Source organism: Colius striatus, chromosome Z, assembly GCF_028858725.1.
Source record: "Colius striatus isolate bColStr4 chromosome Z, bColStr4.1.hap1, whole genome shotgun sequence".
Taxonomy (NCBI): Eukaryota; Metazoa; Chordata; class Aves; order Coliiformes; family Coliidae; genus Colius; species Colius striatus.
In genome coordinates, this window is record NC_084790.1 from 77,049,895 (window position 1) to 77,622,654 (window position 572,760).

General features: G+C 45.5%; 16 protein-coding genes across 33 annotated transcripts in view; 11 read left to right on the top strand and 5 right to left on the bottom strand.

The window, feature by feature from the left end:
* Positions 1–17,335: 17,335 nt before the first annotated feature.
* GALT (galactose-1-phosphate uridylyltransferase) lies at positions 17,336–20,958 on the bottom strand. Its single transcript, XM_062018413.1, has 11 exons — positions 20,880–20,958; positions 20,414–20,583; positions 20,250–20,325; positions 20,081–20,129; positions 19,730–19,859; positions 19,397–19,453; positions 18,952–19,074; positions 18,672–18,804; positions 18,109–18,192; positions 17,862–18,016; positions 17,336–17,761 (listed from the first exon to the last, which is right to left on the bottom strand). Exons 1-11 carry the CDS (start codon positions 20,932–20,934, stop codon positions 17,597–17,599), a joined length of 1,197 nt encoding a protein of 398 aa, XP_061874397.1. The 5' UTR covers positions 20,935–20,958; the 3' UTR covers positions 17,336–17,596.
* Positions 20,959–21,055: 97 nt separating this feature from the next.
* Positions 21,056–25,707, top strand: SIGMAR1 (sigma non-opioid intracellular receptor 1). Its single transcript, XM_062018473.1, has 4 exons — positions 21,056–21,224; positions 21,808–22,008; positions 23,903–23,995; positions 24,293–25,707. Exons 1-4 carry the CDS (start codon positions 21,077–21,079, stop codon positions 24,517–24,519), a joined length of 669 nt encoding a protein of 222 aa, XP_061874457.1. The 5' UTR covers positions 21,056–21,076; the 3' UTR covers positions 24,520–25,707.
* A 6,077-nt stretch (positions 25,708–31,784) lies between these two features.
* Positions 31,785–49,711, top strand: ARID3C (AT-rich interaction domain 3C). The gene is made up of 8 exons (XM_062019245.1): positions 31,785–31,823; positions 32,575–32,934; positions 44,131–44,203; positions 47,334–47,517; positions 47,704–47,948; positions 48,260–48,529; positions 48,709–48,798; positions 49,572–49,711. Exons 1-8 carry the CDS (start codon positions 31,785–31,787, stop codon positions 49,709–49,711), a joined length of 1,401 nt encoding a protein of 466 aa, XP_061875229.1.
* A 5,297-nt stretch (positions 49,712–55,008) lies between these two features.
* On the top strand, positions 55,009–60,626 carry DCTN3 (dynactin subunit 3). Its single transcript, XM_062018211.1, has 7 exons — positions 55,009–55,112; positions 55,256–55,340; positions 56,581–56,667; positions 57,997–58,080; positions 58,709–58,767; positions 59,485–59,544; positions 60,231–60,626. Exons 1-7 carry the CDS (start codon positions 55,017–55,019, stop codon positions 60,318–60,320), a joined length of 561 nt encoding a protein of 186 aa, XP_061874195.1. The 5' UTR covers positions 55,009–55,016; the 3' UTR covers positions 60,321–60,626.
* Positions 60,627–63,638: 3,012 nt separating this feature from the next.
* RPP25L (ribonuclease P/MRP subunit p25 like) lies at positions 63,639–66,529 on the top strand. The gene is made up of 2 exons (XM_062018522.1): positions 63,639–63,712; positions 65,196–66,529. Exon 2 carries the CDS (start codon positions 65,205–65,207, stop codon positions 65,763–65,765), a length of 561 nt encoding a protein of 186 aa, XP_061874506.1. The 5' UTR covers positions 63,639–63,712; positions 65,196–65,204; the 3' UTR covers positions 65,766–66,529.
* A 3,613-nt stretch (positions 66,530–70,142) lies between these two features.
* On the top strand, positions 70,143–72,517 carry ENHO (energy homeostasis associated). The gene is made up of 2 exons (XM_062018695.1): positions 70,143–70,221; positions 70,821–72,517. Exon 2 carries the CDS (start codon positions 71,132–71,134, stop codon positions 71,315–71,317), a length of 186 nt encoding a protein of 61 aa, XP_061874679.1. The 5' UTR covers positions 70,143–70,221; positions 70,821–71,131; the 3' UTR covers positions 71,318–72,517.
* Positions 72,518–73,713: 1,196 nt separating this feature from the next.
* DNAI1 (dynein axonemal intermediate chain 1) lies at positions 73,714–225,458 on the bottom strand. The gene is made up of 20 exons (XM_062018494.1): positions 225,383–225,458; positions 214,085–214,153; positions 212,172–212,270; positions 211,340–211,420; positions 209,687–209,813; positions 208,379–208,458; positions 207,000–207,158; positions 205,274–205,333; positions 201,918–202,055; positions 191,350–191,434; positions 190,436–190,553; positions 187,262–187,305; positions 152,321–152,568; positions 131,630–131,719; positions 127,177–127,264; positions 125,315–125,394; positions 118,732–118,880; positions 117,768–117,867; positions 103,093–103,278; positions 73,714–73,830 (listed from the first exon to the last, which is right to left on the bottom strand). The coding sequence occupies exons 1-20, from the start codon at positions 225,413–225,415 to the stop codon at positions 73,726–73,728; spliced, it is 2,139 nt and encodes a 712-aa protein (XP_061874478.1). The 5' UTR covers positions 225,416–225,458; the 3' UTR covers positions 73,714–73,725.
* Positions 225,459–225,744: 286 nt separating this feature from the next.
* On the top strand, positions 225,745–331,277 carry FAM219A (family with sequence similarity 219 member A). Of its 3 annotated transcripts, none has more exons than XM_062017762.1 (6): positions 225,745–225,972; positions 283,581–283,680; positions 314,555–314,657; positions 318,238–318,318; positions 318,680–318,734; positions 319,909–331,277. In XM_062017762.1, the coding sequence occupies exons 1-6, from the start codon at positions 225,913–225,915 to the stop codon at positions 320,065–320,067; spliced, it is 558 nt and encodes a 185-aa protein (XP_061873746.1). In that variant the 5' UTR covers positions 225,745–225,912; the 3' UTR covers positions 320,068–331,277. The 3 variants fall into 3 exon arrangements, with proteins under 3 accessions (XP_061873746.1, XP_061873747.1, XP_061873748.1); XM_062017763.1 differs by having other exon boundaries at positions 319,912–331,277; XM_062017764.1 differs by having other exon boundaries at positions 225,745–225,939.
* Positions 331,278–332,223: 946 nt separating this feature from the next.
* SPMIP6 (sperm microtubule inner protein 6) lies at positions 332,224–336,101 on the top strand. The gene is made up of 7 exons (XM_062018849.1): positions 332,224–332,361; positions 333,511–333,604; positions 334,100–334,209; positions 334,319–334,394; positions 334,516–334,696; positions 334,842–334,931; positions 336,005–336,101. The coding sequence occupies exons 1-7, from the start codon at positions 332,224–332,226 to the stop codon at positions 336,099–336,101; spliced, it is 786 nt and encodes a 261-aa protein (XP_061874833.1).
* Positions 336,102–337,386: 1,285 nt separating this feature from the next.
* MYORG (myogenesis regulating glycosidase (putative)) lies at positions 337,387–350,023 on the top strand. 2 transcript variants are annotated; one of them, XM_062019265.1, is made up of 2 exons: positions 337,387–337,472; positions 344,503–350,023. In XM_062019265.1, the coding sequence occupies exon 2, from the start codon at positions 344,636–344,638 to the stop codon at positions 346,670–346,672; it is 2,037 nt and encodes a 678-aa protein (XP_061875249.1). In that variant the 5' UTR covers positions 337,387–337,472; positions 344,503–344,635; the 3' UTR covers positions 346,673–350,023. The 2 variants fall into 2 exon arrangements, with proteins under 2 accessions (XP_061875249.1, XP_061875250.1); XM_062019266.1 differs by lacking the exon at positions 337,387–337,472 and adding an exon at positions 340,069–340,223.
* Positions 350,024–353,769: 3,746 nt separating this feature from the next.
* On the bottom strand, positions 353,770–356,270 carry LOC133628846 (myogenesis-regulating glycosidase-like). Its single transcript, XM_062018640.1, has one exon. It carries the CDS (start codon positions 356,268–356,270, stop codon positions 354,174–354,176), a length of 2,097 nt encoding a protein of 698 aa, XP_061874624.1. The 3' UTR covers positions 353,770–354,173.
* Positions 356,271–382,179: 25,909 nt separating this feature from the next.
* NUDT2 (nudix hydrolase 2) lies at positions 382,180–389,439 on the bottom strand. Of its 7 annotated transcripts, none has more exons than XM_062018182.1 (4): positions 389,352–389,439; positions 388,375–388,560; positions 387,813–387,970; positions 382,180–383,061 (listed from the first exon to the last, which is right to left on the bottom strand). In XM_062018182.1, the coding sequence occupies exons 3-4, from the start codon at positions 387,943–387,945 to the stop codon at positions 382,751–382,753; spliced, it is 444 nt and encodes a 147-aa protein (XP_061874166.1). In that variant the 5' UTR covers positions 387,946–387,970; positions 388,375–388,560; positions 389,352–389,439; the 3' UTR covers positions 382,180–382,750. The 7 variants fall into 7 exon arrangements, with proteins under 7 accessions (XP_061874166.1, XP_061874168.1, XP_061874169.1 ...); XM_062018184.1 differs by lacking the exon at positions 389,352–389,439 and adding an exon at positions 388,991–389,335; XM_062018185.1 differs by lacking the exon at positions 389,352–389,439 and adding an exon at positions 388,991–389,007 and having other exon boundaries at positions 388,375–388,467.
* A 6,951-nt stretch (positions 389,440–396,390) lies between these two features.
* Positions 396,391–420,715, top strand: KIF24 (kinesin family member 24). The gene is made up of 12 exons (XM_062018311.1): positions 396,391–397,004; positions 400,233–400,422; positions 402,291–402,388; positions 404,475–404,690; positions 406,166–406,253; positions 408,534–408,655; positions 410,236–410,341; positions 412,855–412,926; positions 413,558–413,667; positions 414,569–416,926; positions 417,807–417,900; positions 420,548–420,715. The coding sequence occupies exons 1-12, from the start codon at positions 396,391–396,393 to the stop codon at positions 420,686–420,688; spliced, it is 4,209 nt and encodes a 1,402-aa protein (XP_061874295.1). The 3' UTR covers positions 420,689–420,715.
* Positions 420,716–425,415: 4,700 nt separating this feature from the next.
* Positions 425,416–458,329, bottom strand: UBAP1 (ubiquitin associated protein 1). Of its 6 annotated transcripts, none has more exons than XM_062018155.1 (9): positions 458,269–458,289; positions 455,803–455,915; positions 439,852–439,892; positions 436,104–436,228; positions 433,334–434,254; positions 429,539–429,574; positions 428,971–429,168; positions 427,448–427,549; positions 425,416–426,106 (listed from the first exon to the last, which is right to left on the bottom strand). In XM_062018155.1, the coding sequence occupies exons 3-9, from the start codon at positions 439,883–439,885 to the stop codon at positions 425,966–425,968; spliced, it is 1,557 nt and encodes a 518-aa protein (XP_061874139.1). In that variant the 5' UTR covers positions 439,886–439,892; positions 455,803–455,915; positions 458,269–458,289; the 3' UTR covers positions 425,416–425,965. The 6 variants fall into 6 exon arrangements, with proteins under 6 accessions (XP_061874139.1, XP_061874138.1, XP_061874141.1 ...); XM_062018154.1 differs by lacking the exon at positions 458,269–458,289 and adding an exon at positions 458,136–458,260; XM_062018157.1 differs by lacking the exon at positions 455,803–455,915 and having other exon boundaries at positions 458,269–458,329.
* A 4,638-nt stretch (positions 458,330–462,967) lies between these two features.
* Positions 462,968–495,489, top strand: DCAF12 (DDB1 and CUL4 associated factor 12). 3 transcript variants are annotated; one of them, XM_062017562.1, is made up of 9 exons: positions 462,968–463,209; positions 463,943–464,197; positions 473,523–473,729; positions 474,922–474,982; positions 477,961–478,154; positions 479,034–479,099; positions 480,791–480,953; positions 485,961–486,145; positions 486,862–489,950. In XM_062017562.1, exons 1-9 carry the CDS (start codon positions 463,129–463,131, stop codon positions 487,018–487,020), a joined length of 1,371 nt encoding a protein of 456 aa, XP_061873546.1. In that variant the 5' UTR covers positions 462,968–463,128; the 3' UTR covers positions 487,021–489,950. The 3 variants fall into 3 exon arrangements, with proteins under 3 accessions (XP_061873546.1, XP_061873548.1, XP_061873547.1); XM_062017564.1 differs by lacking the exons at positions 485,961–486,145; positions 486,862–489,950 and adding an exon at positions 494,776–495,489; XM_062017563.1 differs by lacking the exons at positions 485,961–486,145; positions 486,862–489,950 and adding an exon at positions 485,680–485,902.
* A 12,218-nt stretch (positions 495,490–507,707) lies between these two features.
* UBAP2 (ubiquitin associated protein 2) overlaps positions 507,708–572,760 on the top strand; it is a 152,434-nt gene continuing 87,381 nt past the window's right edge. For both annotated transcript variants that reach the window (XM_062017817.1, XM_062017818.1), the window contains exons 1-13: positions 507,708–507,877; positions 530,598–530,737; positions 534,624–534,701; positions 536,313–536,423; positions 540,268–540,421; positions 542,149–542,226; positions 550,136–550,190; positions 551,363–551,466; positions 559,370–559,422; positions 565,852–565,919; positions 568,178–568,367; positions 569,066–569,279; positions 570,557–570,831. In XM_062017817.1, the coding sequence (XP_061873801.1) occupies positions 507,853–507,877; positions 530,598–530,737; positions 534,624–534,701; positions 536,313–536,423; positions 540,268–540,421; positions 542,149–542,226; positions 550,136–550,190; positions 551,363–551,466; positions 559,370–559,422; positions 565,852–565,919; positions 568,178–568,367; positions 569,066–569,279; positions 570,557–570,831 (1,545 nt within the window). In that variant the 5' untranslated portion in view covers positions 507,708–507,852. The remainder of the gene's footprint in view (positions 507,878–530,597; positions 530,738–534,623; positions 534,702–536,312; positions 536,424–540,267; positions 540,422–542,148; positions 542,227–550,135; positions 550,191–551,362; positions 551,467–559,369; positions 559,423–565,851; positions 565,920–568,177; positions 568,368–569,065; positions 569,280–570,556; positions 570,832–572,760) is intronic.

Below are 572,760 nucleotides of genomic sequence, written 5' to 3' on the forward strand. Positions count from 1 at the left end.
GGTGTGTGCAGGAGGGTTCACCTGAATGCAAGCTCTCAGTCCTGTGCCTCAAGGTCATTTTCACAGCAAAGCTATTCATCAGCTCCTTTGCAGTTGAAATGCAAGGAAGGTCGTGGCATGTGACAGCAGCCTGTGTGCTGCTGAAAAGCATCCTCCAAACCAGTCCCTGTATATAGGATGCTGCAGGACGCTGATAAAGAGTTGCCAATGTTGAGAGAAGAGCTAAAGTTGAGCAGGGCTGTGTGATCCAATAGGGAAACAGAAGGATTTTTTCCCCAGAAAATCCATGAGCTGAGCTGTTTAGGGTCTCTTTGAGGGCAATCCTGGAGGGTGCTAGAGAAGCATCATCAAATCAGAAGGTGAGCCAAAGGCACACAGGGAGTCTGCAGTGAAACTAGAGCAGCTTTTCAATCCAGTTATCAAGGCAGCAGCAGGCCCTGTTTTGAGGTAGACAGGACAGCAATCAGGAAGGAGAAATACCCCCAGAGCTGCACCACAGCAGGTAGGCTGCGGATGCACCTGTAGCTCATTAATAGCAAGGTGTCACAAAAAAGGAGAACTCCTTTCCCAGAATTTGTGAGGGCCACAGTCTGCCCGTGGTGCAGAGTAGTGTCTGTCGCTGCCAGGGGAACCACTGCTCCACTCCACATCCACCACGCTGGGAGCTAGAGCAGGATCCAGCCCTGTAACTCTTTTAATATCAAAAAGAAACATCTGTTTCTTTGATTTCTTGTGAAAAACAAGCCTCAGAAAACAGCCTGAGTGGCTTCTTGAAGATCTGGATTCCTATTCCCTTTTTTACAAAGGGTAATTTCAGGCTGATGAAAGGGGAGCAACGTGACACATTGACTACACAAGCTGTCTGCACAGAGGGAAAGTGGCTGATGCCCAGGAATGCAGAGTGCTGCTCCAAGCCTTCCCCACCTACCAATACCACACCATTGCCCCGAGTGTCAGTCTCCCCCTGTCATAAAGGATGCTCATTTTTGTAAAAGCAGCACCAGGCAAGGAGGTCACTTGGAGCCACTTCTCTGTGTCCCTTCAGATCTCTGAGGACATGTCACAAGGCAAGGCTTCCTTCTTGGCAATTCCTTAGCTGCAGGAAAAGCCTCTGGTTTAATTCCTTGGCAGGGAGATTTCTCCCTTATCCTGCCCATCAAGTCAGGCAGCCAATTTTAGTAGAGACCCTGCTCCAATTCGCTTCAGCCACTCCATCATAGAGAGATTTGTAACAGCCCTGCATGCCACAGGCTGCCTACCCATGTCCCCATCCTGCTCCCAGGAGTCACCCACCCTCTGCTACCAAAACCAAACATCAGAAATGTCACAGCTTGTTTTCACATCCTCGGGTTGGTTTGTTTTTCCACGGGCTATTTTTATTCTTACCCCAGTCATAGTGAGGATTTAATGTTTCAGCCAAAGCAATAAGAAATAAAGAGCAAAGAAAGTGAATTGGGATCCAGAGCATTTCAATAAATTAAAAAGAAAAAAAAAAAAAGGAGAGAGGGGGAGAAATAAAAAGAGCACATATTCCAGCACAGAGGAAGCAAAGCAATCAGGGCAAAAGCTGTCAGCTTTGCCAGCTCCCGTTTGTTCGCAGATCAAATTCACTGCCTCTCTCTTCCAAAAGTAACAACTCCTAAGTCTCCCTCATGCTCCCAGTGGAGGTGTTCTCCATATTGGAAACAAATCTACTTTGACACTCCTGGTGCTGTTTTACCCAAAGTGACCCCAGTCGCGCCGCCGTTCGCGTTTCCCGTTTGTGCAGCACCACGTCCCCAGGACCAGCCTGGGGCCAAGGTGACCTCAGGCAGTGCTGGCATCAACCTAAGCTCACACTCACCAAGGCACCAGCCCGGGGAACTCTGACACCCTGGCCCTCTCCTACCCAGTCCCTCTGGATTTGTGGAAAATCTGGCCCAAGCCAAAGCTCATTTGGCAGCCAAGCCCCGGGCCATGCATTGCTTGGCAAGGAAGAGTCTTGGTGCCGACTTCCAGCCTCCAACATCCGCTCAAAACGTCCTTTCCCTGCAGCACCTCAAGGCTTCAAGTCTCCAGGAAAACCTACCTCTTCCCTGCTGAGGTCTGGTTGCCAGACAGGGGAAAGAAACAAAAAAGCTTTGCAAGAAAAAGGATGGAGAAAGTCCCTACAACCCACTCCAGCTGCAAGCACCCCCATGGCAGCTTCACAATCCAGTATCCAACTGTAATTGTTACAGGAGCTCTCCAGTTGGGACTTTCAGATGGTCTTATCTATGTGCCTGAATGCACTGATCTATACTCAATGTAGCAAGTGTCAAAGCATCCCCACTGCAGCAGTGGCTGCCCCGTGCAGAGACAAGGCATTTGTAAGTTGTGAATGGAAATGGTCATGTAAGATGGTCCTCTGTGTGTAGTCAAGATATTAAAAAGATGTTTTCCATGTACTTGAGGTATCAATGGCACTGAATTATGCATGTGCTGGGGGCTCAGTTAGGATCACGCCTGGCCAGATTATTAGATTTGAGCAAGATATTATTTTGCACAGTCTCTCCTGTCTCAACTGAAGACACAACAGCAAGAACACTTGTGATGGGGACTCCTGTCACAACCAGACAGCTTTCTTGTCCAGTGAATTTGGATTGGTTTCCCTGAGCAAGGTTTATCCTATGCTGATATTGAGGTAAATTAATTTGCTGGGTTGTTTTTTTACGCTGTGCAGTGTGTCCATGCAATGCCCAAGAGAGGCAGCACCAACGGGGCTTTGCTCCTGCACACACCCATGGTCCCACATAGCCTCTTTGGGAGGCTGACATTTGCAGATGCTAAACTTCTAACCCAGAGCCTTTTCCCTAATCATCCCGACCAGCTGCAGACTCAGCCTAGCTAACCCATAGCCCAGTCCAGTCCTTGCTGGGGCTCCGAATGTCTCCATAGCAATGGTGCTTTGATTCAGGCTCTCCAGGCACAGCTTGCATCCAAACTGGTTTCACCAGCGACCTGCAAGAGTGTGAAACACACCATCCACCTCCTAACATCTTTGCAGAGATAATGTTTTGCAGAGATTCTGCTGGCCCCTCAGCCCCACTAAGGCTGAGGCAGTGAGTGTAACAGGGAGAAAATTAAATCCTGAATCACTAATAATTATCAGCTTCCCAATTAGCCAGCCACTGGGAGCTGGGAGAGGAAAGGCAGTATCCCGCAGCATCAGTGCCTCAGCAGGCACACAGCTCTTCTTCACCCTTCCTAGATTCACACTTGTCTGCCCACTGCCGAGGGCAGCCCTGAGGACACACGCAGGGACTCCTTCCCATCCTTTCCCTGGCTCTGCAATGAGATTTCACCACCACTGTCACTGGGCAGGTGCTGCAGAGACCTATGCTGCCTGGTCTGCTTGAGAGCTGTGCTCTCCTGACGAGCCGCTAACAGCCAAGGGATGAGGAGGAAGCAGAGAACTGGGTTCAGTATTATTTTCCATGTTATTATCTCTCAGCTTCTCCCCAGCAATTTGCTCAGACTGCTGTAAAACTCCTTGCCAAACAAACACCTGCTCAAATAGGCCTCTATGCCCACAGGACTCTATTTATAACTGAGATCCCATTTAGCAGATAAGCCAAGGGAATTCAAGTAGGATTTAAGCTGAGCAGTTATCTGTGACCAGTGGCCACAACATGCATCACGTTAGATTTACTGGGGACATGGGATGCAGAGGGAAAGGAGAGCAAACAGCCTACAGAGCAGCCATCCAGGACTCAAGGGATGCAGTCACTGCTGGCACAAACTTATCTCTGGGAGGCTTTGGGATCAGCCAAAGAACAGGGAGCAAACCCCTTTCCCTGGGACTTGGGGATCCTCCTGCACACCCCAGGATCCTGCAGGTACCAGCATTGCTTCTGCTCTGCCCCTCCAGCTTCACACCACCATCCCAGGCATGTGTTGCTTGCAAGGATTTCACTTGTCTTCCCAAACAGTTTCAGTCTCAGACGATACACTTAACAGGGCTGTGAAATCTGCCATAAAGTTTACTGTCCTACATCAATATAAAGCCCTGCAAAGTTAATACAGGGATGCCTATTTTATAACAAGGACAAATAAACACATCTCCCGTTAGCACCTGGCATTAGGAGTTGCACTTCTGACGGCCAGATGCTGCAATGAAATGGGTGGAGAATATTAATACACATATGTATAAAGCTACGCACGTGTACATACCCATATCTATACCTGTATAAAAATGAGGGGCTGCTGGATTTGCTCAGATATTCTGCAGTGCCCGGAGGGCTTTTTTTCCACGCCACAGGAGAGCTTGGCTGCAGATCCAGAGCCACTTCTCTGCTATTGCACCACGTCAATTTTTCATCATCTCAGAGGCTTTTGTCAGGGGATAATGAATAACTTTGAATTATCCAGGGTCAGAGTTAAACACCTGGACATAAATGCAGCAAGGAATAAAAAATGAAGAGCAACCAGTTACTCCCTGTGTGAAGCCATGGCATTGCAGTCAGACATTTGGGGTGCTGAATTCGGCCTCCCTAGGGAAGCAGGGGGCTCCTAGAAGGAAAAATCTGCTCAGTATCTGTGGGTACTTTGACACCAAAGTGTCAGTGGGACAGAGCACCGTGCCCTGTGGCTGTGTCTGTACTGATGGCCACAGGGTGCAGCTGGGAGGCTGAGCATCCCTGGGACAAAATGAGGCTGCTGGTTGCAAACCTGGCAGCACTGAGCTAAACCCTGCCCTTGCAATCACAGCTCTTCATCAGCTCCCAGACAGAATCCAGTCACAAGCTCGCTGCTGTCCGGCACAAGCAGCCTGTGTGCCCTCAGCTCCCCTCTGCCCCTCTTCTGGCTACTTGAAGCCAAAGACTTTGGCGGTCACAGTACTGGTTTCTCCACTTCCAGCCCCAGCACATCCCTCTGGTTTCTTTACTGATTGGCTCAGCCTCAGATCTCATGGGGAGAAATCCTGTGTTTTTCCCAGGGTCTGTCCCAGTCTCTTCCCCAGAGGCCAATAGCTGGCCCAATAACCCCCTGGAAGTCAAAGCATGGGGCTGTTTGTCACTCCCAGAGAGCAGACACAGGAACCTAAGCCCACCCATGCTCCTACCTGCCCACATACACCCACAGCCCCATGTCCCAGATAAGCTTTTCAGTCTCACGGGAACCAGCAAAGCCATACCAGCAGCTGGCAGAAGAGGTGTCATCTACACCCTCCTTTCTGCTCCTCCTCATCTCCTTCTTACCCTTTGGCCACCTCCAGGTGATGGGTCAACAGTGGGGCTGCAGCAAGTCCAGACCCCTCTAGCCACACCAGTGTCCTGGAGGGTTACATCCATGTCCTAGAGAGCAACATTTCAGCTGAAGCTCAAATTCCTGCTGCCCAGCAATGGCAACCCCAGGCAGGGGCAAGCCAGCTGCCCTCAGGCAGCAAGCCCTCTGCTACCACCTTCCTCCCTGGCATCCCCCATGCCCATGGTCCAACCTCCCCCCACTTTTTTTCTCCCTGCCCTCTCCCTCCAGACACCATCACCTCAGCTTGTCCCTTCAAAACAGACTTTATTACAGATAATATATTTTTTGGCACTATTGTTAGGTGTTGAAAGATGTGAAATGAAAGGTATTAAATACAATCAAAGAGTGGAGATACTGTGTCAACTAGACTCGCAGGTGTGATAAAAGGTTTTGTCTGTTCTCCTTCCATAGGATGCTCTGCACACAGCATGGCCTGGAGATCACGGAAAGGGAAACGAGCACCAAACAAGGCCAGCCCTGCCTGCATCCAGCTCAGCAAACATGAAAAGAAAGGTCTTATGATGAGGCGAGCCTCCACCGAAAGCCTGAGCAATGGACACCACCAACCTACAACCGTGCACAACATTAAAAGCCTCCGATAAGAAAAGGCTGAGAGGAATCCGTTATACATCACCACCACCTGCTGGGTACTGCAGGAAGGACCTCCAGCTGCTGCCACTCTGCCACGCACCCCAAAAAGTGTGTGGGACCCTCCCAGAAAGCAGCTGGCTACCTCTCCAGTGACTATCACAGCGCAAAGACAGCAGTTTTCCCTCCCTCAGCAGCCTGTGCGCACCGGGATGCTAAGAGCTTGTGTAAAGCCAATCACTTTTGTTACTGCATCAATCCCAGGTGAAGGAACAGGCAGCTGGTGGAGGATGGGATCAATAAGGAGTTAAAGAAAGGTAAAATAATGAGGGTCCTGCTGGTGGGGCACATGGAGAATGGGGCTTGTCAGAGCAGCTTGCTCTAATTTTTCACGGAGATTACAAATTTGGGAGAGAGAGATAATAGTGTTGCTGTAATGTACTTAGGCTCTTGTAAGCCATTTGATCTGCCCCTGCCTGACACTCTGCTTAATAAACCAGAGTGACAGCGAATCAACAGGGCACACAAGATGTGCAGAAAAGCAGCAAATGAGGACACTCAAAAGGGATGAAAGAAGGGGAGCTGCCCCCAAGGGAGCATTTCCTGGGGCATCCCCACATCTTGTCCATCACGTGCACACATGGGATGTGGGCAAGAGGATGCAGCCTTCCTACGAATGAGGAGAGCGTGGGCTGCACAGGCAGGGCAGCAGCTCTGCAGAGTATCTGAATATTGCCCCAGAGGATACTCAGCTGAACCCTTGGGCTGAAAAGCGTATTGCAACCCTGGCTGTAAGGCATGACCATGCCAGGGCACAGGCAGACTTTTTCTCCAGCACTGGTGAGAGTGCACTGCCAGGACTGGGGTTTAGGGGACATGTTGATGTAAGACCCTCCCAGCAAGTGCACAGTGGATCACAGCCAGTAGCCCTCCATCTCCACTGCAAACCCAAATTCTCCCACTCCAGAGGATCTCAAGGAGCAATTAGAAGCAGCTGCAATTGAAGGTCGACCCTAAGCCCTCGCCAGTGGGCTGCCCTCCTTTCTCAGAGAGTTACATGGAGTACACTGTGGGTACGAGGGATGCTACAGGATTCATAAGGAGGAACTGGGGAGCACTGTGCTGTTCATCATACCTCCTCTCTCATGGTGTCTCACAGCACTGGGCTCAGCCCACCAGCAGCCCCACAGAGACAACCACACTGGAACCCTGCCCACCACTTTGATTGTTAGCCCCCAGGTCCTGGCACTAAATTTGCCACACTGCCCCAAGCATCTTCCCCAGGCCATCAGAGAAATTCCAAAATCAAGCTCCTTCCTTCTGCTGCTCCCACGGCCCCTCTGCTCCTGCCCTTTCCCTCAGGAGCAGCCAGGCACTTTGGACAGAAATGCTTTTTCATCCAGAAAATGCCAGTTCATCAAAACACTTCCTAAGAAAAGGTCACTTCAAAGGAATTTCTCTTTCCAAAAACCTTCTGGGGAGAAAAAAAAAATAAAAAATAAAAGAGACATGCAATGGTTTAACTATCCTGTTTCAATAGCTTTAAATGAAAAATAAATCTTTCCCACCCTCCCCCCTCCCATAGGTGCCAAATGACTTTTCATTTGGAAGTGGAAGATTATTATCATCTTCAAAAGAAATCAAACAGAAAAGGGTGAAATCAAAAGAAAACCTCTGGAAAATGTTAAAGTGAAACATTTATCTGAGTTCAACATAGCGAGCAAGAGCTGGGCTGCACTCTGCCATGTTCCCCAGGGCAGCTTTCATCCACAGCTCAGGACAGGACATGACACGGCTCCCGAGTCCTGACCAGCATCTCAGGACAGGGGAGCCGATTCCCATGCTCCATTCCAGCATGGGCTTTGTGGCGTATAAAGGACATGGCCAAATATCTTTCAACCCATGAGCTTTCCAGGAGCAGAGGCCCTGCAACTTGAGACATGTCAGAGCGGCAGAGCTTCATCAGCCAAAAGCAGTGATGGAGCTGGGGTACCCCCAGGGCAAAGAGGTCTCACTCAGGATGCAGAGCAGCAGGGGTGCCAGAGTGGGAAGCAGGGGGCTGGTGTCTCTGTTCCAGCCTCCTTGCACAGGCTCACAGTCCCCCAACGTCATCCCCAGCTCTCAGCTGTTACAGTTTAGGCTGCGTGGTGAGCGGGAATGCCAGCAATCAGGCATCCAGAAGGGAATCCAGGCCGGGTTCAATATTGAAAGAAGAAGGGCTTTGAAAAGAGTATGCTCATTTTCCTGTTTCGTCCTCTGCCAAGAAAACCGGGGGGATGGAGGAAGGGGCGAAGGGGTGGGGGGAGCAGTGGAAAAAATGTCTTGGCTGGGCCCTCTCTGCCTTTTATCTCATGGGCAGCCTGCCGAGACAGGGTCTTCCCCCTGCTGAGCCCGCTGGCAGATCAAATGAAAGGAGAAAAGAGTTATAACCCCACCACCACCACAGCCCCCTCCCCTCAAGGAAAAGGAAAAAAGGAAAGAGAAAACGTCCCCCAGGTGCCAAAAAGTTCCCACCCCAGCTGGAGGGCAAAGAGGGCAGGCAGTCAGCTCCCCAGCACCCATGGGGGACCAGGAGATGTGCCCCCACCCGGCAAAGGGAATCTCAGACACATCCAGATGTGGTTGAGAGTGAGGGGGCAATGTGCCCATGGAGCACACTGCTGCATGGCCTTGAACCAAGGGGGATGGCACTGGTGGCCCTGGTGAGCATCTCCCCAGGGTCCCGCTGTGCCCATTCCTCTGTCGTGCCAGATCCCTCAGAGCAGGCTTCGAGCAAATAGCTTAATTAAATGCCTTTATTCCAAGGACTCCCTCCGTGTGTTTGTGTATTTGTGGATTAGCAGTTAATACAGTAAGAGGCTTTATTGCAACTAAATTGATTTCTTCACCTTTTTTTCCCCCCTCTTCCTTCTATATGTATTTTCCCCTCTTCCCACTCATCAGGCAGTCCTCCCTCATCACAGCGATTCCCATGGGACCCTCAATTTCACTGCCCCCGACAGTGCTGTCTGGAGAGGTGACCACAGCAAGAACCTAACCCCAGAGATCTGAGGGACTAACGATGCTGAATTCATCTTTTATTCCAGTGGGGACATGTAAGTGAGTGCTGGCTGTCATTATTGTATGGGGAGAAGAGATCCCTAATGTGTATGTATTCACCTTGGCAGGCATGGTGGGCACAGGTGGGGTGGGGGGCCCCATCCCTAGTCCAAGGACACCCCATGTCCCAAGGAAATGAGGTCACAGGTCCCCAGAGGGAAACAACAGCTCCAACCCTACCTGCAGACGTCTGAGGATTGTTTGGCAGGATCTGTGAGCCTTTTCCTTTCCAGTGCAGTTCAACTCCCTTACATTATAATTCATTGTTGCCAGCCTGTAGCACATTGGCCCAGTGCACTGGTTGCTTTAGCTCAATGACTGCAACAGATCTGCAGGGAATCTTCATCAAGGAAGGTCAGACTATACTAGCCCACCACTCAGTATCCCCAGACAATTCCAAAAGCTTATGGTATTCACAGCTTCTTGCTGTGGTTAATTGAAAAAATACTAGTTAGGCTAGTAAATGCAGTTGTTATCCAAGCCGGGAGTGGGATACTACTCTGACTTGTCCTGCATTTTCCATCATTTCCCTCCCTCCCTCCCTTCCTTCCTTCCTTCCTTCCTCCCTCCCTCTCTCCCTCCCCCGCCCTTCCTCCCTCCCTCCCTCCCTCCCTCCCTCCCTTCCTTTCACCTTTCCTTCCTTCCACCTTTCTCTCCTTCCTTCCACTCCTCCCTCCCTCTTTCTCTTTCCTGCCTTCCTTCCTTTTCTCTTCCCTCCCTCCCTCCCTCTCTCTCACCCCATGCTCCATGCCCCTGCAGTGGGTGGGCAGAGCTGCTCTCTCCCCTTTCCATCCTTGGGCAGCAGGAGCTGAAGCCATAATTAAACTTGGCTGGGAGAAACGTGAATCAAAAGGCTGTTAAAAGAGAAAAGAAACGAGGGTACCTGTGGGATTACGTGAGCCAGAAAAATGCAAAGCCGGCTTCCAGCCGCCCATAAAATAGATGCCTCTTCTTTCCCATTGGCAGGGTTTGGCTGAGCACAAAAAGGCTGGGAAGAGGATTTATATGGGAGTTATTTATAGTCTGGATGAACTGCGATGTGTCTGCTGGTGGGTTTCTGCCTCTCAACACGCGCCGAGGTTGGACTGAGCAAGGGGTGCCAGCCTCAACGGGTGCCACAGTGACCCTGGGTACAATCCTGAGCCCCGGCTAGCCCCTGCTGTAGGGATAGGAGTGGCATCAAAACAAAAGGAAGAGGAGGGAAAAAGATGGGAAGGAGAAGCAAAGGGCAGCTGCTTGCTCCACAACAGCTTCTCCCTGGCCCCTTTCACCATGCACCTTAATGGGGACAAGCAACAGGGTGTCCCAGTTCAAAGGACATCACACCAAGACCATCCGTGGGATATCTCTTGCTGTCCCTCACCCCCAGCATCTTCACTGGCAGCCTGACTGCTTTTCCTCTCTTCCTTGGTTCGAAGGCAGCTTCTGACAAGTCTTCCTCCCCATTTGCACTAGGAGCCAGCACGAAGATTCATCCCTTTGTGAACAAAACAAGTTTAAAACCACCATCAAACTCCACGCAAAGCTCAAAAGTTGGCACTTCAAGGAGCACATTCATTAAATAAAGGGGGAGAAAAAAAGAAAAGAGAGAGAGGAGGGGGTGGAAAAAAAAAAAGATTACCTTGCTGAATTAATCAGGCTTCACTGTAATGTTCAGCCTCAGATTTTATTTCCTGTAATAAGCCCATTAATACGGGTGTCTGTAGCAGGGGGCTTTTAGCAGCAGGCACCATTAGTGTAACGAGGAAGGGCTAATAGAGTTTTATTGGAATTTTTACTCCGACATCACAGCCTTTTAAAACAGCTGTCTCAATAGGCATTATTATTCTGATTAACATTTAGACAGCACAAATCATAGTGATGCCCTTGGTGTCCCGCAGGTTTTATCATAATCATTCCAAGTCCCTGACGTGTCGGTTGGTTCTCGGGGCTGCAGGGGGAAGGAGGGTGGAATTTTAGACCCTGGCAGAGGCTGGGGGTCATTTCTTTTCTCCCATGTCAATTTGTCAGCTCCTGCTTCTGACGGTGCCTGCCAGGCTGTGATGGAGGGGTTTTAACTGTTACTGAAGCACAGCGCAAGCAGCTGGAACCAGTCGCCTGCTTTTAGAGCATCTCTCATGCCCCTGGGGAATTTGAAAGCGTGAGGGCAAAGGTTAAAAAGCCAGCTGCCATCCTTGGTACCCACCCTGGCTTTGGTCTCACTGTTTCCTGCCCACCCGAGAAACCAGTTCTTAGTTTGGAAGATTAAATTAAATGATACAAAAAATTGATTTGGGTGGGTTTTATTGTGTTGTGTGAAACTGTGAGCTTGGGTGCCACAAAACTGGCTGGGCAGCATCATCTCTGAGCAGCAACCAGCCCCAGGCCTGCAAAAAGGTTTTCCTCGTATCCACAGTGCCAACGGCAGGTGGGATGGAGCCAGGTCTGAGACAATGGCACCGTGAGGAAGTTACACTGGGGGTGTCACACTAGTCCTCGCACAGCCAGGAGCATCTGCAAGGCTGGTACGGGCACTCCTACTGCCCGGTCAGCAGAGCCAGACAGCATCTGGCCTTTGATATATTGCTCCTAAGTGAGCCATGGGGAAACTGAGGCACGAGGAAGGGCCGTGAGTTACCCACAGAAACAACATGAGCACCCCAGGGGTTCTGCCTCCCAGCCCAAGCACGTAGCCCAGAGGAGGTGGATGGGCTGCCATGAGTTATAGACAACTGCGTGCAAAATAAGTGAGGGATTAAACACCGAGAGCGAGCAGGCTGCAAATGCACTTTCGGCTTTTATCTGTCACATTTTGTTCTGCGCTGGTAATTTATGAGGCTGTTTCACAGCGCTCGAGCGGAGCAGCGTGCACAGGGAGCAGCAGCTGTCTCCCCCGGCTCTGGACGTACTCTGCACCCCAGACACACTGAAGCAAGTTATTTGGCTTGGAGCTGGGCAAGGGGGCCTGAGGGCACTAGGCAGGCTGGACACCTATTAATTCCTTCCTCATTAGCACCTAATTAGAATCTCTCTACTTCCTCGGCTCTCCCAAAGGCTATCCCAAGGAGCCCTCCCTTGCACAGGTAATCCCTGGGTGTGGGGAGGTGGGGAGGGAGTGATTTTCCACCCTGGATCCATCCCAGCCTTGCGACATCTCCCTGCTCCCAAGGCTTTGTTACTGACTCCTCAGCACTGCTGAACGTAATTAGCAATAATTTACAGCTTTCTTCTCTGGAACATCAGTATGAAGAGGGATCCTTCCTTCCTGGTGGCCATGAGGCAGGCGCAGACAGATGTTTGTGAGCTCTCACAGCTGGCTCCAGCAGCAGGGGGCTGCCAGGCACAGCTGTGGTGCCCAGTCTTGGCCATGCCAGGAGCCAGATGGATTTCACACCAGTCTTAGGCACTGCAAGAGCTACTGCCCTCTCCCAACACCTCCCCAAGTGATGGATAATGCACTTTTTTCTTCAAGTGTCTGCTGCTCCTTGCTCAGATCAGCTCCCTTCCCTCCCTAGCTAGCTGTGCTTGAGGCTGATCCATCTAGGAGTCTGGACCCTCCTAGGGTTCCTCTTGCCCTAAAGGGAGGCCTCTGACCCTTGAATGGGTTCTGAAGATGGGAGAGGCCCAAAACCACATGCAACAGCAGGTCTCCATCTCTGAGAGCCAAACCCAAAGATAGCTCACCAACCTCAGGCAAGCAGGAAATTTTGGGGGGGGGGGGGGATCTGCTGCTTAGTGACAACATGGATGCTGTAGTGTGATGATGGTATTTAAATACCTGCATGTCTCAGATGATTAAGAAATTTAATTCCTCCACTGGAGCTGCTGTCCTAAAGCCCATGCAGAGCCCACAGTTCTGCTGCTGCTGGCAGGCAGCATCCAGACATCCCATTGTGTGCACCCAAAATTGTTTCCTGATGATCTCAAGCCCTTTGGAAAGTCCCTGCCAAGGCAGCTGCTGAGCCCATGAAAGATGCTCAAGGCATCCTGGGACAAGCTGAATGCTGTTTGCTGCCCCAGAGGTTGCTCCCATGCTCCTGTGTGTCCACCTAAGCCAAGGTATAAGAAGAGTTTGGGTTTTGTTTTTCATTCTCCTGGCATAGCAGATAGCCTCACAGTATGAAGCAGCCTGCTGCAGGGTACCAGGATGTTCAGCATCTGCTTAAAATTTTTTAATTGTTTTCATGTTAAGCTCCTGATGGTGTCTTTTAGATGGAAATGGGAGAGATTTAGCTTTACCTCCATCGTTTCCCTTCCTCCCCTCCTTCTTTCCTATCTCCCTCCATTTCTTCCTTCATCATTCTTTCCTTCCTCCCTTCCTGCCTCCCTCCCTTGCTTCCTTCTTTCCTTCTCTTCTTTCTCCCTAAAAATTTACTAATTCCTTCCTTATTACATTCCTAAAAGCCACATTCAGTCACAGGCAGCATCAGACAAGGAGAAATTCAACAATAAGGGCAAAAAACAACAGTAAAACTGGAATGAAATGACAGCCATAAACCCAGTACCAGGAGGGACAGTAAAACTGCAGTTTGGCAGGAGCCAGCAGGCCTGCACTAATACCTTTTTTTCTTGATTAAAACACTCTGGTCACAGATTAACTTCCTTCACTCAATATTTATTGTCTCACCTGCACTGGAAGGCAGGGAGGAGGGTGTCATAGTTTAGCAAGGAGCTGGTTTTGCTTGGTAACAGGGAGAGCGGGTTGCAGTGAAGACTCTGTAAAGAGTTTTTGGACTCTCCTCCAGCTCCTGGGTTCACACCCACCTCCGGCCCGGCTGGGCCAATCTGGCGCCTCTGCCAGCACTATTTAGGGTCAGGAATTTGAAGTGCTGGCAGGAGGTGTAAGAGTGATACAAGATGGAGGAGACCAGGAGGACCCCACAGTCAGAGAAGGAAGAAGGAAGAAGAAGCACTAGACCAGAGACCCCTCTGCAAGCTGTGGTGAGAACACAGCTGTGCCCCTGCAACCCACGCAGGGCCGTGGCAGGACTGAGAGCCACCAGCAGCTCTGGGTGAGCCCACCCGGACACGTGAGGGACTGTGTGAGGAGGAGGCCATGGCCCAGGCCGTGCTGGAGCCTGCGGGCCCAGAGCAGCCCCACACGAGAGGCAGAGAGGAGCTGCAGCCTCTGGGATAAATGCACATAGGAGCAGCCCGTGCAGGGCTGTGTGTGTGTGAGGGATCCCAGAGACGTGCAGGGAGGATCACGAGGAGTCCACCTGCCTCGAGGAGAGACAAATGGCAGAAGCCATCAGGAATAGACTGACTGAAACCCCCACTCCCTGCCGCCCTGGGCCATTCATGAGGGGAGGAGGTAAAAACACTGGGATCAGGGCTCTGAGCCAGGGAAGAGGGGAGGAGTGGGGAGAAGGTGTTCTTGAAGGGCTGGTCGGACTCTGCATTGTTGTACTACTCTGTGTTGGTTTATTTTGGTTATGTTTTGGGGTTTTATGGTTATGCTTTGGTTGGTGTTGCATTAAATTCTTTTCTGTTCTCTTCCCCAAGCCCGCTAGCCTGGTCTGTTTTGTCCTGGACCCTAAGTGGCAATTAGGCTCTCCCTGCCCTTTGGCAATCCTCAGGTCTTTGGTACTTGAGGCTAATCATGGTCTTTTGTTCCCTGTTGGGCCTAAACCACAAGAGAGGGGAAAAGCAATGGGCAGGATTGGGAACTGCAGCTCTGCAGTGGCCCAGGACACAGATACAGTATCAAAGGTAATGAACTTGCCTCTAGCAGTTACCCCCCATCACCGAGTGAGGAAGAACTTTTTCACCAAGAGGGTTGTTAAACATTGGAAAGGGCTGCCCAGGGAGACGGTGGAGTCACCATCCCCTGGAGGTATTTAAAACACCCATAGCTGAGGTGCTCAGGGACACGCCTGCTGACATGTTGACGCTGTGCTTGAGCTTCCTCTCAGTTCCCTTCACTCCCCACCTTGCCTGCCCTGCCTGTCCTTCCAGAGCAGCTCAGGGCAGGGATTGCAGAGGATATATTTGCTCTGATTCTGGGGTACAGTGGCTCAGGACATGAGTGACCCTGTTGCAGGGACACTTTTCCCACAATGATCTCCAACAGCTCCTCTGTAGAAGTGAAATGGCACCGAGGTATATCCCTTGGATGATACCCCACATACCGAGGCCTCAGTTTCCCTTGGATGCTCCCAGACAAGAAGCAACAGCACAAACCCTCCACCATCCTGCACCCTGCTAGACATTTTTCATCTTCTCACCACTAGTCACTTTTTGATTACAACTACCAAAAGAGGCTACACAGCACGGCAGTGATGGTTTCTATCAATCCCATTGCCTTTGCCTTCTCAGCAGCCCCATTTGCATCAGCACGATGCCTCCCTGTGCCACAGCAAGGGCTTGCTGCACCCTTGCAGCCTTTCGCACCCCTCTCACACCAGCTAACAATATCAGGGCAAGAGGAAAAGGGTCTGTCATGAGGAAGGGGGAGCCCTAATGCAGGCAGGGTCGAGCAGTTACACCCAGCTACAGCCCCTGCTCCTCCTCCACCTGCTGCTGCCCCCCAACCTGAACGCTTCGGATTTGGAGGGAGGAATTCAATTTTTATTTTCAAAAAAACGCAAAAAAACATATATATTTCTATTTCTCAGGCTGCCTCTGAGCTCTTTTAGCAGCAGCTGAACTCCATCAGCCACTCTTTGCCAGGGAGGGCACCCCAGCACGGGTACCAGCACTCCTCAGCGCGGTCTGCCTCCCCAGCCTCCACCCTAAATCACAGCACAACAAACAGACTGTTCATTAGGCACTGTTTAATTAAGCAATATGGATCCTGCCTCAATATTTACAGTCCCACTTGCTCTGATTTATTAGCGAGAGAGCCTTGCTTTTAAAGACGGCGACTGTAAAGTTTAATATCGCTTGACTTACTGCGCGTTTCATTTACAGCCCCGGGCTGAGGCGCTGCACCCCGGGCTGGGAGCCGGCGGGATGTTAAATCAGAGCCAACCGCGCGTGTAGGGAGATGACTAGCTTCGTTACAGCCAGTTCAGTGGCTAATTGCCCCAGTCTGGATTCCCACATTTAAGCCAATCCATTGATGGTTTCCCAGGGCCCTGGGGAAGAGTGGGGAAGTTGGGAGGTGGGCACAAAGGCACTTGTGATGAGAAAGGATGGAGGCTGCAGTGGGGATGGTCACAGAGTCCAGACAGACACTGCTTGTCCCAGGAGGTAAGAAAAATTTTGCAAGAGGCTAGACTCTCAGCTGGGCACCCCATATGCCATGCAGAGAGATGCTGTGTACAAGGATGGGTCCAAGCTCAAGGGTCATCCCAAAATCCACCACCGTCTCCTCAGAATGTTTGGGCACTGGGGAGCCCTGAGAAAGGGTGGCGGGGTGGCTTTTGAGCTCTGGTATGGGGTCACTGTGGAGGAGGATGGGGTCAGCACACAGGAGGGCTGCATCCAGCCTGTCTCTGAGCCTCACATTGGCCAGGCCTTTCTGCCTGTCCCAGCCTCATGGACAGCGATGGGGCAGTGGGGCATAGCCCTCTCCAGAAATTGTCATCTTGTAGGTAGGAGAGCATTTCTCACCTCACAAAATATTTCTAGCCCCCAGGAGCCCACTCAAGGACTTGACAGGAATAGGGGCCTCATTAAGAGGTTATGAGAATGGCTCTTTAGTGACAAATAAAACTATTTGTGCAAAGATGTGATGGCAGATGGCACTGATCATCCCCCCACATCAGCTGTACTGCATCGCCAACCACAGCCTACCCCTGCACAGTCCCAGGCCTTCCTCAGGGAAAGGGGCTGCAGCGCAGATGAACACAGAGCTGGCTGCAGCACCCTTCAGGTCTGCCCAGGGATAGGGCCACTGCCGACCCACAGCCTGAATGGGCACACAGATGGGGAAAGGAAGCAGAAACGCCATGAGCAGAGCTGGACACCCCTGGCAGTCCCCAGGCTAGTGATCAAACAGCCTGTTGCTGCATCTCAGCAGCCCTGCACAGCAGACCCAACACCCATGGCAGGTAGGATGAAGGCTGCAGCCCAGCAGCTCCAGGCAAAGAGGAGGAAGTGGAGCAGCTCCAGGCCCAAGCACCTCAGCCAGCAGCCCACATGCAGTGAGGTTGCCAAACCTCAGCACTCTCCCAAGAGCTGGCTAAGCCTTGGACAGACTCATCCCTCCTTTCTTCCTGCTCCTGCCTGAGGCTCAGTGCTCAGAGACAGGCTCAGAGCTCCCCCCAGGGAGAGAAAGAGGAGGCAATGCAGAGGCAGGCACAAGAGCCAGCAGTAAGCGGCTGTTGGCACATCCCCTCCAGCCTCTGGTGTCTTTCCTCCCCCTGCAACAGTTGGGAGCCCCCACCAGAGACCCCAAACCTCCCACCCAGGTCCAAGAACTACGAGGGCACAGTCAGAGGCACTTTGCTTCCAGGTTTTATTGTTCTGGGGGGCTGTGCCCCTTCATGGCTCAGGCAGCACTCCCAGCCCCATCAGTAAGGCTGCTGGTAAGTAAGAAGGATCAAGTGGGTAGGTAGAGTAGGAGCACATTGCAGAGATGGAAGACAGGCTGGGGATGGGGAAGGAGACAGAGGATGCCAGAGGATTGGCACTGGTGTACCTCAAGAGGCAAAACCGATCCCTAAGCCAGGCCAAGCCACAGCAAGGCTCAGGAGAGGTTAGGAGATCAGCAGGTTCACAAGTGACGCAGAGTTCCCAGGCCTCGGCTCTCACCATCCCCATCTGACTGCTCTCCCTGGTGTTTCTGAGCACAGCTGCCTCCACTGCTCCCCGTCACAAGGTCCCCTTGTCCCCTCTGCTTGTAGTGCAGCTCGGGAAGGCTCCTCAGGCGCTCAGCTGCCTGCGGGGCACAGCACAAGAAGTAACCAGCAGCTGGTCCCAGGATCAGCCCTAGCAATGGGCCCCCAGCTCTCCACGGCTGTTCCCCAAGCTGTGCTCACCTGCTCTGGGGTGAGGTCGCGCTGGGCCTGTGCCAGCATCTCATAGCCCACCATGAACTTGCGGACGGTGGCAGAGCGGAGCAGCGGCGGGTAGTAGTGGGCATGGAGCTGCCAGTGCCCACAGTCCTCCTCCAGATAGGGGCCCGTGGGGGCTCCTGACAGAGGTGCAGACACTGCATCAGCTCCAGGTAGGGGACAAAGATGTGGATGAGAGGGGTTGCAGGGGTCCCTGAGCCACAACACTCACCATGCCAGCCCATGGAGTAGGGGAATGAGATTTCGAAGAGGTTGTCATACTTGATGAGCAGCCTCTGCATGATGGAGGCCAGGCCTGCAGGAGAGCGCCAGAGAGTCACACTCCGAGCTGGCAGCCCCCTCCAAGAGCAAGCAGCATGCCAGGCTTGGGGGGTGCCACCCTCAGCACCCATCCCAGGGTACACATCAGTGATAGTCAGGAAAGATGCACTTCTAGATCCCCCCCACCCCAACCCATGCAGACAGCTCAAGCAAATGTGGCAGAAAGAGCCTCCATTCTTCCTCCATTGGCACTCCAAAAGTATGGGACACATCATGTGCTTCATAACCCCAGAAAGGACACTTGTTCCCCACCAGTGCTGCCTTGTACCTGGACACCCAGCTCTTGTCCTGGCATAACGGAGCACCAGTCCCCCACAAGCTGAGCCCAACACCATGCACCCCATGGGGACACGGACCCTCCAGCACCAGCCAGGCTGTCACAGAGCTGCCTCCTAATAAAGGCCAAGCCCAAAGGATGAGGGGCAGAGGCTAACGAGGTGCGGAGCTACTCACTGTCCCTCTCGGCCTCGCGGAGATCCTGGAGGCGGCAGACGTGCCGGCGGGGCAGCAGCAGGGTCTGGTAGGGCCAGGTGGCCCAGTATGGCACCACGACCAGCCAGTCTGCGTTCTCCACCACCACCCGCTCCTGTGGGACACAGCACTCAGAGGGGACACGTGCAGCCCCAGTGCCCTGGGGATGAGTGCTCCTGGAGGCCTTGCTCCTGGGGAGCTGTCTGGATTGCCCCAGCACACCCTCCAAGGGAAAGCATACGGCCAGCAGCCACATCCTCACCTTTCGCTGAGCCTCCTGCTCGGCGTACTCCAGCAGCATGGGCACGCCATGCTGGCTCAGGTGCTGCCGCTGGGTCCGGTCCTCCAGCCGTGCCTCGTTTGGGAGGAAGCTGCTGGCCCACACCTGGGAGGGACATCGGGGAACAGGGCTGGGCTACCTGGACCGCAATTCGGCAGGGGTGCCCCAGCCACACTGCCCATCTGCAGGTCCGTGCTGCCACCCGGTGGAGAGTCCAACGTGTGGCAGCCACAAGGGACAGTCGCCAAGAGGGGAGGCAACAAGAGCAAAGGACAGTCCCCAGGAGGGGAGGTGACAGGGCAGGCAAAGGAGCACCTCTCGCTGCGAAAAGCTTTTCGACCAGGGGATTTGCATTCGCACTCCCCACATGCGTTTGTTGTAGGGTCACCCACAGTTAACAGCCAGGTCATGGGTGGGACAGCCTCACCTGGCAGTGGGGGTGCGGGTTGGAGCAGCCCATCATCGCTCCCTTGTTCTCGAAGATCTGCGGAGGAAGAGGTGCAATCAGCAGGTCCCAGCCCCAGGGTCCCTGCTGCGGGCTGGCATGGTGTCCCCTGCACACCAGGCAAGCATACCCCAGGCAAGCACAGCCTCACATCCCCTGGAAAGGCTCAAGGGGCAGGACGGAGGAACAGGGGTCCCACATACAACTGGGATGGTTGCAAAACCAGGTGCTGACAGAGCACCCAGCCCTGGACCCCTGCCTCCACCCAAGACCTCCAGGGCAGGGAGAGAAAGGCAGCCCCCACCAGCCTCAGACCTGCACCCATGGGTAAGAGGCACCCAGCTCAGCCGCCAGCTCTGCCCACGCGTCGATGACAGCCCGGATCTCTGCCAGGGACATGAGGGGCAGCGTCAGGTCCGACCAGGGGTGGAAGCACATCACCTTGCTGTAGAGGAGATACACGTGGCTGTGACTGTGGGGCATTCTCTAGGGACACCCATGGCCTTATTGTGCACGGTGGAGCAAGGGACCAGGCTGAGACTCTCACGTGCCCTTAAAATAGAGGGGGTGTGCACCACAAGGAGTCACAGGCTCAGTCCAGCTTCATCTCGTGGGTCTTGGCCAACATTGTAGCCCAGACCCCCCCAGAGCCACGGAGGTACTTACCACATACCCCGTGCTGCTGCAGCTCGAAACAAGGGGTGATCGCTGTCACCTGGTGAAGGAGAGTGAGGACGGAGAGGGTGCTGGGCCAACACCTACGCACTCCAACCCACTCTGCAGCCCCTCCCAGGACATGAGCCTGGAGGTCCCCTGCTCTCCCCCCAGAAGTTACCAGGCTCAGGGGCATCAGGCTGCAGCGCAGGGAAGTCATTTGGGAACACAAAGGTGCTCTCATACTGCGGGTTCACCTGCCGGAGCGAGAGGGGATCAGAGGGAGACAGGGCGGTGTGGGGAGGGCAGTGTGGGGAGCACGGATGCCTGTGCCCTGGGCGGTACCTCGCCATTGGCCCGAGTGGCCCCGGGGCAGAGGGGGTTGCTGGGGTCCCAGCGGGGCACATCTTCGGGAGGTGGCTTCTCCAGCTGCCCCTGCCACGGCCGCTTCACCCGGTGGGCCGACACCAGCACCCAGTCGTCCCGCAGCGGGTTGTAACGAGTGTGCTGGTGCTCTGCGGAGACAGAGGAGAGAGCCGTCTGCGAGGGAGGCGTTCGGGGTGCAGACTCCCCCTGCCCGGCGGACTGGGCACCCCCACCGTGCCCCTTCCCTTCGCACCCCGTCTGTGACCCCGCCTGCTGCTTCACCCCCTTCCCGCGTCGCGGGGGCGGGCGTAGGTGGGGAAGGCGAGTGGCCACCCCCCGGCCCGGGGTAAGGAGGGCCCTCGAAGACCCCGCGTCCTGGGGCAGGCCTGGGCCACGCCGGGGGGCCCGCAGGGGGTGTGCGGGGGGAGGCGGCCCCGCGCCGTACCGCTGGCGCAGAAGCCACGGCCTCGCTCCCGCGCCGGCGCCGCCGCCGGCTCCATCCCGCTCCCGGAAGCTCCGGGCCCCGCTCCGCCCCCCACCCCGCGCGGCGCCGGCGCAGGGCCGCCGCGGGGCCGGGCCGGGGCGGGCATGGCGTGGGGCGGCCCGAGGCGGAGCGTGTGCCCGCGGCGGCAGACGGGCGGCATGGGGGCGGCGGGGCGGCGGGCGCTGAGGGTCGGGCTGGCGCTGGGCGCCCTGGCGCTGGCGCTGCAGGGACTGCGGGGCTGGCTGGCCTCCAAACGGTACGAGTTCACCCCCGCTGAGATCGCACAGCTCGCCCGGCACCACGCGGGTACGCGGGCCCCACCGGGCGTGGGAGCGGGGCGGGGGGGGTGCAGGAACGAGGAGGGGTGGGAACGGGGAGCCGGACCCAGCGTGAGGAGAGTGTCCGTGGAGAAAGCACGGCGGCCCGGGCTCGGGAGGGGACCGGCGCGGGGATGCGCGGAGGAGGAGGTTCCGGTACGGCGCGGGGCGGGTCTGAGAGGGGCCGTGGGGGCAGCAGGACTGGGAATGGGACTGGAGCAAAGCGGGGATGGAGACGGGAGCAGCAGCATCACCCGGCTTAGCTGGCGCAGAACCCGGGGTCAAGGCGTCTCTCTCGGTGCTGGGGCCGGGCCATATCGGGGCACCAAGACCCAGGCGGGATTAGGGGTGGAACTGACCCCCCAGACAGGGCTTGGACGGGAGAGCTGGCACCGTAAGGCACAGGGTGCACGGTCCGGTCGAAGCGGGGGAGCTGCACGTGATAAGGGTAGGACTGCTGGCTCCTTGCTTGGGTCTCCCGTAAGGCCCAGCACCTGTGGAGGGGATTTAGGGCAGGAGGCTGTCAGAGCTTGCTCTGCGCTCGGGACTCACGGTGAACCTGGGTGCTGCAGGGCTGGACCATGAGCTGGCCTTCTCCAAGATCATCGTGGAGCTACGGAAGAAGCACCCAGGCCACATCCTGCCAGATGAGGACCTGCAGTGGGTGTTCGTGAATGCAGGCGGGTGGATGGGCTCTATGTGCCTCCTACACGCCTCACTCACCGAGTACGTGCTGCTCTTTGGGACAGCTGTTGACACTGTGGGACACTCGGGTAAGCGGGGTGACAGGGCTGGTGGGCAGGGGCTTTCTCTGGGCTCTTCCCAGTCCACTCATTTGGGTCTAGCTGCCCCAGCTGTGGTGTGCCTGGGGTAGGAGCCCACCACTCCAACTCTTTTATGAGGCGCACGATGCTGGAAAAGCCCTTTGTGTGGAGACCAGGCGCTGTGGTGGATGTCCTGCAGCTCCTGCAAGTCCCTGTGCATGCCATGTTGTGTGTCCAGGACTCGCCGCATCCAGCTGGCAGGCAGTGGCGGGCAGCATGTCTCCTGATGCTTCAGCAGGGAGTGAATGCCAAAGATGCTGGAAGCAGTGGGGCTTAAGGACACTGAGCAGCCTGTGCTGTATGGCCAGTTACACAGGCAGCCTGAGCTTCTCAGTGTGTCAAGGCCATTGGACCGGCATCTGTCATGGTTTGGCCCAGCTAGGGCAGCAGCACCATGACAGTCTCTCGCTCGGTGCCCCCGTTCACCCCCACCCTCGTTAGGATGGCAGAGGCCCCAGCAAAATGGGAGTAAAAAGATAAGCAAGATTGTTGTGGATTGAGACAAGGGCAGGGAGGGCTCCCTGCCAGTTACGATTCAGGGCCAAACAGACTCCAGTACTCGACTTAGAGAGGAAAGCGGGAAAGTTTATTCTACAAGAAACAGAACGAAATAAAAGCAAAAAGGGAGTAGAATGATGAGAAAATTACAACCAGCACTTTAAGATCTCCCTCCCCCATCCCTCCTTTCGTCCCAGGCCCAGCTCACTGCTCCCGATATCTCTACCTCCTCCCCCCTCAGCGGCTCAGGGGGGCAGGGAATGGGGGATGTGGTCAGTATCTCACAGATGGGCTCTGCTGCTTCTGTCTGCTCAGATGAGGACAACTGCTGGCATTCTTCCCCTGCTCCAACACGGGGTTCCTGCCCCGGGACACAGTCCTTGGTGAATGTCTCTGGCATGGATTCTTCGCCACAGTTGCAGTTTCTGCAGTTACAGGGTCCCTCTCTCAGGACAAGGCCTCTTCTGGGCATAAGTTTAATGAGCTGCTTTGTCGTGGGTTCCTCCCCACAGTTACAGCTGTGGATATTGGGTCCCTTCCTTGGGACACGGCCTGCTCCAGCCATAGTGATAAAGGGTCTCTCCTTCGGGACACGGCCCGCTCCAGCCATAGTGATAAAGGGTCCCTCCTTCGGGACATGGCCTCTTCCAGCCATAGTTTTAAAGAAGAAAATCACTGCCCCTGGCTCGGGGTCTGCAGTGAAGTGGTTGGGTCCCTCCCATGGGACACGGCCTCCTCCGGCCGTAGTCACTGTCCCTGGCTTGAGGCCTCTAATGAAGTGAATGGCTGCCCCTGGTCTGGGGCCAGCTTTAGGAAAATGAGTCTCTGCCCCTGATACAGGGTCATTATAAAAATGAGTCTGTGCCGCTGATGTGGGGTCTTTAAAAAATGAAAATAAATCTCAGCTTCACCAGGTCTCTCCATAGAATGCAGGGGAGCCTCTGCTCCAGCACACCTCCTCCTCTCCTTCCTCACAGACCTTGGAGTCCGCATGGTTGTTTCTCTCATTGTTCCTACTCCTTGTACCACCACCAACCAGAAGAAGGGACAGAAGAAGGAAGAAGATGGAGGAAGAAACCTCCTCTTCTGGCTTCTTCTTAAAAAGTGATCGTGGAGGCGTCTAATTGGCTCAGCCCCAGCAGTGGGTCTGGCTCTGAGCTGGGGAGAGTTGCGACCAGCTTCTCACAGGAGCCGTCTTTACAGCCCCTTCCCCCTTACCAGAAAAGGCTGTCGTGTCAAACCATGACAGCATCCTAACCCTGAAGGGCTGCCCCACAGTTCAGACCTGGGCTCCTGAGCTTTCCCTGTAGAGTGCTCCAAGCCAGCACTGCCTGTCCTCCCGCAGGTCGGTACTGGGCGGATATCTCTGACACTGTCATCTCGGGGACATTCCGGCAGTGGAAGGAGGGGACCACCAGAAGTGAGATCTACTATCCAGGTAAGCGCAGGAGCCGTGGCACTGCAGGAAGCACTGCATCCACATCCTGGGGCACAGCCACTCTGCAGCCTGATCCTCCGCTGTCACAGAGCCTCTGCCTTCCGCCTGGCAGCAGCCAAGAGCTGAGGAATGGGCGGTTTGTGTCCTCAGAGGCACATCCCAGCTTCCTACTGGGTGCCAGTAAGGGAAAAGTGAGCAAGACTGGGGAGGAGTTGGGGTGCTTAGCCCACGCATCTCCTCTTTGGGCATGATGAAGAACAGCTGCTGGAGCTGTGCTGGTTGTTTGTGTGTCGGCAGGGGACACCATCGTGCACCAGGCTGGAGAAGCCACATCAGTGCAGTGGAGTGCAGGCACCTGGATGGTGGAGTATGGACGGGGCTTCATCCCATCCACACTTGCCTTTGCCCTGGCTGACACCCTTTTCAGCACTCAGGACTTCGTCACCCTCTTCTACACCCTGCGTGTCTATGCCAAGGGCCTGCTCCTGGAAGCCAATGCCTTCTTCAGCACCTTGGGCTGCTGAGGCCAGCTTGCTGGGGTGCCCAGCTGGGCATGGCTGACTCTTCTCCTCCCAGCCTTCCACCCTTTTCTTCCTCCCCAAGACCAGGCTCTAGCAGAGGCAGCAGGAGACCCCTCCCTGTTCTGTCAGAACAGATTATTCTGTCCTTCCCCATGGGCCAGCAGAGGGACTGTGGTGGTCACAGCAACAGAGACCACCAGTTCCCTTTAGTACCTGCCTCTCCTGAGTTTCATCAGAGCCATGTCATGTTTTCCCATCCCTCAGGGCTGGAGATGCCTTGCAGGGTATGAACACCTGTGTGCCCTCAGCATGCAGTGGGAGAGGGGCTGAAGTTGGCTGTCCCTAGACCTGGCAAAATTTCTGCATCACCTGAGACATCAGGTGGAGGATGGAGCCCTCGAGGCAGGGTGCACAGAGTGAGCCCGGCCAGGGCACCCTTCGTAAAGGTCAACTGAGAAGTTCCCCATCTTGCTGGCAGTCTGCCGGGGCTGCAGCCAGCACAGGGCGCCATGTCCAGCTGGCAGCGTCCCTCCCCTAGCTCTGGCTCTGCTGATGTGAATTGGCAGCACACCATGTCACGCTGGCATGAGGCACGGTGTGCACTGGGGGGATGCCCAGCCTCTGTACTGGAGGTGCCTCCTAGTCCCCAGTGTGTCATTTGCCTCAGGGCTGGAAAAGAGCTCCTTTCCCACAGTCCCCTCCCTGCAGTCTCTCCCAGTGGGGATAGCCACCGTCTGTCGCCTTAACTGAGAGCCCATTCTGAGTGGCCTCTGGGCCATGCACACAGTGTGCATGGGTGCCCAAACCTCTGTACTAGCTCAGGATGGTACCTCCCTCCTCGAAACGGTTCCGCTGTGTGCCAGACCCCCAGGGACAGCCACCCTGCTCGGCTCCTGGCGTGGGGTCCCGACTGCCAACGGAGTGCCGCGATCCCGCAGCCGAGCCCAGCTGCAGACGCTGTTTGCAGCCCTGCGGCTGGACCCGTCTGGAATTGCTCCTTGGTGGAGGGCTTTCACCTCTGCGCTGCTGCCAAACTACCATGTGTGTCCCTGGCCACCAGGCCTGTAGCATGTTGCTCCTCCTGCTCTCTGGACTGTCCCCATCCTGCTGACTGTCAGCCCTGCACATGGGCTGCTTCTTAATTTGGCACTTGAAAAGACATATCGGTAATATATCGGTAATAAAATTGTTCATCCCACCTTCTCGGGTGCCTGAGAGAGTCTCTGGAGAGTGGTGAGCCTCTGCCACGGGGAACAGTGCTGGATCTGACTGGCTCTGGGCTTGGCAAGGATCTGACTGGTAGCTGGATTTCCCGGGGGAAGCTGGAATTGTCCTGACAGGGCTCCTGGGATCTGGGCAGTACAGTGCTGGGCAGGATCAATCCCACCTCAGCTCACAAGGACCTGCAGGAAGTGGTGCTGTTACTCCTCTCTGCTGCAGTTGCTAGACTCCTAGAGCCCAGGCTAGTGCCAGAGCCATGCTTCCATGGGGGATCTGAGAGTCCAGGGGCTCCATCCTTGGGGAGGACAGTGATGGTGATAGGCACATGGTCCTGAGGGTGGATGGACCCAGGTGTAGGTTGGTGTTTCTGAGAGTTTTACACAGACACAGGGGTGCAGCCTCCAGCATGAGAAGGGCACGGGGGTAAACACAGGGTGCGTAGGCTGCGGGTGAGCATGTGCGTGTACAGGCTGACAGAATGTATAGAATCACAGAGTCATGGAGTCATTACAGGGGAAAAAGACCTTTAAAATCATTGAGTCCAACCAGTCACCTCACACTGCCAAGTCCATCACTAAACCATATCCCTCAGAACTTCAGCTATATGTCTTTTGAATATCTCTAGGGATGGTGACTCCACCACCTCCCTGGGTGTTCAGCAGCCTGTCAATTAACATCCCCAGGTCCTTTTCCTCTCCAGCTCTCGAGCCATTCTGCCCCAAGCCTGTAGTGCTGCATGTATACACGTGTGTGTAGGTGCAAACAGGATGGTTTTGTGTGTGTGTGCGTGTGTGTCTTGGCGGGGCAAGTAGGTGTGTGTAGGTGTGTGCATGCATATATATAGGTAGAACAGGTTGGAGTTGCGCAAGTGTGTGCACATGTGTGTATCTGGATATAACAGGACATCTGTCTATACAGTTAGAGTGATTGCACATGTGTAAGTGCTCAGGTACATATGGGTAGGACGTGTGTATGTGCATGTGTGCAGGGAGAAGTCGTGTGTATCTGTCTGTGCCTGTGTCATGGTTTAACCCCAGCCAGCCACTAAGGACCACACAGCCTCTCACCTACTCCTGCTCCTAGCGGGATGGGGAAGAGAATCGGTGGGAACACAAGGTAAAACTCATTGAGGCTGAGGTAGAAACAGTTTAATGACTAAATAAAATAACACAGTAAAAACAATAATATTAAAAAGATATTAACAGCAATGAGAAAGAATATAAGAAAAAGAGAGGAAAAAGTCTGTGAAAAGGCAAGTGATGCACAGTGCAGTTGCTCACCACCTGTGGGAAAATACGGGAAGAAGGGCGAGGAGGACTGCAAACACGCTCCAGTGACTTGTGGCTGGGGGGTAGAAAAATACACATACTCTAATTGTTGTCTGCCCTTGTGCATCAGAGGAGTAGAACATCCGTGTTCAAACAACACAGGCCCGAGGCAGGCTTAGAGGCCTGTATTAAACGTGTTTGAGATTCCTGCCCTGGTGTGGGAGAGATCCAAGCAGGGTGGGAAGCTGCAGCCGTGCGATCCTGGGGAGACGGGTGCAGACAGCAGCAGGCTGGGTGATCCTTGAGCACGGCCCGTGCCTCACGGTGCCTGCAGCCCTGCCCGTGTGCCTCTGCCTGGCTGCTGCTGTGGGGACTCCCCGGACCAGTTGATGAGATAATGAAAATAAACTTACTCTTTGCATTTGGTCCATAGTTTTGTGGTTGTTTCTGCCTACGCTGCCTCACACAGCACCCACTGACCGATGCCCAAGCTGTGACCTGCCCCTCACCACCAGCTCCCCCTGGTTTCTGTACTGGCCATGATGTCCTATAGTACGGAATACAGCTTTTTGGCTAGTTGGGGTCAGCTGCCCTGGCCCCAGTTTCTTGTGCACCTGCCCACTGGCAAAGGATGGGAAACTGAGAAGTTCTTGGCTTAGGATAAGGGCTACTTAACAACAACAAAAGCATCAGTGTGTTATGGACTTCATTCTCACACCGAATCCAAAACACAGCCCAGCTGCTAGGGAGGAAGTTAGCTCCATCACAGCTGGTACCAGGACAGCCCGTGGAGTCAAGACAAGTGTGCACCACAAGCAGTACAACCAGATAGAGCTGTGTCCATGCCCACGGGCAGTCCGTGTGCGTGTATGTATTCCCAGGGGCTGCGAGGCTGCCCTGGCCCCACACCATGCCCTTTGCCTGGGGTTGAGAGAGGAAGAGGAGCAGTCCCGCGCTGGCCCGCGCAGGAAGGCGCTAACTCAGCAGCTCGTATCAATACCGCTCCACTTACAGCGAAGGCCGCGTAATGAAAATCCAATGGGCACGCTGGTGGGAGTAAATAAGTATGCCATTAAAATGAGAAAATCAAAGCTGTGGACAGGTCTTTTCTCTTGCCCATTGATTTCTTTTATTACGGAAATATTGCTGCTAAATAACATTAGTGTGAACAATCTCAGCAGTGTTTTCCGTACCGCCCGTGTCAATAACTCCATCACCGGCGGGGGATCCCCCCCCAGCCTGGCGGGGATGAGGCCTGCTTTGGGGGTACCTTCCGCACCATCCCCAGCTGAGCTGGGATGTGCTTGGCAGAAAAAGCAGCTAGCACGGTCTGACTTGAGCAAGCGCCACCAGGATGGAGCTGTGCTGGGCCCGACGAGCCTTGGCCGTTCTGCTGCAGCAAGAGGGATTGTCCCCATCCCAACACTGAGAAGGGACAGTGGCAGGCATTCAAGGGTCACAAAAAGCAGCCCTCTCCTTCAAGACAGGTGTTAAGGAGCAGATAAAGCGTGCCCAGTGACCTGCAGATGAGACAAAGGTCCCGGATCCGAGTATCCCGCAGGATCTTGCAGCATCTGCTCCTTCCTCCCCTCTCCTCATCCATGTCCAAGGCCGTTCTGGACTGATGCAGCTCCCCGTGGCTTGTAATCATTTGGTTCTCACGAAGAAACTAAGACACTGGACAAGAACTCATCTGCCATCACCCAGCTCCAGCACAGCCCCGCACCAGGGCCAGGGCTCACATTGAAGCTGTCTGTTTCCCCACTGAAGCTGTCTGTTTCCCCACTGACTGCCCACACACACAGCATCTTCCAGGACGCCCTTAGGGGGTAGGGCCAGGGGATGTGACCAGGACACCCTTTGGTACCCAGAGGCCAGGTGAGGCCCCAGGGCACCTCAGAGGACACCAGACCCACGTGGGGTTGCTGGAGACAGGCGAGGAGACAGCCACAGCCCCCTGCACCGTGGGTCTGGCTCTGTCTCAGCCCCAGCTGAAGCAACCACGAGCAGCATCTCCCCAGAGCCATCTCCAGGACAAATGCACATCGCTGCCCACCAAACACCTTCCCTCTGCAGCTCGCTCTATCTTGCTGTCCCTCCACATGCAGTGAGTATTGATCAGCCCGTAGGATCTATCTCCCGATTCCTCCTGCGGTATCGTATCTCTCTGCTCCGAGTATCTCTCAATCTGCTCCGCTGTCTGCTGTGCCCATCTATACCTCCAGTATCTATCTGTGCCGCCTCCACTGCAGCCATCGATAGCCATTTGTCTGGGGGATTTCTCTTTCTCTCCAGCTAGGAGTGTCGCCAGACTCTGGCAGTGCCGAGTGGAAGGGTGGAGGGGACACAGTCCCACTCACTGCCCTGAGGACAGCCTGAGAACAGACACACATCATGACACATGTGCAGAGCCCCAGAGCTGCTGTTGACACTGTGGAGGCTCTAGGGAAGAACTGAGTCATGCTGATCCAGCTGGGCCAGGTCCTTTGGTGGCCATGCAGACCTTGGTGCTCCCACTATGCACCCTGTCCACATCCCCCACCCCTGGGTGCTACATTGATCCAAGCACACCAACCCCTCTGCCTTGGAGGAGGGGATCTTTCCCAAACACCTGAGTTTCTGCTGGGCCACAGAACACCGCCAAGTCTGACTCATTGCACCCAGTCCAGCCTTCAGCCCCAGCTCTCTCCTCACCCCAGCATGCAGGAAACAAGGCACAAGCCGGTGAAGGGATGCAACGCAGCAGCACCGGGAGGATAAGCCGGAGCCATCTGCAATGGGGACCTGTGGAACGAGTCCCAGGGGTGCAGGTGGCCCTGTGAGTCTCTCTGAAATGAGGCTGGATCATATCTTCCCAGGGACAATTCAGCAGGAAGGTCAGTCAGACACAAACTGATGCTCAGAGGGGCTGGTGAGCACCGGGAGGTCCCTACCCATGCTGCGGTGGGATGGGATGGGCCAGTGCGAGCTACAGCTGTCCTGCCCCAAGATGGGATGGCTGACAGCTGCTTTATCTCCTGCGCAAAGATAAACAGTGTCTTGGGGCCCTGAGGGGTCGGGAGCTGCCCTGCTCTCCCGGTGAAGGGGCTCGTTTTTTCCAGGAGAGCCGGTCTAGCGAGGATGCTGCGCCATGGCGGGGGCCACCAGCCTGCCAGGAACAGCCCAGGGGGTCACCAGCACCACGGCTGGACCAGGGGTAGTTTCTCCAGAAATGCTGGTGAGGAAGCCAGAGAGACCAGAAGTGTCAGATTTTCACCACAAAAGGACACGGTGAAGGGAATGGAGGCTCAGCCCGAGCCGCAGAGCCCGAGAGCAAAGCCAGCTCCCGCCGCAGCCATCGCCAGCAGCTGCTCCTGCAAGATGTTCCAAGGAAAAGGCAGGACTTGGCTCACACCACTTGCTCCTGAAGCACACAGGTGACCCTGGCGGGGACAGAGCCAGCAGCCCTTGGCACCCAGAGCTCCTGGCACCCCATGTCACCAGAAGCCAGGGCAACAGAAAGAGATGTCAGTGACAAACTGCTCTGGCTGTGAGATGGGTGCTAAAGCCAGTGTCCCTTGTATCCCAGTGTTTGGAGATGCTGCTGCTGCTTGTCCCCCAGGGATCTGTGCAAGCTCTGCACCTGCCCTGGACAAAAAACCCCAGGGAAGAGCCATCACCTCCTTTGCCTCCTGCCAAAGTTGTCTCTATAGGAAAAGGGGGTCTGGAAAAAACTGGGAAGGAAGCAGGCAGGTGAAGGTGGGGGACAACTGGCGAGTGAGGCCCTGTGCTTCCTCACAGGCCCACCTGAGGCACTGAGGTGGTGTGGGCGCAACAGTGGGTCAGGGGGACACATGCTTAGCCCCATTTACACCCTTGTCTGGCATCTGGAGATGCACCTGATGGTACCCCGGTTCCTTAGTTTACCCATTGAAAAGTGGGTACACAGGACAAGCCAGCAGCACCCAGGCCCCCCGGGCACAGAGGAGGTGTGTGGACTCCTCCTGCCTGTGCCAGACAGGGGCTGGAGCTCAGGCAGCCTTTTAGGGGGCTCAGGCTACGTTGCAGTCTGATCCCTCCAACTGGGGCCTGGACATACCCAGCACCCCTAAAAGGGGACCTTTTAGTGGCTTCAGGCTCTGGCAGACCTCAGGGTCTGGCTTGGGGTGACCCACGCACACTTTTTGCAGACGGAGGGCAGGGCTCAGCACTTGTCACTTACTCAAAATGCCCCTTCGACAGGGCGGGTACACACAGACCCTTCCTCACGCACCCATGCCTACCTGGACACCCCGCAACCCCGCTATGCCCTCTCTCTCCCTACGCACCCGTGCATGAACCTGCACATCCTCACCTCCACACCGCAACCCTCTCTCCGCACCCCACGAACGCCCCGGTCACCCACGCACGCTCCGTCCCACCGCCTCCCGGCCCCATCCCCTCCCGGGACGGCCCCGGTCCGACTCTGGGTAGGACGGTCCGGCGGCGATCCCCCGGGAGCTGCCGCAAGCCCGGCCCTTCCCGGCTGCCTCCCTTGATGTGCGCTAGCAAATGGGAGCAGAGAGGGCTGTCGCTGCCTGCCAGCCACTTGTTGCGGGGGAAGGGAGAAAGAAAAAAAAAACAGAAAGAGAGAAAGAAAGAAAAGAAGGAAAAATCCCACCCACCCTCATCTGCGGCGGAATAAAAGAAATATCGGCGGGCGCGGCGCCATGTGAGCGGCGGGCCGGGACCGGGCGGAGCAGCCGGCCGTGCCCCCCGGGACGGCCGGGCGAGCCCCGGGCGGCGCTGGCAGCCGGCGGCATGGTGGAAAACCCCAGCCTGGCAGCCAAACCCGCTTTGGTGAGGGTCAGCGCGGCCGCACCGCGACGGGACGGGACGAGGCGGGAGGGGGCGGAGGGGCCCCGGCAGCGCGGGGGCGAAGCGGCGCGGGGCTGCCCCCGGCCGGGCCGGGAGCGGCGATGGGGGTCCGCGGCAGGAGGACGAGGAGGGTCCCGGGAGGACAGGGCGCCCGGTGGGGCCGAAAGGGGAGCTCCGATGGGACCGGGACGAGGTCTTGGGCTCGGGCGGCGGGGGGGGGGCGAGAGGTGGAACTGTGTAGGAGACGGTCCCCGTGGGACCGTCGGGGCGGAGGTCTCCTGCGGGACTGACGAAGGGGACCGTCGGTAAGCCGCTGTTCTCCGTGGGACCGGGACGGAGGTCCCAGCAGGACACGGTGGCCAGCGGACCGAGGGAGGAGAGCTTCCCCGCGAGAGAGCGACGGGGATCCTGGATCGGAGCAGCCCCCGGTGGGAGCGGGGACGGAGTCCCCGGGACAAGCAGAGACGAGGTCCCGGGGGGCTGGATCCTTGGTAGGGCAGGGTGCCGGCTGGGAGCGGGTAGGGTGCCGGGTGGTCCCGGCGGGGGAGGCAGCCCCCGGGTCAGCGGTTGCCGCGGCGGCTCCGCGGCCAACTTTCGGGCAGGGCTCCCGGGAGCGGATGGAAGAGCGGGTGGGGTAGGGGGTTGTTTCCTCCCCTCCGTCCCTCCCTCCCTCCTCCTCCTCCTCCTCCTGCCGCCCCGGCGGCGGAGCTGAGGCCGTGCCCTGTGTCCGCAGCCGGCCGCCCCGCCGCGGGGGCCGGGGGCCGCGGCGGGGCTGCGTTTGGCAGCGGTGATGGAGAGCCTGCAGCGCCAGCAGGCAGCCCGCCTGGCCCGCGGCCCCGACGCCGCGCCCCGATGGCCCCCGGCCGATCCTGGCCCCGGCCCCGCGCTGCCACCCACCGCCCCCCGCCGCCGCCTGGCCCCCAGCCCCCACCCGCCGCCCGCCACCGCCGCGGCGAGGGGGCAGGAGGACGAGGAGGAGGAGGAGGAAGAAGAGGAGGAGGAGGAGGAGGAAGGGGAGCCTCGCAAACCAGAGCCCCGCGACCCGCCACCCCCCCAGCACCATGAGTGGACCTACGAGGAGCAGTTCAAGCAGGTAGGTGTCAGCACCTCCAGGCAGGCGTTTTGAGTGTCCCTCCATAGCCCCCCAGGCTCCGGGGTTCAGCCCTCCCAGAATGGACACTACTTACGCCCCCACCACCGTGTCTGCGTCCCACCCTAAGTGAGCAATGCCGCTCTGGCATGCCTAATCTCAGTTTCACCCCAGGTAGACGTCCCCAGTACCGCTATTACCCCCAGGCACTATTGCCATGCCACCCTATATGAGACACACCCCTCCACCCGCACCCCAAGTCCCCCATCATTTTCCCCAGACTTCATCCCAGGCAAGTACAATCAATGCAATCCAGCACCTCCGTCCCAGACACCCATCCTCCCCCACTGGGTAGCCCCTTAACTGCCCCTGTCCCATCCCAAAAGGCATCTCCATGTGCTCCTCATCTCCCTGCCACCAAGCCTCATCTCACCCCTGCTTCATGTCCTCCACCTCCTCGATGTCCCCTGTGCCTGTCTCCAGGCCCTGCAGCAAGATGAGGTGCCCAGTGTCCAGGCAACTCTCTGTGCCTGCCCTGACCCGTGCAGGCTCCATCCTTGGTGCTTTCTGTAAGGTGTAAAACAGGATGACTTGTGTCCATGGAGGTTTTGCAGAGACAAACGTGGGTGAGGGCAGTGGTGGGTGGTCACCCCAAGGAGCCCGCGGGCCATGGAGCCGAGCTCCCCCGTGTCTGCGTGAGGGCTGAGGTGTATCACACTTGCTCAATACAGCTCATCGATTTCCTTCATTGACTGGAGGGAGCAGCATGTTGACCCCATCACCTCATTCCTGGTGGGCTTACGGGAGACCCCGGCACCATGGGGTGTGTCAGAGGGACAGGGTATATAAATTGGGTGGAGGAGAGCGCTCTCTGTGTTTAACATGTGTGGATCCCATCCATGCCAGGCTGTGCAAGCCCTGATTCACATGCAGCTGGTGCCACTCTGTGTATGGGTGTGTGAGTGGACTGCATGGTGCCAGGTCAGGTTTGTGCTCCCCGTGTGCTTATTTTCGTCAAATAGTGAGAGAGGGGCGCTGCTGGGGAAGGGGTGGGTGACAAGACACTGCTCAGGGAAAAGTGGAATGAGGGGATTTACTGGCTCATACACCGTGGCTCTGGCAGGAGGGACCTGATTTTTGGGTGCCATGAAGCTATGCTGCTGCCTTTTCTGTTTCAAGGTTGCACAACATTGTGTTATTTGGAGAGGCCAGGGCTCACCCTACTGTGTGCTGGGTACGAGGCAGCGGGCATGGGTGCAGGCAGCGTGTGCTGTGCCCAGGAAGGCAGCCTGGGGAGCCCGGGGATGGGTGTGCTGCGCAGGCTGAGCGGCTCGGCCGGGAAGTGCTGCGTTACTCGCTGTTGCGCAGAAAAAGGCTGACTGTCCGGTTCCTGGGGCCAGCCGGGAGGTGGGGAGCAGCTCCTCCCTTACAGGCCTGCGGAGGCTTTACACAGAGAAAGCATCCCCGGCATTTCTTGTCCTCCAGCCTCACGCCCTGCCCGGGGCTGGGGCTGCCTGTGCTCTGCGTAGGGGGCAGAGCTGGCGGCACAGTGTGAATGGCAGGGGATGGCGGGCAGGGGATAAATCCTGAGGCCACTTCTCTGGAGTGAGCGCTGGCTCCTTCCTTGCCCTCTCTTTTTCCCTCCAGCTCTGGTTGGAAAGGTGATGGATCCATGCTTCAGAGACCCACACAGGGGTACCCCACCTGGTTCCAGCCCAGGGGGCAGTAGAATGTCCCCAGTACCACTGGCTGCTCAGGGACAAGAGGTCCATTGCCTCAGGATGGCTTACACAGGATGGGATAGGGAGGGGGGAAAGGAGTTACTGGGACCAGCCCTGCCCTGCCTTTTCGTGGTGCTGCCATGTATAGGGTGGCAGTTTGGGGCAAGCTTGTCTCGGGGTGTGCAGGGTGGCTGGCATTCTTGTCCCTACCTTGTAATCATCCAGGAAGGGACTCGCCCCTACCTGGGAGGAACATGTGCCCCCAGGCCCTCCCCAGGCTGCAGGGCTGTGCCTTGCTCAGCCTGGGGAGCAGGTTCTCCACTGTTGACAGGGACTGAGTGGGGAGGGTGTCCGTGCTCTGGCTTTCAGAGCTTTCCCAAGCACTGGGCTGTGATGCTGTGAGGTGCTTGGAGGACAGCCTGTGCCTACTCTGCATGTAAGCTGCTAGGGCACTGGAAGTGTGGGCATAGGGATCCCAGAGCTGGGGTATAGTGGCCAGGGCTGTTTCCCACCAGGAAACACTGTGTTTTCCCATGTGCTTCAAGCTGCCCCATGCTCCATACAGGATGCTGCTGGTGGCATCACTTGGGTCAGATCTTGGGATCCATCCTTGCTGTCATCCTGGGTAGGGATGACATCTAAGTGAATGGGGACCACCAAATCCAGACTGGTTTGCAGATGGTGGGCAGGGAGCCTCTTCTCAGGCTCTTTGAAGTGAGAAGGAGTCCACGATGGGGAGTTTGGTGCAGGACCAGCAGTGTGGTCTCGTAAGAAAAGGGTGCAGAGGGCGAGGCTGCAGCAGAGAAACCCACTGAGGGTTAATAGGCAAATGCTGCTTTGCCAAGAGGAGCATTTTGGGGAAATGTCCCATATGTTTGCCCTGGTTTTATATGTTTCCCAGGGCGCCGGATTGGGGAGAGCTGGCGGAACCTTTGCTCTGATCTGGGAGGGTTGCTCTGATGTTATGGGGTTGTGAGACCCCCTCACCCCTGCCTCTTGCATCAGCCCCCGGCGCCGGTCTATGTACACTTGATAAGGACACATGGGTAGAGACCTGGGCAAAGGTCCAGGAGGTATCCCACATCCAGCACTGCGAGGCAGCCACAGCATGGGGCTGGGGGACACTGAGTGGGGTCTGACCAAGAGCTGCCCCTTCCTTGGGGACAGGGATGCCACCAAGTTGCGATGCTGCAGTGCTGCATCACATATTTGACTTGGAAGAGTCTGGTGTTGCTGGTGCCATCTCAGCCCCATGAACTCAGCTTTGACGCCCCAGGGAGCCGTAAGGGTGGGTGCCTCAGTTTCCTCCAAGTGAGAGAAGAGCAGTGCCAGAACCTGGGGCTTCGCTCTCCATCCCCTGGCCCTTCCCAGAGGAGACACTGCAGGAAGGCTCAGCGCAGGAGGGACTCAGACACTGGTGTTTTGTGTTCACCTCTCTGTCAGCAGAGCGTTTGCTGGCAGGAGGATGCCCACCCTGCCAGGGTCCCGTCAGTGAGTTCAGACCCATCTGGTTACAGCTGGGGGGGGATCAGGACCCCCTGGAGCTCCTTCCTGCTTGCCTGGGAGCAGCTGTAGGAGGTGAGTCCCAGACAGCCCTTTAAGGACTCTCAGGCTCCTGGTAGCCTGAGAGCTTAATTTGGGGATGACTGGCTTTGCCAGCAGCTGTTTGCCATCATCCTCAGCCAGCCCTAGCGTGGCTGTTCCTCCTCTTGCCGTGGTGATGCCCCTGTCTCATCTGTCCCTGATGCAGTTGCCTCTCACACCCACCCGTCCTTTACATGCATTTGGTGGTGATTGATGGGAGGTGGCTTGCTGACCATGAACCTATGCACTGGCATCTCAAAGTGCTCCAGGTTGTCTGCAGCTTCCCTAGTGCCCAAATCCTATGCTTTATGCCTCAGGGTTATGCCAGTGTGTGGTGTCATGTGCCATCCTGCCTCCATCCTCATTGCTTTCTCCTGCAAAGTTGTCTCTTCCTGCCAGAGAACGGAGGCAGCTCAGGAGGGGGACCCTGCGGAGAGGGAAGTGATCTCCCTGTCCAAGCCCCCTGCTTGCCTCCAGAACATCTTCAACCCAAGTACAGGAGCAGCCACCAAAGGGGTCCCAGGTCTAAATTAAGTGTGTCTCCGGTTACATCGCAGCAGCAGGGTGGGTGATTGTGACACTTGCTCCTGTCCAAAGCTGCCTGCGGGCTTCTCGCCAGCAAACCCGCAAGCAGAGAGCTCTGCCCCTGGGGCAAGCCCACCTGCATCGGGGAGGCGGTGGCTGCAGCGAGAGTCAGTGTGATAATCCCCGCAGCAGCAGCAGCTCTGGCAGCTTAGCACGAGTGCAAAGGCACAGGCCAGGAGTGGGGGGCTGCTGGGGTAGGTCTGGAAGTGCATACCGGGGTGTTCTGGCATGTGTGTGTGCACGTGGACCTACCTGAGTGTCTGGGACTGTACAAAGGCCATAAAAGTGTAGGGTGTGGGTGTAAATGTGTGACTGTGGGGGTGTATTTGGGACCCTGTGTGTGCCCACATGCGTGTGCTGTGCCCATGGTGAGCACATGCTGCATACACCTGGGTGTACGTAGAGGGACGTGTTGTGTCCCAGTGTGAATGGCCAGTCCTGCACATGCATGGACCAGTGTCTTCACCTATGGAGCTGTGTGGGTCTGTGGGTGAGTGTTTGAGGCAGGATCTGGGGGCTGAGCCCCCTGCCATGACCCCTCCTCCCCTGCCTCCTCTGCTGCCCCCCAAGGCCCTTCCCAGCCCTGTCATGGTCTGGGGGATGCTCAGAGCCTCTGTGGCTGCCACGATATCATCTTCCAACCAAGCAAGATCCTGAGGGGCTGGGATCAGGGTGTCCAGAGAACAGGAGTAAACACTAATCAAGAGTGTGAGAATAAAGGCTCTGTGGGTGGGAGAGGAGTGCTGTCAGTAGCCCCCACCCCACAGCTGCCCCTGGCTCCCTTCCTGGCTGCTGCCCCAGAGTCAAATGTGTACGGGGTGGTTTGGGAGGGATGTACCCCCCTCACTGACTTGGGCTTCCACTAATCCACTGATTGTGTTAATAACAGAGGTAAATCCCTTGTGCTGGCAGTGGGGTCAGCAGGGCTGCAGCAGGGAGATGGGATGTAGTCCTAGGGAGATGGAATCTGGTCCCACTGGAGTGCCCACAGGGGCTTGTTACCTGCATAGGGAAGTGGGAGCAAGTTCAGTTGTGCGTGAGGGTGAACATGCATAGGGGACAGTGTGTATAGGAGATGTGTGAGTGTGCACCAAGGAGAGAGTGTGCAGTGAATGCATCAGTGTGCACAACGCGTGTGTGTGCAGGGAAAGCATGTATAGAGGATTCTGTGGGTGTGCAGGATGTGCATGGCTGTGCACGAGGGGAGTGCATAGAGCATGCACAGCCGGGGTGGGGGTGTGCACAGGGAGAGTGTGAGTGTGCACAGTGCATGAGTGCTCAAGGGAGACAGTACAGGGGGTGTGTGAGTGTGCAGAGGGTGTGTGGGTGTGCACAGGGAGAGGCTGTGGATAGAGAGGGATGTAGAGGAAAGCAAGGAGGGAGGGGGAGGCAGCAGTGTGGCAAGTGCCAGCAGGTCAGGGAGGTTAACCCGAACAAATCCCCTCATTGACTCCCTGCCTGCTCAACTGTGAACAAGTAACAAGGGGCTGAGTGTGGGGGATGTACACTTGCCAGGAGCTGAGCCTCTGTCCCTATGCCATAGCCCCCACAGAGACAGATGTAGGACAGTGGGACAGCGCCATAGACAGCCCAGCTGTCCACCCCTGGGTGAGCCATGCTGGCACCCCGTGCCTCAGTTTCCCCTCCTGCAAAGCAAGTTGAGGAGGAGGCTGGGGACTCTGTGAGCCCCCTCCCCCCCGTTCACCCCAGGGCTGGGCAGCAGTCGGGGGGCTGCTCTGCCAAGGCCAGTGCCGACAGCAAACAGCCTCCCACCTTGCGCAGAGCCGGGTTAATGTTTGCAGCAGGGAGCTCTCCCAAGAGCTGTGGTGCCTGCTGCAGCGGGGAGGGAGGTTTTAATGACCTGCCGGGGCCGCCGCATTATCAGTGCTGATTAAACCTGCTGCTCTATAAAGCGCCGTTAAATATTAAGCATGATGAAAGGTTTTGGGGAGGTGGGGGAGGTGCGGCACTGAGACAGAGCTCAGAACAGAGGTGCCCAGCGTCACTGGTGGGGTGGCCACCGAGGCTGGGGGTGTTGGGGGGAGCGAGCACCCTGGCACACACTGGGGATGTGGGGTCAGGGGAGCGGATTGCCCCCTCCCAAGAGCCAGCAATGCCTTCGAGTGCCGCTGGCGTCCGGGCAAAGCCATCCCATAACCATTAACTTATTAACGGCTAGTGGTGGAGTTGAGCGGTGGCTCACAAGGTCGGGAGGTGGTTTGTGCCTGGCAGGGAGTGAACTGCCCCCCAGTTCTGGCACTAGGGATGAGGTTGAGAGACACTCGCAAGCCCTCAGCTCCTCTGAGTGTGCCCCATGGCTGGGGGGGCACTGAGGGAGCTCTGACTGTGGACACTGTTGAGATCCCTGCACCTCAGGCTGCACAGGGCTGTGCATCAACTGGGAATAGCCAGTTCCCATGGCTGCAAGGCTGTGGGGTAAACCGAGATACTCATGAGGCACTCTCAAAGCTTTCCTGTCCCCTCTGTGCCATCAGGACACAGAGGGGAACAACCCCGTGTCTGGGTACCATCTGGCTGTGTACCATCTCCCAGGGGAAGGAACCAGGGACCCTCACCTCAGAGGTGACAGCAATGCTCTGGAGGGATGGAAGGACTCCAAAATAGCCTGTCAGTGGTTGGCCATCCGTGGCATGTGGCTGCACCCCAGGGGGCTGGGGAGTTCGTGGAGACAAGTGTTACCTGAGCTCCCTACGTGAACAGCGGCCAGATGGAAAAATTAGCAGTGCGGCTAATCAATGTGGTGCATATTAAGCGGCTCAGGGTTTGGGGAGGTGGGGAACACAAAGTGTGGGGGGAGAGCCAAGCAGCGTCCGGGATCGATATGACTGGTATTAAGTGGATTAAATCCTGGTTGCTGATCTGAGCCCTCACTGCCAGCGGGAGGTGGCAGCTGAAGGGGGGCTGCGGGGGGTCATGCTGCAATCGCTTCCCTTGGCAGGGCTGAGATGGGGTGGGTGATGGGGAGGGGGCTGGCCAGGACAGGGCAGCCTGGAGATGCCCGGGAGTGGCTTACACTTCACATCCTTCCTGTCTAGGGGATCTGCTGGGCTAAGGGGTGCCAGGAACCCCAGCTCCAGCCCTTCAAAGCCCCTCTCCAGCTCTAGGAAAGACATCTGGGTGAGTGATAGGTGCTAACGATGTTATTTAATCGTGGTGAGGAGGAGTGGGGAGTCACAAGGACTATTCAGGTCCTTTTAATAAAGCATGTTCAACCCACTGACCTTTAACCTGCCTGACAAGCCCTGTTATCCCCATCCCTTAAGGAAGGAATTAAGATGTCACCATGGCAATGGGTTGACGGGAGGGAGCGGGGTCCCTGTGCTGCACCCAGGGTGAGGTGGAGATGAGGACATCCTGCTCAGTCCGTGCACCAGCACCTGAGCAGTGGTGCCGGGGATGCCGTGGCTTTTGGAGAGGCCATGCAGCGTGTATGGGGTCCCTGAGGCTGGCAGAGCTGAGCCGCCCTGCGCTGCGCTGCGCTGCACAGCGCACCGGTGGGGTATCGATCCCTGGGCTTGACAGTTTAATACTTCTGTTTATAGAGGAATATAGTTACATCGATGGCGTTAAATGAGTTACTAATTATATCAATACAAACACGATTAAAAGGGTCCTTGCTCATAGGTCACCGCAAGCAGGAGCCGCTGCTGGAGTTGCACAACTGCCCCTGGGCAAGGGCTGCCCAGCTGCTGCTCTGGGATGTGGGGTGGGGGGGATGCTCTGGAGTGGGGGGTGCCCCTGTGGGGTGGAGAGTGTCTGGAAGGAGGGGGCTGTCTGGGGTTGTGTGTGCCCATCTGGGACTGTCTATGCCCATCTGGGGTTGTGGATGCCTGCCTAGGATTGAGCGTGCACGTATAGGGTTGTGCTTGTCCAAATGGGGTTGTGCGTGCACATTTGGGGTTGTGTGTGCCTAACTAGGGTTGTGAGTGCCTGTCTGGGGTAGCACATGCCTGTTCTGGGGTTGTGCGTGCACATCTGGGGGGTGTCTGTGCAGAGCTGTGCACGCACTCATGGCGTTGTGTGTGCTTGTGCAGAGTTGTGTGCACCCCAGGAGGCTGTGCGCATCCAAAGATGGGTCTGTGTGCCTATGTGGCGGGTTGTGTGTGCATGTACAGGGTTGTGCACACTCACATGGTGTTCCATGTGCCTGTGCACACCAATGCAGTGCTGTGCATGCTTACGCAGGGTTGTATGTGCCCATGCAAGCTTGTCTGTGACCCTGGGGGGTTATGTGTGCACGTACAAGTTGCGTGCCCATGAGGGGCTGTGCACACTCACCTGGGTTCTTGTGCACCCGTGCAAGGCTGTTAGCACTCACGTGGGGTTGTGCCAGCTCATATAGCGTTGTGTGTCACTTGTGGGGTTGTATATGCTCATGTGGTCCTTGTGCACACCCACATGCAGTGTGTGCCCTCCCACGGGGACTGTGTGACCCTGGGGGGTTGTGATCTGCCTCTTAGATGGTCAGTCGTCAAGTGAGGCAGGAGGGGAGCATGGTACCCACCCTGCACGAGGGGGAGGCGGGTGAGTGGCAGGGCCTAGAGCTTTGGGGAAGGGATGGAATTGTTTCCAATTCCAGCTCCTCAGGGCTGGGGCTGTCTGGGGGTCTCTGCTTGCTTGGAAGCTTTGGCAGCCCACCAAGCCTTTGAGCTCTGGATCCCATATCCAGCCTTGTCCGGGACTCAGCCCACCCCCCATCAGCAGGAATCCCCCAAAACCACCTCCTCTGCAGCCTGAGCATCCCCAGATCCCATGGGACCCACGATGCATCCCCAATGCACCCCAGGACCCTATCAGCTGGTCCCTTGTTATTGGCTCTGCTCCCATCTCCACTTAAGAGCTGACCTTTGGTCCCTGTTTTATATAGTGTGGTTTTGTATCTCAGTGCCCCACAGATAAAAAACTAGAGGTTAATAAAATGGTGGAACATTAGATCCTGGCACTTGTAGGTCACACCTGTTTTAGGGGCTGGAGGCTGCAGCAGCAAAGGCTGAATGGGATCCTGCCTGCCTTGGTGGAGCCCTTGCAGAGACATGGGTGCAGAAGCCCTTGAGGAGTCAGTGGATTCACCCTACTGCAGGATGAGCAGTGCTTGCAGGTTTTGGGGGGTTAGCTCATGCTTTGACAAGCCAGGAGATTGCAGGGAGATGGAATTGGAGTTGGTGTGGAGCTGTGGAGGTTGAAGCCCTACTGCAAGCAGGAATGGGCAGGGAAATGCACGCAAAGCTTCCCAGGGCAGGAATCAAAGCAGCCTCCTGGAGCTATGCTCGCAGCCTGACCTAGTTACTGTAATCAATGGCTTGCTTTGCTCCTGGGAAAGGGCAGGCATGGGGAGGGGGCGCAGAGCAGAGCAGGGAGCACTGCTGTGAAGAGGACAGGCAGGGTGCTGGCACCACAGGGCCAGGGCATCCTCAGAGCACCCTGACGTAAGGAAGGGGTGCCTAAGTGACACCCAGAGGAGCGGGGTGAGGAGGGATGGAGCACCATGGCGGTCAGTGCCAGTGCCCAGAGGTGTGGTGGGAGACTGGCAGTAGCACCCACAGACTGGGTCAAGGACAGGCAGCAGCCATCAGCTAGCTGAGGGACAGGCAGCTGGCACCCATGAACTAGCTAAGGAACTCTGTTAGATGTGTCTATGCAGTGATGGGAACCATGACGTGTCTGTACGAACATACTTGCATCCCCACATCCCCATATGTCCCCTTGTCCACCAAGTCCCTGCATGCTCACAGTCTTGTGTCCCTATACTCCTTCATCCCCATGTTTCTGCATTCATGTGTCCTCATCTCATCCCTGCATCCCCCCATCATATCCCTTCATCCCCCTATCCCTGCACTCGCCACGTCCCTGCATCCCCCCCATCCCCACACCCCCCATCTTTCCGCAGCCTGACATCCCTGCAGCACAGCTCCCTTTATCTGTCCAGTGAATGATGTGCTGTGTGGAGGGAGGGTGCTCCCTTTCTATTGGTTTTTAACGGCCTTTCCCAGCACAATTGTTTTTTAAACGACTCTATTTTGTGCCTGACTTTGTTTTCCAGCTTGCATTTCTTTGTATATGTTTTGGAAATCCATTCTGGACTGCTGAGTTTTGTTTCTTTTCAATGCCTTTAAATTCTTGCTGGGCTTGCTGGGAGGAATTGGTGTCTATAGCGCCTTCGATTGGTGCTAATTTTTCCTTCATGTGCTCTGACTTTTACTGCTGGGCCATCGATCTGGCGGGCTCCAATTTGTCATGGTCACCCAGGCGCTGTGCTGGAATCAGACAAGCCCCTGCTTTCACACGGAGACAGCGCTTCGTGTCCCTGGCGCGGGGGGCTGCGCTCACTCCCCACTGCCGTCCCTGCACTCAGCCTGAGGGGCTGCATCCCGCTGCCTGGACCTGCATCCGTCCCACACGCATCAACACCCTCGCAGCTGTGCCCGTGCACCTGTGCAAACACGCCTGGTGGTTCCCACACAGGCCGGCGCTCCCACAGCCTCGCCGGTGCCGCGCTGCTGGTGTCGTGCTCCCGCGCTCGCGTGCCGTGCACACGCGTCTGGCTGCACGCTGCGGGAAGCCCTTGTGCCTTGCGGGGACGTGTCGCTGCCATGCTCACACCCTGGTGTCCCCCCCACCAGCAGCTGAGGAAGGTGGTTTGGGGTCAGCGTGCCTGGCCGGCGGGAGATGGCTTTGAGGTCACCAAGACCAGCTAAGGGAGGAGGATTTGGCAGCAAGTTGCTCTGTGGAGGCACCTCACACTGTCCTTGGCTGTTGATAAAGCCCTGCCTCGCAGTGGCATGGCTCAGGCCGTGCTTATCAGGTCATCCATAGTGCTGTCACCACAGGCAAGCAGTCAGGCACCCGGCTCACCCTGCCCTGGGACAGGACCAGCCTCTGCACCACGCCAGTGGATGCATGTCCCTGTGCATGTCCCTGCGGGGGAAAATACTGGTCCCGTCTGGGAATGTGGGCACCGGGCAGTGCTGCTGACCCAGAGCAGGGCTGAGCATCCTGGCTCTCAGGGACCTGCACGGGAGCCTGGGATTTGCTGCCGCCTCATCTACATTGGCATCATTTTCCCAGGCTGAAGCGCCGAGGGAGGCAAGGGGCAGGGGAAACTGAGGCAGGGAGGCAGCATATCTGCAGCAAGGATGTGAAGCAGTGTTGTGTGGGAAGCCCACGGCAGCTGCCAGGATGCTCTCTGTAGCACAGGGAGAGCCTCTCGCTGCTGGCAAAGCAGGCAGGGCTGGGGAGCATGTGGGGTCCTGGCCCAGGCAGCACTGACCCTTCTCTCTCCTTCCCCCAGCTCTATGAACTGGATGAGGACCCAAAACGCAAGGAGTTCCTGGATGACCTCTTTGGTTTCATGCAGAAGAGAGGTAAATGTGGGTGTCTGAGGTGGGCACCAGCAGCAGCCCTGCTCTGGCTGCCCTGTGGGGCGGGGAGGGGGGCTCACGAGGTGGTCCAGATGCCCAATGGGGATGGCAGTTAGCGTACCCTTTGGTGACAGCCGTTAGCAACACCTGCTAAGGATGCCTGATGGCTAATGATGCCTGTTGGCAGTGCCTCAGTTTAGGGCCTTTTAGGGATGCCCGTTAGGATACGCATTAGAAGTCCCAGTGCCAAGTGAGGATGCCCCGTTACCAGAACACCTAGGGATGATCAGGATGCTGCAGGAGTGGAGCCAGCGGTCCAGGCAGCCCTGGGCACCCAGGGGTTAAGCGCTTGCCAGCCCTCCCAGCCCCATCGGAAATCTTTGCTATCGGCATGGGGGGCCAACCAGCTCCCGGGGACTCGATAAATGCTTTAACCTTCGCCCTCCCCGGCCGGGCCTGCGACAATTAAAAGTTGCCAAGCACGGGCGTGTGGCTGGCCGTATTAATTAGAGCCTTTTGCTGGTGTGTGGATTAATGAACATGCCGCTCGATAGCCAGTAAACCCCAGACAGAGGTTAATGCCGAGCTAATTAACAGGGGAAGAGTAGGGGAGTGTGCTGGAGCAGCGGGGCCGGCCGTGTGTGGGGTGAGGCTGGGCAGACAGGGGCAGCCACCCCCAAGCTGTGCCCGTGGGAGGGAGGGGGAGCGTGCACAGCCACCTGTGATGTGGCAGTGATCAGCTTTCGGGTCAGGCTGAAACCCCAGAAGCTCAGGGCTGTGGTGCAGGTGGCTGGCAGGGCTGTGGGCCTCCCGCAGGAGCCTGGCTGGCAAGGGCAGGCACGGGGAACCTGGGTATCACCCCGTGGGTGCGCCCCAGTCCCCCTGACCCTGGTGCAGGGCTGGGGGGAGTGAATGACAGCATCAGCCCTGCCTCAGACCCCCAGCATCCATCAGCTTCAAGATTCATGGGCTGTTCTGCAGCTTCATTATCTCTCTCTCCAGAGCTAATTAACTCTCTCACCGTTGGGGCCGGGGCTAATTAAGCGAGTGCCTTGTGGTGTGGGGAGGAGGGAGGGAACCCGTTGCTTCCCTGCTAATGCTGCTCTTCATCCCTGCCGTGTCCAGCTGTCCTGAGCTCCTGTCCCCTCTGCCCTGCACCTCCTTTGAGTGGGTGGCATCCCCCCAGAACATGCAGGCATGAATATGCCTGTTGGGGTAGTGGGGGATTTCAGAGCTGGGTAGCAAAGAGAAAGGAGACAGTGAGGCTTCAGGATGGGGACAGAGAGGCTGCAGGGTGGGAACAGCATCCCAGGGGTCATCAGGAGCTGGCTGAGAAGCAGGGGATGACAGCAGGGACCCCATGGCACAGAGCAGGGACATTTGGCCCCAGTGGCACGTGAGGTACTTCATCCATATGCCCCAACCTGCACAGAACCCAAAAGTGGTGACCTGGAACGTAGAGGATCTACTTCTGCATTTGCTTACCAGGGGTGCACAGCCACCCTCCCCCCCGCCCCCTCCATCTCCCCACCAGGCTGAGGGCCCTGCTGATAACACAGGGCCGTTAATCAATCAAGGAGCTAATTGCAGCACCACAATGGCTGCATCACTTCCCTGGGCTTTTGTGCTTCTCACCCTGGCTGGGGACAGGGCCATCACTCTGCAGGGTCACAGACAGATCCCTTTGTCATCAGGATGGGCACCACACAGCCCCGAGGTGAATAACAAGCCACCTTCTTCGGCTGCTGTGACTGGGAAGGGGGGTCTCAGCCCTCACAGGCCACAAACTCAGTGGCATATCGGGGTGATAGGTAGCCCTCGAATCATTCCCACTGAGGTGATGAGGCTGGTGCCAGCAGCCCCCATGCAGGGATGGTGAAGGACTGCCAGCAGATACCGAGTCAATATCTCTGCCTTTTCCCCAGGAGGATAAACTCCTCTCCCCCTTCCCAGCCAGGCGAACAACACAGACACAGGCACACAAAAAAAAGTTAAATGAACTCAGTAAAGGAATAAAAAGAGCTCATTTTTCAGGCTTATGTGAAGAAGCTGAGCCAATATCGGGGCCATAAATTAGGGACGCTGGAGGATGGCGGAGAGTGACGGCTTCGTTTGAGGGGCGAAGCGCAGCCCTGACAGCCTCCTCCAGCCAAATGGATGGCTTTCCAATACCGCCTGCGCCCTGCCGCCCCGCAGGAGGAATGAATACGGGGTGGGGTGGGATGGGATGGGATGGGATGGGATGGGATGGGATGGGATGCTTATCCCTCCTCTGCCCTGCTGCAGCCCCCAGCCACTACCTGGCCCAGGATGCCGTGGGTTGGAACAAGGCTGTGGGGCTGTTTGGCAGTGCTGGGAAAGTGGGGAGGGAAATGTAACCAGACCAAGTGTTTGTGGGGTCGATGCTGGGCTTGCAGAGCCCTGGTGATCCTGTGTCCCCTTACCCTGTGGCCTTGGTAGGGGGGTGGGCAGGGAGAATCTGGGGTCAGGGTCTCTACTGAGTGCACCAGAAGCGTATTTCAGGTCTCTGGAAATGGGGCACTGAAGGTTTTGAAGCAGTTGGGGGGCACATGAGGGGAGAATTGTGGCCTGGGGGGGTCTCCCTGGGGACTCCTGGGGAAGTCTCTCTCTATGGGGCTTGGAGGGGGATTTTTACATGAGAAAACCTCTGTATAGGGAGGTTATAGGGTGAGTCCTTCTTCAGAGAGGGTTACTTATAGGATGGGTCCCTTTCTAAAGGGACTTTAAACAGGGGTCTCTCTTTATGTGGCTCTGAAAGGGGGTTACAGGGAGAGTCCTTCTAGAATACTCTGAGATTGTGGGAAGACATGATCTAAGAGCTCTAAGAGTTGTGGAGGGATGACTCTCTCTGAAAGGCTCTGGAGGAGGCACTTTGCCCATCACACTGTGCCTCTACGTTGCAGCTGAGCACACAGAAGCCTGCCCCTGCTCATGGTCATGGTGCAGCTCTCCCAGTGCCCATGGGGTCCACCCAGGCACAGAGACACGTGTCTGTGAGGCAGCCAATACCCACGGTGTCAGTGAGGACAATGTGGGGGCCGTGTCCCCAGGGAGTGAGGGTCTCCGTGGGCTCACCCCACACCGTTTTCTCTCTCCCGTGTGCGGCTGGAAGGTACACCCGTGAACCGCATCCCCATCATGGCCAAGCAAGTGCTGGACCTGTACACGCTGTACCGACTGGTGACGGACAAGGGTGGCCTGGTCGAAGTCATCAACAAGAAGATCTGGCGGGAAATCACCAAGGGCCTCAACCTACCTACCTCCATCACCAGCGCTGCCTTCACTCTCCGCACACAGTGAGTGCCCGGCGGCGGGGTGCGAGGGGGTACCCCCTGCCTCGGATGTCCCAGAGCCCCCACGGGACTGTGGCATGAGGTGCCCCAAAGCAGGATGGAGGGGCACCGCATCCCGACCCCCGTCCCCGCTCAGCACGGGGCTGCCTGCGAGGTACGTGGTGCTGGGCCTCACCCTGGCTTTCTCAGATACATGAAGTACCTGTATCCCTACGAGTGTGAGAAGCAGGCGCTCAGCTCTCCCGGGGAGCTGCAGGCTGCTATTGACAGCAACCGTCGGGAGGGGAGGAGGCAGACCTTCGGCACCGCGCTCTTCAGCTGCTCACCGGCTGGCACCCCAGCCCTGCTGGCTTCCCCCAAAATGCCTCTGCCAGCTCTCAGCATCTCCACGCACGGCTGCGGGCAGCTCAGCCAAGCGTGTGCCGTTAAGAAAGGTGGGTGAGGACATCTTCCCCGTGGCAGGCATCTCTCCCGAGGGATGGACACTACTGCGGCAGCAGGGATGTTCCCCATCTACTCTTGCCCTTTTTGCTTGGGGAAAATAGAGGTGATTTTGTTGTTTCAGTTCCTCTCTGGGACAGAGAGGTTCATCACTTCTCCTGGCTCTGGAGGTGGACCAAGCCCCAATTGCAGGGGGTAGTGGTCTGCCCTGCCCCGTGTTGGTGGGACAGAAGTGGCAGCGGCTGGGGACGGTGGGTTGGGGTGGCCATGGGGGGAACCCGTTGAGGTCTCTCGGTCATTGCAGAGGACAGCATGCCGACAGCAGCAGTGACAGGGCGCATTGGCATCCCGGTGGGGCTGACCAGCCACCATCTCATAGTAGCCCAAGCAGCAACTGCCTCGCAGAGGGTGATGCTGGAGCAGCTGCGGGAGAAGCTGGAGATGGGGGAGCCCCCAGAGAAGAAGATGGCCCTGTCAGCAGAGGACCAGGAGCGGCTGGTGCAACACACGCTGCAGCACAACCTCCTGGCCATGGCCTCCCCGTTCCCCATGAACATCAAAATCTCCAACCGAGGTAGCGAGGTGCAACACCTCAGCTTGAGTCACCCCGTTCCCTGGCACCCCGTGAGGGAGCAGCAGCAGCAGCTGGGGAGGAGCATGGATGCCTGGAGAGGCCAGGCCGCGCTCGTCTCTCTTGGGCAGGTTCTTGTTTCTGTTTCTCTTAACGCTCATATTGGTATTTCCTTTCCCCAGATGACAGACAGGAGACCGCATTGAACCTGTCCACCAACGGCATTAGCAGTATCAACATGTCAATAGAAATAAATGGAGTTGTCTACACAGGTAAATAGAAGGGCCGCTTGGCCTGTGTAATTGCGGCCGGGAAATCCAATAACTTATAGCCACTGCCTGGCCAGCAAGTCCTTCTTTCAATCTGATGTCTTTACTATAAAATCCATCGTAATGAAGTGGCAGGGCCTGGGTAGAGGGGGCAGGGGGAGGAGGGGGGGCAGCAAGGATGGAAATTGTCCCCCGTCAGAGTCTAGCAATGAAAGGCCACAGCAGACAAATGGACTTGGGCTGAGAAGTACAAAAAGGCACCTGGGGTCATCAGAGCTGCTGCAGGCACCCTGATTTGGGGTCAGTCCAATGCTGGTGTGCCCAAAGGGCCTCTGACTGGATGCCAGGGTTGGCTGATTGCAGAGCATGGTGTGGGGTGCAGGGGAAGATGTTGGGGTGCTTTGCTGGAGTAGAGGCTTCCTCAAGGTGCTGACATGCACCTACCTGGCTAAGTTCATCCCAGGCCCCCCAGCTACCACCTTCCATGCTGAGACACCCCCAATTAAAATCTCTTCCTTTTGGACTTAAATATTTAACAAGCTGGAAAGGTCAGGGATAATCTGTACACAGTGCTACCAGCCAAATGGTCCCAGGCTGCCCTGCGTGGGTGAGCGTGGCTGGACAAGGGGGGAGGGGACACCATGGGTGATGAGGAATTGGGGGGAGGCTAAAGCCCCTAGAGTTTCTGGTCCCAGCCTGCTTGGCACAGGTGGTGGAAGCCAGGCTAGCAGGGCCTCTAACCCTAGGCTTTCCCTAACCTTGCTCTTGCTCTCCAGGCATCCTGTTTGCGCACCGACCCCCGGCCCCTCCAGCACCAAGTGGGAGCACCCAGAGCTGGCCAAACCTCGTGCCTGCCCCAAACCCACTGCTCCCAGCCCCCTCACACAGCCACACTCCCACCAGCACCTCACCATAGGGGAGATGCCCCCGTCCTGTCCCCCAAGAGCAGCCAGGCGACCTTAGGATAGGGGGAGCTGAGCTGTGGGACTCAGCTGGGCCACCAAGGTGGGATGGGAGGACCTGTCGTTGCCTCTTGCTGCAATACTGAGCTGTGTCTGTGCAAGGCTGTGAGCAACCATGTTGGCCCTTTTGTCCCTTACCCCCTACATGTGGGACCCCTTCCCTGCATGTGCCCTCTGACACACGCACCTTCCTGCCCCAGACACCCCTGGGCTGCCTGCCCCACTGCCTCAGACACCACTAGGCCCCTCATGCTGCATCCCCAACACACTGCAGCCCCTATATCCACCTCAGTTCATGCACTGCAGACCCTCTCCATACTTCGATGAGTACACTGTATCCTCCACATTGCCACACTCAATCCACACACTGTGTCTTTTGCATACTGTCTCCCCTTTACACTTTTCTATGCACACTGCATTCCTTACACATGTTCCATGCACACTGCGTCCTGTACACCCTGCATCCCCTATACAGACCTCCAGTGCACTCACTGCATCCCCTGGACACACGCTTGGTGCTCACATCACATCACATCACATCACATCACATCACATCACATCACATCACATCACATCACATCACAATCACCTGTGCATGCTGCAGTCCCTGTACACTGCAGCCCCAGTATGTTATAGTCCTTATAGACTAAAGCCCCTATATACATCACCCCTCACTTACTGCAGACCCCTGCCATGCAGCCCTAGGCTTGCTGCCCCTGTCCTGGGACATCCCTGGGGTCCTGGGTACCCCTTGGCCACCCCAAGGTGGTGACACTTCAGAGGATTCACTCGAGGGGGCAGATACTGGGGAAACTGATGGGACTTGGGTTGGGGGGGTGTGGGGGGTGTGGGGTAGATGTGAGGGGTTGTTGGGTGAGGGTGAAGTTTATTGGGGGGGCTGGGGGGGGGATTAATATCGGGGCGGGGGGGTGGAGCTTGTGCACTAGGAGGAGCTTGTTGTTGGGGGCAGGACAAGGAGGCCCAGCAGTGCCCCCCACCACCAAAGACTGCCTGGACAGTGGGGTCCCCATCCAGGGAGTAGGGAGATGGAGGGCACTCCGAACTACCTCGTTGGGGCCAGGTGAGCACCTCCTCCACACATTTGCACCCCTGGGTGCCAAAGCAGGTGAGCGTGAAGCCACACTCACCTCTACCTCAGCGCGGAGGGATTGGGGATCGGTGGTGCCGGGTTCCCCCGGCGCTCCCACCACAGCTGCACGAGCCATGTGACTCTGTGTATCTATCTATATTAAACAAACTGCTGAATTAAACCCATGTTCAGCGTGGTATGCATTGCATGACTGCCACCCACCAAGCTCCAGTGGCCAGGCTGGGCACCATATGAGGGTGCAGGATACCCGCACAGCCTGTGACCTGAGGCAGCAGCTGTAGTGCCTGAGGTTTAACAGTTAACCTCACCTTTGCCTGCAGCACAGGATTGCCTCAGTTCCTGGGCACTCTGGGGTGAAAACAGGTGCCCTACAGCCACCAGAGCCATCAAGCATGGGCTTGATCAGACTGGGCACCAGCTCCAGCTGTGCTAAACAGGCTGTGTGGCTGCTTGGCCACCACAGGTTGCCCAGTGGCAGCTCATCTGTGGGTAAGGAGCCTGTTAGGTTGCCTCTGCCTGGTAAAAAGCATGGCTGTAAGGATGCTGAGACCATGGGGCTGTGAGGATTCACCAGGCAAGATGGAAGCAATGCTGGGCCAGCCTGGCACCTAGGCAGAGGGCACAGGTGACTCAGCTGGAGCCGAGAGACACAAGCACACACATGGGTGCTCACAGACACGTATGTTGCACATACATGCACTTGGGAATGCATGGAGTCCTACAGGCAGCTAAGTGGCCGCACTCATACACACAGGTCACTTGTGCTGGCTCATACAGGCTCAGCTGCATGGATGCTCACATGCAGTCACACTGACATATGTATGTGCAAACACACATGCTCACACATGCATGCTGTGGTGGTTTAACCCCAGCCAGCACCTAAGCACTCACTCCTTTCCCTCCCACTGGGATGAGTGAGCAGAGTCAGTACAAAAAAATGTGAAACTCCTAGGCTAAGAACAGTTTCCTAGCAAAAAATGAAGTTAAATGTAAATCATATCAACAGAAATGGAAAGAAATATACCATATTTAAAAAGGAGAAATAAAAACACAAGAAAAGGAAAGAAACACCCAAAACGAAGCAATGCCCAGTACAGTTGCTCATCTCCTGCTGACCAGTGCCTGAGCAGTGACCCACTCCTCCAAAAACAACTTCCCCCCCCGTTTCTGTACTGGGCAGGACATCGTGTGGTATGGAACAGCCCTTAGTTGAGGTCAGCTGTCCTGCCCATGTTCCGTCCCAGCTTCTTGTGCACCCCCAGCCCACTCACTGTCAGGGCAGAGTGAGAAACAGAAATGGTCCTGGCACTGTACAAACACTCGTGGCAATCAAAATGTCCCTGTGTTATCAACCTTGTTCTCAGCACAAATTAAAAACATAGTCCTGTTCCGGGATCCTGGAAGCTACTAGGAAGAAAATTAACTCTATCCTGGTTGAAACCTGGACAGACGTGCACTTGCACACACATGCAGCCATCCATACATATGAAGAGGCGCAAGGTGCTCCCATGGGGACAGACCGCTGCCAGCAACAACCACGAGCATAGACCCACTCCAGCACCTTTGAAGCTAGCTCTCTGGCACCCAGGCGGACACAACCTCCTATTTCAGAGGCCAGCCCCGGAGACATCTCCTCAGTACTCCCAGGGTCATCCTCCGACGCCTCTCGGGGACAGTTTGAGCCCCGCGGGGACAGCCTCGGGACAGCCCCAGCCCGGAGCCCCGGGCCCTGCCGGGCGCTGTCCAGGGTGCTGCAGCGGCGGGCACGCGCTCAGGAGACCGCGGGGGCTGCGGACACGTGTCGCGGGTACGGGGGGACAGCGGGGGGATGTGTTAGGGATACAGGGGGACATAAATGTGGAGATATGTTGGGGATACAGGGGGCACACTGGGGAAGATATGTTGGGAGAAGCTGGAGGATACAGGGGGTACATGTTGGGGACACGTTGAGGACACGATGGGGATGCCAAGGGGGAAGTGTTGGGAACACGAGGGAACATCATGTTAGGGACATGCTGGGTTACATGGAGGGGATTCCTGGGGGGACATACTGGGGACATGGGGGTAACATATTTGGGGAGCGATATGGCATCCCCGAAGAAGACCCTAGGGCTGCCCCAGGCCGGGCCTGTGAGTGTGGGAATGTGGGGGGGATGTGCGTGTGTACAGTGGGGTTTCCTTCTGTGCTTGAGTGTCTGTGAGTGTGTCTGTGCATGCCCCGGGCTGCACAATGGTCCTGGGGTGTTTGCTCCGGGGTAGGGCTGCCAAGCTGCAAAATAGCAAAGCCCTGGCACAGAAGTCCTGTGGCCACGGCACAGCTCAGCATAGCCCAGCACATGGAGATGGAGTGGGATCGATGCAGCCTTAATTGGGGTCTCATGTCCCCTGTCACTGTCGGGCAGTGCTGGCCACAGCTCATTGAGCGCCAGGGCCCCGGGGAGCCAGGAGGGCACACGCAGCCCACATCCTCGTTACACGGCTCAGGAGGTGATGTGTGTTACCATGCTCCCTGGGGGGCTCGGGGACACAGCTGCTGTCACCTGAGTAACCAGTCCTGATCGATGCCCACTTTCCACCTTCCGCAGGGACTGTAATTGAGCGGGAGGCAGAAGACAGAGGATCTGGGGGATGATCCAGCCTAGCAGCACGAGTGCTGGATCCAGACTCAGCGCTGGGCTGGGGGCAGGCAGCCATGGCATCAGTGTGTTACCATAGGCTCTGGGGATGGGGCTCAAGGCCACCTCTCAGCCCCAGTGATTCGGGGCATATTTGGTGTGCCCTATTCCAAGGCTCACAGACTTGGTGGGAGTCCAAAGAGTGAATGTTCTTTAATTCCAAAGCCCCCCTGTGCCTGAATTCCTCACCGTGGGGAGGTCAGTGACTCTCTTGCACGTGCGTTTCTGCGCACTGCTCATCATGCTGAGCACAGACCACGGTAGAGCCCCGACATCAGGACTGTGTGCACAGCCCCCAGTTGCTTTTGCAGGCTCCAGCCTCTTCTGCTAATGAAACCATTTCTAATTGTCGCCTTTGTGGAACAAAGCACAGTTTTTCCCCTCTGAAGATCCCTCTTCTACAGCTCAGCTATCGATCCCTGAGAAAAAAAGGCAGATCACTCAGAGCCTCAGTCTGTTCCTCCTGCCTGAGTTCTCTGCAGAGCTCATCCAGGGAAATTTGGGGGGCTGCAGGGGTTTCTGGGACCCTGGGCTGCACCACAGCTCCTTTTTACGGCCTGACAGCCCTGTACCACTCCCTTTAGGAACACATCTAGAAGGAAAACCGTTTTTGAGTGGGTTTTGCTCTCAGCAATGGTGCCCAAAGCCACCTAGCTCACACAGCCAGTCAATGCTAATGAAGTACTCGCTATCAGCAGACAGTTTTGTCCTAAAACCCTGGCTTGGCACCTTGCCCGGAACTTCCTTGGTGCCTGGGACATGGCACTCAGCAACACCCAGCCCTGTGTCCAGAGCCCACAAGGGACAGAGGCTGCCCTCCATCCCGGGCCAGCTATGGCACTGGAGAGATCGCACGGGCGCAATGGGGCAGTGGCAGGCTGGGACCGGCCTGCAGGGCAAGGGGCTTTGAAGCCTCCTGAATTTCTCCCTCTGCATATGGAAAGTCTTTGGGTTTTGTGACGGGTGTTGCTGCCAGGATATCATGCCATGCCTTGGGGCGATGCCCGTCGCAGGCCGCGCTGGGGCCGGCGGCCGCGTTCATTAGCGGCTCGGTCCTTTCAGTGAGCGTCCGCCGCGGCGGTCGATAGGAGAAAGGTGAACCCGGGCAGGCTGAAGCCTGAGGGAGAGCCCGCGGCAGCCTCCTGAACTTCAAAGGCCCCGCACCCACGCGGGCCATAGATCGCCACATCAATTCCCTTTCACAGAGCCGAGCGCCCGCTGCCCGGAGGGACCGCGCCGGCACGAAGCGGCCATCGACCGCCGCGGCGGCGGGAGGCCCGCGCGCCTCCCTCTGCAGTGCAAATCGCCATCGACCGCCCGCAGCCTGCCCTCTCCGCCTCGGAGCAGAGCCTTCGCGCCCCCCGCCCGCTCCGTCCCCGCGGCAGCGGCGGCCCCGGCCCCGGCTCCGCGCCGCCATGGCAACGAGCGGGGCGCGCCGGAAGCGGCGGCGCGCTTCTTCCGGCGGGCGGAGAGATGGCGGCCGCGGCGGACCTGCAGCGGCTGCAGTGGCGGCTGGAGGAGCTGGAGCAGCGCGTCGGCGGCGGCGGCGGGGCCGGCGGACCGCGCAAGGTGCAGGGGAGGGCAGGCAGATACCACGGGACGGCTCTGGCCGCCCTAGGGCCCGGCCCCGCCTGCCGTCCCCTCGGGCCCAGGCCCGGGCCCGGGCGCGGCGGGGTCTGACGGGCCCGTCGTGTGCCTCTGTACTCCCGCAGGTAGCGGACGAGCTGGTGAAGGTGCAGGTGGTGCTGAGCAATATCGCCGGCAAGAGGGAGAGGATCAAAATCCTGTTCAAGAAAAGTGAGCGAGCGGCCTCGGGGAGGGGGTTCGGGAGGAACCCGGGCGGCTGCGGCAGCGCGAACACACCCTGCGAGGCGTTTCGGCCCTCTAAGCGGAAAGCCCATCCCCGCGGTCCCTTCGGGCTCAGGCTCTCGTTTAGCAGAGGAATAAGTAACCGAGTGTAGTCTTCTCTGCGATTTCACTCGGCTCTGGGGGTTCGGAAAGCAGGATGCTGTAGCCTGTCGTTTGCTTGATGATGCAATCCCTCTTTGTGATAATATGCAACTAACTCTTACAGCATGACATCCCTACTTTCTGATGTGTGATCTGTAAGTATGAAGGTAAGGAAAAAGCTGTTGCGACTAGAAGAATCAGATAAATATAAATAGAAGGTAAACTGAAGTGGGCTGCATTTCTTGAGGGTGGAGTAAGCACTGTTAGAAACCCTCTAACTGTCAGTATCACTCCCAAGTTTTGGCCACACCTTTCGTGGTTTATTGGGTCTCACAAACTTCAGGAGACTGAGATCTTGATAGTAAGGAGGAAACCACAAGATATCCAAGCTCTTGGGCAAACGGAAGAGCACATCCTGATTTATGTAAGCCCAGAGTAAAATACTAGATTAACCCCAGGGTTAAGAATTTTAGGAACCTTAATTCACTGTTAAATGAAAATTTTACAAGCATTAAAAGCATTAAATAAAACCCTGAAGGCTGTTTGAGCATGAGCCCCCGAAGTGACTGCCTGTACTCTTGGACTTCTCCAGCACGCCACTCTGTGTGGTGGAAGCAGTAATGGTTCCTTATGGGTGGATCTGTGCAGTTAGGGGATATCAAGAGTGGGCACAAGAGCGGTGCTTTGCCCTGCCAAGCTGTCTCATGGCCAGGTTTTGCTGTCTGGCATCACAGAAGGAGCAGGCTATGTGGGCAGGACTGATGTGCTCCATGGTTGTGATGGCCAGTCAGTGTAAAAATGTAACCTTGTGTATTTGTAGAAGACTTTAAGGATCAGATTGGAAGGCTGTTGGCTGCTTTTGTCTCGAGGGAACAAAGAAGCAGGTTTCACTGCTGTCATGGCAAGTGCCGTGGGTGTCCCTAAAGAGGTGGTTCCTTGGCTGGAAACATTTTGTCAGTTCTTGGTCACAGGGCTCCAGAATCACACGTTTACAAAAGCTACATAAGTTAACAAATCTGGAAAAAAAATAAGAATGCAATGAAATCTCTCCTGCTTTTTTTGTCTCCAAACCTATTTTTCCCTCTAGTTGAAGATGTAATAAAATACCTGGACCCTCAGTACATTGATAGGATGGCTATTCCAGATGCCATGAAGCTGCAGTTCATCTTGGCAGGTATGGCATGAAATGAGAGAAGACAGGGTTGGGCCTTCAGCACCACAAAAGTTGTCGTTTACCTGAGACGGATTGGGGTGGATTTCTTGTCTTTAGCTGTAAAGGTCTGGTGAGGCACCCTATTTAGAGCTCTCAGAGAGATGGTTTGTGGAGGGATGTCTGTCACCCTCAGTGCTCCCTTTGATTGTTCTGGTACTCATCAGTTTAACTCTGTCCTGGCTCTGGCAGGGACAAAGTCAATTTCCTCTATAGCAGCTGGTACAGGGCAGCATTTTGGATTTAGCGTGAGGAATAATGTTGGCTTAGGGTAAGTGCTACCTGGCAAAAACTAAATCAAGGACGTTTCAGTTTCCCATCCCCTGCCAGCGAGGAGTTGCATGGGAAGTTGGGACAGGACAGGACAAAGACAGCTGACCCCAGGTGGCCAAAGGGCTATTCCATGTCATACGAAGTCATGCCCAGTATAGAAACTGGGAGGAGTTGGTGGGGAGGGGTGGGTCACTGCTCAGGTATCAGCAGGTGGTGAGCAACTGCACTGGGCATCACTTGTTTTTTACTGAGGTTTTATTTCTCTTTCTATTGCTATGTTCCATCTGGGTATAGTAATTATACTGGTTATAATATTTATTATACTGATTATATTATACTCATTTCAGCGTTTAAGAGATGGGTGGATGTTGCACGTGTGGAAATGGTCTAGTGGTTGATAGGACTGGAACAAAGGCTAGACTGGATGACCTCAAAGGTCTCTTCCAGCTGAAACAATTCTGTGATCCTACATTTCACGTTAGTTACCAAACTGTTCTTATCTCTATCCATGATTTTTACTAGGTTTTCTTCCTTTTCCCCTCTGACTCTTCTCCCCATCCCACTGGGAGGAGGAGCGAGTGAGCGAGCAGCTGTGTGTTCCTTAGTTGCTGACTTGGGTTAAATTCATGTCAACCCCAAAGTAATAAAAGGTTGGAAAGAAAAACTGGAGCTTGAACAGTTTTCCTCACCCCACTTGCAATACTCTCTACCCTGTGACAGAAATGGAAGGCCTGTGGATGTATTTTACACACCTTCTAGCCTTGTCCTCCTTTGCTGCAAAGCATTTGGTTCAGCCTTGTTTTGGTATAGTCTGAGAATGAAACTCAGTGGGGATTCTCCTGCCTTAAATTGGTGGGAACCAAGATCCAGAGGGGAGCAACACAAAAGTCTAAATAAAACCAGAAACAAGTCCCTTTCTGTTTAGCTAGATCAGCTGGAAAATCATCTCACCAGTACTAATGAAAAGTCAAAGCAGCATTCTGTGTTTACTGATTTTGATTCTTGTCTCTCCCCAACCAGAGGAGCAGGTAATTCCTTCCCGAGCAGCCCTTCTGGAGCAGGTGAAGAACCTCCAGCCCATCTTGGACAGTGCCAGTATCCAAGGTACGTGTGTTCTTCTGCAAGTGTCAGCTGCCAGTGCCACTGCCCAAGCTGTAGCCTATTCAGTTGGGTTTTTGTAATCTCAAGCCTCAGACTAGAGGAGAGGACAGCTAAGCACATAACCCAGCGTGAATAAAGTAGGTACAAGTGTAGTAGTGTGTCTGTTCCTCCCTCATACTGCTCTGGCATCTCATGCAATGTCAAGCGGGTGATGGAGTAGGTCAGGAAAAAGGTTAGAGACAGTTGCTTGGCAGAGGGATGGAGAGTCCCAGGCCAGTCCTGCCTGTGAACCCTTTTACATCTGCATAGGCACACGTGGAGAGGCCTCTTGAATTGCTTTCTGTAACATTCACCCAAGTGGTTTACTCTGTAGTTCTTGACTAACCTTCACTGTGGCCTTTCTCTCACTCATGCCATTCAGAAGCAGTTAGCAGATAAACTTGATATTCAATGTACGAGGCAGCTAGAGCATTTCTGTATCATAGAAAAGGTGCATTTGTGATGTCTGGCACTTGCATGCAGCGAGTGGAGTTCTGCTGTGATGTGCTTGTGTAGCAAGAGTGGTCTTTATTGTGGGAACTGATCCTATGTGCTGTAAAACAACCAAAATCAATTTCTCTTCCGCTTTCAGTGGTTCCTGACCATGCAGCCAAACTGCAGCGCCTCTCTCAAATCCACATCCAGCAGCAGGTAGTGTAAATATTCTTGACACTCTTGACTAGCAGGGAGAAGGACCCATTTGTCAGTGGCTGTATTTGCAATTGTGTGAACTGCCCATTTATAGCAGGTTTTTCCAATCCCAGGATATTCATACTGCAGTCTTAAAGAAGTTTAACCACTTGGGGGGAGTGGGGGGCAAACAACCAGGATTTCTGACAGTTGAGTGAGTTGGAAAAGCCGTTTGTTTACCATAACCCTATTCAAAACAGAAGCTCAAGTGGTGGTGGGTTTAACCAGCTGGCATTCTCCCTGTCACTGGGACACTGAGGTAAAGAGTGCTCTGCCAGTGTCCCAGCCTTGGGAAGGCTGTTGATTCTGTCACATTGTCAGTTCCCCGTCAGAGTGCTCCTGGAGCCGCCAGTGAGTAGCCTGGACAGTGCCTAATGCTCCCTTCCAGCATTTTGCTGTAAGTTTCCGTTCTTGGGCAAGCGAAGCATGGGTGCTGTGGAGAAGCAGACAGCAGTGCTAGCCCTGGGGGCTGCAGTGCTTCATCAGCTTGGGTATTTGTAACCTTTCTCATGATGTTGAAACCTGTCCAGCTGCTCTGAGTGACAACAGCCAGAGTCTGACCCTTAATCTCAGTACTGGCCTTGGATGAGTTTCCTCCCTAGGTATGCTGTCAGGGACTGGGAGGACAGGTGTCCTTCAGCTTGTTTATTGCTTACTCTCTGCGACTCCCCTTTGTAGGAACAGCGCAAAGATCTTACTGACAGTGTCAAGACACTCCTTGAAGACTACAATAAAACAGTATCCTTTTAGCCATGGGCCTGGCGCAGCTGAACCCTGCCTTCTGGGCTGCCTCCCCTAGCAGATACCGTTGCATCCCCAGCCCTGGGTTTTAATGGCCTGTGCCTTTTCTGATGTGACAAGTGCTGTGTCTCTGTCATATTCCCTTCAGGCACAGCCAAGGACCTGCTTGTCCCTGAGACAGGAAGGGCAGGGTGCCACCTGTGAGCCAGAGCCCCTGTGCTGGATCTCCTGGCAGTGTGGCTGAGCAGCAAGGAGCACTGCAGCCTGCATGCTGGTGTGGAGCTTGCGCTGGTCAGTGGGATGTTAGCGTCTCTGCCAGGTGACGGCTACTCCCTGTGACCTGCCCTAGCCAAACAGTGGCTAATTCTGGCTGTGTAGGATCCCAGTGTTGAGGCTTGTCCTAAACCCACAGAGGGTTGGGAAGCTCTGCTCTTCTCTGTAGGAAGCCCCTAAAACTGCAGTGCTAGGCAGTGTTCAGAAGTGCCGCCTGGACTCCCATCTGTGCCTTATGCTCGGTGCCTGGATAGTTCGAGTCTGTGTAGGCTTTGAACACTCTAGTGCCTTGGGCCTCTTCCTCCCCCAAGGAATTGGGATTGTAATGGTGCTCTTGGGCTGTCTGGATGCTCTGACCTCAGTTTCTTGCCTGCAGTTTCCACATGCCTTTCCTTAAGAGTCATATCCAGACCCTGCTTCTCTCTAAGCAGTTTGTCCAGTGGAATGAAATATTGACACGTCTGGAAGCAGCCAAGGAAGCAAAACCTGTGTTGGAGTGATGGCAGAGCTGGGAGTGTGGGGAACCCCGGGGATCCTGCTGGCCTTGGGCTGCTCTGGAGGGGCTGCAGCACAGCTTGCACCCTGCTGCCTCACTATCTCCCCACTTGTGAGCATGCTGCCAGTGAGATCACAGGCACCCTGGCTCTGTGGCTGCATTGCATCAGCCCCGAATCTAAGCCACACTACTCCTTAATATGCCACTGTTTGCAGTCTTGCACTTCCCTGAAATACATTTTGGTTTGTAACGTATTTAAAAGTCCCTTTCTGCTCTTACTGTGGACTGCAGTAAAGCCCTGAAATGCTAACTGAGTTGTTTCTTCCTGGGTGCAAGAACTCCTTGTACAGGCTCTCCCTCATGTGGTTTTTCCCCAGGCAGTGATCTGTGGAGGCCTCCTGGCAGGCTGCAGGAACCTGCTGGAGGTTTTGTTCAGCCTTGGGTCAGGGACAGGTAAATCCCATCTGGTCCCACAGCCATTCCTGGGCTATGGCACACATTCTTCTGCCTGCTCTTTGCTGAGAGGAGGCAGTGGCTCTTGCCTTTGTCCTGCCTCCACTCACCCAAGCAGCTCCTATGAAGCCACAGCCCATGGCTAACTCTTTCCTCTTCAGAGTGGGCCATGAGCTATGCCTTGCCTGGCTTGGGCATAGCCTGGAGTTTCTGCTGGCACAAAAGTCTTCCTGGGTTTGAGGTCATGCTTTTTGGAAGGGTCCCAAACCTTCCTTCTTGGTGAGACGTGGGCCACCTCCAGCACAAAATGAGCAGAATCTCAGCAGGGAAATCTGGAGCCTGGTAATCCCTACACTCTCACCTGGTCAGTAAGCAGTGGGCTTGGCACACGGCAGAAGTGCCAGACTGGAGGACTCCATGTCCTTCTGGGTGTCTGGGGAACCCTCCTGGGCTTGGGCATGGATTTTATATTCCTCCTGGTCAGATAGGAGGTTGTACCCTGAGGCTGCTTCAGGGTCACATTTTTCACAGACCTTGCAGCAGTGATGTGCTGGGAGTGGATCATAGAACCACAGAATCATTTAGGTTGTGAAAGACCTTTGAGATTATTGAGTCCAACTGTTAACCCCCCACTGCCACATCTTACCACTAAGCCATGTCCCTCAGGGCCACATGTACATTTTTTTTTAATACCTCCAGGATGGTGACCCCACCACTTACTTCCCTGGGCAGCCTGTACCAAGGCTTGGCAACTCTTGCAGGGAAGAAATGTTTCTAATCTCTAATCTAAACTTCCCCTGGTGCAACCTGGGGCCATTTCCCCTTGTCGTGTTAGTTGGGAGATAGATGCCCACTTCACTACAAGCTCCTTTCAGGTAGTTGCAGTGAGTGCTCCTGTCTCCCCTCAGCCTTCTCCAGACTAAACACCCCTGTTCCGTCAGCTGCTCCTCATCAGACTAGTGCTCCAGACCCTTCACCAGTCCTGATGCCTGTCTCTGGACACGCTCCAGCTCCTCAGTGTCCCTCTGGGAGTGAAGGGCCCAACACGGAACACAGCATTTGAGGTGCAGCCTCCCCAGCGCTGAGTACAGGGGGACAATCCCTGCCCTGGGCCTGCTGGCCACACTATTTCTGATACAAGCCAGGATGCCATTGGCCTTGGCCACCTGGGCACACTGCTGGCTCATGTTCAGATGCTGTTAATCAACACCATCAGGTCCTTTGCCTCTGTGCAGCTTTCCAGCCACTCTGCCTCAAGCCCATAGCATTGCCTGGGGTGTGACCAAAGTGCAGGACCCAACACAGCCTAGTTGAACCTCATACCTTAGTATCATCATTCCAGCCTGTCCAGATCCCTCTGTAGAGTCTATCTCTCCTCCAGCAGATCAACACTCCCCCCAACCTGGTGTCATCATCAAACTTACTCAGGATGCACTTGAACCCCTCATCCAGATCATTGATAGAGATGTTAAACACAACAGGCCCCAGCACCGATCCCTAGGGAACATCACTGGTTACTGTCTGCAGATTGGATTTAGCTTTGGGCTCATCCAGCCGGCCAGTTTTTTACCCAATGAAGCATATGTTCATCCGTGCCATAAGCAGCCAGTTTCTCCAGGAGAGTTCTGAGGGAAGCAGTGTCAAAGGCTTTACTAAAGTTAAGGTAAGCAACATCCACAGTCTTCCCCTCATCTACTAAGCGGATCACCTTGTCATAGGAGATCAGATTATTCAGGCAGGATCATGCTGACTGGGCCTTGTCACCTGGTGCTCCCATACATGCCACGTGATGGCACTCAGGATGATCTGCTCCATAACCTTCCTCAGCCCTGAGATCTGGCTGACAGGCTTGTAGTTTCCCAGATCCTCCTGTCCCTTCTTGTAGATGGCTGTCACATTTGCTACTTCTCAGTCAATTGGGATCTCCTCAGTGAGACAGCACTGCTGATAAATGATGGAAAGTGGCTTGGTGAGCACTTCTGCCAGCTCCCTCAGTACCCTCGGGTGAATCTCATCAGCCCCACAGATGTGCATGTCTAAGACACGTATCCAGTCACTAAGCATTGTTCCTAGGGGCTTCATTCTGCTTCCCCTCCATGTCTTTCAGCTCAAGGGACTGAGTACCCAGAAAACAGCTAGTCTTACTATTAAAGACCAGGGTGAAAAAGGCATTAAACACCTCAGCCCTTTCCTGACCCCTTGGCATTGTGGCCTCCCAGTTCCACCAGGAACAGCCATTCTTCTCACCCCTTGTTACTGTGTCTTCCCCATCCCTTCAGCCCTTAGGATTGTGTCTAGACTCCATTCTCCTCACTGTGTGCTGCTCCCCTCAGGGACAGCCCCTTTCCCCACCGCTGGTCACCACATCCCCCCCTCTCCTCCGGGACAGCCCTTCTCCTCGTCCCTGGTCACTATGCCCCCTTCCCCTCTGGGACGACCCCTCTGCTCACCGCTGGTCACCACATCCCCCGTCCACTCACGAACAGCCCTGTCCCCACCGCCAGTCCCCTCAGGAACAGCCCCTGTCCCCACCGCCGCTCCCCTCAGGAACAGCCCCTGTCCCCACCGCCGCTCCCCCTCCCCTCCCCTCCCCTCCCCTCCCCTCCCCTCCCCTCCCCTCCCCTCCCCTCCTCTCCTCTCCTCTCCTCCCCTCCCCTCTCCCGCCCCGCCCCGCCCCGTCCCGCATTTCCCCGCGCCCCGCCCCGTCCCGTCCCGCCCCGCCCCGCCCCGCCCCGCCCCGCCCCGTCCCGTCCCGCCCCGTCCCGTCCCGCCCCGCCCCGTCCCGCCCCGCCCCGCCCCGCCCCGCCCCGCCCCGCCCCGTCCCGTCCCGTCCCGTCCCGTCCCGTCCCGCCATTCCCCGCGCCGCACCCCCGCCCCCCCGCGCCTGCGCGCGCCGGGCGGCGGCCGCCATCTTGCACCGAGGAGCTGTGCGGGCGGGCGCAGGTGAGAGGCTTTGCCGCACACCCTCCGCTCCCCACCCCGCGCTCAAGCGGGGCCGGGCCTCCCCACAGGCACGTGTAGTGCGGCCCTGGAGAGGCACCCGGGCTCCCCCGCAGACTCCTGCCTCGGCAGCCCGGGCTGCCTCGGGCGCCTGTGGCGGCACCTGGCCTCCGCACTGGCCGTTACAGTGGGGCCTGTTCGGCCCCCACGGCAGCGGCCTGGGCTCCCCGTAGGCCCCGGTGGAGGCCCTTTGGCTCTCGTACCGCCGCGTTGTGCGGTGCTCGGCCTTTCCCCGTGCACGTTCCCCGTGGCAGCGGCTCGGCCTTTCCCAGGGCCCTGCGGCACCGGCGCCTCACTTGCCCTCACGCCCCGGTCCCAGCAGTTTTGCCGAGCCTCGCACCTGCCCCGGTGGCGGTGGCCCGGCCTTCCCTGCCCGTACAGCAGGGAGAGAGCTCGGTCTTCCCAGCCATCCTCTGCCAGTCCGCATGGCGTGCCCCGGCAGAGCGGCGTGCGTGCCCAGCCCCAGCACGCGTGCGGCCTGCTGCCGGCCGAGGGCCTTGTGCAGACAGAGGGGTGCAGAGAGTGGGTAGCGACCTGCCCTGGCTCCATAGGGGATGGGGTACAACGTGCTGGCTGCGGGTGAAAGGGTTCAGAAGCCTACAGGTAGCAAAGCCTTAGCACGGCACGCTTGGGCACTTTGCTGTTTCAGCGGCGAGAAGCAAGGTGCCCTACACAGATTAAGCTGGCTTTGGTTAGGATGGCAGTAGAGGGGCCTTGCCTTGGCAGAGACTGGAGCCATGAGTCTTTCACTCTCCTTCAGAGAACTCTTGTTTTAATTCATCATGTGCTTTTCTGCAGTCCTGCTTCTTTCTGACCACGTGTCTCCTGCCTGCAACTCCTTGGCATGCTTTCCCCCCTATTGACTTGCACTGTTGATTTGTCAAGTACCTGATCCCCGGCCTTTAACCTAGGGTGGCCAGTTGTGGCACTCAGAGCCCCACGACTCTGTTCCGTAACTTAACCAGGCTGCTGCAGGTGAGCGGTGCCTGGGGTCATAGTCTGTGCCTTCTGGTGTGGCCCATGGGGTGTAGCTGTGGTCAGTAGCCCACTGGCTTCTGTTCCATATACCTCATCTTACCTGTTTATTCTCTGTTGTGCCCTGGCATGTTGCGTGCATTTTTCACTCCACCCAGCCACAGCACCAGCCCTGTTCCTCTCAGTGCCTGCCTGTGTGTCAGGGCTCAGGCTGCTCTGGGGCCGTGTTTGTGCTGTAGGGAGGTGCTGAGGAAGACTGGGTACCAATAACTCCTCAGCACAAGTAAGCATTTTTGCTCCTCTGTTGGAATGCGCCTTTTGAGGATCCCCAGCTCTTGATGGCTCAGGGTGCCCTTTAGAGGAGAGGTTGTAACTAACTGTGGTGAGAGGTTCTTCTTTGCACAGCAGTTGCAGTGAGAATTTATGTTAACGGATCCATTTTCCTTTTCAGCACTGCAGAATGGAGAACTACAAGAAGACCAAAATTGTGGAGAAGCCTTGTCCCCTTCCTTTCACCAACCTGCCCCCTGATATTATCGAAATGAAGGTGAAGGATGGGAGCAAAATCAGAAACCTGATGGGCTATGCCATCAGCAAGATGGAGCTGGACTCGGTGAGGCAGATCCTTTTCACTGGCTCGGGCAAGGCTGTCAGCAAGACCATTACCTGTGTGGAGATCATGAAGCGAAGGCTGAAAGAGCTGCACCAGATCACCAAAGTGCTCTTCAAGCAGATTGAAGAGATCTGGGAACCCATTGTGCCTGAGGCCGGCCTCGATGCCTTGACAGTGAAGAGAAACATTCCTGCCATATGTGTCCTGCTCAGCAAAGACGCCCTGGACCCTCAGGAGCCGGGGTACCAGGCTCCCGGCTCTTTCGATGCCTTCTGGATCGAGACACTGAAAGCAGAGTCGCAGGGCCAGGTGAAGAGGAAGCAGGGTGGCGGCAGGGGGGGCGGCAGCATGGGAAAGCACCCTCGGCCTGCGGGAGGAGCGCCTGCAGAGCCCTGCGTCAAGTCCTGAGGCACCAGCACCACGGCCGGGCGTCGCCTGGGGGAGTCACAGGCACCAGCCAGCTGCTGGAGCTGCGAGGCTGCTGCTGGACACGGGGGGCTTGCAGAGTTGTTAGGGGAGGGCAGGAGGAATTAACTTTCAGCATAGATGTGATTTGTAGCTGTCTGAAACTGTGTTTTGACAAGTGTCCTTGTCAAAGGCTGCCAGGCTGAACTCCTCTGCATGTGGGGCAGGGGAGGCAGGAGCCGGCTTCGCTTGTGCGAGGGCTGTGGGCACCTCAGGGAGTGTGGGGCTGCAGCTCCCTGGCACTGCACACCAGGCACCTGCTGGTGTGGCTGGCAGAGGTGGCCATTGCTGTGCTACAGAGGGGAGCTGGGACCTGACATGGGTTCCCCTGGCCACTGACTGCTGGAGCTGCCGTGAGCAGCCAGCGGGGCGCAGGGCTGGGTCAGCCTCTTCTGTGTCGCAAAGTGTCTGCTGCTGAGCCACGTCGGGTGGTTTGAATGGAGGGCTGCAGAGATACGACTCTGCCTGTGGTTGTGTGCACCTAGTGCCCTCTCGGTCAGTCCTTCACCTCAGTGGAGCTGATGGTTGCACGTCTCTCTGCCAAAATGAGTCAACTCACATTGTCACCAGCCTGAAATCCCATAGCTGTGCAAGCACCTTGGCGTGCTGATGGTAATGGAAAGCTCCAGAGGACCCTGTTGTGTCCCCTTTCCGCTCCCTTGTAATGCACAGAGCTGGGTTTAAAATAAAGGTTCCTCTTCAAGTAAGGTGAAATTTGTCATGTCTTCCTCATCCCACTGGAGGTCACCCTGTAAGCGCTGCTGGTGGGACTGCAGCTGACGCTGGAAGCTCTGCTCCTTCAGCTCTTGGCGAGGACGTGGGGACCTGCTGCTACAATCGGGACCTTGAGGTTTTCTTCCTGCTTTTGCTGTTCACCTTTATTACCCAAGAAAGGTCAGGGTTTGGACTTTTTGCTCTTTTTTTGTCCATTTTTTAAACCAAGTAGAACTGCAGTTTCCAAAAGTCTCACGACAGACTGCTGAGCGAGGCAGAGGACAGAATGTGTTCTTATTTTCCTTTCCTGCACAGCCCCGGCAAGGTGACGCTGGGCAGGAGGAAGGGGCTGTCCTGGGCCCTGCTCACGCTGTGCCCGAGTGCTGCCTGTCGTACCCCTGCTCGTCTCAGGTCACTGCCTGTGTTGGCAGGTTATAGCTGGACCTGTCACTCTGCTTTGTCAGCAGGACAGAGTTCAAGTGTGTAAAGAAGGGATTTAAACTAAATGAGGGGAGCAGGGGTGAGGTGCTGCGTTACCTGTGCGGCCCAATGCACTCACGCCTTGTCCTCTTCCCCTTCTGATAGTCCTGTTGTGCCACTGTCCCCACAGCTAAGGAGGCTATTGGGGAAATGCCTGACCTGCTGTGCCCACGCTGGCAGATCCTGGGGATGGGACAGGGGAAGCTGGTTTACTTCAGTTCCCAGCAGCTGCTCACTTGCATCTAAGGAGGAGACTACTTTTCTCAACTAATTAGCAGACCTAGCAATAAGCACGGAGGAAAGGTGATTGAGTGTACAGGCTGGGGGTTGAACTGCTGGAGAGCAGCTCTGCAGAGAGAGACCTGGGAGTCCTGATTGATAAGCTAAATATGAGCCAGCAATGTGCCCTTGTGGCCAAGAAGGCCAATGGCAGCCTGGGATGCATCAAGAGTGTGGGCAGCAGGTCAAGGGAGGTTCTTCTCCCCCTCTCCTCTGCCCTGGTGAGGCCTCATCTGGAGTCCTGTGTCCAGTTCTGGGCTCCTCAGCTCAAGAGGGACAGGGAAGTGCAATTCTGAAGAGAGTCCAGTGCAGGGCCACCAAGATGATCAGGGGACTGGAATATCTTTCATATGAGGAAAGGCTGCGGGAACTGGGGCTGTTTAGTTTGGAGCAGAGGAGACAGAGAGGAGATCTTATTAACATTTACAAATATCTAAAGGGTGGGTGTCAGGAGGTTGGGACATCCCTTTTTTCTATAGTAGATAGTATCAGGACAAGGGGTAATGGGATGAAGCTGGAACACAAAAAGTTCCATTTAAACATAAAAAAACCCTATTTCACTGCGAGGCTGACAGAGCAGTGGCACAGGTTGCCCAGAGGGGTTGTGAGGTCTCCTTCCTTGGAGGTCTTCAAGACCCACCTGGACATGTTCCTATGTGACTTGATCTAGGTGACCCTGCTTCTGCAGGGAGTTGGACTAGATGATCTCTAAAGGTCCCTTTCCAACCCCTACCATTCTGTGATTATGTGATTCTATGAGTGATCAAACAGCTTCTGACATTGCAACAAGGATGCCTTTGTGTTTGTTTACTGTTAAAAACACCCTCTTAGCAGAGAGCCAGATCTTCCAACAGCCTGTTTACCCTCCCTCGCAGCACTGGCTTGTTCAGCACCTCAACAAAGCTGCACAGTTACTTTCATTTCATCATTTCGGAGTCACTCTCTGCTGACAGCGGCAGCTCTCCCTTCAGCTTTCCTGCCCTCAGGCCATTGCCCCCTCCAGCCCCAGAGCAGCTGTCGGTCCGGCCCAAAAAAGACCCCACCTCTTGAAGATCTCCTCGTTTATCAGCCTCTGTGCCCTGGTGTCACACTGTGTGGGGCTGCCTGGCTGGATGGGATCCCCGCACCCTGAGAGTTTGCAGCAGATTCCCCCTGCTGGTGTCACTGCCATGTCTGCTACCAGCTCTGGCTTTTCAGGGCAGATGCAGATGCTGGCACCTGATCCCCGGGGCCCTCCAGGAACCTCCCCAGCAGTGGGGAGAGTCCCCTGTGTGCCCTGCCAGCCACCTCCCCTGGTTGTCCTCCACCAGGTGTATCCCCATGTCAGAGTGGTTCCTCACCAGAGCATCGCCATCTGGGGTCCCTTTATTGTGGCAGGCAGTTGTGGCTCAGCAGGGCATGCCAGGCCAGCTTCCGGAGATGGGCTGCCCCGTGCCTCAGTTTACCCACTGCACAGCACAGGGAGAAGGTGGCTGTCTCCCTGAGGCTGCCACTGCCCGGGGGTACCAAAAGTCTGTAAATTAAGAGTTCCCTTGGCTCCACGGCCTGTAGTGGTTCCTGTGCCGGTACATGGGGGCTCCAGCCACGCCATGGTCACTCCATCCTCAGCATCCTCGAGCCTTGGGGTGCACCATGTGTGTGTGCACGCGTGGGCAGGCAGCAGCAGGTGGGTAGGGGTAGGACAAGGCAGCAGGATGGAGACAGCAGTCGCAGGGCTTGGCCGGCGGGGGCAGTGAGTGGCACATGGGCCAAGTGGGGAGAGCAAGGCTGGACCAGCGGGCAGGGACAGAGTGCGAGCAGTGTGGGCAGGGACGGGAAGGGACAGACTGTGTGGGCAAGGACACTGTGCGGGCAGTGCGGGGCAGGGATGGGCAGAGTGCAGGCAGAGACTATAAACAATGTGGCAGAGACAGACAGGATGCCAGTAGGGTGCAGGCAGTGCAGGGACAGGGTGTGGGCAGCGCTGGAGCAGGGTTCTGGCGGCGTTGTTGGGACACGGTGCGGGCCGGGCGCGGGCAGCGCTGGGACACGGTGCGGGCAGCGCTGGGACACGGTGCGGGCAGGGTGCGGGCAGCGCTGGGACACACACGGCGCGGGCAGCGCTGGGACACACACGGCGCGGGCAGCGCTGGGACACGGTGCGGGCAGCGCTGGGACACGGTGCGGGCAGGGTGCGGGCAGCGCTGGGACACACACGGCGCGGGCAGCGCTGGGACACACACGGCGCGGGCAGCGCTGGGACACGGTGCGGGCAGGGTGCGGGCAGCGCTGGGACACACACGGCGCGGGCAGCGCTGGGACACACACGGCGCGGGCAGCGCTGGGACACGGTGCGGGCAGGGTGCGGGCAGCGCTGGGACACACACGGTGCGGGCAGCGCTGGGACACACACGGCGCGGGCAGCGCTGGGACACGGTGCGGGCAGGGTGCGGGCAGCGCTGGGACACACACGGTGCGGGCAGCGCTGGGACACACACGGCGCGGGCAGCGCTGGGACACGGTGCGGGCAGGGTGCGGGCAGCGCTGGGACACACACGGTGCGGGCAGCGCTGGGACAGAGCACACGCCGGCAGAGCGCGCGCTGCCCGGCTGCGCTCGCCCACACTCACGTGGGCGCCGGCTGAGGGGGCGGGCCCCGGGCCCGGCGTTCGGCCAATGGCGCAGACGGGCGAGGGGCGGCTGCCAATGGCCGGGGCGGGCCGCGGCGAGGCCCCGCCCCTCGCCGGCGCGGCGGGCGGGCGCGGGCAGCGCGCGGGGCTGCGGCACCCACCGGTCGGCCCGCGGCGGGACCGCGCCCGGGGACCGGCCCGGCTCCGCGCGCCCGCGCCGCCGCCACCGGCACCGCGCCGGGACCCCGCGCCGCGACCCCGCTCCGCGCCGGCCCCCGGTCCCCGGCCCGGCCGCTCTCGGGGCGGAGCGCAGGCAGGTGGGTAACTCCGGGGCCCCCGCGACGGGAGGGCGGGTTCGACGGGACCTGTTGCTGCCCGGTCTCCCGGAGGCTCCGCGGCTCGCGTTCCTCGGCGGGGACGAGGGGGGCAATGAGAGGCACCGAGGACTCCCGACATCGGTAAAAAGTACGAGGTGGGGATGCCTCGGCGCCCCGCCTGCTCTCCGCTCCGCGGCCGGCCCCGTTGTGGGCTGCGGGACGTCACGCCGGAGGGCAGGCGGCAGGAGAAACAGACGCAGCGTGGGGAAGGGGCAAGAGCGGGGCCAAGGTCGCCCGGAGCCACTCGGCGGTGCCCCGGGGAGGGGACGTTTGGGCCGGGATGCGTCGGTGGGTCACCTCCGTGGAGTGTCTGAGGGGACACCTCCAGCTCAGTGGCCTTTGCAGGGGCCGGGGAGACAGACGAAGTGTGGGGTGCTGGAATGAACCCCTAAACGGCAGCTGACCTGAGAGCTGCTCAGCCTCCAAACCTCAGCAAGTCCCTGGGGTCACTGCCTGCTGGCACCCCCACAGCCCTCCCTGAGGGTCTCGAGCAGCTTGTTCCTTCGTGACAGTGGTGACCGTGACTTTGTCCCTTCCAGGTGCAGGGAGGAGGAGAGCGGTCCCCATGTCCCCACTGCCCCGCTGGAGGAGGGGAGGCTGAGAAAACGCTCTGACAGATCCTTCTGAGCGTCGTGGTGAAGCTCAGGACACAGCTGCACTGTGACCAGGCGACACCGACGCTGTCCTGCTGCCTGCTGGGCCACATCCCTGCCCCATTGCCAGCACTGCCGCCGTCCCCTTTGTCCCCTGCCAATGCCAGCGGGTAGAGGCTCTGTGCTCCATCTCTGCACTGCTGTCCCAGGCGTGGGGCTGAGCTGCAGGCCCCGCTTTTTCCCTCCTGACCGCGGCCATGGGGGCTGCTCTCTCCACCGGCGCAATCGTGGCAATTTCTTTTAACTGTGTCATCGCGTTGCTCATCCTCATCCTCTTCTTCATCCTCTGCAAGGCCTGCAGGACCCCCTCGTGTCCCGAGAAGAGCCCAGCTACTGAAGTGGATGAAGTAAAGAATGAAGAGAAGTACCTGCTGCAGCCCTGAGCTGCCTGGGGACTTGGGTACCTGTCTGTGCCGAAGGAGTTGCTCCAGCCTGAATGCCTGTGCCAGGACTGAGGTGCTGGACTGGGCATGATGGGAGCCGAGATGATGCCGAGCTGCTTGCAGGGCATGTGATGCCAGGCACAGCCCTTTACCTGTGTGGTTTTGGTGTGTGAAGTCCCTACGGATGCCCACAGTGACCACAGGGAAGGAGCAACAGCGACTGGGGATATGCTATGGGGATAATCCTTCCTGTCCCAGCAGCCAGCGAGCGTGGCAGGAGCCCTGCCCACAAGCACACTCCATGTTTGGGGATAGCCTGTGGGCTCCTCCTGGCGTTCATGGCCTGGGACAGTGGTCACTGTGACACAGACCTGAGCAGGGCTGGTTAGGGGTTCAGGGAGGGGAGGCAGCAGGGCTGGCATGGGTGCCTGTCTCTGGGCAGGCTGGCCACCCCATGGGGGGACGTGCCTGGGGGATCCCAGCAGCCCTGGCCCCACTGGCAGAGCAAGGTGTTACTGGTCTGAGTGTGTTACAGGGTGGCCCTGGGGTGCTGTGTGCCCCATGCCTCAGGAGGGCACTTGGCACCCACCTGCCCAGCAGCCAGTTTCATGAGCCACGAGAGAGTTTGCATGGTCTATCTGTTCATCCCTGGCCTGTCAGTCAGTCCCTTCTGGCATTAGCACCAACCCTGCAAGGGAAGTGGCCCTCCTCCTCACTGACCCTGCTTGCCCTCCTGTCTGCTCCCAGCTGAGGCTGACAGACGTGTCCTTATTGGCATCCCCATTGCCACTGACAGCAGCCTGGGATGAGTTTTTGCTGGGGAGCTGGGAGACATGGGGAGATGAGGCTGCCCAGACAAACAGCATTGAAGGGTCTTCTAGCCTCAACACTCCTCGGGGACCACAGTGGCTCTGTGGGGAGTGAAGGTGGTATGGCTTGTCCTCAGCCCTGGCAGCTGCATGTCTCTGCCCTGCCTGCAGGTGCAGTGAGTTTTGGAGGGCTTTGCCCTGCCTGTCCTAGAGCAGAGCCATTGCCAAGGTCCCTGCTGGCACAGCTGCTGCAATAAGGGGACAGAGGGGTGGGCTGTGCTGGGAGGCACACAGGCCAGGGTCCCTGCGCCCGTGGTTCCTCCCCACGTCAGGTGTAGCTTACACATCCCTCTGCAGCGTTGTTTTTACTAGACTAATAAACCGATCGTAGGACCCGGGCGGCGTCTCTGAGCTCTGCCCAGCGCCTGAGAACCCTGGGGGAGGCGGCATGTGCTGCTGGCCCCGCAGGGCTGGGGAGCAGCCGCCCCACGGCTGCTGGCCCGTGTCCCTGCAGCACGGCGGGTGGCTTGGTGGGCGATGGTGACAAGGGCTCATGGCTGCACCCATCTGTGGCTTTTAAATGCTGGGTGAGTAATGTGGCTGGCTATTTCATGCCTGCAGAGTGTCTGCCTGGGCTGGCAGCACGTACTGGTGGCAAGCAGCACCTCCCAAGCCCGGTGCTACAGGCACCGGAGAGTTTCCTGTCCGTGGCCTTATGTGACAAGGGTGCTTGCAGGGGACGCAGGCCAGCTTGAGCGGATGGAGATGACTTGCCACCACCTCACCTGGTGGAACGAGTGCCTCTGGTCCCCGGTCTCACAGCTGTGTGAAAGGCTCCAGTGGTGACAGCCCGTCCTCGCTCATCAGCATGCAGTGAGGCCAGCACGGCTCCTGCTGCCACTGCAGCCACGTTGCAGCTAATCCCTCTGCTGCAAAGCGCTGGAGCGGTGGGAAGGCTCTGCAAAGCCCAGGGTCCAGCCGCTCCCGCAGCTGAGGCCAGGCAGAGGTGGCCAAGCCCCTGGGGAGAGGGGAGCACAGCAGCCCAATGCCGGTGGCTATCAGCTGCAGTGCTATGCTGGCTGGAGTAATTGCACATCCCTCTCTGACAGCCATGGGGGACCAGGCCAGTTCACCAGCCATCCTCTGACTCGAGCTGCTGCCCTGAAACCCAGGAGCTGTGTGCGGTTGACCCTGCAAATGCAGCTCAGTGCTCAGTCTCTTGGCCACCATTTGCAGCAGGGCAGACTGCCATCAAGCTGCAGCCCTGAGGTTTCCCTCAGGCTGTCGGGACCCGCCCTCCCTTGCCCTCCATGGGGCTCTCAGCCTCTGCAAGCCCAGCCAGGGGTGGGGGTGGGCTGTGAGGGCTGTGTGGCTCTGCAGGGAGGAGCACGGTGAGCTCTGCTTGACCCCAGGGATGGTGGGACGCTGTGGCTCAACCAGCACCTGTGTTTATTTGTCTGGGCACAGAGGCGAAGCGTTGCCACCGTGCAGCAGTGGCCCATGGCTCACAGTGCTGGCCCATGGCTCGTGTGCCAAGCAGCGCCCGTCAATGCGCCGCTTGCTCGGCCACAGACTCCGGCAGGGCTGTGTTCCCCCTGCTCACTTCCCTGCCTTGCTCTCCGGCTCTCTCACCAGGTTAAGCAGTTTTTCCAGCTTTGCAATTTCCACCTCAGGGCCCTTCTTCACCTCCTGGCCTTTCTTCTCCTGTGAAGATAGCAAGCAGGGCAGAGATATGAGCAGGCAGGACCACGAGGATGGGGAGGGGTCTGGTGCAGGGAGGGCTGCTGGGCTGCTGTGTCCCAGCTCTCAGCCCTTGCTGAGGGCTGATCCGCAGGAGGATGCACCTGCCTGCCCCTGTATTTCAAGCCCAAAGTGCCATGTGATATATAAAAGCCTCCAAGGGCTGGGGAAGGGCTGTGAGGAAAGGTTTGTGTGAGGAAGGGAGTGGATCTGTTGATCCACAGTGATGCAAAACCTCTTCTGCCTGTCTCCTCATGATCCTTCTCAGCCTTGTGGGACTGGACTGCCCTCTGAGCCCCCTAGCTTTTACCCCAGAGCCTGGGGAGGTGCCAGGTGTGTGTGATTCCCATGGCAGTGACAGCAAGGCAGATGCCCAAACCTCCCCAAAATGCTCTCACCATACCCATCCCATGCTGGTGCTTCTGGGCAAAGGCAGCCACAGGAGCAGGATTTGGCCCTTTTGCACCCACATAGCCTCTTCCAGGAGGGCAGGTGAGTGCTGAGAGCCACTAATCTGAGGGACAAGAAGGAGTCAGTGGTAGGCTGTCGGCTGCGCACTGAGGCTCTCTTGCCACTGGGCACACCCTGATCTCATGGGACAGCCCTGTGCCTCATTGCACACCACTGTGCCAACCTTGAGTGCATGCCCCAGTGTGGGCAAGTCTCAGTGCTTCCCCTTTGCCAGCCCACTGCCTCACACCTTCCCTCTGGATTTGGGATGGGTGTCCTTCCCTTAGAGCTGGGGAGCTCCTCTGTGCCCAGTGTGGCTCTGGGCACCCCAGAAGGAAGATGCCAAGCCCAGGTGAGCAGGATGCTGGTACCCAGTCTGGCGGCTGGGTTCAGGAGAGGCAGCAGCGGGTTCCCAACCCCACAGCATGGCGAAGGGGAACAGCAGTGTCCGGGCTCAGCGACAGCTGCGGTGCTGTGCCCGTGCCTCCCAGCACCCCAAAGTACAGCCTTTGCACGGCCATGCTCTTGGAAGGCCAAGGGAGCAGTAAGGACGTTGCCTGCTTTCTTCTATCCCCACTTAGAAAAGATCAATTCTCCTCCTGCTGAATCAGCTCCTCTAATGGCCCTGGGTGCAGCAATTACAAACAGGGCCCTTTTCCTCAGCGCTGCAGAGAAATACTGTACACAACAAAGAGAACGCCACAGGGCCACAGGGATCTCTGTGCTGATTGCTCTGTCTCTCCAGCAAACACGAGCACCGCTGAAGGCAATGACCTTTGGGAAAGCAGTCCCCAAGGGATTCCCAGGCTTCTTCCTCGTCCCAGCACAGCACAACCCTGTCAGAGCAGAGGCTTCCTCGGCTGCCAGAGAGCATGGCTGGGTGAAAGCAGTCCTGGGGAAGGAGATGGGGACACTTGGAAACCCCTCTGCTCCACAGAAGGCAGCCCCACTCCTTGCCCAAGTGAGGGGATGGGCCAAAGTTATTCCTATAGACCGAGTCCATCGATTGTATGTGGGGATGGGGCTGGTTTGTGTTAATGCTACTGAAGTGAGCAACACCCTTTGTGGCTCTGGTCCGGGCAGTGGGAGCATGTTTGTACTTATGGCCCACGTCACAGCTGAGCATCTCCGTGAGTGAGAGCACTGGGATAAACACAGCTGCTGCTGGTATTTCAGGACTTAGCTATTTCTGTAGAAAAGTTGCTTTGCTGTCTGACAGCATTCAGAACACTCCCTTTGGCACCCTGCACCACACGCAGCACCATACAGAGGTCCTTGGGACAAGCTAAAGAGGCAGCTGCTTTGCTCAGCCAGGAAAAGGGGATGCTGAAGCCAACTCTCATCATAGAATCACAGAATCATCAACCTACATCCATCCCACCCCAAGCCCTTCGCTGTCTTCACTGGTAGGGTCAGAGGTCCTGACTGACACCTTCCAGCCAGTATCACCAGGTCCATGGAGACCTTATGTCTGAGCCTTGCTGAAGTCACCAGCCACAGGCAAGGCTCAGCTCCTAGGCACCAAGATGTCCCTCAAACCTTGACTTTCATGTTGGTGCTTCTGAGCAAGTTGCAACAAAACCACGCACAGGTCTATAATGAGCCGTAACCAAACCAGAGACTAATTTAACGCCACATAACCAGGCAAGCAGGATGACACAGGGAAGGAAGACTATAATGTCCTTTTAGGGGCACTGGGATGGAAAGTTTCCCTTTATTCCTCCATCTGCTTCTCCCAGGGTGCTGTGTATGTGAGCCAGCGGGGCTGCTGTGGGCTGGCTGCTGGCACCACTATAACACCACGGCATCTGCTTGGATGCACGTGACAGCTTCCTAGAAATCCAGGGGCTTTGCCTGCATCAGGCCTCTGAGGAGCAGAGCTGTTGCATTTTCCTGGAGCACATGTGGTGCAAGGAAGCATCACCTGCATGTGTGGCTCTCCCTCCCAATGAATGCCATGGCCAGGTGTGGAAAGGACACCTGTGGGGCTCTGCCACCTGTCCTCTACCTACATCCCTGCTTATACCACATCCACAGGGCTCATCGAGTGCTGAGAAGAAGCCAGGGACAGAACATCCCCCCCATGGAGCTGACAGATGCAGAGCTTAGGAGTCTGCAGAGCTGTCTGTCCCTGAGGAGCTCATCAAATGGGTACTGGAGCTGCTCACAAGCAGTGTTAGCATTGATTTCATCATTAATAGTTCCCAGTAGGAGAGCAAAATGCTCTTGTCTGAAATGGTGATGAGGGATGTGTCAGGAAAGCTCACGGCAGGGGCAGAAAAGGTGCTGCATAGGGATGGACTCTTCCCCGCTGATAGAGCTTGACTCCAGGTTGGTGAGATGAAGACTCCCTACATATCCCCATCCTGCTGTGCTCATGGCCAAGCCCCCACAGCCCTCACACTGCCTTTGCCTTATGCCAGGGCTCTGCTCCGGTTCTCCAGGTAGGGAAACAGAGGCACAGGGGTCCTGGCCTTGTGAGCAGTGCAGGTGCTGCAGGAGCCTCAATGGTCCTCTCAGCCCCAAAGGCCAGAATAACACTGGAAGCCAAGATGGAAAGTGACTGAGGTGGAGCCCCAGGAGAGAGGACAAGGACAAGAATGAGGATTTTATGAAGACCCCAGACCCATCACCTTGGAAGCCCCAGCCTCCCCCACACTAGCACACACTGAACTCCAAGATACGGGAGGCATTTAAACTGCATGCCCTGTGTCTTGGCTGATGTCTTCATTCCCTAGCTGAACAGTAAACCACTGAGCTAATAAAACTCTCCCATAAAAACCATGATGCTGGCACTTTTCAGCATCTTTTTTTTTTTTCAGTGGTGGAATAATCACAAGACATCTGTTTTAAGGTTTCGATTGAGCAAAACAAAAGACGTTTATGTTTTAAAGCAGTGAGGACATCAATTGTGCTGGCATGAATGTAGAAAAGTCCCCGTGACTTCCCTTTGAGCAGAGGAGACCCTTTCCCCTCCTGAGTCCTGGACAACTGGGCACAGGCCTGGCTTGGCCCTGCTGTCATTATGACACTCACAGACCCAGTCTATGCCATCCGTAACAGGATGGGATTTCTGGGCACAGCCATGCTGGGACAGGATTTGGCCAGTGAGAAGCTCCAAGAAGCAACCAACGGGGATGCCCAAATCCTTTTTATCCTCAGTGGGAAAGGGCACACAGCCTGCTGGGTTGTTAGAGGGATGCTGTTTCTGGAGAAGACCTTTTCTTGTTCCTTCTACTCTGCTCAGGGCTAGGTTAAAGGGGACACTTCCACAATATGGGCTCCTCCATTACCAAAACACAAAAGTGATGGGTCTGTTGAATTAAATGAATGAAAGCTTCCTTGGAGGTCTTCAAGACCCACCTGGACGTGTTCCTATGCGACCTGACCTAGGTGAACCTGCTTCTGCAGGGGGGCTGGACTAGATGATCTCTAAAGGTCCCTTCCAACCCCTACCATTCTGTGATTCTATGAAAGCAGAGATTTCCCCAGAATATTTCTGTTGAGAAGAACATGGAAACACTAATTCCTTCATAAACACAGCAAAATTTTCCCCACTGGCTCCCTGGGCCACCAACCAAACACAATATGACCTGCAGACCTGAAGCTTTCCAAAACCTATTCCATCATGTTGTAACCTGATGAGATGGACAGATGATGGATAGACAGGTGATAGACAGATAGGCAGGTAGATAGATATGCACACACACATAGAGGATGAAGCTGAGCTGGGGATGGTATGTGTGCCAGGACTACTTCTCGGCTCTCAAGAAGCACATTTACATACAGCAACAATGTGCTTATCAACCATGGAGAGCCTCAAGTCACACAGCCTGATTTGAGTGTTGCTCCTGGCCCACAGAAGGATTAGCTGACAGACTGGAGATAAGGGTTTAGGCTTATTGTGCTACTGTTTGGAAATAAATGACGCAGGAAATGTTCTGCTTGCAGGGAATGAAACCAGCAGAAAAGCCCAGGGGATGGCTGGGTCATTCAGGCGTCAGCACAAGATCATTGGCCTCAAAGATGCTCATCGCTCCAAGCTTCAGCTAAAACCTGTGCTGTTCAGAGCAAGCACCTCTCCTTGCTCCTGCTCACATATTTGACTGAGATATGTCTGGTATCATCTGCACTGAACCATGCCAAGTCACAGCAGGGAAAACAGGTCTCATGGCCCCAGGTGTCCTTCCTGCCCTTGCTTGCATGAAGTTACCAATGAAGCCACAAGAACCAGTGAAGACATGATGCTGGGACCAGCTTGTGGCTCAGCAGCACACATCTGCCAGTAAAGCCACAGGAGCACAAAGGTCAGCAGTGTCTAACAGGCAGGAGGTGGAAACAAAATTGGATCAGGTCAGGAAGGAGCTGGGAGTATCACTGAGAATGAAGCAGAGGGAATTGGGTGGCACTCAGGGGATGTGGGCAGGGCTCACCTGTGTCCCAATGGCGTGTTCCTGCCTGCAGCACGCCACAGGGCTTGCTGGCTTACACACACCCTGGGAGAGCAGAGAGATCCTTTGATGGAATGGATGGGCTTTGCAGCAGCAAAGAGCTAATAGCAAGGTCAAACCCTCATGCACGGCCACGAGGGAGCGCAGTCATCAGCACAGCTCCACGTCCACTCTGCCCGAGGCCAGCTGGGACCCCACGCTTCTGCTCATCCCCTCACACTGTTCTCTGGCCAAGCCAAATATGTGCACGCAGTAAGAGGCAAACTCTTCCCTGTTGGTTTCAGCAGTCTCTTTGGCTTTTGTTGCTGTGCTGGTTGGTGCTGTGGTGCAATCTCTATTGACCCTCAGCAGGTTGCTCAAGAAATACAAAGCAGAGAGCCTCTGAAGCATGCTGTGGCAAGCTGTGCTGATAGGATGTAATGAAGTGCCCTCTGAAAGCACTTACTAGCTGGCCTGATCCAGCTGTATACCCTCGCTGAGCATGGGGAGCTGCTAAATGTCAGAGACCATCTCAGTGTGACTGCAGCATGGAGTGTGGTCTCAGCAGCCCTTGGCACAAGGGAGCACCAGGGGGGTGCTGGTGGGCACCATGGGGTACAGGACAGGCACGACTAGGCTCACCTATGAGCTGAGAAAGGCTTAGCACCGACCTCTTCTGCTTGAGCCACTGACAAAGTGATTTGGCTTCTATCCACATTGAACATTCCCTGTTCTTGCTAACTTCAGAGCCACAATTTAGCTCTTACACACCACTGATTTACATCTGCAAGATGACCAACATTTGGTGACCATGCACGAAAACTTCATTGAGCAAGGCCAAGCTCAGCACAGACAAGGCCAGTGGCAGTCTCCACAGCTCCCCCAAACTGCACGACTCTTCTGAATTTACCCTAGTACCAGCTACAGAAACCCACCCAACCCATTTAAAACAACCGGCCTTCTGCCTTTTCTGTATCTGACAGGGTTCAAAACAGGGATGTGGTCATGATCCTTGGTTCATGTATCACCAAAAAAAAAATATTTAATGTGAAGGGTAAATTTTAAAGTTATGCAAAGATCTTATGGTCTGAAATGGGTCAAATGAGCAAACACTTTCAACTCTGCCCTGCACAGATGCTGCGATAAAGCATCACCATCAAAAGGCTCTCTGCTCCTTCAGGAGGTCACTCTGAGTTTTGCCACCCCTGAGGACAACTTGCCTGCACTCTAGCTGTGAGTACTGTGTGTGTGAGCAGGCTTGTCTGTGTGTAGGAGATGGAGAGCAGGTTTGCCTTTGGGCATTGTTACCTGCGGACACGGAGACAAACTGAGACCAACTGCCTCAAACGGAACAGCATAGTGAGATGACAAACTCCTCACAAGGTGCATGGGAAAGATTTTTGGTCATATCAATTCACAGATTTAGTACTAAGCACTAAGAAAAATCATTGTGTGCTCAGTGTGCAAGATAATTATCCTCTCCTGACCTGCAGAGGCTTCGTAAGAGGGCTGGAATGGAGTAAAAAGTCCAAAAGCTTTTGCCTGCAGCCCAGTGGGTCCCAATGGTGCAAACCACCACTGGGATAAGAACAGAGGGGTATGAGGGGATGCCCTTTCCTTCACCTCCCTGAGGGACAAGCAGATCACTCTCCTCCACCCTCAAACCCTGGATCCAGCCTGACTGGGTTCACAGTTCTGCAGTGCAGGGATGGATTACTTTAATTAGCTCAGAACTGCTCAGTGGGAAGCCCTGTCACCCAAAGCCTGCCCACATGCTGTGTCTTATGAATGCATTGAATGGAAGGTTGGTGGGAGCATTAGTGCCTGGTATTTTAGCTATGGGATCTCTCAGACCCAAGCAACAGAGGGGAATGAAGCAAGAAGTGGGTTTTAATTGAGACTGTCCATACAAACTACTAGTCAGGTGACACCTTGGCTTCTAGCTCAACTTCAGATATTGCTGCTATCCCAGTGAAACCCACACACCAAACCTCAATGCAACCCACACAGTCCTGGGCTATGGATGTCCAGGCTTCCATAGCTCTTGTGTCTGCTACAAGAAGCCATATCTGCAGCGAGAGGTTCAAGCAGGCCCAGCACCCACAGGCATGTACATCAAACCCACCCACAGGGCAAAATCAAGGAGATGCCTTGTGGTCTGCAGCCCTTGATGCCAGCTGGCAGGTAGAACTGTCAGCCACTCAGCAGCATTTATTTACCGTTCAGCATCTCTTTGGGGCTTTTTTTGTTCTTACTTCAGCTTTAGTTCAGTGTTTTTTCATGACAGCTCAGTAACCTGTTATGGATTAGAGTTTAATAAAAGCAACCAAACACGGATGCGAATACACAGCTCCTGCCATACTGTGGTACTGACGTTATCTCACAGAGCACAGCATCTCATGAGAGATCGTTTGCAGTTGTATGAATGCAATGTTTAAACATTTTGCAGTTTTCCCAATACATCTTTCTCTGGTCATTGTTGGTTTTATATACACTTATATATCCCTTGCGATCACATTTTAACTGCCTTAAGAATGTCCAGCTGCAGTTTCCCTCTTAACACAGCACCTTCCTTAAAACTTTTGTTGTGCCATAAAAATGTTTGCATAGGAAATGTATTGCTGTTTGCTACTAACATGACAGTGTGTGACTACACTCTAGATAAATACAAGTACACTACAAACTGAGTTTTGCTGTAAATAGAAGTAAAAATAAATGTCTTGACTCATGGATGTCCCATATTTAATAACATTAAGTGCCAATTGCATGAAAGATGTATTACAAGTGTTCTGCTTACTGAAAGAACTCAGCCTGCAATTCAGCGTCAGACCACAGTGCTCCCTTCCTCTCTCCCGTTCTCCATGACTGCACTCAGGGATGCTACAGAAATAGCACTAGATATTTCAGCCCCATGAACAATGGTGTCATCTCAATAGCACATTCTCATGTGTAGGCTTTATTTAATTCACAGTGTCACCTGGGGCAGGGCTAGCAGGGGTTAGCCCAGTAGTCTGCACTGGTGGGAGCAGTTACTTTTAAATTGCTTCTGACAGATGCTTGCCCAGCACTTGACCCAGTCCTTGGGGTTGCACAACACAGCGAGCTGTGAGCTGTGGATTGTCATGCTCTGCTCCTATCACCTGTCCAGCCATTTCTTCTGAAAAGCCCCTGGGATGGTGCTGCCAACCCACCTCTTAGGGATAGCTGCCAGCATGTCCCACTCACACACACTGAAACCCTTTCCCTAAGCCTTTTGCTGTCGTCACATCACCACAGAGCACTGCCTTCCTTTTCCTGCCAGCCCAGGACCTCTTTAGGGGTGTGATCTCTCTGCTTCCCTCTGGTTCCAGCCTCTCAGATGGCCACATAGCCCTTGCTGCTTCACATCCTACAAGCCCAGTACACCAAATTGGAGCTGTGGCCTTTGCACTGATAAGCAACGCAGCAGGATCAACTCATGTGTCCTGCTCACTCCTCCCTTGCCTGTGCTCTCCAGTACAACACCTCTGCTACAGCAGGGCACTGCTGGTAAGTCAGATCTTTTTCTGTTCACCTCTTCCATTGGTTATTCTGTCTCTTTTCCGTCTCCTCCTGTTTTGCCTCTGCTCTCAGTGAAGTGCATCCTGTTTACTTCAGACCGTGTCTCCCGTTTGCCACAAATTAAATGACTTGCACAGTTTCTTCCCACCTGCTGCACAGGAAACAGCCAGGCAAATGATAAATGCTTCACAAACAGTCCCAGGCCTGGAAACCAGATACACTATTATTCTGGGCTATGTGGGACGTCACACTAAATCGCATCAGCTACGACTGAGTTACGCTGCAGCATGCAAATCAGGCTTAAAACAGGTCAGTGAGAAGCTGGACGCAGGACAAAAACGGGAAATCCTGCAGCCAAAGCTGTTGTTCTTCCCCAGGATCTGACTCTGTTACAGCAGCTGAGAAATCTCTTTCTGCCCCTGAGACAGACAAGGCTCAGCTGTAACCCACCACAGTGTCCCTTTGCCCTGGGAGCTCATGGTTAGCAGCTTTGCTGGTGTCAATCCTCCCCTGAACACGGGCTTGGCACAGTGTTGCTTGGTGGCACATGCTCATCTTTGTCTGTTGGGACATCTTTTTTCTGAGCCCACACAGCCTGCAGTGATGTTGAGATTGTGTTACACACTCCCTGTTCGTGTTCACAGCAACCCAATGACATTGAACTGTCCATAAGGATCTGAGTAACAGCTGTACAGAGAAAGGAAGGATCCATCCTGTCCCAACTGCAAATGCAGAGCCCAAGGACTGCATTTCATTCAGAAGCAGACAGGATAAAACAGTGCTGGAGAAAGCCAGTGACTTGCAGGCAGCTCAGGGAGTGCTTCTCTGGGGCACCTCTCTTCCTCCCAGGAGGCACTGCCGGTAGTGGGCAGATCTGCCCTGACCTGATCAACAACCGCTCTGGGGGACGCAACCCACAGGGCAGATCTGATTATTGTCTCCCTCGAATGCAGTGATGGGGATGCTCCTGTCCCACCAGCAGACCCAGATTCAACATCTGTGGCACCAGTGACCTGCCCCTGCCCATGTCTCACTCTGGCTCTGTCACCCCAGGGGAGTTCTGGGTACCATCTGCAGACAAAGATGAGGTGCACCCTGACTAAAAAACAAATCTAGAGTCTGTGTTTGGGTAAGCTGTCAGGCAGAAGGCAGTCATTTTAATGACAATCCAGTCATAAGATGCTGGCTCCTGCCCAAGTCTTTGTACTAATCTCCTTGACATCCTGTTTAGAAAAGCATTATTAAAATCTAATTGCTTTGTGCATATATTGCTGTTTTAATTATAACAGAAGCAGAAGAGAGATACAAGCAGTCAGCAGTGTCGCTGATGCTAACATGTATCCGAAGAAGGCACTGGCCAAGGGAAGAGGGTTTCCACCACCTATCGAAACTGGAGAGATTATATTCCCAGTGATTGTCCACGCTGCCAATAGCACAGTCAGAGCAGCGAGGGGTGACTTCCCTAAATGGCTCTTTGCTTTGAGACATTGACCAGGATGCTGCACCTGAATTAATTTTACATGTTCACTGCTGTGTCTCTGTTGTACCAAAAATGTAATTACTTCAGTGCCACAGACCAGTTAAACCCATCTGCTCAGCTGGCTGCCGAAACTAACAGAGCTTCTTTGCAACCGAGTGTTGCAAAATAAAAGCTAACTGTGAAGAAAACAATGTAGGAGCTACTAAGGTCCTTTAAGTAAGGTCTGCCCAAGGTAACCTCTCCATCACTCAGCAAGTGCCACCAGTACCAAAGAAGGAACAAGGTTAACCAGCAGCTGACAAGATGGTGATCCTAATTGCTCTTCTCCACCAGCACAGAGGAGATGCCTAAACAGACTGAAAGGAATGGTGGAGCCACTTGCTGTGTAGAAATCATGTTTCCTCACTGCACTGCTTCTCCCGCAAGAGAGTTAAGCAAGTGGATCCTGTGTGTAAAGTGAGACGCGGGCACCACAAATGCCAGAACGCAGTGGTTTCTCCAGGTACTTTGCTGATCGCTGCACTTGCTGCAGGGGCGTGCTCAGCATGGTTTAAGAGGTGGGTGAGATGCAGCCCAGCGGGGGACGAGCCCACTGCGCTGCTGCCTGCTGCTGCCTGCCTGGCGCTGTGCAACTGCACCAACAACAGTCCTGAAAAGAGATATTTTCACAGCTGGCAACCAAGCAGGAAACAAAAGAAAGACAAAAAGCGGCCACTTGTGCTCAGAAAATTAAATCCAAATTTAATTCCAGTAATTATACTTTCATTAACACTCTACTTGCCATCAAGATGGATAAAATCCCTAAGTGACAGCTGCAATTACTCCAAAGGTGAGAAGAAGGCAATTGGGAAAACAGTGCCAGCCTCTCCCTAGCCTGTAACATTCTTAAGAAGTCTGGATCATTGTGAATGGTTATTGTTGGTAATTTAACTTCCCCAGTAACTCTCTGTAAATGAGCCAGAAATCCAGTGAGAGCAGCAGAGAACCTGTAACAGAGCTGATTTATTCCAGCAACCCCTAATTTAACCATAGATGAATGCAATGTTTCCTACATGACCATCTGGGGCTTGGATGCTATTGCGGTGAACATAACACCTCATTCCCTGCTGAAATCACACCCTGTTGCAGGCATGGGATAATTGACCAGGTTGGGCTCATTAATGTAATACAGGTGCCTTGCCCAGGCTCTGCACAGAAGCAGGATCAAGCACAGCTGCCACCAGCTCTGACAGATGTTTGTGGCGGTTTATGAAGGCCTTCACTGAATTCACCTCCTTGTCTTCAGTCCATCTTTCCAATCTTTCAAGCTCATGTAGAGATCTGATGTAAAGTCTTTCAAAGTCCTTGTGACTTTCCATGTCATTCTCTTCTAGACCATCCAAGGAACGAATGGTGAATGGTAAATGCTAAATGTCAGTGATGACACCAACCAACCTCCCCCAAAATAAATCTCTAGTGTGCTCTCCTATCCTGGTTAACTCACTGATAACTGTTCTTTTGGGGTGATTTTTCACCCTGCTACTCTTCCCACTTCTGATGGAATCTTTGCAACCTCCTGGCATAGCTCAGTCATGCATTAAAAGTCTGAAGAAAGGTAAGTAAAAGACTACAGCAGAAGGCTCCCTCAGGAGAGACAGATAACGCTAAGGAGAGCTACAGAGGCTGAGGGTGAAGAGCATGCTCAAGCCCTGTGTAATGCCATGCCATAGCTGTCGGTCTAGTAAGAAACCTAAGTGTTTGATACAATAACAGAAGCTTCAGCAGATTTCCTCCAGAAGGCTGTGACACAGGCAGGCAGCTCCAAGCCAGAACGTGTTAATTAAGAAACACTAGGTGAGCGCTGACGCAAGAAGCTCTGGGAGTGGGAAGAAGTGACAAGGGTGAACCCTTCTCACCTCCTGTCCCTGGTGCTATGTGATGCCACATCCTCAGTCACTGGAGAAAAGGAAGGGAGCTTTCTAGGGAGGAAAGAAATAAGATAAGGAGATGACAGCTGTGCTGGCTCAGTTCTTTGCCCCTGGTGATGAAAAACAGACTGTAAGAAGCCTTCATTATCAGCTAATGAATAGGAGGATTCATTTCACCTCAGGAAATGGAGTCAGAAGTTAGTTTAAGGGCTGAACTAAGATGTTAATAGACCAGACTGAGCCCAGCAGAGACTACCAAGACTGCTGAGAGAGCATTTCCACTGAGGAAACACTAAGGGTGCTGATCTTGTTCAGCCTGGAGAAGAGATGGCTTGGAGTGACCTAATTGAAGTCTACCGGCACCCAAAAGGGTATCAAGAAGACAGAGACAAGCTCTATACAGGGGTGCACAGCAGAAGAATGATGAACAAAATCTACAAACTACAACAGAGGAAAAGTCAACGTGAAACGAGAAAGTAATTTCTCCACCACGACAGGGATGGAACAGGGCTCCAGAGAGGCTGCAGGATCTCCAGCCTTGGAGAGTTTCAAGATAAGCCTAAGCCCTGAGTAACCTTGTTTGATCTCAGGGCTGACCATGCCTTGAGCTGGAGGTTGGACCAGAGACCTCCCAGCATCCCATCCAGCCTGAACATGCTTGTGGCTCTGTGATCCCAGGATGTTCTTCCCCACCAAGTGTAAACTGAAAGATGTATTTTACAGGTCTACCCTCCTCTGTTATTATGCTCTTACTGCAGACAGCATTTGTTAGCAAATGTTCTGTTAACCACATATTGCTCATAGTGTTGGGACTGGTGCAGAGCAATCCTGCCCTCAGCAGGGCAAACACCAGCCCCTTGGGAACACTGGCACACTGTAAGAGGGGACAAGTTCTCCAGCAGCCTTCTCTCAGGTATCCAAAAGTATAGGATGCTGTACAGACTGGTTTGAATATTGATATTAGAAGGGTAAAAAGAGGAAGAAGGCCTTGACAACCAGCAAGGACTGGAGAAAACCCATGGAGAGTGGGAGGCTGAGGCAGGTGGCTAGAGGACTCAGGAGGACGCTGGACTAAGAGCCCATGAGAACTGGCATCATGGGGTCAGTGATGACTGTTTCTCCCGTGTTTACTGACAAGTTGGAAGGCTCCAACCTGACATGAGGGGAGCTTATACAATCCCAGGCCTGTGGGGAAAGTTTATCTTTTAGCACTAGGTTTATTTCAATGGAAAAAAAAGGATAACACTGATTCAATATCGATCCATGCTTGCTGTTATGCTTTGCTGTCTCCAGGTGCTTACAGTTTGATTGTTTAACACAAGAGTTAATAAATAAGCCAGAATCAAGAGAGGTGAAGAGTTCGGGGGTCTGTAAATCTCTTCATATACAGCCTCTGGCCTGGTCCAAGCTGTGATTATCTCACTTTATTAAAGCTGTGAATCTCTCTCCATAATGCTGCTCGTCAATCCCCAATCATTTCAACAAGAGCAAAAGCAGAAGCAGATTTAATAGATTCTAAGCCCAGAAATAACCATTATGATTCACACAGCTTCAATCAGTTAAACTCATCACACCTGGGAGCTAAAGGACATCTTCTAGTAAAAAACAAGGAGTTTTGACCTGAGAGAGTCAGAGGTACGCACACAACCTAGTGCCACACTAAACACGTGTGCTCTAGTCCTTGTTTGAATTTGGTCAGTGCCAAATCCCATTATATCTATTTCTGTTAATTTGAAGGGGCTTCCACCATTGAGAATCCCTGCCCACCAAGTGCTTTCAGGTTGAGATCAAGTTATGGCTTAATTTATTTGTGAGCTCCTAAAAAGCTCTTTGAAGTTATACTTCCTGGACCTGAGATGAACCTTCTTGCTCTTTCCAGACTTAGTTCGTATTTTTTATCAATCACCTCCACTGAAGTGTTAACCCTGGATGTGTGCACTGCAGCTGGCAATGGATTTGGTAATGCCATTGCCAAACACAGGCCCCGGTTTAACTCCTTCTCTGAATTACCCAGACTCCGGGTTTGGCTCAGTGTTTCAGTACCCTGGGAGTTCATGCTTTCCTTTACAACCTTTCAGCCTCTTTCAGCACCTCCAGTTCCGGGATGCAGCCCTGGAATCGTGAGGGTGGTTTGCCTGGGACTTATATCCACCCCAGGCATTGCTAGAACAAAACTGTGGTACTGAGTCATCTGGGTTGAGCTTGCTGCTGGGTGCTATTTACTCAGCAGCTACACCCATACCTGACACTGACAGCACTATCAACAGGAGGTGGGTCACAAAAATACACTGCAGAACCTGGCTGGACTCATCTCCATGAGGCAGAGAACCCTGCCCACTTTAGAGACCTGTGTCCAGTTCTGGGCTCCCCAGCTGAAGAGGGACAGGGAACTGCTGGAGAGAGGCCAGCGCAGGGCCACCAAGATGATCAGGGGACTGAAGCATCTTTCTTATGAGGAAAGGCTGCAGGAACTGAGGATGTTCAGTCTGGAGAAGAGGAGACTGAGGGGGGATGTTATGAATAGGTATCTAAATGGTGGATATCAGGAGGCTGGGACAACTAACAACAGGACAAGGGGTGATGGGATGAAGCTGAAACACAAAAAGTTCCATTCAAACATAGGAAAAAACTATTTCACTGTTCAGGTGAGGGAGCCCTGGCACAGGCTGCCCAGGGAGGGTGTGGAGTCTCTCTCCTTGAAGGTCTTGAAAACCTGCCTGGATGCATTCCTGTGTGACCTGACCTAGGTGGATCTGCTTCTGCAGGGGGGTTGGACTAGATCTCTAAAGGTCCCTTCCAACCCCTACCATTCTGTGATTCTATGACTTGCTGGTCTCATCTGCCTTCAGCTGAAACCATGCAGGTTTGGTGTAGTGCTTTTTCTTGTCAACCAGGTGCTTATTTTTAAGAGAAAGTCTATTCTTTCGGGCTATGAACAAAACCTTGCAACAGGATTATCACAGGCTGGAGTCAAATGATCAAGTAAGGTTAAAAGCCCAAGGAGTAGTAAGTGCATAGGGAGCATGGTGGAGTTTAAGAGGTCACATGTTGATAGACAAGCAGTCCTTTCTCAAGCAAGGGAAACAGCTTGATTGCAGTCTTCAAGTTCCCTCTAACTTCTTCAACCACATCATATAATGCATGGCACTTCTACACCTTTCAGCCCAGCCCGCCCAAGCCTTTCACTAATTTGGGACTAACTCGCAGGGAGGAGGAGCTACAAGATATTGACAGGGGGTTCACTGTAGCCTGCACAAAGCAAAAACTTTGCTTCACATGGTGAGGCTGTGTGAAGCATGGAGACACAGACTGTATCTTTTGTGATGAACCCCTGCCACTGACTCTGAGCTGGGTAAGGGGCAGGGGTAGAGAGGAAGGGAGATGCCAGTTCACTTGCTGCTGGGAAACTCTGCTCAGTCTGTGACCGCAACTGTTACAACTCTTTAAGGGATAATGGAACCAAATGCTGGAGCTTTTGCTGCCAAGCCCTCTCTCTTCCTTCCTGTGGAGGTAGGCCATGGTGGTGTCCCATCTTCTTGTTTTCCTCAGTGGTATCTCAGACAAACCTTGACTAGAAATGAAGGTCTGACTGACTGCAAAAGACCTTGCCTACAGCACTAGCTGCTGAAAAAAATCAGGCCTGGCAGTCCATTACTGCCTATGAGCAGGGTACAAGCACCCTGAAGAATGAAATATCCCAGAGGGGAAGTAATCTGGGGTTTCTCTGGTCACTACAAAAGGGATGAGGGCTTCCTCTGCAAGTCTTTGTCCCCTACAGCCACATCAGGATTCCCATCCTCAGGAACTGCACTTCAGGCCTAAGTGAGCCCAGACTATCCCCATTCTGGGAGCAGGACCCAGATCCCTCTCCTTCACTGTTAGGCGAGGGAACCCTGTGAGGCGGGGCTGAGAGAGAAGACCCCTTCATAGCCTTTGTCTTTAGCCTTGTGGCAGTGGATGAGCAGAGATTTCTCAGGCTGGGCTTCCCTTTCCATGTACAGCCCACATTTCCCAGGCCTCAGGTTGCAGAAGCCATTCAGGCGGCAGTGTTTTTGTAGCACAGCTTTTGTTCTTGAACAACCAGTTGTAACTGAAACCAAATCCACCAGCCTTTTGCTCTGCTCTATTACAAACTCTAACTGTGCAGCAAAGCCTGGTGCACTTTTTTCTAATGACATGAAAGGCACTAAATTATTCATTTCCTGAACTCCCACTGCATGTTCTTTGGTTGCCCAGGCCAGATAAAATGAAAGCCTTTGAGTTCCTTTACCAGGCTTAGCAGGTCCTTTCAGTGCAGATCAAAGCAGGAGGTCTAATCCTGAAGAGGGATGAGTATCCTCCAGAGTCACAGCTGCATTTGCAAAAGCAGTTTCTGGTCATCCTAGTCTTGGTGCCCAAGTTCTGACAGCAAGCCAATATAATAATCAGAAAGTCAGAGAAGGCAAACAAATATGAAAGCTGAGACTGAGCAGTGCTCACATCCACGCTCCCTCCCTGTTCCTGGGAAGGTATCTTTCCTCTTTCCTGAGATCCCAAGTCCTCAAGATATCACAGCTGATACCAGCAACCAACCTGGGAGACGTCTGTGCTGGCTGAGCAAGGCTTGGGCTGGCGTGTACCCAGACAGCACAGCCTGGTAGGGAGACATAATCTTTTTTATTAGCTTAATTAATATATTTATGGGGAATAAGAGAAAAGTTTTAGTGCACATGTACTCATTTTTTAATTCCCAGGTACTTTTGTTTGCCAAAAAAGGGCATTATCTGTGCCTGCACACTTTGGCTTGCTTACGGTGTGTGAGACTACTATGTCCTCAACAGCCCCAGCCCTTTGGGAAGGCAGCTTCGACCTCATGACCTTAATCTGAAGCATTTATCTTGGGGAATTTCAGAGGATGACAGAGATCATAAAGTAAGAGGTAAATGCATTATCTGTCCTAAAGAGTAGAGAATCACAGACCCTTCATTTTAACCTCACTTTTCAGAAGATAAATGGAACAAGCAAACAACCTGTAAATGCCTGTGAGGAGACACATCACAGCTAACATGGATTTGTATCAAAGAAGTCATGCTGAACCAGTCTGGTTTCTTTTTTGAACAAGATAATAGACCTTGTGGACAGGAAAGACTCGGAAGTCACTAATCTTGACCTCAGGAAGACTTTGCTATTGCCTACCTTGATATCCTGATCATCAAGTGAGGCAAAAGATCTATATAAAATGGGCAGAAGCTCTACGACTCAGCTGAATAGCCATATCCCGAGCTGTCAACACGGAGTTGTGAACAATGCTCATGGTTCCATGGTCTGGAGGGGATTTGGTCAGCATTTCTGCTAGTGCTTGCACACTGGGACAGATGGGAAGACTGCAGGTGTCCAGGAAGGCAGGGATGGAATTCTAAATTATTTTTCTGGCCTAGAGATGTGACCTGGAAAGCCTGTATGTGATTTAACAGGGAAAAATGCAAGGTATTGTGAGTCAGCAGGGACAATTCCCTGCACAAATACAGGATTGTAGGGAGCTAGCATTCTGCCATAAAGGCTGGGGTTTGAGGGATAATCCCCTGTTTGGGACATCAGGCACTTCTGTGATGCTGTGAAGCAGTCAGCTGTGCCACCACACAGAAACGGCAGCATCGTTGCCAGGCACATGGAAGGATCAGTCTGTGTTGGGGAGGCAGTGGGAGAGGTGCACCCACAGGACACTGCGCAGCGAGGGCACAACTCATGGGATGTGGTCTGGGCGATAACAACAAGCAGATTTTAGCCCCATGAGCTGGAGGTAGGAAACACAACAATGCCCAAGCAGGACAAGTCTCTGCACTGACCAGGAGCCCGGGGAGGCGAGAAGCTCAGACACTCCCCTGATTTGGAGCAATGGGATCACAGGCAGCTCCCTGGTGGGACGTGGGTGTAGGGGAGTGCAGGGGACATGTGCCCTGCGAAGGCCTCACGTGGCTGGTGCCTGGCATCCCATCTCGCAGAAGCCGCTGGTGAACTGGAGCATGACAGCTTCCCTCCAGGAGAAGCCTGGAGCTGCTGAGACTGCAGCCATCACTGCATCTCCCGCAGCTGGCAGGGCTGTAAGGCAGCCCTCCTCCTCCTCTGCTTCACAGGGCTCTTCTCTTCCTTTCTCCATGGGATAAAAATAATCCTTTTGCGTCAGCTCCATCACTGTGAGCGGCAAGACATTTTATTCATCGGTGGTTCCTTCCCTTCTCTCATTTAAACAATTTCCCATTGAGCCCATCAAATTCATTTGAGCAAGGGCCATTTATTTGGCCTGCCTGCTGGTGCAGGTGTCTCCTTTTCTTTCAGAGGAGGCTGTTAGGTGGCACAAGCACAGGTCAGGGAAAGGCTTTGCAAGGGCTGGGGGCAGCCTGGAGGGGCATGGATGTCTGTAGATTGACTCACCCAGTGCCAGGAGACACGGAGCTGAAGCCTGTGACTGAAGGGCTTTTCACAGCAATGCATTTGGGACATGTTTTACAACAGCACAGACACAACCTCCCGGGCAGGGAGCTGCCCTCTGTCTTCACTGGCAGCCTCAGCCCTTTCCAATCCAGGCCAGCTGTTTGGGGTAGGCTCTGTCAGGCTCTGGCGGTGTCTCAGGGGGAGTTACAGGGATGTGTGAAATCTCAAGCTGTTCCTCTGGCCTTTGGTGCTGCACTTCTTCCTACCCCATGTCATGCCATATTCCCTGCTTTTGTCACTGTGCTCTGCAATGTGGGACACTGCCCCAGAGTGCCCAGATGATACCCATGGATAAGATCTGTGATGTCATAAGGAAGGAAAAGCTGAAATGCTTGAAGAAGAGGAAAAGCCTACCTTTGCCAAAAAGGAACATTGCTGGGTTCAGTGAGACAATGCAAAAACATGATGGGATGGGTCTTGCAAATGAAGACCAGTGTCTCATTTGCCATCCCTGATGAGTGAGTCCACAGGTGCCCAGGACACTGCACAGCTATGACCTGGAGAGAATTAGTTATGTTTTTTTCCACCTAAATTACATGACCAGCACAAATTAAGGCCAAATCAACCTCTGTGGAAGTGCAGAGCCAACAGGGTACTGCTCACCTGCAGCCCAGGGTTTTGCATGCTTTGCTGGCCAGGACATCTGTGGGATGCCTGCTCTTCCCTGCTTGCACCATGATCCAGCTCATTGTCCTTTCCCTTACACTACTGACACCTCTTCCCTCTGCCCCACACCAGGACCTGCACTCTAATCCTCCACTTCTTGCTCCTCTCTCTGCCAGGACAGACACAGAGGGGTGTCATAGGGCATAGATGGGATTTCTGGGCTGAGATCTGTCTGCCCCAGCTTGAAATTTTGAGATGGATAGCCTGTGATATCCAACTACTTTCCTGTGAGGGGCAAGGCAAGACCAGCTGCTGGGACCTGTGGAGACAGGGCTGTCCATAAGCACACACTAACCTTAGCTCCTCTCCTAAGTATGACTGTGTTGAAAGCATCTCAAAGGCACTTAGCAAGAGGGACACATAGAGGAGAGAGGCTGTAGGGAGAGCAGATCCATGGTGCCTAAGAACACCTCTTGGCTGCTGTGGCTCCCAGGGACACAGGCATCTTCATCCAAATTCAACATGGAGAAGAGTTACATCTCATCCAAGAAGATGCAGAGGCCAGGTCCAGGAGAAGGGCTGGGTCACTGAGGCCTTAGCCACAGCTTTGCACCACGCCCTCATGATGAGCCACTGCCTTGCCCTTCAAATGCACCCAGCGGCTCAGGGGCTGAGCTAACAAGCTTTCCTCCTCCACACCCCCGCAGCACAGCCCATGCTCAGGAATAGCTGCACTCCCCAGAGCTGCTTGGGGCTCTCTGGCAAAAAAGCAGCTCACCCTCAGATGACCTGGAGGATAAGCATCCACATTGCCTCCACCAGCAGGCAGCTGTAATCAGTTATGGCAGGGGTCTGCGTAGTGAATAGCCTCTGCAGACCTGGTCTTAAACCCAGCCATTGAGTGAGTCTGTCCCAAAACACCTCCCTCCTGGCTCTGCCAAAGGCATGCCTTGAAAACAGCCATGGGTCCCTTTGCCTGTGTAACAGAGCTATTATTCAGGCAAAGAAATGATGATTTCTCAGGATCCCCCAGTTTTCTGGAGGAGATTTGAGTCATGCATAGAAATGAAATCACAGAGGACAGCTAAAGAAAGAAACAGGGAGGGAAGGCAAGCCAAGAAGCCCTTGAGGCTGGGCAGAGGCTCTCTGCCATAATGTTGTGCTGTGCCCACTCCTCTGCTGCCACGGCTTTTTGCCAAGGCACAGAGAAGGCAGAGGCTCTGTCTCAGACAGGAGCTGTGCAAGCTGAACAGGCACATCCAGGCAATCACAGATCTAACCACAATACAAATACTTTGAAGGCATGGAGCTTCTTCTCATTCACCGGGCATTTCCCAGGACAGGGAGAGATGGTCTCATCTGGCTGCAGAGAAGCAAAGCCCAGGCTGCTGGGGCTTGAGGAGGTCTAGGATGGTGGGCATCAAAGTACAGACACAATCTTTTCACAAGGAGGAGTACACAGCCTTCAGACAAAACAGTTCTTTTGCAGCATCACTGTACTGATGTGGAGAAACATGAGAGAAGGTAAAACAAAGCCCCGCTAAAAACCATCTTGCTTGGCCAAATTCAGGTTTCAGTTACTCTTGAATAGCCAGAGGACAGCAAATCCAATGGACACACACCAGATTATGTCTAGAGAGCGACATTTAGCTCACTGACTTGACTATTACTGATTACAAAACCACATTTCCCCTAGCATTTGCAAATGGAGCAGTCTTGCATCACTTTCAAGCATGGGCAACCCATTTTATTACACTGATCTTCAAAGAGCAAACTAGAAAGTCAAAGCCAGTCCTCTTGGCTTTGTCATTGTCACCCTGACAACGTGCAGCACCTCACAGGATGAGACTTGCACTTTAGAAATAATTTATAAGCACTATTGAATTTTCTTAAAACGAGACCTTTTCTTGCTCCAGTCGACAGTGTTTCCATATAACGTGGTAATCATACCTCACCCTGACCACTGGGCATTGACTTCAGCTTAAAATAGCTTGCAAATATGTTGATGTTGTCTCACCACTAACAGACAGAGTGGTCACAGAGAGCGACATTGCACAACAAAAACAAGGTTGAAGACACGTGGCCAGGAACAGAGAAAAGAAAAATAAAATCCCAGCCCTTTGACCTTGGGGCTCAGCAATCCTGCAGTTACACAGTCTGATGCAAACCAAAAGTTATTTCTCCTAAAATGAGACTTAATGAGAGACGATTTAAGTCCTTTAGAGACACTGCTAGCCTGTTTGGGTTAGCTGTGCAAACAGTGCTGCTATCTAAGGTTGCAATATCTCTTCCTGGGATCCAGAACTACTTGTATGTGTGGTATGACACTCTTGGATATCTGGATTTGTGATGCTAGAGCTGCTTTCCTGTGCAGAGTGGATATGTCCAGAGTTTCCAGATAAATATACAAAGGCTTCAGTCCTGCCCAAGTAGAACTGGAGCTCGCTGGCACGTGAACCTTCTCCTTTCCCAAGAAACAGCTTTCCAGGACTAAACAGTCCCATCATTTTAACTCAGGTTGTGCTAAATTGGGAAATATCCTGTCTTTGAAGGGCTTCCTGCTAATGGATTTCCAGCACAGTTAGTATTCCCTTGGGTAGATGTTGTTTTACAGTTGTGAGTCATACATCTGTATACCAAAATGGCCACCGGTCACAGGCAATGCTGTTCACACCCCGGGAAGCTGCACACAAATGGTCTGGCCTCCTGCTGGCCCCAGCCTGTGCTAGGGCCAGCACATCATAGAATAGAATCATAGAATCATTTCAGCTGGAAGAGACTGTCCTGACAGCAGAGACTGCAGGGCAACCACCTCCAGCCCTTTCTACTCCAGGGCAGGCTTAGAGTGACCCATCCCTACAGATGGGTCTCTATCCTACTCTTCTTGAAGGCCTCCAGCAACGGGTTTCCTTCCCATACCAAGGAGTCACCACCAGTGTACAAGTCCTTATGTGGCTTACAGAAGCATAGACAGCTGTAATGAGAGAGAAATGGGGTTTCTTGAGTCCCTGGATCCACTCCAGAGTGTTCAGCTCATCCTTTATAACACGACAAAGACAGCTATCTGCATCTAGCTGAAATAACAGGGAAGGGATTGAAAGGAAATAAAAAAGCATTTGCAAACCTCAGAGGAAGTAAAACTATTGAGCTGCAGGTAAGGTTTTATGAGACCCAAGTTTATTTGTGTGTGCTTCCTCATCAGGGGGTCAAGCTGTATCTGGGGGAGGCAGCCCCGATGTAGGCAAGGCACAGCACCACCAGATGCCAAGTTCCTCCAGCACTGCTTCTGCGCTTTTGAGTGGGTCACTGTGCAATTAGACAGCCCGGAAAAGACACAGCGAACCTGGGTGCTGCTCAAACAGCACAAAAGTCACTGCAGGAATCTCAACAAGGCAGAAGCATTTGCATGAAAACAGAGGGACCTGGAAGTACTGCACTTGAAAAGCAAGTCTCAAGACATTTGGAGAGGAGAGGCAAGTGCTTTTCTCTCAGATAGAATGATACCACATGAAAGCTGTTGAAAGTTTGGGGGCAAAATGTACTTCCCTCAGTGCTAAACCAGTCACCAGCCCAGGAGTGATGTAACTTCAGAGAATTTACCTAAACTATAGCTTTCTTCTGTAAATACACTCCCTGTAGATGGACTGTATCTCCTGGAACAGAAGGAAGGAGTTTGGGCTCATCTTCCCCTGCCAGTCAGTTCGTTCCTCAAAGCTACTGAAAAATCTCACATAGGTACACTAAAACACTAAGAACAGAAACCACCTCCTGATCCTTAATTCCTTCAAGTTCCTCCACATCATTTCAGGTCACAGCAACACAAGGCTACAAAGCAGTAAGGTTCAGGATCAAGCATCCCCCTGTCCATTCACACTGTCCTGGCTTTGTATCAGCACTGGACCCGAGCTGCGTCCCACTGAGGCTGGATATACAAAGAAAACTAGAGTCTCTTGCTGAGGAAACACTGTGTGTTGCTGGGGAGTAGAAGGAGGCAACTTCAAGCCCCCAAATACAGCAAAAGGCTCAGAGGGGAATGGGGATAGGCTGAAAAAGAGAGTTTATTCACTCATCCACTGTTTACCATAAACTTTGTTCACTTCCACCAATCTTCACCAAATTCCCTTCCCCTTTCTGTTGAAAACCCCAACATCTTCCCACTGTCCATCACAGTCCCTCAAATCCCAGCTGATCCCTCCCTGTCATCAGCTGTGGTCAAGGAACCAAAGTGCTTCAGGCAGCAAAACTCAATGTCCCTTCCTTGGCTGAGCAGCCTTGGGCTAGATATGGCCAAGGGCAAAAACATCAGCCCTAAAAAGAGGGGCACAGGGAATCCAAAGGTGACACTAGCTGGTGTGATAAGGCACAGAGAGAGTGGAGCAGCTGCCCAGCATGCACACGTGGATAGGAGGGCTCAGAGTCACCCCATGCCCTTCACTTGTCCCCACACCACAAGCTGCTCACAGGAAGCCAGTGCTGGTCTCATGGTTGTATGCCTGCAGCTCTTCACCCACCAGCAGCTCTGATGCCAGGTCCTGGGATAGGTGAGCAGCCATGTTCCCCTTCCCACTCCAACCGTGCCTATCAGATAGGATTTACTGCTTGGAAAGTAGCTTGAATGTCCCCAAGGGACACAGAAAGAGGTGACTTGCATGTGAAGAAACCAGTAGTAGTAACAGAGACTGAGACAATCATCCGAGATAATCCAAGGTAAATATCCAAGACAAGCATCAGGCCAAGAAGCTGGCTGCCTCCCTGGCTGCTTGCCTGGGTACTGGCCAAGAAATTTGCCTTAGCCTCAGAAAATGCTGCATTGTAACCTTTCTTTGACCTGCATTCTTTTCTCCTCCCACTCCGCTGTGGTCTCCTGACATTTCTAAACACTCTTCACACTTTTTTTGACTCTCTCCTGCTTACTTTTGGTACTGTCAGGGATGTGCTAGGTTATTTTAGTAGGTTTTAAAAAACAAACCAAAGTCCATGAGCAGCTACATTCTTCTGACTGTGATGACAAAATGCTTTAATTTCTTCCAACCCTCGAATGAAACCCGGAAGGCTTACTAATTAAACAGCTCTGCCCCAAACTGATATTTCTTGCAGCAATGCTTCCCTTGGGTAAACTCAACCACCAAGGTCGTTACAAATTAGAAACGATACTTTATCAGTTCAGCAATTCCTGCCTGACAACCGCTGCAATATTTAAGGAGCGCTCGGAGTCCAAAAGTAGCTTGGACGACAGTAGAGAGCCACTTGTTCCTAGCGTTGCATCTTAAAATGCTGCAAGAGTTTCTGCCCCCTCTGAACTCTGAACAGAAGGACTCGAACTAGTTTCACCAGGCCACTATCTGCAACTCACAGCACAGGACCTGTTGGCATGAGCTTCCTGCCCAAGCAGGCCTGGGTGCTTACGGAGGTGGGTGTTCAGCAAGCTCTGCTGTCTGCCTCACGTTTGCTCTTCAAACAGGTTTTGGCTTCACCTGTCTTTGCCCCACCAACCTCTATGCTCCCCAGGGTCTTGGGGCTGGCACTTAGCAACTGAGTAGCATGTTGCCAGAGGAGTCCAGAACTCTTAGAGGACTCAAAAACTTCTGCCAGGATCACACCTCATGGAAATAAATACAGCTCACTGCCTTGAGGCAAGGGGATCTTTCTGCTCTGTCCCAGAAGCTTCATCCTGTGGGGCTAGGGAGGGCTCCAGGACCCAAATCACCAGGGCAAAGACACAAGGACACTCGATGTGCTTGGCATGAGCACAGGGACCTCTGTACCTTCTGTGCACCTAGATGTGCCCTTGACACAAGTGACTGATACAATAAGAGGCAGAGCCCCTGTCCCCAGCTGCTTCTCAACAACAAATGCACCTTTTGCCACGTGCCACTAAATGATTTAGGAGGCCAAAACTCACAGGGAGTTTTGGGCATTTTTTAAAAGCTTTTACAGTGTGTCTTGGTGAACATCACTCCTGAAAATGCCACCTGAGTGCTCTTGAGAACTTCCTTCCCTGGCATATTTTTCTGCGAAGTGTTCATAATTGAGGCTGAGCTAGCACCATTGACAGCAAAACTCAGAGTATTAAATAACACTTCTTAAAGATCCTGAAGTGTTTTACAAACATGAATTAATTAAGCTGCAGATCAACCCTGTGAATTATTTAAAGAGCTCTTGAACCTCCCCTACTTGCTCAAGGACATGAAGAGAAGAATGAACCAAGGTCTGACAAAAACCCAGGAGTACTTACATTCCCTAGTTCCACTTATCTGCTACACTGGATTTAAATAACAGGCAAACCAGAATATATTCAGAACAGCTGAAATCTCACTAGAATGAAGTTAGGTCTGGCTCTCTTGGAGAGCCCTATCTTCAAAGCCCAGCGACATTCTAGGAAACCACAGAACATGGGGCAGAGTGCACTGTGTGTATTTTCAGGAAGAAATGGGGTTTGGAAGGACACGTGGATGATAAAAACTCTTTTAAAAAAAATGATTAATTTGCTAGTCACACATGTCACATTCACAGAATGGTAGGGCTTGGAAGAGACCTCCAGAGATCATCCAGTCCAACCAATCTGCTAAAGCAGATTCATCTCGATCAGGGTGCACAGGAACACACCCAGGTGGGTTTGGGAACCTCCAGAGAAGGAAACTCCACACTCTGTCTGGGAAGCCTGTGCCAGGGCTCCCTCACCTGAGCAGTAAAGAAGTTTCTCCTCATGTTCAAGTGGATCTTCTTGTGTTCCAGATTTTGCCTGTTACTCCTTGTCCTACCACTGGGCACTGCAGAAAAAAAGACAGGCCCCGTCCTGTTGACATGCACCCTTTAGGTATTTATCAGTGTTGATGCGGTCCTCCCTCAGTCTCCTTTTCTCCAGACTAAACAGCCCCAGTTCCTGCAGCCTTTCCTCATATGAAAGATGTTCCAATCCCCTGATCATCTTGGTGGCCCTGCGCTGGCCTCTCTCCAGCACTTCCCTGTCCCTCTTGAGCTGAGGAGCCCAGAACTAGACACAGGACTCCAGATGAGGCCTCACAAGGGCAGAGGAGAGTGGGAGAAGAACCTCCCTTGACCTGCTGGCCACACTCTTCTTGATGCGTCCCAGGATGCCATTGGCCTTCTTGGCCACGAGGGCACATTGCTGGCTCATGGTTAGTTTATTATTAACCAGCACTCCCAGGTCGGTCTCTGCAGAGCTGCTCTCCGGCAGGTCAATCCCCAGCCTGTCCTGGTGCATGGGGTTGTTCCTTCCAGATGCAGGACTCTGTACCAGGACTCTGTACTTGCCCTTGTTGAACCTCACTGCTCTCCGCTCATCTACCCATCAAGTCACGCCATCACATAAGGCTATCAAGTTGGTGAAGCAGGATTTCTCCTTGGTGAATTGATGTTGACCTCCTGAGTAACCTTCTTTTCCTTCATGTGCAATGACATCCAAGATAAGCTGTTCCATGGAACGGAGGTGAAGCTGACAGGCCTGGAGTTTTTCAGGTCCTCCTTCTTTCCCCTTTTGAAGACTGAAGTGATATTGGCCTTCCTCCCGTCCTCAGGCACCTCACCAGTCCTCCACAATTGTACCAAAATGATGAAAAGTTGCTTAGCAATAACGTCAACATCCTCAGCACTTGTAGGTGCATCCCATCAGTGCCCATGGATTTGTGGGTGTCCAGCTTGCCTAGCAGCTCCCTAACCCAATCCTCCTCTATCAAGAGAAGTTCCTCCTTTTTCCAGACTTTCTCTCCATCCTCCAGGTACTGGGACACCTGAGAGTCAGCCTTAGCAGTAGAGATTGAAGCAAACAAAGCATTCAAATAGCTCTGCCTTCTCCGTATCCTTCGTCATCAGGGCACTCACAAAAGCAGCTGTTAAAAGCAGCTGTCCCAGTTGTGGGGGAAGTTGGTGAAGAGGATTCACTGGTGTGAAACTGAGAAGCAGTGGGACCTGGACAAGCTCCTGTCCCCAAGTTCTGCCAGATCTCAGGAAAAGGCACATTCCCATCTCCAAAGTCGTTGATGGAAACATGGCCATGCAGCTGAGCTGCAGATGCTGGGGTTGGTGTAAAGGCCTCAACCTCCAGAAGCACTGACCATGGTTTGCCCTTCTGGATGTTGCACAGGTTTCCCCACTGAGCTCTATAGGGATCAAGTGCCAGAGAGAATAGACTGTTCCCAGGTACCAAGCCAGGCACAGGTAGGTTTCTCTGTCTGTAAGGAGGCAGCTGGGACGCCAGGGCTCCTCTGCATAGTTTCAGACCCTCTCTACTTATGAAAATCTACAGATATTTTGTCACTGTAACTTGACTCTGGGGACTCCCAGATGTCATTTTACACAGGAAAGCTGGCTGCACAAGGCAAAAGTTTAAAGAACACAGTGACTTGATCTTAGGAGGAGCTAGGACCAGTACTCTGGAAGTACATCTGACTCCCCTCAGTGAGATGATCCTCTTGCAAACACAGCTGGAGGCTTACTGCTAACTAAGGACATGAAGGCTGTGCTGGCACAGGAAGGAAGTGGACAGGAGGATGCAGTGGATGGCACTTAAGTGTTCTCTCAGGGCTTGACCTGCCTCTGTAAAGCATGCTCTTGCAGCAGCTAAATTTCCTCATGACAGTGTCTCAGACACCATCACTGGGTGCAGCAGATGCTACATCAGCCATGAAAGATTGGCTCACTGACCCACCTAATTAGTCCACTGGTGGCACAGGAAGGCTGCAGAGCTGGCTGAGCCAAATCCATCCCTTTGCCACCACACTGCATGCTATCTATTTTAAATAATCTCTTTCAGAAAAGAGCTTGCTGTAGCCAGAGGACTTACACACATCACCAGCCATGCCTGACCATCCCTCCCTCTTCTCTGCACGTGCAGGAAATGCTTAGTTCAGTGTTTACTACTTTTTCAAACCTAACCAAGGAAGCAGAAGACAGATAGCTTAATAACATCAGAGCAGCAAAGTCCATTTCCATCCCATTTATATGTTGCCTGGGATATGGTGTACCTTTTGGTTTAAGGTCAGCAATAAGTGATTGAGACACTCCTGAACTCACAGTTGAAACTGCTTTGTCAACAACATGCAATCTGCCTCTGAAGAAAGTTGGCAAAGGGAGATGGCAACATTCATACCTGTATGGAGGGCTGCTGCTGGCCACCAGCAGTGGAAGGAGACGTTCAAATTCATTCTGACCCACAGTACAGTATTGCTGGGTTCTGCACAGCCCCAGCTGAGGTGTGAAAGAGATGAGTTCCTTTTATGTATGTGTGATCCATTTTCACTGCTGTGCAACCAGGGCCTGTGGCACATATGGTGCAATGAAGCACAGGAGACATTGTCCTCCACAGCTCCCATGCCCAGCTCCAAACAGACTGTCACGCTACTGTGTTTTCTGTGTCCTCTCACATTTCCATTCACATTTCCAGTGGTGCCTAGCTGGAGAAATTTTTAAAAAGTCACTCAGAACACTCTGGAATTACACCAGTGTGATGAGTTCCTGACCAAAGATCCTGCCCAATACAGTGGGTCAGCAGAGTATATGAAACCTTTGGGAGTATATAAATAAAAGTTGATCATCTTGAGAGAGTGCTTCCTGGGATCTATTCTAAAAAGCCCTAAACTGAAAAAGCTTCACCAAACAAGAGAAAACAGAATACATGCGCTCAGAGAGGACACTACATTTACAGTCATTCAGCTCCTAACTGGATGAAAGCCAGAAAGAAAGACTAGTAAAGGATTCATGTGGGAGAGGTTATCATCCATCACGACTGGCTCTCATGGCTGAGTGGGAAAAGAGTCTTCACCAACGCAGAGACACACATATATTCCTTGCTTGAGAAAAGCATCCTGCTTGAGACAAGCATCCCACATCTCCTCACAAATTAAAGACGGTGCTTGCTCATTCACAGGAGAGATGACACGGTTGTCAAGAGACCCCAGGAGGGGTCTATAGGAGGCCTCAGGAAGGTGCTGGGACCTCCTTTGCTTGTTTTCAAAGAGTTTTTTTTTCAAATAAAACTCAAAGCTCAGAAAAGATGAGAGATTTGGGAAAAAAACTTAACCTTTGCAGAGCTTCTGGGCTTGTCTGTACCATAGGGACAAAGTGCCCACAAATAGTAAATGCCCTTCCCACCAAAGCCCACCCTGCCCAGGAGTGAACTGAGCCTTCTTACACACACAGGAATAGAGGCAGGGATCCAGCACTCCAGACATCCAACCCAAAAGGCTTGAGGTAGTCTTAAGGACCTTGTTAGAGAAAGCAGCTTTGTTACATCATTGCACAGAATGAGTTTGAACAGTGATAAGGCATGAAGAGACATGCTGTGGTTTGGTACCTCCATTAGGGGAATGCTGCTTGTCCTTACCTTGGGTATCCTGCGCAGATTGGGAGAGAGCTTCAAGGAGATAACGTGGCCTCGTTCATCTCCAACGATGACAATAGGGTAGACAGGATTAAACTGGATATGGGTTGTTTTATTTTTCTTCTTGGCCACCACTAGCTGGGTGCAGAGAGCTTCATACTTATTGATGCTCAGATCAAACACATGAGCCTGGGGAAAAAAAGGCAAAGAACACAAAAGGGATTAATCAGGCAAGCACATATCTCAGCAGCAGAAGAACGATGGCTGGGTATATCAGAGAGAAATGGTCCCATGGAAAGACAGCCTCAACACACAATTACCGTCTGCAGTCAGGGCTTCTGTCCTCTTTTAAGTAGTCAGTGTGCAGAAGCTGCCTGCTGCTTTTGAGGGTCTGTCTCTCTCTCACAAGGACTCATGGAGTGAGAACTCATTCCCTGCAGTGGGTGCAAGCTCCTTCCAAGACCCTTGGCAAGGGTCCAGCTGATCTTGACTGGAAAAGGCTCAGGGCCAGCACTGCCCACCCCACAGGTCTTACATCTCCCTTCACAGTGCTGTATGCAATGAGGGTACCAGGTGTTAAATCAGAGCCTAACACAGACAGATGCACAAAGCGGGGAATGCTGTCAGAGATACTTATTACCCGGTATTGCAGAGCTTTCCAACACTTCCAGCTTAATAATAACATTAAAACCTCAAACCAGTAATTAAAAGGGAAGTGACAGGAACACAGACAGCGTGATTAAGGGTGTAACCTGCTGTAAAGCCAGGGAAGCACAGGTAAACACACAGCACAAGACAGCCTGGTGCTGGCAGCCCCCTCCAGTCCAGCTGCTTTGGATGCTACGCCTGCATGCACGTCCTTCTCCCATGGCATCGAGGGAAGGGCCAGGTAAAGGCTGGACAAATGGGAGGGGTAATGAGACAGGCCTGTGGCCTCACTCAGGCCATGTTCCCACTGACATGGACCTCAGACCTATGGCACTCATACAGCAGTGACACGGATCTGCCACATCACCTCCTGCACAATAACATGTCTCACTGTGACTCCAGAGGGAACAGCAGTAGTTACCTGAGAGAATGTGTTAACATTATCTTCCAATAATTTCAATTAGCTCCTGTCATTGTTACAGCCTGCAAAGGCTGATAAAACATGACGTCCCTCTTTTCCCCAGTGTGGAAGCGAACAGTCTCTAGCATGCTGGACTCCCACCTTGAATCAACTGTGGAGACTTCCAGCCTTATGTTTCTTTTTTTTTTTTTTCTGTCTTCAGAAAAACTAAGGAAGGGAATATTTTATGCTAAGAAGTACAGTGGGAATATGGGGGAAATTAGGGCTGAACTACTTGTACATCTCCTGCCAGCTGTGTCTTGTTTACCAGCACTTAGGAGAGAGATGAGACATATTACTTGAACATTGTACCATGCTCACAATTTCAATCTAGGAATTATCTGAAACCAGACAGTGTTACCCTATAAAAGCTTATTCCAAAGAGTGTGGAAGCTTTTACATCAAATCAGTACATGTACTTTCCTATCACACGCATCAATGAGTTAGTGTATTTTGTCTGAACCCATGTACAGCAAAGAGCTCAGCAATGTGCAAGCACATGTCCCAGGCAGTCTCATCAGCTGCTGTGTCTTTATAGGACTCAACATTTAGCAATTCGTGATGTTCTTGGTCTGAGGAAGAGAACCATGTGAAGGTTTTACAGATGCAGAAAATAAGATGAGGAAGACACCTTCAAACCTGAAGTAAAAAAAGGCTTTTCCAGATGGGGAAGAGCTTGAAAACCAGATGGGGTACTCAGACATATTTTGAAGAAATCCACGACAGTAGAATCCATGAAAGGAATCCAAAGTGTCAGCCATAGAGGAGGATCTGTATTTTGGAGAGTCTTTTCCTAGTCATCAGAAGCATAGAACCGAGACTTGACACTTGAGATCCCACAGTCCAGCCAAGGTAATCCCAATTTCCTACCTCTAGATATAAATAAAGGTGTCTGTCCTGGCTTGTGCTTTAATGCCTGCTGTCTTACTACCTCTGAGAAGGAGCAAGTTCTCCTTCAAGCATATCAGCCCCCCCGACCCACACTCACTGAAACTTGCTTACCTTCATACAATATTTTAATTTAAGGGTATGGTTCACACACTTCAACCCCTCCACCCCCCGCCCCAATGGCACAAGCTTAGTAACCTAAGAGCCTGGGAGATGCCCACTGCTGGCGTAGCATCAACTAATATAAAACCAAAAAGCAACGTGGAGTTGTTGGCCAGGTTTCTTTTCAGCAGCCAAGTCTGCACTGTTGTTCCACAAGGCTGTCAAATGTATCACACCTGCATGTGCTACCCAGCGCTGCAGTAGGAAAAGATGCCATGTCTGGAGGCTCAGTGTTGGAATGCTAAGCAATGCAAATTACTCTGGGTGAGGTTGTTTTTCAAAAATGTCACTGACAGCCCAGACAAGCACAATGCCTGGGACAAGAACTCAAAACCATTAGCAATGTGGAGAAGGTCAAAAGCAAACAAGTTTATGAACGTTCCTACTATAAAGCTCCTCTTTTATGAGCTTCTAAACAAACGGGCTTGTTTTCCTTTGCCAAGAGAATCATGGAAAAGAACAAACTATTTCAGTTCTTCAGCTGGAAACATCAGCCTCATATCAGCTGTCAGAGGCTCCAGATGGAGGGGTGGGCCACTGGCGTTAGGAAGGACTTTAGAGGCTTTGATTTAGAGGAGAAAGGGAAATGGGGTCAGGCCAACACTGTTATTGGAGCTTTGGGAGTAACCTAAAAGAGGCACAGAGCTTCCCACAACACTTAAGGCAGCTTAACAGTGCTGTAAAGCAGCATAGCTGCATCTGACCAGCACCATCTGCAGATCTGCCTGAGCCTTGGAGCAGGGCTTTCTGCCCCAAAAATGGGAGACAAAACCTGCAGCTCTCTCTGCAGGTTCCGTGTTCCATGAGCTACTCTGCTGCCTCAGGTCCTGGGATTAAAGATTATGGACTAGAATCCAGGTGGATTTATCACCCAAGAGGCTCACCAACAGCACATAGCTGCTCTCCATCCCACTGCTTTGGTGTCCTCTATCCCTACAGATCACTGTTCACACTCAAAGGTGGCCTCTCAAGTTTTGCAAGAGACTAGAAAAGTGCAATCATGACCCACAGAAGTGCCATTCAACCCCATATGTTTGAGTATCAGACTTGTGGGGAGCTGAGATGACCAGAGCCAGAGTCATATCCGAACCTTCTCTGTGGAGAGTGGTTGCTTCCATAGAGCACCCTTCTCAGGGCAGGTACTCATCCAACAGCACTTTTATGAGAGCTGCCACACAGACACTGTCAGGCAGCTGATGAAATGAACACTTTTGATGAGGGCTGATATCTGTATAACTTTCCACATGTAGTGGACAAGCATACTGACACACTGACAATACAACATGCCACATTGTCCTGGACTCTACAGCTCACAGAGTAGGTCTTTTTCCACCCATTTGGTCCTAGTGCCTTGCTTGCTACCACAGCATCACCCAGGTTGCTAACTGTGCTAACACAGCAAGGCAGTGATGCCTGTCAGAATGTGACACTTCATAGTTCAATGAAACACACAGTAACGTGCTCAGGAGTCCCTAAAGCACAAAGTGTGACTTTGATGGAAAGACAGCATACAGCAACACACCAGTGCAGTGCCCTGTTCTGGGCAACAGCTGGAGTTCTAATGGTATTGAGAACTGTGTAGGAGCAAAAAAGCATGTCAAAGTAGTATCCTTGTCAGAGCTTACAAATCAGTGTGAGTTCCCCTGTCAACAGCCTCCTCTTTCCTGCCAGCTCTGCATGTCACTTCCTATCATGCTGCCTAGGCTGGTCTCAGCATTTCCCTTCCTGCAGATGCCGAGATCCAGGGCCACTTCACACTTATTCAGGAACAGTTTAGCAACTACTGAGGGAAGGTTTCAAACTTCTGATTTGCAGCTCTCAAAAAGTGTTTCCACTGGGGTGCATATCCCCAGAGAGGGAGCTGGAGCCTCCTGACAATAAACTCACTTTTATCAGATACCTTCTGCAGAACTTGTCAAAGCAATCAGGGACCAACAGTGTCTGCAGCTCTGCTTCTTTCAGATGGCAGCAGACACTTTCATTCTTTCTGCTAATTAGCATTCAGATAATTGGAAAGGTCATTGAGTTCTTTTGTTACAGAGTCCTTAGAAAGAATACTTGGCTACTTCCTCAGAGGAATATAAATTAAGACTCCAAGAAGAAGAAATTTGTGGAGAGGCACAGAGAGAGGGGCAAAAGAAATCTGAAAATGTCTTAAACAGGAAAGTGCAAGTGCTCTCTTCCACTTCCCCCAGCTTAGCTGCAGATCTCCAGGGAGAATAAAGCACGCAGCAGTAACTAATGACTTCAACAGCTATTTTATTGAAGGTCCCCGTAAAGCTGTGTGCCCACCCCAAGGAAGTGCAGGAGAACACATACCACTGTCCAAGTGAAAACCGAGCTGTTGAGCTCAGCAGTTCCTTACAGCGTGGGGATTTAAAAGCTGGCACCAACAACCATCAAAAGAAACCTAGGTTCTCAACCTATTGGACAGGATGGTAGACATGCCAGGCAGCTGCTCCAAGCAAAGTTCTTGATGGAAAGACAGTAACTCTGGTAAGTCAGCAGCCACTGAAAAGGTGCACTGAATTTAAGCAGATGCCTGGTTATCTCTGGGACAGGATCAGGTGAATCCTGCAATCTCTATCTGATGCATTCTATTCAGTAAGAACATTTTAAAATTACCTTTGATGTAACAACTGAGTCTCCAGGCTTGATGTACAGGCAATAATGGATCTAACTCTGCTGTGTTACAGTTCCTGAAAATATTTGACATAAATAAGCTGCTTTGGCGTCTGACTCTCAAACAGCCAGAGAAGAAAGCCACATCAGTCACATTCAGATCAACATCTCCTTTGTCTATGAATCACACAAATGAATTCCACCTCCCCAAATCCAGTGGTTCCCCACTGAGGCTCCACACGGCTGCTCTGTAAGCATTGCACAGTGCTCGTCCAAGGTTGTTTCTGTAGCTTCAGCATCAAAACACATCCAGAGTTTCGAACATCTAACTTCTCCCCACCCACTCTGCAAACTGCACTTAGAGCGCGAAAGTCAGCCCAGGTTCTCATCTGCTCAGCAGCTCTGAGTTGACTTGGATCCTTCTGTCCATATACTCTGTTGTCAACTCATGCCCTACAGCACAGTAGCCTGGCAAGTCCAGGGAGGGAAATGCCAGCAGACCCGGGGGAAGAGTTGAACCTTCCAAACAGCAACATCCCAAAACAACCAGCCCCTCTGCCAGCAGAACAAACGTTTGACTTCTGTGAAGAAGGGAGCTGAAGAGCTACTTGTACCTACCCTGACTCTACGGCATGCCTTGAACACATGCTGGATCTGCAGTGGCTGCAGCCTTTGTTGTCCTTACAAGCTTTCATTCCCCAGCAGTGGCCTGGACAATGCTGGCATGTTCAAAACAACCTGACAGCAACCAGAACCAAGGCTGTGGGGAAATATATGTGTGTAAGAAGGCAGATGTACCTGGTAACTTGGCAACAAAGAATAAAATCAGTGCAAGAGCAAAAGGTGAGGGATAATTTAAAATCATGCTGCCCTTTACCAGTTGACATCTCTTTCACTGCTTGGCTTTCACTGTCCTTGTGATGGATTTACCTCATTTTCTTGACTGAATCATGATAGCTCATTCATTTGCAAACTCTACAGATGATTGTTTCAAACTCTCAGGTAATATATTTAACAAGTGGGCAGGCCACCCCCAGCCTGTCTAGCACCAAGACAGCTGCTGGAGCACCTTATAGGCACTGAGCTGTCAGGACAGCCCGAGTTTCCATCCAAGTCAAGCTGCTATGCGGTGGAGACCTGCCTTTGCATGATTTCTATGCGTCCAGTGCAGACAGAACAGCCTCCAACACTGTTAATTTTCTCTGGGAGGACATTTTCAAGTTACAAATTTCAAGTTACAAATAAGGGTTTTAAGATAGTTCTTGGTTCCTCTGATGTCCAGGACAGTTAGAGGTTTGGCAAGAGGAAATGAGATCTGATGCAAAAAACATTCATTGCCTCCCCAACACCAGCACCAGACAGACCCTAAAATTCACAGGCTTTCACAGCACTTGCATGCTACTGGTGAAAGGACAGACCCCAGCTCTGTTAAGAGGTGTGTTCAGAAATAGGTTTGAGCTCAGGAGGATGAACAAGCACAAGTGCAAGCTGCTTTTTGGGCTGAGCCAGGTGAGCTTTGCCACCAGCCGAGTACCAGATGCATGTCCTAGGGTGGGGGAGAGAGCTAAGCACATCCCCCAGCCCACTGCTCCAGGGTGCATGACACAGCAGGGAAGAGAATGTCTGTGTCACCTGGCTTCACTGTAGGAGCTGCTGTAGGAACTGTAGGACTGTCAGAACTAGGTCACTCCCAATCTGACATGGTAGGAAAACAGCATCAGTCTCAGCTGATTTGACGCAACTCTCACAAGTCAGTAAGAACACAAAGCCTCAGCACGTAAAAGAGCTGGTATTCATTCCAACAGGGCGAGGACCATTTGACCTCTTCTGGAAACCCTGTTACATTGTTTTACAAGAAAATGATTGTTTATCCTAGCTAAATTCCTTGCCAGTCACCATTTCTGCCAGCTTGGCTCTGCTCTAAGCGTCTCAGTGATCAGGATCACCTCCTTGACGTCTCTGTCTGGCACACTCTTGAATGTTGTTATCTGGTGTTAAATAGCTGATATATCCTACCCCCCAGAGCTGGTTACACTTCAGTTTGGTCTAACATGACTCTCTTATGTTGCCCATGACTCTTTTTGTCTATTTAACATTAATAGCATGCTTTCGAATGAATCACAAAGCTTTCTTCTGCTCTTTCTTTTTGTACTAAAATTAATGTTACTTTCCACATCACTTCTGAAAGGTGAAAGTCAAACAGAGAAACTAATCCGTGCTGAACTCATGCAACAGCTAGGCTGATGACAGCAGCTGCTACCTCTACTGCACTGCGATTCCTTCTGCAACAGCAGACCAGCGTCCAAAGCCCAGGCTGAGCCCCAGTTGTGTCCACGGGATGACTCTTCCCTGCACCTCCCAGGTCTGACTCAGCAGTGCCGTGCTGGTGAGAGCACAGCAGCGCAGGCAGTCCCCAGACCCAGCCTTCCTTTCAGTCCTGCTGCTTCTTTAGTTAGTGTTCATTTCATATTGTACTTCTGTACTTCAATGTCTTTATTGAATTTCATCTCATTGATTGCAAATGGCTGCTGAGGTTGTCAAGCCCATTTACAGTTTCAGTTCTGGCACCAAAGCACTTCTAAGACATCCACTTAGTTCCTGACAAGACAATTACTGCTGGGTTTCAGTGCCAGCCCTCATCCCCAAATCATTCCTAGCTGGCACACTCTGCTGAGAGTGACTTCCATTGTACCACATTCACCTTCTCACTTGCCTTGTAGTTTGCTCATGAGCTTTTGTCAACAGGATTCCCAAAGTAAGCCTATAAGCATGTATTACATCTCCTTCCTCTACCAGGTCTGTTACTCTCTAAGAACAGGATTAGATCAGATGTATGTGATATGGCCTTACTAAACTCTTACTGGACTGGTTATTCCTTCATCTACCATCATTCCATGATTTGTCCCAGGATCTTTACCCATAGCATATTTTGGCTGCCTAATCTCTCCTGCACTGTCACACTTCTGAATACTGGGCAAAGAATCTTTCCTCCAGTTCTCTGACGCTTCCCTACTCTCCCATCCCATCACAAATACCTGATGAAGAACAGAGAGACTGTTTCAACCAGTCCTTTGTGTATCCTTGGACAAATCTCCAAGGCTGTGTTATGTGAATACACCTCATCTGTGCCAGTCCCCCAGCCCTCCCTCTGCTGTCACAGGCAGCCCAGCCCCTATGTCAGGCTGAAAGTACGTCCTCACAGATGAGGACCGAGCTCCACCACTTCACATCTTGGCAAGGTCCTGACTGTGTCTTGTGAAGGAGAGTCAGCGCTGGAGGTGTGGAGCACAGGTAAAGCCAGTCAGTGGCAAAAGCAAGGGCAGCATCAAGCGTGACAGAAGCAATAGCTGCTCTCTGCCTCCTCAAGCCCTGTGGCAGGGCAGCAAAGCTGTTCATAAGGCAAGTATCGAACCATCATGGTTTGGAGACTGGCATTTAAAATGAATCAGCACAGACTTCAGGTCATTATAAAATGCCAAGCCATAAATATGAAGGCTGGGAAACTGCTGTCTCTGCACAGCAGGATGGGGCAGACAGCCAGAGGCGGCTTTCCATGACCCTAATGTCAACGGTGCCCACTTCCAAACTGAAACCCAAGCGAGTGGCCACTCATGGCAGTGGCGGATAATGAATAGCGGCGAAGCACCTAGGAGTAGTTTTGTAAACTCTCATTGATACTCCTGATGGCTTCTGTGTCCCCAGGAGGTTTTTATGCAAAGTGCAACAGATGAATCAATGCAATCTCTTTAGATGCTTCCCAAGTCATTTTTTCACTCACATATATTAATACAAGTAGAAAAAGTCAGACTCAGTTCCTGTGTGGCTGAATGAACTAGTTAATCTCATCAAGTGGGTTTCATGAAAATGCTGTATTTTATGTCTGAATGAGTAAAAGCTCTAGTAATGAAAAACTGGCCTGTGAGCACCTGTGCAAGAAAATTCCTGCAAAGCCCCTGATAGAGGGGTTCACATTTATCAGTTTGACTTTGCACTGAAACCAACTACTGTGCTGACAAAGACATCTCACCTGTGATGCAGTAGCTAAAGGACATGAGCAAGCAGTAGTGTCCTAAGGTGCCTGATGCACTTCTTGAGGCTTGGTGCCCACCAGAACACTCTGTGATGAGATAGGAGCTGCAGCAAGATAGAGGTAAGGGCTCAGACCCTGCAAGGCAAACCGAAGTCTTCCAGGCCAGCTTTATTCTCTACAGTGAGCTCCAAGGGAGAGAAATACCAGTGCACAGAGAATGTGGTGGCTGGGGGAGGAGAAGGGAGGACAGTCTGACTGGCATGAAGTAGAAGAGGCAGCATTAATTCCAGGGACTCTGCCCATTTACCTCATTGAGCTTTGACATGCCATCAGCCCTTGTTTTAAAGCAGACATAAGTCTGCCCAGCAGTCCACATCAATCTCAAAGATTCAGCAGGGAATAAGAGACTTTTGGGTTTTGTGGCAGAAGAAAATGAACGGTTTTACCGGAAAACTACCACTTACCCTGCAAATGCAATTTTAAAGGCATTTTAAGAAAGACCCTGACTGCTTCAGCCTACTCAAAGGTCCTGGCAAAGGACGTGCACTCATTTAGTGTTCTCACACTTCAGCACTTGCCCCAGCTATGGTTCAGAGAGCCAGAGATGCCTCACTCCAGCCCTGCAGATCTAGTGGTGGCCCCACAAGGCATGGACAAACCCATGGGCTACTGCAGAAAGGCTGGAGGAAAGACTCATGCACAGCAGAGACATTTGTAGCCATGAGGGGTTCACAGTTCTGACTACCCTGGGCAAAAGCATCGACTGATGCTGAGAGGTCTGCTGGCACCCCTGATTCATACCCTATAAGGAAAGGAGTGATTAGGTCTAAAATGTCCAGTGAAATATTTGCAAACTTGAAAGGTTTAGCAAGTCTCTTATCTGCAAATTTGTCCATGCTCCTAAAGACATAGATTGGCTTTTGCTGCCAGATAAAACAAGCATTTCTCCAGCATCTTATCCTGTTAGTGAGACACAACAGGAATCTAGTCCTCCAGACTTTTCATACAAAACAGTTGCTCAGTAAAATATGTTTATATAAGCAGGAAAGGACATGCTGACTTCCTGAGCAGCGCAAAGCACCAGCTAATTTCCTGAAGGTTTGGTTGGTTTCAAGTATTTCACATCTTGAAAGGTTAACAGCTTCAATAATGGGGAAAAGCCCTGGAGCATGTGTCTGAGCAGCTTTCTCTGCAGACTGTACACTTGGATGGCATTTATCTTGAGACTGTCAATATTTACTAAAGATGGCTATAACATCACCTTGCTCTTGCTGCATTAGTCATGAAGGACACAGACTACAAAAACATGAAAGCAAATGAGCTTGTACTTAGTGCTTGCTCCTAAGCCTGTTGCAAAATCCCTGAGATCGTCCCCACACAAGGACATTTCGTAGTGTCACTGGGTTAGAAGGTAGTTCAGGGTGGAAGTCACCCCTAGAAGTCTTTGCTCCAATCTCCTGCCCAAAGCAGGACCAGTTCTGAGATCAGACATGGTTGCTAAGGGCTCTACATTAAAAAACTCCATGTACAGAGACGAGACAACCTCTCTGGGCAAGCTGTTTCACTACTCCACTGCCTACACAGTGAACATTTTTCCTTATACCCAGTCCAAACCTCTTCTTTCAACTAATTTCATCTGTTGTGTCCCATTGTCCCTTGATGCACTGCTGTGAAGAGCTTGGCTGTAACTTCTCAGTGACCTCCTTGTAGGCACTGGCAGGCTGCTGCTGAGTTCCTTCTCCAGGCTGAATAAGCCCAGCCTGACCACACCATTCCCAACATTGCATGGGGCAACTGTGGCCTCCAGCCATCTGGAGACATTTGTGACACGGATGTCTTTGGCTTCTTCAACAGGGGTTACAATTCATGTGTTAATCCAGCACAATGCCTGGAGTGAGGAAGAAGTGGAGGTTTATGGCACAGCCCCAACACACATTGCAGCACCACCTGCCAAAACTCTGTCCTGAGTTAAGGTAAGAAAGTAAAACAAGTCCAATAGGAAATTTCAGGTATGTTTCCCACTTTCACATGTTTCCTTTTTTCCTTTTTGTTTTCCCTGCTTTAGTCTTAAATTTGACAACGGCTTAAAACAAACTCCTAAAGGCAAATCCTGCTGAATGCTGCATGGACTGAATTCTAGTCGTCTCCATTTCTCTGTCTTCTCTCTTTACAGGAAGCTGTCCAACATCCCAGATCTCCTGCAATCTTTGCATAAGGGCCCAGGTATCCAAATCCACCTCCACTGTTTTGTTATTAAAGCAGGTCTCTCAACCCAGCTAGCCTTTTTCTTCATTCCAGGCTTTTACCATTTGCAAGCTAAACCAAACCAGGTGTTCTCTCCTCATTTTATTTTGGTGCTAATCACACCAGTATCTGCACCCAGGTCACTATAGGAGATGGGAGGGACCACAGAGCTGCTGTCAGCCAACTGAGATGCAGGTGACACGTTCAGAAATAACAAATCTCTCCACTTGTCTAGTTGAGGAACCAGTGTAGAGTTTTCAAGGGATCTAAGTGTCATCTGAAATACAATCACAGAGCAAAACTGCAGTGGACTTAGCACACTGATTGAAACCAAAGCTGAATGCTCTATAGCAACCACTCTGAGCGCATCCAGCAGAATCCAGCTTCCATAAAAGCAGCTGTCTGTCCAGTCCTTTTAAAATCACGCCACTTATTTAGGCACTTAGTTATGGAATTGGAAGTCTTCTTCCAGGCAGTGTTGGCAAGATGTGCACGTCTCAGTGATCATTTTATTTTATTTCATTTCAGTTTTCATTGCGAATCATTTATGCTCGTTCTGAAATAAAATGGCCATCAGGCAGAGCAAGAGACTAAGGAAATTACTCAGAACATGACTAAGAGCAATACCAGTAGTTAGTGTCCACTGCACCAGAAGCAGAACACACACATTCAGGTTATTTATGAGGAGGTGCTGCTGTTGGAAGCAGATGCCCAGCTGCCAATACACATATGCCCCTGATACTTAAACTCTTCTTAAATCTCCACCTCCTGGATGCACGGGGATTGAAAGATTTTTTAATTTTAAGATGCCTCAATTTCAAATCAGTCTTAGGAGTTACGAGGGCTTACTGTGCACATTTTGACACATAGCATGAGCTTCAATAAGGAAATGTATTATTCAAAACATGCCAGGTATCCCTTTAAAACTGTAATAAGGGGCTGATTTTAAAATCGCCCCAGGCAACCATTATGCAGGCATAATTATGTGCAGATGCAAAGCTAGAGGCTGTTTATGAACAGGAGGCCTTTAATGTTTTATTTTCTGTCTGCACGTCCGTTAGTTTTCTGTGTCACAGAATCACAGAATCCCCTGTTAATATCCTATTAACGTATTCTATTTCCCAGCATTAATGGAGACTACCCTTTTTCTGAGGCACTGAGTTATTTCCAGGAAGTGTGCTCCGCTACAAAGTGGAATATGTCCAGGAACAAAAAGGCTGTAAACAACTATTTATTCCACTTCTACTGCAGATCTAGAAGTTTCTGTTCAAAAGAGAAACTAAACTGTGTCTCTGACACACCCTGCTGCAACAATCATGGCCAATGGCTAACACAGAGGCCCAGGATTTCTATTGGTTCATGGCTAATGGCCAGTCTTCTCAGGATCTGGGATGAAAGACGTGAAGCAGAATTAGATCCTACTAGATTAGGATCTAATTAGGACTACTGAACTAAATCCAAGATAGGTAACCAAGGTGAGATACCCTAAGTGCAGTGTTGCCAACTTAGACAGTCTATTGTCTTGTCCATAGCCTCTTATGAACTCCAGACCCACAAATGCTGCAGCTAATGTGACTCTGCAACAACACAACTAGAGTCACTGCAGCAGTGGCTAGGACAAGCTAGAGATGGGGCAAACCCCATTGCACAAGCTTCTGTGCAGGAGGCAAAGCAGTGACAAAGAATCTGGCCCAAGTGAGCAGAACAAAGCCTCTCTGGAGGTGAGCTATCACCACAGACGCTTGACCACATGAACACGAGGTCCAAGTACACTCTGTATTTACCCTCTGTCTTGTCACATTGCCCAGGATATATCACTGCCTCCAGACATCTCCATCCTGTTCCCCACAGTTAGGCACTAGGACGCAGTTCTCTGCACTGCTCATCCCAGCACTCAGTCAAAGCTGTGAATGTCAGTCAGCAGGACCTTTGCCAGGTCTGAGGGTGCACACATCTTCACTTGTGGAAAACAAGTTAGAGAATGTGTAACACTGAATGCATTCCTTTCATTTATGTAGGTCCTTCGTTTGGTATATGGGAGGATGTAGACTGACAAATCCGTGAACAAAGGGGCCAATCCTGATCATTCCTGCAAGGGAAAAGCATCAACAGTGCCTTCTGTAGGCTGTGGCACCTGAGCTTTCTAAGAGAGGCCAGGTGCCCCAGTGAAGAGATTTCTATTGCTCAGCTTGGGAGAGACAAATTCACAGACTGAGCCAGTGTATCAGTGAAACGAATTCTCTGCTATAACATAAAGGTTAAACTGCAATAAAGTTGCCAAGGCATCAATTCAATGATAGAGATATATAAGGGCCATCTTTTTGCTAGAGTAATTTGGCCAAACTGCACAGACTTTCCAATTTATACCAGCAAAACATACAGCCCATGGTGACAGAGCAATGTGGTCTTAAAGTACGAAGCCTGTCTTGATGGATAGTTGCGTGGCCTGGCTACTTGCCAGGCCCAAATTAACCATCTGAGCTACTAGGATGGATGTCTAGGGGCAAAAATATAACTGTTATCATCTCAGTATTAGGACTGGTCTAAGTACTTCATTGACAAATCATTACTCTTGGAGACAGCCTCACACAGCAGGAAAATGTTGATTTTATTTAATTGGAGCAAAGTTATATTGGCTGACCCTGGGCAGATTACTGTAATTGATTTTTTAATACCAATATAAGTATATAACCACTTTATTGTATTGCTTCTCTATACCGTGGAGGTTCAGAACCACTGTCACGATGTCAGCTTATGCTAGGGGTACTCTGATCTGGAGCATCATCTCTCCACCCCTAGGGATTCACTGGTTAATCAGCTGATTTCACACAGAGGGATTTAAGTGTTTTTAATCCCAGTGTGTGCAAGCTACACACCTGCACTAATGAGGCCAACACAAGAGCAAGCAGGGACTTGTATGCATTTGCAACACCTACCGTTACGCAGCTGGAGTTGCACTGGGAAGGAGCGAGCACTTCAGACCCAGCAATCCACATGCCAAGGGCAGGAAAGCATAGGAAGATGTAACCTGTTCCCTGAACCCTGCTTTCCTCTTTGAGTTCCTACACCCCTGGAGTAAGAGGAGCAAACAAGGACTGCAGGGAGGTTTGGCCCCCAAGAAGCAACTGTGCTTAGAGGAGAGGGCTCACTTGTACTTCTGATGGATTTGTCAGGGCTGCTGTGAGATGTAAAGCTGATCCTCAGCATCTGATAAAACCCCTTTGATTTGTGATTTAACATGTTTGCATAGAGTCCACCTGAGAGATTTCTAGCCTTGTGGCTTGTGGGGGTGTGGTAAACCTTAGGAGGACAAGGAATAAAAAATGCTGCTCAAGTTTCCACATCTCTGTTGTTTTATGACTTCTGTAATCAGATCAAGCAAAAAAAGAATTAATAGCTCTAGGGCATTGAGCTACCAAAATCACCCTGCCATCCTGAGGCATGCAGCTCAAGTAAGCTGCAGCCAACTCAGCCCGACACTGTGCTGGATTCCTGCTGATGGGGGATCTGCAGCTCCCTGACGTGCCTGGCCAGGATTGGACTGACCCATCCCCGCACTCAACCCTAATCTCCCTTGACTTTGTTTCAGCTCAGATTAGAGCTATGTTGCTCCAAGCCTCTCACCTTGCCATCAATGGTGACTGCAGCAAAGACTGTGGAGGAATAGGGGGACCATGCAACATCCCCTACAGCAGAATTCAGGTCATAAACAAACATCGGAGTCCTGTAGAAAAAGTCACAGGGAAAAAAACTCGTTTAACCATATGCTGCTCTGGAAGAGTAACATTGAGTTATAAACACTTTGATGCTGCAGCCTGTGTTGTTCAAGGCCAGCTGTGGAAGTGGGAGATGGAGCATTTCTCTATATCAGATGCCATCCAGAGTCTGAGTTAAAGGCAAAGAAAAGCCAGGCATTAACCCAAATGGGTCAGGACTGGTCTTGCTGCAGATAGCATTTTTCTTTCTGAAAGCATTTTGAAAGCTTCTCCCAATGCACACAGCAAGATGGAGTCTCTCTGGTTAATATTCTTAGAGGAAAAAGTGATTTTCCCTCTCTGGACTTCTGACAACAACATTGAGTATTAGAGCAGCATTGGCAACAGGAAATATTTGACTCTGACTGATTTACAACAAAATCAATTTCCTGATTGAAACCAGACATTCCTCAACCACTAACCCTGAATTTGATTACGTATTTTTAAAGGTTCCAATTTTTTTTCCTTTCTGGCTCTTTGGAGGTGTCTGGCCCCTGACACCATAAGCCAACCCCTGACATTTCTCTGTAGCTTTGCTTCGGAGAATAACCCTGACACATTAGGTGCTGCCTGAAGAAAGCCAAGTCCAAAGCGCAGGTTCTGGGCTGAGCTGCAGATTAGAAAGTTCCTGGGGCAGCTGATGCTAAACCTTACACCTCATACCAAGGAAGTACAAATCTGAGTCATCAGCCCCAAAAGCAGAGGTAAGAGAGCAACTAGCAATATCAACACCTAAGAGCAATACTGAGACTGAAGTATGAGCAGAGTTGACCTATGCATTTGCCATGTCAGCCTGAACCTCTCTATCCATGCCAGGACCCAGCAGGACCTACTTGATGGTGTGATCCCAAATCTTGACTGTCCAGTCAGAACTGCAGGAAATGAAGACTTTCAAGTGATAGGGATTCCAGCTGACTGAGTCCACGGCCATGTGATGGGCTTCAAACACATCCAGAAACTGGCTTGAATAGCATTTTGAACACTGCAATGGAAATAATTAGTAATCAGAGTTAGACCTTCTTCTGAAGCTCAAATTCCTGCAGAAAGATGACTTTGAATACTCGTATGGTCTCCTAGGCTCTTCTGGGCTGGCTGGGAAGAGGTGGCTGGTACCCAAAGGTGCTACAGGAACTAAATAACTTAGCACATGCTGTTTCACAGTACTTGCAGGCAACACTGAGCTCCCCTCTGCAATACTCAGAGGTAGGAATTCAAGTTATATTTACAGCTACAGCTAGTTCCCAGAGCCCATTCTCCACTGCATAAGCTCCATCACCTTCCTGTCAGCCCAAGGCTCCTCCCTAAAAGGCTCTTGGGAAAGACAGAGGAAAATAGCTCTTTGTGCTGCCCAAGAGTACATAGCACTATGTGCATTTGAAGTGTCACAAAACCTCCCAAAACAGTACTCTCAGTACAAGAATGACCTATCAGACCGTCTGGTTCTAGGGATTTTGGGAACACGCCAAAAGTTCCCTCCCTGCTACAATCCTGTGACAGCCTGTTCTGAGAGCCTGTCCCATCACACAGATCTGCAGCTCTTTCTCCTGTGCCACTCCTGACTGTCCAGAGGAGTGTAAGAACCACAAGAGGTTGGCCACCACTCAGGCATGTTCCCAATAGGCAGATGGGCCTCCCTGTACCCCAGCCAACAGAAGGCTGTAAACTGCCCGAACCCTGCACATCCATGACAGGTCAGGCCAGCAGCATCACAGCTGCAGGTGCTACTGAATGGCAAAATATCGCACGTTTGCAAGAGCTGGAAAACATCTGGAAGCCATGGAAAAGTCACTTTTTGTGTCAGCTCCTGAACGGGAGGAGAAATTACAATCTGCTTGTCTGCATAAGCAGAATATGGGTCTCGATCCAAATCCTGTCAGTTCTGTGTACACAGAAAAATGAGGTTACCCTTCCCAAACATCCTCCCCTCCAAGGGAAATGCAGACTTCCTTTGTTAGCACAAGGATCTCATCTCACAAGCAATGTTGTCTTGGTTGTGTTCTCACACACAAGCTGTAATGAATCCACACAGCAGGCTGGGGTTGGTTTCAGGGTTTTCTGTTGGTCTGCCTCAATACTGTCCTTACAAGGACTCTCAGCACCTTTCATTACTGCCTCCCTAAGGAATTCAGCAACACATCATCTGCCCAAGCAGCAGGATCATTGAAGTGTTTCATGACGTAATTTTTTCAAATCAAAGCTCTAACTAATCGCAAGGCTTAACTATTATTACACATGACACTCGTTGTTTGGGCACTCAGAGCTGTTTTCTTTTGATGCCCTTGTGTACTGGTGCAAGTACTGGACTGAGGGTGCCAAACTATTCACACACCAGCAGCTCCTGCACCCCTGGGAAGTGTGCTGTGGTAGGAAATGGAAAGAAGAAAGTGGTTTGTGTCCCACTGAGATACACTGTCAGTGTCTGTAGCTTGCTAATAGTTTGGTGCATACTCTGAGTTACTGTCCCTGTGTATAATCATGAGACTGAAATCTCCTTCAGTGGCATGTTTCATAATTTATCTTCATAATTCTTAATGTTCAGCCACCAGGAAAATTGGTACTTGGCTTGTTTTGAAAGTGACTTTGCTAGGAAGAGGCAGAACGGGTCATGATGAGTAATTAAAAGAGAAGCTGCTTTACTGTCTGTCTTTCCAAGTATGTGGATTGAAGGTCCTTAATATCTAAGGACTTTGAAGAGTGAGATCCTAATCATATCTATCTGCATCCAACAGCACTGTAATGATCAGTGCTCTGTTTTTAAAGCCTTATTGGGGCTGAGCCTTTGATCAGTACAGCTCTGTGGGCACTGGTACGGGAGGCCTGTCATGCTCTGATGTGTGCTGATCCATACCACTTTCCTTGTAGTCTGTAAGGCTGACCCAGAGACGAGGTTCAGGCCTTGACAGGAAAGAGATCTGTGGTTTTCCTATGAAATGAGTAGCAAAAAGAGTTCTCTTGGGCAGATGCCTGATTGTGTCCCTTGGGAGAAATGAATGCCCATGCATCTTCTTCAGCCTGTCAGCCTCACACAATGTTCACTCCAACCTTCAGTATCAGCTTTGATGTGTGAGACAGAGCCATGTTCTTCCCAAGATGCACTTTGAAGAAATATCACTAACTTGAGAAAAAACTCAGAAAGAAGTATGACTTTAACAAATAAAAGAGTCTCTCAGCTAACCAGAACTGCTGGCAAAGTCTTCCCCTACTATACACTTTTAAAACCCTACAGTTATTAGACACATGTCAGGATGAAAACAAAACCACTGGAAAATGTGATGCCTAACTCCTGACAAGATAGCTTTGAAGAGGATGAGTAGATTCAGAGAGCAGGCACTTGTGAAACCTGTCTTATCTTCTAGAGCACTGCTCCAATTTGCTGAGAGTGTTTTTCTCCTATTTAAATGCTGATAGATGGGTGTGAATGGTAAATGGTATTTTTATGATGGGACAGGAAAGCAAGAATGTACCTATGGCAGTATGGGAAACCAGCATGAAAACAACTCGTGACAGGGCTACAAAAAATAGGGGAGGAGTACTGAAAGAAAAAGAGAACTCTGAGAACACAAAACTTATGAATAACCTTCCTTAATAGCACAGTTTATGCTATACATTATCTTGACACAAAACTCGACGTCCATGGTGAATGGATGGTTATTAGTGTCCTTCTAATGCAGAGGGTTTTCTTGGTTCACTAACTGACATTGAGACTCTAGGCAATATAGAAATCTCCCCAAACTCTTTTTCAAAGGAAGTTTGTATCTAGCAACAGGAAGAGTACTGCTCAACAGTGGTACTTTCAGGCAGAGTAGGACAACTAGCTTGTCTTCAGAAACCACTGACGTGCCCCATATTGTTGTGAACAGCCGTAACCAACAACGCTAAAAGGTCTCCTTGTTTTTTGCCCAGTGCCTTCTTATAGACATCTGTAACAGAAATGGTAGCATTTGTAGAAAGGCTTAAGAATTGAAACAGAGGTGTGTGACTGCATGGGGAGAAACAACAGGAAATCTTGTTTGTCTAAAAGAAAGAATCTGTGTTAATTGATGGCAAATGCAATCAGTCAAGTGACAAGATAACCAGACAGAGCAAATAGAAGCCTCGAAGATAAGGTGGTGAGAAGATGAGGAAAAGAACTCAAGTCATAAAATATCCAGACAAGGAAAACAACTTTGCTTAAGGTGAAGCAAGACTAGACACTGAGGCAAATGATCTCTCCATTACTAAAGGGTCACTGGAAGCCAGAGCCTGTCTAGAAGAAGGTTTGTCACCATCATTTAAGGAAGACCTTAATGTGATAATGACTCAACAGCTAGCATGCTTTTTCATCTGTATAACCACAAGAAATCCTGTCCTGACCACACAGATACATGTCCTGGTGTTCAGTATGAGAGAAGGAGTGAAATTAGTTTGGTTTACAATTAAAATCACCTGCTCCTTCTGTATGGTCTTGAACTGAGTTTTATTATAGTAATTTGTACACTCTCAAACAAAATACTAAAATTGAAAAAAACCCCAAAACTCTCTCTTTCATGAATCTGTTCAAATCTTAACACAATTTTTCTGTTGAAGCCTTGTTTATTAAGAAGTAATTCTAACCAAAGGGTCAAAGCCACAATGATGTTTCAATATGCATCTCAGAGATTATACTTTTTTATACCAAAGCTGAACAATTCCTAAAGACCAAATAAGAATATGCAAAGAGGGAGTTTTGCATTACAGAATGATACTAATGCAGAAAGATTTGTCCTCTACATAAAAGGGCAATAAATGGGTCTGTGTGTAATTAAGATAATGATTTCTTGGCTTTAGAAGCACTATTAACTAAGTAATTCTAAAAAATTCACTGATTGTTCTGCAGCTAAAGAATTAACATGTTACCATGCTATTTGTGGGCATGCTTGGTCTCTGGGAAAAAAAAAAAAAAGGTCTCCCTGATATTCGCTTTCCAACTTATTTAATAAAGAATACAAAATTCAGCTCATGTGCAAAGTAGCCTTTGTTTGATCCCTGGCTCACACAGCATCTAAGGAGTCTATGGCAAGGTCAAGTGCAGCACATAAAGCCAAGCAGCTCAGTCCTGCTCAGTGAAGCCACAGGAGCTGAGAGCTGCCTGAATGTTTGTGGGACTATCCTCAGTATCTGAGCTGAGCAAGGCTCTGGGAGGCAGCCCACAAGGTGGGCTGATCCAGTAATGGGTTCAGACATGAGGTGTTCCAATACAGTGTTTGATGACAGGTGTGGTAGTCCTTGAGAAATGTCTGGAGCAGCACTTGACCCCAACATTTTTGAAACTGCAAACTCCAAGGGGACTTTAAGGGTACAAACATGCTTCCCCCATTTTTGTGTGTACTATGGAGGTCTGTTTGTGCTAGACAGAAAACGTCTTTTCCATGTGTTAGCCTGTACAACCTGAGAGATGACTGCCTCTGCCTGTCCATGGGAATACCTGAGCTTTTCAGGGCAGTCATGCATAATGTAAAAGTGGTCCCACTTTTTGCTAAGGCTTACCAGTGCAGGAATGTTTTGTTACTTACCAGTAGCCTGAAAACCAGTAGCCTTAGCACCAATAAAAGAGAAGATTCTGTATAATAGTATCTCTCTGCATTTGAGAACCCAAGAAGTGGTTAAAATACTTTCACGGCTTCATGGCTGGGATCACTCCTTACATTAAAACTTCATCCTAGTTCTAGTTTCACTGAAGATCATCCAAGGCAGGAACACCTACAGCTTTGTCAACGCAAATGCTGCCAAATTCTGCTCCTTTTCGGTGATTCTCCACAAAGGATTTCCTCTGCAATGTAACTCAGCCAAGACACCAGCCTGCTCCTGAAGCATAACTGATGGCCTCCACCTAGCACTGACCTCCACTGTCATGCTCATTTATGTCCACCACTCACCTAAGTATAGAGGAAGTTAAAACATATAGTTTCTTACTGTCTTTTGATCAGGACTAGACACAACAATATCCAAACAATGTGGAGTACAATACCCAAGATTCCAACTCCTATGGGTGACCAGCCAGCTCCAAACACTGCCCATGACTGAACAGATGCCTTGTATCCTGGAAGCATCCACAAAAAGCCATTGCACCTATCTCATAGCCCATCACCCATCAGCCCAGTGCCTTACTTCTCCCACCTTCCTTCTACACTTGTCCTGTCCAATGCAAATAAGCACTACTCAGAAATCCTCCCTTGATACCACCTGGCAGAGGGAGAGATTTCAATTATCATTGCCCCTCTGGAAGGGATTAATATTTGTTAAGTTCATTTTGCCTAAATGATTGATATTGATTCCAGAATAAAATCCCTTTTGAGTTATTTTCTGGTTTTGTTTCCTTTTACAAACAGGACATGGGGAAGAAGCTTACAACATCCTGTAGGAATAGCTCTGCATATCAGCCTCCTGCTGATGGTCCATCCCCTACGCTGAAGGGCTGTGGCTACAGTATTAACAGAGCCCCAAAGCCAGCTCAGAGGAACGCTGTGCAAACACAAGTTAAATGAGTAAGCAGCTACTGGCTTTATTTCCAAGGCTAAATGCAGCTGGGCTGAAAACTTCCTATTTTTAGTTTGATTTCTTAAGAAAACACAACATCTGTGTCCTGCTGTTTGCTTGTTTCTCCTCCCAAACAACTTTTGACCGTACTGGCAACTTCAGCCAAAGCTGGCTGCACATGGGACTTAGCAATATTAAGTTCTTACGTGTTCTATAGAAAGGGGCACCTGTAGAGGGCAAATATCTGGGCAGTACCCTCACTTTGGCAAGGGCATGCAAAGCTCGGCTGCTGCTCTCACCGCATGGCTGGAGCTGGCTGGCTGACAGTGTGGTCAACAGCAGGAATCAAGGATCATAGTGTGGAGGAGGGATCACTGGGCTGGGAACAGCATGGGGTGGTCAGAGGGAGGAAGGATTAGAGTAGATAGTGAGGAACTTGAGATAGGAGGACAAGGAGAAAGTGGGATTGGGTTGTAATTGTGGAAGGGATGGGCTGTGGGACACCAATTCATAGGAAACCAGGCTTCATTAGTCTCATTGCTTGTGTGATAACAGGTCTAAAAAGGAAAAGAGATGAGACTTCTCCTGCCATTTTCCCATAGCCATGAAGATAGACGATCAATGCCTTTAAACTTCTGCTCTGATCACAGTTAGCACCTCACTTGCACAGCTGCAATCTGCAAAGAATTCTGGGATGCAGTTTGCATTTTAAAACGTTTCTGCAAAATAAAGTCTTAATTGAGTCTGTGCAGAGAGCTCCTTGTGACCCTCTGTGGCTCTGTGCTGGTCTCAGGCTTGCCACAGGGAACTGAGGGCAGGAAAAGCCTCTGAAGTTGTGCTTTGTTACTGCCTGAGCAAACAGCTGAAAGACAAGCACAGGTCAGGGGGATGTAAAACAAGGGACAAAGAAACTATTCTTACCTTATAGATCTTTCCCTCTTCAGTACCAACAAGAAACAAATAGTCTATCTTTTTGTGAAAATCAAATGATGTCCCACTGCCTGTTAACAGAAAAAGGTCTGTCAGACAGAGAACTGGTTCATCTGGCCAGCACACACTCCCATCTTATGGTACACACACACTACCACTGTTTTCAGAAGTGATTTATTAGCCAAAAGATTCTGTCATTCTGCAAAAAGAAATGAGAACCACCCCTTCTGCAAACACTTTCCAAGCTGTGCCTTTCTCCAAGAACTGCAGCTTAGAAAGCCAACACAGAGGAAGAGAAAATGGAAATAGAAGAACTGAAGGGAACTGGAGGAACAGATTGGCCCCAGGACTGAGTTTGGGAAGAATTTAAAATGCCTGAATGTAAGAGTTGTGAGGATCAGCCCTGCCTCCTATGGGGGAACTAAAGATCTTTTCTGTTTCTTAAGCATTTGTAAAAATATAAATGGTTTCCTATGCATAAAAGAGCCCGGAGAGGAAATACCACATCATACGTCCCTGTGCCCTTTTATCCTTAGCTCAGATGCCATTTAGCAGACTCACTTCAGTAAAGTCAAAAGCAACGGATGTGATTTGAGAAGAATTCTTCTGCCAGGCACAGAAGGATCCTCTTAACTTCAAAAGCCCGGAACTGAGCAACACTATGTGTGAATTGTGTTTAAAAGAGGTATGAACCACAACAGGATGACTCCTTGAGATTTTGTGGCTTCGGCTCCTGAGGCAGATGCAAAATCATGCACGAAAGAGAATTCACACGGTGGTATAAGAGAATTCCTATAGGGTCCTTGAGCAGAAGATAAGGTGTCTGCTGAGTACCAGAGCAACTTTGGGCTGTTGACCAGCAAGGATACCCACAGCAAACATCAGACAAGAAACAGGAAGCTAACAAGGCTCAGAGAACCTTCTGCAAAGGCAGCTGTCTTAAATGTTCTGTGTTCAATGTTAAAGAAATGTAGTCCTCAAAGGAATTTTTAAGGTCATTTCAACCCTGTGATACTGTCTGTATTTTAAACAATTTAATAGATTGTTAAATATTCAAGACAAGTCTTTGAAAATCCATTTCCCAGTAACACTAACAAATAATCTCAAAGCCCTTGGGAGTTCTACAGTGTACTGCTTTAGCTGGTGTTTTGAAACTTATGTGGCAACGCAGACCTTCTTACAAACAAACTGTTCATCAGTAATCTTTAAATGCAGAGCGAGAACCTTCTCCAAAACCAGGCCACAGCTTTGCAGCCAAAAGCACCTGCTCCTGTGTAGTCCAGGACCTCCAGAGTTGACTCATTCCATCCTATCTCAAAGACAGGATGGTCAGAATGAGCCTAGAATGACTGCACTGTCCACCTATGTTAGGTGGACAGCACCTAACATAGCAACTCAGAACAGATGTTGTGCTTTTAGAGAGCCAAATCTGATGAGGCACATCCCATCACTGGCTGGATAAGCTGTGCACCCAGGAAGGGCAAAGGTTGCTTTTCATTTTGATTCGGACAGTACAAACCAATGTTTGGTTAGAAGAATAACACTGACTTAGTTTTGAGAAATGCTGGTAATGTCTGTGTCTTGACCACGTTGGGATATCCCAGTAAAATGGACATTTTTTGAATTCTTGAGAATCTTTTTCTGCAAATAAAGGCAAGGTGCAACCAGCAAAACCTGACAATTAGTGACCATTTCTCTAGGCAGACTTTACCCTACCACATGATGAAAGCAAGGAGGTGTAACCCTTCTTTAGCTCCTTTCCAACACCCTATTGCCGATTTAATCCCTCAGAATGACAGATTAAAGGCTTTGTGTCAATAATTAATCAGCATGGCAAGGACTTGGTCTCCTACCAAACGTTTGCAGCTGCAGCTCCTCTGGCCCCTGCATCGTTGTGCCTTCTACTGACAGCTTGATGACATCTGTATGAACCAGCTCATTCTGCAGGCAGAGAAGATTCCACATGAATAACGTTTCACAATGACAATAGAGAGACATTCAGTACTTTGAAATGGCAAATGTTATGAAGGAATTTTTAAAAGCTATCCAAAAGTTGCTCAGTGTTTCATGCTTGCATTTGGCATCTTGCTAACATGCCATTTTACATAAAACCTCCAGGAAGCTGATGCTTTGCTGCACTGGTATGGAGAGCCACTGTTTTACCACACAGACACTTGCAGCTGACCTGGAAAGCTTTGGGTTTCAGGGTTAACATTTTTGTACAGAGGTTGACACTGTCAGCTGAAATCATTGAGTGAACTGAAATCACTCTGCCTGGTTTAAGATGGGTATTCCGTTTTATCATGGAGCTAAGTAAAGTCCACACTAATGTCTGGTATATCCAGACATTAGTCACATAATGTCACTAATGTCTTGACAGCCCTTGCCTCTTACTATTTTCCTATTATTCCTATACCATTCTGTGATTCTGTGATACTCAGAATAGCCTCAGCTCCCAATAGCCACAACCTCACAGGCTTAGAGATTCAAACAACTACACCTAGCAAGCAGCTCCTCCAATGGAAAAGTGCCCAATGCTACTGTTGCCTCTCTAAAGAGCAGTGACTGCAGGCCATGACACTGCTGTGCCAGGTGATGCACAAAGAGAGGGCAAAAAGGCTGTGTCCCGAACAGTACAGTCAAGGTGGGAGACAGAAGACAGATGAAAATAGACACAATGTGGGTGAATATGAGGAAATCATGAGAGGGCAAAGATCCATTCTTAGACTAGCTTTGGGAATTGAAATACCACTGCAGAATGGAGTTGGTTTTGAGTATAAGAATACCCTGGGGCTGATAAAAAAAACAAAGAACTAAATATTAAATTAGTGAGCAGTGTGGGCTGAGGACTGGATGTTTTCATGAATCTGCAGATTTCCCACTGGAGCACTGTGAGAACAAAACATAACTTCTTATCTCAGTGAATCAAGCTTTATTTGGAGCTTCTCTAAGCCCAGAGAGGACTCAGGTAGAAAATGAGATTCTGCCTGGAAAAGTCAATCCCAGGGAACTGCATGTTAGGGAAGGTGAGAGAAGACCTTGTGAACATCTATCTATTCAGTACTGCAATTCAGAAGGGACAGTGTTCTGCAAGGCATTTTTATCACATTTTGGGGGTACAAATCCACAGAAGATTCAAGAAAGGTCAAAATCCAGAAAGTAATGTACTTCCTTCTCACTAATTTGCACTGCTCCACACTCATGTGCCCTGAACATGATGGTAGTAACTGTTCTCTGAGAAAGCTGCAAGAAGCAGGACAGATTCCTGTATTCCACAGGGTCCCACCTTCTGTTACTGACTCTTCGTGTAGCACATGAGTTACATCAAGTCAGACTCAGTGGGTAAAGGCAGGAGTGATGCCAAGAGAGAAGCCATATATGCTGGTGTATGTGTGCAAGATTTGGAAGGAGCAGTGCCTAGAGCATCCAGGAGCAGAGCATATTCCATGTGCTGCCTGCTGCTCATCCAAACAGGAGTGCTGGTGGGTTGCTGGGAGCATAGTCAGAACATGCTGAATAGACACTTGCCTTGCTCAGGCTCTCAGGTCTGCCTGCTCTCCAAGAAGGTGTCTGCCCTGTCCAAGCCATGACTGGTGGCCACATAAGTTTGGTCCAAAGAGCAGCTTTGGAGCTGCCCACAGCTGACCATATTGATATACTTGCTGTCTAACACAGGTGAGATGCATGATCTGGGCAGCCCCAGAGGTGTGTTAGCACACTTATCCTCTGTTCTGATGGAACAGCAAACCACACGAGACTCTCTCTTGATGTACATCTTTCTGCAGCTTTTCTCTGAAGATGTTTCCCAGCACCTCCACCTGGCTGAGGCCTCTGTAGACAGCTCCTGTAGCCTCTAACCTTCAAAAAGGTTCTTACTCGTGCAAACTGCCCTGTTGAGCTGCTTTTATTTTGTACCCAGCTTCAAAGTTAGGAAAATGCAGCTGTTCCTGCGGCTGTTTGTCACCAGAGCCATTTGCATATTCCTCTGGGTACACAGAGTGTCGACAGTTTAGCCTTCCAGGAATACTGAACAATAATACATTGCTTCTGCCTAACAATTGTAAAGCATTAGTGAATTAGAACTTGCAGCTGCCTATTTTCCTTTGGTTGTCATTAGCCTCAAGTGATGAAGGAGGCCCAGAACTGTTCAGTAATTTAGCTCACGTAGGAAGGGTGAACTACAGCTACTAATAAAACCTGGAGTTGCTGAGGATCAGTCTGAGAAGCAGTGTCAGGCCACATCCCAACAAATTCCCTGATGTGGCTCTGACAGCTCCTCTTTATGATAGGCAACACGTGCACCAAAGGTGGGAGAATAGAGTTGTCCTGCTGTAGAATTCCTGTGTCCTTCCTTTACACCTTCGTGATGACTCAAAACGAAGCCGAGACAAACAACCTATGCACGCTCAGCTCACATGCTGTCTCATGAAGTTTGTCCAAAGTGATTGTGCTCATTTCTAACAGAGACAAACACTGTGGTCATGAAAGATCAGCTGTCTCTAGCTAACATTTGACAGCTCTTCCATCTGAACTTGACAGCTCTTCTATCCAAAGTTTGAGTGTGGCTTTCCAAATATCCAGCTGGAAGTAAGAATGAATTTACTCACTGTCTATTCTCAGCTTTTTAAGTGTCAAACAGCTATCAGTGTTTGAAGAAGCTTTACTTCTGGATAGTCCTGTCAAAAAGATTAACAAAGCTCTCTTTCATTTATTCCCTATTTGCACTATAGATTTGCAGAATAGGAGACCTCTGGAGTCTCTTCAATTTTGTTCTTAATAAAACCCACAGACAGCTTTCATATAAAACTGTAATTCAAGCAGATTGTCCATTTCTCCTTGCTGGGCACAAACCCACAGATTGTAACAAAACTCCCTTTTCAGTCTGTTTCTTGCTTTCCTGGTTGAATCTCCATCCAAAATAAAGAACTTAGCATCTAAAAAACTTTGCTGTTTTCCACCTCTGCCTGCTAAGTATGTAACAGCTCTGCCAATTTCAGAGGTAACTTCACCTCAAAAGATCTTAAATTAGTTTAAAAAGTGCAAGGAGTAAGTAGAAATTACATTGTGCTAAGTGGATGCAAGTCCTAGAAATCACACCAAGGATGCTTATGTAGCTATATCTACATGCTCAAGGGACAGAAGAAAAGCAGGTTATGATGCAAACACAGTTAAGCACAGATGAATCACTGAAATGTTGCAAAAGACCCTCTGCCAGGTGAGATGCCATCAGAGTCCATCAAAGTCCAGACTCTTTGATTGTCCCAGTTGTGTTTCTTGCCTCCTAAGTGCAGCAGACTGGGCTGTAACACTCAGTACCTTGGACTCAGTTGGTAGGTAAAACCTGCCAAGTCATGGCAACTGGATGAGTTTAGGATGTAGGTATGTATTACCCATGTCAACATAAATTTTTTGGGCATTTCTATACAGGGGTTAACACAGGAGTTGAGTGCTGGGACAATATTAGCTTGTCCCTCTCCAGGAAGTTCTGAGTCCTCTTTTGGGAAAGGGACTTTGGACAGACTTCAGGAGGGATTTTTGTGTCTAAAGCTGTATGTGTAAACCCAGAGGAGTTTGCAAAAAAAGAACTTACTAATCTATGCCATCTGCATGTGCCTGCTATATTTATGAGAAAAGGCTCTGACTCCTGAAGCAAACATGAGACTAAGGTTTACATGTCATGCTAGACATGAATCCCCACCCATGGCAGCAAGGCTTAAAACTTTCAGAACAGAGAAGCCTTGAATAGCTTGGTATAATACGTCAAAATAATTGCACATCCAAGGATGTAAAGAGCACATCTGCCTGTATAATTTGCCACTGCAAATGCAAGCATACTCTGCACTGCTTTGGCCTTGAGTTAAGATATTTGCACTGTCCCTCTCCCTTTCTGAATTGCAATCTGTAGGGGACCGTTTTGGGGGTGAGAGTTTTGAAGCTGAGGGAGAAAGTATATTATTCTGCTCTGTTTCCAAGTGTCCTTCCTCAAATAAGGAAATTTTCAGAGCAAGAGTCAGACTGGAATTCCTGCAGTTGCAAAGCTGGAAAATGATCTCTCATACTCAGGCCCATGGAGTGCTACAGGTGCAGGCAGGATGAAAGTTAGCTCCTCAGCAAGGAATAAGCTGGTTCTGCTCATTTCAGAGTTTAATATGGAACTCCAGACCCAGCTGTGACTGCACTTGCAGTCTTTTTCTGACTCTTCTTTTCAAATGTGTTTCATTATAATTAAAAATAAAATGAACACATAACTTTGAATGGAATTGGTTGTAATTGGGCTAGGAAAATAAATTGCTATCTACTCTTTACCTTAACTAAAGTCCATGAAACAATCCGCCCATCTGAGGAGACAGAGAAGAAGTTCAAATTGTTGTCCACGTCATCCTTTTGCCACTTCACCTTGAAAGAAAAAGACAGTCCCAGTCAGCATAGAGCACTTAGCATTAGCACAATGGAGTCTCACACAGTCAGCAGGGTCTTCTGAAATACTTCAAAAAGAGCAGCTGGTTTCCACCCCAGAGGCCTGCTGGTGCATCCACGTTTGAGCATCCTTGTCTCCACAGGCACTTTCAGAAGTGCCTCCAGCACTCCTATCATTCACCTTTCTGCAGGGATGTACCAGAGAAGGAGCAAAGCCTTACACATGGGGACTCTGCACCTACCCATGGCCATTTTCCCCAATGGCAACAGGAGCATTGCCTTGTGAAACATCTGAGGTGTGCAGTGCTCAGTATTGTGGCACAACACCATCCCAGAGATCCCTCAGACATCTCTAAACAACACCAGTGGTGCCACAGAATGGTCTCCAAGACACCTGAGCACATCACTGACCCTACACATACTAATCCCTTTCCATTTGGCTAATTACTCCAAGTGCAGTGTCATAGGGCTATGCTTCAGACAGGCAACCTCAAATTAGCTTTCTGTCACTACATGGGGTGCAGAGCAGTCCTTGCAGGCAACATGTGACATGAATTCTTGGGGCACTTCTGTTTCAGGGAAGCGAAAACCTCTCCATTGAAACTGAAATCCTCCCTGCACTTTCAGAACATTTGTCTGCCTGGTAAGGAGATTTGCCTTTTGACAATGACAGCTCAGCAGGAGAGATTAGAACTCAGATAAACGGCTTAGAGTTTAGAAGAGACATTTCAGTTAGACCAAAAGCATTAAGAATGCTCGATTTTCAAATCTGGGAATTCAATCAGACTGAATGGAAAAGGATGACTTGTCACGGGGCCTGTCAGCACACACTTCTGTGGGCATCTGTCAGTTCAGGATGGGGACAAGCAGGTTCTGCTGGTTTTCAAAGGTGTTTCTGTTCCTGTCCGAGCAGTGCGGCAGATACATTTCCCTAAACTTCATCCCATAAACATGATACATGGGCATGATTATCCTACAGCTTACCAAATACTCTATCAATGACCAGCTATTTTTCTAGTACCTATTCTAGAAAACAAGCAGGATTCTCAACACTTTAATTACACACATTAGGTATCCTGATGATACTTGCTTGGGAATGGGGTGTTAATTCTGCTTTGTAAAATTGCTTGTGAACTTCTATGGAGCATAAAAATTCACCAAGAGACCCAGCAAATGGTAATTAATCCTCTACTGAACAGGTTTCCTGCTTAGGACACACTAATCTGAGGAAGGAAAAATAAAATGTAAAAAGAATCCATCTGAGAATACATCCAAATGCTGGTTTCATGTCCATAAGGTGTAATTGAAGAGTCTTGAGGGGCATGTACCTTTGAACATCCTTGCATGGGAGAAATCATAAATCCCCAGGTGGGATCACTTGGCTGCCTGGCATTAAAGGAATAATTATTATTCAGTATGGCCCAGAATAAAATGGTTAACAATAAAAAGACACGTTCAGTGGCACACATGGAGAACAGTAATTTCCAAGGCTGGCCACCGAGCACAAAATGTGCTGGGTATATCTATTCCAGGAATATCTCCCTGGGATCATGAGCTATTGCTGACAATGATGGACACCAACAGCTGCTTCAAATGAAGAGGCTAGTGTTGTGAGGAGTTTTAATTCAAAGTGAGAAATGCAGAGTTCAGGGGAACTGGTTACAAACACATGCCCAACATGTCTCATACCCAGCACAGAAAAAGGGTCACATTTCAAATCACAACTTTTCAAAATGCTACTCTAAAACTGTCTGACAATAAGATGCTTTTATTTATGTGTTCAACACAGCTCTCCTCTAACTCGTTCTTCCTTGCCTGTATGCTTTCCCAAAGATTTAGGAAAAACAGTTACACTTCCCAGCCAACCTCTAAAGCAAAATGGCTTTGCTTGAGGTAAGGAAAGCTGTTTCTCATGACAGGATCTCATATGAAAGCACTATGCCAAGGTTTTGCCATTTAAACCTGTGAGCAGTTAGCACAAGTGGCTCAGATATCCTCCACTAAGACACAAACTGCACTGCAAGACAAGGGGCTCTCCAGTATCTGAAACCTGCAGGCTGAACCAAGCAATGCCTGGAGCTGCACGTGGAAGACAAATGCAAGTGACACACAGATGTACTGGAGTCAGTATGAGTTTGAGCCACCCTGAACTCTTAGGACACCATCCAGGTTGCTTACACAATGTACAAACTAGGATAAGAGCTGGTCCAGACCCTCTGTGAAGAGAGAATCCCAGCTTGTTCCACATCAGAGGGTACATCCAGGTGCTCATTAGTGAGCTCTGCTCAAGCTATGCAGGGAGAGCTGCAGCTCTGCTCCTGCCAAGTACCATGTAGACATTCTGCACCTGAGCTACAGCTAAGTGACACCCCATCACATCACTGAAAAACACACGGATGAAGATTCAGCAGCTGGAGTCCACCCCAATGACCCTGTGCTGACAGAGCTCCTGAGCCCTCATGTCTACACCAACACAATATGTTGCAGGAACCTCATTTGGAGGTGATCAACAATGTAAGAACTATGATGAGTTCACGGGTTGTTTTACCCAAGCCAATTCCTTTCAGTATTCTGCAAGTGAAGAGCTTTCCCCCAAGGTTTGCCCACTCCAAATACCTTCTCTCTGATGGAGATCTGTTCAAGTTTTCCACTACTGGTAATCAGTTAGGTGTAACACAGCCGATTCTCCTCACCCATTACACAGATAGATGGAGTCATTAGCCCCCAAAACCAAAGAGGCTGATTTGCTTAGGGTACTCTTGCTCCTGCATTCACAGCAGTCAACAGTACTTGAGTCAGGTAGACATTGTAGATAGCTTAAACACAGTCCCTCAGAGGCATCAGGGTTTGCCCTCAGATGGCTGTCAGCAGCTCTCAGTGACGTTAGCTTGAATTTTAGAAAACAGAAATTGGCACTTAATGCTCTCAATTTTCCTTCAACACCTCTGACACCTTAATAGTGTTTATGATCTTTTTTCTCTCGATCTCCGAATCCCATAAGCACTTATTAGAGTAATTAGCCTTTATGATACTGCAATCAACTCGGGCATCTGCTCAGAACTGGCCTTTTCTCGGCTCCCAGAGGTCCTTGAACATGGCACAACCTCCTGCCATCAGCAGTATCTGTGCTGTGTGGGGTGGGGCATTTGACGACAGAACCAGGCAATTGTGTGCATAGTGGCAGGAACTTTTTTCTGAAGTATGTGATAATCAACCCAGGATTTTCAATGTATGAGACAAGTTATAACAAAAGTTCAATTATGATATATTAAGAACCAATTGAAAAAGGAAAGTGTGTGTAAAACAATGGCACAGAATTGAGTTGGAGGCCTGTGGCCAGTGGAGTTCCACAGGGATGGGTTCTGGGGCCAGTCTTGTTCAACATCTTCATCAATGACCTGGATGAGGGGACAGAGTGTACCCTCAGCAAGTTCCCCGATGACACCAAACTGGGAGGGCTGACTGATTCCCCAGAGGCTGTGCTGCCATTCAGCGGGATCTTGACCGGCTTGAGAGTTGGGCAGAGAGGAACCTCCTGAGGTTCAACAAGAACAAGTGCAGAGTCCTGCATCTGGGAAGGAACAACCCCTTGCACCAGGACAGGCTGGGGATTGACCTGCTGGAGAGCAGCTCTGCAGAAACCTGGGAGTGTTGGTTGATAATAAGCTAAATATGAGCCAGCAATGTGCCCTCGTGGCCAAGAAGCCCAATGGCATCCTGGGATGCATCAAGAAGAGTGTGGCCAGCAGGTCAAGGGAGGTTCTGCTCCCCCTCTCCTCTGCCCTGGTGAGGCCTCATCTGGAGTCCTGTGTCCAGTTCTGGGCTCCCCAGCACAAGAGGGACAGGGAACTTCTGGAAGAGTCCAGCGCAGGGCCACCAAGATGATCAGGGGACTGGAGCATCTTCATTATGAGGAAAGGCTGTGGGAACTGGGGCTGTTTAGTCTGGAGAAGAGACTTGAGGGAGGATCTTATTAACATTTGCAAGGATCTAAATGGTGGTTGTCAGGAGGTTGGGGCATCCCTTTTTTCTGTTGTATCTAGTGACAGGACAAGGGATAATAGAAACAAGCTGGAACACAAAAAGTTCCATTTAAACATAAGGAAAAACTATTTAACTGTTGAGGTGAGGGAGCCCTGGCACAGGCTGCCCAGGAGGGGTGTGGAGTCTCCTTCTCTGGAGGTCTTCAAGACCCGCCTGAATGTGTTCCTGTGTGACCTGGTCTACGTGGATCTGCTTCTGCAGGGGGTTGGACTAGATGATTTATAAAAGTCCCTTCCAAGCCCTACCATTCTATGATTCTGTGATTCTATGGTAAGTCATTTGCTGTGCCTGATAATGTTGGAACCAGTAATAAGGATACACTGCTGTTTTTCAAGTGTGATCTTTAACCTAACTCTTTTTGCAGTGCAAAATCAGTGTGTGAAACTTACTGCCGTCAGAAGAGCCTACCACTTTCTAATATTTATTTCTTAAAGCCCTTTTATTTATACGTAGGTTGAGACTATTCAACCCCCTATTTGTTCATAGAGAAATAAAGAGTAAAACCTGCATGTTTCCTGCTATGTACAGCAGGTTAGCATGGCAATAATCCATTCACTCTTTGCAAGGCAATACTATCATATATGTCTGTGGTAGCTGAGAATGGTTGCTGTCCAGGAAGAGATTGGACCGTTTGCCCAATCTGATTTGGAAATTCCCATATTTCTGATGCCAGTTCTACAAAATAAATAATGCTTGATTAGTTTTCATAGCACAGATGCTGTTAGTCACTCACATTAACAAAGTAAAATTGGTCAAAATCACCCCAGCCATGAGGCTGACTTGAGTACTTTGCAGGCAGCCACAGGCAGGATCTGCCTGCTTCTCCTGGAAGCAGACAGCTGCCTCTGCAAATACAAATCCTCTGAAATGTCCCTCAGCTTGCCGAAGCTCAACAGTGGGGTGCCACATGCAACACATGCACATTTACTGATGAGCACTTCCTTCCCTTTCTATTAATTATCCTTCAAGAAGCCTGTTGACAGCATTGGAGTATCACAGCCCTGCTGACACCTGCCCTAAGTGAAATAAGAGTATCTCAGTCATTCAAATGCCTAAAAAACCCAGAGAAATTCTGCCACAGGTAGAGAAGAGGAAGGACAAAGGCATTTTCAAATCATCAGGTCATTCTTAGACAAATTGGCCAAGGAAGATGCTCAGATGACTCCAGCAAACAAACAATTCATTGGGTTGCTGAGAAAAATCCCTGCTGATATGACCTAGGGATAAATTCCTTCTAGTGCCACCCTTGTAATTCATACAGTCCTAAGCAAAGCCACTGTGGCAACACCAGGTTAGTAGGGACTCAAAAAGGATATCTGTTATGCTCTGAGGCTGGATCAGACACAGCCCTACCACTGGTAACAATTCACATAGGCTGTTCTTACAAGCATCCAAGAAGCTTCTTGTAGATACCTCAGTGCTTAACCAGACTTACACAAGAAATTTCCTGTTCTGCAAGTCATTTACTTCTCACCAACTCCCCAGTGGACACAGAGAACAATAGTTTATTCTCCTTTTTATAACAATCTTCAAATGAGTTCCTGTGTGAGCTACTGTAGGTGGTCCTGCTCTGGCAGTAGGGTTGGACTGGATGATCTTTCCAGGTCCTTTCCAACCCTTAAGATTCTGTGATTCTGTGATTTTGTGAAAAGGTTGTTGTGCCACTGCATCTTGCTCTTTTTTTCCCAACCCAACAAAACCAATGGCTTCAACTCCAGGTCCTGTTCTCCAAGGCTTCACCATTCCTGTTCCTCCCCTTCAGCTCTTCTCTGCAGTTGCAGACATATGGTACAGGGCCACCCCTAGTCATTAGCAGGCAGGAGTTATAACCTCTTCTATCTTATATTCCTGCTAATAAATCAGAATGACTCCTGTCTTTATGCAACAATATTATGTTGCTGACCACTGGTGGTGATCTGCTATACTCTCCCCTTCTGGCACCCTGCTGCCTAAGCAGTCATTCTTTGTTTCATGTCTGTGCATTTAATTTCCCTTTTCTAAACATAGTATTTGCTCTTGTCTTTATTGAATTTCATCACATTGATTTCGAGCTTTTCTCCCAATTTATCATTTTGATAATTTTGAACATAATCATGTCCCACAAAATGCCTTGTCCTCCCAAGGGGGCTTCTCTATTCTGTAATTGGAGTTGTTAATGAAAGTATTGATCAAAAGAAGACCAGGACTGACAGCTGAAGAGTCTCACTTGAAGCATCTTCATAGTCTGACAGCAAGCACCGTAGAACTGCTATTTGAAGACACCATGCAAGCCACATGAGCAGCCTCTTTTTGGCAATTTTACCTAATTCTTCTTTCTCAACTTTAGTTGAAAGAATGTCACTGTGTGAGGCTGCATCAAAAGCATTAGTCAAGTCAAGATGGATAAAGGTGATAACCTTGACTGTTTCCCCCTTCATGACGCCCACTTCTCTGAAACAACAGAAAGAAATTATACTATCTTGACAATTTATTCTGGACAAATCCATGTCTGCCTCTCCAAATCACCTCATTATCTAGACATTTACAAATTCTTTTGCCATTTGTTCCAGTGTTTTTCTAGACATTGAAATTGGTCCAGCTGGTCAGTAATTCCCTGAGTCCAACCCTACCCTTTTTCTCCAGATATGTAATTTCTTCTTGACCTTTCCTCCTGTTCATCTCCCGGCATCTGGGGAGGAACAGCCCCATGCACCAGCACAGGCTGGGGATTGACCTGCTGGAGAGCAGCTCTGCAGAGAGAAACCTGGGAGTCCTGATTGATAATAAGCTAAATATGAGCCAGCAATGTGCCCTCGTGGCCAAGAAGCCCAATGGCATCCTGGGATGCATCAAGAAGAGTGTGGCCAGCACGTCAAGGGAGGTTCTGCTCCCCTTCTCCTCTGCCCTGGTGAGGCCTCATCTGGCGTTACTGTGTCCAGTTCTGGGCTACTCAGCTCAAGAGGGACAGGGAAGTGCTGGAGAGAGTCCAGCACAGGGCCACCAAGATGATCAGGGGTCTGAAGCATCTTCCTTATGAGGAAAGGCTGTGGGAACTGGGGCTGTTTAGTCTGGAGAAGACTGAGGGGAGATCTTATTAATATTTATAAGTATCTAAATGGTATTTGTCAGGAGGTTGGGACATCCCTATTTTCTGTTGTATCTAGTGACAGGACAAGGGGTAATGGGATGAAGCTGGAACACAAAAAGTTCCATTTAAACATAAGGAAAAACTATTTTACTGTTGAGGTGTGGGAGCCCTGGCACAGGCTGCCCAGGAGGGGTGTGGAATCTCCTTCTCTGGAGGTCTCTGGGGGTTTGGACTAGATGATCTCTCAAGTTCCTTTCCAACCCCTACCATTCTATGATTCTACCATTCTATGATTCTACCATTCTATGATTCTATGATTCTATGGTTCATAGGCATGCTTGTCCTACAAATTAGAGTGCAGCTTGATGCCCTGCTGTGCTCTCATTCATACTTTGTGAGTCCTCGTGGCTGGCTTAGGATGCCTCTAGCCTGGGTGAATTGTCCAGACACTGTTTTCTAGGCTCTGGTACTCTGTCCATGCCACTGTCCCTCCTGCATGCACAAACAGTCCTTTCAGGAAACCACCTGCAGAAATCTCTTTTGCCAAGTGTTGGCTCTACAGCATCACTGACATATGTTTTGGGACTGATGACAGTAGACTATGTATGCATCATATTCCAGTTTGTGCATATCACAGTTATGTGAATGTTTGTGCAACAGCAGAGTGATCCTTCTCTTCCTGTGTGCCCTAGAACACACTGCACCTCTGCTTCTGAGCCAAGGTACTCAATCAGCTCTGATGATGTAAATGGACTTGCACATAATCGCTATCCTCTGCTTAAAATACAGGAAGGATGTAGCCAAAAGGGCTCCCTAAAATGCTTGTTAATGATCTGAAATTGCTCTGGCTAGTTCTTTAAGTGCTCCAGGGTATGTTTAAGCCAATCTTGATGATGAGCAAGAACCTACCTCATTCAAATACTCTTTAACATGCTCTTTCCCTATTCTGATCTGTGCTTTCATTCTTGTTACATTAATCATACTAAGCAATCAGTCTCAGACACTTATTGTAAGATTAAACAATACAGCATCAAATATTTCATCTTTCTCCATACCACTCAACATTAGCTGAAAACTTGGTTTAGTAATGAGCCTATAGTCTCCATTCCTTTAACTTCTACTTCCTAAATATTTCTGCCTTCTCTTTCATGACCCAGGATAATCACAGCTCATTTTGCACCTTCACTTTCTCTGCATTAATTTGTCTTTGTGCTTTTGTCTAACTCTCTGCTTTAGACATACATCCTTGTTTTCATGCTTCAAGAGTTTCTTTATAATTTGCTGCCAGCAGACAGGTAAAATTCCAACAAGAAGTACATATCTGAATCTGGATATGTCACTCCAACAGTAGGCACCTTTGGTCTGTGTAGAGAATACTTTCTCCATTTTGCTACCATTCTGTTTTTCAGTCTGTGCTGAGGGCTCATGCTGAGTGCTGATCTACAAAAAATTGCCTCATAGGTCACATCTTCTGCAGCCAGGCTGATCTCTCCTGTGTCTGGTGTGAATATTCTCCTGGACTCCCTCACAGCACTTTCTGATTTGAGCTAAGAAGCAGTTCTCATTTCTTCCCTCTGTCACCTCCAAATGTGTTTCTTTTTGGTTCCTGACAGAAACTTTCAGCAGAATGACATCCGGAAACATCAAGTCATTATCAGCAAAGAAGAAATCTTTCACATTCTTCTCCTGCCAATGACAAATTGACTTTATTTATTTATTTCCCTCCCTGTGTCACTTGTCTGCTGTTTGCCCAAGGGATCTTCTGTAGTGAAAGTCTCCAAAGACAGCCAGCTGACCCTGAGTTCACCGACTTTCTGTTTTGCTTAAACAAATAGTTTGTCCCGCCTTGCTGCTGAGACAAAGTAGTTCTTCCTCAGCAAAGTCCCCAAATGCCCTTCATCAAGGACACTGACAGCTATTCTTCCTTTGCTGCTTCTCATGCACCCCATCCTGGCACCATAATTGGGTCTTGCCAGCTTGATGAGGATCCTTAGCCAGCTGCCAGAAGTGAAGCCAAGGCCAGATATCTGGAGGAGTACATGCAAAAAGCAAGGCTACTTTCCTTCAGTCAGCCACAAGAATCTCCCCAAAATTACTCACTTGATCACCTGGAAAGCACAGGCTACTTTACTCCAGTGTCAGTCTTAATACATTAAGAAACAGACAGAACAAGTTTTAGAGGCGAGGAGCCAGGCTGTCTTTGGAGTTACCAGTGCTAACTTGGACACAGGTCAAGTTGTCCTATGTGCAGATGGGAAGGAAAACAGAAAGCTTCACTCCTCACCATGGTTAGCTGGGATAAAGGCAGAGTGATCTGCCAGGTGACCCAGATGACTCCGAGTCAAAGCAACAATGAAGGTTTCAAAGATCTGTTATGACTGAGTGCAAACTGCTTACCCCAAGACTTTGGTCAAAACAGCCCTGTCAGCCTCTTTGGTTAAGTCTATGCTTGGGGGAGAAGAAGCTGCTGAGTTCTGATAGTGCTTTGGCCGTGTGACAGCATTGTGGCAGGGAGAAGCCATGGTAAGCTCCAGCTGGTCCCTCAGTGACAGGGACCAGAACCACAGGGTGACTGGCATGCCCATCTTAGAGCCAGCATGGCAAGGTATAGCATAAAGGGCTTCTCTCTGCGGTGCATGGTCAGCAAAAGAAACTGTTGGTTTGTATCATGCTTTTTACCATTCCTATCTATTAGGCTGGGAAGCAGACAGCATTTCTGCTGTGGAACATCTAGCGAGAATGAAATATCTCAAAACAGTTAAAACTTTTGGTCAACATTATCCTTGATTTTGTTCTCAGAAGCTCTGCTGTGAAAGTCTAGTTCCTGTTCACATCCACATCCCTGAGCTCTAAAAAGGATGCTGGTAAAAATACAACAAATGAACAAACCTACCCACAACTAAGGAGGACGACCTGCCCAAGAGAAGAAGAATCAGGCTTACCACATGGGGAGAGCTCAGCTGCCACTATCAGACTTGAATCTTTAAGTATTCAGAAACTTCATTGAGAAACCCAACTCTCATGAGTTGGGGGACACTAACACCTTTCTGCCACTGCCTGAGACACCTGCATGAGGAAGAAGTCAAGACTGTGTTTTGATGAGAAAGCTACTTTTTTGGACCAGGAGGCTGATGCCTCTGTGCAGCCAAAATCAAATCTGCCAGAAGGGTTCATCTGAGGCTCTGTCTTTTAAGATTCCATGTGTTGTTCACAAGGAGGAAGGCAGGTTGCATGATGAACCACAGGTAAAGCAAAAGTATTAATGTATTCCTTCTTTCAGTACCATATAAAAAGATAATAGAATCACAGAAATATTTAGGTTGGAAAAGATCTTTAAGATCATCAAGTCCAACCATTAACCCATCACTGCCACAGCCACCACTAAAAACCATGTCCCTCAACACCACATCTACAGGCCATTTCAATACTTCCTGGGATGGTGACTCCACCACGTCTCTGGGCAGCCTGTCCCAAGGCTTGACAACCTTTCTGGTGAAGACATTTTTCCCAACTTCCAATCTAATTTCCTCTTGTCCTGTTGTTTGTTGCTTGGGAGAGGAAGCCAACACTCAAATTGTAACTAGACATTTAATAAAATTAACTTTAAAGAGCACAGGCCAGAATGCTGAGATAAGACAGTTATAACTAACTCTGCAAGACCTGGTGACATTCCACCTAGGGTGCTTAAGAGAGCAGCTGAAGCAATGTCTGCATCATTAGCTATTACCTACAAAAACTAGAAGAGAGGTTCTGAAGGATAGGAACAGGGTAAAAATGCCCCCAAGAAACCAAAAACAAAACCTGTCTTGAAGAATAGGTTAAAAGACTGTGGACCAGTCAACCTAATGCTGAACTTTAAGAACTGAAACAAAGTAGTAAGTCATCCATCCATATACATAGGATAAGAAGATAAGGAGCAGTGAATATGAGTTTGCCAAGGAATGATCTTGTCAAGCAAAATTTATTTCCTTCATTGGTGGCGTAACAGGTCTGAAGAATTAGGGGGAAGGATTAGATGTGATTTACCTGTAATTTTGTAAGGCTTTTGGCATGCTCCTTGTGATGTTTTCAGAAGCAAGCTAAGAAAAGAAGGCCTAGATGGAATTACTATTAAGTAGATTCAGTAACTGAAAATTAATTTTCAAGATCAGTGATTTCCTGACAATTGGGAGAATGTCTCTAAATGGTTGCCACAAGGGATTGTCCTGGGTCCAGTGCTGTTTAATGTTTTAATTTCCTATTTGCATAGTGTATTATAAAATACAGAGGATTCTGTTAGGATCAGGACTCAAAGTTATCTTGACAAACTGGAGACACAGTCTGAAAACAATAAGGTGAAATGTCATAAAGAAAAGTGCAGAGGGACACAGATAAGAAGAAGGAATCATATAAACATGTGGAAATTAGGGAATTTCTGGCTAAGTGATCAGAGGCTGGTACAGGAATCAGCAAAGAGAGACTGCTGGAGGGTTAGGGGAATTACAGAAATCCTTTTCACATGGATTAAGAGGTGTGTGTCATCTAAGACACAGCAGGTAACAACTCCAGTCTGTCAGTCCTGGTGAAGACAGCTGGGCTGCTCAATCTCACTTTAAATAAATCACTTCATGAACAAAAAACCAGCAACTATGATAGCATGATGGGAAGGACAGTCTCAAGGCCTCTGCCAGTTCTCATTTCTGTGATTCACTAGCAGTTCCCCAATTCCAGAAAGGAAGATTCAGTTTGAATTTAGATTCAGTCTCACCTCTCACAAGTTTACTGCATGTCTTGTTCAACCACACTGTGACTGCTTCATGCACTGTGATAAATGAGACTCTTTTGTATAGCAGACAAGCCTTTTGAGTGTGAGTAAAAGCTGATGGAGAGATATAAATAAAAATTACTTTGATTTACATATATATAAAAACTTAAATTTATTCATATCTTAAAATCTGGGTTTTCTTTTAAATGCAAATGTTTCAGCTATGACAGTAATCTACAGATAATGAGAGCTGCCAAGCAAAGGAGGGTTCTTAGTGCTATTCTGTCCATTGCAGAAAGATTTGGTGATGTTTTACTGTAAAATCATGCAACAAGACAGAATAGATCAGCTCGATGTGCTTAGGAAGTAAATGTGTCCCCATGACAAAAGCCATTAAAGAAATAAGGTCTGCAAGGACTAACTTCCTAAAAGTAAGCCAGTAATATTTAAATACTTGGCTATAGTGTTTGCATTAAAGAGGAGATGGTTTAGACAGTGATGAATGTCAAAATGTTCAAAGATCTCAGTGCCTTCCAGTCAATTTGGGATTACTTCATCTCCCTTCCATCTTTAATAAGCAACTCAGGTACAACCTGACATAAGGTACTACCCACCATCATATCTGAGGCAGAAGAAGGGTTTTACTCATAGGGCTCCTTACTTTATGTACTTTCTGTGTAACACAGCTTTCCTGATAACAAACATGCTGGTTAAAAGGGGCAGGGTGGCCTGACAGGCTTGGTAAGAGTAGGTAAGTACTGAAACAAAGACAGCTGCTTAATCTACAAGTAAATTAGGCAGCATACAAGACAGCCAGCTTGGCAGGACTATATCTCACCAAGCAAGGACACAGGAGAAAGAACTCAACAAAAAGTATCTCAAAACACCCTAGAAAAGAAAACATAGCACAGCAACGCCTGGGTGCTCCTGGAGCTCCTCAACTGCGGGCCATGAGTCACCTGCATCATAGTTTTATTCATGGCTACCAGCAAATACCAGGCTTATCTGGTGGAAGAGTATTGCTCCTGCCACAGGTGATAGTTGCAACTTCCCATTGAAGGAACTTAATAAATGCTTTCTCTCACTCTAGCAGCATATGGCTACTTGCAAGCTTTACTACAAGCATTCCTGAGGTTTTATCCTCCAAAGTCCTTGAAAGCTTCCTGAGAGCCAAGGGACAAGAGATATATTCACCAGCAATGAAGACACTATAAAATAAGTTCTCATGTCATATTTAGCCCTCAAAACACTCCTCTGCTGAACATTACTTCTTTCTCACAGCTAGATCAAGTCTCTTCCACTTTGATGGTATTTTCCTGGTACTCTCAGCACCAGGCACCACCTCTTGAGCACCAATGAACTCAAAGACACATGATCAGCAGACAAGAGCAAAGAATCAGGCCCACTGCATCCATATGTTCACACATCAGTCACAGATTTGAGGTACAGAAAAAGGGTTGCAAAACCTCTCCTACCAAAGAGCACACTCAGTGACACTAGGACAGACTCATCACAGAGCTGAGCAGAGAGCAGAGTCACGGGAGTGCCACTGAGGCAGAGCAAGGGCCCAGCCTTGAGGCTTGTGCATCATTCATGCTTCAGAGACTTAGATTTATCTGGAGGAAGCAGAGCTCAGTTATAAATAGCACTGGATAAGGCTGCATCTACTTTCAGTTTATTTTCTCCCTGCTGTGATTTGGATGTTCTGCTTTGAACAGGTTTCACCAGGAATCTGCTTGCTTATTTCTCACACAGCACTTCCCCCTGTACTTATTAGGCTGGTATGTTAACAGTTGAGGAGCAAGGAACCTGACTCTCACCCATTTGTCCCATCAACAGCTATGTTCCCATGTCAGACACAGCATGCAGCTGAATGATGGGTGCCAGAGGCCAGCAAAGCTGGGCGGTATTAATCAATTACAATTCACAGCTCTCGGTTTCAATTCTGACTGTGCTCATTGAGCAAGATTTCCAATTTACAAAGTATGAAGTTCCCTGCTCCGTGTGCAGGGAGAGCAGACATATACGGCAGGCAGGCATGCATCCAAATCCCCAAGCTACCCGATGCTGCTAAATCAGAGACACTGTCTTTGATGTGCTTGATGGAAGGCTCTATCATCATAGGATGGAGCAGCAGTAACAGAGAGAGATGCTCTGGGGCCGGCCGGCTATCAACAGCCTGGGACTCTACACAGAGCTGTGGCAGCTCAGTGTGGCAGCAGGGCTGGGACAAGGGTGAGAGCCCAGGTCAGCCCTGGCTCCCCACATTTCACTATATATCCCAACGTCCCTGCCCAGCTTGCCACTAGCTCTGCCTCCATCGCTCTCATATAGAGATAAGTATCTCTATTCCATCCTCTTAAGAAGCACTCTGTTGTTTCACAGGTAGCATCAATGCCATTAAAACCCATCTGGTCCATATGTTTCTACACCTACTTTGAAGATTCAGCAATTGATAGTCACATTTCATGTGACTAGCAAAGAAATTCTTTTTTCCACCAAGATCCAACATAGTTTCCTGGTTCCTATTAACTTTTAGTTAACTTTTCTAACTATAAAGCAGTAAAACAGGATTCAAAGATCCAAACAACCAAACAAATGCATTACAAGTTCTCTGCCCTTTTAAACCTCAGGCTAGCATTTTCCAACACCCCAAGCCTCTGAGAGACTCTTAAATTTTCTATGTGAAGTTTTCTCCACAAACTAGCACCAGTACAACAAACATGTAAAGGAAATTATTTATATTTGCTTGCAGACAAAAGAAAAGAAATAGACAATCTGGAAACCCACAATAAAATGGTTTAGATCTTAAGTAAAAGGAGAGGAGAAAGAAGAACAACACAGCACTAGAGGAGTATCTATTCAGCAAGCAGCGGTGAGAACAGAAGGCAGAAAGTAAGTTCAGCATCTGTATGAAGTACAGAGAGAAAAGTGGCATCAAAGCAGAAAAAAAACCCCTTTTCAGACAAATGTTAGATGATCTGTAAGGGATGCTTTGCAAGAGAATTTCTAACCCACAAGAATCCATACCCAAGTACAACTTAAAAATAACCAGCTACAAAAACTCAATCTCCAGAAAGTATAGTGTGACACCTTCTCAAAAGATAAAACATCAAAGTTAAAAGATCAGGGATTTTATTCATTATTGTCAAAGATACTTAGGAAGAAGCATTTGGACACTTACCTTACCTAACCTTAAAGTAGCTTGAAAAGTGTCCAGGAGGTTTTGAAAAAAGTACAAGCATGGTACAAAATATTTTCTCCAGCATTTCTTCCACACCAGTGTCTTGCACTTTCCACTATCTGCATCAAACTTAAATGAGCCCAAAGCTTCCTGATGAATTTCTGTGGCCCAGTAGAGCCCTTCCAATAAATGGCGAAACTTGTTGCTTTCCCAGCAACTAAGGACAACAAGAAAGCTACTGATCTTGACCCTGTTTTCTTCAGCAACCATATGGCAACCCTTACAAAGCACAACCCTTCCTGCCCACTCCTGCCTCCAGGAGAGGACAAGGGAGCAAACACATGATGGATATTTGTGGACTACTGTTCTGCACTAAGTGCAGTGTCAGATTCTCAACTGATTGGCACAACTGCTGCTGCAACAGCCTATGATGGACACAAGAGCTCAGTGTTAGGGAGCAGGACTGCAGCTAAGCATTTCTCCAACAAAGAAGCCTCTAACAGAGGTCACTGGACCTCTGCTGCATGCTGGCTGGCCCATGAATGCTCTTCCCACTCCTCCATACTTCTGTGCATGCACAAAATGACTGAAGTGACCACTCTGGTGAGGATATCGTGGCCTCCTTTACCTCTGGGACATCAGCAGTTAATCGGACTTTTTACCCTCTTTTCACTGGGCTAGGTGTGCAAGGAGGACTGGTGGCAAGGAATAGTAGAAAGCTGGGGTTAGAGATGGAGGTCCTCTGTGCAGACATTGCACTGACCTAGTATGAGAGATGCAGGTTGTTTGCATTGCTCTAGAAGTTTAATGCTAAATAAGCCTCATTATCAGGTTTCTGCTCTATTATCCCTTCAGGCTACATTCTTTCACTTGCCAGCTCACATCATGATGCTTCTCATCCCTGCCAGCTTCCTTAGTTTCAGGTCTCTGTTGCTCTTCTTTCCTCTCCATATTTCTGTTTCACCTCTAGAGTTATCCGCTAACAGTATCCTCACAGAGTTGAATGATGTTTTTGCACTGAACTATGCCCAGCAAACACCTATTTTGAGGTCCTTAGCAGTAAAGGCAAGAGGCAGTGAGCCTGCTGTGAGACAGCTGATCTTTATTCTGACCTTGATAGCAACCTTCTGTCTTTTCTTTTTCTTTTGCATCAAACTCTTTGATTGCCTGAAGCCAAAGGAACATAATATTATGGGAAGCATTAATATCTCAGAGGCAATGCAAGCTGCAAAATCTGTTTGTCTAAATGCAGATGACAGATTTAGGAGACTGCCCATCATCAGAAAAGAAACAATGTGCTGGTGTGACAGTGGATTATGAACAAAATGTTTTTTCTTCTTTGAAGAGCAGCAAATATAATCAGCTTCCTGGAAAGTCCTTTTGTTTTTTGTTTGTGGAGCTGTGCCCAGCAAAATGACATGGGATGGAGAGCAGCAGGTCATGATGACATTAAAGGTGATCCTGTACCTGAACTCATTTGCTTCAATCAGCAAAACAAGGCCTCAGTGAGTCTTGTGTGACTTAATGAACTGCTAAGATTCAGTGTATACACATTTAAGGATGCAGAATAGAACACAGAAAGTAGAGGTTGGAGCTCAACATGATTATGGAGCAGTATTCAGTGAGCAAGTCTCAGGTGTGTTTTATCTGGTTTACATTTGAGGTATGACTTCCACAAGTTCTACTGGGAAACGATTCTGCAAGCTGACACTCAGTCTAGTTTCCTTTGTCAGTTTGCAGTGTTATCATCCTGCTTTATCCTTTTTGTCCTAACCACAAGTGTCACATTTAACCTTAACAGCGTTTGGCAAAGAATTGGCAAGCAGCAGCAAGCCCTTTCTCCTCCCATGCATTAATATAAGGCAGAAAATAATTCTTTCAGGATGCCATCTGAAGCTCCATGGCATCAGCTCCTCAGGGAGGTCAGATCAGCTTCAGTAAATTAACAATGAACCAACTTGTTTTTCTAACCAGTGAGCTCTCCATAGCAATTTCAAACTACGCTATGCACATGGGCAAGTCTGCCACAGCTGAGATTTGCTCTAAGCACAGCCAAAAGAAATATTCCCTTTGCAGATCTTTAGGTCAACACTCTGCAGCGAGAATTCAGTCAGTAATTCTAACAGTGAGCAAGTAAAAAAATATATTTCCAACACTCTGCATCAGTATTTGCTTTGTACTATTCCCAGCAGAAGCAGAAATAACGTCCTGTTGGTTTGATGTGAAAGTGAACTAGGAGCACACAGTGGAAACAAATCTGTTGAACAAGATGTGTTTTAGGAGAGAGACTGAACAGCAGAAACAAACGTTGACACGGCAGATAGTTTCAGTTCTCAATCCCTGTTTGTGGACTGCTCCAGCTTCCAAATGCTTCAAACCTAAAGTATCTAGTATATACCAGTGATGAAAGGTAAGAAAAAAAGCACTTTTCATAGAATCATAGAATGTTAGGGATTGAAAGAGACCTTTATAAATCATCTAGTCCAACCCCCTACAGAAGAGGTCCACCTAGATCATGTCACACAGAAACGAGTTCAGGTGGGTTTGAAAACCTCCAGAGATGGAGGCTCCACACTTTCCCTGGGCAGCCTGTGCCAGGGCTCCCTCACCTCAACAGTGAAATAGTTTTTCCTTATGTTTAAATAGAACTTTTTGTGTTCCAGCTTCTTTCAATTATCCCTTATCCTGTCACTAGATACTGCAGAGAAAAGGGATGCCACAGCCTCCTGCCATCCACCATTTACATATTAGTAAATATTAATGAGATCCCCCTAAAACATAATCATCTTGTTGTTTTTGGGTTTTTGTAAAAAAAAAAAGGATAAAGAAAGAACAAAGCTCAAAGGTTGGCAAAGAGACAGGCTCCATTCTGAGAATCTATTCCCAGACTAGACTGCTCTCTCATGGTCTCTGGGTGCCAATGTCTAGTCAAGCTGTCCCACATTGGTCACCCTTATTAGCATGCAGAGCCAAGCTGTGGAACTGAGCTATTGGCTCCAACAGATACCCCGTCAAGGGACTTACTCTCTAGGAGTGCTCAGTGCTGGAGCTGATGGGAGAATTATGATTTTCCTGACTATTTGGAGTATTATTTAGATTAAAGTGAGGTTTACCTTGACCCCGCACAGGCTTTTGCCCAGCAGAACATGACAGGTTTGACAAAGATTTCCAGGAGCTGACTCCTTTTAAGCTTGTGTCCACAGTCAAAGGCAGAGGCCTGAATTCAGTGAACTAAGTAACCATTTCTAGTTCCATGTTCCTGTGAGACTTAAGGTTTCAGTAATGTATTAGTCACATTACACTGCATGCATATACATTAATACATCTGTGTATGTGTTTATTCCTTTCTGGCTTTGGCTTAATCAATTGCTAGTAAGACATTAGAAATGCATAATTTAAAACAAGCCAGAATTTTCCATTATTTGTGGTGCAGGAGAACTTAAAGCACAGAAGACAATTGCCAAATCTATAAAAAGGTACTGCTATGCTCTTTAAAAATATTGGAAGCAGCATCAAGCAAAGTCATTCATAGGTAACAGAATTAGAAAATTTCTATGATTCTATCTTACTCTTAATAATGGGCTATGTTACATCAGCCTTGTTTTATGCAAACTTACTGAGATATTACTCAGTCACTGAAGATGAAATGTCACAAGAAAAGAGCTGTCAGCCTGCTTTACTCACTTCCCATTTTGTTCCTATTGTGAAAGGGCTGTATTGTTTCAAAAGGAAGGAGCCAGGCAGTCCAGAGAACAAAGGCTCCTAATTGTTCTGAAGAACTTTGTTACTTTTCTAATTGGTTTTCAAAGTCATGGGCTTGCAGTCTCTACAAAAGTGAAGGCTGCACAGGGTGGTCTAGACAAAGACCAAGCTTCAGAGTAGTTGGCGTGTTCTAGGAGGGGAATGAAGCATCTTTGAACTCAATGAGTAACAAGGCATCACGTGTTAAAGTCACTTAACCCCGAATGAGGAATAACAACACAAGGTCTTAACCTAACGGTTCTTTACGTCAGTTTTCCTTCTATCAAATGGAGAGAAAACCTTTCCTAATCCTTTTGGCTGATATTGACAAATGCCTAAAGTTCAGGTATTTCCAAAAGAGGTACAAGGTCTCCTGACTACTGTGCTCATTACTACCTTTGCTCACAAGTTTCAGAGCAAGTAAAAAACTGTTAAGTTCACTAAAAATATTGGTACTTCATTGCAGAAATTTTTTGGAAATACAACAAACAAGCAGGAACTAGAGTCCACTCATACCTACAGCTATCCCTATCTATGAGGTAGTTTCTCTCCATTTCAGAGATATGTCCCCAAAGCGCCTAAAGACTTTTTCACCTCTGAACCACTTGCTGCCAAGCAGTGCATTTAAACCTACCTTTAAAAACTCTGTGCAGACAGCTTGTACTGCTGAATGTACCTGCTTCTGGTCTGTAGGGGTGTGGCCACTAATAATACCTCCTAAGCATACTTTGTCTCCCAATACCATCTGGGGCAAAATTATCAAGGATCTGCTGCCTACAGATTTCTACTGCTGCAGTAGAAATTGGTGAGCTGTTGCACAGGAGTTTGTGTTTTGTGGGCTTTAATTGGAAGATGTAATAAAAAGGAGCCGTGGCTGGGGGTAATCCATGCATGTCAAGAGCCCAAGTACAAGCAACGTGACTGTTATATATATAACATATATGTATAACATATGACATATGGCAGCCTAAATCAGGTGGCAGCAATAGCTAATGGCAGCAATGCCTGTAGCCCAGGCTAGCAAACCAAATATGTACACCTGTACCTCAACAAGCTGATACAGACCGTGTTGAGATAAGTGCTGCCATGCTTTTGCTGATATAAAGGAGATCAGAAATGCATATACCTTCCAATGCTTCAATATTAATTCATTGTAGACATAACTATAAAGTTAGCTGAATGTAGCAATATATGCACCCCAGTCCTGCACCATATCATCCATCTAGTGAGTTTGCGACAGATGCCAGCATGGCTTTACTTTAAGAGCATTTCCTGAACATGGCAATTCTTAATTCACTAGAATACTTCAAAGTCAATTTCAAGATAGTGTCTCCTGAATCCCCATGGCAGCCAGTTCCACAAACACCTGCCTCTGGGTTTGTTGTGCCCAACAGAGCTTTCTTTAATGGCTAATATGCTCATTTTACATACCACTCATCACTTGCTGCCCTGTGATTCTGTATATAACCTAGATTTGGAAAATAAATAGCGTTGCATGCTGGTATACACAGAGAAGATAGTTCCTCCCCAAGTAGAACTTATTTGTAATAATGAAAATTACGGAGAAAGAACTGTTTACAGCAAACTTTTACTCATGAGTTTAGTTTCTGTTGAGGACCAAGGATTTATGCAATTGCTTTGCCTTTCTGCATATTTCAAAATTAGCTTGAAATACAACTTAATAATCAATCACTAACACACGTATTAAATCAACATGTTTCCCCATACAGCACTTTTCCTGCTGTGTCTAAACTCATCCCAATTAAAATCTCAATTAGAGGGAAGAAAAAATACCCTTACCTGCCACACTGGCTCCGTGTGCTTTCCTGACTTAGCGCTGCTCTTGTAGCTGGGCTGGGAGGTTGCTTTCTTCAAGCTGTAGATGGCCACATTGCCATCATAGAATCCCACTGCCAAGAGGTAGGGGTGGTCACTATGGAAGTCCAGGCACATGATGCCACTCTCACTGCTGAAGACATACTCTGGGAAGGAAGGGTTCTTCATGGTGTAGAGCAGGAGCATGCCCTGGCCCTGCTTCGTGAAGTCATCTACATAAGGAGGAGCTTTGCTGTTAAATCAGATTCCAAGATCCTCTACTATTGAGACATATAATCTGACAGCACTTAACTTAGCCCTGAAACCCACCTGAAAGCAAAGTCATGTGGGAAGGACATCAGTCACAGAACCAAAATCATCATGTGGGCATGCCTACATCTGAAAAACCTCTCCTGCATTGATATGTCATCCCCAGGATGTAGGACAGTGTGCTTATGCAGAAAAACTATTGTTTGGTAGTGTTTATCTAAGAGGGAGACTTGAGAAACTTTGGAGGGAAAGTGCAGAGGAAAAATGAATATTGTGGACACTTTGAGCTAGGTTTTCACTAGCATTGCACATTCAGGCTGAAACAAGGATAGCAGCATTTCAATTTCTGTATTGGTAATATTTGACACTACAGCCTCCACTGCTTCTTCAAAGAAAAGCATCTCATTGAACTATCTGTAAAGCATCATATCCACTGCCATTGCACATAACTGTGCAATGCAGAAGTCACTACAGGTTTATTTTGTGCTTATGTCAAGCATCTTCTATGTGCTTGGCACAGAGCAAGCCTTTCCAGTTTCTCTTTACTTTCACTCTTTCTTTGCACTGCCTGAAATTACCTCTCTCTGTTTTCAATACAACTGTCTTCCCTTTGTGTTTTTTTTATCACGTCCTGACTGTCTCTGCAACTTTCAGGGGTTTTTTTGCTCATCTAAAAAACAATTTCCAAATTCTTTCAAAGGGGAAGAAAAGCTGTTGATGTAGATAAGCAATTCAGAAGCAAAGAAGGAACTTTCCTAATCTATGAAACAATGCTTTCTCTGAGGTATCCTAGCCATCTCTCAAAGTGCTTTTTCTTACTGTCAAAGGCCCAGGGGCACACAGCATATGGGAAACGAATTTACTGCTTTCCATGCTTTAAATAGAATCATAGAATCATAGAATCATGGAATGGTAGGGGTTGGAAGGGACCTTTAGAGATCATCCAGTCCAACCCCCCTGCAGAAGCAGGGTCACCTAGATCAGGTTGCATAGGAACATATCCAGGTGGGTCTTGAAGACCTCCAAGGAAGGAGACTCCACAACCCCTCTGGGCAGCCTGTGCCAGGGATCTGTCACCTGAACAGTGAAATAGTTTTTCTTATGTTTAAGTCCTGTTGTCCTGTTGCTAGCTGCTATAGAAAAAAGGGATGTCCCAACCTCCTGATATTTAGATATTTGCAAATGTTAATAAGATCTCCCCTCAGTCTCCTCTTCTCCAGACTAAACAGCCCCAGTTCCCGCAGCCTTTCCTCATATGAAAGATGTTCCATTCCCCTGATCATTTTGGTGGCCCTGCGCTGGACTCTCTCCAGAAGTTCTGTGTCCCTCTTGAGCTGGGGAGTCCAGAACTGGACACAGGACTCCAGATGAGGCCTCACCGGGGCAGAGGAGAGGGGGAGAAGAACCTCCCTTGACCTGCTGGCAACACTCGATGCATACCAGGATGCCATTGGCCACAAGGGCACATTGCTGGCTCATATTTAGCTTATTATCAATCAGGACTCCCAGGTCTCTCTCTGCAGAGCTGCTCTTCAGTGAGTATACTCACTATTCCTATTTGCAGAACAGTCATCGCTTTTTGAAAGTACTTCCTACCTTTCTTGACATTTTGACCAGTCTGCAAGACAAGGACTTAGTAAGTGTGTACCCCAATGATAATGCTAACTTCAGAGAACTTCTCTTGGCAGCAAAATGATCTCAAATATGCATTCAGGTACAGACATTCCTACCTCAAATTTATCAGGGCCAAATAGAGAACATTTAAAGAATCAGTAAAGAAACTAACACATGAACAAAACTGTTACTCCTGCTTTGTATTTGGACTGTGGAAGTACTCTATTTTCATAGGTCTCTCTGTACATTTGGGCCAGGCAGGGAAAAACTTTCTTATTTTGCATAAAGGTGAGGTTCTAATACTGGCATTACTTTAAACATAACTGAACCCAAACAACATTTTTTAACTTTTTTTTTTTTTTTTTTGGAAGAGAGAGAAGCTTATTCCTAGAATTCTAGCTGCAAAAGAAGTGAACTTGCATTCTCCATTAGAGATTTGCCCTCTCCTTTGAATTCACAGAATTGCCTTTGTTTTTAGCCAAGTAACATAATTGAACTGGTACTGAGGTCCAGCCATGATAAGTGTGAAACCCTCCTCTCCTCAGGAGCAAAAACACTTGGGAAGGCTGGGGAAACAACCCACCAGGAGTAACTCAGAACAGAATAGACTATAAAGTCAAATCAGTTAGACAGCCTTTGAATTCAAACTGTTTCATGCTCTTATTTCTCCTGAAGTGTGCTGACCAGCCAGATATATTTCCAAAATGTCTGCGTCACACACTCATTTTCTATCCATTGTCACTCACTGAGCTGAGAGGCCTCAGAGAACTATCCCCCAGAGGAGACAAAGCTTCAGAGAGTGATTCAGCCACAAACATGTGAACTGGGTTTCAGAGGTACTTCTCTCTGGCAGTATCATAGGCCAACCGCATTCTTCAATTAGAGATATGGGATTTGTCATCTTCAACAGTTCCACTTGAGTTAGGCTGGTAGGGGACAAACAAAGTCTTGGGAAGGAGCTCTGGCAGACTGAAACATGGGGTTCAGTTTGCAGATTAAGAGATCCAAATACAGGTCTATGTGTGGCTGTCTATCTGTGTGTACAAAGTCTAAGCTCCTGCTACTATCAATAGGACTGAGTGTAGAAACCACACTTTAAAGAAGACCTCCTTCTTAGGGCTGCTGATGTACTCTCTGGGCTCCACTGACTGTAGTGACAAAGCCATCTACTGACTGTTAAACCCATCTTAATCAAGAGCTGAATCCTACTCATTGTCTCCTTTATGTTCTGAAATATTGTGAATGTGGATTAAATCACAGATGTGTGAATCCTGCATCTAAGTCTGGATAATATGATTGCTAAAATAGAGCCAATTTCTGACAAAAGGCAAATTGATGAGAATAATCCACAATTAACACTGAAGCACGGCACATAAACCCCAGTGAAACAATAACCTTCTTAGAGTAGGCATATAAATCCATTTCAATGAAGGGTGAATTCTCACCCTGAGTACTAAACTAAGTATGCCTGCGCAGTCAGCCTCCCAGGATGTCGGTAGCTCACTCAAACAATGTTAGAATACCACAGAGCATACAGCAAAGCAGAGGATGTAGACCCCTCCCGACCTGACACAAGCTGCACCACTGCTGGAGATAAAAGCAAGGGCTTCAGATCTGAGACAGTTTCTCTGTGCTGTGCTGCTCTGCATCACATGGATACACCAGCATTCATTGCAACAGCACAGAGTAACTGCCCCAAGCAGTCCCACAAAGTGCAAACTGGTTCTTTTATTGAGACATGAAGGCTAGAGGTACTAGAGGTATCAGTTATTCTGATGCACAGTGCCAGCAGTTGCTCTTTACAGGACACAAGGAGGCACAGCAAGAAGAGGAGATTGAACAGATGCTCGCTGTAATGAGGAGGAGTTGCATGTCATGAGGCTCCTCAGTGTTAAATTTCAGACCCTGATATTTAATGAGTGCATGTAGGAAAACAAGTTTTATTAAGGAAATATGCAGATAGTATGATTGCTGGTCTCAACCTGGATAACTGAGCCTGTAAGCAACACATACAATGAGAAAAAGGTTATATTCAATATCAGATAAAAATATTTTCTTTGCTAAACAGTTTTGCTTTTAATGTGCATCTTTCCATTTTGATTCAGCAAAAGAACCGTGAGACATGCATGGATTTCTCCATTTCCTCCAAAATGCTTAGTGGATGAATCAGTATGCTCAACACAACAGTATCTTCAAGTTACAAAATACAATGCTTGAGGTAAATCCTGCATTCATATAGGAAATGTGTGGCCCTCCCATGCTCACAAGTCAAAGTAGATATTTTTACTACACAAGCAGACAGTGCTACATTTTCTTGTGTGATAAACTGGCAAATTACCTTCTGTCTGGAGGATTTAAAACCCCAAACACTGCAGCATTACATTTTAGATCCTATGATACACGGCTTTCTACAAATCAAGTCTGCCAGCTGTCTCACTGATATAGCTCAGACCAAGAAATCACCGTGCTAAAAGGAACCACAGCTGCTTAAAATCTGTCCTTCCTCCTCCATGAGCCCATCTCAAAAAAACAAGCAAGATGGAGAAGCATGGTTGTGAACAGCTGCTTGTTTCTATGCACCACAGCTGCAAAAGCACATCTACTCTCCTTTCCTAGATATGCCCATGCTTTGATGAGCTCTTTGGCTGGGGCTCAGTTCTTTAGGATTAGATTTCTGAGAAGCTGAGGAAAAGGGCTGGCTGCGCTTTAATCAGTTAGGTGACCTCTGGGGAGAAGTGATCATTTTCAAAGACAAAAAATTTGGTACACAAAGAAATGGCTCAGCTGTTTGCTTGCCTTTCAGATATCTGAAGTGTAGAGGACAAAAAAGGCTACCTGCAGGTTGGCAAATTTCTCCAAGCAAATTATTATTATTATCCAGGTCTACAAAACCTTAAGCACAGCCTAAGAATTTGCCTGCAGGGAATAGACAGATGTCTGAGTAAGCCACAAATTAGTGAATTCTCAATACTTTTTTGTTGTTGTTTCTATCGGTGAGCAAAACCTGTACAGAGTGGCACTGAGCACAGCCTAATCTAACCTGCTGTGAAACATGCTGGCTGAGCTTGCGCTGCTTCAGCGAAACTCTCTCCTGGCTGGCTCAAACAGCTCTGCCAACTCCACGCTTTGCTGTAGTTGCAGAATGGGTGTGCTGAAAGAAAGGAAACAGCTGGCACTTCAAGCTTAACTCTATGCCAATAGTTCAGAAAAATCAGGAAAGAACAAATCTTTCCAAGGAGTACAGAGAGTTTGGGCATGTGCTGAATGTATTTTCAAAGACTCTTGGGGAGTAATAATAACAACTGGAAGTTTTATAGCGCTTCAGAATGCTTTAAGCCTGTATCCACAGCACTCCTTTTCACAGCCAAGGGAATAAGAAAGGGCTGTAGAGGGGACTGCCAAAGACACTATAGGAAGCTGGAAGAACAGAGAGCAGAATTGGGACTTCACAGGACTCTGCTCAAGAAGGCCTCATCCCAGAATCCCTGAGACATTTAAACTGGGATTACTGATGCCTGTCCTATTCCTACTCCCTAAAACTTCCAGGAGTTGTTGAGTATACTGCTTTGTTAATATAAGCCCTGATCGCTATGGATCTGGCTGTGAACCATGCGGTGGGAAGGCAAAAGACTAACACTGAACTTTCAAAACAGTCCCTTCCCAGAAAAGAAAATGTTTTGAGAAACTTTGCAGCTCAAAGCCAGAAAGCCTGGCCTCCTCTACTTCGCAGCTCACCAATGTTACTGGTATATCCTGTTTTGAGACTGGTAACTTGTTTTTGGCTAGTGTATGCCTACTTCATTTGAAGATCTCAAAAGATAGAGAAATTATTTCATTTTGCAGTTTGTTTCAATATTTAATTGCTTTGAGTAATTAAAAAGTTGCATTTAATTCCTCATTTGATTTATCTGTCCACTGTTAATTCTTTCTACATCTGTCTTGATTGGATGAAGGACTTCTTTCATATCTGGTACTTTCCTTTCATTAAGATATTACAAAACTGAACCCTAGTCACCTTCAGCATTCGTTTGATAACTTTCACAGTCTGAACTACAAAACTGCACTTCTTTTCAGCAGCACTGCATAGACAGACCTGCTCAGCAAAAAAGCTGGGAGCCAACATGAGCTTTGTCACATTAGTCAAAGGCGCTGCCTTCACAGCTGCAAAGAGAAAGATGCTTCTCAACAGATGTGGTGATGGGTAAAATATTAAGAAACTTTCCAGAGAGATGTGGAGAATGTCACATGGCTAAGACTTGTGCTAGGCCAAGACAAAATTCACTTGCAGTCCAAATTTCAATGGGATATTGTCTTCTCTCCACCCATAGGGCATCTTCCCCAGCTCTCGAATCAACTTGGGGCTCTTTACTGAACTATTTACAGCTTTTCTGCATGCTTTGAAAAATGTTGTCTCCAGAACCAAATGTAATATTCCAGCATCAATCTCACTAATGTTTAAATCACAACTCTGCTGCCAATCAGGACTCCTTGTTTGCACTCCAGGATCATGTTCATCCTCCTTGCCAAGGTATTGCATTGGAAACTCAAATTTATTGCTTGTCCACAAAAGCCTTATTTACTCCTTTTTTAGAGTTTCTGTCTTCAAAAACACAGCACTCCTCCTTGTTTAGAGAAGTATAATGTTATACTTGGCTGCACTGAAATGTATTTGGTTTGAATGATTCCAATTTACCACACGATTAATCACTCTGTACAACAGCCTTGTTCCCAGCGTGATTTACAGCTGCACCTGCCTTTTCATCAGTCACACATTTCATTTGCTGTGAGTTTTCATTTCCATCCACAGGACCTATGAAAATAATGCCTAGCTCCAGGGCTACCACAGATGCTGACAGCACCCCCTCTAAGACACTGTCTCAGATGATAATTTCACTGGCATTTACTTTCTGACATTTGTCAGTAGAAATTGACCCTCCCTGTTGAGACCACCTGTGCTAGCCTGAACTCAGTGAGCACAGGCACTTCCCACCCCAGGGAAATAACCTACCCTTTGGTTAGTAAGGTTCACACTGAAGATCTGCAAACTTTGAGCAAGTCCATTAGTGCAGTGGAGGCAAATCATAGATCATTTTGGTTTATGCTCATTCAGACATTTGAATGTCAAATTTAACATTCTGCTTGACAGTTTTCACCAGGTGCTGGACTAATTCTGGCTACTCCTGATCAAGTTAATGTTATTAGCTGGAGCTTTGTTTAAGAAGCACAGAACTTGCATTTTGGATAGGAGAGAGAAAGAAACCTATAATTACTAAGTCTTTCAGACATTTAAGAGAAAACAAAATTGACAGGTGACAAGGCAAGCTGTAATTTATGCATGACCCCAGGCGGTCTCATAGTCCTAATAACTGCTGTGGGCTCCACACATTAGAGGCAAGACACATACCTCAGAAGAACATATGGATAGATACAAACAGTCTTTAAGAAAACAAGCTGTCAAGTATGTTTGCATCTTCCTCTAAAATACAGTCTGCCAAAGTGGTATGAGAGACCACAGTAAGTTGGGCCAGCAAAACCAAGAGATTTAGGAAACACCTGGAATAATGTGCTGTTTTTCAGAGCATGAAAGAGCAGAGGCTCAGAAACAGAGAACATGAGAGAATGGGACAAAAAGATGTAGCATCTTCCTGAAAACAGAGGATCTGGCTTGCAGCACAGCTCTCCCCAGGTTCACTTAAAGGTGACCAGGTAAGTACTGCAAAGAGAGGAGGAATATGTGACCAAGATGACTTTGGAATCTTGTATAAATCAAATTAGTTTTCTCATTTTGCTCAGTAAGGGTTTTGCATGATAGGCCTGAATAGGCACTACAATTCTTTTAAAAAATGTATTCTTTGAATAAGATATTCACAAAGGCTTGGCTTTCAATGTAAATAGTAATTGCGCAACTGTCTGCATGTTATGAATGCTAACTTGCACTCTAAAGACACTCAAACAAAATGGAGAGAGAGCCTTTGGCTTGTATGATATAGGTGCAAGGCTAGCAACAGGGAATTTTTCTCTGCTGTGCCAAGACCAGCTACTGTGATCTTAGTCCTTTCTTCCCTGTACTTCCCACAGCACTTCTGAGGATACACACGACAAATGAGGGAGGAAAAGGGTGACTGATGGGGGCTATAAAAGTTCCGTATGTCAATAATGTCCAAAGCAACACTTCTGTTGTTTTAGAAACACATGAATTTTTTACTGTCTCCTAGACAGTCTAACAATCTCTCATGACTTGCTCCCATAATTCCTCAGAAACTAGGGAGCAGGGGACGCTTCCCTGCTTAAAAGCCCAGGAGAAAGCACTTGTCTCTGCCTAGCACTCTGGAACTGGGAAGCTGGAAAAGTCCTAAACCTCTTAAAGAGTGGGTGTCTGGAGGTTGGGACATCTCTTTTTTCTACAGTAGCCAGCAACAGGACAAGGGGTAATGGGATGAAGCTGGAACACAAAAAGTTCCACTTAAATATAAGAAAAACTATTTCACTGTGAGGTGAGGGAGCAGTGGCACAGGCTGCCCAGAGGGGTTGTGGAGTCTCCTTCTTGGAGGTCTTCAAGACCCGCCTGGACATGTTCCTGTGCGACCTGATTTAGGTGATCCTGCTTCTGCAGGGGGGTTGGACTAGATGATCTCTAAAGGTCCCTTCCAATCCCTACCATTCTATGATTCTATGTTTCTTGTTACACATCTGGCAGCACTCAGCACTGAACTCTTGCTCCTGCCTTTCTTGTATTATTCTGCTTAAGCTGCAGCCTTGATACTGTTTCACTATTTAATACTGAAAGTTTTATTTCCCCTATGCTTATGCTAAAAAATTACATACTTGATAGCATTTGCAGGCAAAAATATTTAAGAGTGCCATCAAGTGGCCAAGTGCAAGGGCCTTCAGGAAGCACACATTCAGAAATCATTAGGATCATGCAAAAAAAAATGGGTATCTATAAATGTACTCCCTTTGCAGACAACAGCCTGCTCTTACTGCCAACAAGATGGGCTGACAGCACCTCAGTATTCCTGACCTGAAGAGCTCTGAGGTGAATGCACACATTGCAGGAGAGCTTATGTATTCCATAATTAAAGGAGAGGAACATTAGAGTCTTATGATGGTGCTGTGGCCTCCTGAAAGCAGATACATGCCTGATGAGATGGACATGTACAGCCCAGATCATGGAAGAAGTAATTAGAATGATATTGCAGCTCAGAGAACTTTTCTGAAGACATTTGGTAGACAACCAGAATGAGAAGTAAAGAAGAAGCAGAGTTACATCACAGGCGTGTACTTCAAGAAGCAATGAATACTAGGAGAAGCTATTACAGCTCAGACACCTGTTTCCATTTTCAGCAGTGGTTAACATCAAGTGCTTAGGGAAGTGTCTAAAAACAGCACATAGAACAGTGACTGTTTTTCTGGATGCTACTAATTTGTGGTTAAGTATCTCCCAAGTCTCTAACAGCCTTCTTCTCATTCTCCTGTGCAGCCGGATACCGATTATTAAATTTATATAGGATCTTTCAGCATTCCTCTTCATATAAGGCAGGATACATCAGCTATTACAGTTCTTCTCCGAGTACTTTGGGGTTTTTTGTTTGCTTTTATTTTTAGTACATGTATTGTGTATTGCAAGCAGATACATGAAGCATGTGATTGGTGGTTAGTATAAGCGGTTTCTAAGAGCTACTAAAAGTAGATTTCAGGGAAAAAAAAAGTTTTGTAAAAAAAACAGAATGAAAACAGAAGTAACTTTAGCATTTTTAGCCTTAAATAAAGCCAGTTTGCAATGTATATGGCAGCAAAGCAATAGCTTTCAATCCTTGGATCAGACACAGGCAGGGGAGAAAAAAAGGCAGTTAATGGCAAGAAGAGTAAGGATCCTTTAGAACTGAATTTCCAAACAGTAACTAGCTGTTACAAGGGAATGGAACTTGTCCCAAAAGCTCACATAAAGCATCAAGTTCCTAGGCAAAACATGGGTCAGACTTTTACTCAGATATGACGGAAAAAGGAAGAGAAAGGAAAAATCACAGAATAGGTGAGGTTGGAAGGCACCTCAGGAGATCATCTAGTCCAATCCCCTCTGCTTACAGCAAGGTCAGATAGAGCGTGATGCTCAGGACTGTGTGAGTGGTGATTTTAACACTTCACAACTTGCCTAGACTCTGAAGACACTGTTTCATTGCTTGACTTCCCTCATGGTAAAGAAGCTTTGTCCTATGTTTAAAGCAACTTTTGTCTAACTCAGTTTGTCTCCAGTGTCTTTTGTCTTTTCACTTGACACCACTGAGTCCAGCAGCTGTGGTTTTGCCATTCCATTCCATTAGGTATTCATACACATTACAGGAAACTTCCGTCATTGAAAAATTAAGGATGCCTAGATTATCTAGTCCTACATACCAAGCTTTCAAGTTCTTCACACAGGAAAGCTATATTCTCCTTATCTTATGCCCAGGAAAACAGAAATGTAGAGGAGTTGCTGAAGACACAACTCAAAGCTGGTTACATTATGTACTGTTTGGATTCCTACTGATACAAAGATTTAAGCATTCCTAACAAGTATTTCCTGCCTTCTCTAGCTGACTTCATCCCACAACAGCCTCAACTCACTTTTATCCTCTCACCTGCACTACAGCAAAGTGATATCCTTGACAACAAAACATGCAGCACTCATAATAATAATATAAAACCCAACAAAACAAACCAAAGGAATAACATCCCTCTCATCCCACTCCCACTCCTCCCACAACATGTTGAGTTTATGACAGTGTTCTGGTGTTAGAAGTTTCTAAAAACTGAAAACTTTGTCTGCGCTTATTCTTCAACAGCCAGAATTTTTAACACATTACTGACAGAATCTTAACTTGAAGTGGTCTATAATATGAATCAGTGGAGGTTGCCAGCTTAGCAAATATAACCAAGCATGAAGTGAAGAATTGAAAACTATAATTGAGTTCCCTAAGTGGAGATCAGCAGACAAAATTTTAATGCTTAAGAATGTATGTTTTCGTTTTAAAGCAACAAAAAACAAAGGTAAGCTAAGAAGTGTTTTGACATCTCACAAGTCTCAACTCTAATTAAAACATTAAATTAGATTAGATTTCCTTCAGGTTTTTACTGATCCACCCTTTTGAAAAATGATGCTCACTCATCTCCAGAATAAAAGACAGAAATGAAAAATCTTTGAAGAAAAAATCTTTTACGGGGCTTTGTACAATTTCCTTGTACTGTTCTGCCCCAGGAATAATGACAAGCTATCTAGTTTCAGTAGCTTACAAAGTAACTTACATATGGCTAGAATTAATGATGGAATGAGCCTAACAAAGATTTGTAAATTCTAAAGCCAAAGGAGATCGTTGTGATGAATAAATCCTATACTTGTTCCTATGCTTAATTACTTCCACCATTAAGAATTCTATTTCTTTCCAACTTTCTGAGCTCTCTGAATTCTTCTTCCAGTTGATAGATGCTGTCCTAGATGAAAAGGTAAGATGAAAGAGTTCTGTTCTGGAATATACCACCTTCCTTTCCCTTCAAGTAACTAACGGACAGTAATCAAATCAGTACTTACAGCTCTTAATAAGCTGAGCTGCTTAAGTATTTCTGTGTAAGGCAGGGTTTCCAAATGTAAGTCCAAATACTGTGGCTCCTCTCTGAACCTTTTTTGACTTTTACATCTATTTTGCAGACTGAATTGTTAATTGCTACATACAACACTCCAGTAAAGGTCTCACCACCATCATATACAGAAGTTACAACTCCTCCCTCTTTCTAGAATACACAGAGCACCCCATGTCAGACTACCTAAGCACTTCTGCAACTGCTCTTCCACATTTAGCTAGAAGTTCTCTTTCTCAGAGTGCACATCAAGATAGGAGAATATTTTCAAGTCCAGCTTCATAACTGACACAAAGCAATCTAACGATAGGCTGCTGCTACAAATGCAATCTCTCCTTCCCTCTGTCATTTTTTCCCCCTACTCTGTGTTCTAACCTCGGTAACACTGTGATTGCTGATCTGATTGAAAAACCCATTGTTTTGAATGTCACTGTCATCTTAGAGTACTGGTGCTGATATTGCATGTAACACTCAATGTATGTAATTAGCAGTTCTTAAATGAAATCAAAGGAGGACTAAGTATTTAAAGCTGTGTGCTGACCCAGCTCATATCTGTGGATATTAAGCAGCAGATAGCTGACTTGGCAAGCTTTTTTCTCTTCACAGGAGCAAGGGATGATTGAAACAATTTAGGGGCTCTCCAAAACAAAATCATGATGTGATGGTATAAGTCTGGTGAGGCAGCACTCTGGGTTGATCAACATCTCTGAAAAAAATTCCACGAGCGTCACTGTCCCTCTGTGGGAATTCCTGGAACAGAGCCTTCTGTTTCTAGGGCTGCCTACAGGATCTGACATGAATGAAGCTCTGGATACATGCTGCCTTCAACTGGCTTTTTCATCAGTAAGAATGGAAGAAGCATTGCCTGATCTCATCTGGGAAGACATGAACAGTGAAAGTGGGAAGGACACCACAGCAACGGGGGCCATTTAAGTCAGTGAGACAGAGGCAGAGGTCCTGCCCCTCTGCAATCCCAGGTCACTGTGGAGGAGCTGGCACATCCACTGGCTCTGAATTCAGGATAAACAACCAATGGGTAATTGCAGCACTAGTCTGGAATGCAGGGGCAACTAGAAATTAGCTCTGCTGGGAGAAATGCAATACAGGTCACCTAACCCATAAATCATTCTAACTTAATCTTTCCTGACAGCCATGTTTGGCCTTCTTACTGGTTTGTTCATGTTTTGGAATAGCTCGATGCCATAGCTGGTACAGAAAGGGCTTCACATGAGCAGGAGAAAGCTGACCTCTGGTGTTGGAAGCAGGGGTAAAGAGAGCAGATAGCAAGGAAGGCATGCTCTTGTACTCCTGAGCAATACTTCACAGTCTGTGCAGCTCTCTGATCAGATTCACTCACTAGCATTGCTTCAAAGAAATGAATAAAAATAGTTGATGAATGAAAGCAACATGTTGCAACAGGCTACAGAGTTTGGTAGGAGTATTGCTGTTTTCATTTCTGTGCTTTCATATCAGTTATTCCTTCACAAAGCATCTAATCAGCCGCTGTACAGCAGAAAATTAATGGTTTCTTTCAGAGAGCTGCCTCATGATGCCAGAGAGCACGGCAGGACTGTTTGTAAATATTTGATTAGAAAAAGCAAGCAAAATTGGCATGAAAACATGCAAGAATTAATGCTATGCTGCCATCCAATAGAGATATTTATAGTATGGAGGTGCTGCCAGCCAACATTAATATATGTGGTACTACACCAAATGCCTTCACCAGTGACTCTGCATGTACAAAGACAACATTCCCACAGATACAGCCTCTAAACAGGACCTGACATAGTTTCCAGGGGGATACACTGAGTGTTCTGTTCTGCTTGTCTCTACACAGCACAAAAAAGGGAGGCTGCAGGTGCATCCTCAGAGCTTTTGTGCGCTTCCTCAGCTCTCTCTTTACCAATTGAAACAGGGGACAGGGCTCAGGGTGGGAATGAGTCCTGCTTCTTTGGTACTCGATGTCCTTCGAAAATCTTCCAACATGGAGCAAAATATTGGTCTTTAACCCATGTGTGTTTCTCTCTGGAGTTTTTCATGCAGCAGAACCATATTTTGGGGAGGTGTTTCCTTGCAGGCATCTCTCTCCAAGGAGAGGGACATCAGTAGAACATAGTCTGTGATGAACTTCAAGATCCTCCACATACACATCTGCACAAGGACTTTAAAGTGCCCTGCCAACTATAAGGTGGTATGACCACAGGGAACGAGTCTCTCTTCCAGGAACGAGACTCTCTTCCAGGAACGAGACTCTCTTCCAGGAATGATATCTCCTTGCTTCCCCATCTAGCTGAAGTAGGAAAAACTTTATCTTTCCACTACAAGCTCTGTTTCTTTACTTCTGAATTTCAGGTTTGGAGACATAACAAATCCTCTAGCAAGGAGTATCAAGTGCACTCTTGCAGGTTTTTTCTCCAGCAAGCCTGACAATGCTGGGACAAACTGCTTAAGAAGAAATAAGAGAGCTCATCCATTTCAGCTTTAAGACACTGTTCTTAAAACTGCCACATATTTGTCAGAAGCCATTAGGCTGAATTAAGCCTGTCCTGATATCAAATTCTGGAAGCCCATTCCAGCCTGACTTTATATCATTCTTTAAGTTCATACTTTGGCTTTTATATGAAACAAACACCACAACAATGAGAGAGTAAAATCAAACAGATGTTCAAATTTAGAGTTCATTCCAACAAAAAGGGAAAAATCTGATGTTACAATGCAGGAGGCAGACAACATCAAATACCTTCCCAATTAAATCAGGAGGCTGATTCTGATCTTGTTTACGTGAATAGAAATTAAATATGAGACTTGCTGGTAGACTTAGGCATGAAAATGGAATCAGTATTCTAGATATTGCCTGATTGCCCTCTCCTACTCAACACAGAAAAATATCAGTAAGATGTGGTTGACAGTATAATCCCAACTGATAGTAAGCTCTCATTGCTCAGTTATCTTGGTATTACATGTGATTTTCAGAATTCCTGCTCTGCAGTTGTTTGCCTAAACTGACAACAATTTCTTTTTCCACTTCAGCTAGAAGTCATGTTCGCTCCTTACCCTTAACTAATTCTGCAGTTATGTAAATACATGTTCTAAGTAAAAGACAATAAGCATGATTAATAGTGCAAATGGAACCCAGTGAGGCTTGGAGAAAACTGATGATTCAAGAAATAATTGAATTCAAATTAGGAAAACAGTGCCTTGTTAAAATGTGATTCAGCTGGTGGTCAACATAGAACATGGTCCCAGCTGACTGTCATTTGTAAGTTAATTGAGATTTCTTTTTGGTGGTACCTACCCTGAGAGTCCAGTTAAGTCATTTATGCACTGAGGCGCAACTCAGGGAACAACAGCATTACAGCCTTAGTATTCAAGCTGAGACTACACACTCTCAGCTGTAATACCATATGCAAGAAACGATAAGAATTTGTTTCAAAAAAAAAAAGAAAATTGCAATTTTCAGAGCATGCTGTGAAGACTGGAAGGATTAGAGACTGTCAGAGATCCTGCAGTACAAGAGGCATATAGTAAGAAGCTAATCTCTGATGCCTTTAAAGCATGGGAGATCCCAGTGAGACTTGAGGTTTGGTTGGAAATCTTGAAAACCATTTTGCACATCTGAAAATGTATTTCAAACTTTCCTGTACAAAACTTAATTCATTCTTCTCAAAGGGAATACCAATTTGGGAAATTACATTAACAAATCATAAATAGCTTAGCCACAACAGCAATCTTACCATCAAAGATAAAATAAAATGCTTTAAAGAAAGCAAATGAATAGCAAGGAGCAACACACTGACAAAGCTGGACCAGACCTGCAATGTGCCAGTGAATTCCTATTGTATTCCACAGATCAGAGTGGAGCTGTGAGCTGGTCTCACAAGACATGTGAAATGGCAAAAGTTGGAAGTTTGTCAGGAATGCTGTAACAGCAGGAGGTTTGTTTTTGGTTTTGTTTTTTCCAAGCCCCAGCTTCATTATTTAAACATAAGTTCTGCTTCTGCTTTGTTGCAGAACAAAATATTGCTAGCTCTAATGGCAATAAAGTTTTAAAACACCAAATAGATTCCACCCTGAAAGCACAAGATGCAAATAAAAAGAAGTCAAATTCTATAGTTTGTAACTATCTCATGATTTTGAGAGCCTGACTTGCAATCTCTGAATGATCAGACCTGGCAATCCCATAACACCTTCAAGGAAAAAATTCCTAACTACCAGAGAGATTTTACCTATTTCCTGAAACTAACACTGAACCCAAATACTTATTAATATTAACATTTTCTACTTCTAGTTCTCTTTTCTCATTTTTGTATATCAAATCACTTTCTGTAGAAGATATGATAAACCCCTACATTGCAACTAAAGCAATTTAAAATACATTATTTTTATCATAAAGACATATATTAGATCACTCCCTGTCTCCTTAAATTCTGTCCCCCAGACTGCTTTAGTAAGCTAGTTTATTTTGCCTTAAGGATATCCATCAAAAGAAACAACTACCTGTTAATATACTTGTGAAGTTACTGCATATAAATAGGTATTTTACCTATAGTGGTTTGTAGCAAAAATTATTTACGTACAAGTCCTTGTCCTTAAAGGTGACTATGGCACCCAGTGTAGCAAGGGGCAGCTCAAGACACAGAGAGGTTCCACAGAGGAAATTTTGCATGCTTTATGCTATATGTTTGTGTTGATAGTTTTCTGCAGTAAAATATGACTCCAGAGTTTGAGGGACAAGCATGCTGCTCACACTAATTCAGATGGTAGTGCTGAATGACTTACATTCTCTGCATAGATTCTTCTACACTGCCCAACATATTTCTGTGTGAGTAAATCATTTCGGAAATAAACCAATTACAGTGGAAGTTGGGCCGATAACTAGCCCATCTGGCCAGTATGGTACTGACAGTCACACCACTGCTCGTAATGTCTGTACAGAAGGTCTGATCATGAACTCTGCAGACCTCAGATACAGTGATTTATCTTTTCCTCATCCAAGTTAGAGAAGACAGATAAGTTCATCTTAGTGCACAGACACAAAAGTATTGTCACAATACAAAGTCATCTAACCAAAACAAACCAATTGTAGCAGCGTGTTTGAGGGTATGTAAGCATTACAGCTGAAAGACATCAACATTTATTTTGAGACAGTATATCTGCTAGATCTCAGTTACACAGCAACATGCTTAAGAATTCCTGCAGCACCTTGCACATTACAGGAAAGAATCAAGGATGTTTTCTGTAGCAACCCCCTCAATACATAAAATTCCCCTCTCTTACTCCCAAGGCAACCGCTTATCAAATTACAGACTCCACACAGGGATTTATCATTAAAGTGCATCCTTAGCTTGAAAGGCTCTGAGTGCAACTGCAAATGCAGACCATCTGATCATAGCTAAGACTACAACAGTTAACTTTAAAAAATCATAACATAGTTCTGCACAAATTTTTTGTATGATTATTGAGTTTTTCAACAGCAACACTTCATTACTGAAACTACATTCCTATTGCCATGACAGACTAACAACTCTACCTTCTTACGAAGGATTTTAAAACTTTAGAGCTTTATTAGTAGTGAGCTAAGTAACCACAGTAAACTACACAGTTGGCAGTAAATAAAACTGATGGAGCCAGCGGTGCTCCTTATCTGTGTGTCTGATTATGCAACCACAATTGCATCTGAGAAACAGAGGAAATGAAAAGACCTCTCAGGTCATTGGGTCCAGACCTTTTTTCTGGCAGGCAACCAGACCAAATCCATAGCATACCAAACTCTCCCTTAAACTAATATATGTGCCTGCACTACCCTTGGCATTTATCAGCCCTGATATACTTACAGAGCACGATGGAGGCTAAACAAATCAGTCCATTTAGTCTTCCCTTGCATGGAGGCTCTGGAATTCTTCTCAAGAAAGGGCCATATAAATCTGGATTATCATCAAGTAAGAGGATTTTCCCTGTCCTTTGCGAATCTACTCGTTTTAGTGAACCTTATCCTTGAAGTCCCAATGCAAGGGTTTAAATCAAGGACAGATCTTCAGTCTTGCCACTGTTATCTCTCAGATAAAACCCAAAGCACTCAATGTTGGGAAATCTTTGTAGGCTATATCAAGGTTTTAGCAGAGAAAAAGAAAGCAAGCAGAAGAAAACCAAGTACTTTTAAAGTAGAAGTTAACATGGAAAAATAATTAAGTATCTGGCATGAGTAAATATGCCTAAGCAATATTAGCTTGTGTTTTATTCAGGTTTCACTTTGTTATTTATCTACCTAAACACTGGGTTATCAGCAAACAGAATATGTGTCGGGGTTAGTTGCTGCTCCCTAAGAGATGGGGAGCTGATACAATAACGCAGCCAGTGATGCAGAGGCCTTGGTGTCCAACGCTTGTCCCACTGCTCTTGAGCAGTGATGCTAGTGAGGGTAGTCAGGGCCACACAAGCCTTTTACCACCCTCAGAGCCCTGATAACATTTTTGCTACTTTGCCAAGGACATGAGAAGTAGACTTGAATCCAGGACTTTTGCAACAGAAATGTTATGCTATGATGGTAATGTATCCTAAGTATTTGGAAGGAATAGGAAATACAAAACCAAACAGCTTATAGAACACAGTCATATGAAGATCATAATTAGAAATGAATCTTTAGAATACAGCATAAAACAATGCTTTCAAGAGAGTGAGACAAGCTGTTTTTCTGTCCTCAACAGATGTTGATCTTCTTCTTCAGCTCAGCCAAGGGGGTCTCTCAGTATTGACAGGTGGAAAGTCTTTTAGCAGATTTTCATTATGAGACCATCACCTTGACATCGATAACAAAGAGAGTTAAGCTATCTTTCCTTGGTTTCTGTTGTGCAAATGCTAAAAAAAGAATTCTCACTCTAACTTAAATGTAGCTGTTTCCAGGGACAAAGCTAAGAAAGGTAAGGCATCAGATGGCCTTTATCAAACAGGCAGGACTCTATGGCACACAAATGTTTAGTCCCCTGTGGACAAAAATGCACTAATCAAACTAACTGGGCTAGACTGAGAGGTAAGTGGGTGGAAGTTAATGGCCTGCAATGCACCGGAGACACAACAGGATGGCTGAGCAGCATCTTTGATCCTCAGGCTCTGTAAAATCTGTTAACACTTTTTTTTTCCCTCAAAACACATCAACAGAGCTCTTTACTTTTTCACGCCTAACTAAATGCTACAGCAAAAGGTGATGTTATGAGTTGATTTAAAATGAAATGAATTAGAAGGTTAAGGCTAGAAAAAATTATTCAAAGCTTACAAAATTTAAATTACAGATCAGTAATTATGTCACCAACTGAAATTAATCTTTCATATGATTAACTTAATGTATTCTACTTATTAGGAGATATTTACTAACAGAGTCAACAGTATAATAGGAACTGTCAGTTTTACACTCCCAGAGTCTGTATGTGAGGTAAGAGATATTTGGTATTTGTAAAACAGATTTTCAAGCGTTGTAATTTTCAATGTAATCATGTTTAATTGACCATAATTAGTTACCTCTGTAAACTGGATGTACGATGGCTTAAATTTCTAACACTGATTCAACTAGGGAGGTTTTCAAAGACTGTCAGACCATGGAGGAGGATAGAGATATTTTGCAAATGCACTTTAAAGTCTACAACATGAGACAGTGCAGACAGATGGCTCTAAAAAGGTTAAAAGAGTGAATAAATCAGACTTCTGAAGAGTGTAAGATCTAAAGAACCTAATATTTTTCTACATTTTATCTTGTTTAAAGTGAAAAAATCATGGCAGTGACACACCAAAACTTAGAGACAGATGTCATATCTTTAACATTTCCATATTTTCAAATTTCCAGAGGTTGGGAATTTACCACATGCCAAAATTAATTATTCTCAATTACCCATCTGCTATTAAAAAGCCACACTTTGTCTATCCTGAGTTCATGTAGCTCCAGCTTTTCTTTGATCTTGTTCCATTATTTCTGGCAGATTAAAAGATCCCCTTGTTACATGATCTGCTTTCCTAATAAAGAGAGTTAACAGACTGAAGTTCAACTAGCTGATAAGTTTTTCTTTGACAAGCTGAACCAACCGAATTCCTTGAATTTGTTTCCTGGGTCAGTTGTCCTATTCTTAGATCATTCTATCACTCATTTTTGAACTCTTCCCAGCTTATCACCCTTCTCCTTGCCATGTCACCAGTGGTTAGTACATCTTTCCAGGATAGTCATACCAGAATGAAATAAAGCAGGTTTTTAGCTTCCTAGTTCCTTTTCAAATCGCTTCTCTATAGAGCTAAGGATCTCTGATCCTTGCATTGCAGTTTCATCACAGGCAATTTTTCAATCATTACTCCTCAAGATAAGGCTGCCTCCCAGTATGGTTGCATGGCTTCAATTTCTTTGTACACTTGGACCCTGAAACATGGAGTAATGCCTTGTTCTTTGCCTCAGAAGGATCTAAATTACTCTTTGATCTGATTGTTCCATTTCTTACTACCTCCCAGATATTTGTCTCATCAAAACATTTTTATCAGCAGTGATTTTCTGTTTATTTCTCCTTCATGGATGAAAACCTAGGCTAGCAATGATTTTGATATGCTTGCCTCAGAGGCATCTGATTGCTATATTTTATTTTCTGCCTTTTTTTTTTCCCCAGCAGCCTCTTTTAATTAATAATATGTAGTCACAGAGAAGTCCTCACAGCTATTAAAAAATCACATAGCACAAAAATCACATAGCACAAATAGCACTCATAAATTAATACAGAGCAGGCTCATGTCCTCCAGGGCCTTTTTGATCGTGGGGATACTCATTGTCCATACAAATATTCTTCAACAAATCACAAATAAGACTTACATTCCCTTTCATTTTTTTTTCCACTGTGTTTATTTTGTTGATGCTTGTTTTCTGTATTGTAAAACTCTCTTACAGTAGCAAATTCACATATTACTTACTGGGGCTTCAGTCTGCCTAATATAGAGAACATAATCATTTACAATTACTGGCAATTAAGCAACCATTACATTTAAACTTTGTAATTGTCTCTTTTTTTTGGTTTTTCCTCAACATAAATTCAGTACTGATAGATATCAATAATTATTATACCACCTACTGGCATCACTAGCATTCACAAAAGTTGACAGTCTTTTAGCTTATAGTACAAATATTCAAAATATCAAGAAACTGTTTATTCACAGCTAAAAGGAAAGACTCAGCCACCATATTGGCACAACATAGTTCTCAAAACTGTTACCAAAAACTCAAGAGTGAGTCTCCTGAGTCTTTTACCATTGAAGACATATTTGATTTTATCAGCTTCATACTAGCTCTGGGCACATGGCTCTGAATGGATATGAAGACACTTTCCTAGAGCTGGGATCTGTTATAGCATTTCAGTGCTTTATACAAATGTATGCCAAATTACAAATTGAATCCAGACTGAAATATGAACTTCTCTTTGAGGTGTGTGGGCCACATAAATCTCAACAAGCCTTTGGTGGTATTGCACTCAGAAAACTTCAGTAGCTTTCTTGTGCGGTCCCAAAAGGCAGAAGCTTGCTTCCGGACCTGGCCCAGTGCACGGACCACTATGTGACCTGGGGACTGTCAGCCTCTCCAGCACAGTCATTCCCTCATATGAATAGCATGTGCTCACAGCCTTATCCAAGACAAAGAATTTCATCTAAGCAATCTAAAATGCTTTTTCTCTCCCTGGCAAGACCTTTGGTCTCTATTCCCAATACAAAAATTAAGCTATGCAGCTTAGAGAAAGATTAGCAAGGATCTCTGTTCCCTGAGGTCTTTTCTGCCTGTTTTGGGAACATAATTTAAATACATAAAAGCCACCTGGAAGATTCTTTCTGCAAGATGGTTCAGAGGTCTGAATTTGTTAGGCAGTATTCAATCCACTTAGTGCTTTACTTAAAGCTCTTCAGTCATTCCTCAGAAAATGCCAAATTTAACAGTAGCTTGTTATACACATCCAGTTCAGGCTACCTTCCGTGTACTGCAGCACAATCTCTAAATCTACCACTGCAGAGAAAGAAATTACCTACAAACAAATACCTGGTACAATTTCTAACACTGGCTACCTCCTCAAGCCCACAGTCTAGACTGTTAAATCTGAGTTTTGGGGCTTTTTGCACTCTCCTTTTCAAACATACACATCTGTCCTTCTCACAACGATCATAAGTAGGGCTTTGCTTCCAACTGTACCAGGAATAACAGTAAATGCAACCTTCATTAAGCGGACTAAGTTTACTCCTCAAATCTATGTTTTAAATACAGAACTATCTTGTGGGAGATGGACTAACAACTTCTAAAAATCCTTTTCAGTTCTATTTTTTATGACTTTCTAACATATCTGTGAGTTTCAGAGACCTGGGATCCAAAAGTTATTTCCATAATTTGACTGAGGAACTTGAAGGATTTACCTGCAATTCAAGATCAGATAAAGTATTATAGCTTCTAACAAGTAGTTAACATTAATTAATGATCACAAGACCTTATCTTTAGGCAGTGAGAGTCTTTCAGTGTGAGGCTTCCAGCCCTGCCAAATTTCCTCCCCTAATACTTAGATTCTGAAATCTATGGAAAGGGTAAAAATCTTGTCAAGACTGCCATCCCTCTTGTCAGGATGACTGATGAAATAACTGTGCTAACAAGAATATAGCTCTCCATTCGTTCAGCATTCAGTTAAGTACATCACAATATCTGATATAAAGTCTTATAAGCTGGAATTAGCAGAGCACATACTAGCTGGATTAAAACCTAGTTCACTGCCAGAACCTAAAGTAGGGCTGTAAACAGAAAGAAAAATGAACAGGTGGTTTCTAGGGTAGATTCCCTCAGTTCTTAGTCTGGCACCAGTTAATATTTTTAGATTGATCTATATAATGATATAAAATGTTTGCTGAGAAAGCCTGAAGATGACACAACAGTAGGTGGCATTCATAAGAGAGAAACTACATGAGTATGCCTGGTTATGGCACTCAAGAAGACTGTGGGTATGCTGCAGAAAGGTTAGAGAAAGTCCACTGAAATAAAATAGTAGATGGAAAACAAATCGTGAGTATGCCTTGATGAGTTCAGCCTAAAGAAGAGAGAACGGAGAGGTGCCTTTATCAATGCACATGGGTATTTACATCACTTACGGAAAAGGGACTTGCTGGAAAGGAATTTTAAGCTTGCTGCCAAGAGAATAATGAGTTTCAAATGCTGGAAATTTAAGGCAGACCCATTCAACCCTGAAATTATACCACTTAGCAGTGGGCAGGCCAAAGCTGGAATAGTGTATCAGGCAGGTGAAGAAATCACCCTCAGATGTTTTACCATTCTAAAATATATGCTTTGTCCCACCCTTAAAGAAAAAATCCTCCAGCTAGCATTTGAATGTAGGATGGAATCCAGTCTTGTTGTTGGTTACTTACTTTAACTCCAAGAAGACATTCATCCTCCCGATGCTCAGAATTCTGTTATGCTTGCATTAACATATTTAGGACCACAGCTTATGCTTCAATGCCTTTATTGCTTTTCTATTGAGATCAGGAAGGGGTATCTTCCTGTTATCTAGTCCAGTTCTCAGATTTGCATTTTCTGCAAATTTATCATAATCCACACACTGTCCATAGCTGAAGAGAAGGTATTTGTCAGAGCTGGGCACAATTCTGCAGTGATACAGTAAGTCTCTTCTGATGCTGGTACAAGTATCTTGCCTATATGTTCAGAATCTTACTCTCTATGTCAGAGAGTATCTGTTTCAACTCATATTGCAAGACTTTTATGTCCCAGAGTCCCTCTACAGCATCACAAGGTAAGAACCACTCTCAAAAATCATTAGAGTACAGGGTAGCTAAGTAGCTTCTTTCCCTTGGAAGAACCTGTATACAGGCTCATACCTTGGCCTCTCCTATCAGGAGAAGGCTCACAAGCTCTGATTCTGATAGGGGACTTCAGCCACTCAGACATCTGCTGGAAAAACGGAACAGTGAACTGCAAGCAGTCCAAAAAAACTACTGGAGTGTGTTGAGGAAACTTCCCAATACTTGTGATGGAAAGCCAACCAGAGAAGAGGCACTGTAAGAAAGAACTTATTGGAGAGGTCAAGACTGGGCATAGCCTGGGGTCCAGTGATAATTCCCAGGTTGAATTCTCAGTCTTGAGGGGTACAAGGTGGACACAAAGTAGAAGCAGGACTTTAAATGTCAGAAAGGCAAACTTTCAGCTGTTTTGGGAATTAGTGTATGGGATCCCTGGGGAAATTGCGTTCAGAGATAAAGATGCAAATGAGAGCAAGATTTTTTTCTTAAGGTGCAAGAACTGTCAATCCTGATATGCAAGAAGTCAGGCAGGGGAAACAGGAGGCCAGCTTGGCTAAATCAAGACCTCTTAGCCAAATGAAAACACAAAACCAATGTGCATAGGCAGTGGAGGCAAAGATACATATCCTGGGGAGATTATACAGATAGGCCCTGAGGATGCACGGAGGGGATAAGGAAAGCCAAGGCACAGCTGGAGCTGAACTTGGCTAGGGACATTACAAGTAACAAGAAAGGTTTATTGAGGTACATAGACAACAATACAAGATGAATAAAACTGTACCTTGCCTGACCAGGCAAACGGCAGATATGGCTACAATCAACTTGCAGAAGGCAATTTTTTTGCCCTGGTCTTCAACAGCAAGTGCTTTAGCTACACCACCCAAATCACAGAATCCAAAAGTAGACAATGGGATAATAAAGTACTGCCCACCATAGGAGAATATCAGGTTCAATATCATCTAAGGAACCTGAAGGTGCACAAGTCCATTAGATCTGATGAGATACATCAAGGGTCCTGAGTGAACTGGTGGATCAAGTGGCTAAGCCATCATATTTGAGAAGTTGTGGCAGAATAGTGAAGTCTCCACTGACTGGAAAATGGGAAATATAACCCTCATTTTTAAAAAGGGAACAAAGGAAGAGATAGGGAACTACAGGCCAGTCAGCCTCACTTCTGTGCCTGGCAAGATCATGGAGCAGTTCCTCCTGGAAACTGCTAACAGCACATAGGAAATAAGAAAGTGATTGGTGACAGCCAACATGGCATCACTACAGGTTAACTATGACTAACAAACTTGGTGTCCTTCTACAACAGGGTTACAGCACTGGTGGATAAGGGTAGAGAAACTGACATCATCTGCCTGGATTGCGCAAAGCCTTTGATACTGTCTCACACAAAATCCTTGTCTCCAGAATGGAGAGAATTGAATTTGCTAGGTGAATCACTCAGTGGATAAGGAATTGACCGGATTGTTGTATTCCATGTGTCAGTCAGCTCATCAATGCTCAGATAGAGACCAGTGATGAGTGGTGTCCTTCAGGGTTCTGCACTAGAACCAGCGCTGTCTAACTTATTTGTCAGCTACATGGACAATGGGATCAAGTGCACTCAGCAACTTTGTGGATGATAGAATCATTTTGGTTGGAAAATACCTTTAAGATCATCAAGCCCAACCACTCACCTCATATTGCCAAGCCCACCACTAAAGCATGGCCCTCAGCACCGCATCTATGTGGCTTTTCAATATCTTCAGGGATGGGGACTCCAACACCTCCCTGGGCAGCCTGTCCCAGGGTCTAACAAATCTCTCACTGAGAAAGTTCTTCCTAATCTCCAATCTAAACCTCCTCTGGTGCAACTTGAGCCAGTTTCCTCTTGTCATTGAGAAAAGGCCAACTCCTACCTCACCATAACCTCCTGTCAGGTAGTTGTAGCGAGTGAGCCTTTCTCCCCTCAGCCTCCGCTTCACCAGACAAAATGCCCCCAGTTCCCTCAGCTGCTCCTCATTCAGATTTGTGCTCCAGACCCTTCCTCAGATCTGGTGCCCATCTCTGGACACTCTCCAGCACTTCAGTGTCCCTCTGGGAGTGAGGGGTCCAACAATGAACACAGCACTCGAGGTGCAGCCTCACCAGTGCTGAGTACAGGGCGACAATCACTGCCCTGGGCCTGCTGGTCACACTATTTCTGGTACAAGCCCAGATGCCATTGGCCTTCTTGGCCTCCTGGGCACACTGCTCACTCATATTCAGCCAGCTATTAATCAAAACCTCCAGGCCTTCCTCCTCTGGGCAGCCTCCTGGCCACTCTGCCCCAAGCCTGTTGCATTGTGTGAAGGTGTTGTGACCCAAGTGAAAAACCTGGCACTTGGCCTTCTTGAATCTCACACAACTGGCCTCGGCCACTGGTCCAGCCTGTCCAGGTCCCTCTGAAGAGCCCTCCTGCCCTCAAGCAGGTCTCTGCTCTTTCCCAGATTGGTGTCACCTGCAAAGTTACTAAGGGTGCAACCTATCCCTTCATCCAGATCATTGATAAAGATATTAAACAGAACAGGCCCCAGCATGAGCCCTGGGGAACACCACTGGTGACTGGCCACCAATTAATTTAACTTCATTCACCACGACTCTCTGGGCCCAGCCATCCAGCCAGTTTTCCACTCATCACAGAGTGGGTCCATCCAAGCCATGGGCAGCCAGTTTCTCAAGAATGATGCTGTATAAGAGTGTGTTGAAGGCTTAACTAAAGGCCAGGTAGACCACATCCACAGCCTTTCCCTCATCCACTGAGTCATCTTGTAGATCAGATTGGTCAAACAGGATCCACCCTTCATAAAGCCATGCTGACTGGACCTGAACCCTTGGTTATCCTGTATGTGCCTCACAATGGCACTCAGGATGAGTTGTTCCATAATCTTCCCCAGCAACAAGGTTAGGCTGACAGGCCAGTAGTTCCAAGAGTCCTTCTTCTGACCCTTCTTGTAGATGAGTCTCACATTTGCCATCCTCCAGTCCACAGGGACCTCCCTGGTGAGCCAGGACTTCTGGTAGATGATGGAGAGTAGCTCGGTGAGCACTTACACCAGCTCTCTCAGCATCCTCGGGTGGATCCCATCCTGCGCCATGGACTTGTGTGCACTGATGTGGAGCAGTAAGGCTTTTGGCTCAGAGGGCTGGGTACCCAGAAAACAGGTGGTGAAAGAGGTATTAAGCACCTCAGCCTTTCCCTCATTCTTAGTTACCATGCTTCCCTCTGCATCCATTAAAGGATGAAGGTTCCCTTTAGCCCTCCTTTTGTTACTGATATATTTATAGAAAATTTTCCTACTGTCTTTTGCAGCAGCGGCCAGCTTAACTTCTAATTGTGCCTCAGCTCTTCTAATTTTATCCCTACATGACGTCATAACACCTTTGTAGTCCTCCTGAGCTGCCTCACCTTTCTTTCAAAGATCATAAATTCTCTTTTTCCTCCTGAGCTCCAGCAGAAGCTCCTTGTTCAGCCACGATGGTCTTCTGCCTCACCAGCTCATCCTCTTGCACATGAGGACAACTTGATCCTCTGCCTTTAAGATTTACTTCTTGAAGAACGTCCAGCCTTCCTGGAATCCTTTGCCTTTCATGACTACCTCCCAAGGGACACTGGCAACCAACTTCTTAAATGTGTCAAAGTCTACCCTCTGGAAATCTAAGGTGGCAGTCCTTCTCCTTGCTTCCCTGAGGATCAGGAATTCAATCATTTAATGATCACTATGCCCAAGATGATTTCTAACCACCACATCCCCCACAAGACCCTCTTGTTCACAAAAACTAGGTGCAGCAAGGCACCTTTCTTTGTTGGCTCCCTCATCAGCTGTATGAGGCAGTTCTCTTCCACACACTCCAGGAAACTCCTGGATTGTTTCCTCTCTGTGGTATTGTATTTCTGGCAGACATCTGGTAAGTTGAAGTGCCCCACAAGAACAAGGGCCAGTGAACTTGAGACTTTTCCCAGCTGCTTATAGAATGTTTTGTCTACCTCCTAATTCTGGTTGGGTGGTCTGTAACAAACTCCTACCATGACATCAGCCTTATTATCTTTCCCTCTGATTCTTACCCACAAACATTTGACCCTATCCTCATCATCACTGACCTCTAAACAGTTGAGACACTCCATAACATAGAGGGCTAACCCTCCATCTCTCCTGTCCTGCCTGTCCCTTCTGAAGAGTCTGGGGCCATCCAGTGTAGCACTCCAGCTGTGTGACTTGTTTCACCACATTTCCATAATAGCAACTATGTTTTACTTCCCTCAGTGCACAATGGCTTCTCATGTTTGTTGCCCATGCTGTGTACATTAGTGTAGATGCACTTCAGATGTATTACCAATCTTATGACTTCTGGAAGGGAAGAAGTCCTGACCTCCATGTGACCATTTTCAGGTGTTTCTGTGGCCTCCAATATGTCAACCCTTGCCTCTCTAAGGCCATGAGGTTCTCCATCTCCAGCCTCCACTGAGGTAGCAGACCCACAGATGCCAGCAGCAGGCCATCCCTCAGACACTTGCATGCTGCCCCCCAGGCTTATCTCTGTCAAGCCTGGTTTTGTCCCTTCGCCCCTTCAAATCTAGTCTCAAGCTCTCCCAATGAGCTTCATTAACTACCAGTATCATTTTCCTGCTTTGTGACAGGTGCATGACACCAAGCTGAATGGTGTGGTTGATATTCTAGAGGGAAAGGATTCAGAGGAACCTTGACAGATCAGAGAGGTGGGTTCACGCAAAGGTCTTAAAGTTCAACAAGGACATGGGCAAGATCCTGTACACAAGTTGGAACAATTTCAAACATGGATACAGGCTGGGTGATGTACAGATTGAGAGCAGCCCTGCAGAGAAGGACCTGGGAGTACTGGTGGGCGAAAAACTGAATAAGAGCCATCCATCAATGTGTGCTCAGCCAGTCGTATCCTGGGCTGCATCAAAAGCAGTGTGGGCAGTAGGTCCCGAGAAGGAATTCCACCCTTCTACTCCACTCTGGTGAGATGCCACCTGCAGTACTGAGTCCAGCACCTAACATCAGGAAGGCACTGAGGTGTTGGAGTGAGCCCAGAGGAGGCCACAAAGATGATCAGAGGGCTGGGACACCTTGCCTGTGAGGATAGGCTGGGAGAGTTGGGGTTGTTCAGCCTGCAAAGAAATGGCTCTGAGGAGACCTTCTAGCAGCCTTACTAAAGGAGGTCTTACAGGAAAGATGGAGAGGGACATTTTATCAGAGAGTCTAATGACAGGATGAGGGGTAACAGTTTTAAACTGAAAGAGGGCAGTTTTAGTTTAGATATTAGGAAGAAATTTTTTACTGTGAGGTTTGTCAGACACTTGAAGAGGTTGTCCAGAGGAGTCATGAATGCTTCATCTGCAGAAGTGTTCAAGAGCAGGCTGGATGGAGCTTTGAGTGGCCTGCTGTAGCAGAAGTGTCCCTGCCCATGACAAGGGGTGGTGGAACTAGATAAGTTTTAAAGGTGCCTTCCATTCCAGACCATTCTATGATTCCCGACGTGTCTCTCAAATTCATAGCTGGTAAAGAAATATTGTGTTAGAAAACAAAGTGTTTGGCTTAGCAGAAATCTTTGGGGCTTGGGATAGGCTGGGAATAAACCTAAGTTGTGTGAAATAGAGTGATGCTCTTAATTTTCATTAAATCTTTGAATAGCAGATTGGGAATTCTCTACTAATTATTTTTTCCACTATTTTTTGCTTTCTACACAGAGAGGCCACAGGCTTCTTGGACAAAAAGAGGAAGAGAAAAATGGCATAACTCCAAACACACTCCCTCCAGAATTACTTTTCTCCTCTAGAAGTGAGCTAGTTTTGTTACCAGTCATTTTCTTTACTCTCTAATTTAAATGCCTGCTTCTCCAAATACTCATGCCCAATTACAGTGCGTAGTAATGAATTCGCCTTTCAGTTGTCTGTGCAAGATCAGATCCCAGCCAAGAAGCTGTCTGCAAGGTAAGAGAAGCATGTTCTTTGATCAAACCAATCTGATTTTAAATTAATCTTGCTATCTTATCTTCACCATCCATTCTGGAGAGAACGTTTCTCAGTGTTACTGAGGAGCTAGCTCCTTGAAGAGCTGTACTTTATCCTTTAGTGCTAGAAGCTCACAGAGCACTGAAAATTAATAGATTCATTTGACCTGAAGAGTGGCAGAACTCCTGATGGATGAGATCTCCAGCAGAACAGGCATTGCCTATGAACCACAGAGGTGAGCAGGAAGCTGCAGTACCTTGATGTTATCCCTTAAACACTCTCAGTGTGTCCCATTCAGGAATATTTGTATTGCAATGACCATCCATCAGCCTCAATCAGTGGATGACAGTAAATAAAAAACTGTTCATGTTCATTGGGCAGTGCATTTGAGAAATGGGAAAACACAAAACGGTCCAGGAAGTGTATTCAGTATCTCTGTGTTTATCCAACACTATGCTGTAAGAAAGTGCAACATGATCTGGCCCATGGTCTCAGTGTTCAACCATGACTCCTCAGCACTAGGGAGCCTCAGGACATCTATTAATTAAAGCAATATAGGCATATTTACATGGTCTACTTGTGTCTACACAAGATGCCATTTCAGACCCAGTAATGTGAAGAATTGAGTAGACAACTTTGTCAGGTACCTCACATTTTCAGTGCTTTGGGTGCAAGGCCCTACTTCTTATCCATCCTTGTGACTGGCAAGTTACATCCACTGAGTTCAAAGAAACAGAAGGATAAAATCCATTGACCACACAGATACTGATTTTCCCTACGCACCTCACATGCTGACAGATGAAGCTGCAAGTAACAGGCCATCTCTGAAGGCTGACAGAGGCTCAGTTGCATTTGGAATCACCTAGCAATTGAGGTGATTGCTAAGACCTGAGCTTGTATTTGTGGTTCTCTCATCACCAAGGCAGAACACAAGCCCAACAGCCATCACAGCCTCTTTGAACCCTGCACTGCAGGCTGTCAGTCTAGGTAGAAACCCAGCACTCTGATTTATGCAAAAACAAAAAAAGAAAGACATCTTCTCCCGATGGGAACAAAAATTAATTCCAGCCAAGTGGCACAGATCCTGAATTGCAAATTACAGTGACAGTATTTCCTTGTTCAGAAGCAAACATCTCATGCCAAAGAAATGTCATTTGCATCAGAAACCCCATCCAAATAAATCACCAGTGAAAACTCCAGAAACAGGATACTAAAGAAGGGAAAAGCTAGGGCCCTTTTTGTAAAGAACTGTCCATGTTGGAGTGAAACAGACCCACAGTAAACAAGGAGAGTTCTGTTTTAACAAAGTATACTTTAGGCAGTAGGATAAATGTGTTATTTGCATCTTGGCAGTGCTTTCAAATGCAAGTTGTGCGAGACTGGTGATGTAATTATGGCCATCAAAGAACCGAAGATCTAGGATCCGCTCCTGCCTCTACCCCAGCCTCTCTGTGATTCCAGGTTTATTTCATCTGGCCAGGATTCATCTTGCCTCACTTTAGCCCCTAAGACAAGCATCTAGACTAGGTTCCCTACCTGAGACACATACCAAAGTCCATGGTATGGACTCCTTCCAGACAGCTACTTACCTCCTCTCTGGACACTAGGCTTTCAGTAGGATAGACAGCCTCAGGATGTGTTTATGTCTCACTGCTGACTAAAGGGGAAGCTTAAAGCAGAGACTCAGCTTGCAGCTGTTAGCTGGCTACAGCTCACTGAGATGAACTATGCCCTCCATGTCTGCTATAAAAATGGGATACAAAGTCCTCACAGTCTCTTGTTCATAGAATCATAGAATCATTTTGGTTGGAAAAGACCCTTAAGATCACCTCACACTGCCAAGCTCAGCACTAAACCATGCCCCTCAGCTCCTCAGCTATGCAGCTTTTCAATATCTCCAGGGATGGGAACTCCACCATCTCCCTGGGCAGCCTGTGCTAGTGTTTAACAACCCTCTCAGTGAAAAAGCTATTCCTAATCTCCAATCTGCTGGTGCAACTTTAAAGTATTTCCTCTTATATTTTACCATTCATTACTTGGGAGAAGGGATCAACTCCCACCTTGCCATAAACTCCTGTAAGGGAATTTTAGAGAGTGATCCTTTCTCCCCTTAGCTTCCTCTTCTCCAGACTATACACCCCCAGCTCTCTCAGCCACTCCTCATGAGACTTGTTTCCTAGACCCTTCCCCAGGTCCAGCGCTCATCTAAATTAGATGGCAAGCCATTGATTTCCTCTGCATCTGTGTATTGCCCTTGGCACAAGGGACCCTGGCAGAACACAAACCACAAATACTACTGCACAACCCAGAAAGTGCACGTAAGAGTCTTGCTCTGATGAGTTGCAACAACTGTCTGAACAGGTAAAGCAGGGAGGTTACCATCCTTGAGCTTGTATGTCTCCTCCTGTGCCTGGCTGGCAGGGCAGTGGGAAGGTGCTGCCCAATTCCTACACTGTCTGGGCATAGGGGCTGTGAACACAGTAATATTTTGTTGTGTTGTATGAGGTAGGGAATATCCTGAACACTCCCTCACTATGATTTCATTTGCACAGGCTGATCCTGATCTTCTCTTTAGAGTAGCTGCTGCCTACTGAATTAAAGAGATTGTCCAGCCAATTTAGGCTTCTTGGTAAACTAAAAAGAGCATTTTTAGGATTCAGATGGAGTGAAATTCAAGAGAAAAATGTCATTTTAAGATGAAAATGAGATGTTGCAATATTGCAAGCAGAATACAATCCTTATTACTACAAATGAAGACAGCCCATTTAGTTTCATTGTCAGAGCACAGAAAAATATATGACTATTTGGGACCACACCAAAGGTCCCCATAGCCAAGTATCCTATCACTAAGAGTTTGAAGCAGCAATTGTTAAAATACTGTGAGAATCTCAGCAAGTATAAGTTTATGCCCCTGTCTGTACTCAGAGCTTCCAGCAACTATCAGTTATAAACTCACAGAATCAGCTAGTTTGTCCTTCCAACAGCATGAGTTTATCTAACCTCTGTTGATTTCATCTCTCTCTTTCAGATCACAAAGGAAGAAAGGAATGTTCCACACCATTATGTATCATATTATTCTGTTTTAAATTTGTCTTTGACCCGCTGCTCAATAATTTTTAAAAGTCTCCCTCATTATTGTGTTATGAACAATAACAAAAATTTGACCTGTTTTCACTTTCCCCATGCAACTCAGGACGCTATAGACACATACCAAGTCCCTGTCTAAGAGTCTCAGTCTGTTTATGCTCTCTGATCATTACATATATTTCAGTTCACCCTTGTTACCCTTTTCCAGATCTTTTCCAATTCTTCCAGAGCCTGACACATCCTTTGTCGTAGTTCACAGCCAGAACCGCACACAGTAATGAGGACGTCAGTTTATCACAAATCTTATTTTGTTCTCTTTTTAGCTATCATTGTTCCTGCTGCTGCTTTACATGTAGCTTTCTATTTTATTCCCACTTTATGTTTTCTTCCATAGTAATTTCCATTAATTTTTGTTTTGCCTTTTTGAATATTGCTGAGCACTACCAAATGTTTGAAAAGAAATTAAAAGCCTTGAGTGACTTCAAGATCATTTTTCTGAATAACAGCAATCTCCTTGAAGCCCAATGAGGAGCCTTTTATCCCACATGCACTATATTTCTCAATAATGAATCTCATTACCCATTTTATCACAGCTGAGAGCCTTGAGCATTCATTCAAAAAAAGTTGTTCCTTTAAAATAAACACCAAACTATTTGCCTTAGTAGTTCAGAAAATTCACAACAGCTTCTAGCTTTTTCAGCACAAACAACACTAGCAAAAGTATCCACCTGTAATTTGTAAGCACATACAGATTAACTGAAATGGCTAATTGGCAAAGATAGAGCTGCTGGTAAGGTACTCTCTTTGGCGCTCTCACTCTCTGTCCTCCACAAAGAGCTCTTAAGGTTGGGCTATTTAGAGTAAATATTTTAGTGCCTGGTCATGCTATCTGCAATTCTCAGTCACTGGTTACCTGTGGCACCATGAACAGATGAAGAATTAATAGCGCCCTACAAAAGAGTCAGCTTTTACTTAAATAAATAAAATATGAATACTTGGAGAGGAAGAACTCTCCTACCAGAGACAGTGGGGAGAGTGACTGGGTCAAAACATTTAGTCCTTCTCACAAATCTAATGACTGTAGTCTGACTGCTCTGAAAGCTGTCATCTTGCAGCAAGGAGATGGATTTGCTGCCTTTCTGATACTGTTCTTTTCTCAGCCTCTCTCTGCCTTGCATCACAGTTAATGGTAAAATCAAGGGAGACATCTTCACAAGGAGCACATGCCCTGGAGATGTGAAGGCAGGGTACTGCTGTGATCACAAGTTCTAACTATAAGCCAGTGGAGACCTCAAATAGTTTGAGATTTCAGTTGTTGGTCTGTTAATTAACAAGATCTATCTGAAGTAAAGCTGAGGCTTTAAGGCCACTGAAAATGAAGACAGTATGAGTCTACAGCAGCTACTAACAGTGGAGAAGAACAAAGTCTTGTCAAGTCCCAGAAGCACTTTTAGGTGACTTGAAACAAATCTTTGAGTAATCTGCTGAGAAGTTAACACTGAGGGTCCAATACTGCCTTGGTGAGAAAGATCCCACAAAAACTTGTTTCACAACTGGTCTCCTCCCTCTGGGAATTTCCCTACAAAACAGTGGTGCTTGAGGGGAATGTTGTCCCCTGCCTAAGAACCTAATCCTGATAGTCAGCACTTTAGGTAGACCTAGAAAGTAGAAGAAAGAATGGAAGAGAGAATGATTATTCATAGTGACATTACTATACCATCTCCACAGAAGCAAAGGGGGAGATGTGAAGACAAGAATTCAGAATACAGCAGTCTGTGTGTCTGTAACCAAGAGATACGAAGAGAAGGAAATGCAAGGTTGTTGAAACAGATTCCCATGTTGTTTGCAAAACAGACATATAAGCTGAACAGGGATATGTAATGTACACAGCAAAACAAGAACAAAAAAGGTGAGAAAATATCAGTTTGTTAGAATTCTTTTCCATTTCCTGAGTGTGAGGGTAGTAGTACAGGACAGAGATTAATATGGAGTAGCACAGCAACCCCTGAGCCTTACGTTCATTGCTGCTCAAAATTATCCTATGTCTGATCTCAGACACTATAGCAGGAAAAGTTCCTTTTCACAGTATCCAGGCCTGATGTGCCCCAATGCAGACCTTATCCTCTGAGACTGTTCTGTAAAGTATCTCCTAATATTCAGTGAAGTCTCTCACTATTAGCTACTGGCAAAACCTAACATATCTGCTCTTTCAGCAATTAGAAGGGCAGGAACAGAGAAATCAGAGCCCATCAAGTAAGGGAAAAAGGATTAAGTGATGCTTCTAGAAGCAAGTCTTTGGCTGAGGCGAGAGTCAGCACTGTCATAAATCAAAAACCTTGGCTAACACTGCCTATGCTTATGCATTTCTGAATGTTTATGTCAGCCTATGTAAAAGCCTAATTCCTATATTGGGGTAAATCTCAATTTACTGCTTTGAAATTAGGTGAGTCCTTGCCATGCTCCAGAGCATAATACAATTTGATCTCAGTGCACTTGTTTCATATTTTCAATCTCTCAATGATTCTTTTGCATTTGTTACTTACAAGAGCCACATCCTGCTGCAAATAGGTCCTTGTACTTTGGATTCCTGTAAGGAGAAAATAGATGTAAGATTGCATGTATTATGAACCATATAGTTTCACAGAAACACAGCGTTTCATACACTAATATCAGAGTCTATTCTCACAGGACTGCATACGGTCTGAGGGCTTAACCCTTTGAACATATGCACTAGTAAAGTTCGTGTATGAGTAATTCTTCCATACTCAAGATGCATAAAATTAGAACATCAGAAGACCACAGCAGTAGATGAAAAAGCTGAAAGAAAGCACAGACAGACATGATGTCAAGCTTCAGCACTTCTTGGCTTATCCATTTCATAACCAGAGAAAGTTTCTTTTGAGGAAAAAGGCAAGAATATGTCAGGTTCCATCTTTCATGGGTGACAACTAAGGGGTTTCTAAACCACAACAGAATATTACCCAATAAACTTAATTTCCCAACCTGCTATTAAATAATGACGGATGCTTCAAGAGACAGCTATCAGAACACAAATTCACGATCATTCCCACAGACCAGGAAAGAAAATTCCCTTCTAACTGAGTTGGTGAACAATATATTTGCTGAGGCATACTAACAATGAGCACATAACCACCTACTATGTCTTCTAAAGTCCATTTATTTGAAAAATATCTACCTTCTCTACATTTTTTGCTGTGTGTGGAGAGTTACTGTAGGCTGTGGATGTTGTCTGCCTAGACTCTAGTAAGCCTTTGACACTGCTTCCCACAGCGTTCTCCTGTAGAAACTGGCTGCTAATGGTATGGATGGGCATAGTCTTCAGTGGGTAAAAAATGGTTTGTGTGGCCAAGTCTAAATGGTGAATGGGTGGTTGGTGAACAGTTGGCAGCAGACCACCAGTGGCCCCCAGGACTCAGTGTTAGAGCCAATTCTGTTTAACATCTTTATCAATGATCTGGATGAGAGAATTGAGTGCATCTGCAGTCAGTTCACAGATGACATCTAGCTGGGGAAAGTGTTGACCTACCTGAGGGCAGGAAGGCTCTTCAGAGGGACCTGAACAGGCTGGAGCAATGGGTCAAGACTAATAAGATGTTCAACAATGCTCAGTGTTGGGTCCCGCACTTAGGTCACAACAACCCCATGCAGTGCTACAGGCTTAGGGCAGAGTAGGTGGAAAGCTTCCTGGAGGGAAAGGTCCTGAGCTGTTGGTCAACAGCTGCTTGAATAGGTGGCCAAGAAGGCCAATGGCATCCTGACTTGTATTAGAAATAGTGTGACCAGCAGGACCAATGAAGTGGTCTCACCTCAAGTATTGTGTCCAGTGTTGGGCCCCTCACTACAAGAGGGACACTGAGGTGCTGGAGCATGTCCAGAGATGGGCACCAGGACTGGTGAAGGGTCTGGAGCACAAGATTGAGGAGGAGCAGCTGAGGGAATGGGGTGTTTAGTCTAGAGAAGAGGAGGCTTGAAGGGAGACATGAGCACTCTCTACAACTACCTGACAGGAGGTTATGGTGAGGTGGGTCTCTTCTCCCCACTAATGAATGATAGGAAACGGGCTCAAGTTGCCCCAGGGGAGGTTTAGATTGGAGATTAGGAAATAACTCTTCCCCAAAAGGACTGTCAAGCCTTGGAACAGGCTACCCAGGCAAGTTACAAAAAAAAAGATACTAAAAGATACTGAAGATACTAAAAAAAATATGTAGATGTGGCCCTGAGGGACACGATTTAGTGATGGCCATGGCAGTGGCGGGTTAACAGTTGGACCCAATGACCTCAATGGTCTTCTCCAACCTGAACGATTCTGTGGTTCTATGATTCTACTGTTGCTATCCGTGAACTGACACAGCACAACCAGTGGGTAACAATTCTGTTAAATTAATGCATAGGAAAACTATCTAATGACTGTTTTCTCTCACTTGCTCTCATGAATGGGTAAGATAAAATCACTTTTCCTTTCATTTCCCCTTTTTCACTTTGGCTAATCCTGGACATACTAATCCTCTTGCCCTATCAACTAAATGCACTGTTACTGCTAACAATGTGAGAAGAAAAATTAAATTATAAATCTTATTACAATAAGGTAATTTGGAATTATTCTTTCCATTTCAAGGCCATCTTTCTGTTATCATTTCCTGGAGACAAGACTAACAGCAGCACAAACTATCTATAAAAGATGTCTTTCTTCTCAGTTACACATCTAATTTTACCGTTATCTTGTAAATCTCACACAACTGTGACCTTGATATTCTATCAAAGTATAATAACTGCACTGTGGTGGCTTGGAAGGACAGAAGACTGCAATCCTGCTCTGCCTCTCCACAGACCCTCTTTGTTGGCTGAGGTTAAACAAGGACAGCAAGACACAGATGTGTTCACATTGCCCCACAAACAAGTGAGAGGGGTCTAGCTGTAGGGAAGCACAAGACAGAAGCTGATTGTATATGTCTGATGCTCAGTGCATGAACCAAATCAGTTCTGGAAAGGATCAAGCATGCTAAAAAGTAAAAGGACTCATTAAGATTGGTGATAGCTGGTTTTTTTACATGGTAATAACCATGGCTGTAATATCTTAAGAAAAGACAGTTAATTTGAAAGTATCAGTGATTAATTTTGGACTGATCAGGCAGTGGACTAAAGTGCAAATGCCAACTAAAGTGAACCATTTAAGACGCCAGTACACAAATACCATTGTTGACTGAACAGCAATTGAATATGTACCATGCATAAATGTCTTGCCTGCTTATCAGTGCCTCAGCACCTTACAGTGTATGGTGGCATGTCTGGCACATGCAATGTTTGACTTTCTGCTGCTTTAATTCTTCAGTGTTCACATTTCTCAAAATATAGTCTGTATCCTTTGTCTTCCCCATGGCTTTTCAGGGTTGATTCCTACAGCATGTTGTCCAAAGATATTACATGTCTAACCCAGCTTTCCCAAGATATGATTCTTTGCTCTGGTAACTGCACTCACGCTGCCCTAGCACAAAGCCTGCTGTGCCTTCACTCTGCTGAATGGCACAGACTTACACAAGCTCCTTTGCGTCTAGAAGTACCAGGCATGTTTAGGTGCTGCCAAAGCAGCTGACTGTAATTATTCAAACCAGAGAAACCAGCGCTGCCTTGTAAGGTGCCATGACATGGAATCCCACCCTCCGGTGAAACGCGAGTAGGTTTGTAACAAAGAGAATTACCAGCAGATGGCAGTAACTGCAAGTCTTTTGGTTTTGTCACACTGGAACTTCCAGAGTGGGAGGAGAGTTCCTTGCTGGTCTCTGTATTCATCGGAGGCATCTTCAAAATATTTGAAATCTAAAACAAAACAAAACACACACACAAAAAGTCTTGGTGTATAAATTGGAAATAAACCAGCAAGACAAGTGCTGATTAGTGCCAGGGAAGCTTTGAAAAACTTTCTGTTATTCTCACTGCCTCAGCACAACTCAATTGTTAGTATAAAAACTGTCTTAGTCCATAAATTTCAACTCCAAATCAGCACCCAACCTCTGTAAATGCATTTTGCCAAGCACTAAGTCCTCACACACACACACAAAGCTGATGATTTGAATGCAAAGGATGAACAAGACAGCAGAAGCCTGGAATGAGGAGAGACCTCAGTCAAGTCCTGGAGCTAGGTGAGGCCATTCAGAAGGGAGCTGAGGAGAGACAGTAAAATCGTTGCAAAATAACACCAAGAGTCAATATGTAGCCTTGGCTGTGACCTGTATGCTAGCACACAGCTGCAGGGCACTGGCTGTGGTCACCAGATCCTGCATCCTGGAGAGAATTAACTGTTGAAGCAGGGAGGTATCACAGGGAAGGCAATGCAGACCGAATCTGCTGTGCCCAGCCAGATCAGAGCAAGGCTAATTTTGTATGCTCTATGCATGCCCATGGTTTGCTGTGCTGTTTGCATTGCATAAGTCAGCAGGTTACCAGTCCTACCAGTTGAGCTCTATTTCTTATTCTATTCTATTCTATTCTAGTCTAGTCTAGTCTAGTCTAGTCTAGTCTATTCTAGTCTATTCCTATTTCTAGTCTATTTCTGTTCCATCTCATTCCAGCTATAGCTGTGGTCACTCATCTGCAGGACCCAGCAGGGCCGTACCTTGTGTGATGTCATCAAATGTGTTCTGATTCACCATTCGTTCCATTATTTTAGCAGCCTTTGAGATCTTGGTTATATCATCACTCTGTTGAAAAGAAAAACAAGGAAGAGAAAATGTATTTCAAGTCCATCAAATATCATGTGACTGAAAAACTTGAGTCCTTTGATCTTGAATACAGGACAATTTGAAGCTCCTTACACCAGTACCTAGTGATAAGAGCACTTGAATTAAGGCAACTACTTTATTTTAAGTTTAGTAAGATACCATCCACAGCTGAGCTTCAGTGACCTCAGTATTTGTTCCTGATTTAGTTCAAATAGAAGGTACTTATCTGTGCAAACAGTTAGAGTTTTGTCTTCCTTAACTCATCCAAGCTACCTCATAATGGGATGAGCTAGAAGCACATGCTCGATCCATCCCTCATCCCACTTTATAACAGTTCCTTAGTTTCAGTACTGAAATCAGAGATGCTAGATCACACATAAGCATCCTCTCATCTCTACCTAGACAGCTTCAACATCTCATATGTGAAGAAAATGGGACTTAGAAGTCCTTCAGTCAATCACTGAGTAATTCTAACTTGATGAGTTCATAGATTCGTAAGCTCCTAAAATACATTATCAACATGCAAAGGGAAACTTGCTGTTCATTCCTTGTGGAAATTGTTTTAATACTGTGGAAAATCCCATCCTCCTGGACAGGAAACACCGTAAGTGGGCAGGTCTGTGTATGTGAAGATATGCAGATATACATACATGTATGCAACTACTGGAAACCTTTTGGGGACTAGTGTCTTGTAAGACCAGCAGTCCCTCAGTAGCAGTATCAGTAACATCATGCAAAGCTATGATTGCCTAGGAAACTATGCCAGAAATAGGAAGCTTGGGTATGGATATAGCAAAAATGTTACCGATGGGGAAAAAGTGATTAGTGGCAAGTTGTTCGTATGGGAGGAAACAAAAGTGGGGAAATGGAATAATCCAGGTGGATGGGGAAAGAAGTAGCTTGGACAAATGGATAAAAGATAGGATATCAGGGGCTGTTTGACAATTAGATAGCTGGTTGGTATGCTTCTCTGACAGAGCCTTGTTGCCTGATCACCACAGTCTTAGAACCATCTTCTTACTAAATGAGTAATTCCTAGTAATTTTTGTGTGTGTTCTCTATCCTCTGTATGTATATGTGTGATCACTAGCAAAATTCAAACTGCATTAACCAGCAAGTAGGACGAGAAGTCTGGGTATCAGCAAGTGGAAGGGTGGAGATTGAAGACCTCAGATTCTGCTGGGCAATGAGGGTGTCAGCACAGTTCTGTGTAATGATGTAAGACTGCTAAGGCATATATGAAAAGTGCTCCAACAGAATGCTGCTCCAAGAAACTGAATCCCCATCTACTACTGCTGCCCCAAAGCTTCATCAGTGTTTCAAAGCTTTTCATATTCAAATCTCTGCTAGGGATTGATGGTTGCCAGCACAGCATGATTTCCTCCACAGTGACTACACTGAAAAGAAATCTGTCATCCTCAACACAGCTCAGAAAGTGCCCTGAACGTGAAAAGAAAAAGTGAAATGATTTGCCAAAACTACACCTCATGGTCAGGACTAAGAACAGCCCTTTGCTTCTTTCCTGTGCTCTGCACAGACCCAAGGGAGATTGACAGTCTTGTTTCAAAGAGCATGAAACTCAAATGATTGCATAAAGATGCCAGGACAAAGGAGCATAAACCCCAACAAAACAACAATTCCATAATCTGCAGTCTTTTATAAATCCATAGTTTGTTTACATCTTCAGTGACACGTGCGGTTGCCTTCTCCCATCTCAGAAGAGATAGGGTCAGAGAAGGGCATCAAGGATAGCTGAAGTCTGGAATGGCTTCTGTATCTTGAAAAGCTAAGTAGGCTGGGACTTGCCAGTCTGAAGAGAAACAGGTCTATGAAATCCTAAATGGCCCACAGAGGATGCACACGGACTGACTGTTTAGTGTTTCTTCTCATACAAAAAGTAGGGGTGTTAAACAAAAAGTAAAGCTAGTGGAAATCAAGTTCAAAATAAATAAAAGTAACTGGAGGTAACTCTTCCAGAAGGATGACACATCTGTGCAACTCCTTGTCAAAGGGTGTTGCAGATGCAAAAAATTTACATGGTTTCAAGGAAGACTGGACGAGTACTTCCATCTGTGTCACAAAGTACATTAGGTATAGGAAACAGCTAAAAACAGTTGAAAGCTGGAAGAATTTTTGGGGCTGAGATATGCTCTTGTTGTGTTCTTATCCTTCCACACACATTCACTTGTGGTTAAAGCCTTGATTTGAATCAGTGTGGCCACTCTCACGTTCTTCATGTTTTCCCTGGGCTTGTGAGAAGACTTCTTGAGAACAGCACAGAGAATTTGTTATCATGTTCAGACTTGCTGAAAAGATGTTTTCAAGTTTTAACAAAGTATTAGGTTCCTTAGATGCTAAGAATTCCTAAGAATTCAGAGAAACTAAAGAGGGGGAGAAAGAGAATGCTTGAAACATCTCAAGTAGAAATCAATACTCTCAATTGCTGGAATTTCTCTCTTTAGACTTTCAGCTGCTGTTATTGCTTCAGCCACAGTAAGATCTGTCTTTCTCTAAAACACTTCTTGAAAAAAACCAATTTACCTTTGCTAATACTTGTCCAGCAACAATGGCATCATGACTATAAAAATGTAATTGGCTGCCACTAGCATATTGCCCTGAGTAGGCTTAATTGACAGAGGTTAAGTGTTGAAAAGATTATAGTTTGATTTAGGAAAAGAGAAGTGCCATAAACAGTAAAAGTCATAGTTAAGGGGTATAAAGAACAGCTTCCCTGGAGTCTTGCTGGTTCATCATGAGGTTAGCTTCCATTCACCTGTTCCACAGGCAAAAATTTATCTTCTGTTTTAACATGCACCTGCTATTGGAAGGAGCTCAGGGGGAACGGCAGTGTTGTACCCTACACATATGAGCAGGATCACAGCTCTTGTTCTCTCACACACCCAAAGAAAACTACACTGCAAACATTCTGAATTTCCAACCTGAGATATTGTTCTGGACTGAAGATCAGAAGATAAGGGTTCCTTTATGTATTCTCAAAGACAAATGCTAGATCCTGCCTCATCTATGATCCAAACGGTGGAGTTGATACTCTAGAGGGATGGGATGCCATCTAGAGAGACTTTCATAGGCTAGAGAGGTGGGCCTGTGCAAACCTCATGAGTCAGGATTAAAGGGAGGTCAGGAACACAGGACATTACAAGGAACGTCTGCTACAGGCCACTTCACCAGGAAGACTAAGCTAATGAAACAGATAGGAGCAGCCTCACATTCACAAGCCCTGGTCCTCATGGGTGACTTCAACCACCCTGATTTCTCCCAAGTGTTAGAGAGAGGAGGAACTGGATGATCTTTAAGATTCCTTCCATCCCAAACTATTCTATAATTCTACGACTGATTCTGTTTTGGGGTTGGTTTTTTTTGTCAGTGGAAAGTAGGCTTCAAACAAAAAAACACCCTGTAAATACAGAAGCAATGTATTATTCATTGGAATTTTTTCCTGCAATGCAGGAAACTCTCCAGATGACTCAAAAGAGAGTTAAGCCGTCTTTCCTGTAAGGTAGCTATACTGTTAGCAATGTAGTCATGAATAACTATGGTTTTTTTGCATTAGACTGGTTCAGAGTGAGATATTTTCTCATTGGGTCCCACTCTATTTCACCCTTGATGTATTCTGTATGCTACTGAAACAAATCTTCTGTGGAAGTGATAGGCCTAACATACCTTTTTTAAAAAAAGATCTCTTAGAAACTATTTTTTTTTGCTTTAGGCCAAGTCTGGGCTAGCTGGCCAAATGTAATGAAAATTCACAAGCTAACAATTTTTTTTTGTTTATTTCTGTGCAAAAATTAATTTTAGAACAGTAAGAATGTTAGTTGAATCTTATGTAAGAGGGATAATTGGCTAGTAATCCAAAAATAAATGTCTTGGTCTTGCTCCACTATTCGTTAACCCTAATTACTTCACATCAGCAGCTGGCCAGTTGCAATGTGTGACTCCAGTAAATTGAAGCATGAAAAAAAGCTTTTGCTGGTGTATAACTGCATATTCAAAGGACAAAGCCCACCCTAAAAACACTGCAGTAACTGCTCCTACCTCTGACATTATATATACTGTGACAAGAACTCCTGGCTTGCAAAGAGAAAAGCATAGCACAGGGATGTTGTTATCTGTTGCTCAGTTAACATCTCGATGCACTGCAAATCCCAAAGTCCCTCAGATTGAATCCTGACAAGCAGTTATTTGTTTCCAGAATTGTTCTCATCTGTTAATTTTCAATGCTTGCTTTTAATTCTGATACACTATAAGCAGCAGATTGAAGACAAGGAATCCGTGACAACTCATTGACTCCTAGGCATGACGAGGAACAGGTGAATAATCATGTGAAGGGTAATTGTGTTTGAATTACAGGTGTTATTTCAAAAGTAACTGTCATCAACCAGGTGGTAACTGTGACCCTGTGAGCTGGGCTTTTTCACCAGGCCTATCACAAGAAGGCATAATGCTGCAGTGTAATAGGTAAGTAAAACAGAACCTCACATGATTCAGAAATGTACATTTCTCTGTTAAATATAAATTTGTTGGCAGCTTTTTTAGAAGCTGTTGAACCATGACAGAGCCCGGAGGGTGGTGATCAATGGCACAGAATCGAGTTGGAGGCCTATGGCCAGTGGAGTTCCACAGGGATGGGTTCTGGGGCCAGTCTTGATCAACATCTTCATCAAAGACCTGGATGAGGGGAGAGAGTGTACCCTCAGCAAGTTCCCTGCTGATACCAAATTGGGACGCCTAGATGATTCCCCAGAGGCTGTGCTGCCATTCAGTGACATTTTGATCAGCTTGAGAGTTGGGCAGAGAGGGACCACATGAGGTTCAATAAGGACAAGTGCAGAGTCCTGCATCTGGGAAGGAACAATCCCTTGCACCAGCACAGGCTGGGGGTTGAACTGCTGAAGAGCAGCTCTGCAGAGAGAGACCTGGGAGTCCTGATTGATAATAAACTAACCATGAGCCAGCAATGTGGCCTCGTGGCCAAGAAGGCCAATGGCAGCCTGGGATGCATCAAGAAGAGTGTGGCCAGCAGGTCAAGATTGGTTCTTCTCCCCCTCTTCTCTGCCCTAGTAAGGCCTCATCTGGAGTCCTCTGTCCAGTTCTGGGCTCCCCAGCTCAAGAGGGACAGAGAACTTCTGGAGACAGTCCAGCGCAGGGCCACCAAGATGATCAGGGGACTGGAGCATCTTCCTTATGAGGAAAGACTGTGGGGAACTGGGGCTGTTTAGTCTGGAGGAGACTTGAGGGAGGATCTTATTAACATCTGCAAGGATCTAAAGGGTGGGTGTCAGGAGGTTGGGACATCCCTTTTTTCTATAGTAGCTAGCAACACGACAAGGAGTAATGGGATGAAGCTGGAACACAAAAGTTCCACTCTAAACATAAGAAAAAACTCTGTTTTCACTGTTCAGGTGAGGGAGCCCTGGCACAGGCTGCCCAGAGGGGTTGTGGAGTCTCCTTCCTTGGAGGTCTTCAAGACCCGCCTGGACATGTTCCCTTGCGACCTGATCTAGGTGAACCTGCTTCTGCAGGGGGGTTGGACTAGATGATCTCTAAAGGTCCCTTCAAACCCCTACCATTTTAATATTATGTTATTTCTCCTTCAGAGGAGATTAGAGATTGTTTCAGTGGAGTAAGTTCCAGCTTTAAAATACTTCTAACTGGTTCACATCCATCTGTATTTCTGTTGACACTGTCCTCTGCCTTAGTGATTCTTTCCCCTTTCTCTTACCTGTCTCAGACTCCCTCTCTACCTTTGCATTACCAGACAAATATGCTAGGATTTTTTCAGTTTCTTGTATTCAAGCTTTCAATTTCTTATTGTCTTTTCCATATCTATACAGATTTGCAATCTATCATCTTTGGAAAGGAGTGATCAAAATCATACATGACTGTACTACCCTAGATAAGGTAACACCCAGCCTTCCATCAGAGAAAAAATATTTCTCTGCTCTCATGTGTTATATTCCAGTAAAGTCTTTTCCCATCCATATCACAACTCACCAACTGATAAACTCATGTTTTTCCCCGTCATTTCAAACTGTAAGACCTCACCTTATAAATATTACTTTGATATACCAAAATGCACAGTCTTCCTCTCCACTGGCCCCTCTCAATCTGTACTAAAAAGCAACTTTTCTGGTTTATCTGATTATTTTTATTATAAAAATAGCTTTAAAGAATTTCAGCTAGATTACCTTTACTGTGCTTCCCCTGTTAACGGAAATCACAATTTTTCTTTTATCAAAGAAAGAAATGGGATTATTTGAACACAGCCTACCTTTGGTAAACATGATTTTTTTATTCCATATCAACTGTAATGACAATATTCTGTCCCTCCATATTCGTTCTATTGCTGCATATACTGTTAAAGGTCAAAATAATGGAATCATTTTACCTTTCTCACATTAATATATCCCTGTTATATTCCAATTACATAGCACCACCCCTTTTTAGATACAGTCATTAAAATCCCTTACTATCAGACCAGGGATTTCTTTCATGCCTTGTCATTTCAGGGTGAGAGTGCATCTCTTTCAGATAGAGCCTGAATCAACTTATTTGCATTAACCACTTTGTATGTTGAGTCAATCTCAGATATCTCATTTCTATGCAACAACATGAGGAGGGTCGTACTGGATCAGACCAAGACTATCTCTGGGCCAGATTTTCTCTGTAGTCAGAGCCATAAGCAGATGGCTCAGGAAGAACAGGACAAGCAGATGCAACACTTCTGCCTAGTTCTCTCCAACTATTTTCAGCTCTAAAAAAAAAATAGTATCATTCCTCTCTGGTATTCTATGTTCTCCATGTTCCGTTTGCTGCCTTTACTGAAAACTGAGGAAAAGTTTCAAATGTTGTATGACTGCATTCAGACATAGCACACCCCCTTCTTTCTAGATCCATCTGAGTAACAGACATATTGAGAGATTTCCAAGCCTCTCATCACAGTCTCTCTTTAATTACTTCCTAACATTCTGACTTTCATTCACTCATTTTCTTCTTTATGTTAATCTCATCCTTCTTTCTGGTGGAATCCCTGGTTACCTCCATTCTTTTTTCTGTTGGCTGACTTTCTCTTCTACTTTTCCAACCCATGTATTCTTTCTTTCTTTTCGTTATTCCTAAGTGCAGTGCATGGCTTCACTCCTTTTCCACTAGTGAGTGTTTACTCCACTGTCAAGGGTCTCTCCTCACTTTTTCTCTCCTTTCCCCTCCCTTTGGCCACATTCTTCCATGGATCACGTTCTTTCTCTCCCAGTCAGTTGTTGACCTCTTATTCAGTATCAGTATTTTTTTTCTCTTTTTCTTTCATCTGTTATATTTTCAAATCCTCATCATCCTCATGACTCCCACCATCATCTCCAGCCGCAGCTCTAGTTCTTGGATCTTCCCTTTCATGTCCTCCTGCCACAGGCAAGAGCTTCCATCAGAGAGAGATCCATCTCTGGTAACACTCACACATTTTCTCCTATTCTTCCCTCTGGGTTGAATCCAGTGCTATCTCAGTAGCTACCACAGTCTTTTTCTTCATAGTACCTAGCCTGGTGTAAGAAGTGGTGGAAATCAATTTCTGCTTCTAGTTGTTGCATCCTTGCTCCTGCCTGATGTTCTAGAAAGTGTTTAGCTGGAAAAGCTCTGTTTTCAATTACCATGTGTGATCAAAAGTATGAAACCTGTGACTTAGAAGCTCCACAAAACCCACTTCTCCATTTCCTGACTTGAGGCCAGAAGTACAGATTCAGATGATGTCAACCTTTAATAGTGTAGGCTGACACAACCAGATGTAATGCCTGTTGGAAGTCTAATTTTAGCCTGATACTTCAAGTTGCATTTTTACATTTAGTGATTGGAAAATTCAGCAGGTTTTTCATACACTTCAAGGTGGTCTACCAGCCTCGCAGAGGACTTGAGACGCTCACTCTGCATAAAGAATCTTTCACTTTTTCAATGTACTGACTTTCTGGCTTCCATGCAAGCTCCCTTGTGTGCTAAGAGTGTAAAAGCAAATTACCAAATGGAGAGGTCATAGGTGACTAGATTTCAACTTCCCGCTGTTTTCAGTGAAGGATGCAGCATGTTTTTTACAACATAGTTTCATTGGTAGAGATTTTATTTCGTTTTCATTATCAGCTTTTAGCAGTCATCCCTTGAAGGCCCTGATTGTACCATTGACTTCAGGCTTAATTCTCAAAAATACCCTCAGGTGAAAAGTTTATTAGTTTTCAGAAGGACAGTAAATTTCAATGCCACAATTCACATGAAGAAGTCTGTTAGAACATGTTCCTGGTCTGTTTGTACTAAAAGGCTTTTGAAGGCACAGTGCTGCTGTGGGAGCTAAACGAGCCAAATCCTGTACAGTTGAAACAGTCACATGGGATGAAAGTGCTAAAGCCAGTGTCAGAAGCCAGCTTGTATTACATAGATATATTTTAGTTATGTTGATAGTTGCTCCTATTCTAGGAGCAAGCTAAGACTTGACTTCCAGGTTTCTGTATTACAGTTCTCAGTGTATTTTGCTCCAGTCATTATAGAAATTATTTCAGCTTGCCTTCTAAATGGTATAACTTAGACTGGGAGTAGAAAGAACCACCCACAACTCTGTATAGGTCAAACTCTGTTAAACCTTAATAGAAAGCTCCTGAAGACCTTTAAAACATTCTGCAACATGAAGAAAATCTTACAGGGTTGCTGTATCATATTCTTAGTGCTTCGAATTTTTAAGGAGTTATTCTCACTTTTGGAGGATGGACTGTGGCATCTTTTCATGCACTTCTAGGCTACTTTTGACTGAGCAGCATGGACTGGGAGTCAGTATCTCCCTCACAACAAGATCACAATAACAGCTTGGAGATTAGCAGGAGTTATGATACCTGCTAGTTTGAGAAGCCAGACTAATGAAAGCTTCAAAAAGGAGTTTCAATAAGGCCAAGTGCTGGATCTTGCACTTGGGCCACAACAACCCCCAGCAGTGCTACAGGCTTGGGGAGGAGTGGCTGGAAAGTTGCCAGGCACAGAGGGACCTGGCAGTGTTGGTTGACAGTGGCTGAACATGAGCCAGCTGTGTGCCCAGGTGGCCAAGAAGGCCAACAGCATCCTGGACTGGATCAGAAACAGTGTTGTCAGCAGGAGAAGTGAAGTGATCATTGCCCTGTACTCAGCTTTGGTGAGGCCGCACCTCGAATACTGTGTCCAGTTCTGGACCCCTCTGTACATGAAGGACATTGAGGTGCTGGAAAGGGTCCAGAGACTGGCTGCCAAGCTAGTAAAGGATGTGGAGCACATATCATGAGGAATGGTTGAGGGATCTGAGGTTGTTTAACCTGGAGAAAAGAAGGCTCAGTAGAGACCTTATCACTCTCCAGAACTACCTGAAAAAGGCAGGGCTCAGTCTGTTCTCCCTAGGGACAAGCAATAGAACAAGAGGAAATGGCCTCAAGTTGCACCAGGGGAGGTTCAGGCTGGATATGAGGAGGAATTTCTTTCCTGCAAGGGTTGTCAGGCATTGGAACGGCCTGCCCAGGTTGGTGCTGGAGTTATCATCCCTGGAGATGTTTAAGAGATGGGTGGATGTTGTACTTAGGGAAATGCTCTAGTGTTTGGTAGGGCTGGGACAAAGGCTGGACTCCATGATCTTAAAGGTCTTTTCCAGCTGAAACAATTCTATGATTCTGCTTCAGCTCATTAGCCCTTGTCATTCACTCTGCTACTCCACGGGACTCAGAGTGGCTGACCTCCTCTTGGGAGATTCATTTCACCACGACTAAATTACACCATGCTGTGTAATTACTAACAATGGTATAGCACTTCAAACACCCAGACACACTTCTATCACTTTCCAACTGAATGAATAAATGTTGCATCAATGATCCACTTGCAAATTAGGTCAAGCCTCTCAGAATCAATATTCACTTTTAAGTATGTAGACTTTGATTTCAATCAACTATTATTAATTTTTCTATAAATTATATATTATATACTATTTACATGTATATACTAGAAAACATATAAATTTCATTTCTATAACATAATCATTAAAATAATTATAAATAGTGAAAAGTGCTTCACTCCATTTCTGTTGTAGCATTTGGAAAGAACCTGAAATTTCTTTGCCTTTCACATTGGAAGGCTGTGCTTATTTCATTCTTCTTTCCCTCACATGGTGACCAAAAAAGACACTCAAACATGATAACGCACAAAACAGAAAGTCACAAGTCTCACTTGGAAATCAGCTTTGAAGACAAGATTATGGTTTCACTCTGTTTTGTATTCCTGTAAAAAGTATAACCAAATGGAAATCCTATTTTTGACTGATTTTTGCATTTCTCAGAGTTACTTCCCAACTGAGATAACTAGCTACAGTCAGCATGACTTGCTAAAATTCACCTGACTTGCATTATGGGTGTATCAAGCACCACTCTGAGCAGGCTTCTTTCAGCATTATGAAACATACCTGTGACTCCAGAGAAGTCGACTTTCTTCCATTCTTCTTCACCTCCTCACTCTTTGCTACCTGAACTCTTGATTTTTCTTTCTCTTTTGATCTTTCCATTTTCTGAAGCTCCTCTACATAGGCATCATAGATCTTCCACTGAAAAAAAGAGGCAGGATTTATCAGGACCTGATTATACTCCAGAAAACAGCCATCTACACCATCACAAATAGTACCAGCTGAGTACAGCTGGCTTGTTGCACAAAAAAAGGGAAGGATTTAAGCCCAGAATTTTTAAAGCTTGATGGCATATGTCTTTTTTTTAAAAGAACACATTATAGCAATCTTAAAAATTTCCCTGCGTCAACACTCTTCTTGGTGCTTTGACTCCAGATATTTTTTTGTAGGGCTTTCTGTTTGGCTAATTTACCAGTGTTTAATAGGAAACATGCATTAAACATCTGCTTTATGACATTTCTCATGTGGTGTTGGAAAATCAAACTGTAGCTGCTTAACACAATTTAAATCTTGGACTCCAACTCTGCAGCATATGATCAAACGAAAACTGAGTGCAGCTTTACATCTTCTGCTATGCCACATGTCACAAATGTCTAACTTTAGCAGATCAAAAACAACTTTTCTACTTAAGAATTACACATTAGTATTGGAGTGCTAGTACTGTGTCTGAAGCAGGAACATTATTTTCAGGACAAAATAAAAGCCAATGTAATTCTGACACATCAGCTTAGGAGAGGGTGTATGAATCAAACAGAAAATACAGACTACAGCATTGGAATAAAGAGAGGTAGAAATCTTTAGGAAAAAAAAAAAAGTAGTATTGTGTTGTAAATTCACAAGTGCAAACAAGACGGAAAAATCTTCCAAACATCAGGGAAAGGACAAAGAAGATGTGACGAGAAGAGCAGGAGAAGTAGCAGAACAGAAAACCTTTTAATAGAACACTGGGCATAAGGAAGAACAAGAGAGAAAAAGAGTTGAGAGGGAAAAAGGAGCTTAGTCAAAGTATTATTTTATGCCTACTCCAATTTTCAACAGACTAAAAGGGAAAGAAGGGGAAACTTTTTCTCTTAGTTTTCAAATATTTAATGCAACATTTTAGCAATAGCTCTGTTCTCTCCAACTCTCAGGTCATCTCAGTGTCAGAAAACATGATTGAAAGTCCAGCTTAAAGGAGGAAAAATTTTAGGCCAATTACTCGGTGATATCAAGTTTGGGAATAGACTGGGTTACAATTTTCAGCTTGATAGAGATACCTTCATTCCCCTTCCTATTCTTATAACAGCATTTTTTATTTTGCTGCCATTACCTTGTACTTCTCCTAGGTGCTGCTGTGGTACACCAGTAACAAAACGGTACTTTCCATAACCGTTTGGTACACTGGTTTGAAACAAGACTTACATCAGTGGCAAACACAAATACATTTTGTACATATCTGTGAGAATTAATTAGCAGAATTGGCTGGATTCTCTTTCCAGTGACAACTACAGCATGTTTCACATGTAAAATGTCATGCAAAATTTTTTTTTGACACTTCTAAAGGGGTATCAAAAATACTACATAGCCCTTCATCATGAACAAATAGGCACATTCCCACTACATAAACCAGAGCTACATCTATTGCAACAAGCCAAGAGAGGGCCTTCCATGTTCTTTATGCTGCAGTTCTCATTGGGTTTAGCTTCAGGCTTTAGAAACCTGCTTTTGCATACAGCTAAACATAGACAAGGTAAAAAAAAAGTTAAAAGTGTTGCTTATATAAAAATCTTAACAACACTCTCAAAAACTCCATGAACTCTTATAAATTTCAAGCTGTAGGAAATCTTCACAGGTCTCTCCTCTTTAAACATGGTGCTTAAAGGGGGTCTAGCAGGCATACGTGTCCGATGGGGTTTTTCATTAGTTGTTCCTGCACTTTGAGATCCCAGTCAACGTTCCTCTGATGGGATCAGCTGATGGAGGTGTCCTCCAGCTGACCAGGTGTGGTGAGGGCACCAGATGCCCACCAAGTCATTCTATGACTCACCCTCTTAAACTGGACAGGGGACTGAGCAACTAGTGTCATGGGCAACACAGACTCAGCTTCGGAAGAAATGGTTTGATATGTTAATGAACAATCAGAACAGAGCTTGGAAATGAGAAATAAAACAGTGAAATAGTTTTTCCTTATGTTTAAATGGAACTTTTTGTGTTCCAGCTTCTTTCCATTACCTCTTGTCCTGTCACTAGATACAACACAAAAAAACAATGCCCCAACCTGACATCCACCATTAAGATATCTGTAAATACTAATGATCGGTTCATTACAGATGGACTTTGCTGCTGCTGCTGCTGCTTCTCACACTTCCCACTGCTAAGGTGTGGGGCCCCTCCCCACAGGAGACAGTCCCTCACGAATTTCTCCAGCATGGGTCCTTCCCATGGGCTACAGTTCATCACAAACTGCTCCAGCATGGGTCCTTTCCATGGGGGCAGCTCTTCATACACTGTCCCAATGTGGGTCATCCATGGGGAGAAGAATCCTTCAGGAACAGATTGCTCCAGGCTGTTTGTGATCCTCACAGGATAACAAGTCTTGACACCAACCTATGGGCTTCTCTTTCCCCTCAGACTCCCAGGTCCTGCCAGGAACTTGCTCCAGGTTGGGCTTCCCACAGAGTCACAGCCTGGGGAGATGTTTTCACATTCTCACTCCCTGTTGCTGCTGCAGTTTAACAACTGTGCAGCAGCTTCTTCCCCTTCTCAAATATGTTATTCCCAGAGGGGTTACTTCAGTCACTAACTGGACAGGCCTTGGTCAGCTGCAGGTCCATCTTAGAATTGACTGGCATTAGCCCTGTCAGCTACAGGGGAAGCTTCTGGCAGATCTTTATTTAAAGAGGTCACCCCTGTAGCTCCTCCCTGGCTACCAAAAACCTGTCCCAGGCAAATTCACTACACCTGGCTGTCATGTCCTCACTTCAAGAGAGCCCTGTCCCCAGAGGAATCAGTATTCACAAGCTGCAGTTTACCTATTGCTGTGTCCAGAACAATTCTCACACTGTGGTTTCCTCATTTCCACTAATTTAAGACTCTGTAAAGCAGACTGTCTAGAGTGGCTGGCAAGAGATACATCAACTAAAACCAGCCAAACCAAGACATTTGACCTTAGAAACATAAACCATTAACAAGTTCACCCATCAAGGCAGAAAAGAGGGCTACACTAGTTTGCTCTCAGATTCAAGATAAGAGATCAAAGTCACAGTATGGGAGTTCATTCCGCTGAAAGGAATGAAAACAGTAATTTTGGTTTTCCTTTCTTATATCTCTGTTTCCTAAATACACTGTAAAAATACTCTGTAAAAGTAAAAAGGATATACCTGGTTAGCAGTGGCTGAGAAATTTTTACAAGGTGTAGGCTCCGATTGACATGCTCTTTCCTGAATAAAGAAAAAGCATAAAAAAACATAATATTTGCATTTAAACTCTTTGTAGTGACACAGTCCAGCTGTAGAAACAGTCTTCTCTTAGCAGGTAGTTAGAATAACATTGACCTAAAATTATTTCAACATCCAAATGACTCCTAGAGCACTGTACAAGCATTATTGGTGATCATGCCACTACAAATACATATTCTTGTGTACCAAAAGTTTTCTTTCCATATTTAATTTTGTTTCACCTCTACCATTTGAAATATTCTGCAACCAATTACAGTATCAGTTGTGATATCCTACCAAATATGAAGATTTACCTATATATTAAAAACCCACTTGGGTACAGTAGTCTAAGCAAAAAAGTTGAACAGAATGATAACCTATAAACAATTCATCTGATGTTACTGAAATAATATTTTTATCACACTTACATCAACTTTCTGAAATAAATGAATGTACTTCTGTGAAATTTTCATTTCCTGGAACAGCATTTTCTTTCAAAAAAGTGTTGTGTCAGGAAATTTTTAAGAAGCTGCCTGTAGCATTTCACTGACCTCTGAAATAAAGCAGTCTCAGAGGTGGAATCTGTACATCCTGTACAGCAATATTCACAGCTATTTAAGGTCTATATTCTGCTTTCAAAGGCAGAATCATACAGAGGCACAGAAGCCTCTCCCAGTAAAATCAATAGGAAGAGAACAAGCAGATCTGGGGATAGAGAAGTAACTAATTCCATGGCCTCCACAGTGATTTTTGAAAGATGAAGAATCTTAGCTCAGACTTTGCTGTAAGCACCCCACTGCTCCATAAACCCTCCTGAGAGCCTCTTTCTGTATTAGTGGGCAGAGATTATATTCCTTCTAGGAGATAGTAGTTCCAGTAACAAAGTAAATCTTAGATCTCTCCAAGCCCATCAGATGTAAAGGCATCTCACTTCAGGTGTAAAGGCTGCAAGGAGGCAGGCAGGCTCTCTGGGGAAGCTGCATATCTGCTGATTCCAGGGCAACAAGGAATTTTTTTCTCTGAAATTTGTATCTCCAATTCAAAAAGCTCTTTTTTGAGCATTCAACTGAGGGCCAAGATCTGTGTTACTACTCAGTCAGGAGGCCTCGTGAAGGCACACTCCCTGGGAATGGCTGCAGGCTCAGCAAAAAGCTTAGGGAAGGAACATAAGGCCTTGGGGCTGTACTGATTGGGAAATGCATGCACAGAATGTAAGGGAGATGTACCATGTAGCAGAAGTAAAGACTTTTCATACTTAGGTGGGTCTGTTAAGCATTTGCTTAACACAAGTGTAAATACCTTTATCCTTTCAATATGGGCATACTTACATCCCCGCTTCATCAGTAAGAATTGAAGTACAAGGCCTAATCCTAATTATTGCCTCTGTACCTTTTCAAATAAGAAAATAGACATGAAAAATGTTATATGCAAGTAGAGGTTTAAGGATTTTCAGTAACACCAGAACTTCTTGTAGGCTGTTCAATAATCCCCGAGGCAAGAATTCTTCTGTCACCACCTTCATCACCACAAATGTTTATCATGGCAAAAGTCTGGGCTTTTTCTCCTAATCGTATCTACAGAGATTACAGGATATGACACAAAGAAAGACAATTCACATGCGCTCCCCAAGGAAAGATCCTTCACGTCACTGAAGGAAATGGCAGCATACCTGCATAGGGTTGTTGAGGGTCCTTGAAGCTCTCTCAATGAAATTGAACTGGTTTGCAAGCTTCTGCTCCTTCACTCTTGGGGGAGGAGGCTCTTCTGCCTCTGCTGCCTCAGCTACTTCTGCTGTTCCTAACTCCTCTGCCTCTTCCTTTTCTGTAGCCTGCAAGAAAATTCAGCAGTCAGTCCACCCTGACCATACTTCTTCAGAAACACTACTTAGACTGCTGGAATTCTGCTTCTTAGTGAACTAGACTGTAACTGAAGATTTAGTATTTAAGGTGAAAATTAGGAGACTTCCAGCAATCAGAGCAAGGAGATGGAAAAAGAATATGGAAATTCAAGAGATGAAGCTACTTTAAAAAAAATTCTGACAAAAGTAAGATAATAGAGCATGACTGCTTTTGATAAAATGGGCTCAGAAATCAGAGGATTGTGTTGAGTCCCACTATTCTGTGTTTTCATTTCCTCACTAGGTAGTGAGCTTTATCTGAAACTAGTCAGACCTTGATTCCAGGCCTTGATACTGTGTGGCTGAGAACAAACTTGTCACAGCATACTCCTTTTCTGATCTGCCAACTTTAAATCGGGCCACCACCTATTCCATGTAGTTATGCCTGCTGTTTTCATTCCTCCACATTTTGTTTTTTGCCAATTTCTCTTTCAGGAATAGACATGCTGTCTAGGAATATTACAGATCTCAGTAAATTACAATATATGTTGATAAAATATCTGGATAAAGACAATCATAGAATCACAGAATGGTAGGGGTTGGAAGGGACCTTTAGAGATCATCCAGTCCAACTCCCCTGCAGAAGCAAGTTCACCTAGATCAGGTCGCATAGGAACACGTCCAGGTGGGTCTTGAAGACCTCCAAGGAAGGAGACTCCACAACTTCCCTGGGCAGCTTATGCCAGTGCTCTGTCACCCTCACAGTAAAACAGGGTTTTTTTATGTTTAAATGGAACTTTTTGTGTTCCAGCTTTATCCCATTACCCCTTGTCCTCTTGCTTGATACCACAGAAAAAATAGATACCATAGATACCATAGGAAAAAGGGATGCCCCAGCCTCCTGACACCCATCATTTAGATATTTATAAATATTAATCAGATTCCTCCCTCAGTCTCTTCTTTTCCAGGCTGAGGAGACAAGATCCAGTGTAAGGAACCTCATTCTCCTACACAGCCTCTCCAAACCAAAAAATGGTAGCAGGATCCCAGCTGTTCAGTAGAATCTGCAGGATCTCACCTATAGCAGAGACATCTCAGGCATCAAGAAGCAATCAGAGAAGCTTCTCAGCAAGTCCATTTTATAGTAAAGGCACTTCAAATCTAATATAAAAAATAAAATGGATAGCTCTCAGCTGACTATGGAGAGTTACCTGAATATCTCCTGTATTTTCTTCATCCTTAATCTCTGCCTCTTCAGATGTTACTGCAGAAGTCTCAACAGGAGCCTTTTCTGATGATAGAAAGGATAAGTGAATAAGCCTAGGGTAACAGGACCTGTTATCCCATATTCCTCAGATCCTTCTATCTTCTGGAGCATTAATATACTAATGCTATCTCATTAGACAACACAGTAATCAATCCCCAGTTTGATGAGTGATTGCTCAAAGCTACAAAAGGAGACAATGTTATTACTAGAACGAAACTGCAGTAATTCTGGATGGACTGAAATTAAAAGAAAATCTGATTTTGACTCAAACTTCTGATCTTAGTAGCTTTGTTTCTGAGTATCTCTTTAGCTCAGGACTCTTCTGCTCTTCAAAAATGGCTGCAATTATAGACAACCATGAAGAATGATCTCAAGGTAGATAGAAGTTTTAAAGTGGTTTGGTCTTGTTGACATGGATAAACCCTATTGTATCAGTCTTGCTTGAGAACAACAGATGTCTATATTCCAATCACAGCTTTGAAACTAGCTGGTTTGGAGTATCTGAAAGGCATTGACAACAACAACAATCCCTGCTTTCATGCCATTGAAGATCGCCTTCAACACTGTGCCTGACAGACAGTTACCACCTTGAAAGCATACTCTGTGACATAGCTTCGCCTTTCATAAACAACACGAATATGAGAAAATCACCAAGGCAGCACATATTTCCCTGCTGAAAATTCAAACTTGGAGATCTTTATTAACAACAGAACTTTTCAGCTTCTGATTAAGGTTTCCCTTTGACTGAAAACCTAAGAATTGTGTTAGTAGCTCAGATCAAATGTCAAACTGGCTCAATATCTTGTGTCTCACATTGTCCAGTAGTAGATGTCCCTTTAAGAGTGCAAGAATTGGCTGCATACAATGGTTTCCTGAATGATCACCCAGCCTCCACATACTTCTGCTTTAATACTTTAAATCATCTCATAAGCTTTCAAAGTAGGCTAAGGAGTTTAGACATGTTATGTCCAACTATTGGTAGTGGAAGATTTTTTAAAGACACTAAATAGCTCTGAAAACTTCAGTGATAGTGTTTCAGGTGGCTTAAAAAGCAGGCACTATCTTCTACACTGTGACAGACATGTGGATGATTGGTTTTTTCTGTTTTTTTTTTTTTTTTTCCCAAGAAGGATGCAAGCCAAAATAGGAGCTGTCCAATTCTGTAATGATGAAGCATGATCATTCTCTCACATTGAATAAGTGATACAAATTCTTAGCTGAAAATTATTTTGGTTTCAGATGATAAACCTACCTGCTGCAATGCTTAACCTGCTACTCTGCCGTCTGCCTTCATCTGAATCTTTGGGTATCATGTTTCCATTCAAAGAAAAGTGAATGGCCATTTGATCCACATAGTTTATTGGCTTGTATGCTCGTTCCTACAAAGAGGGAAAAGACAACAAAATCATCATAGAAAAAAAATTTAAACCAGAAATACTGTGTAGCTTAAATTGTTAAAGCTAAGAAGATATGCAGACGGTTGTTACTGGCAGGTATTTATATGTCAGGACACTGAGAGATACATTAAATTATAAATTAAAAATACAGTGAAAAGAAGCAAGAACATGAAACTTCTAATTCTCCACCACTAACACAGCAATTGAGTTTAATTATGGAATCACAGAATGTTAAGGGTTGGAAAGGACCCTGAAAGATCATCTAGTCTAACCCCCCCTAGGACCACCTAGTGGACCTCTACTACTCAGCACTCCCCAAGAAACTGTCATGTGCTGTTCTGCTGAGGTCCCTGAGTGAATTGTTGTACCCACACGAGAGCAGCACCATACAAAGAGAAAAGCTCTGGTCTGGAGACAGTACAAATTCTTAGCAGCATGTCTGGGTTAAAAGTGCTGTGCTAACTGATGCAAGCTTGTTTGACACTTGCCTGTGGACCACTGCACAGTGCAGACACATACCTAGGCCCCAGCTGTGTCTTATGATTCTGAGTTGCACCGAAAAGCAATAAGAAGCCCATGCAAACCACAGATCTTTCAATAGTCTCTCCTTAAAAATGTGACTGCTTTTTGCATCAATCATAGCATAGCACTAAGAACACTTCAGTCACTGTGGAAAACTTGAAGATACAGGTCATCCATCACTTGTTTCTATCCCATAAATAAGGAAAACATCAACTCCAAATAGACGAGAAAGTGACTTTATTTGCTTCCATAAGACTTATATACTTTCTTGGGTGATCTCATGTAATGGCTAGTCAAACTAGCTACAGTAACATAGAGATGAGACAGGCTCAGGAATATTTCACCCAGTTGTCTGTTCCTAGCCTAAAGTTAAGGAGAATTCAGTGCCAGAGCCAGAGGAGATGTTCCTGTGTCCCATGTAACCCTTCCATAGGAGGAGTAGGAAGTAAAGCCACGATTCCACTATCCTCTGGCAGCAGCTTTGTTGCTATCTACAAAGGCTCTAGACACACAAATGTGAAGGTGTGGCTCTTGGATATTTCCTAGCATTCTTTGATGCACCTACTCATGATGAATAGAGCTCTTCTCAATGATTTCACAAAGCACATTTCTGAGCTCTTTGAGAATTCAAACAACTGTATCTTGATGTGCGAATACTGAGGTATAACTGTATTAAAGACTGAGCAAGGCATTGCCTTTGTTCTCTAACTACCACAAAATGGAAAAAAGTTACTCCCTGAGATTAGCTGCACTATTTATGTTTGCAGCCAGATCTTGTTGAATAATTGTGATATCCTTCTTCTGAATAAATATGTCAATGCTTTTAGATTTTTGCCCTCTGTAAAAGCAGAGGAATCATTGTTAGTAAATGTGTAACAAGGTAAAGCTACACTAAGGGGAAATTTACCTGCTTATAAATTAAAGGAAAAACACAAACCCAGTTATTTGAAAAAAACCTCTGGTTTTACAGGTCATGCCACACTTACTTTAAAGCTGTATCTGACGATATTCTGAGGAGCATGGGGATTATTAGCTGTCAGGATGCGTGTAAATTCCTCTTTTAATTCCTTTGGAATGGAAACAAAATTGTAAATAAAACTCTGTTATTAATACAATGTACAGCATACAAAAAGTCACTAGGTTCATGCTTAGTTCTATGATGTTCAGTTCACTGCAGACACCTCATGTGCAGCTGATGCCTCCATGAGAACAATGCTTGGAGACAAGCTTAGAGTCAGTGATCATCCCACTTCCTACCATAATATTGCTATGGTCTTCCTTGAATTCCGTAACTGTCTTGTTAATTCTTATCTAATGTATGGTAGCCCGAGAAAAATGTTGCATTCTATAGGGCAAGAAAGACACCGCGTGACTGGTAGAAAGTACATATCTTTGAGAGCTACTTCAAAGACAGGAAGGAATGTTTTATAAGGTAGTGAGGAGAGACAACTGCAGCTGGGTGATTGACTGCAATTCTAGTGAACTAAGATGGGAAGAAACAGACACAAAACTGCAGGGCATCTCCCAGTGCTACGCATCACAGACAGGCACCTGAAAACCTGAGGGTTAGCTCTAGGGTCCTGTTTATTTCAGTGAAGCCTCTGGTTCCATTTCCTTCATGGATCAAACCCGTGCAGTTACACATCCCTGTTGTTCTGCTGAAAATAATTTCTGTTTATGCTGCAGACACTGTACTTTAGCAAGTATTGGAGTTGAATGTATAGATAATTTCCTCCAAAACAAATGGTTAAGAGGTAGGCTTTGGCTTATGGAGTTTTGTACACATCTCATGACAACAACAGGCACTGTTTTACTCACAGCTTCAGTCAACTCCAGTTGATCTGGGGGTTTGACTAGAGTCTTTGATAATATCCATTCATCTACGCCTTCTCCAGCTTCAGTGGAGACGTCTTCGTCCTAGCACAGGAAAGACAAACCCATCAGTGCAGCCAGACTGTGTCTGTTTTGCTTCCTTCCAAAGCAGTACTTCTCCAGGCATAGAGCAAGGAGTTAAAAACAGAATTCCCCCACCCATATGTGCTTTAAGCAGAGAAGATAAACCCAAATGGCAGGTCCAAATCTCAAGATTGTGGATTGGCTACACTTGCCAGCAAAACTTCAGTGTGTTGGATGAGCTGCTGTCTGAAGATAATTCCTGGCCTGTAAGAAAACTGAAGTAATGCGAATAACAAAACTCAAGTAACTCCAGTTTCAGTTTAAAATTTGGCAGCTCTGTTTCTTTTGACTATGTCACACACAAATGAGCTATATGTCAGAACTACTCAAGGGCACAAATTGAGGGCCTGCAATTACTTCAAAAGTGCTATTCTATAAACTACACTTAGAAATTTGTTCAATGTACAAAGCTGTAGGGATGCAGCTCCTAGAGAAATGTTAACTATTTTCTTACAAAAGCCAGCAGGTCTGCAATCTCCCAACACAGAAACCTGCTCTCCTTGGGCTGGGCTAGGGTTTATGTCATGATATGATATCATTAACAGGAAAATGAATCACTGCAGGGATGAATTTCAATTAAATGTCATTACAGATAAACTGCCAGAATGTAAAGTTGCTGATTAAAGTGTTTAACTGCTCCAGGCAAAATTTCTCCCTCAGTTTGAAATGTGTAATGGGTTGATTTAAAGTAAATCAATCACTCTTTAAATACAGTTCTCTCAGGTCTGCTAAACTTTATAGGCCTACTGAGCTACTGATGAGTGTTAGGTTGTAAGTAAAGACTGGTTGCAGGCAGAGAGACTGGACCTAGCAAAGCTTTGCCATCTGCAGAGCACCATAAAAGTGAAGAGCACAATGCCACATGAAAATGTGCAGTGGCTGAAAGGAAAAGAGAATTCTGCATGTGCTAGGCATGCAGAGAAATGTCACAGGCTTCAGCCCTTTTTTCTCTCAGTGAACTGAAATGCAACCTGTACGGAAGGTCAGGTGCTCTGAAACAAAAAAGACTATGATGGCAGAACAGTTGTTTGTGATATAATGCTCCTTACATGAACACTTGCTTCCAGGATCTTTATCATACACAATTCAGTGCCAGTTAGTTCAAAGGCTGTTTTCTCTAGTTAATCAGATAAAAGGTGCTGTGGGATTATTAATGTTTTTCATTTAAAAGTAACTAACTTTTAAAGAGTCAAACCAGGAACACTTAACAAGATTGTGATTTGTCCTAAGAAAGTGAAAAACTGTTTCTCCCCATGCCTGTTTAAACACACCTAAACTGTCCTTCCATTCATGACAATGGATTTAAATCAGAGGAAGGCAAATTAAATACAGGTATTGTAAGCATTTATTTGCCCAAAGGTAAAAATATTATCGTGAGACTGACAGTTAAAAAGTTAATGCCATTTTCTCGAATGCTTGTATTTCTATGTTAAGTGAATAAGGGCTATGTTTTGACTTTTCTAAACTGAGCAGGCAGTTTTATTACAGTCTAGGTTAGCTTCTATTTTGGACTTTACATCCCAAACATTTTATTTTAATCTTTTCATATTGCATTCCATCTAAATTGTGACCTTGTTTTAGCTGACATTTTAATATTAATTTGCTAGTGTAACTTCCTTATCAATGGACATCTAGAGCAACTCCTTACTGCTAAATCAATTGAAATGTTACCAATTCCACAAAACAAGCTATTGTTCAGGCTGAATCTAGTGTGTATCTCATAAATAAAGATGCAAAAAACATTTTGATAAGACTCATATATTTGTGGATCTTACCCGTTTTTTAGATACGGCTTTAGCAGGTCTTGGTGGTACTGCCTTTCCTCCTGAAGGTCCACTTTGTCCCTGAAGCAAGAACATACCCAATGTAAACCTCCAAAGCACCTTTCTTCCTAATTTAACCAAAGCAGAAAAGAAGTTTAATGTACTTATTGACGTCTCCTCCAATGTTTATTTGAAAGGCCAAATATCTTAGTATTTTGTTTCTAAATAATTTGAATGAAAGGCAATCACATTCATAATGCAAGACAGCAGTTTCTCAATATGAAGAAATGGTAGGTTCTTTCCTTGTTGCTGCCTATCTGTGACACACTGAAATGTCACACACATGGGTTTCTAGTGCCTTAGAAAGGCTGTCCTTGCCCCGAATGCTTGCATGTCGTGGTGAGCCTGAAGAGAGCGGATCCACATCTACAAAACCACGAGTGATGAACTGATGAGCAGATAAGAAGCTAGCCACTGCCACCCACTCTGAGCAAGATCACAGACAGAATTTTTTTTACAACAGGTTTTAAAGAAAACAATGAAATAGTTGTTTACAGGAAGCCAGATAGAGTACTTCTAAGGGATATTAGCCAGAGGTTAAGGCATAACAAAAAGGCACCAGTGACAAAACTTTATGAAAACTTTACAGAAACTGGAAGAAGAAACCAAAGGATCCTTTTGAGAAGATGCAGAGGGACAGGCAGGACTGAGAACCCAGAAGGCAGAGGAATAGAGAGCTGCTAAGTCAAACAAAGGAGATAACATGAGAAACCTTGGCAAGGACAGTTTCAGGATGGATCCCAGAGAGCATTGGATGGGATGGATGAGAAAAGCAGAGAAGTTACTTTTTAAAAGTGTTTGACTTTGTGACAGGAAAGAAGGGGTTACTAAAGAGGGAAGGAAAACAAAGGGACAGAGGAGTAAGATTCCATGAGTTTATTGATTTTCTTTAAAAGAACCTTAGAGAGTGCCTTTCAGCTCAGATCAAAGGTCCACCTAGCAAAATATCTCTCTCCAACAGTATTCAAAAGCAGGCATTTAAGGACCTTTCTCCAGGATGCCCTCTCAGCTTGCCACAGGGACTTGAAGGAGAAATGCTAGCCTTTTGATTTCATATGAGTGAATCTTTTTCTATACAAATTTATTCAGTCATTTTGGAATCCATGCACATTTTTAGCATGAACAACTTCCACGGCAAACACTCCCATGGTACAACCACATGCTAATGCAAAATACTGCTGCTTGCTTTTTAATTGTGTCACTTGCTGCTTTCATCTGGCTTCCCTAGTTCTTCTACTGGAGAGTCCAGCTTTACCACATATCTGTTCATCATCCTTTTTTCCATACCTCTCATGAAACCCTTAAAAGCATGAGTCTACAGAGATTCCTAGACTCTTCTCATAACTACCCTCCATCATGAAAATAAAACATTCACCTCTACCATCTGCTTCCTATGTATTACACATACTAAAACAGACAGGACTTTGACCCAGTATCCTCAAGCACTGTTTCTAAAGCCCCACTACTTGTTGAAGAATGTTGTTAAAGAAAAGAATCTTTTCAGAGAACAACAAGCTGCAGCAGAGATGCAAGGCTATGTCTTTCTTCTCTTTGTACAAGCTATGCCACGTAAAACTGCAGTTACTAATAAAGTGTCAGGAATTATTTCTATTCCAGAAGACACATACTAAAAGTGATGAAAAATGAGCACAATTGTACACTTCTATGCTTAGAGAATATGCCTCACTTTGAAATACAAATTTTTGTGTCTCAAGTGGAGAAAATGAAGAGTTATGACATTTCCTTTACAATCCCACAGTGGGCTGGCAGCAGAGCTTAGGAGCCCTGGCATTACAACCACTACTGAGAACACTACATTACACAGCTGGCCTGTCTCCACCATGTGATACCTTGGCAACAGCCAGCAGAGCATTCTGTCCTACAATGACCATGCTACATATGAATTAGGTGAGATTTAAGACACAAAATTTCAAATAGATTCTCAGAGCAGAATTTTACTCATATCTAAACCAAAATAAAATTTTAAATATGAAATGAAGCCTACTCACAATCAGCCTTTGTAAATGAGCCTATAAAAGCATTTACCTCGCAGCAAAGGCACTGAAAAGGCAGTCTGAGCATAAACGGGTTTGGCAGTTGCATAGATTTCAATTAACATAATCCAAAGAGCCACCTGTGAATAAATAGCTGCAACTGTGTTTAAATTGAATAGCAACTTAGGCAGAAATCTAGAGTTTAGAGTGCACTGGAAGGAAACTGCACAAACCCTGCCCTGGTTTCCATACCACAAGGGGTTTGTAGGGCAGAGCATAAGCAATTTTTCTAATCAGTCAGGGGTATATGGTTAATTTGCTTTATTTGTCTTTGCATTGTTCCATCATGGTTTTATGACTGTAAGTTAATGATATAAAGTCCTGACATGATAGAGAGACCCTGAGAAGGCCCACAATGTGGCATAGAGGAGTACAGGCAGGGGCTGATAATACATGGCTTGATATTAGAGACCCCCACAGCTGAAAGCATTTCACCACTGCTCACTTAAAGAAGTGCAGACCTACTACAGGTGGGTGCTAGAGTGACAAAGAAATCTTCAATATGGACATCTCCTCCTTCCCAATGAAGGACTCCAGATGCTAACAACTTGCTGTAATATCCCCACTAATACCACTACCAACAGCAAAATGAAATCACTAATACTGGGAATCAGAACACCAAAAAAAGGGTAAGCACAATGCCAGAAAAAGGATAGAAATTGAGAAGCTTGCATGCAACACTTTTAACATTATTATTATTATTATTAATAGAAGTACTTCTTATTTTCTGGATTGTTTATATTCGTGTATCTGCATTTTGTCCTTTCATTATTTCTTTTGCAAGCTCCTGCTTCCTCTAAATCTTTCCAAAGACAGCACACTATCCTTCTTCATAACTTTCCTTAAAACTCTTCTCTGTCACATTAGCTGTGAAGAGTCCTTAAGAGCACCCAGATAGGTAGTGTCCTGCCACCTTGCTCAGAATCATGGCCACTGCTTCCTCATTACTCTCTTTACTATATCAATGTGTTATCCATAAACTGTTATTTAAGATGCAATTGTTTGCTCTCAGAACTGTTTCTTTGTTCCACATCATACAGTGTTTGTTCGACAGGGAAAAAGCCCTGAATGCATGCCCAATGCAAATAAAAAAAAAAAATCCCTGTAACTGTGACTCAAAACAATTGTTGTACATTCACCAGCAAGATGCTCACAACAATGACTGGTCTTCATATGCATTTCAAATTTAAGCACATTTTTGCTGTTACACAGTTAGCTACTGAAAAAAATTATAAGTTAACAGACTATTATTAGTATCTCAAAGAGAAGAATTCAGAAGTTAAAAAATGTAAGAATTAAGGTTGCTGGGGTAACCTTCAATCAAACCCATAGAATGCAGGCATTATCACATGTCTTAATTCCATAATCATAAACTTCAGGTTTTTTTGTAGGTTTCCTGCCTCATTTAAGGCCTCCCAGGCTTATAAGCATGCACAGAGTTCAGACAGTAAGTTACTACCAGAATTTTGGTTTATGTTGTTCAGCATTTAGTCTTTTTTTTTTTAATGCATAGGCTAAGTCAGACACGGAGCAAGGAACATTCCAATCCAGTTACATTTTTGAAAATTCTATACAAACTGAAGATGATCTTGCTACAAAAAAAAAATTAACAGTCTTCCTAAAAAATGGTGCTACTACCTATAATTATAATAATGAGTAGAGGAGTGTGAATAATTATAAGGAATTTCTGTTAGGAAAAAAAGATACACTGTTGCTAGGGAATTAAGGAAAGGGTAGGAGGCATTAAGGAGTTATAAGTAGTTTCTCATCTCCTGGTCACCATCCTAACTCTGAGTAGTTTGGAAGGTGCTCCAGAAAAAAATGGCAGTGAGAACTGATGCATACTAAACATGTTTTAATCTGATGAATACATTACATTAAATAAATTAACAGATTAACGTAATTCTCACAGCAAAAAGATATTAGAAGTCCATAACAGTAACAATATTTAAATTAAGGCTACAGAAAACTCACGGAGCTGTTCTTTCCTGAACCTTTCTTCTAGGATGTGTTTATGATAGCAGCACCTAGAAATTCTTCCCTGGGTCAGACATTGACTGTGCTACAAGACAAATTGTATATGGACTACAGCAAAGATAAGGTAATACAACAGGATGATACAGATGAAGAGAGGAAAACATATGAAAAATTATTATTTAAATGCCATTTCATTTTCCTTTGCTTGCCTCTAACACAGACAAGCCAGCAACAGGTGCAAATAGCTGCAAAATCAAGCCCATTAGCAGGAAGTTTTCCTGTTACTGACCTAGTCAATTGTAATATTTCTAATTTTACTTTTAGGTAGGATGTTTGGGCTGTCTCCAAATCAAATTTCTCCAAATAACTGGTGGGGTTTTTTGTTATAAAATGGGGAAACTAAAGAATAAACTACTGGCTGCTTTCCAAAGGGCATTACTGTAACTGAAAAAAAAAACCACTATCAGGCCGTGATTTGATAAAAGCTGTTTTATTTCTGTATCCCAGAAACATGTAATGGGAAAGAAAGCTTCAAAGAGATTTGACGTCTAGTGGAAATTTTGCCATCAACACCCTAGTAACATGTTTCCAGCTTGGCCTGAAATAGGAAAATAAAGAATCTTACTCAATCATCCATTCAGATTTTGTCCTTCTTGCTTACTCTGTCCACAGTGACTATTACTCTCTCTTTTTGTTGACAATGTGACAGCTGCTAATTGTGGATCTGAGAGTCAGTAACTGATTGTATTCAAAATTGACTGGACTACCAGTACCTGCCTTCTTGGCTAAACAGCAAAAGCTCTGAAGCTTTTTCCAAGTCCTGGAACAATCTTGCCTGGTTATTTTTTAACAGGTATTTTCTATAGCCTTACTTTTCTACTGTTTCATCATCAACTTTGAAAATCTGTGACTAGTCAGTGGCAATGCTGGTGGTAAATAAATAATTTTGGTGTCCTAGGAAGCAGAGATTTATTCTCATTTACTGTGTTCATTTAAGAACCCACTTGAACTCTGAATCTGTGTCATGGGTTTGGGTGGTGCCATTTTATACTTGGTAACAGGAGGAAGGAGCTCCATTGGTGGTCCCAGTAAGCAGCTCTTGAAACTTCGCCTGGCTCTGATGTGGACCCAACTTTCAGCCTAGCAGGCCAATGTGGGACCTCAGCAACAACTATTTAAGAAAGTAAATCTGAAGCAGAAGAGGAGGTGGATGAGTGGTGCAAGATGGAGTTGACTATGTGGACCCCACAATCAGAGGAGGAAAGGAGGAGGAGCACAGGACTGGAGACCCCTCTTCAGCCTGTTGCGAGAACACAGCTGTACCCCTGCAAGCCATGGAAGGCAATGGAAGGACTGAGAGCCACCAGCAGCTCCGTGTGAGTGCACCTGGATGGGCAGAGACTGTGTGGGGAGGTGGCCATGGCGCAGGCCATGCTGGAGAGCCTGCGGGCCGCAGAGCAGACCCACACGAGAGGCAGAGGACCTGCAGCCTCTGGCATGAACGCACATCACAGCAGCCCATGCAGGTCTTCCGGGTGTGTGAGAAACCCCTTGCTGGAGCAAGGAAGCCTGGCAAGGAGTCTGTCCGCCTTGAGGAGAGACAAGCAGCAGGAGTCATCGGTAAAAGACTGACTGAAATCCCTATTCCCTGCCCTGCTGAGCTGTTAATTGGAAGAAGAAGATAAAGACACCTGGATTAGGGCTCTGAGCCCTGCAAGAGGGGAGGGGTGGGGGAAGGTCTTAAAGGGCTGGTTGTGCTCTTCATCATTGTGTTGTTTTCTGGTTGGTTTGTTTTGGCGTTTTATGCTTTTAGTTGGTGGTGGGTTACATTAAATTCTGTTTCCTTCCCTAAATTGGGTAGTCTTGTCTGTTTTGCCTTGGACCATAAGTGGCAATTGACCCTTCTGTGTCCACAGGGCATTCCAAAGGCGCTGTACCTATGGCTGATCATGGTCCTTTATTCCTAGATGGGCCTAAACCAAGACAATCTGTGACTGTAGAAATCATTCAGGGAAAAAGAGTGCCCATCCCTCACACTCAGATCCAAGGCCTACCCTGACCAAGCAGCAGATGCAATAGTGATAACACATGTGCTATCCTGCCATCCAAGATGAGGTTCGTCACTAGCCTTTGCTGGGTAATACATCCTTCTTCTGTGCTGTCCGTTTAAACTGGCCCTTCCAGACTAGCTCTTGCAACTGGTCATTGCATGATGAGAAGCCAGACACATGACCCCACAGTTATTCCTTGAGCACTGTAAAATTTCTCCCTATGTTTAAAGCACGAGGACATCTTGTGCTTTAAAGATCTGGATTTGCAGATCCAGACAAAAGTACCAGGAAACTCTGAGGCAGGGATGATGCAGGTTGATTACTCTGCAATGCTGAACTGTCAGCTCCTATAAAGCAATTTTTCCAAGGGCTAAGAATTAGTTATATATTAATGAAACCCTCATCTGATCAGTGGCAAACCCAGGCTATATATTTTAAAGATTATTAAAGAGTCATTCCTGCAGCTTTTCCATTCCCCATCCTAGCTGTCACCATAGAAAATCAGATTACAAGGCTAAGCAAACACAGAGCATTCCTGCTAATTTTACTTCATCTTCCTGAGCAGGGACATTATCATTGCTCCTTCCTCTGAAGCACAGCACAGAGGTTAACATGGGGGAAAAGAAAAGAGAGAAGAACACAGATGCTTGCACAGTTCTAAAGGGAACAGGGAGGAACGTTGTAAGATAAAAGCTTGACATTTCTGCAAAACCATTAAATAATTTCCTGCTAGTTCTTTATTCTTCTTTTGAATACTAACAAACTCCATAGTAAACTACTGCTCTGCACAAGGAGCAGAGAAGCGCAGAATGCAAACAAAGGCAAAGTGACCCCGTTGCCCTGTAGCCTACATCCATTTACACACACTAGGGATGCCAATGTAACAGCTATTTGCCAATACATTTTATAATCTGTTTTCTGAGATATACTAAACTGAGTGTTTATTTTATATTCCATGGATGGTTTCATGCCTGTTTAAGAACCAGTAAGCACCTTAAAAGCCTTTTCTGGCAAAAAAAAGGAAAATGTGTCTGATGGTTGACTGTGTTTGGGGAGGATGTCTGCTTCTCTTTGACAACTTGCTGAACCACACTGAAGCAGCTTACATGTCAGTGGGTGCAAGACCACAAGTCAAGTGTTACAAGAAATGCCTCCCTGTCCAAACTGAGAGGCTTTCTTAGCATTGCATAAGTGACCTGTTGCTTACAGTGGGGTTTGACCCTAAGCGATAAGACCAGCCAGTCTGGTTTTGCAGACTGTAAACAAAAATAAATGTATGCAACCTCAGTTAACAATCCATAACCAAATCTTGCTTCTCCACGGGTTAGGTTCAATCAGAGAGGTACACAGCAGTACAGGCTGCTCTCCACTGTTCACACACGACTTTTCCTTGAGCAACAAAGCAAAGACATGTAAATTTGGAGCCAACACCTTCAACAACACACCTGGTAATCACATTTAAAATCACAATCTTGAAATAGTTGGTCACTTTCTGTCATGATCCAAGACCATGCATGGGGCTGAGATCAGGCTATCAGGGTGCTGTTCCTTGCACTGTCAACAACTTACTGCATGGTCTGACCATATGCCCTACAGGTCAGTGTTTTTAGAGTGCCACACTCCTGAGTTTTTTTATGTCTGTCATAGATATTTTAGACCTGAAAGGAAGGATGTTATTGAAGTACAAAGCATACTTATCATTATTATTATTATTATTATTATTATTTACAAAGCAGCATCAGGAACACAAAGTTTCAGATATATCCAATTATTTTAAGACTTTGAACACTGAAACCTGATTCTCATTAATGTACACAAACATACAAGAGCCTGGAGATGCTTCTAATTATGGTTCAGATCAAGTAAAACAATTAATCTGGAAGGCCACAGCCTTTATCTCTGATGGTCATCAGACTTTGACACTTTTTCACCCAGGAATATGAGAGATTTCTTTCAGAGAAAAAGAAAAAGATGTCAAGTGGCTGGAGATTGAACTGGAGGCTGAAGTCACCTGGATAAAGAAAAAAAAAAGAGTGAAATGAAGCAAGAAACTGATGATAGAGACGGCTGATAAAAGGCAGGTAGAAAAGAAGGGCAGGCAACCACATGTAAGGAAAAAGCAGAAGGAAAAAAGAAGAATTAATCACAAAGCACTTGAACACACAGCTATGAAAGCAGAGGAGGAGCTGGAGGTTACATGCACTAAAAGGGAAGGACCTTGTAGTGTCCAGGTAACTCAGCTTTGTGAACAACCTCAGAAACAAAATTTTCAAAGAGAAAGCAGTCAGCATTGAAAACTCTAAGAGGCAGAGCAGAACAAAGCAATATATAGAAAACAGAGAAAGGAAAAACACAGGGACAGGTGAAAAGAGCATAGTGCTAGAATTAGCAATGAAAGCGCCAAGGATGGAAAGTCTAGGGAAATAACGCTAAGCAAATAAGAAGAGCTTCAACAGCAAATAGCAGGCTTGTTTCCTATCTCACTACGAGCACTAGCAGAGAGGAGAACCGTGTATGAGAGACAAGTGCAGGATCTTACTCATTTATTTTCAAAGGAGATTTTCTTGACAAGAATTGGGATCTAGACCTTGACTTGCCAGTTCATTTTATAGTGGCCATCAAGGCTCAGTCATCAGTCCCTGACCAGGCAGGACAAAGGCACAGCTGCTCACTCCCAAGACTCCCAAAGCCATATAACTCCCAGGGTTATATTTTGAGTCAAGGATACTGAAGGAAAAGCTTCTGAACTCCAGAGCCAAGCTAGTCAACCATACAATTCCTTCACTGCAAGAATATTCTAGTAGATAAGAACACAGAACAACCACCGGATTTAACAAGTTCAAGGCAAATATCAGGAAAGGAATACAGGACAAGTTAAAATGATTGTCTTTTAAGTTATTACAATGATAGTTAAGTGAAGAGCCAAATTTCTAAGAGTTTAAACAGTTTATGGTGTGTCAAGAGCTTTAAAATAAAATGAATGCCTTTGCAGCATATTAATTAAGTTTGTGAAATAACATCAAAGCCTCTCCATTTTGGAATATTTGAGATAATGGCTACTGAAAATGATCTAAAATATTTATGAAACTCTAAAAATAAAAGAAACAATCAGAGCAAGCATTTCATCCCAGGTTTAGTTTGTATCATTATTATTAATGGGTTTAACAATTTTAGTATAAACATCTTCACAATCTGAAGTTGGATGTGGGTTTTGCTTCTGGATTTGTGCCCTTTGCAAACTTCTTTAAGCCCTTGGTACCTTGATAATTACTGGTACTTCTTAGTATATAAGGAATGTCACAGTGATCCTTTCTCATACTCTTGACTACTCAAAAGCCCACAAGCCCACCTACCACTATGGAGAAACACCCATATGGCTCCCAGAGACCGCAGGGGCCATGAGGAGCCATTCCAATACTTTTGGATTTCAGTCTCCAACCCTTGGTTGCAAGAGTAGGGAGATGTGATTGGGCTCTGCTAAGTCAGCTCACATTGACTGGGCTTAATTACCTCAGGCTTCAGAAGTTGCATAGTTCCGTATAGTCTACACAGGTGTGGCACAGATAAGATGAAACACCCTTAGGTAACTGAATGGGCATCAGATGATCAGCACAAGTTGCTGTTCCCTCATTGAAAGAGCTCTTGCTGTCTAGACTCCCCCACGGACTACTGAAGATTGCTCAGGGACCTCAGCTACCACCTCATGGCTCTAGACCACCATTTTGGTCCTTTTTTTTCCCTTTCACTTTCCTTGGCCATTTATGGTTTTCTGGCATGTGTTCTGGACTGAGGATGCAGGCTGTTTGTTCTGAGCCACCTATGCTAATCCTCTTCCACCCATCCCAAAAATCAAATACATTGGGAATTAACAAAAGCTGTTATGAAAAGGGTTTTATTGGCCAGCTCATCTTCTGCTTTTCAATCAAACATTTTGATAGTCCAGTAGTAGATGAGATCCAGCAATTAATCAGACTGAGTCCTTCATCCTGGGAGAGGATGCTCAGAGACATGTCCAGGCTGACCCCAAAGGCAGACAGTGGGATCTCAGACACATCTACCTATACTGCTGCTAACACAGAAGGGTTAGGGCCATGAAGGTCAGTAGATGACCTCACTTCATTGTCTGAACTGAGAGAAGACCAAATAGTGTAACAAAAGAAAAGTGATAAAAGTTACACCTTGGTACAAAGGAATGATTTCAAACAAAATAAAACAAAGTAGGGATATCAAACTGTCTTCTCAATGTCCCTAAATGAGTCTCTGGCAGACTGGAGACGCCTCATGTGCACTAAAGGCTGCCCTGGAAGGGACATGTCATACACTCTAATAGTGATGAAATAGCATGACAACAATGTCTAAGGATTCTGTCTCACAACATGTCAGTTGCACAGTGGCACAGTGTGGGGTGCTGGGGCTTTGGGACACACTGTAAAAATGCCACAGAACACACAGGGGTGTCACTTGGCAGGGCAATGATGATGCCTTGAAACAAAGTCTGAAAGAGGCAAAAATTTGCTAAGTCTGTTGTGTTGTTTTTGTTGTGCTTGCTTGAACACTTCCAGGACTTTCTGTATGCACAGGTTTATAAGAAACAAGCCATGTGCATCAACAACTGTCACAAAGAATCTCAGATAAGATTGTGTCTGGGATGTCTTGAGGGTGTGCAGATAACCCAGCAAGACCAAGGTAAGAAACTCTACTCAGAGCTAAGACAAAAACCATATGTGGAAGAAGGAACTCAGAGGAAAGGATTCCAGAAATCTGCCAGACACCTCCACAACAATCACTAGGAACCAAAGACCATCAAAGCCTACTTCAATAAAGAATGTCTGCTTTCTGAAACTCCAGACTCACTACAGAGTGAGGCCATGTGGTGCCTTGCACGGCCCAATGAGTGGGGAGCACTCTGGAGGGAAACGTGGTAGTTCTACAGACGGTGATGCCATTGTGGGTCTGGCGTCACAGCAGTAAGACCATGGCACTCGCCCAGAGCAGGGGCTTAGGGCGGCAGTGGCAGAGCGGGGCTGCAGTGATGTCGCCTCGTGTGAACGGCCATCGCCAGCTGCACGAGGCCATGCGGGGGGGCCTGACGTCACGGCCGCCGGGGGTGACCATTACCTAGGCGCGGCGTCGCCCTGCTGCGAAGCCTGCTCGGGTTGGGCCCTTACCTGCCGGTGCCTGTCGCCCGCTTTGCCCGGCATGGCAGCTGCCGCTGCGGCTCTCCGCCACCGGCCTCTCCTCTCCGCGGCCCCGCGCGCTCCCGCCCAACCGCCGGACGGAAGTTGATAGCGGCAACCATGGCAACGCGCCGGAAGTGGCGGCTGAACGCTGTCGGCCCGTGTCTAGTCTCTCCCCGCGCCGCCAGCCAACTGCTCCCGCTCCCCCGAAGGGAGGAAATGGTACGTCCCAGCGGCGGCGTGGCGGGGGCCGCGAGGAACCGGAGCATCCGGGGCCCGTAGTCGTTTGCGACGACCGCGCCTCCTTCATGAATATGCAGAAAGGGGCGGGGCGACGCCCGCCGGACCCGGAAGCGGCGGGGCTGAGTCACGTCGGCGGCGAGCGGCGGCGGCGATGAGGCAGCAGCCGCGGCGGGCGGCGGTGTTGTCGTCCTTCCACGCCTGAGGAACCCGCCTTTTTCCTCTCCCGCCCGCCTTTCTCTTCTCCTGCCTGCCTGTCGCGCCCCAGCGCCTCCGCCACCATGATGGAGGAGATAGACCGGTTCCAGGTGCCCGCCGTGCGCGCCGAGATGCAGCCGCTGGTGAGGGGCGGGAGGGCGGGCGCGGCCCCAGGCGCCGTCCCCGGGCGCCGTCCCCGGGCGCCGCCGCCTCAGCGCGGGGATCCGGGAGCGGAGCGGTGGGCGGGGGGGAACGGGCGGCGGTGCTGCGGTGGCAGCGGCGCGCGCCGCGACCGTTATGTAACGGCCGTCCCCTCAGCGCGTCCGCCGCCATCCCCGCCGGGCGCCGGGGCCGTGCCCAGCGGTGGCTGCTGTGTCATTTCGGAGCCCTCCTTGTCACGGCCGCCCGCCCGCCCAGCCCTTCCGCCCTGCCTCTTCTCCTCCCCAGCCATCTCCTCGGGTACCGTCGGTAGCAACGACAGAAGCCGCCCGCGGGCAGGGCGGGTGCGGGCGGGCGGCAGCGGCTCGGTGGAAGCGGCGCTTCTCCGAACGCAACGGCGGCTTGGAGCATCCCGGCCTGGCTGGCGCATAGGGCGGGTGCTGCCCGCTGCCTCGGTCGACGGGCTCCAGCGCTGGGCACGGAGTGGCTCGGGGAGGAGTAGAAAGCGGCAGTGAGAGTGGGGAAGCCCGGCCGAGGAAAGATGGGCAGTAGCGCAGCGGGAGGCTTTAAGGACCAGTGGGGTTTTGGATGACTTTTACAAAATATGTGAGATCTCGGGGAAGAACTGGGCAGTGTTTGTGCGCAGCCCGGTCTTGGAGCTGCGGGGAGCCGTTCCCCCATCCCCGGTGACAGAATAGCAGCGCCGGATGGGTGTGAAATACGGATGTTGCGAGCTGTGGTGTGGTCTCGTTGCTCTCACTGCAAAGCTGCTGTTAGATGCTCATAGTGTGAAAAGTCCAGGTGTTTTGCCAAGAAACATCTCTGTCAAATTAGTTCAGCTCACATGACATTCTGTACATAAAAAAATAAATCAATCAGGGTTTGATTTCTTCCCTTCCCCATGCCAGGGCATCATATCAGGATGTTTGTTTCACTCCATAAACAAAATTATACTCAATTAATGAGCTTTTAAAAGGCTGATATAATGATTAGGCTACTACATGGGACCCTGGGGAGTCTTTGCAGAGAAGGAAGTATGATTCTATGATTCTGTGGCACAACTGTGTCAATGGGCATACAAAGTGGTCTGGGCTTTTGGTAACATATGAAGGAAGTCCAGCTGTCTGGCAGTCATGAGAGATGCTAGATCATCACTATGGCATCTAAGACTTCTGTGAGCATGTAGTTGCTTTGCTTTGATGCTGTAGGCTTACTTGTTCATGTGTTGTGGCCCAGCTGCATGCTGCAGAACTTGAATGTGTTTGTTCATTTGTTTCCGTCTGGGAGAGGCTCCCCTCTGTGTTCTTACACCCTTACTCCTGTGTGCTTTACTCTCTGCTTGAAGGTGTGTTGTTACGTGTAACCTGGAACCTGTGGAAGTACAGTTCACCTTGATATTGAAGTGAAAGCTGGATAACCAGCTGACTCATTCAAGACATTGATTCGCACTGGTATCTGGACTAAGCAGATTCCATCTCAGCATCTGATTGTGTGAGATGGGGACATTAAATGTTTGGACAGGTGGAAAGATCTGTAATGAAATACTTGCATAGATCCTTTTGGTTGCAAGTGAGGATAGGTAATTTGACAGGTTCATGTTAGCACTGAAGGTACTACAGAGATTTCCAGTATCTCAAACTAATCATTATTTCCTGCATTATTTACCTTGGTCCTTACTTTCTTGCAGATAGTATTTGTAAAAAGTTGAGAAATCAGTAATCGTGTTGTGAACAGAAGGGCTCTCTGTGAAGGTCTACAAACTCAAATTACCCCTCAGTGGCAAGAAAACCACTTTTCTTCTTGTGGAATTGTCAACAAATTGTGAAAATATTTTTGTCTCATTTTCTGCTGTTATTTGGTTCTTTAAATTCTAACCTTTGCGATGGTAAAGAAAACTGTACATACAAACTGATGTCGACTTGTTGCATGCCCTGTACTATATGTTTTCATCAATCAGAGGCAAGGCTGCCCCTTTTTATTCATGTTATTGAGTGCAATAGGCACAGTTGTGAGAGTAGCGTTAGTTTGGAAAAGCTGTTGGGAGACAAAAATATGCTTAAGTATTTTCTAGAAACCACATGATAATAGTGGAGGAGTTTGCATGGACATGGAGTAAGCATAACCCACAGAGGCTCTCTGGGCCACCCCTGCTGTCTGGGGATAGGATGGTATGTTGTGCAGCAGTGATGGCAAGTTCACAAAGCAGGCTTCCTTCCCTTCTAACAGTAGCCAAGAATTAGGAATTGTTCACAAAGGCCTTCAACATTTGTATTGTAACAATACACTGAACCTGAAATGGAGCTTGTAGTGAAACATTGTATATGTGAGGAGCAGTTGCTGAGACTGGATGTGTAGGATTCTTCCGTGTGCCTGTCAGTCCTGGCATTGGACTCAGCAGTGAGATGGATGAGCATGGTACAGCATTTCTAGTGTCTTCCTCTGCTTTGTCGCCTCTGATCTGTACCTTGCAAATAGGGACTGGAATCTTACAAGAATCCTTGCAGTTCAGATACTGCCTGGGTTTTATCATACTAATTTGCTTGGGTAACATAGTTCTGTCCAATATTGCTGTTTTGTTCTATTACAGTTACCATTTGTCCTTTTGCTTCCAGTCTAATACTTCAAAGTGCAGAACAGACTTACCATCACAACACTTTTGTTTCTTCCTCCAGTGTAAAAGCTTTCAGTTCCACATGATCTCTGAAAGAAATGAGACTGGCAGTCTTTTCCACATGCAAAGGGCTGAGGTAGAAGGTTGTTTTCCAGGTGGGACCTCAGAGCCATTGTGAGCTGCCACTGAAACTATTAAAAAGAATCTTTTGAAACATGATCCTCTGCTGAAAGCAAATAAAAAAAAGGAAAGTTTCTTGTTTGACTTGAACTGCATATACTATATGAAATGGGGTTTTTTATCCTGTTTAGGCTGGCGGATGTCCTAGGGAAGCACTATTCTTTCTGAGTCTAACCAGTGCCTGGCAATGCCTTCTCGCTCTGAGAAGGATCTTGAAGTGAGGTTTATGAAGCCAGACTTTACTCAAAATCCTGAAAGACTTTGTGTTGTTGATCAGCATGTACACTTTTGAATGCCTTGTTCATTTGCATAGATAGTGTCATTTCCACTTTTGATGTCTTTATGCTGAACACTAGGATAACTGCTGATGATCTACCTAGATAACATCTGACAGGCCTGCTGATCTTCAAAATTAAGACACAGATATGGCTGTTAAATGCTGAAGGGAAGCCATTCTTAGAAAGCAGTCTGAAGTTGTTCTGAGCCCCTCAGCCTCTAAACTTGCCACTGATACCAGCATTATTGATCAACTGTCTGTCAGGGGTGATAGTACAGTAATGTCTGGTATCCAATGGGTATACATCTAGTGTTGTATTTACTGAGCAGGGACAGAGAACCTGACACATTCATATGGGTTTTTTTTTTTTTTTCAAAAGTAACATCGTTAAAGCTGGTGAGGGAACCATCTCTCTTTTTCACCCTCTTCCAGCCAAAGGCTGCATTGGTGTCTCATTGCAAGGCTAAGGGTAGTACCTAACTAGTACAGCCTGAAGCTTTGTGGAGTACAGCTTGCTCTGACAAAGCCTACTAGGATATCTTGACTGCAACTTTCTGTCTGCTAATAAAAAGTCAGATAGGAGTTGTGTTGCAGAGCTGAAAAGCATTTGGTCTGCAGGCTGAAAGTTGGCCAGCTCTCTTATAAGTGACTTCCTGCCCTTTGCATTGTATACAGTGGTGTTAAGGTGGGCAATCATTTCCTTCTCCCGCCAGCCTGTTTGGATAAGCATTGCAGAGTCAAGCAAGATATGTTGTCTCTGCTTGACCTTTACAAACATGTTATGAGAACTGCTATTTACTAATGCAGCCCCAGGGAAAGCTTCTATGAGGGATTTGATGAGAGAGAATTGAGGAAGGAAGGAAAGGCTGGTCAGGGGAACTTGGTCACACTCACATGGTGTCTTTCCATGAAAATGGGATGTTCTGTTTTGATCTCTGTTTCCTGCTTGGATGCTGGTGGCTCTTGGCTTCCATCCCCAAAATGCTCGCCTCTTCAAATTAATATAAACTAATTTACAAGAGATTTTTTTTTTACTCCTGATGCTTAAGATCATGTCTATCAACATGGTGCAAGCTCAACTGGGGAAACTTGGTTTTACTTAGTTCTATTTGATACCTGACTCAGCTTGTCACAATCCTTCTGCACCCACAGGAAGGTCTGTTTTTTGTTAGCTGCTGGGTAGTGGGTTAGTTTCAGATGGAGTCAATTCCCAGCATTACAGGGATACATGGTATGATAAGACTTGAAATTTGTTATTTCTGGGATGTTTTCTTTGTTGATAGCTGTCTTGGCTGATGGAGTTTGTATTTGATGTGTTAACTTCCAACTAGATAATGTTTCAAAGTCTGCTGTTGTTGGTGCATTTTCATGATGATCGGTGTTTCTCCAAGTGTTTTTTTTGGTCGGGAAGATTTTCTAATGTTTTATTCTCATTATAGAGTTAGATATTAAAAGGAAAGAGAGAGATGAAGGGACAGTTACACAGTGAGGATGCTGCAGAGAAAAAGAACTAAAATACTCTGAAAAGGAACAGCGAAGCCTGTAATTATATGTAGAACCCATTGTTTCTTAAGCACTGGAGCCTCAGTACATGCTCTCCCTGTGATACATATCTGTGGTTTTTATTGTTAGCTAAATTCTTGCAAAATCCTTAGTGTTTTTGTTAAAATGAAATGTACTAAGCACGATGCAGTGGGTTTGTATCTTAAATTCTGCTGGTAGATGAATCACTCATGAGCTCGTGTCTCTAACATATACCAAGTACTGCCTGGCATATGATGGCAAACTGACAGATGACACTGTTGGATGACACGTTGCTCCCGTATGCTGATGCAGGCAGTTTCTATTCTTAGCACAAAAAAGGAAGTTGAGTAAAAGTACTCTTGCCTACATAGCATCAGTATGGCTTCTCTTAAGAAAAAAAAACCCATCTGCTAAGGTGCAGCAGCTTCAGAGGAGGTTTGACACAAACTGGGATTTTGGCTTGCTTTCTGAAAGAGGCAGCTGAAATGCATGCAGTGTTTCAGTTTCCCAGTTCGCATGTCAAAAATGGGAGCTCTTTCCAGAAAAACTAGGCTGACGGTTCTTTTATCTTGTTCTGAAGCACTGTGACTGGGCTGTTTTTTTGCAGATGTTTGGAGGCTGTGGGACTTCAGGCTGGTAGCTGTAGCTGCAGTGAATACAGGCAGCCTGAAGGTTTTGCTTAGCCACATCCTGTGTTGACACTACTGACTTTTTAGCTGAAATGCCAACACTATGCTGGTCCTGGATATGTAAAATTTCCAGAGACGTTTTAAGATACAGAAGATGCATTTCTATGCAGCTTTTAAAAAAGACTTTAGGTATCTACTGTACACTTAGTTTTTTAGAAATGATCTATAATTTTAGTTAACAAACAGTAGGACTGGTCAACATGCTTATAAAATCTACATTCTTTATTTTGAAAAATATTGACTATCTCATGCTAGGAAGATTGTGTTCTGTGTTAAGATCTCTTAATTTTGTCTGATGTATCCCTAAAATGGGGAAAAACCTAAAATTAGAAAGCTAAAAGTAACTAAGAAGCAAATAGAAAGATTATACCTGTAGGGCTTAGAAACAGTATGTTACTGTAAGGCGAGGTCTTTAGTGCAGATGCATCAGAAACTAAATTCATCTTTCTAGAAGGAAAAAGCTTCTAAAATGAAAATATCATCCCTATATATATTCATCCTAATGTACCCAGGGTTTACACAGAGGGATGCTTTGTAAAAGCTTACATGACGTTTGTAACGTTGCAGTACTATGAGTTCTGAAATTGAATTATTTTAGATAGTGCTGCTTTTAGTTACACAGCCTGTTTTGATGTGCTGCTGTGTCATCTATGGCAATACTCTAAAGGTTACCTCTCAATACTTCCGTTCATTTGGCTTCTATCCTGTCTTTTACAAGGCTTTTGGTGCAGAGAAGCATTTTTATTACTACTCCAGCAGTGATCCAGCACTGACTCCCAAATGACTGTGGTGAGAGATGCAACTACTGTAGTGAGAAGATGGCCTGTCAGGGCACAGAAGCGTGTTCTGGCTGACATATGCTCTGCACGCACACTTTGTTCTTCTCTGCTTCTTTGTAGAAGCTCAGACTGTGGTTATACAGTCAGTTGTGCTTGGAAATCTCTTCTTAGAGTCAAGAAATGTATGTAAAAAGGGGCACTGAACTGTATGAAGAATTAAACCTGCACAGTTCTCTCTTGGGATTCTTCCATAACTTGAGCTTGTTATCTTCAGTTTGACATTAATATTTATCCAGACACCAATTTCTGCTATGGATATAGCAGTATACTTTCACAGCCCGTAGGTAGTGACAGGTCTGTAGAGTCAGATAAGATGAGCAGCATGCCAGTTTGAGAAGTGAACAATGCATGCCTTTAATTCTGCATCCCTTCATTCAAGGAAAGCCCCTATCTTACCTATGGGGTTGTAGGGCATCTGTGGCCTCTGTGGTTCCTTGCCTGAGACATTGAAGATTGAATTTGGTAAGAATAGAGGAGGAGACTGCATCACTGGCTTGGTTTGTGGGGCAGGGGATTAAGACGTAGCTAATGGCAGTACTGAGAGTCCATCAGTCACAATCGTGCCAGTTTTTCAAGACATTTTAAAACATGGGCCAAAATATTTGTCTTTCAGCTTCCACACAGATCAATTATCTGTCACTTTCCACAGTCTGTAGAAATCTATCTGTGCTTTCACCTTATACTCACACATGCCATGTGTCTTTGGTGAACTCTTGTGCAATTTTGAATATAAGATCCCATGATGTGTTAAGTGTAGAATCAACATTGTAGCAATGCAACTGCTTGCTGCTAATAAATCTGTCAGTTCCAGCTTGAACCCTGTGTAGACTCACTGACCATTATTCTTCCTGGGGTTTAAGTGTCATCTTAGGCAATGAATCAGTGTCCATTTTGTAGTATGCAATAGAAAGCAGGTATTTGCTTCACTGGCTCGACTCTGAGCATACTGAGTTGGAGTGAATAAAATTGTAGATGGAAGTTTTCTTCATTTTGAAGAGTACCTGCTGGGAAATCACATCAGTCACCGATTCACAGCATAGCAAGGTTTATCACTTTGGAAAACTTCTTTGCAAATAAATGCTCTCCTAAATACACAAAGAGTATACGGTCTGCATCCAGATTGCCTTTACTAGGTTAACTGCAGAGTCATATTAGTTGTGGGCTTGAGAAAGTTTGTTATTTTCCGTAGAAAGGCTGGATATAGCACACATTGCTTTTGAGAAGAGTATTGGCTCTCCGAAAATGCACAAGACCTTATTTCTATACAGGAGGGAAAATTGAGAGTATTATTGTTATGTCTTAAAAAGCTTTTCCAGCTCTACTGGCAAGCTTTCTAGTGGAGATCTAGTCTCTGCATATGAGCAAGTTATATGCTAGAATGTATTTAAATTCTTCCTGAGCACAGTAAGTTCTACTGCATAGCTGCATCTTTATTATAGCTGTTGACAAGTTGTCTGTCTGGAGTTACTGGAGAAAAGATTGTGAAAGCTGTAGTATAGGTCAGACTGTCAAGTAACTAGTCACCAAGAAAAACTCCTGTAGTCCAGCACCATCTGCTTCCCAAAGCATATTGTTGAGGCTGTGCATGCAGCACTATAGTGGGTAGAACTAATCTCATTGATGGCCTGCAATCTCTTTTCCCACATGCTTCAGGAAGCATGGTTCCAGAACAGACTGTGTTAGAGTTCTGCCAATTGAGCTTTTGTTTCTTTCAGTGTCCAGAACCATCAGACAGGAAACATTCATCATTGGATGTGGTAGAGTGTCTTGCCTAATGCTTGTCCAATGCTATTTTTCTCAGTTTCTTTTCAGTGTCCTTCCTGAACGAAGATCCACTAATAAAAGCAACAGGCTTTTGGTCTCTGCAGCATTCAGTCTAATAAATCTTGTAGACACTCTCTTTTTCTAAGTCAAGCACAGCAGCAGTATTACAATAATCTTAATTTATCTGGTTTGTGTGTTTTACTGATTGCATGGGGTTAGTGATTTAGTGCATCTGTATTTGAATAAACTGTTTATGTTGGTTATGTCTTGTTTCTGGTTTCTGTTTTTATGTAGCCCCAGCTGAGAAAAATAATAGTTTTCATTCCCAGTGTTGGAGGTGCTATGCTGACCTAATTATATGGTTTCTTCCCCTACACACCGCTGAATCTGGGGCGTGGTAGTGTATGTCTGTTCAGTGAGCTTGCCACAGGCATTGAAAGAGCTTTTGAGTTGCGATGAAAGAGACTGCTTTGGTGATAGCCTCTCCTGCTTCTTGATTTCATAGAGTTGGCCAGCAGAAGATCTTTTTTATCTGGTGGATCAAATATCTTTAATTGTGGTTATTTTTTTTCTTAAGCAATTCTTCATTTCACTCCCCTGCACAAGTGTCTAAGGTAACTTGAAATTTTTTGAGTCAATGTGAAGGTATTCTCAGACTTGAGGTACCGTGGTTTCCTTTTTCACCTCAAAGTGAGAAAGTACTGCAGTTCTCGCAGAAGAGCACCCTGGCAGTGTATTGCAGCATTTAAAACGACTTGTTGGTTAGCTCCATGTTTCTAAAATTGGAGGAGATTCATTTATGCATAAGCTCTTTTCTTTGTACTGCTTAAGTCCCCAGACAGTGAAATTCTGAAGTCTGCAGAACCTGAACATCCAAGGGGCTGTCTGAGCAAACTGACCTTGTAAGAAATGGGAGATGGAGAGAATTGGGAGATGAATTGCATGAGGTGCGTGTTATTAACCAAAAAAATAAGAAAATGAATAGGAATGTTTCTGGCCAGAGATGGAATTTTAAGACATTTTGCATGGCAGGATCTTGTGACTGATGCTCCTAAAAACAATGTGTTTCTTTGTCTGAATGCATGATTTTTTTTTCCCAACCATGTGCTTGTGTTGCAAATGTTAAATACATGGTCTCTAATGGCCAGAGTTGGCCCTCCAGTTAAACACCACAAAGTCTCAGCATTCTGCAGGTACAGCTTTGTCAGTTGAGGCATGGAAAGGGGGAATTGCACTGATGGAACAAAACTAGTGAAGGTTCACCCTTCTAGGCTTGGCTTGTGCAGTTTGGAGCAGGGAGTCCCTGGTTTACAGAGGAATGTGTGGAGCTCCTATGTCCGTATGGTGCCAGCAATGTTGGCATAGGCTCAGCTCTGCAGCAGTGCTTCCAGTCCCACGCTTCTATAGGACAGTTTTGTTCCAGTAGCAAAACAGATTTAGTCTAAGTACAGCCTGCATCATTGAAATGCTGTAGTGTCTTTTTAGTTGTAGCATTGAGCCTTAATGGTTGCAAATGTGGATTTATTTTGAAAACACAGGGGAAAGAACAGTACTCAAACCTTGTTTCTTGTAGAGTATGAGGAAACTGAGCACTATATTCCTGGAGATGAGCTGGGATGGTACGTGAAGAGGATGGGGACAGGAATGGGAATTTGAATATGTAACAGAGCTTTCACAGGATGCATATGATATGGAAGCAGCAGGCAGAGTGTTTTTTCTAAGCTTAGGATTCTTAAACTTCAAAGAATATTGGAGTAAAATTGTTATTGTACTCCCGGGAAAGATTTAACCATTTCTCTCTTCATTTATCAATCTCTTTCGAGTCTGTGGGTCAGTCCAAATCTCTAATCTTAGTTTCACATTGTATAAGAAAAAAAGTTGCAGTCCTGAGAATAGTTATGGGAACAATGTGTTTGTGGGCTTTGCAGATGGAGGGCACCATGCCCACTGTGTATATAAAAGCTGCACTTCACATGGGGTGGTTGCTGGTCTTAAGTCTGAGAGAAACTGCTAGCTAGTGATGCCGTTTCTGTAAATATTTGTTTGTCAGAAGTTGAATTCCAGGTTTAATCACCGCACTAGGATTAAGGAGAACAGGTATGGAAAGGAATTAGAAGTCCAACTCTTCTTGAAAACTTAGAATCATAGAATTGTTTTGGTTGGAAAAGGATTTTAAAATCATCAAGTCCAACCACTCACCCAAGCCCATCACTAGCACATGTCCATCAGTACCTCAGCTGCACAGCTTTCAAATATCTCCAGGGAAGGGACTCCACAACCTCCCTGAGAAGCCTGTGCCACTGTCTAACAACCGTCTCACTGAAGCAGTTATTCCTCGTGTCCAATCTAAACCTCCCCTGGTTTAACTTTAGGCCATTTCTTCTTGTCTTATTGCTTGTTATTAGGGGGAAGAGACCGACCCTCACCTTGCCACTACCTCCTTTCAGATAATTGTAGAGAGTGATCATGTCTCCCTTTATCCTCCTTTTCTCCAGACTAAACAATCTCAGTTCTCAGTTACTTCTAACACATCTGTACTGAGGTTGATCTGGCTGGAACTGCCACTTCAGTATGTGTTACTGCAAAGCTTGGATATCCAGTCTAGAATTCTGCAAAGCACTAGTGATACCTCTGCTACTCCAATCGAATAAAATGTCCTACTGCTCCTTGTCTTCGTATGTTCCAGCAGAGCCAAACACTTACTTGATTGAGTGTCCTTTAGATAGCATATCAAAAAAGCACTTATCTGTGAAAAAAAATTTTGTACTTCTTCCAAAAATTATGGCAAAGTGATTGTGAAAATAACAGATGATCAACACTGTGTGTAAAGAAATTATCTGGATATGGGAGAATGCTTCGGATTATGTATCTACACAGAATGTATAATCCATTCTTTTTGCATTAAAAAGAAAAAGTTTCCTTATGTTGCAGTGGAAAATATGAGATGCTAGCTTTTGTTAACTCTAAGGTTCTATATTTGTAACTTTGGGTTCCTAAAGAGAAATCTCTGAATTTTGGAGGAAAATTTTTTCAAGCAGAGACCAACAGAGCAAAAAAATGTTTGTCCCATGAGGTTAACTAGTAACATACATTAAATCTGGAGATGCTTCTGTATTGACTTTCAGAGGCGTGAATTTTGCAGTGTCTGCTGCTTGATCATGGCCATAGGCTGTGGTCAATTTGACAGAGAAGCATGAATTAGACGGACATCTAACCTCTTTTCAGTGACTAGTACCTTGGCTGTTGCTCAGCCTGGAGATGAGATGGAGAAAGTAGTTGTTCAAAATACAGACTCTAATAGTACCAGAGTTTTCCCTTGCTTGTCCAAATTATTGTCTCTTAAAGCAATACTTAGTACTATTTTGCCTATATAGCAGTGCTGATTTGAGGAGCTAGTACGTAATATCCTATCTCTAGGCTGGAGAGGCATGGAATGCTTTCACTGGTGTAAGAGGTATGTGTTTGATATTGGCTTACTTAATTTCTTCATCTGTTTTATTCTGTGATTCTGTATTATTAACAAGAAATGTTACTCTTTTTAGTAAGCTGTGAGTTTGACAGTGACTCTGATGCTGAATGACCAGTGATAATCCTGTAAAAAGTAGAAAAATTCTGTGTTAAATCTCAGTCTTCTCAACTCCTAAATCCACATCTGGCTGTGAGGTTATTCTGTTGTTGCAGATTCACTTGATTGCACAAGCTCCTGACAGCTCTTGCAAGTCTTAATTGGTCTGAGGATCAAAGATTTCAGCTTTTTGTTTCTGACTCATCTTTTGTGGAAGATTAGTCTGAATTATAGGACCACGTTGTGAGATTTTTTTTCAGATAGATATGTAGGAACTTAAAATCAAGTCATAATGCATTTTTGTTGACTCCTTTCCAAGCCCATTGATTTTGGATTTTTGAAAGATTTTTCAAATGGCCACTGAAGTCTGACTTGCTGTATTAATTAATAACTGGGAGAAAAACTCCTCCATTGGTATCACAGTTGGTAGATAGAGCGGAAAAACCTGCCGTGAGTCTTTGCATAAATTCAAAACTCATTAACATCACAGAGAATTACTAGCAGTCAGTTTCAATGGTGATAATGTTTTCATGCTGGCATACAGAGAGCCAGGAGGCATGGTTGAGGTAGGCTTATTAAATACCACTCCAAGCTTGACCTTCTGAAGTGTATTAGACCCGTACTGAGATTTTATTCCCTTGATACTGCAAACTTGTTCTTTTGGTTTAGCTGAAGAATTTGCTTTTAATAGTCTGAAGTTGTACTTCAGGCTGTGGTCTTAATAGATAAACATGACAAATCCCTTAATTTTTAGAGATTGAAGTTAGTTCATCCTTTTTATTATGAAACATTCATTATTAGAAATGTTCATCTTTGGTCATTAGTAGGACACGAGACTTAATTCCATTGTTTACTGATGTTGATAAATAAACCTTCAGCCTAACTGGTAAATCATACCAAATTTATTAGGGATCACTTCTGAATTTAATATTTTGGTAATTGCAGTAGTCCTTATTCTGCCTTTTCTCTTGGAATAACCACCATGATGTGTTGAAATAGTCTTTAGATGGACATAAGCCTTCTCTTCAAGGTTGAAGCTGTTTCCCTGGCAAGTTGTAATGCAGTGCATCCCGTATCACAGCAAACAGCGAATGCGATTATGGATCTGTCAATGACACCAGGTTACTTGCAAGCTGTAGTGTTATGCCTGTGGAAATACCACCCTGCATTCCAGCAGTCTGCTCATAGCAGTGTCAGTGGCCATTTTGTTTTGCCGGATCTGATTTTTCAAAAGCTAGCTATTGTCTTTTCTTGAGTTTACGGGTAAGTTTTGCTGTATTTGCCAGTGTGAGGTTTATACCTGAAGTGCTTGCCCACAGCCAATGTCTACTATAAGCAAACACTGTCTGAACTCTGGATATCCTGGTGCTAGTAATTAAAGATGGTGAGCATGCAAATCCTTCTGGACCAGAGCTACTTTGTTATAAAGTCTTCCAAATGTGTACTCTGGCCAAGTCCTCTGTTAGCAACTGTTACCGTTTGGAAGAAGGGATTGTGCTGGGAGCACTTCAGGTGCTGGTGGATGTACAGTCCCCTTCGCAGGGCAAGAGACATCTAAAAGACATCATTGATCACAACAGATGGGGTAAGAATTGTTTATGGTTAGGACTTGGACTGACTCTCTCCTAAATGATGTCAACAGTTCAAGTTACATACTACTTAAAGGTTAGAGTGACCAAATGGATGTGTTCTGAAGTTATTTGAAAACTACTTAGTTTTGTCTTGCAGGAACTTTTTTTTAGTATTTGAAATATAAAATCCTAAAAAATATGAATTGTTGCTGTATTTTACTGGTCTGTTTAGGAGTTTGGTTTGAATTTTCCTGTTTCTACCTGCTAGTATTTACAGGTATCTTGGTAATTCCTCTGCAAAAGGAGGAGAAAGGTCTAATAAACTCCTGGGGTTTATTAAAGATTGTTTTGCTGCTTACTGAAGTGCAGTAAATGGTTCTAGCTTTCTTTTGTTTGGTAGGGCACAAGGAAAAACAGCAACTATGTCCAGTGAACATTTCAGCTTGTTTCCTGACTTGAGTTACTGCTCTGAAGCTCAGCTGGATTTGCACTAGGAAAGAGTAAAAACTTTATTTAGGGCAGGGAGTTATGGTAAGTGTACATCAAAAAGCACTAAAATGAAAGTAAAGGTGTCTTCTGGAATGGAAGGATTGATCCCTGAGATCTCAGCACCAATGGCAGGGGGAAAGAGAGAACAACATTTCAAGGAGTCTTAAAGAGCTGTAATCCCATGATGCGCTTCCAGGTCAGTGGATTTCTTGGTGTTGCTCTACTCTGCAAAAACCAAGCCATTTAAAAAGACTGCAGGTTTGAGGATATCGTACCTCTGAGTTAGTAGGTCATCCAGCGCAGGACCACCAAGATAGTCAGGGAACTGGAACATCTTTCATACAAGGAAAGGCTGAGGGAACTGGGGCTGTTTAGTCTGGAGAAGAGGAGACTGAGGAGGGATCTTATTAACATTTACAAATATCTAAAGTGGGTGTCAGGAGGTTGGGACATCCCTTTTTTCTATAGTAGCTAGCAACAGGACAAGGGGTAATGGGATGAAGCTGGAACACAAAAAGTTCCACTTAAACATAAGAAAAAACTATTTCACTGTTCAGGTGAGGGAGCCCTGGCACAGGCTGCCCAGGGAGGATGTGGATTCTCCTTCCTTGGAGGTCTTCAAGACCCGCCTGGGCATGTTCCTATGTGACCTGATCTAGGTGAACCTGCTTCTGCAGGGGACTAGATGATCTCTAAAGATCCCTTCTAACCCTACTATTCTATGATTCTAAGCTTCTTACTGAGACTGATCTCCTATCTGTCTTGTGTCAGTAAGTTGTTGTCTGTGAAGAATTTAAACCATTGAGTAACAAGGGAGACTGTCAGGGTGATTGATGCCTCAGGGATAGAACAGCTGCTAGAAATCTTCCTTAAAATCACAGAGGAAGACCCTGCAAACCTACACGTGGCACTATTTTTCAAGGTCATGAGATGGTATGAGCACACTGAGACTTGGGCAGTGGAATGCTTCAGACAAAAATGAAGAACTGAAGGAAAGTCTCAGGTGAGAGTGTACTGCAAGAAGGATGCAGATGTCTTCTTCCCCATGGAAGAAGACAGTTGCACCAATAATTGATGAGAATAGTATGAAGCAAGACAGAAATGTTTGAGTCTGTAATATGCCAAGTACAACTGTCATCCAAGTCTGAGGTCCTGTTTTCAGCCTTTAAAAAGAGGTGCTGAAAAGCAATGCACCATGTTGTACTGATGCACCTTTTCCTTTAGGAACACACTAGTGGAAAAAAATCAATTACTCTAGCAGTCATTTCAGCAATACTTTCTTAATGGAGCAAATCAGTATCACCGTACATAGTTACCTTTTATTAATGACAAGTGGACACTTTTAAGATGGACGAGCTCATAGCTTTGAGAACTGAGTCGGCAGTGCTGGTTAAATGTAACATCTCTGTAAACCACCTTCTCTTACTGTAGTGGACTAAAGGAAATTACTTGGATCTGTTCTCCAGGAGATCTGTAGAAATGATGGGACAAACTCAGGTTTTATTTTGAAATTGAGTACTGCAGTTCTTATCAGATTGCTATGATAATGTAAATGCTGCTGTGTAAGTAAAATGAATCTGCATCAATATTAGTCTTATGGTCTTACCGTGTCAGAGTTCCAGCATCAGAGATAATTGCACGTTATCAGTAAGCTTGTATGTAAATAAAACATGTTGGATGCTGGAAATTGCAGTAGTTCCAAGAGCTCTAATCCAATTTGGTGAGCTCTTGGGGAAGGTTATTGTGTGTTTGAAAGGTAACTGGCTGTGCCACTCTTAGTTTCTATTGCAGAGGACTTCCTACCAGCTGTAGAGAGTTATGCTTGTGAGCTGTTTGCTCTGCTGTTGCAACCCATGGTGTGTCAGTGCTTCCACCAACTGTCCTAGCCTTGGTTCTGTTTTACATTACTCTGAAGAACCATTTTGCTTGTATCACTTTTTTGACAAAGATGTCTCCTCTTTGATGTTGATAAAATTCTGCTACTAGTGATCATGATTTGCTGTTGAATGCAAGTTTTTCTTTGAACTTTTCTCTCTCCTCCTACCACTGAAGTCAAACTGAGAAATATGAAATAAAGGAGAAACCTTTACCTTTTGTGTTTGTTCCAAACCCAAGTTGATAGGCTTATGGGATGAGCAACATCTTTCCTTGAAATCTATGTTATTACCAGATTGGTAAGTAGGAAGGATTGAGATTCTTAAGCTGCCAGTGGAGAGAATATCATACAAGTTGCTTTGGGTTGTTGAAGTCTAGTAACTTCTGCTTGTAAAAAGGATGTGATCAATTCAATTAGTTCTACTTGAGTTGCTGAGCATCACTGCAGTTCTTACTTAGTTTCAGGTACTATGTGCTGGATTTGGTACCACCTGAAGCTTTTGTTGGTTATTGGATATTTCTCTTCCAGCTGTAACTGTAATGGGTGACATACTAGAACTGTAAGTATCAAAGCAGATAGCTAAAAGAAATGATGGCATGACATTGCTCAGATCAACCAAAAATGATTTCACAGTACATTATCTAGCAGTAGTAGCGGGCACACTTTTCACTTTAAGGAAGACCAAGTTATACACTTTCAATACAGTAGCCAGTCTTCAATAATGTCCTCAGCATCTGTTTAAGCTCTGTTTACATGGATGTGTAAATTTAGCTGCCTTGCGTCTGATCTGATGTTGCTGCATGCTTCTGTCACTTGTTCCACAGCAAACAGTATGGTTACAGTCTTGAAAGTTACAGCTAGAGATGAGTTTGTGGCCATACATTTTAAGAAACATTATAGGACACTGGCCAGCCCATGTCAGGCTGTACCTCATGCTGCGTATTGAGTGACTCTTATGTCAAAGTTTGGAAAACAAATCCAGGATCCGTGGTTAAAAGTTGCTGGTAAAGCAACTAGCAGGGATTCGTTCTGATCTCCAGAGGACCTGTCCTTTGAAGTCCACCTCTCATTCTCGTATCTTGGGGAGGAGTTTCTGCATATTTAACAATGTTTTTGCTGCCAGGTCAGAATATTGTTCCCTAGAACTCAACTGCAAGATAGCCTCTGCTGAGTACCCCTTGAATATCGGGTAGTAGTAAGAAGAAAGCCAGTATTATTTAGAGTGCTTGCTTAAAAAGCTTTTCTTCAGCTTCTGTAGCACTGATGACTTAATGTGACACATTTTTAATGCAAACAGCTCCCTTCTGGATACCTAATGTTATCTAGAAAATAGACAAGAGAAATAACACCTTCCCGGGCTTGGTATTTAGATTGGAGAAATTAAGCAGAATTACAAGGTCCAATGAACAGGAATATGGACTGTCTCCTGGAGGCTTTATTGCAGGCTTGCCATCTGGCTAATTATCTAGCTGGTATGGGGAGGCATATATGGCAGTTGCTTTCATAGAATCACAGAATGGTAGGGGTTGGAAGGGACCTTTAGAGATCATCTAGTCCAACCCCCCCCTGCAGAAGCAGGGTCACCTAGATCAGGTCGCATAGGAACATGTCCAGGTGGGTCTTGAAGACCTCCAAGGAAGGAGACTCCACAACCCCTCTGGGCAGCTTTGCTACCTGCAGGCCTCTGACAAGTTTGGATAAGATGTAGTAAGTACTTCAAGGCTCGTCAAGTAAAGCCTACCTACAAACTCTTTTTCTGCTGTTTCGCTCTAGCAGGTGCATACTTAGCTGTATGAAGAAATGAAAAGACTGTGGACTACTCCAAAGCGCATCTATGGATCTTGGGGTGTAGGCAGCATGTGTCTGATCTGTGGCCACCAGATGAACTATCGTACCTGCTTGTGTCATCTGCTAGGAAGTAGTTGAGAGTCACAGAAACCTCGTCATGAGCCAAAATCAGTAAAATTTTCTGATCAGTGGAAAATGACCAGATTTTTCACAAACTTCCAGGAAAGAGGCTCGTGGTCTGCTTGTGGTTATGTGCCCTGTTATTGTGAAAATTGTCAAATTGGTGGCACACAATAAAAGCCTAAAATTTAAAGCCTTTTCTCAAGAGTAAATTATTGTTCTTTGTAAGGTTTCAATTTTCTGTATACATAAGAACATGATAATTTTGTAGTACTGCACCACTGTATCTTTACGTAAATAAGTATGATTTATAATAAATAATCAATTTCAAGTTTTAGAAAACTAGACCCAGGTAATTCTACTTAAATGCCAACTCTGTATCAAGACAAAACCTCTTGATTGGATGTGCACTCAAATAATGCTGATTAAAATTGCAGTCTCGGTTAGGTAGAGTCAAGATATAGTGCTTTTATGTTGCTATAGCAAAAAACATGTTGTAAACTTACTGAATATTAGATTTATATTTAATATTTCCATGGTCTTTCTAGTAGAAAAAAACCTTTCTTTGCATAGATAAGAGCACTGACAGCCCTGTGAGTATATGGAACACGATCACAAATTTAGATATCTGTTCTCAATTGTTTTTTATATGTCTTTCTACTGTGGAACAGGTCTTCTGTTTAAGTCTGTCTTTCCTTTGCATCCTAGGTAGAAGGACACAGTACCCACCATGCATATCTAAGGTTAAAAAACTAATTTTGAGTTTACACTTCAGCAATGTCTCTGAGATTCTGGCAGATCTCCCCGTGGAGGTACTGCCTTAAGAAGCTGACAAGGCAGGTGGGAGTGAAACAAAACTAAATGAATGGACTGTTGCATCAACTTTCTTCTGGACTTAGCAGCTCATAGCTCTCCTGCATCAGTGGGAATTCTCCAACTAACACAACTCTGAGTTTCATTATCCTGATAATGAAAAAATGAAAACAAAAAGTAAGACTTCTTATGGCTTCTGAGTGCTGGACTCTTGTGTCCACAGGTGATCTCTAATGTGACTTTGCAGCATTAAGGGGTTTTTTTTTCACAGAAGTCCAATGGTATTCAGCAGCCATCATAGGCTAGAAACATCTTGTGCTGAGTGTAACATCCACATCTCCTGTTCTCCATAAATAGCCACCACTCTTCTTGTTCCTACAGACAAGATGTTACAAGCTAACTTAGTACAGGACCTAAGATTCAAAATGATTTCACCTTATTATAGACAAGAAGGATATGTATGTGCCTTTACTGGAAATAAAGAATATTTCTGTGACAGTTTTTTAGTCTTGTGGAATGATTTGGCTGTGTCTTCCAGCTAATTGACATGGGATGTGACTATCTCTTTTATTTTGAGCTATATATCATTTTCTTCAAATGATCTCTTAAATTGCTTTCATGGAAGGAACTTGCTGTCCAATATGTCTTAGGATATGATATAGACAGTCCTTAGCTTGATGGTGATAATGACTGTTACAACCACAGGGGAAAATGAATGGTCTGTGGTACTCTTCACCATGTCCAGGAACATCTGAGGATGCATTTGCCTTGGAACCACATCAACAGCATAGTGTAGGGTTGCATGAATTAATGTTTAACTATCCTTGTCTCTGTCCAGACTTCCCAACGTGGAGCTCAGAAGCCTGCGAGGTCTGTCCCAAAGACAAGTAATTTAGCCTTCAGTGAGCTTTGTACTTTTCTGATGAAAATGTACCCCAGGTAACTTTTTTAAAGGTACATAGAGTTGTCTTTCAACTGCATTGTCGTAACTTAGGTAGTAGCAAGTTCCTCAGAGAACTGATTTTTTTTATATATACTTTTTCTTATCCACATGGAAGAGATTTGCCTCTAAGCAATGCAAGAGTGCATGCCAGTCACACGGAGGTTGTGTTGCCCCTTTATGTGTCTTCACTTACTAATGTATTTGAGCTGCTTCCAGGGAGATTGCTTACACAGAGAGAGTCTGGATGGAGATTTTTTTTTTTAATATTCACTTATTTTACTTTAGTTTTATGGGTTCTGAAGGATTTGTAACTTTGCAGGAGTGGCATGGTGGAAAGCTGGGCACAAATGTCTTTGCAAAGAGGAAAGAAATCTTGGTTTCTCTGAAGTCATGGGCTGAACTAAACTTTAATTAAATTTCCAAGTGTTATTGGATATTGCATAGAGTTGCATATCCTTCCCATTTGTGTAAGGCAGTGATTATAGGGAGTAGTCTCTAGAGCTTCTGCAGAGTAGCAGGGGATTGTCAGTAGCGCTGCCGTGTTCCCTTCTAAAAAAAACATCTGAAAGGTGTTTCAAGAAGAAGATTTGGAAGATTGGTGTGTTGTGTGGAAAATAAGAGACATAAAATGTTGGTGCTGATGGCTTGTAGTGCTCATGTGCCTTGGCTCTGGCTTCAAGCTGCTACACAGGTTTTTGTCTCTTGAGGTCAGGTAGCCCCAAAAGACCAAATGAGTGATGTTATTTCCTGGCTAGTCTGTAAGGTGCTCAGCTCCATGGTGCAGCCTTCTTTTTCAAAAACATCCATACAATTGTGCTCAGCAGAGATTTGAGGTTTTGCTCTTTTGGTTGAGACCTTAAAATGTCAGTATTTTGCGTTACACAGTTGTGCAAACGCCCTAGTTTGCTTTCAAAGATGTGACTAAACACACCTTTCTTAAGCAGTGTTGCTAACTGCCAGCCCTCCCACCACTATCCACTCTACATTACTTCAAATTGATGTGGAATCCTACTTTAAATGCTGGGGCACATGCAAATGTGTTTGTGTGCATTGGAAATTTCTGTCCTTGTTGTGAGAGCCACCAAGCTTTCTGCATGCCTTCAAGAGGCTTCAGAGGAAGCAGGGAAGGAAAAGATGACTTACAGTTTCCCAGCAGAGGTTTGTAAGGGTTTAGTTCTGTGACAAGGTGTAACTGTTGCCAAATGACAGCAGACATCAGCACAAACGTCATGGGACCTGAGATGTGGCACAGTCTGTGACATCTATGACAAGTTGAAGGAGAGGAAAAGAGCCCCATGAGAACTTCTAAGCAAACATGCATCAGCCTGACACACAGAAGAGGGAGCCACAGGCTTGTGGGGTGTTCAGTGGGTTGTCCTTTCTTCCATGAAATCAGTAATTAAGCTGTAATTGGACAATAATAGAAGGCTGGTGAAGAAATGCCAGAGATGAGAGACCACTAACAGGGTTTCAGATGGAAAAGCACAGTCCTTGAAAGTCAGATCTTTTCCAAGGTCAGAACTTCTAAAACCTTGGTAGACACATACCTGCTACCAAAACCTGTAGGATGGAAGGAGGCTTTCCAAGGAATAGTAAACATAACACTTTGTTATGAGAGAGACCTGGTAGTCCTGGTTGACAATAACCATGAGCCAGCAACGTGCCCTCATAGCCAAGAAGGCCAGTGGCATCCTGGGATGCATCAAGAAGAGTGTAGCCAGCAGGTCGAGGGAGGTTCGTTTCTCCTCTGCCCTGGTGAGGCCTCATCTGGAGTCCCGTGTCCAGTTCTGGGCTTCTCAGCTCAAGAGGGACAGGGAACTGCTGGAGAGGGTCCAGCACAGGGCCACCAAGATAATCGGGACTGGAACATCTTATGAGGAGAGGCTGTGGGAACTGGGGCTGTTTAGTCTGGAGAAGAGGAGACTGAGGGGTCATCTCGTTAATGCTTATTAAGTATTTGAAAGGTGGATGTCAAGGGGATGGGGCAACGTTTTTTCTGTAGTGTCCAATGACAGGACAAGGAGTAACGAACAAAAGCTGGAAAACAAAAAGTTCATAGAATCACAGAATGGTAGGGATTAGAAGGGACCTTTAGAGATCATCTAGTTCAACCCCCCTGCAGAAGCAGGGTCACCTAGATCAGGTCACATAGGAACATGTCCAGGTGGGTCTTGAAGACCTCCAAGGAAGGAGACTCCACAACCCCTCTGGGCAGCCTGTGCCAGGGCTCCCTCACCTGAACAGTGAAATAGTTTTTTCTTACGTTTAAGTGGAACTTTTTGTTCTGAGATCCCGCTGAATGGCAGCACAGCCAATTGTGGCATAAAATATACCTTCACATTTGACTAACATCCAGCTTTTTTGACCACCTTATTTTAAATGTCACTTCCAGAAATTCTTGTCAATACACTCATGGGGAGATACATCACTTAGTTGATGACTGAAAGGATTAATGACTCTATTTTCTAGACCTCCTTATTTTACAGTGCACTTCTCAGCATCTGGTCATCAGCAGAACAGAATTCAAAGTGGAAAGGGTTGTTTTTCCTACTAATACTCAAGACTGCACATTGTTTTGAACACTTCTATGAATAAGCAGTACTGGTTTCTGCTGCTGGAAGGAGCAGCATCTGATGAGGTATATATGCGTGTCCTATACCAGTCTGAATAAGATGCACTTCTGCATCCTGGAGACAAATACTGAGGCTTCAGACATGTCTGGTTAGTTGTCAGCCTGTTCTCTGATACTCATCAACTTCTTTCAAGCAAGCACTTTATAGAGGTCCTGTGTGGAAGAGAGAGTTAAGCAGAAAAACACTTCTGTATCTAAGTTTAAAGAAAGTTTCTGTGAATATTACTGCAAAAGAATGGAATGTGGTGGTTACTACATATACTTATTAAGAAGAAAGAGAGATGCTTGGGACCATAGTGGAAAGGAAATTGTGAAGACGCAGAAACAGTGGTAGAGAAATTGAGTTGGATTATTGCTCATTGTTGCAACTGCATCACTGACAGTGTTATCTGTCAGGCAGGAACAGGTAATAGTATGGAACTTGCCAAGCATTTCACTGGCTAATGTAATTTATTTTTTTGGATTTGAGACAAATATGTGGGAAAGAAACTTGCTTCTGTATAAATAAAACATTCAAAAGAACACCTGATATCAACAATTCATGGTGAAATTAGCAGATTGGGGAACTATCTGACCACTTGATACCTAGGTTTGACTTGCAAAGCTCCACCTTCTCTGGTAGTTATCTCTTCAGGGGCATGAAAAAAGATTTTCAGGTTATTACATTCAACTTCTTGAGTAATAATTTCACAGTTGCGAAATCAATAGAGAGTTGGAAAAAGGGAAGAAAGCGTACGTTCCTCTAACTGTGAAAAAAGTCTGAGGCAGAGACCAATTTGTTCTGAAATATCTTTTTTTTTTTTTTTTTTTTTGCAACACATTGCTTCAAAATGTGCATTTATAATCTCAGATGTGCAGTGCTTTTAAGACTTCCAAGAAGTTGGATTTGTCCTCTTGACCTCCAGTTTCTATTAAAATGTAGTTTCTGCGGAGGAGTACAAATCTGGGGGGAGGGAAATGAGATTAATTTATCATAATAGGTGTTTACTTTTGTATGCAGATGGTTACCAGTGGCAAAATAGTAACTATGATGATAAGACTAGACTTAGTGGCAAACTAAAAATTAACCTTGTCTGAAAAATTAAGAGACCAGTCATCAAGCTAAAAACTAATGCATAAATGGAAAGTTATTTAATGACTTAAATTTAAGTTCCATACTTTCTGGTTTTATTTTTAAGTCACTGATTTTAATAAGAGTATCAATCACTTAAACTCATCCAACTATCTTTACCTTGCAATTCAAGGCAATGAAAACAACTAGTGCTACAAAGGATATAATGGCAGGAGCAAAGATATATTTGCCAGGTCATTCTAACCTGGTGAAGCCCCGTGCCTTCATGCTCTTCTCATCCGAACAGCACAGCCAGCTCTTCACTCGAATGCTCTGTAAAACTTTATGGAGCCTTATTTCAAAATGTTCTCACTAATAAATGTTTGTTTACACTACTTGCTATATTGTAATGTGTACTACTAAAGCTGTTCTGATACAGTTGTGTTTTCTCTGTCATAGAAGAATGTCTGCTCGTGGAATTAGTGCAAAAAGAGAATCATAGAACCATTTCAGTTGGAAAAAAACCTTTAAGATCATCATAAACTTGCCTCCTAGAAAGTGCTGTCCACGCACTAACAGCTGTTGTATTATTGTGTGTCTTCATTCATTAGCTTTGGTCTTGAGGTATAAAGTTTGTCAGTCCTGTCTGAATGCAGTGCTGGCACGATAAGCTGGATTTTTGTGGGAGTCTGAGACTTGAAAATCTCTGTTACCATCACCATAGACACAATACAGCATGCTGAGGGGAACTGAGGGGAAAGGGCCACAGTTCTCAGATGAATATGCCTGCCCTACACACAAACCTTCCACTTCTCTCTGGCCCTTCGTGAGTCAACAGATTTTTGCCCTGGACACTTCTGGTTTATTTGAAGAGGCGAAACCTTGCTGTGCTTCGTTCTCTGTGAGAATGAAAAAAGTCCAATGAGGTGGGTACAGAGCAAGTAAGGAAAAGAACTGGGCATAAAGAGCTGCAGCTCAAAACTAGAGAGGACGACTTTGGCTTCCCAAAGCTCCAACCAAAGACTGGTCCTCACTTGTGGTGATGGTGGTATTCTTCTATGTTTGCTGTCTGGGTTAGCTCTCACCTGTCTTGGTAGCAAGATGCTCTTTTATAAGAGCAGCTTAGTATAGAACTGCATGATCATGTTTCATACAGTGGCATGGAAGCAATGCATGCCAAATCATGTAATCTCTGACACTACCAATTCTCTGTTTGGCAGAATATGGTTGTAAGTCGTTAAAAGCATTTTGGAGGGCTGTGTTCAAAGGAGCAACTACACAAGACTTTTTCTCTAATGAATAATTGTTTTAGGACTATAGTAGCTTAGCCTGGGACAGTTTTTTTGGTAGCAGGGGGGCTACAAGGGTGGTTTCTTTAAACAAAGAGCTGCCAGAAGCTTCCCCTTGTAGTTGACAGGGCTAATGCCAGTCAATTCTGAGATGGCCCCTGTAGCTGACCAAGGCCTGACCAATTAGTGACTGAGGTAACCCCTCTGGGAATAACGTATTTGAGAAGGAGAAGAAGTTGCTGGGCAATTGCAAAACTCCCCTGTGCCCTATGGTGCAGCCCATGGTGAGGTAGCTGTGCCCCTGCATGGAGGACCATGAGGAGCAGAGACCCACTCTCAGCCTGTGGAGGAGCCCACACCAGAGCGAGTGGATGCCTGAAGGAGGCTGTGACTCCATGAGAAGCCCACGTTGGAGCAAGTTCCTGGGAGTCCTTGGATAGAGAGGAGCCCATACCAGAGCAGGTTTGCTGTCAGGACTTGTGATCCTGTGAGGGACTCAGGCTGGAGCAGTCTGTACCTGAAGGACTGTTCTCCCTGTGGATGACCCCCGTTGAGGCAGGTTGTGAGAAGCTGCCCCCATGACAGGCCTCGTGCTGGAGCAGTGTGTGAGGAGCTGCAGCCCGTGGGAAGGACCCTTGCTGGAGAAGTTTGTGAAGGACTGTCTCGCTGTGAGGGACCCCATAGCGTAGCAGTGAGTAGCAGCAGCAGCAGCAAAGTCCATCTGTAATGATCTGACCACAACCCCCATCCCCTGCACTGCTGAGGGGGAAGGAAGGAGAGTTTTGGAGGAGGGATGGGAGGGGAGGTGTTTTTAAGCTATCGTTTTATTTCTCATCTCCCTGTTCTGATAGTTTATAATAAACCATTTCTCCCCAAGTTGAGTCTGTTTTGCCTGTGACACTAATTGCCGACTGATCTCTCCATCCTTATCTTGACACACAAACCTCTCATTATGTTTTTTTGTCTCCCCTGTCCAGTTTAGGAGAGGGAGTGATGGAATGACTTGATGGGCACCTGGCACCCAGCCAGGGCTAAACCAGCACAAGGACAGTCACATCAAAAACAGTAAAAGTTACGTAGTCACACCAAATATTGGAGATGAGAAAAAGGATCCTGTCACAGGGTTAACATTGCACACTTCTCACCAGGACAGAGTTCCTAGAGTACTTCAGTGGAGCATGTTTGGTCTGGGCCACTGAGATTTGCTAACTTCAAATTCTGCAATGATATTTTTAGAATTGGTTTCCAAATGTGAACCCATGCTTTAATTTTAGTGCAGGACCAGAATACCATGTTAGCTGACTGTTATAAATGCTTGGAAGAAGCTCACCTGTGTCTAATGAGTTTAATTAGAAATAAAAACCTGCATTTTTATAGCTTTGGGTGAGTAGAAAATACACAGAAAATAATATAGATGTTGTGCCTTGATGTATGCATGATGGGGAATGGTGGGAGAAGAAAGGTGACCTGAGAAACCTCTCACTAATTTCTTCAGTTTGAGGCATGTACACAAGAGCCCACTATGTTTCAGTCATTAAACATTGTTCACATCTCTAGATTTTCATCCTCTTGGTTAAAATTCAGATAAATTCCCAGAATGCCATTTATTTCCCCTGCTCCTTAGCTGTGGTAAGTGCTGTTTTGAGGCACTTCAGTGTTACACAAGAGAATGAGAGCATATTTTCAGGAGCACATGGAACCATGAAGGTGTGTCAAGAGATGATTACTGAAGTGCAGAGCCTGCCTCCATTAATGTAATTTAGTTGCAGAAGGATGGGAAGCTTATGTGACAGTGAGTCTGTCCATTTCCCCAAACATGTTTTTGTTCACTGATACAAACCAATTTTAAAGCTCTTTCACAAAGATAATGAGGATACCGTATTTCAGAGCCATTGAAAAACAGCGGTAGGGTAGAAGAGACCCTAACAAGTGCTGCACTGTGGGAAGGACAGACAGAGTTCAGACAGACTAGGGTTTGCATCACAGCTGCCTGCAAGATGGGCGATGCACTGCTGGCTCTCACCTGCTCCAAGTGATGCTTCCTGACAGGGGTGATCTAGGAGGGATATTGCAGTGAGCTGGAAAGAGGATCATAGAATCACAGAATGGTAGGGATTGGAAGAGTCCTTTAGAGATCATCTAGTCCAACCCCCCTGTAGAAGAAGGTCAACCTAGATCAGGTTGCAGGATGGTAAAAGGTCAAAATAATACAATCCTTGTGTAACCAAAATTCATTAGTATTTTTGGTCAGGGAACAGCCTGCTACTATTTTTAGAAGGAAATTAAAAGGGTTGGGTGTGGTTTTTTTGAGGAAATTAAAAAAAAGTGGCTGTGGAACAGTATAGTCTAACAACCAGCAGAGTTAACAACTCCTAAAGTAAAAAGTGTATTAAGGAAGGGTGAACTTTGACCACATAGTAGCACAGCACTTGGAGTCAGGACTGTATATGATGATTCAGAAAGGCCCTTCTGAACATCATGTTTTGTTAACTTTCATATTGTCTTTGAAGCTCTAAGATTATTGCTTCCATCCTGTGCTTCAGCGTTCCTGGTTCTCTGATGCATCTCCTATTGTCCCCAGTAGCCCAATGTTCCTCTGTATGTTGTTTGTTTTGGGTTTTTTTTTCTATTTAAATGATGGAATGTGATTTCCTTCAGGCAGTAGATGAAATAAAAAATTAAAAATCAGATTAAATTGCTCTGTGAAAGCCTCAGTTACAATAATGCTGGCTATTTCCTCTCCCACACAGACTTAGATTGAATGGAAGATGTGTTTGGGAGAAGAACCCTTGGAGAAACCTACACTAATGCTTCAGAGCCGTTCATGAATTAGCTGTCCGTCACATCGTAACAGCCCCTCAAGTCCTGCTGTGCTCCATTTTCATTAGCAGTGTTGCTTCTTTCGCTTGTACAAATAATTTCAAAATCTAAGTCAAAATAAAAATGAATTCCTTCTTGCAGCTCTGATGTTGTGGGGCAAAGTGCATTGACTGTGTGTGCCCTAGCAGAAAGTCACTCATTACCTGACTTGCTAGCATTGCACATCCCAGCAGAGTGCAGCCTGTCTCTGAAAGCAGTCCCTCCTCAGGCCCCTCACCTGGCATGGGCTGGGATGGATGTGACTAGCAATCTACCAGCCAGTTTCAGTGCAAACCATCTGCTGCTCACAGCAGTGCTGGGTGATGATTTCAGCGTGTTTCACACCCTGGGAACTTTGTGCAAACACATTCTTATATGGTGGATAACAAGGAAGTCCTAAACGTTTCCAGCCTGTAGACAGGATGTGAAAGCAGTAGCTGAATCCAGAGTGTGCCAGATGCCAGTGGTCAGCAGAGATGGAATAGTCACTCCATACACAGCACTGATAGATCAAGCCGTGGCACACTGAACACTTACTCAGCCACTTCTGTGGGGAAGGCAGTTCACTAGGCTGTGCTTGTCCCTGTGCAGACAGCTGTTCTCTCTGTGAAGTCCAGAGCACCCCTCCCAGCATTTTCCTGCTTCGGGTACCAGCTTGCAGCTCTAGAGGTGGTTTTACTAATGCCCAACTGTTTCAAGCAGGGAAGGAAGCATCTCGGTGGATATGTCTTTTCTCCCATTATCTTAGGTTTCAGAGCTGCTGCCTGTAACACTGCAGTGCAGTGGGGCTTATCTTCTTCTGTTCAGATCGAGCTATGAAATCCAAGTTGTTGTGATCTGTAAACCCTCATCTTTGTAGGATCCTTTCTTCTGTCCATGCATAGCTAGAGTTGGGCAGCATCCACCAAGCTGCATGAGGATGGTGGGAAACAGAGAGGAGAAGGGATGCAGTGCATGAGGACAACAAAGTATGTTCATTCTTCCAGAAATCTGTTTCCCCCTATTCCAAGACTGCATACCCATCTGATCTTCAAAAAAAAGGCACAAGGTTCAGGAGACTCAGACACAGACTTTCCATGTGGAGATGTTGGATAGGTGGAGTAGCACAGAAGTGTTGGAGTTCATGTAGGGCACGTGATAACCTCAGAACTGTGACAAAAGACTGGGCAAGAGCCATTGCATTGTCTGCAATAGCTAGTGTTGGAATTAAAAGATTACAGGACTCCTGCAAAAATGGTTCTGCTCTTTAGTATGGTAGACCCCCTTTTAGTCAGTACCTGCAGAAAATAACATCCGCTTGGTTTCGTTGCTGGAAAGGAGAAGCATTATTGTATTTGAAGCCATGTTGTTTGGGTGGTGAACAAGAGAGATATTGCCATTGTCTTTTCACCTGTCCTTTATTTTATCTTTTTAAATAACCAATAGCTGCTAATCAGGCTGTTCCAAAATCAGCACAGTAAAACCGAGCTAGTTTTGCTAAATTTTACTGCTCAGAGTCCTTTTCATCAGCCTAACAGAAGCACCCAGAACATCAGTTCTTGCTGTGCTGCTGATGATTAGAGCACAAGCAGGCACAGAAGTCCTGTCCATCCTGCAGGTGGAGGACAGCATTGTATTACCTCAGGTGCAGAAGCAGAGGGGTCAGCACTTTACTGCTTTTATATGGAAAGCTTGCTTTTGTGGCAGGTACGGTCATCTGCCTGTTAGTAGGGACCAGACAGATGCTGTAGGCTGCTGTTTATTTTTGAATCCACCTACATTAGCAACTGCTAGTAAAATGTACAATTTAAATGAGGGCACCAGGGTGAAAAGCTCTGTGTCTGTCATTAGTGCCGTACAATATTAAAGCACTGGGGTTGATCTCAGGAAATTGACAAATTGGAAAGTCAGTTTTTTTAAATCAAATTGTACTTGCATATGAATGATCAATTGGAGATGCAGACCCTTAAGTCAAAACCTGTAAATCACTGTCTGGGATGGTAAACACCTTGACATGGTTTCCAAAACCAATGATGAACTACAGCCTTAAAAACTCCTTTAATTATTAAAAAAACACACATCTCAGATAAATATACCATCAGGTAAGATATGTCATTCTGAAACTTTTGTTGTATCTTATTAACATTTATAAATGTCTAAAGGGTGGGTGTCAGGAGGTTGGGACACCCCTTTTTTCTATAGTAGATAGTAACAGGACAAGGGGTAATGGGATGAAGCTGGAACACAAAAAGTTCCATTTAAATATAAGAAAAAACTATTTCATTGCGAGGGTGACAGAGCCCTGGCACAGGCTGCCCAGGGAGGATGTGGATTCTCCTTCCTTGGAGGTCTTCAAGACCCGCCTGGACACGTTCCTGTGCGACCTGATCTAAGTGACCCTGCTTCTGCAGGGGGGTTGGGCTAGATGATCTCTAAAAGTCCCTTCCAATCCTTACCATTCTATGATTCTATGTAAGCTGAGGCAAATACAAAATGAAAAGGAGTCATATGTAAAAGAAGTGCTGGCTGCCTTCTAATCTGGTAACTCCCATGAGGTGTTTCAGGCTGTGTTCTGATTGGCAAGCTGAGTATACTGGTCCTAAAAATGTTAATAAGTCTTTTGTAAATGAGTTTTAATTTGTTAATTAAGAATTTCTAGGTATGGTTATGACCTGCAGGGAAATGTTAAATTGGCTGTTTTCCCTAGGTGGTTAAATGTCGTCTTACGCTGAAAGAAGAGTGTATGCTTATGGGATTTGAAAGCCTCAGACCTAGCGTAAGCTAGGATTCCTGTGCCTAATAACTGCTGCAGAGATTTTTACAGTGACCTCTGCAAGGCAAGTCTTCAGCACAGCAGAACAGGCACGCACTTGCCTGCTTCAGTTTGCTCTTCTTGTGGATGTGAAAGCAGGAAATGAGAGGCAGCAGAAACAGGTTTCCCATCGAGGTGGAGTCTTTACCTCTGTGGACATTCAAAAACCATCTTGTTGTCATCCTGGGCGTCCAGCACTAGGTGGCCTTGCTTGAGGAGAGCAAGTTGGACCAGATGACCTCCACAGATCCCTAGAACCTCAGCCTGTCTGTGATTCTTCTCAGGCAGAAAAAGAGGGAGGGAAGGGATGCACTCTCACCATCACAGTAGGGTGTACCATGGAGGCGCCACAGGACAGAGAGCAGCAGGCAGGCATTTGCAGCCACCAGCCTGTGTTTGGAAGAGGGATGGCCAAGGCATGAAAGATGGCATTTGATGTTCCCAAATGAGATGAGAGTGACTGGAGATTGTGCATGGAACCAAAACATAGACCTGGGTCTGTTGTCAAATGGGAATGCCCACATGTAACCTGGACTGTCTTTCCAGCATCCAAACCATGTTCCCAACTGTCTGATAGAAAGCCCATTGAATTACTGCATGATGTGTTAAATTCCACTTGTTTGTTTGTAGTTAGGTCCCCATAAAACTTTGGTTAGATAATCTTGAGAAACTGTACAAGCTTATTCATTGCTTCTTACAGTGACAGCCGCTTTCCCTCAGCAGAAATGCAGCCAGTATTGGAGACAGCAGCGTGCCTTGGGTGTGAGGGGCAAAGCTGGGAGAAGGTGCTGTATGGGCAGGATCATTGCCATCGCTTTCAGTTAGTTGTGACAGAGCTTTCCCATTCATGTAGACGATGCTTCAGTACCTTGCACAGACTTGCTTTCTGCACTATGGAAGAAAACCAGAATATTTCTATTAATATGATTTAAAATCTTCTTCCAGTTACATCTTGAAGACAGTCTTCGTGCTGCAGCCTCCTTTTTAAGTGTTTGGTTGTGGCTAAAAGCAACTAGAATCTAGAATTCACATTTCAGCAGATTGCAGCCACAATCTGGAAATCCAGTCACATCTGTGTTACAGCCATTACTGAGTTTAATGACAACTGTATGCCTACAGCAAATGACACCCCATTTGTCTTCATTTAATCATCCATGAAATCTTCCACCGCTAAAACAATCTTAAGATTTGGGGTGAATCCCTGGTTGAAAGTAACAGTCTTGTATCGTTGCCCATCTGGAAATGCCTGTCGCAGCACAGCTGTGATGGGAGAAGCAGGCCTCATCCTCCATTCCCTTATAAAACTCTGCTTATAAAGTCTTTCATTTGAGAGGGCAGCCACATGGTTGTTACCACTGTTGCAAACCACTGCACTGATTCAGATGCATTAAGATGAGCAGACGGTGTGAAGAACCGGATAGAAAATGACTGGGGACTGTGTATGCGAGAAAACCTTTAAAGCAAGCACTGTTGGAAGAGTGAACAGTGTTCTGCTTATTAATGTAGATTGGAATTTCCTGCTAGCTGAGAATAATGCAAAGGTCACTCCCCAGCTGCAAGCAAACAGCGTGTGGTTGATTCTAAAATTAGTTAATCTCTAGCATTTCCATTTCTCTTCCCAGCATTTCTTGTTCTCTACCTTAGGTCTGGGAATTCTATTAAATATAGCACTAGCTTGAAAGAAAAGAAATTCTTTTTTTTGTCACTGTAAACTTCAGTGAATTGCTGCAGTTGAGATAACTTAGGTGTCTGCTGCCTATCATTATGGCTCTAAACTACTTTCTATGGGCTTAGCGACATGATTTTAACTCAAAAGGCTTAGAGTTATCCTTTCCTTTCCATAGGCTGGAGTCTGCTAGCACAAGCATGACCTGCAATCATTTTACACTGACTTTTAAGAAGTCTTCTCTTCTGTCTGTTGGGCTCAGTGATAAGCTCAGGGAGAAAGTGAATAATGGCCTCAGAAGACCGTCAGTTTCTTTTTGTCGATGAACCAGGAGCTACTGGGGTGATGATGCGGCACCATGGCCAGTCTTCCCCACCAGGAGGTGGGGAAATTGTTGGCTCCTTGAATGGAAAAAAGGACAACAGCATTGCAGGCATAAAACTGTGCACAAGTTACCTGACATGCAAGGCAATGCTAACTATTTAAGAAAATAACTCCAGAGAGCACCTGCTCCTGCTTTAGGGGATCTTGCAGAAAGGTATTAATGTGACAGCTGCATAGAATAAATTACTTCAGAGCAGAAATATTGATCTTGGGACGTGCAGCAGATCTTTTGCCTGCAGAAGTGCTTTGTATGGCAGAGAGGTGGTGGTCCTTAGAAAGGCTGTGGCTAGCTAATAACACAGGAGGAACTTGTCACATTTGAGTGAGTTTAAACCCTAAGACCTGATTGTACTGTCTGAATAGAATAAACCGAATCATCTCTGCAGAGTATTTCCAGGGAGATGCTTGTTAATGTGATACACATCACAGGTAATGAATGGATGGCCACTCACTGCTGTTTTGTGTATGAGTATTGTGTATATAAGCCTAGCATCTGGAATTCTCTGCATCCAGGGAGTGCAGGACACAGACACTGTGGAAGGAAGAGCTGACAACACGGCTCTGTGCAAAAGCCCTGGACGTTTTTGGGGCTTCTCCAGCCTGTCCAGCCACTGTGGCCTGTTCTGTGGAACAAGCAATAATATGTTTGACAGCTTCTCTGATTGCCTTGTTGATGTTAAAACTTATAATTTATCTCTTGTTAAACATTCCTAACCAACAAGCCAGAGAATTTGTCAAATAATCTAGTTCCTGTCTTGCCTCCTTAGGCTGGAACTAATGTTTCCTTGGGTTGCAAAGTCATAAGTTTCCTTTCTTCTCTGTATCAAATGCAAATGCAGTTTTAGGATTTAGGATTTGTCGCTTTTCAGGCATAAGAGCCAAGATGGCTCCTGTCATCTCTTCAATATTCTGCATGTTTAAACAGATCACCTGGCTAGACAGCCTAGTGGGAATTTATCACAAAAGGCATAAAATGAAAACATACCTTTTAAAATGTTGATTGTATAGAGATGTTCACATTCTTAAATATGGAAAAAGAACTTCATGTTAGATGTTACATTCTCTTCTCTCTTGTAATTTTGTTTTGACAGTGATGAGAGTGCTTAACAAGGCAATGGGGGCTGCAGAAGCATGTTGTTACACTAATGCAAAACTCAAGCAGTGACATTAAATGATTTTTCTTCAGGTTTCTTTGGTGCCCTGTAAGCCAACTGTGGTCTGCAGTCTCGTGTTGCGTTTTAAGCATAGAAATCTCTGCACTGATAAAAAGCTACAAACCAGAAAAGAAAAAAAAAAAGAAGGCCCTAAGCAATGTGCTCACTTATGCAGAGCACCAAAAAAAAGGCAGAGAAGGAAAGCTGCTGCAAACCACATCCTTAAGTCGTGGTTTAACCCTAGTCAGCAACTAACCACCGCCCAGCTGCTCACTTGCTGCCCCTGTTGGGATGGGGGAGAGAATCACAAGGGTAGAAGTGAAAAAACCTGTGAGTTAAGATAAAGACAGTTTCATAGGTAAAGCAGGAACTATGCATGAAAGCAAAGCAGAAGGAATTCATTCAGCAGGTGTTCAGCTATCCCCAGGAAAGCAGAGCTCCATCACAAGTAACAATTATTTAGTAAGACAAATGCCATCACTCCAAATGTCCCTCTCTTCTTCTTAACCCCAGCTCTATGTGCTGCGCACGATGTCATATGGTCTGGGCTATCCCTTGAGTCAGCTGGGGTCAGCTGTGCCAGCTGTGTCCCCTCCCAACTTCTTGTGCACCCCAAGCCCACGCACTGGTGGGGTAAGAGGCAGAAAAGGCCTTGACTCTGTGCAAGCCCTTCTCAGCAATAGTGAAACATCCCAGTGTTATCACCGTTTCCAGCACAAATCTAAAACATAGCCCCATACCAGCTACTGTGAGGAAAATTCTGTCCCAGCCAAAACCAGCAGAGGCTATGCTCAGTGAACTTTTGTGCAGCCTGACCGGGGTGATCTTTTGTATTGCTGGCAGCCAGAGCTGCACTGTCTGCCAGTGGCTGACTGACTGGCAGCTGCCTGTGCAAGGGATGGACACGAGGATGTTGGTGGTATGGCTTGTAGTAACGCAGCAGCGTGGTCCAGCTGCCACCCACAGCCACACAGAACTTCTCAAAAGAGGTGGTGTCCAATTGGTATTTATGTCCAGCTCTGCTTTCTTTTTTAAGTAGATTCCTGACCATTTTCTGTCTGTTCAGGGGATATTTGTGGCCTTAAGGAGGGTTTATCAGTATCAGCCATGGCATTCAGGATGCTTGTAGCAACATCCAAACCATGCTAGCAGTGGAAGAGGGAGTCTTCAGAACAGTTGATGTGTGGTGCTTACTTGAATATTCTGGAATGGCAATCATAGCCTTGAACATTTTAAAGAAAAACTAGCTTGCATTGATAAGGGCAGAAAATACATCAATCGGGTTGCTGCTCAACGCAGCTCCTTAACACCCAGCTTAGGGAAAACAGTGGAAGAGCGTTAAGTCTTACATTCTACATACAAAGTTAAAGAAAGCACATATTTTCATTCAGCTACCTATTTATGACCATTTCACTAATCTCAGAAGAACTGGCTCTGGACTGTTTAAATTCAAGCTTTTGTATTCTGGGTCTTCCCTAGTATGGCTTTCACAGTCCTTCTCAAGGAGGCAAGTGATGGAATGAGAGAACTGGTGAGATGGTTGAAGACTTTTCACGTTTGAACTTACAGTCCAGCAAAGACAATAACCAAGAGTCATTACAAAGCTATTGGGACAGAAAACCACAGGTTTTCATGAAGACCAAATTCTGCTATACCACAGCCCCTGTAAAAAAATTATTTATGATAAATACCTTGTACTAATATTGCTCTTGAGCTCACCAGAGGAGCTGCAAAGGAGAACAGCAATACTGGCAATAGAATTTGGAGGGACTGCGGGACTCTTCAGGATTGCCTGCCTTTCCCCCAGCACTACAGACTGCTGTCAGTCACTTTTCCCCAGAGATGGCAGGTTGCTGTCGGCAGTGATGAAGGATATGGAGCATTAGGTCCTAACTGAGACCAGGTAGTGATTGGGGAGCATCTCTAGCTGTTCCAGCAAGCAGTAGCTGCCAGATTCCATTGGGGTGGTGGCTAGCATTTGCTTGTGCCTCTGAAATCTACTGATAAACCTATTCACATTTCATATGTGAGGAAATGGGGGCCAATTTCCTTTGTCACCTTGTGTTTAATTCACCTCCTGGTAATCAAATGCAGACAATCCTTGTCTGTCTTTACTCCTATAAAAAAACACTTTGCTTATGAACATCCAGATACTCAGCTGCCTCAGGTTTATCCAGACTCCTGTGAGTTTCTCTCATCCCTGTTTCTTATTGTATCTGTGACTCACTCTGCAGCTTGTCATAATTTGTTTTTACAACATGCTGAGAGTTATAGTAGGGAACACATAAACATGCTAGGGAGAAGCCACCTGAAATAGCAAATGTTTCTAATTATAAAGTTAAAGCTGCCTTTCTAAGCTGTTTGGTTCTTTATTACCTTGAACAACCTGAAAATGTACTTGGTTACAATTAGACCTCCATATACAATAGGTGAATTGTAAATGAAAACCATCCAGTGGAAAATTATGCTATTAGCCCGGAGCAGAAGCCCTGGTCTTTACAGTTTATGGTGCTGTGCAGCCTACACATCCAGTAATGTTCTCTGAGTCCATAAAGTTGAGAGGACAGTCTCTTAAAAGCAGAACAGTTTAGTTTTGGAGGGGGAAAAAAGTAATTATTACATTCTTTCTTTCTTTTAAACATTCCCATATATTTTTTAACATTTCAGTATTAAGTTTGGTTTGTCTTTGTCTTTGATGTACCCAAATCTATTAAGCAACATTCCTGAAAGGGCTACATTTAATTAGTTTCAATCATGTTTTGGTACCTGCAGGGTGAAAAAAAATTAAATGTCGGTTTCTGTGCAGGGAAGAATTAATAGTAATTTAGAGTTTGTGTGTTCCACGGTTGTGCTTGGATTTTAATCCTTTTCCTTCCACAGAGTTGCATCCTGATGGTCTGAGTTTGCTGCTTTATGGAAGTGCATTGCTCACTGTACTAATTAACAGGCTGCGATGCACACATTCAGCCATCACTGATTTATCACAGTGTTTGTGGAGAAACCAGAGTAGCAGTGTCACAGCTGGAACAGGAAGAAATGAGCTACAGCTACACAGGAGCGGGTAGAGATTGGCACTGCATGGGTCTAGGTTCAAGAGAGCAGTGAATAATTGAGGGTACTCACTGTCAAAAGCTGTTATGTCGTGGCTCCTGAAAAGAAGTCATCACCCTGGCTGAGATTGGCATCTGGAGCCAGCAATCTGAATACAGACTCTTCTTCATGGGCTCGCTGCACTGGGAGCCAAGGGCATTTCAGATGCCATCAAAGATATTTTGAGTAGGGTCTTCAGTAATTACATTAGTTGGCATGGGCACAGGACATTAAAAGTGACATCTTGTTCTCCTACAGGATTTAAATAAGTGCCAGTTTGCATGAGGCTTGCCCTATTGGTTAAAATAAACAGAAACAAGAGAGGAGCTTTCACTTGACTAAAAGAAGAGCCCTAGATACTCTGTTCTTTTGCTAGGGAAGAGCTTGGAGATCCTTACTTTCACCTCTGCAGGTAACACATGCTATTTGGGATCTTCAATTCTAACTGTATCTAGTTTGTTTGGGAGGTATTCTGGTCAGTACCTTAATAACAGTTCTCAAATGACCTATTCCAAAATACAAAGCATGTTGAACAAAATTCTTTGGATTATGACGTAGAAAACACTGGTGTGTTTTGGAGTAAAGTGAAATGCTTTCTTGTTTTCTCCTGAGAAGGGGGTTTGTCAGCAGCATCTCCCTTCTTGTATATTTTTTTTTAATGCAGCAAAAAGAAATAGAGTCTCTTTAACCATCTTCTGAAACACGATTCTTTTAGATTTGTACCTTCTTTTTAACTCATGGAGAACAGCTGTGAAATTGTTACTCCAACAACGTGAGTCTCTTAACAGATGGCTGTCACACTGACTGGGGTGAAAGCAGCCTCTTCCATCCTGGTGTGGTTGGTTTGTTGTTCTTAAATCCTGGTATCTTGGCAGGGCTGGAGTAAGACTTTGCTGTTTTCATTGTGGTATAAGTATAGTATCACTCCAGTAATTGTGCATTGAAATCTTGCTTTTCTCCCCTTAAAAAATTTCTTTTAAAATAAAGGAACAAAAGTGTTGCCTTTTTTTCCCCTTAAATCTCAGCACTGCTACAACATGTTCGGCTGGAGAGATCTGAATGGAAATGGTTTTACAAGGGAGTTACTGCATCCAGTTATGGCAAAAATGCTTGGTTTAGACCTTGAAATTTTCCTCCATTGCCCAAGCTAAGTTAAGTTTATTAAAAAGACCATGGACCATGAAGTAGTTTGCATCTAAAATACCAGGCTTGCTTAGGTATCATTTAATCTGGTTTTGAAGGAGGGATGAGTCTTCACATTGCAGAGATGTGTGGAGGCTTACTCATCTCACAGACTTAAACAGATGTAGGAGTCTCACGCTTAAAGAGTATTTTTTTTTTCACCTGCAATGCTTTTTTGACAGTCATCTCAAATATGATGTGAGGTACACCAACCCCCTCTGTTCAGTGTGCCAGCAGAACCTGTGAATCAGTATAGCCCAGCTGCAGTGGATTTCACAGAGCTGGATCGTGCCTTGGAGGCTAGTTGACGTGATCATGGCTCCAGCAGCAAGTGCTGGGCTGTGCGCATGTGAAAGGAGTGATATGATCCCAACCTCACTCCATCTCTCCAGAGATTGCAGCTGCTACCAAGGCTCTCTGGGCTGGTGTGCACCACAGCTCTGGGGAGATGATCAGATGATAAGGCAGCCTACGCTGCCAGAAGAGGCATACCGTGTCTCTTTCAAGGTAAAGCAGCATGCCAGCCCAGGCTGCCAGATGAACTGCACTGTTGTAGGTGGTGGAAGGAATACGAAAACATACTGCAAGCAAATGTCACAGTTTGTGAGTGAATGAGTTGTCAGCCTGGCAGTTGATTGCAGTTGAAGGGAGAATGCTTTGTGTTTATAGTAAAAGTCTCATCTGAGTATCTCGGGTCTTTATTCACGTCATTCTAGTAGACAGGTCTGTGTTTACCTACCCCTATTAGTTCAAGCTGTCTGGGGATGTGACTAGGAAGTAATTTTCAAAATTCTTCTTTTCATCAATCTTCTGGTAGAGCCCCCAAAGAATTACACTGACAGAAGGAGCAGGAGACGCTCTTTCCAGGCACTCAGTAAGAGACCCTGTTTACTGATTGTCAGTGGCCTTGATTCTTCTCCCATGAGAAAACAGTTTCACTGTGATAATTCCATCCTGTAAACTGTTTTGATGGCTCGAGACCAAGGTTACCTCTGGAGGCCTTTGGGAAATGGTGTTCTTCAGGAGAAGCCATACAGCCATAGAGCTGTTGCTGGATGCAGTAGGAAGTAGAGACAGCGAGGAGTTAAACTGAAATGGGGGAATGCAACTTCAGTGTCTGTATTGTCCACATGGCCACATTTTAGTGAGATACATCTTGTCTCTATGTGAACCAGAATACTGGTGTACTTTTCATTTCTGGATTTAAAACATGACATGTTAATACAATTGGATACCCACTGGTGCAATGAAAATATAGAGCAATTACTGAAACGCTTACGGAAGATGAGCAGGAGTTTATGTGTTCAAGGTGCTCGATATGGTTGTCAATTTAAATGTTTGACATGGCTGTCATATAGTTCAGACACCGTACATGATATCTTTTTGCATGGGTCACTGTCAGCACCTCAGTGGGCAATGGGGCTACCTCCATAATTTGCTTGATGTAAAGCTGGACCTGAGAACTAGCAGCTCAAGCTGGAGTTCAGCCATACAGGTGGTCTTGGAAACTTCAAAAGCAGTCACAAATTCCCCAAACTCTGCTCCCATTATAGCTTGGGGAGCAGTTATAGCTGAAAAGCCCTTGGAGCTGTTGGAGTAAATGGCCCTAAACCGTAGAGTTTGTGCAATTTAATATCCGGTTGTGCTCAAAGCAATTCTGCAGGGATTTTACATAGTGTAAGAGCAGAATAATTTAATTTTGCTGTGTTAAAGTCTATTAGCTCTCCTGCAAACAGGAAATAGTTCACAGCTCCTTGATAACTCTGAAATGACTGAGGTGGGAAATCTGAGTGAATTACATTTCCCTGTGTAAGCACAAGTGCATACACAGTGTTGACTATTGCTCTGCTTCATATATTTGCAAATACTGTGGAAGTGAAAGCATGAAAACCAAACAGAGACAACGTAGATATATACCAGCTATTCTATCATTAAACATAATGCAATCTTAATGTAATTCTTTGCATATGATATTTATCCCACTGGCTGTGCAAACCATGTGAAACAGAGGGTACAGTTATCTGACAGAGGCAAATCACTTGAGTTGTTTTGGCTATTTTCTGGCAATGACCCTATATCTTTAACTTTGATCCTGTTCTGTTGGGCTTAGCCTACCTCTCTGAGCTGTCTTGGCATCAGCCCACCTCATACTCCTCAACTGAAAGCTGGGGTTCTGCACACACTTTGCACAAGGCTTTTTGATGATGCCCAATTTCTAGATAAGATAGATGGTCCTATAACTTAGATTGAAAATACTGCTTTGGAGGCAAAATAGCTACAAGCTGGATTTTTACTTCAGGGGTTGTAGAGACAGGGAAGAGTTCAAATGGAAATGTCACCAGTTGAAAGTAAAATGAATGACTCCAAGTTTTGTCAGGTTTCAGTACAGGATATAAGTAGGGTAGAGGCTAGCTGCTTCATGGGAAGTGAGGTGGCTCACCTAGGAGTTATTATCTTGACAGGAGACCCTCTTCAGGACTAACAGGCTCCTATTAGCAAGTGAAAATAAAAGGTCTGGGTATAAGGAGAGGAAGATGCTAAGAGCAAAAGGTATGTGGAAGAGCAGTAAAGAGTAAGCAAACCTAAAATCATGTCCTGAGATGGCTGCACTTGACTTAACGGTTATGATTTGTGTCATCAGTACATCATCTGATTCTACATTGTAATGGGCAAGGACTCTGCTGACTCTTGTGAAGGTCATTACGGTGCACTTAGGTATCTTGTGTTTGTACAACATGAGCTTAGATAGATCTGTATGCAGTAAAGTATGCTGAAGATATGCCCAGGGGTTAGGCTATATGTAGATGAGCTTTTTACAATGCGGATTTCATCTAAAGCATCGGAAGCTGTCTCTGAGCTGTGGTGCTGGGGGCAGGGACCTAATGAGATTGCTTTAATACAGCTCTAACATAGGCATTAGGAAGCAGTTGGAAAGACAGTCAATCTTTCAAGGTTTAAGCAGCACTGTCTGTAAGTGCCTTCAATTAACAGCTAATGACAAGCTTTCTTCGGTGATTCTCTCATTATCTTGTATAGCCAGATAATGAGAATTATCACCCAGAGAGACTTCAATTTATTTACCATTTTTTATTTCATTGAGAGGCTTCTAGATATTTGAGCTAGTAACATTCCTGATTTGTGCCTCCATAAGTCAAGCGCCTGAGTCAGCTTCAATCTATCGTTGCTCCAAAGATGTACATTTCAAATAGCTTTTTCTAGCAGCACAGATGCTGCAGACCTTAAATTAATGCTCCCTGCAGAAGATGGAACTAGTAGGTTAGGAAAACAGTATCTCTTTCCTTTGCCTGTCTTCTTAATGATAATGGAATTTAAAAGATCTACAAGGGGCCATTTCAGCTAAATATCTTATGTCCACCAATATTTGACAAGAGAATAATGACATGAAAGTATTTCTGTGCCCACCTGCAGTGTTAATTGAAAGCTGTGAAGACAAAGGGGTAGAACCAGGCTCAAGGGACCTTTTGTAGAGAAACTTTATGTGAATCATCTCTCCTGTATCTGAATGTATTGTCTAAGATGTGCTCATTAAGCTAAAAGGCTTGAGTAGCAATGAGAGGTCTTCTTAATGCTTCCCATTGTAGCAATGCTATAGACAACTTATAAACCAAATTGCAGTCCCTTCAGAGGATCCCATTTTTATGTTTTGTTGGTCTCTATGTTTCTATACTCATTCTGCACAGTAGAAGAAACAAGATAGAAACATGGACCTAACCTCCAAACTTAAAATTGAGAAGGTCTCTAGGAGGAAAGCTGTGCCTTTTTTATTTGCTTTTTAAGATTAGGTGTTGCTCTTCCACTTTTAATTGCAAACTCCTTATATGAATGAGACTGAGAGGGAGAAGAAGTTGTCAAATGTGACATACTGGTAGAGAGGCAGCTCTTTATATTGATCAGGGATGTGTGACTTAATTGAAACATTGGGGAGCTCTGTTTGAATTACAGTAGTTTGAGTGATGAGAAAGGAGTAAGTTCTTGAGAAAATTAACTAAGCAAAGAGCATGAAGCCATTCACAAAGCGATTCTGGAAAAACATTTTGCTGGATATGGAAGATATTAGGATGAAGAATGAATCCTATGTCTGAGACCAACCTTTAAAATGTCTGGGGAACAGTTGGGCCTGTGAGACTTGTGATTTGTTTATGTAATTTTCTGCTTAATATCAAATGCTTGCAGGAAGGGGACCACTATTCAGGACTCTGCAGTGTAGTTTGAAGTGTAATATTGGTACTTAGTGCTTTCTGGTGCATGCTATCGAATCCATTCAGTCTAAACGCGTTTATGAAGATGCTCTTGTTACAGGGGACAGAACCCTGGAGGAGGACCCAACTCTCCTGCTCTTCTGCTGAGAAGCTTCACTTCTCTGTATCTCTGTTTTCCCAAGTATAAAATAGAGGTTAATGATTCAGACCTCCCTGCAAAAACATTTTCAGAGATGAAAAGGAGGGTAGAAAAGCAGAGACACAGGGAAAAGAATTTAGTGTCACTTCAGGGAAGACAAATGAAGCCATCTGTGCAGTGTGGCAACAGAGATAAAAAGGCAAAGAAAAGTTCAGGGAAATTAAAAATGCAGACAAAAAACTGTGCAGCCATTCTAGGTCAGTAATACATCACCTGGGACACGGTGTGTGTTTCTGATCACGCATCCTGAAAAGAATGTGGAATAGGTTTGTGGTTTCAGTTTTTATGACAATGGGACCTTCTTTGATGACTGTAATTTGCTAGAGCGGGATGGACTATGTCTGCCTCACAGGGACACTGGAATCTTTAGGAATAGGCTGATCAACTTGATTAAGAGGACTTTAAACTGAAGGATTCAGGGGGCATGGTGCGAAATGGCAAAATATGTGCCATCCCATGCAACAGGGAAACAGGTCAGAGCAGGAAATGCAATGATGAGTGCTCATCAGCCCTGCACCAAGGTAAGAAGCAGAACGTTGACCACCCTGAGGATGGAGGAAGGCCAATGTCAGTCCAGTCTTCAAAAGGGGATACAAAGAAGACCTGGGAAACTACAGGCTGATCAGCCTCACCTCCATCCCTGGAAAGATGATGGAACAACTCATCCTAGATGCCATCTCAAAACACATGACAGAAAAGATGGTTATCAGGGGGACTCAACACAGATCCTCCAAGGGGAAATCTTGCTTGACCAAGCTGATAGCCCTCGATGAGAGTAAAACTGTCTGGCTAGATGAGGAGAGAGCAGTGAATGTCATCTACCCTGATTTCACCAAGGCTTTTGACACTGTCTCCCACAACATCCTCATAGAAGAGCTCAGGCAGTGTGGCTTGGATGAGTGGACAGTGAGGTGGATGGAGAGCTGGGTGAATGGCAGAGCCCAGAGGGTGGTGATCAATGGCACAGAATCGAGTTGGAGGCCTGTGGCCAGTGGAGTTCCACAGGGATGGGTTCTGGGGCCAGTCTTGTTCAACATCTTCATCAATGACCTGGATGAGGGGGCAGAGTGTACCCTCAGCAAGTTCCCTGATGGCACCAAACTGGGAGGACTGGCTGATTCCCCAGAGGCTGTGCTGCCATTCAGTGGGATCTCGACCGGCTTGAGAGTTGGGCAGAGAGGAACCTCATGAGGTTCAACAAGGGCACATGCAGAGTCCTGCCTCTGGGACGGAACAGCCTCATGCACCAGCACAGGCTGGGGATTGACCTGCTGGAGAGCAGCTCTGCAGAGAGAGACCTGGGAGTACTGGTTGATAATAAGCTAACCATGAGCCAGCGATGTGCCCTCGTGGCCAAGAAGGCATCGTGGGATATGTGAAGAAGAGTGTGGCCAGCAGGTCAAGGGAGGTTCTTCTCTCCCTCTTCTCTGCCCTGCTGAGGCCTCATCTGGAGTCCTGTGTCCAGTTCTGGGCTCCCCAGCTCAAGAGCAACAGGGAACTTCTGGAGTTCACAGAGGTTTCCCACTCACCCAGCTCTTGGTGGAGAATGGCTGTACAGGCAGCAGGGTGATGATAGCAAGTAAAGTGGCAGGATTGCAAATAGGTTGCAAGACATGCCAGTGCATCAAGAGTAAGGTCTACTGGTGCAGAAAAAAACATGGCAGAACCACAAAGAAGAAATAAAGAGAGGCATAAAACCATAATTCCTGTTACAACCAAATAAGTAATTTTGTGGGCTGTCCTGTAGCATTTGGCATGATAGTGTCTGAGCTCTTCTCAAAGTCCTTGTTCATCTCCCTAGCTTTCTACCAAATGACAAATTAATTATGACTTTCAAATAATTATGAAGATCCTGCTCTGGCAGAGGGGTTGGACTAGATGATCTTTTGAGGTCCCTTACAGCCCCTGAGAGTCTGTGATTCTGTGATCTATTGCTAGGTGAGGGGAAGTGTTAGAAAGCCTTACCAAATCCCCCTAATCCTTCCAAAATCCCTCTCTCTCATGGTCTTTTGGCTGGACAGATAAGGGCTTGAGACAGAGAACGATTAAGGCCAGAAGATCATTTCAGGTTTTCAGTGCAACGTACCTGATGCAACATGCCTGATGATTTCCTCCAGCCTCCTCAATTCATATCTTTTCACCAACCCCCAGCAACAGCCCCTGCTCACTTAGATAGCACTTCTAAGCACTTAGCGTGTGACACTGCAGGCCTGTGATCCAGGAGCCCAGCAAAGCAGGGAGACATTATTAGCGAGCCTTTGTGGGAAATCTGATTTTAGAGACTTGACTCATTTCATAACTGGCCTGGTTCTCTAGGACAGCCCCACCTTGCAGGATCATCTTCTCTCGCATGCACTCCACTCCCTTGTCCTCTACATGACTTGCAATTTCTGTAAGAAATCACATACTTGGACTTCTGTTCCTTCCTTGTGTAATCCAGTTTCATCTCCAGCTCAGGCCCAATGTGGCTCCTCAATTACTGAGGGAAAGGGTTTACATGAGTATGTTACTAAGGACTGTTTTATAGCACATACGTTGCAGGAGCTCAGATTAGGCTGTAGTAGCTTTATTTGAGAGCTTGGCAAACCAGCCAGATGTGTTTTATCTAATGTCCATTCTCTGCAGTTTTAACAGAGGAAAACAGACTATATGGAAACCGCAGTGTGGCCTGGCACAGCAGCACCAGCATGGCTCTGGGCTGTCTGAGCACATTGCTCCATGACACACACCTTGTCTGTGTCCAGGCCACAAAGCCGCTTAGGTTCCTAAATCCCTTCATTGCAAGAATGCTGCTGGAGCTTCACACAAAGATAGTCTGGGATCAGCTGAGGAAGTGATAGCAATGATCCACTGTTGTCCTTCATGTGTGCAAGCCCTGACAGACTACAGAGGTATGTTGCATGTACAGATGTCTCACAGCCATGTGCTGGAGTGCTTTTAACCCTTCTGTGCCTTTCACTGTCCTTGTTCTGTCCCTTCCTTGTCTTCTTGGGCCTATTCTTCTAGGAACATCACTGAGCCATTCTTATTTCCCCTCCTGTCTACCCATCCAGATCTATTTCCCTCATTCCCTTCTCCAGTCAGCTCTAGACCTCCTGGTAGACCATGCGTCCCTCCCTGCTTGTCACCTGACAGTCTCCTGCCTTCATCAGCCTCAGACTGCAGATGCTGAGAGGGAGGGCTCAGGGTGACAGCACCCCACCAAAAGAAACATGCTTGTGTTTTTACATAACGTTATTTATAAATGTACTCACGTCAAGTCACACTGAAGAGAAATGTCCAGCGAGCACGCTTTCACCTCAAAGTGTGGACATCTGGCAAATGAAAGAAACTGTCAAAACCCAGAGAACTAGGCAATCACACTCCATGAGCAACACAGGGAAAACCCTCCACGGCTTACAGCAGTCTGCCTTTGGGAGCCCTGGCACAGGGCTTTGGTACTGGTTCATTTCTCCATAGCAGAAGTAGCAGTAGCCTGGAGGTAGATGAATAAAGAGCAAGAGCTAGTGTGCATATGCTTGAGTGTGTCCCAGGGAGCACTGATGCTCTGGTCACCTTTTCATCACCCTTCCCAGCTCAACCAGGGATCTGATTTGGCTTTCTGTGCCTGAAGTGAGCTCCCTTGACCTCCCGTTTCTGCTAGATGCAGTGCTTCCTTTCTCTGCAATCTGCTGCAGCTCCTTGAAGGGGGCCAGGGACAGATGGCTTGATTTCAGCTGATAAAGGAGCTGCCTCCAAAAGAGAAGCGAGGCAGAAGCCGTATGGCCTGGTATCTCTTTCTGTTGCTGTCAATGGGAGGCCAAGGAGACACGTTGGAGCAGGATGGAGACCAGCTCCACTGCAGGGAACATGAAGGGGAAACAAATTCTCCTTTAAAACGTTCTCCTTGTGCTGCTAAGTGGTGTCTGTTTGCCTTTATTTCAGAAAGCTCCTGCCAAGCCCAGTTTACCTCAATATTTAAGATATGCTCTGGTCTTTGCTCAGCCTGCTGTGCTACGTGAAAGATAACGGTGCTAAATATCTTCAGACACTCTCGAGGGATGGCTGGGAGTGCAGCTGGCATTTTGTGTGCTGCTGACTTTTAAGCTCAGCATGGTAAAATGCTGACCAGGCTTGTCACTTCCCATCCATAATGTCTGGCAGCACTGGGACTGTTGGACACCTTGCTGAGCCCAGCCCCAATGGGCAGCGTGGGCCTGGTAGGCTCTACAGGACTATTGGAGTGTATAAACTGCAGTCCTGCTATAACAACGGAACTGAGAGCAAGCTTACTGAACAGGGGAGATGATAAAAGCCATCACTTCTGGGAATAAAAGTAGTTTTTAATTCAGGGGCCTCAACTTTGCCCTTTTTTCCAGTATAAAGAGAAGAACCAGCATCCCTGCCTTTTGGAGAGAAAAGAATGTTTCTAAAAATCAGTGATTTCCCTTTGAGTCAGCTCCTGTGCCTTAGTCTTGACTTCCCTGATTAGTCACATAATGAGGATATTTCTAATATATACTTGTTGGGGAAAAGGAAACCCAACAGTACTTTATCAGAGGAGAATCTGTATTCCACCCCCCACCCCCCTGGGATGGCAATTAGTCACAGAGTCGCAAGCACAGGGGGCTGGGGCTGAGGTGAGCTCCTGTTTTAAAAGCCAAAATGATTTGTGCCCTCACAATTTCTCACATAGGGCTGGAAAGCTGTGCCGAGGTAGAAGGCAACTTGAGATCTCCTTCGGCTTTCACGTTGCCACCTCTGAGATGTGTTTGCCATGCTGCTGCTCCTGCTGCTGTTTGTAGGGTTATTTCTGACACAAGCTTGGCTAAACAGAGACTCTTTCCTTAATATGGAAATCTGATAATTGAGCTCTCAATCTCTTGGGACAAGCTGAAAACAATGTGCTAAAGAGAAAAAGGCTGCTGAACACTCAGCTTGGTGGCTTTGTTTTCTCTACTAGTGGAGAGAAACCCATAAGGTTTTAGTGCTGGGATCCACCTTTGCAGGATGGGCAAGTGACTTCTTAGTCCATGTTCATGGCAGTGTGCTGAGGACTGTCAACTCGCCATGGGGATGGCCACAAGAGCAGTCCTGCCTGCCCCGTGCTGCCCTCTCAAAGCTGTTAGCATTACCCACCAAGACCCTGGCTGAACCCATGAGCCTGGATTGTGAGGTCAAGAGGCTGTACTGTATGAAGACCTGGGCAATGGCAGAGTCACCTGCACCATCCAGGGACTGAGATCATAGAATCATAGAATCATAGAATCATAGAATCATAGAATGGTGGGGGTTGGAAGAGACCTTTAGAGATCATCTAGTCCAAACCCCCTGCAGAAGCAGGTTCACCTAGATCAGGTCCTCACAGTCTGCAGTGTCTGCTTGGTGTGTGAGCCTTCTGCACCTGCTTATTTTTTGGGTTGTGTTGGAATAGTCATATTTTTAGTTACCTTTTCAGATTCAACAGCTTTGAGTGACAGCCAGTCTCTTCTCTCCAGTAATAAATGACAGGACAAGAGAAAATGGCTCAAGCTCCACCAGGGGAGGTTTACATTACAGATTAGGAAGAACTTTTTCAGTGAGAGGGTTGTTAGACACTGGAACAAACTGTCCAGGTTGGTGGTGGAGTCCCCAACCTTGGAGATACTACAAAGCTGTGTAGCTGAGGTGCTGAGGAACGTGGTTTAGTGAACCACGTGGTTTAGGAATGTGGACTTGGCAGTGTTAGGTTAGTGGTTGGACTCCATGGTCCTAAAGGTCTTTTCCATTTGAAATTACTCTGTGATTCTGTGAATACCATTGTACATCCATTATTATCCATTCCAGAGTGTTGGGTCCTCACAGTGCCTCTTCAGGGCTTGTTTTGATCCCACTTACAACCTTTCCTTGCTTTTCTCGGCATTGCTCCTTCCTGGGGCCAGAGGTAGCTTTGGTCTTGGACATATGCACAGGTATTTGCTCTTTCCTCAACATCCTGACTGTATTTGCTATGCAGCATTTGCAGATATTTAGTTTCCCTGGAAAGCAGAGGGCTGAGTCCTTGAGATTTCCATGCTGGTGACTTTGACTGTTTCCTGAGTCAGTTTTGGCTCAGTATCTGAAGGCAGATGCAGTGATTTCCTGCTTAAAGCACTTAGAGGGTCCATCCATGCACTTGAGTGTGAAAGTAGGCTGAGTAAAGTGCAGACATAAAAACAAAGCTTATATTGACAGCTAATACCTTGTCCAGAGTGCCAAGGGTTCAGGGCAATAGACCTGAAAACAGGAAGTAGCTGTGGGATGGAGAGGGCATCCTGCAGTTTCAACATGAATCCAGAGGCTGAAAAGAAATCCCGCAGTCTGCACACATCTCATTTTCATTCCAAAAATGTCTGACATTAAGCTGACACTTGGTGGGTGGCATTGTCCTTTGTGTGGGTCTCATCATTGACTTGAGACCCCAGCCAGAGAACCTGCAGAGCCAGAAACCTCTGCCCTCTGGGAGAAGGGGGATTTACTAGGGGCAGGAGGAAGGCAGGATAAGAATTTCTTATTGGAGAGGAGTGAGCAGGAGAAGCAATCAAACAGCTGAGAATTGGATCTGAGGGACTGGATTAAAGGTGCCAGGGGTATTCCAGGAGCAAAAAGTAAGACCTCATTCATCTTACATGTATAGGAATTGGACATGTAAAAATCAGCTGCATTTCTTAAAAAAAGAGTCCTAACTGCCAAGTGGAAAAGAACAAGTGGCCCCAGAGGTATGCTAGTAATAGCTGTGACATTGAACTGCTGATTGGAGCCCTTAGTCTGTTGAAAGGTATGGATGTGGAGCCATCCCAGTTTTTCCTGCTATTGTTCTTGCAGCCAGAGGCTCTGAAAGCTGAGCGACATTTGCCACACTGCATCTAGTCCATGGCCTATGAAAGTGATTGTCCAATCTCCAGAGTGTCAGAGGGAACTTACATCCCTGGACCAGGACTCTCCTCCTGTCATTTGTGTTGTGCTGGAACATTTATGTCAGAACAGACCCTTTCTGCAGTATCTGCCAGAACCAGCCAACGTTTCTAGTGTTTCCTTCAGGCAAACTTTGATCTCATCTTTCAAGTATAGCTGGAACAGCCTAGCTGCATGCAGAGAGCATCTGTAAACAATTCTGTATATGCCCACAACCATGGCATTTCAGCAGTGATGGCATCACTGTACACTTTCTCAGTTAGTTTCTATGAATGTTGAGGTTGTCCATGGGAGGGACAGTTTCTGACCACCACACAGGAGAGTGTCTGGTCACCTGTATTTCAGGTGGAAAACTCAACTCTCTCTTTGGAAATATACTTTTCATCTTGGTGAAGCTTCTTTAAAGACTTAAAGATGGGACACATCTTTGGAAGAAGCTGTTAACCCTAACCAATGAGCATGAACTCCATTGCTACAAGGTGGTCAGTACTAGGACTGTACAGAGCACTGCAATTTTCTGTAGGACTGGGCTACAGCATGTAGCCAAGAGCCTGGGCTCTTGTATCTGCCTCCATCCTAGAAACACACCATGACCTCAGCTCTGAAGTGTTTCTCAGTTTTTAAATTATGTTGATGGTATTCTGTCTCATGAGTCAAGGTTTAAAGAACAGTTGTAAAGTTCTTTGCAGGTTTTTTTGAGACCTTGGTTTGGCCAGGTACTGATTGCTGAACTGATTCTTATAAGAGCTACCAAGGAATTTGTGGTGCTTTATTGCCTTAAATATTCATGTGTCTCATGTGACATCTCAGAGCTGTGGCTGTATACAAAAAGAAAGGTGTCTTCATGTTGATATCCTTTACAAGGAAGGAAATGTTTTGTTATTGAAGCATTCTGAAAACTTAGCCCAGTTAATGGTGGGTTTAAAATAGCTATTGCGTCGCAGCGGCTTGGCAAGTGCTGCAAGCAGTGCGGAGTGCAGTGTGACATTTCTCTGATTTACATTGTTAATGATCCCATTTAAGTCATGTAAAGTTAGTACAAGATACCAAACCTGTAAATGCATGTGGTAATAGTGATGACTTCTGTGCCTTAGAAGCCTGGAGGGAAACACAGTGTTAAATATACTCTATCATGATTGAAAGGAAAGGACTGGGGGCTGCATGTGCTGCTAGTTTCTCAGAGAGAAATCTAACAGAAATCAAGTAATTACTCCCATTTTTCTTCCTTGTCCCTCAGTTGCTTTCCAAAAGTATTTGGTCTGCTTACTGAATTGGTGCTTCATCTGTTACTGTAGATTCCCAGGATTAGTCATACATCATCATCTAAAAAAAGAGATTCTCTTCACTGTGCTGCAAATGTCATTTTTGATTAGGAAAACAGACCTCTGAAATGTCTTGTTCCCTTTCCACATCTTATGCCTTTCTCTTTGCTGCATTTTGTTCAGCTGAAATGTGGCAGTTGGGCAGACCCTTCAGGGCCAGAGCTCCAAGGGAGTGTTTCAGCAGGAGCACTACGGCACACACAGGCAGACTGGAACTTCTGCCCTCATCTGAAACAAAGCAAAGATCTAGGCTCCTCATTACCTGACAGTGAGTTGAGCTACCCTGGCTGCAGGTGTACAGAGTAAAAAGTCGTTTCAGTGATGTTTAGGTTCAATTTAATTAACATTACTTGAGGTTTTAATCATACAGCAATATTAACTCTTGCTGGCTCTGCAAAAGAATAGCTTCAAATGCTGGTTTGTCTTATGAATTAATTGGGTTAAAAATCTAGATATTGTACTGAATATTGCAGGACTAATTTGTTACTGTTAAATAAGGTCTGTTCAGTAGTTGCTCTGAAAAGTGCCAGTATTGTAACTGGTGCATTGGCAGGGCTAGTAGCAAGTCAGTGATGAGTTGTTGGTTGTTGCTTTGTTGAAACTAAGTCAGTAGTTATCAGAATGTATTTTAGTGCATCAGTTGCTGTGTCACCAAGATGCCATTTATTTTCACTTTCGTATGGGATGTCCATGCTGAAATGAGTGATTAGTACTCTGGATCCATCAGCGTGCACATGTTGATGAAAAGTGATAACTACATCTTCTGGGAGCCTTCTGCTCTGGTCACCATGTGATTCTGGAGTTCTTTCAACATGCGAGGCTAAAAAAAAAAAACACGAGCCATAGGGAAAAAAAGATCAGTTGAGAGAAACAACTCCCAGCACCAGGACAGGCTGGAGAGCAGCTCTGCAGAGTGAGACCTGGGAGTTTGAGTGGGCAACAAACTAAACATGAGCCAGCAACGTGCCCTCAGGGCCAAGCAGGGCCAATGGCATCCTGGGTGTATTGTGTCCAGCAGGTCAGGGGAGGTTCTGCTCCCCCTCTCCTCTGCCCTGCTGAGGCCTCATCTGGAGTCCTGTGTCCAGTTCTGGCCTCGCCAGCTCAAAAGGGACAGGGAAGTGCTGGGGAGAGTCCAGCGCAGGGCCACCAAGATGATCAGGGGACTGGAGCATCTTCCTTATGAGGAAAAGCTGTGGGCACTGCGGCTGTTTAGTCTGGAGGAGACTGAGGGGGATCTCATTAATATTTACAGGTGTCTAAATGGTGGAGGTTGGGGCATCCCTTTCTTTCTATTGTATCTAGTGACAGGACAAATGATAATGGAAAGAAGCTGAACACAAAAAGTTCTGTTTAAACATAAGGAAAGACTATTTCACTGTTGAGGTGAGGGAGCCCTGGCACAGGCTGCCCAGGGAGGGTGTGGAGTCTCCTTCTCTGGAGGTCCTCAAGACCCGGCTGGACATATTCCTGTGTGACCTGACCTAGGTAGACCTGCTTCTGCAGGAGGTTGGACTGGATGATCTCTAAAGGTCCCTTCCAACCCCTACCATTCTATGATTCTGTGTTGAGAAACTTCTTTCCTGTGACGGTGAGGCAGCATTGGAGCAGACTGCCTGGAGAATTGGTGGAGTCTCTTTCTGTTGATATTTCCAAACCCACTTGGACATATTCCTGATCAAGTTAAACCTGCTTTAGCAGAGGAGTTCGACTGGATGATTTCTAGAGGTCCCTTCCAATGCCTGCCGTTCTGTAACTGTGATGCTGTGGTTTTCTTCAGCTTACCCAGCGAGAAGGTGAAGAGCAGCCATGGTCCTTGAGAGTGGGCAGGGGAGTTTGGTGAACCTCTTTCTCCCAGAATGAACTGGTATTCTGCCTAAACAAGTCTGGCTTAGATCCAAGCTCCTGTCTTCTTAAGACAGATGGGGGAAAGGGACATAAAAAGATCAGGCATCTTACCTGCTTGCAGCAAATCCATATCAGACTGCCCTAAACCAGATGAGCTCTGTAGACTTTCTGTGTTCAAATTGGTTTCTAAACCAGGCTAGCAAAAGCAATTCCAGTTTCATCAGGCCAATATACAGCTCCTTAGCCTTACTGCTATAGTTTTCTCTGATGTTTCCTTGCAGCTCTGATGCAATTTAAGGCAATTGTTTATTATTCTGGTGATCAGAAACATAAAAAAAAATTACTCCCTTTTTCCCTGTGGCAGCCCTTTCTGTAGCTGAAGACAGCTATTGTATCCTTTTTTAGTCTCCCCCTTTCTTCTCTGAACAGCTCCATTCTTCCAATGTTCCTGGAAGGCTGCACTTTCTAGCTTTTATCTATACACTACTAAGAGGAGTATATCTTGAAATAATGGGCTCCAAAACTGTATATTTTAGCTGGAGCCTGAGGGGTGCGGAGGAGAGCATGAGAGAGTCTTTTGTGAGGTTTGCAGGTTCTGTTCCTGCCATATGTCTCTCTGTGATGCTTTCTTTCGCTGAACATGCTATTACTGGCCATTGTTCATCTATATGGTGGATTCATCTTAATCCGTCATAAATCACACAGCCTTTGAGCCTCTCCTTTTATGCTGTCTCTCACATAGACAGACTATGCACATCTTGGCTCTCAGTGGTTTTGTTTCTAGTGGGTTTTTTAAGCTTTTCATAGGTGTTTCATGACTATATTGTAGTGATACCTAGATGCTGCAGAGGTCCAAAACACTGTGAAGTTTTGCTTTTACATACGCACCTGTGTGCATCTGAATCCCCTCCCCAGTAGGCAGAAGCCTGCTGCCTACAGCTGCATTTCTGAGGATAACCTGGTGCAGTACAACTTGAGGCAGAGTGAATCTGCATATGGCATAGGATTTTCTGTTCCCAGGGCAGAGAGACTGAAGGCATAAATGCTTATCAGCAGGAGCAATATTCTAGCCCAAGAGTCTTGGATGACAACATGGGAATGATAGAAAGTTCTCAGTGACCTGGACGTATCCCTTGTATTTGGGGTGCATGCACTTCCTCACTTCTTTTTCTGCTAAGTCAGTCTCTTATGCACAGAACATGTCAATTTTTCCAGACTCAGTGTTTGATGTGGTAAAGAAGCAAAATACTTGAGCTTATCTTTTTCTGTTAGCATTTGTTTTGCAGTTTGTGACCCACATGGGCAGCTTCAGAAAGCAGGAGTCTGCTGAGCTGTGACTGCTGTAGCTTGTCACACATGTGTTGGTACTGAGGCTTGCATTGTCTTTAAGCTGGGTAGAACACGGCAATCGTATAATCGGTTGGTATTAGAGAGAGTCAAAGGTTGCTGGATGATACTCCTGAGCAGTCAGTTCATACTGATAAAGCTGATGATGATCAGACCAGTCTCTGAACTATGGAGAGAAGTGACAGGTAAAGACCTGGGTATTAGATCTTTCCTTGAGATGAGGGAGTAAGAGCAATCATGCTCCTCTGCTTTAATGGTCATAGAATTTCCCACAGAGAGCAGAGTAAAGAACATTTTCGTAGGATGTAAAAATGACTGATTTTTAGGATTAGTAATTGTGTATGCTTATTCCTTTCCACTTGCACTGGGGTCTCAGAGAATTTGTGAGGTGGAAAGCAGAGGCTTGTTAAGCTTGCAAAATGTCAGAAGTGTTTACTGTGAAGGAAGGCAAAGGAGGCTGCATTTTCCAAAGGATGTGTTTGTATTTGTACCCATCATCCAGTTCTGCTGCTCAGGTGTAACTGCACACTTTTTTGGCTGTTTGGAGCTATGTCTCTCCTCCAAAGTCAATGTGGTCTACTAGGAGAAGCAGATAATAAGAATAAAAAGGCTATTGACCTGGTGTATTATGGCAGATGTTGTGTTTCTTGCTAAGTACTGCAAAAAGGAAAGGAGGAATTTTTTTTTGTTTAAAGAGAAAGAATAAAAACCCTGCTGAGCATGTCATCATCCTAAAAGTGCCAATTTCAGTTTAAAGTAGTTTCAGCTTCTCTCCATGCCCTTGCCTACTGATGATTCACAGCACTTCTGCTCCATGAAGGTTCACTGAGACTGATTTCTGATGTTCAGAGATGGCACATGGTACACACACTGTAGGACATGGCTGTACGTAGCAGGAGGGCAGTCTTCAAGATCCATTCGGTTGAGCCTGTAGAAAGAAACAAGCCAGTCAGGACTTGCCCTGCTATTAGAATGCTGTGGTTGTGTATGCCCAATTAAGCTGTGAGCATGTGAGGAGAAAACTTTGATTAAAGTCTGGCCTCAGCATGTAGTTCATGTAGTGGCCTGGTTGAATGTATTTTTTCCCTAGGAGTGGAGACATAAGGAGGCCTAAGGAACAAAAAATCTTTAAATGTATTAAATTCCTATAGCCATTTAGAGCCCCTGCAGCCAAATCTTGGCACTTGCCAAGTGCCAACCCCTTGATTGGGGGTTGGACTAGATGATCTCTAAAGGTCCCTTCCAACCCCTACCATTCTATGATTCTATGATTCTATGATTCTTTTGATTGGAAGTGTTGTGTTCTCCCCAGTGAGCAGAGAGAAATCACATCATCGGGCCTGAGACCAGTCACACCATGTAGCTGAGGTTTTGATGTTGGGGTCAGAGCGGAGTGCATTGGTCTAGGGACACTTGTAAAAAAGGACAAAATTGCCAAGTGAATTACAATAGCAAAAACCCATGATGAGTCTCAGCGTGCTAACAGGCATTCACAAGCAAAACGCTGATTAGTCAAGTAAGTGTTTTTGTGGCTGGATGAGCTATAGAGAGAGAAATACACCCATTCAGTATGCGCAGGAGCAAAGCATGTTCTTGCAAAGAGGCAGCTCCAGCCGAGCGGCGTGTGGATGTGAATGCTGCTGTTCTCGCAGCCAGGGTTGTTACTATGGAGCCCTGTGCATCGCTGCAGAACATATATGGAGTGATGGATGGGAAATACAACAGTGCCTTAGCACTCCTGGACCAAGGATACATACCCACTGGCACTGGAGACACTGTCTCTGGTTTCCCTTTGGATCCATTTTACTCTCTGGGAAGAGCAGACCAGGCCCATGTGCCCAGTGGTGATCACCCAGACTGTGATGGTGCTTTGTGATCCCTCCATGGAAATCATGGTTCTGTTTTGCAGCCATAACATGTTCCCCTGCCGATCTGCTGTAGAGGTGCCATGCCGCTGGGGCAGAAAAGAGTAGTTTCAGACCTTGGAAATAAATTCCTGGTGTGAAGTGTTTTTACTGTGTACTATGCTGCTTTGTCCTTCATCGTCTCCACCTCAAGAGTTAGAGACAGGGTTGCAGTCTCCAGCAGCTGCCAGGCCTCCTCTGTAGTCAGTGGGGAAAGGGAGACATGTCTGCAAGGACAGACTGTTCTTTTAAGATAATTGTCTGACAAGATGGAATTAATCACTTTTTTAAAATCATCTTTGTTTTCTCTGGAGGTCTGGGAAGCCTTTTCTATTGTTTGCTCTAGAGCCCAGTTTTGAGATTGCTCCAGCTGAGTCCTCTAGTCCAGGACCAGAGTCCAAATCCTCAAAGGCCCCTCAGAGTATTTTTCTCTTCCTCTGTTCACATAAGTAGATGTGTAATGTCACTGCCAAGTTACCCACAAGGAAAAGGTACTGTTAGCCCATCAGCTTCCAAGAAAAGCAAGGACTGGGTTTGATTTAAACAGTTTAAGAATAATTTTAACAATGTGAACCTAAGTTAGCCTGTCTGGCTAGGCCTCTTCTCTGACACGTGAACTTTTGGCTGTGAGCTCACATGGCTCTTTGCTGGACTGCAGCAGTATGTGGCCATCACACCATGTCCCTTACCCTACCTTGTCTACTCCTGTGCCTTCCTGCAGCCAGTAGATGAGACTCCAAGGACTTGTGGTCAGTAGCACTAGGAAGCATCCATCTTAGAAACAGATGTATCCTGCCTTTTCTTGGACTGTCAGAGAAGAAGTTCTCATCCAAGAAGCTGAACTCAGGTGTTACAACTTACTACCTTACACATCCCTCATGGAGAGATTCTAGCATATCTGGGAAGAGGCCATATCCGTTGTATTTTCTAGCCATTCCCATGAATATCCTTTCCTATAGCCTGGATTCTGGTTGAGCCCCTTCATCTGAGTGTATTGGAGACCCATCTCATGTTACAGAGATAATGCAAGAACTGGTCTTTGTTTGAGACCACAGAAATAAGGATGGCTATTTCAGTTGAAATTGTTTTTCTTCTGTGTACCACTTCACTTTTACCTTCATTTAATTTCAGCTGTAGTGTTTTCTCCATTCAGCTGCTCTATTTTGTCATTGAGTGTTTATTTGGAACCTTCTCTAACATTTGTAGCCAGTCATTAACCTGCTGCATTAGAGGAAAAGTGTGGTGGAGATTGCATGAGAGGAAAGCAGAAGAAATTGCATATGGTTCAGCATTATCTATTTAGTGTCATTGAATGCAGGCTTGTAAGTGCCATCCATTTTAACTACTGTCAAAGTCTACTGGATAGTGCAAAGAGCAGAATTCTGGTAAAACATTATAGTCCTTCATATGTTATTTGTCTAGTTTCTATGAAGATAGATCCTAATTCAAGAATCACATTTTATCTCATAACCACATTGTGTTAAAAAGAGCACTGCAGAGAGAAGGCAGGCACTGGGGAGGAAGGGACAGTGCTGTGCACTGTGGTTTGTCCACTGAAAGCAAAGAGCGATGGCAAGTTGCTTTGAAACACCTTGACTCTACTTTGCACATGGGTGTCAGTGGTGAGTTCCATTTTTATAAGAAATTGTGTACAGAATAGAAACTCCAGAAACCGAGAGATGGACAATATCATTCATCAGTTTGGAATGATATTTTCTGGTACTTAGTTTCTATGCTTTGTTCCATCGAATAGAGTGATGGCTTCTTCAGATATTTGGCCTAGTGTTGGATATTTCTTTTTTCTGTGCAGCTTTACCTATTATAAATCCAAATTTACACAAACGTGTATGTATGTGCATGTTCTATTTAGTTTCTAGCGTGTAGGTAGGAAGAAGTGAATATGTTTGAAAACCAATTTTGATTTTCACTGTGTTGCTACGTAGAGATAGTTCCAATATGTCTGGAGTTTCACGTGGAAGGACTTGGAATAGTAGTGGTAGAACTGCCTGAATTGGTAGTTTGTCTCTCTCTCACTCCTTTGATGTGCTGTGTCATGCAGTACCACACTACCTGGATTAGGTTGCCTGCAAGGAGGTGTGATGAAGTAGACTCTGTGTTTGGGTAGCTTTGGTTTTGGGAGGCATGAAATGAAATTTTGGGAGGACTGAAATGAAATCTTTCCAGTTAGCCATCAAATAGGTTCAGTATCAGAAGTACAGGCCTCTTCGTTCCTCTCCCAAGAGGGACTGGATATAGAATTCTCCCGCTTACTCATTCCTCTGAGCTAGACTTTCACACAGAGATGTGTGAAAAATCTCTCGAGTTTTTCATTTTTAATCATGAGCTTTACTGGTCCATGTGGAACTCAGCTGAAACTGTAAAGGCATTTCATACAACATCTCACAGACTCATCACATGAAAATTGTTTGGGACTACTGCCAACCCAGGCTGAATTTGAACTGGTGACCCACCCTCCATGTCATATTCCCGGTATTATCCATCATATAAGTCTTATTTCCAGAAGTACTTTCGGCATATTAAATGTGCTTCCAGCCCCTGGGTTTCAGCCATTCAAAACACCAGCATGTTCTCTGCTCTCTGAATGCGGGTGGGAATCGACTTGCCTAACAGCCAGAGAACAGACTGCATAACTTTTAGCTAAAACATTCCTTTTGTTTCCTTTTCTTTCTTAACAGGATCCAACAGCTGCATCTATTTCGGACAGGGATTGTGATACCAGAGAGGGAGAGACTGTGGCCATGAACTATAAGCCGTCCCCACTTCAAGTGAAACTAGGTGAGTCTTTACTGATGGAGACTGTAAAGGCTGGATCCAAGGTCTGAAATACGGTGAGGTGCTCATGGGATTGTATGCAGGTCTCTGTGCATGTGGCTGAGCATGCCAGCTCGGCTCCAACAACCCACAGCACAGTTTTATCTTTGTGATTCTGCTGCTGAGGCAAATGACCTGCAAACATGTAAGGATCCTGTATCTTGGGAAGTGGTAAAGGAAGGAAGCTATGCCTTGAAAGGAAAGCATAGCTTTTTAAACCTACAGATTTTTGTCAAGCTAAGATCAAGGCTTGGCCACATAAAGGATGAAGATAATACAGAGGGACTGTGAAAGAAGACAGAATATCTGCAAACAAAAAGGAGAAGATCAGAGACTTGGGGCACTGTCAGGAAAAGACAGTGTGTTACTGTGAGATGAAGGGTCTGTAGATCTGTAAGGTTCACATACAAATACATGTGCTATTTCTAAGCAATAATTTTTAAGTTCTGGAAGCAGAATCCCCTAATTAGCAGAATACATTGCTTCCTTGAAAGGCTGGTGCTTGCTAGAGGATGGCAATCCACACATATCTGTCTTGCCTCTTGTGCTACACAGGCTCAAGGACCTGATGAGGGACACAGGTTAAAGGAAGAACAGTGTGCTTTTAGCTCAGAGCATGGGTGGAAAATGGGAGTTCAAGTCTGGAAGATTTCCCAATAGTAGCAGGACGGAGTCCCTTGGTTGTCCTTCACATCACAATGAATGATATTGAAAGAATGCTACTGGAACAGGTTGAGGGTGACTATGCCATATTCAGGAAGGCTCTGAAACACCTGAATGTCCACATGTTCTATGGAATAGCCTTGACCTCTACCAAATGTATGTCAGGGAAGGCCAGCAGACAGCTAAGGTTTGAAGAACGTCTGGGCTTTGGTGTGTGATTATGAAGAGATATGCTCATAGACAGGGTTTACCCAAAGGTCTACTTCAAATTATTGTACTACTACAAACACTAGTGTTGGCCTCAATTATAAGAGGAGCCTTAAAGAAACACCAGGAAAAGGCTTGGAGAGTCTCAAGGCTTTGTCTGTGTACACAGTAAATTGAATAATCAGACAAACTGGGTCATAACAATGCAGAAAGAAATGTCGTAAAGTGGGCCCTTGGACAGCAAATGAAAAGAAAGTAGTTGAACTAGTCTAGTCCAACTACTAGTTGAACTAGTAGTTGGACTAGACAATCTTTAGAGGTACCTTCCAACCTCTACCATTCTGTGATTCTGTGAGTAGGCAAGATCTGACTGAAAGAGTGAAAAGGAAGGGGAAGACACGAAGTTGTATATGCAAACGCAGCAAGATCATGCACAAAGTGGAGGACCTTGCACTACAGACACAGGATATGAGTGACTGAGACAGTAAATCTGCCCTGCAGTCATAGTCATGAGTCCTCCAAAAACAGCAGCAAGGAGCAGCAGTGTGTGTTAATGATAGAACAACTCACAGTTTGGTAAAAGATTATCGCTGCCAACATGCCATATGCCACCAGGATTCTGTTTCACTGCCAAGAGAGTTCTGTACTGTTGTTGGATAGATAATTACTACTGCGATAGTTGTTTTGGATCATTTAACACCAGGAATCGGGTTAGAGACCAACTGATACTATTATTGGTAAGTCTGAGACATTCTTGCATTTCTAAGCAATACAAATATCCTCCAGAGATTTATTAACATGACAGGAAATTTTGCTGGTTTAGACCTGACTTTGGTAAGTCATGGAGACATTATAGAAGACCTGGTCAGAGGAAAATTTGGATTCAGGGATAACCAGTTCAATTCATGCAAATTAAATTAAAAGGTAATTCAAGGTAGATCTGTAACAAACTTCAGTTTTATAAATTAAGTGCTTAAGCAAAGCTAGTAGATTAGAAACCCAGGAACTCAAAACATGTCAGGTAGTATTGAAGGAGAAAGTATCAGAAGAAAGGAAGTTGCTGATGATGTTCTCCAATAGTCATTTCACTTACATGTACATTAATGACTTGGACACAAAAAGCTGGAGTCAGCGAAGTAAATTTAGTCACAGCATCAGTACAACAAAAACTCAGAAATGATATAAAGAATGAACATGAAAACAGGAATAATAGAAGCAATAAAAATATGACAGGAGAAACTCAATCTGCTTTAAACTGGAATTTACCATCTGGAGGTGACTAAAGAAGAGTTGATTGTAAGACATTAATTGATTGCAGCATTAGTTGGTTCCAAGATAACTAATTACTAAAATGGACAAATACATGAAAACATGTCATATTCACACTTTTGTAGAATTTACCAGTTTTTTTCCAAGTATCAGATCCAACAGAATGATGAGGCTTTCTGCCAGAACTTCTGCTTTTCCACGTAGCGAAAACTGTATTTCATTCATCACTAGTGAACACTACTATCCACCAGTAAGGAAGGAAAGGGAGGCACTAGAAGAGGCTGAACAGTTTTTTAGGGTAGATGGAGGTGTACCAGTGCTCCTGCCCAGGGAATACTCAGTGCTGACCACAGTATGTTTAGTGGGAGAAACCTACCTGCTAAGAGGAATTCTCTTGCAAGACTGACAAGCATCTTTCTGCCTCGTCTCCAGAGAGAAGTCTGCTCAAACACCTCTCTCTCTGCCTATGGAAACAGTGTGTCTCTAATTGTGAGCACACTCCTAGTAGCATTTGGATTGACTATCTGCTCTTAGCCATGACCAGATGAGCTCTGGGTTACGGGAGACAAAATGGTACGTCTGTAGCTAACATAACCTGCCTTTAATCCACATCAGCTCCTGATGCTGTTATTCATAAAATCTGCCCAGCCTTTACAATTTTTGAGCAATTTAATGGCTCACATCTCCCAGCTCTGACTTCAATTCCTCCAACTAGATTTTTTGGTCTCTTCTGCATAAAATTTGTCAGGATTTGTATTGGTTTTTTTAATCCTTTAAGGGCAGACAAAGTTAAGTTATGTTATTAAACATAATTGTTTAATAGCTTAACTGAGAAAGCCATTGTTGGGGATGGTAGTGACTGGTGTTTTAATCTTGTTTCAGGTTTTCCATATGGATAGTGACATTTTTCACTGTAAAATCAGAATCAATTGTTCAAATGTCAAATGCTCTGATGGAAGGTTGATAAATGTCATTTTTCACTCTTTGAAGATTCACGTATAAATCTGTCATATGTGCTTGCTGGAAGCTTGGTTCAAATGAGCTCAATTAAATACCAACCCAGCATGAATGCAACTTTTGCTTCCAGAACCTCCAGTGATTGAAATGTGACAGAAAGAGTGTGCAGTGCTGCACACTGTGAACACTGATTTATGTGCTGCTCGAATGCTCTTTTCCTTGGTAGTTTCTCACACTCTGAATACATACATTTGGCCACATGTTTGCTTTGGGGGGTCAGTTAGATAGAAGAAAGACTTCATAGGTGGCTTATATTTCTAGTGACTTTCTAAAGGTTTATACTGGGACAGTAAAACATTTAACTCACTGCTGAGGCCACATCACACAAGAAGAGAACTTCACACCAAAGAGAAGTAACATCTTCCAGCTACAGAACCACAGAATCACAGTTCATGTAGTTTATAATCTCAAGCTCTTATTGATATTGTATCAATAGTAATTGTGCATTTCTTACTTTTCTAACATTCCTGCTTTTGTCTTTCTATCAGGAGCTACAAGGCTCAGCCATGCTTCTTTCTTTCAAGTCTTTTGATAAGGAGGCTCCCAACAGCACTGTTGGGGGCTGGGGGTATACATTAGTGCTTAGGAGAATCTCCAGCACATCCTTATTAGGAAGCATATCCAGATGGAGCACATACAGCAAGCTTTTTGAAAACAGAAGAGACTTGTGATACGGAGAGAGGGAGGAACAGAATAATCCCTAAGTGTAAATCTCAGGGGCACTGTATCCACTGGAAAGCAAAAAATCCTCATGGGATCCCCAGGAGATGAGATATTATTTTAATGAAGCTTATGCCATCTGTTTTTCTATTTTGCATTTTTAATTTGCCTTCTCTGCATTGAAATCCCAATCCAGACAGTCTGTCTGTCTTAACTAGCAATCAATGTCTCTATAGTTTGTCTTAAAACCGAATAGTCAACGTGATGATTGGTTGGAGTGCTGCAGAACAAGCTGCAGTGGTTGATAAAGGATTGTGGGATCTTCATCAGCTCATCCACCACACCAGGAGCTTGACAGTAAATCCCTGTCTGCAGATGAACATATGGAGGAGAGAGGCAGACGGGCACTCATACCAGCTTTCACCCCTGTGAGACACCTGTTGCCTTAGATGTAAGCACGTCTTCTGCTCGGAGTACACAGAGAATAAGGCATTGTTTTTGAAAGATTGCTCAGTGGAGTGCCTAAAAGTATGTGAAAAAATGAGTGTCTAATGTGAGAAGACTGGGTCCCACCTTAAGATGAGTGAGCTACATGCAGATGAAGTCTACTGCTGTGTGACCAAGAGGAAGCCTAGTTCATGTTGATGTAGGCTGCAAAGTGATGGTGGTTTTTATTTTAGATTTTCTTTGCAAAGCTTCTTGTAAAAGAATGACCTGGATTGAAAATGTAGCAGATAATTTTCCTGCTTTCCTAGCTACTGTTTAGTTCCCCTTCCAGGTTAGATCTCATGCTGGTATTTATCTTAATACCAAATAACACAATGGTTAATACTAGTCAGCCCCAGAAGATGCATCATCAAGTTGCTTTTGGTGTAAGCTGCTGTAGCTCAAGTATATAATCTACCAGCCTAACCAGAAATTTACCTTGCTTCAAGAGGCAGGAAGCTGTTGTAACACTAACAAAGCAGAAATATTTTTTTTAATTAGTAGGAAAATAACACCTTCCTCTTGCCAGCTGCATTGTAGCTCTTAAGAGCAGGCCAGACACAGTCCAGCTACTTCTGGGAAAGAAATCGTGCATGCCAGGAGCCTGGACCTATTGGTAGCAGAAGCCTAAAAACCTCTTGAGTCACTTCAGACGGACCTTTTGGCTTTCTGTATGACAACAAGGAGATGAGAGCATGTAAACAGCCATAGTGGGGCCAGAGCCAAGCAAACAGCTCAGGGAGAGGGGAACTAAGTCTTGGCAGAAATAGTAATTGGCTAACAAATGACTGTAGTACTCATCGTCCAAGGAGAGATCTCAGATGAGACCACCAAGGCTTCTTGTTTGCTTCTGCTTCTTTCTCTATCAGCCCTACCTCTCCATCTTAGGATATATAAACATCTTAAGATGTTACTTATTGACAGCAGAGGAGTTGGAATCTCTAGCTGGGGCTGGGGATTCTGCATGGAGACATCAATTAGGTGCATCCATTTCCAAGCACTGAATGATTTCACTTTTGCTAGTGGATTAATTCTTGCTTGTTAGCAAAACAAGATCTTCAGAAATCTGAAGCAAGTAACTGGAACAATGTTTGCTCTACAGCAAGCAGCTCTGGTAAGGTTAAAACAGTAGCAGAAACCCTGCCACAAGGAAGTAGAGCATGTTATTCCCTGATGTGCTTGACTTGGACAAAACCGAGGATCTAGTTTGTGTTTGAGCCCCATCTTGGTAGAGACTGAAGTGAACAGAGGAGATAATCCATTTAGGGACAGAGGCTGATGACACATCTGTGATGTTAACTCCTGCCTTCCAGCCTGCTGCTGTGCATTTGTGTCAGATATTGCTGTACAGTCAGGGAGAAGTAGTATTGGGAATATCAGTCAATGAAATGAGAACTATAAAGCCTTCAGGGTTCAACATAACAAAATTGGTGCATTTCTGGTTGAAACTTTACTGATGGTCTTTAATCCCAGTAAAGGACAGCTGCCTTTATCTCCCCATGTGGCTTCTGAGACTGATCTTACAATTGCTGCAGTTATTTAACCCCTTGTCCTAGGGCTGGATGTATGTTCAGAGCTTGTTTTAAACCATCTCCATCAAGGAGCAACAAGGTGCACAGCAGAGTATCCTATCCTAGTGCTGTTGAAAAGGATGCCTTGCTTAGAAATCACCTTCCAGGGCTGCTTTTGCCACCGGTCAAGATTCAAAACTGGCCGTGGGAGATGCGGTCCCAAATGTAGCAGGCAGCAAGCTCAGTACCAACCCACATCCATGACTCCTGTTCTGCACCATCACTCCCCAGTCAGCCTCACAGCATGTGACTTTTAAGCTTTTCATACAGAAAACAGAATAATAAGGGAAGATTGTAGTAGACTGGACAAATCAATGCCATTAGTGTATCCTTTTGTCAGTACCTCAAGTACTGTATTATTCCCAGTTGCTCTTCTGTAACAAGGCGATTAATGCTAATTAGGTACAGCAGCTGTTGTTTCTGGGAAGGAGGTCTGTAGGTAAATTAGGGAAACATTTTACAAAGAAGCTCTGACTCCTTTAAGTTAGGTCTCAAGGTTCCAGCTCTATTGACAAAACTGCAGATTTCCATATCCATAACTGTTTGCATGGCGACCCCAAGTGACATCATTACCTTAAGTGCACAAAGCCATTTTCGTCCCCTGGGAACACCCATTTCCTTGAACACAATCTGTACTTTGTACATGGGGAATGAGTAATGTGGAAGCCAGAGTGCAGTGGCAATATAGCAGTGCTATTGATTTTCTTCATGAAGATAGAAGTGCAGCCTACCATTTGGAGGCCTCCTGGGGCTTGGGAGGAATTTATTTAAACATTATTTCATGTGTTATTACTCTTTCCATTTATAAGAGAAATTGCATACACAGATTTATTGTAGTACTCTTCCTGTAGGATATCTCCAGACTCTTTTTAGAGGGAATGAGAGAGTGACGTCAAGGGCAGTAGGTCTGTCTGCAGACAGAGCAGCAAAGATGAGGGCGGAAAACTGGCTCTGATAGGTTTATTATTAAGGATTAGTTAGAAGAGAAATAGAGGGGCAGAAAGGAAGAGGTGCATGAGGAACTGCAGCTGACAGAGCCTCAAGTAATCAGTAAAGCCATTAAGAGAAACTAGAGCAAAGCAATTCACTGGACTTCAGCAGAGAGCTCTGGGCAGGAGAGAGTGTAAGTGGGTGAGACAGAGGGAAGGAAGGTACCAGTCAGCAAATCACAGGAGCAAAGCATGAGCACATGAATTTGAGCATGATGTGGCACAATGTTCACTCAATAAGCTTAGTCTTTCTGTCACTGCAATGTGCTTGATTTATTATGCCATCCCACCAGGGCTTTACTGGTCTTCCCAGCCCTCCACCATCATATGTGCACCTCTCCCGTGACAAGTACCATGCACCTTGCAAGTCCATAGACACACACCTGCTCTCATCTTGTGTGGCACACACCACTCTTGACTATTACAGCTTCAGACAGAAAGTTATGAAAGAGGAGTCTGTAAAGTAGATGAATAATTTTGTTGGGCATTATCCAGACATCCTCTAGGCACATTACATTACATTCAGGTCTGATGATGGTCTAGGAAAAGGAGCTAATCCTGAAGATTTCCTTCTGTGCAAATTATTTGACTTTGTACTGAGAATGGTCCAAAGAATCTGGAGTCTGAATGTTTGGGTTTTTTTTGCCTGAAGCAAAAGACCAGTGCTGCAAAATACACTTTCCCTTCTTTGTCCTCACCAACCCTAATCTGTTACCTCAAATGTTGAGATGCACCTCAGAACATTTCGAGGCAAAACAGATTCAATGTAAGGGAGGAGAAATTCAGTAACTGAAGTAGTGATGAGAATAAAAACTATATGGTCTGGCAAAGCCTAGCTCCAGCAGACAGCATCACAGCAGTGATGGAATGGTGATCTGTTCAGAGGTCTTGTTTACACAGTACGTATTACTGTCACCCCTGTTTTCTATGAAGTTATCTAGAGAGCTGGTTTAAAAAGGAGTGATGTCCCCAAAGGTGTTTTACACCTTATTCCTGACATTAAAAAGACTAACACCAGCTGAGTTGACAAGACTGGCTGCTCACTTGTTGATGTCTTTGACAAAATCAACAGAGAAAAGGGCAATAGTACCGTTTTCTATTACTGTTACTATTTCCTTAATTCCTTCTGATGTCTCCATAGGTAGGTGACTTTCTGTGTAGCACTCAAGGGAACCAAGTAAAGCCCAATGTAATTAATGTAAACTGTCTCCAGAACAGACCACAGCATCTGCAGACAGTATTGGATGATGCATTTTTTTAATGTGTTTGATATATTAATGATGAACCTTAAGTTGTACCTGATGGTTAATTGAATTTGTTCTGACTCTTCAGTGATGTGGGCTGCTTCTTTGACTTCTCTGTGCTGCACACTCAGCTCTTAGCTGGGAAAGGTTACTATCTGCTTATTGAATATTGAGATTAAAATGCTCCATCAGCAGATCAGACTCTATGAAGTAAAAATAACATACACTTTTCAAAGGCAAGGAATTTGTGCTGGGATAGAAGTTCAGTGCAGTTCTTGGGTTTTAACTGCTCTCCTTATGCACAGATGATGTTCACAGCACCCTGAAAACTTTGTCCTGCTTTTCTGAGATCTTAAAGAATCATTTGGAGATTCAGAGTTCAGAAAAACACATGAACTTTGGTGTGCCACAGTAGGAGAGCAGAATAGATGAGGATGTCATTAGTATAGTGTGTTCTGTCAGTAGCAGGTACCGTGGTGATCTTGGATGCAGACCATGGCTGAGCATTAAACAGAGAAACATCCAAGGAGCCCTTCTCCTCTGAACCTGGTGACAGTTTTGCCTGCAGGTATAGCAAACAGCATTACACCCAACTGTGCACGGCAGAGCCCCAGTGTGCCAGGCTCAACAAATCATAGAATCATAGAATCACAGAATGGTAGGGGTTGGAAGGGACCTTTAGAGATCATCTAGTCCAACCCCCCTGCAGATGCAGGTCCACCCAGATCAAGTCACATAGGAAAGTGTCCAGGCAGGTCTTGAAGACCTCCAAGGAAGGAGACTCCACACCCTCCCTGGGAACTCTGTTCCACTGCTCCATCACCCTTAAAGGGAAATAGCTTTTTCTTATGTTTAAATGGAACTTTTTGTGTTCCAACTTCATCCCATTACCCCTTGTCCTGTTGCTAGATACAACAGAAAATAGGGATGCGCCAACCTCCTGACATACACCATTTATATACTTAAAAATATTAACAAGATCCCCCCTCAGTCTCCTCTCCTCCAGACTAAACAGCCCCAGTTCCTGCAGCCTTTCCTCATAAGGAATGTTGGAGATCAAGTCACCAAGCTCTTAATGGGTCAGTTAGGGAGATGTACCACGTGGTACAGTGAAGAGGTAGGATAGAAGCAGCAGCAGCAAACTAAGCACAACTTTTGTCTAGTTATTCACAGTCAGACTTCATCATATCTATGAGCTCTAGTTCAGAGGCCTGATGCAAAGCAATTCTTGAAGGCAGGGAGGCAGCATAGGAGAAAACACAGAGATTTCTTCTGTGCTTTTTAATGGAGGGACGGCTGACTGAAGCAAGTCATGAAGCAGTATGGGCCTTTACTGGTCACATGCAAAAGAAGCCATTGCAGGTTAGGAGACTGGTAAAAGCTACTCTTCTGCAGCTTCAGCTAGTTTGAGCATCTTATCTTGGGGTCAGAGATACCATCAGCCTCTTACGTCAACCAACACCACTGTTTTATGAAGAAATCCTAGGAACAGGAATTAAGCTGCAGTGGAGATGGTGAGAGCAGTTGTACAGAGTCTTCTACATCTTGCAAGTCCTATCTGGGACTAGGAGCTTTGCCTGTATCTTGACAATCACTTCATTCCTGGCAGTAACAAGGCAATGACCTCTCTGGGAAAGACTAGAGTCCATACCAGTCACAGCCTTTCTGCTCTGCTGCGTACAGAAAGCCTTCTGGCACTTGTACTTTTCTTTAAACCTCAAGCTTTTGGCACATCTCTTTTCTTCTTCCACTTGGCAGTCATTCTCTGTAAAGCAGGTCTCACTGAAGGAAAATAAAGCCGTTTTTATAGATGCCACATATTTATAGGTTTTATTTAAGAAGTTGTAAGATCACAGCAGTAATTGGACAGTCTGATCCCATTTCTCCAGTTGTTAAACTCAGCTGTCATTCAAAAAGCTTTAATTACTGCCTGAATCATGGATGAGTAGCTTGTGCTGAGGGTATGCATTTATTGCATTGTTCATGGAAATGAGACGCCACAGTCTGGTACTACGCAAAACAGCTGTAGTCCCCGCTTTGAAACATCATCCAGAAGGAAAACTGGGGATTGTTCATCAGATTTTAAAGTATTTGAGCATTCCCCAAACCTTCATTCTAAATTAACTTGTGGAAAAAGCATACCCCATAGACAGCATTTCCATCCTTTCTCCGGGTCCTGTTATAAGGAGAGAGAAGAGGTAACAAGTACATTCTTGGCAGATCCAAGTCTTCGTGTATTTGCTCAAAGATTCATCTCCAACTTCTCCTGTGTAACCATTGCAATCTGTTTGCCTCCAGCCTCAGCACACTACATGTAGTAGGTTCCTGTTCACTCTGCTTTGCAAACTGCTGCTTCCTTCCACTTTCCATATCAGTGAAATCATCCCTCCTTTTTTAAGACTGCCCAGCGGAGCTGCTGCCTCTCACAGACTCCTGTCTTCCTCTTCGTGTCCCATTCACCTGTGAACTCTGGTCTTTTTCTCTTCTTAACTTTGCACTGTTTTTTTTTTTTTCCCTTGAATTGATGCAGCTTAAGTCTTTGTGAATGGAGAACTGTATTTCTGCCTTGTAAAATACCACTGTTTATGGCACAATTAAAGAAATCCTCTACAGAGTTTTAAGGCAATTCTACTGTAAACGCAAACCCATCATCTTATGTTTGCTGTAACTCTTATTTGTTTCTGCCTTCTGTTCTGAATGCAAGACAATCCCCACTTTTTCAAAACAACCTAGATACCCTCTATTTCGCACATTGCTCTGAAACTGATGCAACCAAGTCAGCAGCTGTCAATGTCTTTTGGAGGAATGATGCAGTTCTTCCATTTAGCTCGGTAGTCTGAAGCTCATGAGCTCCAAAGTGCTTTCTGCCATGAGTAAACAGTGACCTGGCTGTGAGAAGAAAGTTTAACCACATCAGGTGTTTCAGAGCTGCAGGCTGCTGGCAGTTCACTTTGCTGCAATGAAGCTCCCAAGTAACACCAGCCACTCCTTTCCAGAAGACACCCCCTTCCCTGTCATTACCCACCAGAATGTAAGAGCAGATTTTTGAAAAAGAAAGATTTGCTATTATTTATTTTAAAAGCTGGTGTAGCACTGGGAACTTCAGAGAAGAGAGGAGTAGTCCAAGTAAGATAATTGTATAAGCTCATCTGAGAAACCATGTTTGACATATTAAATGGCACTGTGCTAAAAATATGTCTTGAACAAGGCTAGCATATTTAATATTTAAAGCAATGCCATCAGGCATGGGTGGTTTAAGTTCAGAATGGAGGCTGCTTTTAAAATTAACATGTTCATGGGTTTGCTTATAATTTTTTAAAGAAAAAACAAGCATCTTGGGTTTAAACTCCACAGTAAACCCTAGCACTGTTATAAAATTCAGTAAAGGACATGTCATTGACTGTTTCAAAACTGTTTACAAATTCATGTCTAATTTACAAGGTGTTTTGGCTATGAAAAGTTTGGATGGCACAAGTCACGAAACAACTGTGTGTTTTTAGCAACAGACTTTCAGAGGGAATATGGAAGATGCGAGTTCAATTCTTTTTTTCTGCCTGAGTGCTTTAATGACCAGGCTGAAATGTGGATTTACTGAGCCTCTGATCTGTGAGGCAAGAGGTGAAGCAAAATGTGAAAGCAAAACTTTGACATAGTTCTTTCTGTGCAGGCAGATGTTATGTTTTCAATGCCTCCCAGCTCACAGAGAGGACTGACTTCTGCCTAAGTGCAGAAGAGCTACAGTAGGACAGTCCTTGAATTTGTCTTTGGATCCTTTGGATGGTCTCTTGGGTTTTGCTTTCCTTCATTGAAAGGGGATGATCAGTAACACAGAGAGGCTGTCTGAGCTCCTTTGTTGCCTGTATTCTTTTTTCTGTCTGCAATTAAACATTCATGGTACCCTGGAGTTTCCACTTCCTGAGAACACAGTGTCATGACCGCATTAGAAGAGCTATTGCTGTTTTGGGTCTCACTGACTAGGTGAACTGAAGCATCTGCAGAGGGTCTACAGGACATTGTTCTGACTTAGAACCAGGCTACAATCTCTGCTGTCAGGGCAGGGCAGAGAAAGAAAGGGAAAGAGTAAAAGGGAGTAAAGGGAAAAAACAGCCATCATATGAATGATGACCAGAAAAATACAGAAAGTTGTAAGAATAGTGGAGAAGCTTTAATGTGAAACTTCCTGTGTGCTGGGGAGGAATAGAATATCAATAGGATATCAACATGCCCGAGTTGGCAGTAAATTGCTTGTAGTGGGTGCTTTCATTCCCTATCTGTTTCTTTTCTCACCTCAGTCACCTTACAGAAATCCTTTTTTCATCATGAAGACAGTCAAGCACTAGAAGACATTTTCCAGGGAAGTAATGACATGTCCATCCCTGAGGGTTTTTAAAATCTCACTGAATAAAGCTCTACACAGCCCAGTCTTATCCCATGGCTGATCCTGCTTTGAGCAGGACATTGGTACCCCTACCATTCTATGATTCTATGATTGGTATAGAAAGCTCCTGAGGTCTCTTCCAGCTTGAAGAGTGCTGATCCTGTTCCTAGTTAGGACCCCAGTTATTTTTTCAGATGTCATATACTTTCTACCCACTACTGAAAAAGCCTATCTAAATCCTATGTAGTTATTCTCTTGGGTGCCCAACACGAACACTGTAGAATTTGCAAAGGTAGACTTAGGTAACCTGTGTGCACTCACACAGGGCAGTCCTCCGTAAACACTGGTATGTCCACTGGTAAGCAAGAGAAACCCAATTGCTTTTTGGTTTTCACACATTTACAAATGTCCTTCCTTTTGAATTTTAGTTCTTGTTCTCTGTTCTTTCTCTTTAATTCACCAGACCTCCTTGATTGTTCAGTGATTGAATTTAAGAACATTTTAAACTAATTTTCTCCTTTGCTTGTATCTCTTACAGACTCCAGTGCATAGTCAGGGAGATTTGTTCTTTTACAGATGTGCTTCCAGACTTCCATTTTATATGTAGTTCTCAATGCTGAGCGATCTTTCAATACCAGCAAGCAGCTGGTTTCTTGCACCCACTGTAAAAACAAAGCAAACTAGCAAAACAAAGATGTTCACAGGGTGTAGTGAGGGAATGATACAAAGCAGAGCCAAATTCAAAGCTGGTTGTGCATGTGCTCATGTGAAGTGTACCACAGGTGACAGTCAAGCAGCTGCTAAGATGACTGTATACTACCACCATTTCATAGACCAGTTTGGACACTTCTGGGCTCTGGTGATGTCTCAGACTCTGGAAATCTTAGATTGGCGTTGAGATTTTTTTCTGCTGCAATACGGACTTTTAAGGGGACTTTGCAGGAACAGATCGTGACCCACAGACCCCTGCCTGCTGCAGGCCATTAATAATTAAAAGAAAGAACAGAAGGGAAAAAAAAGTGAATGAATCCTCCCATTCCACATTTCTTCCCATTTGTATCCCACACAGGCTTTTTCTGTAGGACAGGGCCACCAAGATGATGGAGTGGAGCATCTCCCTTATGATGGAAGGCTGAGAGAGCTGGGGCCCTTCAGCTTGGAGGAGACTGAGGAGTGACCTCATTAATGTTTACAAATACATGAAGGATGGGTGTCAGGAGGATGGAGCCAGGCTGTTCTCAGTGATGGCCAATGATAGGACAAGGGGCAATGAGTGTAAACTTGAAAACAAGAGGTTCTAAAGAAATACAAGGAAGAATTTCTTCACTGTTCAGGTGAGGGAGCCCTGGAACAGGCTGCCCAGATGGGTTGTGGAGTCTCCTTCTCTGGGGACATTCAAAATCCACCTGGACGAGTTCCTGTGTGACATACTCTAGGTGGTCCTGCTCTGGCAGGAGATTGGACTAGGTGATCTTTCGAGGTCTCTTCCAACCCTTAACATTCTGTGATTCTTTGAATGGATTTTAAGCAGAGAAAGTTAAAATCCAACCTGGAGAATAAGGTCTACTATTTTAATAACTTGAAAACACTGTTTTGATCTTTTCATGAGGATTTTAGGGCAGGAGTGAAGGGAATGGGTGGGTGTTCAAGACTGTTAAAGCTCTGAAGGTTGCCTTGGGGAAAAAAAAATAAATTCTGTTCTGAGGCAAACTGATGTGGTGCCTGTAGCCCAGAAGAAATAAATTATTTGTCATGGTCTTGGAGTTTGGAACAAAGAGATGCTTATGCAAAACTGATTGTTACATCTAACAAGGTTACAGAACAATACTAAAACTTATCAAAGGCAGGATACAACAAAAGAGCAACTTGTCAGACCTTGTAGAAGGCTCTGTAATCCAGGGGCAAAACCAGAGAGTTTTGAAAAATCAAGCAGAGGGTATTTGAGGATGTACAAACAAAAATTCATGAAGACATTTCTTCCAGTCCTTCACCTCATCAAGTTATTTACTCTAGCTTCCTGAGTACTCATCATCGAGTTATCACTCAAGAGGGCTTTCAGCAGTCGTTAACAAATAGGGCTGTTGAAAGGCTGAGTACTCTGAGCTGTGCTCTGTGGAGGAAAAGGGCTTAGGCAGAAGGGAGGAGTAAATAGTGACATGTCACGATCTGTAAATGGACACCACTGTAAAACTTGTTCTTTGGGGCAGTCCTTCAAAGGCTCTGGTGTTTGCTACGTATGGATCCCTATGCCGGTCCAGCAGTGCTGATGTCACCCCAAATGATTCCAAGTGACGCCAAGTGATTCCCAGGCACTGACTTTTGCTTTGTTCCTTCACTTAGAGACTGTCAGATGTACCCAGTAAACACAAACTCTCTCAAGGTGATGCCTTGCCAGGTCTCCAGCACCTTGCACTGGTAGTGGTAGATGCGGGTTGACCTTCATGAGATCTACTACAGATGATCAGATTATGGAGACAGCAGTGAATCCCAAGTACAGTTTTGTACAAGGTCAAAGTAAGCTGAATGCATTTAAAACTGAAAGTAAAGTAAAAAAACATGCAGTCACTGCCTTTCCAGTGAGCAAAGTGTGGTAGGTTTAACCTCCAAATTCGTTGTTGCAAATTGTTGTTCTGTTCACCAGCACAGAAACAGCAGAGGCACTTTCTTGGGATTCCTGGTTATTCCAATTCACTGCTTTTAAGCATCAAATTGTTGCAATTTACAGAACAAGAACCTTCCTGCCTCTGATTTACAGTACTGTCCTCTCCAGGGGGATGTGAAAGGTGGATGGTGCCCTTCCCACCAGACACTGCTACAGAAGTGACACTGTCAGAGCTGCTCTGATTGCTTTGTCATGGTGTGGTCAAGAGAGGAGGTGTGTCTTACTTTTCCTTATATTTTACCAGACCTTTGAGACCCAGTAGGAAGAAACCTTGTTTCTATCATTGATCTGAGCCAAAGTGACTTAAGATGCCTGGGGAACAGATGCAGGGTATAGGAAGATGCCAGCTTGAGTTGTTTTTCTGACTCTCCTCATTTTTCATCCCTGTGAGCTCCAAGTCAGAACACATTTCCTCAATTAGATGGCTGTACTGGGTTCTGTATTGAGTGACCAGAAGATGATAATTCTTCGCCTCATTCCCCTAGCACACACCCTGCCCAAAGAGATACTCCATTGAAGACAGCTCAGCAGATCCCAGTGCCCCCAGATTTTGGCTTGTGTGCAATCCCTGGAAAGGACAAAGCTGTCATCCCCTGAGCAGGAAGCTTGCATCTGTACTGGTGCTGACCTGGATAGAAAGTAAAGGGTTTTTATTCCCCAAAGCTTGGTGTTGCCCTTCTGTTCACCTCACAAGTGCATCTGTTAGCAGCCACAAAGACCGTTTAAAGCAGAGAGTATTTTCTGCCACCCTTTCATTCTGCTCTCAGTTTTTTCCCAGTCTTTTTTGAGCACTGAACGTGCCAGCATTGGTGGGGTGCAGAGACTGTTAGGAAATCTGGATGTTAAAGCTATTTCTGTTTGAGTGTTCAGAGAGGGTTCCTGATGTTGCATCACACTGTAGTTATCTTCAGGACAGATAATCCCGTCAGCCTTGTTTTTGTTGCTAGGTGTGACCTAAAGATGCTGATGCTTTTGTGGAGAGAAGTGACGAGGCAAAAAGACAACAATTTTTGTACCAGCCCTACATGTAGTTGATTGACAAGGGAAGATTCTGAACAGAAAAATCATTTTCTTTACCAAAATGCATGGCAATAAGAAAAGGAAAGCAAGCTTGTATCTCTGCAGAGTATCTCTGAAATTGCACTCTGCCTTATGATAACAACCCCTTGCTCTTCATGCCTTTTGCTCGAAACTAGAGTCTGTAGGGTTTTGCTGCTTGGACATTCTGCTGCCTGCTCCCTCAGCAGATGTGCAGGATGCAACCAGCATCTCCCTGCTGCTTGTCTCCTCTTCCCTCCTCTTCACCTCTGACTGTCCACCCAGCACCACCACCTGGCTGAAGGGCAGGCAGGTCATTTCTTACAAAGTCCTTTTAAAAGGGATTGGAATTAGCGCAGACTCTGGCAAAGTTTTCATCGGGGAAAAAAATCTGACCTTCCTCACTCCACTTTTTCATCATTAAATTCAACTCACTTTCACTGTGCTTAGTATCTGTGAATGCAATTTAAAGCCTGTTGTAAATCTTAATTATAATTCAAACTGAAGTTGGAACCAAGAGGAAGTACATCACTGAAGCATCTACCATTTTAACTGCCTGTACTCCTTATGCACAGTCTGTTTTCTGTCTTAATTTCCTCAGGCAAGGAACTACGTGTCTTCTGTATGCACTCACTAGTCAGCACTACTGCAATAAAGCCTCACTTGCTGAGACTCTCAGGTTGTTTTTCCCCTCTTTTCTTCTGCTTTTACAACTCTTCTGTTCCTCTCATGTCACCTCCAGCTCCATTCAGCCAAGGCATTCAGACAAACAGGTAATTGCAACAATAAGCCTTATGTTTGTATGCAGCTGACATTTTTAGCTCACAAATATGTATGTGCCAAGTGAAGATAAACAAGTGTTTACTGTGGCCTAACACAAACCTGACCCAGGCACGCAAGGAGCGCAGAAATTATGATAATTCTTGTATTGCTTTTGTTTGTCTCCTCCTTCTTCTCTTAGAAATCCTACAGAAAATCCATATCTAATGATATTTTGATCAGCGTATCCAAGCTGGGATTTTTCCTCCCTTCAGTGCATACAGCTGGCCATCAAGGAGGAGGCTAAAAATGTTGGTCTGCTAGAATTTCTGTCTCACTTGGTCATTTAGGAGAGTGGGTAAGATAGCAGGGACTTGGCAGCTGCAGCATTGCCAGCAATCTCATTTAGTGCCGTGGTGTTGAGAGCAGGCAGCTGGGAGGTAGAGTCAGAAACCTCCCCTGGCTTCTATTTGAGGTAGGTGAGCTCAGTTTCCAGTCAATGGGACCTCTCAGGCCTTCCACTTCAGCAAAGCAGAAAAGTATGTGTCTTTGCAAGATTAGAAACATGTTGAGTGAGATGTGAGGTCTGACATTCAGAGTCTAGGTTATACTTGGCTCCCTTTCACCTAAACCCCCTTTTACAGTTCCCCCAAGAGCAGTGTTAAACCTTGTTCATGCCAGCAGTGCTTTAATACTCATCCTGGCTGCCTGTGGTCCGGCAGTTAGCAGTGCTGGTGTGGCAGTGGCATGGCCACAGGTCTGACACACCAGCACCTGACAGCCTCTGTTGAGAAGCCACTCCTGAGTGTTGCACCCCCACATGCTGTCCTGACAAATGGCAACAAGATGTCAAGTACATCAGCATTAAAATACTAAGCCATGTTTCATTGACATCACAGTTCTATATTAAGAACTGTCGTCATCTTTACCTGTACGTTACTGCTGTCTGGAGTGTGAGTCAGGCTTTCCCAGAGGCCCTTTGAGCTCTCCCTGTCACTGGAACTGAGCCACCCTTGACAGAGGCTTCAGCTCAGCAGTGCGCAGGTCTGATTAATGTTTACAAATATGTAAAGGGCAGGTGTCAGGAGGATGGAGCCAGGCTGTTCTCAGTGATGTCCAAATGAGAGGACAGGGGCCAATGGGTACAAGCTGGAACACAAGAGGTTCCAAAGAAACACAGGGAAGAATTTCTTCACTGTTCAGGTGAGGGAGCACTGGAACAGGCTGCCCAGATGGGTTGTGGAGTCTCCTTCCGGAAACATTTAAAACCTACCTGGAAGAGTTCCTGTGTGACCTACTCTAGGTGACACTGCTCTGGCAGGGGGGTTGGACTGGATGGTCTTTCAGCCCTTGAGATTCTGTGATTCTGTGATCTCCAGCTGTCAGGCTCTGCAGTTTGGGATGACATCTCTCATCTCCCAGCTGCATTTCCCCACTTGCAGCACTGAAAGCAGATGCAGCCAGCAAGCTTGTATTTCATCTTGTCTTTCAAGCCACTTTCTTAGGAGTATCACCAGGGAAATAAGTGTTCTCTGTCCAGCCCTGTTTCCCTCTGCCATTCAAGGCATGACTATGTTTTGCCACCAGACCCTTTGGTGGATGGAAGGAAAAGGCAGCTGCCAAACCCTGAGCCCTGCACTAGGAAGCAGGATGACATCAAGGAACAAAAAATAGCTGGCAACAGCACTCTACCATCCTCTGCACTGACAGACAGCAGCCCTGTCTGAGAGGAGACGGGTGAGCCCCTTGGTGATGGAGAAAAGTTTAATAATTTCTGATAGTTTGAGGCTAATCCCAGAGTCAATTCTGATTTCTCTACCAAAGCAGGGTGCAAGCCAGAGAAGGGAGTGGCAGCATCCTGCCCCTTCTGCTGGAGCACCCTGCAGGAACAGATCATCACACCCAGCAAGTCCCATCCTTCAGAGCATGTGGCAAAACACAAAGAGATGAAGCCACGAGCTTTCTCTAAATTATTTACAAATCAAAGGAGGAGAGGAGTTCCTGCTTCTCTCAGGGGTGGGCCACCTGCCCGAATATAGATGACAGCAGCATGAATATCAAAATGACAGGCTTGGCTCTTTGAAACTGTTACTTGTGAGGTCTGTGGCTGCCCTAGATAAACCCAGCCTGCCTCTCTTCACTCTGTCTGGCAAGACTTCAGAAGAGAGGAGTGAAACGTCTTTGAACTGCATTAGGTGTACCAACCAGGCTGCAATTCTGATCTGTCACCAAGGGCCACCATGCCCTGGTGATCTGGCAGCAGCCCCAGGTGCCACCCAAGCAGCTTTTGCAGGTACATCTGCAGCAGGAGAGAGAAGTGTTGGGGGATGCCACGCAGAAGGGCTCACACAGAGATGGTCGGCCCTGCTCCGAGAGGAAATATATTAAATTAGGGGCCACTATCCCTCTGAAATAGAATGCCTGCCAACCTAATAATGAAAGCTTAATCAGCAGATTGTTTAATCATAAACTTATTAAGTAATAATTGAGCTCTAAGACAGTTGTCACATTTCCAGACAATGGCAGTCTCGCTAAGGGAGAGATCAGGTCCTTAATCCTGTTAAGGGGGCAGGTCTGCTGTGTGGGGTGGCTCTCTGGCTGAGAGATTGAATAAATTGAATAGCAGGAAGAGGCACCCTGGACTGTACATATCCTGTTCTCCCATAGAGACTCATGGTAAACAGGCAGTTCACCTAGTGAAACAATGCCTGAAAGTCCTCTTCTGGGGACCAGGGTATTTGGAGGACAACATGCTAAGTTAGTAACACTCTTTCTTTCCCTTTTCCAGGGAGGAAGATGATAGGTACTATACTGCAGAGCAGGGATTTCTCCAAGCTTGGTGGGGTGAGGGTTATCCATCCATTCAGCATGTTAAACAGCCCTGTCTATCTGCTTTCACTGTATGGAATTTTGTTTGAAGCGCATAGGGTTGTAGAAACCCAACGCAGCAGGTGATAAACCAGAATGGATCAAATATACGACATTTTGCTGCTAAATCAAAGCCGGAAACACAGCTGGGACTGTCAGCTTCAGTCCAGTCCTGGGAATAAGAAAAGTCCAAAGGTTCTTTCCAAGCAGGATGTTGAAGTTAGTGGGCTGTGAGTCCCTTCAAAGCTCACATGCTGCCTGTGGCATTAGCACTTCTGTCCTTATTTGTTTTGGCTACTAGATGGGAACTCAACGAGTCACTCCAAGCAGTGGTATCTGCCAGACAGTGAAAGTTTTCCCAATTGCAACATACTAAAATAAAATCTGTAGTTTATATAGGCTGTAAGACTTACACTCCCTGCTGTAGACCAGTCAGTGTGTATTTTAGACTCATGCAAGCACAGGCATTTGATTAAGTATGTATGCAATTCAAACTTGCTTGTGTCAGACACTATTCAACGGTTTTTTAATACAGATATGCACTATGTGATGATCTCCTCTTTAACTGAAGGCAGAGCATTCAGCTAAGCAAGTTTGTAGTGTTACTCTCCTAAATACATACCACACCTACTACATGCATCAGTGACCTTAATACCTCTTCAGAGAACACCAGGTCCCTTAACAAATGTGATGTGGACACTAGTATTAACTCCATTTATCTGCTTGATTATGCCTTTAGCACAACTGATGCTTTAGATGAAGAGGGCTCTTTAAATGAAGAGTTAAGTTGCAGTCCTTTTTCTTCTTTTTGTCTGCTAAGCTATTCAGCAGGTCAAGCAAATGGCTTTGACTTAAATCTATGTCCAATTTAGTAGAAATTACGAGGGGACATTTGCAGGAGTTCTTTCTAGGTTAATTCTCTCTGTCCCTTTAAAATGTGTTAATTGAGAGAGTAGCTCAGTTTTATAGATTACATTTTGTACAGTTCAGTTTATAAACAAACTTTTTAGCTGGCCTTGTCCACATGCAAACACTTCCACAGGTAGCTAACATTGTTATTCTCACTGGCAGGAAAAATATTCTTTGAAAGATATACGAAAATACTGAATAAATCCTTTTCTGAAAAGTGTGTAAAAATAAAAAGAAAAATTAAATAAAACTGATACTGTTCATATATTCTTGTTTTGACAGTGATAAATGAAATCTTTATATGCAGTATTTTGCAGCCATTGGGAATAAAGGTCTCAATCCATCAAAATTCAGTGAAAAAGCACAGGCAGAATCACAACAAAATGCCCTTGTGAGCTGGGAGCTGCAACAATAGAGACCTTTGAAATCAGTACAGAAATATGTTGAAAGATGAAGAGAGATGAATTGCTGCCTGCTGCTGCATAGTCACAACCTGTCTAAATAAAATGGCTGCAGAGACAGCTCAGGCAGCGGATTGGGAGCCAGGAATCCTGGTTTACTGCTGCCACCAATGCTCTACGTGGCTGTAAGGTAAACCAGTTAAATAGTTTCTGCCATCAGTAAAATACAATTTACTGTTTTACAAGGACAATTTGTGATTTTGTCATGCCATGAAGAGGTAAAATGCTCTGTGTTCAAACAGTAATTTTATTCCCTAAGGTGTACAGCCATTTCTTTGCCAGATGACTAACTGCGCTGGATGCCCTGCTGTCCTACACATCAAAGCCCCACGGTGGATATTAACAGAGAAGATGTTCCTTCCTGTAATTACATGAGGGTCAGATAAATGAGCTTTGAGGCTGGGATGGAGGGTGGGGACATGCTGCGGGAACATAAAGTCACTTCTGGAGATGCTTGTGGTGTAAGCAGGTGATAGCTTTGGCTGGGATGAGAGCACTGCCCTTCTCTGTGCTAAGGAATAGCATGACACTTTGGTGTGTTTCCTGAAGGGAAATGCAAAAAAGTAACATCAACCATGCTATCAGAAACCTCTCTGTAACTTCTGCAGGTGCCAGTTATCTAGCTGAGCGTAATCCCAAAATGAGCCCTGTGCTACTGTGTATGCAATGCACTGACTGCTAATAGTGGCTCCTATGTGACAAAAGCTGCATCCTTGCATAAGAGATGCAAATATTTTGTACTCCCCAGGTCGTCTACCTGTTCTTTGTCTAGTCAGGCCTTCTTGGGAGCTGAAGGGAGCTTAAAACCACTCAAAGCCAATTGGTGTTTGTGCCAGCTCTCAGCCATACTGAAAGGACAGAGCAGCAGCCAGATCAACAAAATATTAGGAAATGCAGCTACTTGGATGTTTAAAACCCAGCCCAAGATGGACCTTGGAAAACAGATTTAAAAGCCTGCTCACTGGCCAGTCCTTACAATTTGATGTAGTTCACTAATTTCCCCAAGTTTGGCAGGTCAGCAGAAATAACATACATCATCTAAGAGTACTGTCTTGCCAACATTGGTAGCTGGTTGGCTTAGCTGTCTGACCCTTGCTTATCTGAACAGTCGTTTCTGAAGATGAGTGAAACAATCCTGATTCAGATGGCCTGTCCTGAATAATCAGCACTGACCCTCACTCAGCTCCTGTCATCTTGCAACCATATTATCTGTATCCAGAGCTGGCCACAGACAGATCCTTTTTGTTTCTGCTGCTCCTGTTCGGTAAAAATCGCCTTTCTTTTGCCTTTATTTGCAATGCAGGGAGGCACAGCCATCAGCTATGTTAGTGCCACTCACGCTGTCACACACTCTCCAAATCTCCCCAGGGAGCACAGCCCTCACTGGGATCTGTGTGGCCCCTGAACACAGCTTTCTCGTACCTTCCTTTCTCTACAGCCTGCAGGCAAAGCCCCTATTGATGTACATACTCTGAAATCTCTCCAAGAAGTGACACAGTCCTCGCTGACAAATGCTCTGTCAGAAAGGTAGTGGAGATTTCAGTGTTAGCTAGATGCATGCTAATGTTGCTGAGCTAAATGATGTAAGTGACCTGAAATCAGGATTTTGGCTAGAAGTGGAAGCTGTAGTCAGCACTTTGTTCCTTCTCTGTTTGCCCACAACTCTGTTCATCATTCAGCAAGGTCTGGACTGATTAATTTTATTTACTATCTAATTTAAATTCTCGCCTTGCTTGAGATCGTAGAATTCATCGGGGAATTGCTGCAGTCCTCCGCTTCTGAGATGATTCAGCTGACCGTGGGGGACAGAGAGGCAAATACATCCTAAAATCTCATCTCATAGACCTTGAAGATGGAAAAATACAACTCTGTCACACCAGATTCATTTCTCTTTGTCTTCCCACAGCAGCAAATCCCATGGATCCACAGTACACTGCCCCATAGTAGGAAGGTGTATCTCCTCCTGGTCAGCCAGGTTCTCAAGCAATTGAGTTAGCAATATTTAGACAGCAGCTCTCAGCAGAGAGACAGGAGCGGTCAGCATCCATGTGCTTCCAGCCCTCAGTGCAGCGGGAGCAAATCAGCCTCTTCTGCCACCAAATGGCATTTGTGCTCATCAGGCTGCCTCAGTTCAGGGGGATGCATGTAGTAAAGCACAGTGTCAGTGAGAGGCAATGTCATCCTAAACCAGCCACTGTGACCATACCCAGAGTCACTCACTATCTTGGGACAAATGAGAGCTGCAGATTTGGAGAGATCTAATGCTCCAAATAGCTCTTTGGCACAGTACAGGGTGACATTCACCAAATTCTTGGAGTTTCTGCTTTACCCAGTATCACAGAATGAGTAGTTCTGCAGGAGACTGAAGCATATGGCTACTTTTGCCATTTCAGTTTTGAGGCAGTGTAGCCAAAACCAGCGCCTCTCTGCATAGCAATATGTACCCATCGAGGTCTTCAGCATTTCATTTTTAAAAACAGGAAAGCATTATTAAAACTGGTTATGGTTTTGTCTAAGCACTGAAACCTGAGGAGTAACAGTAAAGGTTGCTTCAAGTCTGATTTTTAACATAGGCATACTCAGACCATCCAGCCTCACATGCTCCATTACTAATTCCCCTCATCATAAAGCAGCTGGACATATCCAGCCACCTGCAAAGGTAACCATTTAAAATTGCACTGAGTAATACAGCAGTGCATGAAATAATTCCTTAGAGCTGTCAGTGTTCCCAGTGGTCAGGGGAGGATTCAGCCCCTCTCAGCTTAGACACAACTTTGTCTAATATAGGTTCTCTGTTGGAGTCTGCTTTATTTATCAGCATGCAGTTACTTGCCCATCCTCTGGCACATTTTAAATCAAGCAGGTAAAAGCAGACCAAGGCAGGGATGCTTTTCTGAGTTCTTAAGACTGCTAGGGCACCATTTTATTGAGGACCTTTGAGGACAGCTATAATACAAGACCATTGCGAAATGAGTTGAAGGGCTGAGTCAATTACGGTCCTGATTGTATCTGCAGCATATATTTACTTTGCTGCTTTATTCTTAGGTGTTACTTCTGCCTTACTGAAGGTTCTGTGGGCTCCTTTGGCTGTTGTCACCGACAGAGCTTACCTTGAAGTGGCACTTGGAGCAAATGGTGATTGGCTTAGATGGAGTCAGCAAGCAGAACAGGCTAGTGTGAGGCTACCACAAAGGCAGAAGCTTGCTTATTTCTTTAAATGATTTTAATGTCATAGAGGCACAAAGTGCCTTAAAGATGAAAGTGGACAAGAGGGACAAGATGTCATAAGGTTGGCAGGTCCAGACGAAAGGCTGCCTCACGTGCTTTTCAGAGCAGTCTGGTGGTATTAAAAGGATCCTGAGCCCCTTCTTCACATACACACACACAAACATGTGCCACTCCACATGTTCCTCTTCTGACACAATCCCCAGGATTAGCTTAAGTGGAACTACTGCAGGTAAATTTCCCAGTGCATCAAGCTGACAGCACAGCTGTCTGTGTTCTCCAAACTCTTCACTGAAACAGAAGCTGCTTTGCTCCACTCAAGCCTGCAGCCAGGTAGGTTACCTGTGGTGGGTTAACCTTGCCTGGACACCAGGCACCAGCCAAAGCCACTCTATCACTCCCCCACTCAGTGAGTCAGGGGAGAGAAAATATAACTAAAAGCGCTTGGGTCAAGACAAGGACAAGAAGATCACTCACCAGTTACCATCACAGGCTAAACAGACTCACCTGAGGAAAACATGTTTCTTACAAATCAAATCAGAGAGCAGCTAAGAGAAATAATGAAATCTTAAAACACCTTCCCTCCACTCTTCCCTTCTTCTGCAGCTCAACTTCACTTCCAGTTTTCTCTACCTCCTACACCTCCAGCAGTGCTGGGGGATGGGGAACGGGGGTTGCAGTCAGTTCAGCACTCTTTCCCTGCTCCAGCATGGGGTCCCTCTCATAGAGTGAGACCTTCATGAATTTCTCCAACATGAGTCCTTCCTATGGGCTCCAGATCTTCATGAACTGCTCCAGTGTGGGTCCCTTCCATGGGGTGCAGCCCTTCAGGAATGAACTGTGTCAGCGTGGGTCCCCCACAGAGTCACAAGTCCTGACAGCAAACCTGGTCCAGCCTGGGCTCCTCTCTGCACCGATCTGGATCTAGCTTGGGCTTCCCATGGGGTCAGAGCCTCCTTCAGGCATCCATCCACTCTGGTGTGGAGTCCTTCCCAGGCTGCAAGTGGGTCTCTGCTCCCCTGTGGCCTCCCATGGCTGCAGGGCCACAGCTGCCTTACCAGGGGCTGCGCCACAGGTTGCACAGGAACCTCTGCTCCAGTGCCTAGAGCACCTTCTGCCATCCTCCTCCAAGGACCTTGGTGTTTGCAGAGGCATTTCTCCATTCTCACTCCTCCCTCTGCCTACAGTCACTGCTGCATGGCAATTTTTTTCCCCTTCTTAAATGTGTTATCCCAGAGGTGCTTCCACCATAACTGATGGCTCAGCCTTGGCCAGCAGTGGATCTGCCTTGGAGCCAGCTCTCTTGGATGTAAAAGCATTGGGCACCTCATAGAAGCCACTCTTGTAGCCCATCTGCCACCAAAATTTTGCCAGGCAAACACAATGCATTACCCAACACAGAAACCCTGCTAGTGATCAGACAGGATCTCCAGACTCCTAATTTAGCATACTTCTTACTGCCAAAAGCATATGCAGGCTGCTTCATGCCCTCCCACCCTCCTTTCCCCTATCCTGCTTCTTCAAGGAAGGGTCTATCTGGAAAACTAGGTAGCCAGCAGGAACGTGGTTTTGGTTAAAGCTATCTTCCCCAGCTGGATCAGCTCTGCTGTGCTGATAGTGATGCTCATGGTGGTGTGTTGGCTCTGTAAGTCATCGCACCTATAGTCACAGTGTGCTCAGTCACTCATAACCGTTTCATGGGACAGGGGATGGCAAATCACAGGTTTGAGTATTTCACTGCTTGTAACAGTTAAGTGAGATGATTAAGCTAAACAACTTATTTCAAATACAAAGAGACTCAGTGCAGCTTTGCTGTTACGCTGCTCTTTTACTACCAGTAATTAGTAATTTTTCTGATGTATCTGAGGAACAGCCTTGTTTTATTCTGAATTCCTCATCTCCAAATGTCTATCCTTCACCTTGTATCTCTGCAGTATTAGCTTTTAATTGATAATCCAACAGCAAACTCGCCAGGCATAAAATAACCTGTGGCTAGAAATCAGAGGGATTTTGGTTTTTGTTTGTTCTTGTATGTCATATTTTCTCCATGTTTGACGGGAGTGCCTGGTAACCCTTCTCATTTTACAGTGCCTAAGAGGCTCACAGAATTTAGGCAGTTTTGTAGGGTCAGCATTGATTTTCCATCAAGCTGTGTGCCCTTCCTGGAATTTCATTGCACATATTGAAACACTGCAGGCAATCATGGACATAGAAACCCATTTCTTAATCAGTACCTGTAACAGACAAGTACTGAGGATGATCCTCTCTGGTCAGACCATGCCCTCAATATCTCAAGGTAAGCAGCGGCCTTGAGGCTGGGACAGACATGTAGTCTTAGGACCAGTTGTCACGTGGGTATAGAATCAGCTAGTATGGGACAGACCTTAAAGAAAAAATGCCATTTACTTATCAAGGCTAGGTTGTGGGTTCCCTCACTCATCTTGTCTTTATGGTGCTGGTTACGTGTCTGATCACACGTTTTATGAGAACTGCTTTAATTTGTGAAATTACAAGGCTTTGTTGAAATGCTGAACCCTGGAAGAAGCATCTTTAGAAGTGCCTGAATCACTCATATTTTTAAGAACTCAAGGACCTAGAGTTTGGGAACTGGAAAGCCAGGGAAATGGAGTTCACAAACTCAACCTACCACACTAGGAGGAAACCCCATGCAGAAAACAGGCACTGAAAATCTCTTCCCCCCCCCACATTTTGATGGACCTGATGGCTGGTGTGCAGGACTGGGATTTATAAACCAGAATTACTGAAAGAGATTGACACTCAAAAGCTGCCCTGGACAATTCTGGAAGTGACAGTAGTTCATAATACTTGTAAGGCTCAAATACTAGTTTACTTACCTCGAAGCCTGATGTGACTCATGCACATCACCACCTTCAAGGGCTTGTCCTAGCACACTGTCCTGATTTAATTTAGAAGCTGGTGAAGGGTCTCGAGCACAAGTCTGATGAGGAGCATCTGATGGAACTGGTGTTGTTTAGTCTGGAGAAAAGGAGACCGAGGGGAGACATGAGCACTCTCTACAGCTATCTGAAAGGAGGTTGTGGTGAGGTGGGGGCTGGTCTCTCCTCCCAAGTGACAACTGACATGACAAGAAAAAATGGCCTCAGGTCGTGCCAAGGGAGGTTCAGATTGGCGATTAGGAGGAACAGTGAGAGGGTTCTTGGACACTGGCACAGGCTGCCCAGGCAGGTGGTGTAGTCCCCATCCCTGAAGATATTTCAAAGCTATGCAGCTGAGGTGCTGAGGGACATGTGTTAATGATGATCTCAAAGGTGTTTTCCAACCAAAACAATTCAATGAAATTATGATTCTATAATTTTCTTCATATCAGGGCTGAGCTGGCCTCCCATTCCCCCTGGGAGCCATCACATTATGGCCACCAAGGACACAGGATTCAGAGCATCCAAAACAGAGATAACTGTTGATTCATTATTAAGAAATTTGGCTGGGATAGATATGGATATTCCTAACATGCATTGCATGGAGATTGTTCACTCCAAGCAAGTAAATCATAGAATCATAGAATAGTAAGGGTTGGAAGGGACCTTTAGAAGTCATCTAGTCCAACCCCCCTGCAGAAGCAGGTCCACAAATAGGAAATGTTGTATTGTTCGGACACACACGTTGGAATAGGACTCAGGTCTAGCCTAGAAATAGTCATGGAGAGACCTGTTGGAGGAAGTGAAAGTCTGGATTCATCAGCCAAATGAGTAATCTGAGTTAGAGTGTTAGTGCTCATGCTGAGCAGTTGATAGAAAGCAGAGAGTGCTGGTCCGTTTAAAAGGCTCAGGCAAGCCTTAACTGCCCTGATAGAAAATGAAACCTGTGACCTTGTTTCTAAACCAGGTGCCTTTTGTGAATTACAGAGCCTCTTAAAGCATTGGCAGCTTGTCTCAGCACTGTATTTGTGGTCAGTGCTGGACCATCTGATATAGATTAGTGGATGTTGGGTTGTATTTGGGGTTGTAAACATTTGCTTCCATAAAACCCTGCTTTACCCCTCCAGTGTCTGAATAGCAAAATTCATGTGGCCTGCAAGATACCAGTCTTTTATTCTAGAGACAGAGATAACCAGTGCATTTGCAAGTTCCATCCAGAGAAATTACTCTGATTTAAGGTTTTGACTTCAATCCTGTATCAGTCTCTTTGTTGCTCCTGCCAGAGAGAATCGTTAATCCAATTCTTTTCCTGTCAAGGTCAATGAACATAGATTCAACTTTGCTGTCAGTGGGAGCAGAGAGAGCACATACTGCTGCATGGTTCATGGCAGTATGTGCTCTTTTCATCCCAGGTTCCTCAGCCATCTTGATGAGGGAACAGAGGGCACTGTCAGCAAGTTTGATGATGATACTGAGGGGAGTGGCTGACACACCAGAAGGCTGTGCTGCCATCCAGTGAGAGCTGGACAGGCTGGAGAGTTGGGCAGGGAGAAATCTAATGAAATTCAACAAGGGCAAGTCTAGAGTCTTGCACCTGGGAAAAAATAACCCCACGTACCAGTATTGGTTGGGGAATGAACTGTTAGAGAGTAGTGTAGGGGAAAGGGACCTGGGGGTCTTGGTGGACAGCAGGACAAGCATGAGCCAGAAATGTGCCCTCATGGCCAGGAAAGCCAATGGTATCCTGGGGTGTATTAGAAGGGATGTGGGCAGTAGGTCGAGAGAGGTTCATACATAAAGGATGGGTGTCAGGAGGATGGAGCCAGGCTGTTTTCAGTGACAAGGGGCAATGAGTGTAAGATGGAACATAAGAGGTTCCAAAGAAATACAAGGAAGAATTTCTTCACTGTGAGAGTGAGGGAGCACTGGAACAGGCTGCCCAGATGGGTTTTAGAGTCTTCTCCACAAAACCCACCTGGACAAGTTCCTGTGTGACCTACTGTAGGTGGTCCTGCTGTGGCAGGTGGATTGGATTAGATGATCTTTTGAGGTCCTTTTCCAGCCCTTTTGATTCTGTGATTCTGTGTTCACAATCTCAAGGCATGTCTGCTGCTTACTGGTGTCTCAGAGGATTTGTCCCCCTGCTCTTCCCCTGTGTGGAACAGACAGAGTTGGTCCACCTTGCACTTGCACACCCTGGTAGGCATGCAACTTTTCCATGGCAAGTGGGAAAAAGTGCTTTTCTCTCCAAGAGTAATAAAGTCTGCAAGAGAAGAAAACATATCAGCACATTTCACACACCACAGGAGATGGAGAAACAAAGCAAATTCACTGTTCAGGTTCCCCAGCAAGCAGTATGGTAAACCCCTATTGTTCAAGCATGCCACAAAAATAGTTACCAACACTTTCTCACACTCTTGACAATGTTCTTAACCAGTCCTTTTCCTGTCTTATTGGCCTCACACTCAGCTTTTCCTTACAAGCCTTGCCTTGCATTTCAGGATGAGATCGGGGCAGTTAGCTCAACTTTTGCAGCAAATTGCTAACTCATTCCAAACTGATTTTCTACAAGAAGCAGGGAAGGACTTTGATCCATAAAGTGGAATCTCAGTTTATATCAAAACCCATCATCCGTGGGCTTCTATCCCTGCTGGAGGCAGGGATGTATAATACAGCACAGACATTGCATACCTGCAGAAAGCTTAGCTTTAGAACCTAAATTCTAGTTGTGATCCTGTGGTGAGAAGTTGTTAAGAGAAATAGTCTCTCCTAAAGAAGCTAATTTAAATTCCCTATTGCACTGGGTACATAAATCTTGACAATGTCGGCATTTTAAGGTGCATTTTCACAGCAAGTAGAAAATACTCTGAAAATTTAAGCAAACAATATGCTATTTTGAAATTTGGCTGCAAAATGTTTCACTTTTTGACCCCCCCCAAGAGTCAATGCAAGATAAAAGAGAAGGACACATGAGGAAAATCACAGAATGCCAGGAGGAGAAACAGGCAAGGCACTTTCCGCTCTAGGGTGTGGTAATCTGATGAGTTGTCATCTGGGAAAACTAATAACCCATGCCTGATGTCAAACTAGGTTGGACTAGCACTAAATGATGGTGCTGCTGTGGTGGAGGCACTTTTCTATCACTAGGCCCTTCAGCAGCATCCCTCATTACGAGGAGAAAAGGTAGAAGGCTAAATTCTCTTTCCCAGCACACAGCATAATCTTAGGGTCCATGCAGCAGCTGGATGCAGATAGAGGCAGAGTCTCCCCTTCCTCTGCCACAATTGGGTCACATCCAGAAGCTCTGTGACCTTAGTGTGGTGTTGTTATGAAATTGCTGAGAGTCAAGATGCATTAGTTTTAGCCCCCGATGACCCTGGAGGCAACAGGACCCAGGTCAATGGAGAGCTCATGTCCTTTGCTATTTATTCTGCTTCACCTTTTGCTGCTATCAGATGTGGGTTTCTGCACCTGTATGGTGGCCAGTCAGGCTGTTGCCCTAATTTTGCTTTTCTTCTTTGTATCCCATATGCAGAGAAGCAGAGGGAGCTGGCTCGGAAGGGCTCCCTGAAGAATGGCAACATGGGAAGCCCAGTTAATCAGCAGCCCAAGAAGAACAACGTGATGGCACGAACAAGGTAAAGGACTTGAAAAGCACTCAGCTGTGCTCTAAGCTGCAATTCCTAATGGCTTTAGGATGGGCATGGAAGATGTTCGTTGCCATTCACCTACTGCCATCCACTCTGGGAGAGCAGTGATGCTCTTTCCTGAAGCTGGCAAATACAAATGCTCTGTTGAATCCCATCTCCTGGGGAGAGCAGGTGCAGCTGAGCCCAGTGATAGTGCAGTCTGGTCGAAAGCTGTGGCTGTCTTGCTTGTTCTGAGTAGCCTAATGTATCAAATAATCCTGACAACAGGAGAGATACAATGCTGCTTGTGTGACACAGACTGGTTTAGAGCTTAGTTCTGCTTTGGCTGCTTCTATCACAGTGGTTCCCCTGCTGCTTTTGATGATGACCCCTTTCCCCATACTGATTGGCTTAATCAAGGCTTGTGAATAATCCATCTTTGTGTACCTCTGCAGTTTGAACAGCATGGTCATACTTTGCTGGAGCTGCTTCGTCATATCTCTCTAAAACAGTATCAGAGCTACCAACCACTGTAAACAAAGATGTTCCTAGCTGAATACTTTCTTTTAGAGTATTTCTATTTTTCATATGCAGGCTTCAGTACACGTACAGTATTACTTACCTGCATTCAAGAGGCAGAAACCCCCCCAGAGCCCGTGGGATTGCATGCTTGGCATGCTGCTGGAAAGATGTCAGGTTTTGGCAGAGGACCTCACTTAAAATGACAAAAAAATCTGCATGAATGCTGGGTGTTTACCGATGAATGGGAAAGTTGCATGGATTGCTATATGTTAAGTAGAACAGGAGCTGCAGGTCAAAGTCTCTCTGTGCAACAGACCTGACAAGTTTTCTTGCTCACATTAATTTCCTAAACTAAAAATAGTCATAAATCACACCTGGACGTTGTCAAGTTTTGTTTGTAAGCTGCTGCAATGTTAATGGAGTACACTGCATTGCACCCTGCTCTGTTGAGACTGTGTAATATAGCTAGGCCCTTCATGGCAGCAAGAAAATCGGCAAATGCTCTCAGCCGGGTTTTACACACCCACTGTACCTCCTTGTCTTCCAAATACAGGCTGGAAAATGCGGTTTCTTCTGGCAATAGGCTGCGTGCTAGCTTCCCAAGAGGAAAGGTAGCAGATGTGCTGCCTGTGAGAGCTAGAAACACTGAAATTAGCAGAGGAGGATGAAATGGGAAACAAGCTGGGATAAGCACAGGTGCCTATATGTGAAATTAGTTACTTCTTGGAGAGGCTGTTTTTTCTGAGCTGTCCTTGGGAAGGAGTGATTGAAGTGGGGAAGAGCAGAGCAGTGACACCTATTGACAAAGGCTTTTGAAACGCCGGCTCAGTTTTATTCCATTTGTGGACATCTGAGCACTGTTCAAAGAAAGTGTGGACCCCTCTGCAGCTACGTATAACCTGCTGGCAGTAGTCTTGCTTTTCTTATGAGTTTCAGAAGCATCCCTTGGGATCTACACTGTAAAATGTTTTAAGTCTGAAGTGTTGGCTTCCTCTGGTTTCTGCAGGAGGAGAATAAGTTAGAGACATTTCCTCCTTTTTAACAGTTCTGCTCTCCTCATCAAATATGTTTGCCTTCATTCAGGCAAACCACATTGTCTCTCCAAGTCTCTGCTGCACCTCCTCCTCTTTACCCAAGGTTCTTCTGTATTACCTATATGAATTTCTGACATTCAGCCTCTTGTACCAGGTTGCCTTCACCATTCAGTCTTCTTCTACAGCAGTGACACAGACAGCCTTAAAGAGGAAAGTATCTTTTAGATATTTTAGTCTGCTCTGAGGATAACCTAAACTCGGATTTGTGTCATAACATATCTCATGTTAAGTGAGCAAAAGCACCAAGACAAGAAGCTTACACTCAGACAGGTGTGGGTGAAATCAGCTACGACTGCTACCCATCTTTGTTCCAAGGACACTGGGAAGGGAAAATAAGGGCAATCAGGATGCAAGTGAAGTGCTTAGATCAAGGGCAGAGACATGATCACAGTTTTTGTGTGTTCCAAAAATGCTGAAGGAAAAGTAATTTATCAGAAAAAGCTGTAGTGGTTTGATTTGTTTCTTTTGGTTTTTAATCAAGTAAATAGCTCCATGAAAGGTTCTTCTCCTAAGATCCCTTCATAGTGCTTTGTTCACTCATGGTATAGTAACAACAGTGAGTGTATATAGAGCAGTGACTTGAAAACTGGAGAAAGAGAATGGTAGACAGTAATTCTGATAGCTGTATGGGCAAGTTGCTGCTGCCAGATCACAGCTCCAGTTCCAGATATGTTTTCTTCTTGACTTTTTTCCTCAGTGCTTCAGGACTAGAAGGACCTTATCAGTGCCATGAGAAGGGGTTCTGAATTCCATTTTCTCCAGTTCCTTGGTGCAGCAGGTTGGAAATTCTGCATCAATTTAAAATTAATTTCTTTACTTTTGTGTTCCCATGAATACAGCAGGAAAATACGACTACTCATGAACCTATATATCTGCTTAGATTTTATATATTTTACTCTCCCTGAGCCTGCCCCTTGGCAGGCCTTTGTATTGTAATAGCGTCCTGAAATTTTCTGAGCAGAAGCAGAAAAATACTTCAGGCAGTGATACTATTACTATTACTATTTCTTAATTAAGTTTACTATTTCTTAAACTCTTAGTGAAGCATCATTGTTTATCCTTGTGTTGTGTTAAAGACTAGTTCTTCGTTTGGGAGAAAACCTGAATCAACCAACTGAACAAGGAGATTTTTGCCACTCTTACAGTTCTCACCTGCTCGAGATAGAATCTTATTCCATTTGCTCCATTTGGTTGATCTTACTTTAAATGTGAACCAGAATTTTGTGGATGAAAGGACCCAGTTGTGAATTAAATACCAATGTATTAATGCATTTTCCATATCCAAGAAGCTCTGAAGCCTGTATTCCATTTCACAAACCCTCTCAGGCAATTAAAGGTGCAAAGTAATTGTCAGCTTTCGTAACACTTCTGATGAAGTGAAAGTCATTATAAAATAATGGGATTTTAAAAGTGCTAGTCTGACTGGACTCTTATGCTGCTCTCACCAGCTCATATTTCTCGTTACTAAATTTAGGACTGAGACCTCAGAAGTGTTGTGTTTGGGGAGGGAACTCGGTAGATCTTTCTGTGATCAGGCAGAAAGAACACATCTCTGATTTGCAGTGGTAAAATAGTAGGAGCACTGAGCCTCTGCCTTACTCTAGCCTCATTCTCCTATTTACTTATTACTAGTGCCGTGTACTTGTTGCTAGGAAGAAAGAGCAATCTGATATGACAAGCAGTGCTAGCCAAACAGGTTCACCAAAATGAAGTGCAGAGCAACTCAACATTTTCTCTCCTAGGAAGGATCACATTCCCAAGGCACGTCTGGAGTTCACCCCTGTGAAACTGCTCTGAACTACCCAGAGACATGGCTCTCTTCCTCTGGATTGCACCCATTTAAGCATTTTCACTGATAAGGGAGAGTTTGCAAGGGAGTGAAACAGGGAAAGACTATCACGTAGCTTTGCCCTAGACTGTGTGTAGTGTTGAGTTTTACTCTGTGATTAACTGATAACATTTAATCATTTCAGGCTCGTTGTTCCCAATAAGGGCTACTCATCGTTAGACCAGAGCCCAGATGAAAAGCCGCTGGTAGCCCTGGATACGGACAGGTATGCAAAGTGCTAATACTACCATCTGCATTATGGTGTGAGCGAGTTTTCGTGCCAGAGTGCAGCACTGGAGATAACTCTTGCTGAAACTACTCTTGCAGGTTACTCGCACTCTTCCTTGCTGTGCCCTTTGGCATATGCCGTAACGGGTCTATGTGTTTAAACAAGGAGGAAGAGACACAAGTAAAAAGCACCATGTTGGAAAGACCTGAGGTTCACAGATGAAAATTGCTATCCAGGCTCACTTGCTGTAACTTTTCTGTGCCTCAAGTGCAGCTTCACAGCACAAGAGAGATAGGGCTAGCCGGAAAATACAGATGTTTCTGACTCCTTCTGTGCTATATCTTGTCTTTCCCTGCAGTGATGATGACTTTGACATGTCCAGATACTCTTCCTCGGGATACTCATCAGCTGAGGTGAGTTATACTCTCTCCTGCCATCCTTGCCATCAATACTTATAGGGGAGCAGACAGAAACAGCTTATGGTGGTTTTGTACTGCTAGAAATAGCTACACAGTGAATTTACCAATGGTGTAGGTGAGTCTGGAAGGGGCCATGGCAGAAATTGTATCAAGTTTCTTTCTTCCCTGGTGATCCAGTTGGCTCTGTCGCTGCACTGCCACGGCACAGAGGTTTTCCTGTCAGCTGTTTTCACAGCTACCTTGGGCTTCACTCAAGCTTTGCCCAATTCTGCTTAGTCCTGCAGTGTTGGGTCATGTGGTATAAAAAGCATCAACTTATCTGTCACACCAGCTCAGCAACCTCAAGCAAGCTCAGCTTGCCAAGGACACAAATAAAGGATCTGAGGGTGTACTGTCATTTTCAATTCTTGGAGCTGTCAGGGTTACACAGTGCCTGTTTACTTGGAGCAAGCAGAAATTCCAGGGAGGACTGGCAGATATGAACCCTTGCCCTTTCAAAGAGAAGAGGCAGGAAGCTCAAGTTTGTTAGTCTCTCTGTGTTGTTTCTAATATATTCCCAAGGTCTCTCCTGAATTAGTTGCTCAGCCTCTGGCAATTGCTTCTATGGGATCTGATTTTAAATCCAGGGTACTGGATTCTGCATACAAGCTGCTGGGGACTCACCAGTTCTGTCCCTTCCTTGGGCAAAATGCATCTGAAACACAGAAATGGCCAAGGGTGGGACCAAATAAAATTATCAGGGCCATTTCTGGACCTTGATGAAGTGTTGTCCCAGATTTGGTTAGACAACACTTCAGTCTGAGATTACAAGGAACCAAGAGGCTTTACCTCCTTTCAACTGCTATACTGTGCCCTAGGCAGACGAGAGACTGCCCAGCTACCAGTTCATTTATTAACATCATTATTGTGTTACTTTAAATGAGAGTTTGTTTTCATGGAAAGATTATTCCAGAAGAAAATAAATAGTGCATCAGCTTGCTACTCTGAAATATCTCACTGTAGATATCCTGGAAGAAGCTCAAGCAGAAGGCAACTCTCACTTCTCATCAAAAGCTGGGGCAGCTGCTAATGATGGGGAAATATATTTGAGAGTAAGGGGGACATCTTTCATCTTCCAGTCAGAACTGTGAAGGCTCAAGTGTGTGACCATTTGTCTCTTTGTCTGTAGCAGATCAACCAAGACTTGAACATCCAACTGCTAAAGGATGGGTACCGGTTAGATGAGATCCCAGATGACGAGGACCTCGACCTAATCCCCCCTAAATCAGTCAACCCCACCTGCATGTGTTGCCAAGCCACCTCCTCCACCGCCTGTCACATCCAGTAGTGAGGCCGGCAGGCTGTGATCAGTGCTTTCCACTATAACTGTAAAACTTAACAGCCATTGCTTCCTCCTATGGTAGGACGTGCACCTCTTTGTGTTCATGGAGCCAGGAGAAACCAAAAAATTCATTTTATGATTGGTTGATAAATTATTTTAAACTACAATTAAACAAACGATAAGTTGCTCAAAGTGCCAGGCAGCGCCTGGCAGAACTGACTGATCTGGAGAGCGAATGCAAAGGGGTCCAGAGATACCTCCTTGATTTGTGTAGGCACTGGGGATATTTTATAAAGTGTCTGTTCTAGAATAGGAAGGGGTAGATGGAGCTGCAGGTAATCCTGCCCACGGAAACCAATCCATCTGCGAGATCAGCAGTCTGAGGTGTCAGGGTTTTACCAGTGAGAGGAGGTCAGTTCTTAATTCATTCACTAAACCTGTTCCATTTGCATAACCAAAATGATGCTGTAACTGGGGCACAGGAATGGAAACAGAGCTGGGCATCCTCTCTTATGGCAAGGCTATCCAGGACTAGCATGACACAGTTCATTCACATTGCAAAGGTGGCATTTCACTGCGAGTCAGTACTAGCTGGAACTGTCATGTCACATGCTCATAGTTCCACATTAAATTACCACCAAACACATGAGATTTGATCTGCAATCCCTCTGTGCTTTTCAGATATTCAGTCCTTGCCCATACTCTTGAGTTCGGTCCAGTCACATGTACTGACTTCAGCCTATGCTTCTATCCCATGAGACCCACTTGCTTCCAAAAACCCGAAACTTTGTCCAAGTAAGAAGCTTTGTTCATGCATGAGTCCTGCATGGCACAGGACTACAGCTGGAGGGTCTGAAGGTTGGTGCTGGAAAAGCTAGTTGAAGATTGAACATTTTTACAGTGCTCTTGGCACTGTGTCTCTTCATACCTATGGGAGAGATTTGTTAATGCTGAAGGCGACCAAGGGGTGATGTCAGACTTTAGGGGAGTTTCCAACAACGGCAGGATTATGAACAGCTTCAGCTTAAAAAAACCCATGAGAGTAAACTACTGTTTGTCCCATATCCACCCACTTACAAAACAGATTTTATCTGTGTTAGAGCTGTCCCATGTCAGGAGCAACTGTGTTTGTTTAGTGCTGGAATAGTCAGGAAACCTGGCACTGCAGTAGGTTGCTGGACTGAACTGCCAGCTCACCAGCAGATTGTTTAAAATGCAAAGTCATTTCTGGAACTGGGAAATGTGTCCTCTCCCTGGCTTCAGCATATGTGGGGATCAGGCCAGGAATGGGCTGGCATTTTTCTCAGTGTCTTAATCTTTTATCCACTGGCACAGATGTGTGTGCCAGGAGAAAGGACTGCCCTGTCTTGGGTCATCACTTGCTTTATAGCCTGTGGAAGAGAAAAAGCAAGGGCATTTTTGCTTCTATAAGAATTCACAATTTACTGCCCCCAGGCAGACAGATTCCTCCATCTGAAATCTGCATGAAGTGAGTGGAGTCTTTGAGATGTCCTCTTCGTAGTTAGGAAGTTGATTTAACATCCTGGGGTTTCACTCTGTGCAGTGCTAAGCATGATATCATCCACAGCATACGCAGAAGAGCAGACACACAAGATTCCTGTGCTTTATTATTCACTAGCTGGTATGGGCAACTGTTGACGCTGTGTTTGCCTTCCTTCCCTCAAACAAGCACACTGCCACCCTGTCTCCAGGCCACAGGAAGATGGCTGCCTGGTGCTGTTTACTGAGCATTCCTGCCTCCTCATGCAGAAGTGTTGGTAAACTTGCCAGCTGCTCTAGGAAGAGTGTTCCTTAAGTGAATTTCTCACTCTTTGTCACCACTTGATAATGCTGAGTGAGAATATTTCCAAAATACAGCTGAGGCTGAGGTTAGCAAGTTGACGGGGGGAAAGGGAAGAAGTCTATCAATATGGTATAGAAAGAAAAGACAGAAGAACATACAGAGTCTTGTGGGGATTTTTCTAGGGGTATGATAGAATCATAGAGTGGTGGGCGTTGGAAGGGACCTTTAGACATCATCGAGTCCAGCCCCCCTGCAGAAGCAGGGTCACCTAGATCAGGTCACACAGGAATGTGTTCAGGCGGGTCTCAAAGACCTCCAGAGAAGGAGACTCCACACCCTTCCTGAGCAGCCTGTGCCAGGGCTCCCTCACCTCAACAGGGAAATAGTTTTTGCTTGTGCTTAAATGGAACTTCTTGTGTTCCAGCTTCATACCATTACCCCTCATCCTGTCACTAGATACAACACAAAAAAAGGGATGTCCCAACTTCCTGACACCCACCATTTATATACTTATTAATGAGGTCCCTCCTCAGTCTCCTTTTCTCCAGACTAAACAGCCCCAGTTCCCACAGCCTTTCCTCATAATGAAGATGCTCCAGTCCCCTGATCATCTTGGTAGCCCTGCGCTGGACTCCCCAGCACTTCCCTGTCCCTCTTGAGCTGGGGAACCCAGAACTGGACACAGGACTCCAGATGAGGCCTCACCAGGGCAGAGGAGAGGGGGGGAAGAACCTCCCTTGACCTGCTGACCACACTCTTCTTGATGCATCCCAGGATGCCATTGTCATTCTTGGCCACGAGGGCACATTGCTGGCTCATGGTTAGTTTGCTCCCCAGCAGAACTCAGAGAGAGACCTGGGAGGTGACAACATTCAGGATGAGTTGTTCCATCACTTTTCCAGGGATAGAGGTGAGGCTGACCAGCCTGTAGTTTCCTGGGTCGCCCTTCCTGCCCTTTTTGAAGACTGGAGTGACATTGGCCTTTCTCCAGTCCTCAGGCACCTCACCTGTCCTCCATGATTGTTCAAAAATGATAGCGAGAGGCTTAGCAATCACATCAGCCAGCTCCCTCAGCACTCTAGGATGCATCCCATCAGGACCCATTGACTGATGAGCCTTAAGCTTGGCCAGCAAGTCTTTAACCTCTTCCTCTTCCACCTTCTGCTGTCCTGGCCATCCTGTTATCATTGCTGGACTGGACTTCCTGAGAGCTGGCCTTGGCTGTAAAGACTGAAGCAAAGAAGGCATTCAGTACTTCGGCCTTCTCTGCATCCTCTGTCACCAGGGCACCCTCTGTGTTCAGCAGTGGGCCCACATTCCCCCTCATCTTCCTTTTGCTACTAATGTACCTGAAAAACCCATTATTGCTTTCCTTTATTTTCCTGGCCAGGTTTAATTCCAGAAGGGCTTTAGCCTTCCTAGTTGCACCCCTGCATGCCCTGGCAATGTTCCTGTACTCTTCCCAAGAAACCAAGCCCTGTTTCCAGCTCTCATAGATGGCTGCTTTCTGCCTGAGTTATCCCAGCAGATCCTTGCTCATCCATGGAGGCCTCCTACCTCCTTTTCCCTCTTTTCTACATATGGGGACACACTGATACTGGGCTTGGAGGAAGAGGTGCCTGAAGATTGATCAGCTCTCTTAGGTACTTCTACCTTCTAGGATCTTATCCCATGAGATCCGTCCAAGCAGGTCTTTGAAGAGGCCTCATCCACTTCCTGCTCCTGATCAGGTGTCCTGTAGCAAACTTCTGCAGCAGCATCATCCACCTTACCCTGCCCCTTAGTTTTCACCAACAACCACTCAACCTGCCCCTCCTCCCCACCCAGGCAGAGCTCAATGCACGTTAATTGCTCCCTCACATAGAGAGCAACTCCACCTCCACGCCTTGTCAGCCTGTCTCTCCTGAACAATCCATGGCCCTCCATGGCTGTGCTCCAGCCATGGCAGCTGTCCCACCATGTCTCTGTGACTGTAATGAGGTTGTAGCCCCACATCCTCATAGAATCATAGAATGGTTCCATCTCATCTCATTCACATCTCCAGTTCCTCCTGCTTATTCCCCAGGCTGTGTGCATTGGTGTAGAGGCAGCGCAGGGGCTTACTCAAACACTTAAACACACAGGTTTCCGTGGCTGGATGCAGGAGGATCCTCCCTGGTTTGGCTTTCCCTCAGGGTGGTCAGCCTTCTGCATCTCAACGCGCTGTGTGGCTGAGGGACGCTTACTATTGCATTCCCTGCCCTGCCCTGTTTGAATGATGACTTGTTCTATGTTACTTCTCCCTGCACCCCCCAAGTCCTTTAGTTTAAAGCCCTCTTTATCAAGTTGAGTAGCCTATTCCCAAATATTGCAGTGCCCTTATGAGAGAGATGAATTCCACCCTGCCCTGTCAAGTTATAGTCCCCAAAGAAGGTTCTGTTGTCATAAAATCCAAAACCTTCCTGCTGGCACCAACCTCTTAGAGGGGCTTTGTAGTTCGCATAGGTACCATGCAACGTCTCAATCCCATTTATCCTCTGTGCCTTCCAGGCGGGCTGCATGTGCTCAGCCCTTCCTACAGCCCTTGCTCATGAGTTTGGATCATTCAGCATGCCTGCTAGGGCAACAAGCTATCCAATTGTGTGGATCCAGCTACAGAGGACTGCAGGTCCCACTGATCACTGTCATGCAGCCATCTTGTTTGGTCTAGGAGTGAGGTTTGCTGACACTTTGTCTCCCAGGGTTAATGCCTCTGCTCTGAAGGACAGATCTTCACTGATAAGCACTGCCCCATGGCACCACGACCAAGTCCTTTTATTGCCTCTATTGCTGTTTTTTGCCTGTCATGTGCCTCAAGGTATTCCTCAACCCTGCAACTGCCCTCAGCCCTTTGCATCGTGTGACGTGCATCTGCTTTGAGTACAGCCCTTTTAGGGAGGGAGGGAGGGAGATGAATTTAAATGTTATACCCAGTGCTTCCTCCAAATACAGACCGAAGCACAAGCCAAATATTTTTCCCTGTGCACAGGAGTGTGCTGCACAAATAGCTGGTTTGGGATGACAGTACAGGAACATAAAATGGCAATTTTTTGGCTTCTCCTCTCTATGCTTTGTGTTCATATATTTTACTAGGGGGATAAAGTAGAAAGGGTGGGGAAAAGTAGTTATCTCTGTAGGGTTATTATCAGGAAGGCTGAACAGATTTTGGCAGTGCATATGTGGCTATCATAGAAAATTGAACACTAAGCCTTCTGAACCACAGCCCCTGAAGCAGGTTATGACCATGTGGCATGTTTGTCGGCTCATTATGGAGTGTGAGGGACAGCCCATCAGTATGTATTAACTACAGATTGGGCTGACTCTCACTCTGGTCTTGCGTTTAGACCTTTGCCTCGGCCAGAATGTTTTTCCTTGTGCCCTTGTTGGAGGTTGCACTGTGGTGACTTCCCAGGAAAGTGTATAGATACGTGGCCACTCTGACACTGCTCTCCTCGGACGAGTCTCTGATGCTGTGGCCTGGGGAAGGCAAAAGCAAAGAGCATGGACTCTGATTCTCTGTCACAGTGTGATACAGTCTTAAGATCTGCAGAGCTGCTGGGCACTCTCCTAAATGCAGATTGCATGCAAGAAAGCAAATTGTTCCTTGTTACAGTCTTTGCAACAAACCAGATGGTCTTCTCAGGCCCTACTTTCAGTCCAAAGTTGTACAGCATACCAAGGGCAGGAGCACCATGGTGTATAAAAGGCTGCATCGCTGTTGGTCTAAATTACCATGCAAATGGAATTTAAGGATATTGATGATGCAGCCTCAACAAAGAAATTTGCATTTGATGCCTCCTAAAGCCAGACTGGCTTTTTGTCAGGATTCTGTGTAATTTCAGTCACCAAATTACCCGAGTTTAAGCAAGTCCTGTCCCTTTATCATCTGCTAATTTTGCCCTTTCATGTGAGCTGGCTTTGAACACCAGGATCTCAGCACTCAACTCTATTTCTCTGGTCTGCAAATTCCCCATTTGCAGATGTCTCTGTGAGGAGAAACATTCTCCTCCTGTTGAGGAAGATCTTCAGATAGCATGGTCTAGGATGAAAATTAACTCCATCCCAGCTTGGAGGAGCATATCTTCACGTCCGATGTTGCTGCATGTCTTACCCCAATATGTAGGCTTGGCCATTGGGTCTGCTATGCTGTCTAGTTGTCTTGCCTGCAGATGCCTTGCAACTAAAAAAAACTGGGGGGAAGCTACTGCATGGACTTTGAAAGGGTCTTCAGGGCACTCCCCCATGAATAGTATGGACTCAGCTGCTTCTGCTTTGTCTCTCTAGCTCCTTTCCCAAAAGAAAGTCTTCACTCTGCTCAGCTTTGTGCTGGCTGACACATTGGTCTGCAGTCCTGAGAGGAATCCTTTCCTCTCTGTGCAGCCTGTCCTTGGGCTGACATATGAGCTATACAACAGCATGCTTGAAAAGTACAGCGCCCTGTATGTGACTCCACAGAAACATGCTTTTGAAGAAGGGAAGGACCCAGCTGGGCACCAGATGGAACAACAGGAAAAGGAAAACAAGTAGAAACTACAAAGGTTGCCAAGAGCTGTCTTGGCCTAGGGCAGATCCCAGTTGTCCGAATTAATCTGTCTCAGAGCAGTGCTGCTACCAGCAGGGAGCAAAGCTCGATTTCAGATGCACACACCAGAAACACCATGTCCCTGAGCTGGCACCATGGCCAAATACTACTGCAGAGAGTGCACTGGGCTGTTAGAACACAGAAATGAGATCAGAAGTCCCTTGCTGCTGCTGGCACGTGGTACACATCTGCTCTAAGCCCAGGCAGGTCACATCCTTGTGTCCATTCCCTTTTGCAGCACAGGGGGGAAATCTGCCTTCCCAAGATGCTACAACCATCCCCAAGTGTGTGATGTGCACCATTGATAGGACAAGCAAAGATGCAAAAGGCATGCTATAGATATTCTATACATATTTGCAAGGTGTTACCCTGCTTTCCCTCTGTTTATCAGCTTCTGATGTTGTTTACATGTGCCAGAAGGCTGCAGGGTGTAGGTTAGTAGAGAGATTAAGGAGCTTTGGGGGAAGATGTTTGGCAAGGATGTTTTTCCCGGTTATTTGGCAACTTGCTCTCAAACAACTGGCTTCTCAATATGTGTGCTGCCACAGGGAACATGCAAGAAGATTTGGCAGCCCAACAGCACCATCCCCTGCTAGTGGAATTACAGACTTTAGGAATGCAACTGGGACAGCAAGTGCTGATGGAGGGAAGAGAGCATTGGAAGATCCATTTGGGATATTCCCACCGCAGTTTCATGTTCTTACTTCTAGTATCCATATAATCACCTGAGGGTATAAAGTGGCAGTTTTACGTGGGCTCTTCCTTCAATTTTACATTTTTGAAGCTCACGTGGGGTAGGGCCACTCTTAGCTATAATGAAGTAGGCTTTGTCACCTGGCTGCTGCTTGACTCAGCAAGCAAGGCTACATGTTCAAAAGACACATCTGCATAGATGGGCAGTAACATGTGGTGAGTTGAGCAAGGAGAAGGCATGGGAGGTTCTTCATTTTAAGATGCTTTTCATCTCTAGGTGATTGCATCCTTGTAATTTCCTTTCAAGGCTTTCCTGTGAGAATAATTGCTACAGCCCTGAACCAGATTTCATCACAAAAACCCTTCTCTTGTCACAGAGCCACCCAAGTTCTGAAGCAGAAGGGCCAGCAGTTTAGCACAGAGGAAGCAGTTGCAACCTAAGATTACCTACAGAAGATTAATGCAAGTTTCTCACAAAGTCTGGCATCCATATTTTACCTGCCTATATAATGCATCTGAGCTGCTGCATTGCTTCCAAAAAATGACAGCTACATCCCCTCCTTTGCCTGCCTTGACATTGGTGACAATTGCAGGATTACACCAGATAAACACTGCTTGTCTAGTTGCTGTTTTTGCAGCTCGCAGTGGAGGCAAATGTTGGGGATGAATTGAGATTACATGGAGCAGAGCATGGTGGCCCACGCAAACAGGCAGCAAGCCACGTTGCAGAGCTGATAGACACTGGCAGATCAGGTTTCAGCTCTCCCTGGTGCCTGTGGAGAGCAGCTCTTCCCATTGTTCCCCAGACTGCTGTGGTTCAAGCCCAGCCAGCAATGAAGCACCACACAGCCACTCGCTCACCCCACACACACACCCGTCTCCCAAGGGATGGCAGAGGCCCCAGTGAGATGGGAAGAGAAGAGGTAAGCAGGGGCCTTGTGGATTGAGACAAGGGCAGGGGGAGCTCACTGCCAATTATGGTTTGGGCAAAACAGACTTAACTTAGAGAAGAAACAAAGAACAGTTCAATCTACTACCAACTACAATCAGAAGAGCCAGACAGCCAAAAACCAGAGCAGGATGATGAAAAAATACAAACCAGCACTTCAAGATCTCCCTCCCCCACCCCTCCCTTCTTCCTGAGCTCAACTTCGTGCTCCACATATCTCTACGTCCTCCCCGCTCAGCAGCACAGGGAGGCAGGGAATGGGGATTGCAGTCAGGCCCTCACGGTCCCCGTTGTTCCTTCTTCAGAGGAGGAGGAGGGCTTGTCATGTTCTTCCCCTGCCCCAACGCAAGATTCCTCTAAGATGCATTTTCTGTGGGAAGGAGCCCACCTCTCTGCTTGTACCTGGTCTGTGGAACCATTTCTATAGTAACAAATAGGTGATACAGGCAGTGGAATGTCATCAGAGAATGGAGGTACAAAAGAAACCTCATTAAAATGTGACCATCTCAGACACGTCACTGTAGGCACAGTAGGCACTGGGAAAAGGCCATGCTAAGTCTCATTACCTGCTGAGATGTTTACCCTCCTATAGCAGCATCTCTCCCCTAGTTGACCATCCAGCTGCCTCAGGTGAGGTCACTGGGAAGCACTGCTCTCTACCTTCTTGCTTCCGCACCCTCAAAAAGCTGTGACTCCATTTGTTACCCACATTCCATGAGCCTTCATGACCTGAGAGACACAGAGTTTGTTGGGACATGGAACACAGACGCATGGAGAGAGTTGGAAAGCCTGGACAAGCTCTCTTCACACAGCCCTTCTGTGGTTTTTAATCACCTTCATCTCCATTCCCAGCTCACAGATTTCTTTGCATGGAGAAGCGGTGGTGGCAGCTGTGCTCAGCTTGTAGCTGCCCCTGTCCCGAGACAAACCCAAAGGCAAACATCAGACCAGTGGGACATGCAACGAACACGATGGTGGGTGAGCCAGAGAGCAGGCTGGGATTTCTCATCACTTGCCTGATGGTTGTGGGGCTGAAGGTACACCAGGCTGCTGTAAAACCTGGGTATAAGGCAGCAAGTTGAACCAGCAGCCTTGCCAGCCCCTTGGCCCAGGGATGGAGGCCTGCAGCAGAGGCAGGGTGGGTGGCTGTCAGCATCCTCTTGCTGTAAGGCAGGGTGGTAAGGCTGTAGTGCTGCAGGGAGAAAGGCTCTTGCAGAGGATGAAGTCTTTGCAGGAAAGAAAATTCAGAAAGATTTTTCCTCTCCCCTTTTTGCACATATTTAGCCATTTTTAGTCCTTCCGCAGAGGTTATTGAAACTTCAGTTTTGTAAGGGAAATGAGCCACTGTTAAACGGCCTTCTGGAGGGTTTGAAAGCTGGCACTGCCTGCATGAAGAGCTGGACTGTGTCTAACATGCAACTTCCAGACCTCCTGGTACATCCTGTAGCTGTGTGGGGACTGGGTTGGGAGGGTCAGCACTGGCCATCATGCCAAACAGCCAGGGCTTCCCAAACTGAAGAATAATCAGATGGGAAAGTTGGGGAAGAAGCAGCCACAGTAGAAAGATAACTAGTCTCCACAGGTAATCCTCAGTATCTGTGTCCAGTGGTTAGTCCTAGAGTTGCAAGCCTTGTTTTATTGCACACATCCTCCTTCCACTCCTCTTCTCTCAAAGCAGCCATCACCTTTCCTCCTCCCTGCCCCACACACTGGCAGTGAGCATCAGAGGCAGTTGCACCAAAGTGACTCTCAGCCCAATCCTGCATCCTCCTCTCTCGCTGGAGCCCAAGGCACCCCAGATAGTCATTGGCCATCACAAGTCTCGTAACTCCGCTTGGTTTCTTTCCTTGTGTACCATACCTTCTTTAGCATGCGCTCTAGCAGGGCAGTACAGAGGGCTCTGACTGTGTCCCAGGAAGCTTCTTTGCCCCCTGGCAGCACCTTGCAGACATGCACCTTAATGGGAATGTACTGGGTTGATGCTGGTGAGGTCTGGCACTGCCAATGTTGCATGGGTGGCAGCTGATGGGGATCCACTGGGGAAGGCTGGCAGGAAGCAGCTACTGTCCCTTTTCTTTTCTTTTTTTGAGGGAGAAGGGGATATTTTTGGCATTATGATTATTGTCCACCTTCCAGTGGCCAAGTTCTGGGCTGCATTAATAATTGGGGAACATTGGCTGTCTGGGAAGGTATGGAGCTTCGCACCAACCTTAGTAGCAAATGTTGTGGCTGTATCTGGAGCCTGGATACAGGCTGCGTTTCTCCTGTGCTGGCAGAGTGCTTTCAGCAGGCTCCCAATACGACATTCCTGGCAGACAGGGAAACAGCACTCCTCCGAGTCTGGATCAAATCTGCACTTACATTTTGTGCCCTTGACTTGGAAAAAAAACAACCCTCAACCCAAGCAAATACTTCCCAGATCTCCTTTCCCTGTGTGGTACCTCGTGCCCCAGGGGAGGGCGTGGTGGGAGGCATTTCAGGATCACCAAAAGCAAGATCCTTTTTGGATGTGTTTAATGGAAATATCTTTCAGGAGGAGAGACCTCCCAACCTTTGTGTTAATCTCGAGCAGGGGATTAATTTCCGGCTGTCCTTGCGTATAGTGAAACACAGCTGAAACAGCCAAATGCAAAGTAGAGTTAAATGTAGGGTTTGACCTGAATAACCTTTTAATTAGGAAGATAAATTTGTTGTAGCTTGACCTTAGTCCGTGTTAGGAACCTGCTAATCATTTGACATGCAGAGTGTATTAATGCTGCACTTAACTTGGCCATTGGTTTTATTATCTGGTTTGGGGAGTTTTTTCACTCCCAAGGCATCAGTCTGCATTGTGTATGGTTTTCTTTCTTCTCTTTTTTTTCCCCCCATTCAGAACATGTAGCACACTGTTGTACTTCTGTTCCTGTCTGTGTAGAGTATTGCCTTAAACAGATCAGTTGTGTTGTGGTTTGTTTTGGGTTTTCTTTTTTCTACCACCAGTTTTATGCATTAATTTATTTTAAAGATGTGGGGTGTTGTGGTTTTTGGTTTTGGTTGGGGTTTTTTTTTTTCCAAAACGTAAACCATGTATAATATTTTTTTTTAACATTTCCATTTGCAGTATTTATCATTGTTACTGGTTGTGTGTAGTGTAACAGAATTAATGATATTAAAATGCATACATATGAAAACCAGCCTGCGGCCTCTCTCATTGGAGCGAACGGGGGTGAGAGGGTATGAACTGCACCAGCAGCCACAGATAACGAAATCAGGGATGCCAGTGGCTCATGCTGGCCACCGATCCAGTGCAGGATTAGTCCCTGTCCAGCCAAGAGGCATGGACTCCATCTCTCTACCAAGCTGTGTTCCCCAGCTCTGTGCTTTGGGGTGCTCTGAGGTGTCCACTCTTCCCTCCCAGCCTCCCAGGAGGAGATGGAGTTGATGGAGAGCCTAAGCCTGGCTCAACAGAGAGCAGTGGGGTGTGAAAATCAACAACAGCTTGTTTTCTTCATTTAATCTCTTAACAGCACATTAATTGGGGCTGTCTGGAGGCATTTGGAGCCCTTGATGGGGACAGGTTGGTATCTAGCCTGACAAGGTGGACTTGGTTCTTCTCCCGTCATCTCCAAAAATGTGTCAGCTGAGGGGCCAGAGCCAGGACCAGAGTGGGGCTCTGAGTTGGCACTGTGTGACAAGCCAAGCCAGAGCAGGGTTTCTGCAGGGATTTCATCTCTACCCTCCAAGTCTGGGAAAAGCAAACCTGTCTTGAATACAGACAGCTGAAACTGTCTCCTGCCACTGTTAAGGTATTTGGCTGCAGGAGGGAAAGGAGCCCACAGCTGAGACAAAACTGGGAGGGTGCAGCCCATGGAAGGACACCCATAGTAACTGCTGTGGCCTGGGACAGAATCAGAGCCTAACCATGGGACTGAGAGCCACCAAACTCCACTGTTCCCACACTATGACATCACTGACTACAGAAGCAGTAGCCTGGGCTGGCGGAGCAGTGGCAGCAGCCCTGCTCTCACTCCTGCACGGGCTGCATACCCCAGCCCCACACAGGGCTACTCATCCAGTGGGGCTTCCCCGGGACACTCTCGGGCTCCAAGTGCTTCTGTCCCGGTGAACTGCTGCATCATGTTCCTCTTCACCAAAAAATACAAGACCCCTGTCAGCACTTATACCAACGACTACCGCCCACCATGCTCTGTCAGAAAGACCGACCAAGAACAGACTCTGCAGCCACTCTGGAAAGAAAACAAGTTTGTAACACAGGTAAATGCCACAGGAGGAGGAAACCTCAGGGCTCCTACCCCTCCCCAGCTGCAGATGCTCCATGCTGGTCAGGAGATGGCATGGGGACCCATACAGTGCCTTCCTATGTGTATGTAATTGAAGGGGGTTCGTGATGCCTGGGTAGGAAAGTGTTTGACACCCCATAGCTTATGTTCTCTCGCTTCATATCCCCTGGAGTTGCACTCCAAGTGGCTTCAGGTTCTGAGGGCTGGTGGCCACTGGCACAAGCTCTCACATATCAGCCCTGCGCATCAGAAGGTTTCAGAGTGCACAGGGGGCAGGACTTGTTGAGGAAGGGGAAACTAAGGCAGCGGCAGGGCTGCTGTGTGACACAGTGGCAAGGGGGAGGGCAGATCAGGAGGCTCTGAGAGCTGCTCCAACACACAGTCCACAGGCTCTACTCGGTTCCAACAAGGGAAGGGGGGGCAGGAAGGGGAGGGCAGGGATGGACACCTTTGAAGCCAAAGGAACTGTGTGAAGGCCTGAAGGGCAGATGAGCAGTGAAAAACTCCTCCCAGTCCTAGTAATGGAGGAGGAGGGATCCCTGCTCTATGGGCTGCCTGCAAAGCAGCTGCAAACTGGCCCATCTTTTGCAGCCTTATTAGCATGTGCATTATAATGAGAGAGCCAACAGAGGGCATGGGGAGGGATGTCACTGCTGTGCAAGGACAAAAGTGGCTCACACAACCATAGCACTCATCTGCCCTACAGGACTCAAACTTTCTTCAGCTTTGCCAGCTGTAGGATGTTCTTTTGTTCCTGTAACTGTCTTCCCAACCTCTGTATCTGGTAGTCCCAGTGTACTCACCCTATCTGCCACCCTGCAAAGTGCCCTGATGCCTATGGACACCCAGGGGAGGGGGGGCAGAGGGGGGGCTGTGACACTCAGACATCCACAGTCTCCTGGTTTCAGGCAAGCAGGAGGTTTGGGGAAGGGGCAGAGGAGTCATGGTGCTGCTACAACCCCCATGCCCACTCCCTGCAAAAGGATACTCGGTGCTTAGATCTTCTCTGTGTCTGCAGCATTAGACCTGCCCAATAATCGGCTTCACCATGTGCCCCAGTGGCCACAAAGGCAGATGCTGATGTGTGACCTGAGTGTCTTTCTCCACTCCCTGCTGTCTGTAGGGATTAACGGTGCCCCCGCTGAAAAATCCAGCAAGCCAAGGTCAGCCAGAGCATCTGATTAATACATCAATGCAGGAGTACTACAGGAACAAAGGTACCGCCCAGGTCTCAGCTGTCCCCTTGTGTACACAAAGGATGCATCCTGCACCATTTTACATCCTGCAACCCCTCCACTGTGGTGAAGGGATCCTCCATCACCATCTGCACTTGTGGCTTTGCCATGGCCACCCATCCCCACCCTTGCCCTGAGACTGCTTCTGTTGCACGGACATCTGCAGGTCCCCAGAGTTCTCTCCCCAAGTGCCCCTAAATATCTCCTGTTGGTAGGTAAAGCCTAAGGGACACCTTTCTGGCCCCCCACAGCCCTCAGGACCAAGGCTGCATGGGCAGAGACAGGTGACCAACGAGCTGGAAGTGGTGGGTGTCACCTCTATCACAGATGCTTAACAAAGACCTCATGAGCAGCACATCTGATGTGCCCCTGGCCCCGTGGCATTGCGTTTTGGGAAGAGGGTGGTCAGGACTCTCTGGCCATCTCTCAGGTCCCCAGCACCACAGGACACCCCTACCTGTGGCTTTTGCTTTGCAGAGAAGTACAAGCCAGTTTTTGTCAACGATGACAAATACATCAGCTGGAGAAATCCCTACAGCAGTACAGCCTGGAACAAGCACTCCTCTTACCCACCTCTCCAGCCCAAGGTAGAGTCCAGCTCCCCACAAACCGGAGCCACCTCAGGTGCCACCAGCACCTTGGGCTTTGCAGCAAAAAGGTTGCAAATCCTGCAAGTTCTGCCATGACTCCTTGCAGGAAACAAGAATGGAGACATCCTTGAACAACACACTCATGCCATACTCCACAAAAGCCCCCTGCCTCCGTCAATTGGGTAACTGCCCTTGCTCAGGTCCCATACTCTAGCTGTAGCTGTGCCTCTGCCATCCTGGTGTCCACTCAGGTGATGGCCTGTCTGGTCCTCACCCTTAATTTCACCATCCCTCTGCTTGCAGAGGGGGTCACTGGCACTTTGCACAGGGTGCCTGTGTACAGCGCAAGACAGAGGGAACCCCTCCAGGTCTACTACAGCCCCTGCTCTGGGCACCACTACTGCCTGCGAGGGACAAACTGCTGTGTTGGTGGGGCCTCTGCCATCAGAAGACACATCCATGCACTAGAAGATGCAACTGTAAGGTTGGGATGGGATGGGATGGGATGGGATGGGATGGGATGGGATGGGATGGGATGGGATGGGATGGGTACCCTTGGCTTGGGATGGGTTGGGTTGAGATGGTGCCCTCAGAGCCACCGCTCACTCTACCTCCCTTGTCTGTTTCAGGAGTGTCCCATGCTGCGGTTACAACACTGGAACGATCTTCTGTACATCTACACGCCATCCCCAGCCGTCCTCTACATACTCGAGCCCTAGGTGCAGATGGGTTCAGTGGGTTTCTAGTTATTCAGGGGACAATGATGCAGACTGCAGACCTCGAGGGGTCATGGGTCCCATCGTGCCAATGCAGGCAGCAATGCAGCTGCTGCGCCTCTTACCTCACAGGATGAACGGAAATGGCTAGGAAAGGCAAGACAGCATTGTGGTGATTGGCTGTAGAGCATATTGCTGCTGCCTGGACCAAATTGACTCCGGTGACATAGGTGTTTCTAAGCTTGGTCTCATCCAGCAGTCCTTGGGACTCTGCAGCACCTGAAATCTTGCTGGCACCCACAAGCCCAGCTCCATGTAGCTCAACATCTCCCAGATTCTGGGGCTGCATCAGTGTGCTACTTCTTGTACTGCTCTTGTATTTTCTGTTGTCACTGCTTGCTCTTCTCACCCAAGAACCTGTCCACTGGTCACGCTGATCATTAAGTGTTAATCAGCCCTGCCCTTCACCCACTGCAAGTCTAGCAGCACCTTTTAATCCCAACGTGTTTACCCTTAGAATGTCTCACTGCTGAGGCACTTTTTTCAGCCCTGGGGGAGCAGCAAGGGGAGAGGAGAGGCTGTTCAATCATCTTAGTCATCACTTTGCTACTGCCTCAACCGACCACACAGGCCAAAATCAGGCATCAGCCTTTGCAGAAAAAAACACCCATGTGGTTAGCTTTAAAATCCTGAGCCTAGAAAGTAAAACCACACAACAAATAAGTAGCACTGGGTTCCTCATTGATGTCCTTACGCCCGAGCCTCGGTGAGGTGTTTCTCAAGGTCTTTTCCGCTGAGAAACAGGCAGATTCTCCTGGACTGGCATGGCTCTGGGGGTCAAGAAAAAAAGCAATGCAAGAGAGCGTGGGTGTTTGCAGGGTGGGAGGCCTGCTGGAAGCAGCTTGCTGAGAGGACAAAGACAGGGAGCTTCAGCTCTTTGCTTTGGCCTCAGTGCCTGAAGTGGATGGGGGCAGCTGTGTGCCCACTGCTCCCCCCGCAAGCAGCCAGAGCAGGTTTTCTACTCTTCTTACGTGCTGGAGTTTTGTCCTCCCCTGGCTGATAGCTTTCTCTTCTAGATGGGACACAAGTCACTTCAAGAAGATAGGAGGAGTCCAGAGAGGCAGCTACATCATCCACCCTGAGTTTACCTCAGAGGCTTACTCTGCCCCATGATGCTAATGAAGAACAAAAATGGGCTGAATTAAAACTGGCTTGAGCAACAGATCCCTCAGACCCTTTCCTACAGACTGGGGAAGTTCCTGAGGAAGGGGAACAGACTTCTGGGGTGTTTGGCACTTTAACAGCCCTTGGGGGCTGGTACCAAGAACACACACAAGGAAAAGCTGTCAGAGCATAGTAACAGCCAGAAATAGAAGCAGTCGCTGATACCCGTGTGTGTCAGCTCCATGCTGGGCTGCTCAGGATATGCTTGCTTTTGCCAAGTTATTCAGGAAGAGCTGCCATCCCTCTGGGGTACTGAGCACAGACGTGGGCTAAATAAGGAGGGGGATTTGAAAACAGCACGTAATTAATGGAGGCATGAAATGCCCTTCTCTGATTAAGATCTGAGAGCCCACTGTCAGCAAGGAATGCTGCCCACACGTGCCACGGCTCATAAACCCCATGGGTCTGTGTTACACACAGGGGGGATTCTCCAGCACAGAGTCCCCTGAGGCTCCACATTCCCATGGGGTCGCACTGGCCAAGTCTGCCCCAAGCAGCACCCCAAACCTGCTTGGGACAGAAAACTCCACAAAAAAAACCCCATCCTACCCCATAAAGCATCCCAGCACATCCCCCACCAGTGCCAAACACCATCTCCTCCCTGAGGCATCCCCGGGGGTCCCCCCACATTCAAAGCCTCCTCCCCCGCCCCCCCCCCTCCCGCAGCATCCCCAGGGGTAGCCCCACCCTTAAATGCCCTGAGAGCATCCCCAGGGGCACTTCCACCCACAGGGCCCCGCGGGGCACCCTCAGGCTCTCCGTGCCCCCCCGGGACATCCCCAGACACTCCGACCCCCCACCACCCGCCAACCCCCGGGGAGCGAGGAGCGGCGCGGGCGGGCGGAGGCTGAACTACGTGTCCCGTCGGGGAGAGCCGTGCCGGGGGGAGCCGTGCCGGGGGGCGCCGTGCCGGGGAGAGCCGTGCCGGGGGGCGCCGTGCCGGGGGGCGCCGTGCCGGCGGGGCCGTGCCGGCGGGGCTGTGCCGGGGGGGCTGTGCCGGGGGGGCTGTGCCGGGGCCGTGCCGGGACGTGCCGGGGGGCTGTGCCGGGGGGACTGTGCCGGGACGTGCCGGGACGTGCCGGGGGGGCTGTGCCGGGGAGCGTCGGGCCGTGCCGGGGGGGCCGTGCCGGGGGGGGCCGTGCTGGGGCCGTGCCGGGACGTGCCGGGGGGGGCTGTGCCGGGGAGCGTCGGGCCGTGCCGGGACGTGCCGGGGGGGCCGGGCCGGGGCGGGGCGGCGGGGAGCGCCCAACCCCGGAACCACCGCGGCCCCGCTCGGCCCCGGCGCTCGCGGTTCCCTGCGGCGGGTCGCATGCCATGCCGGTAAGTTCACCCGCTCCCGGGGCAGGTTTGGTGTGCGCGTCCCCGGCATGGGGGGAGCTGAGTGGGGGTGGTGACAGGGTACGGGGCTGGAGGTGGGCAGTGGGGTGTCCCTCCCCACACCCTGCCGGTGGCCACAGGACCTGCGGGGAGCAAACTGGACCCTGACCTCGTGTGCCAGCCCTTCGCAGCCCACCATGGAGGGGCCACAGGTTTTTGTCCTGATGGCCAGGGTAAATTAATGGAGTCTGGAGGCGCGTCCTCAGCTCCACTTGTAAGGTGCGGCTGCGACTCTTGCTGCTAGACAGATGTTTGGCAGTGGAAACTTAAACAGGAGGGTGTGCACAGCATGTTGTGCAATATACGGGCTGCATTTGGAGTCTGTTCTGGGACAGCCCAAAGTGAGTGGCCAAAGTTGTTTAGAAAGCAAAAATCCTTCTTTTTCTTCTCCCTCTCCTTCTTGGGATACTCGTGACGGCCAAAGGGCAAGGTCCGGCACAGCAGACACCCCCAGCCCAGGGGGGAATGAGGGTCAGGAGTCATGTCTGCGTGTCTGGATCTGCACGTGGAAGAGTTGCCAAGGAGTACTGTCAGGGATTGATGATTGCATTTGGCCCAAGATTGTCCAGCATCGTTAACTGTTGGATATAGATGGAAATTTGGGGTCCCAAGTTGCCAGCCCAGCTCTATCATCAGCCATCCACCACTCCTAGACCTGCCACTACCTGGAGTTTCATGGTGACTCAATGTCTGGAAAATTGCAGGGGCCATGCCAGAGGGATGTGGTTAGGTTTCCATTTCTTCCCCATATCGCATTGTGAGCTTGGGTTTCAGCCAGCTGCAGCATCCGAAATGCTGCTGAGCACTCCTGAAGAGTGGAGTCAGCTCTTTTTAGAAAGGGTCTGGAGAGGCACAACAGGGCACTGTGTCCTGCTGTGGGGCAGTTTGTCCTGAAGGATGGAGATGAGCGGGAGTGAGATTAACACCTGCAGTAGCACTGGGGAGAGAGGTGGTGGGAGAGAGGTGGTTGGAGTGACTGGATGGTAGGTGAAGCACATCTTATACCAGCAGAAATTGTCTGGGAGACCAAAAGTCACAAATGTCTTTGTGGTTGTGTATCTCACACAGCACGGGTAGCAAATGAAATAAGCTGATAGCAGACTGATACCTCATGCAGGGCTTTCATGCACCTGCCTGCTGGGTCACATCCCTGCCTGGTGCTGGCTCCTTTGGTCGGAAAGGTGAGATTCTCACAGTTATTACTCTCTTTTCATTTTTGGGCAAAGATTTCCATCATCCCAGCATGTTGGCATGTGGAACTCGTGGTATTTGATGTTTTGCTTTTGCCACTGTCAAGCACAAGCTGGGTGTTTTTTTGTGGATGCCTCTCAGTGCTGCTGGCCCCAGAGGTGCTGTAAAGCTGGCTTCTGGGCTTGGGATCATCCCATGGACTCCCCAGCTTCGGGCCCAGGCTGCTTCCTGCTCCTCTGGGGGCTATGGGGCATCTCCAAGGTGATCAGAAGTGTCCTTGAAGGGAGAGCACCGGAGCTCTGTGTCCCACGTGCCCAATGCACTTTGGACCAGGAGAGCTCACTTGGTCATAAAGTCTCCACAAATCTTTGCGGCTCTGACAAACTCAGGCTCTGTGTTGTGCCTCCAGGCAGAGGAAAGCAAGAGCCCTCTTGTCATGGTTTAGACATGAGCCAAGCAGCACAGCAAGCAGTGTGCTGGGTTAAAGTGAAAACCCAGCTTATTAAGACTTCATCTTGCTAATTAGCACAGGGTGAAGAAAATGGAAAGACAATGTTGCAAAGGGGGAATTCTCAGGGGTGTTAAATGTTAAGTCATCTGCTGCCAGAGCTGACTCCCAGTGGCTTTTCTGTATTCGTGGTCAGGTACTGGGTGAGGTGTCTAAATGAATTTGGAGCATCACTTCACACTGTCGGCTTTAAGGGACACAACTGGGCTGTAAAGTCATGAGTCCTACAATAAGAGTGAAAGTATTTAGGGCTGGGCAGAGCTAATGCTGCAGCTTCAGAGCTAATGCTGCAGCAACGTGTCTGCACTTAGATGAGCTCTGTATTGACAACGGCCCCCTCGGATTTGGGGTGTATCCTCTGGGTGCTCGGCGCTGTTTAATCCCGGTTTACAAACGAGCCGGCAGCAGCAAGGCTGCTTATTTCTTTTGACGGAAGGCAACCTCATTGCTCTGCTGAATCACGACTCTGCTTAAGATCGCAAGAGCTGGAGAAGAAATTAAAAAACCCAAAACCAAACAAACCCCCAAAATCCTGGGTTGGTTTTTATTTTGCTTTCTGATTCTGGAGAGCCGGCGGGTGCAGGAGGGGACAAGCCTTTGCCGGCCCTCCCGGTGAGATGCCACCCCGCATCCCGCGAGCCCGGGAGCCGCGGCTCGTCCCGCGCCCTCCGCGCCGCCGCGGTGCCTGCGGCAGCTGCCTCCTGGCCGGGTGCCACTGCCTCGGCACACCCCGGACAGAGGGTTGGCTGCTCACGCCTCCGTCACGGTGCCTGAGAAAACACGGCGGTGACGTGCTGGGTCCCCTCCTCCTGCCCACGGACACACGCTGCTCGGGGCGCAGCCAGCTCGTAGCCCCAAAACACCCCTGTGAAGATGGAGAGGACGAAGCTGCCGGGGCTGTGGAGACATAGCAGCACTTATTTTTTATGTGCTTAAATAGCCATCTGTGGTCGGAGCCAGGCAGCAGACAGGGATCCCTGGGAGGCGATGGACGGGTAAGTACAGAGACCACGCTCCTGACAGGATGAACTGCCTCCTGGCCAGGTCTGGCTGTATCTGACAGCTGAGCGCTGTGGGGAATTTGCTGATGTGTCTTGCAACAGAGGCAGCAGCCCCCCATAGCAAGGGTCTGTCACTTTACAGGAGGTACAGAGACCTGCTCCTGCTGTGACAGTTCCCTGAGCCCCTCAGTCAGGCCAGGCAGATGGTCAGTGGCTGCTGCTACCCCTGAGGGCATGCTGGAGGTTGGAGGTTCCCTGGGAAGGAGGAACCGTGTGCTCGTTGCTCCCCGTCCTGCTAAAGCAGAGTCCATGCCCTGGCAAGGGAGCCACTCGTGTTCACCCCAGGATGGCTTGTGGGCCACAAGGGCCTGGGGTGACCCAGTGCAGTGAGCGGATCCCTGTGGGTAGCTGTGCAGGGCTGGGGGAGGAACCTGTGCCCCTGATGCACGGGGTCCAGGGTGCGCGGGGACCAGCCTTATACCCCGTTCCGGCACTGCTGCTGGGTGCCCCTCCTGCCCCACCCAGTCCCGTCAGCTGGAGCACGGATTTCACCCTTGATGACAGCAAAAAGCCCTAGAGAGAACTCCAGTCCTGCTGCAGACCCCTCCAAGAGAAATCTGCCCCACAGGAAGTGTTTGCTAGTCTCTCATCTCAGATTCGTAAAGTCTCTTTGGCAGGGCTGGTCCCTCACACGGGATTGCCGAGTGGGCACGTGGAGGCTTTTTTCACCCCCACAGCTGTTTTTCAGAGAAGTAATTTCTCCTTTAATTTGCCATCGTAATTCCCTGCTCTTTTGTGGGGTTGGAGATGTGTGCCAGTGAAATCTGTGTTGCTTCTTTAACTCGACTCCTGCCAAGATGCTTGAGGAGGAGGAAGCAGCACCTTGCATGAGGGGGGGGGGCGGTTCCTGATATCCTGCTGTGGGAAATAGGTGAGTGTCCTCAGCAACAGCCTGACTCCTGGTTCAGTTCAGACCTGATCCCACTGGGACAATGGGGACCGTTAAACGTTAACATTATTGACCCTCTTTAAATGAATGTCCTAATTGCAAAGTGATTAGTGGTGCTGTGGGTCTCGCAGACCATGGTTAGCGGTGGTGCCGGTAAAAATAGAAGCAGCCAAAAAATGGATTTTTATTTTTACTCTGTAAAGTGTGTCCTGCTCAGATGTTTTGCTTTCATCTTGAGTTGAAGCAAAATGACTTGCTGCTTGCACAGAACAGGAAACAAAGCTTTTGTTTTGGGTCAGCTGGGAAGCTCCAGCGCAGCGAGATGCAAACATGTTGCTTGGCTTTAACACCCTCCCTTCCCTTTTTTTTTTTTTCTTTAAATTTTCCTGAGGAGTTAAAGGTCACCACAATGTCATCTTGGAGCAAAATAGTAAGTTTATGTTCCAAAAAAAATGTTGAAGCAGGCTTTGCATGAGCAGGCACCTCTGCAGGCTGCAGCTCATGAGTGCAAGGCAGCAGGCATCTCCAGGGAGCTTGGGAGACTTGCCTCTCACCTGGGACAGAGCCAAATCACCAACTGGAGAGCGTACATTTTGTTAACAAGGCAGAAAAAATAGAGAAGCCATACAGGCATGGAGCAAGATCCTATTTTCAGAGACCTTCCAAAGACCTCTCTGTCCCTGGACGATGCCTGCAAACACCCTGCTCTGCCTCTTTGTTGGAGTGATCACCCATGTGGGTGATGTACATCAGCCCAGAGCAGCCACAGGGGTTTGATCCTGGTCCAGCCAGAGCATCCAGAGCAGGAGTAAATCCACCAACTCGGATACCTGGCTCTCAGACCCCTCCAAAGTCACTAAAGGCCGCAAAACCTTTCTTAAAAAAACCACATTACTTCTCTACTGGCAGTGGCGGCTCCTTTGTGCATGTCATGAGCTCCAGCCCATGGTGGGGAAAAGAAAGAAACAGCCTAAAAATAGAGCAGCTTCAAAATCGTTCATAAATAATAAACTGGCCTCTTGAAACAGAGATGAAAATCCAGCAACTCCTGGCAACTGCTGTCAATTTCACATGGTGTGTAGAGGTGGCTGTCCTCACAGTGGCATTATCTGCTATTTCTCACATGTAAAACCCTAAAAGAAAGCTGGGGAAGAAGACATAATTTATTTCCTCTTGTTTTCGGAACACATGAAAGCTTTAAACAGCTAAATTTGTCCCAAATGTCCCAGTGTCCCAAATAATTTTAAAGTCCTGCTGGGTGGAGGCTGCGTTTTAATTTTCCCCCTCTTGAGTTTGAGTCCCCAAGATGAGGCTCATGAGAGACACAGACATGCCTCTGGTAGTGGCAGGTATTTACATCTCTCCTCTGGCATGCCAAAAATCCCGAGTACTGAAAAGTGCTGAGAGGGAAGGAGCTCGTTTTGGCTGAGCAGACCTGTGTGTATTTCCAGAAGCATCCTGCCACTTGTGGCTTCTCACAGCTGTGCTGGTTTTGGCTAATACACATCAGCAAACCTTCCTCCCCACCATCCCTGGTACAATCCTGCGCTGCTTCTGGTTCACCCTAGAGCCAAGGAGGGCTTGATAGAGGGGATGCAGTTTTATCCCAAGTGCAGCATCTTCCCAGCACCATCTCCTCCCCACCTTTATTGCCCAGTTTTCTCTGGGCTCAGCTGGTGTGCGTCACACATGCTAGGGGGTGACATGCCCCCATCCTGTGCCAGAGCGCCTGGCTGGCAAGTGAGGCCTCCATGGGACTTGGCCTCGGGACAGGTCATTTAGCTAAACCTGTCGCCCATTCAGGCTAATCGCTTCCTAATGCCACCATAATCCCATTTAAAGCAACTGGCAGCTTAGAAAGTTACCAGCTCCCAGGGGAAGGTTAAAATGACCCATCAAGCAACAACAAAGTTTCCCAGCTTTGAGATCTGGCCTAATACAGACTTCAAGATGAAGATAAAATGCTATCTGTTCTGCTGAGCCTGTGCACAGATACTGCTCTGGGTTTATACTTGGGCATCCCCATAGTGGAGCAGCAGGACTTAGGACTCCTTTCTGGTTTATTTGTCCTTTTTTTAGAGAACAGAGGAAAATGTGCTTGTGGCTGGGAGAGGGTTTGCTTTTTCATTTTTTTAAAAAAAGGAAACCAACCCCTTCACAGGCAGTCACTGCAACCAGCTGCATTCCTGCCCGGAAAGAGGGGTTTTTACCGCTGGTTTGCCTGGAGCCAGCAGGCTTGCAGTCCCTGGGCTTGGTGAGCCAGCAGTGTGCCCATGTTTACTGGAACTGGGCAGGTACAAGACAGAGCGCTGCTCTGCAGCTCTGCAGCTCTGCAGCTCCTCTCTTTCTCCTGCTCCTCCTGCAGCTGGAATTGTTTCTTGCTCTCCCATGTCCTTACTTTACTTTTCCCCTGTGGATCCCCAGTGCTGTACTTGGCCAAGCCCAGCCAGCGTCTGGCCAAGGGAAAACTGTTAGGCTCTTGGCACAGCCCACTTCCCCGGGGCCAAGCAGGGGGGAACACACTGGAGACAAAATGCAGCCCGGAGCTGTGCCGGAGGGAGGAAGAGCACTTTGGAGTCCTCTACTACTTGCTTCCAAGAAAATTAGCTTTTCACTCACCCAGAGCCCTTGCAGGCGTCCGTGTGCATGGCAGGAGCAAGCTGCTCTCCTACCTCTTGGTGCTGCTGGCACAGCATCTCCTGCAGCCGTGCTGTGCTGCACAACATGACCCTTGTGTACCCCCAAAACCAGCCATGAACCACCAGTACCTAGTCCCAGTTTGACTAACCAGAGAAGCAAGGATTTACCCACCCTTGCTGCAAGGTACCCCCTGGCTGGAGCAGCCAGGCAGTGCTGGGGACAAGAAGGGGGTGGTGCTGTGAGTTACATCTGCCAAGCAGGCAGTTTGATTAAAATTAGGAGTGGCTGCCTGGAGTTCATTTTGTGGTGTGTTTTAACGTTCTTAACCCTGTTCGTTACGGATACTGTCAGTGGGGTGATCTAGCTCCAGCTCTTACCCACTCCCAGGCCCGGCTCCTCTCTCAGTGAGAGCCTTCCTCACAAATAAAATTAACTGTGGCAATGATTGGGCCCCCGTTGCTCTGGGCTCATTGTCTGTGTGGGGCTCTGGCTATTCTCCACACATGCTGTTTGCCTGGGGTAACTGGAGATGTTGTCTGGTACTCAGTGTACAGCACCTGGCATGTTGCAGCCCTGCGGTGGGGGGCCAAGGGGAGCTGCTGAAATGGAGACAGCAAATGGATGACAAGCTGTCCCTTGATTCAGAGGTTTTTCTGAGACTATTTATATCCTCTTCTTTTCCAGAGAGGACTGCTCTGGGACTCAATGGAGGTGGGAACTCTTGTAACAGTCAGTTTTGTTCTGAGAGCCACAGAATTGCTGCAAAGAGATCTTCCCTCCCACTCCTCTGCAAAAAACGTCTAGAGAAAACAGCACCATGTACACCTTCCTGCCTGAGAACTTCACGCCAGTGAAGCAGAAGCCGTCCAAGGAGCTGAGGCCCATGCTGGGTGCCATCCTGCTGGGCCTCATCCTGTTCATTGCCGCGGTGGTGGCCTGGTGCTACTACACGGTGTCCCTGCGCAAGGCGGAGCGGCTGAAGACGGAGCTGATGGACCTGCGGGCAGACGGCTTCGTCATCAGGAACCAGCACGGCGAGGTGGTGTTCCGGCTGGCCTTCCGCTCGGGCAGCCTCGACCTGGAGTCGTGCTCCAAAGAGGGCGAGATTCTGAGCTGCACGCGCTCGGGCCGGGGGCCGCTCAACTTCTTCATCCAGACGGTGAAGCCCAAGGACACGGTGATGTGTTACCGCGTGCGCTGGGAGGAGCTGGCGCCCGGCCCGGCCGTGGAGCACACCATGTTCTGGGAGGACGCCCACTGGTACGGGGGCTCGGAGATGAGCACCCAGCACTGGCCCATCCGCCTGGCCGGCTACCAGGAGCCCGTGCCCTACGTGACCAGCGACGTCTACTCCTTCCGCGACAGCTTCGGCGGCATCCTCGAGCGCTACTGGCTCTCCTCCAAGGCGGCGGCCATCAAGATCAACGACTCGGTGCCCTTCCACCTGGGCTTCAACGCCTCGGAGCGCACCCTCTTCTTCCAGGCCCGCTACGAGGACTCGCCCTACAAGCCCCCGCCGGGGCAGCCGCCTTTCCCCGAGCTCAGCTACCGCGTCTGCGTGGGCTCCGACGTCACCTCCATCCACAAGTACATGGTGCGCAGGTACTTCAACAAACCCTCCAAGATCCCTGCAGAGAACGCCTTTCGGTACCCCATCTGGTCCACCTGGGCCCTCTACAAAAATGATATTGACCAGGATAAACTCTTGCGATTTGCCGAAAAGATCAAGAAGTACCGTTTCAACTGCAGCCACATTGAAATCGATGACATGTACACACGGGCCTATGGGGACTTTGACTTTGACCCCATCAAGTTCCCCAATGTAACGGAGATGTTCACAAAGCTGAGAGAAGATGGCTTTAAGGTCACCTTGTGGACTCACCCTTTCATAAACTACAATTCATCCAATTTTGGGGTGGGAATCGAGCGTAGGCTGTTCATCAAGGAGCCGTCGGGGCGGCTGCCAGCCATGGTGGAGTGGTGGAACGGCATCGGGGCCATCCTGGACTTCACCAACCCGGCAGCCCGAGACTGGTTCCAGAGCCACCTGCGCCAGCTGCGCCACAAGTACGGCATCTCGTCCTTCAAGTTTGACGCGGGTGAGACCAGCTACCTGCCCAAGCAGTTCAGCACCTTCCGCCCGCTCTCGGACCCCAGCATCTGGTCGCGGCGCTACACGGAGATGGCCATCCCCTTCTACGAGCTGGCCGAGGTGCGGGTGGGCTACCAGTCACAGAACATCTCCTGCTTCTTCCGTATCATTGACCGCGACTCTGTCTGGGGCTACGAGCTTGGCCTCAAGTCCCTCATCCCAACTGTGCTCACCATCAGCATGCTGGGGTACCCGTTCATATCTGCTGACATGATTGGGGGGAATTTCTTCCCCAACAAGACCGGTGGAGCAGTGGAGATCCCCGACCGGGAGCTGTACGTGCGGTGGCTGGAGCTGTCGGCCTTCATGCCCTCCATGCAGTTCTCCATCCCGCCCTGGCTCTACGACAAGGAGGTGGTGGAGATTGCGCAGAAGTTCACGGAGCTCCACGAGTCGCTGGTGGCCCCGCTGCTGCTGGAGCTGGCCGGGGAGGTCACCGACACGGGCGACCCCATCATCCGGCCCATCTGGTGGATCTCGCCGCGCGACGAGGCCACTCACCGCATCGACTCCCAGTTCCTCATCGGGGACACCCTCATGGTGGCCCCCGTCCTGGAGATGGGCAAGCAGGAGCGTGACGTCTACCTGCCGGCGGGCAAGTGGCGCAGCTACAAGGGGGAGTTGTTTGAGAAGACCCCGGTGCTGCTCACGGACTATCCCGTTGACCTGGATGAAGTCGCCTATTTCCTCTGGGTTTCCTAAGGGGCTCCTCTATCCGCTTTGGGATACCCATGCCTTATCTAGGACTTTGTAACAAATAGTAGTTCTAATTGCACACGTCGCTGGGGACTGGGATTGAGGGAGGGAATTAAATAGACTTTATTGTTTGTCCTTGAGGTAAATTTTGTTGTTGTTTAATTTGGAGTCAGGGGATGATCTTTGCTTTCAAATCTGGGGAGACTGTAGTTGGGTTACAATAGGCAGAGTTGTCTCTACATAGATTATGAAGTTTTTAGTCTGCAGACAGATAACAAACCCAGTTTCCAGTTCCCAAGGATTTCAAAAGGTGAAGGTTGGTTATTGCCAGTGGGACCGTTTCTGATCTTGTGGGAGCACTCGACACTGGGCTTGGGGATGTGTGATGCGAGAGGTTTGCTACAGCTCTGCCTGCTGAAAGTTTTATTACGTGGCAAATATATTTAAATTGACTTTTTTAAAGAGCATAAAACAACCTAGAGATAGATAGACATACAGGTACGGGGGTTTCCCCTTTTGATCTAGTGTGGCGCTGGACTATGATTTGCCCCGCGCTCCTGCTTTCCCAGGTACCGGGCGGGCCAGGTTATTTGACTGATGTCCAGATATTTTAACTGTATGGGCTGTGTGAGGCTTGCTGGGGTAGCTGCATCCCACCTCCTCATCCACTTAACAGCTGCTGCAAGGCATTTGCCAGAGCTTTTTGCCTCAGGTGTCAACATTACCTTTCCTGGAGCAGCACCAGCATGCCCCATTAGTCTTTTTAAAGCATTTATTGTCCTGCTTCATTATCTGATTATCCTGCTGATATCATCCTTTTTGAATCTTAAAGAGAGATGAGCTTTCAGGCTGGTTGCTAGCAGAAGGGTTGCCTGGAGCAAAGCCATCTTCCATAAGTACTTTTCCCGGGAACAGCCGGGGTTCTGCGGGCAGCACCAGAGGGACAGCATGGAGGGACAGTGGTGTCTGCTGCAGCTGGCTTACCCGTGAGTGGGAAACACCAGCCTGTGCACTGATGGGTCTGTGCCAGCGGGTGTTGTCAATGAGCCTGCCAGAAGGTTCTCATCTACCGTGAAATTCAGCTAATATCCATCTCAGGTCACAGTTAGAGGGGACTGATTTTGTGGAGGGTTTTTCTGAAGCAACCCTCCTCTCTTCCCGTGAAAGTTAGGGGCCTTCCTTGGGCAGTGTTTGTGGTGCTGGAGGTGTTGCTGTCAGAGGCTTCTGGAGGGGGCTTGGGTGAATGTGGTCCTGCATCTTAGCTCCCCAGTAGCTGGGATGGAGCTGCAGAGATGCATCTTTCCCAACTTTGCCATTTTATTTTGTACAGAAAGATGCCTTTATAGAGACCTGAGGGCAATCTGAGACAGAGCAGAGAGTTGAAACCTCTCAGCCTTCCTCCCTGGGGCAGGACATTCCTTGCTGTGTCCTGGTTGGGAGTGCAGTTCAGCCCCTGAATTTTTCATGAGCCTCTACAGAACTGAACTGCATTGGCTGGGAAGGTTTGGAGCACCCTGCCTAGGCTACAGCCAGCCAAGGAGAGCTCAGCATCTGCAGGATTTCTTAGGGGATTGTGTCTGGGCTGAGCATAGGTCCAGCATGAGTCTGCTACCCAGGCAGTTAGTGCTGTCTTTTGGGTTGGTTGAGTATCAGTGAGGATCTTTCTCAAAGCCCATCTCCTGCCACTGGGCTTTGCAGGAGGCAGAAAAAGAGATGCACTAAACCTGGGGGTTGCAATAGAGTCCAGGAGTAGAAATTCAGGTGTTTGGGGCAAAATCTGAAGTGCTTTTTATAGTTAGGAAGGAAGTGAGACAGTCCAGTTTGATAGACTTTCTGAAGCATCGCTTCAGGTCTGAACCTGCCTTGCGTAATTTCATGTCTTAGCATCAAAATGAGATGCAGGGAGCCCTGTAGCAGGGACCCAACTGGAGCACAAGTGTGTCCCAGAGGTTGTTTCTTGTGGATTTTAACTATGAAAGACTCGGTTTATTCCCTGCCACCAGTGCAAACAGTGGTTATGTTGCAAGTTACAGACACCATCTGGCAGAGACTTAATCCTGGAGGCCCAGCTTTAGTCATCAAGGCATTGGCAGGATTTGTCCCTTGGGCTGGAGGCTGGACGTGAACGTGGGGGCTCTTGGAGATGAGTCTGACCATAGCCTGCAAGGACAACATGATGCTGAGAGGTCTTGTGCAGACTCAGAAACGCACAAAGGCAGTGCTTTGAGGGGCTCTAGCTCTTCTCTTTCAACCTTTGCATGTGAAATACTTGTCCTCCCTTGGCATGGAAGTCATGGGGTGGAGGAGACGTTGCTGCAAGGTCCAGCTTCCAGTGAAGAAGTGGAATCCTTGGCACAGGACTTCATGGGAGTGATCCCAGCATGACCGATGTTCCTTGTTACCGCTGTGCCACTCACTGCATCCCTCACTAGTTAAGGGATGAGGCTATGTGAAAAGAAACATGGAATTCCTGTTAATATCCTTTTATTGTTGAAGTGGTGGAAGCAGCCAGATGAGTGCCTTCAGTCTCCTCACAGTGGTTTCAGTTGCTGTCAGGAAGGCTGTGGAGGAAATTTTTTCAGTAGACACAGCACCTTCCTTCCCTTCCCCTCAAAAGAAAGGAATTTATTATCATAGTTTTGAATGTAGTTAACCATATGGATAAATGGGTGAGATTATAGGCTCCCCTTATTTTTCTAAATGTTGTAGTTAGGGAGTAAGTGGCTGTGGCTATTCAGTGCTCCAGCTAGGAGAAAGCTAAAGCTGTTGGGATGGCACGAGGGATGATATTGAAGACCAGGTTCATATGAGTGGCTCTCTGTGAGTCCATGGCACCAAGTCTTCCCTGGGGACAGGCTTGGCAGTGCTGCCTTCAGCTATCTCACAGGCTTCTAGGTGCCCTTTCCATCCAACTTTTCAGAAAAAACACTATTTCAAGCACTATGCTGGAGCACGGCAGGACTTGAGGGCCTCTAGGACCTTGCAGACCACAAGCACTCTGTGCACAGACACATTGGGAATGGCCACTAGAGAGATTTCTCTGATACATACCGTGGTCACTGCCTAAGGCAAGGGTTAGTTCAACTCAGCCAAGGAAAGGCCCTGAAACAAGTTGAGAGTTGGATTCAGCCTTTTCTATCCCAGCCCACGGCAGACCAAGTGAGCAGCACGTCAACCTGATGCCAGAGTGACTGAATTTTGAAGCTTGCACTGTTGTGTGTTGGGTTTCCTGGATGCTTGTGTTTGCACATGCTGTCCTGTGTTGGACTGTAATGCTGATGGGTTTGTTTTTAACCACTTTTCTAATCCTTAATTGTTATGAAGACAGAACTGTAACATTTATTGCCTTGATTGATATAAACTTTTGGAAAACAAAAGAAAGTTTGACTGTGTCCATCTATACCAAGTACATGAGGCTGGTTGTTCAGAGTTGGGGCTTTTTTCACCCTAGACTTCACTGAAATCAAAGTTGAGATAATTGGTTTATTTAAAGCTTGCAGCCTGCAGCTTTGGGAGGAGCTGGCAGCCGCCTCACTTGTGTTTGCAATGGTGGCAGGAGACAGGTGATGGAAATGACCTACTGGGGCATGGATCACTCTTCCTTGCTTCCCAACAACAAAGGGAATAGCTGTGCCTTAGGACTGGCCTGGAGAAGACCAGGTCCAGGTAAATCCCAGTGTTGCATCTGCCCCTGGGGATGGCAACCAGACCTCTGTGCCTCTATTTCTGCTGACATTCATCTCAAAAGTGCCCACTGATGGCCACTCTAGGGGGTCTGCTGGTCCACGCTGCTCTCAGAGGACACATGCTTTTGGTCTGCTTGCAGGCAGTGAAGAACAGCCTGCTCTTGGCTTCCTTCATGCACACTCAAGAAAGTGCACCTGGGCCCTGGCTGTTCCCATTGCCCCAGATCCCCCTTTCCAGATATCACTGACAGCTGATATGGGGACATAGTAAATGTTTGTGGCTACAGAAGTGTGAGAAATAGAGCTTGTGGAACTCATGTAGGAGCCTGTCTTGCCCTGTGCCGCTCACTTCACCCCACAAAATGTTTTTCTTGCTTTTTCCATTGTTACTGTACAAAGCACAGCCTGACTTGTGCACACAGGCATCACTAGCACTGGCCAACACATGCAGCTTGGCTTCAGGAGTGAGAGCAACTTCAATTTGCTCCTTTTGCAATAAAAGACATTTTCCCAGTGCTTTTCTTTTGCCTTCTCCCTTGGGTCCAGGATGTGTCTATACACTCAGATGATGCTCACATGGCAGGGGGTGAAATTGTCACTGGCTGGAGACCTTGGGGGAGGTGGGCAGCTTGCAGCAAACCCTTAGTAATGCAGGAGTCCTTCCTGAATCGGTGAGTTTGGGTTTGAGTTTGGTTTGCATCCTCTCAAAGGCTGGTGCTGTGTGCACAGAGAGTGTAAGAGGCTCACTGGGGGCAGAAAGATCTGCTCGGGTCCCAGCTAAGTAGCAGTGCTTGAAATCATGGCCACGGCCATGTAAGATACAAAGAGGAGTGTAAATGGCAAAGTCCAAACCCCAGTGAGGCTACAGGAAAAGCACAATTTGGTTCAAATCAGATTACAAGGAGGTGCCTATGGCTGGCAGCAGAGCAGAGGCTGCTGGCCCATGAGATCCTGTCTGGGAGCATGTCCATCCCTGCCCAAAATCACAGCTTTTATTAAGAGTAAGAAGAAAACAAGGGGCTGGCAGGGCAGGCAGAGCCCAAGTCTGTGGTGAAAGGACAAGCTGACGGCAGCAGAATTCCTTCAGGCACGTGGCCAGGCTGGCAACCTCAGAAAAAAACAACCTCCTCTGTTGCATCCGGAGCTGGGCGGGAGCTGCCAGCCTGCAGATCCCTTGTGCCCAGAGAGACATAAAGATGATCTGGGCTGATGCAAAATCACAGAGGCAAAGTGGAGGAAAGCAGGGCTTTAAAAAAAATTGTATTTTGACACTGGGGCTATTTTTTTCACTCAGAAGTCATCAAAGATTAAGGGCAATAAACTCCCTCCACAAAAAAACAAACAGCCTGGGGTAAGCAATGGGCTGGAGGAGAGTCCCCATGTCACCAGTACCTCCAGCAAACAGCTCTGACTCAGCACTAGAAGTGCTGAACAATCCAAGCAGGACTGAAGGTTCGCATGGCAAATCAAATGTCCCTCTGCACGTAACCTCTGTGCAGCAGGAGGGTGTGGAGAGGTGGCCTCAGTGCACACAGGATGCCTCCGGCATCCATTCCCTGTGGCTCCCTGCGGCTGGGATGGGCAGCAGGGAACGGTACTGGGGGACAGGCTGGAAAGGGATGGGGATTTGGGGATGAGATTTTTGTATCTAAATACCCAACTGCTCCTTATCATCCCCAGATTTTACTGGAAGTCTTGGTGATGCTTTTTTCCCAGCCTGGTGATGCGGGAGGGCATTCGAGCATCGGGCATTCGTGTGTATATGCAGAGTACAATGATTATAGGGGCAGAGATGCGGTATGAAGGGGCTGGAGCCTAGCTCTCCCACCTCTCCCCAGCACCATGGGCATCAGATTTTCAGATTTTTTCCTTGCTACAACAACAGCCAGAGGAATTTTGCTGGGACTCTTTGAGACCATCTGGTTGTCCCAAGCCTGTCTGTTGGGGACCCCTCAGGGCTTCAAAGTAGCAACTGAGAAAGCACTCCAAAATGTTTTCTCATCCTTGGAAAGATTCATGGGTGGAAACCCTTATCCTGGAGTGGGAGAAAGGACCCAGAGGTGGTCTGTTCACCCTGAGCCTCACTGCCACAGTGAGCATTACTTTCCTTTTCACATTCCTGGATTAAAGTGGGGTTTTCCCTCCCCATCACCACACCAGAAATAGTATTACTACAGCTCAAGTTGCTGTCGGGCCATCTAGGAGACATTCTGGCTCATCCCACTTGTCACAGCTTTTGTGCCACTGTGACTGTGCAGGGTCCTTGGGGCACAATGGACCTGCTCATGGGCAATGGGAGCCTGAGGCAGTTTTGGGGCTGCTTCACCTGAGCACCAAACCACAGCTCTGGAGTGAGTGTGATGTGCTTCAATCCCTATTTACTTTTTAGATCAACCAGCTCTGGTGCAAACCTCAAAAAAAAGCAACTTTCTCCTCCCCTGGGCCACACAGAGTTTTACATCCCACATGCCTGCTAGCAGATGCAGGAGTCTACATCCTAGACACACCAGGACTCTCCTAAACTGCTCAGTCATATCACTTTTAAACTTCTCTTTGCTTAAAAACAGGGAAGATTGGACCAAGAAAAAAGCATTTCACAGCCGTTCTTCCCTCCACAAGCCCGCAAGTACTGAGATACCTTCAGCCAGAAGTCACCTCCTTGGGCAGGAGCCAGCTCATGGACAGAGATCTCCATCAACACAGCTGGCAGCATGGGAGAATGTTTTCCATGAGCAAACTATGGCAGGATGCTTGGGCTGGTTTGCTAATTGTCTGAACTCTCAGGAGGTTAATGACTGGGATCTGACAGATTGCACCCTTCAGCTCTAAATGTGTTCCAAAACACACACAGATCCCATTAGGACCTAACCCATGCATGACTTGGTGCTAGGTTTTAATCTTGAGTGCTGTAAGATACCACCACATGCTTACAGGCATGGTTGAATCCACTTCACAGAAACAATCCTCAGTAATTTCTTCCAATAAAAGGGGAAAACAGTTGCCACAGTGTAGTAAGTGCTATAGCTTCTTTCTCCTTGCTCGGGTAGATCTGACTGTGGGAAATGCAAACTCCCCATAGTCTTTCATCAGCACCCATATGATGTGCAGGTTGGAAACTGAGTGTCTTCCTCCTCAACGTAACCACAGACTGCTTTCTGTAAAAAATGTTCTCTGCTGCAACTGCCTCCATCACCGTGTAAATGAAATTATAAATATCCAAGGGATGAGCTGTGAAACTGGGTAACAAAGGAGTGCATGTAATTTGCTTTATAAAACAGAAGCGTGCATGGCATTTCTTGCTGGGAAAAGACTACGAGCAGAGATTTTGTTTGTATACACTGTGTCTGTTATTGGTAATAACAACCAGAGTCACCCAATCGATTTTATTAAGTAAGTTCTTCTACAGCACTTGCCACACAAAACAGAGGTCATTGTTTTCTTTTAGTTACATACTGAAGCATATCTACTATAAAACTATTAATATTCCCAGATCATTAAATGCATTGGTTTGTTAATCCCTGAGACAATTGCACGGCTGACGGAGGAGCCCGTTACGAAACCCAGAGGAAAAAGGCAACGTAATCTATGTAGAGACAACTCTGCCTATTGTAACCCAACTAGAGTCTCCCCAGATTTGAAAGCAAAGATCATCCCCTGACTCCAAATTAAACAACAACAAAATTTACCTCAAGGACAAACAATAAAGTCTATTTAATTCCCTCCCTCAATCCCAGTCCCCAGCGACGTGTGCAATTAGAACTACTATTTGTTACAAAGTCCTAGATAAGGCATGGGTATCCCAAAGCGGATAGAGGAGCCCCTTAGGAAACCCAGAGGAAATAGGCGACTTCATCCAGGTCAACGGGATAGTCCGTGAGCAGCACCGGGGTCTTCTCAAACAACTCCCCCTTGTAGCTGCGCCACTTGCCCGCCGGCAGGTAGACGTCACGCTCCTGCTTGCCCATCTCCAGGACGGGGGCCACCATGAGGGTGTCCCCGATGAGGAACTGGGAGTCGATGCGGTGAGTGGCCTCGTCGCGCGGCGAGATCCACCAGATGGGCCGGATGATGGGGTCGCCCGTGTCGGTGACCTCCCCGGCCAGCTCCAGCAGCAGCGGGGCCACCAGCGACTCGTGGAGCTCCGTGAACTTCTGCGCAATCTCCACCACCTCCTTGTCGTAGAGCCAGGGCGGGATGGAGAACTGCATGGAGGGCATGAAGGCCGACAGCTCCAGCCACCGCACGTACAGCTCCCGGTCGGGGATCTCCACTGCTCCGCCGGTCTTGTTGGGGAGGAAGTTTCCTCCAATCATATCTGGCAGCACGAAGGGGTACCCCAGCATGCTGATGGTGAGCACAGTGGGGATGAGGGACTTGAGGCCAAGCTCGTAGCCCCAGACGGAGTCGCGGTCAATGATACGGAAGAAGCAGGAGATGTTCTGTGACTGGTAGCCCACCCGCACCTCAGCCAGCTCGTAGAAGGGGATGGCCATCTCCGTGTAGCGCCGCGACCAGATGCTGGGGTCCGAGAGCGGGCGGAAGGTGCTGAACTGCTTGGGCAGGTAGCTGGTCTCACCCGCGTCAAACTTGAAGGACGAGATGCCGTACTTGTGGCGCAGCTGGCGCAGGTGGCTCTGGAACCAGTCTCGGGCTGCCGGGTTGGTGAAGTCCAGGATGGTCCCGATGCCGTTCCACCACTCCACCATGGCTGGCAGCCGCCCCGACGGCTCCTTGATGAACAGCCTACGCTCGATTCCCACCCCAAAATTGGATGAATCTCTGTGTATAAAGGGATGAATCCACAAGGTGACCTTAAAGCCATCTTCTCTCAGCTTTGTGAACATCTCCGTTACATTGGGGAACTTGATGGGGTCAAAGTCAAAGTCCCCATAGGCCCGTGTGTACATGTCATCGATTTCAATGTGGCTGCAGTTGAAATGGTACTTCATAATGTTTCTTGCAAAATGCAGAACTTTTTCCTGGTTAATGTCTTTTTTGTAGAGGGCCCAGGTGGACCAGATGGGGTACCGAAAGGCGTTCTCTGCAGGGATCTTGGAGGGTTTGTTGAAGTACCTGCGCACCATGTACTTGTGGATGGAGGTGACGTCGGAGCCCACGCAGACACGGTAGCTGAGCTCGGGGAAAGGCGGCTGCCCCGGCGGGGGCTTGTAGGGCGAGTCCTCGTAGCGGGCCTGGAAGAAGAGGGTGCGCTCCGAGGCGTTGAAGCCCAGGTGGAAGGGCACCGAGTCGTTGATCTTGATGGCCGCCGCCTTGGAGGAGAGCCAGTAGCGCTCGAGGATGCCGCCGAAGCTGTCGCGGAAGGAGTAGACATCGCTGGTCACGTAGGGCACGGGCTCCTGGTAGCCGGCCAGGCGGATGGGCCAGTGCTGGGTGCTCATCTCCGAGCCCCCGTACCAGTGGGCGTCCTCCCAGAACATGGTGTGCTCCACGGCCGGGCCGGGCGCCAGCTCCTCCCAGCGCACGCGGTAACACATCACCGTGTCCTTGGGCTTCACCGTCTGGATGAAGAAGTTGAGCGGCCCCCGGCCCGAGCGCGTGCAGCTCAGAATCTCGCCCTCTTTGGAGCACGACTCCAGGTCGAGGCTGCCCGAGCGGAAGGCCAGCCGGAACACCACCTCGCCGTGCTGGTTCCTGATGACGAAGCCGTCCGCCCGCAGGTCCATCAGCTCCGTCTTCAGCCGCTCCGCCTTGCGCAGGGACACCGTGTAGTAGCACCAGGCCACCACCGCGGCAATGAACAGGATGAGGCCCAGCAGGATGGCACCCAGCATGGGCCTCAGCTCCTTGGACGGCTTCTGCTTCACTGGCTTGACATTTTCAGGCAAGTATGTTTTTTTGGCATCTCCCTTCTGAGCGGTTCTGTATTTTCCCACCCGGCGAGTTACCTGACTGTCCATGTCTCCTCTGCAGCCTCAGCACCTGGTTAGAATGTTTGCTGCTGAGTGCTTGTTCCCAATTGCTGGACAGAAAATCCGAGATGTGGCATAAATCTCCTTTCCACAGCCTGGCTTCTCACACCTGCAGTGTTATTTCATGAAACAGAAGGTTTCAAACACCAAAAAAGCTGAATCTTGCTAAGTGCCATAGCTCCTCTCCTCTCTGGCCCTGCAGACCTTGTTTGCATAGCTCTGTGTGGTGGCAGCCTGTTCCCTGGCAGCTACACTGAACTTTTTCGGAGCAGGGCTCTGCCAGTATTCGCATGACCCTCTCTTTCTTGGCTGCAGCCTTGCTGTGTCTCACAGAGCAAGGTCGAAGGGATGAAAGTCAGGCCAGAGCCTGGAGGAGAATGGGGCCAGGAAAAGGGGCTGGTACCTGAGCATACAAGCTGGACATCACAAGTGGATCTGATTCTGAATTAATTATATGCCCTGCTTGATTTCCCTGCCCATTGACAACTTCTCTGCATCAAATGCAGTGAAATGCCGCACTGAAGTGTCCAGCCTCTGCCTGCCCCACCACCCCTCAGGGATGCAGCCAGTGAGTGATGTTTTATGTCCTTGCACTGTGCTCATTTCCCAAGCTGCACGGCAATGTGAGGACATGGAGATGTACACACTTTGTGGCCAGCGCTGCACCATTGAGGACAACTGGGCAGAGCGCTTTAGCTATCTGCTCTGATGCCTGTTCCAGAGCCATCACCCCTGGACAGCCCTTCCTGCCCTGACAGGGGGAAAAAAAAAAAACAAGGAGTTTTCTCTACGACTATATCTCTATTTTTTAATCCTATTTTATTTCCTGAAACTCTCAGGCTTATGCCAGGGAAGATGCTACAGTGCAGTGGGGGTGGAAGATACCGAGGCACAGTTTGTAGATGAGGATGTTAAACTGAAGTTGTTGCAAGACCAGGACTACGTGAAAATCTCATTCTGCTGAGAAAGGCACAGCACAACACACACCTCAACTGCATCATGCATCAACAAGCCAGCTGGTGCAATGCAGCTCGCAACGTCTGACAGAGCCTCCACTGCCAACAGAAACATCAGTTGGGGAAACTGAGGCAGATGGAGCAGGGTAACGCACATGGTGCAAATGGGCTCCCAGCCCCATCCCCTTCTTGGGGTATATGGGTTCTAATGAGACGAAAATTTGCAGGAGCAGCCTGTATGGAGAGGAGGCAAAAGAGACAGCTTGCTTACCCAAGCCGTGACCGACAATATATGCCAGGAGTATTTACCCGCAGCACCATGACATCAGTATCTAAGTATACAGAGATGATAAGCTGCCCAGGGAGCCATTAAAAATACCAGAGGTCACCACATTTGGGACTGATCACAGCAGCCTCCCAATCACCCAAGTGAGCTGCTCATTTTTTGTAATGCATTCTCGGGGCTTTGCCAAGGAAAAGAACCAAAGTGGATAAAAGTGTTCCTGGACAAGCTCTGGCCAGATCTGAGTGTGAGAAGGAAGGTCTCTGCTGCCCCAGAGGAATGGTGATCTGGGACACGAGTGGTTGTGGAGAGTAGGTTGTGTTACATGCAGGCTCAGTGCACTCTGACAGACTGGGCAGCCTCCTCAGTGCTGGCCTCGCTCCTGACATGGCTTTGCAGCTCCAGCTTGGGTGGAAACCAGTGAAACCCTGGTGGCTTTGCAAAACAACATTTTCATGATGTTTATGTGTGCCGGGTCAGTCCACAGTTGTCACTCTCAGGGCTTTCCTCCTCTTCCTTCTTTCTCCTTTCTGCCTCCCAGCCAGCCTGGAGACAGGACTCTCCTTTTAAGATAAGCCTGACTATTTTCCACAATGGAAAAACAAGGAAGGGAAAAGGAGAGTGAAATAGGTGTTCCAGGATTTCTTCTGGGTTTTTTCATATTAAACAACACATTTTTAAAAAAAAACCACAAAACAAAACACAGGAATATCAGGACTCAAAAATCCCTACAAGGCTAAAGAATGTGTGGGAAGTTTCAGGCTTTCTGTGCAGTGGTTTCTCTCCTAAACAATTGCTTTAACTCCCTCGATTTCCCCAGGTGAGTGGCAGTAAGATGGTATACAAGGGAGTCAAGGACTCGTGGGCAAGCTGTCCTGTCCCCCAGGACTTTTGTGTTTTCCACTCTCCTGTGATGTGGCAGGATGCTGTGTTGGTACCCCAGCCCTGCCACCCACAGAGGTGAGAGGTGAGATGCAGATTGTCAGTGTGAAGAGCAGGTGCTGGCACATCTGTAAGCAGGATGAAATTGGGACTCCTGGGATAGATTCCACCAGAGTAAGGGAGGATCTCTAAGCTGTTAACTCCTGCCTGTCAAGGCTTATGTCTCGGGAAAGCATTAAACATCTACTGGCCTAGCTGGCAGTCCGAGTGCTGCCCAGGGGTGATGAGAGTGAGTCCTGCCAAGAGGTGCATGTAGGTGATCCAGAGCCCAGATCCAGCCTTTTTCTTGCTCCTTCCATGGATTATGTCACCTCAGTGTCTCTTCCTCATGAATATTTAACCAGTCCATGCAAAGCCTCTCTGTTCCAGAGAGTACTTAATTACCCCATGCACAGTGCAAGCACTTCTAAACCAGGATGGGCTCAGTGCTCCCATGGGCCCTAAAAGCCAGGTGCTCCACGGATGCAGGCACCATTGTCATATGTCTGGGCAGCTTTATCAGATGCTAATCTGGTACAGGTCTGAATGCATCAGTCCTCCAGTGTTTCCTCCAAAAGGTGATAGCATACCTCATTTCAAGGAATCTAAGCAGACCTTGGTGTGTACAGATTAAACATTGACATATCCAGCACCATGACATGCAGAAAACAAGCCAGGACTTTAGACCCTCTTAGAGTTAAATAGGAGCTGAAACACATCAGCCAGCTTGAAAAGCAGCTAAGTGCCTAAACCCCTTTGTGCATCCACTCTCAGAGCCTCCTTTCTCCAAACCAAATCTATCTGCAGCAACCCCTCTGATCTCTTGACACATGTGGCACAAGCTTGTCAGGCTTTGCTTCATGTCCCAGCTACATGATTCCTGAATCCTCAGACTTTAGCCTTTCCAATGAGTTTACCTGTTTGCTGCTGCAGGGAGAGCATCACTTGTCAAACAACTCATTGGGAAACAATTCTGTCTTTAAACAAAAAGGATAGTTTTCTATATTGTGATTCCTTTTATAACAAGTTATCACTTAGGAGTTGCTACCAGGTGCTTGTTGTGAGAGTATACAACATGTTCTAGCAGAGAACACCATAGGTAGCTATAAGTCACAATCATAAATAAGCCATTGCCTTGTCAAACTCTGTGAGAACTGATTAATCATTTAACGAGCCCTTTTAGATTGTTTCTAATAGAATCATTTTAAGAGAAAGCACACCTAAAGCAGAAAGCACTTCCCCATCAGCCCTCATTTCCCATAGCAGCCTGGCACACACAGGCATTGTATGGAGGATTTATTGCTAAAATGGGCCCAGGGGAGATTTGTTCACCATTTGTTTCTCTGTGTGTAGATGATGTGAGAAGAGAGGTATCTGCTATCACTGCAGCCAAGGAGGGGGAGCGAGGGACAGCCAAGGTTATCGCATGAGCTGCCACAGATTAGCTACAAAGCCAACAAGGCTTAATGCAAGGGGGGAAGTGGCTGGGGGATGGATACAGAGGATAAGGTGACATTGGCAAGGACACTCCACAGTCCATGTAGTGCAGGTAAGGGTACCAATATCCCTGCCAACAACACCCAGGACTTTGGGAGCACATGGAGCAGCGTGAGGAGGTGGTGAGGAGGAATAAAAAGTCCCTCCTATGGGGTGGTGGAGGACGCTACTCCTCCTGGAAAAAAACTCATTTGTGTCCCAAAGCAAGGAGGATATTATTGACAGCACTGAGTGCACCCCTCATGCCAGCTCTGGGCTTTGAACAGTTCCTGAAAGCTTCAGTGTGGGCAACAGAGATGGCTGGCCTTGCTGCCTCGGTGCTTGGCTGGTAGGGAAGTTGTTGAGCGCTTGGACAGAAACAGCAGTGCCATGATTCAACCCCCAACCAACAATTAAGCACCACTCAGCCACTCGATCAGTCCTTTCCCTCTCAGAGGGATGGAGAGGAGAATTGGGGGAAAAGAAAGTAAAACTCACAAGTGAAAATGAAATAAAATGTAATAACAAAAATTAAAAGATACACTAATGATCATAATAAGGAATATAACAAAAAGAGAAAAAAAACCCAAGAAAAAAAACATACGAAGCACAATGAAATTGCTCACAGCCTGCTGATCACTGCTGAGCAGCCGTCCCCTTTCCCTGCCAGCTCCTGCCAGGTTCAGTACTGGGCAGGATGTTCTATGGAATGGCCCTTTGGCTAGTTGGGGTCAGCTGTCCTACCTGTGCTCCCTCACAGCTCCTTGTGCACCTCCTTTCTGAAAACAAAAAGTCCTTCAGTTACAATGTGCCACTAAGCAACAACTAAACCCTCAGTGTGTTATCAACATTATTCTCACTAAATCTGAGACACGGCCCTTCACCAGCTGCTAGGAAGGAAACTAACTATGTACCAGCCAAAACCAGGACAAGCAATTCAATTCATATAAACATGATACCAGCAGCAGTCCAACCTGCCAGGATGCTGTATCCTTCAGGGAGACACCAGCAGCACAAAGACTTGCACCAGTTCACACCCACCCAGTTGCTCTGAGCAGGCTTATTTCTGGCAGTCATGCTGATTTGAGGGGTCTCTGCACTGCTCCCCACAGCTCTTGATGCCTGGAGGGTTTTTAACTCATCTCAGGTTGAAGTTGGCTGCACAGACTGATGCTTTGTCTCTGTACAAAGCTCTGCTGGAAATCTGTTAACCCCATGCAAGCCTGACAGGCTATGAATCCCATGGAGCCATGCAAATCCAGCTCAGGCCTAGAGCAGAGATACTACCTGGGGATCTGCCTTTCCCAGAAGATCCCAGTTCCTCACTGCTGGGTATAAAGGAGAGTCTACTGCACCGGTTTTTCTGTCCTAATTACTATAGCAGCAAGCATTGCAAAGTCCCACTCCTTTTATAAGAACAAATTCCTCCTTCTCAAGCCAGCAGAAAAAACAAACAAACCACCAAAACCCACCAACCAAACAAACCACAGAATCAACCTTTTTCACCCATTTCAGGGTTCTCTCTGACTACAGAGCCTGCACAGTTTCCATATGCTGCTCCAGGCTGCAAGCAGTGGCCAGAGCAACCCGCTGCACACTGAGAGCAGCTCTGCCTGCATCCTTGGGAAGGAGCTCCATCTGCTGAGACAATGTCCCCGGCTCAAACCCAGGGACTGTTGCCAAGCTTCTCCCAGGGCTGCTGGTTTGGTCATCAGGCATTCCCTGGGCATCACCAAGCTGGTCAAACCCTGTTGCACCAAGATCAGTGCTTCTGAGAAGTTCCAGGGAGTTTTTGAGGTGCATTTCCCTAATGAAGATGAAAATCGAGCAGAGAGTGATAAGCAAAGCACAAGTGAGGGGAAAAAGAGGTCATTGTGTGCTGCAGCTGTGATGGTGTGAGCAGGCTAGGGAGTGCTGTAAAGACGAGAAAAAGGGAGTGGAAAGGGGAGCTGTCATCTCAGGCTGCACTGAACAAGGTCAGTGAGATAGTGCCATGCAAGCTGAAGGATTAAGCAAGGAAGGGATTTGGGTCTGAACTGAGCTTTCTCCCAGGCTCAGATGGAGGCTCTGAGTGGAGAGGAAGCCCTCGCTTGTGACAGCAGCGAGACAGAGAGGCTCAATAGCCTGAAGGATTTCACCTAGGAAAGGAACCACTCCTAGCTGCTCTTTTGCTATGAGCCAGAGATCTACCATGAGCTCCAGGGAGCTCCTTGAGGGATGCTTCAGGCACTGCATGGGTTAAGCCAATTGACTGCCGGGGTAGGGGTCCTGGCAATTTTTCCAGTTCCTGACCCTTGGGAGTTCTTGTGGCACTGATGTGGTACAAGGCTCAGGCAGGCTGAGGCCATCCGCTCTGGGGTCGCCACAGTCACAGATTGCTGCTCACATAGGAGCAGAGCTGCAAGGGCCACATCCAATCCAGGTACTTGTGGAGATGCTGCTTTATTCCAAATCAGCTCCACTTTCTGGCCAGAGGAGAGTTTTGGTATGTAAAAAAAATCTCCTTTTTCTTCTGCATCCCTTCTTGCAGATACAGGATCTTTATTGTGGTTATTTTGCTAAATGTTTGCTGTCAAATGCTCCTCTGTGATCAAAGGTTTCACTGCAGAGACAACCCCACAATGGCCAGTCCCTTTGACTTGCCTTGGCACTTGTCCAGCTTCAACAAGGGCAATGAAAACCCATCTTCAAAGCAGATGTGGATGGAGGACTGAATCACAATCAGTGTTAACCGGTAGCCAGAGGGATGTGATAGGGGTCTTACCACTGAAACTCAGCCTGGTCATAAGCCTGGTCCCTGGATTTTTCAGAAATTACTCTGCATGGCTGGAGTTGATCCTTTCACAAGCACTTTGAACTAGGCACTCACATAGAAAAACCTGCAAAAACCCTGACAGATGGGAAAAAAGCTAATGAGCTTTTGCACTTTGCCTGAAGAAGGTTACCGAGGGAGAGAGGAAGATTTCAGCCCTAAAATACTGAATAATCATAGAGCCCCAGAGAGCTCCAGCCTTTCTCACCACAGGGAACTGATGTGAGTTTTGCCATTGCTGTCCTGGGATAACGCTGAGGGTACGGGATTGAGCTCGGATTTTAAGCCATTTGCTGATGTTCCCACAGTCACACAGAGCTTTACTGGCTCCAAGGCTCAAGTGGAAGCCTAACAGATGGCTGTGCTGTTCCTGAGCATCCCACGGATTTTAGGATAGTGAAATATTTGCCTCCACTTGGTCTCTCAGCTGCTATGTGCCACAAAGCAGTGCCTGTTGCACAACAGAAAGACCTGTGTTTGGGTGTCTTGTGAGTGATCTCTGTGTTTGAAGATGTGGCAGGTAGTCCCATATCCCCATCAGTTTCACTTTCGCATCATTTCACGTTGACTAAAATTCACCATGAGCTGCAAAATGATGTGAAAAAGCAATGCACCCAATCAGACTGACGATGGAGCCAAGAACAAGGCTGTTCTGTGGGACTCAGGTCAGCAAGGATTACCCGAGGTGGAAATTATGTGACCAAGAGCTGGAAATTACAGGACTATTTTGCTCCACGTGAGAGGGGCCACAGCTGGAAAACAGCTTGCTCTCTCCTCGGAGCAGCCAAGGCAAGGATGGGGAAATGACTTGAAGACACTGTCCCTATGCATGAGGCTACACCATGCTGTAAACAAGTTAATGCATTGCAAAAGTTGAGGCTCTAAGGCTACAGAGCAACTTCATATGCAGATACTTGCTTGTAGGTATAAGAGATAAGGCCAAAGTGGTACTCTGAAAACCTAAAAATCTCAGTGGTTGATATTCAACTGATTAATTTAGGTCTGTGCTGACATAATATTTTCAGACTGCTTACTTTTCTCCAGGACTTCAATATGGCATTAGTTTACGAGTTAGACTGCCAGCCAGAGATGACAGCACCAGACCCAGAGGATAGCTGAGCAGAGATGCTTCAGGACATCACAATGGAAGAAGAGCACCAGGACATGCCCTCTAGAAGAAAAGGTGATTACTTTTCCTTCCTTTCCTTCCTTCTGTAGGGCAAAGAAGTGAATATGGCTTAACAGCAAGTGGGAGAGGTTATTTGAAGCACGAAGATCCCCTTCAAAAAGCTGGAGTCACACCCTGGAGAATAAAACACCTGGATTTCCAAAGGCTTCACCCAGAGTTTAGAAAGGCCCAGTGGGAACAGACTCAGAATAAGAAGGAAGGTCCTGGCAAGGCTAAATATCTACAGAAAGAAGGGAAGCAATGAGAATGACGACATGATTGTTCTCCCCACAGAGGTGAAAGGGGCTTACGCAGGGCAAAATCTGAGCTGCACATCACACAGAAGCAGGAAATCTGCTAAACACACTGGGATTGGGAAATCCTGAGCTGAAAATGGCAGGAAGAGAGTAGGAGACACACTATTTTGTTAGTTTTCCCTTGGCATCCTCTGTCACTGCTGGATTCACACCTGGAGGTAGAGCTGCAGCCTGATGCCAGACATTTTTTCCCAAGCTAACACTGCAGCAAAGACCCCTGAGAGCCTCCTCTGGCAGGTGGGGAACACCTTCCTGGCACAGACAAGGAAAGGCTTTCTGCGTGTTAGAAGGCACCAGTGGCTTGGAAGAAATCTGAGTTTCAGAATCTCTGAGACAGACTTTATGGCTTTGTTCAGATTGCAGCCTCTGCATGCTTCGTTTTCCCTTCTGAGAAATGGATGGAAGGACCAAGAGGAGAAACATGGGAGATGTACCAGCTCCTAGGATTGGAGCAACAGCAGTTTTATACATGGTAAAAGAGCACAGTGACATTTTCACCAGGATATTTGTTGTGATGCACTGCATCCAACAGAGAGGGACTTCCATCCCAAGCTGTTCCCTCTTGTGGGACACGCACACTTGCTCGGCAAATATAGTGGAGAGCATTTGTTTGCATTTCCAATCCCAGTCATGTGAAGCGGAGTTTAACATCTGTGCCTTTTTAAATTAAAAATGCCAGTTATTTAGTGCAACTTGATATGTTCCAATGGGCAAAAAACATGAGCAGTCCCAAAGAAATCAGTTCTGTGGTATGTTTCTCAAGAACAGTGAGTGACCTCACCAGAGCAAGAACTGATGCCAGCTTTCTCTTTTGTTTGGCCATAGCGTATCTCTGGCAATATCCACATTCAGATGGGGAGAAGCTGGTCTGGTTTGAAGCCAGATCACCCCTCTAAGAGGGGGAAAGCTGTGAGCCATCTTCCCAGGGCTGAGAGCAGAAGAAACTACACCTTTGACCTGAGTCCGTGCCCTTGCATGTATGCTGACGCTGTGCTGTTTTAATTTGACAGCTTGGCCACTAAATAAAGTAGTTCCCAGCTGTCCAAGTGACTCCAGGTTTCATGGGCAGAGCTGGAAGACATGACAGCAGTGCCATTCAGGACTGGTCCCAAAAGTAAAAGTGAAACCACTACTTTTATGTGATTTTATGCAAAAGAGTTAATGATATAACCAGGTGAGTATGACCCCAGCGAGCAAGTTGGACAGACAAGTGCAGAAAGGATGAGGCTGAATGTGAGCATCTCAGCAGAAAAATTGTAACTCTAGCTTCCTCTGCCACAGCCTTTCACCCTACAGCCTTTGCTGCCGTCCCTCAGGAAAGGATTTGTGTTCTTCCCCCTGTGTAGAGCCAAACTGATGCATAAAAGCTAAACTTGACCTGAGCAACCCTCAGGGTGCGCAGGACGCTGTTGCCCATGCAGGAGCTCAGCTCTCCCTTCCATCACTCTCCAGCTCCAGGATCCTTGCAGACAGTTTGTGAAGTTTTATCTCCACTGCAACTTACAATAGTGCTTAAACTCACTTCAGTGGGGATAATTCTCCCTAAAAAGACTGTTGACAGCATTTCTCAAGGCAGGGTTTCAGCAGACACATCCCACGCTCCTCCCAGCACTCCTACCGAACTTTGCCTTTTCTTGCCAGGCCAGCCCTGCATCCTCCCCTGCTCCCAGCCCGGCAAAGGCAGCCTGCCAGCCTGCTTAGCATTCAGCTCTCACTGCTGGGAGCAGCCACAGCTGCTAAGGAGCCAAGCTCAGCAGCTGTGAGCATCTTGATCCAGTGCCCCCTCCATCCTGGCTCGTCATATGATTTCTTCTGAGCGATAACCGCTGAGCGGGACTGTGTCTCTAAGCTGATCCTTTGCTGATAACAGAGCTGCCAAGTCTCCAGTGCTGAGACAAAAGAGTTTTTCTCTTCCCAACAGGTTTTTCTGCTGTGAATGACAGAGGAAGAGGGAAAAGTGAGCTGCCTGGCACTCCTTGTGGGCAAGAGGCTTCAGAAGCTCCTTCTGTGCTGCTCTGCTGGCAGACCATGGAGCTCTTCAGGCTGAGCCTGGGCTGTATTTGCCTTCTTCCTTGGCTTGAGGGTAAGTTTTTCCTCCTTTGGGGTAGCCTGAAAGCAGCGAGTGAACTGCCTCCCAGGTTTTAACCTGCTTTTCTGATGAAATGTTTTTTGGGCTGCACAGATTTGAACATACCATCTGTAAAACAAGTGCTTATGGGCACTTTTCTAGGCAGTACTTAAAAGAGGATTAAACACAGAGGTACAGGAGAGTGAGGGACAGGCTAGCAAGGAGCTGGGATAGTTTTGCTGGGGCCAACATGGCATCATGCTGGTTGCTTTTATAAAGTGCTTTTAAACTGAGAGTAGCAGACGAATAAACCTGCTCTGGGGATGAGGCAGGCACTAAGTGACCTGAGCACTCTCCTCCCTGCCCCACCTGCTCCTTCTTTGCAGAGGTGAGTAGGCTCAGAGCATGCTGGCAGTATGAGAGAAGGTAGTGGGAAGAGGAGCAGGACCTTGTTGCATTAGCCCTGCTCCTGTGGTGGTCAGCTGGGAGTGGGATGTGCTGGGGAGGTGCAGATTCTGCACCATTCATCTCTATGAAGCAAATGTGGTAGTGGCTCATGTTAATGTTCAGCTGCTTGTCCCTCAAGTCCCGTATCTTGCCTGTACAAAGGGGTATTTTGAATCCAAGCAGCCTTGTTTTTTATAGGCACAGGTAGGTGAGGAAAGCAGAAGTCCTACTGAGCACCATCCCACAGAGCTGGAGGGGTGCTACCCAGCAACAGCCACCTGGGAGCAGGAGGTCCTGTGGTCTTGCCAATCTCATCATGGGCCATGGGCACCATCCATCTTCTTTTAAAATAGGTGAAGCCCTTGAGCTAACAAGTAGCTTCCTTTTTATTTTGCCATTATGTCTAAGATGTCAGGTTGAAAACAACTCGTTGAAATAAATCCCTGAAGTGCATCAAGGCTCACTTTGTCCCTGCAGCTGCAAGGACAGCCCAGCAGTTTTATGGGTTATTTGCTCAGAGCTTTTCAAGTTCCCTACACCAGAGGACTGCAACTATCTGCGTTGCACAGGTGGGATGTTCATTCCTCAAAGACAAACCTCAGACTGACCACCTACTTTCCAGTTGCTCCTTAACCTCTAAGTGCATGCTCCTGAGGCTGCTTTGAGCAATTGGCCCTCAGGTGGCTCTGCAGACAGGTCAAAGGTTTGTGCTTATACAGGCTTGATTTTGGTCCATCCACTGCTGTTTTTTCCGCCCAAACCTTGCCAATTAAAGTAAATACAGTGAAGTGAATCTCCATTTTTTTAAAGCCCCAGGTTGAGCGTAGGTAACAATACTAACACATGTACTTCTAGAATTGACAGGAGATCTGGTTAGGACTTGGAACTGACACCATATGAGGTGCTAGGAAAGCAGAACAGCCTTCAGGGTCTTGCTCTTTCACTCGCTGTAATACAGATCCTGTCTAGTGTTAGAAGAAAGCTGTCTTTACTGCTGCCACATGACAGGAGCCTCCTGCCTGTGTTTTATTAGTACATTAAGGAGGGACCAGAGGACATTTCTTTTCCTCCCTATAGAAATGCTTTTGGTGTAATCAGAGGATCAGCTGCTGCATTTCAGCCAGGACACTAACAAAACCACAACTGTTTTGCAAGAAAGGAATTTATCTTCCCAGTTCCTGGCAATGCCCAAAGCAGCCTCAAAGAACAGAGAGAAGTCATGCTCTTGCCTGGGGTTGATATCCCCCCGCAGCAACTGCTCCCCATGCCATCCTGCCTGGGGCTGATGAGTTTGCTGGCAGGACAGAGGTGTTTGCTCCTGATAGACCTTAGAGGGTTCAGTTTCATACTGGAAATCTTGGAAATGCCTAACTGGTTCTGGCAGCGGTTTATTTGGGAAGTCCCTGCAAGCAGAGAGGGAGCTGAAGTTGTTTTCATAAGAAGTCAAGACTAACAGTAACCCAGTGAGGTATATGATGACTGGTGGGAAGCTGGGTGCCAGCAGGATCTGTGCATATACAAGCAGAATGAAGAACTGATTAAATAATAACACATTTAACATTGATTCTCAATCTCATGCACTGAGTGTGAGGCTGGCAGTGGCTCTGACTGGCATCCTGGCCCAATCTCATATCCTGGGGACTGCTCTCCTCCCCACTGAGCCCATGTGCAGTGCTGGCTGCTTCCCAACACCTTCTACCCCTCTCTCCTAAGGCATCCCTAAGCATCTTGCTTTGCAGAGGGAGAAAGGCCAAGCTTCTATGATAGTTCTTCTCTTCAATATATTTTTCCAGCCTCTAACTATTTTCTGCTTGGGATGATTACCTGACCCTGGTGTGTTTAACTCTTTAGTAGGTAGATCTCCTCCTTCAGCTTGTACAAGCACTTCCTGGCAGCAAGGATACAGAGCTGCTGAGTGCAGGGCCACCTTCTGCACACTGTGAGCCTTCCCTTGGCACATTTTGTCTCACCTGGCATTGGTCCTTGACCAGTCAGTCCCTGTCCATCCTCTTGAGACCTCTGTGGATTTTATAGACCTCCATCATATCCCTCCAGGGAATGGTTTTACCCACATGTATCGGCTTCATGTTGACTTCAACAACCTCCCATTATTTAGCCATGTGTTTTCCATGCCAAAACTTTCCTTCTTTCCCTATGTGTGCTCTGCTCCCTTTCCTGAGATACTTGGCCAAAAGTGGATCTTGCAGTAACATGGAAAGCCATGAAGCTTTGGTCAACCAAATGCAAGATATTCTTAAGAAAGCAGCAATGGTTGGGGAAAAAAACACAGCCTGATGTGGTTGCTAGAAGCAACAGCTGGGAACTACTGCTGGAGATACAAGTTATGGAAAATTATCTGAGTGCACACCAAGAAGTATTTGCACACCGGTACTTGCACTGACAAGCCATTTTCCAGCTAATTGCTGGCAGTTTCCAGTAGGCTTTGTTGACTTCTCTATAAAAATGACATAGCTTGATCTGTTGCTCAGAGTGATGGAAATTATACTCCCATTAACCCAGATATCCCAGTTGCCAGGTAGCAGCTTATCCAGCTGAGTTCTGCCTGTTCTGCTGAGCCTGATGGGCAGATGCCTGTTTGCCCATCAACAGCGACTCACCAGGCTCCATTTGGCACCATACATAGACAGGTCACATCCACTGACCTCTTATGGACATTTGTGTCTCTAAACTTTACATCCAAGTAAACAGAATTATAGGCTGAGGGAGGTACAAGCTGCAACATAAGAGGATCCAAAGAAACACAAGGAATAATTTCTTCACTGTGAGGGAGCACTGGAAGGGGCTGCCTGGATGGGTTGTTGAGTCTCCTTCTCTGGGGACATTCAAAATCCAGCTGGACGAGTTCCTGTCTGACCTACTGTAGGTCTTCCTGCTCTGGCAGAGCGAATGGACTAGATGATCTTTCAAGGTTCCTTCCAGCCCTTGAGATTCTGTGATTCTGATTTTGTGATTGGGCAAAATAAAGCTAATGTTGGTTCTAGTCAACAGCTTGTTTTGAAAAAAAATACCTAATCTCACCTCCTGACATGCTGATCTTGCATACAAATTCAGGCAAAACAGACAATACAGTGCCACTCTCACTGCCCCTCGTGTACATCTGGATTGCCTGCCTTTGATCAAACTCATCTGCATCACCACATCCCTCTTACAACAGCAAGTGCCTTTCACCTTTTTCCATTTCTTCATCCCACGGCCTTGTGCTGGTCTCTCACATGAGCAGCAGGGAGGGACTTGCTCTTTTGGATGGAAAGACAACTTTTCTTGAGTCGTTGTTGCTGGGCCTCAATCAAGTCTGCTCCTGCTCACTTATTTGGGGTCTTGTTTGTCCCTACCTGGACAGCATCTCAAGCTGCTTTCTTCAGTTAAATTCAATGTAATGTGATCTTACAGGGCAATGTCTTGGCCCATGTCCTGCAAAGGGAACCCTCCTGCCTCAACAGAACTCCCCTCTTCTGCTATTGCATCATCTCACTTCTATCTGGTCCTGTCCCTCTGTGGGAGGTAGAAACAGCCTTCTGAGTCCAGAGCAGCTCAGAAACAGCTTTCCTTCTTCTTAAGAAGACACATTGTGGTAGTAGATAACTGCCTGGTTTTGTAGATGTGCTACAGAAGCCCCACACTACACCTCGTCCTGAATCTGAATCCTGGTAAGGAATCTAGAGAGCTCATGTGTCAGCTCTGCATTACCAGTGTGAGGCCAAGGACAGAAAGGCAGGGGAGGTTAGGTGCTGTGCTTGCCTGAAGAGAGATGGTCCCATATTTAGTACCAGGGTAGGAAGTGATGTTATCCCCATCACCACAGTGTGTGCACAGCAAAAGATGACTTTCCTCACATTCTCTGATTGAATTTTAGTTGTTTTGCGCTGGGGCCATTTCTGCTGGGAGCTGGAGTCCCCCATGGCTGCTTTTAGAGCTAGGGCAGAGACCAAAATTGCTATCAGGGCAACTTGAAAGGATGGGAGTCTTAAAAACTCTCTTCCCATAATCAGGGGGCTGTATGCAAGGAGGCAAACATATGCAACATATATGAGAACAGTGTGGGTCACTCTCCACTGGTGCACGCTCCAGTCTCCACTGGTGCAAGACTGGGATTACTGGTAACCAAAGCTTTTATTGGTGGCATTACCTTAATTAGGAATGCTGCATCGTTTTTACTCCTGATCCTGCACAGAACAGCACGTCCCAAAGGCACCCATGATGCAGAGAAGCTGGGGACTATATTTGCTTGGTTTTCCTCCTTGTAACCAGACAGAGTGGCGGTATCAGAGCACAAACGAGCTGGCATCAAGAGCCTTTCCTATAAACTGTTTGTTTTGTTGCTAAAAATATAAAGAGGCCAAAATGTTCAAGCATGAGCAGCTCAAAGCAGACATCTACTCAGGCTTTGTGGGTAGGGCTGGCATTTTCCAGCGATGCTGAGTCCCATCCCCAGGGAGTACACTGGATGCTCTGCTTGCTCCAGGTTAACATTCCTAAAATGTTAAGGCTGACGGCCTTATTTGCAGGACAGCTGGACTGTAAGACTGTAAGACTTTTGCCTTCTGAGAAAGGATTCTTGGTGCCTGAAGTGTATCCCAAAGCAAATATACTCCAGTTTTATTTGTAGGTGTACCCCTTAAGACTGCGTCGGGCACATGTGATGATTGCTACCAGCTTCCTGTATCTCATCATGAGTTGCTCACTTCCTTAGCAATATCTCAACTTTAGGGAAGCAATAATGTACGGGTAGTAGATGGTAAACCTGTATGATGGACAGAGGTTTGCATTTTGGCTGGCAAGTATCACACCAAACAACATGGGGGCGGGGGCTGAGAGCTCAGCATCAGTGTTGGTGGGGAAGATGCTCAGAGTTCAGAGAAGAAGGGTTACAGCCCCAGCTCTGCTGCCACTCTCCTGTGTAATGTTGAACCAAGCAAAGCTCAAGCTGTAAAATTAATGGTCATACTTTTGGACCTGAGGAAGATAAAAATTAAGATAAAAGAAGAAGGTAAGTGAAGACAAAAATGTAGTAATAACTCAGTGTTATATGCTACTGAGGAGCTACACAAATCCCAGAATGATTACTTGATACTGCTTGGGCAACAAAATGGTTTGTGAACTTCAGAGTTTAAAAATACAATGTAGTGTACATGGGCAAAACCATTTTAACCATGAATACCCAGTGATGCTCTCTTAACTGGCCGATACATTTTAGGAAGGAGGTACTGGCATCTTTGCTGTCTCAGGCCAGCTCTTTACTTGCCTCACTCTTACCTTTTTCCCCTATTAGCAAATGCTAATGCCCATTGCTGGAGACAAGATACAGGGCCCAGCAGATTATCTGACCCAACACAGGTGTCATGTTCCTCTGTTATGTTTTTAAGCAGCTCTCAAATCATTACTCTGGAAAAGGGTTTCTCCCAGTTAAGATGAAGCAAAGAGGTTAGAATCCTAGATTCCAAGTCCTAGAAAAAAAATATGGTAGGGGGATTTTAGTCATCTTGGATTTTCTACAAGATTATGGAAGATTATATATGAGACCTTGCTCCTGGCTTCAGAAGCTGTCAGAAACTCAAGGTCAAGGTGCATTAAATATCTTCCCTCCAGCCCTCAATACGGACTCACGAACTGTCCACAGATGGCCCAGAAATTTAATTTCCATTTAGGCACATGGGCTTGGCAGGAATTGCAGGGATTGGTGGCTATCACAGGTCCATGAAAGTCAATATCCCTGTAAGGACACATCATCCTCATCTCAAAGTCGGCACAGGAGTTGTACCCTGGTTTCTGTCTGCCTCGCCCCATGCATTCAGGCTGTTTCTGATTTAACACCCCTCAGGCATTATTAATCTAGCAGACCTCTAGAATTTCCTGAGAGAAATTCTTTTAAGCCATTGTTCATACCCTTGGTATTGTGTAGTGGCTTCTATTTACACTGTCATTAGTTTTTTCAGGTACTGTGCCAAGTACTTGCTGCCGGGGAAGAGTATTGTTCTTTGCTTTGGGAGGGAAAACTCTGCAAAAACAATTGTTTAGATAAACATCAATGTTCTTGTCTAACATCATTTTTCAGTCTCCTCTTTATGCTCGGTACTGTATGCTAATGTTTTTTTTTAATAACTGACTCCCGGGGAAAAGAGGGAGGAAAAGTCATCACAAAAGCTGGGAGTCACCGTGTGTAATTGTAAGTAAAATTAAAAGATTTCTCAGAATTTGCAGAAATGTGAAACCTTTCCTTTGATCTCTGTCTCACACATAACATACACATCAGAAGGTACACACCCATGTCAGTGACAGATGGTCTAGCACTTAACATTTCGCTCAGGATGTTCACAGGCCACACCTGATGATTTTGTACTGAAAATGGGGGCAACTGTCCAGCTAACAGGATATCTATCCTCAGTTGTCAAAAATGCTGGACCTGTTGCTATTAAAAGCAATGTGCAATTACAGAAATTGCTTCAAGTTGTGCGCCTGATATAGTGCAGTTGTAACATGTCTCTCTCTTACAAAGCCACCATGCCTGGGGGGCACAGACTAACGTCAGGTATCCTAAATCCAAGTTTGTTTCAATACTTACACGAGCTGCGTCAGCCAAGTACTTCCAAGGCTTCTGATGGCATATGGTTTTATCCCAGTGTTGCTGTAATATCACCAGAAACCACTCAATGGAAAGAGTAGCTCGAGGTGGCTGAATTGGCTGCAGATGAATAGCCCTGGGGAATTCAGGGGCTACAGCTGCTTTTTTGTAAGAAAGATTTCATGCAGATAGGGGCATGAAAACCCAAACAATCCCATTATTTTGGAGGGAGGGAAGGATGGGTATCTATTTCAAGCTATAACCAGCTGAAGTACTGATTTAAGTATGTACAGGCAGATATTTCATGACACTGCAGATTTTCAAGGATGGTGAGTTTTTCCCCATTAGTAACACAGGTTACTTACGTTACAGTTATTTTCCTCTAGTACTGCCCTTGGCTGTTTGTGCACCCTGTATTTTAAATAAATTTCATTTTGGGGAATTAGAAAGTTGAAGGAACTGTTTATCCAGGCATGCACATCCAGGAAAGGACTGGTAGGTTACATCTCCCCTTCACCAGGGCTTTTACAATGTCTGCTGTTCAGCAGACATTTTTACATTGGAACGGGCTGCCCAGGGAGGTGGTGGAGACACCGTCCCTGTCCCTGGAGGTGTTTAAGAGATGGGCAGATGTGGCACTTAGGGAAATGGTCTAGTGGTTGATAGGGCTGGGACAAAGGCTGGACTTGATGACCTTAAAGGTCTCTTCCAGCTGAAACAATTCTACGGTTCTATACCTCAGACATGCACAGTACTAAACAGTGCTCTGATTGTACAACAGTAGCAGAGGGACAAGGCTTCCTCATAAGGAACACCCGTCTGGAAAAGTGCATTCGTGTCTCCCAGCACGAGACCAACGGCGTCAGCTTGACCAACTGCAAGGCACACTCACAGAAGCAGCAGTGGAGCTGGGACCTCACCACCAGGACCATCATCAGCATTCAAACAAAGCAGTGCTTGTCAGCCCACAGGGTGTGGGAATATGCCCTGGTCAAGCTGGAGCCCTGTGGGAACTGGGAACATCAAGAGTGGTCCTGCAGCAAGAAGGGACACCTGACTCTGCAGAGCTTGGGCTTTTACCTCACCACCAAGGAAGGAGGCCACAAGGTTTTCATCTCAAGGGAGAAGGACAAATTCAGCAGGTGGAAGACTTTAGCAGATGAAACCATCTGTGCTGCTGCCCAGTCACCAGCTCAGTGGCCCAGCAAACCAACGCAACAAGCTGTAGACACACCTGTGTGGATCTATGAAAGTAAGATGAGGTAGATTTAGCATCAGATAACACCTAACATTACATATCATCCAAGCCACCTAACACCAGGCTTGCATCCAATATTCTAACTCAAGTACACTTCGGCCCCATCTGGAGAGATACCAAATGGCTCCAAGTCAGCCCAGATGCTAGGTACCTCTGGTTTCCAGTAGCTGCTGGTCAGTGTTTTCCAGGAAGCACGCAACACCTTACAGAATCAGGTCTCTTAACACCCGCTGCATTTCTAATGACAGCCAAAAGTATTTTTGAAAGACTGGGTTGGTGCCCAGAGCTATGACAGTTGAAATTGCTTGAGCCTCCCAAGTCCAAAATTACCAAGGAAGTCCCATAATGTCAGGTGCTGAGGGCTTTGAAGGGGTTTTTGGTACTTTGGGATGTTGTTTTTGGTAAAAAGAAAACTGGAAGTACCTGAAAGCATCTTTTAAACTTATATGAATTATTGAAAAGCAGCTATATTTGAAAAGAGAAATTGTTGCTTCAGTTTCTTAGCAACACACTACAGTTATTTCCTGCCAGACCTCAACAGTGCACCTATCACTAATGAAACTACTGCTCTAACCTTCATCCCATGCTCTCATGATCCTCAAAAGTGAACTTTGCTCTGGGTACCTGATGTAACCACAAAGAGACTAGTGAACACAGCAAGTAGCGGGAGGTAGTTAAAGCACTGCCCTTCCTTTGCATTGAGAGAAGAGGACATCAAAAATGTTTTTAAAATCTGGTTTATAGTATCAGTTTCATGGCCTTGGCTTCTGCTATAAAGCATCTAATCTCTGCCTTCCAGGGTGTTCGCTATCCTTTGCCTAAATTTGACATTAAAAGGGCAGAAACCTTGGTCTTGTCACAGTTTTATACGTTGGACATCAGGCTAACCAGCATCAGTCATGGTCATTGCATCAAATGATGGTAGTCACCATTGCATGTGACTATCATCATTTGTCTGATGGCCATTGAAAACCATTGCCAACCAGTCACAACTCACCGTTCACACAATTCCCCTCGTTAGTTTAGTCCCTTATGCAAAGGAATGTGGTTTCACAACTTTTCAAGTCAAGTTGTCTGCAAAACTGAGACACGAAAATCACATTCAATTCCTTCCTTCATCCTCTACTCCTCTCCTGCCTTCCACTCCAGGGACCAGAAAAGAACTGGTGCTTGTAGAGACTTTTCTGTGTTTGTTCACTCTGTAGGCGATGAGGTTCCCAAACGTTCTCAGGGGAATCGATTTCCCTCACAGAAGCTATTCCTTGCCTTTAAGGCCGATGAGCCCCAATGAGATCTTTCAGCTTTGCAAAAATGAGTCAAGAGAAAATGTGATTCGTATGGTCAGCATAAGCAAATGGATTGAGTATAACCTTTTAACATAAAAAGGCTGTATCTAATTAAAAAGAGATACAATACCTTTTCTTGGTTGAGTGCAGATAAGCCTTTTTACAGAGGTTTTCAATTAGCCAGCTAAAAAGTTAACAAATCTAGCATTTGTTTAACAGGACAGTAAAAACCACCAATATAAATTAGATAACAAAATAAGCTAGTTAAATATAGGCTAGGAGATGTGAGGAATGGCTAAGATAGGGAGAAAGGGCATGTGAAAAGGGCATTTGCATTCCCTAAGGCAATATTCCTGGCAACCCAGAGCTACCTTAAAGCCAGGCTCCCCAAATAAGGCTGCAAGGGTAAACACAGAGCAGGCTTTGAAACAGGTCATGCCAGTTAGTGTGTCTTGTGCAAACTGATAATTTTCCTATAAACCCCATGGTTCAGAGTTTACTGGAGGGGACCTCAGAGTAACAACATCAAAGTCCTATGTGCTTGTTTAGGCTTTCTTATCCAAGTTTCAGCTGATCACTGGCAGATAACTTTTACTTTGGCAGGTTATTTGCTCATTAAGTCACACTTGTGCACCTGTGGATGGATGAACCACAGGGAAGGATGGGGTTAAGATGAGAGCCAGGGAGCCCTGCAAACATGGGTTTCTTGGTCTTGCCCTATACACCAGTGCAGGAGACGGATGACCTGCTAACACAAGATTTCCTACAGCTTCCCCTCTAGTAGCAGTTGCTACCCCACACCCTCTACTTCTGCAGTAAAACTGGCAAGGCAAAGGAGGCCCTTGAGCTGTGCAAGAGGTAGGGACTATTTACCACCCTTTATATTCCATTTCTTCATCTGCTGTGCTGGTTAACACCTGTGATGCTTCCATTTACCAAGATCTTCCTCACACCCCAACAGCTGGTATTGCTCTCATACTTTTTAGACCAATGACCTTATTTACTGCCAGAAAACAAGCTCTGCTTTGGCTGTGGATTAAGTCTTAGAGGTTCACTTTGTATTTGAAATCTGTGAGAACTGAAGGCCCTGAACGTATCCAGGTTTCTGTTCTAGAAGTAAATGATAATCACACACATCTTTGCTTTATTTCCTTCCAAGCTAAAACCATTGATTTATCAAAGATTGATGCTGTGGACAGAGAACCTTCTGTGAGCTTAACTGACCCACCTCTGGCTAACAAATGGAACAGCACAGTGTCTCCAGTGAGGACCAAGCAGGCATACCTCCCAGCGAACGAGGGTGAGCACCTTTCTCCTCTGAATGCATATGTGAGAACAGCAAGGAAGAAAGCACAGGCAACATCTAGAGATTACTCAAGTTATTTTCAGTGGTGGTAAATACCTGAGTAACTGCAAAGAGTTGCACTGAGTGGCTCAAGGCTGTGCTCCTACACATGTTGAGATGTTTACTTTGGTAAGCAGTTCCATGACACGGTCATAGCCTTAACCTGGAAGCACAGTCTGCATATGCTGCAGGAGCAAAAAACACCTGTGGCTGGGGAACGCTGAGGAACAAGGAAGTTTCCCTTTTCCTTCTGCCTCCATATAAATGGGATTTGTGGTTACAGTGCAACCCCAGGAGGAAGCTGGGGCTTCATCCTGTCCAATAGTGGAAGCTGCTAATCTGAATCTCTCTGCTTCTTCCCCTAGATGCATCCCACAATCACTCTAAAAAGCACCATGGAAATCGAGGGAAAAATGCTGGTGCCAGGCTTGCAGGTAAGTACAGGGATCAGCCAGAGGATGAAGAGACTAGGTGGATGAAGGTTCATCAGCGCTCCTGACCTTCCCATGAACACAGTTACATTCTGCTGGGTTCTGCTGAGGATGCTCAGTAGGGAACAAGGGCATAAAATTACCTGTCAGAAAAGGTCTCCACAGGCCTTCAGGACAAAAGTGAGTGAAAACATGCAAATACTTTGTCCTAGCTCAGTAGTAGGAACTGATACCCCACTAGCAGTGGTGCCTTCCCTCAGGCCTGATTTCCTACCAGAGAGCTGCAGAGTGAAGAAGCACAGGTAGTTATTGTCTTCCTAGCAAAAACTTTTTGTAGCCTAATTCAATAGAAGGATGCTGTGCAGTGTAAAGCAGCTGTAAGAAATTGACCTTACAGACAAAGCACTTTTCCTATTATCTGCTAGTCTTCAGGGACATTGCATGGTGCTTTTTTGTGGCTATTGTGTAAGAATAGGGATAGGTACAGCAAATGTGTGATTGTTTCTGTGATATCATCTCAGGCACCAACTGGAAGACGGCCATGCTGGTCCTCAGCCCCTTGGCATTCATACTGGGATTAATAATACTGACACTCAATGTTCACTACAATAAGTAAGTGAGATTCAGATTCTTTCAGTTTGCACTTCCCTGTTGAGCACTTCAAAACCAAAGTCTTGATCTTGGCACATTTCGCTATCCCACACCTGAAGTATCTGGCTCTTAGTGGATTGGTCAGATCTCCTATCATGTCACTCTTGGTGATTTCTCCTCTCTGACACCATTTCTCTCTCTCACTCATGACCCCATACAAAAGCAGCTGCTTCTGTTGGCTCCTCCTCTGCTACACACCTCCTGCCACTCCTGAAGCTCTAGCGAACATGGGCCCTGCAGTTGCTGGACCAGTTGACAGGGAGAAGAAAACAAGTTACTGGGAGATGCAGTTATGTACTCTCTCCTCTCTCCTCCTAGGAAGAAGAAAATCCTCTCTGCTTTGAAGAGCTCCCCAGCCAACAGCAGCAGAGCTGACTTACAGGAGCCATCTCCCTTACAAAGAGGTCCCCAGGCGTACCTTCCACCATCTCGCTCCCCTTCCTTGAGGCATGGAGAGATCCTCATTGAGTGGAAAGATGGGACCATCACTCCTCTTTTTGATAATGCCAATTATCAAATGGACTAGCTCTAAAACAACAGAGCTTTTTTTTCCATCCTGTGTCACTCTTCCCACCAGCAAGAGTGCCATCATAGCCAATCTCCTCCCTAGCCTTGCTGTTTTGACAGGGAGTTGTAAGCACTGTTTGGTTTGGGTTTTTTTTCAACACTGGAGAACAATCTCCTTGCACAGCACAAGATTAAAGCAAGCAGAGCAGATTGTTTGTTTTGTATAGGCACACGCTGCTTAGCTCTTCCAGAGCTGATCTAACCCATAACAAAAACCAGATTTAGCTAAATGAAGCTGAGATTATCACCAGCTGCAAGTGCCCAGTGACCTGAAATCTGAGTTACTGAGCAAATGAGAAAGTAAATCCTTGGAGACAAGGTGTAAGGTGAAAAACAGAAGTCCTGATGATCCCTAAATCCTTTTTTTTAGATAAAACTAGTTGCCAACAGACACAGAAGGCTGTCACTTACTTTGCCAATGTGAGAACAGAACTAATAAGCACTGCCTTCAGGATTCAAAAGACCAGAGTCTTCTCCAGATACCTGACAAAATACTCCTTCTACTATGTTATTAATTAAATATCAGAAAGTCACATCTATAACTTAAAAGGTAGCACTCCATCATCCTCTCTGCATCACTGTAAGAGTCCTGCTGAGACAGAAGGTATAACTCAAAATATTTCCACATTCAGGACCTATTAGGCCTTGTTATAGCACACATCCTCTTTCTTTATGTACAATGGCAAACAATGTTGGTGATGCTCTCGGAGACAGTACATTATCCACCCATTTTATACCAGCTTCAGTCTCTGATTCTCTATATTCATACAAAATAGACAATGGATATACTGCTCCTATCTACTGCAGTATTGCAGGTTTTTTTCTAGGAGGAAGGAAGGCAATGTCTTCAGCCTTTGCACTTCTTGTTTGAATATAATTACCTGTGACCATCACACTCAATCCTGATCTTTTCTCAGTGAAACCTGCAATATCTTTCTGCTTTCCCAATATCCATTAATTTATGCTTTCCTTCTCTCCCATCTGGTGATGATGTGAACGGTAATCATGGCTATAAATCAGGGAATTAGAAATACTAACATCAGTCAGTTGTGAGCTGCATCAGTATAACTGTTCAGCAAAGCAAGGGATCCCACATCCTAACCTGTCTCGCTCAGACTTAAACAACACTTTGCACTTTACCTAAATTAAGATGCTGTGCTATTTCAGTGGAGCTTGGACTTCGAGATTTTTATTTTATTTAACCTCAGGCAGAAGTAAGGTCTTTAGGGAATTTACAGTATCTGATTTTTCTTTCCTTCTAAACATAGAATGACGGCCGAGTAAAAAGTTAACTGTCACGAGAAACTACCATGACCAAAAAGTTAGCTGGTCTCAGGAAAGAAAACACAAACATGATTGGTTGAGGGCATAAAAATCATAGAGGTTGGATATAATGTCTTCCCCAGGCAGATTATTCTATAATTATTTACTGGAGGGTTTCCCACATACTCCTTGGGAAAATATTTTACTACTAGACACATGCAGGGGAAGAACTCTTTCTTCACCAGTGAGCAGTGAACACAAACAAGAGTCAGAATAAAAGTGGAAACATTGGTAAGTCAGAATTCAAAACAAAACCAAGGACTTTTGGGACAAGTTTCCAAATGCCTAAACATCATTTTCCACACAAAATTTGTGGGAATACATTCTGTATGTAAATTGTTCCAAATGAACACATAGTGCCTCACCAATTAGGGTGCCCGCCTTTGAAATTCTGTCCCAGAAGCACATCACCCTGCGGTGCCCAGCACTTGTCACCTTTCAAAACCTTGATGCACTTAGGGAACACTATGTATGCAGTGCCATTATAATGCAAACACTTAGTTGGAGTTTAGCTAATGTGCTTCCCAAAGCAGCAACTGCTTATATTCAGTACTGCTGAATGGGCAGAACTGATCACTTGTTACTGACTCACTATAATTCATGCTTAATACGCTAATCTTGCTCATAAATATGAAGGCAGTAACACCATTGTTTACATAACCCTGATTAAATGGTAGCTCAGACAATAACGAAAAAATATGACTGTGAAGCAGCACAGGCTCTTAACCATTTTCTCCCTCTCTGTTATTATTATCTTTTAGTCATTTCTCACTGCTTTACCTCCATTAGATGCTACAGACCAAATTTTCCAAGGTATGGACAGAGGAGCTGAAGGCATGAGTCTTCATACTGACGTCTTAAAATGCACATTAGCCAAATATTCACCAGGAAAGACTCCACAATAGCTGCCTCTGTCATGGGGATAAACCTGTTGACTGTGTGACACATCCTCCACTCTCTGCTCCTACAGCTAGCTCAGAAACACGCAATTGCACAACCTATGTGCTGTTCACTCTCTGCCATCACCTGAAATGCAATGCTTGTCAACAGCATTCATCATCAAATTAAAACAATTGAGAAGTAGAGGAGCGTTGAAACTGTTTGTGTATAAATACATATTTAAAAGCCGCCTGTTTTGTTCGTGTGTATATGTGTGCATATAAACAGAAAGATAACAGAGCCATGAACAAGACTCCAGTGCCACAGTGGTAGTAACACTATTGTTGTACGCTGCTTCAAAGGATGAGTGCTGCCTACCTGGAGAGTCACACGGTACTAAACTGTCACTTGTTTTTCTCAGCCCAGTCTCTGGTGACATCCAGTGCTCCAGGGATGATGTGATGCTGATGACCCCCACTTTGAAGGAGCACAAAGTGAAGCAGAACTCACTTTCTCATATATTTATTTGTTTTGCTAGTTCAACTGCCTTAGCAGTAAAGGCTAGAGGAGATGTAGCAAAGAAGGGACACTTGCTCTCCCCTACAGTTGCCTGGGATTCAGAAAACCTCATTCCTAAAAAACCTAGAAATTTTAATAATGCCATCATGCTTTGTTGATATTTATAACCAAAACACCCAAATGTTTCAGGCATTGTTATGACCTGAACACAAGTAATCATGTAGACTGCCAACAACCTCAGCTCCCACCAATGTTAATGGCAAAAGAGAGGTCCACAAGAAAGATGACGCAGGCAAGCTCATGTATACCACCACAGGCTGCTGCATAATCCAGTATGTCTATTTTCAGCATAGCACTGGCACTGCACATGGCCCTGCTGCCAACAGCCTGGTGCAGGCTGCAGCCACAGAAACATAGATGCTATCAAACAGATTTAAGGCTGCACATTAGATTAGATATTCAAGGCTGCACATTAGATTAGATATTCTGTGCAGCAAATGCTGTAACAGGCAATGCATTTCCCCTTTCTCAACTCCCTGACTAACGTATGGCCAAGGGGTCTGTTAAAGAGTGAATAAGGAAAAGAAAGAGGCAAATTAAGAACTTCAAGTTTACCATTTAAACGTTGTAAATCAACAGTTTACTAAGAGACTTTGGATGGAAAATGATTTCATAGAAGTACATTAGTGATGTACATAAATTCACGATACAAACAGGCAAGATCTGAAATGATTTGACAAGTTATCACAGCATGTCAGTGGAGGAGTTGGGAACAGAATTACTGCTTCCCCATTTGAAATGCAAGGTGCAATTTCTGCAGTAAACATTTTGTTGCTAAAATCCTCCATATGCTCATTTTCTCAGCTCTGTAGTTCTACAGTAGCAAGTCAAGAAATAAAGTGTTTGATTTAACAAAAAGACCTGTGGTTAAGAGGGGGAAAAAAGGGGAAAAAATGAAAAAGAAAAAGGAGGAAGGGACAAAAGAATTCTTTGCTAGCTCTAGGTTTCATTTCAGACATCTCTGGCTCATTGTTCAGCCAGACAACACTTTTTTGCATTAGCAAAGGGAGACAAAAGCAGAAGCTCTTTAAAAGTTCTTCACTGAATTTAAAGATTTAAAAAAAAAAAGCAGCAAGCTGTGCTTCTTCAAAAATCCCCCTGTTCCTCCACGACAGCATTTATTATCTGGAGCACAGAAACTGGTGCGCTTCTTTCAGCGTCGCTTGCATGTCTTCATATTCTGCAAACTTGCAAGCGTCCTCCAGCTTCAGCCACCGGAAAGCTTGGTGCTCCTCCGAGAGCTTGATCTCTGTGTTATAGTCCTTCATTTCTGCCAGCCAGTAAATGACAGTCTTTGGTTTGCCATGGACAGGATAGTGTAGCTCTTTCTTGTACCCCTCTATGAGGGTGAGCTGGCTGGCCTGAAGACCAGCTTCTTCCTGCGTTTCCCGGAGAGCTGTCTGTAGGTCATCCTCTCCTGGATCCACATGGCCTGTCAAGAAGGTGAAAAAGTAAGTCTCTGAGAAGGAAACTCAGGTTTTGGGAGACAGAGATAAAAGTACACTGGAGTTAATACAGAATCAAATGGAAATAAGAAAACAGAGATTTCTTTTCCAGCCTTTACACCTTGATTTGTCTTTGTCTTGTGGCTTTTAGGATCATTGCTTACACCACATCTTCTGAAACTTCCAGTGGCCTGCCAACACTAGTCATATTTTCTTCCCAGTCCTCTGCATCCGCAGTCACAGAATCACAGAATAGATTGGGTTATAAGGGACCTTCAAAGATCATTTGGTCCAACCCCTCAGCAATGAGCAGGGACATCTTCAACTCTTATCAGGATGCTCAGAGCCCTGTCCAGCCTGACCTTGAGTGTTTCCAGGGATGTTCCACCTTAGATCATCCTGAGGGCTGAGTGCCTTGTGAATGCTTTTCCTTTATCCAGTTACACAGGAGACAACTCATTTGAAAGAGCCTTAGTCCTCTCTCAACACTTCCCTCTCACAGAAGCTTAAAGCTCAGTTCTGCAAACCCTTACTCATGCCAACAGCCCATAAACAACAAACGAGGCAACAACAAATGCTATTCAAAAAAAAGGATTTCAGCTAGGCAGTTATAGGTATTTTTATTTCTCTCCCATACTCCTCTCTGAAACACAGCAAGCCCAAAAGACCAGCTGTGTAGCTCCTCTAGGAGACATCATTTATTTTACATTTCTCAGAATGAGAGGTGCCACTACAAACAACAGATAAATATAACACATCCACAACTGTTTGTACTTTTGTTGAGAAATGTCAGATTTGATTTTCTCATGAAACTCCAGACTAGAACATAAATAGAATAAGCCAAGCAAGATCTCAAGAAAGCAACACAGCAGGAGCTGGGAGGCTTCAAGAGGAAAAAAAAACAGTTAGGGTTTATTTTTTGCTCCTGGTGTCACCCTATTTTCTACGTAGCTGGCTGCAAATAGCCATACCTTTGTCACAGAGATGAATCTTCCCTGAGGGCCCAGGAACCCAAAGTCACCTTTTGGTACTGGAACTTGGTATTGTTGCTTTCCACGTGAGTTTCTCTCACTTCTTTGTCTGCGTATCAGCTCAAACACCTCTTACATCATCTCAAATGCAAAATATGGTCCTATTTCAAGCAGTAGCTGCAAAGGATCACAGAATGGTAGGGGTCTGAAGGGACAGAGATCATCTAGTCAAAGCCCTCTGCTAAAGCAGGTTCACCTAGATCAGGTTGCACAGGAACATGTCCAGGCAGATTTTGAAGACCTCCAGAGAAGGAGACTCCACACCATCCCTGGGCAGCCTGTGCCAGGGCTCCCTCACCTCAACAGTGAAAGTTTTTCCTTATGTTTAAATGGAACTTTTTGTGTTCCAGCTTCATCCCATTGCCTCTTGTTCTATCACTGGACACAGCAGAAAAAAGTGCCGCCCCATCCTCTTGACATACACCTCCAAACACTTGTAAGGATTAACGAGATTCCCCCGCTGTCATCTCTTCACCAGGCTGAACAGCCCCAGTTCCCACAGCCCTTCCTCATCAGGAATACGCTCCTGTCCCCTGATCATCTTGGTGGCTCTGTGTTGGACTCGCTCCAGCAGCTTCCTGTCCCTCTTGAGCTGGGGAGCCCAGAACTGGACACAGGACTCCAGATGAGGCCTCACCAGGGCAGAGGAGAGGGGGAGCAGAACCTCCCTTGACCTGCTGGCAACACTCTTCTTGATGCATGCCAGGATGCCATTGGCCTTCTTGGCCACGAGGGCACACTGCTGGCTCATGGTTAGTTTGTTATCAACTAGGACTCCCAGGTCTCTCTCTGCAGAGCTGCTCCCCAGCAGGTCGATCCCCAGTCTGTGCTGGTGCATGTGGGGCTGTTCCTCCCCAGGTGCAGGACACTGCACTGGTCCTTGTTGAACCTCATGAGGTTCCTCTCTGCCCAACTCTCAATCTGTCCAGATCTCACTGAATGTCAACACAGCCTGATTCTGGTGAATCAGCCAGTCCTCCCACTTTGGAGTCATCAGGGAACTTGCTGAGGGTACACTCTGTCCACTCATCCAGGTCGTGATGAAGATGATGAACAAAAGAAAACGGTGCCTGATGCTGCACTTGATGTCTCAGATACTTGAAGCACACGGAAGCTTTTAGTAAAAGCATTTTGCCCTTAAATCTCAGAACTGCAAGACAAGCTCTATCCTTTTGACAAAGTATATATTTTCACAGCTGGGACCTATTACCAATAGTTGAGAAACAGAATCCACTTGGCCTTGCACCAGTGGATTACTTTCACAGTGCCCACAGCAAATGCCCACAGCACATCCATGAACAGTAACCACTATTTTTTATGACAGTCACAATCCATAGTCTCCAAATGTGCAATGAATTGAGGTAGCAACAAAGCTGAGGGGGCTGCGATTCAGTTTCAGCTCAAATGACACCAGTACATTCTCCTGCTCTCCAACATAGCGAAAGGAAATCACCTCACCTTGTTGCTGATAACCTCAAGTCTGAGTCCAGTAAGTTTCCAACTTTGATCAGCATGTTCTACTTACTGGGTGGAAAATCCTCCCAGTCATTTGCACTAATGCAGCTCTAATCTGCTGACGAGGAAAACAAACCTTGGAGCCCCTTCCCATCAGCCTCAGCCAGTGCCAAGTCAGTTCTACGAGCAGAGATGAGGCTGATGAAGCTCATGTGGGAAGATCCACGCAAATCCAGTTTAATCCCATAAGGGCTGCAGTTGCTTAGGGAACTTCTAAAATACCAGTGTGCAGCTGTATCTGTAAATTGCCTTCTGCATGCTGCTGAAGCAACAGTTGTAACTTCACATTCTGGCTCCTGCCACATTTAATCTATGTCTGCATCATATACAAGTTATGTTACCACATTATACAACCTGAGGCTGCCTCTGAAGGCCACTCATATTACATATTCCTTGCAATATAATAGCTCCTCTTCATTTACTGCCCCCAAATCTGTACCAAGCTACTATTAAAGGCTGACATCACATTCTGGCTTTTGTATGTGGTTTTTGATCTATAAAACCTTAAACAGCAGGTTGAGCAATTCTGCCCCTCTACTCTGGTGACAGCCCACATGGAGTACTGTGTCCAGCTCTGGAGGCCTCAGCACAAGGCAGACATGGACCTTTTGGGAGAGAGTGCATGTACAGATGCAAACATCAGCTGGAACACCTTTCCTATGACAAAAGGCCAAGAAAGGTACCCTTGTTCAGTCAGAAGGACAGGTGAGTCCATGGGGGACCTTACTGTACTCTTTCAATACTTAAAGACGGCTTGTAAGAAAGAGACAGACAGACTTTTTCATAGGGTCTCTAGTGATAAGACAAAGGATAATGGTTTTAAACTAGAAGAGGTGAGATTCAGACTACACAACAGGAAGACAGTTTTTACAATTGAGGGTTGTGCTGAAACACTGGAAGAGGCTGCCCAGAGAAATGGTGGTATTTGCCCCATCCCTGGAAACATTCAAGGTCATATTGGATGGGGCTCTGAGCACTCTCATCAAGTTGAAGATGTCCCTGCTCTTTACTAGTTGGACAAGATGATCTTTAAATGTCCCCCCTAGTCCAAACCAGTTGATGATTGCTTGATTTTGAGTGCTTCAGATACATGCTTACAAGACATCTACTCCCTGCTGAAATGCTTACAAGTCACTTCAATCGCCTGTGCAGAATTACTGTGTTCCCAGTGAATGTTTCCACATGGGGGTCTCTTCTCACAACAACCATCATGTCCCAGTATATGTTTTTTAGCCTTTCATTAGGCTGCAAACACTACTCCCCCCAGGCTTTTGGGGAAGTGGACAAAGGGAGAGGTTTGGAAAGTTTTGTTCTTTCCTCAATAGGAGACTGTACTTGGTGCTGTTACGAGGGTTTTTTTCTCCAATTTGCAAATTCCTGTTTACAAACTGTTCCTGCACTATGAATTAAGAGCACTGCATCTTACAAAATAGTAATTAAAAACTAGGAGGAAGAAAGCTGAGAGGGCAAAAAACAGTATATAAGAAGACCTACAAGGAACATGAAGTATCTCTGTGCTGCACTTTTCCCAGTACTGTGGCTATGTCTACGTACTGCCAAACACTGGCTCTACCACATGTCTTTACAGACAAGATGCTGCCACACATCTTGAGGCACCAGGCTTGCCTTCTCCTTTGCGGCCTTGCTGATGAGGGGGATGGCTCATAAGATCATCTCTGCTGCATTAAGTATATGCTCTTTGCCAATGATCTTCTGAACTCATGGAAACTCCTTCAGCTTCTAAGAAAGGTGTTTTAAAATAAATCATCACCCATTTCAGTTTGCTTTCCAAAGCTGCACTGCAAACTGTGACCCGTGTGTAATCTGAAGGGTCAAACAACTGTGCACTGGCAAGAGCAGTATCTGGCAGGGAGTCAGACCTGAGCATGAAGGTAAAATTGTTTCTAGTTACCTCATTTCAGCTGTCTGCTCAGCATCTGCCGTAAAGATCTGAGAAGTATAATTGGGTGACCCTCCTCAACCCTAGTCAGTCGTGTCCAATAGTCTATACAGTCAGGACTTGCAAAGAACTTCAGTTTCACAAAACTCCCCACTCATCTGCACAATCAGCAGCTACTGTCAACTGATTACCTGCCCCTCAATGTTGACTTCAGCAGCCTTCAGTCAAAGTTCAGTCTGTAACCCTACCAGACACAAATGATCCTGAAGTGTGTTATCAGAACAAACATCACCTTTGGGTGGGGTCCAGTGATGGGTTCCATAGGATGTCTGAAGGAGGAGGTACTCAATACCATCAGTGACCTTAGAAGATGCTGCTGACTGCAGCCTCCTGTAGATGATCAAGCCACAAGCTCTCACAGCCATGTCCTTCTGTTAACTGCACGGAGAGCTGTGGGAGAGCAGAGAGGATCAAGCAGCAACAACATAAAACATGGAGCTCAAAGAGACTAGCAGTATTTGTCAAGCAAACTTATCTCAATATGCACTAGAAGTCATTAATCTTTCTGCCATTACTAGACAACCACATGGCATCTTACTATCTTTTAGTTTTTAAAAAAAGAGCAATTTCCTTTTAAAACAAGGAAACAGAAACCTATACCAAAGCTTGACTAAAAAAAAAGTCATCAAGAAGCAAGAAATACAACCCTGCATGACATTTCTTTGCTGCTTATGTATTATTGCCTACCACATCACGGGGAGAAAGAGAAATGATAAAGCAAAAGGAAAGACACCAATGAACACACTGAAGCTTTTCCACTGAAAAAATCCAAAACCCCTGTGCAAAGGCATTACCTCATCATTACTGGAACTGGCACGCAGAAATAACCACCCAAGAGAGTTCCTGCAGCAGGAAACTCATCAAGATGTCAGTGGTAGAGCTGAGAACTGGAATTGCAAAGGACATGCTCTCTGCTGACTGGGCTGGACACAAAGCCGTTAAAACAAAAGCCTCAAGGTTCTTCACATATGTGTTAAGCGCTAATTTGCCATAAACAGAAAATAATGTATATCTTAAGTGACAAATACTGTAATCAATAAGCTATGCAGATGAGACAACTGGACCTAATATGGAAAAGCAGAGAACCAAGGGAGGTGAGAAAACCAGATTAAAGAATAGACCAACTCCATCTTCCGGGCAAAGCTTTGCATTTTGACAGAACTGCACATTTCAATCAATAAGTTTACACAGCACTGTTTTGCCCTGGGATGCCCAGGGAGGCATTGTGACACCTCCAGTTTCCAAACTGGGAAACCACAGCATAGTCCTTCACCCCCAGCACAGTCCCAGGACGGCATTCAGCTCTCTCGGTTAACCCCTCTTTAACCCCCACAATTAGCTTCTGACCAGCTGCGCCACAGACAACCCCTACCGCCACCCACCAAACCCCCGGGCACCGCAGGGACCGACCCCGGTCAACGTGGAGCCAGAAGGCTGCCCAAGCTGGAGACCAGCACCACCTCCCGTGCGTCCCTGGAAGCGCCGCGCTCGGACGCTCAGAGCCTGGAAGGACAAATCTCCCCGAGGGCCGCCGCGTCAGCGGCCCCAGGGCCACCCCGGGGCCCGGCCTCCCTTCCCCGCTGCCCGCAGAGGGACGGCCCACCGGGCCGCCAGTAGCGGGCAGAGCCCTCCCAGCAGCGAGCAGGCTGAGGCGAGGCGGGCGGCCCAGAGCGGGCAGAGCACCCTGGGCCGCGGCCACAGCAGCGGGACCCCCCGACACACACCGCACCCCCTGCGGCAGCCGCACGCCGAGGCCCCGGGCCTCACTCACCCCGCCGCCGCCCGCCACCTCCGCTTCCGGGGCGAGGGGGGCGCGACTGGAGGCAGCCCCAGCCAATCACAAGCGGCACAGGCTCCCTCCGCCTTGTCGTTCCTCTTCCCGCCCCCTCCCCCTGCCCCTGGCTCCGCCCCCTCCGGCCGCGGAGGCCTCGGATTGGTTCTCCCCTGCCGGGACACACCCCCTGGGCGCCTCTCCCTCGCCCCATTCGTTGGCTGCGGGTGAGGGGCTGCGCGCGAGCGTTTGAAGCGGGAAAAGCGTTGTTGCTATGGAGACGCGGCCTGGTCGCTGTGGCCGCTCTGTGCTGCGGGCGGTGAGTGGCTGCGGGAGCGGGGGCGGGTGCCCGCCGTGAGGAGAAGGGGGCGGTTGCGCCGAAGGAGCGGTGGGAGAGTTGTCCCGGGACCATCACCCTCCCCGGGCGGCGGTGCAGCGCCGCGGCTTCCCTCGGCCCCGTCCCGCCGGGGATTCCGAGCTGGCCGAGGTGCGGTCTGATCTGCCCGGCCGCTTTCTCCTTCGGGCCTCGGCCGCGTCTGATGTGTGCGGGGGAGAGGGGCAAAATCCGGGGAGGAACAGCGCAGGGAAGGATGAGAGGAGAGCCCTCCCATGGAGGGGCACAGCGGTGAAGCGGCGGGTGCAGGAGGGGCCTGGCGACTGCCCTCAGCCCTGCTCCCCTTCTTCCAGGGGATAAAGGTCCTCAGTCTGCCACTAAATCCAATGGGGAAAAGAATAAACCCCTACGGGGCTAAATTTGGTGACCATTTTCTCCCCTCAGGCATACAGTGTAATTCTAGATGTGTGGCAGATTGTTTTGGTACAATTATAAAATAAATGCTGAGGACCTTTTAGTAAATCTCACTGTCAGGAGAAGCTTGGGCGCAGTTGTCAAATAATCAGCATCTCAATATAACTGTTAGATTATTTTCTTAGCGTGTGGTTGAATATTAGACACTTCCCATTTCCACGCAGCTGTTGTTTTAAGCAGTTGTTGGGGATCAGCTGTAGGATGGAGTCTCTTCTGCTGAGGTCATCACACAATACATAGTGTGGAGAGCTGATGGTAAGAAATAACATTCTTGTGCCAATTGAAAAATACTCTATTGGACAACAAAAAAATCCCACCCAAGTTTAGTTGTTGTTTTTACATCTTTTTTTACATGTTTTTACATGTTTCAAAAGAGTAATGATGTGTAGTTTTAGTAAACAACTCTGTTAGGTGTGTCAGTAGCAGAGAAAGTAGGAGTGTTGCAGGGAGACCTGCATCATGGTCCATCTGTAAAATAGTTGTCGTTTAACATAAAAAGTATTCCATGCTGCACAATTACTTCTAGTATATTGAAACTGCAAGTGGGCATGTATTGCTGGTGTTCAGCTTCAAAACAGGTTGCAACAACACTTGTTCCAATGAGCAACAGTGTGTTTAATGCCATGTTGTGTACATGCAGAGTAAGTTGTGTAGTGTAATCCTATGAAGTGCTGCAGCATTGAACACTGTTTCATAGATCCCTGCCATCTGCATTAAACTAAAATTACAAGCTCGTGTTGCAGTAGTGATTATCTCTTATTATGGAGCTTGTGCTTATAAAAGTGCAACCACACCCTGACCTCGTTCTTCCCAGGAATACCATCATTTCCAAGGAATGGGGTCAGAATGATTAAAGCATTTTGTGTGGTGCTCTGGAAAACCAAATTAACCTTTCACTGCTGAAGAGCTATGTCAGATTTGGTTTTAGGTCACAGTTAAGATCAAAAAGATGTTCACGTGAATAAGAAATAAAAGATAGATGACTGGTGAAGTGAGTTAATAAGTCTCGGTTTTCTCCATCATGTGGTTGCTGGATTGGCTTCCTTCTACTGGTTCTGTGCTTCAAAAGCCAGTAAACACTTCGGTATGGACAGAGTCTATGCGGAGGGCTTGTTTAGGGTAGTGTACAATGAGTTCAATACGCTGCTGCAGCTGTGGTCAGGATAGGAAACATACCTACATACTACATGTGTTTACTGATTTTATAAGTTCTCAACTTTTGTATTTATATGATACTTGTCAAGGAAAATTATATACATAACACAAAGTGGGAGGCAGGAAAACAAGGTGATGTTAAAGTTTTGTACACTGATTAACCATTACTATGTCTACCAAATGCCCTTGAAAATTAAGCCTAATGAAATTGTCTGATGATAAGACTAGGGTTTATGATTTAGAATTATTATTGTAGGATTAAATCTATAGTTGCATTAGTTTGCATTCGTAGGAGTGCCCCTTAAGATTTCTTCGCTTTGCCATAACTGAATTTCCCTGGTTTAAAACATGAATATGATGATAGTTGTGTCACACTTCGAAGCTGACTCTCAGGAGTGTCAGTGGAAGTCAGCTAAAATTGTCAGATGAAGATGACTGAGCTAGAGTGGGATAACTGGCCATGTGAGTGTTGTTCAAGTGAACAAAGCACTGTGATCTTTTATATATATTACAGGTTAACAGGGATCAAGATGTAGTGGTTTAAGGCTACTTCATTCTTAAAATAGTCCATGTAGGGATTTTAAATTACTTATTTTATGCACAATGACTGACACTCACTGACTATCTTTAAATACCTGCCTTTTCTCCACTTCACAAAGTACATTGAGGATTAAAAGATCTGTATAAGAGCTAATTAATAATTAAAAGCATTTTAAAATGGAGGATCTGCTCCTAGAGCATAAGTTTATGACTAGCTTCCTTCAGAATACATAAAATGTAACAGCTTGCTTTAGTAAAAGCCTGACTTTTGTTTTCCCCCCATCTTTGTGACCTTTAGAAGATCTCAATTACTGAAACCGGAGTTTTCTGATGGTAAGCTGTGATCTTACTCTGCGCTTTGACTCAGTCTCTTTGTAGAATATTCTAATGCTTTTTTTTAATAATAAATACTTTCCATTACCAGCATCTAGCAGCCTTGTAGGATCTTTGTGAAACTTATTTGCATAAGAGGGGAGTTATAGAGAACTCAGGTTTGCCACATAAAGTTGACAGATGACTGGTCCCTCATTCAGACATCTCACACGTTTCAGCAGTAAGGCATATCACCATGAACTGTTTCTCCCTTGCCATGAGCTTGTGTATTAGTAAGTAAAGAATGCTCTGGGCTTTGTTGGCTTCATTGCTTCATCACCAGCCTCACATCTTTTTGTCAGTGGCAAAGCAGTTTCATTGAGTGAGATGAAGATAACAATTTCAAAGCGAAACTGAACCTTTTTGCCAACTGAAATGAGAACAGCAATCACTGAACATCAAAGAATTGCAAACAGTGCTGTAACAGATATGAAAAAGCTGTTCTTAGGCCTGAGACTGTCTGACTTTGTGTGCTCGTGGAGAATTATTCCTCCATACTGATGCATTTCTTTCTTAAATATGATATATCCAACTATTTTAAGAAGTCTTAGCCTTTTCTCTCAATCATGTTTCTGGTGAAGCCGCCCATAGCTTTACCATGAAGACCCAGGATTTAATATCAAACTACCCGGGCTGTTTAGTCTGGAGGAGACTGAGGGGAGATCTTATTAACATTTACAAATATGTAATTGGTGGGTGTCAGGAGGTTGGGACATCCCTTTTTTTATTGTAGCTAGCAACAGGACAAGGGGTAATGGGATGAAGCTGGAACACAAAAAGTTCCTCTTAAATATAAGAAAAAACTATGTTACTGTAAGGGTGACAGAGCCCTGGCACAGGCTGCCCAGAGTGGTTGTGGAGTCTCCTTCCTTGGAGGTCTTCAAGGCCCACCTGGACATGTTCCTATGTGACCTTATCTAGGTGAACCTGCTTCTGCAGGGGAGTTGGACTAGATCATCTCTAAAGGTCCCTTCCACCCCCTACCATTCTATGATTCTACCATGCTGAATATTAAATTTTTCTGCCCCAGGACACAGCGTTCTCTCCAGGAAACAAACCAAGTTAGATCCTGACAATAACTGAGTGAATGCTGGCTGTTTAAAGTAAAAAAGTAAAAGTCTTCTCCTTTTTGCCAGAAGATGGCATTATTGTTAACAATTTAGGATTCTTGAAAACTTGCCAATACTCTTATTTCTCTACACAGCAAGTTTATTTGTATAAGAAGATGAACTTGAATAAGAATATCTGTTTGAATAAGAATTATGTATCTGGTTTAGAAACCGTGTCTTCAGACCCAAGGAATGCAAAGAACAGTGTTGGACAAGTCATTCTTTCAATGAGGAGAAAGGCACTCCTTCCTTTTAGAACAACACTGATTAAAAGGGCAGAAGGATTTCACTGAGAGCTGCATGTTCTCCTCAATTCTCTCATGTATGACCCAGACCAAATCTTTTAGAAAATTGTCCATTCTTGAGTTTTAATCAGAAATGCTGTAACCCATCACCAGCAACCTGCTTAATTTTTCTCCTATGGTTAATTAATTTGTTACTCCTTTATTAGTTAATGTTCAGTTTTCCTAGGTGGTAAAATTCCATGGGTGGAGAAACACTGGAGTTATCTCCTGAAACCGCTTAAATCCAATAAGATTTATTCTATCTGGGGAAGCAGAAGTACTTATGTTACTTCCTGGACCAGCTCTCATTAAGAAAGCATTTAGCTGCTTTTACATGGCACAGAGCCTTAGCCTATAAGCCATGCAGAGCTGCTTACATCTCAGCACTAATCTTCTCCTATATTCTTCAGTACTTATATTACTTGGATTTTCCATATTTTGAGAATCCTAGTCTCTTGTGAGCCCAGATAATGGAAAACTGTCATCACTGTAATTTTAGCTATTTGAATATATTTTGTTTAATTTTTAGTTAGAACCTTGACCTTAAAGTTCTTAGTTCTCTTCCCTTGTCTGCTTCTCTTGTTTTGGGAAGTGTCTCTGTTTTCTTTCATTTTTATCCCCTCTTCTCTCTCCTGTGTTCAACATTATGATTCAAACAGAGGTTAACAGCAACTTAGTTCTTGCACTGGTCTTTGACCACTCTGTATTTTAACTTAAGCATATATAAAGATGTAGGTGTAATGTAGGGTATAGGGTTAGAATAGACAAAATAAATTTGTTGAGTTGTTTCTATTTTTAACAGATTCCCGGTACTTTGAGGTTAGTGTATTGGCTTTATGTTCCAGCTGCTCCCCTTTTGTCAAACAGAAGAATTTACCATGTCAGTGCATGTAGACAGTTACACAGAACCTGTGCTGGTTTTATATTTTAAGCTACCTTGTGTAAGATGGGTGTTTTTCAAGGAAAAAGTATCTTCTTAAATGAAGTCTGAAATTTCTGTGAAATTTTATCTGTCAGATAAAAGTTAAAAAGTTGGCAAATTTTGAATGCTTGTGAAAACCCTTACATATGTGTCATTGTTAGCCATTCTGGTCTTTGGCTTTGCTATCCTCTCAGTGAATTTTGATTTCCCTCAGATCTAACAGTCTCAGCAGTGGCTCTGATTTTACCTCAATATTCAGAATTGCACTATATACGTATTAAATAAGTCCACCTACATACCAGCGTTTTTGTCTTGAAGCTTGTTGCTGCTGAATCTCATAATTCTATTGTGGCTCATTACTATCTACAGCTTAGACTCTATAATTTTAGATGTCCTCTGCAGCACCTTTTGGCCTCTCTAACATTTTATACAGTCCTCACTTTAATATAATATTATGGGTTTGTTGTTATAGTTATTTTAACATAATGTGTGATTCATTTGTATCTAGTGAAAGGACAAGGGGTAATGCAAAGAAGCTGAAACACAAAAAGTTCCTTTTAAACATAAGAAACTACTTTACTGCTCAGGTGAGGGAGCCCTGGCACAGGCTGCTCAGGGAGGGTGTGGAGCCTCCTTTTCTGGAGGTTTCCAAACCCACCTGGACGTGTTCCTGTGTTACCTGATATAGGTGGACCCGCTTTAGGATTAGATGATCTCTAAAGATCCCTTCCAACCCCTACCATTCTGTGATTCTATGATTCTATGATAATTATATGGATTCAGACTTGGGAGTGACATTTCATGATGTATAATGTTATTGCAGAAAGGCTTGGAAATCCCGCCAAAGAACTTACCCCAAATTACAGGGAGGAAAACTTAGTCTTAAATAATGTGATTTTGTTGAATGTTACTGTAACCTCCGAAGATAAGTAAGAGCTGTGTTTGCTGAGGTCCTAGACTGAACAAAGATTAAGAAGGCAGCAGGCAACAGATACTTGAAGTGCTATCATTTTTCCATTTTATGGAACAAGTAAAAATATCTGCAGATACTAATCCATCTGGATACCAACAGCTGCACGATGCATTTCTAGGCAAACATGAGTGAAGGAGTTGAGGGTTTTTGGGAATACCTTTCAGTGATGCATGTTGCTTTTTCGGGGTTTCCCAAGAATGCAAGGATGACGTTCCAGTAGCATATAAGGATTTCTAGAAATTCTGGTTTGCATTTTGCAGAGTGTTTTAGTTGTTCTGTCAAGGACACCTATAAATGCTCAGAATATACAAGAGAAAGCTATGCAACAGAACTACAACTCTGCAGTAGATCATCAATAAGATAAATGGTCTTAATTATTCAGCTTGAGGTGAGGACAAATGCAGTTTCTTCTCCTTTGGTTAGTTAACCAGGGATAGCTGAAACACATTAGACCACATGCCCTGATATTAAACTGAGTGTCTAAAATTAGGCATTTTACATTCTGTAGCTTGAGGACAGGATTTCAGTAGCTGAGGCATTCAAGTAGATATCAGGCATGTAGGAGCTCTGCAGCAGTAAGTAGCACTGCATTGTGCATTTCTCACACATTATTGTGTATTTCCTACCATTTAAAAATATAGTTTCCTAGAGAAAATATTTGTTTAATGTCTGGTTTGTTGTTGTTGTTCCTATATTATGTAGTGTTTGGCAGTCTAATGCATTGTAAACTTGGAGTTAAACAAGTTTCTAGCTTAACTGCAGGTAATGTCACCAGCAAATGTGTATTTTCTTCATTAGTAACTTGGTCAGATGTGATGTTTTATATTATTCTAATATTTATTTTGTTTTATTTTTTTTGTAGATTTTAACTTAAACATGGCATCATGCCTTTATGAATGCCTTTGTGAGGCAGAACTTGAAAAGTACTATCCTCATTTTGCTGCTTTCGGTCTGCAGAAGATTGATGAGCTTGCTAAAGTTTCCATGAAAGATTATACCAAACTGGGTGTCCACGACATGAATGACCGCAAACGACTCTTTCAGCTCATTAGAATAATCAAAATTATGCAAGAGGAAGACATTGCAGACTTAAGCAAGCAAGATTTTCAACCAAGTGGCCTTTTCATTAAGCCTCAGGTGACCAGATCAGGTCCTCGTAGGCAGCTACATTTTGAATCCTTCTTTGAAGAAAATGATGAAATAGTGAAAGACTCTGAGTCTGAATTGTATGACTCACCAGATTTCAGTGCCAATGAAGAGAAGAACAGTGTAGGGGAAATGCTGGGACATGTCCAACTACACGATTCAGAGCTGATTGGTTTAACTAGAAGTGATATAAATGCTCCTGGAATATGCACAAAAAGGGACCTGAGCTGTCCAACGGTTTCTGACGATATTGCTCCTCTTCTGGGGGATGCGGAAGCTCCTATCATTCAACGAATCACTCATATTTCAGGGTATAATTATGGACTACCTCATTCCTGTATCAGGTAATAATCAAGTCGCCTTTATTTTGCTGTATTTCAAGTTAGTCATAATTAATTCTTCATTGTGGAGGAGAATCTGTCCTGATCACCTCCAAATAAGCAACCCTACCACTACAGAGCAATGCAAATCTTATAGAGAAGAGAGGTATTAATAAGCACTTGCAACTCTCCAAGCCTGGGAGAAGGAATCAGATGAATTTCACCAGCTGCTACTCACCAAGGTTGTCTAAGAATAGTCTTTATTGTCTTTCATGATAGAAGGCTTTCTTTTCTAGGTGTTTCAGCCAGTCTTTCTTTCTCTTTCTTTGGGACTACCTTGCAAAACGTTACTCTTCTAAAATATGGCATTCAATATTGTCTGTTCATAAGTTTGTCAAGTTTGTTTTCAGTAAAAAAAGATACATGCTGTGATGGCTATCTTTGTTTGTAAAGGAACTTCTAAGCTGGAGCTTTAAAAAGGAGGAGAATGAATATAAACTGGGATGAGATACAGACGTGGTGGTGAGGTGGGAGCGATGCCTTGACCTGTAACTGTTGTACTTTTTCCAGTGTTTGGTATCAGGGGGAGTATGGTTATTTTGAACCACTGATAAATCTACCCTGGCAACATTTTTAAACGTGAAATACATTGTTTTTTTTCTGATTCAGCAGTAGACCATATACCCCTCTGCACACATACTACCAGCACCCAGTTTGTTGCAGTTCAGTTGTGGCAATTTTGTTTTAAAATGCAATGAAGAGAGGGAGATGTATGAGGCTGGGACTTGGTCTGAGAAGGCTGTGGGGAAAAATTTTGTGTATGGGAGGATCCATGGAGTTGGGATGTCAGTCACAGGCATGTAGCCTGGAGGGATAGATGCTGTTGTGACAGTGAGAAAGTGCTAGGGTGACATGATAGTTAAAGCACTTAAACTGTGAAATGCATAATAGAGGTTTATAACTCCCCTTTGCTGGAAAAGCATTCCCACTTTCCAGAAAAGTGTACTAACGTCTTGCATTCTCTGTCTTCTCTACAAGTTGAGCCAAGGTGCAACTACAAGGGCAGGATTCATAGCACTGGCAAGTAAAAAAGAAGACAAAATATGACCTCATGTCTCAGCTAGAAGAGTTTATGGTTTTTAATCCTGCAATACAGCCATGCTATTCATTGTTCTCAGTTTTTTTCCTTGTTCTTCCCTTTTTTTCTAAGCACATTCTTCTGTGCATAGCATTCGTTCTGGTTCATCTTGTGGGCTTTCTGCATGCTCCTCCTGACATGCTCAAGTTTCTCTTTCTCCTGTTTTTGACCACAGAGTATGTGTTGTGAATTCCAGTCTTGGGCCAGTCTGCTGACACTTGCGTTTGTGATTCCTGTTTTGCAAGTGCCTAACTCCTTCACTAAATCCATCCATTCCCATGTCACCTTGTGATTTAACCACTGCAAAGGCTAACCTAGTCTCATCTATGGGAAACACTGGAAAACACTGATGTGATTTCTGGTGGCAGAAGAATGCAGAGCTCTTTCAATATGTTTAAATATATTTTGTACTTGCTCACAGCCAACAGCTTGAATTGGCAGTAGCAGGCAGGGCATAGTGATTTTTCTGACCTATTGTCTAATCTGGTTTCTAAAGATCTGTGTCAAGATTTTTTTTTTCTAATAATGAAAAATGTATTTTGTTAGAAAATGCAATTTCTGGTTAAGTAAGGTTAGTAGAAAATGTAAACTTCGTAAAAGTTATTAGGTTACCATACAAAAGATGTTCAACTAAATATGTCTGTACTAGAAATAATTGATGCCTTTTCTCTCACAAACAGAGCCTCCAAGTCTTCAGTTTTTCCTTTCTCCAAATCTTGCAATCAGTCTTTTGTCCTTCAAGCTCTTAGAGCACAACAGGCTCTTTCTGTAGGCCATTAAATCTGGCCTCTGATATGAGAATTAAACTTCAGAGCCTCTGATCATTTTTTGGACATTTGGTGCCTGGTGATATCTATAAGCTCACACTAGCTTACAAAGCATCTTATTTCAAGTATCATTGCCTTTTTTTTCAGGGGAAAGAATTTTCCATCTAAATGCAGGGCCTCATCCTGGTCTGCATGGGAAAGCTGTATTAAAATTAAAGGGACTCCACTTACAAGACTACACGTGCAGTTTTCAAAGGCCACATCTTGAGACTTATACCTGCATGTCATACCCTTCTGGGGAATCATGCATCGTAGTAGCAGTGACACTACAAACTTGTAGTTGTAATGAGATTCTGGGTGACTTATGGGTTTAGTTTTAATTTATCTGGTAACTAGTATCTGTTAGTTTTCAGTTCCTACATTAACAGATTTTAGAAGGGCATTCAAACATCGTGGCAGAAACACTACTTTTGGGCAAGTTGGGACTTAACTAAAATTGTTTTTCCCTCACAAATTGATATTCAAATCAAGGCTGAAAATCATTACTCATCTGTCTGAAGACAGGTTGAAAAAGAGAAAGGCAGAATGAATAAACTTTCTTTGAATTCAAGCATATTCTGTATACTGCATCCCACAATGCTTCACAGAGCAGGTTATTCAATGAAACAGAAAATGACCACATGTTTCTGAGGTGTCCAGAAAGGAACTGAAGTAGGCTTGCCCAAACACTAGAGCACATCTTTGCCCGTGTCTGAAACCACATAGTTTTTTTATAACAAAAAGACTGAAGGGGAGACACTGGTGAGATCAGTATTTAAGATTTTCTTTGAGCTGAGCAGGGACATGATGATGCTATCTTGTTTCCCAGTTCGAATCATTTACATGTAACCTGTTTGACAACCTATAATATGGAGAACGAAAGTCGTCAATATAATGGGGAAAACAACTAAATATTATGCCTTTTCCTTTTCAAAATCAGTTCATACTTTTATCGGTTCGTTATTGACTAATCATGACTGCAGATAATTTCAGAGAGACTAATTAAGTTATTGTGCCAGCTTCAATCACATGCTTCTGAACCACCAAAAATACGCTGGTCCAGCAACAAGTTCAGAAATTTAGTGATATAAACAGAACGCTACTTATAACAGAAGTGCACAAAAGGCATCAGCTTATTTAGGAAAAAACAGTAGAAGCTTCACCATGTAACAAGGAGACATATTTTGGTTTGGTTTGGGGTTTTTTTTTTTGGTAAGCCATTAAAGATAGAAACATTTATCTGATAAAGCTAACAAATTTATACATGCTCTATATTCTCTAGTAACCTGATTTTAAATACTAAACCAGATCCAGTACTTCTGAGAAAGAGAGTCCATGGACAGAGAGTGAAAAAATCAGAGTGTGTGTCCGAAAACGTCCCCTGTGCCAGAGAGAAGAGCGGCGTGGAGAGGTTAATATCATCACAGTGAAAGACAAAGAAACCCTACTGCTTCATGAGAAGAAGGAAGCAGTTGATCTCACCCAGTATATTTTACAGGTAACATGCTCTACTTGAATGCTGAGGTTATGGGCCAATCTACTTTGTGGATGCAATAAAGCAAATTGTGCTTGGAGTTTCCATAAGGGGAAACAGAAAAGGACTGTCTGCATTTCTTGCACTGAAATAGGTGGCAAGCCCTTCTACGAGTTCAGCATAACTGTATTTGAATTGCATCTGACTTAGACCAGCCTGTGGTGGAAAACTTGAGCCCAGAATTTTAAGCCTCAAAATCAAGTCTCTTGCAGCTTTATTTGCACGTGGTAACATAAAACCCTCTGCTACATGCTCTTTCTGCAGGAAATTCGCCTGCTGCAGACTCTCCTGATAGCTTTCCAGGGTACTTCAGTCAGTTCTTTTTTTCAGTATTTCAGCACTTGAGGTCTGTTTCAATGAATCACAAACACCCTCAACCCCTTCCTTGCCTTTGTTCTCAAATGCTTTTGAAAATTAAGTTCTCTTTTCGTCTTTGTTTCTTAATCTCAAATACCTTGTGCTGTCATAGTTCAAATTCTCCCTCTTGACTGACAGCACCAGGAACAGAACTGATTTCTAGAGAGCAGCAAGACGTTCTCACTCTGCTGAGTGTTATTTTTACAATCTGGGTCCTAGGAACAGCTGTTTGGAACATCTAGTAAAAGCTGAATTTGCATCTCCCTTGGGCCAGGTTCATATACCACCTTTTATGGTGTGACACATGCAGCAGCTTCACTCCACCCCACTCCCTCCATCTGACTACCTATATTTGGCATTTGTGCAGTGCTTATCACCTTAGCATCTCAGTGCTGAAATAAATACTAATTAATTCTGTTGTGTAAGTGCAGCCAAACAAAATTTTGCTGTCAATTAATATACCTCAAACTAAAGTACACCACGACAAAGGCTGTGTCTATTCTATAGGACCCAAGAAAACGTCTCTGCTTCCAAGCCTGGCCACTCACCCTGCCTCCATCTGTAGTTCCTATAGAAAGGACAGCAAAGGGTACAGAGCAAATAGGAAGTGGTGGTGGGGAGATCCTCACACAACTGGGGGACTCTAACTGCAGTCCCATCACAGAGCACATCTGTCTTCTGAGTGTAGCTGATGAGACTCTCTGGTTTAATCTGCCTGTACACTGGTGTGTTTTATTTGTGCATTGTTGAAATGATTCTCAGTTCTAGAGATCTACTGCCTTAATTTACACTGCAGTGAATTTAGTGGGGTGCAATGTTAGATATTAGTCCGTGAGGTTATTTGAAAGTGTGATGTTTATGACTATCCCTACAAACACTATTCTTGACCTAGAAGGAGCCCACAATGAGCTCTTATGTAGTGTTTCCAGAGACCCTACCGCTTTGGGTCAGATCTGGAATGTGGGGAGTTTTGGGGTTTCTTGCCCTCTTCTGAGACAATACAATCCAGCTTTCCTTCCCTTCTGTTTTCTCTGGCACTTTTTAAAGTCTGCAGAGTGGATACGATCACAAGACTAATTTTGAGAGACTCGAGAGTTGACTCTGAGTTCTTCTTACTGTTACAGTCTTACTGTACATCTGTAGGCTTGATTCATTTCAAGAATAGATTTTCTGGATTTAGTGGGTTTTTTCTCTTTTCAGAAGGCTGTGGTATGTTCTTCTTCAGAGTATTAGGCAATTAAGGCATCTTTGCTTCCTTTTATTTTTTTTCCTACCTTCAGTCTCTTGATTATTTGTGATCCTGTGTTCATGCATGTGTCATGCTGCAAGGTGAATGTGCTAGATCACTTTGTACCTGATCTAAAGCCATATGAAGTCACTGCAAAGACTTCTGTTATTTAACTTTACCTTTGGATGGGGGTGAAGGGGAAGTGAAATATATTCATTTTTGTGTAAAGATCATACTTCTTTTTCAGCATGTTTTTTATTTTGATGAAGTCTTTGGGGATTCATGTACCAATCAAGATGTGTATATGAAGACAGCTCATCCTCTCATTCAGCATATTCTTAACGGGTAGGGCATCAGTGCTCACATTTGTTATTTTTTTGCTTTGTTGTTTTCCAATTTCATGTGCTGCTTTACTTTTCCTTTATGCTTTTTGTATTTTGCAACATGCATTCTTTTCACCTTCCCCCTTTTAAAATGTCTTTGATTGAAGTTTTGACAAAATAAATCAGAGAAACATTTCTTCACATTTTGTGAGAAATCTAAGCCACAGAGGAAGTTAAAATTGGATCTCAAGTGCAACAAGGAGACACCATGGCCAGCTTAGAAGTTAAAAATGTGTGCCAGGATTTCTGAAGTCTAATCTCTCTAACAAAGGCTTCTGTGCGGTATTGCACACTCAGCTGTGGAGGAGTAATATTACCTCTTTTATGAGACTGCTGTGAGATATTTTTGCATGCATTTGTAAAGCTCACAGGGCAGTAGGAGTTATTAATAACCTTGTGATTTTTGTTTTTTTAATATTTGCTTAGAGGTTTCATCATAATCACACAGTTCCTGATGAGCAGGAAATTGATAGTGGCTTTCCATGAGCGATCTTACTTTCACACAAGGTAGCAAGTTTGAATATAATTACATTTTTGACTCTTGAGAGAAAAAGATTACATATCCATACTGAAAATTAACAAAATGGAGCATTCTGTTACTGAAAATGTCCAAGTATCATCAGCAGAGAAAGGGAGCATTCATGCTCTTGAGAAAATGAAAGTGAAAAAGGAGAATGAGACTTGTAGCCTGCTGTGTAATAATCTCTAAAGGCCCAATTCACATTACAGCTAATCCAGCAATGCCACCATAAGAGTTGCCACTGGTTTTTTCTGAGCTTTCCCTAACTTTTCTCTCTCCTGTTGTATCCCCTTCACTGGCATTGATTTAATCTGACACCATAGTGAGCTAATTCTGCAGCCTAAGCTGGCAAAAAATTGTTCACTGTGCTGACTGCAGCCCTATTTTTTACCTGTTTCTCTGCCAGGGTACTGAAACAACTAAAAAATCTTTTTTTAAGATAGGCAAGGAATAAAGTAGTTGTTCTGTAGTATTTCTTTTTTTGTCTGATTCAGCTTCTTGAGTCTGCTCACATTATACTCGTGGGTTCGGTACTTGTGTAAGAGCAAGGATAGGAAAGGAAGCAGAGGTACACAATAACCTTAGCTTAGATGGGCTTGAAGGGCAGTGGAGCCATAACCTGAGGCCTTCTTGATATTTTATATGCCTTGCCATTGTAATCCTAAAGTGATACAATGACAAAGGTGTAGCAATCTAGAATAAACCAAGGCTGTTGTTTCATTAGCTGTAGTGAGGGAACCAGACAGCTCTCTGCCCTGGAAAGGGGATGATCCTCTTCGTTACCCTCTGCTAGACACATTCCCATAGGTCACGTGAAGCCAGTTTGGGCATATGTTGTGATCATCTGTGAGGTACTTTAATTCACTGCAACAGCAGAATATTAGCTTGCAAAAACAAGAAAAGGTGGGAAGATTTCTGTTGTTTCAGTGCAGTGAAGTCAAACATCAGAGCCAGCAGAGGCAGGGGTCGGTGGAGCAGGTCACTTAGCTGGGATTAGAGGTAAGGAAGGGCAAGACCTTCCTCTGGGCAACAGCAGCTCTTCAGATTGACTTACCTGTGTGCAGGACTGCAGCCTGAGGCAAAGTAACCTCATTTAGTAAATTGTAGTGCTGGAGTGTTAATTTTCAACAAGTACAACATGTGTTAATCAGCACCTGACATGTGGCTGTTTTGCATCTCATGGCACAGTCATTTTTCTCTGTAATTCATAATCAGTGGGATTCCCATTCATAATCCTACGATACTTCTGCAGCATCTAAACAGCTGGAAGAATAATAATGAATTCTTAGTTTCCTTAAATGCATTTCTGGCATTTGGAAGAAAGGAAGAGAGCCAGCACTCTGTGACATGTCAGATCTCCATTGGATGTACCTGGGAATCACCGTCGTTTTGTAGTTTCCCAGATAGGATAGCAAAGCAAACCTCATTGCCATGAGGCTACTATGGGTAAATGCCAACACTGCAGAATATTTTAAAATAGATGGGAATTAATCAGATGTGACACTAAAAATGTAAGTTATCTTCACAGAGGCAATGCCACCTGCTTTGCATATGGGCAGACTGGTGCTGGCAAGACTTACACGATGATAGGTACTCAGCGGAACCCAGGACTCTACGCCTTGGCTGCCAAGGACATCTTTAGACACCTGGAAGCATCACAGTCAAGGAAAGATCTCCTTGTTTTGATCAGCTTTTATGAGATCTACTGTGGACAGCTTTATGACCTGCTGAATGGAAGGAAGAGGTATTTAAACCATTATGTTTTACTATCAACCTGTGGTTATAAATCATACAAATATATTTAACATATTACCATTTATAGTCAGTTTTATGTATTTGATTAGGTCCTAGGAGCTACTTTGAGAGGAAGGTACAATCTGACACTAAATACCATATGGCATTGATACAGGCTTTTAGTTTTTAGTATTTGGGGGGGTGAGGAATAAGTAAAAATAAGGACCCGTGGTTGAGATGTGAGCTCATGCTGGTTGGCTTACACTCCAAAAATATAATAGCTGAACATCCATAGATAGACAAAGAACCTTCTTGTGGCTGGGAGTTCTTATGCCAATGATTGTGGAGACTCTGTCTTTCCCTGCTCAAACATAACCTCTCTTTGCCCTTTCTACTGTGCCAGTGAGGCTCTGGCTCTTTCCACTTTGGTCTCTGAAGATCCTGTTGATCTTCCACTTGTCCTGCTTGATGCTGCAGTCTGCTCCCTTTCACCCAAGTGACTCAACTGGAGCCAGGCATTGCAGGTCTTGCTGCCTTTGCCCTCAGTAGTAACACCTCATCCCCCTAGTCCTTTGCAAATTGATGTATCTACTCCTACAGGAGCTCTATCCAGAATGGAAATAAGGATAAGTCAGTACATGTTTAGTATAAAAAAAATTACCATAGTCTAAAATCACTAAAAAAAGTAACAGTCAGTTAAGATCCCAGCAGTGAAATCTTTTCAGAGTGATGTTGAAGGAATGTTACTTGTCAGCTGGAGGTCTTTGGCAGCCTGGAGATCACTATCCTTACAGCACACTGGAGGGCTCAAAAGGGAGGCTTTCTGCCTGGGGCAATGAGTATCTATTCACAAATGAAGCACCATGTTTCTGTGTTCACATGTTCCACAGTGCTCTTTAAGGAGCAGGTAGTGTAATCTGCTATGTAAGATGTTGACATACTAAGGAAATGACTGCAGTGGTTTCTGTGTGACCATGAGCTTTCTTATGTGTCATTGAAGGGGAAGATTAAACCTCCTGTCTGCATCAGGTCAGTATTCTTCCCGTACTTTGTAACACTCCTGTGAGATTCGTAGAAGAGATGCTCTGAGATCTGACTCGTATGGCTACGGAAACTACTTCAAAATACTGTGTAAAAGTCTTGAGCAGAGCATAAGATTTTCCAGTCTGAACTTCCTGGAGAAGCCTGTGGTGCAGTTTAAAGAGAGACAGGATCTCAAAAATATAGATACGATTATTTACTTCCCTGCTTTATTATGTTCCTGAACCAGCAGAAAGGCATTCCTAACGTCTCTTTAACAGTGAGCTGTCAGCAGTACGTGTTATAAATGAAGCACCTCTTCATCTCTGAAGCTCTAAATGAATGACAGTGATGCCTCTTCCCAGTCAGCAAGTTTGAATGCTTTTTCAGTGTCATAGTACTGAGATGCGTTTTCATTGCTGGTATTGGAGATTTCAGAAGCCTCCTTTCTGCACTCCTTTCCAGACTTTTTGCAAGAGAAGACAGCAAGCATGTCGTTCAAATAGTTGGACTGCGGGAGGTTCAAGTGGACTCTGTAGATCTACTGTTGGAGGTAACCTCTCCTTTGGAGATTATATTTTGTCTTCTACAGCCTGATTTGGTGATTGGTGAGATAGGTAATTTACAGGGATTGTTACTTGTTGTGTAGTACATAGAATCACAGAATCATTTAGGTTGGAAAAGACCTTTAAGTTCATTGAGTCCAAACATTAATTCAGCACTGCCATGGCCACCACTGAACCATGTCCCTCGGCGCCACATCTACACATCTTTTAAATACCTTCAGAAATAATGACTCCACCACTTCCCTGGGCAGCCTTGAGAACCCTTTCAGTGAAGATGTTTTTGCTAATAGCAAATCATGATCTGCCTGGCACAACTTGAGGCTATCTCCTCTTGTCCTACCACTTGCTACTTGGTAGAAGAGACTGCCCCTCACCTCATTACAACCCACTTTTAGGTACTTGCGGTGTGTCTCCCCTCAACCTCCTCCAGACTGAATACCCCCAGGTCCCTCAGCTACTCCTCATCACATTTGTGCTTCAGACTCTGCTGCCCCAGTGCCCATCTCTGGACACACCTCAGCACCTCATTGCCCCTCTTGTAGTGAGGGGCCCAACACTGAACACAGCACTTGAGGTGAGGCCTCATCAGTGCTGAGTACAAGGGGACAATCCTGCTGACCACACAATTTCTGATACAAGCCTGTGTGTGTGTGTTTCTGTTCAAGTTTCTGAAATTGGCAACCTTAACAGAGCCCTGAGGAGAGCACTATTACAAGTGCCTTTATTCAGTAAGCTTCCTGGGTCACTATGACTTGTGTTAGAGACATGCAAGCTGTTGATTTACAGCTGTTGCTTCTGCTGCCACTCCTTATGGAAAGATCTTTGCCAAGAAATCTGCTATCACTATTACAGAAATTAAATAGTGTCCCAGCAATAGATCCTGAAAGCTGGATAAGTACTTTCTTCCAATGTGGTCCCTTTGGATACTGTGAATTTTAATTTTCTATATTGAAAGTGTGTGGAAGTGGAACAAAAGATATAGACTTGAAAATTAGTGTTGGTCTGAAGTAGGGTTAGACATTGCTTACATAGTGATGAGTGACAACAGCCAAGTAAAATTAGAACCTTTAAACAGTAGCTGTCATTCAGCACATGCACGACTTCAGTTTTCCTTTCCTGTCCAGCTGAGCCTTAAACTAGCACTGGCAAATTTTCTGCATTGTCGTGCAGCAAGCAAACTGGTTAAATCTGCTCTCTATTTTAAGTCTGCTCTCTATTTAGGCTGACTTTGCATACTTTAATTCCTTTCTCTGTAAGGGGGTGTAAATTGCAAGTGCCCGAATGTGTAAATGACTCATTAAAATTGCCATGGTGTTGCTTACTTATATTAAATTCAATTTTGTTCTTCAGTTTCCTATTAACTCCAAGCTTTGGGACATGCTGGTGATGCTTCTGAAAAAGGAAGTGTAAATTTGCTGTATGGTTGATTAATAAATTCCTCTGAATTATCACATTCCACATACAGAGGAACGATTAAATGATTTTATTCTTACAGGTATCTTGGAAGGAAATGATTTTATATTGCCCACAGGCCCTTCTGAACACAGAAATGTCACTGGCTCGACTCAGAACTTCTGAATAGTCTACAACAGATATGTGGAAAGAATCTTGATTACATCCCTAGTTATTCACCATTCATTGGTGTTGGCTTTGATTCAAAGATCATCTGCATTTAGCACAAATATACTGCTTGAGTGCTGTAGCAGTTGGTTAGCTTGCTGGTCAAGAGCTGGCCACTGAAAGGCAAGAGTAATGCACATCTCTCAACTGAGATCCTAGTTTGTTCCTATAACCAGAAACACAATTCCTTACTCTGGCATAGCTGCTTTTAGTTAGGGACATGAAGAAAGGTTTTGCCACTCGGTAGTTTGTGTGCACTTTCTAGATAACAGTACCTATCTGTTACATGAGAAGGTGAAATTTCAGAAGAACACAATGAATAGCCAGTTTCATTAGTCTCTCCTTTCTTTCATTCCAGCCATACTTTAGGTTTTAGTTTTACAGTTTGGATATCTTGCAAACCCGAGTGAACGTGCACTGCAACAACTTGTCACCCACAGTGCCACTGAAAGCATGTCCATATAGAAAGCTCTGAAAGAAGCATTGCAAGGGGCCCAGTGTAACTTAACATCTGCCTTGCACCAGGTTTGAAGGCTGTACTAAGTCATTCCTCCTAATGTTTTCTCATCTTAGGAGGGCAAGATCTCTTTCTGAGACATTGTGGTTTTGTTTAGAGTTCCCTTGGATTCTGTACCTTTATTTTGCAGATGATTTTGAAGGGTGGAAAAGAACGCAGCACAGGAGCTACTGGAGTCAACTCGGATTCCTCTCGATCTCACGCGATCATCCAAATCCAAATTAAAGACACGGCCAACCGGACATCTGGGAGGTAAGGGTAGGCATGGGGGTGCTCTTGGCTGATGAGAAAGTCAAGCCCAGGGACATGCAGGAGGCAAGCAAAGAGGAGGTGTTGAGTTAGTGGGCAGCTGTAAGTTAAATCAGAAGACAGGTTGATAGGAACTTTGAGAGGTTTCACAGCCCTTTCTCTGTTCCCAGGGAAAGTGCTTAAGCTGCATCTGTGAGAGCTTTGTCAAACTTGTTTGTAAACATTTACAGTGAAAGAGTTTGGCAATCAATTCCATCCCTTCTTCACTGTTAGAAAGCTTTTCCTGTCTGGTGCTAGTTGAGCTAAAGGCAGATGACTGCTAGAGGCATAACCACATGTGAAGTCACCACCTTTGAAGTCAGTAGAAAGAAACAGTCATTTCTGGGATTCACTTCATGGCATTCTGCAGAGTCATCTAAATTAAGTCAGATGGATTTGCCCCTCAAAGAACCTCTGACCTGTAATTGACTACAAAGGGATCTCAGGATGACTAATTCTGGTGGAGATTATTCCATTAGAGATGTTTGCCTTTGGTCAGAAGAATCACACTACCTCACCTAAACCTCCCTGATAATTTGAGAATGTGACTCTGATGCTATCTGCAGCAGACAAAAAGAGCAGTTGACTTCCTCATGTAGCAGCCATTCTACTGTAGTTGTGCCTCTTTTCAGTTATCTTTTCTCCAGACTAAACAATACCAAGAAATAGGTCTCAGGAAAGAGTCTAGGTATCTGTTTTACTCCTGAGTGTCAAAAAAAAAGTTCTGACACATCCTTCTAGCAACTATCATGCAGTCTTGCTTCCCAGGGTTTTATTTTAAATATAAGGCAAAATGAAACAGCCACAAATAGTACAGAAAGGAGAAGAACAGGCAGGCTTAGAAATAAATGTGATTACATAGATGTGGCATGTGTGCCTTCTTTTGGTTACTGAAAGCAAGGTGGCACTGGAGTGAGGAAAAGATCCCCAAATATGCCTGCATGAGACGTCAGGACTGTTCCAGAAAAAGAGGAGCAAAGGTAGTGCAGCGATCAGTACAGCAGCTGGCACCCAGAACTAGGGAAGGTGAGAGGAAGTAATGGAGTTTTGTGGAGGGAAGGGACAAGGAACACTGAAAGCTCAGTGTATTACTTAGTTCACTGGTTGTATTTCTGTGAATTCCCGTTTGACATGGCAGTTTCCTAGTTTACCTGGAAGGAGGAATTATCAATTTACAGTTTCATTAACTGTGTTCTTAGGAAGCTACAAGCACAGTGGTTATCTGGGGAGATGAACGTGTTACACTTTAAGTAGCTTATCTATTAAACTGTGGAGCACTCTCATCACACAATTACACTTTCTATTATGACTGTACTAGTGCCAGGATGCTCTGACACTGTTCCTGCTGCTGTGCTTATCTTGGTGCCTCAGATACTTCCAGCAGGTACTTCTTTGTTCAAAAGTAGTTGTTTCTAACCATTCTTTTCATGTGTTGCAGCCCTCTATATATGTTAAAAACATATCTATATATATATATGAAAAAAGTAAAAGGAAAAAGAGAAGAAGGAGATTGCAAGATAAATGCAACTTTGTTTTTTTTCCAGGATATCTTTCATCGACTTGGCAGGCAGTGAAAGGGCAGCTGATGCCAGAGACTCAGATCGACAAACAAAAATGGAAGGAGCAGAAATAAACCAAAGTCTTCTAGCTGTAAGCTACTAGCATGCCAGGGGAAGGTTTTGTATTTACTTCTTAGCATGTGTTTTGGGATAAAGATAAACCACAGAATAATATATGTATGTATTCCATAGAGTGGGAAAAAATGAAGTATTAAGTGTGTCCAGTTTATTTTGTCTCGTGCCTGAAAGACACTTTAAGAGGGAAAAGATTTTGTTATGAAAATGAAGTCTTTTCAAGGCATTCTTGAAGCCAGCCAGGTTAACACAATGTGGAGAGTGTCAGATATAGTGTAGGTGTCCCATATTTTATATAGAAGGCTTTGTCCCTTGTACTTCCAGATAATACTGGCTTGGGATTGCTATATTTGTTTCACAAAAGCACATCTGTTCCTGCTGGTTATTTTCATCACTTGAACTCAGACTTCCCTTTCACATCAGGAGTAAAGGACTTAAATAGTCAAGAGCACTGAAACTAGCAATTTGTATGTGGGAAGGAAGAAACAGGAAGAGATGTACTCTTACTGCAAATCGTCTTTTACAACTGCACACAGTTACGTAAAGAGGAAAAGGGACAGAGAAATGCCATGTAAGATACAGCAGAAGTGCCTCTAAGTAGGGGCTGTTCAGAAAGCTTTGTACCTGCTTAAATTCAAATGAACAAAGTTCACTGATGACTAAGAGCCTCTCCAAGTTAGAGACTGAAGAAGATAAGCAATCAGTGAGTGTGAGTCAGCAGTGCAGTACTGCACACAACCAGACCTCTCAGTGTGCTGTAAATGGGAGGTGGCTTGCTCTGTTTTGACAATGTAGGATGTTCTTTTGCACAGAGGCTTTCCTGTTGTAGAATATTAGCATTCATAGTGGGAAGCAGCCTGTAAAGGGAGCGTGTTTCTGTATTTCACGTGTTCTTGGGTACTCACTGAATGGCATGGGGAGTCAAGGCCTGAACAGAAATGATTCCTGAGAAGTGAGAGCTAACATAAACTCATGAAACTCATTTAAAAGGAACTTTAAGACCAGAGTGTATGTATTTTTGGTATTGCGTGAAGCAGAGTAAATGCGTAGGCAGCCTACGAGCACTGACTGAATTAGCTGCAAAAAGCACCACATGACCTGCAGCCTGTAAAACCTTGGTCTTCCCTCAGTGATCACAACTCCTTTCAGGCTTTAAAACATGTGACATTTGAATGTTGCTGCTGGTTTGAGTATTCATGTTGATTTCAAATAGAAGATACTCAGATACTGCAATTATGAGAAACAAAACAAAAAAACAAGAACAGTTTGACCACTTAATTGTTGGAGATATAATATTTAATGAAATGCAGTAAAAGTAGGAAATGAGTGTCATTTTAAGTGGGTGTGTATAGAACATAGTAAAGCTTTAAATGTAGGAAGGCTGCTTCATGCAAGTATCACCATGACAGTGCTGTAATCTACTTATCTTCCCCTCAATGTTTGCTCTAGTTGTTTTGTCTCATGGCTGTATGGTCCATTTCTGACAATTTTAGAGAGCATCTAGGCTTGATACGGAGTGTCAGGCTTTTTGTACTTATGCCAGTGGAAACATGGCAAAGAAGTGCACATCTTTGAGTTTGAACATTACATTGTTTTTCCAAGGCTGGTAATAAATCAAGGGATGCTTCTTCAAGACTACAGACTACCTCTGTTGGTAGTTATTAAGACCAGGAAGATCTAATGTGTTCTGTGAAAGACATGGGTATAGATAGCTGCTCACCTTCTGTTAGGTTTAATGGGAGTTCTGCAGCTGTATCTCCACTCCCTGGGTATCCTGTTGCATCATGTAGTATTTTGTGTGCAGTTGGTTGGGTTTTCACTTCTCCCTGGTGAAGGGGAAATGGCCTGAGGTCAGCTGCCTTATGACACAGCCCAGTGTACCCACACATAGGTGGGACATCCAGACTGCACATCCTGGTCAGTACAGGGAGGAACATGCATTTGTTAGCTCATGCTCCCTCTGACTAAGGTACAAAATGTCACCAGAGTGGCATCAGAAGTTTGCTCTGCTCTTGTCCAAACTGTTGTTGGGATATCTTAAGGAGGGGAAAAGCTTATTTTAAAAGAAATACATTTTTAAGAGATGGAGCTCAGAAAGCTGTTCTTGGGATACACCTGCCCTACAAGCTGCAGCATAGTCTGAGGAACACCCAGGCTGGTGTACCTCAAAGTAATGCAGGCAGCAGCCACTCCACAGTAGTGTGGAGCTCTGTGTGTTCTCAATGTGTGTATTCACTCAGCTTCTTGGGTTTCATAGAGCCCATAGAAGCATCAGGCAGGGCTAGTGTGCTCTGTGCTGCAAGTTTGTGCTCTTGGAGTGCAGCTAAACGGCTTTTGCTGGCTGGACTAGCTGAAGCTGACCCTTGGTGGTTGTGGCAGCATCAAACTCCTCTTTCAAGGGACATCACATGTAGGAGTCAAAGGTGCACGAGGGAAATAGTACTACTGGTAGGTTAGGTTTGATGTAATTCAGTTCCCTGCCAGTATGTGATTGATATGTTTTTCCCCCACTGTTTTTCCTTTTGGCAGCTAAAGGAATGCATCCGGGCACTGGATCAGGAGCACGCACACACTCCTTTCCGGCAAAGCAAATTAACCCAGGTAACACGAGAAAGGCAACAGAGGAATTTCCTTGGTGACAACACCACTTTTAATTTGGGTTTTTTTAAAAACAAATGGGCAGGCATGGTTCAAAACCTGCTGTTAAACCCTTGAGGAAAGGAGAAATGCATACCTTTTCTGAGCATTAATTATAAAGATGACTGCAGAATTAAGGCCAACTGCCAACTGCTCCTGGTGGTTAGTGTGGTAAAAAACAAGCAAACCAAAAACTACAACCAAAGAGAAATGCCAAACGGAGCCTCCAGACTCACTCTGAGCTACCATCCATCTCCCAGTCTGCACCCAGTCTTGCTTCTTCTGTGCAGGAACAGTCGTGGGGGTGTTGATCAAGATTTCTTGACTCAGGTTGTAACATAGGCTTTATTCCTCAAAGACATACAGGCACCCTTGTGGCACCTGGTGCAAGGCCTTGATCAGTGCACTGATTAACAGTCATGTTCATTTTCAATTCTAAACAAAGAATTGCAAGACAAAGCGAGGCGAGAGGACTATATTTTAAGAGAAACAACATATGTGCATCACCTAAGTCCAGTTAAGCAGCTACTTTATAGGAAATGCAAGGTATGTGAGTTGCTAAGTATCTTCTTTTTTTTTTTCCTTCCAACTCTAGGTGCTAAAGGATTCTTTCATTGGCAATTCCAAGACCTGTATGATAGCCAATGTGTCACCTAGCCATGTTGCCACAGAGCATACCCTGAACACTTTACGTTATGCTGACAGGTAGGTGATGAAATTTGATCTTGCCAAGGTGAAAAACAGACCAAAAAAAAGTAACATACAATGTTTGGTGGTTACATTTATTTTAGTTGCCTTGGAAATGTTGATTTAGGCAAGCCATGCTGTTTTTACAATGTAAATAAAATCCTTACCTGTGCCAGCTCTTAGATTTGGTCTTAAAATTCTCTCCCTTTCTGATGACAGCTGTTCATGACAAAAATATCACTGTGCTCCCTGTGACTGCAGGATTGCTAATCTCAGTGAGCAAAAGTTTGGGTTCAGTTTTGTGTGGTAGTTCTGCTTAGAATGTGTGCAAGTCTTTCACCCTGCCTCTTGCACAGCACAGGGTAAATTACAGGCTGTGCAATGCTGGGATTAAGAAGACAAGAGTTGCTTAAGGAAGGTGAAGAGAAGTAAAGGAAACAGTTGAAGGGACAGCAGCTCCTCACAGCTGCACTAATGAGCCTGATCCAGGAGCACTGTAGCCCTGTACACATATCATTTGAGCTAATTAGCCTCACTGCAATTACCACAAAATCCCTAGTTTGTGTCTTGTGGGACTTTATGAAGTGCTGTGGAGAGCACTGGCTTGTCTTGAGCTGGTACTGTGCCATGCTGCATTATAAAGCACAGAAATGCAACTCCCTTGCAGCAACAGAGGCCATCTTCACCTATGTGAACACATTGCTCAAGGGAGCAGTTAAAAATACTGCTATAGACCTTTCCAGAAGCTGAGGCATTCTCGCATTGGGGTTTTAATCCCTGCATGGATTGCTGACAAGTGAAACAGAAATCATGACATTGAGTTCAATTTAGCCTTAAGATAAGAAAGCATTAGCTTATTGTGAAGACACTGTTGTTTATCTGAAAGCAGGACATCATCTAAAGCCAGCCTCATTTACAGGGTCAAAGAGCTGAAGAAAGGGATTAAATGTTCTACCCCTGACACAAACAGGCGTCGGACAGCTGGAAACATATCTCCAAAACGTGTCCAAAACTCTCTCTCTTTGCCACCTGGGGAAAAGAGCTCTCCAAAGAAAGTGAAGCTAGGCCTCCAGCATCCCTCAAATGCTATGAAAGTGAAGGCATGTCCTGCAGCACTCCAGCCACCAAGTGTCCCTTTTACCTCCACCCCCAAGGCAATCAGCAAGGGACATGCCCACAAAGGAAATGCCAGCTCACCGTGGTCCCACCACCCTTCCACAGTTAAGGGAGTCCTGCGGGTAGCACACCACCCGAGGAAGAAAACTGACGATCTGTCTCCCCACTCTGAAAAGAGCCCCACCACAAAGGATTTCATCATCAAAAATGCTGCCACGGCAGAAGCAAAGGAGAGCGGCCAGAGAGACAAATACATGCAAAACAGACCACCAGTCCAGTGTCTGAAAGTCCAGACAGTGCAGCCTGTTCAGAAGCAGCTTGTTTCTAGAGATGATTTTTCCTTTGGAGGCAGAAATCTGCCTTCTGACGGCAGACAGGAATGGGGAGACACCTTTGTTAAACCATGTGTTGAATCCTGGACAAATCTTCCTCCTTTTCAGAAGGAAAGGGAAGAGCATTTACGTCTTTATCACCAGCAGTTTCAGCAGCCACCTATTCTACAGCAGACATTGAACTATCAGCCCCTCGAGAGGTTTTTAACGCAATACAACCCCCAGGAGATTCATGTGAAGCAGGAGCTGAGCCTTGCTCCCACAGAAGTACAGAGCAAAGAGGGGATGCAGCTGGAAGAGCTAGATGACAGTGATTTCAGTGAAGATTCTTTCTCACCCATCTGTAGTCAAAAGAGGGTGAAAAGAAGAAACACCAACAAATGCAGTCAGCATTCATTTTTCCTTCATCAAAGAGAACAGGGAACGGAAGAAAAGGGAAAAGGCCAAAAGCGACAGGATTTGTTTTTCACGTATGCAATACCCATGCAAGAACATGAGCTAGATGACAGCTGGGGCAGTAGTGAGGGCAGCCCAGAGACAGTGGAGTCCATTAAAAATGCGAGCTGCAGCAAAGCTCCATCAGACTGGAGCTACGACTTACTTACTGAGTCCTCTCCAAGCAACGCTGCAGAAAAACCTTACTGCCTGCAGGAAGATCCTGCTTGTGACTGGAACAATGGCAAAGATTTCTTAGCTGATCACAAACAGTACCAATCTAAACACAGGTGTCTCGTTTACTCCGGGGAGGGCACCTTGACTCCAGAAAAGGGTGCTTCAAATTCATATGCCTCGCCTGTACTGAAATCAGGCACTGCAGAGCGCAAAGACATTGACCACCAGCAGGAAGAGAATGAAGAATCCACTTTGGATAGAGAGGCTGTGGTTGCAGGACATGTAAAGTGGAAAGCTCAGAAAAATGGAGTTACTCATTGTGGACCTTCAGAACTCACTTCTGAGCCAATGGCCTCTTGCAGGGGATCTCTTCCTGACTGCAAGGAAACAACTGATGCAGAGAAAGCGTTGTCTAAGCCAGAGCAGTCCCCCTGCATGGGGCAGGTGCCGGCCACGAAGCCAGCCATGTCCCAGGACAGGTGTGAGGAGGAAGGCTGGCTGTGCACGAGGAGCAGGGCACTGACAGACAGCGTGCTGGAGCTGGGCCCACAGCCGCGCCGCAGTGGCAGGCGCTGTGCTGCGCAGAGCTGTGCCGCGTGCTGCCGCCCGCGCTGCCCCGCACAGCCCCGCCGCAGCCCCCCGCCAGAAGCACCTGCAGCTGAACCCGCAGGCCTCGCGGGAGACAGAGAAGGGGGCTTGTGTCCCAGTGACTCGGCGTGCCAAGAACACCCAGGCGGCAGTCAGTGTGATTCTGATGTTAAAGGCAATACCAGTAACGCAGGAAAATCAGACTCCAATCAAGGACCCAGTGCTGAGCTCAGGGCCCAGGAAATAAATGCTGAGATGCCTGAAAAGAGCTGTTTTTCAGGTGCATCTTGCTTTCTCAGTGTGGGACATACAGATTACACAGTCCTGTCTCCCTCTCAGGAAAGCAGCCTGCTGTTGGCCCCCAAGTCAGGACTGAGGAATGAGGACTTCAGTCATCCTGAAGACCCAGCCATGTTGTCGTTCAGCAACAAAGAAAGGGGGTTGCTAAAACCCAAGTTAATGCAGAGTATTTTTACACTAGAGACCTTTGCTGCAGATTTGGGATTCGTAACCAAAGATAATACACTGTTAGGAAATGCAAAGAGCCCCTCAGGCATGTCCAGCAGCAGCTCTCCGAGTGCTACATCAGAGATGGGAAAGTGGCAGAGGGAAGCCCTGGAAAAGGCACAGTAAGTCTTGCTCATCACTGAAGCTCGTGGTGAAGCTTAGAAGTTCTAGACATGTGATACTTTTGCCTTTATTTGTCTATCATGTGCTTTAAAAACTGATGGGAAATCAATCTGTGAAATAATTATTTAATAAGAATAATGATGATTTCTAGTCATTATCTCATAAATATTTGATTGCTTGTTATTTAGTGATGCTTTTTTAATCTCCCAGGAAGCCAATTATTCTATTAGAGCTTCCTAGAAAAATGCTAGAGGGATTCATGTGATAATACAAACTGCAGTTTCTTGGTAACTACTTGGCTTCTTGTAAGCTGTAAAAGATGTAAAACATATCAAAACCTCCCACCAAGGATCAGGTGATAGCTATTCCATCCCTATGGAAAACAAATCAGTGGGAGTGGCTGGGCTGTCACTGAAGAGGTAGATGTAAAGCTCCAAAGGACTGCACTGCATTCCCATGACTGAAAATACTTTGTTGGTAGGAAAAACTTGCTCAGAGGAAGGAACAGTAGCACTGCCTTCCCACTCTGCCTGGTTTTCACCAAAATGACTTACAGCCTCGTGGCTGTAAGCCATTCCAGCAATTCATTCAACCATTTCTTTGTCTCCTAGATGGTAAAATGCAGTATGTGCCCTATGCAGCCTCTGCTAATGAGAGGCTGCCTCCCTGAGCAATCCTCAGTCACCAAGGTCATGTTTAACCCCAAAGCAGTGCGGGTCACTGCACTTCATGGACCACTGCTGCAGATTTTCTTAACACCAGAGACACAGGACAGTTTCTCCTGGGGTATTCCTCCTCCTACAGTGTTTATTGAGGCCAAGAGCTGTTCCAGGCAGCGCAGCAGGCTGTGTGACCCGTGGTGTGCTTTGTGTTAATCAGACAGGCTGTCATTCGGGCTCACCGGCAGCAGCTGGATGAAATGGCCTCCCTGTGCTTCAAGGAAGAGTGCTTGGTAAACCAGATGTCAGCAACAGTAAGTGTTTCAGGTGCTGGTTTCAGTGCCCGTTGGACCTGCATAAATTAATCTCAGAGGTTATTAACTTGAATTAGTGGTGTGACAGACACTCCTCATCATAGAACCACAGAATCCTTTTGACTGGAAAAGACCTTTAAGATCACTGAGTCCAACCACCAACACAGCACTGCCCAACCCACCACTCAGCCATGTCCCTCAGCAGCATCTGTTAAATACCTCCAGGGACGGTGACTCCACCACCTCCCTGCACAGCCCGTTCCAAGGCCTGACAACCCTGTCAGTGGAGACATTTTTGCTAATCTTCAATCGTGGCCTCCCCTGGTGCAACTCGAGGCCATTCCTTCTTGTCCTATCACTTGTTACTTGGGAGAAGAGACCGACCCCTATCTCATTACAACCTCCTGCCAGAGAGTTGTAAAAAGCAATGAGATCTCCCCTCAGCCTTCTCAAAGGCTGAACATCCCCAGTTCTCTCAGCTGCTCCCCATCAGACTTGTGCTCCAGACTCTTCCCCTGCTCTGGTGCCCATCTCTGGACAGTCTCCAGCACCTACAGTGAGAGGCCCAACACTAAGCACAGTATTCCTCTCATTCTTCAGTGCCTCCCTGGCTCCTAGGAGAGGCTGCTCGTTTTCAGCACCTGTTCTGTTTTTGCCAGTCTCCACACTGACAGATCTTTGGGGGAGGAGACTGACAGACCAACTCTTGAACCAGTTCGCTCTGATAAAACAGCTTTCTCTTGCATCGAGGGTACTGTATATCATCTGTACTAAATGTAGTATCATCTGTACTAAACAGGGTGTCTTTACATGTGATGATTTTCTCCTTACACGCTACAGGAAGTAAGTCAATACCACAGAACCCCCTCCTAAAGCTTGACACAGGGCTGTTGCAGTCAGTGCCACGTTGCCTCTTCCTGCTGGGAGTCCTTTACCTGCTGCACCCTTGGCCCCACACACTCCAGTGCTCTTCCCACCATGACTTGCACCCTCACAGGCTCTCGACTTTTGTCACTCTCTTGGCTTGGCCCCATCTCAGATAGCTGGAGCATAGTCCTAGACCTAAAGACTGGCATGTTCACAGCCCCGCTGCCAGCCAGGAAGCTCCTTGTCTCTGTTTATCCTGCATCCAGGCAGACATGTGTCACAGCTGTATGAGAACCTCCTGCCTTTCCAGTTCCTTCATCTTACCAGTAAAGGCAGACCCCATTGCCTTACCAAACCATTTAAATTCCTACCACAGTTCAGGCCTGGAGCACAGCTATGGGGGGACTCATGGCTCAGGGATTTCAGAACAGAGCCAGCACATGGCTTATTTGCTGCCTTTTCCAGCTGCACATGATGTGTTACCAGGTAACGTAAAGCAGCACGAGAGTCTTGTGAAAGAGGATGCAGCGATACAAAGCAATCTTTTAAACTTTTATTTTAATGTTTTGAGATTGTTCTTCCTGACTGTGTTGGTCGCTGGGCACCAATGCCTCTCCCCTCCTATTTCTTTGCCCCTTGCAGCAAAAAATCCTTTTCTGGCCAATTATGACAAGCTGCCAGGCTTCCCAGCAGTGTGTGAATAACTTCTATCCTGCAGCAGTATTTCACAGCTTGACCTTTCTTTGGGCACTGAGCTCAGACTGGACTTCCCTTATCAGTCAGCCTGCTTTCACTCTCAGATGGTTGCAACTTCTCCAGCCACAGAACTTTGGCTGCAGGAAAGGCTCCTGCCAAGACCAGCTGTATCCTGAGCAAAGCAGTTTAAAGTGTTTGTGACAAAATATGCCACAGCAGCTGAGCTGGTCTTCATTACAGTCCTGATGTCCCTGCAGTGCACAAGACAGATGGAAACCTGCCAAATGAGCTTTTGGATGCTGGATTTTCACACAGTGGCAGCTGAACTCCCCTGGCCCCCAGGGTGCTGTCACCTCCCAGCTTCATAGACACTGACCTGTGATCAGAAGCACCAAACTGTGCTCAGTAGGAGAGCAGAGCAAGTCTGAGTACTGTCTTGTTAATACAAGCTCTACTTAAAAATAACTGCCTCCATTTTGGTTTTAATCCCAGTTTCATATCACTTTTTATCCACATGGCAGGTTGATACGGAAGGTAGAGTTCCCCTCAGCTGCTGCTGAGAACATGTCGTGCCAGACATAGCAGGAACCAGACTGGCCCTGTGATGTGATGTGTGAGAATCCCTTCTGTCTCCCAGGAGTGGGCTATCGTGTCTGATCCTCGAGTGGCCCAGCTGGTCATTTGGGCTCATGGCTGCTGGATCCCACAGGGGAGGTGTCAGGAACAGAGTCAGTACATTGTAGAACTACACGTCAGGTGACTGGTGCCTGTACCAAACCTTTGAAAAGCTAACTGCTGTGGCAGGGGGTAACACTTACTTTACACATCTTTATTTTTAAACCACTGTATTAGTTGCAATTTCATCAACAGATAGAACTACCAGGGTAAGCAAACCTTTAGTATTTAGAGGCATCAAACATTGTGAGGGTCGGGGCTTCAAAACAGGAAACACTGATTTAATCTGCTACACCCCAGAATGGAAACCATGCTCTTTGTGTACTGCTGCAGTGCATAAAACATGCTGATTTTCTCCCATCTGCTGCTACTGTTGTTCCCTGAACTCTCCTTTTGTCTTCCTCAACAGGATTTTCAGAACTTTGTGACCAAGCTGGACGAAGTCCTGGTAATGAAGCTTAAGTGTATCCAAACAATGCGAGCCCAGCTTCAGCTCTGTTTAGCCTCTCCTGGCATAGATGTGTCCCTGCAAACACCTCCACCAGTTTAGACCCTCTTTGTTTACACCCATGCAGGAACAACAATGGAAACAGTGTTTTTGCCACACTTGGTGCTGTAGAGTGTGAGTGGGCGGGGGATAGCTTTTGGTTTGCTGTTTGTGATTAAAGTGTATTTTAGATAAGGATGGAGAGAATTCTGAGTAAAGAAGAGAGATAACTACTTGGCACCAGCTTTTGTTTTTCCTTCAAACCTGTAAGCCATGCTCTTAAGAAAAACAATTCAGCAGCCTTTTAACAGTCCCACTGAGCAGCACAGTAGTCCTGGCCACAACATTCATAGCAGCTTCTCACATGTTCAAGACACTTCAGCATTGCTAAGAAAATACAAAGAGCAAACAATTTGAAGCCAGACACAGTCTTCAACAGAAATGCAAAAGCTAGCCAGAAACCTGTTTGCAAACAGAAGGCAGGAAAAGGGGAGGAGACACTGAGGGTTAAGTACACGAATGTAACTAGAGAGTAAATGGAAGTCAAGGCTGAGCAAGAAGTGCTGTCCCTTTCAGAAGGGAGGCTGTTCACATTTGTCCTTTGCTTGGGATGAACACTCCAGAGCTCCTAGAAGAAAGGTGGCTTGAGTCAGGAGTAACAAGTAGTTTAGTAGGGCTTTTGTACCAAAGGTTCAGCTAGCGTGTTAGGCACCTGACTTTCCTACTGCTGGCAACAGGAAGGGAGGCCATCAGCTCCCCCCCTGCAAAGGCCACCTGACCCCTGCACCTGGAGTGCTCATTGCCCGCATGACACAGTTGGGCTTTTCACCTCAAAAAAGGGTCTGGCTAGAGGCAGTGGGTTTGCAGAAGCTGTTTTGGGAAGCTGGCATTTGAATGGAGAACTACAGGCTGGTCAGCTGGAGCCCTGCAAATGCTCTGCTGCTGCATCCATCGCATCTGAGCCATGAAACAAGTCCACAATGTGGTCTGCAGGTGACATGCTGCAGCAGCGCTCTTGCTCCAGACTGAGGCCATCTCAGTGTTGCCTCAGCAATGCCGTGTAGTGGCTCAATCAGTGTCTGTCCAGCAGCCAGAAATGCCTGGGGTAAAAGGCAAGGCTGCGGTCTGACCAGCTGTGAGTTTGCTGCCTGCGTCTTCAGGCGCCCTCAGGATGAGCCCGGGTCTGGCCAAGCAGCAACGGCTGTGACACATGGTCATCTGACACTCCCAGGGATGTCATGCAGCGTAGCCCTGGGGAAGAGAACTGCAACCAGAGTCCTCAGCGTGAGGAGGTGGTGGGGATTTTTTAGCACTGGTTAGTCTCCATCTTGGAATTGAGACTGCATTACTCTGCAGCAGAGAGCAGACTCCAGGCTCTAAGAGTATGGCTCCCAAGACAGTTCCTGTGTCCAGGTTACAGGTCAGGGACAAGGCACACCTGCAGCCAGGCCTCTCAGCCCCCTTTTCAGAAGCCTTCCTCACCTAGAGAATAGAGGCTTCTGAGAGCAAGACTTGGCAGCATTTTAGTGCTGAGAGCAGTGCTTGATAGCTGCCAGAAAGCTTTAAAGTGGTGGGACACAGTATCTTGTTAAAACTAAGGAGAGGAAAGCACAAATCAACCCCAGCTTCCCTTTCAAACAAGCAACTCCTAGAAAGCCTCCCTCCACCTACTGAGGCCAGAAAGAGCTTCCCTATGTGTGAGGCAAGTGGATAGTCTTCCCTACAGCACCACTGTACCTGAGCACTGACAGGAGTTTGCCCAGCAGTGTCGCAGTGAGCCTACAGCAGTGTGTCAGGGAGCTGCCATGGCGCTCTGCAACGTCACTTGGAGCAGAGGAAAGGGTCATAGAAAAAGAAGATGCTCAGCCCCTGACATAGTCCTAAGGAGGACAACTTGCCTCTGTCTCCATTGGAGAGATGAGTATCGTTGAGCAGAGGAGATGGGAGTTAAGTCAGCCACCAAATCTGAGCTGCCCCTGAATCCTGGTCAGCTGCCTGTGGAAAAGGTGAGTCTGACAGCTCAGAGCCCCAGTGCAGGGACTGTTCACTCCCTGGAGGAATAGTCTTATCAAGAGAACTGGTGCCATCCAGCCACTCCACAAGGCTCGACTTTGTTAAATGTAAGATGTTATTATCAATCGGTTTTCAGAACTTTATTTACCGTATGCAAGACTTGACTAAAATAGAAATCAAGCAGCCCTGGCTGTGAAAATCCTTCCATCCTCAGCAGTAACAGGGTTTGAAGTGCTGCACACCCGGGAGACACCAAATCTGGGCTTGTGGAATGCCACAGAAACTCCCAAAGCTGTCAGAAACAGGAACCTTCTTCTCTCCACTTCTATTACCCAGATGCTGCTTTAATGCTTGTGTGAAAATGTGTGAAAAGAGCATTTTGACAAGTGTTCTGCCTGACACCTGATATAAATGGGTTTCATTTCAACTTGAGGAACACATGTGAAAGGGCCTGGCCACAAACATAGGCATACTGAATTGAAAGGGCTGTGCTTGTGTACCCGGGTGCAAAAAGGCTATAAATGCTCACAGAAGGTGCTTGGCCCTTTGGGGAAGAAATTCTGGCTGTGCCTCTACACTTTTCCCTCACAGGCCCTTCCACCAGGACACTGAAGCCTCAGTACCTGGCAGCAGCTTGCCCAAAAAGCCAGAATAACCCCTAACAAACAGGGCCAAGTGCCAGGTACCTAAATCAATTTGACCTGAGAAGCTAAGGAGAAGCCCACAGTGTCACCAGGGATGCAGTCCTCTTTTCTCCAGCTGGCAGCAGCACAGAGCCCAGCCTTGCAGCAGTACGACCTCCCACATCTAGGCCAAGCTTTGCTGATCAGTTGGCAGGAGAGGACAGTATGAGGGCAGCTGGTGATGCACAGTGTCCAAACCAGCATTCAAGTCTCATCACATTGTGGCACCCACTCATAGAATGGTAAGGGTTGGAAGGGAGCTTTAGAGACCATCCAGTCCAACCCCCCTGCAGAAGCAGGGTCACCTAGATCAGGTTGCATAGGAACGTATCCAGGTGAGTCTTGGAGACCTCCAAGGAAGGAGACTCCACAAGCTCCTCCAGAAGAGCCTCACTTCAAAGCCACCCGGTTAATTCCTCACTCTGTGCCCCTTCCTGTGAGAAGCCACTCCAGAAAGATACTTTCAGCCTTCAGCCACCCAGTGATGCAAATCCAGAAACCTCACTGCAGAAGCAAGAGCAACATCACCAGGGAAGACACAGATGGGTAGGTCACTTTGAAGCAAGAGATCAGCTTCATGGGTTATCATTTCCCAGCTTACCTCTACAACAGTCTCCAGAAGCAGCGCAGTTACTGCAGTGGCCTTAGCAGCCAGCCCCCACAGGAGGGACTGTGAAAATAGCACATGAACTCAACCAAAGAAGTGATTGAATTCTGAAGTTTGGTTTAAATAGTTGTTTCTTCACTGTCCAGACTCCTTGCCCCTTCAGGACTGGCTAGTACCAGACAGGGACTTGTGTGGATGTTCATTCTGGGAAAACTGAACAAGCACCAGAATCAAATGCTCTCTACAGAGATGGTAAAGCAGTTTGTTTGCCAGCTCTTCTGTTTAACCAGGAACCCTACTTCCTTGTTTCAAACTGAGAGGGAAAGGTGTGTAACTGTTTTACCCACACCCAAAGGCAGCACCACTGAGTGTCTCCCTTAGCCAAATTTTGATGTCAGCGTCACCACTAGAAGCTCGATGGTGGAGGATGGCAATCTGCCCTAGTCCTACACACCATCCCTCTCCACCTCTCCTAGACCAGCTACATCTCTCCTCAGCATCATTCTAAGCAAAAGCATGTAATTAACATAGTTGAGCACTTCACAGAACTCCATGATCCAAATTAGATGTTTTGGTCACATAAAGTTAACACAACGGAGGCAATGCCACCTCCTTCGGGGTCCTGAAGAGCTAAAAGCTCTTAGAGAAAAACCTGCACAGAGACAGCAAGCTGAGCCACGGTCCTCCCCAAAGTCCCATGCTCCCAGCTCCCTGCTCTCATGCTGAGTTTGGAGCCTTAGACTTGCTTTTTGCAACAAACCAAAAATAAGCCACAGGGAAACAAAAAAGCAGACCATTCCACCACTGCAGCTCCCTTCCTGGAGACCTCTGGTCCTTCAGGCCACCACAGACAGCACTCACAGCAGCTTGCAGGAGCTGGCAGCACCTGGACGGGCAGGCTCCAGTTAGTTCCTCATCTGCTGAAGCCGAAGAGCATGAGAGATGGGAAGCGTGACACTGGGTATTGGAGGGTTTTATTAGTTGTTGTTCTTCTGAAGAATCAAAGTGTTCAGCAAATTAAAGATTCCTCAAGACTGCTGATATTTCATGTATTTAGAACTCGAACAATGTACAACGTAATACTCTGAACTATCAAAACCAACCCAAAACCTGATTTCTAGTACTAGGTGTTATGTAATTCTATAGCAGTGTGAAAAATGGAACTAATGCAGTGAGTACATTTGTTTTAAAGGAAAGTGCTTGAGAAAGAAACCTCCTGCATCACACTGAGTATTATTGAAAACAAAAAGATAACTGATTTCCTAGAAGGGTATCATCTTAAATATCCTACAAGCCTGGGGGAATCGAGAAGACCAAGCCTCAGCTCTCTGCCTTCAGGTTCAAGAACCACCACGGGTTGCAGGTCCAGGTAAGAGTTCACAGCTTCCCCGTTTCAAGAGAACTTACACACCACTTGGCAGTGGATGCTTGTGTCTGGCAGAAGTGTTGGATGCATGGGTGAAAAAAACAAACAAAAAAAGCCCACAAGAGGAACAGCTTCTCTCTTTATGCATAGCAACAGTTTCTGAACCAGTGTTTCACTAAGTTACACACTAACTTTCAACCAAAAAAAACCCAACTCCATTGCACTAAAGGTCAAAGGTAGCCAGTTCATCTGGACTGTGATACAGCCAAGTAATTCAGTACAAGCAGACACCATGAAAGCAGCTTCAAGGAACCAAAGCATCCTAGTTCAGAACCAACTTCATATTCTTCTGTCTGACTCCAGTGCAACAGTGAGGTGAAGGAAACCACTCCCGGCTCTACCCAGGTACAGTTCCAGTAGAGGCTGGGCAGTCTGAACTCTCCGTGGCCAAGCTGGAAAAAGGAAACTTAGGAAAGGACACTTCAAAAATTTAATTTAAGAAAGAAAGTTGGTTGTCAGTGGAAAGAGAAACGCTGGAGCGATGGAGATGGGCTGGCTCGGGCCGCGCTGCCAGCGGCGGAGCCGCCTCCTCCCGTTGCGGAGCGAGCCCTCACACAGCACGGCCAGCGGCACGGCGGGGTCTGCGCCGCACCAGGGGCCAGGGCCTGCTCTCAGCTGCCTCCTGCGCGGGACATTAGATCCTCCAAAGCGTTGTGTTGGTCGTTGTGATGTAATAACAATGCCTCCTTAATATCTTTTAGTTCAAAGCCCATTTCTTTAAATTGGCTCATTAGTTGGAGAAGTTCTGTGATCTGAAAGACACAGACAGTCCATTATGTGCAAGCGAAAAGGCAAGAGGGTCAGTGCTGGGTGGAGGTTTAGCACAGAGCCTATCTTCAGCCAGTGGGCACCCCTCAGGGCGGATTCCTCCTCCCCAAGCACAGCCTGCTCCAGCTCTCTTCAGAGAGGCCCATTCACCCCGGAGCCAGCAGAGCTCCAGATGGGCCACATCCTTCCGTCCTCTGGGTCTGCAGGCCTCAAATCCTCTTCAGCCGTGGCACCAACGCTCAGCTTGCAGGACTGTCTGTCTCTCAGCCTGACCCAATTCATGCTCCCAAAAAGGCCAATGAATGGGGCCTGGCTCCCCCATCCAGCAGCTCCTGCTGCATCTGAGGTTTTTAATGTTACTTTGGCCTTGAGAACAGCACAGTAGCCCTTGCCATCAACTGGCTTACCGTATCTAAGGCAAACCTGGGGAATTAGCACAAACTCTCCTGGACACAGTCTACATGATACTGCCACCATCAACCAGGAATCCTCCCTGTGCTTTGAAAAAAAACAAAGTGCCAAGAAGTGACTTGGCCCTTTATGAACCACCTGCCATTTACAGGGCCTATGCTCCACCCCAGGGGAAAGAAAATAACCAAAAATCAATCAAGCAGGCTGAAATGGGCAATCAGAAAATGAGCCACTTCCAATTTTGGGGTTAAGCCAGGAGCAAATGTGTTTCCTGAATTTAGTTCCTTTTCCTATCTTCCCACTGTTGTTCCTCTGTTTCCAAATCTAAATCTAAAGATTTTGGGTAGTAACTCAGCACACAACAGCCTGGCAGACTTTTAATGATGCTGCCCTGGCTACTCAGCTCCTGCCTCTGTACCTTTGGAAAAGGAGTCAGACGGCGAGCCAGACTCCCAAGAAATGTATTTGCTATCTTCTTCCAGAGTGAGCCCTAACCCAATTTGCTGAGCAGCAGGCAGATGGATTTATATGAAGGAGAACATTTACAGCCAGAGCAGGATGGCAGGGTTTGAAAGACAATTTGCTGCTTCTGCAGTTAACTGTCTCTTGTACCAAGCACCTTTCTGACAAGAGAACTCTGGGTTCAGAATCAGAATAAGCAAGGTCTTTAAGAAATCCTGCCCCCATAAAAATGCCTTAAAGTCAGAGTAATAAAACAAAGCAGAAGAACTGCAATGCTTTAGCACATATTTGTTTTATCTCTGCAAGGATGCCCTTTGGCAGCCAGTTTTGGAAATGAAGCAGCATCACCATGACAGCCAGAATGGAAGTGCTGCTCGGCCAGAGGAAGTGCTGCTGGAACTCGCCCACCACAGGGCATTCTCTCTATTGCTTAGCACATTTTGTGCCCTCACCTTCTCTTCTGAACACTGGTGCATTTCCAAAGCTGCTTCAACGAGAAGTGGATCAAAGCCCTTCTCACAAAGCTGTCCATGTGCAAACAGGTAATCCAAAACCTGCAGGGAGTGGAGAAAAGAAGCAAAGTCTGCGGAGTGGCACCAGCAGCACACGGTTGAATACTGTCTCTGGACACATAGAGAGGCTGGGCACAACCCTAACTCAAGCTTCACCAGGGACTGAGATACAGTCCTTCCTAGTAGAGTTGAACTGCTTATTATGCAAGAGTTTATTCAGAGGAAACAGACAAGTCCTTCTGTCCTCCTGCGCTCTCCCGCCAGCTCTGAATGTCAGCTTCCACCCCAGCCAAAGCAGTCTCAGAAGCCTATCTTTAGCCTGCCGTGCCTGATCACCAAGCAGAAGGCAGAAGTTTAACTCTGCTTTTTATACTACAAGAGTTGAAAATGAAACTGGAGGTGCAGCAGTCAAGATGTGTCAAGCTTTTAGCTTCCTCTCAGACAGCCACAAGAGCTGAAGCAATCTGAAAGCAGTCAGCCTTTTTAAGATCAACTCAGTGTACTGGTGAGCAAGCTGCAAATCCCAGCTCACACCCCCAAAAACCACTGCCCAATTTCTTATCCAACCTCAGTTCTGAGAGATAGGTGGAAAGGTCAGGCAGACAATACTAGGTATGTGGAAGAACATGGCCTGCCAGAACAACAGGATTTAAAACCACCCTCCTAAGGGATCTTTTTTCCATTTGATATTACAGTTCACTCCAGAGCACAGCTTAAGCTGCTCTCAAAGTGTAGGTAGTGGGCAAGCAGATCAGCTCCACACGCAGAAGTCAGTGGGACACTCTTCTTCTCCTGACTCAGTCCTGCCAGGCGATGCTCTGTGCAACACACAGCCTGCCTGCTCTCTGTACAGAAAGCTTGGCCACGCTCTCCGTGACTTAAAATATCTGTTTGAAGCAGACCCAAGAACTACATTTCACCCTGAAGTGTCTTTATGCTCCATGACCTGGTTTCAGCAAGTGGTTGGAGGCAAAACACCGAGGCAGGAAGGATCACAACCAGGGCACACAAAAGAAAGTGGGTCAGTGGAGCCTTGCCAGAGCCTCTCAGGGATGTTCTACGCCTGCAGGGACCAACCTCTGCAAGGACAGAGGTCAGCATGGTAACTCCTTGTGCTCAGAACAAGGGAAGTCGGCTGCTTTTTTTGTCACACTGCACTAGGCAGCACATAGGGCCACACTGAGCTTCCTCTGGATGGTTCTGGGGCTCCAGGGAAAGGCCCAGTATCTGTCCCAGCTTCAGGTGGAGCTAAGGGCCCATCGCAAGCTCAGCTCTGACCCAGAACCTGCAGGCATGACTGACTCAAGCACTCCCTCAGAAACACATGCAGAGCCTTTAATGCCAGGTGACAGGCTGCAACTCCCTGTTAGCATTTCCCCCTATCCCCTTTGCAAACTTGAGGTTTCTCCTCCACAGAATCAGCATCCAAGCTAGAGTTCCTCTGCCAAGGCCCAAGCTCTTACCTGGTCTATGTTCTGTCCTTTCTTCTTCATGGCTTTCAGGACGTTCTCAGGCGAGTACCCCATGTTGACAACTGTCTCTATGCACTGCCTCTCACTAGCAGAGAGTGCCTGCTGGAGCTCAGCAGCGGGGTCACCCAGCCACCTCGAGCAGCTGCTGTTATTGGGCACTTTAGACACTGGGAAATTTTGGTGCGTTACCTAAGGGGAAAAACCCAGAGGCTGAAGTGATGGTCATCTGCATCCCTACATCTCATTTCTTACTAGTGCAGAATCAGGACACCCCACATAATTAATCCAAGTGGCTTTTCTAGACTGCCCTCAGGAAGCTACTTGCTGCTAGGATGAAATCAAGCAGTGTCTGACTCTCAACCCAGACTCTTTTCCGTATACCCTGTCCTACCAAAACCTTTCCACCCCCAATCTTTGCACTGAAGGTCAAACCCTGCACCTCAGAGAAGCCTGGAGATTGCTTCCTCCACCCCAAGCTTACTCATCACCTATGATTTTCTGCCCTCAAAAGAATCAGAAACATGAACCAGTGTGAGCACACACGTATTAGAGAACTTACCACAGGCATTTCTGTTTCCTTGAACTCTGGGTGTACCTGTTGGACAACACATAAATAAGACGACAATAAACATTATGTACCAGTGAGTAGAATTTGCTACAGCTGGAGAAGCAGGAGATCTGGGAATAAGTCTACCACACAAGGGAGACTTATGGTCTGATCAGCCAAGACACACATTACACAGCTGTGTGTGGTTCTAGAATAGCCTTATGGACTTCTCTCAGAACTCTACAGATTACTCCAAGGATGTGTCATGCGCCACCCATAACGGTTGTAGCTTGTTATTCTGTCACTGTTACACACTCATACAGCTCAGTGTAACAAGCTGGCTTCTCTTGACCCACTGCTACACTGCCTGAATGACAGTGATAATTTTGAAGTCACTGTCTAGAGATTTCTTCTCAATCTGCTTACCTTTCTTGCCCAAGATAACAGCAGTGTAAAGTCAGAAATTTCCTTCACCACACCTGCATGTTTCAGGTCACTCATTATCAAGTCTTCCTGCATTTTAAATAGAACCTCAGGAGTGGGTTTCTTTCACTTTTTAATACTTACTATGCCAACACAGATTGCTTGAAAGCTTGTCCACTTCTTTCAGAACAGCCCAAAGTAACAACAAAAACTGTTTATAGAAAACCAATTCTGAGAAAATCTGTTAGCATCATGACAAATTCCATTTATCTGTAGAACAACACAGAACACCACCAAAGAAGTTTTGTTCTACATTTCTGACTATTTTCAATCTCCAGGGTAAGAATTTCTCTTCTAGGAGACAAAGCCTGAGAAATCATGTTCAGATGGATCTTGTTTACCCAAGAACTTCTCTTCATAGTGGTAGAGGGGTTCAAAGCTCTTCACAAACACTCTCTGCAGACACTTCTGCCATAGCAAAAAGCACTGGAATATGCTGAAATGGGGGTCTGGAGTAGCCCTGAAGACATCTCATCAAACTGACATATGATGTTTTGTTATTGATGCTGCTGGCAGGAAAATCAAGACTGCTTCTGACAGAAGATACACAAGAGCCTGCGAAAAACAACTCCACCTCCTCAGCCTACACGAGCTTGACAACCTGTGCTTGTGGTCAGTGACCTCCAGCACAGGAGGGAAATGCCTGAAGGAACTGAACTGGTCACTCAGCAGCTGTACTCCCTCACATCTCACACTTGCATTTCTGTGCCCCTCAAGAAGGGGAGGGGCAGTGCTTCACTGTGCTTGCACACTGTGCCTACCTTCAGAGGCTCCACACAGAGCCCAGGAGCACTGCCTGCAGCTTGTGTGCCCACACATGACCTGCTACTGCAGACGCTAGAGAGTGCCCCATCCTCCCACCACTGGTGATTTCTGTAAATAAACTGCATCACACTACTCAAGTCTGTGACCAGCTTGGTTTCATTCCAACCTCTTGTCTTTTAGTCACTTCTCCCTCTATCAATGCTGCAAAAAGCAAACCAGTGAGCTTTGAAAAAAACAAAAGAGAAGGGACCACCTGGGGTAGAACCAGTGCAGCCTCAGAGAAATCAGAGGTTTATGTCCATCTAAGAAAATCCTTACAGCTAACTCAGTGCTGAAGCATAAACTCCAATGGTAACTCCAAATCCAAAGTTACAATTTCTAGTTTTGTCAGAAAAAAAACCCAACCCCAAACCAAACTCACTGTGGAATACACTGGGACAGGGAGGGGTCAGTCTTCCCTCCCAAGCCACAGGCAACAGAACAAGAAGTAATGGCCTCAAGCTGTGTTAGGTGAGGCTTAGATCAGAGATTAGGAAAACGTCTTCACTGAAAGGGTTGTCAAGCCTTGGAAGAGGCTGCCCACAGAGGTGGTTAGAGTCACCATCTCTGAAGGTATTCAAAAGACCATAGATGTATTTGAGACACATGGTTCAGTGGCGGCCACAGTAGTGCTAGGTTAACAGTTGGACTTGACCTTTTCACACCCAAACAATTCTGTGATTCTGTATAATTATTTTGAGGCTTTCTAAAGAGGACAGGTTTATTCTTGCATTACCTTGAAGAAAAGAGACCTGTAACACTTCTGCTCCCATCCCCTGGGATGACTGTGACTTCCATCATTTTGATACAATTTTTGTTATATTTACTTCAGTACTTCTGTTGCATTTTTCAAATTCCTGCCACTCACCTGTCATTTTCCTCACACTGGGACCATACCATGGAAACACTAGGTATAGTCTGAAGCCTTGGAATGTAAACAGAAAGAACTAGTTCTGTTGCCAGATCTGTTTCTTGGTTTGCCACTACCAAAGCGGAAATAGTTTCAAATGCAGATCTTACCTTTCCTATTAACTCTGGTTTTGTGTTTCATTTATCAGCTTGCTTCTTCCTTTACAGCATTCTCAGGATACACCTTCCCTCTTGGTCTTTAACAAGTTTTAATTGAGCACAGAGATCTGAATAGCTATGAGTGAAAATTTGGCCATCTGAATGTCCATCTACCTAGTTGTCAGTCCTTAGAGATGTGTATGGTTTCACCTGTAAGCTACAGATAATCACATCATCTCTTTCTTCTCAAACCTGTGACCTGCAGCAGTAGTTCCTCAACACATTGCTGCTTCCACCAAAGTCTATCGTATTAAATTTGTTCTAGTGACCAAAAAACAGCTGTTCTGCTGTGCTCTCACAAATACACTCAATGCCAGAATACTCTGTTTTGCAACCAACAGTGCATTTACCCGAAAAGAGGTGAAAGAACAATGGGAGAGAAGCAGTGTCACTAGTTTCAGACCATAGTGTCACAAAATCCTGCACTATGCTAATAAGACTACAGCTGAAGAGCTGTTTATATCAGACAGAAGAAACCAGACTATTTTACAGCCAGCCAGAGAGCTTGATTCTACAGCCTCTCAGACTTGATGGGTATTGGTGTCCAGATCTTAGGTCCTTGTTCTTTGGAAAAAAGCCCACAAGCTTACTCAAATCTCTGCTTTTATTCACAAAGACATTAGCTGCCATGAAATTAAGTGTTCCCAAATTTTAGAACTTGCTACAAGTTTGAGGAGACGAGGAGGTAACTTCCCATCTCAGAGCCATGTGGCAACTAACTGTTATGTTAGTGATCCAAGATGATCTTTGAGACTGGTTTCAGTATCCAGCAAGTAATCCTTCCACCCTCCTTCACATGGAAGAACATAAATACCAGACTTCAGACCACCACCATTTTCTTCCTTTTAATGAAGAGATTTTTAAAGGATCTCAGGAAGAAAATTTAAAACAGACATATATTTCACCACAGGTCAACTGCAAGCACTTTTTTCTTTCCTGAATAACACAGCACATCTATGTTTTTTAAATCTATTACTGCTTCTATGGCTTGAAAACCCTGCGTTGTCTCATTATTTCCAGAAAAAAAGCAAGCAAGCTGAGGAACAAATCTAGAAGAGATTTAACTCTAAATCTAGTAAGAGTGTCTAATAAGCTTGTAATAATCTGATATATCTCAGGTAAGACAGATTGCAAGACTGTACAAAGAAGATACAAGCTTAGCTTAAAGGTGTGCAATTATGAACAGCAGCAACTGAAAAACTGAAAAATCCCCACAAATTGGTCTAAAAATATCAATATGAGGGAATCCTGCAGAGTAATAATCTACGTTCAGAACTGTCAGCATGAAGACTTGTTTGATTGATTAATCTGCTGTGTACATTAAGAGTATCAAACAGATCACTCTCACAAAACAAAACTAAAACCAAAGCCACAGGGCATTTAGAAGCAACATTTGCCTCCACACCTCCACTTCTCCCCAGCAACCCCAACTCCAATCCACTGCACATTTACCGTGGTCGTTGTGCTTTGAGAGGATGATTCTTCTGTCGACACAGCCAGGGAAGGCAGCCTGGATGAAGAGGATAATATTGATGTCTCTGTACCACTGTCCTCATTTAGAGCAGAAAGACCACCCCTATGGTGTCCATTCAGTTCACTAGCTTTACTCTGAGCACAGGTCTGCAAAGAGCTGAGCAAAGTGCCATTGCGGAGACAGGTAGTGCTGTGGAAAGTGCTCGTGAGCTTGGATGATTTGGGGTCACTCTCATCGGAGTCAAGTTTTGGAAAGGAGAGGGATTTGATATTGCTCACCGAAGTGATAGGGGACAGGGACACTTTGGAAGACAAGGACATCTTTTCACAGTTTCCCAACTGCGGTAAAGTGATAAAGCCATTGGGTTTGTGAAGGGGCTTGAAGTCCAATGTGGCCCTTTCTATGGATGCCAGAACTTCCTCCTCTTGCAACACAGACTCAGACCCTCCTTTGGGCAAAGTATTATCCAACAACTGGGCAACAATTGGCCCAGTAGTACCAACATGGATTTCAAGAATATTTTTTAACTCCTCCTTATCATCGATAGTTTTTAATTCCAGTTTGTCAAATGGGTCTTCTTCACATTCAAAATCAGCTGGGTTGAAGTCTGCTTTGGGACGAGGGGGACTGAGAACTTTTTGCTTCACAGAGCTGCTGTTGGCTGGCGTGGGAGTAAGAATATTATTGTGCTGCAGGCTAGCAAGGATGGGGTTAATAGGAGGAGGCATAGCCTCAGGGCAAGGTCCCTCAGAGAACCCCATCTGGCTGCTGTCCTCAGAAGCTGCTTGTGAGGTGGCTAGTGCTTCCTCTGCCTTGCGTTCAGCGTCTCGCTGGGCAGCTTGGATGCTTTTGATATCTTCAGCCCACTTGATTGTTCTCTTTTCGAGTGAGAAATCATACTGACCAGAGGTGGAGGGAAAAGCAGAAAAAAAAAAAAAAAAGATAAATGATAAAGATCACAGCTGCTACTTCTCACAGCAACATAAGTAACATGGAATAAGAATTACCACAGACAGGCATCACTTTTTTTCCCCAGAAACTTGTGTAATCTTCAACTGGCCAATCTAGAAGATATCAGAAGTAATTCATTTCTCCTCTAGTAATAAAACCTGGCTCTAGTCCAGATTAGAATATTGTATTTTGCCTCCTTCCTACATTTTGGGTTTGCTTTTGAACTACTGATCAGCTCCACAGCCCTCGCAGACCCTCCCCCCAGGACAAGGGATGCAGCGTGGTAAAGCCTCATGTGTTATTGCACACAAGTTCCTCATGTCATTGAAGACTATGGCAGAGTACATCTGCACCCAAAAACCAACACAGCATTCCTTAGTTCCCCCTAAAAGACTCCTAAGGGACTTGATACTAGAGTTTTACTCTAGTATCCACCGGTTAACCACAAAATGTTCAGAGAACATACACTCTGGACTTGGCATGTAGGCTAACTTAGCTGTGACTCACAAGAGGTCATAAGACATCCTTGACAGGATAAAGGCTTATAACCAATCAGGAATGCTGCTGCCACAGGACTGCCAACTCATACAAATTGCCAGCTCAGAAGAGCAACAAGCCAGCAAGGCTTGCTAGGCCTCTACTAGGCTTTTTCTAGGACTCACTATATGTTGTGCCACATCCCATTCTACAGCAGACTCCAGTGAGATCCTGGAAACCTGTTGTCTCAACTGTATTAAGTTTTCTCTTCCCTTAGCCTTAAGGCTCCAAAACGTGTGACATGAAAGATATCAGCAAGGAGTCTGAGAAATGACTCACTGGCAGAAGTGCTGGGCGCTACTCGTTACACAGTCTTTCCTACCTGAAGAGAGACATCATAGTTTTGTGTGTGCATATGTATGTGGTTGTATAGGGCAGAAAGAGGGTATTTATATAAAAAAACACGGCTTTGCTCCATTTTGCCTCCCTCAGCTCAGCAGGAAAATGGAGACATAGCAGAATGAAAACAGCAATAAGACATTAAGAAATATGTGTATTAGGACAATCAGGTAATCATTTTAACAGTTATAATGTAAATACCATGATATAGGGTAACAGGATCATATCTAGGCCAGGAGGAAAAAAACCAAAACACAAAACTATCTACAGCAATCTGTCACAGCTAAACTGAAAACAATCAAGTGGGACTGATCACGGGAAAATTAGGGATCTGAACGAGAACACAGTTCAACTGTATTTCCTGTATCACAACCTGCAGTTGGTGATTAGATGTTCAACACTTGACGCTGAAGCAACAGTTATGCTACAAAGAGTTTATGGTAAGAGAGATATGCTCAAAGACCTCTAAGCCATCCATACCAAGCTGTAGATGGAAAAGAATTCCCACTCAGAACTGCATAGACAACCAGAACTGAAAATGTATTTCAAACTATGGTCATAAAATATGGTCACAGAAACAGTTGTTTCCCTCAAATGAGATTCTGCAAGTATGCCATAGCTCAAGCATATTGGCTCTTAACATTTTTTCCTCTTAAAAATGCTAGTCAAATTTAGTCAGGGTATCATTTAGATTTGCAACTATTACACAAAAACCCTGTGCTTTTTTGAACTACAGACACTGAAACAAATCTTTTTATTTTTCTATACATCCTAACATACCTGCTGCAACTACTGTCTGTTGCACAAAACGATACTACAGGATCAACATGTGGACATGTGTGCAAACTGTGACTACTTGTACCATGTTGAGGGTCAAGGATGAAGAGGAAGAGAGCACGAAAAGCAAAACACATCACTTACCTGGGCTTCTCTGACAAGCTGAGAAGAATCAGGCAGACAGAAACCAATGGGTAATCCAACCTTCACTGGGGTTTTGAATTTGTCTCCTATCTTAAATGGAACATCATCCAGATAACTGAAAGGCCCTAAAATCAAAAGCAAAAATAGTATGAAGAACTTCTTATTAGTTTAATGCATTCAGTTAAGACTCACACTTCTGTATTTAGGAGTTATTTTCTCTGCTGCCCCAATTACACCAGGTGACTCAATATAAAGGAAGTTGCTTCATCAGAAACACATTGCATTGGTTTGGACTTCATGCCTCAGTTTTGGTGGTTTGGGTTTTTAGCTTGGGGTTTTTTTTAATGTTGTAGCCCATCACTATTAGAAAAACCACAAACTTTAAAACCCACAACATAACAATCCAACAACTGAATTTGAAGTCAATATGCCAAACACGTTAGCTGCCCTTGTGACAAGACTCTGCTTACACAGCTGAAGCTGAAGCTCTCTTGAACACTGCAGGCTCTTACATCTCTCTAAAGATCCACCGTTTTTTGCAATATTCAAAACAGGCTTTAAAATGACCCAGTTTTTGAGCAGCTAAGACAAGCTAAAGTCTATGGTTTGGCCTACAAGCAGGAAGAAACATTTGGAAAGAGGTGATAAGGGTAAAGTGGCTCAAAGTCTAGACACTGACCAAAACACCGGAAAACCGCTCAAGACTAGCACAGTAATTCTGATTTTTGAAACAAGGCAATGTAACTCAATCCACTGCCTGATTTGTGATCAGTTCAAGAGAGTCATCCATATCCTTTAGATTTACCACTTTTGTGTACTATTGAAAAACTGTTCTAGGACAAAACTCTTTAGGCTTCTGACAAACTCATGAAGCAGAATCCCTTAGAGCTCAATGCCTCCAGGAAGCCAGACTATAGGTTTGTTTTCCCTGAATTGGCGAGAAGTAGTATTAAAAAACTCACAACATCCATTGTACCCAGTTTTTCGACTAACTGAAGGAGGTCTCTTAGACCACTGGTCTAAGCTTTCATAATTACAGGCAAGGTTTCTGGCTGAATGTAACAATCTGAAGTGTTCCTCTAGCACTCCATTTTTATTTAAGTGTTGCAGATCCCAAAAGACATCAGTGGCAACATCTCAAACAGTGTTCAGTGACTGACCTCTTGCTCAGCAAGCTGTGACTTGCCCCTTTTATCTGACCCATTTCCATACTCAGAGGGCAGTTTAAGTACTGTTTGTGTTCCTTCACTGTTGACTCATCTACAAGAAGATAGCCACAGGCTCAAGACAGTACAGGATGAGCAGATTTCAAAAACAGGAACATCCTGTTAATTTGGAGTTAAATATTTATGTGCTGTCCGCCCTTGAGCTCTCATCCAAGGCACCACACTGTCCAGAGTCCTGTTATGACACAGGTGGTATTTTTTCCAGCTTTGAAACCATCAGGCTGAGTAACCTCCATCTCACTTGCACCACTAAGATTGAAAAAAAAAATGCTCCAGGCAGAATCTAATAAGTATTTTCACTCATCCTTACTGAGAAGGACACGTTCAATCATTGCACAGCACAGCATCCAGATGGCACCTTACTGGCCATCACCAACACAGCATCCAAATTGTATTTCAGTTGGCAATTCAAGAATCTGGATATGCCAAAGTGTTTGCTTACCCAGAAACAGTAACTGCAGCAGCTTTTGCACCAAGTGGTAAAGCAGAGACAAACAGATCTCCTGATTGCTCAGTCTGGTGTGACTGCTGCTACTATATCTTGCTTAGGCCCACCAGCACAAGCCTTGATCTAAGCAGGAAGGTCCAAGCAATGCAGGATTACCTCGCAGCACTCATCTCTCTGACCAGATTGCTCTGTATGCAAATACCTGTCTTATCAGGCCCATTGCCACAGTCAGAAGTCAGACTATCAGCCATCTTCCTCTCACACAGCTGCCACCTTTGCCGGAAGCAGACACTAGCCACAGAGGGTAGAATCACACACTGTGCTATCTGCAAAATACTTTGTTTCAGTAAAAAACACCCCTAAACACATGTAGACTTGATGGGCTGCACCAAGAGCTGCCAGTTCAACCTCAGCAGCCAGACAAAGGAATAAAAACCTTCTTGTTTCTTTCCAGTATACCATTTTTTTAGTAACTAATCACTCATCTTGATCAGAACTCTGTCATAAAACCTGCAAGAAATACATCAAGCGTTTTAGCACATTCGACAGTAAAAAGTCTGAGACAAAATGTGGATGCACACGTTCACTGTGTTCCAGCCTGACCAGAACAGCACTAGTGAAGTTACAAGAACTCCATTGGTTTTCTTTTTCCAAACAGATAAACTTTCTGACTGAACACACAGAATGGGTAAGGGTACAAACTGTTTTTAATGGCAAGTTCTAAAGCAATAGCAAAGCCTACACACAGAAAATATTAGGCAAGCCACTGTTTCTTCAGTCACATGTTCAAGTGAAGCAATTAAAGGGTTTTTTGAACTGTTATTTCATTTGGCTGTTAGCTACTTGAATTTTTTAGCCGTTAAAAGCACACTGCGGAAGTTCTGAGAATAGCCCTGGTAAAACTGTACCAGTCAGCCTGAACTCTTGATACTGCACTAGAGATGATACTCCTGGCCCAAAGAACTACTACAAGAGTAAGATTTCTCTTTGTTTTAGTGTAATGTGGAAATCACTGATCAACTCATAGAAGTGTCCTGCAGTTTGGTCACAAAATGGAAATACTTCAGCTAAAATCAGCTAAAAGTTACCAGTGGGGAGTTTTGAAACCAAGTGAAACTTAGCTCCTTGGGTCACACAAACCACAGTTACGTAACTTTCAGAACTGGAGTTAAAAGCTTTTAAGTTGTACAGTGATGGTGACAACACCACCAGCAGCATTAATGTACTGCATTTGGTATGACCCCCATGTCCTGCATAGCAGAGGAGAGCTGCATTTCTAGATGCCATTAATTACTAGATACTGGTAAGGCTGCACCTAAAATACTGTGTTTAGTGTTGGGCTCCTCACTCTCAGAGGGACACTGAGGGGCTGCAGAGCATCCAGAGACAGGTGCCAGAGCTGGGGAAGGGGCTGAAGCACAGTCTGATGAGGAGCAGCTGAGGGAACTGGGGATGTTTGGCCTGGAGAAGAAGAAGGAGGCTGAGGAGACACGATCACTCTCTACAACTACCTGAAAGGAGGTTGTAGTGAGGTGGGGGTCAACCTGTCCTCCCAAGTGACAAAGGACATGACAAGAGGAAACAATCTCAAGTTGAGCCAGGGAAGATTTAGATGGGATATTAAAATGAACTTCTTAACTGAAAGGGTTTGTAGTGAACTCACTTATTGCTGGCAGCAGCTTGGCTCCTTCATGGCAAGGAGGTATGTCCACTGTCTCTATACTGCAATCTGCTTCCCATATAACAAACCCGCTCAATCAAGAAAAGGTGATAGGTGACAGGTGACATAGTTCAGCTTTGATTGCCAAAAGAAACATGGGGGAAGCAGAAAGCATTCCTCTGCCATGAAGGTGCAGGGAACAGTCATAGGCTGAACTTCAGTTTAACTGCAGAACAAGCATGGCATCAGCAAGCAACTATGCAAGAAGGAAGCCAAGACATTTCATTTCTAACAAAAAACCTACTCAGAGGCTGAACAGATTAGCCTCTATGGACTGTTCAGGCAGGAATATTTGTCATCACCAAAAGAAGGATTCATCCCTTTGAAAAGACAAGGATGTTAAATTTAACCTACCATGAGCGTCGGATCCCAACTTCTTAGAAGCCATTTAGAATCTGAAAAAGATTTGAAAACAGCTTTAACAACTTTATATATGTAGCACAGCACAAGTACACAATTACAGAGAGTCCTATCTCTATATTATGGGACATATAGACACTAGCTGTTTATCCTGGTACAGAGATAGATAAGCAAACTTATTTTACAGCCTTGAGAATTGACTGAGCAGACAAATAATTTAGCCCAGGGTCTGACAATGTAAATGGCAAAACAAAGAAAAAAGTAAAAAAACAAAACCGGGAAGATAGAGGGTTCCAGAACACTGTTCAGAGGCTGCTCTGTGCCAGCCCCATGGAGCACACCCTGCCTCCCATGGCACTAAGAGCAGCCTTTCCAACTGGAAAAAACCCCACTGATCATCTTCATTTAATTCCCCATTGCTCTCAAAACAGATGTGCCATCATATTAGGTATGCAGTCAGCCAGCGCGACACTTGTCTAGACATACTGGGTAATGCACACAACAAATGGTACTGTTAGGAAGATATTTTCAGATACACACAAGAAAACAAGGCTAACAAGACTCCTCATCCACTGCTCACAGAATTCTATTAACAACTTTTAAAATTTGGATGCAAATCCTGCACGACCAGGATGTTGAACACAGAAGTGCCAGCTTTTAACACAGAGCACATCTGCCTCTGAGAGATAGGAGAGTTGTTTAAAATAGAATTAGGTGTCTAACTGTCAGTTAAAACCCTACTGCAGAATGGTTATGGTGTGTTCAGCAACACAACTGGTTGTTCTGCTAGGTTAGAAGTACATCACAAGATCCATGTCAGGACACCACAGGATAATCCTTTGAAAGTCCTCCTTTGACATTATGCATGACAAAGAATCAGAGTTGCCCTTTTTTTTTTTTTAAGTCCTCCAGCTCAAAGACTGAAATAACCAAGTGCCATTCCCCAAAATCATGAAGTTAATTGGCACATCTCCACCAGCAACAGCGAGTGCTCAAAACACAAGTTGGAACAGACCCAGCACTCACACCCATCATTCCTCAACCAAGGTCTAATTCTTAGCCTGACTATTCTCGTTGCAAAGTCCAACTGCAAATGTGAACTTAAAGGAAGAGTGTCATAAGGTGATGATTACATGGACAGCTTAGCTATTTTTCCTGGGAGCTGCTGACATGTCAGGTCAGGAAGAGCCAGCTTCAAGTACTTTAGGGAAGTCCTTTTTGGTGTGCAAAGGTCTCTTTCAACATTGTGTTGAAAACAGTATGAGAATCAACCATTCAGGCTAATAGAAATTCAACACACAGCTAGTGAAGAATTCAACACACAGGTGCAGCCAGACTCCATGAAACATCATGAGTAGATCCTAGACTACGAGGAAGTGAGTCACACCAGGCAACTCCGGGCATATCTGGTACATAAAAGTCATGTGTCATTCTGCTTGACGTTCCTCAGTTTCTTCTCAGCACATCTCACCATCTCTCTCAACACTGGCATTATGCCCAAAATTACTCCACTATGCCTGAGAACTAGTTTTGGCACTAGATGACAACTGCTTCTCAGAAGCAAACAAAACAATGAGGCTTCAAAGACGTAAGAAAAAGGAGGCAAAACAGTGCTGAGTTTGCCATCTCAGGAAAGTTGTCAAGCACAAAGCTTCAAGACCAACTACTAGAGCTGAGCAGGCTTTACAGGTCCTAGTGCCACAGACAAGAAGACCATACTACAGCACATGAAAGAGGTTGCACCCTTCTGACATGGCTCACACTGATGGATAAGCTGCTACATTGCCAGTTCCTCTGTATGACAGTAGCAATTAAGATAGCAACTTAATTTGTTATTATTGAAAAACCAAGGGCACCAGTGAAATCACACAGCCTTCACACACCTCATCCTCTCTATGTCACCTGAGCCTTCACACACCTCATCCTCTCTATGTCACCTGAGACAATGTCTGCCCATTGTCCACCAACTGGGGAGGGACAAAGCCTCTTACGCACTTCCTTTAAATTCTCCATGTTCTTCTTTCTTATAGTTGCTATCTCAGACTGAAAAGCAAGTGCTCCTTTTCTATAGGATTTGAAAACCTCTGATGAGAGGAAGTCATCTCCTCAATTTGGCAACTTAATTGACAAAGAAGTTTTTTTCAATGCTGTACCAGTTATCTACAGGCAATACAAATGATGCTGTCTGAGAAGCAGCTTACCCCAGACTGTACCACTGTTATCCAGAAGGCAAATTCATGTCTGGTGTTTTGTGAGCCCATCTACACAGAGAGTCAAGCCATGGCCTCACTGCGCTTTGGCACAGAGATGGGTGCTAAGGGGTAGTTCCATAAAGCCAGCACACCCAACAGCACATCCTGACCTGTATTTACACAACATCCTGTACAACACATATTGTTATATATTTAGTGACTCCTCCACCCAGGATGGATATTGCACCAGTCCTCTGGCACCTGCCAGGACAGGGGGTTTCCATCCTTATCACTCTCAAGTTATCCTTTCTCAAGAATAGTCATTAACAATGACATGTGAAGTCACCAGGCCCACCCCATCAAGGTGTCCGTGATGGTTTGAGTACAGCCGTCAGAGTGACTGCGGTCACCCCATCAAGTTATTGATAATGATCTCTACCCTTCAGATAGAGAAACCTATTACTGTTCTGGAACATCGTTTAAGAGAAAGGCACGTCTGTCCTGAGTCTGTGTTTACTTCAATCAACACCACTTTAACATTAGTTCTAACTACAGAGTACCTATGCCTAGTATGTACTGTTTTAATCTATTTCTTATATTTTATCTGGTTACACCATCACCAGAGACACTGAAAAGAAAATCCAAAGAGACCATTCTTTAGAATGGCAATTTGTATCCTCTCTCCAGCAGTCCCCTGCAGGGACATGCCAAATTTACCATCTCACACACTGATCTTATGTAACTGGACTCTACGTTACCACACTACCCATTTGCTCCACAGACATGCGAAGCAATGCATATGAATCCCGCAGAAGCAAAGATATCTAGCATCCAAGGAGTTTTGCAGCAGTATATCAACCTGGAGCTGCATAAAGCCTTGGATGTGTCTTCAATGTCAAAATAACCCACATAAGCAAGTACATTGCTTTTGCTGGCAAACTTGAATAAAATCCTGATGCAGATTGGGTATATACTCAAAGCTGCACTGGGAAAAAAAAAAATCACTCCTCAGATATACACAACACCGTAGTTTTAACTCCAGAACTAGCTAAGCCACATCAATAGCAAGCTAATCATGAATTGGACCATTTCTGGAGAAACAGGTATACTTTAGATTCGGGTGGCATTTGAGTTTACAGAACACTATCTCTTCCTGTTGCACTTACTAAGATACCACTACTGCAGAAGGCACAGTCAGCAAACAGAGGAACTGTTGAGCACTCTACAGAGCAAAACTAGAACAGGCTGCCAGTCACATTTCATCACCTGCTCTCCAAAGGAGGTTTAATTAAAACAGCGTCTTGTGACTAATCAGATTTGATAGGCTATTCAGGGACCACTCTTACAAGCATCTTGCTGTTGCTCTGTCCTTCTGTCTGTAAAAAATATACATTTGCAGTCAGTTTGAAGGTGAAACTGTGCTTCTGGGTGTTATCTGAACTGTATTTGCTTAGTTAAAGCCATTACTCTGTGCAGGAAACTTTTGCTTACCTTTGTTACCACCCTCTTAGAATCTTGAAGGATTTGTTCCCTAACCAGCAAATGGACAACTGCAGCGTAACTGCACTATTGCCCTTGACCCTCAGACTCTAGAACAAGACACTGACGGCATCTGTGGTGCACAAATTTTGGTCTGATGCTTTAATGAAACATTTTAAGTTGACAAAGAACATATTCTATATCACGCCTAAACTTTGTAAACACTTTTCCTGGGTTAGGGAAACAAGTTAGAGGCACAGCACTAGAAGGTTTTCTTATAGCCATCTACAATCTCTCTTCAATAAATGTCGTCTTCCTTAGCCCCACTCCCTCGATTTTTGGTTCTCATAGCCATCTGAAGACATCAGGGCTACAAGTGTCTGAAGTTAAGCAAGACATCAGCAGTCATTGAAGCAACCTCATGTGAGCCCGCTTCCTGCACGTTCATTCTTCCACTTTTTAATACCAAGGTAACAAGGGCAACCTTCTTAAAGCCAGACAGCCAGAGGAACACAGTAAAGCTGAGCCCAGCATGAGGGCACAGGACTTCAGAATGACAGAGAGGAATGACTAGACAGAGAAACAACCATAACAAAAAAACACAAAGATGCATAAGCAGAGAAGTGACGTGACAAAAATCAATGCCAGAGACTACTGGCACAAAGAGATAGACAATGAGCTGGAAAGACTTGAAGGGAGAACAGAGACATGACCAAGATAGTCTACCTGACACATCACCACTTAAAACTCAATGACTACTTAGCTGTGCTGCCAAGTAAGAACAACTCAGAGAAGCATGACTTAGAGCAATCAAGCAATTTCAAAGCGACGGTCTCATCAACAGATGAGAGAAAAAGTGACTCATAGGGAGCTGCTGGGAAGTTGAAGAGGGTTTTAATTATTATTTCCACAGTCCTTCTATTGCCTTTGACCCTCAGACTCTAGAATAAGACACTGAGGGCATCTGTGGGGCACTAATTTTTGTCTGATGCTTTAATGCACATTTTGAGTTGACAAAGAACATATTCTATATCGCATGTGTTTTTTCCTGAAGCTTGTATCTGCATTCCTGTTCATTTGAAAGACCTCTGGCAGGTCAGGTTGAAAGCATCCTACCACGAATGGTATCTGGAACAGCTTTCTCTGTGATAAGTCAAGCCAATTTAACTATTTCTCAAGAAGAGCTGGTATCTTGTTCCTATATACCTGCACCCTAAAGTGAGGGATGTCTATATTCCAGATCACATGAATTTTCTAAAGTAACTGACACCAGAGATTCAGAAAAATCTATTATGGGTCAGAGAAAAACAAAATGCCTGAAGTTATCAACCACAACCAAATCAGCATTATCTATGATTTTCAGAGATACCTGAACTTGCAGCTTTCATTTTGCCAGCTAATACACATCACATGTAGTCTAAGTACTGATTTTACCCTGCGAAACAGTTAAAACCAGCTTGATGCAAGTGATTGATTTCTAACGTGTCACAAGTATTCCAGATTTAGACAGTGGTTTAACTTTTCACTACAACTACTTGTTTCAGTGCAAGTGAAGGGCTATAACCAACATCATGAATGTGAATAGAGCCTTATACATGAGAAATAGAAGTAGGCAGTGCCTGTTGCTAAGATAAAAGTTCAGGTTCTCACATTCAGCTTCTTCATCTATGCAAGTGTTCAATCATTGCTACGCAATTATCTCTTACGTAGACTGACAGTAAAATGCTGATCACAGCAGTTGACCACAGTACAAAACAGTTTCTGTTTTCATTTCCCACAGTCTCCAAATAGATGACATCATCCCAAAATCTGCAGCAAATGCTTCTGCTTTGTACCTCTAACAGTTTTGCAAACAATGAGCACAGTCAGCTGCACAGAGGTACTCCCCTTTCATTAAGCATAATCATGTTGAGCCACTGGATAACAACTCTTTGGATTAAGTTGTTGAAAAACTAGATTTGACATGTGGTAACTACATGCCCTGCAGGGAAAAAAAAAGCAAGAAAATGTGTTACTTCCACTAGTTTTAACAAGGGGGGGAAAAAAGCATTAAAATATATCTACAGTAATTCCTTTAAAGTGCTACTGCAAATATGGAGATAAGATACATACAGTTTTTGGTCTACTTTAAGATCAAGATTTAAGAACAAATCAGACTCTCCCTGAAGCAAATAGAGGTGTGGAATTTCCATTTAGTTTTCAATGGTGATTGCTTAAAACAAATCTAATGACATGTATTCAACTCACAGGATATCAAAGAATCATGGAATGGTAGGGGTTGGAGGAAACCTCCAGAGATCACCTAGCCTAATCCCCAAATAGATATCAAGTATATACATAAAAATACAAGTGGTCACCCTACATTTAACCAAATGCAGTGTAGAGACTACACTGACAACAGAGGGTGGAGAGAGGAAGAGATGAGATATCTCTGTCACAAACACACCCCATGGGCCAATGATCCAAGCAACTATGACAGAGATCTAAATTTTGAAAGACAGACTAATGACAAACTGATTTAGTTTGCTATTTCTATTGCAATGACTGAGCAGCAGAGGGACAGGAACCAATAAAACATCACTTTTTAAATAATTTCCAGAATATATGACTAGGAAGGACAGAACAGATTGAAAAGAGTAGGCCTGTACGCAGATCACATCATTAGATTAGGAGACAACACTCTTTATCAATGGCAATAGCATCAGTTACAGGGCTTTACATGCAGATGCTGGATAGTACCTTTCCAGCAGTGACAAACATGAGGAAAAATTGATTGTTTCAATTGTGTCACTGATTAATGTGGCATAACGGACAGCTAGACGTTCTGCTTCAGTACACATCCATCAATGGGAATCTGAAGCAGAAGACAGCTCTTCCACACACTCTCAGAGAAGCACAGCATCCTTTGCTTTGTTTTTCCCCTAAGTGTTCACTGCATTAGATACCTAAAGGTTACACAGCTATCCTCACGTCACATCCCACTCTGTTTGTTAAAGACACTGTACTTCTTCAAAGCAGACACAATTTGGGCTGGTTGCGGATTTCAAGCTCTTAACTGATAACGGACACTTTTAGGTGTCTAATGCAGAGCCTTCCCTTATTTCTGGGTGAAATGTATGGCAAATTACTTTATGTCCTAAATAGACATACATTTCACCCAGAAATAAGGAAAAGCTCTACAATCACTGAGGAAACACAGTACACTAACATAATGGTTTTTCAATTGCTGAATCACCTACCAGCCCCTCAAGTTTCCAGTGAAGTTGAAGCTTACACACCACACAAGCCCCTAGAACTACATGTTTCACAAGTACAAGCATAATAAAATGGAGAATTACCTTAAGACAGTCCAGTGGGCAAGAATGTCAAGTGCAAGCATTTCCTACAGGCCAAACCAGAGTAAAAAAGATGTACCTACTCTAATTCACATTTAACTATTGCAGCAAGTGGATCACCTTTTGTTGCAAGGAATTCATTTTAAAAAGTTTTGTCAAAGAGAAACGCATCTGCAGCTAACATCTAACCAAGATCTTGGCCTGACTTCCAAACTTAGTATACAAGCATACAGCCCAGGTTCTGCCAAGGCCAAAAGCAGGCATGGGCTTTAGAGTGTTAATTCCTACCTGTGATCATTACCCAAGTTATTTAAAGACTATCTGAACAGAAATAAGGAAGAAAAAAAAATATTTTATGGTTTTTTTTCCCTTTCTCGAGATCAGCTTGACTACTCTAGAAGCTACAATGTCACCAAAAAAAAAGGGTGGTAAATTAGAAATAGAAGCACCATCTTCTCCTCCTTGATTAACAACAGAAGTTATACATATAGGTACCTGCATGATAAACCATAGCAGAAATTAAAAGTATGTTGTGCAAATCCTGTATTCTAGGAGGGAAAAGGAAAAAAAGATAACACAGCACTTCTACCACCAATGAAGGGTACAATAATCTCACAATGCAGTAACAAAACAAGTCCCAAAATTGAGGAGCAGAATAACTGCTTTTAACTGTTTTCCTAGACCTAAAGTTTGGATGGTAAATATCTACCACTTCTGAAAGCTTAAAATAGCCAGGTAGAAAGCATCTAGTAACTATTAACAATTTTAGCTACTTCAGCTTAATTAGCACAAGACTTCAAACTACTGAGTCAAACTTTTAACGATCAGATATGTGCATCAACTTTTCTACTTCATCCTACCACTTAAGAAAACTAGTATTTCAATGTAAACTTTGAGTGAGCAAGACTGGTAGCTAGAAAAAGCTGCTAACTTCAACAACAAAATAGCTCATTGAGTCTGTTCTTTTATTCAAGATGCATGGAAAAAAACAGTGGAATATCCTGCACATTTGAAGTGTATGTCTGGAACCCAGAGCAGCATAAGCTAATTAAAATGCTGCTCTATTTGTTGCAGCAATACTTAAATATGCAACAAGCTGACTCTGAAGTACTTAAATATTATCAATGCTTCAGACTTGTCCCAGTTATGAATGAGAGCTAAACATTCCCAAAACGCTGCCAACATAACAGAGTGAAATAGCTCGTCACTAATTAGAACATCCCCCTTTAAGCAAAAAATAGTGGTGTTTATGCCGTTTCAAGCTTTTTCTTCTTATGCTCTTTGTCCAAGAGAGGTGTACAGGCTGCTGATCTGGTATTATTTAGAGATACGTTCAACTCTATTGGCCATATCAGGACCTACTTCTTATACCGACACAAGAACTTGAATTCTTTTATTGCAGAAAGCCCTTTGTATCCTTTTGATAACTATTAACTGGAATTTAATGCATTTAAACACACTACAGCAATTAAATGACTGCGTAAAATAATCTATTAAAAAGTATATATATGACTCACTTTTTCATTCTAAAAGCTCAGGAAAGAAATGGTACTAGTTATTGATAGTTAGGGTTTTGTTTAGACATTTCGTGAAATATGAATGGTTATGGAATTACTTTAATGAAGTAGACAAAAACATCTAGCAAGAAATCAAACTGGACTAAAGTTTTTAAATAGGGAAAAACACAATCTGCCATCAGGTCAAACACCACTTGCCACTTCATCTGTTTGAATTCCAAACACTCGTCTACTGCACTGTATAAGAATAATGGGACCAGTGTTGAACTAGTACAGATTCATCAATTTTTCCTTATACTAGGGTCACATGCACTACCTACTCTCACCACACATTTTCCCAGCTAAACTCAGTATGCTATTGACAGAAAACACAGCCTGTTAAATTAACCATTCCACCTACAAGCAGCTCTGCTTGCCTTGCAGCAAGCAGTATAAAACTTTGAACTTGGCCTGGGAATCACTGCTTCTAATCCTGATTGCACCTTCAGTATAAGCGGTTTGAATACACTTTAGTTCTATGCACCCTCTTCCACCCATCAAGGTGTCACTGATACAGTTTCCTCCTTCAATGCTGTATAACTCCTTCTAAACCAATGAGTACCTGTTTCCATCCAACCCTTCTCATCAAGACTGAGACAAGAAATAAGCATATACAGAAACTGACATCTGAAACCAGGTTTTGTGGCACTAAAGGACAAAATTAACAGACAGGAGAAAAAAATCCAAGCCCTCATCGCCGTTCAAGCCGAACACTTACTTCAACTACTTTCCTATATTTCCTAAGTTGATGTCTCATCAGTGACACATTCCTTCCCATACTAAGTCAACAGAGCAAAGGAATCAAATTGAAACATAAAAGAAGTGAATCATATAAATAAAAATACATTCCCACTGCAGTAATGCCTATGTAAGAACGAATCTCATTTTGCCTCCAGGTATAGTATCAGTTACGCCTGCTTTCACTTTTTCCATCCAAACAGGACTGAATGGCTTCATTAAAAAGGTCTAGATGGGAAGTACTATCAGTAGTCAACACTCAATTACATTCCACTACTGGAAGTCATATTTTAAATGAGCAAGTTCCACTTGTTTTAATTAACCATGGAACTGGTGTATAACAGAGTATAAAGAACTGTTTTGAAGTGAATTATTTCTTGAAAAGACTTGTTAACTTTAGAGAAGATTAAAGATTATCAAAGATTAAGTTCCGCTCTTTAAAAAAGACACAAGGACAGAAGAATCATTACTGGCTGTCAAAAACCCCCCGACCTCTCTGCAAGACACCTGAACAGGCTTGGCAAAGTGGTGCTTCCCACACCAAGTACGCTTCTGGAATTCAATTCATTTGGCAACGCGAGAAGTTAAGTTGTCTCCAGTGCCTAAGGTAGAAAAGTGGGAATTTAGCTTTGTGCAGAGAAGTCAAACTGAGGTTGCCCTCAGATATAGTGGATATACTACAAAGCCAGCATACAATAAGTAGAAGAGTTGCTTGCTGTGATGTGTATTAGACAATTTCAGTGGCCAGCCCTACCTGAAAGCAGCACACTCCAGTGCTGAACAGGAACACCTTCCTTGCATTCTCTTGCTTTTGCAGTTCTCAAACGGCAAAGGTTACTATTTAGGACTGCTTAAATGGAACTATAGTCCAACAATAGAGAAGTTCAGGAACGGAAGCCACAAGTAACGGGAAAAACAGAGAGAGTCAGTACATATGTTAAACAAGGTTCGTTCTGTGTTGATGTTACTAGCAGTGAAGATATGCAAACAGGCAGACAGTCCTCACTCCCTAAGAAGGAAAGCAGAGCAACTACCCAGTCCTCAGGAACTAATCTGCAGTTACAACACTCGACTTTACATACAGAAAGGCTTCCTGAAGCAGTATCACAGGTGTCATTCCTCTCTCTCTCTGCTACACAGTGCTCACCAGCTATGTTCAGACAATATGCTCAGTAGATCTCTAAGCATCATAATAACCTCTGTACCCATCCACCTTAATTCCAATTGCTTCCCTTTGAGTTCCAAGATTTACATTTCCTCACTTAAACTGAATAGGTCTGCCTTCTCCCTGTGTAAGACAACTCAATTTCTCTTACCAGCACTGTAATCCTACACTTGTGGTGGATGTTCAGAGAAGATGAGTTAAAGGACTAGTATAGACTGTAGGTCTGCACTTCACTACAAACACAGCGTGATCTTTCTATCATGAATACACAACAGTAAAATTGAGAAACTGGAAGGTACTTGGAATGACAGACACCTTCCCAATGGTAAGAGCATATGAAGACCACACTAGAGTTTCATGCTCAAGTGGTATCGAAAACAGTAAAGAAACCATAACCACAAAAAGACACTTCTTTCAGATGAAATCTAGAAGGCTACAAGACATTCATACTGCCAGGAATTGAATACCCTTATATACACACACTTTCATTCATTACATTTTCCCTGAGCAGGAAGTCTTTCACCAAAATTCCCTGAGACCCTCAGCACTGCTCCATTCTTATGAGATATCAAAAATCATTTTCAAGACACTTGAACCATCAGTAAAACTCTCTGTTTTGCAGGAGTTGGGTATAGGGCACAAAGCTAAAGCAATTTGCCCACAGTCTTCTAGCTCAAGGAGCAACAGCCAGTACAGAACCTGTATTTCCTGAATCTTAAATCCACAGCAACCCCAGTAATCTCACTGCATTCTCTCAAGTTGGGATCAGTATCCCCTCAGTCTTCCCTGCCAAATCACTCCTATTCAGCTTTGCATCTTACTGTAAAAGTCCTAAGGATGTTCTTCTGGACTGGTAATTCAAAACTGGATTTGATCCAAGCTTTATTTTCAAGTTACCACTTTCAGTGCATTTAAGTCTGCATTTTTCTATACACTATCTATCCAACCCTACTTGGTAATATAGACTTCTTTAGATTTTTTTTCAGCTAGAGGAATGAATGCAACCCCTGAAGCATTTAGAGCAGTGAATTAACTAAAGAGAAACAGCTCATTTCATGTGCAAAAGATGCCTTCAGAGACCCATTAGCTTCATATCCTCAGGACGTTTTGACAGATCTGACTCAGCTTCAGCAATCTTGTCTTATTTCTTTTATAACTAGACTCAAATAAGCTGCTGGAAGAAATTGCCCCACGACCATCCAACAGTCACAGCTTTTCCTCTCCAAATCTCTAACAGACTGACAATAATATGAGACTGTGAATAGCACAGAGATCTAACTATGTGAACCATCATTGCTATGACAAAAAAAAACCCCACAATCTAAAAATGTTTCAGTTTTAAAGAAGGAAAGTGGAAAGACTATTACAAGATAGCATATTTTCTCCTGTAACCCAAGAATCAGTCCCAGCTTGCCTCTTTTATAATCCATATGTCTGATTCAATTCAGTTTGCTTTAGCAAATAAATTCAGTGCTGACTAATGACAGGAGTATCACATTTATATTCATCTAGAAACGTCAAATTGCAGCAAAACTATATCTTGAAGAAAGCTTGTAGTGAAATACACACACAACCACCCTCCCTATTTGAAAAGCAAGGGGGAAGACCATTATGATACTCAGTAGAATCAATTTATCAGAGTATAGCTGGATCCCTGCAGTAAATAGTGGTGTACTTCAAGTGTTTATCTCCTTGGTAGATGAGAGAGAAGGCAGAATTTCTTCACTGGTCCAAGATCATAAAACATACAGAACAACCCAAGAGACAAGTGGACCTTCAGAACTGTATACTACTTGCATATGCAACATGACAGCTCAGGTATGAAAAGGATGACATTACCACATCACACAAGCAGATGTGACAGTCATTTTGTCACCCAAACATGTATTTCTGGAGTCCATCCACATCTAGGCTATAAAATGAGCTTAGACCACCTAGTCATTCCTGCCACACTCAACTTCTTCACCTTTGTCTGCCTTCATTTATCTTGCATCTCATAATACCCTGGTGGATTCTTTAATCTTTATATAGTAACGCTTTTCCAGTCGAAGATCCTTATGTAGAAGATAGAACACAGAAACATTACATTTATGTCTACACTTGAATTTACTAGCTTTCTCTTTGCCTACAAATTAAGAAAAAAATCAACAGTTAAAAGCAACAAGCTTTTTAGTGTCTTCACTTGCATTTTCACTTGCAAAGAACATAAACTACTAAGCACAGGCAGTCAGTGGTCTAGGAAGAAATTACATGCTTTTTACCAGTTACCAAAAGACTCGCAGGTAAATGAACAGAAACGATGTATTAAACTCCCTTCTACAAAGAAGATAGTCCTGTAACTGCAGGTATTTCAAAAATTGCCTCCCATTAGGACACTAATCAGAATCTAGAAATTGTTCTTCTACAGATTGTTCACTGTCCTAAAGTAACTGCATTTTGTATTTGTGCAAGCACAACTTATCAGCCATGCAAGTCCTGAAATTCATCTCCCTGAACTCAAAGTTCTTCAGATAAAAATAAATACTTGTCTGATTAAAACTTGATAAAGCATTTTCTTATACAAACATTTTCTTAAAAATATTGCTCTATCCAGAAGATGTTTCCAATACTTACGTGCTTAGTTGTAAAAGTAATTGCTGGTGTAGAGCCCTGACACTGTATGGTGTAACAACCACTGATAGAACTACATCTTGATGAAGAAATCTAGATCTCTAAGAAGCTCACAAATCTCAGAGGCATGTGATATAAAAATGTGCCCCCTAAGATCTTTATGGTTGATTGCCTCCTTGAGTGCAAGGTTATTTTGTGCTACATAATTGTACTTCCATCCATTCTTGTTTGCAAAACTCCAACTCACACGTGATCTAGTGGATGTATTAACTTACTCATTCCCTCCCTTCCCAATAAAGAACTTAGAAGTACTTTCTGAAAAGAACAATTTTAAAAAAATCTTTTTTATAAAAACAGCAAGCAAAAATGAAACTCATTGATCTTTCACCTTCTTTTCCATGAAGAAGTCAAACAGGCTGGCAACAAATTGCTCATGGTGACCTAATACTTACTTAAAAGATTAAGAACACATTCTTTTCTCAGAGGCTATGCAGCACAAACCTTTTCTATCCTATTTTGCCACATACAATCGAATTCCAGATGATTAACAGTGATTTTATTAATATAAACTCCTTTTCTTCCTACATTTTCCCCCTATATTTTATTTCAAATTATTACATATTACTATGCAAGGACACCACATGATGGTATTAGTCATTAGGGTGGATCCCAGCACAGCTTTGCTTTATCAGAAAAAAATACATAGACAATTACTCTGCAGAGTGCTTACAGACTCAGAATCTAGTTTTATTTCAACATTCAGAACTGATGAAACAAGTTGACCAAAGAAGCACATGTTTAGATTAAGTACAGTGCTAACACCTACCACAGCATAAAGGGTACTATGCATACTCTTTAAGAAATCCAGCCTCACAAACTTGAGGAATAAACCTCACCAGACATTTCAGTCACAGCTTCACCTGCTGCTAGCCTAGAGGTGTCACACAGTACAAGCACAAATATACACATTAACAGGTCTTAAAGCAAATCTTTCACATACTCTAGTACATAGATCAACATACTTGGACCCTGATCTCTAGCAACACAGAGCAGACTAATCAGGAGCTCATAACTCTTTATTACTAGCTTCATTATACCAACAAGTAATACCTAAGTAGCTTAAGTATATTCATATTCAGACCATTTTCCAGCTGAAGAAGTGACTATTTTTTGGGCAGAACTCATGTTCTTGTGATTTCCCCACTTAAAATGTGACTCTGGTGTAAGAGTTCCTGACAAAAAACGCAACTGAAAAAAACACAAACTCAGAATTTCTATTTGAACTTGGTCATTTAAGTTAGAAACTGTAACATCATTAATGTAACATAGTACCTTCAAGCAGCCTGCTTTTCTTTCTCTAAAAGATAACTTTAGTCACTGCAATGATATTCTGCTTCTCCTTCGATTTACTTCTGTGTTTCAAATAAGTTGCAAGCTTAAAGGAATCTGAAGAGACCTTGTTGTCTTCAAAGAAAAACAAAACAAAAAAATCCAATCAAAAAAACCCACCCCACAACAAACTCTGGACATACAAGCTATTCTTTCAGCATTTCCCTAAGAGAGGAAAGACAGTATTTCTTTATGTTTAAGAAAGTGTTCTCCTTTCATTTTTTTTTTTAAATCCCTTTTGAAAGGATTTGGAACAAATCTGATCACTTCAGAGATTAAAAAAATCACAATGCTCAGTTTTTCTGAGACCTCAATACAATACCACAATGACTGCTAAAGGTCATTATGGACATGGAGCCTCAGCTTATCGAAACCAAGCCAGAGGGTCAAAGCACTATGAAATGCACTTCCATACCAGAAATTATTACCTACCTAAGTAGTTAACACACAAAAATTGTGGGCCCAGCATTGTGTGGATCAATGGCAATCCTGAGAATCAACTGTAGAGTGGTACACTCTGTAAGATCAGTAGCATTGCCTTCCTACTTAACAGAGCAAGCAGACACAACAAAGGGAAGAAAAAACCATCTCTGCTGCACACCAGAAGACCTACTTTTTCAAACAAGAAAGATATTTGTGATTTGTAAACAACCTTTTTTTGTCTTTCTGTCAAACAATAGTTTTCAAAAACATCTCCAGAAGCTTTTCAATTACAGCTCCACTAGACCTTTTTTTTTTACATTGCCATTGATCTGACCTGCACTAATGAATTTTAAATAGATTGTACTGCCTTTATGTGGAGACTCTCCTAAAATGACAACTGAAGCTCTGGAATTTAGGACTGAAAAGACTTTGAGTGGTTACTTTATAAACAAGATGACAGAGAAAGCTGGAGAGAAATTCTGTCTAATAACTAAATTTCTTACTGATCAGTATATCAAAATACACAATCCAGCACCAGGCGTAAAATAAAGAAACAAGCTGATGTCAAAACCTTACAATATGGACATTGGACATGGACAACAGTAATGTGTTCTGAATTATCAGCCCCTGAAGTTTGTGGAAGCAACTGAAAACCATAAGCCTATACCACTATAAAAGAGGATGAGTAGGGTGATGCCTTCACTGTTAACAGAGCAACCCAGACAAAACAGCTCTGGCTGCCAGCATGACTGAGTTCAATGAGGTGGTCTGACGGTTTGGTCCAGAAATCTGACTCCTGTTCTGTTAGTTAGAATCTTTTTTTCTCTAGGATAAGCACTGGGCATTGCAAAACACCGTGTGAATGACAGAGATGGAGCTCTACCCCACATTCTTCAAGTTTTTCATCATTAACATTTTTCTATCCATCCAAAGTAATGATACATTAAGTCCCCCAGCTGATCAATCTATTTTCTACACCAATCAGTATATTCTTAAAATATTTTGAAAATATATGTTCAATTCATTCAAAAGAAACTAACTTTTATTCACTCACACACCTTATACTTGAGATTTCCTTTGTTTTCCTTTTATGTTTCATCTATCTGTGTTACGCAGATGATCTGACCTTAGTAGAAGTAGTTTCTTCCCTGACTTCTTTGTTCCACAGTGCCTTGATGGGGGAAAAAAAAAAAAAAGAAGTATCAAACTTGCAGACCAGATACTTCCAGGAAGACAAGTATGATTGCTGTTTTGTTTCTGAGATTTAATCCAAATGCTTGCAAAAGCTAAATTTGAAGACTACATGTTTTCTCTCCTTCTATCCTTAGAATCAAGGTTTTATCTAAAAAGTTTAAGCCACCCAACTGCAGTGGTTGTTGAAAGCACCACTGTCACTTCAGAATCATATTTTTGCAGTTACTGAAAACCCAAGTCATTAAATATCAATATGGCAACTGAACATCGGCCTTGAGCAAATGAGTCCACTTCTGCTATGCTGCTATCACACACATCATCTCAGCTTCATTCTGTCCCCCACAGCTAGTACAGTGCTACACACATAGCTCTGTTCTATATAGAGAAAAGGAAGGGAGAATGAGGCCAAAACAGTGGTTGTTTCCCCTCCTGCTTCCCTGAAAAGTGGTGTGGCAAACCTGAGATCTCTGATCACCCCTAGGAAGATAGCAGTTGCAGAAATGCTGCGCTCTGAGGAAAGTCCCATCCTCCAAGGATGGTAAGGAAAGGATGGTGAGGAAGAGATCTCCTTGTCCTTAACACCTTTGATTACAGCTGGAGTAAGATTGCCCTCACCAAACTATAAAAAGTCTCTCAAGCCCGTAAGAAGCTGTAAGACGCAGCATGCCTCACTACTACTGTAGTTATTCTGTCAACATCACCCACCACAACTCAACTGTTCCTTAATTTGGAAATATTTGCTTGTCAACTAGGAATATCCATGCCATTATCCATATAAAGTATTTAAAATTTCACATGAATACATTTTTACTGAGGCCAAGATGGCAGCCCTAGTAGCTGCCCTGCCAAGTGCCAGAGTCCATCTGCTTATCTTTATTCTAATGAGACAGCATCAATATCACAACATTTCTGCAAGCCTACTTGTTTTGTAAGTTGTTTGATGTGGGGAATAAAAACACTTGATAAGATGATTACTCACTTCCATCTATTGTAATTTCTTTTACTAATTACAAAAAAAAAAAAATCACAGCAGTCCTAACTATCCGTTTGAAGTGATTGATTATGAGCTATCAAAACTCAGGAAGACACTTATTAAATTACACTAAGCAGCTTCACAAAAGCATTAAGTGTTTTACTTTCGGTAAGCACCAAGCTAAACAGAACACCAGGCATTACCAGGACGTTAGGAAACTACAAAACATTTTACACCAACGAACACATCTTTGTCAGGTCTGTGTCTCAAATGTAGAGAAAGGTATGATCCTCTTTCCCATACAAAAGCAGAACAGCTACTTGGAAAAGATCCAGAATCAAGTAATAAGCATGGAGATGTGGAGCGCTACAACCCATGACAAAAACAAGACTTTGACTCCTCAACCTACAAGAGGATGCAACCAAAGGATAGATATGGGAGAAATCTGGTGTCAGATGTGGCAGAATGACGAGTACTGTGGCTTTCACAATACAAAACCCAGAAATTAACAAACGACAGGAGAGCAAACTTGACAGAGATCACATACGTGCCCCCTCAAACAAAAACAAACCTTTTGCACCTTCACAGAGGGTTTAGTTACTGTGGAGAGGAGCTTACTACTAAGTATCACCGGAGCTCACTGCTTACTCTGATTTCGACAGTAATCAACTCTCAGAAGGCAAGTTCATCAATAGTTATTAAGCAGCAATGCGTTCCCTTGTCGCGGGCGGTCTCTTAAAAGTGCCAGGAAGCAGGAGAGTGTAGCGAAAGGAGCGTCACCCTCCCCGCCTGACCTCCCTGTGCTCCCCGGGCCAGTCTGGGACCGTCCGCCAGCACTCCGTCCCTAGGAGCTGACCGCGGAGGTTCTCACCGCCATTTACCAGCACCCTCAAAAGCAGCACCGAAGCGCTGCGAAGACGGGGCAAGGTCGGCCGCTAGCGCGGAGCCCACAGTCCGGCTCCGCTCCCCTCGTCTCCCGGGGGAGCGGCCCCCTGACCCGCGAGGAGCCCCCAGGGAGGCCAGCGGCTCCGCAGCCGCCCCGCCGGCGCCCAACGTCTGCTGAATCACGATGAGGGCGCGGAGAGCCGCTCGCCCCGGACGAGGAGAAGGAGCGGCAGCCAAGCACGGGCCCAGCGGCGGGGCGGGGCGGCGCTCCCCTGCCCAGGCCCCGCTACGAGGGGAAGCGACACCCCCATCGTCTGTCCCTCCCAGCCCGCTCGTTACCTGCGCGGCGCCTGGAGGCCCCCGGCTGGCGACCCCGGCTGTTCCCGCGGCCACTGCCCACCGCCCGCCCCTACGACACGCGCGCCGCGTCGCCACCTCCAGCCCCGCTACCGGGCGACGCCATCTTGTGTACCTGCCCTCCGCCTCGCCGCGCTGGCGTCACGCCGCTGGCGTCACCTGCCCCCGCCGACCCAATCGCCGACCCACCATGACGTCACCAGACCGGGGAGGGGGCGGGGCGAGAGGAGGCCCCGCCTCTCCGTGGGCGGGGCGGGCCGGGCCGGGGCTGTCCCCGGCCCTGGCGGCAGCACAGCGCGCGGGCGGCTCCGGCGCCCGCTGCCCTCGGCCCGGTGCGCGCGGCCACAGGCGCCCTCGAGGGCTGGGTGAAGGCGGCGGGCCGGGCCTGGAACTCAGGGAGTAGAAAAGAGAGTTTCTGACCTTTGTCAGAAGGGGCAGGACACGCAGGGGGGGTATGGGATGTTGCGAGGTCATGCACGGCGAACAACAGCACCGACAGAGCCTAACTGTTGCTGTAAAGGGCAATAAGAAACGTTTCTGTAAATAGATCAGCCACAGAAGGTGGTCTGAGGAGAATCTCCATCGCTTATTGGATGTGGGGGAAAACACAAAACCACAAAGATGAGGAAAGGGCTGAGGCACTTTGTGCTTTCTTTCCCTGAGTCATCAATTGTAAGACCAGTTGTTCTCTAGGTCTGAAAGACGTGGATAGGCAGTGGAATGAAGCCCACATCATCCCAGGGGAAACGTTCGGTGACCTATTGCACCACTTAGACACGAGTCTGTGGGGCTGATGGGCATTCACCCGAGGGTGCTGAGGGAGCTGATAGAACTGCTCACTAAGCCATCTTATTCCATCATTTATCAGCACTCCTGGGTGACTGAGGAGTCTCAGTTGACTGGAAAGTGGTAAACGTGACTGCCACGTACAAGAAGGGACAGACAGAGGATCTGGGGAACTACAAGCCTGTCAGCCCAACCTTGGTGCCCGGGAAAGTTATGGAGCAGATCATCTTAAGTACCATCATATGGCATGTACGGGACCACCAATGATCAGACTCAGTCACCATGAGTGCCTGACTAACCTAATCTCCTCCTGTGGCCAATTAACCTGTGCAGGAGGTAAGGGAAATGCTGAGATTGTCTATCTGGACTTTTAGTAAAGCTTTTCACATCATTTCTTACAGCATCTTCTTGTAGAAACTGGCTGCGCCTGGTTTGTATGTATGTGTTCTTCATAGTGTAAAAAAATGTTTGGATATCTGAGCCTAAAGAGATGGAGTTAAATCCAGTTGGCAGATAGTAACCAGTGGTGTTCCCCCCGGGGCTCAGTATTTGAGGCCAGCTCTGTTTAATATCTTTATCAATGATCTAGATGAGGGGATCAAGTACACTCTCAGTCACATCAAACTTGGTGTGAGTGTAAATCTGCCTGAGGACAAGAAGGCTCTTCAGAGGGATCTGGACAGGCTGGATTAGTGATTCTGCAGCCAGTGGTCTGAGGTTCAACCAAGCAGTGTTGGGTTCCTGCACTTTGTGTCAAAATGACCCCATGCAACACTGTGGGCTTGGGGCAGAATGTCCGGGAAGCTGCTGGATGGAAAAGACCTGAGGGGTTTTTTTATCAGCTTGTTGAACATAAGCCAACAGTGTGCCCAGGTGGCCAAGAAGGCCAATGGCATCCTGGTCTGTCTCAAAAATAGTGTGGCCAGCAGGCCCACGGCAGTGATTGTCGCCCTGTACTCAGCAATGGTGAGGCTGCACTTCAAGTGTTGTGTTCAGTGTTGGGCCCCAGAGGGACACTGAGGTGCTGGAGAGTGTCCAGAGATAGGCATTGGGGGTGGTGAAGGGTCTGGAACACAAGTCTGCATGGGGAGCAGCTGAGGGAACTGGGGGTGTTTAGTCTGGAGGAGGCTGAGGGGAGACATGAGCACTCTGCAGCTACCTGACAGGAGCCTGTAGTGAGGGGGCGTTGGTCTCTTGTCCCAAGTAAATAGTGATAGGACCAGAGGAAATGGCCCCAAGTTGCACCAGGGGAGATTTAGGTTGGAGATTTGAAAAAATGTACTTCCTGAAAAGGTTGCCAAGCCTTGGAACAAGCTGCCTGGTGAGGTGGTGGAGTCACGGTCCCTGGAGGTATTTAGAAGAAGTGTAGATGTGGTGCTGAGGGACATGGTTTAGTGGTGGCCGTGGCAGTGCTGGATTAATGTTTGGACTTGATGATGTTAAAAGTCTTTTCCATCTGTATGATTCTATGGTTTTAACCCATATGCCTCAGCCTCGTCTCTCAGCAGCCACAGCCTCCTCAACTCCTGTTGTTATTCACTCGTGAGTGGCTCTGTGCCTGCATCCTCTGGCTGACCGGGCTCTCCCGCCCCAGGGCAACAGAGCACAGCACTTTTCCCTCCAAAAGCAACTTTGGCAGTGGGTTTTCAGCCTTTTGAGAGATTCTTGATCGAAACAGAGGAGTTCTGTCCAAAAATGCTGGCAGTGGCAGGTGTGCGTGTGAGGGAGGATGTGCAGAGGGATTAATCTCAGTATAGTGGTTTAGCCTGATGTCCACCAAGTCATAAAATCACTCCCTCTCCCAAACTGGACAGGAGAGAGAGGGAAATGTAACAAACAGCTTGTGAGTTAAGGATGGAGAGATCACTCAGCAATTACTGTCACGGGCAAAACAGACTCAACTTAGGGAGAAAAAGGTCTGATTTAGTAAAGAAACAGTAAGAGCAGGGAGATGACAAATAAAACCATCTTAAAAACACCTCCCCACACCCCTACTCTTCCCAGGACTCCCTTTCTTTCCCCCACCACCCGTGCAGGGGATGGGGGTTACAGTCAGTTCATTACAGATGGACTTTGCCGCTGCTGCTTCTCAGGGGGAGGCCTCCTCACACTTCCCACTGCTGCACTGTAGAGTCGCTCCCGCAGGAGACAGTCCTTCACCAACTTCTCCAGCGTGGGTCCTTCCCACGGGCTGCAGCTCCTCACAAACTGCTCCACCCTGGGGCCTGCCACAGGGGCAGCTCCTCACACCCTGCCCCAACGTGGGTCATCCACCGGGAGAACAGTCCTTCAGGAACAGACTGCTCCAGCTTGCGTCCTTCACGGGATCACAAGTCCTGACAGCAAACCTGCTCTGGCGTGGGTTCCTCTCTCCCCACAGGCTCCCAGGTCCTGCCAGGAACTTGCTCCAGGATGAACTTCTTACAGAGTGACGGCCTCCTTCAGGCATGTACCCACTCAGGCGTGGGATCCTCCATGGGCTGCGAGTGGCTCTCTGCTTCCCAGTGGTCCTCCATGAGCTGCGGGGGGACAACCTGTTTGACCATGGTCCTCACCACATATCACAGGGATCCTTTTCAGTGTCTAAGCACCCTCCTCCTCCTCCTTCTCCACCAACTGTGGTGTCTACAGAGATGTTTTCATATTCTTCCTCTCTGTTCCTGCTATAGTTTTGCAACTGCACAACAACTTCTCCTTCTCAAATAAGTTGCTCATAGAGGCTCCATTGCTAAATGGCCAGGCCTGGGTCAGCTGCAGGTCCAGCTTAGAATTGACTGGCCCTAGCCCTGTGAGTGACACGGGAAGCTTCTGGCAACTCTGTTTAAAGAAGCCACTCTTGTAGCCACCCCCCGCCAACCCCCCCCACCCCCCCAAAAAAAAAAACCTGGCCCAGGCAAAACCACTACACTCAGTAAATCACAGATCGAAACAGACACACTGGAGTTGTCCCCCGGGTTTTTTATCCTCTGGGGAAGCTGGAAAGCCTGTGAGGCTTTTATAAGTTTTTTCTCAGTGTAGCTTTTCCGCAGCACTCTTGCCACTGAGGTTGGTTAGCTGAAAATACATCAAAAAAAGGCATAAAAGAGACACCTTTTGACATGTGGAAACAGACTCCATAACTCGAAGAGCTATAAAGAAGGGATGTTCATTCGGTGCTGGGCGCAAGGGGGAAGGGATCGCTCCACCACAAAATTCCAAGTTGTTTTGACTTGTATTTGTTATAGAATTACAAAATCATACGATGACATTATCCCCCTATACAAAGGCACAACCTGTCTCCGCTTTCTCATGTAAATTAGGTCTTCCTTTCATTTGCGTGATTCTCCCGGTGATGGTGGGGGGGTGGGGGCAGGGGGGATGAAGGCTGATAGCCTTGGGTCTTTCTCACCTCTGATCTCCGCACAACTTCAGATATCACTTGGCCCCTCGCGGAACCGGTTTCACTGGCTTTTCTGCCTGCATGGGAGTCGAGGACCACGGAGGTACTGTATAAACAGTTAGGCATGACCCTTTATAGCTCGTGTGTGCAGACAGTTTCGTCTTGTGTGAGACAGAAGCTTTAACAGTTAAACTTTATACTACTGCAATAAGTTAGTGTAAGGCTTATTAATCCATGTGAGTATAAAGCTCCGCATCACTTTGTTCTCGGGAAAGCAGCGTCTTCACCGGGTTCGCGCGACTCGAGGCAGCGACAGGTTCGCAGTGGTCAGGAGGTGGCTTTTTTCGCCGCCGGCCTCAGGGCACGGGTTTCACTTCCCCTGAGTGCCGCCCGCCGGGCCGAGCCGAGCCGGGCCGCGCCCCGGGGTCCGGGTTAGCGCGGCCGCGGGCTCCCGCGGCGCCGGGACGCGCCCGTGATCCGCACCGCGCCCACCGGGGGGCGCGGCCCGGCCCGGCCCGGCGCTGCCGTGGCAGCCGCCCCAGGGGCGGTGCCGCCTCCTCGGTTGCTAGGAAACGGGGCTGCACGGCGGGGCGGGGCAGCCGCCGCAAAGGTGCGACGGGACTGTCGTAAAGAGATAAATTCCCAGGGAAAATGTCGTGAAGCGTGGTCGGCGGGGCTTGCGGCGCACAGAGTGACCGGGCCCGGCGCCCTGCAGCCTATGCCCCGTCTCCCGGCGGCCGCCTACCCTCTCCTGCTCCATGTGGGGCCCCGGCCGGGCTCTCAGCCTCTCCTCCTGTTCCTCCTTCCACTATGGCCCGGAAAACAGTTAGCAGGAAGCGGAAAGCGGCGGCGTCTGCCGCCGCGGGGCCCGGGGGGCTCCATGGGGAGCAGGTAGGCCGGGGTCGGGAGCAGGCGTGTGGTACGGTGCCGGTGGGGAAAGCCCTTGTCGGCGGCGGGGGGGGCGGGACGCGTTGGTATTCGCGGGGAGGGGTCGTCCCGTTTGGAGTTTGCCGCGTCCCGGTGCCCAGCTGGGGTGGGGAAGGAGGGGCGGGGGGGTCATGGTGCTTGAGGAACGTGTCCTGGGGGTGGGAGAGAGTGGCCTGGGCCCCGGTGGCGGGCGGTGTTAACGGCACCTTTCCCCCGCTCCCTTTCCCTATGGAGGGTTAACCGCCCCCTCCGCCCCGCGCTGCCCCCGTTGCGTTCAGCCGTTCGGCCCGTAACGGCCGGCGCCCTGCTGCCCCCGGGCTGAGCGATGCTGCGAGGCCACGCTTGGCCGGGCCGGAGGAGGCCTACTTTCGGCGCGGTCGGTGTCAGACAGCCCCCGAGAGAGCTGCCAGGGCGACCTTCTCGCCTTTAAAGCGCTTTTTGTTTTGTACTTGTTTCTATAAGGATCCGGCGATGCTTTTAGTGTCATCGCTATTTTGCTTCTTTTGTAAATATTTTCTGTTTCATTTTCTGCTGATGAAGGCTATATCAGCATTTCTGAGATAATCTTCGTGCACGGTGTTCCATGGGTAGTTGGGAAGGCTTCAGTATTTTGCTGAGAATGTCCTTGAATTTACAAGAGTTATATCTTAAGTTTGTTCTAGTTGCTTTATCTAATTTCTGTGCTTATTTTCAACAGTATGATTGGGATCACTCAGTTCACAAAAGGAGAAGACTGTCCCCGGTGAAAAGGTCTCTGGTATACTACCTGAAAGGTAGAGAGGTGAGGGTGCAGAATGAGTCCAGCTATCACCGCTTGTTGCATGGGTATGCAGCTCAGCAGCTTCCCAACCTTCTGAAGGAGAGAGAATTTCACCTCGGAACCCTTAACAAAGTGTTTGCTTCCCAGTGGCTGAACCACCGACAAGTGGTGTGTGGGACAAAATGCAACACAGTAAGTGCCACCTTTCCATTTCTCTTCTCTCTCTTAATTATTGCATCCCCAAATGGTTGCTTATAGTAATCAGAGTACGTAGACTGCCAAGGAAAAGTAATCAGGAGCAGAGTCAAAATTGCACACAATGAATTTTGCATGAAGGTAGGGGTTCATAGTGGCATGTCCTCGTCTGAAAACATGACGCTGTGCAGAAGGCTGCGAACACAAGGCCTGTACGTGGATGCAGCATCTGTCCAACCTGCACAGGGTGACTGTCTGTGGGACGCAGAGCAGCAGTGCGGTTGGATCTTTATTCTTGTCTCACAAAAGGAAAGTTAACTAACGGCGCTAGCAGTAGCTATTCATGCCTGGCAGAAGAAGTTGCGTCATTTTGGTCTGATGTTTGGCTCTGTGCTGATGAATCTGGGAGATGGCAACTAAACTGAAAACTGATTAAGCTCCAGGTATTTGTCAGTGTAGAAGTGTTCCCATCTATAAAAAAGATAATTTCATCTCTCTGGGGTTATTGTTGCTTGTTGATGTCATCATTTTTCACTCTAAATCCATTCTCAGTGTTCCAGTAACTTCTCTTGTTTATGTACCTTTATATGCTTCAACAGAAACTGAAACTTCTTCAGGCTCTTAAAGTGCTGCTTTGGATTTGAAACGTTAGAGGAGCATATTAAAATGTTGTCCCATGTGAGTAATAAATGGAGGAGACGTCATGGATGTCACCTTCATTGGCTGAGGTGGCAATTTCACGTACAAAGTTCTAATTGAGTTAGTGCAAAGCCCCAAACTTAGTTTTTGCAAGATGTGTGGCTCCACAGAAATTATTCGAGTGTTATAAGGCATATTAAACAGATCTTAAACCTCAAACCATGTCAATTGGTGTGATTGTTTCTCGACCTCACAAGAGTTTTTTGCACAGAAGCTGTGTTCAGTGGTCTGACCTGCAAAGGATGGTGCTTGAGTTTTTTCATTTCACAGGTTACAAAATGGTGGGGGTTGGAAGGGATCTCAAAAGATGATCCAGTCCAACCCCCCTGCTAAAGCAGGTCCACCTAGATGTTCTGGTTTTATTTATAGTTACACAGTGGGAAGTTTCACATAGTAGCTCTGAAGAAGCAAAGCCTAGCTGTATAAGCAAAACAATATTTTATCAGGAGGCCTGAAACGGAATCTCCCTGCCTTCTTTCTGCATGTGTTCATCACTTCATCCAGTCAGCAGCAGTTTGTGGAGCAATTTACAGGAGACCACCTCCTGCTGAAACACAAGTTCTCAAAAATCTGGCTTACTCTAGCAAGACGACTGCATGGTTTTATAGGGCTACAACAATTTTACTGCGTTCTGTAGTTCCGGTGCTGCTACAGAGAAGATAAATGGGCAAGTGCGTTGTTACCGCAACCTTGCAGAACATTGTTTGGGACCAAACAACCATGGAACTGAAGAGGGATTCAGTGTTACTGTTGTTCGTGCTGCAACAAAGTGTCAGTGTCCACAGCTGGACATAACGACCTTGTCTCTCATTAAGCGAAATACAAGGATTACAAAAGAAGTCACTTTGGCCTAGTGAAGGATTGTATATGAATTATGAATACTCTAACAGCTTCAGTTTGATTGCTTTGTGTTCACTTTTGAAGTAGAGCGTTAAACTCTACACTCTAATTATGAGATATTTTTCTCTCTCATTGCCTGTGTAAGCAACCTAATGAAGAAGAATTCCTTTGCTGATCCTCATACACTGAACTTGCTGCTTTTTAAGTTGGAAGTAAATCTAAACCAAGTCAGTCAACTTTAATGGGGTTTGCTGCATCAGTCGCACATAATTAATGTTTATGCAACAGAAAAAATATAAACCATAGCAGTTACTTTAATCAAAGCCTGATGTGGCACTGAGAGCTTGTAGCATTTAATCTGTAATTTGCCCTTGTCTGTGCTGTGCCAGAAGGATTCACTCAGTTTAATAACAAAAATACACTCCTGTCATAGAGGAGCAGGTTTGCTTTTAGTCACATGACAGTACTAGTCACTGCAAACACTGAAGAGACTATGGAGCTTTCTGTCAATTGTTCACTTTTGTTAAGGATTACATTTTGTTTAATTATTTGGGGTAACTTTTTAATCCTTAAAAATATCCCTGTGTATCATTGTGTATGTGAGAACATTTTTCTTCTTATGCTTACTGTTGTCCATCTGTGAATCAAATAGTTGAGTTTCCTAAAGGTACATGTTGTTTCTGATAAAATTAGAATTATGGAATCTGTACAAGCATTCAAATGTTTAAAAATTCAAACACAGTCACCTGGGCTTTTCTAAGACAGGATTGGTGTTAGCAAAGTTCTCCTAGATCTTGTATGCTCGTGATAGGCTTCTTCAGGCTTTTGGAATTCAAAGGAATGTGCAAAAAAACATCTGAGAGATGCAGGCATTTGGGTAGCATCTAAATTACGAAAGGCTGACACTAGGAAGTCTCAGAAGAAGATACTGTGTGCAGTCAGTCTCTTCTAGTCAGGCTTCTTACAGGAACTGAGACTTAGGTAGGAGCCAGGCTTATGGCAAATGAAAACACTGAACATAAGATTGCTATTACTTTCTTTTAATTTTATTTAAGCAGGGAAGAATAAAGCAGCTTCTCAAAAGAAATTCCAATAATCACTTCGAAGCTTCTTTTGTTCCCTTAGTTTTGTAGATATGGTCAGGATGTTATTCTTTTTCTAACTGTGTGTTGAAGGATGAAAAAAAGAAGAGCTGTAAATCGTTCCCTAAGTATAGGAAGCTTATTAGTTTTTAGTTGTTGGAGAATATAATTGCCTTGAATCTAATATTTTTGCTTGCTTGTTTTTTCCCTATGCAGGCCTGATAGGTGTATTTGTGTTTAAAAACTTCCTTACCACTTCCTCCTTCTATCTTTTTTTTTTTCTCAGATGGCTTTTCCAAGGCATGAATGGGTTGTTTCTGAATGCTGGCTGCTATGTTTTCTCTCTTTAATAGATTCATGTGTTACTACTGTAAATCATCAACCCTTGTTTTTTTCTTAGAGACTTGAAACTTCTTGAGGAGATCCTATGGCTGTTCTAGGTGTCTTACACAATTATAACCTAGTCTTTTAGTCCTGAGGTTGTAGTGCCTAGGGAGGCAGTAAGAAGTCACATTTCTACAGTTAGTAACTACTCAAAGTCCACCGAACGGTGACCAAAACTCTGTAAATAAACCTCTGATGCCTATTATTGACACTTTCATTCCCCTCTTTTTTTTTCAGTGGCTTGTGAGTAAATTGACAGGTGTGTCTTGCTCAAGAGTATTTGATTTTCTGTTAACCGCCTCATACTCAGATCTGTCTCATCAGAGTCTGGTAGTTTCTGTGCCAGGTATGGTGTGGGTAGTAGAGATGCCCTTCATTTAGCAGGTAAAATCTTTCCTTTGCCATCCTTTGCCATCTGTCGACATATGTTAACTTTCTGCTGGCCTCCTGAAATTAAACACAGAGGGCAAGACACAAATAAAAGCTACCAAATGTGATTATTTTTTTCTTTGCAGTGAACAAGTTCAGTGACATCCAAGCGTGTGCCCATTAGCTGGTAATGCTTCAGAGTTCCATAGCAAGATGGAGTGCCTGATTGCATGGTCTTGTCTCTGGAACTGTGAATTCAGGATCAAACCAACTTATCAACTGCTTTTAACCGCTTACTCAGTTCTCAGATGGTTTCTTTATTTTCTGGATTATTTCTTTATGGACTTTCAACAAAGATGTGTAAGGCCCACTTGTGTGGCCTGTACTTCAGAGTGCATGAGTGGGTTTTGTGCTGAGATGAGGGCATGTTCTGATCTCCACTGGAAAGGAGATGTTATTGGTTTGATAGCTTAGTCTTGAAAGAGTCCGTGTTCCTTTTGTGCCTGGCATATTAGTAAATCTGCGTTGCTGTAGAACTGAAGAACTTTATGCCAAATGCTTTATGAACAGAGATGTTTGTAATTGGGTAAAAGGCAAGACTGAGAACAGGCAAAAATCAGCCCTACTCAGTGTGACCAGCAAGGGTATCTGTGTTGTGACAGTTTGTCTTCCTTTTGTTGTTTTGTTAGCAGAAAAACCCCAAATTTGAAGGGGAACAATGCTGTGATTTTTTTTTTTTTTTTTTTTTTTTTTTTTTTTTCCCCAACTTGGCTGAGGGTAAACTTTTAGTTACCAGCTTCAGCTGGTCTGGAGTTGTGCTGTTGCAGAGTGGGATGTTCCTACCTGCTCATTCTTGCTGGCAGTGATCTGTGCGTGGTTGGGGGGTCAGCTGGATCAGCTTGCTGCTTTGTGTTCTGACGAGGAGTTTTCTAGGGTTAGTTTTCACCTGAGGTGGAGATGTGATCCAGGTGACCTTGCAGCTACCTGAGTGCTGTCGCAAGGATGGCCAGACTGTTTGGGTGAGTGAGGAAGATGCACCTGAGTTCTCAAAGGTTGGCTTAAGCCAGTTGTGAAACTGTGTTGCGATTGATTCTCTCTTAGTGGCTCTGCTTTTAGGAAGGCAGTGCGTTTTTCTTGGGTTTCTTTCAAATGTTAACATGAAAGACAAGAGTGTGTCTGTAATTTCTGAGAGCAGTATATGAAGAGCTGGAGTGCAGAGGGTATCATGAGCTCCTCTTGCATGAAGAGTAAGTAGTTTCTTTCACTTCTTCGTGCCTCATAAGTCTGCATCCTGTTTGTGTAATAAAATCATGCTGTAGATCAGGGTGAGACCCTTTGTTTTTTTCGTGACCAATGTGTATGATCAACTGGAAAAGAGAGTTGCCTGTTTGATTGCTGTTCTGTGTGCAGTGGCAGCAAGGGAGGACATGAGACAGTCTGTGTGCTGCCATGAAATGACATTTTAAAGGCCTGAGTTTTAATCTTGCTGTAGGAAGTCAGTGCTTTGATACAAACACATGGGAAAGGCACTTAAGATTTAATATATTGGTAGCTTTGGTGGTTTTTTTCTTTTCCCCTAGACTTTTGTCTCTGAAAGACAGGTCAAAAAATGTACATAGACTTGATGGAAGAGTTTGGCAAATCTGCTTTCAGTGTTGTGTACAGGAGGAGGCATTTTGCAGTTCAGATTCTAGTCCTCAGATTCAATTCCCTGCCACAGACTTTTGGCAAGTTGATTAATGAAGTTCCTTAGTCAGTGAAGTAGAGTTTCTTGATGAACTTGACTGTAAGAAGCTTGAAAAGAGGACAGCTACAGAGTAATTGTATGGGAGCCATTTGCCAAGATGACTTCTCACCACTTAAGCAAAGCAGAAGAAACAGACAGCTAGTAATCACATGGGGTGTGAAAAGTAGGACTGGATCGTGAAGATTCATGGCTCTGCTGTCTGTAGTACCTAGCCATGCCTGTCTGTCATGATCCTCAAGCGACAACACTGTTACAGGCAGCACATCTGAATTGCTTTAAAAAAACAACCAAACAAAAAGATTGATGTCTCTTTGTCATGTCATCTAGACAGTTTCCTTGTTAGAGCAAGGTTGTCCTGCAGAGCACAAGGTAGCTGAGTCTGCCTTGTTTTACACAGATCAAGTGTGGTCCTTGGACTTCTGGCAGATAGCCAAAGCAATCCAGGCTCAGTAAATCCTCGATGTTAAGTTATTTGGCAAGCTAATGGCTGACGTACATAGGTTTTACTAGCAGGAACTACTGAACTGTTTGCAAAGCTTAAGACCAAGGGACAAATAAGCACAAATTACTAATTGGAACTTTACTGCATTCAGAAGTTTTTGTGGCAGGTTTTTAGTCTCTATATAATGAGTAACTGGAGAAGAAGTTCTTATTCTTGATTGAGATGAAGAAAATACCCAGAAATGTATAGTTCAGCTGTCAGAAGTTTGTCAATACTCTTCAAATCTAGACTGCTTTGGAGCTTTTTGCAGATGTACTTAATAAAAAAGTAGTGAAGGTATAAGTTTCCTTGAAGGAGGTAGCCTAATTTCTGGGTTTTTTTCTTCAAATTTATGTTTTTGTATGCTACAGTTTTGTCTGACCTGTTTTAAAAGCAGTTAGATATTTTGTGCTTTACTTAATATAGTGTTTTTAAAAATCTTAAGAGGTATTAGCATTTTATGCATTCTTAGCTGGGTCCTTGTCGTGTTTTGTAACATTTCTCTTTTTTTTTGCTTTAAAAACGTATAATAACTGTTTGCCTTCTCTTGGATTCTGTTTGCTGGGTCTGCAGGGAAGATTTCTGGGCAATCAGTGGTGCAGCTTGCAAATGTGTGAGCTTCTGGCTTCCTGTCCTGCCTCAGGTGGTGCAAGAGTCCTAGCATACACGAACAGTACTGCCTATTTTATTCTAAGGAGGTGGTAGTTGTTCTAAAACTATTAACAATGTGCCAAGTTTTTTACCAAGCATGGAGAGAAGTTACTGCTTAGAACTTTACAGCTGAAACTACAGAGCCAGTCCCTTAACTGTGCCAAGTTTCATGCCCTTAGAGCAGCTGCTGTTCAGTTGCACAGTATTACTGTAACCAGGAGGAGAAAAGTGAGGAAATGACTAAGCAATTCAAGGGCTGCCAATGGCTTAGAGTGGGGTACAAGCGACTGAAAGCACTGCAGGAAAGATGTCCCTTTGCTGCTTGTGAGAGTATGTTAATTTAGAAACTTATTATAGTAAAATGTTGTTGAGATTGAAGATCTAAGGCAGAAATGTGAGGGTCTGATCCTTCAGCATTGTGTGTTTCAAAGTTCTTTACCTTTTCAACCCAAATAGTTTAGAGTTTAGCTAAATGAATTTTGCAGTAGAGTAAGTCTTTATTAACCTATTACACACTGATATATGACAGTGATGTCAGACTGGGGAATGTAAGGGGATTTTCATTTCAGTCTCATGTCTGCTGAGACATGTGAATCTCTTACAACTGAAGCGTGGTTTTTCTGAGTCTGTGGACATCCTGAGGTGTTGATGGGTTTTCCTAATAAGCAGTTCCAGTGCCAGCTTTAGGACCTGGAGATGCCACCTGCAAACCTTAATCTTAGTTATGTAACTATTGATTTTGTGAGGTGTTTTTTTCCACAGTGGAAGGAGGATAGGGGAGGGAACTGGGAATTTCTACTGGAAGGAAATACTGAAGAGGAAATGGAGTCATAGGGGAGGGACAGGGGAGGATGGGAGGAGAGGGCATTACTGGTCCTGATCCTGCAGTGCAGGTGTTAATTTGCGGGGATGTGGTTAGGGCAGAGAGGCTACTCCGTGCATCCTGTTTTTACCATCTGTCTTGGTCAGTGAACTGCATTGTAAGACCTGGGAGAAGTGAAGAGTTTCTCTCTCCTACTCAGCTGTGCTTCAGTATAGCTCCACATCTGCATGCAAAATAGAGACCCAAACGTAGAAATTCATTCCCTGTAGGAACAGTCATCTGTTCATGCAAGACTGCTGCCTACAGAGGAGGATCAGGTGCAGGCTGAAGGTGATGTGTAGTCCTAGACACAGTACACATATGGTGTGGAATGAGTTTACACATAGAGAACTTTAGTGGAATGAGTTTAGTGTACCATACTTTACCTGACTTTGATTTCTGATAGTTAAGTACATCGAGTGATAAATATGCTGCTAAGTTTTCTTGAGTTCTTTTTACGCTTGTTAAAGAGCAGGCCTACGGTCCGTGACAGCTCACCAAAAGCAACTTTGCAGTATAAATACTCCCTGAGAATCTCTGTATTTCTCTTTTATGTTTCTAAAAATGTTGAACAAAAGATTTCAGAACAATTTCTACAAGTTGTGTTTAGGCCCATCATGGGACAAAAGACCATGATTAGACTCAAGGAACCAGACTTGAGTCTTATAAAAGGGCAGGGACAGCTTAATTGCTGCTTAAGGTCCAGGACAAAACAGACCAGGGTACAGGGAGTCAGTCTATTGCTGATGGCTTCTGCCTTTTGTCTCTCCTCAAGGCAGGCAGACTCCTCGTGATCCTCCCTGCTCCTCCCTGGGGTCCCTCACACACACGGCAGCCCTGCACAGGCTGCTCCAAGGCACATTTATCCCAAGGGCTGCAGCTCCTCTCTGCCTCTCGTGTGGGGCTGCTCTGTGGCGCACAGGCTCCAGCATGGCCTGGGCCATGGCCGTACACACACACAGTCCCTCACCCATCTGGGTACACTCACACAGAGCTGCTGGTGGCTCTCAGTCCTTCCATGGCCCTATATGTGTTGCAGGGGCACAGATGTATTCTCAACACAGGCTGCAGAGGGGTCTCTAATTTTGTGCTCCTCCTTCCTTCCTCCTTCTCTGACCCTAGACTCCGTGTGGTTGCCTCCATCTTGTATCACTCTTACACCTCCTGCCAGCACTTCAAATTTTCGTCCCTAAATAGTGATGGCAGAGGTGCCAGATTGGCCCAGCTGGGCTGGAGGTGGGTGTGAACTCAAGAGCCAGGGGAAAATCCAAGAACTCTTTACCAGGTTTGCATTGCAGCCCCCTGCCCCTCCTACCAGGCAAAAGCGCCTCTTTGCTAAACTGTGACACCTATCTTTAAAATTGCAGGTTTTGAGTTTTTTGTTACGTTCTCCATCTTCAGTTCACTTCCAGAAGCTTTTGGGTAACATTCTTTGGTTACAGCAGAAACAACCTTAGAGGGTGTGTGCATGTGTAATTTAATTATAATCCTAGACTTCTACATCACTTTTGTCAGTGCCAAGTCAACTTCAGATGCTCCTTTTCTTCACTCAGGTTCCATCCCAGGGCTTTGTCCCCTTGTTCATACCTGTTGGCTGTTGGCACAGCTGTGAAATCATGCAGCACAAGAGCCTCCCAAATGAAAGTGCACTTTGGCAGAAACCTTTGTTCTGGTTTAGGTTGTAGCCATATGGTTGTATACATGTTAGAATTGACATAACTGGTGTGTTTTGTTGAGATGTTCACAGTTGGCAGTATTATATTTAGTTAGTATTCTCTGCATAACACCAGAAAGTAAGAAAGGGTTGGTTTGCTAAAGCCAAAACTTAATGGCCAGTATCTTATCTGGGTGGGCAGAAGAGTTGTGATAAGCTTCCTTGGGACTCCGTGGCTAATCAGAGGTGGACCTCTTTCTCACTGTTGTACAAGGAAACTGAAAACCAATACTGTTTCAATTAGAAACCTCCCATGACAAGTTTCTCTCCCCTTTCTTCTCTTTCTGTGAAAATCAAATGGGCTGATGGAAATGAAACCCCCTATAATTCAGTTTGCTTGTTTGAAGAAGGAGTTAATGCATTTTTCAACCGTACTTGCAATGTTGGTGAATTCCAAAAGCATGTCAGTTCAAAATTAGGAGGGTGTTTGACCATCTTGTTTTGCTTATCTGTTTGATACAACTGGCATCTGTTTTGTTTTTTTTTTCTCCAGTTATTTGTAATAGATGTCCAGACTGGTCAAATTACCAAGATACCTATTCTGAAAGATCGTGAACCTGGCATGGTGAACCAGCAGGGATGTGGCATTCATGCCATTGAACTCAACCCCTCAAGGACTCTTCTGGCCACCGGTGGAGACAACCCCAACAGCCTTGCAATTTATCGTCTGCCTACACTTGATCCTGTCTGTGTGGGAGATGTAAGTAAGAGTATTTGGGGGAACTTTATTCTATCACTTAACAAGATTTCCTACTTTGAGGTGCCTAATGTCAGAGCAAGGTTAAGATTTGGGAGTCTTGTAGTAGAAAAAAGAATTCTGAAAGCTTTAGAACGTTCCTGATGGAGTTGTCATTTTATGACAAGTTACCTTAAATATGTGAGTACACAAACATGTGAGATAATTCTCAGGGTTCCAAGTCAGTTTTCTTCTTCCTCACACTCTTTTAGGTCTACTTCAGATTACTTGAGCACTGGAAAGAGAACAAAATGGTTAATCTTAAGAGTATAGTTGTGATGACCTCTGAAACTAGTCTCAGTGAAAAAGATCTTTTGAGAAATGGAAAAGATGTTCAAATGTTCCCCTTCCTCAGTGCAACTTGTGTATATATTGTTCCAAACTTGGCTCTGAGGATTAATTCTAACCCAGTGGCCTGTGGCAGTTTGATAGGCAATGGTACTGCTTCTATTTCTGCAACATCATGAGGCCTTTTTCAAATAGCCAGTGTTAAAATGGGGGGAAAAAAACCCAAAACTGAAAGAAGGATAGTGGTGTCCTATAAGCACTTCTCTCTCATTTCTCCTTTTCAGCTTCTCTGTGAAGCCCTGATTAACTACAACAGCCGAGGTCAGGTTAGAGTTTCTGCAGCAGCAGATAACCAGCTGCAGAAAGGCTCAACTGAACATTTGTGTGACTTGCCACACGTTTGCCTGCTGCTGTGACTTTGCAGCTTTTCAAACAGAACTAGAGCCTTTGTGGTTTTTTTCCCTGTAGGTTTCTTACCTGCTAAAGAAGAGGTTCTTGAAAATAATAGTCTTTAAAAATAGGTCATATATTGTAACCAGAAGATTTTGGTTACTTTTTATAGTAGGGAGGTGCATTTGAGGAAGTGACATCCCTTTAGAGAATGCCACTTGCAAAATGGAAAATCTTAAGTCCTTAGAATTCAAATGAATTTGTCTTTGGTCAGAGACCTTTTTTTCTGTCTCAAAATTTGCTCTCAATTATACACTTCAAAAAAAGGTTCACATTACTGTTTCAGCTTGATACTGGAATCTTACTTTGTATGTTTTTGATCACTGAATTTGTACTAAAAATCAAACTGGAGAACACTACTTTGAGACTAATTCAGACAATAAAGGCACAGAAAAAGCTCTGTTTTTTTGTCTTTTAGGATGGACATAAGGACTGGATATTTTCAATTGCGTGGATCAGTGATACTATGGCTGTTTCTGGTAAAAGCCTTTTTCTCTTTTTTTTTTCTTCTTCTCTCAAGAAGTTTATACTGATGTACAGCCCTTGACAGGTCTTAAGGAAGCACCTTTGTCAGGGCATTGGAAACAACATGGAACTACCTTGGCTATTTAAAACCTTTTTGGTCTTAGTACAGTGCTTCACTTTGTTTTATTTGTAGGGCCCTGGTCTAGATTTGATTTTTACTTTTTTTTCCAGTATCAGTGGGAATAATATCTGTCTTTCCAATAGGCGTTACCATGAGAAGATGCCTAAACACAGTAAGTTACAGGGAAGGATTCCACACTAGAAGAATAATTTCCAGAGGAGTGTCAGTTATCAGTTTGTAGCTTTCTGGAAATCCTGTGGAACACTAATTAATGAAAATTCGGTTTGTTTTGTCAAGCTATTGGTTCAGTTGTGTATTTATGTGTGTGTAGATATGTGTATATGTACTATGGATATTAATACAGAAAGCTGTAATAGAAAAGGTCAGTTATTGACTTCTTAGTAACTAGTGGGGTAATCAGTGTAACTTCATAAAATTTTACTTAGGTAAAGGCCGCAGTACTGATACACTGTTTCACTGAGTAGTTTACTGTCTGTGCTGACAACATGTAGTGTTCTGTTCAAGGACATGTCAAACTGTAGGGTGACAAAATCGTTAACAGTCTTGTACATAAAATTCGATCCCTGAGTTGTTAGTTCAGTAACATAATTTTCCTTTAAAAAACCCAAAAAGCTAATCCTGGAATTTCCTTTTGAATTTAATATAAAAATTTATCTCTGCAAGCCTCTAACTCAAGTATCAACATCAAAAAAACCACGGTCAGGTAGTAAGCTTGAAGAGGGCAGCCAACCACAGACTTGAATACAGATATCTAAGGGAACTATAAGGACCTGATAGGATGGAAGCGTGGCAGGTGAGGTTGAGCTCCGTTGCTCTCAATGTTTTCTGCATACTCAAGGGTGGAGATGGGAGTAGAAAACTCTCTTCTCTGTTGTATGATGTCTACAGCAGGGTTTAGATTCTAGTCTCCAGACCTCAGACACCAGGGAAAACTTGCTGAAAGCAAGTAACAAGTCTGAAGAACTCAATTTCTCAATGAGAACTTTGCCAATGTTCCTAATAAGGAGGAAACAGAAGACAACTAACTTCTGAGCTGGTTCTTACAGCTTTCAATTACCTCTATGTCTGCAAGTTTGGAGCAGAGGTATGGGAACTCCAAACATTGAGGATATAGCAAATACCTTTATTGGAATCGGGAAACTAAATTAATTATTTTTGTGGCTTTCTTGGAGTGGGTTAAGTGCCAAGAGGAATGAAATGCCAACAAGAAGAAAAAGACTGTCTGGTCCAATGGCAAAACATGCTGATCAGATAGGCTGAGGGTAGAGATTTTTCAGTGTACTTTCTTACTGCTGACAAAACTGTAAAGAGAGTAAAAAGAAGACCAGGGGCTTGATTATTCCTCTTGCTTATGTTAACTTCAACAGGAATAAGGCAAGGCTGCTCCTGTAACCTGCAGTAGTTTATTTCAGTAGTCTACAAGATGCAAATTAAACTCTTGATTAAGCAGCTGTAGCTGAGGGACAATACCTCAGTCTACTCAGTTCTACTATATGGACAAAAAGATTTCGATGGCAGAAGCTTCTAGTGAGATGAAAAATTCCCAGGATGGCGTGAGGATAGGGTAACAAATTGTATTCTCCTCAGTTTCAGGGCTAGCTAGTTAAACAACATCCATTGACTTTTTTCACCTGCTAAGGCTATTAAAAGGGAACAGCTTCCTCCTAAAGTATGTCAAGATGTTTAGAAATTCTACTGCTGAGTATTCAGTCTCCATAACAAACAAGACTAAAGTGCCATTATAAACTAGCAGCCTAGGAGCAGGATGTTGCAACTTGTGCTGTGTGCTGCTTTGCAGGGCCATTAAGGAGCTGCTTTTGTGTTTGCCAGTAGTAGGTGATAGTGGCAAGTGACTGAATCCATCTGTGAGGGGACAAAGGCAGCTCTGCCTTGCTGGCCCACTCCTGTGCTGGAAACGGTTTTGCTTAACTGCCTTTGCAGCTTATTCCATATGCTATACCAAAGCCTATATATTAATCTGCTGTAGATAGTTTGTCTTTGATTATGCATTCCCTGTGAAAGGATATGTTTTTCATGTTGTGTAGGGATGGTACATGTCAAATCTGTCAGAGCTGGCTTAGATGGAAGTGAGTTGCCTTAGCACCAGAAGGGATGAGTATACGGCCTTGGTCTTGTGTCAGTCTGTGAACCAAAGACCTTCTGCTGGTAGTGATTTACATTCTGGATTAATGTCTTCAAATTCAGTAGAAAAATAAAACTAGCTTTTGCTTGTTCAGTTTCAGCCTCTGTGTTCCATTCTTTAAACAGTAAGTTGCTCAGTTTTAGCAAAATAATAATTAAGGCAGATTTCATCCAAATGGATACAAATTGTGGTTGAAGACAGCTGTTTGTTTGGTTCACGAAGGTGCATGTACACACCCATAAGCATACTGGTGGAAATCAAATGAACCTAAACTGGCATAAACCCAACTGAGTTTTCTTTTGAGGTTTTTATGTTGGTGTAACAGACTGTTAAGTCCGAGCCTTGGTAAGCCAGGCTGAACGGCTATTCACTTGCCTCCAAGTTTTATTCTACGTGTTAATTTCTAATGTTGATTGTTGTCCTGGATTGTGGTGGTTTTTAATGCATCCTTACCAGTTTGAAAACACATAAAGTGATCTAGCTACTTGGAAACTGTGTAAAATAGTTGTCAGTGGGTTTACAATGCTATAGACTTCACAGCTTGGTCAAATAATGTTTTGATAGTAATAATATATAGGCACTAGCAGTGTGTTCAGTTAGATTAATTTACTGTCACCCTTTTTTTCTTTCAAATCCTCATTCTTTTATTGCTTTTTTAAAAAGGGGAGTTATGTATGTGTGTGTTTGTTTATGGACTGTTTATTCAGGTTCCCGGGATGGTTCCATGGGTCTGTGGGAAGTGACAGAGGATGTGTTGTCCAGAAGTGATGCTAGGCATAACCTCTCTCAAGTTCCTGTCTATGCCCACATAACACACAGGGCTCTGAAGGATATCCCCAAGGAGAACACCAATCCTGACAACTGCAAAGTCCGAGCACTGGCTTTCAACAATAAGAACAAGGTCAGTAAGAGAAGACTGTTGAGAAGTCCTAAAACTATGTGTATGTGTTAGAACAAATGAAAAAACAAGAAAGTGATCTAAATGAAAAATAGCAGAGAAGCAACCTAATAATTTTTTTCCTGATCCTTTTGCATCCTTATGTGAGATGAGTTGTCGTCTGTTTTACCTGCTTCTGCCTCAAGTAAATGGAGAAGTCCTATAGGGAAAAAAAATCATGTGTTTTTGGCAGAAACGGTTTTTCTGTGGATTTCATTTTAGACCTGCATCCGAAGCTGCAGAGACAGGGAGTGTTTACAGCAGTCAGGTAAAACACCTCACCTGTGCTGGTCTCTTGTTATTGGTAGTCGGAGTAGCAATTCATCCTCTGCTACTTTTCTTTTTGCACTCAAAGAACAGGGAAGGTCTGAAGCAAAAGCAGGTATGCCATCAGGGAGCACAGTCAGTGTACTTGCAGGGTTTATTTTTCACTACAGCTGTTAATTACTCCTCTGATATAAACTTCATATAGGTGTTTTTTCAATAAGAGTAGTTCCTGGAAGGAAATGTTTGCTCAGGGTCAGAATCAGTGTCAGAGCTGCTGAAGAGTTGTCAGCTCTAGCTTGTGCAATCTAGTAATGATTTGCTTACTTAACAAGATCTGCGCTCTTGACAGTTACTTTTGGTTATTTACTGCTTTGTTAATTCTTAATCTACCTGGCTTTCTTTGTCCTGTAATGCATTCTGTTAAGATCAGTATAAAATGAGAATATATTTTGTAAGCGTGTACAGGATTATGGATGAGGTCAGTTCAGAGTGTGCAGCCTGCCTGGTACAGAGTATGAGTTTGTGAGGATATCTACAATACAGAAACTAACTTCTTTTGGTTTGTTTTTTTTACAGGAGCTGGGAGCTGTGTCCCTAGATGGGTATTTTCACCTTTGGAAGGCGGAGCACATGCTATCAAAGGTGCTTTTCTGTTCTTTGGTGTAAAACTTACAAAACTGCTTAGCAGTTAAGGCTGTTCACTATTCTTCCTCTCCTTTAAAGGCTTGAAGAAGGAGCAGCAGTGTCGGTAAAATACATCAAAGCTTTATGTAAAACAAAATGTCCTAAAAATTAGAACTCTAGGAGAGAAACTCCCCTTATTTTGGAGGGTGGGAATTGCTCGTAACTTGCTGACAGTTCTGGGTTAGCTGAAGTGAACACTTGCATAGCCAACAGCAGATATTTGATTAGCAGAGTTCATAAGGGAAGTCTCCCAGGTGCACCTACACCAGTGTACGAGGTAAGCTTTTTCAGCTGTGAGGTGATGTCTCTGTAGACCTGCTGAAGAAATAATGGCAGCTTAGAAAGATGTAAAGTAATTTACCAAAATGTCCATTGCTCTTTGCATAATCATAGAATGGTAGGTGTTGGAAGGGATCTTTAGAGATCATCCAGTCCAACCCCCCTGCAGATACCTAGATCAGGGTCACCTAGATCAGGTCACATAGGAATGTGTCCAGGAGGGTCTGAAGACCTCCAAGGAAGGAGACTCCACAACCCCTCTGGGCAGCCTGTTCTACTGCTCCCTCACCTCAACAGTGAAATAGTTTTTTCTTATGTTTAAGTGGAACTTTTTGTGTTCCAGCTTCATCCCATTACCCTTTGTCCCATTACTATCTACTATAGAAAAAAGGGATGTCCCAACCTCCTGACACCCACTCTTTAGATATTTATAAATCTTAATAAGATCACCCCTCAATCTCCTCTTCTCCAGACTAAACAGCCCCAGTTCCCGCAGCCTTTCCTCGTATGAAAGATGTTCCAGTCCCCTGATCATCTTGGTGGCCCTGTGCTGGACTCTCTCCAGCACTTCCCTGTCCCTCTTGAGATGAGGAGCCCAGAACTGGACACAGGACTCCAGACGAGGCCTCACCAGGGCAGAGTAGAGAGGGGAGAAGAACCTCCCTTGACCTGCTGCCCACACTCTTCTTGATGCATCCCAGGCTGCCATTGACCTCCTTGGCCACGAGGGCACATTGCTGGCTCATATTTAGCTTATTATCAATCAGGACTCCCAGGTTTCTCTCTGCAGAGCTGCTCTCCAGCAGCTCAATCCCCAGCCTGTGCTGGTGCAGGGGATTGTGCCTTCCCAGATGCAGGACTCTGCACTTGTCCTTGTTGAACCTCATGAGGTTTCTCTCTGCCCAACTCTCAAGCCGGTCGAGATCCCGCTGAATGGCAGCACAGCCTCTGGGGAATCAGCCAGTCCTCCCAGTTTGGTGCCATCAGGGAAATTGCTGAGGGTACACTCTGTCCCCTCATCCAGGTCATTGATGAAGATGTTGAACAAGACTGGCCCCAGAATTGATCCCTGAGGAACTCCACTGGCCACAGGCCTCCAGCTCAATTCTGTGTTTGATACTTTGCTTCAGCATTTTTTCTCCCAGTTTGGTTGAGATAAGACATCTTATCTCCTTCTTTTTTTTTTTCCCCTGTAGGTCAGATTGTTGCTTTTCTCCTATAGTTCTGTTTTTGTGGAGAATTCATTTTTTAGCTGCATTTTTGTTGTTTTGGGTTTTTTTTCCTGCAGCTTAAACATAGCTTACAGAATTGTTCGTTAACATTCTGCTCTTTTCTTGTAACAAGTTGATTTTTGTTTGTTCCCTTTTCAGTTACTTTCCACGAAGTTGCCATACTGCAGGGAGAACGTGTGCTTGGCTTATGGTCAGGAGTGGTCGGTGTATGCAGTAGGGTCGCAGGCACACGTTTCCTTTCTGGATCCCAGGCAGCCTTCTCACAATGTGAAATCCGTCTGTTCCAAAGAACGAGGCAGTGGTAAGAAACTTGTCAAAGGGTGATTCAAATGCTTTGCTTGGAGAAGTAGCTGTTAAAGCTGCAGTCAGATAAACTTTTAATAAATAGGAAAGGTTCTTCGTGTGATTAAATCATTGACACTATTTGTGGATTTTGCTTTTATGACAGTGTTTGAAAAACCAACAAACTAAACATGAAAGCAACTCTGAAATCTTAATGATAGACAACATTAAGTGCTTAAACTAAATTGTACACCATCCAAATATTGCTGACTTTTAAAAGTGGGCATTTTGCTTATAATTAAATTTACAGTGTCTTACTCTATTTTACTCCATCTCAAAGCAAATCCAATCTTTGTGCCACTGTTAATACTGTCTATTCTTGCATTTTTCTCTCAGAATGGGAAAAAAGCACGTTGTCTCCTCTGCACTGTCAGGGAATGCTTGCTGTGTTGTTTCAAAGCTGAGTGAGGCTCAATTTCCCATGTGTATTTCTTTGATTTAAATATACAAGAACTCACTTGTAACAAAAAAATAACTTGCAGATTTGAGTACTCTTTTTCCTTTTCTGATGTGGAAGCAGCATATCTGGTGGAACCTCAAGGCCAAGACTGAGAACTTGTAGAGTGTATGGTCCCATAAGCTTCTTGCCAGACTCTTTTTCAGTCTGAGAAGTCACTGTGCCATGATGCCAGCCAGCTTAATCCCAGACTAACAAATTACAGTCCTTATTTACCTTGGTTCTAGGCATCCATCTCTCCATTGGTCAAGTTATCAAAAGAGAGCGTATGTAGGGAAGGATCAGGAAAGTTTTTTGAGGCTACTGGAGTTTGAATAGTGCCATGTGGATAAGTGGGATCTGCCACTTTCAGATGCGGGAGAAGTTTCTAGGAAGAAAAGATGCTTCACCAGCTCATGTCATCTCCTGAACAACTTTGCAGCAACAGCTCTTGTCCCAGTTCACTGTCAGTGAGGGCTCTGGGGAGGTTCTGACACTGTCATCCTTTGGTATCATAGGGAAGAAATACCAAGACACTGGAGTGTGGTGTCTGGTGGTGGCTGAAAACTTCCACATTGAATATATGATTGTCCTTACTAGGGGATGATCTGGGTGTAGAGAGCGTCTCTGTGTTATCCAGAAGGCAGATTCATGCCTGGTGTGCAGTGAGCCCGTCTACACAGAGTCAAGCCATGGCCTCATTGCGCTTTGGGGCAGAGATGGGTGCTAAGGGGTAGTTCCATAAAGCCAGCACACCCAACAGCACATCCTGACCTGTATTTACACAACATCCTGTACAACACATATTGTTATATATTTAGTGACTCCTCCACCCAGGATGGATATTGCACCAGTCCTCTGGCACCTGCCAGGACAGGGAGGTTGTGGTGGTTTGACCCTGGCTGGATGCCAGGTGCCCACCACACTGCTCTATCACTCCCCTCCTCCACAAGCCAGGGAGGGGATAAAATAAGATGAGGGCCTTGTGGGTTCAGATAAAAGTAATTTAATAAGGCAATAGCAAAGCCACACAGGTGAGAAGCAAAGTAACAGCTTTACTAGCTTTGCTCTCTACTTTCCATCAGCAGCCATATCTGGCCACTTCCTGAGAAGCAGGGTTGTGGTACATGTAACGGTTGCTTTGGAAGGCAAAAGTGAATCACACCTTCCCTTTCCTGCTCCTCTCCCGGAGTTTATTTTGTTGAGCTGATGGCATATGATATGGAATATCTCCTGGGTGAGCTGTCCTGCCCAGGATCCTGCCCAGCCACAGCTACTGGTGAAGGTGGGAGGGACAGCCTTGATGCTGCTTGGGCAGAAGCCACAACATTGATGTGCTAGCAATATATGTTTTTAGCTACCAACAAAAGGCACAGCACTATAGGGGTTGCTGTGTAAAATCACCACCATCCCAGACCCAATACAGAGGTTCCATCCTTATCAGTCTGTGATCCTTTTTCAAGAATAGTCATTAACAATGACATGTGAAGTCATCAGGCCCACCCCATCAAGGTGTCCGTGATGGTCTGAGTACAGCCGTCAGAGTGACTGCAGCCACCCCATCAAGTTATTGGTAATGATCTCTACCCTTCAGATAGAGAAACCTATTACTGTTCTGGAACATCGTTTAAGAGAAAGGCACGTCTGTCCTGAGTCTGTGTTTACTTCAATCAACACCACTTTAACATTAGTTCTAACTACAGAGTTCCTATGCCTAGTATGTACTGTTTTAATCTGTCTCTTAATGATCCTTTTTTTCTGGTTACACCTGAGGCATCTGGTTCATGTCTGGAGAAAGCCTTTGTTCAAGGCTGTTCTCTGTTCTGCATAGTAGGTGGATCTTTTTTGTTGTTGTTCTTGGCATGGTGGTGGAGGCACTTAAGTAATGTTAATTCCCAAGATACTGAGTGTTTCAGCTTTCTTTTCATCTCACTGGGACTGAGAGCAGTGCAGTATCTCTAGAAAGCAGGCTCTTTATTGATTTCTGAACTAAAATCTGAGTTGACTTTTAAGTGCTTTGAAGTGTTACTTGAATGTGCTTTCAGCTTCCAAATGCACCTGCTGGACATGGTTTATTCACCTCAGATCACTAGTGTTGTATCCAAAAGCAGGTCAGAGAAAGGTTGTACTGAAACTGAGGCTGTTTGTTACTCTGTGTAACCCTCTCTGCTCCACCTGAGAAGGTGGCTCATGCTTTTTTAGTTCATCCTGTAGGTGTTGCATTTCTTAGCAGCTGCACAGGGAAGTGCAGGTGCCGGACTGCAGTTCTTGATCTGTGAGAGCACCTGCTTTCTGCTCAGCTGCAATGCAGCTTGATTTCGTGTGCCCTTGGCTCAATATCCTGAAGGCAGTGACATTAACATAGTGGACAGAGCTTGCACAGAATGGACTGTGTCTGCTCCTTGTGTAGACATTTTCCTTTGGGATTTGTAGAGCCCTCTCTATGTCTCAGGAGTGAGACTCCCATTTGCTGACCCAAATAATCCAGGTTCACAGATTGTAGACTGCTGGCTGTGTTGGAGATCTTATTGTGTTCAGTTGTAGCCCAAGTTCTGTTTTAAGCTTGATAGGAATGATTAATCAGAGGTGCTTCAGCCCAGCAGGAGCTCATTTGAAGTGCTGTTCTTGATAGCCTGCTCTAATCATCCTCTTAGTACTGGGTACCCTACTCTTAGTAGTAGGTACATCACAGATGCCTTTTGTTATTTCTTTTTGATGAAAGATCCCCAGTCATTCTGCATTTTATAAGTTTTCATTGGTAAATTGTGTTGAAAAGTACATGACATCTGCTTTCATACTTCTATGACTTGTTTTCATGAAGTGTTCTGCTGGGTTGCTTGTCAAGAGCACTTTTGGAGCAAAAATAAGAGGAGGTCTCCTTGTTTGCCTTTCTCCTGTTAACCAGCTCACTGTTCATGCTGATTGCAGAGGGCTCCGAGCTTTCTGTGTTTGCCTGAGCTTGTAACTTGGGGCTGGTGATGGGGGAGATTCTCCAACTTGCTCAGATGTGTTCTTAAATCTCTGAGTGAAAGTGGTGATTCTTCTGCAAATCTGGTAAATCAAACTCAGCAGGTGTGAGACTCACAGAGCAGTTTCCTACTTAGTGAGCCCGCAGCCAAGACTTCATTTCACATCCAGAGCATGTCAGCCTGGCTTTGCCTGTTCGAGGTGTACATCACAGCTGCCGATGGCTGCGGATGTAACTTCAGGGTGTAGAGGTGGAAGGCTGAGGTTGAGTGTCTAGTTTGAGCTCTCTACAAAGGGAAACGGGAAGCTCCCTGGCTGCATCCACACCATTTGGATGGTTTGCTGCTGGGTGTGTTGAAGGATGTTACAAGTTTTGTGACGTTCAGTCCCACTTGGTGGGGTGACAGCAGTTTGGCAAGTGGATGTAGCTGCTGTAACTTGCTGGTCAAACTCACTCTTTTTCCTCCTGTTTAAATGCATGTTTAAACGGTAATTCAGTGATGGTTTAAAGGGGATTTTAAAAGCACTAGGGTTTATAACCCGGCGTGATGTTGTGTAGGAAGGCAAAAGAGAGATGTGATGGGGTTTGATCTATGTAGAAGGGGTGTTCAGGAAAGAGCCCTTACACAGAACAATCCTGTGTCACAACAGGAATGAGACATTTTTCAGATTGCAAATTCTTACATGGAGAATCTCCCCAAGACTGTTTCCAAGGCATCTGTGTTCAGCTGAAGCTTCAAATCTAGATTTTGTGAAAATGTACTCCTTTACTCATTCCAAGAGCATGACTGAATCGTGCTAGCATGTTTTGTGTGGACTGGAAGCTTGCTGTAGCTTCCCATGAAAGATGGTGGCACTTAGGTTGCACAATTCCTAGCCTGTTTTCATAGCTGGGTGAAGTGGTAACAGTACTGGCTACAGAGAAGGAGGGGTGCTTGTGTGAGAATATTGTCATGGAGATAGCTTCATAATTATTTAGGAAGCTGACTTAGAGCAGTGAAGTGACTAGTGATTATTGTGGTTGTACTTGCTTACAGCCAGCCTGTTGATCAGCAAAACACACTTGACAGCAGCTGGAATGGTAATTTTTCTCCTCTGTCACCTACTGCAGCTTGGCAGGTAGCTAGATAGGGTGTGGGCTCACGGAGGAAACCAATGTGCTGTTCTGTCCTCTGTGTGCTACCGCATTCTTGATCATGGTACATTTACTTAGAGGTTTCTGGCAGGCAAAACAAAGCTGCTCTTGGTCCTAAATGGCTTTTGATCTTTGCTTATCTGTCAGAGCTGGGGCCTGCTGGAAATGAAGCTTCTCACTACACAAACTCAATGTGGTTGATGGCCTCAGAGGAGAAGGGAAGTGGTAGTGTCTGTGATGGAAGTGGCTGTTTCAGTAGCATCGATGCAGTTTGTTTGCACTGCTCCAGAGCAGGAGGAAAACAAGTGTTGTGAAGGCTACTAGTAGGTAGTTTGTCTTCAATAAAATACTAGCCATCAAGCAGCAGTGCTGCAGAGCCAGAGCATCCATCTTCCTTACTGCCTTGTATGCCCACCTCTGTCTGACAGGTATTCGATCAGTGAGCTTCTACGAGCACATCATCACAGTGGGCACAGGGCAAGGCTCCCTGCTGTTCTACGATATCAGAGCCCAGAGGTTCCTGGATGAAAAGCCCCCACGTGCCTGCTATGGACAGAAGCAGAAATTAGGAGGAAGTGAAATCTTGAAGTTGACTACTGGGAAGGGCTGGCTGGTGAGTAGCTGGAGGCTGCAGGAGCCCCTTTACATGGGAGTGCTGTAGGGCTTGGCAGCGGTCTTACGAAACACTGCAGCAAAACAGTCATCAAACTGGTAACTGTGATCTTGAAAAGCATACAAAAGAAGTGCTGTGGGATTGTTTTCTAGAAGAGCTTTGTGAAAGGGTATGGGAAGTTAGGTGCTTGTTGATAAGGCACACTAACTACTGTTCTTATGCACTGATTCATAAATGAAATAGACTTTAGGTCTTTATGTCTTTGAATGTGATCTAAGTTAAAGCTTTCAGAGCCTCAAACACAAAATACATTATCTTTCTTTAAAACTGTTCTATTTGAACCTGGTACTGAAAATAAGAGAGATTGAATTCTATTGAGTTGTGTGCAGTTTTGGAAAGTGACAGGCACTCGAGTTCAATTTCCTGTACATTATCAAAACCACTTAATGGCTTTGCCTTTGTATCTTTGGGATGCAACTTTAAAAACTCATAAAACTTGGTATCTTTCCCACCCTTCACCTTCTCCTCTCCAATGGGTAGCCCAAATATCCTCACAAAAAGCTTCAGGACAAATCTGATATCTTCAGGTCAATCTGTCTGAAGCTTCAGGGAGTATTAACAGAAAAGATCTCTTTATAGATTCTGAAAGCTACTTTTCTGAAACAGGGTTTTGGGTTTGTTTGGCAACAATAACAACCAAATCTTTCCTTTAACAGAACCATGATGAAACCTGGAGGAATTATTTTTCTGACATAAATTTCTTCCCAAATGCTGTTTACACACACTGCTACGACTCGTCTGGAATGAAACTCTTTGTGGCAGGAGGCCCCCTTCCGTCAGGACTTCATGGGAATTATGCTGGTCTCTGGAGCTAATGATAACTCTTTATAAATGCTGATCTTTACAGATTTCCACTTATCTTTTCCTTTTTTTTTAACAAAGAAATTGTGTGATGCCATTGATTTGATTTAAATGCAAGTTATTTTTTGGCAGAGTTTTCTGTTGGTCTCCAACAGTTTTGTACATCCTTTTGAGCCAATTTTTTGCTTTAACCTCCTTGATCCTTTATATGAAGGGTTTTTGAAATTGCTTGTTATCATTTACTCCAAATTACTCTTCCCCTACATTAGGCTATCTTGGCCACGTGCCCCCTCCCCTACTTTGCTGTGAGGTAGGATTCCTTTCTTATAGAGTGATTGCTCCTGGGCTTTCTGTGAAAGTCTTGAGGCTTCATGTGTGCAGGTACTTTGTGTCAGTTGTTACATTACCTGGAGTGAGGACTACTTGTAATTTAAAAAAAAAATAATATTTATAAGAGATAAGCTACTACTTTATCTGCAAGAGCCTGACCCTGGCCTGGGTTGATCTTATTTTTTAAAAGTACAAGTCTAATGACACTATTTATATGTAGAGGAATGTGTTACTTTAAATTCTACTCATTGGAGCCCAGGGACAGATTCCCCAGGGGTATTGCCCATGAAGCCCAAACTGCACAAGTGAAAAAGTTCTCAAAAAATTCATTTGTATTTGTAATTTTCAGGAGAAAAAAAAAAAGAAGTTGCTGTTCTGATCCTTCTCTGCCTGTCCTAGGTAGCAGCTTGCACAACTGGAGTTTGCATAGGCTGTTGTGCAGCCTGGCTGTTGCAGGGTGATGTCATGTTGAGGGCCTACAGAAGTGCTGAGAGGAAAAGGGGGCTAGGGACAGGCGTATTCTTGTCCTTCAAAATGAACTAAATCTACGAGTTTTCCAGATGAGCCAAGGTTCCCAAGAGTGCTGCTGCTGTAGCACATTGGTTCTTCACAAACTGCCTAGAATCCAGGGCCTTTTTTGTCCCAGGTTGTGGAAACTTTCCATTTCAGCTGTTGGGGTTGGCTGTCTCTAATAAGCCAGTGGAGTAAACAAAGTACTTGTTCTCCAGGCTAAGGAGTGCATCTCAGACCTAACACAAGCTGGAAGTTTCCTATGTAGAAAGATAACTTGCTGTCAGCTCATGTTATGTTCACATCTGTCATCCTGCTTGCTATAGGAGAGGCTTAGTCTTTCCCCAAATCCTTTCTTGGCTTTTGCATTCAAACTCTCTTCAACTTTGTGTGAAACTGGGTGTGGAGAATAGGTCTGATGTCTTTCAGATGCAGCTCTGAAGTGTATTCATATCAGGAGGATGGTCTTACTTCACATCTGGCCAAAAAGCAGGGCTCCAGGGTGCTCCTCCTAGCCTTTTGGCACCAAACTCAGCTTGTTACTGATGCCTCTCTCCTCTGCTGGGATGAATGCCTTTCCCCTGCCCTTGTCACTTCATTGCTTTGGTGCTAAATGAGCAATTGAAGCTGAGAAGAAAGGCCAGGCTGGGATGTGCTCTGTTCTCCCATCTCAGCTGGAGATCACAGCCACCACTGCAGAACAGCTTGTCACTTATGCAGTCTGCATGTGACTATGCAGTCCCTCTCTTCTTTGTATTTATCTTCATCAGGAACACCAAGCAGTGAGCCTCGGGTTTAATTTCCATTTGGTAGAGGAGAACTGGATTAAAATCCTGTAAGGAATGCAGTTCTCTCCCATCTGGGTGGAAATGCTGGCAAGAGAGGAGGTCTCCCAGAGTACATCTGTCTCAGAGGTATAATTAACTCACACTAAGCATTGGCACAGGGGCTTCACAAGCAGATCTTTTTGTGGTATTTCATAATTCTACTTCTCTTGTGGGTTGGTTGCTTAAACTGAACCAGTTGGTGGTGCTGCATCTGTGGCTGTTGGGGCTTTTCTCTGAAAAAGGGCACATGATAACTCTGTAGGGCAGGGAAGGAGCTCTCAAATGTTAGAGTTTTTCATTGTTTTTCAAAGATGTTGTTCCTTCTGGGAAGGATTACAGTCATGACACACCTTCAGGCTTTTCAGTCATGTGGGATCACTTGAGCTGCTGTTAAGGGAAGCAGTTAATTTTACTGCTCAGCTCTTTCAGTAGGCTACCATGTTGATTTGGGGATATTTAGGTATTACATTTTCAGTATTCATAATAACAGGTAATCTAGCTTGTAATTATTGATGGAGTTGGTAATACCCAGCTTTGTAGATACAGGGTAGCAATCTCTCAGTAACAATTGAGTGTTACGTGGTGGACGTTCATAAGGAAGCAGAAGCTACTTTGCAGTCTTGGCTTGAGCACAGTGATGAGAGTGGTGCTTGGCCTCTTCACCAAACAACTTATCGCTGGTACTTTCTTCAGCTTTCTCCCTTGTACAATCAGGGTCAGCTAGGCAGAATCGTTAGTGCTCTTCTCGAATGCTTTCTGGGGTTGTAGTAAAGAAATGAGTCTGTTTGTTTGGTTCCCTAATCAGTGCTCCTGGTGTTAGTCTGATGTGAGTAAATTACCAAAGAATAGTTAGTAAGCATTTGTTACTATTCTCACTTGTTAATTTTCCAAATGGATCCATTTTACAGATTCATTGCAAGAGTGTCCTGTTATCTTACTGGACTTTGTCCACAAAGGTTACATTCACATTGCAGGTGACTCCCTGAAGGAGGTAGACTCTTGAACTTCATTATGGGGATATATTTGTTGCCTCCATCTCAAGTCTTTGGCAGCTTTTTGTATCTTAATCCTTAAGATAGTTCTCTAGAATGTCATCCTCTTCCTTGACCTGAACACTTGCTTTGTATATAGCTTGCAGCTGTAGAGTTAACAGATTAAAGTTATGATCCCCCTATGTTGAGTGATGGTTTGGTGTCCTGATTTCTGCCCCTTACTGGCCTTGTGAACCAATGTCCCTCATGAAGCGCAGCTGTGAAATAAAGCAGACTTGCCTCGTGCCTTCATGGAGGTCACCTGCTTTGTCTGTTTGCAAGAAACCAAGAACAGATGGGCTGCCAGTTGCTGTGTCTCAGCAAAGCAGCAGCATCTTTCCAGGTGAGAGCTCTGAGATTTGTTTATAGTGGTCCAATACCTTTATTTGCTATAAACTCACTTTTCCAGTGTGTCAGAGAGGTTCTTAATTCTGTTGCGATTGTAGTTATGACTGACTGAAGGGGGATACAGCTTGCTGCTAGGAACACTGGTGTGGAGCTGATCCTCTGGCCAGCACATGCTGAGCTCAGGAGTCCTGTGCTAGCCAGCCAGATGCTCTAGCTTAAAGCAGGATGAAAAATCCCTGTGTACATCCCTTGCCATCTAGCAACCAGAGACCATGATGTGATCTCCACTTAAAATGTGTTTCTGAGTAACTCAGAGACTTTGTAACTCAGAAGCTTTGTAACTCTTTGAAAATCCTCAAGCATAAACACCAGGATTTTGTCCATGTGGAAGACAGGGGAGAGTGTAAAGGAGAATACAGCCACACCTTGTCTGAAAGGCTTTTGTGGATATGCTCTCCTTTGTCTCTCCACTTTGTGCAGTGAGAATGGGCAAGGGGGCACAAGGGATGATGGAAGCCCAGAAGTGGTTGGTATTGCCCTCAGGATTGCTGAGGAATTAAAAAACCTAGAGGGAATACTTTTCATTGCTCAGGAGGTATTTGTGAATGGGCTTAATTGGAAACATTTGCAGAGAAATCACATAGATATCCCAGATATCCCCATCACTCTTGTTTATCCATATTCATGTTCAAGGCTTTAAATTAGGAAGTATCTGTTAGCTTGTGATGGTGAGTTTCTCTATCAAAACCACGTGGTACTTGGCTAATGAAAAGAATGCTCTTGACAGAAAGAAATCTTCCCAGTTAATAGGGAAGTGCCATTTTCTAGTATACTGCTGGGAGCAGTATGGTCTAAGCAAGCACTCGCAGGTCTAAACCAGGGTGCTAGGGTTGGCAGAGTTGGGAAAATACGGACTGCCTGACCATTTCTGTCCCCTGAAACCCATCAAATAAAATGATTGTATACAACTTCTGGTCATTGGACTGAAACACTTGCAGAACAGTGTGAGGTCTCTATAGTCCTAGATATTGGTTCTTTGACCTCAGAACAACAATCTAGGAGTCAATACATTGTTTTCTTAGGAACTGCTTTTCTAGATTCCCTTATTAAAAGGGAATATTCAGGTGCTGAATCTTAAAATTTCATTGACCTTGTGCTTTTTATTTGCCCCTTCACCTGATCTCCTTTCCTTTTAAAGGCTTCCCACAGTCTCAGGGTATATAAATCACTATGACTCATCCAAATAATACCGGAATGGACCAACAAGAGGTTAACGTGCCTTCCTCTTCTGGTACCTTGATCTTTGTAAAGTTCTCTGCAACTCATCACTGTATTAGGGCTGGATATATGCATTGTCTTTTTCTAAGATGTACATGTTGAAGTCACAACAGGTTTGTACTGTTACTCATGACTTGTTCCATGTCTTTTAGGATGTGGTGTAGACACAAATCAATGCACAGGTTTGTCTTGGGCTCAAGCTGACTGGTGACATCTGTCACTGCTTGTTTTGCATGTTGATGTGTACACAAATGCTGGATCTCCCCTGACAACTCTGATGTACTTGTACCCAATGCACAAACTACACAAGGTGTTATAAAAACCGTGCTGATCATAGTTGCCTGAGGGTAAGATGTCCTGCAGTGAACTGGTTTTAATGGCTTTTTTTCCCCCCAAATACATTTAACAAGATCCAAAGCATTGAAGGGAAAAAAATGATCAGGACTTGCTGATACTTACTGGCTTTTGTTCTGAATCCAGAGTCTGATGTTTGTTAACAGCTCTTGAAATGCCACATGTTGAACAGAGCCTTTCTTAGCTTGGTATTTTCTGTCATGTGAGCAGTGTCAAGAACAGCACTGGATCCCAAACTGTGTCAGAAGCTGCCAAGCCAAGTAGTAACGGCGCTCTCCCAGCGTTGCAGTGCAGGTTTTGAACTGTAAGGTAAAACAGGGCAAAACTATGGATACAGCTTGCAAATGAAACTGCAGATAGTATGTGAAACCAGCCTGTCTGCACATGGGGCTCAGAGCTCTGTTACCTTGTAAATTGTTTCTTCTTTCTGAAAAGTGAGGACTTTTTTGTTTTTAATAGAGATGTTACACATTTGGCTGTTTTCTGAATTGGCAAAGGATATCTTTGTTATTAAACTGGCATCTGGAATTTGGGCAGAGTTTTGGTCTCATGAAGACAGCAGAGGATGGTGTGAATGATACAGGATGTCCCTTCCCAGTTGTAAGGTTGGTTTGATCAGAGGAGCACAGAAACAGGAACACTTCTTCACTCGCTGTGGCCTCAGATGTGGGCATGGATTATCCGTAGCTCACTCAAGTACTGTACTGCACTTCTGTGCTCTGTGAGGCTACCTTTGCATTTAGAATCAGCACTATTTGTTGTCATCAGAGTGTTGACATTAATACATGCCAAGGAGCTGTCATTTTATATTTCCTGTGTTTAACTGTATCTGTTCTCTCTGTACCCCACTGCAAACTGAATCTGGAGTTCGCTTTGTACTTATTGCTAATTTCAGAGTTTCCTCAAATTCAGGAAGATCCTGTTTTTATCACAGTCATTTCTCAGAGTGGAACAGATGGGTTTAACTTTGTTTTGTAATCATCAGCACTTTCTTCTTCTCCCATTTCTTCCTAGTTCACCTTTAACAATCATTTCAAAGCTGCTAGTCTGAAAAATACCAAGTTGTGATAAAAATTGTAGCCCACTGTTGAAAGATCAGTCTGCTTTTCCTATGAACTTCATTCTTCATTTCATTGCTGGCTGCCTATCTGGGAGGAGGAGACTCTGCTCCTGCACAGCCTACAGAAGCTGAAATTCCTGTATTGTACGGTGGATGTCAGCAGATCAGGAAGCGGACATGCATTGCGTTTGCACCTGGTGGCTTTCTTTAGCTGTCCAGTGGCAGCTTAGTCAACCAACACTTTGGGCTGCTACTCAACACCATAACTCAAGATTTCATGGAGGGCTAAGCCAGGACGGTGCATCACTGACCTTCTGCTGAATTCACCCCATATAAAGACTTTCTCCACAGACCTTTTTCTTGTGCATTTGGTGGATTATATGAAAAAAAAAAAAAGAGATGCTGTATTAGGGCTATGAGCCAAATGCTAACCCTGTGCTCAAAAGGCAGAAGTTATGACAAGCTTTGGCTGTCAGCAACACAAAAGGCCGGCGACACTCAGAGATGTGCTGATGGTAATGGAGTGCTGGAGCAACAGAAGCCTTGAGGGTTTCCTCCGTCATCCATATCCTTATGCCACTGCAGGTTAGTTGCTTCCAGAGCCTGGGAACTGCTGGTCAGCCCTTTTCCAATGAGATGTGAATACAGCACAGGGAAGAACTGGTTTCCATAGTAGTCACTCACTCTCTTCCTCAACACTCAAGGTTACCAATGCACATGTTTCTCTTCAAATGATTGACTACGACTTGCCTGCTTCACGCGGCCTCCAGCTACCTCTATGTGCTTCCTGCTGGGATGATGCAGTGAAAGGGCATCATCTGTAGCTCCTTCCACCTGGTTACTGACACTGCAGGGCTGTAACATGCCAGCTGAGATGTCCAGCTTCAGTTGGCTGCTCTGGGCTTCTCCCAGTGCAGACCACTAGGAAAAAGTCTGCAAAGGTAAACACTAATGGGTTTTGTCACTCTTATGCAAAAATGCTGTGTCTCTGTTCTAAGCCTCTCATCCTGGCCTCACTCTCATCTTGTCACCTTCTGCCTCTCAGGACTTATGCAAGTCCTGCGTCCTCTTGTGGCTTACTACTTCAGGTGCCAGTTCTGCAAAGCCTCAGGGCACCTAGTAAAGCCCTACAGCTGTTTGAGACATCTATAATCACCGAGGCAGCAGCTCGTGGAATTGGGGCTTTGCTCACAGTCTGTTCACTTGACTCAGCCCTGGATATCTCCCTGGACTGGTATCCATCTCCCTTTCAGTCTGAAAACTCGAGACTCGTTCCTGCTCCATGAAAGAGCTGATTCCTGTACTGCTGGTTATTTCAGTTGGGTGGCTGTTATTTTATCATATCATTTATTCAGGGGTTCACTGTGTATTCATGAAATCCTACCAGCTCTCTCAACTCTCCTGAATGTGGTACAGGGGCCCACCCTGGGAGGAGTCAGGATATTTCATCTACTCCCAAGGTGTGCAGAAACAAGGGTCTCTCACACAAACTAGTTTTAGGGAGGAAAAGCAGCTGCATGGCCACAAGTGGAAAGGTATCTCTGGGTAGAATAGGTGAGAGAGCACTTAAATTTAAAATACAACAGTAATAAGTTTTTTTGTTTCTTTTGAAATAAATTTTTTAACAGGAGTTCTGTTGGTGTTCAGACCCACAGAAAGTGGCAATTAAACTGGGGCTTTCTGTTCATCAATGCAAAATGTGCCTCTTAACCGTAATGCAAAACTCAGTCTCTGACGTGCTCTGTTTTCAGTGGAAGAAATTGAAGTGAAGCCTGATTGAACTTGTTTCTTGCTTTTACATGTAATCACCCAAACACAGTCATCACTGGTCTTTCCCAAACACCCTACAGACTCATCCCTACTTAAAAGCAAAGCAGGGATAACACTGAGCCGTGGAATCCGCTGAACTTCCTTGGTTTGAGAGAGACATTGGAGAGAAGAGTCCAGCTTCCCTCTGTTTTTAATACAACTTTAAAGCAATGCAGCTACTCTCTCAGATCAGCACCTCTTCCTACTTTTCCTTCCCTTTAGATGGGAATCGAAAAGTCAAGCCAGCAATACGTGATGTGATCAACATGCTTGCAGGTGGAACATGGCGGGGTCTTGAAATCTGAGGACTGAGATTTCCCTTCTGGCAGAACTTGTGGGCACAAGAGCTCGGATCTCAAAGCACAGCTCTTCCGTCTGCTTGCCAAATGCCATCAGGTCCTCTGGATTCTCCTGAAGAAGAGCGGTGGCAGAGCTGTGGAGGTGTAGCCTGGAACTGATCATTTTAGCTCGTGTGTGTTGCTTGACTACACGGACACTGTAACAGTGATCTTCTTTTCCTTTTTAACAGATTGCTTTCCACATGTCAGTCAAAAAACTCTTGATTTGCTGTTTGGAGGGAAACTGTTGCTAGATCAACTGAAGAGCCTAATTTTACATCTTGCATTAACCGGGTTACTGTGTTCACAGCCAGAAGGATGTTGCTCTTTGAAAAAGCATGTTGGTGTATGTGGCAATGACGGGTGCACTTTTTAAATACTTTAGATCTGTGCATTTTCACCTGAATATCGTTAACCACACTATAGTCTGACAAACTGATCTTTTACTACTGCCCTGTTATATAGGTAATTGTAATTAACAGCAGTTTGGGGTTTTTTCTTTCCACTACTTGAGATTGTGTGACTGGAAAATTGGTGAACAAAAAGTATTTGTGCATCTTACTATAGGTATCTCTAAATAAAATGTATTTGTATAGTGTGTTGGCTTGGCTGATGGTTTCCTTTCTTTGCTAATCAAGTAAATCCAGGGCAGTTTGAGAGCAAGTGTGTGTGGATTTCTCCCTGTTGCAGTCCAGCCTCTGTGTTGATGTTACCGATTCAAAGGAAATCAGGTGAACTGTTGTTTTTCCTTCACTCAGGACAGGTTCTCGGTTTATTCCTTTTTTGTTTTGTTTTTTTTTTCCCCACAGCTTAAACATCTGTCCTGCTCTCTGTGATGCTGCAGTAACACTCATTGCTTTCAGAGGAAATGTATCTAATGGCAGAGTTGGGACTGTTACCACTCTTGAAAGCATCTCCTTCCTGTTCTCTTTTTGCTAACTCATTTGTTCCAAGGCAAGAGTTTCCTTTCAAGCACTTTATTCTTCTAAGAAGGAAATACCTCTTGGAAGTATGGAGTGGTACAGGTACCTATAGGTAAACAGGTATAGGACCAAGGGTTTCAGGAAGACTCTAAGTATCAAAAGTGCATCTGTAGCACTACATCTTACACATACTTTACACAGGAGCATGAGGCCCCACTGTCCCATTTTCCTGCCACTTCTTCCTTGCCTAGCATTGGGAAAGTTATTTTTTTGAGAGGATGCATGTTCTTAAGAGTTTTAAGCTTTATGTTCAAGGTTAAAATCGTCTGCCAAAAAGTAGCTCCTGCATCCCCACATCCACAGTTTGCCTCAGGCCAAAGTGCTAGCTCACATAGTCATGGACAAACTGTGGCTTTGTATGCAAGCTCTGGGAAACTGTGGTTCCAGCTGCAGGAGGTGACAGGTTGGAAAGGGGTCTGGCCATCAGGCTACTCACACCCCAGCTGCATCCTTTGCTCTATCAAGTACAGCATTCAGATGGTGTGGGACTTCTCAGCTGCCTTCCATGACCAAAAAGGGATCTCGGGAAGTACCAAGACAGTACTTATCGAGCTATTCTTAGATGTGTGTCCAGCTTCATCTCAGCAATGAAGAGTCCAAACCCTCTCCCAGCAGCCAGTTCTAGCATTTACCTACTTTGTGCTATCGTCTGTCTTTCCCACTCACTATGCAGATGAGGCAGTTTCTTCCTTTTATGTCAGGCAGGTCACCTTTTTCTTTTGGAAGAGGTTTATAACTGTTTCGTGGCCACAGTCTTCACTCCTTACAGTGAGCAGTCTGAGTTCCCTCAGCGCTTTCTCGCTGGCCGTGCTTGGCAGCTGGCTGTGTGGCTGTCCACATTTCTGCCTGTGGAGCCAAGGCGAGATGATCCATTGCACTCCCTTGGCCTGGAGCCCGTGGCGGGTCTGCGCTGCTTTTCCTGTAGCCTATGAGCACATTATCCCTTTCAACACTCAATCTGCAGCCTGCCTCCAGCTCCCCGCCCAGCTGACGCAGGTTTGCTTTGCTGCTGGCACTTTCCCTCTTGGGTGTTTTTTGTTTATGATCTCTGCGGTTCGGGGATCTCAGCTCTTGCCAGCTGGTGGCACCACCGTTCCAGAACAAGGAAGCCAAACCAGGACAGCGCTGTGGGAATAATTTCATACCGGTTCTGTTAGTTCTTCCTAGCCATAGCTGTGCTCATCCTGTCTGCTTCTGAGTGGAGGATCAGGATAATCTGTTTCAGCTCAACGTGCTCTCGAGGTCCAGTAAATGCATTAATAAATTATGGAGTGCCGGGAATGCAGTGCTTGAACTGTTCTTTGGGCAAGGGCAGCCCAGAGACTGAAAGTGAGACAAGTTCAGAACATACTAGGAAACAAAAGTCTGTATGCTTTATCTCCTAACTTCCCCATTCCCCCCTCCCAAGTCTCCTCGTCTGGAAGAACAGATATCAGGATGGCTTCGGCCCCCTGTGAGGCTCAAAGGACCACGCAGCCAACATGGCATTTGGGAGATGCTGATCGGCTGTTCCAAAGTTCCACTCTGCACAACCTGTCTTACCTTTCTCTCTTCATTAAGGTGTACCACAAGCTGGAAGAGTTAAGAGAAAACCCACAGGCCTGAAGTGCAGAGTTGTGGTCAAAAGGTCAGCTGGACAGTTGCTTGGACTGTTTGTGCCAGACAGAAACGAAGCAAGGGTCATATGTTCTGGGGATGCTGAAATCTCAGCAGAAAGATTTGTAGCCCATGTAATTAGTGTCTGTGGGTTTGGGTTTTTTTCCCAGAAGAGACCCACTGCAGTGCCTGGTGCATGGGGAATGTTAAGCACTCAAACTCACCTACCACAGAAATTTAACAGATTCTAGGCAAAAAGATGGAGATGTTTTGACTAAAGTTGCCCTTGAGAAGACAGAGACTGGCCCTGTAAAACTCCTCCCGATATAGCTGCTGTATTCTAGGAAAGTATTCACCTAGGGAGCAATGCTGGCTATTTTTTCCAAGTATATGAGTCCTAGATAAGCTCTTGGAGTGCAAAGGGTGAGGAACAGTGGGTCAGCATTAACAAAAACACCTGGGAGAGCACAATCTGTTTCCTCACTTGCTGTGGGGGCGGCCAGCTTCCCACTGCTGAGGAAGCTATCAAGCTGTAATGACTTCAGATCTTGCTCTCTGTTGAAAACACTTCAGAGAGGCTCTTTTCCTCTTCCAGGATAGAAATTCTAGAGTAGCAATGACTTGCCATGTATATTTATAGGAGCATCTCTTTCCTGTTGATGATAGAAAGACAGCTTTAGCTTTTTACCTGTACAAATAGCTTTAACTCAGAAGAAAAATACTGTCCTTGTTTTCTTTGTATATTTACAGTAGGCTGCTACTGTTATATTTTGAGTGCATTTAGTCTGGGGGGGAGTTTAGTCCTGTGCTCTAGGCTGCTCAACTATTTGTAAGGGAAGGGAAGCATCTGGAGCTTGAACATTCTGCACAGAGCAATAAAAATGACTACAGGGAAAAATCCGGTTCTCATTACATGGATTTCCCTGACACCTTAATGTACTAACACACTCTTGGAATAAGACGTTGTCATCCTGTACCCACATTTGGTCACTTTGAACATTGTGGGAAAATACGGGAAGAAGGGCGAGGAGGACTGCAAACACGCTCCAGTGACTTGTGGCTGGGGGGTAGAAAAATACACATATCATTCTAATTGTTGTCTGCCCTTGTGCATCAGAGGAGTAGAACATCCGTGTTCAAACAACACAGGCCCGAGGCAGGCTTAGAGGCCTGTATTAAACGTGTTTGAGATTCCTGCCCTGGTGTGGGAGAGATCCAAGCAGGGTGGGAAGCTGCAGCCGTGCGATCCTGGGGAGACGGGTGCAGACAGCAGCAGGCTGGGTGATCCTTGAGCACGGCCCGTGCCCCACAGTGCCTGCAGCCCTGCCTGTGTTGGCTCAAACAGCCATGCCAACGTTCACAGAAAAGCAGAATTGTTTAGATTGGTTGACTCTTAAGATCATCTAGCACAACCATTAGCACAGCATTGCCATCACTAAACCATGTCCCTCAGTGCCACATCTACACATCTTCTAAATCCTCCCAGGCATGACGACTGGAACCATTTCCCTGGGACGCCTGTACTTGCAGCCTTGACAGCCCTTTCAGTAAAGACATTTTCCTCATCTCCAATCTAAAACTCCCCTGGTGCAACTTGAAGCTGTTTCCTCTTGTTCTGTCACTCCACTCATTACTTGGGAGAAGAGATCAACCCCCACCACACTACAGGCTCCTGTCAGGTAGTTGCAGAGTGCTCATGTCTCCCTTCAGCCTCCTCTTCTCCAGAATAAACACCCCCAGTTCCCTCAGCTGTTCCCCATTCAGACTTGTGCTCCAGACCCTTCCCAGTTTCATTGCCTGTCTCTAGACATGCTCCACAGAATCACAGAATGGTAGAGATTGGAAGGGACCTTTAGAGGTCATCCAGTCCAAACCCACTGCTAAAGCAGGTCCACCTAGATTTTGAAAACCTCCAGAGAAGGAGACTCCACAACCCCTCTGGGCAGCCTGTGCCAGGGCTCCCTCCCCTGAACAGTGAAATAGTTTCTCCTTATGTTTAAATGGAACTTCTTGTTTTCCAACTTTTGCCCATTACTCCTTGTCCTGTCACTAGACACAGAAAAAAGGGATGTCCCAACCTGCCGATATCTACCATTTATAGGTAAGATCCCTTCACAGTCTCCTCCAGACTAAACAGCCCCAGTTCCTGCAGCCTTTCCTTATAAGGAAGATGTTCCAGTCCCCTGCTTCAGTGCCAGCAGCTGCTCCAGCACCTCAGATCTTGCTCCAGTATCTCAGCATCCCTCATGTAGTGAAGGGCCCAACACTGAACACATCACTCAAGGTGCAGCCTCACCAGCATCGAGTGCAGGGGAACAGTTACTTCCCTGGTCCTGCTGGTCACACTGTTTCTGATACCGGCCAGGATGCCATTGGCCTTCTTGGCCACCTGGGCACACTGCTGGCTCATGATCAGGTGGCTGTTGATCAACACCTCCAGGTCCTTTTCTGCCAGTTTTCCAGCCACTCTGCCCCAAGCCTGTAGCATTGTGTGGGGCTGTTGTGGCCCAAGTGCAGGAACCAGCACCTGGCCCTGTTGAACCTAACCTAATGCTCCTAACATACAGCACAGCATAAAGATTCTTGGAATTTATCCCAAGATTAAGTTTTGGGGAAAACAGCAACTGATGCAACATTCACTTCACAATACTATTAGTTTATTATCAATCAATTACAGGAATATTTACATTCTCTGGAGTAAGAGAGAGATGAGATTCCATCAGGCCTGTTAAAATGCAGCAGATCACAGCAGGGGCTCTATAAGCACTGCAAGAGGCACAGTGTGACACAGCACAAGGAGGTGTAAAAGTGTCTAGCAAGCCATGAGGATATCAGTGAAGCCTAGTGCCTATATTAGCTTTGCATTTATGGGGCTCTCCTGCTGAGCTAATCAGCCAGTCCAGAATGCACTAGCTCTGCATGTAAACAACTGGTGTCTCTGGTTGATAAACTTCAAGTTGCTCGTAACTTAGAAATGGAACAGATAAAATAAATTCCTCTACATTTATTCTGGTATAAGCTGGAATTGATACCAGCAAAAGGATTTACTTGCTTCCAAGGACTTTAAACCTCTTAAAGAACAATTCCTAGCAATGTTACTGGCCCACTTGCAGACAGTTTCAAAAGCACTAACAGGTGATTATAGAAGTGTTCCAAAAATACCTGCTGCTTCTTCCACTGAGAAGCAGGATGCTCTAGTAATGTCACAATGGGACAGAAGAAATAGCTGTTTGTCAGCTTCTGGACTGAGTAGTGACATTTGACACTCAAAAATGGTTTCTGTCACCAGCGCTGGGGTGTCTACACCCAAGAGCTCACAGAAGGACAGAATGGTTTGGGTCAAGACAGGGACTTTAATGCCCCTTCAAGTTCCTTAAGAGCTGGCCAGGGAAACTTGTGGCTTCATGGAGATAATCTTTGGAAGTTTTAAGAGGCTGGAAGCATGCCCTGTTTGAGCAGAGCACGGAGAGATGACCTCTCCGTGGACGACTGGAGATGGACGACTTTCCCTCCTGTCATGAGCAAAATAATGCTAAACTGATAAAGGATTTGATTAATCAAGAATTCAAGGCTAGATACACAGTTAATGCCATGCAACAAGGTTGTGTGAAAAATGAGTTTAACAAAAGCCTGTTTAAATCTTAGAGACTATTTGGCTGATAAAAGTAACAGTGGACACACCACAGAATTAAACCAGGGTGTACAGCAGAACAAACTCAGCACTCACCATTAGCAGAGAATGCATTACACAGTTTAACAATTGCTAGTGTCCTGTCCAAAACGGGTGTTTTCAGTGAGGTTCTGCAGACTCAGACTTGGATGTGTTGAACTGTTTCAGCAACCTGGAAACAAGTACGAAGTTGGTGTAGATAAAATGTTGTATGAAAAAGGTTGTAGGAATGGAAAGTAACAACAGGTTGAGGTAGTTGTACATCGCAATTTCAGATTCCTGCCACGTGAAAATGCATCACCTTTTTCACACAGCCACATTACAAGATAAGGAAGCCTGGACCAAGGTCTGCAGGGGGCACCTACAGAAGAGGGTCTGTCCCCAAGCATGCACTAACTTGACAGGATAATCAAGCAGCGTGACATGAATTCCCAGGAAGATGCTGAGACACAGACCGTAGAAGTTAGGAATTAGAATGGCCTGGTCTGTGCAAAGGCCAGATACAATGACATCACTACTCTTCCTGCCTTCAGTGCCAGGAATAGTACCTATACCTGAAGGGTTTGCTTACACGACTGAAATAGCAACTCTTCCAAGCACTAACATGGCTTGAAGCCATGCACATGAACACAATATGACACATTGGATCTCATCTCTAGACAGCATCTTCACAAGTTTCACCCCAAGTCTACATGCAACAGCAGTCCCTGTTACACCCAAGGGTAACATCTCTTCTAACACCCCACTTTGCATCCAAGATTTTCAAGTGTTCATCTATAACTGAAGAGAATTCCTAATTCCTTGAGAACTCAGATGAAACCTGAAAGTCAAGTCTGGTTTCTTCGTTCAGAGGCTCTTCATTACAGAGCCTGTCCTCTCTGAGGCTACTGGAGTCCATTTTGGAGGAAGGTAGTCCTGTTGATACAGATGTCATAGGTTAAGGCTGTGAGAACAGTTTGCAGAGAAGAGCAGTACTTTTATTAGACCAGGCAATGTAACTGGGGGAAAAAACTCAGGCAAAAAGAAAATGAAAACTTAAGACTATAATGAAAAACTGCTCTGAGCTTCAGCTTGATTGAACTAATTGCCCAGTGAGTGTGAAAACAGAGATTTCTGCTCTGTGGTACAATGACTGCAAGCTAGCTAAGAAATCTGCAGAGAAAAGCAACCCTGAAGCAAGCTGAAATGCACAGTCTGGAGGGACTTGCACCTGCACTGGGTTATTCTTTAGCAGCTGGAAAAGGTCACAAATCCATGTAAGAGCACACAGAGCCCTGACACAGGCAGTGGGTCACATTTGCCTGGTCAAACCTTTGTTGTCTCTCTCCTTCCCAAGCCTGACATATACTGTGTATTTGGAGTGAGGATCTGTGTCCCCAAGCCTCCATCAGTTTACTCTTTTAGCTCTCCTCTGCTAGCATTGGCAGTGAAATACCCCATTTTCTCATTTATATTTACTCCATGTACAGCAGAGAGGAGTCTACAATGCTTTTGTCTTTGTATCCTTGTTTAATTTTCGATTCCAAATGCTCCTGGGATGGATTCTGTGTGATATTCAGAGACATGCTCCAGCTGGCACCACACCATCTCACTACAGCATCCTAAGAGCTCTCAGCCTTTGTTGTTGCATGCTGCACATCAAATATCCATCTTGATTAGCAAAGGATTGCCAAGTCATGATGAAAGAATGTTAATAATACTGATTAAATCTGCAAAGATTATGGAGCCACAGACATCTTTGTCACAAAGCCTGTGAAACTTGGTTTAGAGGTATAATTAATTCCCCCCAACAGTAATAAACCAAAATATCAACAGCTGCCTCAAGAAAATTGGCACTACCCATGCACTGTTTGGTCTCAATTTCAATTTACCTCTGAAGGACCCTCTATCTTACCAGGAAATGATGGGAATAGGGAAGTGTTGCTGCTTATGAGCAGTAGGAACTGCCATAGCTCCTGCCCATCTACGTAACAGAACATCAAGGCTGGCCCAGGACACAGGCCACTTAAATCTGTTTACTCTGCCTACACAGAGAAGGCAGATGCACGAACGACACTGATTAATTTTCAGATATTGCCTAGGGTAAAATGAGATTTCATGCCTTCTTTACTTATGTGGAGAGTACAGGGTCACGGGACAGAGGATGAGCAAAAAGGAAATAAGACCACAGAAAAGGTCAAAAACCACGGGAGGTACTGCTGCAGGCACCAAGGACTGAACAGTCTGCTCTCCAGTGTCTGCATCATCAACCTTGCCTGCTTATGCAGGGCGCCAAGCAAGAACCCATTTCCACGTAGGCTAAGCAAGCCCTGCCTTGACATGCCACGCCTTGCAAAGACGGGATGACAAGAAGGGTACAACTGCTACAGAGGTGCTGTACAGAATGGGGACAATCCACAGGAAGAAAAAGCCTAAGAAGTTTGGTGGTTTTTTTTGCCTGGCTTACAACCTGAAACTTATTGGTGAGTCAAGCAACCACCCTTTCTTGACATCTCTCCTGTTACCATCCAGTTTAGGTTGCCCAAAGGCAGACCAAGCGCTCTGACATACTTCTGCCACGTTACTGAGCTCCTTACTTTTCCCCATTAGCCTCTAGCACGTTCTACATTCACCCTTTCCTTCAGTGTAGCCAGCTGTTCCTCCCTGTCCATGAGGTGCCTCCCTGTGTCCCACTTGGCAGAAGAGTGCAATAAATTAATGTGAGTGAGGCTCGGTCCCAGCTTCCTCACCATCGAAGCACTGGCCTCAGCAACCGTGTAGGGAATGTGAAGGAGCCTTGCAATTCTCTAATCGTGTAGATTGTTTGTGATACCAAGTAGGTCTGGGATGAAGCCCCAGGAAAACAACAGCCGCAGATGGAAAGGAGGTCTATAGAGCTCAGAGCCCGTGCTGTCTCACTTTAAACACTGCCTGGGACCGAGGCACAAAAAGTAATGACAATAACCTGGCAACCTGAGCAAGCTTTAATCTGTGACATAAACCACTCATCATCAGTCCTGCCCAAGCCGGTAGCACAGACAGCATATTCCACTCTTGAATAAGAAGCAAAACCTAATAATAAAAAACAAGACCCCTGCTGGTTCGAACTGCTCCTTCGTGCAGCAAGGGAGTAACTGCGGGACGACCCTGCACGTCCACGGCGCTTCCGAGGTGACCCCGCCGAGCCCCAGGCCTCGCCCGGCGCGCTGGGCCTCCTCCCGCCCGCGGCCTGACGAGGCGCGAAGGCGGGGCCGCCCGGCCCCACGCAAACCTCTTCCCGGTCGGGCTCCGCCGGCGCGCCAGCCCTGCCCGCCGCGACGCCAGGACCAACGGCGGCGGCACTCCCCGGGCCGGCGCTCCCCGGGGCCGGCGCTCCCCGGGGCCGCGCTGCGTGGCCGCCCGGGGCCGGCCGCCGCCTTCCCTCAGCGCCGGGAGGCGGGGCCCGGTCACGTGAAGGGGAAGGGGCCGGCCCCGCCGCGCCTCGCGCTGGTCACGCGGTGCCGGGGCAGGCGGAAGGGCTGGTGGATGGGCGCGCGCTGGCGGTGCGTGAGGGGCGGCGCGCGCGGCGGGGCCGGGCCGGTTCGGGCCGGTTTGGGGGGTGGGGGGGCGCCGGTAAGGGAGCGGGCGGCGTCGCGTCACGTCGCGTGACGTCACGTGGCGGGGGAGCGGCCTCGAGTGCGCGTGGAGGAGGAGGAGGAGGAGGAGGAGGGGGGAAGGAGCGAGCGAGGCGCGGGCGGTCACGTGACGGTGGTGGGCGCCGCTGCTGCCGCCGCTTTGTGAGCACATTGGGCAGGTACCGCGCGGGGGGGCCGGGGCGGGCTGGACGGAGGGGACGGCGGATGGGGGGTGCGCGCCCCCGTCCCTCGCGGCCCGCGCCGCGCGCCCGGCGGCGGCGGGAAGGTGCGGCGGGGGTCGGGGGGGGGGATGGGGGGCGATGGGCCCGCGTTCCCGGGGGAGGCCCGGCGCCCCTCCCCCGCCCGGCGGCCCGTGGGCAGCCGTCGCTCCCTCAGCGGCCTGAGGCGACGCGCCCGTCCCGGGGGCTGATTCGCCGTCCCGCCGGGAGCGGGTGTCTGCCGGAGACGGACCTGCCGCCCCTTCCCGGCCGCGGAGGGGTTGGGGAGGTAGCGGTGTATGAGGGGAGGCGGCTCTGCCCTACTTTTGCTGACGGCCGCCCGGGGGAAGCTTTGCCCTGCCCTACATTGCCGCCCCCCTGCTCCACTCCCTCTTCAGGGGCGCGGGCAGGGGCCGCTGACTAGGCCGCAGCTGCGGGCAGCTCCCACCCCGTCCTGCTCTCGCCTGGGCTTATCTGAGGAGGGGGAGCGCACCCGACCCTCAACGGGTACCAGCAGAAGTGCGTTAGCTTTCCGCCCTCTTCCCTTCCTGGGAGGGTGCCCTGTACCCCATCCTCTATGATTCTCCTTAAAGCTGGGGCGTTTTCTCCTTTGAGTGTGTGCTCTTTCTGCCTCTGTGGGCTGGGGATGTGAGAAGAGGTGCAGCTGGGCCCCTCAGAAGCAGAGCTGGTGGAGATGTGCCTTTGGACCCCTTCCTCAACTCGAGTCAGGCCAAAGGTGGGCTGGCAGCACGGGAAGAGAGCAAGTGGGCAAATTGACTATTGATTTGTGCCTTGTGAAGGATTTTACATCCACGTTATCTTTCCCCATCTCTTTCCCAGATGCTCCCTCTCTGGTGAGGGGTTGGGTAGGGGAGCCGTGTCATGGTCACAGCTACAGAATTCACTGACAATAACATCTCAGCAGCAACAGTAGGTTACTCGAGGACATGGCAACAAATGAACCATTCTCTCTGTTAATCTTCTCTACCTAGTCCTTCCACACACATGGTTATGTGTAGTTACTGAGAACTGGAAGTCAGGGCAGGGCTTTGCTGTTGGGCTAGCTTATTACATTTAAAAACAAAAAAGGAAAGCTCTCCAGTGTTTGGTAGTGTTACTGAAGAAAATTCACATCAGGAATGGGAACTGTTAGAAACCAGTGTGTGGAAAGAGACCTGGTGCACCTCTGAGCTTGATGGCCAGATTCTGAACTCTGTGAAACAGATTTTAAAATGTGTGCTGAAATGTCTGCAATGCTGTTGAATGCCACTTGGGAGCTGCTCAGGATGAACCTGGTTTGAAGCTGCTCTCTTATAGGTGTGCTAACATAAGGAGTATGGGCATGCAGAGCCCTCGTGGTTGTGTTCAAAGGGAAGACACTTCGGGTTTGGTGTGAAGCTATGTAAGGGGAAGCTCAGGAGGGCCAGCTTGCTTCATCATTTTAAGTACCAGGCAGCAGTCAGTCCCTCGTCATCTCAATTTGCGTAAACACTGTGTGCTTTATAATACAGCAGCAGGTCAAGGCGTTAGCCTCTGGGACGGTGGTGGCTGGTGAAATGGAGGGGCTGTCCTGGCATGAGACCAACTGTTTTTATGTTGTGGGGTTTTTTTGTTTTCTTTTCCAAGAAGAGAAATTGAAGCTGGATGTGAGTGAGGGGAAGGATGTTCAGGCCTGGAGGAGCAGTGCTTGCCATTGAAATGGAGCTCTTCACAACAAATGGCAGCAACTCAGCCTTTTGAGTTTACGGGTTTTTTTAAAAAAAAATTTACCAGGCCCTTTTAGCAATTCCTGTGGTTGTATCATGTTCTCTAATGGAATCTGGGTTTAGATTCCTACCTGACTGACTCAGTATTTATACGCAGACCCAGTCTCTCTGTGGTGGTTTGACCTAACTTGTTTAAAGAATTTATTTTTATCCTAACACTAGGTAACTTGAAAGGAAGCAAGGCTAGATCACTTTGCAGCATTAATGATGTTTTGGGACTCCTGGAGGGTTACATGGAGAAACTGGATTAACTGGTGTAAACCAATTTTGAGTCTGGAAAATGAGCCAGCTTTTGTGTTTATAACCTCAACAATCTTGCTAACTTAAAAGAGGGAGGAGTGGGCACTGGGCAAGCTCCGTTCTGCTTTCTGTGTTTAAACTAATAAAATGAAAGGCATGGAAATTCAGAAATTTAGGCACTTTCAGCCAGTCCTCAAAATAGCTCCTGGTGCCATGACTTGCAAAGGGATTTGACCATTCAAGGGGACTTTGAAGTTACAGATTTGCCACTAAAAATCTAAGGAAGCTAAAGGAAAACCCAAACAAAAAACCATCTTGTCTCTTACCAGAAGCCTACTTTTTTTTTTTTTTTTTAAAGTTCTTCCCATTTTTAAGCTACTACTTTAGAATTTAGAAGCAGATTTTATTGTTTTTCCATGTTTCTTCCATGGACTGTTATTTTATGTGATGCTTTTGTATAGAAGGCCATTTGTTTGGTATGTTCCATCTTTGATGATCATGTGCCCCTGGTGCTACTGATTGTAGCAGAACAGGGTGCTGATTGACAGTGCTTGAGAAATGTGCGTGTCATAGGCTATTAATACTCTGTTAATAATTAGTATTGATAAAGTTACTATTAATAGTAATGATTACTTGCAATTTCAGTAATATTTAGTACTTGGGATAGGTTCTTGATGAAAGAATACGAATACGACTTTCAGATCTTAATCTTTTTATTTACCTGTGTCTCTTTTTTTTGGTTAAAGTGTACGAGCAGGACTCTGAAGAGCTGTGTTCTGCACTCTGGTTTACAACAGCTCAGTATGACCTTGGTAACAGACAAGCCAAGTGACGTGTCCCCTTTTTAAGATGACAAATTAAAGAAACTCGGTGTTGTATACTTTGGAAGTACTGAATGGAAAGTGCTGGAGGAAATGCAAGTAATATCCACTTCAGTGTTTGTTGTTCTGCTATAGCATCTTGTTAAGTTATTTTTTTTTTCTGATACCATCTGCTCACTTGTAGCTGATTGTGTCCTCACTGCTTTGCAGAGAAGACCTAGTTTGGGCTTGTACTGTTTTTCATATAACTTCTCTAAACATGTTGTGTTTATTAAAGTAAGAGCTGGGATGAAAGGTTATGAAGTGGCTCCTTTGCAATTACGTATGGTTCATGTTTTACAAAAAATAGTACAAAGTGTTTCTCTGTTTTGCTGTAACATGAAAGTCCATGCTCTTTAATTTGGCCGCCTAAACTGGTGATTTGTCCCTATCACAGGTGTGGTAACTTTGTCCCTCGTCCTGTCACTACTTCTCAGCTCTACAAAGAGTAAGCAGTGACTAAAGATAGATAAAGGAGAGGTGATACAGTCAGATGATGAGGATTTCATGGCTTGCTTAATTTGCTTTTGCTACATCATAACTATTTCACTCAGAGTGTATACTTTTATTTATGTTCTCTTCAGATTGTAAAACTTCTGAGATAGGTTAGGTGAACAACTTTGTGCAGTTCCCCCAGATGAAGTTGTTTCTATTCTCAGGTCTCTTGAAATTCTCTTTTCTTGTCCAGTTCTCTTTGTGAAAGCTGCAAGACACTGTGGCTTCTTTTGAAGGTAAACTTGTCAAGCTCTTTTCCTGTCCCTTCCTAGCTTCTTAAATTGGTCTTCTGACAGATGAGCATGGAGGAGTCCCTAACCTGGCTGAGTGTAGCATTTTGCATTAAAAACAGTGAAATATTTCCCATATTGAGAAGCTTTGATTTTTCTCAAGACTTGTGGTTTGCCTGAAGTTATGCTTCTATGGTGAACTTTATAGTTCTGAGGTGTTTTTTGCTTTATCATACAGGAAACAGTTTATTCCCGATCAGCAGGTTCAGTGGAATTTGTGTTACAGAATGACTTCACATTTGAATCCCAAGTTAAATGAAGAAAACTCAAATACTTTCTTAACCTCCAGATTTGAATCTGCAGGTTGTACTTTTTTTTAACCTTGTTTAGTGATGAGAGGGGAATAATCTGTTTCTGTTGGGCAAACTTGTGGCTGAAGGTGCACGCACTGAAGTTTTAATTCAGTAGCTATCATCATATTCCATATAAATATTTTTAATGGTGAGCTGTAGTTGAGAAGAAGTCTTTTTGCATTTTTTAGTGTGTGGCATAGAACTCATCTAGAACATTTCACTTGTATTTCTTAGGACTATAGTACTGTTCCTAGAAGTAGGATGATAACCTTATAGACTGTTGAGATTGCTTTTGAACAAAGGAGATGAAGTAATATTTTCTACTTTGTTTCTTTTGTTAAGTGTTTTGAGGGTGGTGTCTGTAATAGTACAGAATGAAGTGCATGGCTTCTGAAAACTACTTTGTTTCCTCTTTTTATTTGATTTTACATGTTAACTGAGCCATGACTATTTTATAGTAAACTTTTGACTGGTATCTCCTAACATGGACCCTGTCCGTGTTTCCTTTTGCTTGAAGGCTATTGTTGATTTCTTCTTTTTTTTATTTTTTTTTTTTTTACCTTTTTGCATTTACTTTGTTCCTTGATTTTCAGAACTGCCCGTGGTCTTAGATGCAGTTACAGCAATGTGAATCTGAAAGGAATCCTGATGCCAGACCCTGCTCTGTAGTCGATCTGTACATAATATGTTGTATTCAGGAAATTCTGATCTATATCTTCTGTTAATGGTCTTTTTATTTCAGCTTTTGGTCACACATTCTTAAGGTCACTGACCTGTGATCTGTTCTGAGACTGACTTAGGTCCTAAGTGGGACCTAAGTTAATGATATTAAATTTGTCTGACTAAATTTGAAGAGGACAAGCAGCACAGGGCCACAAAGATGATTACAGGAGTGGAGCATCTCCTTTATGATGAAAGGCTGAGGGAGCTGGGGCTCTTTAGCTTGGAGAAGAGGAGACTGAGGGATGACCTCATTAACGTTTACAAATACGTAAAGGGCGGGTATCAGGAGGATGGAGCCAGGTTGTTCACAGTGAGGTCCAGTGATAGGACGAAGGGCAACAGGTGCAAACTGAAATATAAGAGGATTCAAAGAAACACAAGGAAAAACTTCTTCACTGTGGGGGTGACAGAGCACTGGAACAGGCTGCGCAGATGGGTTGTTTAGTCTGCTTCTCTGGAGACATTCAAAACCCAGCTGGACGAGTTCCTGTGTGGCCTACTCTAGACAGTCCTGCTCTGGCAGGAGGGTTGGACTAGATGATCTTTTGAAGTCCCTTCCAACCCTTAACATTCTGTGATGCCTGGTCTTGTGCTCCACCTTTTTTTTTTAGCTACTGAAAGAATTTCTTAGTGTTTTGAACGTGGGGTAAGTGACAAGGCATAGCTGTTTGAAATTCATTTTAGTAAAAAATTGAAGTAGTGTTTTGAGCTTGGTGAAGGAAAGTTAATGAGTATGTAGAAGTGTTTCAAAGTTTTTTTTGAGTTTGAGAAAACCTAGGGGTTTCTAATACCTGTCTTCAACCTGCTGCGTTTCTTTGCTGCCTCTGGACATACTGATAGCAGTCATGCCCAAAGAACTTTTCTTTGCATCTTAGGAAAAGGCATTATCTTTCTTGAATATAACTGTCATAACTATTTTTATGTTGTGACTGCAAGTATAAAATTCCTTGCCACTTTGAAAGTTCAGAGATATTGTTTACGAGTTTATCTGTTACTGTAGTAGTATATGTTGCTGGATTTTGAGTCCTGATGACTGTTACCCTACTTAATTAAATTGAAGATAGACATTCCTTTAATTTTCTTTATGTGAGTGTCTAGCAAAAATGCTAGAGCTTAAGAGTTGTTCTTAATGAAGCCTATGGGATATTTTTGGTAATAGCTTTTCTGTTATGGAGCTTCTTTCCCCTTTTACTTTGCTTGATCACAGACTGGCTGAGGTTGGCAAGGACCTACGGAGATGTCTGGACTGTGTCTGGACATCTTTTGAATATCTCTAGGGATGGAGACCCCACTACCTCCCTCTGTAGCCCAGACCAGTCCTTGATTGCCCTCACAGTAAAAAAGTGTTTCCTGATGTTCAGGCTCCTGGCTCCATGGCTTCTGGTCCTGTCATTGAGCACTGCTGAGAAGAGCCTGGCTCTGTCTTGAGCCTTTAGGTATTTATAGACATTGATGAGACCCACCCACACCTTTTTTTTATTCTAGGCTAAACTACTTCACATAGTAAAATCTGTAATCCTTCAGGTAAACTTGAGGCCATATGTTCTTCCATGCCTCTGAGGCAGAGGCAGATTAAGAATTGAATTTAGCAGGGGTGGTAGTAACAGTAATTCATGGTTCTTGGTAGGTGAAGAAGTGGGTGGTTTGGGATTTGTGTTTAGAGCAAGTACTGTGAAAATGCCATAAAATATGTATTTCAAATAGTTTCTGTGCTTGCAAATAAGGGGTAATTGGCTGTCAGCTCTAGCTGAACCAAAGATTAGTTCAACTGAAGCAGTTCTGTGAGCAAAGAAACAGGTCAAATGTTTGGTTGTCTGATAGTCATAAAATTGCCCAACTCCTATCTGTGTTCTGTCTAGGATTTGTGTGGATTGTAAATGAGAGTTTAATGTACATACAGCATTCAGCAAAGGTTAGGCTAAGTTATTGTACTTCTGCATACTTAACAGTATGCTCTATGAAGCTATATGCATGAATATTATTTTTAAAGTACTTCTTAATGAGACTACAGCAAAATCTTTGTTGAATTACATGAGTCCTGGTAAATTAGAAGTGAACTGTGTCAGCCTGTTTTTCTTGTTCTTACAAATCCAGCCCTCTTCCCCCAAATCCCCAGGACCCCCACAACTACAGAGAATTGTAAGGTTTAAGTTGAATAGTTAAAATTACTTCAGAGTTAGGGATGTTGAATCTGAGAAGTGCTAGATTGGGTCCTCTGCAATGAAACATCAGTGAGAGTTTTTGCTAAGAAGCGTACCTCAAATATTCATATGCTTTCTCTCACTTGCCTGTTGATTGCTAGGGAGTGCTTTTTAGTACTTCAGTCATGAGAGAGAAGTAAAAATGTATGATTTCTATACTTTTCCATAAACAAATCCATTAAAATAACTGATCAACCGAAGATACACTCAGTGTTTTATGAGTTATGAAATGACCACTCTACTAGAAATATGATAAAACATAGGGCAAAAAAACTGCAGAACTGTCCCTTTTCAGTTCATTTAATATCCAAGCAAAAATTGAGCATAAAAACATATTGAGACATGTTACCTTGCAGGCCAGAACAAGCAGGTTTTGAATATTTGAGTCAGACTCTGATAACCTTTTCTAGCTAGAAAAAACAAACCCAAGTAGCTGTTTGGCATTGGAGCTGAATGTAGGAGAGAACAACTGGAGTTGGCATAGTTTCCCTCACTAGGACTTTCTTAGAATAGGGGGTAGCCAGGAGCTGGTTTTATGGTTGTAGGTCCCCTTTATCAGCACATCTTGGTTGAAAATCTGGCATGCAGCTGTTCCTCCCTTTCCAGTTACTCCACAATGCTGGAGAAGAATTGGGATGATTTGTTAGTGTTATGAGTTATTTTTATGGTACACTGTCTCCTGGGCTGAACGGACAGGTCCTAATGTAGTATGGAGAGTGCCAGAATGAGTTGCTTATGAGGAGCAAGAGGAGGATGTGGCTTGTTACAAGACAGGCTTAGGGTGGGGGGAAAAAAGGGGGAAGACTTTGCCTGATATGTTACTATTTTGATATGCTTGTTCAAGCTGACCAGTGTCTGGCTCGTAGGAGCAGAAAGCAGATCATTAATGCTGGGGAACCTTAGGTATGTCTTTACAACAAAATAAATTCCTGCTTTGATGAACTGGACTGTGAAAATGAGTGATGAAATAATACCAGTAACACTGAGCCCTACTGTCGTGGCTTGGCCCAGCTAGCACAGCAGCACCACGACAGTCTCTCGCTCGGTGCCCCCATTCACCCCCACCCTCGTTAGGATGGCAGAGGCCCCAGTGAAATGCGAGTAAAAAGATAAGCAAGGTTGTTGTGGATTGAGACAAGGGCAGGGAGGGCTCACTGCCAGTTATGGTTCAGGGCCAAACAGACTCCGGTACTCGACTTAGAGAGGAAAGCAGGAAAGTTTATTCTACAAGAAACAGAACGGAATAAAAGCAAAAAGGGAGTAGGATGATGAGGAAATTACAACCAGCACTTTAAGATCTCCCTCCCCCATCCCTCCTTTCTTCCCAGGCCCAGCTCACTGCTCCCGATATCTCTACCTCCTCCCCCCTCAGCGGCTCAGGGGGGCAGGGAATGGGGGATGTGGTCAGTCTCTCACAGATGGGCTCTGCTGCTTCTGTCTGCTCAGATGAGGACAACTGCTGGCATTCTTCCCCCGCTCCAACACGGGGTTCCTCCCCTGGGACACAGTCCTTGGTGAATGTCTCTGGCATGGATTCTTCACCACAGTTGCAGTTTCTGCAGTTACAGGGTCCCTCTCTCAGGACAAGGCCTCTTCTGGGCATAAGTTTAATGAGCTGCTTTGTCGTGGGTTCCTCCCCACAGTTACAGCTGTGGATATTGGGTCCCTTCCTCGGGACACGGCCCGCTCCGGCCATAGTGATAAAGGGTCTCTCCTTCGGGACATGGCCTCTTCCAGCCATAGTTTTAAAGCAGAAAATCACTGCCCCTGGCTCGGGGTCTGCAGTGAAGTGGTTGGGTCCCTCCCATGGGACACGGCCTCCTCCGGCCGTAGTCACTGTCCCTGGCTCGGGGCCTTTAATGAAGTGAATGGCTGCCCCTGGTCTGGGGTCAGCTTTAGCAGAATGAGTCTCTGCCCCTGATACGGGGTCATTAGCAGAATGAGTCTGTGCCGCTGATGTGGGGTCTTTAAAAACTGAAAATAAATCTCAGCTTCACCAGTTCTCTCCATAGAATGCAGGGGAGCCTCTGCTCCAGCACACCTCCTCCTCTCTTTCATCACTGACCTTGGAGTCCGCATGGTTGTTTCTCAGTCTGTTCCTACTCCTTGCACCACCACCAGCCAGAAGAAAAGAAGGGGCAGAAGAAGGAAGACGATGGAGGAAGAAACCTCCTCTTCCAACTTCTCCTTAAAAAGTGATCGTGGAGGTGTCTAATTGGCTCAGCCCCAGCAGTGTGTCTGGCTCTGAGCTGGGGAGAGTTGTGAGCAACTTCTTACAGGAGCCATCTTTACAGCCCCTTCCCCCTTACCAGAAAAGGCTGTCATGTCAAACCATGACACCTACTGAAAAACTTGAGGAGGAAGAGGTCTCTGTTCTCTGCATCCCTTTTGATTAATAAATCTGCCTGGTGAATTTGGCATGTCTCCTGAAAAGTTGTGGCTTGATCAATGTGGCTGGGGCTTCAGTAACAGGAACTAGAAAGTTGTGAGGTTGTTTTGCATCTTCCTTTTGGTACTCCTGTAAATCACAGAATGTAAAGGGTTGGAAGGGACCTAGGAAGATCGGCTAGTCGAATCCCACTGCCGGAGCTAGGACACGTAGAGTAGCTCACATAGGAAATCACTCATCCAGCTGGGTTTTGAATGTCTCCAGAGAAGGAGACTCAACAACCCATCTGGGCAGTCTGTTCCGGTGCTCCCTCACCCTCACAGTGAGGAAGTTCTCCTTGTGTTTCTTCGGAACCTCTTATGTTCCAGCTTGCACCCATTGCCCCTATTCCTATTGTTGGACCTCACTGAGAACAGTCTGGTTCCATGCTCCTGACACCTGCCCTTTACATATTTGTAAACTTGAGAACACCCTTCAATCTTGAAGCTAAAGAGCCCCAGCTCCCTCAGCCTTTCATCATAAGGGAGATGATCCATTCCCTTCATCATCTTCGTGGCCCTGCACTGAACTCTTTCCAGCAGCTCCCTGTCCTTGAACTGAGGGGCCCAGAACTGGACACAGTATTCCAGATGTGGTCTCATGAGGGCAGAGTAGAGGGGCAAGAGAACCTCTCTTGACATGCTAACCTTACCCCTTCTAATATGCCCCAGGATTAAACGCATTTATGGGTATGTGTAGTGCTCAGATATCTCCCGATATCCTTACCTGCTCCCCGCTCAAGTGGTATGGGGCGGGCAGAGAATGGGGGTTGCCGTCAGTCCATCACAGTGACTTTGTGTAAGCATAGCTCAAACACTGTGCTAACATTTGTTAAAATGAGTGTCTGAACTCTGCTTTTGTAGTTAAAAACCTAAGAGCATTCAACTGAAGGCAACATGTAAAAGACTGAAAGTAGAGCTTTGTGTTAAGTGGATTTAGTACCAGTGTGATATTTATGACTAGAGAAGTGTGGAGCTCTGCTTTCTTGAAATTTTAAAAGACCAGATTGGAAGAAGTGGTATGCTTGTCTATTCCAGGACTTAGAGTAAACTGGCCTTCCAAGCAGTTCAGCTTCTGGGATGTATCAGAGCTCATTGAAATACTGATCTATTTAGCCTCCACCCCTCATTTTCAGAAGTTGTATGTATTTTTAAAACATCCTGAGTTTCTAAGTAAAAGAAAAAAAAAAGATGCCCTCAATTTATTTTTCCAAAAACTGTAGACAATTAAGATTTTTGTCAATCTTCAGACCAGTTAAAAATCCTAACAAACACAACAAAAGCAGCCTCCAAAAGCTCATCTTAAAGAAGATGCTGTGAATATTTTCCAGTTTTATTTAAATCCAAAACATCACCAGGAGACTTGAGGTTAACCAAATCATTATTATGTGTTTCTGCAAATGAGACTTTCAAGTTTCATTACAGCATTTGAATATCTAACTAAAGCCTTGGAAGAGTTTGGCCAAAGAAATATTTGTGTATAGTGTGAGACTTTTTGATTTACATCAGTGTACTTCTAACTCTTAAACAACTTGCATTTCAGTCATGTTAAAAGCTCTACTGGCAAGTGGGTTCCAGATAAACATTTATTTCTTTTTAGTTGCCTCTGAAGTAAAATTGCAGCTTTTTATGGATTCACAGTAGTATGTAAAGTTGTCCTTTTTAAACTCACCAGGATTAGGAGGTATTTTCTCAATGCATTCCTTGGGGCTTTGTTTTAGTCATTTTTTTAAAGTTTGAGAGGAGTTGTGATAATTCAATTGAACAGAAGTTTTTGTTCTCTAATGTGCTTGCATATTGGAATATGCATTAAAGTCTAACTGATCATCTCTGATATGAAAGGTTCTACATTTGGTGCTTTGGGTTCTGGGAATTTTCTGGGTTTTATTCATTGTGTATATAACATTTGAGAACTTGGAATGGTTTTAAGGGAAGTCTTGTCTCTGGGAATCAGATAATCTATTTAAACATACTTTTTTCCTTCCTTCTTTCTCTGGCAAAAAAAAAAAATCTGCAAAAAGCACAAAATGTTTTTCTTGGATGTATTTATAACTCTTCAAATAGAGTTTCATGAATAAGTGAAAGTAAAACTTCTGCTCCTTAAAGTTGCTGTTTCAGCAGTTGTGATGTTTGAAGGTGGTGTATTGAGAGGTGTTGTATCCTATCCTATCAGTATCTTGCATTTTCTCCTGCAAAAAAATTTCTGTGACTTCACAGTAACTTCCATGACCAAAAAAACCTCCCAATCTCAAAAACTCAAGACTATGAGCAAGTTATTTTGGGGTATCAAAACTTAAGATAATGCTGAAGCCTTCAGCCTTAGTGTTTCAGAGCACAGCAGCACAGTTGTTTTTTTCAGACACGGGAAAAGGAAAGAACCAAGGGGACAGTGCCTACTTAGATGAGGCTCAGATGCTTTCAAAATCCACGTGGAACCTCTGCAGAACTGCAAGTTGCAGAGTCCTGAAGGCAAGAGATTGAGCAGCCTTTGGAGAGTTTACTTTGTGCTGCTGGCAGCTTTGGATAAAAGCTGCCCATTTTGCTGTGTAGTGTCTTGGAGTTTTTGCTCTAGAGGAGGTATGTAGAATAACAAGTATAGTTTTTGTCTTTATGATTTTGTTTTTTACTTTATTCTAATGAATCAGATTCTTCTCACTGGTTTTCAGAAAGCTATGTTGCAGGCAGTGTACATTGAACTTGAAAAGTAGTCCTCCTGTTAGATGGAGGACATGTTTAAGACATCATACTCTTCTGCATTTTAAACTTGCTGTTGGTTTCTCAATTTATTTACAGTGTTGTCTTGACTTTTATAGCAAGTGTGCCTAGCAGTTCCCAATCGTGCTAACATTTTAAAATAACATGTAAGTGACTGAAAATGATTATTGTGATTAAGCACCTGTAAGTTTGTAAGGCAATTTTAAAAACTTGCAATAATTTATCATGGTTATCCCTTGTGTACTGTGGAGATTTTTTGTTTACTTGGAGAAAATAGATGTTTACAAGACATCTTCTGCAAAATCCTTTTAAAAATTGTCAGTGCCAAACCCTTCCTGCGGTGAAGTTTTTATAGGTGCAGTATGATCTCTAAAGCTGATACTTGTAACATTTTAGTGTTGTTGCTAGAGTTGAACACTGCAGTTAACAAAGTGTGTATTTCAGGTGTGATGACAGAACTCATGTGGGTGCTGAGAATGAGATGCTGCAATTAATATAAACAAGCTAACTGTTTTCTAAACTAAGCCATAAAGACTGCAAGTCTTTTTTCTTTCAAAAGTGGGTAACTTCATCTTACAGTAGCATGCTTAGTCTTTTAGACCGATGATAATATAGACAGGTGACTGATGTCTTCTTAGGATGTTTTATAAAACTGATTTTCTACTTGGGCGTTTTAGTATTGCCTTGCACAGTCTAGAAACTCAACATATGTCTGTGGAGTCAGGGACTGTTACTCATTTCAATGCTGTGCTAAAGTAGATCAGCAGAATTAAAAAATATGTTTAAAAAGGAATGTAAACTTTTAAGAAAATAAGTGAATAAATTTACGTGAGAATTAGTTTTTTAAGGTCTATCAACAGGAAAGAATTTTTAAAGAAATATTTTGTGCTCATTCAGATTTTGCAGGCTTTAGAAAGAGGTTTCTTTGCACTTTTCTTCAATTTTATTTTAAGCTACTCTGGCTTGCAAAGAAATAATGGAGGAGAGTGAGAATCTCCTACTGGCGACAGAAAAGCACATGACAGCCAAACAATGTATAAATCAGTGCAGAGTTGAAGGAAAATGTAAAGATGAGGGGACTTCAATGATGACTGTGGGTCTCAGAAGAAGCCTATGGATGGTTCATCCTCTCTTACATTGGAGAAGAAAAAAAGTGCTGAATTAAGTGCAATAAAAGTTTGAGTAATTTGACATCATATGGGAGCAGCTTGTGTTTTTCAGAACTACTAAATAGTGGGAGATTAATTTCGTTTTACTTTTAAAGATATTAAACATACAAGAACAGCCTAGATGACTTTACTCCTGCTTTAAGATTTTAATCTGCATGAAGGACTCTTTATTTACCCGTTCCTTTCTAGTGTGTTATATGTTTGAAGTTGTAAATATTGTTAATCCTTCATCTCTTTGGAAAGTTTGGTGTTGGTTTGGTGCAGCTTGGATAGACCTGACCTCATGTAAATTTCTAAAATGATGGAGCAAGAGTAGGTGAATTTACGTGTGGTGACACCAAGTTGAGAAATTGTGATGGTGATGAAAACAAAGCTCAAAATCAAATGGGAAAGCTTGGAGTAAAACCAAGTTTTCAGAGCAAAGCAGGTCAAGATGAGGATTAGTATCAAAGGAAACTAAACAAACCCACCTTGTTTAAAGCTAGACAAATTGCTAGCAGTGATCGTGACACTGGAATGTGCAATCCAGAGGTGGTAAAGAAATAAAAGTAATCTCTTGCAGCTTTCAGTTCCTGGTGCTATTTCTGTGGCTGCTTGTCTCTGAGCACCTGACAATAAGTTTGAGAATGGACTTGAAATGTTTTGCTTCAGGAAGCTAAACTGAACCAAATGGCTGTGATTTTTCATCAAGATTTTGTGCACAGTAAAAGCCTAAGATAGTGAAGGAAGAAGACGTTTAGTGCCTTATGAAACTATTGTTTCTTTTTGTCCTGTAAACATATATTTAGAGCCATGTATATCGCTGTGAAAAAAAATCAGGTTTTTATTTCGGATTCTCCTCTTAATAAAGATGAACCTTGAAAAATGTAATTATCTGGGGAAAATGATAGAAAGATGTTCCAGATTATCTTGCTTTATTTAAAAGAGGTTTTTTTTTTTCAGTGAGGCTCTGGGTTTTCTTTGGTTTTCTGAATATTGCAAGCAATGATCTTTACTGGTAGTCTTCCCTCAGTATCTAGTTCAGAGCAGGGCGCTGTAGGGTGAAGGAATGATACCTGAGCTCTTTGATGTTGCTACCTATACTCTGAAACCGGAATCAACAGTCTGATATCATGAGGTTTTTAACACATTTTATAATTACAGCCTTATAGATTAGTGCATTTGCTTTTGTATCACTTGTGGCTTGTAATTTAACAATTTCTTTTTATTCTGAGTTTTGTAATGTCATCTGATGAGTGTCACAAGTTGGAATTAATCCTTCCCTGCAAAACTTTTTTTTAATGGTTGCACTTTCTGCTTTGTTCATCAGTGTCAATTCTAGTGTGAATTAACTAGATATCCTCTTATTTTTAATGCAGTTGAGTGTGTTTCCTTTGGCGTAGAACATAACAGTGTAGAATGTAACAAATATCTCAGCTCTTGCTTGGCTATTTTTAGTCGTGTTGCTTGTATCTGTTTCTATTCAAAGAATTCCTTTGGAAGCAGTTCCAGGAGAGTGTGGTTTGGTAACATGGGAGGGAACCGGAGGGGGCAGGGAGAGCACAGTGATCGGGCAGCAAGATGCCTGATGTCAAGTGCAGCTTCCTGAGTGCCACCATGTTTACACCACCACTCAACACCAATTCCCCCTTCTGGGTATTGTCCTGTCTGCATGGTGCACAGCTGCTGTTAGCTATTTCTTTCCATCATTTATCAGTTTCTTTGTGTCATTTGGAGTACCTGGGTTTCAACTTGGAGTCTTCTTACTCTATTTGTTTTTCTGTGTAAATACCACTTTATTTTAGTATTTAGAAATGGTCCATTACATCAGAGGAGTAGCTGAAATATGCATGTCTACAGGTTAATAGCCAAAGCTGACAGTTCCAGAACTTATTTTTTACTCTGCCTCTGTTGCAATTCAACATCTCTTTTTGTTTTGTTATTGGTTTCATCTGGATCAGCTTTACTAATAAGTTTTTGAAAAGGTTTTGGGTTTTTTTTTGTTAGTTAGCAGCTTTTTTGTTTTGTTTTGCTGTTTCATGAATTCCTCATCTTGTGAGTACAACTAGCTGTTGATTTTAATTGTAAAAATTGATAGGGAAGTGACCTACAGAAAGATGTTTTTGGGTTTTTTTTCAATTGTTTTGTCTTATAATTGGCACTATGGAAAAAAACACAAGCCTGAAGTGTCCTTGATGTATGTTTGTAGCTTGTGTTGTATGTACTGACATAGCCTGAGCTTAAACTGTTTCAAAGCGGCCTCCTGACTTCGTATGAAATTGTATGTCCTTCCATGAATTCTTTGAGGAGAACATCTATAATTTGTTTAGTTTGTACTCTTGCAGCAGTTTCCTACCTCCGCTTGTGTGTGTGTGTGACCTGAGGTCACCCAGAGTTCTAGTTTGTATTGCATAGTTTGGAAACCTATGCAAATTGTTAGCCTGCAGAGTCTTTGCCTTGTGGGGTTTTTTTTTTGTTAAATTTTATTTTTAATTTTTTAGAATTTATTTTTTTCCATCTGAAGGACTTCCAAGCTCTATCTTCCAAGATGAATTTGTCTGGATTTCCTTTTTTACCCCTTAGAGTGACTGCTGTAAGTTTTAATGAACTTGAGAAACAAGCCTTTTCAAGGTGGGGATTTTGACAGGGAAAGGGTCAACATTTAAGTGTATTATTCCTGTGAAAGCAAAAGAGAGGACCAGCAAAAGCATCAAATATATAGTTGTGTGTACTAATTCATTAAAGACTGCATGTGGTGGCTAAATTGTTTTAGAGTGGTTTGAGTCCCTAGTTTAATGCCCAAATCTGGGTGCAGACAGATACTTCTGTGCCTAGGGGAAAGGACTGTGTGCTAGATTACAGTAAACTGCGTTAGTCAGGCTTTTTCATTGTTGGTTGATTATGGCTTCCTCTTTTTTGGATAGAAGTACCTTCACATTTTTGCAAGTGTATTCTTCACTGCAAGTTACTAAATGCGAACAGGAATCCAAGAGGTAGAGCATTAAAAAGTCTTTAGTAAAGATGATATAAATCTCTATGCAATAAGTATGATCTACTCGAGGTTACTCTGTTGGCAGAGTGTCTTCCTGTGAGCTCTTTCAATTTCTAAAGAGCCTAGGAGGCATTTTTTTCATGCAGTTTGTTGTTGCCTCCAGAGGGCCTGACCAGGATCAAGTCTTGCCGTACTGGATCCCAGGAAAGCAAAAGGTAAAACCTCACATTTTATCTATGTTATAATGGTATATTGGCTGCTGAAGTGCAAGTTCTCCCTTTCCTCATGAACTTGATCCATATCCCTTGTGTCAGATTGAGCAGTTATATAGCCACATAGTTTTCCACTGGATAAGCTCGTTCAACTGACTCACTGTTTTGTTTTAGAGGGTTTAGTTGACTCTTAGGTCAGCTCACTGAACCCACTCTGCAGCTGTGTCATCATTAGTCTCATTGAAGGGAAGTAGCAATATTACATGATAAAGGAGTAGGGGAACAGGAATGCCATTTCTGGTGATGGCTCACAGTTACGTGGAATTAGATGTGAGCTGAAACTTGATATTGATGGGGTAAACTCTTTGGGTTCAACTTGCAGTATGGATTGAACTTCGAAAGAGTGTATAACCATGTCCCATATGGAAATTTAAACTCTAGTCACTTTTTTTTTGCCTGGAACTGTTCCAGTGTCCTCCACTTGTGTGTCACTTCGGGAAGGCTGTTAGTTCTGGCCACAGAGGGTAGTGATTTTCAACCCTGAAAAATCTACTAGTTCATTTTTTTTCCTCAGGTGCAGTAAACCTTTCTTTTTGTGAAGTACTAGTTGTGGTAGTTTGACCCTGGCTGGATGACAGATGCCCACCACACCGCTCTATCACCCACCTCCTCAGCAAGCCAAAGAAGGGGAGAAAATAAGTTGGGAGTCTTGTGGTTGAGATACAAGCAGTTTAATAGAGAAGCAGCAAAGCCGCACGCACGGGAAGCGAAGCAAAATGAGATGAAGCTGTTACTCTGTATTTCCCATCAGCAGCGCTGTCCGGCCACCTCCCGAGAAGCAGGGCTTCGGTACGCGTCATGGTTGCTTTTGGAAGGCCAGAAATGAATCTTGGCCCCACTTCCTGCTCCTCTCCCCCAGTTTTTATTACTGAGCTGACGTCATATGGTATGGAATATCTCCTTGGTCAGCCTGGGTCAGCTGTTCTGGCCGTGGTCCGTCCCAAGATTGTGCCCACCCACAGCTGTTGGTGAAGGTGGGGGAAGGAATGCTGGAGGGACAGCCCTGATGCAGTGTGAGCAGTAGTCATAATATTGATATCAACAGTAAGCACAGCACTACAAGAGCTACTGTGGAAAATCCCTACCATCCCAGACCCAATACACTAGTTAATGTTTTTTACAAGCCTCCTAGTTAATGCAGTGTATAATTCAGTCTGTAGTTCTGCTGCCTACTGCTTTGTTGGAAATTGTAGACATCGTAGTGCCCTTGCACTGGACACTATTCAGGAAACCTTAGGGGAGAAACCACCTAGAGCTTTACCTTTTCTTTGTTTTTCTTTATTCCATTGTTTTGAGTAGATAAACCCAGAGAGACAGGCCTGAAGAGGACGTTTGCAGTACTGATTATTCTTTATCACTGAATGTTGCAATGATGGAACAAACAGGGAATATACTGTGTACTGATTTTGCTGGTATTTTCTTTTATCACATTAGACTAGAAAATAAGCAGAGGATTCTGAAATGGAGGTGTTTGTGCAAGCAGGGGGAACCACCTCTGAGCCACTCTGGTTTCCATGTGCTTCCCAGCCTGAGGTTCTGAGTCAGTTGATAGATAGTTCAGGACAGCATGTGCTGTCATCAGTGATGTTAATACATTATTTCTTTGACTTTGGTAGCTTTTAGAAGGAATTGTATAAGGAAAGCCTTTATTATGACAGAGAGCAAGAAGTGAGGTCCTTGCATCAAATAGGACTGGAACGTGTATTTAATTTTTCCTTCAGGTCTTTGGATGTCAGGCCAGGCTAGAGTGGATAAACACACTTCAAAAGTCAAGTTGCTGTTGTCCCTGCCTCACAGGATACTCATGATTGCTGTTCTCCAAGAGAAATATTTTTTCTCTAGATGATGGCAACAACTGTGGTCTGGTTGGTGTTATGCTGTAGTAATACCCTCTAGTTCTGATAGTCTTCATAGTGGTCCTAGACAGCAAATCACATGCAGTTAGTGTAACTGGATCTCTGTTATTTGAAGTTTCATTACAGTTAGTGGTAAGTGCTAGTAATTAGTGCATCTTTCAGGTCCTTGCAGAAATTCTTTAGGACAGTGAACAAGACTTGATCATTTTTGCACGTGGAAGTTCAGACAGTTGCTATCTAAAATGGCCACGTTCTTGCAGAAGAGCAAAAGATAAGAATAATGACTTTGTAGATAGCGATGTATGAACCATAAGGTCAAGTCCTGTGCACCTTCTAGGACATTCACTGCCTTTTGATCGTCCAGAATCACGCAGGAGTGTTGTCTTGTGATAGCATGACTGAGTGGCTTTTGCTGTCCAGGTCTGTAGCAGTATGACGGTTGCCTTGGTTGTCTAGAAAATAAAGCCTTAGGTGGAAGTCAGTTACACTTCTCTGATTTTAGGATGATTGGATTTGGAGAAACTGATTCCTCCTTCAGAAGTTTTTGTACGAATAAGGACTCTTGTTGCCTCTGAAGTTTGAATATATACATAAAGAAATGATGAAGGCAAATCTGATGGATGTTGATTTGGCATAGTTGGCCGATTTTGATGAGAGCTGGGATAATCACCATTATAGACTAAAGTTTAAAACATGTCTGTTTGGTATTAACCCAGTCTTTCTGCCTAAGAAAGGTATTGTGAGGTTTGAAGATTTGTTAAAGTAATGTTATTACTTAGCTTTTATGACTTAGCTTTTAAACCTATTCTACTAGTGGAAAACATGTACTGTTCAGACCTCTTCCACAGTATGCTTTTGAGACAGACTCTGGATAGATCAAAAGCCTTTGCCTAGTTCCAGACATCCTCTGAAGATGAGATGTCTTTCCATTCCAAACAATATTGTTTTTTCTTACATTTGTAAGACTTGTTTATATATTTATTTGTCTTCCTTTATGTAATATTTACTTAGAAGTATTAATCCTTGAAATTATCTTTTTTGTTTGCTGATAACGATAAATTACTGTTTTCTGTAGATCAGGATATATTAGCTAATTATATATTGAGTTGGCAGAAAAGCAGTTTCAACTAACTCAGTGAGTTGTAAAAATGGCGAGTGTCCTGATTTTGACTGGGACAGAGTTAATTTTCTCCTCAGTAGCTGGTACAGAGTTGTGTTTTGGATTTATTTCAATGATAATCTTGATAACATATATCAGATTTAATTGTTGCTAATTAGATTTGAACTAGGCAAAGGGATGCTCCATACCCTAGGATGTCAGAGGCAGTATAGAAGCTGCAGAAGTTGGTGGAGAGGGGCAGGTCACTGCTCAGGCATCAGTCAGCAGGTGGTGAGCAACTACACTGGACATCACTTTTTCTTGGATTTTGTTTTTTCTCATTCCATTATTTTTCATGAGAATAATAATTAGCATGTATTTTATTTGTTATTATTATATTTTGTTTAATTTTAGTTATTAAATGGTTCTTATCTCATCCCATGGGTTTTACGTTTTTTCGCTAAGTCTCCGCATCCCACTGAGAAGGGAAGGAGTGAGGAAGCATCTGTGTGGTGCTTAGTTGCTAGCTCAGATTAAACCACAACAGTGGCTATGTGGCTTGTTTACTCAGTATGCTTTGTTAACTCAAGTGGAAGCATATATGAGTTATATGTTTGCCACTGGTTTTCTGAGCACTCACAGCAATCCTCTTGTGTTGGTCAAATATGAAAGTGGGTGAACACTATGATTTCCCTCTCCTGTGGTGCTGTGGCAGTGATGCAGGTCTACTTCCAGCCATCAATATTTTTCCTTTTTACCATAGAAGATGATAAGATGAGGCATGAGTCCTCACAGCATCCATAAGCTCAGATTCAGTATGGTTGGCTTGGGACAGTACAGGTACTGAGTAATCAGCACCGCTCCTGAGGAACTCCTGATTCTTGCAAACCCTTTTCCCCTTTCAAGCAGCAGTAAAAGTGGTGAGATACTTTAGACAACAGCACTTGAGGGAGATGCATTACATTGATGCTTTGCAGACATAATTTTTGCCTCATGTTCATGTCACGCTATTGCCATAGCGTCAAAATCTAGACTTGTACGTGTATAGTAGACACACCATCATGAGACAGTGTCCTGCAGCCTTTTCCCAGCCCTGTCATTGTGAGGAATCCTTCCTTGACTGGGTAGCTTTGTGTTTTGAAGATAAAAAAACCAATCACACTTTTAAGATGTTCAGAAACATTTCTGCAGTCTTCTTTAACACAACTCCTTGTCCAGACAGTCAAGAAAATATCTTTCTTAAGACCGTCTCAGGAAAAGAAACTGCAAATGTTTGGTTCAGTTGATGGAAATGAATATTTAACTTCAGAAGGATTCCTGAAAGTCAGGTGGTATTGCTGTGCTTAGTCTGTCCCTGGAAGTTCAGCAATAGATTTAGTGTATCTTGTGGGACTTGCAACCCTTTCAAGTCAATTTGTATTCTGTGTATCTCTAATTTTCTGACTTCTTTGAGTCTAAAAGGACTAGGTTTCTTACTGAAGGAAAGTTGAACAAAAGATCAAAGAAAGCATTATGATAGCTTTAAAAACCTGCTTTTTGTGTTGACAGGCATTCAGTTACTCTTTGATTCTTTGCTTTCCTCATTTCCTTCTAAAATCCAAAGCAATAACCCAGCTGAAAGTGTCAAGACAAAGTATGAAGACTTTGGCGGAGTCTTTGGGGGCACTTGGTCTCTTTAGGCAAGTTGAGTACTGAGATACCAATGCTTCCATACTGCTTTTGTAACCTAGAATTACTGTTGCCAGTCTGGTGACAGCTTATTATATAAGAATGTATGTGTTTTTGTAGTTCTGAGTCCTTGGGCTAAACTTGCTGTACAAACAGAACCACTGAAACAAACAAAATGTTGATATTTGGAACAGTTTTCCTCTTAAATGCCTCTGTTGCTTCCCCTTTTTAAGTCTAGTTACTTGCTTTCTGAGAAAGTACTGAAATCTGAATTCTTTAAAGCTTGAGAAGCTAAACATACTTGAAGTGAACAATTTTCTTAACTACTGAACAAGGGTTGTTTTCTATTTGTGTTTTGTTTGGAATTTTCTTTTGTTTTTAAAGTAGAAGCCAAGACAACCTTCCTCTGGAAGTAGTAGATTACATCAGTGAAAAAAGGTTCACAGCAATTTTATGCTTTATTTTTTTTTTTTTCTTCCACCTGGTTTTGACTGAGCCAGAGTTAATTTTCTTCCTAGTAGCTGGTACAGGGCAATGTTTTGGATTTAGTATGAGAACAATTTTGATAACACACTGATGGTTTTGGTTGTTGGTAAGTCAAGTTTATATTAAGTCAAGGGTTTTTTTTTTTATTTTGTGCCCTGCCAGCAAGAGAGCTGGAGGGACACAAGAAGCTGGAATGGAACAGAACAAGGACGGCTGACCCCAGATAGCCAGAGGGCTATTCCATTCTATAGGAAGTCATGCCCAGTACAGAAACTCAGGGGAGGTGGTGGGGAGGGGTGGGTAGCTGCTTGGACATCAGTCAGCGAGTGGTGAGCAACTGCACTGGGCATCACTTGTCTCTTTCTTGGGTTTGATTTCACTCCCTTGGTGTCTTCTTTTTCATTGCTATTTATATAATTATATTTTAATTTTTATTTCAAGTGTTAATCAGTTCTCAGATCACAAATTTTACTTGTTTTCCATTTTCCTTACCATCCCACCTGGTGGAGAAGAGTGAGTTAGAGTCTGTGTAGTGCTTAGTTGCTGGCTGGAGTGAAACCACTACATCATGAAGGAAAGTATGACCACACAACAGTCTGAGGAAGTCCAGTCTCTTTCCTGGATGCTAGTGCTCTGTGTGTCTTGTTTCAGTTAATGTGCATCTATTTCTTCAAAATAAAGCTGTTCTATCTGCTCACTAGAGTTGCAATGCGTCTACAAGGTCAGGTATTAACTGCTGATGGGGGACTTTTGCAGAGTCAGACCCTGACACGATAACTGAAACATCTGGTAGTCTGAATGTTTTTTTTAAATCTTTTTAAAACAAGTTTTAATTAAAAGTTGAGTTTCAGTCTCAAATCTTCTTTCCTTAGTTGTTCTGCAGTTAAAATTAAGTTAATTGGTTTGGATATCCTACTCATTGCTATAACAACAGCCTGCTAAACAGACTTTAATATGAGTAATTTGAGAGAATAAGAAGCTACTTTGTGAGCAAGGAAATGTTCAGCCTCATTAATTAATAAAATCCCACGTCATACTCAAAATTGTAGCTGCTACTATAACTTGGAGGCAGTAGCTACCTGCTTCCCTCTTGCCTGCTTCTTTGGTGGTTTGAGGGTTATGTGTGGTCCAGTGTGAAGCCTCAGCCTGGCATGGTGAAGGAATGCCTGTGCAATTGCAGCTGGGGAGCTGCAATGTTTCCCTGGTCAATGCCTCATCAGTGATGGAGCAGAGGCCTTCAGCTGCCCCTCATGTGTACTGGAGCTGGGTTGGTTGCTGGTGCTGAACTCTCCCTGTAGATAGCAGGAGCCAAGTAAGGGGAAATAAAATAGCATTATTTTGAAACCTTTTTTTAATATCAGTCTGCCAATTGTGCTTTTAAGAGAACTGGAATACAACATGTCCATATTGGCTTGATGGGAAATGTCAAGCTAAGGCTGTGTTTGCACACTTGTCTGAAACAAGCACAAGTCCATTCTGCTTCCAGGAAGAGGCTCTTGCCTTCACTGATTTTCTGCTTCAGACCTGTTACCGGGTTGTGCTGCTTGTGACCTGCACCATCAGCAAGATGAGGGTCTTCTTTAAAGATCTTGCTATCTTGTTCAGGTTGTTTGACTCTGTTCCCAGCTGCAGCCTGATCTTGCTGTGCTGCTTCACACCCCAGGACTATTTAAAACATTTGTATGCTTCTTTTCTCCTTAAAGTATCCTCTCATCCTGAAAAGCATACATGACTTAAATGACTGTGGCACAGAGACACTGTAAAATACACGTGGGAAGAGGCAGAAAAGGCAAAATCCTCTGCAGCTGCCATAAATTTTGGCCTGGCTGTCTGAAGTGTAGGTTATAGCTCAGTGTGTGCTTTACAAATAGAAAACTCTTTGTTTTAATGTGAGTGTACTGCTGTCATGTCCAAAACAGGAGTCACAATATTTTCAATATCTTTGGTGAAGTTAGTGAAAATAGCATTGAAATGTATGTCAGAATTCCTAGGTACCAGAAGCTGTGTAAACATGATGTTAATTCAGAAATGATGAACAAATTGAGACCCAGTGGAGTTGTAATTTCTCAATGTATCTTAAATCATAGTGGGCTAATTCCAGACAGTCTTATTTGAAACTATTAGCCTGTCATTCAGAGAGGTTAGTATTCTCTGTCATGTTCTCTGTTCAGGGCTTTTATTCATTGTTCATTGGACTAGGTTCAAATTATAATTAGCTGATGCTTAAAAATTGCAAAACAAAACAAAAATCGTCCCAAGATCATAACTAGTCTACATAAATATAAAGTTTTTTAATATTGGCAGTGCAGTCAGCAAGGTTTATAAAGCAGATTTTAACATGAAGAACAAAACTAACTTTTACTGGAAACTCAACTGAAGACTGTTGATAACGTGTTTAAAATATCAGGAGACAGCCATGACCAGAGAGTTGGCAGTAAGCATTGAACTTGCTGTTCAGAGCATCTCTGTGTCTACTTAATGTTTTATTTTCTATAGAACATGTTGTCACAAGTTTAAGTAACCTCTGTTCTGACTGTATCTGGCTTTTAGGATGTCAGGTGCAGTGCTTTGAAGGTCTGTGTGTTGTGGGGCTTAGAAGACAACAAAGTTAGACTGTCTTAAGAGCCTGGGAGACAGATTAGCTTTGGTGAATGTATTCATAAAGCAGAGAAACAGAATGTTCTAGTTCAACTCATACTACAGTCAGTTCCTGGTCAAGGCAAGCCTTTTCTTGTTAAATATGTAAGAGTTCATGGAAATATGCTTTCTCCTCAGACTTTAGTGAATACTTTAACTAGCACATAAAGAAATTCAATGATGCAATTCAGTTTTGGCCAACAAAAACGTATTTCTAAAGAAGAGATTCAGATGATAATGGGGTTAATTGTCTCTTTGATTTGAGATGAGGCTCCTGAGTGAATGGATGTTTAAACTGAACTATCTCATTGCAACTTGAATTGTTGGGTACCCATTACTTGTGCAAGTGAGTGATTGGGTATTGAACACATCTTCATCCACACAATTGCAGCAGTTGGCTCAGTTTTCATCTGGACATTATGCTACATTGAACTTGGAGCTGGCCAGCTTACACCAAAGCTGCTGTCCTGATAAGTTGCCTGCTGAGGCATTCTGGGGCTGCCGTGAATGTGCTTTGCTGCTTGGTTACACCTCTTCTGTCCAGATGCACCACTTGTAGGTTGTCCTTAGTTCCCTAAATTTGCAGTTCCGCTTCTCAGTGTTATGGGGTTGGAAACCAGATGGTTGACTATGATGGTTCTGACCAGTTCTCATAGCTGCTGTAAACCACTCTCATCAATTAGACTTTTGTGAGATGCTATACAAACACGGGGGGAAGAATAAATTTCTTGTTTTAATGGTAGAGGATAAATGAGAATGCTATCACATTTCTGGCAGTCAGCTTTCAGTGATGTGTGTGGGATTTGGATTTTCCTTGAGGCTTTTTTGTTGCCGTATGTTTAAGGCAGGGTAACAGGTAGTTTTGTAAATCAGTTTGGCAAGTGTAAGGGAGATAAACAAAACTTCTATCTATGGAGGCTGGATTTAAAGGTAAACTTGTAATTTCTCTTATAAATGAGAGAGGTGAGAAATAGAATGGATATTGGCTGTGACCTCTGTACATGTGCAGGAATGATGATAGGGAAGAGAGGGACTGCCTGCTTTGTGAATAGGGTTTTTGTATTAGTGTTCTGTGGGAGGAGTTAAATTCCAGGCATTAAGACAAGACAGATGTTGCAGAAATCTAAGGAGTGATACAACTGGAGCTGAAATCTCAGCAGAGTAGCGGATAGAAAAGCCTGTATGTTAAATAACTGGGAAAAGCTGTGAGATTTTGATGTCACCTGGAAGTACAGAGCTAGACAGAGCCCAATCAGCTGACAAAAATGCTTTTTATTCCCTGCATTTCCCCCTATACTGTAAAGACTGTGATAAATCCAGTAGTAGTGTATTAAAACTGCTTTGTCAAGAGTCTGTGTAAAGTTTGTGGTAAAGGCAGGAAGAGTTCAAGCTACTGCGTTTGTATTTTATCTGGATATTGAATTAGTACCCTGCCCTTAACTGATGCTCTTTTAAAAAAAAAATCTTATTTCTTTCAGATTTTCTATTTTGTACATACATTGTTTTGTATATACTGTATATGATGACTTCAGTGGGCAGTGAACGTACCCGGGGCACTCGGGACAAAACGCAAATTTCAGCCGCACAGCCAACACAACCACAGAAACAAGCAGTACAGGTACGTGATACTGTGTAACCCTCTGAGTTGAAAGTGAGAATATAATGATGGACATTTCTTCCCTAAGTCAGTTAAAACTGAGAAAAGACAGGAGGAAAAGTCCTGATCTGTCTTGCTTTAATTACTCAGTAATCTAGCACATCATGAAGTTGTTACTGTTTTCTTGTCTCTAAAGGAGCTTTGTGTTCCTTGGAAAGTGAGGATGGGACCATTCTCATCAGTGAGGAATTCTGTGTCTGTTCCTGTGTCAGGATTTCTGTCCTGTGACCTCAGTGTCCTCAGATCTCAGCTCTTCCATATGGCAGCTTCTTGTTGCTAGATTTCTGTTCAGAAGAGGAATTTGGGTGGATGGGGAAAGCCTCATTAGATGCATGCTGTGTTTTACAGCATGATTCAGCATATCTGCAAGTCCAATAATTGTAAACTTCTTATGCAGCATCCTCATCAAGTGGAATGGAGATGATTGGCTGCTAGCAAAAAATTATTTTGGGTATCTGTGAGATTGGCCTCATTGTCTTGATTCTCAGCAGCAGGATAGTCAAGTTGTCCTTGTCTGGGTTGCAGAGAGTGCAAAATATCTCTGCTGCTAGCAACTCATTATTCTCTTAGATACTTCTCAAATTGGACTCAATTCAAGGATTGCCTCAGTTCTCTGCTGACAGAAGGTCCATCGATCTAGAGGTGCACCCCTGGGAAATTGTGTCTTTTGTTGTCTTCTAGGCTGATCTTTAACATAGAGGGGCTCTTGTTCTCTTTCGTACAGCATTAATTACTTGAGCTCAAGCTTTTGTCATCTCTTCCATTGCAGTGCTTTGCGTAGTGGTGATTCATGCTGGTAAGAGGATTTAGAAAGTGACTTTCAACAAATGAAGTCATGTTGGGTTTTGTTTTATGACAAGTAAGGCCACAGGAATGTAGTAAGCACTTTGATAGTAGTAGTGGTTTCACCTGTTTTTTTGACATTTGCCAAGACAGCAGTAGGAGTATTCTGCCTAGTTTTGGGCTCCCTGGCACAAGACAGACATGGTCAGATAGGAGCAAGTCCAGTAAAGAGCTCTGAAGGTTGTTGAGAGGCTGAAGCAAAGATGAATAAGAGAGTGCTGAGAGAACTGAATTTGTTCAGCCTTTAGAAGGCAAGGCAAGATCATGTCTTCCATTCATGTACTGCATGAAATTGGATAGAAAAGGCAAAGACAGACTCTTGTCAGGGAGACAACGGCACAAGTAGGAAGACAGGCAATTTCAGCTGTTAAAAGGAAACAAAGATAATATTTACCATGAACACAATTATCATGAACACAATCATGGATTAGGGAGGTTGTGGGATATCTGACTATCCCCAAGCATCACCTTTGATGAGACATGCTGTCAGTGGAAGTGTGGATGGAGGACTTTTCCAACCTGTGTAACTTAATGATTTTAGGCATTAAATCTTACAGACCTTTTTTCTGCATTTTGTTCACTTTTTCTATTTCTTAATAGTTACTGGTTTTGCCAATTCACTATAAAATACAGTTATTTAATATATAGCAATTATATTTCATGCACTGTATTTTTTTCTTATTTATCTATCAGATGGACCTTCCTGCTTAGTCAGGCTTTACAGATCAACAAAAATGTGTGGGATTTTACTGTTTCATTTTTCTGAACGTTACTGTCCCAAATGGAGATTTTGTTGTCATAACATCACGTTGATCATCATTTATGTTACTGAAGAGATTACATTGCAGTTGTTTCACATTGCTTCTGGATAATAAATATACCATTTTATTGGAAGATATGGGCCTATTACTATTGCTTTGTGTTCTGCATGCTTCCGTTCTCTGGTAGTTTAAAATTGTTAGTTAAAAATTTCCTTCACTATTATCCTGCAAAAATAATATATCTTGTAAGGCTGAGTAAAGTTTTTAGCTGTTCTTAAGATGCTACTATTTCCTTATTATCAATTAAAGCTTAATTATACTCTTTTATAGGATACTACAATGTTACTTGTAGTGATGGTGCCTTAAAATTAAAGAAGAGCCACTTGCTGGGAAAAAAAACCCAAACTTTTTGTGACACTGATTCGGTGTTTTTGTAGTAAACATATCTTGTGAGTTTTTGTTGTGGTGTTTTTCTTCCAAATGTTCAGTTTCATCTGGGTGTAATCCACTGGCATAAATATTAGTGATGTTGCATCTACTTGTTTCTAAACTCTCAGCTTACACAGGAAAACTGAAGACACTGTCACCCATTTGATACTGTTATAAAATTGGTATATTCTTGTCTTCCAATGTATACTTGGAAAAAAAAGTTGATTTATGGCAAAAAATGAGTCCTAATGGCTTCCTGTTTCCATGCCATCATGCCTCTACAAAAATTATGTTGTCTGAGTGCTTTTTACTCTGGATATATCTTCAAAGAAAGTCTCTTCACTAGTGTAGAAGTTGCAGTGTGCCTGAGGAGGCTGAAGTCAGAGCAAGAAGATGGATCACCAAGGCATAATTCCTGAAACCAGCAGGCCTTTTGTTTTTGCTCTCTGCTGAGCTTTCAGAAGACACCAAGAGCAAGCTCCTTTGCACAGAGCACTGCACTGACTCAGAAGCTTTCATGGAGGGCAGCACCAGGGCTGGCATAGGGAATTCTAGAGCAGGCTCTCCTCGGTGTTGCTGAGAGATGTATGAAGCTGTTAGCGTGACACTTCGAAAATGTGAAGTAGCACACAGTACTTTGTTACAAACACTAATTGTCTTCGAACATCGCCTCTGAGCACAGCAAATGTTGCTTCCATCAAGGAACTAGGACAGCTGCAGCAGCTTCTCAGAAAGTAAGCAGCTGGTGGTATGTGGTAGAGTAATTTTTAGACTCTTCTCAGCCTTTACACTTGGTCACCTCTTCTAGAGCTTGTATTTGTGATAAACTCCAAAAGTGAAGCAGTTTGATGAAGTCTGAACTCAGAAGACACAGAATTTCAGTGAGACTTTGAGAGGTGAGAGTCAACCAACTGCCCTGTATGAATCCTTTCCATCAAGAATTTCAGTGGATGAGATGATTGTCTTCTCAGTGAAGAAATCTCCCACAGCACCTCAGCTCTCATTTGAGATCCTTCAGTATCAGCCTTCTCTAGCTCTTTTGTTAAAACAGAAATCAAATTAGGCACAGGATTTTGTAGCATAGACTAATCTTTTAGTATTGTCATGGGAGTACAGATGAAGTTGACTGCAAATACTACGCTGTGAAGAGTGGCCTGTATGATGGGACATGCTTTCTCTCTGGGACAGCTGTGTTCGCGTTTATGGCACTTGACTGTATCCATCCATTTGGGTCAACTTTTGGAGAAGTTACCAGTGTGGATTTGGGGTCCAGAAATGTTAAAGGAGCACCAAATCAATAGCAAGATCCTTTAGCAGTTTTCAGAGGCCACTATTTGCTTATAGAGAAAATAAGTGCAGCTGTTCACGAGCAAAATCTTGAGGCGTGACTCAGTCCCTTTAAGTGCTCAAAAAACTACACTTGTGTTGTTGTTGGAAGAGTCATGGAAGGGAATGTGAGCAGGAATCATCAGAGATGGGGTTAATTTAGAAATACCATTGACAGTTTGTTAATGATAAAACTTTGGAGAGGTAAAGTAAATGGAATAATATCAAAGCGTAGGTTTCTATGGTAAAGTCTGTTTTACTATATGGTTGTCTTGTTTATGTGGTGACCTTTAACTGTGGTTCAGACACACTTGAACATGTTGAAATTGCTTCTGTCCCAGCTAACTTTTTAACTCTAAAATGAACAGAGAGGAGAGATGTTAGTCCTGCTTATTGTATATGTTCTTTTTGAGAATCTAAAGGAAAAAGAATGACACAAGGAGATTGCTATCTTTTGTATACTTCATTGGATGTTTGCGTTTTTTCAGGCAACAGCAGAACAAATTCGCCTTGCTCAGATGATCTACGATAAGAACGACGCAGATTTTGAAGATAAAGTGAAACAAGTATGTTTTTATAGTTCAGAGTTTTTATGCCCCACAATAAGGTGCTCCAAATTTGGCTTATATTTGAAGTTAGAGCAACTGTTTCTAATTTAAATGAAACCTTCTGGAAAGGATGTGAGTTTAATGAGGAAAAGGTGTTTATATTGCACTGTAAAGCCTGTTTACAATAAATTGTGTGGTAATATAGCTTTGGCTATATAGTTACATCAGTGTATTTTCCTTTGTAGACAAGCCTTTAAGCAAAAATCTCTTCTGTAGAGATGTCTCTTCCAGACTGTATCTTTCTAGTATGGTCTTGATGCTTAATGATTGTCAGAATAGAGTACATTCAGGTTGTCCACATATATGTGCACATGGGAAAAATATGTCACTGGTGTAAAATGAGTTTACTAATATCATTGCTGTTTTTCAGGCAAAGTAAAAATCTAATCATAGCTTAAAGGTGAATTGAAATGGGGTTTTTTTGATGGGTTGGTTTTCTTTTTTTTAAAAAAAATCTGACCTCTTACGTCTGTGTACACTTTAAAGTGATAGAATTACGCTGTGAAAGTGAAATCTCACACCATTTTGTCTACTGTGCTGAGTTTCAGGTATAGATACTCAAGCTTGCATTACCCAGTTACAGCTGAGACCAATAATTCCAACAGTACTGAGAGTCTGGGTCCTTGTTCTGCTGTGGGTATTGGTGATTTTGTCCTAGGAAACACACCACAACTCAATGAGGAATGTAGGAGTACATCCAGGAGAGAAGAATTAGTGTGAATGTATTAATGCAGTAGAGGAGCAGATTTCTTTATTTATTTTCCTTTGTAAAACCTTTTCTGATGTAGTATTAAGTACATTTTGCTGTTTTCCTTATAAACCTGTTCTTTTGCTGCGCCAGAAGTGAAGTCTTGTACTTCCTGAAGCCCAAGGTGTATCAGTAGTGCCTGTATTCTAGTAGTGAGAATAAGAAGTTCTGCATGGGAAATCTCCCAGTATTTTAAGTTGTGTGTATATTTTTCTAGCTCATGTAGAGTTTTTTTCTTTGGATGAAGTTCCTGTATGGCCCATGACAGACTGATTATTTCCATCCCACACTCAGAGTGTGTAGGTCCACAGGGCATAATTCAGTACTAGCTCTCCTTAAGCAGCCATTGCTGCCTTTTGTGTGGCCTTATGCTGAAATGGATCAAGGGAACTGATCTGACTGAAAAGTAAACATTCCTTAGTCTGTCTTTTTTTCCAGATGGATCTGTTCTCTGCCATGGCTTATGTCTTTTCTCACACAGTGAGAGGGGGAATATTTGATGGGAAGGGAAAGAGGATGATACTGGAGTTATCCTGATCTTCTACATTTTATCTTCCTGTACTGCTGTCTGTGGGGTGACAGCATTTACTGCAAGTGTAAAGGAATAAAAAAGGTGTGAAAGAGAGTGCTTTCTGGATTACCATTTAATTTGTGTTTCATACTGTCGTCTGAGATGAAGCAGATCTGTAAAATGCAGATACCTTTATTTAGTATTTAGTTGCTCTGTCACACTGGTTATTCACTTTCTTGTAGTTTGTGGTGGTACTTTTGTTTTTTAATGATAATTTTGATATTTTAACATGTCTGACTTTTACTACCAGCTTATGGAAGTGACGGGGAAAAACCAGGATGAGTGCATAGTGGCACTACATGATTGTAATGGGGATGTGAACAGAGCAATCAACATACTGCTGGAAGGAAGTTCAGACACGGTAAGGTTTTCCTTTCATGTTAAATCACTCCTTCTGTTTGCTGAGTCTTTCTGCTTGTAAGGAGTGATTGGAAAAGCCGTGTTTCAGAAGCTTTGGATTTCCATGCGTCCATTCCAATTCTTTTGAGGGAAATTGAGATCAGGGCAGCTTTTGATGTGTGCCTTAGAGTAGACTAAACATTGAAAACGTTGTAGGTGTGCAGCTGGTCTGTTGCAGAGTCCTCCAACTTTATTTACATGCAGCAATTTTAACTGTAGCAGAACTCAGTGCTCTGTAAGACACTTCTGGTGTTTTGGGTTTTTTTTTGCTGCAGTATGTGTAGTTACTTAGTAGCACCTCCTCAACTCTGAGACTCTTTTGCCACAGAGTGCAATCTATCAATCTTTGTAAACCTAAGGGGCAGGCAGATATTTCAAGTTATGCAACGTCTGTAGATGTGTATTGCCAGTGTTGAAGTTGGAAGTTTCCACATTTGAAAGTTGCATTGACAATGCTACTAATGGCAGAAGAGGATCCAACGAGTAGTTGGTCAGTTTGCTGTGTGGCTCATTTGCACAGCTTCCTTGAAAAACAGAGAGTATACAAAGTGTCTATAACAACAAATAATGTCTTCTATAATGTTGCATGGACCAATTTTTTGTCCCAATCCGTGTCAGGAAAATGTGTCTTACTGCCGTTGAAGTTTTTGCTGGAGGGACTTCTTATAGTTTATTTGAGCAGTAAACTAGATTACATCTCATCTAATTTGAGAAAGAAACCTGAACTTCCTTTCTCAACCCTTAACATTCAGTATTTCCTGTGATTTGTCAGGATGTGTACTCTGACTTATTGTTAATGAGGAAACTCACCCCTCCACACACCTGAATTCTAGGACACATACCATTCTGACTGAGGGGACTTTCTTTTCTATCCCCTTTTCGTTTATCAGAGTTGAGGTCATCTAAAACACAGAAGTACGTAATACTGAGCGAGCTGGCAAGTTGGGAGTAGAAGAGAGCATCTCACCTTGATTAAATCTGTCTTGGTAATGTCTTGGTTTTGTGTCCTTCCATGCTTCTCATATTTGCTATTTTCTAGTTATAAATTGTTTTCAGAATGGTTGTACGTAATCAGAACGTGGAAGAAAGTTGCTGAACTCATGAACTGTATGCTCTTCTCTTTTGGCAAGTCCCTCTGAACCTGTTGTAGACAAAATGCAAGTTAGAAACAGACAGCTTCAAGGTCTGAGGATGTGAAGAGAGTAAATCTTTTTTATGGAAGTTGATGGGCCTCCAACTTGAAGGGTTTCTTTCAAGGCAGTTATACTCCAGAACAGTTTAACTGTGGATTTGATGTTAAGTTCAAAGCAGAGATACTGCTAGTTCAGCATACAGATTAAAAAATCTCTAGTTTTACTTTTGCTCTGGAAGTTGAAGGTTTTTGCCTCACTTGAAAGGATACGTGTCTATCTAATCTGAGGAATTAGAAGAGCAAGGAGTGGTAGCCAGAATGTCTATTTATAATTTCTTTGATACCTTGCCAGTTTTGCCTTTTTTTTTTTTTTTTTAGTGCTGTGATCTTTAAGGATATATGCTGTGTGACTTGTTCTCTGTGAAGACTCTTCACTTAGAACAATGTGACAATCTGGCTTTGGGTAGACAGAGGCTTGTGGATGAGAGTAGTAGCATGTTCTTTGTCCAAGACTTCTATTCATTTAATTGTTGATAATTAAATTGTGAGGTGCATTTTATGCCTAACTGTTTTACTTCCTAAACCTTTGAAGATAGAATAAAAGGGACCTTTCAGATGATTCTTCTTTCTGTTTAAGATCAGACCAGCAAGAAGGCTTCTCTTACATATTATTGAAGATCAGGCCCACAACTCCTATTTTGATTTCCTCAGACATCATCAGCTAAAACTGTGGTTGAGTAGCTCCTTTGCAAAACCAGACAGCTTCTATAAGCTGTGATGGATTCCCATGCTTAGAGGTAGCACCATCTTCTATCTTAAGGGACGTGCCAAGCTTCTCAGGGCTTTCCTCAAAATTATGTGGTGGGAAAGCATAGATCTGATACTTTCATAATCATCCTTTTACTGATCCTTCCTAGGTCATGTAGAACCTCTTGAGCTTTGCAGTATCATCCAATTTTTCTTAAAATGGCCAAAGATCTTTTGGCACTTAGTACTTCTTAGTACTTCTCTTGAAGGAGACCCTGAAACATCAGATTCATAGCTGCAGACTGTTTTGTTACTGGTTTCTCACTAGCAGTAGTTTTGCCAGTTCAAGCAACTTGGACTGTCCGGCAGTTGCCTGCCTTGTGGGGGCTTCTGAATGGATATTGTTTGATGCAGGTGCCTGTCAGAGGCCATGACTTTAGTACTTTACAGCTGATGGAACCTTATTTGCATATGCAAATTTACTACTTAAATATCTTAGGTATTTGTTAAGCTCCTAGAAATGGGGACATATGATGTCATGATTTAACCCCAGCCAGCCACTAAGCACCATGCTGCCACTTGCTCACTCCTCCCACCTGTAATGAGATGGGGAGGAGAATTGGAAAAAAAGGTGAAACTTGTAGGGTAAGAACAGTTTAATCCTAATCGAAAAGAAAAGGAAGGTAACAAAAAGAGAGGGAAATAAAACCTAAGAAAGAGACAAATGATGCCCAGTGCAGTTGCTCACCACCTGCTAACCGATGCCTGAGCAGTTATCTACCCCTCCACACCAGTCCTCCCAGTTTCTTGACTGCCCAGGATGACTTGTGATATGGAATAGCTCTTTGGCAAGTTGGAGTCATGGCCAGCTGTGCTGGCCATGCACCCTCCCAGCTTCTTGTGAACCTTACTGAAACTGACAGGTCCTTCAGTTCTGATGAGCACTACTTAGCAACAAATAAACCGTCAGTGTGTTATCAACATTATTCTCACACAAAATTCAAAACGCAGCCCTGTACCAGTTGCTAGGGAGAAAATTAATTCTGTCCCAGACAAAATCAGGACAGCCTATGTGCCATCATAATGGTTTGCAAGGAATACCTTTCTTGTCCTTTGCCTTGCTCAATAGACTAACCATGCAATTGCATAATATATGAGATGCTGTACTATTCTTAGCAAGTGTTTCAGTCATTTTCAACTCCTACGGATATTCTTATGAGGCCAGTATGATCTCTGAATGTATTTTAAAGGTGGAGTTTAATTTAAAACTGAAGCCTGGTGTCCTGAAGTCCTGTCCCTGTAAAGATAGTTTATCCTGCATTTTGCTATGTGTGATGTGCTGTAGCTGTGGATGTTCTGGCTTACCCTGGCCCCAGTTTTTCCAAATAGTTCTGCTGTTCTGTCTTGAGCTGCTTGTATTCTAGTACATCTGGATAATGATTTTTTTCTTTTAATTTCCTTTTTTTTTTCCCACCCTTAGGCCATGACCTTGTTCTCATCAGTCTTTCGGTCAATGATACTTACAAGTATTTTTTCATTTCCCTGGGAGAGAAGTATAGTTCTGCACTTGCTCTCTTGCTAGACTTATAAGAGGTAGTTGAGAGGGAAACTGTTGCTTGCTTTGCAGATTTTCTGTGTTGTAGTAGTATCTGTGCTTTCTTGAACTAGTAGAAGTCCATTATAGCCAGAAGTATTTGGGATTCTCACATTCCATAAGAATCTGACTTCTAAAACTTTTTTCTTTCTTCCCCAAAATATGGCCCGTGTTTCCATTTGTATCAGTGTAGTTTACAAAGGATTGCATTCATGATGTTACGCAAATACCTGTGTGATTTCCTATGATTGGAGGAGTGTGAGGTGGACGTATGCATTGAGAGCCATCTCTTCCTTTTTGACTTCTGTATCTAATTCTATTCTACCCAAATAGACTTCTTGGGAGACTGTAGGGGGAAAGAAGAAAAGCCTTGGAAAGGAAAGTTCAGAAAACAAAGAGAACAGAGAAAAACGAGGGGACAGAGAAGTGAGTCGCGGACGGGGAAATTCCAACAGACGGGGAAGAGGAGGCAGCCGTGGCCGAGAGTGTACGTATAGGGGTTCATTTCTAAAGATTCAGGCACTTTTCTTGCAGCTAAAACTGACTGACTTAAGAGCAAATACTTAATGAAGTAAAGTCCGTCCAAGCAATAGCTCAACGCTGAAGGGATCAGAACTTTTTTGTGGCACAGGTATGCTTGATCTTCCTATGTGACTTGGTTTTTGGGATGGTCTGTGCTTGCTGAGAAATACTCAACGTACTTAAAATTTCAGTCCGTTTTTGATGAATTGATCTTGTACAAGTTGCTGTCCTTGATGTAAGTTGTAGAACAGAGTCTTCGTAAGACTACTTGAGAGGAAGTATGTCTCTGCACAGCTGATACACTTTTTTGTTTCTTTTAATGACAAGAATCTTTGACTCCATCTCTTTTTATGTGTGGGAGAACCTGAAGATGTTTTCATGTTCTCATAAGGATAATGAAAAGATTGTGATCATTATTAATCTCTAGCATACATTGCTCACATAAGCCAACTAAAGATGAGTTTTTCTACAACAGAGAAAATTCTTTGTGAGTTGAAACTTCTAAGAATTTGGAGTTTATACAGGTACAATAACACATTGCACAAAAGCAAACTGATGTTTCCAAGTTAGCATCACCGTAGGTCATCTTGGGATACAAGTTGCATTTCGCTCTCAGTTTTTTCAGCAGTGTCAAAGCCATGTACATTACCTGTAAGGACCATACGCAGCACTTACAGATGGCAGAGAAACCAGAATGAAAATGATATGTTTAACTTTTCATTTAAGAGCAGGACAGTATTGAGAATGTTAGCCTACTCTTCTAATTCATTATTGGAATATACTAAAATATTGTGCCAGTGAATACATTGGGAATCTTTGTAGAATACAATAATGTCAAGATAGGAAAAAATAGTAAAACTTGCAGATATGCACAGAGCAAACTAAAGTCAGATCTATCAAAATGGAAGTCAGGGACAGAGTTTTTTTGCCAGAGCCAGAGTCTACTTGTCTCCTTTTGTAAACCAGAATTCAGGATTTTTGAGATGGTTATCAAATCTTGATATTCTCTTCCCAGCTTTCATGTCTAAGCATTCATGTCTAAGCATTCATGATTTTGTTGCTGCCATTAGAAATTGTGCACTAGAAAATCTTGGCAGTGTTTTTAAGTGGCCCTTTATTTATTTATTTGTTTGTTTTCTTCAGGGAACCAGCCATCTTTCAGAGAACCTCGGGAATTTTCCACAAAATAATTGAATTGCGTTGTTCACTTTCATCCAGTTGTCATCCCTCTGATTTAAATACAGAGAATTGTTATGTTTCCGTAGTTGTGCAGGAGAAGAGTTGGTGTGCTTAGTTATCCCTTATTCTTTTGCCATTGCTACCCAAAGCATGTTCAAGGGAGATTAGTATGAAGCAGCTGTATTTCTTACCTTGTTAAAGAGGTGTGGCCATAAGTAAGTTAATAGCCTAGGCTGTAAAAAAAGCACTTTTTTTTTTTTTGGTAAAAAAAACAGAAGTGTGTCTGCTGAGGGACATTTCTCTGCTATTGAGATAGTTTGATTCCTGATTGTCCAGTGCAAGGTAAAAGTAACTTGCATGTAGCTAGGTCCCCAGAAGTAAAGGGGTTGAGACTGAGATCTATTGACCAACCCACTTTAAAATCTTTTCTTTTGGGGTTTGGGTTACACAGCTGGCTATTTTGTCTCATGTGTGAGTCCTTAAAGCTTCTCTTAAGCTGTTCTCTCTCCACAGTTAGAGCTGAAGAGAATGGAGTGGACAACAGTCAAGGAGACAGGCCTTCAGACCGTGGGAAGCGTGGCCGTGGGAGAGGTGAGACGGTGTGGAACTGGTGCTGATTTAGTATCCTGAAATGGAACTCTCCCATTTACTTCTTTTAAACACTACTTTTTAAGCATGTGTTGGTGACCCTTTGATTACATAAGCACTTCAACCACCTTTAATTTAGGTATATCCCCCTCCCTTACCTCTTGTCATGGCTTGGTCTTGGAACAACCTAAATGAGTTGACGCTGATGACCTTTATGGTAATTTGCCATGTAGCAGGCTGGTATGCTCTGGCTGTGGAGAGCTGTTTTCCCAGATCAACTCATACCAGCCTCCTGTGAGTAGTGGGCTCCTCAGGATGTACCTTGGCAGCAGAAGAGTACAAGATTCCATCTGTAGGACTCTCAGGGAGGGATTTGATGTGTACTTGTGCCATTTCTTTGAGGTGGATCTGGTTGTCAGGCTTGCCTTCTGTTCTTTGGTAGCCAATCAGAGAAGGTACAAGCCACCTTAGTCGATGAGGAGAACTGTGGAGAAAGAGTACTGTGGAGTCTTAGGTTCAACTTTGATCTTATCCTGTAGAAGAGAGGAGAAAAATGTTCATAATGGATTTGATGTGGAATCAACAGATGGGTAGTTGGTTTGGATTTTCACAAGTTGGAGTGAGAGACTCGTTTTTTCAGAGGAATGAAAATTGTAATCTGAGTAAAGTGCAGATTGTGTGAAATTGGATTAACTGAGTCAAACTGATCAAGTGCACAGCAGAATGAATGTACTTAATAGGTAATGTCTGACTTGGGGAAAAATTTTACCTTCAAAGGACTTCCTTCTCTTTGGACTATCCAGTAAGAAGATATTCAAAGATGGACACATCCAACTTCATTGTCTCCAGATACACATCTTGGAGTGGAAAGATACAAAGACATGTGGCTCCTAGGGGGTTGTGAGAATGACTTAGTTGTGCGTGTGAATCAGCAAATATCAAATGGTGTGTGCCGAGAGGGAGCTTTGCAGGAGGGGGTGTGTTGTAGTTCACAACTATAAAAGGTTTTTGGTATGTTAGCACTGTTAGTAGATGGAATGTGATTCTCTCAATGATTGTTTTTTAAAATAATCCTTTACTTTGATGTGAGCAAAATAGCTTAATGAAGTGTTCTCATCTATCTGTGATAGACCTATTGAAAGACTTCAGGATCATTGTTACAAATGTGTCTATTCTGTGGCAGGAAATACCTAATTTAAATTTATAATGCAAGCCCTTCAAATCTGCAGGAAGTTATATGAAGCAGTGTAATTCACTTCTCAGTATTTCAGGGATGCATGGCCTTCTTTCTTTGGATATTCGTAGAAATAATTTTGAAAAACAACTTCCTGTGATTTCATTCAGCAGTCTTCTGTTACACAGAGGAGTGAAATGTGGGATAAAGTACTTGAGCTGAAGGTAAGGACATGGCTGGTAACCACTGCAGAACCCTTTTTTAGAAATGTTTCATGCAGAGCGTGTGTGTGTGTGTGTGACAATCTAGGCACTGGATACAAAATTAGGGGTCAGCTAATATCTGAGCAACACGTGCTCATGTCTCGCTATTTTAAGCTGCCTTCTCAGGCTGGAGTTATCTTACTGGCTGCTTTCTAGGGGAAGATTTGTTGGGCCATCGTGTTACTGCTTCACTGTAGGACAGCCTAAATTTAAGAAATGATTTGCACTGAAAATGGGATTGACGCTGGAGTGATTATGTGCTGTTTACCAAGGGGAAAACACTGAGAACTGAGTATTTAGATCTCGGTGCTGTAGGCACTGGCTTCCTTGTGCAGTAAATCTTGTGTTAATGACTCCTTGCAACTTTATAGGGTGGCAGGTATATAGTATACAAACACCACTGGTTGCTGGTGTGCAGGAGATCAGGGTTTTGAAGTAAATATGTATTACTGACATCAGTCAGTAACAGAAACCAAAAACACATCACAGGGTGGGTTTTGGGACACGTCCCAGCTGGAAGTGCTCTACCCATAATTTTTGCTTGCTTGCTAAATTTAGGATTGGTAAATTTTGGCTTGGAAAAGAGTCAGTCTTTGTTTTTGAAGATGGCCTTCCCATCTGTCTTTTTAGAGCTGAGTTTCTTGATTGAGCTTGATTTAGGTGTAAAATATACTATAATGGTGATGAATAGTAGTTGCATCAAGGTGATTTATATTTGTGTGTCAACAGTGCAAGGATTTATAATGGACTGGAATGGAACTTCATGAAGGAATTAGGGAAGGAGATAGTTACGTCTTTAGGATTGACAGGTCTAGAAACATTTCTTATTTTCTGTTTTAGTCATTTGCAGTGTTACATACAGCTTGATAGACTCTACAGGCATAATTTTACTTATGCTGCTGTTTCGTACTGTTCTTGCATCTTCAATTTTAAGTACAGGTCTGGTTTTCATGCTGTCTTCCACTTCATGTTGAATATGATGCAGAAGAGCTAGAAAGGGCTTTATAAAATACTGGGACAATTGCATGAGGCTGTAAGGAACAAGCAGACAAGGACATCTCCACCTGCAAGAGAAACAGCTGAATGAGTGTATGGTAGAGACCTACAAAGTTTCTGTGGGGAAATCGATTGCTCGAACAGGTGTGCAAATGAGGGAATATTAGACGCAAACAGTAGGGTACAGGCACAAAATGAACTTAGGGAGGTAGTTGTTCATATGTATAGTTAACCTGAGGAATTCCATTCAATAGGGTGATGTGGGTGCTGAAAATTTACTTACACAGAAACTTGACAATATCAATCTCAAAAAGAAACACAGCAAGGAAAGGAAGAACCACTGTGGGTTTTGGTAAACGTAATTTATCTCTGGCTGAAGAAGTCTGAGCCACAAATGCTTGAAGACCAGGAGAGTGTCCAGAGAAACTGTACTGTGGTTTCAGCTCATGTCCTCTTCTCTTGTTTTCTAATTGGCCATAGCTGATCAAGGGATAGCAGGTAGATGAACTTCTGGACTCAATTCAGCATGGAAATAGTTACGGATTCATCCGTAGCTATTTTCCTCATTTACAAAGTGAAAAAAGATTTATCTCTTGGGTTCATCTGTCTTCTCTGTCTTCATTCTTGCAGAGCAATGTGAATGTGGATCCTGGCAGGGATCTTTTTTTTTTTTTTTCCCCATTCTGCCAAACCATAAATAAGGCAAAAGCTGATGGCTGGGGTTAAACCACCCCTAAGTGCCATGCAGCTGCTCACTCATTCCTTTTAACCACAGTGGAATGGAGAGAAGAACTGGAAGAAAAGTAAAACTCAGGGATTGACATAATAACAGTTTAATTGAAATAAAATATAATTGTGATTAAACGGAATATAAGAAAGAGAAACAAATCCCTAGCTTCTTGTGCACCTGCTTGCTGACAGAGTCTGGGAAAATCCTTAACTTTGAGTACATGCGACAACTTAGCAACAACTAAACTATCTGTGTCTTGACAACATTATTCTCACACTAAATCCAAAACATAACCCTATTTTAGGAAGAAAATTAACTCTATCTCAGCCAAAACAGGGACAAAAGGTAAAAACATTGTTTTAGTTTTGGACTTAAATAGAATGACAAGGAGCTTTTCAAAATTTCAGGTTTTTCTTCTGGCTATATAAGAAAGCAAAGCAACTTACCATTTATGTAAATATTTGAGAGTTCAGTGCAGGGTCACAAAGATGATGGAGTGGAGCATCTCCCTTATGATGAAAGGTTGGGTATACTGGGGCTCTTTAGCTTGGAGGAGACTGAGGGATGACCTCATTAATGTTTACAAACACAAAGGGTGGGTGGATGGAGCCAGGCTGTTCTCAGTGATGGCCAATGACAGGACAAGGGGCAATGGGTACAAGCTGGAGCATAAGAGGTTCCAAAGAAACAAAAGGAGAATTGCTTCACTGTGAGGGTGAGGGAGCACTGGAACAGGCTGCCCAGATGGGTTTTGGAGTCTCCTTCTCAAGAGGCATTCAAAACTCAACTGGACGAGTTCCTGTGAGACATACTCTAGGTGGTCCTGCTCTGGCAGGGGGATTGGACTGGATGATCTTTCATGGTCTCTTTCAACCCTTAAGGTTCTGTGATTCTGTGACTATTATCCAGCTTATATTGTTGATCTCTTTTTAAAAATGTCTTCTAGGTAAGAATTATGCTATCCTTGAAAAAATGAAGCTTCTGTAACTGGAATTGCATGTCTAAACATTTTCTTTTTTCAAAAGCTTAACACAGTTGGCACAGCATTTATTTTGAATTTCCTTTGCCAGAACTAATAAGGACATTTATTTTTCTAAACATGAATGCAGAGCAGACCTTCTGGAGGTCACAGTCTGAAGGCTGTTGAGTTTTGCTGCAATTGGTTCTGCATTGGTCGAGAAGATGTGTCATATAATATGTTTTTATGTAAAGGTTAGATAGAACTTGACTTAGACATTTGTTTTGTTTCAGTCATAACTTTAGAGTTGAAAGTTTTCTGCACATGATTCTAAAAATGGTTACTGTGGTACATGCAGTCTAAAACTGGACCAGTTTCTAGCTGTGTGATGAGTAATAAAACAAAAGTGATTTGAATTAGTAAATGTAACTTCAGTGTTTCTTTTGGTAATAAATGGAATACCGATAATACAAACTTTCTATACTTAGCCTCCTTGTCTCTTTCTCAGGCTTAAGCCTCTGTCACCTTGGTGTCTGGTGGGGTGATAGCTCACTCTGTATTTCCAGAGCAGAGAGCAGGGCTGTTCAGTTGCTGTGTATTTAGAGATAAATGCAGATCTAGGGTGTTGGCTGCCCTTCCAGTGTGCTTTTCCTTTCATCTGTTCTGAGACCTCTTTCTTAACCTTGAAGTGTCTGTCTAGTTTTAACTTGTCCATGTGAAAATCTTGAGTTTTGAAATAAAGCCACCTGTGTGGCAGTGGAAAGATTTAGATCTGCAGGCTCAGCAAGCTGGATTTTCTGAAGAGTAGACTGTTAAGCTAATGATCTAGGCCTACCCGAGTTGTGGTACTGCATGCTGATCTCATACTTCCATGTAGTGTGCATTTGTTTTGGGGGAAGTAATGCTGTGAGTGAGAGGAACTATTCATTCGATGTGTGGATTCTATCAGAATGAAGATTTTATTGTGTGGTTATGGGTGTTTCGAACTCTTAGTGAGTTTTAGTGGAAATAAAAAATCTCACCACCTGCATGGGTATGAGTGATGACTTCTCCAGAATTAATTCCAGATAAGAAAAATACAGATAGAATAAGTGATGGATAATGTGACTGAAGTCCACTGAGGGAGATGTACTGGACAGCAGGGAAAAAAATCCCAAGACTATCATCATTTATCAGCACTCCTGGCTGACTAGGGAGGTCCCATCTGATTGGAAGTCAGCCAATGTAACACTCATATAAGAAGGGATGGAATGACCTTGGAAATTACAGGCCTGGAAGTTTGACTTCAGTGCTATGGAAGCTGATGGAGAAGGTCATCCTAAGTTTTGTTTTGCAGCACATGGCAGGACAACATCAGGCCCAGTCAGCATGGGTTTATGAGGGGCAGGTCCTGTTTAACAAACCTGATCTCCTTCTGTGACAAGACGATGTGCTTATTGGATGAAGGAAAGGTTGTGGATATTGTCTACCTTGATCTTAGTATGGCATTTGACACTGTTTCCCACAGCGTTCTCTGAGGGAAACTGACTGTTCTTGGTTTGGATGGGTATACACTTTCCTGGGTGAAAAACTGGTGAGGTGGTGGAATCCACTGAGTTATGGTCAATGGAGTTAAATCCAGTTGGCAGCTCGTCACGAGTGGTGTCCCCCAGGGCTCAGTGCTGGGGCCATTCTGTTTAACATCTTATTAATGATCTGAGTGAGTAGATAGAGTGCACCCTTAGTAAATTTGAAGATTACAGCTAGCTGGGTAGAAGTGTCGATCTGCTTGAGGATAGGGAAGCTCTACAGAGAGATCTAGATAGGCCGGATGGCTGGGACAAGGCCAATGCCATGAGTTTCAATAAGGCCAGGTGCTGAGTCCTGTACTTGGGCCACAACAACCCCCAGCAGTGCTACGGGCTTGAGGAGGAGTGCCTGGAAAGCTGCCAGGCACAGGGGGACGTGGCACTGTTGGTTGACAGCAGCTGAACATGAGCCAGCTGTGTGCCCAGGTGGCCAAGAAGGCCAATGGCATCCTAGCCTGTACCACATGAAGAATGACTGAGGGCTCTGGGGCTGTTTAGCCTGGAGAAAAGAAGGCTCAGGGAGACCTTATCACTCTCTACAACAACCTGAAAGGAAGGTAAAGCGTGGCAGGAATTGGTCTGTTTTCCCTAGTAGCAAGCAATAGGACAAGAGAAAATGGCCTCAAGTTGCACCAGGGGAGGTTCAGGCTGGATATGAGGAAGAATTTCTTTGCTGCAGAGTGGGCTGCCCAGGGAGGTGATGGAGCCACCATCCGTGGAGTGGTTTAAGAGATGGATAGACGTTGGACTTAGGGAAATGGTCTAGTGGTTGACAGAGCTGGGACAAAGGCTGGCCTCTTCCAGCTGAAATGATTCTATAATACGGACTTAAAATATTAAGGAAACAAACTGACATTTTAAGGAGTTAATATTTTTAAATGATGTTGCATAGTGATAGTATGACCATCCAAAGTGAACTGGTTATTTTCTGATAGTGATTCTGTGTGACTGTAAGCTAGGGCAAGGGAAAGAATGAATGGTGAGGGAAAGGAAAGTCACTAAAATAGGAACTTCCTAAACTGACATTACTGGAGCTACTGCTGTTATTCAGTTTAGATGGTCTCTGAAAATAAGGGCTAATTTTGATCCAAATTGATTATTTGGTAATTAGTTATTTGATGCAGTAGTCAATCATGAGTAATTCTGATTCTTGGATAACCAATGTATTGGCTAGTGATTTAGGATTATAACTTCTGTGCTCTGATAAACTTGTAGTTCCTTGGTGACTTAAAGTCACCACATAATTTGGTTGTTAAAACAATCATTGCTCTGTTCTCAGTCTGCAGCTCTAGACCTCCTCTTGTTCTTGTAACACAAAAGAGTATTCATAGTATACCTCAAAAAAATTGGAAAAGCCTCAAATATTGAGGTTCGAAAAAGGCAACAAAGAAGTTCAAAGAACTGTGTAGAAGTATGGCACGTGTAAGAAGGTTCATAGCAGTTTCTGTAGTCTCGTGCTCATGGATGGTTAAGTAATACAAAGCTTTTCGCGCTTTATTGTCACTATGCAGCGGTGAAGCCATTCACTGTATCAGGAAGCTTGTAAACTGAGACTGGCAGCCACAATTGGAGGCAACAAATATATGATTTTGTTAAAATAGAGATGTATTTTCCTGAGGATGATAACAAGGAAGTTGTTTGAGTAATTGGAATTGGGTAATATTCATTTCAGTAACTATGATTAAGTCAGGGGTGGAAAGAGTGTGTGGTTGCAGGTTGTCAAAAGCACAGGAGGGTAGGGATGGACAAGTGACCTGAGTCAGAGAACTAAATGAACAGAGCATTTGAACTTTCTCCTCACAGACATGGAGAGACTAGGTCTTTCCTGCGAGATCAGGCTGTGCAGGGAAATGGGGATTCTAGAGCACCTTAGGCAAGATTGAGAAGTAGAGAGAGAATTTTTAACTTCTGATGATTTGACAATAGCAGTCTCATGTGAAATGGCTCTTTAGGTAAGTTTTCTCTTGGCATGTGGAGCTACTTCACTGGCTAAAGAAAAGATAGCAAAAAATTGCAATTCCTACTGAAATGCCTAGCCCTGGGTGAACTGTGGCTTACTTTTGTCTGTTAGGGAAACAAATCTTCCTGTGAGGAAATTTGGGAAGTAAACGATATTTAACTTTTATGGAGTTTTCTTCTTCAACCATCGTCTTTTTCTAACGTGACGGACTAGTGCTTGGCGGCTCCTCTGCTGTTGCTGTTAAATGGTGTTTTCTCTCCTAGGGTTTGGACGTGGCAGAGGGAGAGGAGCGGGGAGGTTTTCAGCCCAAGGCATGGGGTAAGAAACATGGAGAGCACAGATTTTGGCAAGGATCAAACTTGGTGGCAATACACAGCAACAAAATTGCCACTGTATGTATTCATATTGCTGTATGTTTGATAAGTCAATAAGAATACAAACAAAAAAGTCACAAATCTGTTAGATTAAGGGATTACTTTTTGGTCTTGAACCAGTATTTCTAGCTAGACACCTATACAAAGCTAACGTTTGTTCATTCAATGTTAAATCTCAAACTTGGAGAAGTTTGTACGTACCAGTAGCAGCCACAGAGCGCCTTGGAGGCTGACAATTCTGTGTGGTGTGTATACTCCTAGGTAATTTAAAAACAAATTTGTTTCAGAGTAATGTAGAGATGTGCAAGTTCTCTATAAACGCAGAAAGTCTAGCAATTATAAACCATCTCCTGTTTTTGAGGTTTAGCTGTTTGGACATATATGGACCCTAAAACAGAATCAAAGTAAGTTACTTGGTAGTTCTAAAGTTTTTTCTCAGTTTTATGGGAACAACTTTCTTCATAGAAGTGTTGTCTCCACTACTTCCACTCAGTGTTTGTCTTGAATGACATTTCATGTAATATCAGTGATGTCATGATGAACAGAAGGCTCGTTCTACTTCTCTGATAATCCTTCTTGTTCATACTTGTAAATGATAAACTGAAAAGAGATTTTTCTTCAGTAATCATTCCTCACCTTTTAGATGCATCTGTGTGTTTGGGCATTGGTATCAGGAGTGCATTCTGAAATAATCTTACTGCTGTTCCGCCTCCTGTCCTGTGCAGGTCTGGTGCTCTGAAAGGACATGATACTGGTTTCTCATCAGTCAGCCACCGGCTGAGAGGGGCTTATCGTTGTGCATATAAGCTAATGCTTTATAGGACTGGGAGGAGTAGGTATGCTGTTAACTGCTTTTTCAGGAATTGTTGAGTTTCAGTTTCTCTACAGTATTTTTTTTTCCAGTCTCCTTGCTTTTTTCTCCTTCTTTTCTCTTTTCTTCCTTTTTTATCGGTGTCTGCTCATAGAGGAAAGATTTTCTTTTTGAAAACCAAAACTATCAAGATAAAATATGTGGAAATCAAGATGTTTAATACAACTTCAGCTAAAAGTGATGACACTTGTGTTCATTGAATGACCCATGTGTTCTCTTCCATTTCTTGACTTTTAAAACTCCAGGACATTTAACCCTGCAGACTATATGGAATCCTCTGCCACTGATGGCTTTGGGACAAAATCAGAGATTTGGGAGACTGGTCAGAATGATGCAGATGATGGAACTGGTAAGAGGCTTCAAGAGGTGGAAGGACTGGAATGCAGATCTGTAGCAAATTGCAGTTAAGATACATATTTTATTAGTGTTAGTTCTGAAACTGTGAATACGTCTCAAGGTACACAGATCTTAATTCATTTTTATAGCTGAACTGCTACTAATGTGCAGAGCACATGCTGTAGTCTGGTTAGAATGAAGGGAAGGCAATTTGTGATTTTTTTTGTTTCAGTACTTAGGACTGAGAGACAAAGGGATTTGAAGAGTTCTTGGAAGAACTTTGATATGTGAAGAACTGTTTAGGTGTCTTAAGTACTGCTTAAGAGCTCACCTAATGTGCCTAAGAAATGTGAGTCCCACTAAAAATGATTGGTGTGCAGGCATTAAGCAATAGGGTATGAATAGCTAAATAGGAAAAGAAAAGAAAAACTTTTAAGAACGTAAATCCAGTCAGTGATGCTGAGATGGCTTTGGAAACCCTACCTGTACAAATCAAGAATGTAAACCTGTGAGTATTTTGGATGGAGAAGAGTTTCAGGTTCTGCTGCTTTTGAAGAGAAGAATTATTAACTAAAGCGTGAGTAGGCACTTGAATGGAAGCCAAAAGAACAGTCTGTCTGCCTGAAGATAGAAGGAACTCTGTGTTTGTATGTGAAGTTTTGAGTATGAAGTACATACTCCTGGCTAAGGGCAAGAAGCAGATATGGTTTGGAAACGAACCACTTAACAGCAGCTCGTGATTCAAAGTTGAAGAATATGACCTGCTTGTCTGTGAACGGGAAAACAGGATACTTTGCTACTTCCATATTCTGTGACAGGAGATGAAGACAAAAGAAAGTCTGTCTCAGGAAGGAGAAATTCATGTATGTTGTTGTCCACACTTTGGAACTACTGAGTGGTAGAAGAGACTTTTTTGAACTCCAGCAAAGGGTAACTCTTTTGGTCTCTTCAATGCTGAAGCCTACTTGTGATGTTTTTGTCAACCACTCTGTCAAGTGTGGAGGACTGATACTAGAGGCCAGGGTGTACTCTGTTGAGCTCTGCTATGAGCTGCTTGAGATGCAGCTTTCTGAACCTCTTACAAGCCATTTTCCACTTAAACAGAGGAGATAATAACAGGCTCAGAGTCTAGGAGGGCTTATGAGACATCTGTTTTGTCCCTCTGAGTGCCTTCTAGTCCTTTGTGGGAGAGTATAGTAATGCTTATTGAAAGGGATATCTCTTGCCAAATACTGTGTCTTTCCAAGGAATTAACTTTTTAAGTGACTTGATGGTATCACACAAACAGAAATGCAGCTCTTACTTTCACTTAGGTTAGTTTATCAAATAAGTTTATCAACTAATGAGTTAGAAGGACACCTAATGACTTGAAAATTCCCTGAGGAATACCAATACTGGTGTTTGCTCATGTGGGAATGGAGAGCAGAGTATGTTGTCACAAGTTTTGAAGAAGCCATAAGGTTAATTAACTAAAGGAAGACATACAAGAAAGGCATGAGGAGACTGGACTAGAGGCAGCAGATTGGCTGGTTAGTTACCAATAAAAGCAACTGGAAGACTGTGGCTTATGAATGACTTGGACTTATACTCTGTTTCCCAAGTGGACTCAAATGTTTCCTAGATCTTCACTGCTAACTCTGAGTAGCCTTTATGCGCCTCCCCTATGGCAACCCATAACTACGAAGATGATTAGGGAACTGGAACATCTCTCTGATGAGGAAATGCTGTGAGACCTGGGGCTGTTCAACCTGGAGAAGACTGAGGGGAGATCTTACCAATGCCTAAAGGACAGTTGTTGAGAGGATTGGGCCAGTCTTCTCTTCTGTAGTGCCCAGTGACAGGATGAGGGGTAATGGTAACAAGTTGGAACACAGGCAGTTTCATTTGAACATGAGGAGAAACTTCTTTGCTGTTGAGGTAAGGGAGCCCTGGCCCACGCTGCTCAGAAAGGTTGTAGAGTCTCCTCTGGAGATTTCCAAACCCTCCTGGACACGTTCATGTATTCCTTGACTGAGGAGAACTTGCTTTAGCAGGGAGGTTAACTGGATGATCTCTAGAGGTCCATTCCAACCCCTACCACTATGGGATCTGTGAACCTCTCTTCCTTCTTTATAGGCATCTCCTCACTTGCCAGTAGTGGAAGAAGTCTGCCTGGAAACATGAGTAGCTTGTTGTTGGTAAACAGATCTCTGTAAAAAATATGAATGTGACTACATGAGGATTTTGCTGCTGAGCAAACAGTGGTGGAAAACAAAAGCATACTAGTTGACGTGTGCTGATCTTCAGTAACACAAGACTATGTGTGGAATGTTGGGAAGCATAGTATGCAGAGTGTTTGAGAAGGTATTAGGAATTTTGCTTGGCCCCATCAGGTTTATGGTTCTTAGGGATGTGAGTGAGTGTCAGTGTGGGGAGTTTCTGCAAAATCATTTGGTTGCTGGAAGTTTAAGGTAAGCTAGTTAAGCATGAATGTTCTTTTTGGGCACTAACTAACTTGTTGCTGCTAATCTTAATTTAGTTTCAGTGCAAATGAGATAGACACCATAACTGACAAAAGAAAAATGTCTATATGAAGAGTGTTGTGTTTTAGTGTTTCTTCTTCAGGCAAGTGTAGCAATGTCTGAAATAAGTCCCCAAGCCAAAAAGATATCTTTAAAAGAATAGGCTTTACAATTGAATAATTTTTTTGTCTGAGAAGGAAGCAGTGTCAGTCTTTTGATGGAAAACATCTTGAGGGTTATTAAAGGAGGATGCAACTGGAGTAGTAGTTTTGAAGTGGGAGCTCTGGGAAGCAAGGTAGAAGCAGCAGTAGGGGGAAAGCATGGCAGACAAGACATGGAAACAGATTGTACAAAGTTAAGCAGGTCATTTGGCTTATTCATCGCAAATATTACTTTTTACTTGCTGGGGGTTTTTTTCCCCTTAGTTGACAGTGCTGTTATCTTAGTTACAAATCAGCAGTCCCAGTAATAAATAAGTCACCAGTGGGGAGTTACTAAAGATGTGAATGAGGGTATATGAAAATCCATAAAGCCTGCAATGGGCTAAAGAATGATATCAGATAACAGTATACACGGAGAAGGGGCAGGATGGAAATTGCTCTCTTTATTTGGCATTACCCAGCCTCATTTATTCTTTAATCTAAAAGGAAGGAAAATAAAATTAGCTCAGAGCAACTACTTGGAAAAGTAATGTCTTACTGCAATTATATTTAAAGGAGACTGGCCAGCTACTTGGAGAAACAAAACTAGGTTGTTTATCATAATGTTTTCAGAAGACATGATTGGAACTCTCTGTGGAGTTTTAAGTATTCTCTCTTTAAGCCAGTGCTGGGAAATGATCAACACTTTCAATTAAAAAGAAATACACTATTTGTTTCCAAAATATCATCCCTGTACATGCTATGAAAGTGTTTTAGAACCTCTTGTCCTAACTGGTTGTGGATGCCAGGGGAGTCACAGTAGCCTGGATGAAAGGTGTTTCTAGGAGCAGGATGTTGTAATCCTATAGGAAAGCTGACTGGTATTGTGGAAGTAAAATTTAGTGTTGTTGGTTGAAATGGAAAGAGTAAAGAATGGATCTTTAGTGGTTCATAACGCTTAAGTGTAGTTGTATGCCGAATAATTCAGCATTGCTTTTCCTGCATCCTGCTTTTTATAGAACTAATGTACAACTTAAAGAGAAGGGACGAGTAGGATGCAGCAAAATGACCAGTCTTCATCCAAAAGGAAGTAAACTTCAAACAGTGTGATTTAACATTTTCTTACAGACAGGGTGTTCAGTCTCTTGTATTTTTTTTAAATACACTAGACAGATCCTGAGCAATAGATCACAGCAGTTCTTATATATAAATAATGTTGGGAGCAGTCACTTCTCAAAATAGGTCATAAAAATGGGGTTGTGTTCTGGTAATACCTTGATACCCCTACTTTGGTAGAGTTTCATAAGTTTCACAGAAAAACTTCCGTTTTTATCTTAGTTATGGGCAGTCTTAAATTACTCAGAAACTGAAGAATGATGAGAAAAAAAAATAGTGTAATTCTCAGGAGGGAAGAAGGGAATTGTGTAGCTTGGAATTAACAAGGAAGTTGTTTTGATCTTTTTTTAAGACTGGTGTAAGTTGCAATATTTTAAGGAAATATTCAGGTCATTTCCAGAAGGAAAGGATTAATACATAGGTTTGAGATAGGGGGGGGAAAATACTGTAAAGCTGATATGTATGGTTGATTATTCTTAAATATGAAAAGAAAAATCAATGTGACAGAAACTGAGAAACTGGATAAAAATAGCTAAAGACTTACCAAAACCAGATTGGGGTGTATACTTCTGATTGACTTCATAACTTTCTAAGAAAGAGTCACAGCCACCTATACTGAAATTACTGTGACAAGGATCATGGAAAAGACAAAACATCATTTTGGTGGAAAGCAGAGAACTTGTACTTCAGAATGCTTTGCAAGGCATGGGGAAAGGGTTGGGAAGAGGATATAGAGTTACAATAATGCCAGGGTGGATTTTGAACTAAAAGAAAATTGTCACGTTTGTGGCATCAATAGGAGGAATGTATTAGTAAACTGGATTTAATGCAAAGGAGAGCATAGTAATAATTGTGGCTGGAAGAATTGAGTTGGGAAAGTAAAGTGTTACTGAGCAATAACAATAAACTTAGCAGCTTTGTATTGTGGTTTAACACCAGCTGGAAACTAAGTCCCATACAGCTGTTTGCTCACTTTCCCCAGGTAGGATGAGGAAGAGAATCTGAAAGGTAAACATGAGAAAACTTGTGAACAGTTTCATAGGCAGAGCAAAATCTGTGTGTACAAGCAAAGCAAAATAAGGTACTCATTCAGCATTTCCCTTGGGCAGGCAAGTGTTCAGCCATCTCCAGGAAATCAGGACTCCATCACATATAGTGGTTATTTGGCAAGGCAGATGCCATCACTCCAGATGTCCTTCCTTCTCCCAGCTCTATGTGCTGAGCATGATGCCATATGGCTTGGGCTATCTCTTGAGTGAGTTGGGGTCAGCTGTCCCAGCTGTGTCCCCTCCCAACTTCTTGTGCACCCCAAGCCCACGCACTGGTGGGGTAAGAGGCAGAAAAGGCCTTGACTCTGTGCAAGGCCCTCTCAGCAATAGTGAAACATCCCAGTGTTATTACCGTTTCCAGCACAAATCTAAAACATAGCCCCATACCAGCTACTGTGAGGAAAATTCTCTCTGTCCCAGCCAAAACCAGCAGAGGTGCGTAAACTACTAAAAGAGTGAAGAGTGAAGTTCAGTAGAAAGAGTAAGTGCAGAGAACCATGTTCATAAGTAAGATACATGTTTAAACTGAACATCAGGAAAATGTCCCAAGTATTATTCCAGATGGATTCTATCTCTCAAAGATGATGAGGAAAGCAGGTGATCTGAGCTTCCCTTGTTAGAGTTCTGGCACCAGCAGATTTGTCTTCTGCAGAGGCAGGCCTTGCATTGACTGATTGGAGGTAAATAGAAGCAGGGCAAATACCAGTATATAGTTCTTTAAAGAAGAAATAACAGAGGAAGCAGCCCTGTGCTGGTCAGGGGAAGGGAAAGAAAATCAACTGTTTCTCTTCAGAATGCTGCTCATTGAACTTTTCCTCCTTTCCAAAATTTCTGTGGAAATATGTGGATTAATCTGGAAATTGGAGACATTGTAGTAATTTTGCTGTGCTCAGGTATGATTATTAGTTACTTTGTGGGAGAGTAGCCCTGAGTAATGCTTATTGAAAGGGAGATCTCTTGCCAAATACTCTTTCCAAGGAATTAACTTTTTAAATGACTTGATGGTATCACACAAACAGAAATGCAGCTCTTACTTTCACTTAGGTTAGTTTATCAAATAAGTTTATCAACTAATGAGTTAGAAGGACACCCAATGACTTGAAAATTCCCTGAGGAATACCAATACTGGTGTTTGCTCATGTGGGAATGGAGAGCAGAGTATGTTGTCGCAAGTTTAGAAGAAGCTGTAAGGTTAATTAACTAAAGAAGGAAGACATACAAGAAAGGCATGAGGAGACTGGACTAGAGGTAGCATGATGAAATGTCCCGATTAGGGGTTGTTTGGTAAAATGTGAGCAGGAGATATTTCAGGCAACTATATATTACTGCGCAGAGCCAGCCCAGAGCAGATGTTACCTTGCTCAGGACCTACCAAATCATTTTGGTTCCAAGGTATAAAATGCCCCCTACTCTTCACCCCACTCTGTATTTCTTTGTGGTAGGTCTGTTCACCGCACTGGATTCAGTGCCGTTTGACCCTTCTCTGCCCAAGATGCTGCTTTCTAACGGTATACAAAGTAAAAAAAGCAAAGCAGTGATGCAGTGATGACATTAGTATGACCTGGTTTTGATGCTGTCTTCAGGTGTGTTGTTTCTGCATGAGTGTGTCTCAGAGGGTTTCTGGTTAAGGAAATGGCGATGATTAAAGCACTCTTTTTTTACTATTTTACCTTATCGAAGGTGATGGTATGTGGTAGTTTGACCCTGGCTGGATGCCAAGTGTCCACCACACCGCTCTATCACCCACCTCCTCAGCAAGCCAGGGAAGGGGAGAAAATAGGATCAGACACTCGTGATTGAGATAAAAGCAGTTTAATAGAGAAGCAGCAAAGCCACGCACACGGGAAGCGAAGCAAAAGCAGATGAAGCTGTTACTCTGTATTTCCCATCAGCAGCGCTGTCCGGCCACCTCCCGAGAAGCAGGGCTGCGGTACGCGTCATGGTTGCTTTTGGAAGGCCAGAAATGAATCTTGGCCCCACTTCCTGCTCCTCTCCCCCAGTTTTTATTACTGAGCTGACGTCATATGGTATGGAATATCTCCTTGGTCAGCCTGGGTCAGCTGTTCTGGCCGTGGTCCGTCCCAAGATTGTGCCCACCCACAGCTGTTGGTGAAGGTGGGGGAAGGAATGCTGGAGAGACAGCCCTGATGCAGTGTGAGCAGTAGTCATAATATTGGTATCAACAGTAAGCACAGCACTGCAAGAGCTACTGTGGAAAGTCACTACCATCCCAGACCCGTTACATGGTAGCACAAACTTTGCTGCTGGTGTTATCTTTGCTTATGGTTGTATAGTTCAAATGAAGACTAGTTCTTGCCTGAATAACCTTCCCTATGCCTACCCTCGTGCACAATGCCTTCAGCTCCTTTATTGCTCTTGCGTGTCTGTACCTATAGTTTCCTATGGAGGGAGTCAGATTTTTGCATCATAGAATCGTTTCTTGTAGTTTCCACATTGCCAAATAAACTGCCACAAGTTATAGGAAGAAGCGTCTTGCAGCTACAGTGGATCTTATTGACTCTTCTGCTGCCATTATTTGAATTATATATGTTTTGAAATAAGGTTACTCTATCAGGTGAAGGGATTGTGGTTGTTCTGCCCTGAGGAGTTAATGGGTTGGAAAGGAGCCTGCATAGGCATAGCTTGGGTCTGCAATGTGAAGGTGTTCAAAGTAGGATTGTGGATGTCAGAGGAGATGGTGTGGTTGTGTTTTGTTCTGGGTTTGTATGACATTCTGCATGAAACTGGGAGATCCTGTGGAAGGGTTGAGTAACCTCTCACTGTCATTGGGGACATGGGAAGAAGTTCTTCCAGTGTTTGCGATTAATCACTCATTGCAGAGATGTGTTTGTGCAAATTTTGTCTGGTACTGTAGCGTCTGAGAAACTCCTGAAATCAGAAATTAAAGGGAGGAATAAAAACCCCAACCCTCTCAAAGTTGTAAATCTTCAGACCAGTTTTCTAGAGCGTCCCATGTTTCTGACCGCCATCTCCTCACTTTGTGTTCCGCTAATAATGAAAACAGAACGGCTTATAAAGCAGAACGGTTGAAGTAGGACATTGCACTTTCAGCTTCTAACTATTTTCTTTCCTTCCCCAAATTACAATAGGAGCATGGAAAAATTCGATAGAAGAATGGACAGCGGAAGACTGGAATGAAGATGTAAGTGTACCTTGTTGGATAGACCTATTGATTACTCATTCATCAGAGTTTCTTTGATGTCTTCAAAAACTAAATGTTTCAAGTCATTATTTGCTGTGTGCATGCTATGGCGTTTCTTCCTGTTTCATACCGTAGTTCCTGTTTAAAATATATGTATTTAGATAAGCTTATTTTAAAAATAAAATGGAATCAATAAATATTAATTTCTCTGACTGAGTGGACAGTACATAGGTAATAACATGTTAATTTTTGTCCCATATTAAGTGTGAATTACAATTTACTACTGCTCAATGCTGATGTGAAACTGCATACTTCCTCCTACTATTGTGTAGGGATTTAAAGCTGTATTGTCACAAGACTTCTACATAAAGAAGTACTGAAGCTTACTAACAACTTCAGACTCCTTATTTGATGCTTTTTGTTTGAAATGCACATAATTGTTCTGTTTAGTCCACTTCATGTTCACGATATTAAAAAAAAAGAGTTAGTAGTATGCTGAAGTTAGTACTGAATTCCTTCATTACTGTTGTTTCATCATGGTATGTTGCCTGAAATACTACAATGTTTTGGTTCTTGTTCTTTATCAGGCAAAAGATGTCTTCATATCTATAAAACATTGGGCATTTCTGACCATAATGTGGAAAAGTCGTATTTTTTCAATTATTCTATTAAAGTTAAGCACTTCAGGTTACAGGAAATATGGTAAGGAAAAGTTAGCTTTTGAGAAGTAATATTTGTAATTCAAGTTTATTTTTGGAAGGGTGAGAGATTGTCTTGGAAGTCATCCCTTTTGCCTTCTCCTCTTAAGGTGACAAGGTGATGTTGTCCCTAGAAATGAGTGATTTGTGTAACAAATAGGAAAACTCTGTCCTTGCCTAATGAGAGGGCTGTGTCTTTTGAGAAAACAAAAAGAAACTCTAAAATCCCTAGATTTTCTTTTATCAGTTATTGCCATCAAAAGCTGGCATCTTGTTTAAACTTGTCCTCTGTTTCTGCTGTCTACCTGAAAGTCCTGGTTGATGGCAAGCTAACCATGAGCCAGCAATGTGCCCTCGTGGCCAAGAAGGCCAATGGCATCCTGGGATGCATCAAGAAGAGTGTGGCCAACAGGTTCAGGGAGGTTCTTCTCCCCATCTCCTCTGCCCTGGTGAGGCCTCATCTGGAGTCCTGCATCCAATTCTGGGCTCCTCAGCTCAAGAGGGACAGGGAAGTGTTGGAGAGAGTCCAGCGCAGGGCCACCAAGATGATCAGGGGAATGGAGCGTCTTCCTCATGAGGAAAGGCTGTGGGAACTGGGGCTGTTTAGTCTGGAGTGGAGGAGACTGAGGGGGAATCTTATTAATATTTACAAGTATCTAAATGGTAGATGTCAGGAGGTTGGGGCATCCCTTTTTTATCTTGTATCTAGTGACAGGACAATAGGTAATGGGAAGAAGCTGGAACACAAAAAGTTCCATTTAAACACAGGGAAAAACTATTTCACTGTTGAGGTGAGGGAGCCCTGGCACAGGCTGCCCCGGGAAGATGTGGAGTCTCCTTCTCTGGAGCGCCTCAAAACCTGCCTGGACACATTCCTGTGTGACCTGATCTAGGTGACCCTGCTTCTGCAGAGGGGCTGGACTGGATGATCTGTAGAGGTCCCTTCCAATCCCTACCATTCTATGACTCGACTCTGTGACTCTATGATTCTATGATTCTATGCTAGAAGTGGACTAAAGGCTAACAAGGTGAAAGTTTCTGGTCTGATTTCTCACCGCTGTTCGGTGCTGGTACACTGCAGCATTTGGAGTCTGGGAGAGATGTTGGGCAATGCTAAGCAAGGATAGAATTTAAAAAACCTACTTATTAAACCTGGATAGATTGTAAGTGAATATTGAAAAATCAGGAGATGAAATCTCTAGCCTGTTGTTATTTTTTTTTAATTTAGAGGAAATCCCTGTAACCTAGGAGAAAGTTGTTCATTCACTAATGTTCAGAGTGAACAAAATGGCAAGCTGCAGATTCATTAGCCCAAAGCATGCCTGAGGAAAAAATAAAGAATTATTTCATCTGATTTAAAAGAATACAGCCCAGTACAGCTTGTGCCATTCAGGTAGATTTATGGGAAATAGCTCCCTTTCAAATAAACCTGGTCTTGATTTTTAAGTAAATTATGAGTTATATATGAAGCTAGAGTATGTCCTTGTAAGAGATTTGATTTACATCTCTTCTAAAAAATAATTACATGCTATCACAAAGGACATTAAGTGGATTAAAATCTTTGTCTTAGAAATTTGGGCAAAGAAATCTTTTGAAGGAGGCCCTTATTGTCTGTGGGTTTTTCTAGGAGGACTACAAAAGAATTCAGTCCCAGGCCACAAGCCATCCAGTGTCTTTATTTATCAATGGTATGGAAGTAAAAATAAAATTGCTGCTGAATAAAATGTGAAGGAAATCCAAAAAGTAATGGGAATAGCAATTAAAAGTAAGCCAGTCATGCAGAGAAATCTGGACGTGTGCTGGACTTGACCTGTTGAAAGTGCTTTAATACAGTGATAAGCCCATTTTATTTTATAGGAATAAGGGCACATGTCCAGAACAAGAGTCTGCTTTCTGCAAAGCAGCAACTGAAAACCTTTCAGGATTGTAGTAGATGATGAAAAAAGAGCAGCTCAGCACAATTTCCTAAATGATTTGATGAAAAAAAAAGCAGCACTTGTAATATTTTTACCTTTAGGTGCTCTTTCCTGTCTCTTAATCATTCTTTGTTTATATTTCTCAGTGTGGATTCTCCTAAACTTGGTTCTGAAGTACTGCATCCAATTATTGATGGCTTTTGCAGAGAAAAAATGTGGAAAACAGATGAAAATTAATTTACTAATTGGGAGAGGTCCTTGAGAGTGCAATTTTTAGTTTACTAACTCTGGAAAAGTTACTTTATTAGCATAGAGTGGACTCTGGTTTTAGCGTAGCAGACAAAAGCATTGTATGAACCTATGGCTAGAACATGGAGCTGCACATTTGAATGTATAGCAAACAATTCTGAAATATGAGTGCAAATTAAAATAACCAAGGAAACTGATGTGTTTGCTGTCTGCAGTCAAGGACCAGCTTTTTTTCTGGAGAATATTTTTATTTAAATGTGGTGTTCTCTAGTCAGGTACAAGCTACTAGCAAGTGAGTGAAATTAACTGTTGTTTGTTCTGAAGAGAATTAGATTTTTGCAGTTTGTTACTCCTGGCTGGAGTAACACTCACCTTTACCAGTGAGTGTTGAGCAAATATAGTAGGTTGTCAACATAGTCTTAAATGGAGTGGAAACTTGTTGCAATGGAAACAGGAAGTTGTATTTTGTTAGAGACGTACTCAGGGTATGGAGAATGAAGGACCTTAGAGATGATGAGATACTGTAGGTTGCTCTGGGCTTTCCTGCTAAAATTGTGGTCATGTTTTCCTGGCTAAAGTAAATAAAATTTAACTACAGAAACTATCAAAAAAGAGAAATAGGTTACATATAATTTGCTAGAAAGTTGGTGAGAGACAATGTTTTCTGTACATTATTGGTAGTTTTAGATTTTATTTGAAACAACAGTGACACTGCAAAAGAAACAATTGTATTTCAGCAGGAGTTTCCTTTACCAGGAAGCAGCTTGAGAACTCATTTTATTTCCTTTCCCTTCTGTACATCATATCAAAAGGGTGATAAGGTTTTGTTATTTTTTATTTGTTGATGCGGAGTTTTTATGACGATGCTGGAGTATATTTTCCTCACCTGTCACCTGGACTTAGGAGCTGGTAGCTAGTTGTTAAATATATTGTCTATTTGCTGATTGGAGAACGATTTTTATCATAGGAATAGGAGCTGAAAAGCACAGGCATTTCACTGCAGAAGGAGGAAATATCCTTGTGAGACTGTCAAATGACTTGCTACCATTCTTTCAGTTCTGTGAAAATGCCAGAGCTTCAGTGGAAGATTTGCCAGTGTAGTGTACGGTGAGCGTAAATAACTTTGTTAGGAGCCAATAATTTAGCTAAGAAATAGCTCAGTACATCTGCATAATAAAACTTTGGAGCTGCTGCAGAGTACAGTATGTGTTTTGACAAATGCCACGATCCCAGAACGTTTCTGAATTAGATGCTTGATGGGAGTTTGTGCTGGTGAGTTTACCACAGGATGTAGAGTAAACTTCAGTGCAGCCAAGCTGATAGCTAGAGACTTCTATTCTGCATGATGGTTCACTTGAAGAGAGCAATTCCTCTCTCATACATGAAGCACGCTGTTACATAGTCACAGACATCCTCAGGTTCTTCCATTTGCCTGGTTTTCATGATTTATCAGTCTTTTGGCTACAGTTGTTCTTATTCTGGGTTATTTGGATGTAAAGAGCTATTGACATCACAAATACCATAGACTGCTGCTCATGCCATCAGCTGATTTACTTGTACCATACAATGCAGGAGTCTCTTAACACTATGTTGTGGTTTTGCCCAGCCAGCAATGAAGCACCACAACAGTCTCTTGCTCGGTGCCTCCCATCCACCCCCAGCCTCATTAGGATGGCAGAGGCTCTAGCAAAATTGGAGGAAAAAAGGTAACCAAGGATGTTGTTGGTTGAGACAAAGGCAGAAACCTCCTCTTCTGATTTCTTCTTAAAAAGTGACCGTGGCGGCATCTAATTGTCTCAGCCCCAGCAGTGGGTCTGACTCAGAGCTGGGGGGAGTTTCGAGCAACTTCTTACAGGAGCCATCTTTAGAGCCCCTTCCCCATCACCAGAAATAGCTGTCATGTCAAACCATGACATACTACAAAAAGTACAGTACATATTGTTCTAAAATAACATGTACAGCAGACAAAGGGTTGAACAGCAGAGAAACCCCCTCTTTAATTGGAAATATGCTTCAGTTGAATCTTCTTTCTTGGTTTTGGTCAGTACATAGAGTGACAGAGTTGTGTTCAACTGTACAGGACAGAGTTGTGTTCAAGAAAGATGGCGTTAAAGTATCTTGTATTAGCAGCAAGAGAAGGGAAGGAAATGGAGGGAGGAACTGTTGTGGTACTAATCTTTTCATAACATGGTATTGCACGTAAGTGGGTACTAGGAGAGTGCATGAAGTATTTGAGCTGGAAATGGTTGCTCCCCTTCAGTCCTTCTTCTGCTTAAATCAACAGTGTTTTGTAGGAGAAACCCAATCCAGTGACTGTTTGGGGATACACATGCCTTCAGTAGACTTGCCTGTGGGATGGCAGATGAAATTGGTTCATCTCCCTGCTGTCCTTTAAAATGGGATGCTAGCAATGTGTGCGACTAAAAATACATAATTTTTTGGAAGATCTATATTCAAATGTCACATTTGGAAGGAACTAACTTTGTGTTTGCATAGGTCAGTTATTCTTTAGTCTAAATATAAAGTTACACCAAAGTAGTTAAGGGCGACTTTGTGCAAATTTAATTGAAAATATAACCATTATACACGCATATTTTTATCTTGTTCAGCCTAACCTAAAAACTTATTCTGGTCTATGCAAGTATTCCTGTTAACAGTAATGAATTAACCTGAGGAAGTTGTAGCTATTTAACTACTACTTTGGGTTTTTTTTAAAAACCTATGTAAAAAAAAAAGGCCAACAACTACCCTACAAAGTAAAATCACCCCCTTTCCACCCCAAAACCCCTACTAGCTCCCCCATCCCAGCTACTTGTGCAACTATCTATCTTTGTTGTAACAGCATGATGAAAACAGTACAGTTTTCTGCTGTGGATAGTCTGGTTATGATACTAAAAGCAATTATATGGGTCTCCCTTTATTATTTTCAAACTCATGCTTTTAGAGCCATTGGTTTAAGATGTTACTGCTACCTCTAGAAGAAATTTCAAGAAAGAACCACTAATGCTGTTTCATGGTACTCATTCCTGAGTGCAAACCTGCTGCTGTTGATGATGTGAGCTGAAATGCAAAGCATGGGGATGCATGGAATGAGGGGTACAATACAGTGTGTTAGATTTCTAACCACAAGGTTTATCAGAACTGCTCTATGGAGTTGTGAATTTTGTTTGTCCAAGGTGTCTTTACACTGATGTTATACTAGCCGTGACATTAATGACTTTCTACTTGTTTGTTTTCAGCTAAACTCTTGCTCAAATAGATGTAATTACATTGATATGCCATTGTGTGTGTGTGCTCAGGGATGAAATTTCCAAACAAGCAGTGAAATTAGTACTTGATTCTGTGGAGAGGGCTTTGCTGAAGTTTGATTATATATCACATATTATATATGTGTTTTTGTACTTTAACATAGAGCTGCAGCATAACTGGTAATTAATTGCATTTTAACTTCACCTTTTTCTTGAGAAGTATGTGACCAAGATGGAATTTCTGCAGATGTCACAGCAGTGAAGTGTGAGCATGTACATGATTAAAATAGCTCTTTTCCCCTCATATCTCTTTTTCAGCTTTCTGAAACAAAAGTCTTCACTGCTTCCTCTGTTCCAGCTGAGAATCATGTGACTCCTGGGCAAAAGTAAGCTCCACTTTCATGTTTGCCCTATACCTTAAAAACCTTCTGCTAGGTGAACTAATGTTAGCTTGCATATGTATAATATTGGCTAAAACACAGTGTGGCCCTGGTTGGAGATTGGCTGAGCTAATTTCAAAATTATGAAACCTTGTTTGCAGAGCATTGATTTCTTGGGTTCCTGTGCTTACTATGGAAGTGGAGCCAAATTTAGCAAATCCACAGGTGTAATGCTGAGAAGACTCTCTGTCTTTTGCACAAAGTATACTTTTAAGCAGGAGCAAAAGTAGCTTGGAAAATAACTTTTCTGCTGTTGAAAAGTAAGCTCTGGCTTTGCTGTCCAGAAAGTGGAGAGCCTGCTCCTGCTGGTGCAGGAAGTATTGAGAACATAGCACTTCGACAAACATCTTAACAGAAAAGCTTGTGTTGGTAAGAAGGTGAATTTCCTGGTAAGCATCACAATTACTTCACTGTGTTCAGATAGAGAAGAAAAATACAGCAGATAAAACTAATGCTAGAGGCAGTGTAGGCCCACTGATTGAGGTGGGTGCCCTGGTGACAGAGGATACAGAGAAGGTAGAGTTACTGAATGCCTTCTTTGTCTCTATCTGTACTGCTGGAGACTGTCCTCAAGAGCCCCAGACTCCTGAGGAAGTCAGGTTAAAGGAGGAGTTTTGTTTGGTCGATGAAGACTGGGCTAAGGATCAGTAGAGCACTCTGGGTGTACATGAATCTGTGGGCCCTGATGGGATGCACCAACAGAAGGTGCAGGAAGTCATTACTAAAGCACTCTCCATCATCTTCAGTAAGTCATGGAGAAAGGAGAGATGCCAGAGGACTGTAGGAAAGCAAATGTCACTCCAGTCTTCAGAAAGGGCAAAGAGGAGGAGCAGGGTAACTACAGACCGACCAGCCTCACCTCCATCCCTGGAAGGATGATGGAACGATTTATGCTGGGTGCTGTCTCCAGGCATTTAAAGGACAAGAAAGTGATTAGAAGCGGTCAGCATGGCATTATCAAGGGGAAAGATGGTCTAAACTTTATGTTCCTTTCCTTCTTAAAGGTGATGTACTCACATGTGCATTGTTCTAATGCAAATATTCTTCCAGTGACTGTCCCTCAAACTATGTTAGGAAATATTTGAATTTATCAATGCAAACCCTGGTGGTTTTTGTTTTTGGGGATTTATTTTCTGTTTGGTGGTATTTTGTTGGGGTTTTTTTTTTTGTTGTGAGGTTTCTTATTTGCTTTTGCTTTTTTTTTACCTTTCCATAGTAAAGGTTTGGGCATTGAGAAATCTGTGCTCATGAAAATGATGAAGGCAGCTTTTCAGCCCAAGCCTACAGTATGTTTAGAATAAACTTAAATCAGAATTTTTGGAGTAGGTTGCATGTATTGTCTGAATACTTCAATTTTCCTTGGATAAACCTGTGCTAAACGTACAGTAGGGGTTAGTAAGCCGTGCGAAATATAAGAAAATTTATGATTCTAAACCCATTCAGTTACAGATGTTAGAATAATTTTGGATATGTGGCCACTATCTGGGAAACTTACCTTTTATTTCTGGCGCTCTTGTGACTTCCATGACGTCACATATTTACTTAATCACTGTGTGTGTGACTGTTCTTTGTCATCCTTATACCTACCCTATACAGATAGAAGTTTAGGACCTTGAACCCTTGCTCTTTTTAAAGGGGTGATGTGATACATAGAGAATGTGGAGATAAATACATACGCACACATTATTTATATTACATATAAAAGATATAATGCATATATTATGTGACATATTATAATATATATAATAGAATACACATAATGTGTTACGTAAGATATATGATTAAATATCATAGATATATGTAAAAATATATGTAATATATTTTATATATGTAATATATGATGGGCTTGCAGACAGGATCCATTAAAAAATAATGTATCTTTTATCTCTGGTTACTCACTTATAATAATCATATAGGTTATTGATGTGATGCATAATGTTATTCATTTGATGATATTTGAAAAGTGTGCAAAGATAATTTCTATTCTGAGTGTGGTGGAGGGTTTCAACTAGCAGAATATTACTTCCTGGCAAAATATTCTACCTCTTTTTGTGTGGGAGACAAACAATAGTTGAAAAGCATGTTAATCAGTAATAATTCTGTTGCTAGTATGGTAATTTACTGCTAAAGCTTTAATATTGTTAATGCTTCAGCACAGCCTGATCACTGTGTTTACTCTTGCCATACTTTGCTTTTTTTTACAGCATTGATTTGGTAGCACTGCTTCAAAAGCCCGTGATTCCTTCCCAAGAGAGAGAAGGCAACTCATTTGAGGCTTCCCAGCAGCAGACCTTTGGCCAAGCCCTAGTCTTCACAAATTCTCAGCACAGCACCCAAATGACATCAGTACCTGGCAGCTCCAGTGCTGTAAACTCTTATTCTCCTCAAAGTCTGGTAAAATTATCTTAACTTTCTAAATACTCTTAATGAGTAAATATTTCAGGTTCAACAAGTTCTCCAGTGCTGATCATCTCATGAGATTTTTAGCATTTGTAAAATTCATGTTGTAAATGTCGAAGGTCTGGAATTAAGTATTACATTCCGTCCATTCGCACACACTCAAAGATGACTTATTTTCTGGTTTTGCTAAGTAGTTGCTTCTTGGTTTACATGAAATACTTATATTAATTTCTGAGTTGGGAGCAGATGTGTTTACTGCATGCTGATTTAGGATGAAATAATCTGTTTATAGTCTAGAGTGGTATGCCAGAAAGCTATGATGCGCTATTTCCAAGCACATATCTGACTGCTTTATGTAGAAACCTGCCTATTTTGGAATTGTGTGTGAGGGCTTGAAACTCTGAAACTCAGTTCAACTGTTAGTAAATATGTGCTATTTTGGGATGCATACATTCAAGTAAATGAGTATTTTTGGAGCCACAGTGTTGGAAGTTGTATTGGTGATAAACAGAAAGGAACTGGACACTTGCTGCAACTGCTGAGGTTTTTATTGGTCATTTGTTAGTAATCTAGAGCTGAAGAGATTTTAGTTGCTGCCAAGTGGCAGCTGAAGACACTGACCTTATGGTTGTGTTCAAATTATTTAATAAATATTTCACTCCTTCTGCTCTTTTCTTTTGTCTCTTTGGTAGTCTGCAGTTCTTTGCTCTGGCTTTGGCGAACTTGGATCCTCTAAACTGACAAACTCTACTGGGTCACAGATATTGGACCAATTGAAATCTCCAGGACTGACTCAGTTTACCTCTCAACAAAACAATAGTAGCTCTGCTACTGCTACCACAACTGCCACATCATCTTGGGATCTGAAACCACCCATTACTCAGTCCTCAGTCCTTAGTCAGTTCGGTAGGTGCTTTTACATAGCTTTCTCTCTCTCTCTGCTAGCCTGTAGGATTTCTTAATGCCAATGACAGTTTAAAATGACCCTAACAAAAGAGGTTTTTTAGAAACATATAATCCTAATAATACAGTTTGTTACAGCATAATTAGTTACACTTGTTTGCAAGTAAGAGACTCTCTGAGTATATCACAAATTATGTTTTGATAGGCTTAAGCCTGTCCACAAATGTCATCGTGTCTTCAGAAGTTGTCAGACCTTCATGCAGTGACATGTTTGCTTTAATGTGAATATTTAAGTGGAATTTAACGGGACTTTGTTTGTCAAAAAATCCTGGAAACCATTTATTTTCATTCTGCCTGTGCTGCTTCTAGCTGAATATAAAGTTGTACCATGTTTCCATTTTCTTCCCAAATTTCTCTTTTAGCTATTACATGAATTTTGAATGAGTACTATATAGTTTCACTCTCTGTTCTTTCCCTATTGTTCTCAGAGGGATGCAGGTTACTCATTTGGTTTATTGATAATACTGTGGATTTTTCCTTTAATTGAGTAAAATTAGTAGAAACAATGAAAATGACACAAACTTGGTTTTTGCAGTGTAGTTCTGTGATGCAGCTCTTGTATCTCTCTCAGGTATACCAGCTGAATATAAAACCCCTTCACATTGCAAATGCTGTTGTATCTCTCATGTTTGTTGACCAGTGCTCTGAGCCACTGCATGTCTTTCAGCTTCTGAAAAATATGGAAAGGGAAAACTTGGGGAAAAAATTGTCAGTGTCCATTGTCTCTTGAATTTCATCAGATTGAGATGGAGGATGACTTGCTGTTTGTGTTGAAAATCTTTTCATTTTTAGGGACAGGAAGTCTAACTCACAACAGCTCTAAATGTGACCACGGATCCCTTGGAAGTGATCACATTTTATTGGTTATTACAGTTAATTGCAGTGAAAATTGCAGCATTTAGTTAAAATAATCCATAACAGCTTTTGAGGACTGGTGTGTGATACTATTATCTGACTGTATACATAGGTTTGTTTTCATATTTTTGAGGAAAGCTAAATAATGCTTGGCCACAGCTTGTTTAAAGTAGAGAATATAAAATGTTGGCCTTGTTGCTTTGTAGCATTCAATGTGAAATTTGTGCGATATCTCAGACTTGTTCATGCTATGAAATCATAGCTATTAAGTGCATCGTCACACGGTTCTTTCCTAAAGAGTAGAAGCATGAATAAGAGAATTTAGTGCTTTAACTTTGATATTTCTTTTTTCCAATGCCCACCAGACTTTAAGTCCCAACCTGAACCATCACCAGTTCTGAGCCAACTGACCCAACGACAGCAACAACAAACACAGGCAGTTCCTGTTCCTCCTCCTGGGCTGGAGTCCTTCTCCTCCCAGGTAAAACTCCGAGAGCCATCCCCAGTAGACACGTCTACAGCTGTCAGCAAAATGTTACAGCTCCCCACCATATCTATGGACAACCAGGCCGTGACTACCCATCAAACCCAGCAGAAACAGATAAAACCACCAAAACGAAGAATAACTCCAGCATCTAAGGTGAGTAATTGAGTAGCAGTTTGTCCTTAGTAAACGTGAAAAGGGTTTACATAAAGGTTTCTATCAGAAATAGTGCAGTACTTCTATCAGAAATAGAAGTAGTGATTGTCATCCTGTACTCAGCGTTGATGAGGCTGCAGCTTGAGTGCTATGTTTTGTATTGGGCCCCTCACTGTAAGAGAGACATTGAGGTGCTGGAGCATGTCCAGAGATTGGCAACAAAGCTGATGAAGTGTCTGGAGCACAAGTCTGATGGGGAGCAGCTGAGAGAACTGGAGGTATTTTGTCTGGAGTAGACTGAGGGGAGACATGAGCATTCTCTGCAATGAACTGGCAGCCACTGAATTCCTTCTCTGCTTCACTCTTTGCTGCTAAGACTGGCCCTCAGGAAGAGCAGTCATGGAGGATAGAGAGAAAATCTGGAGAAGGGAGGACCTTCTCTTGGTTGAAGATAATTGGGTTAAGGATCTAGTAGGCAAACTGGACACCCACAAATCCATGGGTACTGATGGAATGCACCCACTACTGCTGATTGAGCTGCTGATGTTATTGCTAAGCTACTTGTAATCATTTTTGAATGATCGTGGAGCAGAGATGAGGTGTCTGAGGACTGGAGGAGGGCCAGTGTCATTCCAGCCTTTAAAAAAGTCAAGGAAGAGGACCCGGGAAATTATGAGCCTGTCAGCCTCAGTGGGTGTCATCTACCTTGACTTCAGCAAGGCTTTTGACACTATTTCCCTTGACATCCTCATCAGAAAGCTGAGTGTGGCTTGGATGGGTGGACAGTGAGGTGGATCAAGAACTGGCTGAGTGACAGAGCCCAGAGGGTGGTGATTGATGGCACAGAAATGAGTTGGAGGCCTGTGGTCAGTGGAGTTCCACAGGGATGGGTTCTGGGGCCAGTCTTGTTCAACATCTTCATCAACAACCTGGATGAGGGGACAGAGTGTACCCTCAGCAAGTTCCCTGATGGCACCAAACTGGGAGGACTGAGTGATTCACCAGAAGGCTGTGCTGCCATTCAATGAGATCTTCATCAGGTTGGGAATTGGGCAGAGAGGAACCTGATCAAGTTCAACAAGGAAAAGTGCAGTGTCCTGCATCTAGGGAGGAACAGCTCCATGCACCAGGACAGGCTGGGGGTGACCTATTGGAGAGCAGCTCTGTGAAGAGGGACCTGGGAGTTCTGGTGGGCAGCAAACTAACCACGAACCAACAATGTGCCCTCGTGGCCAAGAACGCCAGTGGCATCTTGGGAGTATTAAAAAGAACATGGGCAGCAGGTCAAGGGATGTTCTTCTTTGCCTCTTCTCTGCCTTGGAGAGGCAGAGTACTGTGTCCAGTTCTGAAATCTCAGTTCAAGAGAGACAGGGAACTTCTGGAGAGAATCCAGTGGAGGGCTACCAAGATATTTAGAGCACCTCTCTTAGAAGGAAAGGCTGTGAGACTTGGGGCTGTTTAGCTGGGGGAAGAGTGGGAGGAGGGATCTTATCGATGCTGGTAAATACCTAAAGGGTGGATGTCAAGAGGATGAGGACAGTCTCTTTTTTGTGGTGCACAGTGGCAGGTCAGGGAGTAATGGACAGTCTGGAACACAAGGAGTTCCACTTGAACATGAGGAGAAGCTTGTATTCAGATGGGGGAGCCTTGCACAGACTGCCCAGAGAGATTGTAGAGTCTGCTTCTCGGGAGATATCTAAACCCTCCTGGACACATTTCTGTGCCCCCCAATCAAGGCGAATCTGCTCTAGCAGGGGATGTGACTGGATGATCTCTAGAGGTCCCTTCCGACCCCTACAATTCTGTGATTCTGTATGTATGTTGTTGAGGAGGAGAACAAAGACCATGATGTATTTCTTGGTTATAAATCAGAAAATTCTAAACTGATTAGGTTTTATGTCCAAAATACAGCAGTATTGCCTTTTCCAA

Bases quoted from the DNA above. Each gene is read 5' to 3' on its own strand.
- KIF24 (XM_062018311.1), top strand. From the start codon at position 396,391: ATGGCATCATGCCTTTATGAATGCCTTTGTGAGGCAGAACTTGAAAAG. The intron at 410,342-412,854 runs GTAAGCTACTAG...TCCTTTTGGCAG, and splicing joins TAAACCAAAGTCTTCTAGCT to CTAAAGGAATGCATCCGGGC. The intron at 417,901-420,547 runs GTAAGTGTTTCA...CTTCCTCAACAG, and splicing joins TAAACCAGATGTCAGCAACA to GATTTTCAGAACTTTGTGAC.
- NUDT2 (XM_062018182.1), bottom strand. From the start codon at position 387,945: ATGGCTGTGAGAGCTTGTGGCTTGATCATCTACAGGAGGCTGCAGTCA. The intron at 383,062-387,812 runs GTGATGTTTGTT...CCTTCTTGACAG, and splicing joins TCACTGGACCCCACCCAAAG to GCCATGTGGATCCAGGAGAG.
- GALT (XM_062018413.1), bottom strand. From the start codon at position 20,934: ATGGAGCCGGCGGCGGCGCCGGCGCGGGAGCGAGGCCGTGGCTTCTGC. The intron at 20,584-20,879 runs GTACGGCGCGGG...CTGTCTCCGCAG, and splicing joins CCGTGGCTTCTGCGCCAGCG to AGCACCAGCACACTCGTTAC. The intron at 19,860-20,080 runs GTAAGTACCTCC...TCTCCTCTACAG, and splicing joins GCAGCAGCACGGGGTATGTG to CAAGGTGATGTGCTTCCACC.
- ENHO (XM_062018695.1), top strand. From the start codon at position 71,132: ATGGGGGCTGCTCTCTCCACCGGCGCAATCGTGGCAATTTCTTTTAAC.
- RPP25L (XM_062018522.1), top strand. From the start codon at position 65,205: ATGGAGAACTACAAGAAGACCAAAATTGTGGAGAAGCCTTGTCCCCTT.
- DCTN3 (XM_062018211.1), top strand. From the start codon at position 55,017: ATGGCGGCCGCGGCGGACCTGCAGCGGCTGCAGTGGCGGCTGGAGGAG. The intron at 56,668-57,996 runs GTATGGCATGAA...CTCCCCAACCAG, and splicing joins GCTGCAGTTCATCTTGGCAG to AGGAGCAGGTAATTCCTTCC. The intron at 58,081-58,708 runs GTACGTGTGTTC...TTCCGCTTTCAG, and splicing joins GGACAGTGCCAGTATCCAAG to TGGTTCCTGACCATGCAGCC.
- ARID3C (XM_062019245.1), top strand. From the start codon at position 31,785: ATGGTGGAAAACCCCAGCCTGGCAGCCAAACCCGCTTTG. The intron at 31,824-32,574 runs GTGAGGGTCAGC...CTGTGTCCGCAG, and splicing joins TGGCAGCCAAACCCGCTTTG to CCGGCCGCCCCGCCGCGGGG. The intron at 48,799-49,571 runs GTAAATAGAAGG...CTTGCTCTCCAG, and splicing joins AAATGGAGTTGTCTACACAG to GCATCCTGTTTGCGCACCGA.
- SPMIP6 (XM_062018849.1), top strand. From the start codon at position 332,224: ATGTTCCTCTTCACCAAAAAATACAAGACCCCTGTCAGCACTTATACC. The intron at 332,362-333,510 runs GTAAATGCCACA...TGCTGTCTGTAG, and splicing joins AAAACAAGTTTGTAACACAG to GGATTAACGGTGCCCCCGCT. The intron at 334,395-334,515 runs GTAACTGCCCTT...CTCTGCTTGCAG, and splicing joins CCCCTGCCTCCGTCAATTGG to AGGGGGTCACTGGCACTTTG.
- LOC133628846 (XM_062018640.1), bottom strand. From the start codon at position 356,270: ATGGACAGTCAGGTAACTCGCCGGGTGGGAAAATACAGAACCGCTCAG.
- DNAI1 (XM_062018494.1), bottom strand. From the start codon at position 225,415: ATGCCGGGCAAAGCGGGCGACAGGCACCGGCAG. The intron at 211,421-212,171 runs GTGAGTAAAACA...TCCATTCCAAAG, and splicing joins AACTGGAGTTGACTGAAGCT to GAATTAAAAGAGGAATTTAC. The intron at 127,265-131,629 runs GTAAAGAGTAGA...CTCTGCCTGCAG, and splicing joins TTTCATGGACTTTAGTTAAG to AATGAGCTGGTTCATACAGA.
- SIGMAR1 (XM_062018473.1), top strand. From the start codon at position 21,077: ATGGGGGCGGCGGGGCGGCGGGCGCTGAGGGTCGGGCTGGCGCTGGGC. The intron at 22,009-23,902 runs GTAAGCGGGGTG...GTCCTCCCGCAG, and splicing joins TGACACTGTGGGACACTCGG to GTCGGTACTGGGCGGATATC. The intron at 23,996-24,292 runs GTAAGCGCAGGA...GTGTGTCGGCAG, and splicing joins AAGTGAGATCTACTATCCAG to GGGACACCATCGTGCACCAG.
- UBAP1 (XM_062018157.1), bottom strand. From the start codon at position 439,885: ATGGCTTCTAAGAAGTTGGGATCCGACGCTCATG. The intron at 436,229-439,851 runs GTAGGTTAAATT...TTTTGATTTTAG, and splicing joins GTTGGGATCCGACGCTCATG to GGCCTTTCAGTTATCTGGAT. The intron at 427,550-428,970 runs GTAAGAGCTTGG...CACTCCCTGCAG, and splicing joins AAGGACAGAACATAGACCAG to GTTTTGGATTACCTGTTTGC.
- DCAF12 (XM_062017562.1), top strand. From the start codon at position 463,129: ATGGCCCGGAAAACAGTTAGCAGGAAGCGGAAAGCGGCGGCGTCTGCC. The intron at 464,198-473,522 runs GTAAGTGCCACC...TTTTTTCTCCAG, and splicing joins GTGGGACAAAATGCAACACA to TTATTTGTAATAGATGTCCA. The intron at 478,155-479,033 runs GTCAGTAAGAGA...TTTTTTTTACAG, and splicing joins CTTTCAACAATAAGAACAAG to GAGCTGGGAGCTGTGTCCCT.
- MYORG (XM_062019265.1), top strand. From the start codon at position 344,636: ATGTACACCTTCCTGCCTGAGAACTTCACGCCAGTGAAGCAGAAGCCG.
- FAM219A (XM_062017762.1), top strand. From the start codon at position 225,913: ATGATGGAGGAGATAGACCGGTTCCAGGTGCCCGCCGTGCGCGCCGAG. The intron at 225,973-283,580 runs GTGAGGGGCGGG...CTTTCTTAACAG, and splicing joins GCGCCGAGATGCAGCCGCTG to GATCCAACAGCTGCATCTAT. The intron at 314,658-318,237 runs GTAAAGGACTTG...TAATCATTTCAG, and splicing joins AACGTGATGGCACGAACAAG to GCTCGTTGTTCCCAATAAGG.